Source organism: Epargyreus clarus, unplaced genomic scaffold (genome assembly GCF_041222505.1).
Source record: "Epargyreus clarus isolate Ecla_fem2 unplaced genomic scaffold, WU_Ecla_fem_2.2 ptg000017l, whole genome shotgun sequence".
NCBI lineage: Eukaryota > Metazoa > Arthropoda > Insecta > Lepidoptera > Hesperiidae > Epargyreus > Epargyreus clarus.
Genome location: NW_027332225.1, coordinates 11,954,096 through 12,436,578, shown reverse-complemented (window position 1 = coordinate 12,436,578; position 482,483 = coordinate 11,954,096). Strand labels below are relative to the sequence as shown.

At 34.7% G+C, this 482,483-nt stretch overlaps 7 protein-coding genes and 1 long non-coding RNA gene across 8 annotated transcripts; 3 read left to right on the top strand and 5 right to left on the bottom strand.

Annotated features, from left to right (window-relative positions):
- The first annotated feature begins 3,719 nt into the window (after nt 1-3,719).
- On the top strand, nt 3,720-17,625 carry LOC140749004 (trypsin beta-like). The gene is made up of 9 exons (XM_073082002.1): nt 3,720-3,815; nt 7,497-7,555; nt 8,569-8,671; nt 9,417-9,479; nt 10,695-10,759; nt 11,738-11,920; nt 14,239-14,440; nt 15,233-15,396; nt 16,774-17,625. Exons 1-9 carry the CDS (start codon nt 3,737-3,739, stop codon nt 16,948-16,950), a joined length of 1,095 nt encoding a protein of 364 aa, XP_072938103.1. The 5' UTR covers nt 3,720-3,736; the 3' UTR covers nt 16,951-17,625.
- A 2,467-nt stretch (nt 17,626-20,092) lies between these two features.
- On the top strand, nt 20,093-26,012 carry LOC140748999 (anionic trypsin-2-like). The gene is made up of 8 exons (XM_073081998.1): nt 20,093-20,293; nt 21,350-21,512; nt 22,423-22,485; nt 23,442-23,500; nt 23,945-24,127; nt 24,406-24,619; nt 25,116-25,276; nt 25,581-26,012. Exons 1-8 carry the CDS (start codon nt 20,171-20,173, stop codon nt 25,788-25,790), a joined length of 1,176 nt encoding a protein of 391 aa, XP_072938099.1. The 5' UTR covers nt 20,093-20,170; the 3' UTR covers nt 25,791-26,012.
- A 24,194-nt stretch (nt 26,013-50,206) lies between these two features.
- nAChRalpha2 (nicotinic acetylcholine receptor alpha2) lies at nt 50,207-79,819 on the bottom strand. Its single transcript, XM_073081995.1, has 8 exons — nt 79,469-79,819; nt 65,555-65,599; nt 64,501-64,610; nt 55,422-55,602; nt 55,025-55,178; nt 51,486-52,056; nt 50,862-51,054; nt 50,207-50,630 (listed from the first exon to the last, which is right to left on the bottom strand). Exons 1-8 carry the CDS (start codon nt 79,658-79,660, stop codon nt 50,424-50,426), a joined length of 1,653 nt encoding a protein of 550 aa, XP_072938096.1. The 5' UTR covers nt 79,661-79,819; the 3' UTR covers nt 50,207-50,423.
- Nucleotides 79,820-140,579: 60,760 nt separating this feature from the next.
- Nucleotides 140,580-459,804, top strand: nAChRalpha1 (nicotinic acetylcholine receptor alpha1). Its single transcript, XM_073082300.1, has 9 exons — nt 140,580-140,744; nt 203,071-203,121; nt 373,862-374,065; nt 437,504-437,548; nt 447,624-447,733; nt 454,964-455,144; nt 457,102-457,686; nt 458,512-458,787; nt 458,858-459,804. Exons 3-9 carry the CDS (start codon nt 373,880-373,882, stop codon nt 459,068-459,070), a joined length of 1,596 nt encoding a protein of 531 aa, XP_072938401.1. The 5' UTR covers nt 140,580-140,744; nt 203,071-203,121; nt 373,862-373,879; the 3' UTR covers nt 459,071-459,804.
- Nucleotides 172,533-173,745, bottom strand: LOC140749134 (uncharacterized). The gene has a single exon (XM_073082164.1). The coding sequence runs from the start codon at nt 173,578-173,580 to the stop codon at nt 172,960-172,962; it is 621 nt and encodes a 206-aa protein (XP_072938265.1). The 5' UTR covers nt 173,581-173,745; the 3' UTR covers nt 172,533-172,959.
- LOC140749047 (uncharacterized) lies at nt 190,052-191,971 on the bottom strand. The gene is made up of 4 exons (XR_012103016.1): nt 191,686-191,971; nt 191,077-191,255; nt 190,784-190,929; nt 190,052-190,253 (listed from the first exon to the last, which is right to left on the bottom strand). It is a non-coding gene; the product is annotated as an uncharacterized LOC140749047 (long non-coding RNA).
- A 10,979-nt stretch (nt 459,805-470,783) lies between the features above and the next one.
- LOC140749256 (uncharacterized) lies at nt 470,784-473,832 on the bottom strand. Its single transcript, XM_073082299.1, has 4 exons — nt 473,701-473,832; nt 472,344-472,555; nt 471,760-471,870; nt 470,784-471,165 (listed from the first exon to the last, which is right to left on the bottom strand). Exons 1-4 carry the CDS (start codon nt 473,830-473,832, stop codon nt 470,955-470,957), a joined length of 666 nt encoding a protein of 221 aa, XP_072938400.1. The 3' UTR covers nt 470,784-470,954.
- A 3,451-nt stretch (nt 473,833-477,283) lies between these two features.
- Nucleotides 477,284-479,514, bottom strand: LOC140749255 (uncharacterized). Its single transcript, XM_073082298.1, has 4 exons — nt 479,377-479,514; nt 478,647-478,858; nt 478,083-478,193; nt 477,284-477,494 (listed from the first exon to the last, which is right to left on the bottom strand). Exons 1-4 carry the CDS (start codon nt 479,512-479,514, stop codon nt 477,284-477,286), a joined length of 672 nt encoding a protein of 223 aa, XP_072938399.1.
- Between the last annotated feature and the right edge of the window lie 2,969 nt (nt 479,515-482,483).

Sequence of the window (482,483 nt, the reverse complement as noted above, 5' to 3'; positions counted from 1 at the left end):
GAGGTAACATTCATTTTAAACATTTAACAATTGGTTAAATATAATTTAATGATTTAATTTGTAATTATTTTGAGATATGAAGTACCTAATTAATGTTTTGTATTGTCTGTGTTTTAATGAATAATCCAGGAAATACCACTAATTATTATGTGTTCGATATAGGGATGGCGATTAATTCCGAAATTATCGACTCTTGAATCGATTCGAATCGAAGTGTGAGAAATCGATTCACAAAAAAATTGAGGTCTTAAGAATCGATTTTCCAAAAATCGATCTTCGATCTACTCAGGGACGAGGCTAGCGAAAAAATGTCCTCAGGACCAAAACTCACTGAAATACGTATCCGTCAACAAAAAGTGTCTTAGCATATATATATAAAATCTTAAAGATACACAATGTCAGATTGAATTGATGACCAAAATTGATTTGGGTATGTGTGCCCTAAATAAAATTGATATATTTATAGCAAGAAAAATGAATATATAATTGTAGCAAATATGTCCATACATACCAATTAACATTATATTTTGAGCAACGTTGTTTAAACGTTGTGATGACAAGAACATATTTTCTTGTAAAGTTTATACTTCTATTCGATTGTTCGGACCAAAAAATCGATTGTACCATTAATCGATCTCAGATCGCCATCACTACTTCGATACAATTCTCTTATTCATTTATTGGACATGAATTATCCTCTTATGATTGTTATGTAATTAATGTGCTTAATAAATTAAGGTCACCAGTTAAATTAAAACAAGCATATTCTACTAACAAATGAGTATACTATAAGACACGTCAAAAAATAAAAACATTAGGCTTATTATAATACTTGCTTACAAATTCGTTGTATGATTATAACTAAAGGTAAAAATAAAATCTTTGAAACAAATGTGAAATATTTTTTGATATTAGATTAATTTGTGAGAATTAAGTAAAAAAAAAAAAATACGCCAAGTACGGGTCGAATTCACATATGGAGGTTTCCGTGCCACCAAATGTTCATTATTCAGCTATTTTTATAAAATAACCATATTAAAAAAAAATAACAAAAAAAAAATACAACCGACTTCTATGTCACTACAAAGTAAAAAATAATTCAAATAAACGTTGGTTTAGTACATATTTCTAAAGTCGGCGCTCTATATATTTCGTTGGATAACGATGTAAACAGCGTGTCTAATATGAGCGCCGTCTCTAAGATACCTCCTTTTTGAAGTCGGTTAAAAATATTTTTTATTCTTCTTATTTGTATTTATTATAATAGGAGTTATAGTAGTAAACGGATTGTAAAAATTTCAACTGTCTTCCTAGTACGGTTTAACAGTTAGATCGAAAAATGGCGAAAAATACCGGTTTATTGTATACCCCCTTTAATATTCTACTTTATTTTATTTGTATGCATCTTCTGTAAACATTTCAAGTGTCTATCTATTACGGTTCCAGAGATAGAGCCCTGTGACAGACGGACCGACGGACAGACGGACAAACCCTAAAAATATTATTTTGCATTTTTTTTTATTATTTCAGTATTTTTAAGTGTTTTGTCCTTATAATTATTAGAATTGTCCTTAGTAACATGAAATAAAAGCGTACAAGCGCTGAGAAGGCTACAATGGTTGTTTTAATATTATGTTTGTTTTTGTAAATTTATTAAAATGTTATTTAACAATTAAATGTTTTGTGGTTGGAGAATAGGTCTATTACCTTGTTAGCAACATTAATAAATAAATCGAAATATATAATTACTCACAATTAAGGTGTGCGTTACGAGGTGTAGTATTAATAAAATAATAATCATGCAGTACCAAAAGAAACAACAATATTTGAAATGTTTGAACTATTTTGTAAACACTTTCTGTTTTGTTGCAATAATACTAATAATCGGTGAGTATAATATAATAATATATTAGTTATTATTACGTGTAATTTTTAATTGTCACTTGGAGGAAAATAATGTGATTAAGTTACACACCTTAAATTTCTTTAAAAAAAAAAGATCTCAAAGGTTTGTGGAGTCTACCAAAATGCACATGTTGCGAGTGAAGTGGCCCTATGAGTTAGCCCCTTTCGCTCTGAAAGTCCTGTGCCCAGCCGTGGGATATTAATGGGTCGATAATGACTTTTATGTCAGCATTTACAATAGTTCAGTAAATTAATATTACTTGTCCACTCCGAAGTCAATACTAGCCCACCGTGGCCAAGTGAAGCAAACTTTTCTTCTTTTACGATTTCTCAGGTATGCTGGTTTGCTCACGATGTTTTCTTTCACTGTTTAAGCAAGTGATCATTAATTTCTATTACGCACATAACTTTTGACAATCAGAGGTGCCTGGGATTTGAAGCTCGGACCCCTTGATCAAGGGCCGAGTATCTTAACCACTAGGCTATCACTGCTTTTAACTTATGTATATAACTCACAATGGAGGTGTCCCGCGCCAGTCAGTCCACCAGTTAGTCCACCGCCAGTTAGTCCACCGCGCTGGCCAAGTGCGTATTGGTAGACTTCACATATCTTTGAGATTTTTCTTTTTTTTTTATAAATCTCTCAGGTATGCAGGTTTCCTCACGATGTTTTCTTTCACCGTTTAGCAAGTGATAATTAATTTCTAATACGCACATAAATTTGAAAAGTCAGAGGTGCGTGCCTGGGATTTGAACCTCGGACCCCTCGATCAAGAGGCCGAGTTTCTTAACCACTAGGCTATCACTGCTTTGTATTATGTATTAGAAATTAATTATCAGTTGCCTTAATGGCGAAGGAATTGTGAGGAGACCTGCAAGTCTGAAAGTTAGAAAATTAGTTCTGAAGGTTTGTGATGTCTACCAATTATCACTTGACCAGCGTGGTGGACTATGGCCTTGACTCAAGGTCATGTTTCTTAATAATCTTAAGTTATTAGTTATCTTAAGTGTTATAGTTATTCTTAAATATATAGTAATGGTAATACTATATTTTTATTTCTTCAGTAATCTTGTCAACGTACGTAACTGAAGGATTGAATTTACGAAAATTTCATATATTAGAACGGGATATAACATATAAAATACTTAATGTGGTAAGTCTGTTTATAAACTACTTAAAACTTATCTCTATCGATGTGTGCCTAACGAGGGATCGAACACGGAATTTTGAAGATGGTATAACCCTCTGAGGTATGACTCCGGCGGCACCACCGCTACACAAATTTCTACCTCATAATAGGAGTGTTAAACGCTGCTGTATTCTGGTTTGAAGGGTGCGGTAAAGTCCAGGAGTAGGGGCGCATCTGTGGCCGACCTCAGGTACCTAATCCTTTCTGGGATTAACACGGAACCGGCTACCTTTCCGATCGACATCGCGCGGACTTGTTAAGAATATCAATATTATGAATATATAGAGAAAATATAAGTCTACAAGTCCCTTTAAATGTAGAACCCTCTGTAGAGCGACTACAAAGACACCGCCGTCAAAAGAATAGAGTTGCACTTGGAGTTAGTCACAGATGCGTTTGCCGTTAAGAAGTAACTTATAACAAACAGCTCGTAAATTATAAAAGCTGGAACGCCCCGGAAAAGTATGTCTCCCTTACCACACCGTTCAAACCAGAACACAGCAGTGTTTAACACTGAAGTTATGAAGCAGAAATAGGTGTGGCGGTGGTGCCACAAGGTTTCTACTATCTTCTAGATTCTGTTCTAAAATTATTATAGTTATATTTTTACTGACTGAGATAAGCTGTTTCAGAGTAAACTAATGAGTAGATTGAATACACGTAAGTCTTCAAATGTGACGGGAGGTGTCCAGGAGAGTGAAGACGGGATTACTGATAAGGGTAAGTAAATATTGATGAAATAGTACTTTATCAGACAAAGAAATTGTACTGACTTCCCCCAACTCACTAAGATATGGCGCTTTCTGAATCACGTTATCGAAGTTTTCTCAACATCTTGCACACATACAAGCTCAAAACTAAGACTGTCAGAGTAAGGCCGCTAGCAGTTTATCAATTTTGGCCTTCGATTACTAATAAGAACATTTTTGCAAAGAAAACTTGCGTTACGCGAATTGCAAGAAGTCGCCGCATGGATATTATCATTTAAAGATATTTTACATTTATTATTTATACAATACGTACCAAGTAAGATATGTGGCGTGATAGACATTGTTAATTATTTTTAGAGTACGATTCGACATATAAACACCATTTATTTATTTTTCATTTGTTAATCAATAGTTCAAAAGTTGGTATGAAAAATACCAGATTCTTCCATGGGGTACTCCTGTATGTAGCAAGACACAGTGTAAATATTTCAACTGTCTATTTACTACGGTATAAGAGATATAATCTTGTGACAGGAAAGATAGTGGAGCCTTTGTAATTGGGCTCCTTTTTTACCCTTTGAGTACGGAATCCTAAAATAGGATCAGTCAGTTTTATATGTATAGAATTCGAAGGCCATTTAACTTTAGATGAATTACATGCATAACGAATAACCTTTTACCTCATGTCCTATTAGGTACATACATAATTATATTTGGTCATAAGCGTCATAGTATTCGTACTGACACATGACAAGAATAAATCGAAATCATTATGGAAAGTACTACGCACAACAGTTAGTATGTGAATTTTATGGAAATTCACATGAATCATAGGAACATTCCTATGATTTTTTTTATTCATTTAAATATCCTTTTATGGATGTACTGTAATTTAATGTGAAAGCATTGCTAGCATAATGTATGTAAGTTAAACGCATGCGTAACATATCTATCTTGGTCCCTGTAGTTCCGGGACCAGAATAGGGCTACGGTATCCCCTGCCTGTCGTAAGAGGCGACTAAAAGGAGCTTCCGGGGTTGCGGGCGGCAAGAGTGGGAGCTCGAACCGCCCGGACAGCGACACCGGGAAGGACGGCGGTATGTGTGGTCTCATATCGTTGTGCGCACCAAACGGTGTGGCGAGCGTCACGCTCACTTGAGCGGAGCCCGATGGGGCAACGCGCTAAGAGGACTCCAGTTGCGTTCCTCTGGAGATCCCGGAATCTCTACGCAGCTCCGAGGCCACCGGGGGGGGGTTTTAGTGCGGTAAGAATCCCACATAACCCCGTGCCGCTCCCACGGCACAGTGGGTTCCTTTTGAAGGTTTCCCCTTCGTAAATAAAAATATATATATATATCTATCATTGCTTTATTCAAATCTACACATTTATAAAAATATTTAAAATTATGTAAATACTGTTAATAATTTAACCTTAGAAATTGCACTGCAAGTTGAGTATACAAATATCATTATTGAAACAAATCTGTTAAAAGTGTGTAATTATTCCATATATAGCAATAACGTACATATGGTGAAACATTTGCAGCTGTGTAATATATAAAATGAAGCTCATGGATTTACCTGTAACTGTGTAAATTAGGTTCCTTTTTTACCATATAAGCGTATTAATTACCAATCAGTTGCAAATGCTTATTCTACTAACAAATTGACACATTCTCGGAAAAATCAATTAATTAAAAAAAGATTAATTGAATAATTTAATGAAAAGACTAAAACCTGTGTTAAATACACGTTATTTTTAGAGTAGACATGTTTTATCAGTTTTAATTTTTAACAAATATGATCATTAGAAAACGCAGTTAAAACTGAGAAAAGGTACACAAATGTCCTAAATAAGTAATTTTAGGATAATTATAGTTTTCTAAACTATTTTTATGATCCTTAAAACTCTTAAATCTTTGCGTCTGTTACTACGATTGTTATACATCTCTTATGTTAACGTATTAAATAAACAATTAATGATACAAAAAAATCTATTTAACCCACGCATCATTTGTGATTTTATTAGCCCCAACATTAGTTGTAGATATTTATTTTTCATTAAGAATTAAAATAAAACCCTTACATGAAAAATATTACAATAATATTACAATTCATTAGAGATTTAATATTATTTTGCTTATGAATATTATTTACAAAGTGTACTATTTAGTCTTAATTGTAGTAGAATTGTTCTAGTAGTAACGATTAATAGTATGATGGAACAATTTAAGCGTGTTCGCGTATGATATAACTACATACTCTATGTGTGCTTAGTGAAGTGTAGCGTGTGTATTCAATAATCATGGTGAATAAACAGATATATAGTTCTTTGGTGTTTTACGTTTTTATATTAGTTTTCTTCACAATGGGTAAGTGTACCTTTTTTTTTTTTTTGTCGAGGGGGAAACCTTCAAAAGGTACCCGACAACGTGGGAGCGACGCCGAGTTATGTGGGATTTTTACCGCAGTAAACCCCCCCCCCCCCGGTGGCCGTCCTCTGCGCTGCGTTGAGGGCTCCGGGATCTCCAAAGGAACGCAACCGGAGTCCTCTTAGCGCGTTGCCCCGTCGGGCTCCGCCCAGGTGAGCTTGACGCTCGCCACACCATCTGGTGTATACGACGGTATGCGACCACACATACCGTCGTCCTTCCCGCGGCCGCTGGCCGGGCGGTTCGAGCTCCCACTCTTGCCGCCCGCAACCCCGGAAGCCCCCTTTTAGTCGCCTCTTACGACAGGCAGGAGATACCGTAGTCCTATTCTAGTCCCGGAACTACAGGGACAATGGGTAAGTGTACCTAGGATGTATTTGGAAAGAATTAATTGTTATACAACGTACCTATACTTTCTGAGTTATGCTTAATCGTCGTCAGTCCATCATTGTCCCACTGCTGGGTCTCCTCTCAAGTAAGAGGGATTTAGAACTTCATGTTGGCGAATTCATAATCTTCACAGACACTTAACAACATTTTTTATCGCTTAGTTTTAAATAGTTGTCAGGTATGTAGTAATAATTAACTTCTAACAGGCACATAGTTTGAGATCTAAGTTTAGCTACATTTTAAAATTCGGATCTCTTAAATGAGAGGTTTTACCACTAGGCTATCACTGCTTTTATTATATTTTTTACGTTTGCTTGAAAACGTTCACCGTTTACGAATTCGTTCGTACAGCGCCTCCGTGGACCGTATCGGAACTAAAATTCCGCAGTATAAGTTTCAGAACGGAAATATAACGTTATAAAAATTAAATTAAAAATGTAAAGAAACAAATGCATTATATATATTTGTAAAATTAAATGTTACAATTGACTATTGAGCTTTCTTAATACTTTTAATGAAAAAAATTAGTTCCGATATGGTTCACGGGGGCGCTGTATGAGTCAATTCGTAAACGGTGAACGTTTTCGAGCAAACGTAAAAAGGGTACAAATATCTGGATTATAAATTTAAATGTATTTACTGGGATTGAATGTTTACTGTTTACATACCTTCGTGATAAGTTTAGGTGTACCACATAATTATTTTAAAGGGGATAGAACTAGTAGAACCGCCATATCTATTTCTAGGATGAAACAGTTCTTGGGTTTTTGTGGAAAGTTGAGGATGTTGGCTGACTTACATGCGACCATCTTATCAGGACCATCGACATCAGGAGTCACAAAACAAATTTAATGTCTGCTTCTTTTCAGGTCTATATCCAAAAAATCGTGATAACCAATGCCAATTTAATAGCGAGGAACCTTATAATGTAAGTTATATGATTGTTTACTATATTTGGACGATTGTTACATCAATTATAACATATATTTTTACCATAGATTAGTACAGATTACTCACTTCTAACAATAAAATGTAACCAGTTTTTACATTTGAAATTGTCACTGTCAACTATTTTCGTGTTTGAAAAATATTTAAAAATGTAGTTTTTTGGCATTTACGAATGATACGACATTTCTCCGCACATTTTCTTCGATATCGTGTTGCTTTTGCACCACTTTACTGCACAGGTCGGCATTGTCATAAATAACATTGACAGTCGGAGACGTAATGGTAAAATGGCTGACTGCTGTCAGCCATTTTGCTATCTGTGGCTCCCTTCAATTACAAGGCGGTGAGATATCTATACTAATCTATGATTTTTACCAAATAAAGTTTGACGACCCGGTTTGTGTATTTGTCTTGTGTGTGTGAATCCTAGTGTGGAGCTTTGAGTGTAGAAAGCATATTTTTAAACTACATTCCTTGCAATGTCCTTTTAACTTTTCAAATTTCGATTTTTGATGGGTAAAAATTTGATAGAATTAATGTTAACGTGTTTGTTTCATTTAAGCGAGTTCTAATACGTATATAAGTACTATAAATCTAAGAAATGGGATTCGAACTTGTGATCTTCCGATTGGAAAGCCGACTTCCAATTCTTATTGTTACGCGTGATAAGTGCAAGTCATGAAACTGATGGAGTATCCTTAGTATGAGTTTTTACGTTTTTACAAAAATGACTGTTATTGTATTTGTTTACGTATTTACCCATACATCTGCAATCAGCGCCCCTAGCGGACTATATCAGAACTGATTGGAAATGTATGGGAAATACACATACTAAGGGTACAGGAGGTGCAAAAACCCATATGGAAATCCTTAATAAAGTTATAACTACTCGTTCATTTCGGTTGCAATTACTACTAGGTTTCTGATGAACCTGTCATCACTTTTTTCGCAGTCTAAAATGTTAGTTAATCATTGAATTTAATATTTTTTCAGCTTGTGCCTTTTAAAATGAATGAAAAATCAAAAGATAACCTATATAAGCCTCTACCTACAAGAGAATATCTCAATAAATGTGGAAACCGAATTTCGCAAAAGAGTAAGTTATAAAATAATTCAATTTATTACGAGTTTTTAGGCTTCCATACCCAAAGGGTAAAATCGGATCCCTATTACTAAGCCTCCGCTATCTGTCCGTCTGTCGCGGGGTTCTATCTCTTAAACCGTAATACATGGACACTTGAAATTTTAACAGAGTATATATAAAGGCGGACGCTATAAGAAATGAGCTATACTTCTATAACCTGTGACCTTGTTTCGGTATCCATCCTCTCATTTAATTATTTTGCTCACCTGTTATGTCATGTTTATTTGTCTGTTTTCTGTTTTAATTTTATGTAGCAAGAACTATGTACCCTTAATGTAACAGGATGTTTACGGAAATAAATGTTTTCTTTTTTTCTTTCTTTCTATATAGTACCATCTTTAAACCCTCTAGATCTATGCTATAAGCGAATACCCATTATTATGATTTTTTTTATAATATAGGAGTAAGTGGCTACTGCTGCCCATGGACATCTGTAATCAACCCCCGATAGGTTTAGATATTCCTACCTGAGGTCGGCCACAGATGCGCCGCTACTCCTGAGGACTAAGCTGGAACGCCTTAAATGTAGATCTTTGGTAGGTAATCATTGGATAGCTTATTACCAACGATCAATAGACAGCGTATGCCAAATAGATGAAGATATCATAACAATATACAGTCTTGTATAACGGCATTCATAAATTATGATGGTATTCGTTTTAGACTTTTTTTATATAATTAATCTTTTTATTTTCAGAGTGTTGTGAATACAAATGGGAAATGAATAACAAAGATAAAATACTAGAATACCATAAGTGTAGTAAGTATTTAAGATTTTCGTTCTTACCTTATTTATTTTAGTCCTGCCTTTCTTCTTTGATTCTCTTTTTAATATATAGAAGTAGCAAAGCGTGCAGTCCACTTGGTAAATTGCTACTGTTCGTGGACATCTGTCATCAACCCCAGATAAGATTAGATTCCTACCTTTGTCAACCACAAATACGTCACCTCCTCTAAACCACCTAAACTGGAATACCTTGGAAAAGTTTGTCTCCCTTACCACACCCTTTGAACCAGAACACATCGGCGCTTAACCCTCAAGAAGGCGCGCGGCGTCGAATCGACCGCACTTAAAACGTTAATAATAATATAATAATATTATTAATAATAATATTATTAATAATATTAAAATAATATTTTCGTTACAACTGTTTCTTGCCTTAAGTACCCTCTTCTAAGTTCACTATAAACAAAATAAGCCATATACCCCCCGTCTCCACCTGTCACGTGTTGTACAAATAGCTTTTGTTTTAGTCGCGGCATAGTAGTCGAAACCACTACGCGCGCCCGTCGTCTAAAAGTTTACGTGCGACACTGATTGTAGATTTTTTTTACTATTTTGAAAATTGGATTGGTGTTTTATTTGATTGCTTTCTATCTAAAATGGCTTATAGGCCTATTAGAGATTCTCAGATAATCGCGCAATTACAAGATGAGAGTGAATCAGAGATAAGTGATAAAGGGTCCAGGAGGTAGGTTTCCGACTACCTTTTTGAAGTAGAAAGTAATGATGAAATTTAAAATAATAGAAAGGTTAGATGTATTCGACTCATAGGAAAAATAATAGATAGCCATTGACGCTCCTCCGTCTTTTAGATATTGCTGGAATCAATACCATGGTAATCTTTATAGGAAATTGAGTGGTAATAAAAAAAACGAATATACTTATGAGCCTTAGTATTCTTTGAGGTTACGCGCGACTGCTCCCGTTACAAATGACCGCGCGCCTGCTTGAGGGTTAACACTGATGTTATTAGACAGAAATAGGTGTGGCGTAATATATTAAGGTGGTAGAACCCAATGTGATTCGACTCCGACGATCTGTGGCCAGCCTCAGGTAGGAATATCTAATCTTATCTGGAATTGATAACAGATGTCCATGGGCTGCAGTAGCCACTTACCATCAGGTGGACTGCTACTGCTGTATTATAAAATAAAACGTTTAAATATTAAAATATATTAATTTTGTTTTCAGCTGGACAGCTTGGGTTTCAAGTGATTGGCGGAACTACAGCCACAATTAGGAAATTTCCGCATATGGTAATAAATATTTTTATTAATTATGTACATAGGTGGTAGAACCCTTTGTGGTTCGACTCCGGCAGCACCACTGCCACACCTATTTCTGTCTCATAACAGCAGTGTTAGGCGCTGCTGTGTTCTGGTTTGAAGGGTGTGGTAAGGGAGACAGACTTTTTCGAGGCGTTCCAGCCTAGTCCTCAGGGGTAGCGGCGCATCTGTGGCCGACCTCACGTAGGAATCTCTAATCCTATCTGAGGTTGATTACAGATGTCCATGGGCGGCAGTAGCCACTTACCATCAGGTGGACTGTATGCTCGTCTGCTACTCCTATTTTAAAAATAATAAAAAAAAAACATTAAGTTTTTTCCTTGTGTAGAAGTATTCTTTGCAAAATTGAAATTGAATGATGAATTCTCACTTTATCGTTACTTTATAATTTAAAAAACAGGACTTTCCACTTCATACTCATGACTTACCATCTAAAAATGAGTATTGTGTTTCATTCAAAATTGTTCTTTGGAAAAAATATTGATTGGTTTTGAAATAATACTAGCTCAGCCGGCAAACGTTGTGTTGCCATATAAATAAAAAAATGTTAAGGGTGAACAAACCTTATCACTTAGGGGTATGAAAAATAGATAGTAGCCGATTCTCAGGCCTACTGATAAAATAATTGTGACACGAGAATGTTATATAATGTTTTGTATAATATGTATGTATTTGTTTATATATTTTGATATATATCTGAAGTATATGTATTTATTTATGTATTTATAATAAATTACATAATTAATTTCATGTATATATAATTAACACCTGCCTCCATTTTCTCCATTCACCAAGGGTTGACTGGCAGAGAATGCCATCAGGCATTAAGTTTTGCCCTATTGTATCTGTTATTTTTATAGAGGTGCAATAAATAAATAAATAAATATATAAGATAATAATGAACATAGAATTAATATAATTTAAAAAAATATTTATTTATCGTTTTAGGCCGCAGTGGGATGGACAAAACGGGATGGACAAAAGAAAATAATAGAGTTCAAGTGCGGTGGCTCTTTGATCAGTGAGAAATTTGTATTAACTGCTGCCCATTGCACGTTTGATACAGATGATAAAACAAAGGTTACCTCAGAGCCAGATTTAGTTAGGATGGGAAGCAACAATCTTAGTGACGTAAGTTGTAATATTGTAACGTCTTATTGTTCAATGTGTCTGTTTGATGTTTCGTACTCTTACGCTGTTTGTCCACCACCACCGTCACTGAGCCGATACCGATAAATGACGGCGCCGAAGTAGCGTACATACATTTACTATAGTCGCTTGTCCACCGCACGTCCGTCACCCGAGCACCGTCATATTTCGTGGCCGTATTGCTGAGAGAGGAAGTGATTACAGAGAAGAGGTTGCGCGCAATAAGAAACAAGGGTAGCGTGGAATAATTTATCTTGGTACTGTTCCGTACTAAATTACATGGGAGGTAATTTCTGGGGGCGATGACTTTCCAATTTTATGGTTTAAGACTACAGTTTTGGATGCACACAAAGATATGTAAAAACCCAGACCCAGAAAAAATCAGCAAAGAAGTATGAAGTTCACCCCATGGTTAGGTTTATTGCTATTCTGAGCACTAAGTTGGAACGCCTCTAAAGAGTATATGTCCCTTACGATACCCTTCCAAAAGAGAATATTGCAGCGCGTAACACTGTTGTTATTAGGCAGAAATAGATGGGGTGATGGTGCCAAAGGGTCCAACCACTTTCTAACCTGAGTACGGGGTGCGAAAGAATGCGACATAAAAACATTTCCTTAAACATAATCATAAATAAACACGAAAAACATTACCCTCCGCTTTAGAATAAAAAGGCGAAGGATATCGCGGTTCCAAAAGCGATAAATTTGGAAATATTCGTGCGCGGTTCCGCCTCAAGTGGCAGGTTCGTGTGCCTAATAATGTACGTTTTCGTGTACGCCATTTGTAAAATACTGTTATAATATGCATAAACGATTCTAATCATTCTTATCTAATTTTAACTGATATTTATTTTACGATAATTGGGGCTAAGCTCGGACCAGAAATGAAAGATAGCAACTCGCGGATACTACGACGATTTTATGAATAATGCAAAAAATTGAGCTATTTTAGAAATTACCAAATTATCAAATTTTATTGCTGTAACACTTCGTAACTTTATAAATATGAGTATTTTTAACTTTATAAATATGAATACCGGCCGCCAATATTTCGAGTAGATCGGCGTGACCGCTAGATCGGCACCGAGATTTTGACGGGCCGATGTGACGGCAATATAAAACATTAGAACTTGTCCATACACTACCATCAGACGCGTGACAGCAGGAACAAAATAAACCGCCGATATCGGTCGCAGTAGACATGCTATCGCCGTCACGTCATATTAAAGTCGATCCCAAAATAACCTCGTTCTCAGTATCGTCTCGGTGACGGTGCGGTGGACAAACGACCTTAGTATGAGTTTTTACGTTTGCTCGGAAACGTTCACGTTACGAATTCGTTCATACAGCGCTCCCGTGGATCGCATAGGAACCAAAACTTCGCATTATGAGTTTTAAAAATTAAAAAGTCAACTGTAATGACATTTATTATTATTAAGTTTGGCCATACAGGCCAAACGCGGTAACGCAGCCAACATTCCTGGGACCCTACCGAGAGGTAGTGATTTGGACTCATTGTTTTATCTTTAAATTGTACGTTACTGTAAGTTTTATTTTTTGTTTAAGTTATTTTTTCTTGTGTATATAATACTAGTACACCTATATTAATAATTTGTAGATTTATGTTATAATAATGCATATAAATTTTATTATTGCAAGATAAGTATATATATCTCACCGCCTTGTTATGAAGGAAGCCATTAAGTGGTTTAAACGGTTGACAAATGCGTCAGCCATTTAATTGCTGTCATGGTGTAATTTACGAGGAACAATGCCGCCATGTGCAGTTAAGTGGTGCAAAAACATGAAATCGAAGTGCGGAGAAATATCGTTTCATTCGTAAATTATCAAAAAATAAAATAAATAAATTCTTTAATATTTTTCAAACACGAAAATAGATGACAGTGAAAATTTCAACTGTCAAAACCGGTTACATTTTCTTGTTATGAGTGAGTAATCTTTACTAATCTATGTTGCAAGGTTATACAATAATCAAATGTTATTATTGTTTTCATATATATTTGTTTGAATAATATTGTTCTTGTTAAATATAATTTTGTAAATAAATAATTATCGTATTTCGCTTAGTGTACAAATAAAAGTTTTTAATCAATTTATTACCGTTCCCCTACTAAAGATCCTTGGATTTCCTTAGTCTCCGCTGTCTGTCCATCTGTCACAGGGAGTTAATAATTTATAATAATAGATATACTATACAAATAATTTTTTACAGACTAAGTATTATAGTGGCCACTACAACTACGGTATTCCCGCAAATACTCAACTTATTGTCGTTGCAGATATCCGGAAAGAACTTCAAAATAATAAAAAAAATTAAACATCCTCGGTATGTCCCTGGGAAACATTACTATGACGTAGCGCTTCTAGAATTGCGGACAAAAATCATTTTCACAAAGAAGATTCATCCTGCTTGCCTCAGTACATCGATTCCTACACAAGACACAAAGTTAAATGTAACTGGATGGGGAGTAACTCATTCCGGTTTGTTATCATTTTTTTTATCTCACACTTTTAGTAATTTCTATATTACTACATGAGGTCGGCCACAGATGCGCCGCTAACCCTGACGACTAAGCTGGAACGCCTCGGAAAAGTATGTCTCCCTTACCTCACCCTTCTAACCACAACAAAGCAGCGCTTAACACTGCTGTTATCTGGCAGACATAGGTGTGCCGGTGGTGCCGCTGGAGTCGAACCACAAAGGGTTCTACTACCTTCAATGAACTTTGTAAAGAACTATCGACACATGATAATGATATTCTTGAAAGTGTTCAAACTAAATAAGTTATTCCACGGCAAAAGGTATTGACACACGTGTTTTGGAATTTTCCAAAAAAAAAATTGTCGTAGCCAAAGCATAGTTTCACTGCTGGGCACGGGTGTCCTTTCAGAGTCAGAGACGTTTCAGGGGTAGCGGCGCATCTGTGACTTCACGTATGAATCTAATCTTATCTGGGTTTACAGATATTCATCGGCGGCTGATGCCATTTACAATCAAATAGATTGCATGCTCGTCGTCTGCTACACCTATTTTAATAAAAAAGAGATTTTAAATGCTATTCATTACCCTTAGTATGAGTTTTTACGTTTTTACAAAAATGACTGTTTTTGTATTTGTTAACGTATTTGCCCATACATTTCCAATCAGCGCCGCTAGCGGACTGTATCAGAACTGAATGGAAACGTATGGAAAATACGTAAACAACAACAACTAAGAGTACAGATTCATTGGATTTTAATCGGCACTTGTCTAAAATTTTATTTGATTTACAGACAGTAAAAATATGTCCGACATCCTACAGATGGCAACCGTGAACATTGTGGATCATTCCGTATGTCATGATAAACTAAAGCCTACTTATAGCAGGAAATGGCCTAACTTAAAGAAGCACCAAATTTGTGCTGGTGTTAAAGCTGGCGGTATTGACACTTGTCAGGTATGGTTTTAAATTTTATATAATATATCCATAGATTAGTAAAGATTACTCACTCCTAACTTGAAAATGTCAATTTTGACAATTGAAATTGTCACAGTCATCTATTTTCGTGTATGAAAAATATTAAAAATATGTAGTTTTTAGATCATTTACGAATGAAACGAAATTTCTCTGAATTTTAACTTCGATTTCGTGTTTGCGCCACTTAACTTCATATATCGGCATTATTCCGCGTAAATTACACCACGACAGCCATTAAATGGCTGACACATTTGTCAGCCGTTTAAGCCATTTCATGGCTTTCTTCAATTACAAGGCGGTGAGATATCTATACTTATCTATGAATATAACAGATGCAAATAGGCATACCATCCACCTGTTGGTGGCTACAGCCCATGGACATCAGTAATGAACCCCGCATAAGATTCCTACCTGAAGTCGGTCACAGATGCGCCGCTACCTCTGAGTCAGTTTACATCGGAAAAAAACATCTTAATCTTACCTTTTCCATAAAACGTCTTATTGAGTGACGTTTTTTAACAATATTCAGTTAGATAGTTAAATGTACCAGGCGTTACTTTGCGGAAATCCATGCTATTAAGTTAAGATAAATCCTTCGCAAAAAACCGCTACAAATATGTATGATGGTATATATTTTAAACCATGCATTATGAACCACCCTCCCACTCTCAAAGGATGCGTGCAGATACAAATAATTAAAAATATACACTACTATACATACCACCACCAACACGTGTTTCGCTCCAAAACAGAGCATCATCAGGGTAAGTTGACGTCGTAAAGTAAACTTACCCTGATGATGTTAATCGTTAAGTTAACGCTAAGTTAACGTTAAGTTTTAATCTTAAGATAATAATATTCAGTTAACTGATTAGCATTCCATCTTATGGTATGTAAGGATATCTGTAACAAACTCTATATGAAATAGGGTTCTGCCTTAGCCGATCACAGGTGCGTTAACTCTCTTAAGGACAAAAATCGTCGTCTTCTATAAAAGTCAGCAGCAGGGTGTGGATACCCTTTCAGCAAAATTGAAGAACTCCTCCTTATTGGATATTGTGGTATTCCCCGATTTTTCGAACTGACTGTAGATGACCTAACTATTGGGAGACGCTACCTCCTATTGGATTTAATCTATTAGACGTCTCTTTTATAGAAAGAGAGGAAGTACAGCCCATGCGAAGCAAGTTAATCATGGCGTATGGTGATGAGTGTTAATGCATACGAACACACATGATGCGATGAACTCACGTTTATGTGAGTGTTTTTATACGTACGTGTCTTTGGCTGTGTGTACTGAGACTTTATATTGGACTAGTTTAATTAAGAAATATACTAACATCACTGTAATTCTAGGGTGACTCCGGAGGGCCCTTACAAATGATGATCCCGACTACATCGGGGTTGATGCACACTGTGGTTGGGGTTACGTCTATGGGTTACTCTTGTGCCGTACAAGATATGCCAGCTATTTACATAAGTGTAGCCGAAGTTTTGAACTGGATAGAAGAAACTGTGTGGCCTGAAGACTAAGGCTGTTTGTCTACCGCACCGTCACCGAGCCGATACCGAGAACGAGATTATTTTGGGGCCGATTATAATATGTCGTGACGGCGATTGTTTGTCCACTGCGACCGATATTGAAGGTTAATTTCATTCCAGCAGCCACGCGTGTGACGGCAGTGTATGAACAAGTTCCAACGTGTTTTATATTACCGGCACATCGGCCCGTCAAAATCTCGGTGCCGATCTAGCGGTCACGCCGATCTACTCGAAATATCCGCAGCCGGGATGACGGTGCTCGGGTGACGGACGTGCGGTGGACAAGCTGCTATAGTAAATGTATATACGCTACTTTGGCGCCGTCATTAATTATCGGTATCGGTTCGGTGACGGTTGCGGTGGACAAACAGCGTAAACAAGTTTTAGAGGTCTTAAAAGACCAGGTGTTCTAAGGAGTCTTGAGGAGATAATTATGAAGATATAGGATATTATCTAAGCCCTAAGGACTGCTAGCGACGTTATTTCGATATCGCAACACACGAAACATCATTATATTATCATTATAATGTCAAAGTAACTATAGTTATATCGGTTAATTTTTATGTTCCATAATGGTACCTATTATATAACATTAAATAATTATTGAAATTAAAATATGGGTACATTCTTAATGCCGACTTAAATAGTTAATGATATGTACTTAAATCGTAGTAACGTAAATATAATATCTATAATACTAAAATGGTTGTATTTCAGAAAAAATATAGTTTTTCAGCAGATTTTACCTTTATTATTGTTTAAAAATGTTGTTTCAGATATATTTATTCTAATGTTACGTATATTAATAAAAATATTTATATAAACGGGTCTTTTATTATAATTATACTTATCGAAATTAATCTAATAAGCCGAAAACTACAACCTACTTCTAGGTCACTACAAATTAAAAATAATTAAAATAAATGTTAACCCACTACATATTTCTGAAGTCGGGACATACGTGACCAGTAATGGCACACAATGATGAATAATAAAGTGATAAATACATTATGTTACGTTCCTTAACGAAGTGTATAATAATATTGTATAATAGGTTTTCCAGATACGTCGTATGACGTACAATTACAGACTAATTCTACTTTTATCAACATTTATTTATTTATTTATTTACATGCCAACAGCAATACAAACAATACATAACATATTACTTAGTATACTATAGTGTTAGCAACGGCGGTATAATAAAGAAAATTTAACCCTTAATCGGCCATGACTTCAAACAAGTTGATTTTAATATATCAGTACGAGGTTATATTGAGATTAAAGACTTGAATACTAAAAAAAAACTAGTACGTAGCAAGTAGCTTTTTTTTTGCAGTGGAAAATTATTTCCCTATATCCATGAACATAATAATTTACCACTTGACTAACTTTTGTCAGCGTCTTTACTCGTCGATTTTTATATAGGGAAAAAAATAGACAATGCAACATTAAATGAATTATTAATTATAAGATTAAACAAATATAATTAATCAACTATTTTTTATTATTTACTTATGATTCTAGGGAAACCTAGTGGGAAATTTCCCACTTGAAGATTTCATACACGGCTATAGATTAATATTTTCGAACTATTTTTGAATGAGAAAAAATATACCAGCGTAACTTATTTCGTACGTTATCTTTATAGTAATAGATAAAATACATGTTCTACTTTACGAAATAAAAACAATTGCATACTTACAGGATTTTTTCTGGGCGTAGTTTCAAAAACTATTTCAAATTTTGGGAGAAAATGACCGTTAAAATGAACTTTTCACTTTGAATGACCATTGACATTGACAGCTGACGTTTAGAAAGAAGTGTTGCTAGAAAAAAACTTAAAAAAACTACCCATCTTAATACACGTTCGATTTATTATTGTCAAATGAGGGTATTAACTAAAAATAGGCGTATAAAAGGTTACTATAGATCGCCTTCTGGGTATTTTCCAGTCTTTGTAAAGAACGTTACTCTGCCGGTTTTGTTGGTCATTTGCGTTTAAATTGTGTTTCTGTTAATTTATTTAGAAAAGTTAAGGCTTCGGCTTATAAAAAGTTGGTTATTAAATAATATTAAATATGAGTGCCAATTATAGGCATGATTAATGTTTGTATAAAAGTTTATTTTTAATTTGTATGGAACAAATCGAAAATAATTGAAATGTGAACTATTTTATGTGGTGCCTGTGTTACCTATCTATTGCTATATTTAGAAGGCGGTAGAACCCTGTGTGGTTCGATTCCGGCGGTACCACCGCCACACTTATTTCTACCTAATATAAGCAGTGTTAAGCGCTGCTGGGTTTGGGTTTGAAGGGTATGTAAGAGAGACATACTTTTTCCACACATTCCAGCTTAATCCTTAGGGGCGCATCTGTGACCGGGCTCAGGTAGGAATGTAATAATATCTGGGGTTGATTACAGATGTCTTTGGGCGGCAGTACCCAATTAGCATCAAGTGAACTGCATGCTTGTCTGCTATATTATAAAAAAAACAATTCGTCGAAGTATGAAGTTCCAAACTAACTTGACTTGTAGTGATCCTTCACTTTCGGGTGTTATTTCCACTAACGGACTGAACTTCTTTCTGAGGTATTCCCGGAGCGCTATAACATGAGGCTCTTCAAAAATAGTGCAAAAAGTGGTCTCCCGTAGAACCGGCGACTCAATGTATTGGTGACTTCTTGTGTATAAACGTTAGGCAACAGTGAATACTTTCCATCAGGTAGCCTATCTGCTTTATCGTTTAATAATAATAATAATAATAATAACCATTTATTTCAGACAATATAAACAAAGATACAAAAGTATAATTGAATACAGAGGTCCATATCATATATACCTTACAGACTAACATACATATTAATATATACTTATAACTAAATCACGTATTTGCGGCGACGTGAGACGCGGTTTAGGTTAGGTTAGGTTAGGTTAGGTACAAAAAGAAATCTTCGATAATAATTTGAAGATTTACGTATGCCTATAATTATTAATACACTTTTGATTAATACCTTCTATTAATAATTAGCTATTGCTATTAATTTTTGTTTTCTTTTTTAATAATAGTCTACATTGTAGTAGAATTAGTTTCTTATTCTAAGCGGCTTATAGAAACAATTTAAGTTTGTTGCCGTAAGTCAACCACAAATGATTCAAGCGTTCAGTAATGTTGAGTAGTGTGTAATGTGTTCTAATATTTGGTAATAATGTTGTTGCCTAGACATAGGTGTTTTATATTGCTCGGTGACAATATTGCCTATATTCTGTGCTTAGTCACGATTTTTTCAGCGGTAGGAGCAATTTTGGCAATATTCTTCTGTGGTATAGTGGTGAGTACTTCTTAAGATAATCATCATAAATTTGGCCTCAGGCTATTCATCTATCCATCAGCCTTTTAAGGTCCACTGCTGGACACAGGTCTCCCCTAATTGACGTCATTCCAACCGGTCCCGTGCCCTTTGAATCCAGCAGTTTTCCGCCATCTTGGCCTGATCTGATTCCTTCGACTTATGTGATTTTTATAACTTTATACTCACTTGCTTTAATGGTCAAGGAAAACATCGGGAGCCGAGAAGATGACCACAGATGTGTTGTTATCTAAGATACTCACCACATGGGTTTGTGGTCAGGCAGGCAAAATAGCTTATCACGTAAAGACAGACTTTGGCCCCGGTAAGGACTAAGTTGGAACTCCTGTTACGCATTCGATGTCATATCATACTCTTCAAATTAAAATGGCTTCATGTGAACTATTTGTTTTTAATTCCAATTACCTAAAAAAATATTATGCTGATATACCACTCATAACTTTAATGATATGAATATAACTGTAAATATGTAGCATTGAATAAGTCAGTTTTCCTGTTTTTAAGTGAACATTGACCTGACTGATGACCTGAGGGAAATAAAACTCCTGTCAGCTTCTTCCCCTAACAATGTGAAATATAAAAAAAAATATTTACTGAATTGTGCGTAAGTCATAAAACAGGCCTACTTTTTATCCAAATTTCACGCTTCTGTTATACGTGGCTTAGGCTCTGCGATGATGAATCTTTGATTTGTATTTTGTCTTATAACTTTATAATATAGCAGACGAGCAGTCCACCGTACGGTAAGTGGTTAATGCCGCCCTTGGACATCTGTAATCGTTCCCATATAATATTAGATTCCTATCTAACGTCGGCACCGATGCGCCGCTACCCCCAAGGGCTAAACCTTAATGCATCTGATAAGAATGTCTCCCTCACCACACCCTATAAATAAGAACAGAACAACGCTTAACACTGATCGTATAAGGAAGAAAAATATGGCAGTGATGCGGCCGGTATAATAACCACAGAGAGAGCTCTATCACATTTATAAGTATAGATTTTGTTTTTTTAAAGCCCATACACACTTCGGACTCACTTGAGAAAGCAGAAGTTATTGAGAATACGGTGGCACTTAGACATATAGAAGATGCACATGCGGAAACTAGGAAGGAGATATGTGAGCCGCTGCCACCGACAGACGACGATGCAAAGTGTGGAAACAGAGTTGCTGATCGAAGTAAGTAATTAAAAAGTTAATATAAATACAAATATGTGACTGCTTTTTATAATAATAATATACTCGTAATAATATAGGAATAGCAGGCAAGCATGTCCACCTGATGGTAAGTGGCTACTACCGCCCATGAACATCTGTAATCAACTCCAAATTTGATTAGGTATTCCTATCTGAGGTCGGCCACAGATGCGCCGCTACTCCTGAGGACTAAGCTGGAACGCCTTACCATAACCTTACAACCAGAACACAGAAGCATTTAACATTGCTGTTATGAAGCAGAAATAGGTGTGGCGGTGGTGCCGCCGGAGTCGAACCACAACCACCTTCAAATATTATAGCCTATACTCTCATATTTAAGATTAATCCAACGATGCCTCATATGTTAAAGAATGATGCATATAGTATATTTTTAATCTTCCACATTTTTAATCACCTCTTTGCGTTGACTCTTGTTTGCCAGGATACGGAAATTGGAACCCAGATGATGAATTGACGTACCTACATCATCAGTGCAGAATGACGGATGAAATATTTACAACTTGAATATTCATATGAATCATATACCTTCCTACATGTATACTATCCTACTAGCCCTTTTCCTTTTTTATATCGGTAAAGTAGCAAATTAACATGCAGTTCACCTGATGGTATGTGGCTACTGCCACCCATATTTGTAATCAATCCCAGATAATAGCACTAATTTGGAAAGCCACGGATAAGTGTCTACTTTACCAAGCTCTTCAAATCGGAATACACCAGCGTTGAAGATTGTAGGCAGAACTAGGTCACGATGGTGCCTCCGTAGATGAACGACAAAGAATTCTACCACCGTCTTAAACGACTATCCAGAATTGCCGTATATTATGCACAAGATATCCATTGAGGATTGTAATTAATTGTTAATTTCCAGAATGTTGCGAATACAAGCGAGCGATGAATAATAAGGATGAAATAATGAGAAATTTAAGGAGTAGTAAGTACATGCATTACTTATTTTTGTATTCTACAACAACGACATCTACGTTAAAATCTCATAACTAAAAAATAAGTGCACGAAAGAGCGCATAAGACCATTTTAAAATAATTCATTAACTTAATATTAGATTTTAATTATAATTACGGCTTGCGGCTGTAGGTACTTCGATATACGGCCTTACGAATTCGTTTTTATTTATTATATTTGGATTAAAACACAAATATAGAAATCCTGACACATTTCTGTTAAATTGAGTCATAGTTATTTCGTAACTTTGAGAAATCAGTACCCTCACCAGAGGAGTTTTTACGTTTCGACAAATATGACTGTTTTGGTATTTGTTTACGTATTGGCCCATACGATTTCCTAGTTCTGACACAATCCGCTAGGGGCGCTGATTGGAATTTGTATGGGCAAATACGTAAACAAATACCAAAACAGTAATATTTGTCGAAACGTAAAATCTCTTGGTAAAGGTACAGTGACAGAGGTTTCGAACCTCTAATAGTCCAATTAAGACGCTAATTGAACGATTAAGTTATCACTGTCTTATCAATATTACAAAACATATTATTATAGCATTTTAATTGATACTAGATACATAACAATTATTTACTAATGATATGGCTATTTATACAGGATGAATTTTTAAATTATCTTAGTATTTTTTTAATTATTTTTAAATTATCGTAGCGAAATACTGAAACTGAAATGCTGAAAGGAGTTAGGCCGATTTTGACATAAATTAAAACTATATCATCTAATTAAAAACATGTATTATTCTAGCCGGATAAGACAAAAGAAGTTTATTTTGAAAAAAAACTCTTTATATTATTCTGCCATCGGATAGTGTCTTTAATGATGAAATTCTGGGAAGTAATGATAAATTACAAAATAAAGGAGAAGGTTCATTTAAAAAAAATACATATTTTCATGTTCTTTTGCGTTTTCAGATGGTTTGCTTACAATACTTGGTGGAAAAAACGCGAGTCCAGGAGATTTTCCTCATATGGTAATATATGATTTTCCCTTTATATACTTGGTTTTCCCTCTTTTTGTGTGTATTTATTTGTATGTATGTAAGTAGTGTAAGCAGTGTATTGCTATCAGGTTTATAAATAAAAAAAGACTTGGCTTGTATTTCAAAAATGGTCACTCCCTTTCTGGTTCTATACTGGAGGCACCACCGCCAAACTTATTTCTGCCTAACAACAACACTGTTTGGCGCTGCTATATTCCGGTTCCAAGAGTGTGGCAAGGGAGACATACCTAAACGACGCGTTCCAACTTAGTCTACAGGGCTAGCAACGCATTTGTGACCGACCTCAGGTAGGAATATTTAATCCAATCTAGGGTTGATTACGGATGTCCCTGGGCGGCAGTAGCCACTTACCATCAGGTGGACTGTATGCTCGTCTGCTACTTCAATGTAATAGAAGGAAACTTATCGTTTCAGGTCGCAGTGGGTTGGTTGTATCAGGAGAAACTGGTATATAAATACGTCTTCTTGTGCGGTGGATCCTTGATAAGCAACAAGTTCGTGTTAACCGCAGCTCACTGTACCTCTTACAACGGCAAAGGAGTTCTGGAACCCATACCACGCATAGTTAGAATGGGGAGTGAATATATTAGTGACAAGGTAAGTTCACATTACGTCGGACCGACAGTTTAACCAGCATTTCCCAAGTGGTTGGAAAATTTTGTTGCAGCTAAAGTGTGATCGCAAGCTATGACAAATGATCACTGCGAGGACTGTTGTGGATTACCCAGACGGAAGTTCTACGGAAGTCAATTTAGAATTCCATCCAAGACCTCGATTTTAAAGTAATCTTTGTTCATGCGATACCCACGACGCTGGATCTCCTAGTGAGGTTATAATTAGAAAAAAATATTTATTTAATTATTTTATACTTTCAGGTTAAAGATCGCAACAGAAAAAACGTAAGGATTAAAAATATTACCACTCATCCCAGCTACAATCCAAAATTTTACTATTACGATGTAGCCCTTCTAGAATTGAGGAGTGAAGTGATTTTCACAAAGAAGATTCATCCTGCTTGCCTTTCAACCTCGTTAACTCCGACAAAATTTACGGAAGTTAATATTACTGGATGGGGATTTACTGACAAAGGTATGGATTTTTAATAATGTTCAAACAAAATGTTAGAATCATTGTTAGCAAAAATATGTAAGTATAGAAGCAAATTTGATGATAAGAGAACCTAAAGACATTTCAACCAACTTCATTTAGAACAGAGGTTCTGCCTAAAGCCGATTGCAGCTGCGTTGCTAAAGGAATAGCATATTTACCTCATACGTTAGTCAGCCGGCATCCAGACTTTTCCACCGAAATTGCTTCACGCTTGAAAGAGGTGTGGCGGAGGGTACCTCTCTGATCGAAAAATACTCGTTTTACTTTTTTAGATGATTATTATAGCTTACCTATACTAAAGGACACAGTTGAGTTGTTTCTGAAGAAAGCAACCACATGTGACATTTTCTTTGGAAATTTTAGTTGATTGAAAGTTATGTAGTTAAACATTTTATAAGATACGAATATGGCTCATATCTTGAAATTCCTTGCAACGTAGTAAGTTTATAAATAAATATTCTTTTTAATGTTTCAGATAGTAAACAGATGCCCGATCGCCTCCAAGTAGCGACTGTGAACATGATAAAATATGAAACGTGTGAAAAGAAATTGGTTGAGGATCAGAGTGGGAATTGGGTGTTTCGAACGCACCAGCTCTGCGCTGGTGTTGAAGGTGGTGGAATCGACACTTGTCAGGTACGGTTCCTAACTTTGCTTTTTTATAATATAGGAGTAGCAGATGAGCATGCACTCCATCTGATGGCTACTGCCGCCCATGGACATCTGTAATCAACCCCCAATAGGATCAGGTATTCCTACCTGAGGTCGGCCACAGATGCGCCGCTACACCTGAGGACTAAGCTGGAACGCCTCGGAAAAGTCTGTCTCCCTTACCACACACTTCAAAACGGAACACAGTAGCGCCTAACACTGCTGTTATTAGGTAGAAATAACTTACTTACACGTCAATATCCTACCTACTGTAATATTTTAATTCTAGGGTGATTCCGGAGGTCCTATACAAGTGAAGGTCTGTACTACGTCGGGGTCCATGCACAGTGTGATCGGAGTGACTTCTGCAGGCCATCGGTGCGGTTTACCTGATTCCCCGGGCATTTACATCAGCGTGGTATCAGTATTGACGTGGATAGAAAACATAGTGTGGCCTGAAGATTATCATAAACTCCGTGGCTTCAGAAGAAATTACTAAGGAGACTTTGCATGAGCAAAATGTTTAGTTAGACTCTAGTTGTACTGTTATTTACTTCATATATATTCTTTTTTAGTTTTAGATATTAGGTACCTCCTTATATATTATATATTTCATCAGATATTTTATCTTATATATCTTATTATAAGAATAGTATGCGAAGGTTCTATGATTTACTTTTAAAAATAATTCCATCGACTTTAATAGATTAAAGATATTGTTTCAATTTTATTCTAATATTTTCTTACCCTTTTTGTTATCGAGGGGGAAATCTTCAAATGGTACCTGGTGCCGTGGAAACGACTTAGAGTTATGTGGGATTCACCGCACTTAAACTCCCACGGTGGCCGTCCTATGCGCTGCGAAAAGGTCTCCGGGATCTCTAAAGGAACTCAACCGGAGTCTTCTTAGCGCGTTGCGCCGTCGAGCTCTGCCCAATTGAGCATAACGTTCGTCTCATCTTCTGATGTGCACTTTTTTGCTATCGAGGGGGAAATCTTCGAAAGGTACCAGGTGCCGTAGGAACGACTCAGAGTTATATGTGATTCTCACCGCACTAGAATCCCCGCAGTGGCCGTCCTCAGCACTGTGAAAAGGTCTCCGGGATCTCTAAAGGAACTCAACTGGAGTCTTCTTAGCGTGTTGCGCCGTCAGGCTCCGTCCAAGTGAGCATATCGTTCGTCTCATCTTCTGGTGTGTTCGACGGTATGCGACCACTCATACCGCCGTCTTGCCCGGAGTACCTACTGCGCGTCAGACTGGTATGGTAACCGCTCCACGATACGAATCGTTGAATTGTATTATTTGACGAAACGTGCCGATACGTAACTGTAGGTAAAATATTCTTAAAAAGTCATCAAAAGTGTAGACAAAATAACCATTTTAATAATCACTAACAGAAATAATTAATTAGTATCCCACATGAATTGCTTGCTCAATAGATACGAATTAATAAAAGCAATTTACTTGATGGTAACCACATACGAAACATCAGTAGAATAAAAAAAAAACTTTAAATGAAAATGGAACATTGCGATAAGCAGAGGAAAAACAATACGAGATTCGGAAGAGATATCTCGGGTTTCGAGTGTCGCGAAAACGGGAGTTTACCATAATCTTGGATTGTAGCGTGGCGATTCACTTCGCGGACGTTAGGGCTAGTTTAACGTTCATGGGCGAGCGGAATAGCGTATAGCGGATTTTAACTCCTTACTAAAGCTTTTTTGTTATATTGCAAAGGAGCATGCAGTTCACCTGATGGTAATTGGCAAGTGGTTCGACTCCGGTGACACCATGCCACACCTGTTTCTACGTCATAATAGCAGTGTTAAGCGCTGCTGTGTTCTGGTTTGAAGAGTGTGGTAAGGGAGACATACTTACCGAGGCGTTCCAGCTTAGTTCTTAGGGGTAGCGGGGCATCTGTGGTTGATCTCAGGTAGTAACATCTAATCTTATCCGGGCTCGATTACGGATGTACATGGGCGGCAGTAGTCACTTACCATTAGATGGACTGCATGCTCATCTGCTACTCCTATATTATAAAAAAAAATAAAAACTGCCGCTCATGGTCAACTGTAATCAACCCAGATAAGGTTAGAATCCTCTTTGAGACCGGCCACAGATGGGTTGCTGATCTGGAGGACTATGTTCAACGCCTCGAATAAGAATGTCCCCCTTACCACAACCTAAAATTACCAAGCAATTCAAATATCACAGTGGTGACGGCGTCGCTGCAGAGTTACAAAGCGTTTACGGTAGATTTGAAAACGAAAACCTAAGGATAACCTAACCTAACCTATTTTTTTTTGACGAGGGGGAAACCTTCAAAAGGTACCCAGTGTCGTGGGAGCGACACGGGGTTATGTGGGATATTTACCGTACTAAAACCCCCCCGGTGACCATCCTCACCGTTGCGAAGAGGACTCCGGGATCTCCAACGGAACGCAACCGGAGTCCTCTGAACGTGTTGCCCCATCAAGCTCCGCCCAGGTGACCCCAGGCGCTCTCCATACCATCTGGTGTTTACGACGGTATGCGACCATACATACCACCGTCCTTCCCGGGGTCGCTTGCTGAACGAACCTAACCTAACCTAACCTAGGATAATGTAATCAGGTAATGTTATGTACATGTCAATGGGAACGCGCTCTTCATAATCTCCCTCGGTCGCCACCATGAAATGTTATCGTTTTCACGCCACTACCAGGAAAACTATTCGTCTTGTGACTTTTGCAAGTAAAGTACCAAAAATTGCACCTGTACTCTTATTACGAGTTTTTACGTTTTGACAAAAATTACTGATATTATTTTGTTTTTGTTTACGTATTTCACATATATTTCCAATCAGTTCTGATACAATCTGCTAGGGGCGCTGATTAGAAATGTATTGGCAAATACGTATACAAATACCAAGACAGTGATTTTGTACAAAATGTATTGTTATGAAATATATTAGCTCGCGCCGCTTATGTCGTAGTCAGGATGCTATAGCAATTGTTTTATTTCAATTAATCTTATTCACGACGTCGTGCAGATGAAGATGTCTGAGCGATTGCATATAGTCGTGTAAAATACTATAGTAGACTCATTTTTAGGGTTCCGTACCCAAAGGGTAAAAACGGAATCCTATTACTAAGACTTCGCTGTCTGTCCGTGTGTCCGTCTGTCACAGGGCTATATCTCCTGAACCGTAATAGATAGACATATGATTTTTTACAGAGGATGCATAACGGTGGCCGCTACAACAACAATTGCTAAAAATAAAATAAAATTGAATATTAAAGGGGGTCTCCATACAACAAACCGACATTTTGCGGCATTTTTCGATCTAACTGTTAAACCGTATCTACTAGGAAGACGGTTAAAATTTTTACAATCCGTTTACTACTATAATTGGTATTATTAGTTTAATTCGTTACTGTAGATTCTAGAAATTTAATAAACTACTCTATAAAACGGACATTTTAGAGCACATTCCCGTATTTATCTGTTCCGCCAAATATGCTGGTCACAACCATATGTTTATAATCAAATCAATTTACTAGTATATTTCTACTGCCTTGAAAATCTACATCGAGCAAATCAAATAAGAATATAGTATTTTTTTGAAAAAGGGACAGGTATGAATTTAAAATAAAAAAAAAAACTGTATTCAACTCCTCGCCTAATGAAGACTACTAGGATATAAATTTCATGATTATAATTATTAAAGTGACAAACGACTGGATGATAAGTGGCCTCTGCTGCCATCTGTATTTCATATAAGTTTAGATTGATACTTAAGGTCGGCCAAAGATACGTTAGTCCCCATCAAGACTAATTTGGAATCCCTTTGGAAGCCTCCCTTATGACACAACAAAATTATCAATGTCTTATGGATGATTTTTCAAAAATTCTGCGTAATTCAATTTACTCGTTTATATATCGAAGCGTACTAGGCTATCATAATCACGAGGAGTCCTGTTAAAACTCGGTGTTGAGTCGGGGCTTAACAAGAAAACTTCCGAGGACGTAACGAGCTACGCCGTTTAACTTCTAGCGGACATGCTTTTAATTTTAATCTATTTCATTTCAATGTTATCGAGCTACATCGATTTGCTAATGTTAATTAAATAAATATTATAAGTATATTTATATTATCTTAAACTGTTGAGAATGTATTTAAATGGTATGAAATTATTATTTTCCAGCAAAAATTTAGCATTTCTATTCTTCTCTCGCTCGGGCTCTATAATGTATAAGCGAGAAATCCGTACTTTTTTGAGACCGACTATAACAGCATAATTTCCTTATAATAATAAAGGTATAGCGAATGTGATGTGTGAATAGAAACCTACACGTTTGAGAGTTGAAAAAAATCTCTAAGGTGTTTGATGTCTTCGAAGTCGCAATGGCTAGCGCCGTATGGTTTAATCTGATTCACTCTATAAGGAGAACCGTGCCGAAGAGTGAGTTAGAAATCTGCATTTAATGTTGGACTGAGAGATAGAATGATTGGTGACAGTAGTTATATATATCGTCAGTTACACCGCAGGCTTTTTGTTACTTCAGTCACTTTAATAAGTCGCCAAGTACGAGTCGAACTCGTACATGGAGGCTTCCGTACCACCAAATGTTCATTATATTTTACTTATTTTTATAAAATTATCATATTAAACTATGTTTTATTGTTCTTATTATAATTCTAGTAGTTATAGTAGTAAACGGATTGTAGGAATTTCAACTATCTTCCTAGTACTGAACCGTTAGATATAGACCAACTTTAGTATTCAACTTTATTTTATTTTTAGTATTTGTTGTTATAGCGGCCACTCTTATGCATCCTCTGTAAAAAAATCAAGTCTCTATCTATTATGGTTCCAGAGATAGAGCCCTGTGACAGACGGACAGACAGCGAAGTCTTAGTAATAGGGTTGCATTTTTACCCTTTGGGTACGGAACCCTAAAAAAGAAATCTCAACTACAAGCATGCATTTACTTACCACGTAACTCGCAGACTTTTGGTAACTGGCATCTCGACGTGGCAATGTTTCTAAAATACATTATGTCCTCGGACAAATCCTGCTATCACCTACACGACCTCACGTCGTAGAATAACCGCGCGTTTGCTGAGCTTTAAAAATACCGTACATTTTAGTAGAGGTAGGAATACCTACACGGAAATGTTTTTGAAAGAAATATGAAAAAACATAATGGTAATATAAAAATGTGGCATAATGTTTTTATACGAGTGATGTTATAGGAGCATTATAATTATTTATTCAAATAATAATCTTGACGAAACTGAAAGTAGTCCAACGGAAGTTTCTTTTTTAAATTCGTGTACGTTCAAATTTTGATTAAAACAGAACAATTACGTCACCTAACTAAAAAACGCGTAACTAGGCCTACATTATTGCTTATTATTGAAAGAAAAAGTTTTCTAACTTATAAATTTTTCAACTATTTATTTATTTATTTTATTTATTTCCATTTAATTCAGACATAGTCCATATTTTGTTAATAAATAAGAAACAAAGAGTAATAATAATAATAATAACAAATATGACAATACAACTAAAATTATTTTCTATGCGACATTCCCGAGGAGATCACGTGCACCATATTCCAGTGGCTCATTATTGGGCTGTTGATCTTATTACTAATGACGCTTACGAGGCTGTTGGTGCTATTAAAATTCTTTATAAAATAATCAAATATTTGGATGCACCACCAGTGACGTGTTTCATTATTATTTTTGAAGTAGGACAAAAAAGTTTTAATTTCTTATCATTGCATTATTCTTCTTGTACCACTACAACTAAGCACATTTTCGCGCAAATATTCCTTCCACACATTACTTAGTAAACGCTTATCACGCAAAACCACAACAGGCTCTAATAGTCGCTAAGGAAACTATTTTAGCACAACTCGCTCCGAAATTCCGAGCACGTTGAAAATTTAACGTGCGTTCCCATCAAAGAGAAACTCCGTTTGAAATATTGTTGTTGAAAATGGACGATATTCTGTGGGTTTTTGGAGAAAATTGCAAGAATTTGGAGCGAAAGCAGGACTTTCTGGAGACAAAGACGATCGTTGCTTGGGAATTGGTTGGGACTTCGAAGAATTTATTGTTTTTGTAAGCCTTTGGGTTGAAATATAAACTAAAATATGTTGTTCGGTAAAAAATAAATATATTATTTTATTTTTTGTCTATTTCTCTATGCAAAAGTGGAAGAATCTTTAAAGGTAGGCACTCAGATCTAGAAACTTTGTAACTACCTATCACAGAACCTGCTTTTCATTCATTATTAATTTTAAGCATATGCCATTTAAATGTTTTTAGAGTTCAACATCACGCGCTTCTACTCAATATTAATTAACTCGTACACGGACACTTCGTACATTAATAAGCATTCAAGAAACGTAGAAACAATGATATAAATTGATTAATCAAATCAGACCTCATCTATCCAACTCCAACCGTGTTAGACCTTTTGTACAGTAAATTAACCTAAATCAAATTTTAAATCAACTGAAGCGCCCCGACTGGCTCCGGAGATAGAGCCATTGTTCATCATCTCGCTCTTGGTCCTCCACTGCATTGTTTCCGCATTTTTAATCAAATTCATCTCATTCGAGCCACGACGAAATTAAAGGCGAAACGCATAAATTAAGACGACTTAGACAAACTTCTCGCAACTTTCAAAGGCTCACCTCTTTTGAGGGATTGTTCCTTCAACCTCAGGAATAATCTTCGCAAATTATGGCCAGTGTTCTCTCAAAAACTGATTTCCCTGAAGTTTGGTGGATAAAGACTAAATTCGCTTGCAGTATCGAATTCTGGATGTAGATTGGGTTTTGTGGAGTCATATGCTAATGTAGGACTCCCATCGGAAAGATTTTGGAGTTGGTCGAATTGGATGGCAAATCATTGGAATATTTATTAGTCTGGGGATTACTGTCTTCGTTCTGTTTGTTCGCCCGAGTTTGTTATTTAGGCATCAGGTCTTGTAAACAAGGTCTGAAGTTCTGATCATCTCACTGGAATTGCTACTTTAATTAAACAACACTTATTACCAATGTGCCCTACTGCAAGCAGGTAAGCTACCGCTATGTAAATAAAGTCAAAGTAGCAGTAATTACGTGACTTAAAAATTACTAATTACTAATTAACTGAATTCGTTTTGTTTTTTAATTTCTGGGCTACTACATAGTATTAAAACATCCGCTATTTATAATCAATCTGTCCATTTTTGCCTACCAATAATCAAAATTTGACAATATCTAGTATGCAGAAGTTGTCAAACGTCGATGTTTAATAGGAAAAATGTTGGTAGATTGATTAATATTAACGGGCGTAAGGCAGCATGTTAAAATAATTATATTTTACAACATTATCACCACATGAAACTCAACAATAGAAGCTCAGTCAGTCTCAAGACGAATCTAAACTTCTACCAAATTTGATACATTTTTGAAAATCCAATGTTTCTCAAGTACGTGAATAAAGCTGTCAAATTGTTCGCAGACAGTTTGCAATAGATGCAAATAATGCAAACCGTTGCGCGGAACTGGAAGCAATTTAACTTTCAATTGAATATGCCGAAACTGAGTTTAACTAAACTTGTAACTACGGGTACGCTCCAGTTATTAAGGAGTGGTCTTTGATTAGCTTTTTGATGACGGAAATAAACGAGAATAAAGCTTTCAGTTTTATATTTTTGATGTGAAACATCTATAGCCGCACGTAAAAAAGATTTCTGGCGTGGCGACGATTACCTTTAACTACATAGACAAATGTTCTATAAGGGACAGAGCTATTAGAACAATGTGATAAAAAAATACAACTAGTGTTTGACCTTGCGTTTCAAGTGTACGCAAACGTAAATATTGACCATGGAATATAGTGACCAATGATTACTTCAGTCAAAACGGGACATCGATTTTTTTATGTCAAATACTTTTTACTTGAAAAAATATAGTTAGAAATAATAAAAAACACGCTTTTATGATAAAATTAACTAAAAAGTAGAAAATAATTTTCAATCTAGGAATCATTTAAGGAAAAGTAAATAGTATAATTGTGCAAAAAATGTGGGGCGCTTTATGAAAACTGATAAATGGAGCACCCCATGTTTTTTTCACAATTATAATATTTACTGTTACTTAATTGACAATGGCAACGGTTCATTTCGGAGACAACGGCACGAAGCATCGAAAAAAGGGACTGTCCCGTTAAAAACGGGACGTATGGACGTATATTTCTCATTGATACTCATGCTTGTCAAAGACAATGAAATAATGGAACAGAAGGTAAAAAATGTCCAGAACTGTCGATAATAGTTTTAGTACATCGTTTACGTAGAAATGTTATAGTACAGTTTAACTAAATAAATTATTATTATATAAATATATAATTTGATGAAAGAATGTATCTATACAGATGTATCGACTGGTTTAAAATATACGATTTAAAAATTGTTTATATTTATTATCGTATATTAGTAAAGATTACTCACTCCTAACAAGAAAATGTACCCAGTTTTGAGAATTGAAATAGTTGCGTAAAAAAGTTTTGCCACGTCTCCGTGCTAAAATGTCCCTAAAATATTTGAAATAATTATTTATCTATTATGTAAATTACGCAGTATTAGTTATTTATTTGTAAATTTTCTCTAAAAATGTTTTTATTTGTCAAGAATTCAAAAAAAAACTTACTAATAAGCCGTTTGTGGCTTCATTCAATTTCAAGGCGGCGAAGTATCTTTACTAATTTATGTTTATTATTTTCAGTTTTATTTTACACACGACCATTAATTGCAAAGTTGTGTACATTTTATAAATGTACTAGCTGACCCAGCAAACATTGTGTTGCCATATAAATAAAAAAAATGTTAAGGGTGAACAACCCTTATCACTTAAGAGATATGAAAAATAGATAGATAGTAGCCAATTCTCAGACTTACTGAATATGCATATAAATTTTGATGAAAATCAGTAAGAGCGTTTCGCAGGAGTACAGTAACTAACATCGTGACATGCGAATTTTATATAATCTTACCGTGGTCTTTTTGAGGATTAATTTCTGGCTATACAAAGATTGTTTATTAAATTATGTTTAGGTTAATTTATTCAATTAAAGAAATTTTAAAATACCGTATACTATCCTATATAAATTTTATGGTAATATTTTTTATTATTTACCACAGATATCGAAGAAAATTTAGAGATTAGGATACAGAATTTCCCATATATCGATTTTATTTTATTAAAATAAACTATAAAAAGTTATATTTTGACTAAAACACACTAATATAAAAATTAAGCAGTGGGATCTTAAACTATAACATACACGTATGAACATCGTGAGCTTTAATAAAATGTCACTTCTGTTCTGTTGATCTATGGTCATAGATCAATGAAAATTTTTTCATTGATCTATGACAGTTCAATTCAATCAATGAAAGTTTTTGTCAATGAAAGTGATAAAGACGCAAAATGCATGGTCATGCATTTTGCGTCTTTATCACTTTCATTGACAAAAACATACTTTGTCTCTTTCTGGTTACTCATGTAATCATGGCGGATCGAACACGAAAAATAAACAAAATTTAATAATTTCTCTTCATTTACGTGTGATAGGTGATTCCATGAATCTTGTTTCTTTTTCGAGCATAATTTTTGCATTTATGCATTGCACAAGAAGGCATTTTGAGGCTTAAAATTCAAAATAATGACGTTTAACGTGTTCAGTGACATTCGTGTGTATTACTACGCCGCGCGAGAGCGACTGGAGTCGTTTTAACTCGTTTTACACCACTTGACGTATTTTGTATGTTTTAAGTATTGCCCGCTTATTTTTCTGATAATAAAATGTCTGACCGTGATAATTTAGAGAGTGAAAGTGATCAGCCTTCTGCAAAGAAAGCAAAATCACACTATGACACACCATCAAGTCATCAGTAAGTTAATTATTTTTTTATAATTAAAGTATGCATTTATCTGTGCATTAAGCACGCGTATATTTGGTGTGTTTTGAGCGCCAGCAAATGTAAAATCTACTATCTTGGTAGATTAAAATTCACATAAAAATCATTGCATACAATGTTTCTAAATTATTAATTAATTTTAATGTCATTCTTCTCAGAGAATAAATTTATTAAGACTTACAGAATTGTATTTCAAAATCAGCTGATGGCGTGCAGCGCACGAAAGTTTTTTCTTATTTGTTATAAATATGAACATTAAAAAATTAATTAATTTTTCTAATCATAGTGGCATTTATTGTGAAACATTCATTATTGATACTTATAATTTACGATTTTAGTAATATATTGAAATAACTAGCTAAGATTCTTGAGTTTACTAATATATTGGAGCCAATTTATTTTTTTCTGTATATTTTAATAACATATTTTTTATAAATATTTCAGAACCCAACAATCATCGCAGGGGTCACAAAATATTATTATTGAAACTGGACGTCACCAAGATCTGTTAAACACAAGACATACTATTAATGTTATGTAAGATTTTGTAAATCTAATAGTACCAGAATATATTGAAATAGTCATCGTTATCTGGAAAAAAATCGTAATATTTTATTTTATCATTATGACATATTTAGTTCCTATCACAATATGTTCTTTTCTGCATATTACTTTTACAAAATAATGTCGATGTTTCACATCTGCCAGGCGTCCCGTGACGGCTCACATTTTTTTACAGGTGAGTTAAGTACAAACATCGCATAATAATAGGTACACACATTATATAGGTCTTTAGTTGCCTGAAATAAAGAATGTTATTTTATTTTTATTTTTTTTCTTATATTTTTAAGCAATTACATAGGTAGATTTTGAATTTTTTGGTTTAATTTCGGGGGCTCGTCAGCATAATCTTCAACTGTACCTTTACTTACAAGGCTATGATTGGAAATAGTCTCTCCTTGTATAAGAATAAACTAGGATATTACCATAGTAAATGGTACTGGACTTACACTTATTTGACACTGCAATCCACCGCGATTTTTTTATTTGTAATAAATAGTGAAAGAGGAGCATTAACACCTTTTGTAGAATTTATAAAAAACAGAGTGCTCAAAAATAATTTAGTGAAAATTAAAAAAGTACTACAACACTTAAATTAATATTGGAATAGAAATTAACTTACATAAGATGCTGCAGGCGGAAAACAAACCTACTTTTTGTTTTAGCAGTCTTTTTCCTGTAATTGTTGTTCATAAACCAAACACATTTGAATTAAAACTCTAGAGTGGTACTTATTTAGAGTATTTGAACAAAATTATTTGTACTTCCCAAAACATTTAATTTGACGCCAAAGGCACCATGACTCAATGTTCTTCATTACTTGTTATTAGATTTGTCAGTCCGGCTTCGAATTAGCAAGACGTCTTGACGCTAATAGACGTTACAGATCGACCAGTGTAGACAGACCCTTCAGTTAAAATACTAGTGGACGGAATTTGTCACCCGTTTGTAACAGTCATAACAGCAGAAAATATGTCATTATGGAAAGAGTACTTATTTATCTCAAAATATTTTATTTTAGTAAAATGTTGTCTATTTTGTTATTAGAATAGTAAAACTTAGATTTTACAGATAGCCTTAATATGTGTATATGCTAGATTTTTTTTTTAGTTTTGATTATGAGGCCATTTTTGAATTGATTGTGATTTTTAAATCATAATCTATTAAAAATGGCCAATTCAAAATTAAAAAAGAAGCCATATTGCTAAGGATGAATCTCATATTTCTTTGTCTGTAAAGATAGTTACATACGTATGGATATTTTATTATATCGAAAACATTTCGGGATATTAGCAAGTTTTGGAGTATTTTTTTGCTCTTAGGAGCATTAATCATTATCTATGTCATTATTGAAATAACATAATTATCGTAACAATTTTCTAATTTTGTTCGTCATTTTAAAATCCCTTTCGTTAAATTAGACCTCTTTAGTTATTTTATTGCAATCATGTAATTCGTATTTAGTAGAAGTTAAAAAACTTACCAGAAGTTGGAAATCTTTTTACCGATTGAGGAGGAATATTTTGTATGTATGTACGTATATGTTATTTTTTGGCACGCCGTGCAATCCAAACGGCTTGACAGATTCTAACGTAAAAAGGTATCGTTGATTTTTTTAAGTGGTTTGACTTGTTGTTTGTATAATAACTCTCCTATCTATTTAATCAAAGCACTACGTTGTTTGAAAAATCCTTCCCATCTGTATATTTTTTTATTTCAATATTCTCAAATTTTGTGCTCTTATGGAACAGGTCAAGGGGTCTCGTTAAACTGGTTACTGTATCCACTGACTTCCTTGCGTTCTCTACAAAGTTTTATCTCCAGCGAGTGGCTCTTGACAGACGCAAACTAAGTTTAACCGGTACATCTGAAATGTACTTTGTACAGATATATTTATCGTATTACTCAGAAGTGCATAAGAATTGCAACTATGTCGTTAAAATACATTTTTTATAATATAGGAGTAGCAGACGGGATTGCAATCCAGCTGATGGTAAGTGGCTACTGCCACTCATGGACATCTGTAATCAACCCCAGATAGGATTAAATACTTCTACCTGAGGTCGGCCACAGATGCGCCGCTACCCATTAGGCTAAGACTGGAACGTCTGGTAAAAGTATGTTTCCCTTTAACATATTCTTAAAACCAGAACACTGCTTTGCTTAACGCTGCTGTTATGGGGCAGAAATAGGTGTGGCGGTGGTGCCGTCGGGGTCCACAAAGGGCTCTAACACTTTCAAAACATCTGTATTTCTATATATTTTTTACATCTTATGGTGTTGTGTCGTATCGTATTATATCGCTTCGTATTGTTTCGTGACATATTAGATATTATATTATATTGTACCTATTAGAACTTAGAAATTGCACGTAAACTTTTACTTCTGGAAGGAGGGACTGATTGTAAACACCGCACTTGGTTCTTCATAGCCATCCAAGAGAGTTATTCGCTTAAACAATGACATGTTAAGGGTACACTTCTTAACTCAATATCACTATAATACAATTAACTAATTATTTTTCCAAAGACAGATCGTGAAATTTTTTACTTGTAGAATTGCTTTGAACAGAGCTGCTTGCCAAGGACTAACGTATATAATGATGATACAAACATACACACACATACATATATTATGTACTTTAGAAAGAAAGAAAGAAAAGTAATTTATTCGGCAAAATACACAAGAAAACACAGTCATCTAAATATTAACAAAACTATTATAACAAATTTAAACCGAAAATGTGTCCACTCAGCTTCAAAGTTTCAGGTAACCTGTAACGCTGGTATTCAGTGTCCTATACTTGGTGACATAACTATAGTGATACTTGAGTAGTAAAATAAGTACATCTTAGAAGAAAGGTATACAAAAAATTTATCGGTATATGAATAAAGGAAAGCTAAAACTCTAGAATAAACTTTACTGTGAGTATTATTCATAAGGTTTATGGTAATTGTGCAATGGACATAATTATTACTACAACGATAGAAACAATAATGTTTACACAATTTTGCTTTTATTCTAATATCTATTTAACGAAATTAACTCAAGTCCATATAAAGTAGATGCCCCAACAAATACGAAACCATCTCGGACTATCTTTGCCCTTTTCAATGCAATAAAAAAACCTGAGCTTTATCCGCGCGATCTCAATTACGATAGTGTCAGACTCACTTGCTAAGCTCGGCTTTGTTCCGTGGCCTAGCGCTTTGTCCTGCACTTTATATCTCGTTTTGGACCTTAAACCACCAAACAAAATGATAGGTATCTAGTACCTTTAACCTCTAAAAAGAGCTTTATTTAAATGTGGGTATACAAAATCATGAATCGTGTTTAATTGAAATATGACTTTGAACAACAATCCGTTGTACATTATGTACTTTTTTAATTGATAAGAATATATTTAGTCCAAAGGTTTATAGTTGAAGGTGATATTTCTATCAATCCTTACAAGGATTAGGAAGACATATTTATCCGAGGCGTTCCTACTTAGTCCTCAGGGTAACAACGCGTGTGCGGCCGACTTCAGATAGGAAACGAATCCTATCTGAGGTTAATTACAGGTATCTAAGGGCGGTAATAGCCATTCACCATCAAGGTGACTGCATGCTCTTCTGCTACTCCTATATTATATAGTCATCATAGTATCTCAAAGGTAAGTAGCTCATATTCCGTAGAAAAAGAGCAAATAGAACAATTACGTAATTATTCCTCGCGATATTCAAGAAAACTAAAAATAACGGAGATCCCTCACTCATGATTCAGACCACGTACATCAACGATATTACTAATGGCAGTCTCCTCTGTTTACTGACGCTTTGAAATTGGAGGAAGAGCCTTGCGCTGTTTTCCTTCCATTTCAAATTGTGTGCGGAACGGCCCTAAGTGTTCTAAGATTGCACCCGTTTCAGTTTTTAAACTGCGAATATTATTATGAAAACGGTGTTGGGAACAGTTGTATGATCCAGGGAAATGGGACTGTCTTTACAATGATAAGCGATTGCTTACTTACATATAAGATTGTTCATTTAATAAATTATTTAAGTTGTAACGAAAACGAAACTTATTTGTAAACTTCAAAGTTAAATCTTAACTATATTTTAAATTAATTTTAGTTGTTTTTTATCAGAGGGTAACGTGGGATCAGTTGTAATTGATCCACCATATTGATCGTCCGCCATATTGTATTCAGAATGACGTCACATAGTAAATAAAATGCGTATGTAAAATTTTCTCAATCGGTTAGGGATAACTGTTTGAAGATCCAGTTGCAAGATTTGATTGACAAATACTAACAAGGCAAGTTAAATAAAAACTGTTATTACAAGCTTCGTCAATATTTGGTTAAAGATGATCTTGAAACATAATGTTGGCCACCATAAATGACTTTCCCGCGCCATTCAATCACAATGTTCCTGACTACATGTAGCTGGCGGCATTCCAATTCGCTGGACAGCCGTTCTGCGGGGTTTTTGTTTGGGTAACACTCAGTAGTTAAATCTGCTATTTCCTGCTATCTATAGTCTAGGCAGCGCAGCATGCGGAGGTCGCCTATTGGTAGTATTTAGGCATATTAATTTTGTCCGCGAGCCGCTTTCATGATTACTTCCCTGTTTTGGAGTGCACGTTAAGACAATCTCGGTTATGATAATTGTATGATAGTCGTTAAATTTTATCAGAAACAAGACGGTTGGCTTGAAGACATCGGATAAAAGGTGGCCAGTCCACTATGGGAGCTAACGGTTGCTGGCAGTCGTGACTGTAGGCGACTGTCGGTCGCTGTCGACAGGCAGCAACGATCGGCGGTGATGAGCGATGGGCGGTGATTGTTGGCGGTGGTCATCGGTGTTTACATTAGCTCTTTAATCTGCTATCCTTACCAATCTATCATTATCATCATCAACGTAACTACTCAAGTAATGGACTTCCAGGTTGACGTTTGAGAACGCAAGAAACTGAAAAATCAGAGGCGTATTCCTGGGATTTGAATATCGGACCCCTCCATTGAGAAGCCGCATTTTAACCACTAGTCTATCACTACTATAAGTATGACGTAATATCTTTTAACTTATTAACTTATCCTGTTTTTCAGATAGTTTTTCCGTATCACTCAATCACACGACGCGCTGTTTTGCATGAGTACACGCGCTTGGCGACTTTCCAAGGCGGAGGACAACGCTCTGAAGGTTTTTGTATGTGGATAGCACCCGTTTAAGGACTACTAGTCGTTTCAAGAATCTAGGATTCATTTACTAAAATTTTGTAGGTGGTAGAACTCTTTGTGGTTCGACTGCGGCGGCATCATCACTTCATCTATTTCTGCCTCTTAACAGCAGCGTTAAGCGCTGCTGTGTTCTGGTTTGAAGGGTGTGGTAAGGAAGACATACTTTTCCGAGGCGTTCCAGCTTGGCCCTCAGGAGTAGCGGCGCATCTGTGGACGACCTCAGGTATCAGGAATATCTTAACTTATCTGGGTTCCAGATGGGGTACAGATGTTCATGAGCGGCAGTAGCCAACAGGCGAGCATGCAGTCTAGCTGAAGACGACATTCTTAGTCCTCAACAGTAGCAACGCCTCCATAATCTGCTTTAGATAAAACCTGTGATATTTGGAGTTTGTTACATATGTTAATAAGCGGCAATAACCACATTGAATGATGTGAATCGCGTGCTTGTTTGATATATCAATCTTAGGGAAGGAACATACAGCCACCTGATGGTAAGCCCTGCAAACCAGAGAACAGCATACGAGCGTACATGACTATCATAAAACAAGAGTAGACGTGGAAGATGTAACTGTTTCAGACAAAATTGTAGCCATCCTGAATATTCTGGTAGTGATTTATTGAAACTAACTTGCTTATTTCAAAGGCCACGCTTCACCAACCGGTCACTGTCAATGAATTATTCAGTAGCTCATGGAAAGTTGAGGGTGTGGAAAAGCTTGGCAAAAGTTTCAGGCGTTAGTTTATCGAAAAGTTTTAACGTGTGTGGATATAAATATGTACATACCTACATACATTTTGACTGTCCTGTCTGTTAGTAGTAATAATGATCCATTTTAACCAATTTTTGTCTACTATAAAGTTCGTAAGTTTATAATTGTTACTAACTTTTTGAAGGTGGTAGAGCCCCTTGTGGTTCGACTCCGACGGCTCTACCGCCACACCTATTTCTACCTAATAACAGCAGTGTTAGGCGCTGCCGTGTGCTGTGTTCCGGTTTGAAGGGTGTGGTAAGGGAGACAGACTTTTCCGAGGCATTCCAGCTTAGTCCTCAGGGGTAGCGGTGCATCTGTGGTCGACCTCAAGTAGGAATATCTAATCCTATCTGGGGTTGATTACAGATGTCCATGCGCGTCAGTAGCCACTTACCATCAGGTGGATTGCATGCTCGTCTGCTACTCCTATATTATAAAAAAATAAATGTTACTAACTTAAATTATTGACCTACAAGGCAAGAATCATAGGATACCTTCATAGGCAGCAATATATCTCCGATATGACTTCAGGTAAGGTTTTGATATGGAACGTTCATATTAGCTTACATTGCCAGTTTTAAATCTAGATTGAAATAATCCAGAAAACTAGGTCTGCCTGATGTTCTAAATTCCTGTTTTTCTGGAGACGTTCGGCGATTTATTCAGAATTTATTTGAAAAGTCGTTGACAACTGGGACCAGATAAAGCCAAAACTGTTGTATGTGGAATTTATCGCGAAGTTTTAATGTGCGCTTTTCCCAAGGTGCCTAACTACTCTGCTAAACTACTTTAGTATCAGCACATTTCTTTTAATGGAAGTTACGTGCCAACGCGGGTAACTTAATATTTTAATTGTTCTGTGTTGCGTTTTGCTAGTGCCAGAAGGTATTTTTATGGCACTTAATGTTGTTATACGTTTTAATTTTTATGAGTTTCTCTGACAAATACTTTAGTATTTTGTAATCTTTTTTTACTTAAACTTATTTTGTAACTATATTATTTGAATGGCATCAGTACTGCAACAAGTAAGTAACAGTACGTAAACAAGGGTATGTTAAACTAATACTATTTTTGAGAAAGTATTCATGAGAAAATAAGTAAAATAAAACACTCATTGATTACAAATTATTTTTAATAATACATTGAAAACATTTATTATTGTCAAATAAATCGTGTAAAATTAATTTTGGCGATTTGGCACAACCAATAACAATAGACATCTTTAAGGAATTACGTTAGAAAGTAGCACATTTTTTTTATTTTTCATATTATGGAAGTAGCAAACGATCATGTAGTCCACCTGATGGTAACTGGTTATTGCGTAGATGCCTCGCTACTCCCGCGAACTAAGTCTCAATGCCTCAGATAAGTATGTCTTTCTTACCACACCTATCAGTACCCTTACCATGAGTTTTTACGTTTTGACAAATATGACTGTTTTGGTATTTGTTTACGTATTTGCCCATACAATTTCCAATCATCGTTCCTAGCGGATTGTATCAAAACTATAGTGTTAGTAACGTAACAATAAATGTCTAAATTGGCAAAATGGCGCTTTATGTTTTGTCTCTCTTCTTGCGAACGTGTGTGGGAGACAAAAAGTTCATCGTTACTTGAGCACCTACTTTCATTCTACTGAAGCAAACGGAACAGAATAATGTATTGAGTAAACGTAACGTAAAAATGGGGGATGTTTTGAAAACTCATGGTAAGGGTACAGAGCACAGCAGGGCTTAACGCCACTGCTATTCGGCAGAAATATATGCGGTGGCTTCCGGAGTCGAATCACGAAGGTTTCTATCACAGTCCTACCTTCAACTGTTTCTGTTGGTATCTAACTAGGCAAATACGATAATTTTACCTGTACAATTTCTGACATAATTTCAAATGTATAACCAACTAAAAAGAGCTCTACAATAGCAACAAATCAATATAACTTTTAACACGTTAACGTTACTTATTTTACGAAATACTTATGCCTATTTTTTACGAAATACTTATGCCTAAGAGTGTAAACATAGCATATATTGTAGCGAAAATGGAGTCAAGATAAAACCGTCTAACACAGCCATATTTTATTCACTAAGAACTTAGCTATGCCGTAAGTTTTATATCTAACTAGCAGAACCCCGCGGCTTCGCCCGCGTAAAAAAAAATATGATATAACAGACAAATACTCGTAACTGTAATCGTAAATTTGTACCTTTAACAATTTTAACGATAAAATAGCATTAATATTTAATTAATAAAAGCTTTTTTTCTTCACTGTGTAACTAAATTGGTCTAGCTTTCTTCAGAAACATACACTAAAATTCTAATTAGTGGACTGTAATGAAACTTTCTTTAAAATATAAGTTTCATGTAGGATACAATAATTATTATTTACTCTATTCTATAGGAACCGTCCATGTTATATGTGGCCTTACATACAGTGGTTCTTTCCAGGGTAGCTGGCTGGGCGGTTAGAGCTCCCATTCTTGCTGCCCGCAAATCCTGAAGTCCCCCTTTAGTCTCGTACGACAGGCAGGGGATACTGTAGCCCTGTTCTAGCCCAAAATTTTAATCCAAGGTCTATGTGTCTATCACATAACCATCACTAATCCACGCATAACCACAACCATACCCCACGGCAGGACAAAATGTTGGCACGCAGTGTGTCCAAAGTAGTTGCGATGTACCTAATCAGTATACCAAAATTACGCATTATCATATATGAAATTTGCACCCGTCCACGTTGTCGTGTATTTGTCTGAATAGACGTTATCTGAAATTTTACGTTTCTAACTTCGAACCTAAAAGATTTCCGTATATATACATATAACACTTCTTTTACCTCCTTAGTAGAATTTCAAAAACATTCCTATGTACATATGTATCAATAAATACTTTATCATCAAATTTCTGAAAGCTAATTCAACACCTGCGGTCGGCAAGCCGACACCCACGGGTGGTGTATGGCCCGCGACTTTTCCTTGTGGCCCGCGGGTCTGCGCGTTACTGATAATTTACCAAGTGCAAGTCCAACCCGCACCTTGAGCATTCCGTACAACTAAAATTTTTATTTACACATTTTGTGAAAATTTCAACTGTCTACCTCTAACGGTTTAAAAGTTAGTTGGAAATATATCGAATAGCAGTTTGTTGTATGGGGACCCCTTTTTGTTTTCAACTTTTTTATTTTTAGTATTTGTTGTTATAGCGGCCACCGTTATGCATCCTCTGTAAGAATTTCAAATGTCTATCTATTACGGTTTCAGAGATAGAGCCCTGTGACACACGGACAGACGGACAGACAGTGAAGTCTTAGTAATAGAGTTCCGTTTTTATCCTTTATGTACGGAACCCTAAAAAACCTTCGATGTGCACTTCAACACGCGTAATACATTCCCATGTTAAAAATATATGTTACGATGGCCCGTGGAATTTCACCCTACACTAAACCTCTCTGCACTCTGTTCTTTTTCCAGACACGCCAAAGGAAGTAACTTCAACAACGGTTTTTAAAGAATCTTCCTTTACTTATAGGTTTCTAAAGGTGGTAGAACCCTTTGTGGTTCGACTCCGGCGGCACCACCGCCACACCTATTTCTACCTAATAACAGCAGTGTTAGGCGCTGCTGTGTTCCGTTTTTAAGGGTGTGGTAAGGGAGACAGACTTTTCCGAGGCGTTCCAACTTAGTCCTCAGGGGTAGCGGCGCATCTGTGGCTGACCTCAGGTAGGAATATCTAATCCTATCTGGGGTTGATGGGCGGCAGTAGCCACTTACCATCAGGTGGACTGCATGCTCGTCTTCTACTTCTATAGTATAAAAAAAAAATAGTACCCTAATGGTGGTTGATTGTTGAGTTGCTAAAATGCTGAAACAGATGTGTAAACAGAAAGGCATAATGCATACACCCTTCTATAGCAGTCTTAAGGGTTGATCTAAAAATCTAAAAAAAACTGTGACTCAGATGCTTCATTGATTGTAATGATAATTTTTCATAGTGGTCGCTCCCGCATTAACGGAGTTTGGAATAAAATTCCAACCCCCAATTAACGACCTTAAGGGATGATTTTCCAAAAAAAAATGAAATAAGTGTTTAATTATTTTCTATTGAAAACCCAAATACCGATTTTTATACAGTTTACTTCAAAACTGGTGGACTTTCATACAAACTTACAACCCCTATTTTACCCTCTTGAGGATAGATTTTCCATAAATGGTGTTAAAAAAGTTCTATTATTTCCAACAGGAAGCCAAATGCAAGTTTTTATAGTCCTTGCTTCCGAATTAACGGAGTTTGAAATAAAATTCCAACACCCATTTAACGAACTTAAGGGATGATTTTCCAAAAACAATGAAATAGATGATTAATTATTTTCTATCGAAACCCAGATACCGATTTGTATACAGTTTACATCAAAACTGGGGGACTCTCATACAAACTTACAACCCTTATTTAACCCAAATGAGGGTTCATTTTCTAAACGGTAGAATTATAGTTCCACTGTATCTAACCAGTGAGCCAATGGCTAACTTACATAGTGCTGGCTTTCAAATTGGCAAATTTTAAAATAAGCTGTTAACCCTTATTTTACCAACTTAAGGGTTGATTTTCCAAAAATGGTGAAATAGGTATTTAATTATTTTTAATCGAAAACCTAAATACCGATTTTGATAGCGTTTACATCAAAACTGGGGGAATTCTACACAAACTTACAACCCTTATTTAACCCACATAGGGGTTGATTTTCCAAAAACGGTAGAACTAAAGTTATTTTATATCTAACCAGCAAAGCAATGGCTAACTTTCATAGTGCTGGCTTCCAAAATGGCAAAATTTAAAATAACCTGTCAACCCCTATTTAACCACCTTTAGGGTTGATTTTGGAAAAACCCTTAGATTAGATTTTTATTACTTTAAATCAGAAAGCTAAATACCAATTTTCATCTAGTTTGCTTTAAAACTGACGGACTTTCATATTAACTTCCAACCCCCATTTAACCCCCTTAACGGTGGAATATCAAAAAATCCGTTCTTAGCTGACCTCTACTCGGTGAAAAGAATATTCCTACCAAATTTCAAGTCTTTAGCTCTAATGGTTCCAGAGATATCGTGATGAGTGACTATATACGTGGAAATCTCTTATATATATATAGATAGATAGATTAATTAATGACGTCTTGACCTCGGGTTATTAATGTTCAAAGTGTCAGGCGTTTTTATTCTAAAAAGAATAGATGAAGAACTTAGAATAGAGGGGGCCGAATTCGAACGATCTTTGGGTTGGATTCGGTCGGTTCTATTGGAAGAAAAGTTTTTTGATAGAGATTTTTTCATTAAAATTTAAGTTAACAAACGAGCTCTGCCCACACACATAATAGCATTAACTTGAATCAAACCACGCAGTGTTCTCATTTAAACTAACATAGTTACTATCATCCAGATGAACCCCTCATCATAGATTATGTAACATTATCACTGCACTCATAGTCGTTAATTATAATCAATCTAAAAAATACCTTTTGCCTGCAAAGGTCGCCATTTGACAAGTTGTACGATTACGCCATGTTTATACCATTCACACGAGACATTAATTATATTAAACAATTAAATACTGGTGTTTCCCTCCAAAGATCCTTTACATACACGAAAAAGATCCCACAAATATTTCTGTTATCAAGTTACCAAATAATTCAGCACTTGAACTGTGTTTATTCGACCGAGTGCAAGTACCAAGTAAATAAAAATTACCGAGAATACCGATGCAAAGAAAAAAATATTTAGCGGTTCAATATATAAACCTGCATTTTTTGAGCGAAGTATTAATTTTATCGAATAAACTTATTTACAATTTTAAGATACAGCCATAAAGACAGTCTTTTAAATATTAGGTAAATAGTTGTCATTAAGGATATTAGAATTACTAACACGTGATAAGGATAAGTATTTGTATTACCTACTTCAAACAGTAATAGGTAAAAAGTTAAAACTATGTGGCATACACTATTGGTTACAAATATTTACGATGTTTAGAGAGGAGCCGGCTCTCAGTAATTGTTGTAATCATATTATATTACCTTTATACAAAATTTATTTTAAAAATATCAATAAATCGTATTGTATTTTATAATAATAAATCATTTTCATTCAAATGATCATTTCAATGATTTTGAGTCTTAGAGAATATAATGATTTTATTTATTTAACTACGAGAACAGGCTTTTCTATAAACGCACCCTTATCAATACATATTAATTTAAAACACCAATAAAAGCTGGAAATATTCTATCTTGTTACAAAAATCTCTATACCTATGAATTTATAGATAACACCTTATTATAAATCTTATATTTAATTTCACAGCCTATTTTGGCTTTGACTAAAACCTTAAAACTCCTTATGGTATTTGTGATGTTTCTATAACCCCATCTTTGAGCATGCAATCCACCTGACGATAAATGTACGGTTCTCAATCTTGATGTTAGTATTTCAGCGTTCAAACCATCACATTATCTCGACGCTGTTGTAATAGGGCGTAAATGGTATGGTGCCACCGCATATCAACCTCAAAGATTCTTAACATTCATAGACATATATGGAATGTTCTGATATTTTATAGTTATCCAAATAAAACCCTAACTAAAGACGTAGTAAAGAAATTTAAAATTTTGAAATACAGAACCAATAATGCAAAAGTAAATTTTCCGAACTATAATCGCTCGCATTTATTCGCATTGTTGCTTGAACTAATAAACACTCAACTTTTTTTATTTAGCACACTGTAAATATTGTAATAATTTTATTTATGTTGAGATTTAAAAAGTAACCCCAAAAAGTAGAAGTACTCATAAAACTACTGTAACATCGCCATTCGTGTTGATTCGAGGCGGCGTTATTTGTTTTGACACAACAAATCATTTCATCTCTTCGCCTTTCACTTACGTATCAGATAAATCGTCCTCATGTAGGATTGGGGACTAAGATGTCAGGAAAGGTCCTAGAAACGACCGTCATTTGTTAAAACAATTGGTTCCGCCTTTCCTCCCGTTGAGCTGACGTTTCGAGCGGAAATGTCTTGTGCTGCTTAAGCAACTTTGTTCGATGCTACAATGTATGTTTACTCATTTTATGATATCCTGGTATTTGTTTTACATATTTTTGAATAATTCGTATTACAAATAATTTATGATTACTTTATTAAGTCTCATAAATAAACATGAGATATTGTAACAAAGACGTCATAGACTATTGATGTTCATGTATACAGGGTGAATTTTTAAAACGGGCCTTCAGGGCCAAATCCGAAACTATAAGGATTAGCGAAAAATCCTGAAAGGAGTTACGAGGCCGATTTTGATAAAAACTAAAACTGCATCATTAGTTTTTTTAAATATTTTTTTCCTTAGCCGGGAATCGAACGAGTTCATTTTGAAAAAAATGACACCTCTATATTATTCCACTATCTGAGAGTGTCGCTTATAAGGATCAAATTCTGGGAAGTAATGTTATGTGACAAATCAAAGGAAAAGGAAAATTTTGAAGAAAATACGTATTTTTCCATACATTGGCATACTAATCCTTAAGGATTATACATAACAAATGATTTATGTATAATTCTTTAGAAACAGACATAAGTCATACCATTGAAGAATTTGTTGGTTAATCAACTAATTATTCGATGTTATGACTATGACATACGGTTTAGTATGAGAAAGTAATAGTTTGGCAAATAAGTTACCGCCATTTTTAGGATTTATTTTTTAATGAAAATAAATAACTGATTAAATATTAAAATTTTTGTTGTTTACAACTTCGTTTCAACGTTAAATATGATTTTCTATATTTCTTTTTTTAGTAATCACTCGGATTTGACTCTAAAAAGTAATTCTCGCAAATTGTCAACTTTACATATGTATTAAACGAAACTCCGCCCATAGCAAGTAAATCTATTTTATTGGTCCTAAAAATAACCTTAGCTAAGTCGGACATAAAAATATAAATTATTGGGAAACAAAACGTCCATTTCGAATGATTAGAAACATTGAGCCAAAAAAAATGTTAATACACGAAATGTTTAAATTAATGAATGGCGGGAACTTAACTGCCAAATTAATATGAAAAAATATGTATTTTCTTAAAATTGAGGCTTTTCCTTTGGTTTGTCATTTATCATTACTTTCCAGATTTTGATCCTTATAAGCAACACTATCAGATAGTGGAATAATATAGAGGGTGCATTTTTTTTCAAAATGAACTCGTTCGATTCCCGGTTAGGGAAAAAGTTATTTTAAAAAAGTAATGATGCAGTTTTAATTTTTATCAAATACGGCCTCGTAACTCCTTTCAGCATTTTTCGCTAATCCTTATAGTTTCCGATTTGGCCCTGAAGGCCCGTTTTAAAAATTCACCCTGTATATTAAAATTATTATAATAATTTAGAGGATCTTGCTAAATAAACATAAATTGAATTGGTAGAGTACCATTTATGATTATAATGCAATTTTAATTGTTATTACCAAAGAAGGAATATTGTTTAAACATGTTAAGTTTCACCCAGACAAATTAATCGTACGTTTATTTAAATTAATAATTTAGTGCATCAATCTTCTTTAAATATTTTTATCCTTAGATGCCTTTAAGTATTTCCGCTGTCACCAGTATCCACTGGTAAGAATTGCTGTTGGGCCACTGATGAAAGAACCATGTCGATAGGCTTAGTGTCGTCATACAGAGACGGTGCTTCACAGAGGATCGCGAAGGTACCAACGATGGAGGCGATGATAAAGATCCAGAGGAACAGCCGATCGAGCACCATGGCGACGAAACCCCAATCTTGATCCTCCTACAGACAAAATTTTAAGAATGAGTATTCGGTACTTGAAAATAGTTTCACAATGTATTCGAAACAATGCTCATTTTCAAAAAAATTGCAGTTTTAAAACTTTCAGTTTTAACATTAGAATGAAACTTAAAGGGTAAATCTATAAATTCTGATATATATTTTTTCGATATTAGTTAACGGAGGTCTATACCATGTGTACTTAACATGTTTATTCAAATTAATGACACAAACCGCATTAAACTCATCCTGCCGTTGCATGTGATGCTGAATGAACATGACGTTGTGGATGGCCTTTTCTAAGTCGAACGGGTACTTCTTCCTCGGAGCCACGTCACTGAGAGAGTCATCCAATCCTGACATTACGGATGGCAAGCCGTTATATCCTGCTCCAAGGCTGCCTAAAGCTCCAACGAGACCGCTAAACCTTTTTAAGGAAAAAGGAATTCTATATAAAAAGTATATTCCAGCACAATCGCTTTGGTTTAATTGGTTGAACATATATGACACGACACGATTGGAACACGAAATAACGAAACAAGTAAATATTAAGAGTAAAAAAGTAAGTTACTATCATTTTGAACAAGGCCTAAAGTAGAAAAGACGGTAAGTCAGATGCAATTTTTTTGTAATTTAAAATTACGCTAATAAGGGATTAAAACCAACCAATTAATTAACACAATAGTTATTTGAAGTCTACATATATTTCATCAAGATAAAAGGATGTTTTAAGATGTTAACTCGCGTATAAAAAATGTTTATTGATTCTCTTCTCCTTATCTTAAATAATAAAAGTACTAAGAGTAAATTACCAACAAAATACTTAAAAGTTTTTGGCTGCAAAGTGTGTTTTATTACCGGTTTGTGGCCGTAGTGGAATGCAATCCGTTGCAACCACCAGGCAAATGATGATGCAAGGAATCGGGGCTGGATGCATTCGAGTTATTCTGTTCTGCAGCGGCCAAAGCATCTTTAAACTTATTCTTCTTCATACTCCTTCCAGCTATCTTCTGTGCTGCAAGATCTCTCAACAAATCCTTCGGGACCCTCATTAGAAGGAGTTTTGGAAGCTTCGTTATGAAGAACTTTCTCACCCAAGGTGCCATTTTATGTGTGCTCGGCTTTCGGTAGTGAACATTTAGTATTATGATAGTTATCACAACGGACAATCCGACCAATAACATGGTAAAGAGGAGATATTTTCCTAACAAGGGAAGGGCAAGAGATGTCGAAGGTATAATTTCAGAAATCAGCAAGAAGAACATAGTCTGAGAGAGAAGTATAGAGATGCTCAACGCAATCTTCTCGCCAGAATCAGCTGGGAGATAGAAAACTAGAACTGAGAGGTATGAAATTCCGACGCAAGGAACAATAAGGTTAACGGTGTAGAATAATGTTTTTCTCCTCAAGGTAATGTTAAAGAATATATCTGAAACAAAATAAAAATGATATATTTTCAATGCTTAAGAGTTCGCTAAGTAATTTAAAGGATATTTCTTTGTGGTTCAGTCATACTACTATACAATCAATTACTGTAGAATATTAACTTAAAAGTAACTTAGTTACAGTTTAAAAAGAAACCCTGTTTTATTTGTTTTTCATATTTCTGGTGAGTTACTTAACATCAGACTGCTAACTAATTAGTTACTTTAATGTCTAAGTATACACTTCTATCATATGCCTAAAAATCTTAGCCCTTCAACTGCGACCACACCATAAGTTATTTTCATTGTACTGCAGCAGCGTACCCATTGTCACTCTGATTAAATGGTCTTAAGGGATTGATCCTGTAACCCCATTGGCGTTAACTAGATTTAATAAAACCGTATATAGTTTTTGTATGAAAAAGGTTGAAACAGTTTCAACCTTTTTCATACAAAAACGAAAGATCAAATTTTCATATAAATTAAATTTCTCCCTCGAACGGAAATTTGGACTGCGAATAAAATAAATTACATACATTTTACATCTCACCGAATTTGTAATATTGTCATATTGAATGATTTTCGGGAATAAATTTGTGACTTTCGCTGCTTCTCAGAATTTAGAAATGAGAACAAAAGTTATTATTAAATTATCGTTACTTATGTTAATCTCAGAAAATGATTATTTAATGATTAAAACTAGAAAATTATTGTAGATATAAAAATCTTTACTGCCCAAAAATATTAGTTATCTCTCTCTCACAAGACGAATCCAACGATAAAACTCCCCTATGATTTAGATTTTTTTTGATGGCATTTATCCATCAAAAGTTTGGGTCTAGGTGTATCTTAAAACTCAATATTTAGTTAGAGTGGCATACTAAAATGTTTAGATCTTTCAAACAGTACTTTACTGCCATATAACCGTAAGAACTGAATTCTGTTAATAAAATTTTATGACGCACGGAGCGTAGAGACGCGGGCATACGAACGAAAAAGTTTGAAAGGACAGCCGAAATGGAATTACATAATGAGGTCAAAAATGTGTTTATCTCAACGCAAAATTGTCACGTTTCGTACGTACAAACAAAAGTTATGTACATGGATGAATATTTAACGTATGAGTGAATATTTCACGTATATTTTATGGGGATAGTGTAATGTAATGTAAAATTTTTTTTTGGAAAAGTCACGTCTATTTCTACTACCGATATATTCGTTTTGTGTATAAAGTTTTTATTTTTATATGAATCATGACCTCCGGTTTCTGTTGCGACCCTGCCCATTGTTTTGTTTTAAAGCTAATTAGAGTTACACAATTACAAGTATTACCTTAACAAACCGAAGAGTTTTTCATAGTTTTGTTAAAATTTATTGCCATTTGAACTATAAACGTAAAGTTTACTAAAATTAAAAAAAGTGCCTTACTAATTAATCCCAAATTATTTAGTCAGTAGAAACTTTCCGTACCCGTAGTACTTAACGTAGTGTCAATAGCCGAAAACAATAATAAAAATAATAATCAACAGCAATTTTTAAATATTTTTGGGTATCCCCTACGCATTGTTGCGTCAGGCCCTCGCGTAATCTCGACGCTGACAGCGTAAATTACGCCGCGGCGCGTCGAGCGCTTATCTATGCTAAGTTACTGCGTTCAGCCGCCGACGCGAACAGGGTAAACGGTTGTTTCGCTGACGCTTAGTGGCCCTTTTATACTGAAATATGTAAATCACATTCAAAGTACTGATCATACCCAAGAAGACAATACGGGATCATAATTTTTTGTTGTGTTGAACTGCAATGTAAACATACTTAGTTTAATGAACTGATTATTTTTATATTTATTTGACTCCAACTGCACAAAGTAGTCCGAAAACTCAAAAAGCTTATTCTCGATTACGATACATACCCCTGGGTATCATAAATAATCAAAAACAATTTTAAATCCCATTTTTCGTCCTCCGCTGCACATTCTTTCAATAGACTTTAAGCGTAATTTTTACGCTGACAGAGTAAAATATATCACGGTGCATCGGACGCTTATATATGCTAAGTTATTTCTCTTTTTATACTGTAAATACTAACTATAAACACTTTTTATTACTATTATCTTAATACCAATTGTAATACATGTACAAGCATACTTGAGGCTGGTTAATTACCGTTACAAAGTAGACAGATGTATAATATTTTTGGTGTACCTAATTAAGCAAAATATATAAAAAAAAAAATTATAATCACACTAATAAGCACATCATTGTATGCTTAGTTCCATTTGTAATCTTTGCTCTGACTACGTACATTAAACTTTACATTTCCAAATATAAAATTATTTATACTTCTAAGGTTTACACAATAAACGGCCATATATTGTGTCCTCCGCTCCCGTAATCTTTACGCAAGCGACGTAAATTACGTAATACGTCCGCTTATCTATGCTAAGTTACCGCGTAACCGAGTCGCGCAGGTGGAACGGTTGTTGCTGATATTCGAAGCGAGAGCTCAACAGGGTGCGACTTGAATACTGATAGGCCTACGCCTGATTAATGTTCGAGCTACAGGTAAAGACTTGAGTTAGGGGTAAGGAGTTTTCTGATCGTTTTCGCTTTTGTGTCGTAATTTTCAAGGAAACCGTAATAAGTTTGGCTTTATTACCGCATACTTTTGTATAATGAAATCAAATCAAATCAAATGAGCTTGACTTCACGTGATCTTGTGATATAGTCGACTTTAGATAGAACAGGACTCCTACTTGTGATAGGTCCGAGCTATTAGTGAGAATCAAATTAGATTTCTTTATATTGGTGTGTGTGGTTATATTTCTTTATATATTTTACCGTTTCGTTCAAATTAAAAAATAATACGAAACATCGTTATTTAAAATCAAAGTGTTGTTGCAGTGTTGCCATTAGATCTGAATTCTGATCCACAAATAATTTCCTTCATTGTGTACAGTGATAGTATTATAGGTACCTGGATAGGGTTCTTGACAGCAAGGATAGTATCTCTCATGTCTTTCGGCTGGAACGCCGAGGATGTCCCACTCTACGGAAGGGTAGTATTCTCGGAGGTCTATACCAACCTCAACCATATCACCCTTTTTCTGGTTGATGTGCTTTAAATCGATCTGAAATGAACTTAATAATTTTACGAGGGTGTTTAAAATAAAACAATCTTCTTATTAAAGTCCTATGTCTCGTTCAGAAATATGAAGATAACATACTTTTGATCCAGAAAAAAATACAGAAACCAGTTTCAGCAAATGTAATAGGCTGATGACGATAATGAACAGTGACTTTATCCAATATTATCCAACATCTATCCGTCTTGGGCATAATCTTCTCAGAATGAACTACTTGGCTTCGTTTACCTGGTCACCATCGTAGCTCCAAGATCCGAACTTCAAGAAGCAGGTTTGCTGGTCGAACGGGAAGTAGCGCACGTCGATCTCGCAGGACGACTTGAAGATGGCTGGCGGAGTCCAAAGCACCTTCCCCGTATGGTGGAGCACGGCCTTCGTCATTGTCGTCACCACGTATTCACCATCAGCGCTGTTGACAAATTAGAATCAAATCAAATATTTTATTTAAATAAACCTATACGCACTTCAATACGCGTGATTACTTTGGAAATAATCTACAAGATCTATTAAATAATTATAATGAATAATTATTTGAAGGTAGAACCCTTTGTTTGTAGCGGCACCACCGCCACACCTATTTCCACCTCATAACAGCAGTGTTACGCGTTGCTTTGTTCTAGTTTGAAGGGTGTGCTAAGAGAGACATACTTTTCCGATGCGTTCCAGCTTAGTCCTCAGGAGTAGCGGCGCATCTGTGGCCGACCTCAGGTAGGAATATCTAATCCTATTTGGTGATGATTACAGATGTCCGTGGGCGGCAGTACCCACTTACCATCAGGTTACATGCAGTCCATGTTCGTCTGCTACTCCTATATTTAAAAATTAAAGACTTTTTCAAGTATATCGTACATTTATGATTTTCGTCGCCCTTAGATTTAAGTTTCATCTGAGGTCGGTCACGACTGCTTTGATGCCTCTGGGATAGAATTCACTTCAAAAAGGTTTCTCTGCTCTACTTCAATTTTTAAACCTGAATAATGTAGTGCTCAACAATATCTATAACTTTATAATAACTGCCCTATGTTTGTTTGCGTAATACTCTGATATTTATGCCTGATTTGGACGAATATTAACGCAAAATTATTTTTTTACTCCAATAGTAAACATGATATATGCACCCACTCAATTAAAACTTTCTCTTCTTCAGTACATTTAGCAAGAAGTTTAAAGAACAATGCTACAAAGAATAATGGTACAAAGTCCGTCTGGTGCAAAAGGTCTATTATTATCCTCACCTACTGAATAGGGACGGGCGTCCATTCGTCCGCAATCTAATTAATTAATCTGAGTAAAAGGACAACCTCTATGTATAACCCATACTAAAGTGGCACGTAATTAAGTTGTACTTCAGAATTATCCGTGTTAGTAATTGTTTCAGAAATTGTTTTTATAAGCTATTTTGTGTAACTACTAGTACTTTTTATATATTATACATACGTTCCTCTATTGATGAAGATCATGCCGGTTTAATGCGTAAAGGTTTCGGGATATGACCCCCATTTAAGAAGATATATACAAATACCCACTTTAATAACGATAAATGGGTTAATTTAGATTTTAAAAATAACAAAGCCTCTTGAATAATGTATTAAACTACACAAAATGTACAATTTACGCAAACATAACGGTTTTGAAACAAACTTATTTTTTTTGTTATTTAGAAGAATATCTAAAATATAATAATAAAATGTTATTAAGTAATGTTAATATAATTTGACGTCACATAAAAGCTGATTGGTTTAATTCTCTGTATAGTCTGACATATTTACTAAAGTATCTAGAACATCAATTAATATAATTAATACTGTATAAATACACAAATCCACTTTGACTAATGTAAGGTGAGGTAGCAGTAAGGCAGTTGGCAAGTCGCGTACGTTACGGACTTACGGTCCGAATGTTGTGGTACAACACACAAGAGTCAGCGATTTATTAAAATGTAAAATCATTACATGATATTTTATTAAAGTGTCTCATATTTTATAGTAATTAAAGACATATTAACGACGAATTTAAAAAAGATAAAAGACATATTTTATAAAAAAAATGTTTAGTAATATTGAGTTTAGAAAATATTGAGCGGGCTAATTGCATTTCATATTACTTGGAAATGTCTCATTTGGAATTGAACTGAGGACACCTGGCTCTTTATTAGTACGAGTTGCTTTGTTTGTACCACTACACTTTCAGTATTAATTCGTACATATTTCAATGATATTGTGTTTTAGTAAAACTATTAGTACATCCAATTCGTCAACGCTATTATTTAAAAATACTATTACTTATTTATTATAAAGAACATTCAGTCGCTTGTAGCTTTGACTTACGCCATGCAAAGCCCAACGTACCATAGGATTGGTCGCCCATGCATATGAATGATTAATGCTGCTTGAGTTTGCTGTGACACTGTATAATATATCACATAGAGATTAAAAACTTAAACTTTTTAAATATTTTGTTCATTAAATAATACTTTACTTTAATCAAATTTAATCAACTTTAGATGACATTCCTATCTGTTGGTCAGAGCACGGACGCGTTTAAGGTCAGATATAAATCGCTTGTCGCTGTAACTTGGACCACACGTGTCCAACACAGCGTAAGATCGGTCGCACGTGCGTCTGTGATTAATAGCTCGTCAGCTTGCCACGACACTGTATGATATATCATTCTCCAATTCCCTTTAAGAGAACAATACCTTTGTTTGATAAACGATTAAAAAGCTGAAGAGTTTTATCAAATGCGTCTTTCTCGGAATTTGGTTTACTTGTCGGCATGTCGGCTATATATTTCAGATATTATATTTATATTGTTACTACATGTACTGTTCATTTATGGAATAATAAATAAAATATAAGATAATACAGTTCAATATTGGTATATTATATATTTTTTATAATATAAGAGTAGCAGCCGAGCACGCAGTCCATCTGATGGTAAGTGGATGCCGCCTAATCCTTAGGTCGGCCACAGATGTGCCGCTACCCTTGAGAACTAAACTGGATTGCCCTAGAAATGTATACCTCCCTTACCACACCCTTCAAACCAGAACACATCAGCGCTTAACTATGCTGTTATGAGGTAGAAATATGTGGATTCTACCACCTTTTAAATGTATATTATTTTCATCTATTTAAACAAGCTGTTTTTTAAATTTTAGTATAAACCAAATCCGAAACCATTTTTAATCATTACTAATCATTCTCAAATACATGATTTCTTAATAGTAGTTAAGATTGAGTAGTTACAATAAGACATTGAAAAGTAAGCAGTTCAAAGTAAGACGCAGCACCAATATACGAGTACATTGTAGGTATATTACAATATATAACGTGCGTTTCGTGAGTACCTACGAATTAATAGTTGGGGTCTGTTGTGACGTAACATGATGTATCATTCCGGGAGCTTTGTCGATGTCCGCTATCAATTAACTGGATATACAACTTGACGTTCCCTATACACCACCCGCATCTTGTTTACTTATTGTCGATAACAGAACAACTTATCCTCGATGCTTTGTTCTTAAGAAATTGGTCCCTGTTTTGGCAACCAGTATTATTTTTGTTCTAATCTTACAAGCTTGTCATAATATTAAGTAAATAGTATCATTGGGTTTTGATACATACTTACTCTTACATTTTAAAAATAACATACAGCATAACATATAGCAGCGATCGGGAACCTTTTCGACAACACGGGCCACATAGTAATTACATGCGGTAATGAATCAGAAAGTGTAAGGCAGTGATAGCCTAGGTTAAGAAACTCGGCTTATCGATCGAGGGGTCCGAGGTTTAAATCCCAGGTACGCACCTCTGATTTTTCAAAATTATGTGCGTATTAGAATTTAATTATCACTTGCTTAAAAGGTGAAGGTAAACATCGAGAGGAAACCTGCTTAGGATTTATAAAAAAGAATCTCAAAATAATGTGAAGTCTACACATTTGGCCAACGCGGTGGACTATGGTGTAATCATTCTCATTCTGAGAGGAGACTCGTGCCCAGGAGTGGGACAGTAATGGGTTGATGATGATGATGAATCAGAAACATAAATCAGTTTCTAGGAAAGTCCGCGGGCCGATCCACTCTCCTTGGGGCCGCGGGTCGCCGTCCGCAGCTTTATAGGGAAAAAATGTGTAAGTATGTGTATTACGTAATAAAACTGTACGGCTGAGCACCGGTCTCATCCCAGAGTGTTTGGGATATTATTTATCACTCTGACCAAACTCCAAGTACATGTTGGTTTACGTCACACAGATATTTCAAAGTAATATTAAATTTTATGTTATTGGTGTATAGTAAAGTTTTCCTTATAATCTTTCATTTTCTACGAAGAAAATGTTATTTCGGAAAAATATGTTTTATGGAATAACGTTGTGGAAGGATGGTATAAATTTATTGTAGGGCTGCTAATTTGTATTAATGGATACAGCAATCTTATTATTTGTATTTAATTATGAATAATAACATGGAAAATATAATTTCTAAAAAAATACAACTAGATAACTGGAAAGAAACTGACTATTAAGAGTGTATAAAAGTCTAATTTAGTCTTTATTTTATACTCAAAATATTTTTTTTTTTACATTTTATCACAATTATTATTTATTATATTATATTGTAGTTTTCTTATTTATTTTACTGACAGCCCTGAGTCATGCAGAGAGATCGTAAATTGTTGTATCCATCTGAGCCGTAATTTGGGAAGTACTCAAACAATTTACTCGTATATGAAACAATGTTCTGCAGCCATCTTATAATGTGTGGTATGTTCTAGTGTTGTTCAACCTAGAGACATTTATAGAGAAGTATTTAGAATACTTGAAGTTATAATGTTGTAGGTAATTGTATTTCTCTGCTAATAAATCTTTTAAAGGAAGTAGAATCCTTTCGACATCAGAGATACCACAATCAATAACCATATTGTAAAATTTATGCTGATTCAAGTGATTTTCAAAATCATGACAAATTATTCCTACATTTTGTAATAGACAAATTTTTCGAAGCATCTCGGTAAACAAGCATTAATACTACCTCACATTTTTTTTCAACGGACAGCGGTCGGCGCGTAATGGTCAAGGTTGAAAGGATAGCATAGTAATATATTCGAGGGCAAGATTTATGTCCCCCGAATTCTTGCTAGTCCAGAAAAAATTTACATATTTTCACTAAAATATACAATAAAAATATCAGCTCATTTTTTGCTTACACGAAGCTTTGTATTTAGCAAGGCTGTATTATACTCAGGGCTCTAATAAAAAAGGAAGACAACTTTCACGAAATATTGCGTTTATTTGTATATGAATCCATGTTTGGTATTTATTTTTTATTATAGACATTGGTAAAACATTTGGTATTTGTAATATACAGACGGATAATATATAAAAAATACAGTGTAATAAAATGGATTTATTGCAGTGCCTACGGGGAAATATACGAAATTTCAATAACCATTTTTTTTGTTCATGTACCCGATCGCAAAACATTGTGTACTGAAAGATCATTCCAGAAATTCTGTAAGTCTATGTTAACATTTTTTAAATATATTTTATTAATATCATAATATATTTCATAACGATAAATCTAGTTACATTTAATCGTAAGTAATTTTTACATAACCGCTGACATTTGAGTAGCGGTGCGTAATCTTGGATCTGTCACTCGCATGATTCATGCTTGCGGGGTGACGCTTAACGTCATACATCACGCGGACACGGATATTATAACGACCGACACGCAAGTGTAATATCCTGACTTCCTCGATTTAACCGACTTTATTTATTGTTTATTATTTTATGCAATATATATAATTTTATAATTATTTTTATGATCATTAGTTCCACATGCAATTATTAAATTTGAATACTCTTTGAGACTGCACTTCCAAAAAAGATATGTATAATCTCTTTAACATAACATCAAAGTACGCTTTTTTCTGATTTGCATGGAATACCCAAATAAGAATACGTACTATAATATTTCAGACGTACTACTCGTGTTTCGGTAAATATCGTCGTTTAACGTGTAATTCCTAAAAATAACCCTTATGAGATTAAATCATAAGTAATATTTACATAACCGCTGACATTTGAGTAGCGGTGCGTAATCTTGGATCTGTCACTCGCATGATTCATGCTTGCGGGGTGACGCTTAACATCATACATCACGCGGACACGGATATTATAACGACCGACACTCAAGTGTAATATCCTGACTTCCTCGATTTAATCATCTTTACATATCATGTAATATGGAATGAAATATGTGTAATTTTTGGTTATTACCTCCACAATGGCGACCCGCGTGGCGGAGCGGTCACCATGCCGGTCTGACGCGCAGAGGGTCCCGGGTTCGATCCCCGGTCAAGACAGATTTCTAAATGATGAATTTAGATTTCTGTTTCTGGGTCTGGGTGTTTGTGTATTTGTCTCTGTGTGTGTCCATAGCACCCACGATGTATCGTATTCCCTGTAGGGAATCCTTGTGTGGGGCTGTGAGTGTAGAAAGCGTTTAAAAAAAGCGTTTAATAATGATGTTATGTTAGTTATGATGAAATTTGAATACTCTATGAGCGCGTCAGGCCTATAAAGGAACGATTAGAGGAAGGATTAAAGTGGAATATCCGAATAGAAATATACAATATTATTTCACATGTCGAAATATAATGTCGTTACACTAAATGACTTGGCTGAAGTGATCTTGACGTGATTTTAATTAAGTTAATTAAGTATAAACATATTTAAGGAGAATTTATTCCTATATCCTACCTCTATCATTATGTTAAGGTTCCATGCTTATCGCTCCTATAACAAAGATAATAAGTCTTTACTCCAACTTCACCATTTAATTTTATTAATTTATCCATCAATTCACCTCGAATATATGACTTGGATTACTATAAAAAATATTTCCGATGTTAAGCCGAAAGAAAATCGTATTACCTCCATTTTCGCTGATCTATTGTAATTCCCACCTAATCCTGTTCACTACATTAAACACAGCTCCATCGGGAACTGCTGATGGGAAAATTGCAGAAATAGGGGCTTTAATAATATTATAGTATCGGCATAAAATCTAATACTTAATGTATTGCAGCCTGGCCTTTATAGTATTGCGTATATTTTAAATATTTAATGTGGAATGTATTTTTAAACTATTGTAGAGGGTAATGTTTGCCCGTATGTATAACTTTTTGGCACGACCTGCAGTCCAAACGGCTTGGCGGTTTTTACATAAATTAGTCCATATTTTACTCGGAAGGGTTTCTTGATTTTTTTCATAATACGCTAATTATCGAAATGAAGCAGCAACAGTGTTTGAGGTCGGCCAAAAGATGTTGTTATTCCTGAGAACTTTAAAGATCCGCCTCGTGTAATATAACGCACGATTATAAACTGCCGCTGTCCTGACACTGCAGACTAGCCATGAAAAGGTCCCGAATTCGAATCTCAGCCATGCAATAAAATTCAGTATACTCAACTCTCTATCTAGTTGAATTTACATTTCATAGTCCTTGTGTATTCACGGTACGCAAGACATTCGAAATTCTATTGTAAAGATTATAATAAGCTAATTTAAAGCTGAGCTGAAATATTAGAAATGGATTCGTAAGGTCACATATCTGTATTTAGGTATGTGACTAAGTTAATTTATATACAGAATTCCAAAATCAAATATGACGGTTTGTACCGTGAGACAGTTTGACCGTTACAATATTTCCACGTTAATTACTAATTAGGACCAGATTTCTGGTATTCCATATACGAATTTCAAATGCACAGCAAATTTCTATCACCTGGTAAATTCAGTTCCAAATTTGAAATTCACATGTACACAATTCAAACGTACGCCGTTATACCGTTCACATGCTAATTGTACCAAGTTGTCTGGTACTACAATTTGGTACATCCTAATGTACTAATGAACGCGCTACGACTAAGTTTGTCGCTGTTATAGACCAATGAGAAAACGGAACGAAAATTAATTCAAATTTGATTTTAATCTCCAGTGCGCAAAACATTGGAAATATTGATTTTTAAATAAAAATTAGAAATGTCTGTGGTTCGACTGCTCATAAACTTAAACTCTATTTCTACCTTAATAACAGGATAAACGGCTATAGCCTTTGAAGAAAAAACGCAAGCATATTAAAGGTACACCATGTCAAAAATTAACTGTTTCAAAATATAGCTATATCACTTAATTTAAACAAATCCAACAAAACCTTATAATTATTTTACAAAACGTCAAACCGGTTGTATGGTGGTGTAAATTTAGTTAAAATCGCAATAAATTTATTTTCTTAAGTAAATGTTATTAGTTCGATGTAAGGTTTGTTGTTAAGTAATAGGCTGATCTCCTTAATTTTAAAATATTATGTCACACTCAGTATCTCTTCATTTTTTTCTACGTCTATGTACTAGAGAGAGCGCCCTGTAACAGATAGACAAACTACACTACTACGGACCCTAAAAAAGCTGGCGCAAAAATTGCCACCACGAGTCCTAAATATGTCTGCAATTCCACGACAGAGTGCATATTAATGTCCTAATGAACGCTGCAACTAACTTCAATGCTATTATATACCAATTAATTTGTCGTACGGGATGTCCAATATGGAACCAGATGCTCATAACGGAAATTGTTTGTGACATAGTTCGGACCCATGTTCCTATTAGCACTCATGGACGACCGAGCTCTGCTCGATGTCTAAAGTTGGCTACATTCATTTGCAATTAGCTATATATATCCTACTATTAAAACCGCGGTTATAGCGTCTTCTATTTAAATATGTTTACATGAGAGCCGTAAGATGGCGTTGTTTTTAACGTTTTAAAAATGTAATTGTTTTCGACATATTTTTTTTTATTAAAGTTATTTGAAGTGAAGTTTGATGGCGTCTTAATGAATTGGCGACTTAATGAAATTATCTTCAAAGAAGACAATGTTAGGCGGAAACAAATAGTCTCAATGACTTCAACTAAAAGTGATAGGACCGTTTTTGTTGAATTCCACTGCCTAAACAATTTGCCTAAACAACAGACAGGAGTAATATTATTTGTAGTTGATTACAGATGTCCATGGGCAACAGTGGCCATCAACCAGGTTGACTGCGCGATTACTACTTGTACACTAAAAACAAACTATCTATCTTCTATCATATCAATTCACTTCACACTCGTACAAGTGACAAAAGCTTTCATACGTGATGTTTCCTATTTTCTCTCAAAAATCGCTACTTGTTACAGTCTGTGAGATATAATTTCGGATGGAATCCCGAGAGAAAAAACGTTTCACCGTACTCACTTGTTATATAGCACAATATCGGGTAACCAAATGTGCTCGGATGGCACATAGAGCTCTTTCACCCCGCCGTACTCCAGAGGGTCCCACTTGAATTTGTGGTCCTCCCATTCCTGAAACATTAGCGAGGCGTTAACAAAATGTATTGCGTGTTCTTTATCTCCACAGTTAGAACCATAGAGTTGGGAACCGACAGAAGTGTACTACACAGTTTTAGTCACTTAACGGATGATTATTTCAATTGAAAAAGGTGAGAGACTATTGGAATTTGCGTATTTATTGATTTAGTTGGTAATTAGGGAAGGGCCTTTAAGTGACAATTTCTTGTGTAAGATCAGTAAATAAGTAAGATTTCATTAGTTATTACCTACTTCATTAGTCAACTTAATTTATTAAAAAGTAGTATAAATTGAGTTTGAATTATTTTTAAGAGAATTTAATTACCTCTACATGGCTTAGAACTTTAACGGAAACATTCAGTTGAAAATAGCAGCTAAACATTTAAAATAAATTTCATTTTTAATTATTTTTAAATTAATTATAAATAGTTATCTGTGTCACACAATATAATCATAAGATTATATTAGTAGTTATATAAACAAAAATGACACTATTTTGTCATCCATATGGTTTCAGTTATCTAATGAAAATCAAGTTCAAGTGGCGTGTCGTTTCTAAAAAATACTTTATCTATGGTTAAGCCCGTAGTGGGTAGTTTACGGCGAAATTGCTTTAATCGATTGGGCGTAACGATAAAAAGGATTCTGTTAAATGTGCTATAAATAAAAGTCCCAAAGATTTAGACGCCATTTTTCGGAGATAACTTACATATTTTAACTTGCTATATATCGTTTTAATCTTTCTTTTCTAGCTAAAAGATAAAATCAATTTAAACAAGGGTATAAAAAGTCATTTTTATATCTTAATGTAAGATTTTCCATTTAAAATAATATATATAATCAATTTAAACAAGGGTATAAAAAGTCATTTTAATATCTTAATGTATGATTTTCCATTTATAATAGATCGTAAATCTAAATTAAATTCTTATACTTACATGTTCAAGCCATACGTTAGTTGTGAGGATTTGGTCCTTCAAGTTCTGTAACAAAAACAAATAAATTAAAATGGTTCTACATTGCGACTTGAACGCCACGCCACGAAAGTCGTCGCACACTTAAGAGTGGGCGACATCTAGCGGCGGTGGTGACTATTCAAACTATGACAGACAGATTGCGATACAGACGTTATAGGTACATGTAAGGGAAAATCAAAAATATTTCATTCAAGGAAGATTATTTACAGTACTCTTGGATAGACTTCCGAAAAGCGCGCAGTTTGTACACAAAGCCGCACACACACACACACAAACACAAACGAAAAGAGGTTCTCCTTCGTTTTTCTTATTCAAAATGGCAGAGAAGCAGTGATAGCCTAGTGGTTAAGAAATCCGGCCTCTCGATCGAAGGGTCCGAAGTTCAAATCCCTGGCACGCACCTCTGATTTTAAAGTTATGTGCGTATTAGAAATTAATTATCACTTGCTAAACGGTGAAGGAAAACGTCGTGAGGAAACCTGCATACTTGAGAGATTTATAAAAAAAAATCTCAAAGGTATGCGAAGTCTACCAATACCCACTTGGCCAGCGCGGTGGATTATGGTCTAATCCTTCTCATTATGAGAGGAGACCCGGTTCCAGCAGTGGGACAGAAATGGGTTGTTGATGATGATGATTCGTGATCAGGAGGTAAAAATACGTTAGTCTACCAAACTTTAGTTCGATCGGCGATATGCGCTTTTCGGAAGTACACCCGTACTCTTTCTGAACGTCAATATATCTACCGCCACTTCGCAAGATGTTTCGATAAAGTGAAGAAGCGGCGAAAGAAACTCCATAAGACATCTTTTTAAAAAATTATCATATCTACAATGATAAACTTAACCTAAATTGTTTATCAGAATTAGATTAAGCGAGTTCGAAGCACATTTATTTCTAGGATGAAGCAGTTCTTGCGTTTCAGTGGATGGGTGTGGATGCCGGCTGTCTTACATATTAAGCGATCATTTTAGTCCTCATAAATGGCAACGCGTCTGTGATCAGCTTCTGTTAGAACCCCTGTTCTAACAGAAGCTGATCACTATATTGAAAAACCGTTCAATATATTGAATCCGTCACAGATGCTCATGGGCGGCAATGACCACGGTCGGTGGACTATATGCTCATTTACTTGACAATGTTAAAAAAATGCCAAAGTTTACAAAACAATAATGATATTGTTCTAATATTTAAGCTTGTTTCCCGTTAACTGATCTGTTTGTAGCGAAGGGCAATCGATTGTGTGTTGGGCGCTTGCCAACAAGTCTTCCTGGTTCATCAAAATGTCCAACTCAATGACAACGTTATGAATGGTTTAGAAGTAGGTATTAGTATTGGAAGAGGAAAACAACAACAATACTGTGTTGATATGAATATTGATATGAAACACCAAATGTTTACTCTAATAGAGGAGAAGGTGGTGTAATAATTTCTTTTTACCAATGAATTTAATAATGGCAACAATTGAGGTGGAGTGAGGAGTACTAAAATAAGGTTTCTGATTTCACACTGAAAGATGTTTCGGTATGTGTTTGGTGAAGCAAATGGTTATAGAAGACGGTACCATCATCACTTTACATATTGTAAGACAGAAGTACTTGGAAAATAGAAAATATAGAGATTAGGATAACATCTCATCTAAGATTAACAATAGGTAAGATTCCAATCCTATTTAAGGCAGATTACAAATATCATGAGCGGACGTAACCACCTACCATCATACAAAATCGTTTGATACTTCCATCTCATAAAAGAACATCACCCCAAAACAGAGTTGAACCGAAAGTGTTTATGTTGAACAGGATACAGCCTTTGAATGTTTGTCTGAACTGAGCAAAATGTTATTTGGAAGGCTGCCAAGAAAATTCCTGCCTCAAGGAAACGAACTCGCTGAAAGACGAGCAGAACAGAATATCAAGAACCATTGTTAATATAAACATGCTGATAAGGCGTGCATTGTGGTATGAATATTAATGTTCTCGCGGATATCCAATTATTGATTCTATTTCTCGTTACTTCGGAAGTGACACGAGAGAAGTGATAGCAACAAGAATAGGTAGGGACGAGAATGGAAAGCGTGTCACTGTCTTTGTGTTGAAGACACCCAAAACAGTGGTACATTTCGAAGTTTCGGATCTGTTACAAAGTTTTGATATAATAAGTCAATGAAAGAGTCAACTTCTATTTATTCGGATATTATTTGGGCGTACATAAACACAATAATACAATAAAATATTGTAATAAAAAGCTTAGTTAAATGAGTCAGACCAACCATAACGGTTTTTGTGAAGCCTTTCTGATCGGCAATTAATCTGGACTAGAAAACGGAATAGGTCCCGAAATTTCGTACGAAACTACGTACAACCAGAAAGGACCTGATAAGGATGGTAAAAGTATTACCTTTAACCAAGAAAACAAATCTGGTACTTATAAACCCTTCGTTATTTTTGCTACCGTCAAATCGTCGAATCACATTTTACAGCACCTCAGACAGTTAATGTTTTACTGCTGCTATTTGTGTGAAACGTGTCTTGCTTAGTAAATTTAGGAAGATAAACCTCATATTAGTTTAAGAATACGGTTGAGATGGTACAAGCGTATCTTAAGTACTATAGCAGTAAATATTGCTGCTTCAAGGTTTATATTGCGAAATAAAATTTACATAGTAGAATAGAAAAAAATACTTATAAGGTATGCAAATTTTAATGAATAGTTACTTGACTTAAAACTACTTTCTGACTAATACGAAGTTCGTTACTATATAACAGGAAATTTTCAACTGAAGTTGATATTATAACTTGGCTAGGAGTTGCGACGGTTTATCGGATGCCAACTGATAAAACTTTCAAAGTGATATTGATAATATTCGCAGTGGCGTCTTACAGGCATTAATCATGGGTTTATTGGGTAAGGATAAACCTGTATGTTTTTGAAGGAGGACATACTTTCCCGAGGCCTTCCAGCTTAGTCCTTAGACATAGCACACCTGTGTCCGACCTCAGGTAGGATAACAGTCATATATGGGGTTGATTGATGACTACGGGCGGCAGTAGCCACTTAACATCGGGTGGACTGAATGCTCGTAGGCAAGAAATAAATTAGTAAAAATAATTTATTAATAGTGTTATTTTAGATATACTTTCTTCTGTACAAGATGTAAGACCATACACAATATACCATCAAGAAGATAGTGCAAAAAGTAATAAGCAGATAGCTTAAATTTTCACTATGCAACTACTTCTATGGGTGCTATGATAACAGGTACTAAAAATAAAAATTAAATGATAATAATATAGAACCCTCCGTGTGCGGACTCGACTCGCAATTGACCAATTTTTTTGCATCTTTCATTAAGGATATCGCATCGAATAACGTACTAAGTTACAACTCCATATAGTGTATAGCATTTCGCCCTTTACGCCCTAAACCTTCGCACTTAACATTCCGGACAAGCCAGCAGTTACGCAAGCATCCGTACCTGCCGTGTGAGTTTTAATGTAATTTAAATGCTAATAGGGCCTTAGACTTGTTTATGTGATATGTTAATTATTTACCACATACAATAGGTATATATGTTTCGAGTTAGCTTTAGGAACTTGTGCTATTCTTGGAAGTGTTAGTTTGAGACATAGATAAGTATAGATATCTCACCGCCTTGTAATTGAAGGAAGCCATTAAACGGCTTAAGCGGCTGACAATTCTGTCAGCCATTTAATGGCTCTCATGGTGTAATTTACGCGGAACAATGCCGACATGCGCAGTTAAGTGGTGCAAAGACACGAAATCGAAGAAAAAGTGCGGATAAATATTATTTCATTCGTAAATGATCTAAAAACTTATTTTTTTTTTATATTTTTCAAACACGAAAATAGATGACAGTGACAATTTCAATTGTCAACACTTACATTTTTACATTTTCTTGTTAGGAGTGAGTAATCTTTACTAATTTATGGTTTGAGACTATAAATTAAACGCTATTAAGCGGTATCGATATTTAAATAATATTCATAGAAATCAAATTGTAATGTAAATAAAATTTAAGTAGTAAAAAATCTAGTCCTCTAGACATTAAGTATATCCTTATCGTAAGTCATAATAAGGCAGATAAGGCCACCCACTACATCTCTAATCGATAGGTTTAATATGATTGCAGGTATTTGAGGAGATGTGTCATCAATGATCTTACGATTCATGGGCACTAAATTCGAATGTCTTATATGGAAAGGAGAGACTATTACTACCCTATTCTAAGGATAACACAGAGACTCTTAATATTACGGTTCTAAGGCAGAGTCATATAATAGTAGGAAATACTAACTTTTTTGTGAAAACATAAATAAGCACTCTACTCATAAAGGTACAAAAACGCCATTCATTTTGGAGAACTATAGAACTACAAGACAAATTACTAAATAGATTTAAGTAAATAAGCAATATGGTATTTAGCAAAGTATTTACCCATAACTTAGTACTTAAACGTCAGTTCCAAATAATCAGACGTGTGTACTTTGTGTAATCCAACTGATTTCCGTATGCACTAACGCAAACTCGGTGTCTCCTCGTTATGTAGGAAACATAAACATGAGATTAATTATGCAACACGACTTTACTCGTCCATCATAAGATATTTGATATTTATTCAGCGTTGCTGTATAATATTAAGCTTGTAGAGGGCGCTAGAAGTCTTTTTGGTTTCATTCTGGAGACACCTGACCACTCTTATTTCTGCCTCATAACATAATGCAATGTTATGTTCAGCTTGAAGGGTTTTGTCAGAGTGATATATTTACCCGAGGAGAAATAATTAATTCCAACTGAGTCCTAAAGGGAAGAACGCATCTGTGACCAACCTCGGGTAGGAATCTAGTCTTATCTGGGGTTGATTAAACGTCAGTTCCAAGCAATCAGACGTGTGTACTTTGACTGAGATCCAACTGATTTCCACATGCACTGACGCAAATTCGGTGTTTCCTCGTTATCCAGGAAACATAAACATGAGATTAATTAGTGCAACACTACTTTACTCGTCCATCATAAGATATTTGATCTTCATTCAGTGTTGCTAGAATTCTTTTTGGTATCATTGATGCCAGAAGTCATTTGGTAGACCTGACCACCTCCACGCTTATTTATGCCTAATAACATAACACACTGTTGTGTTCGGTTTGAAGAGTGTGGTAAGGGTTACATATTTAATTACAACTCCGTCATCAAGGGTAGCAACGCATCTGTGATCAACATTGGGTATGAATCTCGTTTTATGTGGGGTTGATAAAATGTTAGTTCCAAGCAATCAGACGTGTACTTTGAGTGGGATCCAACAGATTTTCGTGTGCACTAACGCAAACTCGTTGTCTCCTAGTTATTTAGGAAACATAAACATGAGATTAATTAGCGCAACACGAGTTTTGCAAGTATAAATATAGGAATTTTGCTCTTGATTGAGTATCTCTGCATAATATTAAGCTCCTTATAAGAAATGTATAAAAAATCCATAAGAATTAGATAATTCTACTTGGAATGTATATCCAAATAAATAAATATAAATATACCATTCAATACGCTACATTTATTAGCCATTATGGATTACGGTGATATTCTGTTTAATTTAAAACAATCAAATTAATTATGATTGTGAGAAAATTATCAAAATACAATAACTGGAGATAACCAACAACCAGCACGAACATAAACCAAAATGTCGCCAATAAACCCCCACAATGCGCTATCAGAAAATCAGATACCGTCTATCGCTATCAGGGTAGCTATTCAGCTAACAGACCAACTGATTCCAGTATGCAGTGCAAGCTCCTTGTTAGTCAAACAAACAGCTGAGTTTAATTAGCGACGCGACAAGTTGGGACTTCGACGCGGCTGAATACGGGATTTGCACCCTTCGAGGGAAAGCCACTGAATAACTATGACTTTTGGAATACTTTCTATGTGGAAATAATGTACTTTTATAATGTTAAAATAGCAAACAGTCCACCTGATGGTAAGTGGATATTGTCGCCCACGAGAATCTGTTCTAATTATTCAGAGACTCCAGGTAATATGAACATAATAACATAAGCCTAAGCAAGAATGTTTACATTCTACTCGTTTTTGAATCATCAATATGATTAACTTAATTTTGGTTATATAACCATAAAATTAAAATTAAATGTTAAAATTATGTTTTATTTTAATACAATCAAAATAATTTAAATTGTAAGTAACTAATTCAAATATACACCGACCGGCGATTTAGGAGATAAGCATATGTAAGATTTTGTGGTAAACCAAATTAAAGCCACTAAGCCTACAACGCGCTCAGAAATCAGATAGCGTCTATCGCTATCAGGAGCTGAATAGGTACAGCTAACAGACCAACTGATTCCAGTATGCAGTGCGAGCTCCTTGTTAGTCAAACAAACAGCTGAGTTTAATTAGCGACGCGACAAGTTGGGACTTCGACACGACTGAATACGGGAGTTGCGCCCTTCGAGAGGAAGCCACTGAATAACTATGAGTTTTGTAACACCGTGTACTTGGAAAATATTTTTTTTCTATAACCTTACAGTGTCCAAAAATCAGTCTACCTGTACCTTAAGTATGAGTTTTTACGTTTTGACAAAAATTACTGTTTTTGTTTTTATTTACGTATTTCCCATATATTTCCAATCAGTTCTGATACAATCCGCTAGGGATGCTTGGAAATGTATGGGCAAATACGTAAACAAATACCAAAACAGTCATTTTTGTCAAAACGTAAAAACTCATACTAAGGGTACTGATGGTAAGAGAGTACTATCGCCTATGTACACCTTTAATCAATCCCAGATAAGATTACATTCCTACCTGAGATTAGAGATAGATGCGTTGCTACTCTAGTTGAAAAGCCTCGGATAAGTATGTCTCCCTTGCCACACCCTTCAAAGCCAGTAGCACTTATCGCTGCCGTTATTAGGCAGAAATAGGTGTTAAGTGCATCCGTAGTCGAACTGTAAAAGGTTCTACCATCTATAATATGCTTAAGATATTCAAACCAAAAAAGAAATGTACGGAATTGACGGAAATACATATATGGTCAAAGAACATTACCCACCACAGTTGCCTAAAAAGTAGATAATCAAGGGCGTCTTTCTGCTAAATTCATATTTAACAATATACATAGTACTCTTGGTTAAGAAAGGCTTTAGGTATAGTTGCGAAAAAGTTCTTACTAATGTGATAAAAGATTTTGTTATTATGGTAATATAAATCCAGCACAAAGTTGAGACTGAAACAGTTTACCAGACTCCGACGGACGGATAAAATCTTCAATGCGATATTGATGTTACTAACATTTCTCAGACATTTATCTTTAGTTTAGTGATCTTAGCTTTTATTTATAGGTCTCAGTTATTCGTTTCCAAAGGATTTTTAAGAAAAAAGATAAGAATGAAAAAAGAAACTATTTTCAAATATAAAAAATAAAAAACGCCATGATAAGTGTTATCCAAAAAAAATTCTATGTTTAATAATAAATAGCTAAATAACTACACTAAAATATTTTCACAGAAACCTCAATCTCCAAATCTATATTTCTAAAGTCTTTCCGTAGAATCTCTAAATGAGTAAGGTTTTTCAGTACTTGTTTGGTTAATTATTTTTCTAATCTTTTTAAATTCGACTCAAGTATTTGTAAGTCATTTGAGTTACTTAAAGTCAAATACTCTGTATAACAATTAATATACTTAGTAACATTTAGTATAATATTCCGGGTAGAGGTTAATGCGTTACTTGCCTTTCGGGTAAGCTTTTGGTTTAGGTAACATAACATTAAAACTTATACGGCAGATACCTTGCGTGATCTAACTATAAGCTCCTTTGGAATGTTAACTATGGCTCAAAGGGGCGTACAAAGTGTACACTATGGTAGGTAAATAAGATAGCAAACATTGTTTGTTGCTTGAACTATCCCAGAAAAAGGGTCTCCAAATTTCATAGATAAATGTGGTTGACGCAATAACGAACAATTGAAGTAATAATATCGTAATTTGTAATAAATATTTTTATTGAAGTGATAATAATTGTGTTTAAATTTTTTCGAGACAAATTCGAACTTGTATATTAAAATGTAAAGAATTTTTAATAAAGCTTTATATTAACACAATTAAATAAATAAAGAAAAATGTAAAAAAAATGTTTGTAAGAGGGCATTTAAATTAAAACTTAATTGAATTTAATTAAAAAATGACTATGCTTTGTGGTCTAAATAAGTTATATTGTTGTCAAAGTTAACGTAAACTGCGTAAATTTTACAGTCTTATAAAAGAGTAGAAATACTTATCGAATATAACGTAAAAAATATCCTAACCTCGTTTCGATGATTCAAATTAACTCAGTGCTCAAAGAGGAAGTCATGATCAATCGGAAATTTCAGTGCTATTTGATGTCGGCTGTAGCTTATTAGATTGATGTGGTTCGTTAACCACTGCCGCCCGACGGTAAGTGATCACTGCCGATTAAATCTGTCATCAACACCAAATAGAATGGAAAGTCTTACCTGAACTTGGTGATGATGAGTTACTAATTTGGTATTTCTAAAAATGTATATTTACGTCAATATTAAGTACTGAAAATAACCTCATATGTGGCATATGTCCTCATATGTTCTCGGAGATAGCTAAACTTCTATAGCCAATCTAGCCAAATCTATATGACTAATGCCGCCCATGAGCACGTAATGATCGATATAAGCATTGTTTTTTTAATGATATAGGAGTAGCAGACTAGCATGCTGTCTACATAATGGTAAGTGGCTACTGCCGCCCATGGACATCTGTAATAAACCCCAGATAGCATTAGATTCCTACTTGATGTCTGCCACAGATGCGCCGCTACCCCTGAGGACTAAGTTGGAACGCCTCGGGAAAGTATGTCTTACCTTCCCACACCTTTCAAACCATAATACAGCAGTGCTTACACTACTGTTATTAAGTGTGAATAGGTGTGGCAGTAGTCCGCCGAATTCTAATCTAACCTAACCACAAAGTAAATATAATCATGCAGGTATTACCACATCCTTCAAACCAGAACACAGCGTTTAATGCATAAATAAGGCCCTACACAACACGCTCGTAATGTATATATAAGTAAAAACTAGTCATATAAATAGCTCTGAAATAGTACAATTAAGATCAGATGGTGCAATACAGCATAACCATGCAATAGCGTATTCACGTAACAATTTCGTATGTAATTAAGAGTTGCGATGCATTGTGAATGTGGAGATACAGTACACACACAGGAGGATCGCGTGATATTGTGTTAGTTTATGAGAATGTTTGCGTGAATTTTGCTACCTCGGTAAATCTGTAACAAAAACGTAACTGTATTTATTTTGTTTTGGACTTCTCCGTCTTTGTATTATATATCTGTGTCAAAGAGATATAATTTAACATCGAATTATTGATAGTTTATATCGTACTATAATGTTGTTATGTTATATAATGTCAAAAACATAATTTAATTAGCCGTTCAGTTATCAGCCTAGCCTTTTTACTAAATGATGCTGTTCACCTAGTTTTTTTGAATAATAATAATATATTGAGTAGTTGATGCTCAGGTAATGTATTGTAACCATATGACAAAAAATGTGAAGAATTTTGATCTAAGTGAACATACCACTTAAGCTTGCAGACACACGTGCAGAATTTTTTGAAGGTGGCAGAACTTAGTGTTTCGAATCTGGACGCACCACCGACACACCTATTTCTGTCCAATAACAGCAGTATTAAGTACGCTGTGTTTCGGTTTGAAGGTTAAGGGCCACGTACCTTTTTTGAAGTTATCCAAATTAATCTTCTGACATATACTCTGACGCAACGCAACTGTGGTCAAACTAACGTAGGAATCTAATGTTATCTAGGAATTATTAGACATGTGCATCGGCGGCAGGAGCCACTTATCTAGTGAACACATTATCGTCTGCTACTTCAATATTATTAAAAGACTCAGACGTATGTAATCCAGAGTTACTCATAGTTTTGATAAGTACATCTGTAACTCTAGGTTAAAAAATGTGAAGCATAGTCGTCCCTTGGATGCTATGCTCTGATTAAAATGCTATGCTGTGATTTACACGCATACTGGCTGAGACATACGCTCAACCAATCGTCTGAATTCAACCGACACATTCACTGTAGTTTGAGAGATAGTGATAGATAGATAATAGTGAGTTAGTTCCATTCGAGCATATACGCGGTCAGGAGGACAAGTACCAACAACGATGTATATACAAGTACATCTTCCGCATATATGAATTAGATCGTAGTTTCTGCGTATGGTGACAAATGACAATATCCTATATATTTCATTAAGTTAAGATTAAAACTACTTCGCAACAATACGCTACAAATATGTATGATGGTATATGTATATTTAAAACTATGCAGTATGTAGCACTCTCCCTCTAGGTAAGATGACTCTACGACGGTAAGTAGTTTTAATCTTAACTTAATAGCATGGATTTTCGCAAATTAACGGCTGACACAATTAACTATCTATATATTTAAATGTAATAAATACTAAAGATATTACAAGACTTCCTTATTTTCATGTTTCTTAAATTAGATAATGATATGGACGAAAGTACAGCTTTAATTATAAAACTTCTTATGTTACCTACAGATTTTGGACACGCTAATGAGCCGGTGTGACATTGAAATATTTTAAGATATTTTTAACAAGGTTAAGCAACTTACATGAAAATATAGAACAACTAATATACATACAAGTTAAACAGCAGGAATAATAATTTGTACTATTTCATGTTTTATATACTTTAATTTGCTTTTGATAGGTTACGAAATGTATGTTAGGGTTCATTCTTGCAACTAAATTTTCAATTAGTTATTGAGCTGATATTTTGCGTACACATTTGATTTGAATGGCAATATGTCCACTAAGATATAGGTATCAAATAAAAGCGTTTTCTGAAAAGAAAACGAACTATCTTTTACTTTTTAAATATAATAAATATTATTTTTAAATAGATTTGTCTAATGCTATAAGACACAATTTGAAGTATTTGAATATTTTGTGTCTCAATAATAAAATTACCAATTATTAATTGGACAGTTCCAATTTAATTAATACGGAGACATCTGCTAATTGAGGTGTCATTCGAATGTATAGAGTGCCTTCAATACACATAATTAAGTCCAGACTATCCGTTTGAAGCGCACATAGTCTCGCTTTTTAGATCGTAAGATCTAAAACGTTAGGGAAGTGACACACTATCGACAATGCGGCATTTCATATCGACGACCATCACCGACGGTCCCACCTTGTGGTTAGTAAGCGTAGATGACTGTCGCCGACTATGGCTGCGGTTCCATGCTCCATATTTCTACGTAAAGAAATAATAGCAAAAATCGTCAGATAATTAGTTACAAACGTGTAGAATCACGAATCATTGATTGATCAAATCAGAAATAATTAAAACGAGGCCATATGCCAATTACGTAACCGTTTAAAATTATCATTTACTCTGAATTAAGTCCAGATCAATTCTGTTCCAAGAGATATTCAGAGTTTATTAGTCATGACTGATCATCTTACAAGTTTATTGTAATATATTGATTATTGATTGCTTAAATCATAAATCATTAAAACGATTACATGTGCCAATTACGAAACCATTCGAAATTATCGCTAACGATTCTCCATAGCGCTTCCATCCTCCGGATTAAGTCCAGATTAATTCTGTTTGAAGAAACTTTGATTGGAATTCATCAGTCGACACTTTCGTATTCAAATTCTACAGATAGTATTACGATCACATATTCAAATTTATTCAATCATATAACCGTTTCTTGGGGTTTGAAAGTGAATTAATTGAGCGTTTTGTTTCAGAATAGTCTTACTATTTTTATTCATTTACACTGATTAGTTTACTTTACTTGAAGTGGTCTCCTGAAGACTTATTTTTTATAATATAGGAGTAGCAGACGAGCATGCGGTCCATTTGATAGTAAAGGGCTACTGCCACCCATTGGCAAATGTAAACAAACCCAGATAAGATTAGATATCTAGCTGAGATCGGTCACAGATGCGTCGCTACTCCTGAGGAATAAGCTGGAATGTCTTAAACAAGAATGCCTCGCTTACCATACGCTTCAGACCAGAACACAGTAGTGCTTAACACTGCTGTTTTTAGGCAGAAATCGGTGTTGTACCTGTAGTCTCGGGACTAGAATAGGGCTACGGTATCCCCTGCCTGTCGTATGAGACGACTAAAAGGTGGCCCTAGGGTTGCGGGTGGCTAGAGTGGCAGCTGGAATCGTCCAGCAAGTAACCCCGGGAAGAACGACGGTGTGTGTGGCCGCATACCGTTGTAAACACTAGGTGTGTGGGAGGAGCGTAAACTGCTCCCCCAGGGAAGAACCCGATTGGCGCATCGCGCTCGGAGGACTCCGGTTGTGTTCCATAGGAGATCCCGGAGTTCTCCACCAAGCGCCGAGGACGGCCACCGGAGGGGTTTTAGTGCGGTAAAAATCCCACATAACCCGGCGGCGCTCCCACGTCGCGACCATAAATTAAATAACTAATTCAGATTTGATTCTCAGTTTCAATATTTGTTGCGCTAGACATTAGTGTCTTAATGAATATTTTTTATAATAAGAGTCTCTCTTGTATTAAAATCCGGGTGCCGATGGCAATGCATAATCATTAAGCACATAACTACATACGTATACGTTGTTTAAATACCTACTCAATCTGGTTCCCACATGTTACGTAATCAGGGAACTTCGTGATTCGCTAGTTGAACGGTAAACATGTCAAAACTACCTCTCAAGCCCCGCACTCCAAGTCAAATTAACTTTAAGAGCCTCTGCCAATATTTGAGGGTGCTTCTCAAAATGTTACCAGAAATTCGGATGAGAAATTTTGATTTAACATTGAAACGAGGAACGTATTCATATGAGTGTTGCAGATTTCGTTCTGGAAGGGCCCATGTTTTGATTACCGGGCACCCTACTTATCTACGAGATATAAACCCTAAAAAAATGCGAAGTTCAAAAACAACTAGCAAAAAATTAAGTCAAAGGTGAATAAAATAGCTAATGAAATCAACATTGATACTGCTTTAATTTGTTAAAATCAGAAAAAGTAAAAGGCACGCTAAATTAAGGAAGACAGTGCGTCCCAAGACATTACGATTGGACCGCGGACTGTATCCAAAACTAATCTACTAATAGATATAAAATTTAAAATGGTAAAACTTTTCTTTATAATAGGTCAAGTAAACAGGTATAGAGTTTTGTCACTAATTAAAACTCTTGTACTTTTCGTACGCCCTACTTTACTGACGCGATGACGTAGCTTTGAAGAAAAGTAAAGTAAGGCATACCTCAAAATGGGTTACAGTAGCATTAAAATGATATAAATCAGAATTATCATCGTAAATTTATTACTTTTGGAGACTGATGATCACGGTCATTGTGCCAAATGAAGAACCCATGACATAATCCACTGATCGCTGGTCAATATCTCATGTTATCTCATCCTTTAATCGTACACTAAGGTTAGATTAAAATCAAACCGCACTCAAGCGTTTCGGTATCATCAAACACTAAAAGTTGTTTTGACATCAAAAAGCGTAAGGTACAATATTTCCTTAAAGGCCAGAGAAGTATACGTTGCTTCAGCTTAGAAAGATAGGCAAGTGGAGGGGAAAATGCGCGCTAGATGCAGTATAATATCTTAGATAAGGAACCTTTGAGTTGGCAAGCATTACCCCCATTGTGGAACTTACCAGTATACTGAGAAAAATACGATTATCAAAAGACAAATATTTAGGATTGAAGCATCTAAAAAAGAAAACGAAATATTTAATGTTCTTACCAAATCGATCAGCTGAGAAAGCCGCAGTCCCAATTTCACCAACACTGTGTTGTTGTTCTTATCAACAGGTCTAATGAGTCTATTGTAGTTGCTCAAAAGATCATCGTACAGTCTTTTAGCGTCCGGATTTGCATAACACACGCCGTAGCTCGTGAAAAAAAGGAAAATAACCCGTAATTGAATTACAGGCATTTTTGAGCACAAACCAGTCAATTTTTTTTAAGTTTTGAATAGGAATCTAAAATTAATCTATTGATTGTTTATGTATAGTTATTTGTTTTGATTAGCGATTAAAATCGAACTTTCAATTGTTTTTAGCTAATTTTGACAGATACGCCCGAGATGCTTGAGCGACGGTGGCGCCCCTACTGGCGTTTGGTCGCAACATACACGTCAACAGTGCGCAGAATCCGTCGGCTTTCATCGTGCGAATGAAAGAACCTCGTTTTAACCTATTAAAGTCGATATGAATGAATGTCTATTAATATTGTTTCGGCAGCTCGTTTAAAAATAAACAAAACATGTATGCGCTAGCGGGAATTTAAATCGGGTAATAAATTCGATTTCGGTACAGTTAATGCATTTTGATGTTTCATTTTGCGTTTTCTGTTCGTTATGAGTTCGTGGATTATTAAAAAGTCAATAGGATTTGTAGAAATGGATTTAGTAAATAGGATTAAATTTGAATATTTTTAGTCGTTATCTCCAATTTTCTTCATGTTATTTTGGAAACGAGTAAATTCGTATTAATCCTTTGTTGTATATAAAACAAAATAACTGAAACTTTTAAAATATATTTATGCCGTGTATTTTATTAATTATAATGCAAAAATATAAAATTTGAAAAGAAACTGGTATTGGTCTTTGAATTGATCTCAGTTCTAGTTACGAGTTTGAACTCGACGTGGGCTCAAGTATCTACTGGAATAAATTATCGGATTATATTATTTATCGAAACAAATTTTAAAGGACATTTACGATGGAATTTTGATTGTCATTTTAAATCGAATGACTTTTACAATTAAATCATAATTAATTAATTCATAAAATATAATGTAATTTATATTGTTAATTTGAAGAATATAAGGTATTTTCGATTTATTTACTTCGGAACCAAATTTTAAACGACATAAATCCTTGGTGATTTTACTTCATAGAACAAACGGTCTATATACTAAATATTTTCATAATGAACCAAACAAAAGTCTCATTTAACTATTTTTCTTCGACGCTGGCAAGGAAATGTGCAAAAATATCCGTAGCACATATTTTCGGTAGTTGAATTCATTATTTACGTTCATGTTTTCGGTCGATTCTAATACGCTTGCGCGCTCCACGCATATTTCGCTGTGCGTTACGCATGATAATAGATGGCGTTAGTAGCCACATTGGCTTGTTGTGGCCTAGTGGTATGAATGTCCCAACATTCGTAGTTTAGAGTTAAAATTCCACTCCCGTTTTTTCAAATAAACCATTCAGATGTATATCTGGCCGGGGATCGAACCTGGAACCCTTTGCGCGTGAGACCGTTATAGTGACCGCTCCGTCATGCGGGTCGTTTGTGTAGTTATGCTCTTATTCATCTCATGCTTTAATGGAGAAATAAAAGATCGTTAGACAGCCTTAAACAGACCTGATAATGCTCCTTGAGTTCTGAAAGAAGTGTGGCATCTCTCATTTTTCCTATAGGTAGTAAACCTACGAAAAGTTCCGAGTTTGAGTCTCAGGCAGTCATTCACATTTTAGTACCTGGGTTGTTATTTGTGTTTATGGAATCTATAGATACAAGGAGTATCCTATGAGGTCATGAGACAGAAAGTGTGTCATTTTTATTTAATATGGAAAATATTGTACACAAGTTGTGTAACCAGTGTTTGTCTTTACGTTACATTACCTAAATTATAATAGTGTTATGCGGTGAATATATTAACAAGTAGTTTAATAAAAGAAATAACTAAAATGGTTATTTTTCTTTAGTTATGTTATTGACGTTAAAGTTATCTCAATCTTGACAGTAAGCCGAACTATGAAGAGATAACAAATTTATTACGCGATTACTTTACGTGAAATTATAACAAGCATTCAACAAGCAAGCCCTCAAAATTAGAAATTTTATAGTTCCCCGTAAAAGTAGGTACGGGGATTTAGCTAGTTAAGTCCGATCGCCGGATTGGAGCACCGAAAAGGTTTGACGGTAATGTGAACATAAAAACCGGGGGACTCAGAACTTAAACGAAAAAGTTTTCGCGTTTTTCAAATCTCGAATTGTCGTTACGTTTTTGTTTCCAACTCCGGCTTGTTATTGAGTCGGCCGGACTGTTAGTTGATAGACTGGCTGGGTGCGTTTATAGGGATGTAAACTATCGGCACTTGAAATTTAGTATGTCTATGATTTCTTTATTGTATATATATTCTTTATTGTATATTTGATATATGTCAGACATAAGTGGTACGACTGTAGTACCACTTATGACTGACATACATCAAATGTAGCAGTATACCTAGCTGATGCGTTCGGATTTGAATACTGTAGTGACTTACATTTTATTTTTAGATACATATTAAGGTTCGTTAACTAAGCCTGTTGTTCTATATAAAATTAGTTAGACATAATAATAACGACAAAATCCAGATGAGCTTCAAACCGATTTCTTATTACCCGTACTTAGCCGCATCATTGTCACCAATTTCTGTCATATAACAGTAGTGTAAAATTGCTGGTCTTAAAGGAATGTGTAAGTGACAGATACTAACATGAAAAATTCTGACGTAGTTCTCTGCGAGTGGCGCATGTTCTACAAAACTCGGCAATATCTGACTTTTTGAGTGATTCGGCAATGTCCATTGTCGGGTGTGTGTCAGTTTTGCAAAATGTTATAAAAACAAAAACTCTACTGCTTAGAAATATAGCACAAGTCCCATAATTGAAATCAATGTAATGAAACCTTATAATTATGTTAAAATTGGTCAAGCCATTTGCACTACACGACATATGAAATAATGAGACATATGTACACACAACCGAAAGACATTACCCTCCACAATGTGGTGAAAAAATATTCTGAATTTGGTGGACGCACAGCCGCGCGTCTAGATTCTGAATTATATAATGTTGTAACTTATTCCATAATAAAGTTTACTAGCAGCATAAAATCCGTCTCTATAACAGAGTCCTATAAACATTTTAATATGAAACCTCTTCAGTATGAAACCCAATATCCATGTCCTAAGATGTAGAGTGATTGCCACATTTCAATGTTAATAAAGTCTGAGTCAGACTATTCAAAATTTAAATTAAATTTCGAGTCAGCAGTTCTGTCGTCTCAATTACTATTTTCTGTCGCAAAATACACTTTGTTCTCGCACGTCATTTGTTATGTCGCAAGTTAGCTCGCGACGTTCTTAATTTAAAATCTTCAAAATAATTTAAATACGTAAGATTTATTAATATTTAAATTTAAGTGGTTATGTTCTTAAAATTCAAGTTTGTTCATGGAGTAGTTAACGTTTTATCATTAACAAAAAATACAAATCAATATAATTAACAAGCAGATAACTTGTTAATTATATTGACTTATATTTTTTGTTTTTTAGTAAAAAAATCTTATTTGTAAATTATTAAGCTTAACTTAGATGAGTTACGCTCCTTAATCTGAAAATAACATCATTTCATCTGAAAATAACTTCATTTCATCATCCGTAATTGGTTAAGAGAATAAACTATATAGAATTGAAGATACTTAGTCTTTAATATCTTAGGTAATGTATACGAATTTTAGGGGTTAATTATTTAGGGTTAAACGATTAAGGGGTAAATTAAAAGTAAATTGCATATTGATCCGAGTTTTATGCTAATTTTAATAATAACTGGCTTAAGTAAACAAGTTACTCGTATTAACACCTCCAAGTATATAAAACCAAATATTTTATTTATTTAAACATTCGACGCCTATTATTTTAACCACTATTCAACAATAAAAAGCCGTTTCTGAACATGAACGGTATATAAATTGACAGTAAAATGTGTTAGAGTACTCATACGGACCATTATCTGCAGTCTCTTTCGACGGCATAAACTATGGAATGGCGCTGTATATTTTTATGTCATTTCGTATCAAATATTGTTGAACTGTACTTTGTATAGAGCGAAAGAAGTTAAATTGTGTATAAGTAAATGTCACTTGTGATATAAGTGTGCATAACTTCGACCCCCGTAGCGCCGTTGCTCGGTAACAAACACTACTCGTATAATATCTAATAACAGAAGTAATAAGTATTTCTGTTCTAATGTAAAGTAACAGGCGACAAAAACACCTGCGTCTTTTTTATATCCTAATATTAAAGTAGAAAACGAGCATTCAGTTCACCTGGTGATAAGAGTCTAGTGCCGCCCACTGGACATCTGTAATCCATGAGTTTTCAAAACATCCCACAATTTTACGTTACGTTTACTTAATCCATTATTATGTTCCGTTTGCTTAGTAGACTGAGAAAATGTAACAATAAGTAAGTGCTCAAGTCTTTTTGTCTACCTCACATGTTCGCAAAAAAGAGAGACAAAACATAAAGCGCCATTTTGTCTATTTAGACATTTAATGTTACGTTCTGACACTATAGTTCTGATACAATCCCCTAGAGGCGCAGATTGGAAATTGTATGGGCCAATACGTAAACAAATACGAAAACAGTCATATTTGTCAAAACGTAAAATCTCATGGTAAGGGTCACATCATTCAACCCGAACACAGCAACGCAGAACACTGTTATTATATGATAGAAAACGTGTCGAATCAAACGGTTTATTCAATGCTTACAGGAAAGATAGGTGTACTATATGAAGTAGATTAGCCATTATTATTGGCGCAGTGAGGACTTACCATTAGCCGGGCACCTATTTTAATTTTATAAAACACGATAATTTTAGTTGTAAAATATTTTTTTGAAATAAGTTAATGTGTGTACAAAAACTTTTAAGAACTCATTTTAATGCACAATTTTGAGCCAAAAATTCACGTCCATTACGGTACTTGCATTTTGACCTCCAGGGAACCTATTAATTGGAGAAGCGATCAAATTAAGATATATCGGCCAGCTTAAGATAAGCGGTCATATTGCCTCTATTGTTTATGCGGATACTTGGGCATGTCCACTGGGACCTTATGGCTTAATTATAATTGATAAATGAACAGTCTTGAGAATTTTGTGCTTCATGTTCGATACAGCTGTGTTCTGGTTTGAAGGGTGTGGTAAGGGAGACGTGCTTTTCCAAGGCGTTCCAGCTAGGGGTAGCGGCGCGGCTGTGGGCGAACTCAAGTAAGAATATCTAATCCTATCTGTTGATAGCAGATGAGATGTCCATGGTTGGCAGTTAGCCACTTACCAGCAGGTTTTTATTTTAGAAAAAAGGTATTTGTTGTAGTGGCCCTAGCTATAATAAAATCAAGGAATAGGAAAGCACTATATCTGAGGATTAAGCTGGAATGTTTCGGAAAAGTATGTCTCCTTACCAAACCCTTCAAACCAGAACACAGCAGCGCTTAACACTGCACATGCTTGCGGGTGGGAATCGCGTAACAAAAACTTTAATCCCAATATTTACGTTACTTTGCTGAATTTTCAAGCCAATATTTTATGCTTTTGTGATTTTGCGCCAATGCCTATACCTCAAGATTCGTTACCTTACCGGTTGAAAATGAATGGGAATATGTAATGAGCTCTTGAAATCTAAAATAGCTTAAAGCTTAGCACAATTGCGGTCGACAAATGAGATTTAATATTATGCATAAAGTTGGTTCAACCGCCGTATTATGAGTGGACTGCATAATTCATTACGAAGTGTAAACTTCAGTGAATTTTTGGTGTTTGAATTATTACTTATGTTTAATATAAATTCGAGTTACATAAGTTCCGCTGTTATTAAATTCTATGAAGTGGAAATATGGGAACTAGTTATTCTTTACGGGAGCGGTGTTGACTTACCGGTTTGATACGAAGAGTGGTCCAGGTCTTATCTAGGCAGCTAATTAATGAATTTAGATTTTTGTTTTGCGTAATCACAGTAGAAAAAAATAAATAAATTTACTTCAATGAAAAGTAGACGGACCAATAAATTATGTCTTAGACAATAATCATTTCTTTTATTTGGCGGAAATAGATATGGATACTAGACAATTATAATACTTATGTATAAATTATATCAGTAATTTACATTGAAGGTTGATTAGTAAAATAATAGTAATATGTGGTATCAAACATCAATTTCTCTTTAATCGTTTTAATCTTACTTGAATAAAAATGTTTCATTTATAATTCTTACATAATTTTCGATATCCATTCATGTTAGAACTACATTTACGCTAAAAATATTTTTCATTTCGTAACCAAAAACGAGTCTGCAAACGACAAATCTAAACCCCTAGAACATATTTCACACACATTTCTCAGAACTTACATCGCCGAAAAAGAAATTCGCTTGAAAAAGTGGCTAAATCTTTCACTGTAATGCATAAACGGTTTAATACTTATAAAAATGCCGGTGTACGACATGAGTATTAGGCATAACAGATAAGGGACAACATAATGGAATAATCTTTGAAATATATAGGAAATATTCAAATAAGTCCCCAGAGGAGGCGTTAGGGAGGGAATGTGAGGAAATATAGATTTCACTTTGTAATGCGCGTTTGTTTGTGTTATCTGTGGGAAGTGGTTTTGTGTTTTGACGTGTAATTTATAAAGAAAATAGTGTGTTTTTATATTTCTACAAGTTTTTGCCCGTGACTTCGCCCGCGTTTAAAAGAAAATAATATTACACACTAACATACATTAAACTGTAATATCGTATCTTCAACTTTGCTAAAGATTATCACTTGAATCATCATCAAATGCATAGTTTACGATTCAATCCTAACTAATATCGATTAAAATAATCGATGTTTTGGGTCCAAAAGATCGATTCTCCGATTAATCGATCTTAGATCGCCATCCCTAGTTCCCGTGGGATTTCCGGGATAAAAACTATCCTATGTCCTTTCTCGGGTCTCAGACTGTACAAAATTTCATTAAAATCGGTTCAGTAGTTTAGGCGTGAAGAAGAGACAACCAGACAGACAGACAGAGTTACTTTCGGATTTATAATATTAGTAAGGATAGTAAGGATGTGTTCAGTGATAAAGTTTGTAGTTTGCCGCAGTCTTATATTATAGTTCGTATGTACGGAAGAAATTTACGGGAAGTATCTGCATTGACGACCCGCGTGGCGCAGCGGTTACGCGGTAAGTCGGACACGCAGTAGGGAATCACTGCGTTTCAGCGAATTTAAGGTTCGGTTCTGGGGCTGGGTGTTTTTTTGTATGTGTGAAGGATGCAAAACTAGTTTAAAACCTGGCTAAGTTAATAGGCTACATTAAAAAATATTAATTGGGTGAAATATTGTATGAATGTCGTATAAGCATATTTACAAATGCAACCCCTTAATAATAATAAAGTTACAGTAAAATTCATATAAATATAAATTGGTTTAGCAATAGAAATTTAAAGATATAACGTCCCTAAAAATATTTTTTTTTTAAAAAGGAGTAGCAGACGAGCATGCAGTCCACCTGATGGTAAGTGGATACTTCCGCCCATAGACATCTGTTATCAACCCCAGATAGGATTACATATTCCTACCTGAGGTCGGCCACAGCTGCGCCGCTACCCCTGAGGACTAAGCTGGAACGCCTCGGAAAAGTCTGTCTCCCTTACCACACCCTTCAAAACGGAACATAGCAGCGCCTAACACACTGCTGTTATTAGGTAGAAATAATTGTAAGTACTTACAAAATTATATATAGAGGTTTAGGAATACATACACGTCCTTCTTACATAGAGAGACACGTGAAGCTAAATACGTATGTAGATTACTTTCTAGAAGATTTTCCTATCTCTACCATTTAAGAGATAAGTGAAATGGAACACTCAGTGCCGTGACGCTAATGGTGGATTGAACTCGATGCACTTGCAAGATTTATGTGCGATTCACACAAGTACTTACATTTAAAGTTTAAAGAGTATCCGTTTTTTGCGATACTCCAGTTTAAGATGTCGACTTGAATTTTTAATCAGTTTTCAAATAATTCTATTAGTTAGATATATTCTATTTCTCATATGGACAGTTACTTATGTATTGTAGTTTTAAGCCTGTATAAACTGCATTTATAATCAATTCATCTTCATATTTTTTTGCTCAAACAATATCGACATTTGACAATTACCGCCTATTAAAATTGACATATTTTATTTTTGCTAGGCAAAGATTGGAAAGAGCGCTTATTAACAACAAGATTGAATAAATCTTTTCAATATTTTGCCTATGAATATCGAACATACACGAAAGATAGTAATTATTTACAATTCCGACCTAACAGAAATAGGTATACGTCTTGTGTCTTGTCTGTTATTTGAAAGAATAGGAAAATATACTTGATAAGTTCATATTAAAAATTTAAAATCATTTCTAACTTCCATTTATTAATAAGATAAACTAAATAAATGCTTATTAATCGTAACGTACCCTAAAATATCCCTACAATTAAATTTAAATAAATCCTGGAGCATAATAAGGGTTCATAGCTGTAAGAGACATAACACGTTATCTGACCTCTTTTTGACTGAAAAATAATTAAGGGACATTCCGACCCCTTTTGATAAAGGCATTCTTCACATCTTATCGCCAAATGTCTAAAGATAACCCTTAATTTACGCTCGTTGCACTCTGGCCTTACAGACCGAAGCATTGATAATGTTTTTAATTATCAAAACTGACTGCTTTTTATCAAATTAATTATGTTCGCATTTTCAGTGTGGCTCATGGCAACTACACACTAATGGGTTAATAGTAACACCCATTTAGTACCCCAAATAGTATTTTCAGTACTTAAATACTGATATTATTTAATCTCAGGCACACACCTCTGATTTTTCAAAATTATGTGCGTATTAGAAATTAATTATCACTTGCTTAAACGATGAAGGAAAACATCGTGAGGAAACCTGTATATTTGAGAAATCTTAAAAAAATAATAAAAAAGTTTTCAAAGGTATGCGGTCGAAGACTGTAGGAACTGTCTAGATTTAGAAGCTTTACATATACTTTGATAGGTCTGGGAGTTTGTGTAATCGTTTTTGTTTATGTTCACATGGAATTCTTGTGTGAGTTTAAAAATCGTCTTATGTATTGTCGCGGCGGACTAGCGACTGACGGTAAGACCATTCCATCTTTCAGTCGCGTCCCACGAAACTGCACCTTAAACATAGTAAAACGGCACGTGTATCCTCCGTACGTTGGAAACACGTCAATATGTGATTTACGCCTCACCCGAGAATAGTCAACTATTCCCTGTTTATTATTTACGGTTTAATATTCCACTCGCTTCCATATTGAAGTCACACGGAAGATGTAGGTCTTGGGTATGAAATTGACATTTTGATATACGTCGGAATAAATTTGAGTTTATAATAACTGGTTTTTGTTAACCTATATACTTGTATGCTCGTCATAAACCGTCCTTTTGAGAGCCTTTAGTCACAGTATAAGGATCTATTTCTACTTCTACCATATTTCTACTGTGCTTTAGTGTTTAGTTTGAGCCTAGTGCCTTTAGCCTTATAACATATCTGCCTGAGAAACGGACTCTCTAATTTAATAAAGAGACAACAGATTTTGTAAAATCTTACTGTAAAATAGACAACTTTAAAAATAATACTTTAATTATAATAATAACTTTAATTTAAAAATATTAATTTACCCTATGGAAACATGCAAATACGTATAAACAGACTCCGAGTAAAAATCTAAAATAAATATTTAGATATCAGGCCGGTTATCAAAGCTGAAACGCTTAGGGTGTAAATCGGTTGTCATATTAATATTTACTTATTTTTGGATAGTTATCCACGTATAGTATGTATTTGCAAAACATTAGAAGGATTAAGAAGGTTCGACTCCGGCGGCACCACCGCCACACCTATTTCTGCGTAATGCTTTGTTCCGTTTTGAAGGGTGTGGTAAGGGAGACAGACTTTTCCGAGGCGTTCCAGCTTAGTCCTCAGGGGTAGCGGCGCATCTGTGGCCGACCTCAGGTAGGAATATCTATCTGGGGTTGATTACAGATGTCCGTGGGTGGCAGTACCATCAGGTGGACGGCATGCTCGTCTGCTATTCCTATATTAAAAAAAAAGATATTAAATGCACTAAAATACAAAATACATACGATTTGAGTTCCATCTCTGCAGACCTTTTATCAACAAGGTGGATAATGAACCGTATAACATTATTATAGTTTTCCGCATACATTTCAAATACTAAACTGAAGAAATTATAAATTGAGAGGACTCAGCATAAATCCGGTTCAGGCGTGCATTGTGATTTTAAGTGGGTTTAATAACACACCGCATATATTATCATCTAGAGAATGCAGTTAATTTCCGAGACTCACTGCACTTGGGAACTTCTAGCGTGTATTCTGTGTTAAATGAAATTCAAGGATTTGTGAGGTCTAAAGTACGTACTGCAGTCACTCTCTTTTAATTCGGAGTTATGTAAGTATAAGAAATTATACTTTGAAATGTTATCATTTGTCAAGTAGTTCCTTGTGAAGATAACTAAGGCATGCTAGTTTTCTTTAAAGTTTTGAAAGGTGTATGAAGTCTACCGATTCGTATTTCTCCAAGTAGGTAGGCAATGGTCGAAGAATTTCTCTTTTCAAAGGAAACCCTAGCAAAAACCTAGAAGAGGGTCAATTATGGGAATATGATGGTTCTAAATTGTATCGACACTGCAGAAATGTACAAAGCTTACTACTTTGTCAAAGCTTTCAACACAGCTGTCCTACACCTGACAGAAATAGGCGGTATCACCGCCGCAGACAAGGAATTATAAATAATACAATAATATATAAAAGTGATATAAGTACTAAACATATAGCTGTAAAATCACTAATGCATTTACAAATGGCGTAACCTCATTCTATGATAGTCATAAAATTTTACCACGCACTTTAAAGTACGTTGAATTAAAATTTAAACTCGTTTTAAACTGTGAAATTTGATTCCGTTTTGAACATTTAAATGCATCAGACGCTTCGAGTTTTATTTCATCGGTGTTTCAAGCTTCATGCATCGAAGTCACCGCAAAATTGCGAAGCAGAACGAAGTCGATGACAGCATTTGCTTCGTTCTCTATTTGTGGCGATATTAGTGCTATCGAAGCAACATGGTAAAAGCTTTAAACTTATATAAAATTATATTTTAATAATTATGCTTTACTCTTATTTGATTGTCCATGTTTGTTGAATGATTTTCTATTATTACGGTGCGTTATATTTGCTCATTTTATTTCCTATCCGATTTAGATTTAATTTGTGACTTTTATTTGTACAAATTTAATATACGTAACTTTTTGTCCGTCAAAAAATTGAAGAACTAATTGTATAAATATATCTTACTAGCTGACCCGGCAAACGTTGTATAGCCATATAAATAAAAAAATGTTAAGAGTAAACATTCCTTATCATTTAGGGGTATGAAAAATAGATAGTAGCCGATTCTCAGACCTACTGAATATGCATTTAAAATTTAGTGAAATTCAGTAAAGCCGTTTCGGAGGAGTATGGTAACATTGTGACACGAGAATTTTATATATATCTTATAATCCAGTATACATTGGCAAAAGCTATTTCAAGTAAATAGACGTAACGCTAGTCTCTTCAGTAATACATTACATTTTGTTTCTTATATTTATCGCACCGTAGCTGAAATTGATAGTTTTGTTGTGATTATTTTGTTCTCTTGCCCTTCCAACAGTGTAGCACGTAATAATATTGTTTGAATAGCATTCCCCAATTATCCAATGAGTCCTTTTGTTCTAAATACCGTTTCAGAGACGAAAATGTATGCAAGCACTATGGAAATACTGAAAAACGTATACGTGCCACAACCAGGTAATATTTGCCATGATTACTCAGGCATTTTATTTCATTGATGGGGTTGGACTCCGCAAACAATGTTTTTAGTTACCGCTCAAATAAAATTATTGATTTACTTTATACTACGTTATTAACATATTACCTTCAACGTGAATAACCAATACTTGTATTTCTAACATATCACTATTTTTCTGAGGTAATGGAATACTTTTGAGCGATACCATGTTCTAAATGAGGTGAGCACTGGTAGGAAAGAAATAATAACAGCTATTTTTGTAAGGTTTGAATAAAAATGTTAACTCTTACGACGGCTCAGAAATAACGTGCTTCTCAGGTCATTCCTTAAGAACTTATTGGATCGCATGAGTAATAATTATTAGCGGGAGTAATTGTAACTAAACAAGTTAGTTTGCGGTCAAGTTTCTGTGCGCTCAATTAAAACTAATTAGAAATCTCAAAGTCGGGCGATCGCCTCAACTAAACCGTCTATCAGTTCGGAAAGTATCACACAACTCGTCTGACCTTATTCGTGCAGCCGAGTGGAACAGTTCTCCCAATTACTGACTCCGGATCCCGACAAAGTGGATCGCCACAAAGATCGGACTGCGCGTAATTAGGCAACGCTGAGTTTTGTGCGGAACTTGTTCGGACGTGTAAGTTATTCAGAAAATACCCTAATATTTTTCGGCTTTATCTTTATGACAATATTAAGAAAACATATCCCTATAACTATAAGGTAATACATTTTTTTCTATCTGTATACAGTGTAAGTTTAGATACCAATAAAGTGGATCGCTGCAAAAAAATATATTGTGCGTAGGTAGCAAAAGCTGGATTATGTGCGAAACTTGTTGGGACGTGTAAGTTATTCAGAAAATGCTATATTTATTCGGCTTTATCTTTATCACAACTAAGGAAAAATATTTATACAGCTATTACAGATAACACGTTAATTCTTTATCTGTCTTGAGTCTAAGTTCAACTACCAATAAAGTGGATCGCCACAAAGATTGGACTTGTTCGGACGTGTAAGTTATTCAGAAAATACCCTAATATTTTTCGGCTTTATCTTTATGACAATCAGGAAAATATGTCTTTACAGCTGTTAGAGATTACACGTTAATTGTATGTTTAGAGTTTAATTATAAATAAAGTGGATCGCTGCAAAAGTCGGACTGTGCGTAGTTAAGCAAGTCTGAGTTTTTGACCTTAACTTGTTCGGGAATGAATGAATTTTCTGAATAGCTTATATTCAGAAAAGGTCTCATATTTGGCTTCATTTCCATGACGATAGTAAAACATGCCTGTATAACTATTAGAGATCAGAAATAATTTTACTATTAGTCCTTAGTCTAGGTTCAGTACCCTTATGATGAGTTTTCAAAACATCCCACAATTTTACGTTACGTTTACTCAATCCATTATTCTGTTCCGTTTTCTTTAGTAGGCTGAGTAAACGTAACAATAAGTAAGTGCTCAAGTAACGTTAAACTTTTTATCTCCCTCACATGTTCGCAAAAAAGAGAGCCAAACATAGAGCGCCATTTTGTCATTTTAGAAATTTCATGTTACGTTACTGCTGACACTATAGTTCTGATACAATCCGCTAGGGCCGCTGATTGGAAATTGTATGGACAAATACCAAATCAGTCATATTTGTCAAAACGTGAAAACCCATGGTAAGCGTACAGGTACCAATAAAGTGGATCGCCACAAAGACTGCGCGTAATTAGGCAACGTTGAGTTTCGTGTGGAACTTGTTTGGACGTGTAAGTTATTCAGAAAATCCCGTAATATTTATTCGGCTTTATCTTTATGATAAAACATATCCCTATAGCTATAAGATATTACATTTTTTTCTATCTGTATACAGTCTATGTTCAGATACCAATAAAGTGGATCGCTGCAAAAATCGGATTGTACGTAGTTAGGCAACGCTGGATTTTGTGCGAAACTTTTTGGGACGTGTAACTTTTCCTTTTTTTTTTTGTTTACGAGGGGGAAACCTTCAAAAGGTACCCTATGCCGTGGGATCGCTCCCACGGGGTTATGTGGAATTGTTACCGCACTGAAACCCCCCCGGTGGCCGTCCTCGGCGCTGCGTAGAGGACTCCGGGAACTCCAAAGGAACGCAACCGGAGTCCTCTTAGCGCGTTGCCCCGTCGGGCTCCGCCCAAGCGAGCGTGGTGCTCGCCACTCCGTCTGATGCGCACGACGGTATGCGACCACACATACAGCCGTCCTTCCCGGGGTCGCTGGCCGGGCGGTTCGAGCTCCCACTCTTGCCACCCGCAACCCCTGAAGCCTTTTTTTGTCGCCTCTTACGACAGACAGGGGATACCGTAGCCCTATTCTGGTCCCGGTACTACAGGGACAACGTGTAAGTTATCTAGAAAATGCTGTATTTATTCGAATTTATCTTTACGACAACTATGGAAACATACCTCTACAGATTACACGTTAATTCTCTATCTGCGAAGAGTCTACCAATAGAATAAATCGCTTCAAAAATCATCATAAAATAATATATTTTTGTGCATAAGTTTTAATATTCCAATAGCTAAATTATTAATTCATTGTGGAGGTTAAGTATATAATATAAAAAAAACTATATTTTATTTAAGAATTTACGAAGTTTTTATCAAATAAATTCAAACGTTCTTAAAATGTAAGGATAAATTGATTTAGAAAGAAGGAAAGAAATGACTTTGTTAAAATATAGGATCGTGAAATACTTTAAATAATAAAATCTTATTTTCTTAGCTCAGACACATCTTTATTTCTCTAAATATTTGACAAGAAGAATATATCAGAAAACATTACCAAAGAGTTAGTAACCTATAACAATACTTTTTGGATATAAAGATTATAATATTTACTTATTTACAACACGCCTCCTTAAATTTATAATCTCATAACATTATTACATACTAATAACATATCTAAATCAATCTTTATTCTTCAAAAAACTTGCCTTATTTAAACTTTTAGTTAATATGTCTGCCAAATTAAATTTAGTATTAATTTTTACAATATCAATTATTTTCTTTTCATAGCTCTCATTTACATAATGATACTGCACTTCGATGTGCTTCGAATTCTTTGCAAAGTTGCCGTATTTAGCTATTGCAACTGCACCTGAGTTATCTACATACAGTTTTATTGGATCACGAAATTTTACATCAAATGACTCACTTAGTAAGTTTCTAATAAAAAGTACTTCTGTTACTGCTTCTGACATAGCAGTATATTCTGCAAAAGTTGAACATTTAGTTACTGTATTTTGTTTACGTGATTTCCAATAAATTAAATTTCCATATAATCTAATAATAAAACCAGTTGTAGATTTTCTATCCACATTATCTCCAGCAAAATCAGAATCTACCATACAATCTAATATTTCAGTATCCACACTATCATTATAAGTTAAGTTTAGATCCTTAGTATTGTAGAGATATTTTAATATTCTCATAGCATATTTGTGGTGTGTTTCGTTATAGCAACTTTGGTATCTACTCAAATAATTAACACTGTACGCTACATCTGGCCTTGTGCCTGTACTAATATATAACAATTCACCTATTATATTTCTGTACTTAATAGTTTCAACTATTTCTCTAGCTTGTTCTAGTTTTAAATTTGTTTCCATTGGAGTATCATATAACTTAGTATTTTTCAGATCATATTTTGCAGCCAAAGATTCAATATATTTTGTTTGGTTTAGAGTAATTATACCTTTATCTTTACTATAATCAATATCTATTCCAACATAGCTTTTAACTTTACCCAAGTCTTTCATAACAAATCTTTTCATTAAACTAGTTTTTACCTCGTCTATTTTAGTTTTATTTTTACAACAAATTAAAAAATCATCAACATATATTAATATATATATTGGATCTTTGCTTGCTCTATTAACATATAAACAGTTATCATAGTTACTTCTAACAAAATTCAACGTTTTAATAAATGTATCAAAACATTCGTACCATACTTTAGGGCTTTCTTTCAGACCATAGAGTGCTTTTTTCAATTTGTAAACTTTATTGTCGCCAATTTCATAACCTTTCGGTTGATTTACATAAACTTCTGATTTTACATAAGCATTTAAAAAAGCTGTTTCTACATCCATCTGTTCAATAAATAAATTATTCTAACAACTGTATGACAATAAAATTTTCAAAGTTTGCATTTTTCCTACCGGTGAGTAAGCATTATCAATGTAATCATTTTGCTGAAATCCTCTGACAACTAATCTAGCTTTGTAAATATTATTGCTTTTCTTTCTGAAAACCCACTTAACATCTATAACCTTTTTATCTTTTGGTTTTTCAACAATTTGCCAAGTATTATTTTTATTTATGCTATTTATTTCTGAGTCCATTGCTATTTTCCATTGTTTATAATCATCGGAGTCCATCGCCTCCTCAAAAGTATTAGGTACATTGGCATCAATATAGTTAACATATATAAAATGTGAAACTGGATTACCATATCTAGAAACTGGAGTTCTCTTTCTCTTTTCTACTACATTCTTGTCTCCATTATCATTTAAACTATCATCAACTACAAGATCCTTCAAGGTATTATTGGAACTAGTCTCCTCCGCATTTTCATATTTTTCATCACTTTCCTCAGTTCCTATTTCTTAAAAGAAATTTCTTAAAAGAAGTTTGGTCTAATTCTAAATCTTTATCTTTTGGATCATCTAGTTTTTCTAAGCAAATCAGTTCAGTATTTTCTTCGATTACCTGTACATGCCTAGCATTAATTATTTTGTTATTTAATAGAACTCGATAACTATTTTCATTATAACCTACTAAAATACCTTTTTGTGCTTTATCATCCCATTTACTTTTTCTTAAAACTTCTGGAACCCTAACATAAACTCTACTTCCATATATTTTTAAATGTTCGACATTTGGTTTTATTCTAAAAAATATCTCATAAGGTGTTTTATTTTCTACCGTATTTGCAATTGTACGATTTTTTAAATATGCTGCTGTTTTTATAAATTCAGGCCAATACCTTCTGTGAATTTTAGCTTCTCTCATTAAACACCTAGCTATGTCCATAGCAGATCTGTTATATCTTTCCGCTACTCCATTTAATTCATGAACGTAGGGTGGACATGGTCATAAATATAATTAAACTACAACCTACTTTCTAATTATTTTTATTAACCAAATTATCTTAATTATTTACAAAATAGTGGGATATAGGTAAATATAAAGCTTAAGATACATAAAATGGCAAAATAAACGAATAAATAACAAAATATATATAATAGTTCAATAAATACGTTACAGTATATCCCTATCCTTGTATGTACCTATATATTGCATACGGAAAAGGTACTCACTCAGTCTGTTGCACCACGGCGCTGGTTTTCAGTGAGCCCTCAGATTTATAAAAATCCGTGACCAAAATACAGTTCACATTCATAATAAATATGTAATTTCGACATTTATGGTTTCAACCCTAAGCAGTAAACAAAATAATGCCATTGTGCGAAGGGTTATGATCCGATTCGAAGGGTATGGTTTGTACGAGCACATGAAGTCCTTCAAACTAGTTTGGTAATGTTTGGCCAACCTTGGCTCGAAGTTTGTTCGTGTAATTACAGTTACAAGTGTAATGAGCCGCAAAGCCTTTTACTTCGAATAACTAAATGAATAACAGCAAACATCATTTTGCGTTATTTGTGTTATGCCGCGAATATACACAAATAAATGAAATTGACGTGTGTGAACAACTGTTTATTAAATGCATATGTAAGCATATATGCTACTCAAACTCCACACAACAGAAAATCAATTATATATTTTTTTATGTCTGTCTGTTTGTTCCGGCTTATCTTAGAAACTTAGTCGAGTAACTATGGTATGGTATCCAAGTTATTACTACTTAGGTTACTTTAACTATATAAAAATGATCAGTATACAATTTTTAACAAAAAAATACAACCGACTTCTATGTCACTACAAAGTAAAAAATAATTCGAATAAATGTTGGTTTAGTACATATTTCTGAAGTCGGCGCTCAATATATTTCGTTGGATAAAGATGTAAACAGTGTGTCTAATATGAGCGCCGACTTCAGAAATATGTACTAAACCAAAATTTATTCGAATTATTTTTTACTTTGTAGTGACATAGAAGTCGGTCGAATTTTTTTGTTAAAAATTTTATTTCACCCTTTTTAGTGATGACATAATAAAATGTATATTAATACAATATAAAATTGTATAAACGTTATCATGAATGAAGGTAAGGTCTGAATTTACATTGATTGGAACCGCTCGCTCGCAGGGCGCTACCGCGCCCTGCTCGCTTAGTTTTATATTGTCTTATATGTTCCAACCTAACCTAAATAAATAGTCAATATTGAACTGGCTTTGCAATTTCATTAGAACCTACACCAAATATCTTCAAATACAACTCAATTATACCCATCGGTTGAGGAGTTACATACTTTGACTCCCAGCCACATTATCAGACCCTTAAAAAGTCAATGATAAACTGGTTTTGCAATTTCATTAGAACCTACACCAAATATCTTCAAACAAATCTCAATTATACCCATCGGTTGAGGAGTTACATATTTTGTCTCCAGAACCCACTCTGATCCTCATCATATTTACATGGGACCAACTTGTAGTCCATACACGAAATTAAAGGCATTAAAATAGGTTTATAAACGGCGAAGTTATGGCTGTTATATTTACATGGTGGAGGAGTCCCCCTCATTTTCTCCAGAACCCATCGATGGATAATAACCATATTTAAATGGGACCAACTACCAGCTCGTCTCTACACAATAAAAAAAGAATTATTAAAATCGGTTCACTAACGGCGGAGTAATTCGAGTACATACATAAAAAAAAAAGATACCGGCCGAATTGATAACCACCTTCTTTTTGAAGTCCGTTAAAAATAATCAGGGTTCAGCGCTAAAAAGACCATGCAGTGACCAGAGTATTTATTTTTTTATTTTTATGATTGCGGCTGAAATAGTTACCTTAGTTATGATAAAACCACTAAAATAAGTAACTAAACTTTTTTTGACTTGTTATTGCATCCGATAAAATTTTCGGAAGCAAAAAATTCTTCGTATTCTTTGCCCAAAAATTGTTGTCAGGAGCCGAAAAACCATTCAGGATCCACAAATTCGATTGGAGTTTTAACTCTTTTTGATGCGGATTTTTATGCTCACCTGATGTTAAGGCAACTTCAATCCTTTACTGTTCCACTGCTGTGCAAAGGTCTCCTCACAGAATGCGAGAAGCTTTGCGCTGGACAAGTGGTGCATGGTAAATTTCAAATACCTTTGATATATTTTTTTTAAAGAACTCTCAGGCATGCAGGCTTCTTCACGATATTTATGCAGCAGAAATATGAACGGCGTGTTTTTATTATTGCGTCAAATACTATAAAATTTTCGGAAGCAAAAAAAAAATTCTTCATATTTTTGCATCCAAAAATTGTAATCAAAACCCGGTATTAGATCTATCAAAAACTGGCATCCGATCACAGCTACATTATCATATCAAAGGGTATTGATTCACGTCGTACCGTCCTCAACGTAACGTGAAATTGCAATACGCATCAAATGCTCGCGGTTCTGATTTCTCACGGGATGAAATTAATAGTGGAATTAAAACCGGTCAGTTGTGAAAAGCTTCCGTACCTTGGGATTTGTCAGGAGTTGAAAAACCATTTCTGGCATTCGATTGGCATTTTAATTCTCTTGATGCGATTTTCGTGTCTATCTTATGTTGATGATAGAAGTTGATGACTTAATCAACTTCTCACTCGCCATAGCCAAGTGCGTATTGGTAGACTTCACACACATTGAGAACAATTTTAGAATTCTCAGGCGTAAAGGTTTACTTATCATGTTTTCCTCAGCAGAAATAGGTGTGGCGACGGTGCCATAGGAGCTAGACTATGACGTCTTCTACCACCATTTAACATTGTTCTAGAAAGCAGTAATAGGCCTAGCGCCTCTTCGTTGTAATAAATGATAACATCAGTGGTTTTTCAATCAAAAACCTATCCATCAGCTTAAGTGCACGATATAATTTTTTATTATACAAGTGTTTTCTATCAAGTGGAACGTGGAGTTATTACGAGGGCTGATCGATAGTTGTAATGCTATCTCGAGCACGTAGAATATTACATTCTACGTAAATGAATTACAGGATTAATTATATTGAATCTTAGCCAAAATGGAATAGAATGGCCAGAACGTTGTATAGTGCGAATCCGTCTTTGTATGAAAGATGTGCATGGGCTTAGGTAATTATTTTTTTTGGCAGATAGGAAACTGAATTCTGCGTTTAAGAAGCGATTCTCGGATTGAGCGTACCGTGATCTACTACCGTACCGTACCGAGATACTAGATCTGTATTCGTCTTTGTTTCCTTACTTAATCCACACACAATTCTTGTATGAAATTGTAAGTAAAAAGAAAAAGAAATCGTCACGCAAAAGGTCCGGATTCAATCCCTGGTGGGACAATCATTGTGAAATTAGATTTTTTTTCTCGGTCTAAGTGATTTTGTCTTCGTCTTCGCGTGTGTCCATAAAACCTAAGACTGAGTGTCATTAAAGTCATAGTATGGGGTTATGACGAAAGGTTGCATGTTATTTTATTTCCGTATAAATATATAAAGTGGTTCAATGGTTAAGTATGAATTTATTATCAGCTTTAAACGCATTATGGAGCATCAACCGAACACGCGACCACGTGTGCGGAGTTGAGCAGAGGCGTGAAATAATTCAATTAAGTAATTATGTTAATTGTGGCCAAGGGTTGCTAGGTAGTGTCCCCTTTCATTATAATACGGTTACAAGTTGAACAGAAGTAGTGTGTAATAATGTAAATTTTATGAATTAAGTTGTAATCCGCTGATAAAATATCTAACAGTGATTTAGTATTTTTTGTAAAGGTTAAAGCAAAAATGAACATGTTCCAGTTGATGGGTAGAACTACCCATTGTCCATCATATCCATCCATCCATATATAAAACCATATATGAAACCGATCGCAGATCGCAGAAATAGTCGCCTCATAATGTAAATTAGTCGGCATCTAAACCCTTCCACCGAAATCGAAGAACTTTTACGTCATCGTGTTACATTTTGTTTTTTCCTGCAGGCTTGATGGACCTTTCCTCAGAATTTCTCACCATTTGTCGCGGTTAACAGATTTTAAGATTTTAACACTGTTTTGGTACACTCATGCAATGGCCCTTCAGCGAATTTAATCTAGTCGGTCTATGAAAATTATTTCACAAGAATGCGCTATCAACATATGTATATCATTGTTTAACATATAATTTAAACATTTTAAACCGTGCTGTATCTTATAAAGGTCTTAAATAATACTTCACCGTTTCCCAAAACATGTACAAAGCTAATATATAAGGGTTCTCGTCGATGCATAAAACACAAGCAGAAAACTAATAAGAATTGGATAGTATGATAAATAGCGCACCCTTGTCACCGCTAGCGAGCTTCGCTATTCGGATTAGACATAAAAGGGTAATATCCGGAATGTTACAATGTATTGCTGGCTATTCCGATAGGTATATTATTTTAATAACATTTCTGTGTGTTTCTCTGGTTTCCATGGTGAACAGAATTTCGCTATAACGGTGAAAAACAAACACCGTGAGAAGGCCTGAACCACCTGAGAGTTTTTTGAAAATTTTCTTATCAAAGATGTGTGAAGTCTACCAATTCGTATTAGGCAAGAGCGGTGTACCTACTATGGCGTATACTCGGACCTCTTTCATTCTAAGATTTGTGCTGTGGTAGGATACAATACGATACCGCAGTAGGACAATACAATCCTTTGACGAGGTTTTCACTGCATAAGATTTTTTTTGGTATACCGTGCACCTGATTGCAAGCACTAAGCTAGAATGCCTCGGAAATGTCTCCAACCTTTCAAACCATAACCCAGCAGCACTTAAACCTGCCGCTATTAGGAAGCATTAAGTGAAGTGAAATTGTATATATCGCATATTTAATACGCGAGATTGTCACTGCATAATAAATATCGACTCTCTATTATAATTATACGAGTTACTTTACCAAACTTGATACATACAAATATCCGGTCAGTGGCCTTCTAAGACAATAATCTTAAAACAAGAAACCTCAAAGCTAGCCGGATCTGACAACAATATTATGATAAATAGCGCCCTTGTCAACGGAACTACGACCGGGAATTTTGATTAAATGTTAAGACATTTTCCTACAAACTTTTCCTTCTGTCATAATGTACTGAATATAAATTAATGAGGTTTTCTTTTTACCTTTTTTGGGAGCGTAAAATGTTGATACGTACTCGTTTTAAATTTGAGTTTTATGGATATTAAACTTTTTTGGGCAACGTAAAGAGCAGATTTAGTAATGGTTCAAATTTGCGAGTATTTGTTGTGAGTGTAACCATTAGGTATGTTTTAAATTTTATAACAGTAAATAAATTTCGATAACTGCCACACATGATGCACTGCATTTCGGGCGATAAGTAGACACACGAATGTATCGTCATTTTGATGTACCTAGGTTTAGTAACCGCGAAATAAATATAAATTAATTATTTAATAGTCTATTTGACTGGGTAGAGAATCCGAAATCGATTTGTCACCAGCACCGGTATGATTTTAAAATTTTTGGTCGTACGTGTTTTAAGATACATACAAACACCAGATCATAAATCTAAATTCATCTTTGATATACCCAACAGCGAAAGGAACCCAGTACCCACATCGTGTCAAACCGGCAACGAACCATCTTCACTTAGAAGCCACCCATTAGACCACCAATAAACTCTTATGGAACACAGCTAGTCCGTTAGACCCTCTACGCACAACATACTCATATAGAAAAAGTCCTCACTTCCCACTTCCCATTTCCCACAGTTTGCTTCCTCCATAGAGGTGGTTTAATCGTCCGTAACAAACGGATAAGGCCATGATGACAGATAATTGCAGCCTGAAAATTACCATCGCGCTCTCCACCAAAAAACCGGTCTTTTATATAGAGAATTTTGTCGGAAATCTACTTAAATACTTACTAGATTGGATGCTACTAGTAGATAGAATTCTCTTACAGTCAAATTGAATGAGTCGTAAAACTATAAAGGTTTTGGGACACATGTATTGTTCTATTTCTGTTTAAACTTGAGTAAAATACGTTATTGATAATAATTGTTTAGATTTACATAGATTAATACATTTTGAAGGTGGTAGAATTATCTGTGGTTCAACACCGGAGGCAACACCGCCGCAACTATTTCTGTGAAATAACAGCAATGTGCAGCGCTGCTGTGTTTTGATTTGAAGGGAGACATACTTATCTTAGGTATTTCAGCTTTGTCCTCACACTTAGCGACGTATCTGGTCGGCCACAGATTGGAATCTAATCTCTGAGGTTATTTACAGATGTCAATGGGATTAGCTACTTACCAGGTCGACTCCATGCTCTGCTACTTATATATTAAAAAAAAAACATGAACAACTCAACTAGCTTCATTAACTCGATCCATGAATCCATGCTTAAAACTTCCCGTAAGTCAATCGCGATATGAATTCCTGGCAATCACTCAACTCGGTATCGAAACCGCATATCGCCCTGAATGAGGGTCTAGTATGTTGCCGGCTTTTCCAACTTTTATAGCACTGCATGTTTAAATGGAGCTATTGCAAATAGTAATCTTCTACGCTGATGAGTGTTGTATTCCGATTTCGAATTGCATTTACGCAATGTTTTCTCTGTAAGCAAATATTGCTGGAGATTTTTCGCAAACAAGTAATTTTACGGTATGTTGATTTCAATTTTGTTTCTCTGATTGAGATGATTTTATAGATTTCACGAATAAAAAGAAGTTATGTGTGAAAGCAATACCGTGCAAAATAAATAATATATACAGAGTGAACTAAATGCAACAAAGCTGAAACAAAAGTCACCAGCAGTCAACAAGTCCATCTCTGTCCGTAGCGTCACGTTTTTATCTTTTCGAGAATCTCTTCCAAGCCATTTCATAATAACATAATCTAAGGGATCTTAGATCTTATCCAGGATCTGAGGTTAACCTTTACGTAGGATACCTCGATATTTTAAGAGTTATTGAGAAAGTGTTGAATGGAGTTAAGAGTTCTTTAAGTTTTTTAAAAGATTAGGCACAATATACAGTACAAGCATAGAGTTCAACAGGTGTCCATTGGAGATAGTAATCGCTTTCCGGTTAGGTACTGTCTCGCGTGGACTATTGTCACCAAGTCTACAGAGAACACGGGTCCTACTCAAAGTTGATCTGAGATGCGTTGCCACTCCTAGATCCTAGATAGGTAGGTAACTTTTGTGCGTTATTAATAAAATCAATCATAATAAAATCCGTCAAACTATCTGCTAACCGTCATACTGGCTGCTAGATATGACAAATATGAGACAAAGGTTCATACAACTTATCGTTCCTCCTCCACAGTCGCTTAATCAAAATTTTGGAAATATATTCATATTTTCTGCGTGCTGGTACCGTAAACCGCGTATGGTTTACTATAACTTTTTGCGGCTGCACACTAGTGTGCAAGTTAACTTTTACTATACAGCAAAAGCAGTAGAGTGGAATAACACTACGTCAAATATGTATTATATAAAATTTAAACAAATTAGGAGTATTCATGTAAATAGCAGCGCTGCATCAGTGATAGCTTAGTTTGGTTTAAAAATCTGTCTCTTAATGATCTCTGATTTTTGAAAAAGATGTGTTAAAAATAATTACGAGAATCACCTCCTTTAACCGTCAAGGAAAATATTACGATTCTTTAAAAAATAAAAAAGTGTATAAAGGTGTGTGAAGTCTAACAATTCAAACTTCCCACTGACGATGTCATATAAGTTTATAGCACATTTTACAAGCTTTTATACTGTACTAGTTAATGCCCGCGGCTTCGCCCGCGTTTTAAAAAAATAATATGACATACTAACATACATAAAATTGAAAACTCGTAATTTCATTTGAATGAAAGTGGCGCCATCTGGCGAAAATTGGTCGTACGACTTCTGAAACCTTCGTGGGCTCGTAGACAACAACTTTTCTAAAGATCATCACTTGATCAAATGCATAGTTTACGATTCAATCCCTACTAATATCGATTAAAATAATCGAGTTTTTGGTCCAAAAGATCTATTTTCCGATTAATCTATCGATTTCCGGGATAAAAACTATCCTATGTCCTTTCTCGGGTCTCAGACTATCTTTGTACAAAATTTCATTAAAATCGGTTCAGTGGTTTAGGCGTGAAGAAGAGACAAACAGACAGACAGACAGACAGACAGACAGACACACAGAGTTACTTTCGGATTTATAATATTAGTAAGGAAGTAAGTATCAGGATAGATACTCACGCACCTTAATACTTATATCTAAGTGCACCATATGCATAAGTAATGGTATTTCAATCCCCATCCCGAAGAGCCTATAAGATACTATCCATTATACCATCACACTTCACCCTTCAGCTAATTTACATAAGGGCGGAATTACATCGAAACTTTCTTTCCCCGACCACAATTCATATAATCGGTACAAGGTGACCCATAGATCAAATATAAAATAGAAATGGCAAGAGTAAATTGTGTAAACTTTCGCATATTCTATCAGTTCGTAACTAATGAAAGATTGCATAGTAATTTTTCAATTTAAGACTCACTGAAGGTGGCGCAGTCATTTTTTTTAATAGACTGCAACCCTTTTTTGTCTCACTGTTTGGCAATTGTCTCGTCAATTTTGGGAAAGCCGTGCGTATTAATAGCTAGGTGCTATTGAATAATTTCAAACTACACTGTTACATTATTATTTTTGTATTGTGTAAATTTTCATGTGATTCTATGCCAACATAATAAACAGATAATATTCTGGCAATTTATTTAAGTGCATTTCTATTCAAACTAAGCTCTGTAAAGCGATCCATAGTATTCTATACAGGTCCGATGCGAAGGTCCTTTTTACCATAATTTCGGGCAATACAGTATTTGTGTCAAACAATACACAATATTATTGGGTTCACAGCCCCGCATGTTTTATGTATGAAGGTTTTGTGCGCCCTTGTGAGAATTTCCTAAGCATTCCAGTTAGTATAGAGAGCTATCTATACATTTAAGTTTTAAAGGTTGGTTAAAATTATATGTACTTAACACTTTTTTTTTTTATACAGGAGTAGCAGACGAGCTCGCACTCGATCTGATGGTAAGTGGTTACTGCCGCTCATGGACATCTGTAATCAACACCAGATAGGATTATATTCCTACATGAGGTCGGCTATAGATGCGCCACTACAAGCGGCTATAGATGCGCCACTACGTTCCAGCTTAGTCCTCAGGAGACTAAGCTGGAACGCCTCGGAATAGTATGTCTTCCTTACCACACCCTTCAAGCCAGAACACAATAGCGCTTAACACTGCTTTTGTTAGGTAGAAATAGGTGTGACGGTGGTGCCGCCGTATTCGAACCACACCACAAAGGGTTCCATAAAAAACTTTTCTATGGACTCACGGATATCTCATGTATGAGAACTAAGCTAGCATGCTCCATATAAATTGATTTCTTTTACCACACTCTTAACCTAAACACAACAGCCCTTGTTTTATAAATTAAAAACAGGGGTGGCAGTGGTGTCACTGGGATCAAACACGAGGATTTTTATCACCTTAACAATGTACTGTATTTATTAACTTGTAAAGTAACTAAAATACACGCTATGAAATGTGTTATTACAATATGCTCCACAAACAAAATATGTTTCATTACATGTCCCTTATGTATAATATCTCTATAAACTTAATAATAATTAGTTGTAATCCATCGAGAAAATCAAAAATCGGAAAAATCAAATCGTGATATTTTAATTCATATTCATAATTCATTATTTTTAAATTAAATTATCGGATATAATTCATTAAATAATATTTTAGTCCGTACTGAGTAATACTTTAATGTTTTATTTAAATAATACTGTATTAAATATCGCACATTTTAATCCTTAAATGCTAATTGAAATCTGTTAAAATCGTTGAAGTAGGTATTCGAAAGCTCTTTCCCTATGACTTTAAGTACGTACTTAACTTAGTCGTATCTTGAAGAACTTAATCCATATTTAAGTACCCTTTAACACTTCAATAAATTGTCACAACGTACTACATTTTAATGATATTGTAAAGTTTAATTCAAATATGGTGTGCGGGTAATGTCGTTAACACTAAATTAAATCACTCCTTCTGAAAATGCGATACTTACATCAGAGTTACATTACAGATAGATTACAGAGTTTGTCCCTGTAGTTCCGGGACCAGTATCGGGCTACGCTATCCCCTGCCTGTCGTAAGAGGCGACTAAAAGGGCTTCCGAGGTTGCTGGCGGCAAGAGTGGGAGCTCGAACCGCCCGGACAGCGACCCCGGGAAGGACGGCGATATGTGTGGTCGCATACCGTCATGCACACCAGACCTGCACCTTTTGAAGGTTGCTCCACGTTAACAAAAAAAAGGCTATCACTGCAAGTCGCTTTCAGAAGCTATGGTTAAACATTGTAAAAGGCTAATATTTAAATTATCTACTACTAAATTTAATTCCAAGAAATGGAATTCAGAAGTTCTGTTTATAAGACTGTTTATTGTTTTGGCGAACTTGCAATATAAATTCCGTCTTTGTACTTTGTAGGAAATTTTAAAATATTCATTTCTCGGATACCAGGGTTGAACATTTTGCGAAAATGAAATCGTATTCAAAAATTCATTTAGATCGCATTTATTATAACCAGTCTAAGATAAGAAGCTTAAACTGATCCCTTTTACTTACTTGTGATCTTGTGATTTTAACAAGTAGTGACTTTTACCTCAAGAGCGTAGTTGCATCTTTATTTATTAACAGGAATTAACACTTCTTCCACCGCTATTAGAATATAAAACCTTTGTGAAGGCACGTATTAGGGTTGTAACCACCAAGAAAAGTATTCTGTAAGGTATGGCAAGTCTTCCAAATCATTAATTGCGAATGTAAAATCAGGGAGGATGAAGATTCCTCAAGGTCCGTGCAACAATGATGGTTTCCTCTTCAATTCTTTAAGTATTTCCCCTTTAAATCCTCTAATTGAAACTCATCCATGGCAAGATTATCATATTTCAGATTGATTTAAAATGAATAAGATGAGTCTTTGACGTTTCGTTTAGGTTTCCTACACTCTGGTTCTCTGGAAACATCCGCTGCCTCAGGGGTCTCTCAGAAGGAGAAGACTTTAAGCAATACCTGCTTTCCTAGAATTTCTCCTAAGCCAGTCATGATTTCATCAAATTCATGTTCTTACTGTTTTCATCTGTTTGATAAAGATTCTACGTATAGTCTTTATGTCTAAATCTCAAGAATCTCCGTCCTTTAGATTTCCACCACGGACCGCGGTATAACTTACAAACCATTTAAATTCAAACCTACACTCCCGTACATACTAGCTTTGCGTTTGTTGGAGATCATTTTAATAATACCCAAAGTTAAATAGCTCTCGGCTCGGGGCCGCAATAAAATGTAACGTGTCGTGCGTACTTTGTGACTTCAGCTCAATTTATCGTCGAAACTTTTTCACGTAATCCATTTGTTAATCGCGGTTGCTCTTTGAATTATTACCAACTAGACAACGCCAGTGTATTTTCTTGGTATGGTTTTGTGGTATAAAAGTCCATGTTATGTTGTTAAAGTCTTCGTAGCTCGTCTTCTTTTGCATCACCTTATAAGAATAGTACCAAATGCTGTTCGAGGAGTCGACCCACAGATGGTTTTACCACCTTTAAAATATGATATTGTACATCTTTATGAGGCATTATAATTTGCACTACGATACGGCACTACGATAGTAGTGGAGCAAATTATAATGCCTCATAAAGATATGATAGTATCTATGTGTTGTAAAGTAGACGATATGGGGTTATACACTCGAAGATTATGGGAGATACACTCGAAGACTTAGTCAGAATGTCACATGTATGTCTAAAACTACTGTAGCATCTCATTCCTAACGTAAAGTCGTGATTGCCCAGACCAAACAGTGCTATTTTTAAAATATTATTTATAAATTATTCTTTGCGTTGCTTTGCTCCCCTTTGTAGTTTTAAGATAGTTTGCTAACTTCATAGTCAAAGGTAATAAAATGCTGACTTCACTTTTTTGCGTTCTCGAAACTTTTTACAGGGAAAATATTCCGAGACTTTGCATACCTATATATTTACAGGTACATATTATTGATGAGATTGGGGTTGTTTGTATCTCACAATTGGAAACAGGTCTCTTTTCATAACAAGGGGAGGACTGGAATACTGCATACTCAAAAACACAAATGAGTGCTTACTGTTTCCAATATTAATGCCTCATAAATGAAGTATCCTTACTGCTTTTGTTGGATTATACTGCTGCTCAAGCAAAAATAATTGTATTATTAGTATCTAAATAATTTCCAGACCTTTGAAACAGAGAAATCAATAATGATTGATGGTGTGTAAAATTTGTATCGCTGATTTTGACTTTTGCAGTCAAGTTACTTTCAAAGTTCATCTGGTAAGAAGTAGGTAACTTCCACGTACAAAAGTCGGCAACGTTAATCGAGTTATGTTAGTACTAAGGTATTTCCATGTTCTTGTTTTTACAATACGAGCAAGAACTAACGTCGGTGCAAAAGAACTTACGACGCAAGGATACGTTAAAGGATATAGTAAAGTTAGATTTAAAAGATTGACTTTTCTCTGCTATCATCATCACCATCAACCCATTACTGTCCCACTGCTGGGCACGGGTCTCCTCTAAGAATAAGAAGGATTAGGGCATAATCCACCGCACTGTCCAAGTGCGTATTGGTAGATTTCACATACCTACCTTTGAGATTTTTTTTATAAATCTCTCAGGTATGCAGTTCACCGTTTAGCAAGTGATAATTAATTTGTAATACGCACGTAACTTGGAAAAATCAGAGGTGCGTGCCTGGGATTTGAACCTCGGACCCCTCGATCGAGAGGCCGAGTTTCTTAACCATTGGGCTATCACTATCCTCTGCTATACTAAGTAGCAAATAGATCTTCATGAGATAATTTTGTGTGTGGTACTTAGAACTATTTTTATAACAATGAATTAGCATATATAGAATAAACAAGCATGCAGTCCATGTGATGGTAAGTGGCTACTGCCGGCATGGATCCCACATAAGATAAGATTCCTACCTGAACTCGGTCATAGATAAGGCGCTACCCCTGAGGAGCTAAGCTGAAAAGCTTCGGAAAAGTATTTACTTCGCTAGCAGAACATCCATTAGTAGTTTTTAGAAATTTGGATCAACAAAAAGTGATGAAAACAATTTGTACTAAGACCATTTTAAATTTTTTGAAATCATTACATTGACAACGTTCATGTAAAATGTTACATGTAGGTAGGTAGGTACATTGAAACTACCATGACGAGCCATTGCTCGTCTCAATCTACCTACTACTACCTACAATCTGTTTCAATGTACCTACCTACAAATTGAAACATGTCCCATAAAAAAAGATAAAAACTCAAGCGTAAATTGAAACAGATTAATGCACGCATTTACGCCGCATAGTGGCTACCTATTTGAATTCAGATAGATGTGAAACGTAATGTCAACTAGACCATGAAACGGAACGGACAAATATGCATTCGGAAATAGAACACGACGTGTATTTGGTTTATAGAATGATAAAAGAATTTTATTTTGTTAAATTTTAACGCACTTTTATGTACTTCAAATTTTTAAAACGGAGTAAACAATTGTACTAAGTACGTTTAGGAAGAAAACACTAGAGCGATGGTAACCTAATACGTGAGCAACAGCACATGATGGTGATCGTCGCCGACGGTTACCGTTTGTCTCTAGCAGTGGTAACGACAGGCGACAGTAAATGGCAGACGGCGCTGGAAGGCTCGCGACAGTCTACATTGGTAGGCTACGAATGTGGATGACTGTGGTCGCTGCCGTTCGTCAGTGACTGCCACCAATCGTCGGCAACAGTCGTCAGGCGCTCAAATTACAACTCTAAGAATTATAATGTTAATTTTGATTTTAAATGTAAGGTAAGGCAAAGTTAAAGGTATCATGCGGCACCAAAAAAAAACAATTTACTGTTAAATACGTAGGTGTTATTAATTTGGTCCCTGTAGTTCCGGGACCAGAATAGGGCTACGGTATCCCCTGCCCGTCGTAAGAGGCGACTAAAAGGGGCTACGCAGCGCCGAGGACGGCCACCGGGGGGGTTTTCGTGCGGTAAGATAACTGTGTCGCTCCCACGGCACCGGGTACCTTTCGAAAGTACCTCGAAAACAAAAAAAAGGGTGTTATTAATTTATAATATCGTGCGCACGTAATTTGCGAGTCAAACTTCCATTTTTTAATGTTTATGTTTCTTCCATCTACCAAAACGAACTTTTTAAAATAGTTGGACCTATTCTAACAACAATACCACCAAAAAAACTGAACTTAACACAAACATTTTAAGGGTACCTGCGTAAACACTGAAATCCGGTGCACGTGACCGCGTTTCTCCTCGGAACGGCTCAAATAACATAACAAAATAAATAAATAAGCCTACAGGAACTTTTAGCTGGCCAGATGGTCTCTCCCAGCGGTATAAATGTGATTTGCTTTAGATTAATATGAGAAACTTTTGTTTTATAACGAATAGGGGCAGCGTGATACCGACCGATGGTTTTCGGCTAATTTGCATCCGTTTAGCGATCCGCTGCGGGATCATTCATTGAGGCTATTGCTTTTGTACTTGTTAACGCACAATTGGCATTTTATTCGAATTTTTTTTCAAAATTGGCATGGTTTCCTGAGTTTGTTATGGGTTGGTCACAGCCGAGTGCTACCCGTAAAGCCGATGTGAATATGTCGTGGTCTTATAAATGTTTTTGCCTTACTATAGCTTATAATACCAGATGCTGCCGTATTCGAAATTCGTATTCGATCATTTATTATATCAATTTGATTTAGTTATATGTCTGATAAATCGAATTAATGTAATAAAATTAATTATAATTAATAGCTTTCTTCACGGGGTGTCCGTGTATTTGTCTTCGTTTATTGTAAAGAAATAGTACAAATCCATGAAATTACAAAACATTTTAAGATGCAACGTAAAGGGCAAATAAGTTAATATCATGTCATAATGTTGTATTTCAGAAATGTATGTGTCTACTTCAATGTGTGAGAGAACAAAAACCATATGACCACGTGTCATTAATTGTCCAGTATCAGTGGGGCTTAATTGTCCCGGCATAAATCCCACCGCATACTGACCGACCTACTTAGCGGACCGCTCTGCATGGTTTTTGTTACTTGGTTATTTATTTAATTACTCTCGCACGTGCTATGAAGTATTTCTGTTTCTTGCTGGCTTGTTTATTTTATACTCTTTGTTTCTTTATGACATTTTGTTTTATTCATACTTTCTTTCTTTCTTCATTATTTAGGTATTAATTTAATATGCCTATAAATATATAAGCATGTTTAAGGCGCTTTTGAACAAAAACAAAAAAAAAAATTGTAAAAAAAAATATATTAAGTATGTAAAGATGAAATCTTTATTTAATTTATATTACAATAATTACAAAACCAAAGCATTTAAATTTTACAGGGCTATTCACAGGCTATATTCCTAAATAACTTTGCACATAACAATCATTATCTAGTGCTTTTTTTTTTCTTCAAATTTGAAACATCTCAACACTATATTCAACACAACAACAACATTCTCAACACTAGCATTGCCCCTTATCAGTTATACACTGATATCTTCTGTATGAGATAAAAAATTTAGCCCATAACACCACAAATACAACAACATTTATTTATGTAATATCATTGTTATTAAAGTAACAGTAAAAGGTTCAATATCCACAAGTTATTACGCCATAGATTTAAGGGCGCCACAGCAGGGGATGGACCGCTGTCAAACTAAATATAATGTTTTCTAGTAAATTACATTTTTAAGAATTAATTTTATATACGCGTAAAAGAGATCAGTTTTACCATGACCACGATCCATGCGACAACCAATGGAAATATAGGCACAAAATAAAAAAAAAACCTTATCACAAGTAACGTCTTAACGTATAAATTTCGCGGTGATAATAGTTTAAAATCATCAATCATCCTCGTATCGATGATATGCTTAATTCGCATCATAAAGGTAAAGTACAACCCTACTCATTCATTAACTTTTCCCTATTTGGGTACAAATCCTCTTAGGATAACAACGGCCGTCAAGGTTTAGTTGACCGTGTCAGCTATGTGCGGATTATTAGGCATCGCATAGTTTCGAGAACTTCCTGGTTACAATATCATCCTTCATTGATAACTATGATCATATTCATTATCATCATAGATCATAAAATAAAATCAGCTTCAATTAAACAAATTGTATTTGAAGGCGTGCCCTTAAAAATCCCGTGTGGCTTCAAACACTCTGCGCCGCCGGTGTAATTCCCGCAGATTCAATTTAAATCCACTTGAAGCTCGGTCAGTTCAGATTATACCCTTGAAGCGGCCAAAACGAATTGGCATTTCCCTATAAGCCGAAGCTAAATAAAATTATATCGTTCGTTACATGCATCTGCACTTAATTCTTATATCAGACAGACGGAAGAACTTGTCATCAACTCTAATTAATATTTTTTTTGGAACAAAGTCGAACATAAAATGATGAATCGAAAAAAGGCAGGTAACTGCTGGTTTTGGAAGAAATTAAACGTAAATATACATATTGCTTAGATCTACGGAAACACTTTCAAATTTACAGTTATACTTACCTAATATTAATTCTTATATTACCACTATATTTGAAAACGACGTCTATAGAACCTTTGTAATAGATTCCGAAGAGGGTTGAAGTCCTAATAGAGGTAGGACAGATATGATATATTCCCTGAGAAGTAAGTCATATTGTTTTATGCTCATAAGTACTTCTCCTTTACTACACGCTTCAAACATAACTCAGTAACAGTGCTGTTATATCGCAAAAATGAATGGTGTCTCCTGACTCGAACTTCGGGGGGATTTCATTTTAAATAAAAAATATCGGCGAAACGACGACGAAATTCGTGTTTGCATTTTCGATTTAAATATTTAATTTTCAACGTTACTTCTGGTTTAAAAGTTCTAAGGAATGTCTGAATAATTAATGACCTCGGTAAGCTTTCCTTAGCTTTATCTGTTCCGAATTGAACTAAAATTTCGTTAAGAGGAAATGCGCTTCGATAAACTACAGTCTACTGGGAGTGCCCGCACAAAGTGAAGGAAGTTGAGCTGTACAGATATAAAGGCAAATTCTGACCCCACGAGCAAAGCCCGGATCTTAGCGTTAGCTGCAATATTAACTGTCCTTTGATGGTATTCAACTGGTTCGCCAGTTACATTATCATCATTTACGTCTAGACAATTTCACAAATCATTTTCACTTTAATTGCCACAGCTTGCAGTATAAAACGTTTCTTTTGCTTCAAACACATTATCATTTTGTATTATTTAAATTTGTAGCGTATTTTTAAGAAAATGAACCGACATTAAAATGGAAAAGCGGGAAGTCATAAACATGCCTTGATTTAGAACCAGTTACTGAAAACGGTAGTTGGTTTAAAAAATTCGAGTCAAACTCGCATGGAGAGGGTTAGGTACAAATTTAACGCCGTGTATGAAAAAACATCTTCTCCCATATTTGATACGCACTCGTTATACTTTGAAAATTTTTTTAAGAGCCTATTTCACCTCTCAAACGAAAATTTTGTTGTTTACGTTATATCTTTATCTTTGGAACTGAAAAACATATGAATACGAAATTTCATCTCCAAGTCCAGTAGTTTCGGACATAATTAGCTGTAACAGACGGACGCACGAATGATCCTATCTGTTCTGTTTTCTGTTTTTTCGTGTGGAACCCTAAAATATGTAGAATTTATCCCAATTTAAAACTACCGAAAGGTCGCAATCAAATGTCAATAGAACCAGCTGTTCGCCATTCACCACACGCTAATACACCGTCAACGACGTAATTTTAAACTTTTCCTTACGAACCGATTGAAACTCCATTGTACCAAAATCTGAGCAATCTCCCAAAAAGTTCGGGAATTAGGTCTTGATGTATGACCTAAGTTTGAACTGAAAGTACTTTAATGGCAAGCTCAATGTAGTAAAGGTGATATCAGCATTTGAAATTGGAACAAAAGCAGGTTATTTTTGTAGACAAATGCTTTCTGTAATACCAACGTTGTAGGATATCTAGTATTGAATGTCGATTATTCTTTTTATTGTTGAATATCTCATTGAAGGATCGATGTAATGTACACTTAAAGCTAATAAGATATGTAAGACAATATTATATAAGTAATTAAAAATCGAAGGACTTAATGTGGTTTCTCAGGATAGCGACCTCCATCTCAGCTCATGATGTTCTACGTGACATTTTATCAATCATATCCTGATTTTGATTTATCTAAAACCAAAGAGATAAAATATTTAATGAAATTTTCATAAATAAAATTTTATTCCACTTTACACTTACACACACATTCGGATCGACTTACTACTAATTGGTGTACTTGTGTATGAGACTCTTTCACCTTATTTGATTTATTGTTACTATATAGGTAAATGTCTTAAGCTCAATCCAGCAAAACAAAAACATTCACAAATGACATTTGTTACGACAACTATGTTCGTTTTCCACTGACAGTTTAATCCGGCGTCCCCACGTGACCTCGTTTAACTCGTCCGTTTTGATGACAGGACGTCAAATAAAACTCTCCAGCTGCTTTTTGACATTTACTTCCACATTTTAGTTTATATTTATGAGTATAAAACAGTCAACCTGATATTGAGTACTTTGTCATAATAAATATTTATGGTCAGCATTAATTTTATAATTCATGGCCGATCCATAAAGTTAAACGTCAGACGTGGTCAAGTTACCGTTTGTGGTTAGATTTCGTTTTTTGGAGGAGATTTTAAGTTCACATTTGTTATCATTGGCAGGTAATCGTTTAATCCTGTCTGAGGCCTTATAGAAACACTAATATGAATTGGCTACTAACTGATACCCTCAACCAATTAATTTATTTTCATTTATTGTTTTCTATTTAACATACTTTCTAGTTCTTTCAGATTTATAACACTTTAGTGATTCGTTCATATATTGTATTTTACACCAACTTTCTTCTTAGTATTTCTTGCAGGAGTTTTGATAGCTAAGACGATTCTGTTAACGCATTCAGTTTGCATCCAGTGTTACGTCACACATCAACGGATCTCTGAAGGAGCATCGGTAGCAACGTGATCTAAAATTCTCTTTGAAGAAAACTTAAATGGAACATCAGACAAGACGAGAGCGAGTTTCGGATTTGACACTAATTTAGAGTACGAGTAAAAATTTTGAAATTAATGTATAGAATTCATAGCATTGGTAAAAATTTGCAATTTGGCATTATACGACAGTCTGGGATTTGAAACCCAGAAGCGCATTTCATGTCCGCATAAAATGTAATGATTGGTGACAGAAAAAGGAAGCTTTGTTTCCGAAAGTGTGTGAAGTCCAACAAACCGCACGTGTCTTGGGTGGTAACTATAGTGTCAACACTGGTAAGAGATCCTTGATAAAGGGTGATGATTGGTTGACGGATTAATGATGACATAAATCGCAGAAGTTAATAGAATAGCAGACAAGCATGTAGGGCACCTGATAAGTGGCTTCTGCCGCCAATTGATATCTGTAATCAACGGACAAGATTACATTCCTACCGATGGTCAGCCACAGACATGCCACTACCCCTGATGACTAAGCTGGAACGCGTCAATATAGTTCCTTACTACATCTTCGTATTCCCTTGCTACGCCATTTCTTACTTCCTTACTACGCCATTCAACCAGAACACAGCACTTAGAAATACGAGTACTATCATGACACATGATATATCTACGACATCTTCTCCAATATACAGGGTAATAAACGCATTTGTACGCACCAAGTGCAAATACTTTGAACAAAGAATTAATGTTGGAGCGTCGTTTTACCTAGGTGGGTGGAATGACATCAGCAAATAATACAATTAGGAGAGCAAATAAGACATTTAGGATCGTGAACATATTTTTGGTAGTTACAAGTTATTTTGTACTCTAAAGTATGTAGAATAATCGACTCCTCAATAGTCCAATACAAAACCTAGTATTTTTAGAATCTCGGTACGTTATAATCTCGATGACGACCGAAATTTTAACGTGGTATCCCGTGTATTTAAAAGTCCAGGACGGTATATTTGAATTTCTCAAACAATCCATTTTACCCTTACTTCTCACCCGCGTGGCTGAGCTATCACCATACCGGACTGACGTGCATAGGGTCCTGGGTTGGATCCCTGGCTGGACAGATATTTGAATGCTGAGTTAAGATTTCTATTCTGGGTGTCTGTGTATTCATCTATGTATATGGCATAAGAGGTCTGTGAGTGTAGAAAGTATATTTAAAAAAAAGTGAGTTCCACTAATATTGTGATCGTCAAATTGACAATTGAAATCAGCTTTCGAGACTACAAAACGATCGTAGAATAACTCTTGCATCGCACTGCTCGCGAGTTAACGGAAACGGAGCCAAATGTGTCAATATTTGTATTATTTAGGGGAAGCTGCTTCACGAAGATCCTGCGTGAGATAGTTTGAACTGCCAACTTTATACTGCGGTTAATACCGCTGTGGCGACTTCCCGCTACTCAAGAGATGGCGCCACGAGTATTCTGAATCACGCTATCGAAGTTTTCTAAACATCTTGTACATATACAAGTTACGAACTGAGCACGGAGCACGGCCACTCCCCGGGCATGATCACCTAGCCCGGCGGGAGATCTCCCTTTGTCAAACCGCCAAGTTTGTACGTAAGCACGGTTTAAGCACATCAACTAATCTCTATTTGTGGTTTTTGTCGGTTATAGAATGTTATTATTGACGATAGTCTTAGCAATGTGATGTTAGTGCAACCACACGACCATCCTTACATTTTTTATTTGTCATCTTTAGGTCAATCGAACTTAAAAATCTTTCACGTTGGTACTAAAAATATTATTAGAAAAATAAAAATATTACCTACAATCAACTCGTAGTATATATACAGATCGCAAAAGATTTTGAGATTTATTTGCAGTCGAAACAGAACCTAGTAGTTCAACGTTAGTATTATGTAGCTGAAGCCTTCCGATCTTACGGGAGATAGCGGGTAGTTGCGACTGCCAACTGCACACTGTACACGGTACACGGTACACCTCAAGTGTACGTTGAACGTCACAAGATGTACCAAAGTGTGAAGTTAAGCCCTTTTTCTTTGCAATAAAAATGGGAACATGAATTTAGAGGTAAATTATTTCCTTAAACAGTGATATGTTACTTTGTGTATGTGGTAGTGATTGTGCAACTTCGGCGTGACTTCAGGGATTGAGTAGGTACGTACGTATACATATTCTTATACTAGGTATAGGTAGTTGTTTTGTCGAGATGATGGTTCTTAACTTAGCTAGGTACCGGTAAGTAGGACTGCCGTCATTTCATTAAGATATTGCTTCATTTATATTTCTATTTATTGATAGTAATGGTTTAGTGTTAATAGGGAAGTCATATAAATTTGGATTCTCTAGGTTAAGTATCAACGAACGTAACAAAATGCATACGAAATCCCGTATGATTTTCTATACCGTTTTATAAATTTTATAACATAATCTCTTTAGTGACATATAGTGCTTAGTAAATGATGATTTTCAACGTAACAAGAACTGTTTTCATGAACTTAATTTTAAAAACAAACCTAACAATTATATTATTATTCTTACATAATAAACTACAAAATGTCAAGCAAGAAGTTAACGCCAACTTTACTCCTCAAATACTTAAAGTAAAGGTTCCAGATGTTTAAAGTAAATAGGTAGATGCTTCAGACGGCACTGTATTTCGTCTTTATTAGTTTTCTTCCGCATCTCCTCCGAGCTAACCCAATTTTGTTCCTCGCTAAACAGTTTATCGAAAGTTTCTTCATAGGGATATTTTTGCGGAATTTCATCACATATTTCGCTTTTCTGGAAGAAAGTCGTATCTGCGAAACGACAACTTCGTGGACAAGTATTTTCAGGCAATATCAAAAGGGTGAAGTAATTATTATTGTAATAATTGTAGAAAAAGTTACAATTTTTATGGTTCGTTTTTAATTATTTGTATTTGTACTTGAGCACTGCATTTTTTACTTCACGGTAGACGAAAGAACCCTTTGTGCTTCGTCTCCGGCGGTACCACCACGTCACCTATTTCTACCTAATAACAACAGTGTGAAGCGCTGCTGTGTTATGGTTTGAAGAGTGTTATTACTACCCCTTGGGATTAAGCTGGAACGCCTCGGATAAGCAATGTTAGGCAGAAACATGTTTGGCGTTGTGCTTCTGAAGTCGAACCACAAAGGATTCTACGAAATTCACACTGTTGAGAAATGGTGTAAGCGCAAAGTGGGAGCTCTTCATAAACATCTACTATATCAGTAACTATTTATATTGGAACGCAAGACGTTCTATAAACGCCTTTGATGTTCAATAGCACAAAATGTCCATAAACTATTTAGCAAGGCACGATGTTCCAAATTGTATTAAGTACCGCAAAGTGTTCGTGGAACCTTCTCCAGGTATAATGCTTTGAATATTTGCATCGCCATCTATCTTACTTCTAAAGAAATTAATTTCTTTTCAATTAAGTTAACGATCTTGTTTTGCAATTTTAGCAGTTATCAAGTCTTTAGCAATATTTGTTTATCCAACTTCGAAATTTTACAAAAAAAAATAAAGTTTGGTACGCAAAATTGCTTAAGACTTATTATAACTCCCGTTAGTCGATGATCCGTAATAAGCTTTTATACTCATAGATCCTTAAATAGACTTCTAAGGTAGCTAAATTTTGAACTTAGATATCTGTTCTGTTTAGGTGTTGTTAGGTGTTATGAGTATTGAAAGGGCTAATGACAGTTATTACCAAAGAAAAATTAAAATCGAAATTGCGTTGCAAGAGACAATAGTGAAAAATCTTTTCGCATTTTTAAGGGAACTGACAGACTTGTTGGGTTAAATCAAATGAGTATTTTGTTATGACTCATTTTTTTCCCTTAGTAATCCTTAGCTTCATTGTTGTAATTTTTATGTCTATATTTCAGATATTTAGATTAAGTCAACCATGTTAGCTATAATATCAGAAAATAAAATTAAAATTCGATTTAACAGCGTCTGCCTAGAATTTCAAGAAACGAAAGTCGAATTTCATATGTCACTTACTAAATTGCATTAGGTCCCGCATTACCTACTATTACTTTGAATGTTGCCAAAGAAACCGGTCACTTCACTACAAACCAAAAAGCCTATCTCCAACCAATACATTTTCGAAAATACACTCCTATTACACTAGTCAACGGCTCATTTCGTAATGATATCCGGTATCAAATACCTTCTTAATACATGAGAATATTGGCAACTGGCCAGTGACGTATCCACAAGATTCCTGCACTGGAATACGCTACATGACATGTAGTTATATCGTCTATCTCTTTTTAACGCGTGTAAAATTAATTATTACGAAAGAGATGGGGATAGGAAATCCCACTGATTTTTATTAAAGCTGTTTCATAGTACTGTTAGTTTCATTGAAAACGGCACAGTTGTGGATATACAAACTAGAATAGCTTAAGCTTGCGATGTTAGCTATTAAATTAGAATGTGGTTTTTATAATATGGCAGTGGCAGACGAGCATGCAGCTGATGGTAAGTGGTTACTGCCACCTATGGACATCTGTAATCAACCCCAAATAAGGTTAGATTCCTACCTGATGTCGACTACGCGCCGCCACCCCTAAGCACTAAGATGGAATGCCTCGGAAATTTTTCTTCCTTAATGTGAGTTAATAATATAAGAAATATATTTGTATATTAGATACGCATATCGATATTTATCAATAAATGATTGATAGTCTACTTTTGTAGAACCCACATTTTAACTATACCGTATTGGAGCGGCGTGATAAAATATGGCTTAAGTCTTGCAGTTAGGCCTGTTATGGGAGAAAAACCATGTGTAGCATAAGTCAGCCAATGCTTTTTTTTTTATAATATAGGAGTTGCAGACGAGCATGCAGTCCACCTGATGGTAAGTGGCTCCTGCCGCCCATGGACATCTGTAATCAGCCCCAGATAGGTTAAAGGTGGTAGAACCCTTTGTGGTTCGACTCCGGCGGCACCACCGCCACACCTATTTCTACCTAATAACAGCAGTGTTAGGCGCTGCTGTGTTCCGGTTTGAAGGGTGTGGAAAGGGAGACAGACTTTTCCGAGGCGTTCCAGCTTAGTCCTCAGGGGTAGCAGCGCATCTGTGACTGACCTCAGGTAGGAATATCTAAAACTATCTGAGGTTCATTACAGATGTCCATGGGCGGCAGTAGCCACTTACCATCAGGTGGACTGCATGCTCGTCTGCTACTCCTATAATATAAAAAAAAAATATCGGTGTGTTAACATAAATATTTAGTCTACACGTGTATGTTTTAAATAGCTGAATCAACGTTTCTAAAAGTTTCATGTGTTGATTTCAACACATTTAGGGTAGCTACTATTAACTTAAAAAAATAGTATATATCCTATACCACCAACAATAAAAATCTTACCGTCTTCTGAAAACTACCAATCGACATAAAACCACTGGGATCCAATCTCTAACGATATCAAAAACAATTTCGCAACTGCATTAGGAAAGTTGTAATTCCTCGTATATTATAGCCTGGAGGCCACTTTTCTAAAAAGCAATAAATATAATGGATATCCAGCGAAATGAAAGCCAATCGGCCTCTATATCCAATAACGGGCCACATTCGGTGCGGTTTTGTCGAAAAGAAATTCAACGGAATACAACTATAGGGATGATACGCGACATATCCGTGCACCTGTGTCCAGTTTTTTTTTTAATTTTGAGCAGCCTATGTAAATTTTTTCATTGTTATTAAAGTAGAACAAATGAGCAGTCCACTTGATGGTAAGTAGATACTGCCGCCTATGGGTTTCTGTTATCAATCCCAGATAATATTAGATTCTTACCTGAGGTTTGCCATAAATGTTACCCCTGAAAACTAAGTTGGAAAGTATATGTCCATTATTAGATCAGTCGCGTGTTGGTGTGACACGCGATGGGTTGCAGGTTCGATATCCAGTCAAACTGATATCTAAATGATTAATTTAGATTTCTGTTCATACATCAATCAAACAAAAAAGGTTGTAGTAAGCTTTATATTATTATTTTCGGACACAAAAATGAGTATTACACTTCATTATAATGTAATATTTCACTACAAAAAAGCGTATTAAAAATAGGGACACATAATAAAATACATTTTTTAATTTGCTGTCATATGGTAAAAGAGGATACAATAATAGAATATATAAGATATTTCTGAGATACAGACAGACACGTATATTCCATTGTATAGATTAAGTCCTGAGTTGAAACGTAACGGATTATTGTTCTGGCGTGGCCTACGGCGATTTCCAATCCTTAGCGCAGGGCTGCCTTTGATATCAACAATTAGCTGTGGAATTGAACTATGAATAAACAATCGCAAATTCTGGAGATAGAACTCTTCGTGGTTTAACTAAAATTGCTTCAGGGTACAGGGTTTGATTCGAGCACTACCGCCATACTAATTTCTGCCTAATAATAGGCAACACATAAATAACACCAGTGTTTAACGCTGCTGTATTCGCTTTTAAAGGGCGTGGTAACTTAGTTCTCAGGGGAACCAATGCAAACACACAAGCAATGCGATGACAAAAGTGCCAATGCCAGGTAGGAATCTAATCTAATCTGGGGTTGATTATAAATGTTCATAGGCGGCAGTAGCCACTTACCATCAAGCGGTTTGCATTGCATGCTCTCGTGGTATAACAACGATAGCTTTTGGATTCTTCGCTGTATGATGTCAATCTCGAATTGTACCAATACATTTCATCCAAATCACGATTCATACTCGGCCTTCTGAGTTCCTCGTTTTATCTATTCTAATCAGATTATCGATTAAACTTCTAAATAGTAAAACAAACGAAAGGAAACGAGACAACCCAGCTGAGTCATCAGGTGTAGCGAGGCATCTGTGGCAGACTTCAGGTAGGAATCGAATTATCTGGGGTTGATTAGTTGAGTGGCAGTAGCCACTCACTCAAAACTTCATGCTTGTGTGCTATTTCTATTTTTAAAAGCAGTTGACATAACATAAACACTTCAACATGTACAAACTTCGCTCCAACATATTTCGTTCGAAAATACTTCTTTTCTAGCAAGTTTCTTTTGTTAGATTGTCTTGACCGATCGCCAACCCTACTCTAACATCCCTTTCTGGATTTAATCTCTGAAATCCATTGTCTGCGGGCTTACGACTTAAAAGCGAATCGTCAGTAAGTGTCCGGTATTTATAGCTGTCATATAAAGTTATTGAAACGATTTAACACGATTATTTTTGTGGATAGGATGTAGTTATGTGGTTTTTCTTTACCCTTAGGCATACTTATTGAAGCTGATTTCTGTCATGTCATTTGTTGCCCTTCAAATACCTATCTATAGAAAACGATTGTAAACTAAAATGGAGATTTTAAAGCCAGAGAGCTTGGTCTTTAGCAACTCTAGCAACATAGCAACTCTCATTCCTTCACACAATTTTTCTATAACAAACTTAACGGACCACTTGATGGAAAGTAATCACTATCACCTACATATATTTATAGTACCATTGCACCCGCCCGTGCATCGCCAGCTTGGAGAGAGAGTTAGTGAGGATCAACTTTCGACAATTGATGCGATGATGGAAAATTACGAACGCAACAGGTTAAATAGTTCCTCGGAACACTTATTGTAAAGGTGTTAGAATACGCAAAGGAAGCCATATCCTTTTGTGATTGTTGATAAGTCAAAACATGTGAAATTATTTAGAAAAGAATTTAAAAATAACGGTCTTTCAGCACGTGTTGCAGCGTCTTATCTCCGTAAATATTCTTTTTCCACGACTTACCGTTTTTGATAAATTCCGGAATTATTACACTTCGACCAACAACCGGTTCCGAAAACGAATTTTCGTCGCACAAATATTTCGAATCTAGGATATTTCAGGCGGAATGTCCGCTTACATGAATTTCAAATCGGCTTATTCGTATAGATACGGCCACAAAACAGATAATAACTAGAAATGCTTCGCAGAATTTTTGATGACGAATTTTTTCATTAGATATTATAGAACGATTATTATCGTGGAGACACGCAGAGATTTAGGGTTCGAATCCCGGCCAGACATTGAAATAATCAATTTGTGTACTTTTCTTTAGTAATCCATAAACACAAGATATTTGCAAAGCCAAAACAAGATCGTGGTCATCAATTTATTACTGTCCCACTATTTCAACAGAAGAAAAGAGAGTTGGTAGGCTTCACACACCTTTGACAACTTTTATTATCTGGCTTAGGCTTGTAGATTTCCTTACGATTATTTTTTTCACTGTTTTAGTTAGTGGTAATTAATTTCTAGCAGCAATCAGAGTTAAGAACTAGCTAGCCTTAACTTTCCTTATATCGAATCAAACTAAAGAACTGGAAATTTTGGACCTAATTAAAATGCCATGAGCCAGCGCTACGGCTGTTTAGTAAAAACTATTTTCAATTAACTGGCCCGTTCGCCGGCGCTAATATTTTCATTGTTGCTTAACAAACGACTCAACTATCACGACTACGCGTATTGTGATTATATTATTCATACATTTTTACTCCTGCTCAGAGGGTAATGTTTTTCGAAAAAAAGCGTCAAAGATAAATGTCGATTTTTTAGCATACTACACTTCAAATGGGTTGACGTATTTCAACATCGTTGAACCCGTCAAAATTGTGCGTGTAGCATTAGTTTATGCCAATTACTTTAAATATTATATTTATTTGCCAATTACTTAATTTAAATATTTGTGTGCAGTCGGGTTTTTTGTTTTAATTTATATTATATTAGATAAGAAGACTGTTATTTTTGCGCACAAGTCATTTCTATATCTTTGTTGATCTATAGTCTTTTCCAAGTCAAAGCTTCAAGAATACCGTGATAGCTACATTTTGGAGATATTAGATGTCATCGAAAGAAAACTTCGATTTAGGCAACAGGCGTGATCGTTCACAACAAATATTTCGTCCGCAAATTTTCAGAATGTAAATCCGCTTAATATTTCCTGTCGTCATTCTAAATACGTAAACTTGATGTTTAAAGTATTGTAGAAAAATTAAATTAGTGATGGATAATAAAAACAAATATACTTATACGATGTGTAGATAACCTATTGCTTATAGGAATTTGCTTAAAAACAAATTACATTTTTTTCATGTTGCTTCTCTTATTTTCATGAGATTTTTTTATTAATTACATCAACATTTATTAAAGTTTGTACACAAAGATGTTCGTCTCCTTCTCTGTTTCAAAAAAATCGTTTCAACGGTTCTAAATAAATGGAATATCAATTTTTCATTGTAAAATTTAAAATTTTTCAATGTAAAATTGTTTAAACCGAATATTATTTACGAAGTACATAAAAATAAACGATATTTCGTCCAACCCGTTACATAACCATCTTTTCTTGCTTCACTTTGACGGCATGTCGACCTCAAAAAGCGTAACACCTCGCCTATAATATTACTTTATACGACACGAGATGTTACGAGATGCCGGCATGCTCTTAAAACTAAGTTATGAAACATAATAACTTGGTGAGGCGAATAACCGTTACTTAAGTGTAAAATAAATACTTGTTACTTACGACTTACCTACGACCAGTCGTATGTAAGTCGTCATTACGTCGTGATGACATAAGTCGTTGCAAAATTGCAAGAAAAGGCATTTTTTCGTGAAAACGTCATTTAAGCCGGCGATGCATCGGCGATTCCTCTGGTGTTGCAAATGTCCATAGACAACGTTTACTACTTTCCATCAGGTAGCATGTCTGCTTTATTCGTTAGACTCAAACATAAAAAAATATAAAAATTGATTTAGGAAAATATAACCAAAATGAAAGGTATACGTTTTTAGGAAACTGTAACCAAAATTTTACGTTTGTAGGAAATTATATAGTATTTTGATATCATTTGATTTACGACGTTTATATTTTATTACAATTTACATGTATTTATTTATCTTCATAAAATACTAGCTAAATTCAAACAAAAATGTTAAAAGTTACGAGTATATATGTAAGTTACCAAATAAAACATGTGATTGTAGTTTATAATTTGTCATCACAATCACGATTCATGAATTGACGATTAACACGAGACGATTTTAGACAAAATCTTCTTTATTTATAGATTTCGTTCCTTATTACGGTTGAACTTACATACTAGCAATCACACTTACATCGTAGTCGTACAATACAAATGTTCTTTTCAAAGTTTTTCTCCTCGTTTCTTTACGAATGCACTTTGTGAATACAGGGAAAGATATTTTGTCATTTAAAATACATCTTGAAAAGTGTGACCGATAGCGGTTTTGAAGTATTTTAAAATCCAACTTAAATGTATGCTGCACCTTCCAAGTAGCAGCATAAATTTAAGTTTTAAAAATAATTGAAGAACGAAATTATGATTAGGTGTATAAATGATCACAATCATTGCATGATATTAAGTAAATAACATTTTAATTAGTTATGTTATTCAGTTACTTCAAGGAAGCGATACGCTGGTACTATTTCATGTCTCAAATTGATGTTTCCTGCATGATACCAAGATTCTAATATTTTTTTAATCCCTTTGAAATTGCTGGACCGATTTCAAAAGAATCAAAATATTATACAGGTGACTTGGGGTCAATTTTATTTCGAAAATCCAGAAGATTTTCTTTCTGTATTTACAAAAGAAAGAACTAAGTATCTTTTGTCTAACCAAAGCAATGTGGGATCGCTTAATTGAACCAGTATCAGTAATTAATGGATTCAATCAAACTAATACAGGGTTAATTATTGAACAAGCCAACTTCCGCATCAATTAATTGCATCCGCTCAGGGCATAACAAGTTTAAGTAGAGTAAGTAAACTGGAACAACTTTATACTCGTTTATATTGAAGTATAAGAAAATTGTTAACATTTATTTAATTTATTATATTATATACTATTTTCTATTATCTTTATTATGGTATCTAGGGTTGATTGTACATGTCCATGGTCGGTAGTAGCCGACTGAATCAGGTGAACTCCATGCTCGTCTATCACTCCTTAATTATAATAATTAAAAAATAACTTGTTATAATAATAGCTCATCTCGTAATAAATGCTGTCGGAAGAAACGACTAAGATTAAGAAGAATAAGAATTGCAGTAACGGTATTGGTTACGTTTTGAAGGTACGACAATTTTAGACGGATTCAAGTCTATGGGTAGCACAAAACAAGTGAGATGGATCTTATACTCGTTATCTTCTTCAATGTCATAACTAAATAAATTTTAATTGTTTTATAAATATACATTCAAGGTTACTACATAATGATTACATTTTTTTATATAATATAGGAGTAGCAGACGAGCATGCATTCCACCTGATAGTAAGTGGCTACTGCCGCCCATGGACATCTGTAATCAACCCCAGATAGATTAAGATATTCCTGCCTACCTAACACCTAAGGTCGGCCACAGATGTGCCGCTACCCTTGAGGACTAAGCTGGAACGCCTCGGTAAAGTATGTCTCCCTTATCAAAACGGAACACAGCAGCGTCTTACACTGCTGTTATTAGGCAGAAATAGATGGCGGTGTTGCCGCCGGAGTCGAACCACAAAAGGTTCTACCATACCTTCAAAATACTTCAATACATACATTAGTTATAATTATATCTATTTAACCATTAGTAGTACCTACCCCACCGTTTGAGTCGGTTACTCACATTTACTTCAAACGCGTAGCAAAAAAAAATACAATAAACAAAAGCAACACCCAAAAATAATAAAGAAGACCTCACACAAAACAATACTTCGTTTCTGTGCACGTAATTTTCGTACACTGACACAATTTCGTTCACGCAACACCGAAAGCACGTGATTCGATTAGCTCTATGTTATAGAGCTCAGAAAGCGTAGAATAAAAAGCCGCCAGTAAGAACGGTAATGGAAATATTAAGTTACCGTTTGCCGGCGAGTGGAATTGATTTCGCAAATCTAATAAGAGCAGATATCGAGACTGGGGTCTCTGGCGACAAAACTAGATGTATTTGATGTCGCCTGTAGAGTATGGAATTATCAGAGAGCTTGCTACTTGTGTTTTATTGGAAATATTTTAATGTTAGTAGCTCTACATTTGAATTTTGCGTTGTGCATATACCACTTATAATTTAATGCAATTGGCATACATAAATGAATACACAAACACATAGACTTAAATATATCTATATAGACAATTATATTTTTGGTATGTAACCCATCATGTTGCACTGACATTGTGATCACTATGACATGCAGATCTTCAAAAGACCAAATAAAGACGCATCTTAGATACTTACAAACGTTAACAATACAATGAAGATGCGTTAAAATATAAAGTGGTGTGCGAGACAATGTCCATCTATCCATCATAAACATCAGCCTAATTGTAATTGCTATGGTATTAAGAAAACTTGTACATTAAAACTATTCCTAATAGTGCGACTGTTATAAGGTAAGGCAGAGCATGTGTTGCGCTTAACAAGAAAATGTTCTGCTTAGTTGTTCTTAGTTCTTAATAAATCCAAATTTTTATCAAACGAATATTACCGTTATACTTATGGAAATAAGATTCGAAGATTTTGGGACGAAACAGGAGAGATTATTAATATGATATCATAATGCTGTACACGGATTAACTGCCCCTGCAGAATAATACATTAGAGAATCATTGTAGTAAAAACAAAAATCCCAACTGCATAAAAATATAGCTTATGTCTCTCCTACAATAAGAAAAATCCCTTGACATCTCATATCTTAACAAATCAAATGAAACATTGTCAATCCGACTGCAGTGCATGCCGAAACTATGCATGTGTCTCATATGCATACATGTGCTCGAAAAGCATTACCATCTGCTATCAGATAAAAATATGAACTTAACAATTTAAAATCCTTACTAATATTATAAATCCGAAAGTAACTCTGTCTGTCTGTCTGTCTCGTTGTCTCTTCTTCGCGCCTAAACCACTGAACCGATTTTAATGAAATGTTGTACGAAGATAGTCTGAGACCCGAGAAAGGACATAGGATAGTTTTTATCCCGGAAATCCCACGGGAACTAGGGATGGCGATCTAAGATCGATTAATCGGAGAATCGATCTTTTGGACCCAAAATATCGATTATTTTAATCGATATTAGTAAGGATTGAATCGTAAACTATGCATTTGATCAAGTGATGATCTTTAGCAAAATTGGAGGTACGAATTTTCAGTTTTATGTATGTTAGTATGTTATATTTATTAACCCGGGAGAAGCCACGGGCAAAAACTAGTGATTTAAAAATTTGTCAAGTACAATTCTGCTGACCCAGTAATTGCTGACGGACGAGCACGTAGGTTCTAACTTTCATTGGTCACTAAATTCCAAGCGGAAACCGTAATTTATTGCTTTCAGCGTATCAGTTAATATGAGCCAGCAATTTTGCAATTTAAAATTGCACATAACCACAAATCGCCAAATATTTGAATATTTGGTCAAAATGATTTACATTTAATTCATACTTTGGTAAGCGCTCTTTTCGGAATTATCTTTTTTATGGCTGACATAATAGGTTGTAATAATTAATACTTCAATCAGATATTCGAAATTTTCATGGAAATGTGGCAACACCAGTACTGTCACGATTAGGTGGACTATTTGATCATTAACTACTTGATATTTTTGTAATATAACTATTAGTATTTATGAAATATGGAAGCAACAAATCCACATAGTATAGTGCTCATAGCATACAGTCCACCCGATGGTTAGCTCTGCCGCCCATTGACGTGTGTTACTAACCCCAGATAAGATTAGACTCATATCTGCGATTGGCCTTCGATTCGCTGCCACTTCTGAGGATCAACTTGAAACGTCTCGGATAAGTATGTCTTCTTTACCACACCCTTCAAAGCGGAACACAGCAGCACAACACTGCTGCTATTAGGCATAAATAGGTGTGTCGGCGGTGCCTCCAAAGTGAAATAAATAGTTCTATCACCTCAAGAATTTCAATCTTAAAATAACTAAGATGAAAATCATATTTATATTAATATTACAATATAATCTATACCAGACATATTTTGAGTAGAACTGTGTCCTTGAAAAACACGAAACCTCTCTGAAATCTAATCTATGGTTGTAATATTTGCCCGAGTCTTGTATGACTTTATGAGACCAAATGTTAATATTTGTTTTGTACGTTCTTTGAAGTCTTACAATTGGTTAATAGGCTGATCTTAACGGTTGATTGTATCATTTGGAGTACCCTCCGTGGAGATTTATAAATAGATGTTGTAAGTTCTCTACATTTGGTAAAGGTTTAGTAGCTTAGTTGCACGATTTCAGGTATACGATACCCGGGTTTCGTATCATGGGAACGTTCTTCGAATTTTTAATGTGAAATACATTAAATGGCTTACTTAATGAGTAAAAGAAAACATTACGAGCAAATTTACTGAGTTTATCTGAGAAAAGTTCTCAAAGGCAGGGTAAGTTTACTGTCCCGCTGTTGGGCACGGGTTTTCTCACAGAATGAGAGTGATTAGGTCATAGTTCACCGCGCTGGCCAGGTCTGTATTGGTCACAAGTACTTCACATATCTTTGGAAACTTTTTTATAGATCTCTCAAGTATGTAGGTTTCCTCTCTATATTTTCCTTCACCATTTAATCAAGTGGTTCATAATCTGTCTTTTGTAGGATAGTCTCGGCCAAGAAAATGTTTTAATGATAGCATACTTGTCATTATCTTTGGCGCCTACAATAAAATAAATAAAGCATCAAACTCGCAAAGCATTTATTAATCGCTTTCCGCTTTCCGAAAATCCGGGCTTTGAACAAAGCCTTAGCTCATTAACCCGTGGACACACGGTCAAACAGCAGCTGGTTTATAGTGGGGTGTCCACGCGGCCGCTGATAAAGGGATTCGACCTCGGTAATTTATTAGATGTCTATTGTAAAGCGGGATTACGTAATTTGCGTCCAGTAGATTGCGTGGGTCGTTGTGTGTGTTACTGTAATACATGTCATATCTTGTGTGTGCTTAACGCTCATCTGTAAATAAGTAATTAATAAAGCTTTCTATATTCACAGCCCCTTTGCATGTTAGTATTGTATGCATTGAAAACATTTATTCAGCGGTTGTTTCATTTGGTGTTCCACTGATCTCCTATATCCCAATTTTCCGAACTTAAACAGTAGTTTTCTGAGCCACTGATTTTAAAACAATCTGCATAATTAAAATTTCTTTTATTTTTTCTCTTAAGTGAAAATTTAACGTTTTTAATGAAAATGTACGTCATCTACATTTTTTTAAGTTTTATTTTTTTATTTTTATCGGATATCACATAGATATACATACATACACATAACATCAGTTAAAAATTAGACTAATCTAGCAAGTTCCCATGCTAGCATATTACGTACATATTATTGTTGCTGTATACACTACAGCAACAATAAAATGTTCACACCGCTAGTGATAAAGCGAATTATGCGAATTAAACGATTAGCGTGCTCGCCTGTAATTTGTCCATCTCTTACTTTTCACCAAAACACACACATATATACACACACACATACAAACGCTCGCACACGATCACACAAACACACACACATGCATACAAGTACGCATTCACGCACACATAACGTTACTTAAAAATACACGTATTTAAAAAGCACACAAATATCATTACACTAGATAAACAAGTTCCCATTCTTATTACGTACATATTATTGTTGCTGTAGTGTAGTGTTCACGCCGCTAGTGATAAAGGGAATTATCCGAATTAAACGATTAGCGTGCTCGCCTGTAATTTATCGGACGTCTATTGTAAACTGGAGATTAGGTAATTTGCGTTCAGTAAATCGTGGTGCTAGCCCGTAAAATATTAATGGGGAAAATGAGTTATGGGTTTAGAATCTGTTTTGATGTACCTTTAAGCTTTGGCTTTGATTGGGGGGAGGGATTAATCTCAGTTCTAAGGCCATTAGAGCACTGGTTTAAATGTTAAAAAATCCGATAGTAAGTTGCTATTACCCATGGTCGTCTATAATCAACCCCATATACGAATAGTGTTCGCATAATAAGATTATCTTTGCTTATATTCGATGTTGACAACTGACAGACAAAAACATTAACTTCCTGAAAACTATGTATTATTACTGTTTCCTGTATCATTTTTCAGATATAGGGTTACGATGCTCTCAGTATTTAATTTATTCTGTCCCTGTAGTTCCGGGATCAGAATAGGGCTACGGTATCCCCTGCCTGTCGTAAGAGGTTACTAAAGGGGGCTTTTGGGGTCGCGGGTGGGGAGAGTGGGAGCTCGAAACGCCCAAAAAGCGACCCCGAGTAGGACGACGGATAGTGTCGTACACACCACTGGTAGTGGGGACGGCCGCATATCGTCGTACACACCAGATGATGTGGGGAGCTTTATGCTCACCAGGGCGGAACCTGATGGGACAATACGACTAGATGACTCCGTTTACGTTCCTGTGGAGATCTCAAAGTCCTCATCGCAGCGTCCAGGACGAACAACGGGAGGATTTAAGTGTGGTAAGAATCCCACATAACCATCGCTCCCGCGACACTAGGTACTTTTTGAAGGTTTCCCTCTCGTAAACAAAAAATAGTTACCGGCCACGCTCTATATCGATACATTTCATGATCATAGATGATACACCATTAAAACTCAAACGATAGCAAACCACACAACACCAGTAATTGAATTCGCTTACCTCGTTACTGCGTGACGTTGTCAGGTTTATTTAGTTAAAAGGGGTGTCCACACCGTAACCGGTATAGCGAATTATTCACTCGTTAACTTTTTAGTGCAAAAGCACTTTGATGTAACAATATCAAGCTACTCATAGTAATGTGGATTGTTAAAAATTGTTATTTTTAAAATGTTCTTGAAATTAGATTACATAAATTAATAAATAATAAATTATATTACATAACATAGGTATAATGTTTGTGATGTGTACGTAACATGCTGACAAATAACATTATAATATTATTTAAAAAAATAAAAATCACGCATTTATAATTAATCAAACTAAAATAGTATTAATTGTTGCAATCTAATAACTACGGCGTTCGAACAACACCTCGAAAGTAATCGTGTTTTTAACAATTGTTAAATAATTTTAATTAAACTGATCGTTAAAAGTGGGGAAAAATCGAGTTAAAAGATTCCATTTCATACATACAGTCAAAGTAAAAGGATAATTTGCATAATTTATAAATATGTCTATTTAATATATAAAATTGATGAATGCTATTATTGAAGTTATTAGTAATTATTAATTAAGTATTTTTTCCTTGTCCAATAATTAGCAAACCATGACATTGGTTAGATACCGTTCAAATACATATAAAACACTATGTACTAAGAAGCTTAGTATAATGATATACGATCGGATTTTCTCAAATATGCACAAACATTGTCCTATTACCATCAACTCCTAAGCGTAGATTGGATCCATCTCCGAACAGGCTTTTAGCTTTTCTGCCAGCGAAGCCTTAAAACTACACAATCGAGCGCGACGTATGAGGAGGCTGTATTGAAATTTTATTACATCTCAGAATAATATTAGCCTTCTTCTAAGTAATGTTAAGCTCTTTGACATATTCGAATATGACGCTGAGGCTCTTAAGGAAATTGAAAGACTCGTAAGCGCATTATTAAATTGAATGCAGTAAAGGGAGCGTTTTTATTTATTTTTATTAATTTGAAATAGCAAATGTACAGTTTACTCGACATTAGGTGATCATTACTTATGTCTTTCCACAATATAATAATGCTTGATCTACCTAACAATTATTCTCGTGGATGGAAGTCCACGGTCAAAATCCTATTCGAGATCGATCATAGCTATTGACAGCTTGGACTACGTTAAAATGCCTCGGTTAACGATCTCTGGCTTACTACGCCATTCAAATCAGAATACGTCAAAGCTAATATTTTTATCGCAATATACATACATAATATATTGAGCGCCGACTTCAGAAATATGTACTAAACCAAAATTTATTCGAATTATTTTTTACTTTGTAGTGACATAGAAGTCGGTTGTATTTTTTTGTTAAAAATTTTATTTCACCCTTTTTAGTGTTGACATAATAAAATGTATATTAATACAATATAAAATTGTATAAACGTTATCATGAATGAAGGTAAGGTCTGAATTTACATTGATTGGAACCGCTCGCTTGCAGGGCGCTACCGCGCCCTGCTCGCTTAGTTTTATATTGTCTTATATGTTCCAACCTAACCTATCTAAATAGTCAATGATGAACTGACTTTACAATTACATTCGAACCTACACCAAATATCTTCAAACACAACTCAATTATTCCCATCGGTTGAGGAGGTACATATTTTGTCTCCGAGCCACACCCTTAAATAGTCAATGATGAACTGGCATTGCAATTTCATTAGAACCTACACCAAATATCTTCAAACACAACTCAATTATTCCCATCGGTTGAGGAGTTACATACTTTGACTCCCAGCTACATTATCAAATGTCAATCCTTAAAAAGTCAATGATAAACTGGTTTTTTCAATTTCATTAGAACCTACACCAAATATTTTCAAACAAATCTCAATTATACCCATCGGTTGAGGAGTTACATATTTTGGCTCCAGAACCCACTCTGATCCTCATCATATTTACATAGGACCAACTTGTATCAATAGTCCATACACGAAATTAAAGGCATTTAAATAGGTCTATAAACGGCGAAGTTATGGCTGTTATATTTACATGGGTGGAGGAGTCCCCCTCATTTTCTCCAGAACCCATTAATGGATAATAACCATATTTAAATGGGACCAACTTCCAGCTCGTCTCTACACAATAAAAAAAGAATTATTAAAATCGGTTCACTAACGGCGGAGTAATTCGTGTACATACATAAAAAAAAAAGATACCGGCCGAATTGATAACCACCTCCTTTTTGAAGTCGGTTAAAAATAACAAATTAAAAATTATGAATGTATGAAAATTCAAATAACAGAAAATAAATTTCTAGTATTTAGTTACATTTTTTGCAGAATCGTATGTACATATTTTATAAGCCTCACAAACCATTTGCGTAGCGCGTAGCGGTTGCCGTAGCGGCACGTAGACAAGCGGCACATCCCGTAGCAATAACCGTAGCATCGTAGCACACTAGACGGAGCGTAGGCATGCTGTTACATTCTATGATGGAAGTGAAGTATCTTATCGGTTCTTATCAGCAGTGACAGTTTCATGTTATCCTTCTATCTACAAGACACTTGGCTTTTAAGGTTCGTAGTAAAATTTTACAATGTTCCTTGTAGCGAGATAAACTTACACCTTAAAATTTTAATCTGACTACATAAGTGACTTGAAGTTGTTATGACGACGATTTTAAACACCATGAACATTTATGATATGATTGAAATATAAAGATTATGAGCGTTAAGTTCGGGGCCCTCATACAAATAAGATTTGGAGTTGATATCATCTTCATTAACTTACTCGTATTATTATTCCACTTCTGGGAATAGGGAGAATGAGAAAGTTTTAGGCTATAGTCTACCACGCCATTACTGTCCCACTGCTGGGCACGGGTCTCCTCTCAGAATGAGAAGGATTAGGCCATAGTCCACCGCGCTGGCCAAGTGCGTGTTGGTAGACCTCACATTTACGACATTTACCTTTCACATTTACCTAGTAAGTTCACATTTACCTTTAAGTATTAATCTCTCGCCGTTACAACACGTGAATTTTTCCACATATAACTTGACCCACAGTAACTCAGAGGTTACTATTAGATTATTACCTACCGTTAAACGCAGGAGTCTGTAATACGTATATACTTATGTAAAAGATACAAATTTATTCAAACATACGTTTGAGATCTACCTTTACCCTTTTTGTGTATTGTTTCAACGTAGACGGAAGAGAGAACAAGAGTTATTCAATGTTTACAATCTAAATATTGGCTCAATCTATCCTCAATTAGTTGAGAAGTCAAACGTATAGGAGTGTGTGACAGCATACTTCAAAGCTCATTGAAGCCTGAAATCCTTTCCCGTGCCCGATTCCAATTACACCGAGTTATTTGTTTCGTTTTAAAATCAGTTCATTGAATCGGAATAAAGAATCCCATTGTTCCTTCGTTTCCAATCTAAACTTAATTGGTAATCAAATTGTCACTGAGCAACAAACACTTGACTTAAATTATTATTTCTTGCGAGCAATAAGTGAATAGCGGCGCCGTCATCATTCTTGTTTCGTGATTTCGATCAATTTAATACGGGAATTATTCGTAAAAGTTTCCGAGATCGGGGGACACATTTAACTCCGAAGGGTATTGGTGAAAATGGGTCGTTGGGAACTTTGATTACATTTCATATCTGTGAAAAAGTATTTGATGATCTGCCGGCCTGTTTAAATGACTTTTTGCGGTTCGTGCGTTTGTAACGGATATCTTTTCAGAGTTTGTGGTAATGAAGACAAAGGTTAGCGTTTGAATCGATATATTATTTTGGCTAGAATTATATGCTTTTTACAGATTGTAGATATTAATGTTTGTCAAGCGTATGTAAGTATATGTCTCAATCTTTGGCGTGCCTTTTTTCTCCTTTGGTTTTTACATATACGTCGTTCGATTTGTTTAGATTGTAGAAGTGACATGGCTATATTTTTAAGGCCGTTTTTTGTTTTATAATATAATGTTTAATGTAATAGAAAGCGTAAGGTGACATCTATGATCAACGCCAAATAAGATACTTTAGAGCCCTTAGGTAATGCGGCAAAAGCTTGTCATGCGCGTCATCTTTATCCAGCATCCATCATGACCACTTACAACTAAGTAAGCTTCATGCTTGTTAGCTATGCCAAATGCATAAAAAATGAAAGTCAAACAATTTTATCATAATTTTTAGGATTGTAACTTTCGAAATGATACCATCAAATTATAAGCAATTAATTGTTTTAACGAAATAAATAAAATACGGCAACCAATTCCAACAGTTTACTTTCAGTTTTATTGTAAACCGTTTCTTTCTTAAGTTGTGTTTACAAAATAAATCATCCTCAATGAAATTGAACGTTTCATTTTAGCGAAAATAATTTTCCGAAAATCACAAATTAAGGTAGCGTTTCATTGAAAATAAAATCGTGTCTCATGAATACCGCTAAATGTCAATAACATTCATAGGGTTGATACGTTATAAATACTGTTGAATTTTGTTAATAATAATGTCATTTTGTAACATAGATTAGGAAAGATACTTCGCCGCCTTGAAATTGTATGAAGCCACAAATGGCTTATTATCGTAAGTTCTTTTTTTGAATTCTTGACAAATAAAAACATTTTTAGAGAAAATTTACGAATAAATAACTAATACTGCGTAATTTACATGAATTTACATAATTAATAAATAATTATTTCAAATATTTTAGGGATATTTTAGCACGGAGACGTGGCAAAACTTTTTTACGCAAGTATTTCAATTCTCAAAACTGGGTACATTCTCTAGTTAGGAGTGAGTAATCTTTACTAATCTATGTTTTGTAATAAAAACTTATAATATTTATTAACATAAATGACAGTTGGTAATGTGATTGAAGATAAAAGTCAATTAGTGATTTACGTTGCATAAGTACCTTCTATTTAACTTTAATGAATTTGTGTATGTGTGTATTAATATGAATTTAGATAAAAACAATACATTAAGATACAATTTATTCTTATTTTTTCCAATTAATTCTTTAGAGATAAGTACCTACTCGTAATTATATTTATCAATTATTTATTTACCTAAAACTTTATTATACCTTAGAATTACAAAATTGCGGACTTAATCCTAAAAGCATTCTCTAACTTAGAGTTTAGCTAACACATCCAAGGCAACATTTAAATTAAAATAATTATAATCTAACATGTAAAATTCTCGTGTCACAATGTTAGTTACCGTACTCCTCCGAAACGGCTTTACCGATTTTCACCAAATTTTATACGCATATTCAGTAGGTCTGAGAATCGGCTACTATCTATTTTTCATACGCCTAAGTGATAAGGGTTGTTCACCCTTAATTTTTTTTTAATTTATATGGCAACACAACGTTTGCCGGGTCAGCTAGTATATGTATATATTTCCTTATGTATAACTAGTCTACAGAATGTAGGACGTAATATTATCGTTAAAAATATATCATAAACAATAAATAGTAGATCTCTACGTGGGTAGTGAACGGAGGCTGCAATAAAACGAGATGAAACAATATTGCTCTGTCAAAGGGTTTGTAAGAGATTACTTTTTGAAGTGTTCGGTATAGCTTATGTATTTGTCATGTATCGATTTACTTCAACTCAATAGCCTTTATGTATATACATTATATATTTTTTCTTTATAGTATTTATGAAAATAGATTCTGTACAGTAGCATATTATAGCAGCAAAGAATAAAAGTGTCAACCACGACTACCAATTGGTAGTAAGTCAAAGTGTCTTATTTAGATTATCGTCAATCAATCACAGATATTAGTTGAAGCAGGATGATTTTTTTTTGTATGAAAATCTTGGTTATACCCACTGTATAGGCCTATATATTTAATCTCTTTAATTTATACATAACATGATAATTTAATCTGTATAGCTAGAATATGTATTATTTTCTAAAGTTTCGTAATTTTGGCATTTTATCTCCTTCGGCACACTTATGTATATGTTAAGTTCATACTTGATTACTTTACATACTAAACTGTAATTTAACATGTGTTGCATTAAGCCTAGTAAGTCTTATTAAGTCCTCGGACACCTTTAAAGAAATATCACTCAGCCATCACTTACACGCATTTCTTGGAGTTACGTAGAAACTCATATTACTCCTTTACCTTTTGAATAACGTATGAAAATTCTTCCTCCACGGAAATTTTATTAAACCAAAATTCTATACACGATCGCTCCCCATCACAATGTAATAAGCTCGTCTTCTACCGCACTGTCACCGCTTATCCGCGACAAGGACTCTGAAATCCCTAATATTCCTCCTGTGAAGTCATCCGTATATAGAAGTCGACTAGGCCCTTCGTATGTAAAATGAAGATTTTAACTCCAAATTTGAACCCTTGTTTAAATGTCTACGGTTTTGTAGCTCTCAAACGCAAAAATCGATATAGTGCAGTTTTTATTTTAAAGGTGAATAAATTTGAATAATACAAATCTTTTCCTTAAATCAATTAATTTTTGTTCGGTTCTTAAAGGGTGCATTTAGTTTTTCTTTTCTTTTCGTTTTTTTAAATATTCCTGTATTAAAATAGCCTTAATAATATTAGCTGAGATCGCAGTTTTGTATGAAGACTAAAATTTAAATGTAATAGTTCATAATTATAGTAGTAATACAGAAGTATAACTAATTTATCTAAACTAACGCAACTACCACGTAAACAAGTTTTCCAGCTACGCACGAGATGTATAACTGTACGACTTTCCGAAGTCGATGAGTCGTAGTACGTGTTTCGATCTGCCACGTGGTTTCAATTGCGACTTCAAAACCACGCTTTTTTAAATGTTTTTCGTAAAAAAGAATGCCTGAACTATCTTCAGTTTTTAATTTTAAGGTGACTTTATGTTTGCACTTCTTACACAAATGAAAGGGTGATTATTTAAAAATATACGCGAGATTCCATTTCGCGCAGAACATAGAACCAAATGCTGACTGAAAGCTACTTTTTAATTCGTCCGTATAATACAATACGCGTTGCTTAGTAATTGTGTGTGTTTGTTACACAAAATAATCCGGTTATCCTTAATTAAATGTAATTATTATAGGTTAGTGTCTTTGTTCGGAGAGTGGAGACGGCCTTATCGACTGGGCGGCGCCGGTCGCGATCTCTCGGTCGGGCTCGGCGTCGCGGCGCTCGGCTACATTCGGCAAACTTCGCCGCTACTCGGCAGTTACCATTGAAAATTTAAGGGCTGCGTTACGGCTTTTCCAACTTACTGTGCGTGTGCTACTTACAAGTTATATAAGTTAGGTAATATAATTACGTCCATATGAAAATTCGTTTAGATATCTGAAATATATCTAATTAAACAAACTCAAAGCAAGGCAGTAAACGTCTTCGAGTTAAAGGAAAAAATAAAAAAAAGTTAATATTTTCTATTTTAAAGCTTCTGTAATAAACACTTGGCGAATTAACTCGCCGTTAAGTATTAGCGCAAAAAGACGAACAGTAGCAATTTCCCTTAGCCGACAACCCTTTGCGAGGCGAGCTCTGGGCACATGGCGGTAGGGCGGCGCGGGGGTGCGGCGCGGGGATCGGCCGCGCTCCCGGGCCGCCCCTCCTCAGTGGCGGCCTGCAGTGCCGAACGCGCGTGTCGCCTCCGACGATCGCGCCCCGCGCATTATCCGCTCATTTAGCAAGAGCGACGCCGCAGACGGCGGAGGCACCCGCGGCCCGGCCGACGCTCAAGCCGGGCCGGCCCGAGCTCCTTCGATCGCGCCCCCGGCATGTGACATCGCCGCCCAAAATGAACGTGCCGATTGTTTACGTTAACGCTAGTTGATAAGGGGGGCCGACGCTGGCATGCTAATGTGAGTATCCGAATCGATAGGCGCAAGCACGGTGCCCGAAAGTATTCATAAAATTCGAAGTCATCCGGGACGAGCTCCCGCACTCCTGCAATGCGACAACGAACGAAAACGACAAATGAATAATTGAAGTCATGCCTCGAGTTCGATAGGTCGCTAAGTGTTCGCATGTGGATTGTCAACAGTCGGACTGTTCGGCGTGGCGATTCGTGGTCTGCACGCGGCGCGGCTGGCGAGGTCGCGGGGTGTTCGCGGGGTCTGCACGCGCGGGCTGGGCGCGCTCGTGCCGGTGGCTTGGCGCCATGCGGTAGCGCGGTGGCGCGGCCGGGCGGCGGGCGAGCACTCGTGCGCTCTCGGCTATGTGCCTTTGCGCCGCAGTGAGTACTTATTCACGCAAATGGTCACAATACTCGCATTCATTTCATTACACCTTTTCACACGCGCCGCAATTCTATTTCAAAAGACTTTATTACAGCCTTTCTCTGGCACTCGTATTATATTCGCGGCGTGCATACGTTACGCGTATTCAGCTCCACGTTATTATTCACTTTAAGTTTTTTAATTGCTTAATCTTTTGAAAGATTGTAACTAAAAAAAAAGGGTATTTGAACCAATATCTAAGGTAACGATTCAGTGTGTATCAACAAGAATATTGACCATAACATTCCGTAATTCACACGCGTAATTCTTGACCATAACGGTTACACGTACGCCAACCGTTTCCATATCTAAGCCGCACACTATAATATTCCGTACAGCTAATCACCTTTTCATCACATCATCACTTGACACATTTCACATCTCATATTAAATGTATCCCGTAGCACACACATCAAAAATGTACTCTAACTTCCACGCGTACGACTTAATTTCCCTCGTACAGGGCATTAATTATGAAGCCAACTTCGCACACCGTGTTAAGGGGCACACACTGACGCAAAAATGTCATACGTTGCTTAGAAAATAATTGCACACGCGGATTTGTGGTAAAAGTTGAAATACTATTAAAACTTAGGGAAAATGTGGTTTACTCTACGCTTATGCTAGTAAATGTCATTATTGTATTATAGTCAAAAGACTGTTACTCTATTTGAACCCTAAATTATTAAATACACAAAAATAAAAAATGTGCTCTTTGATATTTACACTCATTACGATTTCACACCACAGGATGTTTTCCGTCAATTCATTTAAGTATAAAAAATATATTATAAAGTCGGTCCAAGTACCTCATAAAAAGTTAGTGCGTAGATACGTTAAAGTAATTATTATATGAAAGGGCATACCTAAACCTATACCTGCACAAAGTAGATCTACTTAACCGATGATGTTCGTACTCGTATTTTGCAATCATTTTACAATATAAGACAACTGACTGTTAAGTTAACAAAATTATACTTACAATGATAAATTGAGTAACGGTCACTCGTTCAATCATTGACCGCAATGTTTTTTTTTTGGAATGGCGTTTCCAACGTACTAATATTTTGGAATCGAAACTAACTTAACCTTAAATATAAGTAACTACTAATTATTTATTACTACGATTAAAGGCACCTTATAATATTTGAAATAATATACGGAAAATCTTAAAAGTTTAATACTTATGCGAACACAACGTAATTTAAAATCAACCCAAAAAATAGCATATGAGCCTTAAATGAAACTGATTACATGTGCTTAGCACCCCAAGGAGCACAAACCCTTCATGTGTATATTCGTAATATATTACCATTTTTTTAACCTAAAACTTTCTCTCATCCTTTTTAAGTCGCACTGGTGGGAACGGGTCTCTCGGAATATCCCTTGGAGACCCGGAGCGCACTCTAACGCTAGCAGTAGTGCGGTTCACGCAACAAAAAATGTGAATTTATTTTGTCGTCAACCCGTTACTGTCCTACTACTAGGCACGGATGTTCTCTCAAAGAGAGGAATTTAGGCCATAGTACAGTATACTACTACTTGTCAGTACAATTGCGAATTGGTAGACTTCATACACCTTTGAGAACTTTTTTTAGAAACTCTCCGGTGTGTAATTCTTACGATGTTTTTCTTCACCAATCAATTTCTAACTGTGAAGTATTCACTTATAACATTAGAATGACAGATTTCCAAGAAACCTTACATGTTTTGTGTACACAATGTAGCCGCCAACAAATAAGGAAACATAATTCTTTCCTTGTAGACAGATAGACGCCCATTGCAAATTTATCGTGTAGATTAACAGAAATAGCTTCCACTAGCAAACCACAGTGGATATAGCGTTATTTGTTAGTTCATTGTCCGAACCCTTCTAGCCATAAGCTTTCGCTAAATGGAATATTTATTTCACTCCTTCAATGTATATATAGCTGATTCATGCTACTTGGCTTGTGTTTCAACTTCACTGTAAAAATAAAGTTGATTGAACAAAACCTAGAATCAAAACAAATAACGTGAATACAAATAATAAAATACATATTGTGTTTATGAGGATTAAAACAAATATAAGAAATACGGTATCAAAATTTTAAAAGAAGACATATTTAGAAAATTTGTCTTTTGATGTAGTGACGTTTATATTTGTACCTGGATTTGTGCTTGAGTATGCAACGATCAGGGTGCTTATTAGAGTAGTCATAAGTGTAAAAGTACATATCAGTATAAAGTGTAAATAACGAATTAAAAAAAGAACAGACTTAAAAGTACAATTATTGGTGACCCCTGGTAAAGTAGTAAACTATATTCATAAACGCTGTTCCAAAGACATCAAATTCAATAACGCAGATTCTAAAAATCCACCCTAAAACAAGACCTTACTATAATTCCACCTTATATTCCCTGAAACAGAAACTTACACACACGATGAAAATATCCAAAAACGTGAGCACTTTTGTAGATAACATACTAAAATAGTATTAAAACTTGGAAATGGAAATTCCAAGTTTTAATACTATTTTGAAATGAATACCCCGCATTGGAAAGTGTATTTCCCAGTTTTAAAATGCGCCAATTTGTTTCATATGTTAAAACCTACTCGGATGCAAGTGGTAAAACTCGTATTCGTTCTATAATAGCAGCATCACTGCTATTCCCATATTATTTAGTTACTATATACATAATATATTTTAATAGAAATAGTCGATTTGCTGTTCTTTTAAATTATCTTTAGAAGTTTTCAACACTACTCCCCAAAATATAATTTGCGTCTTCAACTGGGAGCTTTGTTTTATTTGTCTTTGGTAACGTTTCATCTGCAATTTCAGATACTACTTGACTATTTACTACCTTGCTTACAATACATAGAAGAACTATTTTGAAATTAAAAACATTTTCTTTACTTAAATTCAGTTTTTGCATATCACACCATTAAATAACATTTCCACACCTACCTTTAATGGCACAATCCAATTAACTTCATATTACATTCAATAAACTGAAGCGTGCGATTTGAGATCCAAAATGCTTCTCAGATTTAGAGAAAAATCTACAAAAACAATACGAGAACGTATGTGCCGATCAAAGTGAGTCGAACTCAATAACGCGGATCTAAGAGCCTCTTGTCCGACTCCCAGCCTTATATTGGATTTCTTCACAGCCTTTTACGTCTTTCGAGTAGCGACCGTAATGCATCGTATTTCAAATAGACGATTTGTAAAGTGAGATTGTGGATGTAAAATTAAAATGCCGTTTTGTAATTTGATGGATATGAGTTAGTATTTAATTATTGTCTTAGTTAGAATCAGAAAACTACTATATATAAAGTAATTACTATGACTACAATAAATCTACTATGTTGATATTACTACTACTCCTATTAAATACAAAATAATATCACTTAAATTGATGAATTTTAAGTAAGTAAGAATTTTCATACTCACAGACACGATGGCACTATTACTGATGTAGACAAAGACACGTAGACAAATATCTAGACAACAGAAATCGACTCTTCCACATATCAAACTAATATACTCCCTGCGTTACGCGAATCGTCATTAAACCTATAGTATCATAATCAACCCATCACTGTCCCACTGCTGGGCACGGGTCTTCTCTCAGAATGAGAAGAATTAGGCCATAGTCCACCGCGTTAACCAAGTGCGTATTGGTAGACTTCACATACCTTTGAAAACTATTTTTTTCATATGCAGGTTTCCTCGCGATTTTATTCCTTCGCTGTTTATGCAAATGGTCATTAATTTCTAATACGCACATAACTTTTTGAAAATCAGAGATGCGTCGGATTTGAATCTCGGATCCCTCGGTCAAAAGGCCGAGTTTCTTAAGCACAAGGCTTACTGCTTTTAAACGTGAAGTAACAAATTAACAAGTATGTGCCACAAATCCATAAACATACATAAAGCCAAGTCCTGTATTTACATCAGATACATTAAACTCCATGGAGTAGCCTCATCCCTCTTGCCCATTGGACCTTGCCCTATTTGAATATTTATTAGATCACCCAACGCCTGGAATACCCTACCCTTGCGACATTTTTTCCCTTACTTAGCTGGCTACTTCAACTAAGCTTTTCGACATGGCTGAAGGATTTACGAATTAGGCTATTTGCTCTTTGTTATCTTTGTTTACGTGTTTTAGTAGAACTACATTCAAAAGAAGTAGTACAGAAAGATATTGTGATTTATCTCTGTTTTATACCTACAGTACTACAAGGTTTAAAAATTTACGTAATGCAATCCTTTTTGCTGCTCATGAATAAAAATAAAAATTCGTGTGAATACACCACAACATAATTTCTTTCACAGTAACAGTAATAAAAACTTGTAAAATCTGTGTTGGTATCGGTAATTTCGGAATTTGGTGGACACACTATCGTGCGTTTAGATTATTATAAGGAAGAAATAAGTACGAAAATTACGCACGTAAGTAAGTATTACAATGTAAATAAAAATTCGTAAGAAGAAATGTATTCTCTATATTTAGTACAACCCAATGTTTGAGACAAAACAAAACAAACAGAATGAAATGGGTCTGACATATAAGCCAATATAAGGAAACAGCCAAACGTGACGTGACTGTAACAATTTTCGCACATAAAAACATATTTACGTAATTATATTAATTTCCGACTCAATAAATAAAGTCCAGTTAAATGAAGCTGATAAGTGACTTACATGATCGAAATCGAGTATTAGAAGCAAGTCGTAAGTGTATCATTTTATAAAGAAGCAAATGAAGTAAATTTATACGAGTAGATACATTCATTTTAATATTAAAATCGAGTATTAAAAATATTTTTAGAAATCGTAAACCTCATGTTCAAATACATATGTAGCAATGTTAAGAGTTGTTTTTTGAAGTGGGTGACGCTCTCCAAAATTTTAGTCAAATCTTGAAAATGTGTGTGAAACTACATCTCAGTAATTTGTTATTTTTTGTAATTTTTTACTTCATCTTATTTTACTTTCCCACTTTTCGCAAGTTTTTACTACTACTAAGTCGTAACAATTCATTTTACCTAATTTATTGCTCATGAACATCCGTTTCGTAGCTCGTTCTCTATGTATTCTCATACATAAGTGTCTCCTCTTTAAAATATTATGTTTTAATACTTTAAGTTTTATTTAGACGAATACACAGTCTCATTTTCTAACCTTAAACAAATGTATCTCTTAATTTTAAAGACTTTTGTTTTTTTTTTAAATATAAAAATTAAATATTTGGGATTCAAAATATTCACCATAAGATACTTTGCCTTTGGTTGAAATTTCTGCAAAGATCAATTCTGCTGTATCCACCTTAATCACAACCTAACAGTCTGATAATGTAGTATCATATTAAGAAGCAAAAGGTTAGATGATTACAAATTATTTTATTATAAAATTTTTTGGAGATGCAGAAAATAATTGCGATAATCCAATCGAATGCAGATAAACAAACAGAGCGACACAGCCAGACGTAGATATCGATACGTGTACACGTGGGTATCATACCAATTCAAGACATCTGTTTATTCATAGCGATTTAATACAGCGTCAACTGTCGTTTCAACGATCTCAGTCTGACAAGGCAGTAGACCGGCAATTTCAGCCCATGGACGCTTGCAATCAATTTCAAATTGAATAGCTTGTAGTTTGCCCTGAAGACATCGAAAGCCTTGTGCCAGTAATTGCGTTGGTTCCCTACCGTTTAGACCAAATAGAAATAGACGCTAGTTCTTGGCTTTAATTGATCTTCATAATCTGTAGCAAATTAACAAATTTGTAGCGATGTTTGTTTTATAAAGTTTTTTTTTTCATTTAAATTTAAAAAAAGAATTTTAACTAAAATATAAACTTAAAAGAGAATTTGGTGAATTAAAACAGAAAATTTCATTGTAATAATATACAACCAATTGTAGTAAAAAATAACCAACTTCTTTGAAATATATTGATATAATTACTTTGAATAAAGAACTCGATTCTGGAAATGTTTATTTGAAATAATAAACGGTTTATACCAAAAGTTAAAACTGTGGAATTGAAGCGAAAACCATTAAAGCGGACGAGTGATGGATTCGATACAATTCTGCGAATTGCCAAACAATATTGAGGTCGGCGCTGACTGTGATGTATCAAAAAATCTGAATATATCATCAACGTCCGTATAAAATGTGATTAAAGTCAGGATTGTTACGATTAATCCAGAAATTCCAAAATTTAATTATAAATGTTTGTATGTAGATAATTAAAGAGTAATATTGAATCTTTAACATACAATCAAACTACGAAAACTAAAAGAGTATTTGAAATAAATATGTACACGACGACCCAAAGTTTATACTCGACAAAGACATAGACAAGGCATGTGTGGCAATTAGAAATCAAAATTGCAATTGAAATTTGGTAATACAAAATTAGAACTTTTGCAACTCAGGATCGTAAAAAACTGCATATCTAGGTTTCATATTAATTTTAACGCTACAAACAAGGCGCCATTAGTATATACCGGCATCTAACTAGTCTCAAGCCGCAAATTATTACCGGATAAGTCATTACGTACCGACGTTGCAAGGAAATTGTTGATCCGCGCTCAACCGACGCCGGAAATCGCAAATCTGCGAGCGGAAGTATCGCGTTCGAGTGCGTTGATGAATCGATTAAACCAATGTTGAGCCGATTCGATTGATGTTCAATCGTTTGATAGTAAAACGCCCTGCCGATGTTCAATTGTTTTGGTGTCGAATCGATTTGATGGATGTCGTACATCGATTTATAAATCTCTAGGTGGGTAAAGATGAAAATGAAACTCTTTATCACGAAATAAATCCTGATATTTAGTTGGTATTAAACTGGGCCTATAGTTAGCGCCCCACTTTAATTATTTTTCCAATTTTTTTTTATAAAAGATAGACCAATTTAGATCTTTGGTATGCAAAAATTGGAAAGATTGTTCATGAAACAGGCGTTTTTTGATTAGGATCGAAATGGTGTTTGAAACTAAACATGTCCTGACATAAAATTGGTTTTTGACAACTAGGCTCCCATTTTATGATATTTTATTTGAAATATGTGTGATAGTGTGTAATAAAATAACCTCGTAGTTCTTGATTTATATGTAGCTATCATTTATTATAGTAATTGATTTTCCTGTGTTCATATTTGAGGTGGAAACTTTACACACTTATATTTTTCCCGATTTTGTTTGCCGAATTTCACTAAATTCACCATTTATTGCCTGCTAGGATTGAAACATAATATCCGTCAAAAGCGTACGCTCAATTAAAAACCGGTTTTGAAAATTGTAAAATACTTCATCGAATAACGATATTTTTGGTCGGAATCAGACGAAACTGAATCTATCCAACATTTTGTTAATTGCCTAAAACATTTTTATTTCTACCGTGCCGTGGTTGTATGTTTTTATTGTTTGTGTAAAATAGAAGTAGATAGTTGGCTCGCATTCAGTAAATACCATTGAAAAGTCAAAGGTAAATAAATGATAAAATAATATAGCTTTGAAAAGTGGTCGAATCCGATGTTGTTCGAATCCAAAGTTACCACCACCATTTATATTTCACCATTTCTGTCTTATAACGCGATTGTTATGCGCCGCTGTGTTGAAGTTTGAAGGGACATGCTTATCAGAGGTGTTCAGTTTACATCACATTTTATCTGGGGCTGATTACAAATATCAATGGGTGGCAGTTGTTTGCTATTTATATATTATGATTAAAGTGGTATTCCCCAGATTGATTGCAAAGGCACTGCCATCCCTCTGTTTGCCTTGTAAGAGTGTAAGTATTATTGTGTTCTTGTTTTAAGAATTCATAAAGCAAAGACTTTGCGTAAAGAAAACCAGAACACAAGAACATAATATGTTATACCTATTCTTACACTTACAATAATTCAAACCTCAAAATCGAAATTAAATTTAGTTAGTACTCCGGACCTATTTGAGTTTGGAAAAAAATTCGTGATCTATAAAAATCATAAATAAATTGAAAATATTAGTAAACGATAACAAAAATCCGACAGCTTGAAAATATAAATGACGAGCTTTTGCCCGCGGCTTCGCTCGCGTTACGAAGTAATATTTTCATCCCCTATTTTATCCCCTTGGGGGTAGAATTGATCAAAATCCTTTCTTAGCGGATGCCTACGTCATAACATCTACCTGCATGTCAAATTTCAGCCCGATCTGATTATCTTGATGTTGCAAAATTTAATTTTCAATTAAATTTTAATTTTTCAAAAAAAAATTAAAATTATCCTGTCCAGGATTTTTTTAGCAAACCCATTTTTAATGTATTACCCAATGTACTAATTTCGTTATAAAATGAGTTTCATTCTATTATCAGCTCGGTCCAGTTCGACTTAACTTCGGATCTTCTACGTCAGTCACCTTTGAGTTATATATATTTAGATGTCACTTTCAATTTAGACGAATTTAGCGACTTCTCATATTTTAAAATCCGTCAAGGTGTTTGGACTGTAGGCGTACCTAAGGAACGAGACATACATACAAATCGACGTCACTAGAAACATTACCCTCCCGAGTCAGATTAAAATATAAACAATACGTAGACAATTGATAATTTCCACGTGCACATTCACTTGCATAGATATAACATTCGAGGCAGATTCTTTATAAATGTCGATTCAGTGTTAACTGCCTTTGTGCAATAGAGTGGAATGAATCTGAGAAACGCTGCCAAACCTTTTATCTAGAAATTCTCGACAATCACACGCGATAACGGACAATAATGTTCTGAAGAATGCAATCTCTGTTTGTAGAATTCTTTTGTGCTCGACAAATGGGTAAAATATATTTGTCTCATATTTTAATTGAATTTTTAGTTTATATCGTTGAACATTTCCGATTTCGATATTTTAGTCAGAAGATTGAATGTTTCATGGTTTGTCTCCAGAGGCACCGTCGTCATACATAGTTCTGCATAATAATAGCAATCAATTTCTACTGTCTTCTGTTTCCAACTTAGTCCCTAGATGTAGTAGATGCAGCAGCATGTGGTAGAACTTCAGCCCTCTCTGGGAGAGACTACAGACATCCATGAGCGTCAATAAGCACTTATAAATCAGATTGTTTGTATATTCATATGTACAAGTAACAGTACGTTAAAAATGTCATGACTTATATCTACTTCACTAAATTTCATTTAGTTTTGTAGAGAAACTTCGCTAGTCTCATTCGCTTAATTTATACGACATCTATCTCCCACTGTTAGTTATATTAAGTATAAAATAGTGTAATGAACATAGATATATCATACCATCTGGAACTTGTAATTCATTCCATTGTCAATAGTACGTACATACATAAGTTCGTTTAGAATTTCTCGAAATAAGACAAATATACTGTTGAATGGTTTCAATTCGACAAAGGCATCGGTTAGGAATCGAGACCTGATAGAATTCGCCACAATAGAACATTCATATTCAATGGAACTTCTTTGTTGACAACAATTTAGAAAATGTTCGAGCGTAAATTTCAAAGAGACAGGAAACAGAAAATGTTGGGGCGGAAAATTTCGCGGCCAAATATTCCATATTGTTTTTGCTCATATTCTTATCAATTCCTATGTCGCTCGAGGTACTTTTTTGAAATTCAGTTGATTTTTGTCTGTCGGTGATGGTCATGTTGTGTATTGTAAATAGGCGATATAGAACATGAGTTCTTAACCTATTCACCGTATTTGACCAATCAACATTTATATATATTTTCTTGCTATAGTTCACGCTTATTTCACTGATTTCTAGATTTAATTAGTATAAAGATGTTGACGTAAAATGTGTTGGTGCATTTTTTTTAGATTCATCCACCTTCAGTTGCCAGTAGATGCGTTGCAATGCTTGAAGATTCAGCTGGAATGCCTCAGATTAGTGTATATCCCTCACCGCTCCCTTAAACGGAACAGCAGCACTTAACACTGTTCTTATAAAGCAGAAATAGGTGTGGCGCTGGTGCCTCTGAACTCAACCTACAATGAGCTCTGCCACCTGCTTCGTTAGTTATTTGCAAATAATAATGATAAGACGCAAATATCGACAAAGATGCGACAACACCAGGTAAAATCCACTGTAACACACCTGACGTTAATTCCAAATGCAATATTATCTAACGTGTATGTATCTCCACCTACATATAACATAACAAAATATTTGGGTATTTCCTTGCATCTTAATTAGTGTACCTTCCTAAAGACGGTACCTGTTCCCGGCAGATATTAATTTTGTAGATATTAGGCGTCATGCAAACATTCCAGCCGTGCTTCGAGACAGTTTGATGAGCTTACGGAGTTGGTGGAACTTGGTGTGTTGTTGAACTTTACGCTTTCCTTAATACGAGTTATTTGTAATAAATCATTACATCTTGTCTGTGAAAAATCTTATTGGCGTTATTGCTTAGTTTTGAGAGACAGCATCTGTGAAGAAAAAATCTTCTTTAGAAAACACGACTGTTGGCAGCAGTAATTCGATCACGTCAATTCATATTTTTTGATACGTGTTATGACTTGCGTATCGACTACGGGGTTCCAATTTCAGGAAACAATTTAATTGTAATTCGTGCGCTTGCGACACGTTTATCTCTCGCCGCTACAAAGGTATGACTGACACGTGTCGATCGGCGGGTAAAACACTACGTTTTATTGTACAAACGGTGGGTACTACACCACACCATGTCTACTAGAGAAATACATATTTATTGTAAAAACTTTTTATTTTCAATTCATAACAGTATTAGTTTCAATTCATAAAGTATTCATAACAGAAATGAAACTATAACTATTACAGAAGCTACGTCATTCAAATCTTCTAGTGTCAAGTTCTGCGCTTAAAGAAGCTTAAAAGTTGAAATTTCACAAACACAAATTTTTGAAATCTCTACAATCCAGTTATTTAATACGAGAACGATATTCTTTATGAATATTACAGTGTACAAATATTACCAAAAATAATAATAAAAAATAGGTAACATATAAATTCAAATCGATTCAAAACCAAGCATCGATAATTACAAAACCATGTTTTGATTCGTCTAATAATATTATGGCGGGGGATTGAAGCCAAATACACTGTTAACGGTAAGAATAACAGTGGTTGATAGAAAAAACAGTGGATAGGCAGATTGCTGGATATGGGAGAGGAAGCTTTTAAATAATTCATTTTTGGTATTTTCTAACAAAATGATTTGGAGTTAAAAGGCAGACGCGTTTATACTCTGGCTCCTATATAACGATCTTTAAAGAATTTGTTGAGAGTCAAAACATGTCAATACAATTTATATTTTGGATAAAATGTATTTTCTTAAAAATGAACCTTATTTCTTTAGTTTCTTATTTACCATTTCCACCCAATTTGATCCTTATAAGCGACGCTATCCGATGGTGAAATAATACAGGGTGTATTTTTTTAATTGAACTCATTCATATCCCAGCTAGAGTAATTGATATTTTAAAAATCACATGGTGTAGTTTTAGTTTTCCTTCCTACATTTTTCGCATTTTCTTATAGTTTCGGATTTGGCCATGAAGCGTCATTTGGAAAAATCATCCTGTATACTCAAAGTTACTGTATGGGTATTTTATATGAGTTCATCTTTCACGTAGTAGCGTCTAATCCCACGAATTGTGGAGACATTTTTTATAATATAAGAGTAGCAAACGAGCATGCAGTCTACCTGGTGGTAAGTGGCTACCACCCATGGATATCTTTAATCAACCCCAGATAAGATTAAATCGACCTGCCTGATTTCGCCTACAAATGCACCGCTACTTCTTAGGACAAAGCTGGAATGCCTTGTATAATGATGTCTCCCTTCCCAAATATGTTGTGAGGAAAAATACTTGAAATCCTATACGAGTTAAATAATCAATTTGATTATTTGTCGGAGCATTTACGCTCCCTTGCGTTAATCTCGGAACCCGGAATTCGCTTGAGCGTGTCTGCATTACCATAATTTTCCATTTTAAAATTAAATTCCGTATGAGCTTGCAGCGAATGACACATGAAAAAGGGAAAGAGATTTCCAAGGAAATAATTTTAGATTCTGATCTGTTTCTAGCGCGTCAAATTTCCTGATATCGCAAATGTTTTTGATCGTTTTTATTGCAGTTTCGTTCTATGGTTCAATCATATTAGCACTCAATTTTATCTATTGTATACGTATCTGGGAATGGTTTCACATTTCTAACAAATAGTATTTTAATACAGGTCCATTTTTATCATCACATAGTAACGAATCACACCATGAGTAAGTCACTAAACGTCATACAGTATATTTATACTAAATTCATAAATTTATGCGTTTCATAGAAGGATCAGCTATGGAAATAAAAATATAAAATTAAGACACATTAAAAATCGTACAACCTAATATCGCACCCTTGATGACCATCAGGAACCTGTGGAAATCATGAAAAACTTCAGTATTTTCAATTTAGTTTCGGCTATAGGAATCCAGATCACTTTACTTTAACTAAACTACAAATTTATTACGTCTATTACATAAAAACCTATAAAATATATCATTCTTTAATAGCTAATTTCGTTAGGTTATGAACATGATTTTTCCATCGGCAATTCCTCTTTCCCCGTTTAATTTTCCACCGGCATATTTAAAACTGTTGGTTTTTCCCGAGTCTTTCGAGAGCGTAGATGCGGGGTTTTTAAGCTTTAATTTAATGCTAACACTAGTTCATGCCCACGACTTCGTCAGTGTTTGCAAGAAAATATAATCAAATATTGTAATAATTTCATGTTTTAACTTGTACCGATCGAATATTAATAATAGTAATTATATTTTATTAAATACCTACAAGTTTACCGAGTAGTCAAATTCCGACAAAGTCTAAATGTATCGTGTCCCGCTAAAATGTCAGTTACTGCGGCGTCTCTACGGCCCATGTATACGTGCCTAACATAACAAGAAAAGTAATTATAAATATAATGCGAACGCCGACCAGGTGCCCGCATGCGTATCTGGTCCGCATAAGGAATAAAATATTAATAAAACCTATTCAAAAGAAGCTTTTTTCTTATTCTTCTCAAGAAACCGTTTTATTTTATCCCCATATCATAGGAGTGCATATTAAAATAATTGGTCTGCTATTTTAGGGCGTCCACTTTTGATTATGAACGACGTCAATAATCATACATCCAAACCAAATGTGTACGCAAGATTTTATATTAATCCGTTAACTGGTAAAAATCTGTTGTGACGTACAAAGTTAAATAAACTTTTGTAATAAAACTATTCTTAGTTACGTCGATTTCATTCATTATTAAAGTTTTAATTATATTTGAGAGTATAACATAATGTTAAACAAAAATGTGTATTAAGTACAGACTCGGCACAACAAACACGACATAATTGTAATTAACTTAATAGAGATAGAGTCTGCTCATTAAAACGTTGAGAAATTAATTACCGTTTACTGTTAATATGGTTTCCAGCCAAACAGAATAACCGATATACCGATTTTGTAATAAGAAGATTAGGGTTGCCTACTTCGTTCTAAAAATTGTATTAAACTTCACTCTCTCATTATTTCCATTCACTGTATGTTTTCTAACAAAATATTTTTTTTTACAGAACTAAATTGTGAAAAAGTCTAACAAAAGCTACGAAAATAAGCCTATTTAAACCTATTTTGAAGTTTATTTTGTAATTTTTTTTTTATAAAAAAAGATGAGAGAGAACCCTAATCTCGATAATGAGATACGTCTTGCCTCTTATTCAGGTTTATAAATTATATTTAATTAATTAGTAATTTTCTATCAAAAAGCTTAACGTGTAAATGAAATTCTGTAGGTAGCTTAACAAGTGTTGTACTGTATTATTATAATTACTTAGGCTATTTTTAAAACATAAATATGTTGACAAAGCAATAAATTTCAAAAATATAGGTGGTACTATTGTAGTTGGTAGAACCCTCTGTGGCTCACCTCTGGCGGGATTACCGCCACACCTACGTATGAGATAGCAATTTCAGAGTAACATAATTAAAATAGCAGTTTAACAGGGTTATTTATTTATCGCGTTTTTATTCTCGTTTAGGTATTTCGTTCTATTTTACAGAGTAATCGAATCGGGGACTGATAAAAATTTATTATATTAAGTAGGGAATACAATATTGAATATATTTGAGTATAGTTAGCGCCAAACTGCTAGTCCGCTTTGAAGTTTTCGCAAGCAGGTGTAGTCATACAATTTGCTATGGCGACGCGATTCATTTCTAAATTCAGAGCAGACTAGCAGTTTTACACGGACTATACCAGTTTTAAGTAACAAATAAATGTCTGCTATACTTTTATTTAAATTTCATATGCCTTTTCGCGGTTATTTCAGTGCATATAATGAAATGACACAAGGAAATAAAAATCATCATCTGTTTTATAAAGTTTTTATAAAATATTATTTTGTTTTATTTACTTTTATATTTCATTATGTGGCCTTTATCCAGTTAACAAGTGATGTAACTATGTGTAACAAATTGACACTATGTTGCAATTGTTTCGAGTAAAGAATATTCTTTCTTTCTTTCTACTTAAATTCGTTAAAAAAGAAAAAAGTAAACAAACGTTTAATTCCGAGTTGATGTGACGGTAGATATTAAGGCCGGCTTATATTTCCCATTCATCCCCCGAAACACAGCTTCAGGATTAAAAGTTCAGACACGTGTGAACTTCAAAGCATCGTGAACGCGGTTCGCCATAAAAAGTTCCCAAAACACTCAACGTCGGTACTTGGGACCCGGTACTATCGGTGGGAGAAACTTTTGGTGGCCTTAATACATTGAATTTACAGGGTGCTCCATACTTTGTAAAAACTTTTTAAAAGAAAAAAATTGAATGCAACGTATATGTAGTGATGATTGAATGTCAACTTGTATTTTAAACGATAAGTAATCTTTTTAATACTGATAGAGATTTTTTTAAAGAAATATATGAATATAGAACTGCAAAGTGTCGTGAATGCGGTTTGCCATAAAAAGTTCCCAAAACACTCAACGTCGGTATTTGGGGCCCCGTGCTATCGGTGTGGAAGAAACTTTTGGTGGCCTTAATACATTGCATTTACAGGGTGAACTTTATTAAACAGTTTTTAAAAGAAAAAAATGAATGCAACATGTATGTAGTGATGATTAATTGCCAACTTGTACTTTACGCGATAATCTTTTCAATACTGATAGAGTTTATTTTAAAAAAATATACGAGTAGGTAGTTATAACTTCATAGCATCTTGAATGCGGTTCGCCATAAAAAGTTCCCAAAACACTTAACGTCAGTACTTGAGATCCGGTACTATCGTTGTGGGACAAACTTTTGGTGGCCTTAATACATTGAATTTACAGGATGCTCTCCATTTTAAGAATCTGAACTGTACGAAAGAACTAAACATACACTAAACACTTATACTAATATATGTTAATATTTATACACGAACTACCAAACATAAGGCACCAAAACCGATTTAATACAAAATCTCCAAAATATGCAAAGGTATAAACTTAAAACAGTATTCTACGAATTCTGTAGGATCAAAAAAAGGTCCTAAAACATAGGATAATGTTTAAAATTCCATTTGTATACCGAAATACATGTGTGAAGAATATAGGCCTTGTTCACAGAATGTATCCCAAAACACTCAAAAGTACTTGGGTGTCGGCGTAGCGAAGTGGAAAAGTTTTAGTTGGTTTAATGCATTGAATTTAGGGGCGTCTTAACTAAAATGTTGTAGTACTATTAAAAAAAAAGTATTAGCTATGATTTTTTTACAGACTGAAGTATCAAACCAGCATGTTGTTCATCTTATGGGATAGTCACTACTGCCCACGGACGTCTGTTGTGCATTTATCCATTGCATATAAGATCCCACTCTACATTAATAATCAATAATCAAAATCAAATATTTTATTCAAAGTAAAATTTTACGGAAATTCGTTTTGGTCATTAATAAACTACCACTCCGGAATCTTATCACAGATACGTTCCGACTCCTGAGAACTGTGTTTTGATAATATAGGAGTAACCACCTAACAGTAAGTGGCTATTGCCCATGACATCTTTAACAGCTCCAGATAGGATTACATATTCCTACGTGAGGTCGGCCACAGATGTGCCGCTACGCCTGAGATCTAAGATGAAACGCCTCGGAAAAGTATGTCTCCCTTACCACATCCTTCAAATACAGAAATAGAAGTGGCAGTGGTTTTACCACCATTAAGACTAAGATGGTCACTATATATGTAAGTCAGTCGATACCAGTTTATCAATAGCTATCGAAGGATGACAAGTTGCTTAACGTGGCATCCGAAGCATACATCTATCGTCATAGTGAGCTAATGTGTTACAGAGGTATGACCTGATTTGCTCAGAATATATTCTATATTATATACTAGGATAATAATATTGTTTAAATTGTACACCATACATACACAACGCATTACGCAACTAATGTAGGTTTTATTTTTGTTAAATACCTGCATTTTAATAAGCCACAATAACTTACGCTAAACGACAAATATTTTTTGAAATTTCACTATCTTTGCTGATAACACGCTGTGCAAAGAGAGATCAATACTCAAGACATGCTAATTGAACCCTATACCTAACTAGGTAATTCTGACAACGCTCGCATACACGTGAACTTCAAGGCACTATGAACGTAAAAAGTTCGCAAAGTGTACCCGAAACACTCAACGGCGTTGGGTCGGTAGCCAAGTAGAAAAGTTTCGTTTGTGTAACGTATTGAATTTATAAGGCTTTTAGACTCATGCAATTCATACATGGCTAAATAATAGTGATAGCGTTTCTCTGGGGTAGCAACGCATCTGTGACCAACCTCAGGTAAGACTTGTCTAATCCGAGGTTGATTATAGATGTCCATGGGCGGTGGTTGCCACTTATCATCAGTAGAGAGGGTAGAAAACAAGCTCGTTTGCTATCTGTATAAATAAAAAATATATACTGTTTAGATAAGTTTGTTGGCGACGTGGTCATGGCGTCCCGGTGAGTGAGGGGCCTTTTACCGCGCGGGGATTCTGACAACGCTCACATACACGTGAACTTCAAGACACCGTGAATGTAAAAAGTTCGCGAAGTGTACCCGAAACACTCAACGGTGTTAGGTCGGTAGCCAAGTAGAAAAGTTTTGTTTGTATGAATTTATAAGGCTTTTAGATATCCAACTCGTTGATGGCTTAAAGAATAGTTATACTTACCTAACCGTTTTTACCCGACTGAGGAGGGTAATGTTTTTCGAACGTATGTATCTCCATATGAATGTATGTCTCATTCTATAGCACGCCCTGCAGCCCAAACTGCTTGACGGATTTTAACATATGAGGTGTCGTTGGATTCATCTGAATTGTTAACGTGACAGTAGCCAATAGTTTTAAGCGGTCGGGTTTTTGTTTTTATAATAATTCCTAGTTATGTATCGATAATGGGAGCTATGTTGCTTTTCACATTTGAGGCAACCTGTCACAACAACTTCATGCTCCAACGCTGGACCAAATTTCCCCCACAACTGGGATGGAAACTGAAAACTTAAAGGTGGTAGAACCCTTTGTGGTTAGACTCCGGCGCCACCACCGCCACCCCTATTTCTGCCTCATAACAACAGTGTTAAACGCTGCTATGTTCTGGTTTGAAGGGTGTGGTAAGGGAGACATATTTTTCCGAGGCGTTTCAGCAGGCGTGGCCGACCTCAGGTAGGAATATCTAATACCATCTGAGGTTTATCACAGATGTCAATGGGCGGCAGTAGCCACTTACCATCAGGTGGACTGTGGACAAACTTCTTTTTTTTTAGATAAATGTAAAGCAAGATACTGGAGCTAATGCTTTATTAATTATATGTAAAAATAATGGCATTTAAAAAAAAAATTAAAAAGAGAATAATTATTTTTAAAATTAAAAAAGACAAACCCACTGTGTTTCTTACCGGATCTTCTCAGTAGAGGTCGCGTTCCGATCCGGTAGTAGTTTAAGAAAATATTGTAACTGACAATTTGTAAGTGCCGCCGTTGGCCTATACAAAATAAATATATTTCATTTCATTTCATTTCATTTCACTGCATGCTCATCTATTTTATATAAAAATACTCTACTTTGGTAATCAGTGTGTCGGCATGATCACCATGAGTATACCACGCAAAGGATTTCGGATTCGTTGTTCGGCTGTAGCCATAGACGCTTTCAAGTGTACAACGCTCGCGTATGTCAAAAGTATTGTAAATGTAAACCGCATTAACGTAGCGGGTTTTATATTATTATGACAGAATAATTTTGATCGGTTGAATTGAAAATGAGGAGTAGCCACTAATCCTATTTTCGTTACGGTAAACCACGGCGCATCACGTTTAATCAAACGTTATTATACTCGTATGTCATTTAACAGCCAATTTATTTGAATAATTAATATTTGCATTTTTTATTTTGCAAGTTATAGTTATAAAAACATGGTTAGGGGGCGCTGATGTCGATACAAAAACCTTAATAATCTGTGAAGTCTGTACCCTTAGTATGAGTTTTAGTACCCCATACATTTATAATCACTGTGTAGCGGGCTGTATCAGAACTGATTGGAAATGTACGGGAAATGCGTAAACAATAACAAAAACAGTTATTTTGTAAAAACTCATAATAAAGGTACTGTTCACTACGTTATACGTAAAGATGATGTATGTATCTATAATGTAATATGTATCAATGTGGTAATTATAATATTAAGTTTAAAATTTACAAGTAACTTTACAATATAATATTTATGAAAAACTTTCAGGATAGATACTTGTACACACACTATAAGTCTTGTAGCGGAGTCGAGAATGTACGTAGCGTTGTTTAGTGCACAAACGTGTCTAAACTCCGGCTTGTAGCTTGAAAATTTAAAAATCGAAACGTGCAATCGCTACAAACCGCTCCCGTAGATAAGCATAGATATTTCACTGCCTTGTGATTGAAGGAAGCCATTAAATGGCTCAAATGGCTGACAATTCTGACAGACATTAAAAGGCTGCTATGGTTTAATTTACGCGGTAATGCCGACATGCGCAGTTAAGTGGTACAAAAACACGAAATCCCAGAAAAATGGGGAGAAATATCATTTCATTCGTAAATGATTTTAAAACTACATTTTTTTATATTCTTCAAACACGAAAATAGATGACTGTGACAATTTCAAGTGTGAAAACTGGTTACATTTTCTTGTTAGGAGTCAGTAATCTTTATTAATCTATGACTCCGGTTTGTAGCTTGAAAATTTAAAAATCGAACGTGCAATCGCTACAAACCGCTGCTGGTAAGATTAAAGGCACTTGGTCCCGTAATAAAGCACGTGGCGTTGCCAAATGGCTTGTTTGGCGCTTGTACCACCAGCTCGTAATGGTTTATTACTTTTTAAAACCATATTTTAATTTTTATTACCCATATTTCGAAAGATGTAGTCGGAATAACGAGTAATTGCCACTAAATGTGGCCTGATGAACTCGAGTGTCGTTAAATGTGGTAGGTAGGAGATACTATGTTGTAGGTAAAGGACTAAGTTAAGGCTTTTTATTGTTGGAAGAAAAGTTGTGGAGGTTACTGGCTTGAGTACTAACATCTGAATAGAAATGATCTTGAATGTACTTTAATCAACATGTGGGGTATTTTCTTGATTGTATGGCAGTAATGTGAAATATAATAAAGTTGATAAAGTTATGTTGAAAAGCGGGGTACTAGGGTGATACCACCGCCACACCTATTTCTAGAGTTGTTTTGATATCCACTGACTTTTTTTTATAATATAGGAGTAGCAGACGACCATGAAGTCCACCTGATGGTAAGTCGCTACTGCCGCCCATGGACATCTGTAATAAACCTCAGATAGGAATAGAGGTCGGCCACAGATGCGCCGCGACCCCTAAGGACTAAGCTGGAACGCCTCGGAAAAGTATGTCGCCCTTACCTCACCCTTCAAAATGGAACACAGCAGCGCCTAACACTGCTGTTAAGAGGCAGAAATAGGTGTGGCGGTGGTGCCGCCCGAGTCGAACCACAAAGGGTTCTACCACCTTGTATTATATATGAGGCGACCATCTTAATCTTTGGAAATGATCGGCTTCAGATAGAAAGGTGGTAGAACTCTTTGCAGTTCAGCGTTGGAGGCACCACAATACTTATTTCTGTATTATGATCCCATTTTAGGCTGTAGGGTCGACCTCGTTGGAATGCCTGGGTGTTCCCAAGACGTGACGTGACGTGTTCGTCAAGAGGTATTTAAGGCGTTCCAACTTAGTCCTTAAGGGTAACGACGGTTATGTGACAGACCCCTGGCAGGAGACTTATTTGGGTTTGATAACAGATGTCCATAGGCTTACTTACTTAGCATCAGATAGATTACAAATTTTTTTTCACTTAAATCTTAAGAAATAGGTATCAACAATATTGTATCGTATTAAAAGTATATTCTTAGAACAGATTAATGTATCCATATAATTAGCGACAGCATTAAATATTTTCACATTTACTCAAATAGCGTTAGCAAATTTTTCCTCGAAAGAAAATTTCTCTTTGTGCGAGGAAAATGTAGAGCGGAAGTTCCTCGTGAAATAATTACTTTCATGGCTGTCTCACGGCAAATTAATTATAATTATCATTTTCATATCGAGTTTTAATAATAATTTGTGTGATATTAAAATTTGTACTGATATTTTTTGACCTAAAATAATTATGCTGTATCTTCGCAGATCATCTATTACTATGTCACTGCTGGGAGGAATCCTATGTCCCTCTAAGTCTAACGAGAAGGTTAGGTAATAGTCTACCGCGGTAGTCAAATTTGATTTTTTAGAATTGCACCCTTGCAATTTTTTTATAGATTTCTCATTCAGTTATGCAGGTTACCTCACATTTTCCTTCCACGTTAAAGCAAATTAATTTATAATGCACACATAACGTTGAAAAATCAAGGCGAGACTGGTCTTCGGAGCTCGCAAATATAGGGGTGGAATTAAGGACAACTATGAAATAGCTCCAATTGCCTTTATATATATATATATATATATATATATATATATATATATATATGCAAATAAATTATTCAATTTCGAAGAATAAATAAAGTGTCCTCTGCAAAACATAACGACAAAGTAACTATAGTCGACAATAATTTCGTCAGTTCAACCCTATTTTGTCGCACGTCCACAATTACAAATGGCCTAAATCAACCATTTGTCAACTTAAAGCGCCTTTGTCAAGCCCTTTCTTATTGAACCACGAAGTAAATTCCGTATTTATTGTAACCTATTAACTGACTTCGTGACCGCGATTTGATGAACGATTCATTATTCTGTTTTTGGTGCAGCGTTGGACGGGTTATATGACAGCTTATTAACCCTTAAATGACACTGATTCATGGTTTTGTAATTAGAAATTCGTATAATATTTGATTTGACCGTATTTGAAGCTACCGTAACATTATAAGCTAACCAAAGATTAGTAAAGATACTTCGCCGCCTTGAAATTGAATGAAGCCACAAACGGCTTATTTTAGTAAGTTCTTTTTTTGAATCCTTGACAAATAAAAACATTTTTAGAGAAAATTTACGAATAAATAACTAAAACTGTGTAATTTACGTAATAAATAAATAATTATTTCAAATATTTTAAGGATTTTTAGCACAGAGACGTGGCAAAACTTTTTTACGCAACTATTTCAATTCTCAAAACTGGATACATTTTCTTGTTAGGAGTGAGTAATCTTTACTAATCTATGAAGCTACCTTACAAGTTACCTTCTTGTAATATAATAATAATATTGTGGAGCATGTTTTAGCTTGATTTTATTTTTATAATAGAATTAGCAAACGATTACACAGTTGACCTGGTACATTTACCTGTTGACACCTACTATTCTTAGGCAGAAACAGTGGCGGTGGTGCCTCCAGTGTCAAAAAACAAAAAGTTTTATCACCCTCGAATCATTCATCATGTTTTTCATTACAAAATATTTTATCACAAATATTACCGCCTGTAATCGTAAAATATTTTATGATTTACACAAATTGCGAATCACTTCACATTTACACTTCATAAAAGGGTAAATGTAAAGTAATACAAAGTAGAAATTTAATATTTATTTTAATGGTTGTGTAAGTAATTTCCCTATTATAATTATAGGAGAAGTAAAATTCTTCTCCTATAATTATTATAGGGAATTAATACACAAATAAGAATTTTAATTTAAAGGAAGTATTTGAGCAGTGTGGTGGAGTATGCTTCAGGCAGCACACATTTATAAAGAACCTATGCCCAGCTTGTATCCTATAAAGCGTTATATCCATACTTTAATTATCATATTTTTATTTGTCTTTAAACAGAACAAAATTAAAATAAATACTATTTATTTTAACCATCGGAAAAAGGAATCTTGGGAAATATTATATTAATAAAATAGATACAATTGGCGTCTTATTCAGAATAGCTTGACCCTGCAATTTGTGGGTTTCAATACAAATTGGCATACCCAATGATATTGGGTTTCTTACTTAAGGTTGCGATCACAGTAACAGCTAAGCGAATGAAACGAACGTGAAATGGTGAAACTAGTAGTAGTAACAAAGTTTGCGCGTAAAAGAAAGTTTGGGGGATAGATTTTTTTATAATATACGAGTAGCAGACGAGCATACAGTCCACCTGATGGTAAGTGGCTACTGCTCTCATGGACATCTGTAATTAACCCCAGATAGGATTAGATATTCCTACCTGAGGTCGACCACAGATGCGCCGCTACCCCTGAGCGCTAAGCTGGAACGATTCGGAAAAGTCTGTCTCCCTTACCACACTCTTCAAATCGGATTAATGTTTGTTACTGTTTTACGCAAAAACTAGTATTTTGATTTAGATGAAATTTGCCACACAGATACTTTATAACCTGGATAACAAAAGGGGATAGTTAACAAGCCCACAAACACTAATGCCAGCATGTAAGTAAATATTTTTCAGCTAACATCAATGTTTTGGTACAACGTCACACATATTTTAGTCTTAACAGTGGCTACTTTTATGTTACTTATATTAGATGATTTTTATCTTCAGCTACGTATCTTTGATCGGTTTCATATAGATCAAATCCTATTTGAGATGGGTTCGTTCGTCCTTCTATCCCTCTGTCCGTCTTACTTATACCGGAATGTTTTTTGAGCCGTTATAAACCGGTTTAAATTTCCATATTTTTTTATTATTTTATTGAATATTTTTTAAACAATTTCAAAATTATAACAAATAAAAAAAATATATAATTTGTTCGCTATATCTTCGCTTCTCTAATGTGACTATGGCATTATGGTATAACGGAGTCATATTTGTATATTCGGGTCCTGTAAATAGCGAACTCGATATCATGAACATTAATATTTAAGGTTATGTTAAATATTTCGGGGCTGACCTTAGAGGCATTTGATTTCTGTTTTACTACTCGGGTCGATTTTGGTGATTTTCAAAGCGAAGTTAATTTTCTTTTTTGGGTTCCGTATAGAATAATACTTGATTTGACTCCAGAGGTCACGCATCATTGTGCATCTATTTTTCGTATAACATTAGTGTCAAGCGCAGTTAATTTGTAATTCTTGAGACGATCTAACGTAGTATTTAGAGAGGTGGTAGAACCCTCCGTGGTTCGGCTCCGGCGGCACCACCGCCACACCTATTTCTACCTAATAACAGAAGGGTGTGGTAAGGGAGACAGACTTTTCCGAGGCGTTCCAGCTTAGTCCTCAGGGGTAGCGACGCATCTGTGGCCGACCTCAGGTAGGAATATCTAATCCTATCTGGGGTTGATTACAGATGTCCATGGGCGGCAGAAGCCACTTACCATCAGGTGGACTGCATGCCCGTCTGCTACTCCTATACTATAAAAAAATGGAGACTTCCCAACGCAGTCTTTAGACTTCTAAAGACTACGTTGGGACGTCTCCAAGTTTAATACAGCACAAGTTGCTACTTAGCAATTTGTATTTCAGGCAGAACACTTATTTTATGTTGGACTAATAACGGCTAAATTTGAATGCTACTGTCACTAAGCCTACGCGGTCCGTCGCGATGTCCGTCTGTTTAAAGTTGCGTAAACAGATTATTAGTATTTGCTACCAATAAGTATTGCACTTGTATGTATTCTTTACACTTACTATGTAATAATATATTTTTATGCAACAATGTTATGTTTACAGTTCCTATGTTTAACGTCCTTCCTTCCGTTCCTATACCTACATAATTATATTGCATATTGTTTCAACATATAGTAATAAAGAGAGAAAATAATATTCTATCTATCTATCTACCAGTATTTTAAAATGAAAAGTAAATAATGTTAGTTCTGTAAAGTTCTCTATTATTGCTTGAAAATAATTTAAAACCAGATTAACCGTTTTTGACATTAGCCTAAATATTAGCATTAGCACATTGAATTTCACTATTTAAATAAAAACAATATCGTGACTAAGCCTAGAAATTGAAAGCACTCATAGATTTTTAAAACTCATTCAAACCAGGAAATAATTTGTCAGACGAAAAATTCCAAATCACCCCTACGCGTTTGAACTACCAAAAATTCTATCGAGGAAGTCATTAACTTTCACTTTGTCATTTGTCAACTAACTTTCGTCATTACCGGCCCGGCACGTGACTCCTCTTGGCGAACGTCGCTGAACACGTAATCTTATATATACTAGATTTCTAACTATGCTTCGGTTGATTATTGATATAATTTTCCTAGTATTATTATATAATGACTTGATTATTATTGATAGATTGTTGATTTTGACATGATTGCAACCGTCTTAATCTTAATATCATTAACTTTAATACTTTTATTGTTAATCGTAACATTTTAACTAAGTTTTGACATGTGTAACACCTGTAAAGGTAGCATTTAATTGGACTTTATGTATCGTTATTAACCTATTGTATTAAATTCTTTACACAATAAAGTTAAAAAAAAATTTGTTTGTGGTACGTTAAATATCCGTAGATATGTAAGAAATTTAATTTCTGCGTCCTTCACTTTTAATACTAGTCAGCAGCAGGTTGGCCCATAAGACAAACAGATACGGACTTATTTAATAGATTCGATACAGATAGTGTATTGCCGTATGTCGGTTTTAATCCGCGCCAAACTGCTAATTCGCTCTGAAGTTGTTGCGAGCAGTTGTAGTCATACAATTTGCTATGGCGACGCGACACATTTCTATATTCCGAGCAGACTAGCGGTTTGGGGTGGACTATAAGTATTATTATAAATTAAAAAGAGTATACCGTTATGGGACAAGTCATACATAGTCTTATAACTATGCTTTATTTTTATTCTTGGGCATCTATAATAGTGGCTATGCATAGCAATTGACTTGCCAGCACGCGCATTTCTCTACTATCACAACATTATTTTCTCAAACTAGCGAAAGTTTTCTCAAAAATGGCGGAAATTTCGTTACAACTCATTTTTTCATTCCTTTGTATCACCTCACTGTATGAATATAATTGCCTACTTACTCAAATATATTATAACTAGTCATCCGCCTATCCCTTGCGCCACGCGCGAACTACTCCCACCAGACCTCAACAATGGGGGGCACTGAATGGGTACAATAAAATGAAGCGAGGATAAATTCCGTCCCCAACTCCACCGTACTTTTTAACAGTGAAATGAACCGTTTGGGTTTTCAATGTTTTGTATCCGGGACGTGTCATTACCATTTGACGGCGCACTAACGGTAATGATCGCGCTGTTTCACAGTATTTTTATTGGAGTAAATAAAATTTTGTTGTTTGAAAATAATATGGAATAGCCACGCTTGAAATTAGTTGCTTGTTTCATTATACGCGGATGTATTGGGGATGAGGCTTTTATGAATTTATGTAAAATGAGCATTTAAAGGTGGAACTGTTATAAACTATGTTTAGACCGGGGTTCTACTTCCACGCCTATTTGTATGAAGCAGTTCTTCCGTAATTACGTTAATGTAACTAATTGTGTTATGCGATTAAAACACAGTATGTTAACATAAAATTAACGTTATAACCATATTTGCACGCCGAAATGGTAAAATAAGAGGATTTATCTTAGGACAGATTTCACCAGTGCTTTGTACCTTATTTGTCAAATAAAGATGTTTGATTTGATTAAATTTAGATGGAAGACTGTGGATGCCGGCCGACTATATATAATCCCCTCGATTACTCCTCAGGAGCGGTAACGGGGTAGTTGGTTACATGCGTCTGTGGGGGCAGTGACCACTTAGCATCAGGTGACTGCACAGCGACTAAGGGAGATGGGTAGCTTCATTTCCTTCATTATCCACCTACTATGATCAGCAATACCCACATATGAAATTCCATACACATTATCAAAAAATTCAGCACGTAGCACGATTTTCTGTATTACAAAGAGAAATATAAAAATCCGCTGAAAGCAAATCAGTAAAGCAATCTAACCTAGTTTCACAGTAACCAGTCGTAAAATACCCTCTGACCCAGCTATGAGATATATAAGAAAAAATAGGAAAAAATACGTTTTCGCTCATTTATTTACGAGTACAGCCTTTAAGGCTCAGCTGCCTCAGGCCATTAGCAGGACCGCTATAGCCATATAGTCATCCCTTTTTGTTTATCTGAACTACCGTTATGCTATCTCTTTCAGTATTACTAGCTTCACGAGCTATTATATTGTGTTTCAAGCTTTTTTATGCAATGACGACCCGTAATGAGAAAACTTAGTACGGAAATACTAGGGGTGGCTTAGAGTGTCAAACTATATCGTCTCTAGAAGCGTTTAACTGAATTATCTTTACCATAAAATGTACATTTATTTTCATTACAACTAAAACCTGATTATAATCAATTATATTTTTCTACTAATACCTTCGATAACGCACCACATTTAATGTAACCGATGTAACTCAATCCGGCTTGAAACTGACTTTTTTTAAAGTCATGTGCGCATGAGATATAAACGTAAAGGAAAACATTGCTTTAAAATCTATACCGACGAGAGCCTTAAGTATGAAGTCTATCAATTCACACTGAGCCAGCACGGCAGATAGCCTAAACACCTCTCTCTGAGAGACAATGATGACTTAATAACGAAATACTCAACAAATCAAATTCAACATAATATCGTTTTTGATAAATTTAATGTTCTCTGAGCCTATTTCAAATCAGAAAAATAACGCACTGGTCAATGTTAGGAAAAAAAGAGGGGATCAAAGGATTTTGAAGATGAATGAATCTATAGAAAGTTCGGAGATCTGATCGAGCTTTAAGTAACAAGAGGACAGCGGACTGGCTACTTTTAACAACGTTTATCTTACTTTCGATGGCTTAAATAGTATAACGTTGGAATCGAGTTATATTGATGTTTCAAGCAACGCTTGTGAATTGACAGATTGCTTTATGCCGCTGGGCGTGCTAGCCTGGTTACGCAAAAAGCTGAAAACCTATTTAGCGGAAATAGTATTTTTGGAGTTATGTATTTATTTTAAAGAGTGTATCTAAATCTTTAGTGACAATAAAATTTAAACGAGTTCACTACATTATACTTTTAAATCGCACCAAGATACATAACAAATCGTGCAGTTTACGGAAGATTTGTGGTCACCTCTACGCTATCACTACTCTATGGGTCCAGCAAGGACTTTCCGGATATAATAAATCTTAAGACAAATACTCTTCGATAGTTTTGCTCGACATAATTACGGTCGGAAGTACTTTTTGCCGACGGATTTAGAATGTCGTTATTTAAAATGAGCAACTTTGCCGCAGAATTCCTTTGTTTTGCGGCAAAGTTGCTCATTTTACGGACGGGTAGCACTAAAGTGGGTAGAGTCTGAGTACTGTAAGTTTTGCACTTAATTTTTTATAAGGAAAAAGCGGAATGATTCATGAAAACCATAAGAACTTTTATATTGTAATGGACATTCGAACATTGAACCAAAAATGTTGAGAAAATTGACAAAGTTGGTGATTTGGTTCATTTATTTCTAAGGTGCCTAAGTTTTGATTATGAAATTAAAATTACAATACTATTTCTATTTATTACGATGGTAAACGTACTTCTGTACTATAATTAATAACATTATTAAATACTTGTAGGTATTGAAATTGTTACATAAAATATAATGTTACAAATGATATTATGTTAAGGACAACTTTATTATTATTTTTAAGTATATGTAATTTTAGGATAACATAGACAAATCCATTTAATTTAAAGAAACTTGAGTCGGTTGGTACTTAAAGATTTCGATTTACGAAAAGATATGTATAGATAATATCTTCATAAATAGAATAACTAAAAAGTTATCACAGAAGAAGGTTTAAACAAATATTCCTATCTTTAACATAATTATATAACTTTAAAGATTTTTTTTATTTTACTTTAAAACATTTCTACATTTCAAATAAACTCCCAAAATTCAATGTCTTCTTAAATAACTTTTGCCATTATAATGACCTCAATAAACCATAAAATGAGCGAGTATTTTAGTAAAACACGCGTAAAATTGAAAACGGAAACGCCAACCAAAATGTAGCCATTCTATTTCAAGCGAGCATCAGGAAACAGGGACAAAGTACACAAAATTCATTGCCGACGCGGGTCCATTTATAATTACCAAAGCTGACCCGCATCAAGCCGGGGCGAGTAAAGAACGGGAGTACTGCGGGTGACCGCTGTCCCCAAGGAGTCACGCACGTTGCTAAATAATAAATAGAGGCAAATTTATAGGTCGCAATTTTTGGGGCAATGCAGTTTGGTTTGGCTATTGGGTTATGGCGAGTAAGCTAGGACTTTATGCAAATAGGTATAGGAGATATGGTAGAAAAAATGGTTCGTGTCCACAAATCAGAGAAATAGAAATCAGTGAATTTTTCGAAAATACGCTTAACACAACCTCGTTATAATTTTAAAGTAGAAATATTTTTGTTTATTTTTTGTTTTATTTAATAAAACTCTGTCTCACGCTACCCTCAGCTGCTAACAACTGTTACTTTCAACATAATTATTAAAAAAAATCCAAAATTTATCAACTTCACGTAATTGTAACTGGTATCGAATACCAATTGACAGAACTACTGTAATAAAATTTACGAATTTCGATAGACTCCGAATCATTACTCAGAAAAAGATATTTATACTTCGAATACCTTTAATCATTAACTACACGGAAAAGAGTATCTGTAAACTAGCATAAAGCAAGCTAGGTATCGTTTGTCTTTCGCTATTAAGAAAAGATAAATGTTTTTTGTGAAAATATCACCATCAACGCTTTTCATCAGTATTTCCTTAATATGGAGCGCCCCGGTTAAATAACACGGGGCAAAATAAAATGATTCAATATCCTTTTTAACAAGCAAAGCTATTTCACAAGCTTTTTCTATAACAACATGTAATCGCCTATCGCTAACTTGATATCAGTGTAACAGGGTAACATAGAGTGTGGACTGAATGTGTGATTAGGTCCATACATTTTTTGTGAGATAAGACGTTAGACGAGGCCACGTCTGGAGGCTTTGCGATTTTATGTGCCTCGCGTTTGGAACTCGATTTGGAGCGGTTCGTGTTTTAACTCGCTGCTTTGGACGAGGGTTTATTAGTTTTTTATTATATTTTATTACAGAAGTAGCAGACGAACATGCTGTCCACTTTAAGTGGCTGCCGTCATAGACATCTGTGATAAACTCTAGTTTGGACGAAGGTTTATTAGCTTTTTAGGGTTCCGTAACCAAAGGGTGAAAACGGAACCCTAATACTAAGACTTTGCTGTCTGTCCGTCTGTCACAGGGCTATATCTCCGGAACCGTAATAAATAGACACATGATTTTTTTACAGAGGATTCATAACGGTGGCCGTTATAACAAAAAATACTAAAAATAAAATAAAGTTGAATATTAAAGGGAGTCTCCATACAACAAACCGGTATTTTTCGGCATTGTTCGATCTAACTGTTAAACCGTACTAGGAAAAGGAAGTGGTATTATAATAAATACAAATAAGAACCGTAAAACATCTTTTAATATAGTTATTTTAATTTTATTATACGTTGTTTACGTATCATTGATCATCACCCAAACGCCATCTATTTTTGTGTAATATAGCTAAATATTTTTGAAAATAATAAAAAGAAAAAAAATAAGTAAAAAATAATGAACATTTGGTGGTACGGAATCCTCCACGTGCGAGTTCGACTCGTACTTGGCGAATAATTATTATAGAAGTAGCAAGCGAGCACGCAGTCCACATGAAGAGGCTGTCGCTTATTGAGATCTGTAATCAACTTTAAGTAAGATTAGAGTCCTACCAAGTCACATGCATTGCTACTCATGAGGACTAAGTTGGAACAACTTGGATAAGCATGTTTCTCACACCACACTCTTCAATTCAGTACCCTTACCATGAGTCTTTACGTTTCGACAAATATGACTGTTTTGGTATTTGTTTACGCATTTGCCCATACAATTTCCAATCAGCGCCCCTAGCGGATTGTATCAGAACTATAGTGCCAGTAACATAACATTAAATGTCCAAATTGACAAAATGGCGTTTTATGTTTTGTCTCTCTTCTTTAAACTCCTTGCTAAACTGGTGGTAAACCAGTGCACTGAGCGTGGTAGAGTTCAATCCAGGCTCTAGTTATCCAGAAATATATGCCTCGTAGCGTTTTATAAAGTTTTCAACGAAACATAACATTGTCTACGGTTGGCGCCACAACAGATCTTTCGCTTGCCAACAGTATATTTAACACTAACTCCTAGCCGTTGAAACTGTGTCTCGCTTGCCAAGTGGCAACGTGTTTGCGGAAATCCAGCCATACCATTATATAGTATAGAGTATAGTAGGTATAGTATAGTATAATATAGTATAGTAATGGGAACGGTGAGGAAACAGAGATTTTTCCGTGATGAGTTTCAAAAACTACCACAGACCCCTACAAAAATGGCAAATAATTATACTTCATTTTAAAAACCTGTCTCTCTCACTATAGTAACTATTAATATAAAGTAACCCTTTATTGTGTAGAAATACACGAAAATGCCGAGGCTTGAACCTAGAACTTTCGAAACAAGTATTTAACACTTAGGCTCTAAATAGAAAATTAAATTCATTACACATCTGCCGGGCCGGGGATTGAACCTAAAACACTACACGAACGTTATGTGAGCGCTAAGTCTGTGACTGCCTAAATGGTAATAGGTATATGAAAGTTGTCATCACAATCAGTCCAGAAAAAAATGATCTTTAATTTTTAATATTATAACAAAATAGATGTTAACGAAGAAAATAACGTTTATTTCGATATTCCTATATAGATTAATATTGAACTACGTTATATTAATTAAAACAGACTAAATGGTCTTCCTATTTCGTATCATTTCATAATAATAATTATTTGCTATACAGCTGAAATATTAATCACCACTGGAAATATAATACTGCTAAGCAACGTTAGCATATAATAGCTTCATTACATAAATATTGCTTTTAATATTAGTTAGATATCCGAATGATGATTCCTGAATAATTATTAGAGATCTGTTCTGGATGTATGTGTGTCCATGGCACCCACGTTACATCCTAGTGTGGCGCTGTGAGTGCAAAAAGCGTATAATTATTTTATTTATAGGCTATTAGCAATCCTACATCTTATTAGGTATAATAAAGGATCGTCAAAATGATATAAATTTGTTAATATTCAAAGCCGTTTTATTCTTGTTATGTATAAAAATTGTCTTAAAACATTCATGCGTAAACTGAAAGTGTCAAAACAAGCATCATAAACTAGACCTACATAATTCGTATGCTAACAGTCCAACAATTTATTCGTATGGTGCCTCGTTCTTTGGGTAAATACCCTTATGTAACTAGTTTTTCTTCCCTCACACTCCAAACATTCCGATTTGACATTTTCTTTCCCTTCTGTAGCGGCATTCTATTTTATGGCCTTGTCTTTCGAATACATCCCGTTGCCTCTCCGTTGTAATTCCGAAGAATTTCCGAATACTTGGCAATATTTCCTACGTGCCAGACGATCGTCCGATGGTTTACTATGAAATATAACTTGAACCGAAACAGGAAAGATGGTAATAAGTTTACTTCAAGGAACAATCTTCAGCTGCAGTAGAAATTGCTAGAGTCTAAAATGCTTGAGATAGTGGAAGTACTGCGTGGGTACTCGGCATTCTTCAAAATTGCTTTCAATTGTTCCCGCAGCTCGTTGGCGAAAAGTATATTCTCGTATGAAACTGACCTCTTGACGCGCAATAAGTTAGGTAATATGTTCTCTGGTAGCAAAAATGCTTTCTTTTTTAGTTCTTTCGAGTGCGATTTTATTACCAAAGATTCTCTTGTTGCTATTGACATTTCTAATATACTTGATGCATAAGATATTAACGCTCTCACTCCATACAAAACAACTAGTAGGAACAGAGAAAATCCAGCGATGATATAATTCTTTTCCACTCTAGTGAGTAGTACTAACTTGTCGTATTCGCCGAGTTTCTTGGCGTATAAAAGTTGATGAATATTTTGTAACGGGATGTACATACCCAAATAAATGACAGATCCGAAGTAAATAATAATGGATAGGAAGTACAAATTTCTGTAGTTTTTAATCGTACGGTTAACGTGTTTGGATATCTTGCGGACGTCGTAAATCGGGTTCAGCATGACGAGGATTATAGCCATTTGTATCAGCAACAGACAGCCTAGGACAATACAACTGGTATCCATTTTCCTGTCGATGTTGGAGTCGGTATATCAGACACGGTTCGCCATTAAGGCATTTTGCACGGCTTTGAATATTTGAAGCGTAAATCACTCGGTTTTCTACATTTCTGTTGAACGTCGATCAACTGACAATTGGTGACAAGATAGAGACAGCGTTCGTTTTGTAAAATGAGTTTTTTCTTCCTTTGTGTCGCTCAATTCAACGCTGTCTATTGATAACTGTTATTGAAATATATATTTTTGTTTCAAAAATTGTTGAATATAATATGAAACAACTATCTTATTTTAGGTAATCTAAATGCAATACGTAGCTTATTAAAATATATACATTTAATGATTTATAACACAAAGTAACTGCCTAACAATATTTTTAGCAATGAAAACTCATTTAATGTACTTGCCCATAAATGTTTGTTAGTTTGTTCCACTTCCAAATATACTTGAATTGAACAAAGACAATACTCTACTAACGTAATTACAGAGAGTGAGTACTAAAATTAAAACGGTAGAAGGATTATAAATAATTTTATTGCAATGACTAAAAGCCGAACAAACACATATATAATTTAATAACAAACAAAACATCACTGATTCAATTTTTTCCCGCAATAATAATAAATAATATATAATATATAAATAATATTATTATTATTATTTTATTATTTATTATTTTTCCCGCAATAGTTCTGAAAGTATACGGTTACTAACTTTACCGTTGACATTTCATTACCGGTTTCTCGGTTCAAAATTGCATGACGACACATAAGCTCAAAATCTAATAAACGTGCTACTGTAAGCAAAAAATGTATAGTTCTCTCAATTATTAATAACAGAAATAGTGCAATGAAGAAACAAGTATAGGACACGAAGGTTACGCTAACGTGAAATTCTGATATTAGGGGGTAATTGTCCACTGTGTCCAATATATCACGGTAATAATAATTTTCCCATTCAATTTCCAACATAGTATTAATAACCAGTCCACAAATAAATGCAAAGAGAATATTTGAGCTGCAATACGGATTTTTCTGGATCTTACACCAATAGTCTCTAATGAGGTACGGTTCTCGCAAAGGTTTTAAAAGCGCCATTACTACAACAAGTTCTACAAATATAAGAATTCCGATTAAAGCTCGAAAGATGTTTATCATTTTGATGGAATATTTTGTTCTTTCTTGTCGATATCGTCCTTTTCTTCTGTACGTTCTTTCTCGCTGCTTTTTGGTACAATTTCAATTAGCTCAGAATCTGTGTTGAAGATATCAGCAGTTTTGATAGATCTTTTATCAACTACTGCTGTGTTTTTTTTATTACCATATTTTTTAATTTTATCATAGTCACATGTAGCTTTATTAGCCAACACGGAGAGCTTTTTCGGAGTATCTCTCAAAAATTTTCTTATTTGAGAACGTTCCTCCTTGTTAAAATCAGACGTTACAGGCCATGGTACTGTTTCGTCCTCTTCTTCGATGGGTTCATCGATAATGAAAGTAATGTTACTGTCATACGCTGGTTCACTTATAAGTGTGATATCAACCAAATCATAATTTGCCATTAATTCTGAAAATTCGTGTAGTTTCGCCGAAAAGTTAACATAGTCAAATAGTCTTATGATTACTAACAGGAAAAATAGGGAGAACGCTCCAAGAATATAATTTCGGGAGGCATTACTGCATGCAACTATTCTTCTTAGAATGTCTTCAGGCGATTCTCCCTCACTCGCTACTTTTGAATGTTTAAGTTCCGTCAACGTTTTTGACGGGCTTAATATTCCGTAAATAACTAATATGAATCCATACGAAAACAACAATGTTGCGGTTATAGGGTTATTTCGCGCACTATCAGTAAAGTCTTTGATGTTCTTAGATAAGGTTACTATATCAATAAATGGCAGGAGCAAAACAAGAATAATTACAACTTGAACTACGTTAAAGAAAATTAATAACGTTGTAGGCGTATCCGATATCGCTTCCATTAAAGTTATTTTATTACTTAATACTCGTTAATTTTAAACATTATTCAATTTAAATCTGACGTTACACAATCAACGACATGAATTTTGTATGCGTCAAATATATTGTATGTCAAAATGATTTATTTTTATTATTTTATACTACTATAAAGAATATATTATACGAGTATATGAAAGGTACGTAAGAAAATGATATGTTTACGTAATTATTTGATACCTACTTGGACTATTTTTGAGAAATCGATATTCATCATTATTATGATCATGCTATTCCTAGTATAGTGGAAGGTGGTAGAACGCATTGTGGTTCGACTGCGGCGGCACCACAGCCACACCTATTTCTACCTAATAACAGCAGTGTTAAGCCACAAGTATTTCGGGCTTAAGCGCTGTGTTCTGCTGCTGTGTTCTGGTTTGGAGGATGTGGTAAGGGAGACATACTTTTCCGAGGCGTTCCAGCTTAGTCCTCAGGAGTAGCGGCGTCTGTGGCCGACCTCAGATAGGAATATCTAATGCATATTGGGAGCAAATGGAATCTCTTGAGAACAAAGATATACTACTAACTATTAACTACATCTTCATTATTTTTAGTACTAACAAAAACAAAATGGCCGTTTTGGCAAAACTATAATCAATTATTTAATAAAAGACCAGGTAGTATGTAATATGTTCTCTGACCTACTTTATAAGTGAGTACCAAACATTGCGAGATGAACTCGGTATCGTTAACAACGTTAATTAAAATTTTACAGCATTTGTGCTCTAATATTAATTATTTTGAGCAGTAGAAGCTTAGTAATGTGAATATACGCCTCTTACATTCGATTCACAGAGTGGATCTAAATTTCTCGGTAATACTGAAAATCGTAAGGAAACAAACACACCTAAGAGTTACTTAAAAAAAAAAGAGTTCCTAAGTGTGTGTGTCTACCAATCCGAACTTAGCCAATACGGTGGAATCTTAATTGTCTAAATCCCTTCAATATAATGACACTCGTGCCTAGCACTGAAACAGTAATAGATTCACAATTTCTTAATAAGGGAACGCTAAAGCCTTAATAAAATTAATAACCATAAAAATACAAAGCTCGACAGAAAAAAAACATCCACGTTAATAGCTCGTCCATACCCTAATTCCCAGTATACTCCCACGCCACTTGATTGACTTCGTTATCAAGCTTCCACAGCGAAGGTGAAAGTAAAATCTATTTAGCCAATATCTCGCGAAACAAAGTACCCGTTGTAGCATACTCTTACCGAGCACACGTTAGCTACCCCACCTATTAACTTCCTACTAACCTACCCGTTAACTTCCCTGCGTGCCTTTAGTGTGAACGAGACAGCCTGTCGCCCGTCTCACTCGCACACCCGCCACGTGGTACTAACCAGGTGTGCTCAACCTATCGGCAGCTATGTAGATTCAATTATGTTGAACTGTTGACTTTGCTGACACCCGTTTTCAAGGTTCGCTCGGAATAAACATTTAGAAAACGCTGTAAACAATATTAAACTGTGAAATTATTTTGAGGATGAAATACGTTATTTTAATAAGTGTTACAATGAAATGACCGAAAATAGAAGCGTCGATTAACAAGAAACTTTAACATCTTTTAAAACAGAACATAGCGGCGCTTATAAGGCAGAAATATGTGTGCATGTGTGTGTATATGTGCACTGGTGTCACCATAATATATATATTTTTAAAAGTCCTTTACTTAAGCTTAGTCGCTAACGAAATGCTATCATGTAAGCATATTTATGCAAGTGCTTAATTAAGTGGAGGGAAACTAAATCACAAGCGGTCGTCAGGTTAACAAATCAATAGAGATTAGCTGTGTGAATTACTTCGAAGTTAGGGCTAAATATTATGGTTAGGAATTGGCAGTTCCTAAAATGTATCTGTAATCAAACACTACCTGCACGTGTACTGTAAGTTTACTACTACTAATTCACAAAAAAGTATCTACCTACAGTGCTATAGTATTTTCTACATCGTACGTACATTAGGTACTTCTAGAAAACTAAAAAAAAAAATGAACTTAGTTATCACCTTAATTATTATAATTTCCTAGATTTCTAGAACTCTACTAACCACTAAAATACACACAATACATTATGCCAATTTTTACACAATTACTACAAAAACATTATGAATAACCGTAATAAGCATTGATAAATCATTATTACCTTGGAAATTCATGACCTTTATAGTTAGTACAAATGAGAAAAAATTGTAAACCTATCGGTCAACTACAATATACCTAGATTGCTAACAATAATTGACAGTGAAATACAATTAAGCCACATTCATTAATGTACTGTAAGCAACATTGTTCCAATAGCAAGAACAATTACATCTATCCGCACAAACACCCATTGAACAGCGTTCATCAATGCTATCAATTTTCCCAGTTACAGCTATTAGTGTGCGGGAATTGATTAATCGTTCAACTAATCGCCCGATCAGTTGATTGAGCCCGATTAGGGCGGCCGTACACACGACGGGTACGTGTTTGTGTTTGTACGCAGTTTCGTAGTTTGAAACACTGTAATTTTAGAAGTACATAACTAAAGTCAAATTAAGTTATAGTTTGTAAAACGCAGGATTTTAAGTATAGAATTCTTTGGATTTCTGTTGTCGCGGAAAATCGATAGTCAATATTAATTGCGAGGACCAATTTGCCAAGTCCTTGGAAAAAACAGTTTATGCAATGGATCTCAGATAGACATTCTTTTTCATCTTAGCCAAATTGGAGCACACTGATTTTTGCCAATCCACACAATTTATTAAACATTAATTTATCAAAAATTCTTACGACTCTACATTAGACTTGCGTTCTGTTTGCCTGTAAAAATCAAATAATGTTTATAAATATTAAAATTATAATCCACATTTTCGATATTCTCTCCGACGAAAATAAAAATAAAAAAACGTCAAGTTTGTAGCGCGCTTACCAGCAAACACTTAGTTGACCAACTGTAATAGTCACGTCCCTCGTATATAAAGTTCCACACATGTGCAAATGTACTCACGTATACATCACATACATGTAAATGTAAGTGTTTCAGTTGAAAGCGTGCCTCGAGTCGCGTTCGGTGCGTGACGTCATTATCTTAGGGACGTGACGCAGCCGTGGGCTTTACCCAAGCCAGCAGAAGTGCCATTTTTATATTATTCTAATTCTCGCCTGCCGAGTTCTACATAATCCCATTCTGTCGAATACTTTCTCAACGAATAAAGTTGCGATGCCATTTATCCAGAGGTTTTTCTTGGAAGACTAAGATCATCTTTCTATTTGAATAAATTTATCCTTGAATTTATATAATCTTGTAAAAAATAAATAGAACAATCTAAAGTGGGCCTGCGGTGATATGAATTTGAAAAGAAGGTTACAGTGAAATGATAATAATAACATGAATTCAAACTCGAATGTAAACTAATACGTTATAATTTTATTGCCAGTCCAATTAATATAATTTACAGCTTTGTGATAATGTTGAGTATTGTAAAGTAGCAACATTGTAAAATCCCATTATAGCTTTGAACTCATTTAAAATTGGATCACAGAATTTAATTTCCAGCAACATAACATAATTGTATGAGGTTCCCCATTATTATAATATCAAAACGAAAACATGAAAGTAAAACAGCCGGGGGCGTTTACAACACCCTGTAGCTTTCGGTATTTAGAGCGCCATTGGACCCATCTTCATTGGGACGACAACGGCACGGCACGGCTTCACTGTAGACGTAATAATATTAAATGGACGATGCAAATGTATGTAGTTTGCATACGAAAAGATATTTCCCGTAAAGGGAAAGCTGAGTCATTGCTATATCGAATAATTATTAACTTTCGATAAAAGCTTTCAGCTGATCTATCTTAGGTATATTTTTGGTCCTAAAATCAATTTCCACTTATTTTTCTCAGATAAATCTTCCTTATGAGATTATAATATTTAAGAAAACAGGCACAGTTGGTTTCATACAGTAGTGCACGACGCTCGTGTTATCGAATAACACTTGTGTCTATCGCCGACTCTGACAGTACTGACAGAAGTTCTGACAGCAACGGTGCCGTGCCGTTGTCGTTCGAATAAAGAAGCGCCTCTTGAACAAAGAGGATGGCGAATTAGCGTTATATTGCCAAGGACCAATAAGGCTTTGACAAAGGGACAAAGGTCAATTGCATTATCTTGCAAAGTCCATTGAAGAATGCTTTTAGGAAAACAAACTATTCGGTGTTCAGTGAGTGGAAATGTAATTTGAATATAAATGAAGTTTGTAAAGCGCGCTCTGTTATGTGATTATGGCTCTGGTCCCAAAATTTTAGATATTCGCTTAGTGTTTGTTGAACAGGTTTGTTTGTTACAGGATTTATTTGATCAACTCCTGTGACATTATGAACTCATCATTTATACATACTGTTTTCAAAATTTGAAGTATATTTTGTGATCCTAAAATTGTACTTTCTGCAAGGATTTCTTATTAATGACACTCAAAAATATTCATTACAAAAATTTTAATGGTATCACTTAAAATTTGAGCATTTGCTTGAAATGAATACACACAATTTGTATATTGCATTAAAGCTTTTATATTAATGATATATTCCTATTTATAACGAATAATAAATATTGTTATAATTTTCAATGTTATAATTGCATAACAAAAAAATATATCCTCCAGTTTTGGACACGTTATCTTAAACCTCATGGACATGGTTCAGGGTGTAACGTCATATAAAACTTTATCATCGACTTAATATCAAAGAGTTAGACATCCGTACTACCATCCCTTCAAACTCATGACGTAATGAATTCATTAGATGTCTTGCAAAGAATCCCTTTCCGCTATTCTTTTCCGGAGGTTCTCTTGATTCGATCTGAAAAATAGATCCGAGGGTATTTTCCTCTTTGTGAAAAATATTTCCTTATTTTCAGTTGCAAGAATTTCAATAATCTTAGGTCTGGTTATTTTCTATCAAAGTTATATTTTCCGAAAAGTTCTCCAATGTTTCTAAGTATGTTGCAATGTTACTTATTAATCGAATAGTATAGTTTTTCCATATAGGTTTAATTGTATAAATAGTTTAAGTAACGATATTTGTACTACTGCTATCTTTCATTCTTTATGGTTATTACTTATAAGGTTATTTTATAACGTATTTTAAAGATCAAAATAAGTTATTAGAAAATGAAAAAATAATTATGAATTTCAAATTTCAGTTTATGGATAATTCCGTTTATTCCCACAACAAAACAGAACTACCTACGCTAGTTCTAACAAAACGTAGCTTACGCAATAACCAAGGAGCCTTTGTTTTGTTATTCTATAAAACAACAATAACAAGACTCTTCAAGAAATCCGGGCGTTGAGGGCCCAGTATGGTAAATACGAAACTTAGCGAGCCCGAGCCGGGCGAATGGGAAAACTTACTGTATGAAAGATACCTTATAAAACTCTTTCTTTGGTTTATTTTCATGTAATGTATCGGGTTCGGCTATTTTCATACTTTTTTACGTATCAGCCGTAAATATATTTAGTGGTCAGTATATCTGTGAATATCAGTAACCGTTTCCAGATAGATCGCGAGACTGATCTCATTATGTTCCTGTCCCTACAATTATAATGTTTGATCATCTTTGAACATAGCGGCTTATATTATACTGCCGTGAACGTGTATATATGTGTTTTTTTGGATCACCTTCAATCTAATTTATCAGTTTAAAGGAGTCCATGGAATGTGATGAAAGATTATGTTTGGCTGCAATATCCTCGAACCAATTGATTCGTTTTTATAATTGTCAAAAGATGGTCACGTCATGTATGTCGATTTTAAAGTCAGTAATTTACCTCAATGTAAACCTAAAAGAACACGCGATAGAACTCGAAAAAGTGTTGGTACATCTTTATTACTTAGGCTAACCTTTAATTAAAGGTTAAACGTCTGCTTTATATTCATAACTCATGCTTTAATAAAACCGCAAAACCCCGACTCATATTATCTCGTTCGGCGCTCAAGGCAAAGTTTCTTTCTAGGTATTTTGCCATTGAAAAAGAAATAGATGGACGCTTAAAACTTTTTAGGCCTAAGGCATGATGTCCCGGAGCGGTCCCTATCAATTTTATTTGAAAAACTTTCTTGTTACGAGTTTATCTGATTGTGGGCCTCTTTAGCTTACAAGTTTTAAATATTCCCGGACCTTCCGAAGGAATTGAAAACTCGACAATCTTAAGCCCAACAAATGTTTTTTGTACACCGTTTTGCACCTCATTTCCCGGGCTTAAGGACCTCAACAATGTTTTTTTGAGTGAAATTTATAATGGCGAATTCATCAGAAGTTTAGCACTTTTTTGGTGGATTTGAATTTTGCTTCTTTAAATAAAATATTATACGTAGCTCCCAACATTGAAATTTAATGTCAAAAAAAGATTTTTTTCATGTGAATAAAGTAATAACTTGTAATTCACTAAATGATTTTAAACGAAGCAGTAGCATTTAAGGTCCATAGAGAAATGCCTTCCTTATTTTTTGGATTACGTTGAAAAACCTTGTGAAAAAGGCAGATCTATTACCGCATATTTCAAACCCTTAGAGTACTCTTGTATTTAACATAATAAGGGTGTGGTAGTAGTGGCGCCGTAGACGAACCAAAAATATTTTAACCATCTAATATCGTCAAGGTTTTCCTGTTTGCACCCATTTCACTCCATGTTATCTGAGAATACATCTCCGACTTTTCCCTTTACCCCTTCTACATTTTCTTCCCTATGCTCAAATATTACGTATAATGGGGAAAATTTAAAAATATTTTTATATCAACGAAATATCTCTATTGTTGTCTTAATTATTTATAAACAGCTACAGCTGAAGATCTAAAATTAGAGAAATATTATAAAATTACAAAATCTGCCTTCTTTAAAATATAGACTTCGTTACTCCCTCAATGTGACGAATGGACCTCAAATATTGAAGAGGTTTGGACTGGCGTGCTAAAGAGTGACATACAAACATACGTACAAACATATTGACCTACATACATGCATCCATAAGCTCGGAAAACCCCCGAAGTCGGTTAAAACTAGAATCACAAAAATCCCAAAAGTTGTACTAAAATCAAAATAATATGTCTTACTAACAAGTTATTGTAAAAATATGGAACAAATTGCTCTACCTCTTGTAACAATTTTCAACGCTGGTGTAATACTTTATTACTTCCAGTGTACTTAATCTAAAAACATTTTCTCACCTATGTACTGTGTAAGTCCCTTCAATACCCTTTTCAGTCCCTCGTCAATCATTTTGAAGGTGAGCGTTTAATCAATACGCTTGTTCGAGTGAATTCATTTCTGATATTCATAGTATTTAATACTTTAATTTAAAAAAAAGCAGATAGCCTAGTGGTTAAGAATGTTGACCTCTTGATCGAGGAGTCCGAAATTCAAATCCCAGGTCCGAGGTTCAAACCTCTGATTTAAAAAAAATTATGTGCGTTTTAGAAATTAATTATCACTTGCTAAACGATGAAACATCGTGAGGAAACCTGCATACCTGAGAAATCTTAATTTTTTTTTCCAAAGGTATGTGAATTCAAGTAATTCGCATTTGGCCAGTGCGGTAGACTATGACCTAATCCTTCTTATTCTGAAAGGAGGCCCGTGCCTGGCAGTGGAACAGTGGTTGATGATGATGAATACTTTAATGGATTGTTTCAGATGTTTAAAATTTGCAAACATTAGCAATCTATTGCTGTTCAACTCTGTGTACGAGTTCTGTTTGTATGGGACCAACGTGTTGGCCATATGCGGGCTATTGGGATTCACGCACGATATACACACACCTACGTCGTAACGCTACGTTAAGGATATCGTTATAACGTATTATATCGTCATCGTTATAACGTTTTGAAGGTGGTAGAAACCTTTGTGGTTCGACTCCGGCGGCACCACCGCCACACCTATTTCTGCGTAATACCAGCAGTGTCTGGCACTGCCGTGTTCCATTTCGAAGGGTGTGTTAAGGGCGACCTACTTTTCCGAGGCATTCCAGCTTAGTCTTCAAGGGTAGCGGCGCATCTGTGGCCGACCTCAGGTAGGAATATCTAATCCTATCTGGGGTTAATTACATATGTACATGAGTGGCAGTAGCTACTTACCATCAGGTGGACTGCATGATCGTCTGCTACTCCTATATTATAAAAAAAACGTTATTTATTTATTCAAAAAAATCCACAGCTTAATTATTTACAATATCTAACACTTAATATTAAAGTAATAGCCGATAATTTATTTACATTTTACGTTATAGAATATACAATCGCTAATTTTTTATTACATTATATCGCTATAACGTTTTAAACACTTATTGTCTTATAGCCCTACAATAAAACTACAGTATCGTATACGATAATACAGTCATGGACACAAAGTCGGGTGTTTTACATAAATATTCACCCAGAAATTAAGTCAAATTAGTTATTTAGATTTTGTCTTTACCGGGATTGGTCTCAGAACCTTCAGTGTGTAAGACTGGCTAGGTAGTTTTTAAATACAATAAACCCTCTAGCATATCAATTTCCCAATAACGTTTTATCAGCATTAAATTTAATAACATATATTTTACTTCGTCGAAAAAACAAATTGGCTCCTATAATAACTGTTATAAATTCCGTGAATAAAATTTTAAAAATAATATAAACCATTTTTCGTTGAAATGTATCACAAAATAATTTCAATGAACCGATATCGGTCTGTAATTCCAACGTTAATTTTCCAAACGTTGGTTTTTAATGTTACCGATATTTGCGATACGTATCGGTTGACCGAATTTATCCGATTCGGAGATTCCAATTATACAATACAATGAACATTGAACGTCGTTATCTATTGTAAAATGCCGGGCTATTCATTAATGGTTTTATTAGGTAAGTGGTATGTCTTCCTTTAATAAAACTAAGGTTTTCAATTATTTGCTTTCACTGCGGTCTATTTTTGTGGTCGTATTTTATTAGGAATCTGATATTTAGAGGCTTAGAGGATACTATATATACTGTGCGCGCGTGTGTATGCGCACGCTCGCGCGTGTGTGGGTGTGTGCGTGCGTGTATCCGTTTATGTAATTCAAATCCATGACATGATTCTATTTTTCCTATATAAAATGCATATTTAAAAAAAACGAAACTTTGTAAAGTACTATATAAATTTAGTAATGAAATTATCAAATTTATAAAAAAATAATATGTTTTATTTGTTTTCCTCTTATTATGAGACACTTAATCGCACAATTCCAAAGAGCCATTATGTGACAATGACGTTTTACGACCAGGAAAAACTAAACTCGTTTGCAAGCTCAATTTAACAAAAGATTACGTTTCTACCTACCGCCATTTCACGAATTCACGAAAGCCACAAACGATCTAAGAAATTACCATGACACACGTACTTAGACATTTTTATGTGCGTCACGTACGTCCAAATTCAGCCAGTGAAGTTTACAGCGCCTACGGGTCTAATTTAGTTCGCTACTGCCAGCCACAATTAAGCTTGTTCGCAGTTTAAATGTATTTTTATTCTGTTGTAATGAAGTTCTTTTTGTACTGGAACTACGTATTTGTTGTGGATGTGATAATGATAAAGACAAGTTTACAAAAATTGGTGGGGTTGATTAGGTATGATGATATCTTTTATCTTTCTGAATATAAACTCACTGCTTAATAAATTGTTAAAAATATTGTTTACAAACAAAACTCCAAAAACAAAAATAATTAAAAATATACCCAAAATTCCACGATTCAGAAAATTCATAAAACTGAGCCATCACTCCTCTCATTAGCCCAAATTATGCTAGCAAAAATATCCTAACATCCGAATCTAACTTTCTATACGTCTGTAAACAAAAGTCGTTAACCTAAAAATGTTTGAAAATAAATTAATGAAAACTTTACGCTTGAATAACCTACTATCTGGGCCTTTACATGATTTGACACTTTTGTTTATCCCTACGGCTTTCAGAGTTACTAGGACAACATAATTGGGGTACATTGTTGGGCTGATGAATATAATTTGCATTCATCGCCATAGAACATTGATTTTGTTTAGGCGTAAGTCTCTTTGTTATATTTAAAAATTAAACCAAAAAGAAACGCATCTCCTCACACGCTGTTTATGAACAAACTTGTAGCACACAACTACATGTTACTTTGAACGCCATGCTAAATTTCGTGAGTGATGCAACTTTCGACTGTAAATAATAAGGTAAAATAAATTTGATCAATTAACGATATACGATATCATTTAAACTTGTTTTTTATCCCCTTCCCGCCCTATTTCCCTTCAAAATACGTAAATTAATACATGTAGCGCTATCTCTTGATGACAATGGAAAGAAAACCAATATGTTACAGTTAATTTCTAAGCATTTTATACTATATTTCTCTTCAAGCAGAAACTACAACGACCAAACGACAGATGAACAAAAGACAGTCCCATCCTTATATCCTTTATAAATCGAGTAGGGGGTACATAAAAACGGCGGTGCTCGGGACGCGAAACAAAAAGCCAGGACAAAAACCGGTGAAAATGTCCGTAGCAACGTATATGCGGTGTACGCCCCACTAGTTATAGTCTGATAAATGATTGCGAGTGATATACTGTTGGATTTTTTGTTTTGCCTAAAATCGTTTGAGTTTAAACAATGAAACTAAAATTGCTTTTGTATGGCTTTAGAAACACTGTTGCGAGTAATAAAATTAATATTTGTTCATTTATAGCGCTTATAAAGATGCAGCCGAAGTTTAACTACGACTACAGAAGTTGGGATGTTCGACTGTTCTGTTAGTTGCAGACAAACTTCGATTTCGATTTTTGGACGACTTGCTTTAAACTTATGTTTAAGTTTTTAATCCAATATTTTCTCCTGATATTTTTGTAAATATATCGAATGCGAATATTAATATGTCATACTTCATGTGTACTTTTTAACTCTATATAACAATATTTATATTACATCATAAATAACTCTACACTCAGTTCCTTATCTTAGGTATCCATCTCACGGGTAACCAACCCAAAAATAAACCTAATTCATCATTTAAACATTTCCTCGTCCTACGATCTCTACATATGAAGCCAATACCTTAACTCTCCACAAATATTTATCCTCCACATTTAACATTAATCGCTGCAGAATTATCCGATTACCTTTAATGATTTCCCTACAACATCCTATTGGTTTTGGCTAAATACATACGCTTTGAGCAATTGATTGCAGTTTAACTTCCCAATCGAGGCAAACTTGTGTTAATGCAGACAAGTTAGGCTGAACTAGAACTTGCATACATAGATTGCTTTGTATTGCAGATAATATGTGTTATATTGTAAACTAGTGAACGTATTTATTTAATTAATTGTAAAGCGATTATTATGTTTCAGTATTATCAATGCCTTTAGAATAACGAATTTGCCTATGTAGATTTATAATATTTGCGCCTAATATTTGTGATAATTTTTCGAGCATGCAGCAGTTAATGTTTAAGCAAATGTTTAAAGCGATTAAGGTGTTTAACAATTGAAAGCAGTTACGTCCAAACTCATAGAACTTGCTTCATGGTAAGTTAGACAGAACTTGAATACAGTGCTGTAGCCAGATTTTGAGGAACGTCTTGATACAAATGATTCTTAGTCTGTTACTTGTTTTCGTATTATTTATCATAGTACAAATCACTTACAATGCTCCAACTTAGATTTAAAACTAATGATTGGAAGCTAGTATTTTTCTTTATTTTTGCCCTGTTACAGTAGTGTTCAGGGATGCTATGTTCTGTTGAGAAGAATATGGTAAAGCTGGGGCAGTTACACTAGACGTTTCAACTTTGTTCATAGAAATTACATACCACCCCATCACCTATCCTTACTTGAAGTTAATGACAGATGTCCACCGATAATCCTCTGAAGGGCTACTAGTTCTCTACCGCCCCTTTTTTTTTTTTTTTTTTGTTGACGAGGGGGAAACCTTCAAAAGGTACCCTATGCCGTTGGAGCGGCACGGGGTTATGTGGGATTCTTACCGCACTAAAACCCCCCCGGTGGCCGTCCTCGGCGCAGCGTAGAGGACTCCGGGATCTCCAACGGAACGCAACCGGAGTCCACTTGGCGCGTTGCCCCGCGGGCTTCGCCCAGGTGAGCTTGAAACTCACCACACCATCTGGTCTTCACGACGGTATGCGACCACACATATCGCCGTCCATCCCGGGGTTGCTGGCCGGGCGGTTCGAGCTCCCACTCTTGCCGTCCGCAACCCCGGAAGCCCCCTTTTAGTCGCCTCTTACGACAGGCAGGGGATACCGTAGCCCTATTCTGGTCCCGGAACTACAGGGACACCGCGCCGGTGGGCGTTACCTACGCCTGCGGCGACTCCTTCTTCGAGCGGGTTCAGCGCGCTCCCTTGCTCGCTCGGCGTCTTCCTTCGCGGACATGAGTATGTCGCAGATGGTGATCATGCCATCCCAGGCTTCGCTGCGCTGAACCATCGCCCCAACGATGGCCGATGGAGAGAGATCCGGTCCCACTTTTTCGACGAGTCTCTACCGCCCCTAATTAATAATTAATAATCAATCTATCTAATGTTATTTCCGCTAAAGATCGAAATTTGACACTTACTTCATACTACAAAATGTCCTATTTCGATCTATGGTATATAAAATTTGATTTTTTGAAACGGGAGTACATCAATGGCATAAAAAGTGTTTTTCTACAAGATAATCTTAATACAAACTTAGTTTTAACAGGTAGGGTATTTTATTATGTAACAATCTAAATCCTATCCTATCTAATCCTATTATTTTAACTAAGTACAAGTACTATTACGTCCAAAACTTAACAAGCTTGCGTTCATTCAACTAAGTTGGGCTAAAACTTGGACTCACTGCAGCATACAGATTGCTTTGAGCAGACAGATATACATTGTTGTTCAGTAGGAACTTATATATTCATAACATAGAACATTGTACAATTTATTTTGAAGACGTATTGTTGCTTATTATTCACAGTATTCATCGTTACGCGAAAATATACATACGATTTTTTATAATCCACACCTAATTCTGCACAACAACAGTATATAGTATTAAGTGCTGCTGTGTTTAGATTATGAAGGGTCTGGTAAGGGTGGCATACTAATCTGAGGCGTTCCGACTTAGTCCTCAGCGCTAGCAACGCATCTAATCTTATCTGGGATTGATTACAGTTGTCCATGGCCAGCACTAGTACTTATCAGATGGACTGCATGCTCAGCTACTCCCATATTATAAAAAAAAAATAAACATTACTATCAACTTTGACTAAACCACTACCGTGCCCCCTATAACGACAATCTTAATCATTTTGTAAAGATAATATAATTGCGCAATTATTTTATTATTGCTGTGAGTTTAAACGCGTTTAAGCATTTGCTTATTGTAATTAATTGTAGTTTAGCTACGAGTTCCAAACTTGACAAAGTTGCGTTAATTCGTACTAAGTTAGGCGCCGAACTTTGATGCACCGCTGCAGATATTGCTTTGAGGAACGGCCATGTAAGACAAACGCTATATCGTTTGTAACTGACTATAGTTAGCACACTTAGTTAATATATTGAGGTATTGACGACCCGCGTGGCTGAGCGGTCACCATACCGGCCTGACGCGCAGAGGGTCCCGGGTTCGATTACTAAATGATGAATTTAGGTTTCCGTTTCTGGGTCTGTGTGTTTGTGTACTTGTCTCTGTGTGTGTCTATAGCACCCGCTATACAGGGAATCCTAGGGCCGTATTAATAAACCGATCTCAAGTTTGAGATCTAACTCAAGTGCAATCTTAAGTTCGTTATCGTATTAATAAACAAAACTTAAGTGTCAAACATTAAACGCGCTCTCACTTGAGATTTGTCATCGCATTCGCTAATTAATAAATCAAACTCACGTCTCAAGTAGCCTCTTGAGATGCGTTCTGAGATGCTATTAGCTGAGTGTAGTCGGACCTTGACTTGAGTCGACGTTTACGTATCGCCGAGAAATGGATTTTGAAAATATTTTAGACGAAATAGATTATTACGATTATCATGAATTATTACGATAATATTGATGATCGCTTTAGTTCTCGGTTACCGAAAATTTATTTAAGGGACGCTCAAAATCCTTTTTTAAATGCCTATAAATAAATTTCAAAAAAGGTATAGATTCTATTTACACTATTTCACAGTATCACTAATTTTTATGTTAATTTATATCTTGATTCAACTTCATAATTTAGCTATTATGATTTAAATTTTTATGTTGTATTTTTAATTGAATGGAATTTTTATTAACTAATTATAATGAAATTATTTTATTTTTTATTTTTTCTCACGTGATATCCAGGATTGATTGATTTAATTAAGATTGCAATTGTAATTCATATATTTATACTCTTGGAGTATACTTCTGTAATGTACTTTTTTGTACCTCTTATTATTCAATTGCATGCTACTTTGCACTTATAAATGATATTTACTGCTATTTACATACAAAGTGTAACCAAATGTGTACGGTAAGGCTGGTATGTGTCAAAAATACTACAAATATAATTTTATAAACAATATATTATACAGAACTATTTCTAATATTACAATTATAAAATTTTAGTTCCTTTTCAAAGTAGATTTAAATGTTAAATTACTCAGCTTTACCTGAAAAAGAAAAACCAGAAATGCTTTATAATATAACCTAATTATATAAAATAGGAAATTTATTAAATTCTATTATTGCAAAAGTAGCTTTAATTCATAATTCCAAATATAGTTCTAAAAAAAAAAGAAAATGAAATTCCTTATAATATAATCTTTATATTAAATAGGAGATTTATTATTGACGGGACGACCCGCGTGGCGGAGCGGTCACCATGCCGGTCTGACGCGCAGAGGGTCCCGGGTTCGATCCCCGGCCAAGACTGATTTCTAAATGATGAATTTAGATTTCTGTTTCTGGGTCTGGGTGTTTGTGTATTTGTCTCTGTGTGTGTCCATAGCACCCACGATACAGGGAATCCTAGTGTGGGGCTGTGAGTGTAGAAAGCGTTTTTTTTTTTTTTTTTTTTATTACTCAAAATGTAACTCTAAATTATAATACCGAATATAGGTTTTAAAATATATACCTATTATATTTACTCTGTTTTTATTGAATATAATAATAATATTATAAGTAAATAACAGCTATATACCTAATAAAATCAAAAGCTTTTCTTTTTTTTTTCTAACATTGAGGCAGGGGGATGCAAAGATGCTGTTCACCGTCGGTGGACTGCTAGGCTTGATTATTACTTTCTCCTTTTCTTGTGTATCATCAGGCGGGGCGTAACAGTCATTTCTAAAATAAAAAAGAATATTAAGTAATGCAATCTGAAATATTACTAATTATTGTATAACCTTAACTAACGCATAGCTAACTATAGTTAGATATGTAGATGCAGTACTTCAAATAACAACTAACTTTTAAAACATTTAAAATACATACCTGATACAGTGTCGAAATCAATTACATCATCAGCACTAACAAGTAGCCCTGGAGTCAGTTACGATACATTTGGATTCATTTCTGCATCACTGGTAGAAGGGCCGCCTCCATTTGACAATGTTATTCACATTGTTGTTGCTTTAGGTCATCCACAAACGCATTCATTGCTTACTCATATCCTACAACATTATCATAAATATAAAATCATGCCATTTTTATCAAATAGAAGTCATTTGTATGTATAAGTTTCTGTATAATTTTCTTGTATATATTTTGTAAATAAGTCCATTTTAAGTTTATATTTAACATTTAATGTATGTTAGTAATTACAAATGTATCAATAAAGAGTTACATTATGTCACAGTAAAAAAAAAAGTTTCTGTTAATTCTAAATTAATAAGATTATAGTAGCTCTGTATGGAAGTTAACCTATACTACAGGTTTTTTACCCAATTTAGGCAGCTGACGATACTGAATTAAAATAAACGATTATAATAAAGACTACTCTGAGAAGATTGTAATTGTACTAATGCTTCATGAAATAAAGAATTATTATTAGGTATTTGGTTTAAGGTTATTTGTACACATGAAAAATAGATAAGTACTTACTTGACGGGGTATGTGGGAGATATTCACTAGCAATTTTATACCATGCAGAGTTCTTCTGTTGCACATAATGTCCGTCAATTTTTTTAAACTCCACTACACTATTATATGAAAACGTTTTTTCCACTTCACTGAATATGGTTTCTTATTCATTTCCATAATAAAACAGTCCAACTAATGTAAATACAGCTAAATAATTCGCACTTCACATCCAACTCATAACAAATAACAATGGAACAACAGTAAACAAACTAATGACGCGACGCGTTTTGTTCACAGTAACAGTATCTGAAATCAAACTCGTAATATTTTTTCCGAAAAATATTGTACGTGAAATCATTTACTTTTAATTAAATATATAATTTAAAAACTATTTGTTTATTTTATAAATATATTTAATGAGATATTTCACTACATTAAACATTTTATTGCATTAGCAAAGGAGCGGAACCGAAACGCTGCATGACGTGATTGTAATGTTCAACTCTCATTCATTCATAGCTGTCATTTTAAAAAATATTTTTAATCTGTTCTACTGTTTCGAATGAGATGCTTCTCTTGAGACCGGTATCAAATGATACGCACTTGATACTCATTTATTAATTAGCGACGCTCTCAAGTCGCTGATCGCAACTTAAGAGCGACTCAGTTGATACGAACTTAAGATTGATATTGAGATCCATCTATTAATACGGCCCCTAGTGTGGGCTGTGAGTGTAGAAAGCGTTATAATCGTAATGAAAATCTTAAAAAAATTGTAATTATAATTAATTAATATAATTGCGCAATAATTTTATCATTGCTTTGAGTTTAAACGCGTCTAAGCGTTTGCTTATTGTAAGTAATTGTAGTTTAGCTACGAGTTCCAAACTTGACAAAGTTGCGTTAATTCGTACTAAGTTAGGCGCCGAACTTTGATGCACCGCTGCAGATATTGCTTTGAGCAACGGCCATGTAAGACAAACGCTAGATCGTTTGTAACTGACTATAATTAACACAGTTAATATATTGTGTTGTATTTAGTTAAGAGTAGATAGAATATGAGACATATGATATAACAATATACGTGACGTATAAATGTCTATAACACTCAAATGGTTCCGGGTTCAATTCGCAGACTAGATAATGAATTTAGATAGTTGTTTAATGCGCATCCCTTTTACATAATATACAGTGTTATTAGTTATTTTTATGGAAGACCATCTTAAAATACAGGAAATCTTGAATTTTTTAGGAATATTTTATTCGTTACATGTACTTACATTTTTTTTTATAAATATGGAAAAAATGCAACCTCTGAAACGGCTTGTTTTGTACTGTATTTTTATCAAAAAATAATATAAAACCTATAAACCTATTACATACCCTTATAATTTATTATTATCGATACTATCTACGAGTATAAAATATTATTATTAACATGACCTTTCTGACGTAAGAAATAATCCATCACTACGTCATCCAAAACATCTGGATATATCCAGACATATCTGGAACAGACCTGTCAGTACTGCAATTTATAGCACAAGGACCTTCAGGACCGGTTACACAAATTCCCCTTAAGATCCATTACTCGGAGGGCCCTCTATATAGCCCGTAATTACAATGGGTGCTTTGTCCCCACGGGGACTAATTGAAGAATCGTTCGCCTTTTAATTGATAGCAGACATGCTTGAGGCCATACGAGGCTTGATGTTGATGATATCGATTGAAAGAGCAACTTGAAGAGGGTTTAATCATTTGTTGTATGCGCGGACTGTTGTGGTCGTAGAATTACTTAATGTTTACATTCAGGCTTACGGTATTACTCCCTGTGTCGTGGGGTTAAGCAGACTCAAAAATTTTAACAACAAGCGCGAAGACCAAAAATAGAAATTTAGTAGTATTATTTAACGACCCGCATGGCGGAGCGGTCACCATACTGGTCTGACACGCAGAGGGTCCCGGGTTTGATCCCCGGCGAGACAGAAATCTAAATGATAAATTTAGGTTTATGTTTCTGGGTCTGGGTGTTTGTGTATTTGTCTCTGTGGGTATCCATTGCACCCACGATAGACGGAATCCTAGTGTGGGGCTGTGGGTGTCGAAAGCGTATTTGATAGCAGAGTCTATCATAAAGATTGAAAGAGCAATTTGAGGATTTTGAGTAAGTTGAATGATTTTTATTGTAGAGTTATGTTTAATGCATCATTCATACACTACGATGTGTATTGTACGTGTCATGGACACATAAGTACACTAACACCCAGATACGGAGCCATATCTAAGTTTATTATTTAAATGACTTGACCGCGGATCGAACTCGCAATCCTATGCTTGTAAACAACGTATTACATGCTCGTAAGTGTGCTACACATTTCGGTAAGCGCTTGTTTTCTTTTTACCACGTTTTTATTTGATTGACCTGTATGTATGTAACGGAATCTTTAAACTCGATTTTTACTCACTTTGAACGGCCCGATTAATTTAAAATTATGAACAATTACCAAGAACCGATGACAATACACGATTTAAATAATGATATCTCATTCACCTCAACAGGATCGTCAGGAATCAGGATTAACGATTTTTTTATGGAATTTTAGCGTAGTTTTTAGTTTTTAAACTATAATTTATTACATTATTTTCTTCTTTTGTGAACATTTTTTTAGAAATAAGTTGTAAATACAATATCCAGTACGTTTGTTTGTTTGTACATGTACGCAAAACCATTGTGAACCAATCTTTTACATAATAAGAACAAATATATTTCAAATAAGATGTATTATTACCACTTTATTTCTCTCAATATTGGAGTATTTTATCGCGATTGCTGAGATATTTGATACAAACACCGGTGTCGAGGGAATACAAAATATTTCGTTTCATTTGTGGTGATATTATATAGAAGTCGAATCTCAAAACGTCTCAATCTCGATTGCTCTGAGATGACTGGGATGACAAGTAAAGTCGTATTTGGAAAAATCGTTGTAATTTTGTAACCTCATAATATTTAAGAAGCAAGCGAACATGCACTCTACCTGATGGTGAGTGGCAATCGCCGAGCTTTGACAGGTATCATCAATCCCAGATAACATTAAAGCTCAACCTGAGGTCGCCCATAGCTGCGCCGCCAGCCTCAGGACCTAGCTGGAATGCCTCAGAGAAGTACGAGGAGAAGTAACGTCTCCCTTACCACACCCTTCAAACCAAAACACAGCAGTGCTTAACACTGCTGTCATAAGGCAGAAATAGGTGTGGCGGAGTGTCTCTAGAGTCGAACCACAAAAGATTCTACCACCTGTATACATCGTAATGTAAAAATTCCTGACGCAATATTTACCTCATCTATACTCTTGAAATTGCACTAACCCTGTCAACTTCTAAAGAAAACGAATTAAATATTTCACTCTCTTGCAGACTCACTACAAAATTATCTTAAAAAAAATATCACTCGTCACTTATACCCAAAATATTACGTATTCGAACTCGTCGAGCCTTATTTGCAAGTTATTGTTTCACAACAAGCCATTTGCTATTGCCCTTCAGTACCTCGGGCTGTCTATATCTTTTAGTTAGTTCCCAACTTTGCGAAGTTTGTTAAGCAAACTTGTCAATATTGTTAGTGACTGGGCAGTGTTGAGATGTGGCCTCTGGGATGCGGACTGAGTTTGTTTTCGGCTGCGTCAGTAAAAAAATATTTTGCGGCCTTTCACTGTTTTGTGGGGGAACTTTGCGACCTGTATGCGTCTTTGTATCTCTGTCTGATAAGTCTGGCATTTTATATGTCTACCGAAAAAATGTGTAGAATACCTACAGTAGGTACTGGCGTATACCAAAAAATCTTTGTTGAATTATTTCTACATAGGTTCTTGTATGACTATAGCTGTTGTTTAATCACAAATTTTGACTGCGTAACTTTTATTGTACAATAACTGGTCACATTATCATTTCTCCATTCCAATATATACTATATTTAAATAGGAAATCATCACTCCTAATTTTTCACGTAATATAAGATAAAACAACACTTCTTATTGCAAAGTCTTTTGGATCTTGAAACAAAAACCGAAATGTCAGAACGTAATGCAACGTAATTGTTACTTAATCACTTCAACATTACATTTCTTACGTAAACCAATTATACTCGGCCATTCCTAAGTTTATGAATAATTGGTCGTATTTACGTTAACATATACAGCATCTCGACCTAAATTCCGTTTGAGGCCTAGATTATTTTATGAAAACACATTGAAAAAGTCTCGCAACGTTTTAATCAGGTCTCAATGGAAAAAAAGTTATTTAACGGCACTCGCTTTGCTGAGGTTAACTCGCTCTTAAAGGTACCCTTTGCTGGTCTACTTTTAATGGATTTCAAGAATTTTATGTGCAAATGTTGATAAGCAATACGCTTCTTTGAAGAATAACCGCAACTAACCGAGCGTATGATAATATATAAATCTTTTGTATGGATTAATGAATTAAATAACTCATTATTCATAAATTTGTGCCTTACTGTCCAGCCCTATATGTGTATATCACAAACAAACCTACTTATTATCTTAAATATGTGAAATGGATATTTACCTCTTCAACTTATTAATTCATTTTTAATCCTTTAAATTCTGCCTCTAACTCATAGGATTTCATCACTGTAAATTATCACATCACTGTATTATTAATGGACTTGTGGTGTAAAACCACCCAATATCATTTTATGAATCACGCTCGTATGTTATGTACCTTTTTAGTTATAAATTTCTTTAAACAATACATTAAAAATAAAGTACATTTAAACGTTTAAATAATCAATGTACAAGGTATGCGTTTTCTTTACGATGTTTTATGTAAAACTGAAAATCCAGGATGATGTAACGAGACTAATTCCCAAAGCGGACCACTAGAGCACGTTCGTTCTATCGCCGACAAAGCTGAGATGATTGTCGTTAGCCATGCTCGGGTAGTGTCACTTGTCATCTCACGAGTGGGAAGCCAGATAGGCAAGGTAACAGACCATTTGGAAAACGGACAGTTGCAAAAAAAAAATAAACAATAAAAATATAAATAAAGAGGTTGAATGGTTCGTAATAAAGTTAAATTGGTAGTATTTTCAGACAGTGGAAATATTTAATTCCAATTAAAATACATGAAAACCTCTTTAAATATAGTTTATATTACATCCACAATTCAGAAAATATCTGATACAACATACTTGTACATAACGTTTATTATTGAACTCGTAAATATTAATCATTTAACTTTACTTCTAGTCCCTGAAGAGCTTTACTGTACACCTGCTGGCTCCATCATCAAATCATATGCAAGATGCCAATTTATAGTCATTTGAACTACATATGCATTGTATTTCGATACATTAATTAACTACACTTAATTTAGACGTAAATAAAAATTGACTTCCAATATTTGATAACATTACGACTGAAACATATAAAAACATATTAAATAATGTAAGAGCCTCGAGTGTTCAAGCGTCAAATGAGCTACCAATATCCTTTCATACGTCCCTTTTAAACAGGTGATCAATTACGTGTTTATCCCTAAAACTCTTTCGAATAGATTATCGCGTGAAGCAATAAGACTGCTCGAGTGGCGATCTCAAACATGAGAGCCCTCGAGGCGCCTTCAGAAGGCAAACGAGGAACGTTTTAGACCTCAATAACACGCCAACGGGGCCAAGGCTAAATATTTTCATAACGCTCTATGTGTATTGTTTCCAAATATCTGTTTTGATCTGCAATCTTTAGTTCATATTGGAAACATAGATGTGTCCTCCAATTCTGGAAGAAGTGCCCTTTAGACTTAAGTAACAGTCGTCGTCGTTTTCAACACATTATAATCCCATGGCTAAGCGAATCTACTCTGAGAATTAGACGTGCTTAGATCGTAGTCCACCTGGCTAGCCCAGACCATATTCGTAAACTTCACCTTCGAAAACTCTTTTTCTTAATAACCTATTAAGCATGTAGGTTTCCTTGCGATGATTTCTAGACCCATGAAGCATGTGAAACGTAACTTTTAATACGCACATAACTTCAGAACAAAATTGGTCTGCAGGCTGAGACTAAGAATGGGACATACAGGTATACGCTCAAAAAATATTCTCTACAGAAGAATAAAAAATAAACCTAAAAATAAAAAGAACTAAATTCACATCATACCACGACACCACGCCGGCCAAATTCCGGCCGGTTTCCTGATGTTTTCTTTTAATATCAAATCAAGTAGTCATTTCATATTGCACTACTGCTTTTTCTAAGAATCTCCGATCCCAAACCATTATAACATCGGTCACGGCCATAAAATGAAACCTATTCCAGAGCTGATCCAAGAGTTTAATAAAAGAAAGCACTGATCGCTAGTCCACTGCGTTTCAACTGCTTCGACCGCGGCTTTGATCTTTGTTTCAAGGAGTATTGTTCTTAGATAAATAACTATTAGTTACTTTGAAAACGGCTCGTGCGAATCGAAGGAATCAGGTCATTGCGGCCACGTGCCAGTTTATTATCATTGTCCCTTGCAATCTGTTACATTGCAAGAAATGTAAAGCAGGGATGATAATTAAAAAGCAATACCGAGGTAGCCTAGTGACGCTAAACCATTTATCATCTATTTGTTTAGATTTTATTCAAATAATAGTTAATAATACTTTTTTATTATATGTTTTTATACTACCTAAGACTACAGTCCTATCTAAGGTCCACCACACGATTATCACTGACCCCTTAAGACTAAGTTAGAGCGATTCTAATAAGTATGATTCCCTTACAACTTCCAAACTAGAATACAGCATCACTTCATGTGCTGTTATCAGTGGCGCCTCTAGGGTTGAACCACAATAGGTTCTACGACTTACTAAAAAGGTGTTACATAAATTTCTATCATGAAATTTTCAGTACACATTGAAACTATATTGTGTTTTTAGTTTATTTAATATTCTGTCAAATTCGTGATAATTTATACATTATTCTACAGTGTATGTGATACTAATTCCTTCTCTTTTGGAACTAGATTCACTCACAACGTGATGTCAATAATCTATAACGCCATATGGGCGTATCTTATAAAATCAGAAACAACACCCACGAAATCGGATAACCGAAAAACCATTATGAAACATTAATATTCATACTTTGCACTCAATGCCCATATTTATTCCATTAAGATTAGAATGCGTTCCACGTTGTTTGCCAAATATTGGCATCACTTACAATGTAACATGCTTTGTCACAGCTTGAGTAAATATGCCACGTTTGACATGAAAGAACCAGAATAATCCGTAAACATTACTGGAGGGAAAATACGGAAGCTTTTTACCGATAATTGACTGCCTGGTTATAAATTGGGAGGAACTTTTACGAGGAAAAGAGCCAAATTTATGGTTATGTACCGGATACAAATAATTTTAGTGTTCCGTGTTGCGTTCGAGTATTTTGGTAATATCGTAAAAATAATGCATTAGCATATTCGCACGAGATCTTATTTAGATCTTGGCTAGGATTTGCAGGAAAAGTTGGATTCAAAAAATCTAATGGCTTTAAACAGTGGGTTAATATTATTTTTGCAAAGAAGTACAGACAACCGGATTTTTTTTCAATATTTTAATTGATCCTAGTATTGTTCAAGCAAGCTTTGCGTCAGACTATTACAAAACAAAAATATTATATTACAATTGTAAAATTCATTAAGCATTTTAATAGCTCGTATAATGGCTAATCATAGATATAATATATTTGTTTTAATTCTGTAGGGAAATACGATCTTAAGTCTTTAAACACCTTAAAGTAGGTTATTAAATTTTCATGTCCTTGTTTCTTACTAATAAAGTTGTCTAGAACACCTAACTTTAAACACGTAAATTACCTTCAATAATAATCATTAAAACTAAGTACTTTCCAGCACTTAAAACAGAACCACAGGTGCTTAACTCTGCCAACAATACTGACGCGAAACACAAAATTGTAAATGGGCAATCATTTCTCGGTTCCAGTCAAAATGGCCTCATAAAATCTGGCATAAAAATTGTTGCCGTTAAAGGTAACACAATAAACATAAGACCAGAACCGGCATACCTCACAATAAAGTCATAAGATGGTCCGAAACGTTATACGTGAGATGAGTATCTATATAGCGAAGGATTGTTATTTTATAGACTCTGACTAACCAACAGTGATAATAAAGTTATGAAAAATGGTAAAGATATAATTGACGTTGGTAAATATGATGATGATGATTGAATTAACAATAATGCTAACACTGATGCAACTGAAGACAACAAACTTTTGGGAAGAAGTAAATTAACTTATGATTTGGACGGAGTTTTGAAACCATAACACAACATCGGAGTAGTAGTAGTAGTATTGGTCTTAAAAGCATTCCGCATATAGGAATATTAGTGATTTTGATATAGAAACAAACATGTAAAGAATGGGTAATGACATAATTAGTAAATTATAGGTATGGTTTTTCAATGACAAAGATCAACTATAGAATAATGATGAAACTTAAAATAATTTAGTTATATATAAGTTAAGTATACAGGTCATATAAATGTTTTCAACATATACAAGTTTTGATATTCTAGTTGAATAAGCAATCTTCTTCATTCTGATAAAGTGAAGTGATGATGATGTATGGTTTATGTTTTAGTACGGAGTGCTCGAACAAAATTTTATGTTTTAACTTGTTTGCGCAAAAGCAACTTTCGCGCAATTACTGGTTGAGTTACAAAGTTATAGCCTGAATAATATGATTAACCTATAACTAGACGCGTGGGTTAACTGACCCCAGGTGGTATTTGATCGCAATTGTATTTTCAGTGTTTATTTATTTTGTGAACATGAACATTTGCCACCTCAAGTAATTGCTTTAGTATATAAATATATCACCTTAAATAAAGCTAATATCCACATCGTCGTTAGGTTTCTAATTTACCTTCTTCGAGGAAATTAGTTTTTGTTTCTATTCTAGCAAACCCTGAAGTCCAAAGTAAATAGTTTGCAGCCCTTAACGAGCTTCGCAAAATAAGTATAAGGAATGATTCTTACTGTAAGCGAGTTATAAATTGTGAACGGTTAAGTACATAGTGTTGCTATTACGATTTAAAATTCCAAACCTATTGCAACTTGTGGGACCTGTGACTTGAACCATCACTTTTGCGAATTAATAGGAGATAACACTTGAACGCCAGCAAAGTAAGGCTCGCAAAAGTCTGAGACTGCAGACGACTGCCGTCAATTGTCGCCGCCTTTCATTGGCGATGATAGCGTACATAAAAATTCAATAATTAAAGACCACATTGTTTTAATTACTATTATTTTGTAAGAGATATTTGTAAAAACAGCGACTTTTGGGAACCTAAGTGCTCTTACATAAAAATAATAATACAGTCATATATATTTTTAACCGACTTCAAAAAAGGAGGAGGTTTCTCAATTCGACCGTACATAATTTCTTTTTTATGTTTGTTCGGGGATAACTTCGTCGTTTATGAACTGATTTTGATAATTTTTTTGTTGTTGTAAAGAAGACTTTTGCAATGTGGTCCCATTGTAAGGAAATCAGGGTCTGATGATGGCAACCAGAGATCGAGGGGAACTTTCAAAAATCGTAGGGGCGACGAGTGCGTTGTAAGGTTTTTCATAAAGTATTTTTATTCATCTACAGTTTATCGCCTACCTATTGTGGTCAGGCTGCTCGGTAAAAGCTTCGCAAAATACGTACAAAGTCCGTAAGCAAACCACTTAACATTATGATAGTGCGGCCCAACGCAGTTTTTAATTAAAAACGATATTTTAGTACAAAAGTGTCATATCGTGAAAGAGGTTTCGTAATATCCTGCGGTTTGTGTGCAGGCTCTTAAATTGTGGCTTGAAGATGCCTCCGTGGCTTTAAGTTACACCTCGTTTGTCTAATAACATGAAATTAATTAATGATTATTAAATTTACTCATCATTTTTCTGCTGAAAGATAGACCGTAACTATAATAAAGAATCACTAATTTTATTTCCAATATTCAAGTAGCAATTATGCATTCCACGTGATAGAAAATGACTACATGCGCTCATGGATGTAATCAACCCCAGATAGAATTAGTTTCCTATCTCAGGTTGGTCGCAAGTGCGTTGCTGAGGACTAGGTTGGCACCTCAGATAAATATGTCTCCCTTCAAACCAGAACACAACAGCCACAAAATATTAGTTTTCATTTTGTGCAGCAGCGCTGATCATTGCCTTTATTAGGCGGAAATAGATGTACTGATGGTGTCCGGAATCGAACCACAGAGGGTCCTATCTTCAATTGAATGTGGATATTTCTATTTTATTTCTACCCAAACAATATTAGTTAGTATACCCTCATTTAACATGATATTTTATAACCTCAATATACACGTAACACTTTGACAGCTAATTATGTTAGTTTTCAACTTTAGCACAATGTTATGCATAGTTTGTTAGTTCATTAACCGACTAATTTAAGTTTATTGGTAACTAACTACTCACGTCCATCAAAACATTATAGTGGAAGTATTAAGTTTGCATATTTGCTGATTTATGTGTGTTTAAAGTGAAAGTTATTATAATTTTAACCAAGTGTTAGGAGCGAAGGCTAATAAGGCGAAGGTTTTTCGAGCGTATGTATTGTATCTCATTCTTTGGCATGATTCTACAGCCCAAGTACTTTGATATTATTATAAGGTGTCATTAGATTCATTTTAGTAGCACGAGTGACTTCAAAATTCAGAATTTAACTACTACTTCAAAATACTTACTTCAAAACTTAAGCAAATCAAATATTTACGGCATTTGTCCACCGCCACCGTCACCGATAATTTTAATGACGGCGCCGAAGTAGCGTACATACATTTACTATAGCCGCTTGTCCACCGCTTGTCCGTCACCCGAGCACCGTCATCCCGGCCGCCGATATTTCGAGTAGATCGGCGTGACCGCTAGATCGGCACCGAGATTTTGACGGCCGATGTGCCGGCAATATAAAACACATTGGAACTTGTCTATACACTGCCCTCACACGCGTGACAGCAGGAACAAATTAAACCGCTGATATCGGTGGCGGTGAACAAACTATCGCCGTCACGACATATTAAAATCTGCCCCAAAATAATCTCGTTCTCCGTATGGGCTCGGCAACGATGCGGTGGACAAACGACCTTAGCGTCTCTTATTTTCTTTTTTTCGCATAAATAAGTCGCATATGCCATGCGACTTATTTATGTAGACGAAATTCTCGTTTTTGATTTCAAAATTTTTTTGTCATCAAAGGCATAGTAAAATTTGTTAAAGAATTCCATATTTTCTTAATAAATGACACTCATATAATATTATTATGTACACTATTTTTTAATACACTTAATTACTTTATTATTTACAGGTAAGTCTCGATCAGTCGATGACACAGCCAAGGAGAACCCATGTCTTACTGGTAAGTCCCTCCAATTATCTAAAATTTGTAGCCTAAGTTATAAGACATAATGGCTATTAATTTTCTTTAATCGCCTTTAGTTTCACCTTTTAATACAAAAGTGGAAGGTAAGGTATATTTGTAAAACTACAGACAATACATATATAACTTTATTTTTATGTTTTTGTTTTTAAATCAAGATTAAATATTCAACTTGTATCCATAATATTTTCGGCCATTTAAAATTCTTTTTATAAAAAACACGAAAGAATTCCAATTTCAAATATTTACGCAAACAGAGCGAGTAATGTTTGCAGGGAAAACGTCTTAGAATAAATTCGGCAATTTTCACGGGACAGTCTCAAGCATTAGGTACTTGTCTCACAAAAGTCGGTAGGGTGTTTTCTGAGATTATTTACTGCTAGGTTACTATAATATATGTTCCATCAAACTTTACAAAAGTAGGATAGTTCAAATAATACTTCAATCTTAAAAAAATATTTGTCATCTAAAATAGTCAAAGATATTTTATAGCTATACACTGAATTAGTGTATGTAGTAGTGTACTAGCGGCCAGCAATTTATCTGTCGACCATTTTGTTAATATTGCGGATCGCAGAAGTCGTATCGTTATCTACAAGCTATTAAATATTAATCACGGTATGTACATTCAACGAAGCTTAGTTACCCAGGTAACTGGATTAGATCATTGGAGTTCTAAAGGACGGCTTTTGTAATATTTCCCCACACACATTATAATAAGATGTATGTAATTTTTTGAAGAGAAAGTAAACTGAGATGCCTATTAAGTACTTTGGATTAAAATTTTATAAAACCGAGTTATATTGTGAAGCGAGTCAATCGCTTTTCGTTGATCGCGTGACATTATCCATGGAACATGGCAGCTAATATAAATTTCATGAGCGAGCTATCTGCGCGTTGTTGTTTTATTAAAAAGACGGTTGTTTAGACCTGATTCATATTAAAAGTTGATATACTGTCACACCGTCGAGAACTTGTACTTTATATTATTAATCTGTTCATATTCGTGCGTGTAACTTATTAATATAGGAGTAGCAGATGAGCCTGTAGTTCACCTGATGGTAAGTAGTTACTACCGCATATGGATATCTGTAATCAACCCAAAATAATATTAGATTCCTACCTGAAGTCGGCCACAGATGCGCCGCTGCCCTGAGGACTAAGCTGGAATGACTCGGAAAAGTCTGTCTCCCTTACCACACCCTTCAAACCGGAACACAGCAGCGCCTAACACTGCTGTTATTAGGCATATATAGGTGTGGCGGTGGTGCCGCCGGAGTCGAACCACAAACGGTTCTACCACCTTCAGATTTTATATTTAATTCTTCGGCACGCCCGACAACTTAAACATCTCGATGGATTTTAACAGATGAGATATCGTTGGATTCGTCATAATTGTAGAAATAACATTGGCTATTTTTAAGCACTGGATTTTTTTTTGGTTTTACGATTATGTTTATTTTCCTACAGAGAAATTATCCAATAATCCTGTTATCTATCTCGTACATAAGTTCGCTTGCATAGTGATACGAAACTGTTAATTAGTAAGTTGATTTAATTAAGCTGTTTCGTGAATCGAACTTGTTACAAGAGCGTTAAAAGGTAGCTTTTCATTGAGATTTTAATAAGTAAAGCTTTAACATGTACGTGTCTTATACTGTTCTGTTTTCTAGTTAAGTTTGAAGTTATGAATGTGAGTAATACTTGATAGGATTAACGTAAAGTTACAAGCAAAAAAATATCTACAGTAAAAATGTGATATTCAAAATACAATTTTGATATTTGTGGTATTTTAGATGTATTTTTGTAGTTTAGCATAAGTAATTCACATTCAATGAAACCAATATAACATCAGTACCACTCTTAGATACACTTTTGTTTGAAGGTGGTAAGTGTGGTTCGGCTCAGGCAGCACTAACCCCACACCTATTTCTACACAATAACATCAGTGTTAACCGCTAATGTGCTCTGATTTGAAGGGTGTGGTGTGGGGTGGTCAAACTTTTCTGAGATATTTTAGTTTAGTCTTCAGGCGGCGCATCAGTGGCCAACCTCCCGCAGTAATCTTATATTATTTTGGGTTGATTACAGATGTCCATGGGCGACAGTAGCCACTTACCATCCAGGTGGTGGTGGTGGAGGTATATTATAAAAAAACATACATACGCTCGAAAAGTATTATCTTCCGCAATCCGGTAAAAACTACATCGTATTTTTATAACTCTTATTTTTAAATAGCACTTGTAATAATTTGTTGCTCGTTCATTAAGTTAATTCCATCAAACAGAACTCATAAAGGTTTCTCCAAACTTAGCATAGGTGTTCGAGCTTTACTTATTAAAACCTTGCTAAAAAGCTACCTTGTAACGCTCTTGTAACAAGTTCGTTTCACGAAACAGCTTAATTAAATCAGTTGAATAATTAACAGTTCCTTATCACTGCGCGAGAACTAATGAAGGAGATCATTAGTTAAATCTGGTGTAATAATCATGCACAATTACGCTAAGATTAGTACGTCAGGAATTATAGCAATTATACATTTGGACTGTTCTGTAAGACAATATTCTGAGGAAATTGGATGAGATTGTAATGGTTGAAGATCTTGGTATTAATTTATGGAGATCTTATAATAACGGGCGTGTGTGATTTAAGATATATGTAGGTATACACTGGATTAGATTTAAGTAAATAAGGTAGTGCTTACATTTGATAAATTTATCATAATAAGATTATAATTTGAATGTATAATTGTCGGAGTCAACCTGTTATTGTCTCACTGCTGGGCACGGGTTTCCTTTAAAAGTGGAAGAGGAAATGTGTTGGCCAAGCTGGTAGACATTACACACCTTCTTTTTGAAGGCCTACTTATCAGACAGGCGTATCCGCTTCCCAGGTCGCTACGGGAGCGTTCACGAGAGGAACGTCATGCGCGGGGTGCCGCAAGGTTCGGTACTGGGTCCACTACTGTGGAATATCGCATATGACGCAGTGCTGAAAACGGTGCTCCCACTAGGAGTGAGCATCGTTTGCTACGCCGATGACACCCTCGTTCTCACAGAAGGGGTGTCTTTTTCGAGAACGGCTCGGCTAGCAGAGCTCGGGGTAGCACGCGTCATAGCGAAGATCCGCGGGTTGGGCCTACAGGTAGCGTCCCAGAAAACCGAGGCGATATGGTTCCACGGCCGTAGGCTAAGAGTCGAGCCAGCTGAGACCTCAGTGCGTGTCGGCGAAGCGGATGTCCGGATAGGCAGGTTCATGAAGTACCTTGGCCTAATATTGGACAGCCGCTGGTGCTTCGACGAGCACTTCGATCGTCTCGTCCCTCGGATTCATAAGGTAGCGGGTGCCATGCACAGACTGCTGCCGAATCTCGGGGGACCAAGAGAAGAAGTCCGCCGTCTCTACGCGGGTGTGATACGCTCGATTGCGCTCTACGGTGCGCCGGTATGGTCGGACAAACTGTCTGCCAGCCGGCGTCGTGCGCGGAAACTGAATTCCGCGCAACGTACGATCGCAATCAGAGTCGCCCGAGGTTACCGTACCATTTCGTATGAGGCGGCGACAGTCCTGGGGCGGTTTCCGCCCCTGGACATTCTGGCGGATATGGACGCACGGGTCTTTCATAAGATCCGAGTCCTCCGTCAAAGGACTGAACTCTTCAACGAAGAGACGATCGGAGCGCTTCGGAGGAGAGCCAAATGGCGAGCTCTGAGGTGCTGGCGCGAACGGCTTCACGAGCCTAGGAACATACGCCAAAGGGTGGTTGACGCTATCCTACCGAACTTTCGGGCCTGGCTGAAGAGCAGGGGTAGAGTGACCTACCGCCTTACTCAGATACTCACCGGACATGGCTGTTTCGGTGAGTATCTGAAAAGGATACAAAGAGAAGAGACGGCCCGGTGTTACCATTGCGGGCACGACGAGGATTCCGCACAGCACACGCTGCAGTTCTGCCCGGCGTGGGAGTCGCAGCGGCGGATCCTCGTCGAAAAAGTGGGACCGGATCTCTCTCCGTCGGCCATCGTCGGAGCGATGGTTCAGCGCAGCGAAGCCTGGGACGGCATGATCACCTTCTGCGACATGGTCATGTGTGCGAAGGAAGACGCCGAGCGAGCAAGGGAGCGCGCTGAACCCGCTCGGAGGAGAAATCGCCGCGGCCGTACTTAGCGGTCCCCGGCGAGGTATCCCTGTAGTTCCGGGACAAGAATAGGGCTACGGTATCCCCTGCCTGTCGTAAGAGGCGACTAAAAGGGGGCTTCTGGGGTCGTGGGTGGCAAGAGTGGGAGCTCGAACCACCCAGCCAACGGCCCCGGGAAGGACGGCGGTATGTGTGGTCGCATACCGTCGTATGCACCAGACGGTGCGGTGAGCGATAAGCTCACCTGGGCGGAGCCCGACGGGGCAATGCGCTAAGAGGACTCCGGTTGCGTTCCTTTGGAGATCCCGGAGTCCTCTACGCAGCGCTGAGGACGGCCACCGGGGGGGTTTTAGTGCGGTAAGAGTCCCACATAACCCTGTGTCGCTCCCAAGGCATCGGGTACCTTTTGGAGGTTTCCCCCTCGTCAACAAAAAAAAAAAAAAAAAAAGACATTACACACCTTCTAGATTTTTTTAAAGAATTCTGAGGTCAGTAGATTTCCTTCTGATGTCTTCGATTCGAATCCTCGATGGAGTTGAAACTCTCCGATTGAGAGGCAAAATTTTAACCAATAGGCTATCTTTTTAAAACATATATCTTAATATGGCTAAAAGGAACTCGTAAGTTTCAGTAATTTTATGTTTGATTTCTTCTCGATTATCATATGAAATAAGGAAAAAACGGGATTTTTAATTTAAATAAAAGGTTTTACCGTAATCTGCGTAGTAACAATAGGTACAAAATCAGTAATGTAATATTCTGAGAACAACAATTATAACAAGTTACTGTAACATCGTTTCCACAGTATCAAGATTCAATTTGCCAATAGGAACCCTCAGCAATTTTTCCGTACGAATGAGAGGAAAATTATAGGTAGTTCCAACTGTGGCCCGATCCAATCAATTTTACAACGCCCAAGGTTCAGCTTTTCTATTATAGCCGTACTTGAAGTTTATGGAAAGTTATAATAAAGGTCAGCCCTATGATTCACTTTTTATACCTTTTTATAAAAAAACCTAATTGAGGAAATTTACGCGGGTGAGTGGGCGTAAGGTGGAAATAGGTGTGTCGGTGTTGCCACAGTCTAGTGGTAATCACCACGAGTTGCATAATAAGTAGTTGATAAGTAGTAGGTGGTAGGCATAAGGGATGACTTTCAAAAATCCTTTTCATGATGGATTAACCAAATTTGATAATGGGTTCATATATTCATGGGTTCTCATATTGTGTTAGGAAAAAAATTGACAACAAAAAATAAATATTTAAGTAATACATGGTTTACTTGTTAATTCGGACTAAAAAGACTTTATACAAACAAGATCCCAAACTAAATATGTAAGAGATAATTCTGAACCTTTTAATGTATTCTTACCAAAAAACAAAATCTTATATATTAAATCCTCGTGTCACAATGTTAGTTACCGTACTCCTCCGACACGGCTTCAACGATTTTCACCAAATTTTATAGGCATATTCAGTAGGTCTGAGAATCGGCTACTATTTATTTATCATACCCCTAAGTAATAAAGGTTGTTCACCCTTAACATTCTTTATTTATATGGCAACACAAAGTTTGCCGGGTCAGCTATTAAATGTCTAAAATTTACTCTTCGTGGTATCAAATCTGGAACCTTACCACGTTCCTGCGACCTTCACCAATTTCGGCACGAAACCATTATACCCGGGCACGCGAACTTATAAAACGTCGATCGTCCCGATATCATTTAGCGAACTTTTCCTATAGCACTTCATCCAACTTTCCCGAACTAAGTTCTCGAGTTATATTTTCTTTCTGTCCGTGTCGTTACTGAGAATCGTGACTGCCCTGATTAATTCATTCGAGTGGATAGAACGCTATTGTTTTCCCTTTTTATTTTTACTCGCGTGTACTACTAATAACGAGAGGCTGACATGCGAACTACAATTTTCAAAGGATTTTATCTTGTTTTTTTTTTAATATAGAAATTGCAGACGGTGGACTACATTCCATTTAATCTTAAGTAGTTACTGCCGCCCATGGACATCTGCAATCAACGGCGATAAAGCTGTACAGGCATTGTTGGCCCTAACTAAATTAAAATTCGTTGTGTAAGTAGCAACAATAATTTATTTGGTGTAACTGCTAATCTAGATGCACGAAATGTGTATACTAAACAAAAAAAAAATGCGTGTTTTCATTTTCCTCTATAAAGTTACCTACAGATATTCCGAGCAACCGAATATTGGACAGGAGTTTTTAGACCTGACCTCCTTTTTAGATAAATTACTCCGTCTAAGAAATCAACTTGTTATGGGTGTCGTCGAATTCTGTCGTCGTCGGCACAGATTAATAAATAGTTACTACGTAATCGTCGGTATCTAGGCAAACAGAATCTTTGAACTCGATTTTTACCCACTATGAACTGTCAGATTAATTAAAATTTTGCAACAATTATGAAAAACACATGACGATACACAATTTTAATATATTTGTCTAATTATTCGCGTAAGGATCATCTGAATGATTTTCCTGGTGCGATTTTAGCATGCAATTTAGTTTTTTTAACTATAATTTTATTTATTATAGCATGTAGTTCCTCTTATTCGGTCATACAAGCCCAGTAGGCTTATTTGGCTGTATTAATTATTTCGTGATATATTGTACCGTTATAATGAAGCTCTATTGTATTCCACACGAACGTGAATACGACCGACTTTATTCCTGTTTTATGATTACTTTATTAAATAAGCTTTTGATTCTTTCAAAGCTTACAAGTTTACGGGAAAAGTTACTTTCACTTTAATGTATATAGTCAAATTTTGTAAGGTTGATTTTGTAAAGACTTTTAATTGTAATTGTTTAAGACCTATCTAATGTAAGAGTAAGTCGGTTAAAATAAAAAAAAAAAACACATTTTCACGATTTATTTTATTTCATAGTGATAATATACTTTGCGAATAATCGATATAAATAAACGATTGTTTGGAACAAAATTTACATTCCAACCTGTTTTACTTTAATAGTGAAGTAGCATTTTGAACAAATTTTAAAATCAGAGATATCTTTACAATGTTCTTAAATGTATATTAAATCTGAATCACATGACCTGCATGGTGGTGTTTCGCCTTAACCCTTTTCAACCCGCAACAGTAACGGGTTGATGATACCACGATAAGCATTAAAAAAGGGTTTTAATTCAGAGCCCTAAAATCGTCGCCATGCGTTCAAACAAAACCTCGTGCGGATTATCTTTACAACCGAACATGTAAAATATTTGCTTTTGTTATTTTGACAAAATCCCCAACAAGTAAAAAGCGATTGTATCCGAGTATCCTTTGTAAGGCGTGTTACTGACATTTGGGGCGGGAGTGAAAAAATACAAAAATATTTACCAAGTCTGGTTTCAAGTTTACGAAACGCGTCCGTAAAATGTGGGAACGAAACGGAATATTTCGATTTGTCGTTGTTGTATGAAGCGGTTTGATTGCCTTGTGTAGTCTTGGGCCATTTTTCCTATAGAAAGGTCCATATCGATCTGTTTTTATTAGTATTTTCATCTTTATTGGACCTAATTTCGAACGAAATTCAGGCAGAAAACGAAACCGTTGTATTATCCGATGGCGAGTTGCACATGGACATGTGTAATTCACCAAATAGGATTATCTTGCCAAAGAGGGCTACAAAGAACTGACATGTATTGAATATGTAACATTTTGATTACTTTGAGTGATCATGGTGTCTTCTGAACCAGAAATAATTGTTCTAAGCCATCGATATACTACTAATAAAAACGAGTATAACGATGTTCTAAGCACATTTATTTATGAATACTTTATTAATGTAATGTTTTCTCATAATCATTTTATTATCATCATCATACCATATAAATATCTGTGTTAAATGTACTAAAGACTCGAATAAAGTGGCGCTTTTATTGCCTTTTAGGTTCCAACACAAAATAACAAAAAATATTCTGGGAACGGCGCAAAAAACAGCAATTGTGTCAAGATCGACGTTTGACATTTACGCTCTAATACGCAAAAGATTTAATCCCGGGAATCGTCTGTAAACATTCCTATTATCTGTATTATCAAACAGTATAAACAAAGATCACAAATATTTATTCGAGAACAATGGCGCACGTAAGATATCGTCAAAATTGTTTTTCTTGAAACACAAACTTTCGATACATATTTACATATCCTTTTCGCTAACAGAAGTACTACCGCTAGTGATGACGTCAACAGCCAGCTTATTCCCAAACAGCGCAAGTAATAGTCAGGGGATGAAAACTTTTGGTATACGGAATACGATTGCTTTTTAAGCGAAGCCGGTTTGAGCCGAAATGAGGTTGTGCGTTGGCGTTGGGTTTGTCCACAGTGCGCGGGTTTCGGGGTCGGAAATCTCTTATTTTTAATTGACTCCGAGTGTAGGGGACATGTCCGGAATTCAAATGTCACTCGTATCTGCGCGTTTTATTAATAAAGCCTACGTCACTTCGGCAGGGAACCTGTTGTACCTGGGCGAGTGATATTTTTATTAAGAATGTCGATAATGTTAATAATACGAATAGATTAAATGATGTTTCAGACGGTAATGGATTATAACGAATTAAATGATAGGAAACTTAATAGGGGGGCTGACGCGCTATGAATTCCTTCATATTCTATTTTATTTTGGAGTTTATTTTTCTTACCCTTCAATGTTAATTTGGAACACTTTATATACTTACCATATTCTTCAAATTAAAAGACGCAAAATGCTACAGTATATCCTTTAATAGAATTACGACAGTGTCACTTCTGTCGGAAAAACAACACCAGACTGCCTAAAAATATTCACCCCTACAATTAAGACGAGTCCAACGACACCTGACATTATGTTAAAATCTGTCAAACGAGACATACATACACATTACACACACATACTTACGCTCGAGAAACATTATATTCTCGCTATATATGAGATTAAATGAATATATTTTGTAACCTAAACCGAAATTTATTAAGAAATAATTAATTTCATGAAATATAAATATCACATCGCGTGCGTCCAAATTGATTCGCCTACGCATATTTCATATTGTCATACAATCAAGTGAAATTAATTAACAAATAAAATAATCACTACCCTTTGGTTATCGCAAAATTATGCAAATGAAATTGAATGAATTCTTAATTTAATTTGGGTTGTAGTAAATTGTAATTTATTTAAAGATAACGAAATACATATTCGATATCTAAAAATAACTAAAAAGGTGGGAGAACCCTCTGTGGTTCGATTGATTCCGGCGGCACCACCGCCATACCTAAGTTTGCCTAATGACAGCAGTTGTAAGCGTTGCTGTGTTTTCGTTTGTGGTAAGGTAACCATAATTTTCCGTGGCTTTCCAGCTTAATCCTCGAGAATGGCGCAGTGGCGTATCTGCGGCCGATCTTAGGTTGGAATCTAATCTTATCTGTGGTTGTTTATTATGTTTATGAGAGGCAGTAGCCACCATCAGGTGGATTCTGCTACTACTATATTATATTAACAAAAAAACATTTTGATGTTAACTTCCCTACTTAGTCGGATCAATGAGTAGTTTTAATTACTTTAACCGGTAGTAAGGGTTTTCTCTGGAGACCAATTTTAAGTAATTGGGAACATATCTATGAGGCAACTTATATATTGGAATTAAACATATAAACTGTGTGACATAATAAAATTGGAAAAAGTTACATTTAAATTCGACATCACACCAAAAAATTGTAAAATGAAAACGCCTCAATCGAAATCGAAACTTTAACAAATTAAGCGTCTTCAATTAAATTTAATTTCCTTCTAAGACTATTTCGTTAAAAAGAACATTCGTAAACCTTTCTGAACTTTACAGCTGAAATTCTGATTGAGGAGTCTATTGCTCTTCCGAACTTTTTTCACCCTCCCGCATCGAAACTTTAATCCTGGTACTAAGCGAACCTTAATTTTTGGACTGGATCCAAGTTGGCGAACTAGTTAAATTCAGAAAACCGATAAGACCTATTGTTTCAAACCTAACTTGCTAGAACAATGTGCTCAAATCGTGTTATTTAGTGGTTGCCGCAAGATACGTAAGTTCGCTTGTTACGTATTTACGAGTGTGTGGATATATCAGATCTGCGATATTCGCGATCAAGTTCTGTTACGATTGCATCTCACCATTACGTTTGTTATTAATTGTTTAAGAATTTACTTATGATATTAATGAAATATTTTTAACGCATTTCGGGAGGTAGCACACCCACATCTATCTTTAGAATACGACAATTTTTTTAACCGACTTCAAAAAGGAGGTGGTTATCAATTCGGCCGGTATCTTTTTTTTTTTTTCTTATGTATGTACACGAATTACTCCGCCGTTAGTGGACCGATTTTAATAATTCTTTTTTTATTGTATAGAGACGAGCTGGAAATTGGTCCCATTTAAATATGGTTAGGATCCATCGATGGGTTCTGAAGAAAATGAGGAGAACTCCTCCACCCATGTAAATATAACAGCCATAACTTCGCCGTTTATGAACCTATTTTAATGCCTTTAATTTCGTGTGTGTACAATTGCTACAAGTTGGTCCCATCTTAATATGATGAGGATCAGAGCGGGTTCTGAAGACAAAATATGTAACTCCTCAACCGATGGGTAAAATTGAGTTTTGTTTGAAGATATTTGGTGTAGGTTCTAATGAAATTGCAAAACCAGTTTATCATTGACTACTTAAGGGTCTGATAATGTGGCTCGGAGACAAAATATGTAACTCCTCAACCGATGGGAATAATTGAGTTGTGTTTGAAGATATTTGGTGTAGGTTCTAATGAAATTGCAAAGCCAGTTCATCATTGACTATTTGAGGGTCTGATAATGTGGCTCGGAGACAAAATATGTAACTCTTCAACCGGTGGGAATAACTGAGTTGTGTTTGAAGATATTTGGTGTAGGTTCTAATGAAATTAGAAAGCCAGTTCATCATTGACTATTTAAGGGTCTGATAATGTGGCCCGGAGTCAAAATATGAAACTCCTCAACCGATGGGAATAATTGAGTTGTGTTTGAAGATATTTGGTGTAAGTTCTAATAAAATTGCAAAGCCAGTTCATCATTGACTATTTAGTTAGGTTAGGTTGAAACATATAAGACAATATAAAACTAAGCGAGCAGGGCGCGGCAGCGCCCTGCGAGCGGGCGGTACCAATCAATGTAAATTCAGAACTTACCTTCATGCATGATCACAATTATACAATTTTACATTGTATTAATATAAATGTTAGTATGCCATCACTAAAAAGAGTGAAAAAAATTTTTTAACAAAAAATACAACCGACTTCTATGTCACTACAAAGTAAAAAAATATTGAAATAAATGTTGGTTTAGTACATATTTATGAAGTCGGCGCTCAATATATTTCGTTGGATAACGATGTAAACAGCGTGTCTAATATGTATCTCTAATTTTGTATCTCCAGGGAAGGGCGTGGATGCCAGTTAACTTACATATGATCGATCATCTTAATCATCAGGAGTAGCAACACATTTGTGATCTGCTGCTTGCAATCCTACGTTTGGACAGTGCATTGCGTTAGGCGTATTCACCACGTTCCTTCGATAAATATTTCCAAAGTGTTGTGAATTTATTAAATGCGACCGCTTACTGTGAGGTAGCACGCCACTTATCGCTCCTTCAATTTAAAAAATCAAAATCAGATCAAAAGGAATTGCCGCGAGACGGAATAAAGAACACTTTCTTAGTTTATCCTGTTTCAAACGGACCCTAAGATTGCGGATTTATTGCAACTGCAGTAGGTATCCCGATTACGTGCGGGCTTATAGGGGTTTCCTTTAGAGCCGCCGGATTAACTTTAAGGAGCACGACTTCTAACTAAGACGTTAAACAGCTTTCATTTGTCGATCGTGGAATCTGTAGTGCGAGTTTTATCTGATTTTATTTTTGCTGGTATTGGTACTATTATACCAGTAGGATTTGAACGTGTTTATATAAAAACCTTAAAATTTTCTAATTTACGCAATACAGGTCTGTGAATACAAACGTATCTTAATTTTCATACATACGAGTACACTAAAAGAGTAGTGATGTCATGATTATAATTTCGTGATTGTAACTATTCGATTTGTGTAACATAAAAGCTTTGTTCCGCAACGAAAATCGTGATTATTTCAATAAAAAATTTAATTCAATTCTATTACCTTTCAAATTATTATTATTTACTATTTATTACTTATACTTATTTATACAAAAATGCTATTCAATTGTAGGTGAACTTTCCAACGTTTTCTATGATAGAAAATGGGGATTTAATTTAAACATTAGGATAAGCCCGTCAAAATACAAATTATCGCTAAAATATTGAGTAAATTCTAGAATTTAAATCATGCAACTAATTTGCGAACAAAATCGGAAACAAGTTCAAAAACTTGTTATAAAATATTTGCGTATGATTTTAACGCAAATCTCCCTCACAAAATATATTGTATACTTCCCTTAGAATTCAGGTCTATTTAAACAAATTCGATATACCTGCATACTTTTATCTAATAAACTTTGGATTGGTTTGCATGTATCTCTTTGTACAGCTCTGGTTCTTATTTGCATTAATAATTCAAGGCCGCTTAGCCTCATCCTGTTTAAATTTACTCGGTACGGATTCACCCAGAATACTTTATTTTTACGCGACCGTATTTTCTTCTGATTACGGATTTTGTCCCACCCTAAACTAATGACGAGTAGCTATTTGTATAACACAAGCGACGCTGAGCCGTATTTCTTGTCGGAAACTGTCGTCAACGGGCACTGACTTTGACCCTGTACCCTTAGTATGAGTTTTTACGTTTTGATAAACAATACTGTTTTTGTATTTGTTTATGTATTTGCCCATACATCAGCGCCCCTAGCGGACTGTATCAGAACTGATTGGAAATGTATGAAAAATACGTAAGCTCTAAATGCGTAAGCTCTAATGTTACACAAGCATTACACGTATAACGTTGTATAGCATACGAGTATATTATTATTAGTTTTAGCCTACTGTAATAGTTTGTACATCTCTTTTGCATTAATGAAGTGAGTAAGAATTTAGATAATCCACCATGTTCGCCAAATTTAGATTGGTATACTTCAGAAACCTTTATGAACTCTTTTAAACTCCCAGTCTACATGTTTGCCTGACGATGTCTTCCGTCCAAAAGTAATTTGGTATGGAATTTACTCCATGAATACGATGGAAATCATAAAGGTTTAGAACACATATTCGTCACTCGTTACAGAATCACATCATTGACTGTTAAGTAGTTATTAAGGAAATTTAAGGGGCGATAAGTCGATTATGGCACCATAGAATGTTTCCCTATTAAATGAAATAAATGTATTTATGTTTGTACTTAGTAGCATGGGCCGTAACCAACTACCAAATATTTGTGTCGTTTTATTTTGCGACAATTAAAAAGTTCACGGACAGTTAACCTTAACAAAATGTGTGAGTTAACTTGCCTTTGCATATTGGCTTTCAGATATTTTTGATTGATCTAACATGGGTGTTGTCAGATCAATCAAAAATATCGATTCGTAATTTGTTTTGTCGGATCAAGTCATATTACATATTTTTTTTTCTATGATGCTAATTTACTGCCATTAAAATATTATGTATGATTTTTCGTAATACTATTTTTAATATTTCAATATCATAGAGTGCTTTAATTTAAAAAAACGTTTCTAAAAATTAACGTAGTTTTTTTCCTATTGTCGCATGTTCTTATCTCGCTTATTGTATGACAATTGCGTATGTTTAATCGCGGTCCCCAAGTATATTTTTATGTAGCTTAAACGTTCATAGCCAATTTCAGACTTGAGCAAAAGTAAAATATTAGGACGCTGTTGTTCCACTAACAGCTGGGGCAAATCTCGTTTGAAATGTGGTTTCTTTTTATTCTCCCCAAATATTATGTTTTTGCTTCTTTTGAAAGTATTGAAGTAACCTAATTAAAATGGGATTTTATTATTTACTTCATACTTGTGTTTTATACACGGGTTATATTTTTTAATAATAAATAATATTTGTAATAATAAGTGTAGTGATACCTATTTGTAGTCTAAAGTAGTTGGTGCGTTCCGGTGGAAAGATAAGGAGGCAACCCATAGATTAGTAAAGATACTTCGCCGCCTTGAACTTGAATGAAGCCACAAATGGCTTATTATCGTAAGTTCTTTTTTTGAATTCTTGACAAATAAAAACATTTTTAGAGAAAATCTAGGAATAAATAACTAATACTGCGTAATTTACATGAATTTACATAATAAATAAATAATTATTTCAAATATTTTAGGGATATTTTAGCACGGAGACGTGGCAAAACATTTTTACGCAACTATTTCAATTCTCAAAACTGGGCACATTTTCTAGTTAGGAGTGAGTAATCTTTACTAATCTATGAGGCAACCATGTTAGTTCTGAGGAGTTCCACCGCATCTATGATCGGACTCCGGGTAGAAAGGGTTCTATCTGGAGTTTTATCAGATGTCCATTAGAGGCAGTTTTAAAATTACCATTCAGTGAACTGAAAGCTCGTTTGCTGCTCTTATCTTATACAAAGTATCATTCTCTTACTAATTTCTCCTTCACGACATGACTTAATAGTATATGCATTGAATTTGAAGTCAGTTTAAGTAAATGGCCTACCCCACTGGTCATATCACAAACAACAAAAATCATGCCATACCTATTTGATTTCTGTCATAATTCATTAGTGTTAAGTCCCCTAAGATGATTTGATGATAATTTTACGTTTTCATAAAAATTACTGTCTATGTATTTGTTTACGTATTTCCCATACATTTCTAATCAGTTCCGATACAGTCCGCTGGGAACGCTGATCAGAAATGTGTAGGCAAATACGTAAACAAATATAAAAGCAGTAATTTTTGTAAAAAACGTAAAAACTGATACTAAGTGTACAGATCACACTTCATACCCGATCTTTCTATAAGGGATATACCTATTTATTGTACAAACGAAGCCTCCCGTAGAGAAGGCTTCACGGCTCGCTTGTCACTGTTACAGTGCACATCGTGTCCGGCGGAGTATCTTAGTATGAAGGAATTGTGTGATGAAGTCAACGGCTGTAAGGTCGCATACACACTGTCTAACCTTGTCAATCTAATTTTTATTGAGAATTTTAAATATCTGTATGGAATATAGGTGGAAATGTAAATATATAATCTGTGTGGAATTGGCATTCACAAAGTTGCATTGTACCCATATATTGTATGTATTGTTATATAATTTTATAAATACACTATATAATACGCATGTATAACCTTTAATTTATTTATTTTTTTAATTCAATAACTTTTTATACGTAAGACGGTTCACGTTTTTTTAATCGTTATAAGTACGTTGAAATGACAACATTACGTTGTTAATAACGTTTAAACGGAATAAATAATGATAAAAAATAGCAATTAATATGTTATAAAATATTTATTTACTTATCAGGTGGATTTTGTCTCGACAACAAAATGACAGACCCGGATAGACATTCAATATTAATATCTTCTTTACCTTCCTTTAAACTATACCTGACGTTATAATATTTAAAATAAACTTAATTTAAAAGTAATAATAACGTAATATTTCTAGTTGTAAGCACTGGGGCAAAATATATCGAAAAGGGCGATTCGAGCCTTAGGGCCGTAGCTTAAGGGGATTGTGTAAACGCGTCGCCGATTCTTACGTAGATGGGCTTTGAATAAGCCGCTTTTTCCGCTATTTTATTCGTTTCAGTGATCATTTTGGCCAAGTTTTAAGATAAATTGTAAGTAACTTCTTTTCAGTATGTTAATCAAATAAAAGTTAAAAGTTTTTTATTATCAAACTCCAACCAATTATTCTTGATATTATACGAGTATACGTAAATACAGACTCTTTTGAGCCTGCGGAATTAAAATACTAATTGTTTTTTTGTTATTTTTTATATACAATATTACCTAATACATAATAAAATAAATACCCTTAAAAATATTTTGAGAGGATCATAATGAAACGACATGATTTCAAGGTTACGTAAATATTTGAAAAAATATTACTCCTAAGTGAGGCAAGTAACATAGATATTTGCAAAAAACTATCAAGATAAGGTATCCCATACATCTTCTTATCTTCAAGTGGTCTTAATTCCTCTTGTCACATACAAAACATCTTAAATGGCGATCTCGTTCAGTCCTCTGTTTTGCCAACTCAAACGTCATTTACAATGTTTCACGCTGCGATCTGTCAATAGTATTTATTGAGACGGATAGACTGGATGACTAGGTTCTTTTTCTTCATTGTAATCCGGGAAAATACCCCGTTTTAGCTTTTTCCCTATACAAAGTTCTTTACACTATGTTTCCTTGTAGTGTTTTAATTGCATTTTCACATACATCCATGATGCGCGGTCGCTCGTATAAGTCATCCATTTGATGTAGATAGCATAGATATACGATTAAATTGATAACCCATGTGTCACAGCCGTCACTTGATATCTCTGGAATTAATTTAGATCTATTTTCTTTTGTTCTAGCTTTTGTGAACGGCCATGTCTATTTATATCACATGTTATTTTTTAAGCCAGTAACATTTTTATCAAAAGAACAGCATGTATAACTATGCTATATTGTGCTTAAGCCTGTGTTTTAGCTAAATAATCACTTCACCAATTTACTCCTATTCAGTATCAATGATTTGGAAATTTGACAATAAACGGCACTGACCACCAAAATTTCCCTCAAAGAGAAATCCAACGTTTTCCTAAATATGTTGTCCATACATCGACAACAAAGAAAACAAACTAAATACAAATCACTGGATCATTTCCTGTTGTTGTTGTTAAAAACAACACAAATGTATTTAAAAGGTCCTGTTTTGCAATTGTTGTTTGAATGGGCCTAACAATATCAAAACATGGCCGTCAGTGATGTTATCAAAAATAATAGTCTGCGGAAGTAGTAAGGGATCTTCTTCACTACAACCTATAAGATAGCGTGTTTTATTATAATTTTATAGACAAACACATCAATATTTTATCACTTGCTAAAGCAAGTACGAATAAAAATGAATGAAAGAAAGTAAGTAGAAATGAATGAAAGGAAGTAAGAATGTGATGTGTTTATTGAACTTACAAGTAAAACAATTCTTACACAATGCTTGTGTTTGGTAATAAATGCCCATAAGTGGCGATAACTAATTAGCATTTAGTGAGTTGCCGGAGTAACACCAGATAATCGCACCACAGTGGAATAATAGCGCTGTGAAAATTGTGACTATAATTTACCTATTTTATGATTTTTTTTATAATATAGGAGTAGCAGACGAGCATGCAGTCCACCTGATACTAAGGGGAGATCGGCCACCGATGCATCGCTATCCCTGAGGTGTAGTTAGTAAGGGATACCACTCTTAAAACCAAAATACAACCGCGCTTAATACTGATGTTATTGATAAAGAAAAGGATATTCAACCCGTTTAATATTTCTTAGAGTATTACGATAACGCAACCGCGCGTGGAATTAGAATAAAAACGCTCCGTGACTTTTGCGTTTAAACAGTACCCTTAGTATGAGCTTTTACGTTTGCTCGAAAATGTTCCACGTTTATGAATGCGTTCATACAGCACTCCCGTGGACAGCACTGGAACTAAAATTTCGCATTATGAGTTTTAAGGACTGAATAGTCAATTGTAACATTTAATTTTACAAATATAAAATAATGCATTTATTTTTACATTATTATTAATTGAATTTTGGTAACGTTATAGTTCCGTTTTTAAACTTATATTGTGGAATTTTAGTTCTGATACGGTCCACGGGGGTGCTGTATGTGCGAATTCGTAAACGTTTAACGTTTTCGAGCAAACGTAAAAACTCATACTAAGGGTATTGGATATTTTTGCCATTGAAAAACTTCATCGTCTATTATCCCGCCTTCGGTGAAACAAGCTACGATCGGTTATAAAATTTTATAGGCAACAAATAAGTTTATACGTACTGGAGAGTTGCTATAATTTCTTGTGGCGGTTTATGTCGCAATGTTTCGAATTTATCGCGCAATAATTTTGAATGTGTAACATATTCGCATAATGGGAAGTGTTATGACGAGATCGGGCGTGTTTAGCCAACGATCGTTTATTGTAATTCTCTTTAACGGCACTTGGACTGTTTTATTCGTTATATTATAACGTTATTTTTAGTCGTTATATTATTGTTATGTTATTTTGTAACGGTTATGTATTACTAAAATATCATTTGTTTTTAAAGTGCCTTTATTTTAAGTGATATTTTTGTACACTATGCAGCTTCATAACTATTACATTAAAACCGAATAATGCAACTATACATATTATAAAAAAATATCAGTTGTTGCGAATTAGTTTTCGATATTGTGGAGCATTATCATCAACCATTTATTCTACCTATTCTATGAAATGCTTGATATGGGCCCCCTGAAGCCGTGTTCGGGTTTAAAGGGTTTGGCAAGGGAGATATACTTATCCAAGTCATTTCAGCATAGCCCTCATGAGTAGTAACGAATCAGTGGCTGACTACAGGTAGGACTTTTATTTTATCTGGGGCTGATTACAGATATTCAGAGACTGGATTGGATATCTGTACCTAATTGCTGGAAACTACTACTACATGTTCGTTTGCGTTGAGTGTTGAAGTAATACTAGAAATCGACACCGCATTTATATCAGAGTTGCATTACTTTAAGTCATTATAATTGTGTATATTAAACGAGGTTGAAGAGCTAAGAGATGCGGATTCCCGGAGATACTAAGCCTACGGAGATACGGAGATACAACGGTACTGTGGAAAGAACCTACAACGCTAACAAAAGCCAGCTATACCTGCGGAGGGCGATGCACTCGCTGAATGACGGTGATACACACTACTGGAGAGGACTGACAACTTTCCATCAATATATTCCAAATGGAAATCAAATACTAGAGAATTAATATAAGAAATAAAAACGCTTAAAAATACAGCCTGTATCATTCCCACAATTTAGACGAACCCAACAACACCTCATACGTTAAATCCTTTAAGCCGTGGCTGCAAGTGGTTCCAAATGATGAGACATATACGCCCGAAAAAGATTAATCTTTAAATTTAAAGATTAGTCGGGTATAAATAGTATTTTTGGTTGCAGCCTATAAATTGCCATATTGTAATATGTATTATACTCAAATTAGTGGATGACGTCTCGTTCAAAGGAATCTTCATTATAGATTACCTTTTAGGACTTAGCGGTCACTAAAATTTTATATTTTGTGAATTATTACTGAATGACTTAGTCCAAAGACGCACATGCTATTGAGTATAGCATTGAAATTAAATTCTGAGATAGCACAATAAATATGTGTTAAATTAATTACGAAAAACAAACTTGAGGACCTTTAAAGCCGTGTGTATCAGTCTTTTGAACCATGAGTACAGAAAAATCCATACAAACGCCTAAGTAAGGGCGACGACCGACGTGGATTTTAATATTGTACTGTACTATTATGAAAATGAAGTAGCAATTAAGTTTTAATTGACGAGTTGTAAAGCAAATGTACAGCACACCGTACACTTGGTAAATAGATAAAAAGACGCATAGGTAATATATTAAGAAGGTTTACGGGAACAAGAAGTTACAACAAGAATTTAAGTAGATAATTACAAGTTGAATTTAATAAAACGATATTAAATATAATATTTTATCACGAAATAGTACTACTTTTACATCTACTTTTTAGACAATAGTTCTACCATGTCATACAGTAGTGGCTATCATACATCAAATCTGCTACTTTTTGGTGTTCTTTTCGGTCACTCAGAACAGCGTCAACTCATAACAATTATGTCAAGTGTTACTTAAAACGTTGTGTTAAGTATACTATGCACAGACGGATCCAGATAGTCATTATAACAATTTATCATTCACCTGAAAGTGGTAGAACCCTTTGGGGTTCGACTCCGGCGGCACCACCGCCACACTATTTCTGCCTAATAACAGCAGCGCTAAGCACTGCTGTCGTCTGGTTTGAAGGATATGGTAAGGGAGACATATTTTCCGAGGCGTTCCAGCTTAGTCCTCAGGGGTAACGGCGCATCTTCGGCCAACCTCAGATAGGAATATCTTATGCTATCTAATGTTGATTACAGATGCCCATGGACGGCAGTAGCGATTATTATTTTTTTTTTTGTATAGGCCAACGACGGCACTTACAAATTGTCAGGTACAATTACCATTAGATGGACTGCATGCTCGTCTGCTGCTGATCCGTGATAAAAAAATCCTCAGGGTTTTGTAAAGACTACCAATTCGCACTAGAAATCAGTACTTGATGTCTACGTAAATTAGTGCTGAGAGCAACATCGTAAATCATGTGTATGTGTAAATAAACTCGCTAATGATTAATGTTCATAATTCGATAAACAATTTTTATTAACAATGCGTAACCATCTACGTTTTAATCAATAGCTCATTAGGAAAATTAAGCTGGAAATTCAGAAGCTTGAGCCCTTCAAGGATATCATGATTGCAAAGTTGGCCGTAATTTGATATTGGCTGAACTTAAGAATTCTCTTTATTAATATTAAATGTGTTAAATATTCCTTAGTAAGTCTTAATTACTAAGTATCTTTTAGATTTCTCCTTTGGAATTTGTAGCTTTTGGAATTTACTAATCTCTATGACTGCTAAAGTGAAATTATATTTGAAATTGATGACGTAAGGTTGCGGAGATTTGTAGTCTTCGGCGGCAGAAACATCTCCACATTTATTACTGCTTTGTAGAAATATTAGGAACTATGTTTTATGGATAAAGAATTTGGTAAGACAAATTACTTAAACATAACATTACTCTTTTGGTTTTCTGTTGTGACCGTAAGCTAGACATCTATGATCGACTACTGCTAAAAATCCTATTTCGTTGGAAGTTTTCAATATGCCAACATTGGACAAAGACTGCGTAATGCCTGTACGCGTGTGCTCAACAAAAAATACCTTTCGTTTCGCAGAAAAAATCAAAAAACCTTACTAAGCTACACGAAATCACGTGGATGTTTGCCGTACTTTATATTTAAAAATGCGCTGAAAGGGCAATTAAGTTGGCCATTAAACAACGCTTGTTCACTAACTGGGCGGTATGTTCTGCGTAAAAGGTATTTTTACGATTCGCTAGATGGGGTTCATAAAGAAGTTTAATTGAAATGGCTTATTCTTTGCTTTATGACTTCTACAATTCAATCGTAAAGCACGATTCTGTGGTAAAATACTCATCGTGTTAATTCATTCCTTTGAGCAGATAAAGTTCTTTTAAATTAATTGAAAAGCAGATTGAGAATTTTTCTGTATGTTCTTGTCTTCTATTTTTCTTCCATTGGCAGGTGCTTTAGTCGGGATTTGTATTTACTTTTTCAGTATGGACAAACAAATGATATCAAAGCGTTCCAGATACTAGTTAAATACGTACAATTTTTCAAAGACTATTTGTAATTAATCTCCTGCTGTAATTATAAAGAACCGTGAGGTAATTTACTTATACACACGGGAATCTATCTACAAATAATTACGTTGCTTATGGGCTACACGGGAAATCTTCTTCTTCATAAACATATTTTAACAGTGGAGCAGTAAATTAAAAGTTGTTAGGATATATTAGTATTTGATAATTTTATGTACTTAGTTGGTACGCCTTACTAATGACATAGAAACAAGAATTTTTAAAGTTGTTACATTTTCATTAAGTTAGATAACAGTAACGATGTATCAGCTATGAACATTATACATGATGACAACGACGGCTCGAGTATAAAGACAAAATAAAATAGAAGCACTAAGAGATTTCAATCTGTCCCCAGATCAGATACAGTATGCGATTTGAATATCATGCAGCGCAATATCAGACAGTTCCGTTCCACTCAGAAAATTAGGATCGATACTAGCTACCGTCAAAGCGAAATGTGGTGTATTAATACGATAAATCTTCACGTTACAATGGAGTTCCGGCGAAATAAAACGTCCACGAAATGCTGGCGTGTTCTCGAAGTTGGACGATTTATGACGTTCGGGCGACGACAGATATCGTCGATAGAGATGATTAACCTACACGATAGTTCTTTAGTGCAGTTTTGTCTCATGCTTTCTTCTAGCTGGCTACACTGACACTCAGCTTGAGTTGCAGATTCTTTTAATGCAACATAAATCTGTATTGAACAATATTTGCGTTGGTCTTTTGTTACTTATTTAATTATTAGTAATATAGAGATGATATATTATGTAAATTGATTATATGGAAAAGAAGTAAATATATAAGAACCTTACATCTGAGATAGACTTGGACAAAGTTTATATTATATTCCACCACAATAAATACATTCTAACAATATACATACAATTACTAAAATTAATTCATCAGCTAGATGTGTTACTTGATTATTATCTAACATAAAAATCGATTAAAACTGGATTGATCATTCAATTCAAATAAAACACATAACTCTATTTCGTTTAAGAATAATATTACCTCGTTTGAGAACGAAGAATTTAAATAACTCAACGGTAAGGTTTAACTTTGAAAGAAACGACATAAAGTGTAAAACTTGAAGAAATGAAGGAAGCGCTGTATTTCACACGACGCCACTACATCCTCATAACCATAGAGATTTGTACGTAACGACAGGATACAACCGGGGATAATTACGTGACTATGTCACGCGAAATGCTACTCCTCCAACAATTTTCGCATACATCGCCCGTTTTCCACCGTACCGTACGCGAAATTGTTTGCCAAACGGGCAATGTACCCGTAAATTGTTCACACACGTAAATGACAGCTGCAACGCTAGTTACATAGAAGAGGTCGTGTCCCATATTTCAGTTCTAAGGGACTGTTTGTTGAGGGTGGGTAATAGTGGCTGGAGGTGGTTGATCCCTCGCCCCCTAAATTGAAATTCTCAACCCTTTCTCGTGGTGCGGTCACATTTAGACCCTTGCTTCACAGCTCCTGATTAAAGATTAGCGAACCGATTATAATAAATTGATTAGTAGCATAATACATTTTATGTATTATACAAAACTAACAGTCAGCCAATCCAGACTCAAATTCTGGAAGTAGCACTTTTCAGATTTAATAACAATTCTTCTATGCTAAGTCCCAAATTTGAAAAATACATTAACCATAACTACTTACACTTGCTAAATAAAAAAAACTTTATTATTCTAATTAGGTTCTTTACTAAATTATTTTTCTTCATCTATGACCAACCCTAACTTAGCAAGACGTTTTGTCCAAATGGAAGAACTGACAAAAGAATCATAATTAAGAATATTATTATTCTCCATAAAATATATAACTTACAAATAAATCATATAAAATGTTTTGGAATTCCTTTTTCGTATCACACAGGTTCGTGCCTGCGTGCGGTTCTAGTCCGGATGCGTACCACTCGCATCATTTCATAGATACTTTTCATGTAAGCGCCACGCACGCGAAATGCAGACTTTAATGACTGCAGTCGAGTAATTCACGAATGCAGGCAGATGCGGATCTTAGATGAGTACAATACACAGATTGATCAATCCTAACAAGAAAATGTAACCAGTTTTAAGAATTGAAATTTTGCGTAAATAAAGTTTTGCCACGTCTCCGTTCTAAAATGTTTGAAATACTTATTTGTTTTCTATTAAAATTCCGTAATATTAGTTATTACGTAAATTTTCTCAAAATTTGTGAAAAATTCAAACAATAAATGATAAAATCATCCTTTTGTGACTTCATTAAATTTGAAGTCGGTGAAGTATCTTTCTATTTTACTTAACTAAAATGCGGACTTAAACCCGTGTGACAAGAAAAAGGTTTCTAATATTGTAAGCCCGCAAAAAGGCTCGGAAGATAGCAAGAATATATTTTAAAACTTATCGTTCTAAACTTTATTGTGAGACACGCTACTAATTTAAAATGTCCTTTCGCGGTTTGGACAGTGAAGTCAAGTTAACTAAAGTTCAACTAATGACGTGACATTTTGTTTTGTTTGTCTATTAATACGTAAAGCGAATTGTGTATGCTGTTTGTTTTACTGTAATTTACTATGGTTTTGGGATCAGGGATTTTGCTTGCGGGTAATTTAAATAATGTAGCGGTTTTAAATGTATTTCATGACGTTAATTTTATAGTAGGGCATTATAATTGTTAACTTAGTAAATAAGAATGCTTTATGTATTTTTTACCAAAATGCGAAGAACAATGTTTTTCGTGCGTGTAGCTCTAGGGTCACATTCTTTGGTGTACTGTAAGGAAGTCTTCTTAGGAAGCTTAAGTGATATTGTTTATTTTTAAACGCCAAATGTCAAATACCACACACTATCTCCAATAGTTCCGAACTATCTAATGTTCCTATAATGCATTCAGAAATGTAATATTAAACGTTTCATGTTCCCTATCGGCAAGGCTTTCCTAGTATGCTCTACCGAAAAGCGACTTATAAATTGACACTTATTTCAGTTTTAATTTTAAGCTGTTACTTGTCAAAGTAATCTTATACGAAACACGCACTACAAGTTCCGAATTATCTAATGTTCCTCTAATGAACATTCAGAAATGTAACATCAAACGTTTCATGTTCTATATCGGCAATGCTCTCCTCGTATGTTCTATCGAAAAAAGCCTTATAAGTAGGCACTTAACTTTTATTTTCAAACTGTCAAATGTCAAAGTAATATTATAACAAACGCGCACTAAGAGTACCGATCCGTCTAATGTTCCTTTAATGCACATTCAGAAATGTAACATCAAACGTTTCATTTTCTATATCGGCAATGCTCTCCTCGTATGCTCTATCGAAAAGCGGCTTACAGATAGGCACTTATTTCAGTTTTATTTTTAAACTGTCAAATGTCAAAGTAATCTTATACCAAACATGCACTAAAAGTTCCGAACTGTCTAATGTTCCTCTAATGCACATTCAGAAATGTAATACCAAATGTCCCTGTTCCTGTCGACATTCCAGCCCGAGCTGTGTTTCGCTTTAAGCCTAGTATTTACGACCTGAAAATTCGCTAAGAGCAGGGACGGTATTTTACGGTGTTGAATGCATTTACTTGTCACGCTTTCAGAGCTGACCAGTACGTGAAATATGTGCTGTAGGTTATTTCTGTTGCTGGCTCTTAATGTGGCAAGTGGCGCCATCTGGCCAACGACAAGTGTCGATTTCTGGAAATAGGAATCAAAAATTAGAGCAGAGTAAGGTGTCTGCACTTTCCACGATTTAAATGGTTTTTTATGGATATTTATATTGAAATCAAAATTTATAATTATTATTAACTATATTACCTTTAACCTTGTATTCGTTCACATGTTTGTAATTAATTTACTATTTGACATGCTTTTATTAGGTGCTATTCAGGGTCGACTTAAAAAAGACTTAACTACCTGATGTTTCAAACGTCGTTATTTGCAATTTTCTCTGCTTATTTTTATTTTATCGTCCCTGGAAATGTTAAAAGTCTAACACGCAAAGAAACCCCTTTGCGTCTTCTAACACACAAGCCTTTACAGTGACAATAGATACTTATGTATACGTGAATATATTTTAATATTACTATATTCTTTTTTAAAACCAGTAACCCATTGCGTGTTTATTTGGTTTTAATTTTCCCCGATGATATGCAAAATTCGTTTCGCTTGAAAAGCGTAAAATAATTTTCGGGGTGCGCAACATTTTATCAAAAAGTAACATTCAAAAATTGTATTCTCATACACGTTTTGTTGCGAAATGAAGACGGTTAAGTAAAACGGATGCAGGGAATCTGATTTGCATAACTCACGCCCACAAACTTTATGTTTTAACGCGTGGCTTTAGTAACAATCTTTTATGCTCTTTTTCACATAAAATCCGAGCTGTATTTCACTGAAAGGGAAACATGAAAATGAGATAAATGATGTTTAAGATTTTTTTACTAACTTGCATGTATTTTAGAATAGAATGAAAGTTATTATAGCTTTAGTGGGTGTAATTATGTGTGATGGCAACTTAGATGGAATTAACTACTATATTATTAGAATAAAGATTGAAAACATTGATTATATTAAATTGATAATTTTGATAACAATTTTTTTTTTATTATATAGGAGTAGCAGACGAGCATGCAGTCCACCTGATGGTAAGTGGCTACTTCCGCCCATGGACATCTGTAATTAACCCCAGATAGGATTAGATATTTCTACCTGAGGTCAGCCACAGATGAGCCGCTATCCCTGAGGACTAAGCTGGAACGCCTCGGAAAAGTCTGTCTCCCTTCAAAACGGAACACAGCAGCGCTTAACACTGCTGTTTTTAGGTAGAAATAGATGTGGCGGTGGTGCCGCCGGAGTCGAACCACAAAGGGTTCTACCACCTTCAGTAATTTAAATTAATAAGTTACCTTAAAGAGATAAGCATTTCACGCTGGACCACCGTGGAGTACGCATCCCCCAGTAAAGACAACGGCTTAATAACTCAACCTTATCGCGAAATGACGCAGAACAGTTTCGTAAATTGAAACAACTATAATTATGTATCTTATATCAGATTACAGGCAATTGTGCCCAAATCATACAAGGAGGGCGCCTCAAGGCAAACCTCCTTCATTGTGGAGAACGGAAGATTTATGTACATATCATATCTTCCCTTAATTAGTTTGTAACTATACAATTGTTCGGTATCTTGCCCGAGGAAATACGAAATTTCATTAATATAACGCAGGGTATTATATAGAATTGTTAAATTTGCAGCCGGATCATTATTATCTTTGATGTATCTTTGATGTTTTTATCAATGCGTATGTATACCACCGCTGGGCATATTTTGGACTGTGAAGGGTCTACTATACAGGTCAAGTGCGGGTATCTTAAACATATCTGTGGAAATTCTTTAAGAAAACTTTTAATGAGTGAAAATTTTTATATAACACAGAAGTAGCAGACGAGCATGCAGTCTACCAGGTGATAAGTAGTCATCGCTAACGATGAAGATCTGTTACCAACTCCATAGCTGTAGGTGATCATAGACGCGTCGCCACTCTTGAGGAATAACATGGTCGTCTAATATGTAAGTCAGGCGGTGACAACACTACCAAATGAATTGTCACAGGTTATGTTACAGGCTGAGGTCAGCCACCGGGGGGGTTTTAGTGCGGTAAGAGTCCCACATAAACCTGTGTCGCTCCCAAGCCATCGGGTACCTTTTGAAGGTTTCCCCCTCGTGAAAAAAAAGGTCATGTTACACATATACTGGCGACGCCAACTTCGTTCAATGAGGTAAATAAAAATTCTACAGAGAATACAAATGATTCTTAGATATATAGATCATAGATTTGGTAATTCTGAATTCAGGAAAGTGGTTTCAGTAATTAAATATCAGGCATAATTATTTAATATCTGAAATTTACATAGTCAAATGAATTCATTTATTCGTTAATACTGATTCATTTTTATTAAATTTATACTGGGAAATTAAATCAATTTGCATTGCAAAGCGTACAGGTGAAATCTTTTGAGTGTTGAATATGAAGTCGCCTTTATTGGCATTGTAACACCTGTTCGGCTCATAAAATCTAGTAGCAAAGTCAGCATTCTCTATGGCATTTCATATTATACGTGTGGTTGATGTGCGTTTTTATAAGATTGAAGTACCAAGCTAGCATGCAGTCCAACTGTAAGTGGTTTTTTTGTAACCAACTCCGCATAGAACAGGAGTTCTGCCTGAAGGCGATCATAGACGTCTATTCTGAGGACTAATATGGTCGCCTCATAAATGTAGGTCAGGCATGAACACGCTTGGTAACTTCCCTTCAAGTCAAACCACTGGCACTACCCTATTCCTTGCGTGAATATAAACAACAGTAGGTCACATACCAATTACTGAATCACGTGGCACAGCGATTAATATATAGATACGATACATAGGATTCGTTCAGCTTCAATCTCCGATCAGGTAATAAATGATATAGATATTTATTGTATGGCTATGACAATTTCCTATAAATACACAAATGTACTAAAATTTGTCCAGCGTGGAGGCCTAAACCTTTTCCTCTGAGAAACAACCCGTGCCTAGTGTTGGGTGTCGCGGACTGTATTAATGAAAGATTGATGCTTTGGAGGCAAAAACTTATTTTATTTAACTATTACACGTACAGGCGGTTTAATGGTGGCGAGCGGAAGAGAGCGCTCAGTGTTGCCACATAATTGCTACATAACACTTTTTTCAGTGCGATACTAATTCGTCGACGACACTACAAAATATGTATGTAGTTATAATGCTTTATTTTTTTTCTACACTTGGATGAGATAACTATGCGGGAAATTTATTAAATACTACAAAGAACAAACTTAATTAAAACTGTTAGTTTATATAAAAAAAACGTATAAGCTCAGCTAGAAGCAATTTTATTTTATATAAAACTCCACTTAATCTTACTTTGATTTTAGTAATAACAACCGTAAATTGTATGAAAAAAATTGGTAAAGAATAAATTACAAAAGAGTTTTCTCCGCAGGCATCGGAAAGAAACTTCAAAGGAATCATATATTTCACCTGTACTTCCATCACAGATAAGCGATAGGCGATATTTACAAGATAAAAATGAAGATACGGACTTTCTAGTCTTGTCGTGATAATGTAACATAATCCAATTCAACACGAGGCGTTCTTCCATCATTTTTTAAGCAGCAAAGTGTGTAGGGTCGACCTCGGGCCGCATGTCCAATTCGAAATCGGTAATAATCGTTAGTCAATGCGCAGCAAAAACCAGTGAAGAGACTTACTTAGAAGTGATTTAAATAGAAAGTTTTGGTGAGATATTGTTGATACTTTAAAAATAATATAAACACGTTTACGATTCATGTCACAACATAAAGAATTGAACTAGATAATTAATCTAGGTATCTTTTATCATCAGTTACAAAGTATCTTGTGCTTGATAAATTCGCTCGTCTATAGCTACTCGCTATTCGGTGGATATAAAACCATTCCATTATTATTGCTCAGTCAAAAATACACAAAATTATTCATTAAAAATGTCCGGCGAATGTAATGTCGAAACATTTTCCACCAAAGCGAATCGCTTTTCATCTTTCTTTTTATCTTATTTATATTCTTTTTTCTTTTATTATAATTAAATTTTTGAGTGCTAGCAATCTTTTTCAACACGGCATTGAATACGTCAATAGCTTTGGTACCTTTTATGAGTTGTCTTTTCAGGTCTTTTAAAATCGGGTAGATTAGTGCATCGTATCACTAGGAATGGGTGGGGCCACTGCGACTGAAATCTTATCGAAAAGTCTATGCTGTTTGCCTGTGATCTGGGACAATAAATTTTACAATAACAATAACAATAAATTTTAGAACAGATAAATTAATTTTAGCGTCTTGCACCCAAAATGAAAAATACATACCCTTCATAATTTATTTCTGTCAATCTTAACGTATCCTTCCTTTTTTCTCCTTTATGTGTTCAATTTGTATATACCTAATTACAATTAAGTTAAAACCATCTACACATATACGATTCAGAGCGGAGTTTCCTCACTATACGTTATATTAAATTTATAGTAGAATAAAGTGCGAAGCAGAAATCAAGGCATTAAATTCAATCCTTTTCGATCCCGACACGAAATTCAAGTAACATCATCCAGGGAAATCTGGTAATGAAGATCAAATTAATCAGGAGCCCTATCGGTAATATAATCAGCTTATTAAAGAGGCAGAGCTATTAAATGTTAAGAGAATACTTAATTAATAATTGTGTTTTAGTTATAGGTACCTACCGTATTTACTTTCGGACGCATTTAGCAAAAAAGCTTTTGTTTTCACACTACAAACACTTCAATTTTGCTGCATAATTGTAATTGCAAGTTATAATATAATGAAGAAACTCCGAACCGAAAAATCGTAGTATTAAATTCAATCCTTTCCGATCCCGACACGAAATTCAAGTAACGTCATCCAGGGAAATCTGGTAATGAAGATCAAATTAACCATGAGCCGTGTCGGTAATATAATCTGCTTATAAAAGAGGCAGAGGTATTAAATATTAATGGCATGCTCATAATATTACATCCGAAGCCATACGAGGTTTAATATTCAATTTTGTCATATGGTATTTTCGGGATACGGTAACTTACTTATAAATATGGAGAATATTGTTAACATAGGAATTCATTGGCTGGACAATAATAAACTTCAAATAATATTGGATTATTACTTAAAGTCGGCCACACATATACGAAGATTAATTTAGTACCCTTCATTGATCTCTGTTTTTTGCGTTTCAAATCCGCAATCCTAAGGACTCCTATTATATATGTATGTGGCGACAATAATGTCGTCAACCGGATAGAACACAGAAGTACAAGGAGTTCTAATACATTTTTCATGATATCCGTGTGAAAATACTTCTTCCTCGGGTATATAATATTTATCAAAATACTTTCTGGAATTCGAACCCAAGACTCCTGTTACAGGTCGAAATTAAATCTACTGTGTTACCTCTTTGAATATCCGAACTATTATGATGACCCATTTATCGAAATCTACATTTAATTTCCACTTTTCAGAATTACTATAATTTATTAATCCGTTATTTCTGTAAATCATTGTATATATGAAAAAAAAAATTTAACAAAAAAATAAAACCGACTTCTATGTCACTACAAAGTAAAAAATAATTGAAATAAATGTTGGTTTAGTACATATTTCTGAAGTCGGCGCTCAATATATTTCGTTTGATAACAGCGTGTCCAATATGAGCGCCGACTTCAGAAATATGTACTAAACCAACATTTATTTCAATTATTTTTTACTTTGTAGTGACATAGAAGTCGGTTTTATTTTTTTGATAAATTTTTTTTTTCACCTTTTTTAGTGATGATATGCTAACGTTTGTATTAATATTATGTAAAATTGTATAAATGTGATCATGAATAAAGGTAAGGTCTGAATAGATACGGATTGGACCCACCCGCTCGCAGGGCGCTGCCGCGCCCTTCTCGCTTAGTTTTATATTGTCTTATATGTTCCAACCTAACCTAACCAATTCAATACGAAACACTATAGGCGAAGCTTTATGAGATACTAATTATTGGCTAGGTTAGGTAGGATCATCAGGATTGAAGAATTGAAGGTCATATCTTCCATCATATGTCTCTACTCAAAGACGTTATCATATATTCGTAAGCTCCAAATGCCTAAGTTGTATGGTTGAGGCAGAAGGCACTTCTGCATTATCAGAGTTGAAGAGTAGAAGGTCAAATTTTCCATCATATATCTCTACCTATCAACCTTATTGAATATTCATAAGCATCAAATGCCTAACTTGTATGGCTGAGGCAGGAGGCACCTCTGTATTATCAGAGTTGAAGAGTCGAAGGTCAAATTTTCCATCATATATCTCAATTTATCGACTTTATTAAATATCCATAAGTTCCAAATGCCTAACTTGTATAGTTGAGGCAGGAGGCACTTCTGCATTACCAGGGTTGAAGAGTTGAAGGTCAAATTTTCCATCATATCATGATAACCTAGACACTCAATGTTCATTTTAAGTTTCATGAGAATTGAGTGGGCAGAAGGTAAGTTGTCATAAAATATGTAAAAAGCAGGGGTAGTGATGATGAGTTCCACCCCATAACTTAAATTCTAATCATCAGAGCGTACTAATGTTAAGGTAGGAAAGTACCGCAATGAAACACCCTTTCATATGAAAAAAAGAAAATTAAAATTGGTTAAGAAATACTCGACTTATTCAAGTTTATATGAAATCGGGTTTTTCCAATTTTCCGGGAAAACTGGCGGAAATTTTCAAATTTCCTCGAAATGTGACCCCTTGTGAAACTAGCCGCATACAATGGTGTATGAATCATGTCGATCGGTCGCGGCATCGCGAAAAAATCGCCGAACAAACATAAAAAAAAAAAATATATATATATACGGTCGAATTGAGTAACCTCCTCCTTTTTCGAAGTCGGTTAAAAATTCCCTTAATTCAATAATCCATTATTTCTATAAATCATTAAATATATTGCAATTTTAGACGTTCATCAGGACATTTTTGGCTTTTCGTATAAAATTTCCATTAATCACTTTTATAGCGCCGTCAATACCAATACTGGTGATATTAAATAATTTTGCTGAAGGTCCAGTTTATAAATAATAATATTAAATGGCAACAAATAACAATTTACGTCCACGTTCATAAATAACTATCATTTACATATTGTTGTTGATAAACTCAACGGTATTACGTAACTAAGGTAACGGTAATGTATATTTTTTATGTATTTAACTTGTTTTTAGTTTAGCAAACGAGCATGCAATTTATACGTTTTTTGACCAAGTCCATAATTATAGAATGAGTTCTACTTGCAGGCGATGACAAATGACTTGCCATTTTCAAGAAACCTAAAGCGTTCAAGCTTATCCCTCAGGGGTAGGCGGCGCATCTGTGGCAGATCTCAGGTAGGAATATTTAAATCTATCTGGGGTTTACAGATGTCCATGAGCGGCAGTAGCCACTTACCATCAGTTGACTGATAATATAGAAAAATGCTGATCTTGTATGTAAATCAGCCGGGATCAAAATCCCTTTTTATGTAACGAAATCCTGGTTTAAGATAAAAATTGTGTGGTAAGGGAGATATACTTTTCCTAAGCGTTCTAACTTAGCCCTACGGATTAGCAACGCGTTTGAGGCCAACCTCAGGTATATCTAACCATATCTGAGGTTGATAACAGATTGTCCATGAGCGGCAGAAGCTACGTATTGTCTGCGTCAAACTGCTAGTCCGCTCTGAATATAGAAACGAGTTATAGCAAATTGTAGATATTAGCGGAACGAAGACAGCGCAAGACCCCTCCAAGTACCCTTCCGCTGCCCACTCTCATTCACGGGTATATGCTATATAGTATATACCGCAGGGTATATAGTATATAGCAGTATATACCCTTATGTTACTACGGAATATATGTTTGTAATTGTGCGCAACAACTTCGGTGCGGACTAGCAGATTGGCGCGGACTATGCCATTAGGTGTACTGCAAGCTCTTTGCTACTTCCATATTATAAAAAACGGTATAGCCGTGATATCTACCGATACAGGTTCTACTATCTGACAGTAACACCTTTAAAAACGCGTTTGTTATTAAAGGTATCGAGTTCTTAAGGATAATCTCTTCCAAGACTTAGATTTCCTACCTGTACCCTTACCATGAGTTTTTATGTTTTCACAAATATGACTGTTTTGGTATTTGTTTACGTATTTGCCCATACTATTTCCAATCAGCGCCCCTAGCGGATTGTATCAGAACTATAGTGTCGGTAACGTGTTAAATATCTAAATTGACAAAATAGCGCTTTATGTTTTGTCTCTCTTTTTTGCGAATGTGAGGTAGACAAAAAGTTCATCGTCACTTGAGTACTTCCTTATTGTTACATTTACTCAGTCTACTGAAGCAAACGGAACAGAATAATGGATTGAGTAAATGTAACGTAACATTGTGGGATGTTTGAAAACTCATGGTAAGGGTACTGAATAGAACAGGAAGAACGAATACTGTAGAAATTACATTTTACCGTTTAAACAAAAGTATTTCCAATAGCACCGGAATAAGAATAACGGCAAGACGTAGCTTCCAATATTTGTTTCGATACAAAACAAGTGACTCGTGTCGTCGGAACGTCGGCAATATGTTTTAGTCAGGATCAGTTTTAAGTTTCGTACAATTGTGTAGAGGGTATCTGGTATAAGCATGGATAAATATAGGAGATGTGTTCTGAAATTATTAATTAATCTGTGACGAATAACTAGGCTTCTGGAATAAAGTAATGTACTTTTTCACTCGACAAAAGGTGTGATTTAGCAGCTACCATACTGCTCTTACACACATAGAGTCTAGGTTCAATTCCTGGTAAGAAAGATATCTAAGTGATGAATTTAGATGTCTGTCCTTCCATCCTAGTGACAAGCTATCTGAGTTTAAAACTGCAATTTATTTAGTAGAGATTTGTTGGAAGACTTTTTGTAACAAAACCCTAATAATAGGGGTCCTAACTTAGGTCTCAGGAATAGACTTTAAACTATTTTTGAAGTTCGCTACCACTTATTAAAAAGGCAGTTTCGTTCTAAATACTCAAGTGAAGTGAGTGAGTGAAGCAACTATTATCTATTTTAGAAAAAAACTCCATTCCGTTCGTTAACAGCGTAGAAATCTTAGAACATTAGTACCTCACATAACATTACAAAAAGATTATGCCGTTTCACATTATCATCCACCAAGACATACGTCTCTAAAGTTCTCAAAGTCGCATCAAGTCGTAGACCGTGTTGAGAGTCACTTTCAAAGTGTTTCAAAGTATTCTTTTCCATTCAAAGTATCTATTCTAATGAGCCAGTCAAAGAACTAAGTAAGTCTGTTGGAATGTTAAAGATAACGCAACACTATTATTACCGTTTCTTTTGCTTTGAAAGATTACGGGTGTGATTTATTAATAGAATGGAATTAATCAAATGAGAGATATGATGTCCTGATATTATGTCATTTCTACCTATAGAAGTATTTTATGATGTAATATATCCCTATCACTGAAGAGGGATGCAAATTTGAGAATGCCATGATGACCAAGCATCCAAGAAATAATTATAGAAAGCGGTAGATGTATTTAAAAAGGCCATCGCTCAGCTGTAGTGGAAACAATAGTCACTATTACTTCTACCCTCGCTAGTGCGCGTTAATAATCAATCGGTTCAATGTTTTATCTAAGAAAGATCGTTTTTTTTAATTATTGAAGTTATTGAAAGATTTAAATCTTTGTTAGGCGAAAAATTGATAGATAGATAAATAATGAATGACAATACATATTGCTTAAAAAGAAAGACAGTTTACGAAATATCAGAACTCAGCGATTTAATTACCAAAATCACGTAAGCAAAAGCCCACTGCACCTACTGGTATGACACGCGGGATAATTTCGCACCGCCGAGCGTATAATTCGCCTAATTTTGCTCGGTACGTGCAAACAGTAATACTAAATTCGGACTCAAATGCCATAATAAACAACTGGTAATACTTTGAATACGTGTTATAATATTTCCCTTGTATCGCATGTAGGTATGAATTTCAAGTTGATCACAAAACATTTCCCACGAAAATAAAGACAGTTTACAAAATAGCAAAACTCAGCGATTTAATTACCAAATTCACATAAGCAAAACGCTGCACCTACTGGTATGACACGAATAATTTTGCACCGCCGAGCGTATAATCCGCCTAATTTTGCTCCGTACGTGCAAACAGTAATACTAAATTCGCACTCAAATGCCATAATAAACTAAAAACAAGTGGTAATACCTGCTGTAATATTTCCCTTGTAGTAGCATTCCATTGTTGCGCCGTGTGGCTGCTGAGAGATATGTTCCCAGTATGTTTGTAGAACATCCTTAAATGTTGCCACATTTTACTACCTAATTTACCCGTGCTTATGCAAAATATACGTATTACATATTATTGATTTATAACGCACGTTGGTGAATTTTTATCAATATTAATTTTCTACGAGCCGACAATACGAACAGCTGAGTACTTTGATATAACACCATTTTCACCATAATTATGTTCTGATGATAAGGTCTGATTGATGAAACTCTCATCATTCACACACATTTAATATTAATCAAAACAAGTTCAACAGAGCTGTTACAAGTCAGAGATAATTAAAGCATTTGATATAATACATACATGAAAATGATGACAATACATTTTGCACAAACAGAAAGACGAAAAGAGATCTGAGCGATTTAATTATCAAAATCACGTAAGCATAACGCTGCACCTACTGGTATGACACGCGGGATAATTTCACACCGCCGAGCGTATAATCCGCCTAATTTTATTCCGTACGTATAAACAGTAATACTAAATTCGGACAAATGCCATAATAAACTATAAACAAGTGGCAATACCTGCTGTAATATTTCCCTTGTAGTAGCATTCCATTGTTGCGCCGTGTGGCCAAGAGAGATATGTCCTCAGTATGTTTGTAGAACGTGTTTAAATGTTGCCACATTTTACCACCTAATTTACCCGTGCATGTGCAAAATATACGTATGATATATTATATTGACTTATAACGCACGTTGGAGAATGTTTATCAATTAAGTTTCTACGAGCCGACAATACGAACAGCTGAGTAATTTCTATAACACTCTAATACTAATGATAAAGTCTGATGGATAGAATTATCATGATTCATATACATTTAATACTTACCAAAATAAGTTTAACACAGTTGTTACAAGTCAGGAATAATTAAAGCGGTTAGTACGAGGTTAAATTACGATAATTTAAAATAACAAACGCAACACTAGAACACTAATTACCCTGACCTCAGCTAGCCCCTAGCAGCGTGCATTCAAACCTAACCTAATCTAACTTAAATGGTACCAATTCACACTGCATGGTCGAATGCCGTTACCGTGATGTGCGAAGTAATGTTATAATGTCCAGCGGGTGCACAATCCACCTAATTGTACTAAAACACTGTTAATATTTAATCTGCCGCAACACGACGTTTGCCTACCCAGGGTACGGGTGTGTTATCCGCTTTATCTATTTAATTTTATAAAAGTACTTAAAATATAAAAAAAATCTATGTAATTTACATCCAATATACGTTGAAGCAGCAACTCGGATATGTAGAGACTCTTGATGTAGAGATTAAAATATATCTAATTTTGATATAACTTCTATTACGGTTTACCTGTATTCGGTACATATTGATTCAAGTTATGTAAAGCAACATATGCGAATCTGAGATTTGTTTCTTTACATTTTTTATTCTGTAATACGACACGAGATATATGTACGTGTTACCAAGTTAATAGTACGTCGGGACCAGAATAGGGCTACGGTATACCCTGCCTGTCGTAAGAGGCGACTAAAAGGGGGCTTCCGGGGTTGCGGGTGGCAAGAGTGGGAGCTCGAACCGCCCAGCCAGCGGCCCCGGGAAGGACGGCGGTATGTGTGGTCGCATACCGTCGTACGCACCAGACGGTGTGGCGAGCGCCAAGCTCACCTGGGCGGAGCCCAACGGGGCAACGCGCTAAGAGGGCTCCGGTTGCGTTCCTTTGGGGATCCCGGAGCCCTACACGCAGCGCCGAGGACGGCCACCGGGGGGTTTTAATGCGGTAAGAATCCCACATAACCCTACGTCGCTCCCACGACACCGGGTACCTTTTGAAGGTTTCCCCCTCGTAAACAAAAAAAAAAACAAAAAAAGTACGTACCTATATACAATGCATTTTTCGCTACTAAAATCAAACAGATTAAATCATATTACTATCATGTTACAAAGCCAAAACACGAATCGTTTGATGAATACTTTACGCAGAACAAAGTGTTTATCAATTAAGCATCCATTTATCAGCCTACGCAAGCTTCAAGGGTGCAAAGCAAAATACTACCTGCTAGTTTATTCATAGGGGCTATTCTAGTACGTTTTCTAGCCTGTTGAACAGAGGGCAAACTGTACTTATATAATCCTAGAGTATATTGGTTGTGTTGTCTACAACTAAAATAGAATTACCGACGGAATCGTTATTAATACGAGTATCTGTACGCAAAACGGTTTCTTTGTTTCTACTTACTGTACTTTTTTATCTTTGTTTTTTGATTTCGAATTATAATCTTGCTTATATTTTTTTACATATTTCATTAAAATAAACAACCGCTTTCGAAACTTTCGTTTCTAATATTATTTTTCCCCATTTATTTTTACGTAAATACGAAAACATAAATGACAGCATTTTCTAGAATTTTATCGTGAAAACACGGAAAATCCTTATAATTATAATTATAATTTATACGATAAATACAGACTATTTAAAATAAAATAGTTTTGAGACAAAAAATACGAGTATATATACGAGTATATATAGGTATATACTCGTACGCGACAAACAGACAACCTCTCTTCTCTAGGAAATCAGTTAAAAATGAAATGAAACCTTCTATGTTATATTTAGTATGCGTTGTTTATATACTTTCCGCTAAATCATTTGCAAGAACCAATTCAGGAACCTGTCACCATCACTTTGCTACGACGCCTACCACTCAAACGTTATTGTATCGCTATTAAGAATTTACGGATGCTTTTAACACGAAGTCGATAGTGCTGGCCCTTGCCCAGGTGATATTAAATTGTCTCATTTCTGTTTCAGGTAAGTTTTATTACGTCTTTACGGTCGTTATAGGAGGTAAGGGGAACAGGTGCCGGTAATGGTTTTGGCCCACGTCGTAAATAGGTACGTGGTCATGTAGGCCCAAGTCGGCTTATTTATTTTTATCGCTTATCGTATATACTCGTATGTCGCGAATATTTTTCGAATCTGGATTACGGAAACTATGTTGCGGAAGCTGCCCTTAGGTACTGTTTAGGCTGATTGCAACTGCTGCTGATTCAGCGTTGGATGCTGTCGAGGGTTGGATGGGGGACCGCTAGTGATTAAATTTTTACGTGCTTTCGTGCTTTAGAAAACCGGTAAAACATTAATTGCTGGTTGTTATATCTGAAACAAGATTTAAGTTTGTCGAAGGGTTCATACGCTTAAAAACATGCAACACGAATACCAATAACTTATACCTAAACCAATCCGCATTTGAACAGTACAGCCCAACTGGCCCAAAGCAAATCCATATACCGCAGACCTATCCCACATTTTAGAACGAGACACATACTTAGAATCGTCGTTTACCTATTACTGTCGCTCTGCTAAGCACCGGTTTCAAAGTAAGAGGTGTTTAGTGTAGTGTAGTTTAGTCCACCGCGCTGGTCAAGTGTGAATTTCAAGATTTAGAATCAGTATTATAAATGCTTATTCAATTTCATAAAATTTCCAAATAGGTTTTCTAAATTCGAATACTTAATATATAATAATAGTTTAAAAACTTAAAACACTCTTTTATGATAAAATCAACTAAAAAGTAGAAAATAAATTTCGATCTAGGAATCAATTAAGGAAGGATTATAATTGTGAAAAAAGCGTGAGGTGCTCCATTCGTGAGAAAAGCGCCATATTGTGTAAGCGCCGTAGCGTGTATTGTCATCGGTTTTTGATAATTCTTCAAAATTTTTAATTATGCTGAACGTTTAAAGTGGATAGAAATTGGGTTCAAAGATTCCGTTACATAGTTACATAAATACATATGTACATACAACCCAAGCAATTAAAAGCGTGTTAAAATACATAAAATTTGCAAAAATGGAAGGTATCGTGTTCAAAAGTATAACTAGAAGTTTACTGCAAAACATTACACGCATTGCAGGAAAACCCAACAGAAAGTTAAGTAACTAACTTGGCAAGTCTACCGCAATCGCAATCAATGCCGATTCTAGAACCATTCCGTTAAACTTCAATGTGTTTTAGATAGTTTAAAGCTTCAGTTAAGCCTTAGTTATGATTTTGTGAAGTTAACTTTGCAATTCCAATTTGGATATTGAATATCGATTACGGTAGGTATTACCGCTTAGTTAAGAGTTTATTTGATTACAGTTATAATCCTTACGTTTTCGAAGTACCTTCTATTATCACATGAAATAAATATAATACATACTTGTGCTTTAATTAAAGTATAATAGTAGTTTAATGATGATACATTATCGAACGATATGACGTGATTTAGGAGAAAGAAAATGAATAAAAATATATTTTTACAATAAATAAAATGTTAAATTAGGCGAAGTATAGAAAGAAAAATTATGGTTCGAATTTTATATGATTATCCTACCTATGAACTGATTAATTTACGTTCAGTTTTTATTTTTAATTGTTAAGTGGGAGATTTGCAGTTAATTAAAAAAGTAATGTAAAGTTTTTTATTACACTTTTATTTAATTAAACCCATTGAAAAAACGACTGTTTGATGAAATTGTATTCGCTTCAGTTATATTTATTATAAACTTTTTAATACGAAACCTGAGCAATATTAGTTTTAAGTCCCATTTTATCAGCTCTCGAAATTGAGTGCGGCTGTATCACAATTTAAAAGCATATAGTATACTAGGCAACGTATGAACAAGATTGTGAAGTAGTAATTTGTGAAAAAATCTCGTGTGTTTTATTTTCCGCGAGAGCTCTCCCGCAAAAACCTCATCGAACTTATTTTTTTCATTTTCAGGTAAAAATTATAAAGCGTTGAATTTCCGTGACGTTGATGGATTAATATAGAACATGTCTGGCTTCTAACAGTGTGGATAGGGTCATGAATATTATTGAAATCAACGTGTAATGTTAATACCTTACGACTCGACTCCGGCGGCACCACCGCCACACCTATTTCTACCTAATAACAGCAGTTTTAGGCGCTGCTGTGTTCCGGTTTGAAGGGTGTGGTAAGGGAGACAGACTTTTCCGAGGCGTTCCAGCTTAGTCCTCAGGGGTAGCGGCGCATCTGTGGCCGACCTCAGGTAGGAATACCTAATCCAATCAATCTGGGGTTGTTTACAGATGTCCATGGGCGGCAGTAGCCACTTACCATCAGGTGGACTGCATGCTCGTCTGCTACTCTTATATTATAAAAAAAAAAAAAACTCGTGTGTCGCTTCTGACTTTTATCGTACAGAGTTCTGGATTCGATTCCCCTCTAGTTGGTTATAATATAATTAGTTATTTTATATTTTTTTGGGCCTGCATTTTTGCACCCAAAGGAAAATCTTGGACCCTACGATTATCAGACTGGATCAAGCGTTCTAGGCATTTTTTACGATTATTTTCTGCACTGTCAAAACAGTTAATAATTGCTTTCATACGCATTTATGACGTAAAAAATTAAAGGTACAAAAAATGTTGAGGTCGAATATCATCTCTCATATGGAACTCGGGAGCATAACCAAATTTTTCACTTTTACGTAATATAGAGTTTACGTATTATCTAGATGAATATAAACATAAGCAGATACATTATTATAGTGGTTAGAATATAAAGTACTTGTGCCTAATCTAAAAGCTTTTTGCTTTCAATTCAGTAAAAACCTAAAGTACTTTACTTCCAAGATAAAATATGAATTCTAATCTCGCGTCAAAGAAACGAAAGTTGCCCTTTATTTGCTTGTCAGACTAGTACGTATGAAGCTATGAACGTTAAACTATCTTTTACGAATTGTAACGTAAATGATTCATAAATTATTATATGTAATCAGTTTCATGTGTTAACGTATATGTAATCAGTTTCATGTGAGAATCTTGTTTTATTTGTCTGTTTTACGACTGATGTAATTCGAACGGAATGCATGCTGTATTTCATTTGATGGTAAGTGGTCAGTGCCGTCCATGTACATCTGTAACCAACTTCGTAAAGAATATAGGCGCTACCTCAGGCCAATCACATCATCCATAATAATTTATACCTAATCGTGAGAAAATAAATCACACTTTAATACTTCCGTGTAATTTATTTAATCACGATTATAAATGTACTCATATACATCCCTACCCTGGATCTCTTTTATATAATATTACTTTCTTGCAATAAGTAAATGGTTGCCTGGAAGAGATCGCTGTTTAGTGATAAGGCCACCAGTTGTTGCCTCTGATAATTTTAAAATTTTGTATTTGTTACTATCAATTTGGTGTACAATACAGAGTTTTTTTTATTCTATTGTATTGTAAATTCTATGTTCTGCTAATACTAAATTCTTGACTAATATTTCACTACTTTTAATATGCGAGTCATTACATAGTTACAAAATATTAATAGAATCTATACTGCATTTTTATATTTCATCGCTCACTCAGTCACAGTGAGACATGTTCAAGAAAAATGAATGCACTTTAAAATACCCACGTCAAATTTAAGTTCACTCTTTTCGTCTTGTCTTGAAGCTATTATGAAAGCTAATTTAACTTGAAAATTGCTACTGTAATATGGTGTTAAAATTTCAGCATGTTCTCTTCGAATTTTTAAGTGCTTCATATCTATGTATAGTCATGACTAGCTTGGCTATTCAGGATAGTTTGTATGTCTTTGTTGGATTATATTTTGCAAGGGCTATTGTACATACTCGTATGTTTTTTATTAAATTTCGGCGTGACAAAGAATTGATGAACGATCTAAGAGCCATTCTGTGATTACCTTGGACTCAAACAGACACAAGTCGAACAACAGAAGGGTTTTATAAATACAATCATGTTGTTAATGTATTAATTATTTAATTGCCTAGCCAAATTTAGTACAATACGCTATAATTTTGGCGAGTAAGTGAGATTACAAATGCTCACGGGCGGCAGTGACTATTTATAACTATTTACAAGGTAGATTGTTCTAATTCGAAGTTGATATTAGTGAGATATTAAGTATATTTTGTCTTTCTTTTATCAAATTCAGATTACGATTAAGACATAACTTACATTGATATAATTGCCAAAGTTACCATCAATCCTATAACTAAAAATATACGTATTTTCAAAAACATTTCGTCAGATAGTTCGAAGCGGTAGAAAACATTGAAAAATTATGAACTCGTTTTCACCCTAATTTCCATCACTGACCAGACACGACCAGCTTAACTTGAGCTCCCTCATTCTTTTGATCTTCAACACTTTGCTCGCTCGAATGGAGTTTGCTGTTACGCGAGGGTTCTTACTATTGGACATACAAAAAGGAGGAATAAATAGGTCAAATGTATTTTCCGTTATAACTCATAGTAGTATTTCGGCGTTGAATCGCCTCAGTGAGCCGAGGGCTGAGTTTTATCGCCGGGCCTCAATAATCTAATGTGGATTTATATTTTACTTCTTAGACGGCGACGGTTTCTGTAAGCGATTTTGTTTTGCCCTTTTCGTTTTAAGCAATAGACATTATATTTTTAGGCATATATCTATTCTAGGAAGATATCTAGATATTTTGGTAAATATGATAAGTCGTGCATGCACATGAGTAAGGAAATTTACATCTACAAATAATAAATGTCTCACATAGCTCTGACAGACAATATCATATTTTTCTACCCAAATTTTTGAAAACACGTGCTGTTTTGCTCGGGTTTGTTACTGATAAGCACGAGAATTTGATAACGCACTTCGTGCTTATTTATACGTTAATAGACATTTTTATAGGAGAATACGACTTAGTAGTAGTTTTATAGTTATTGTTGTCTATCATGGGGCGCATCTCATACGCTCTATGTCTGTAGATTTAAATAAACCCTTACCAATTACAGTAATCTGTCCGTAAACATATTATTATATAGATAATTTATATAGGCTTTCCACTTCAAGACTCACAGATGTATTCATATCCTCGAGGATTAAGATGTTTCATACAACTAAATCTGCCTCATCCCACCTTTAATCCTGAACATAGCAGCTGTAAAGCCGCTGTCACACAAATGTAGGTATAGGAATTCGACCTAGAAAAGTTCAACCACCTTTTAAATATCCCCGTATGTTTATATAGCCTTATAAAGCGGCCTAGGCATTATTCACTCTGAAAATATGGAGGATACAAAACAATCCAAAAGCTAAAGTAACGATGTTTTTAAAATAAAAAATAGTCGTACGCGTGGACATGTATAATTTAAGTTCTGTGTATTTATATATCATTGGTCCACACGACTATTGTTTTTATTTGTTTGATTTTATTTTTGTGTGAAAATATTTTCAGCTTAAAATATTGTATTGTGTACGTTTATAACAAACTAATACAACAGATTTTCATTGCTTATGTTATTCATACTTGTGAAAATTTAAGGTGTGAAACACCCTTTATAAATAACTAGCTGACCCGGCAAACGTGTTGCCACATAAATAAAAAAATGTTAATGGTGAACAACCCTTATCACTTAGGGATATGAAAAATAGATAGTAACCGATTTTCAGACCTACTAAATATGCATATAAAATTTAAATATGCATATAAAATGTGGTGAAAATCGGTAAAGCCGTTTCGGAGGAGTACGGTAATTAACATTGTGACAGGAGAATTTTATATATAAGATAATCACTCAAATGCCTTACCAACGAAAGAACTAAATTTGTAAATCTCAGCCTACTAGAAATTGTAAGTTTCGATCTTTGGTAGGCAAAAATTAAATGGATCGATTATTAACAACGGATGCTAGATTGCTATGATAAGTTATTCCTTATCTACATCTTTCCTCCCCCTCTTTATGCATACGTGTGTGTAAATTTATAATTTACTAGCTGACCTGGCAAACTTTGTACCGACTCAAAATCTATTTATCAAAATATTTCATATAAAATATAGCCTATGTTACTCGTGGATAATGAAGCTTGAATGGTGAAAGAATTTTTAAAATCGGTCCAGTTGTTTTTGTGCCTATTCATAACAACCAAACACTCAAACAAAGTTTTACTCTTTATAATATTAGTATAGAAATATAGATTAATTTAAGTTTCAGTGTTACGATAACCATTATAAGAAGTCCAGAAACTTGTTATGGGAGCGTCACAAGGTACACTCGTAGATGTAAACAAAATGAATACCCGTTCATATTTTACATTTTATTTTATTCTTAAGTAAGTACATTCTTCGAGTAACCTAGGTTCAGTCGGGCGTACACGAAATAATTCATAAAACATTCCCCTCGGCAGCATGTTTACGCGCTGCGGATATCCTTGGGCTTATTCCTCTGAACTGTTATTTATGTACGTCGTAATATTTGGGCTCAGCGTTGATCGAAATACAAATGAAGATTTACTTGTGTTGTGTGACCTTTTTAAAGATTTGCTGATACTGTTTTGTTGTACAAAGTTATATTTGTATGTTAGTGAATGATCTTGGATGTAAGAGTTTAGATTATAAATTGCGATGAAACATACTAAATATGCTAGTCACAAAATTTTTGTCATGGCCAGGTCTGGAGAAATCCTACGAAAACTACCAAAAAAAAATTTTTCCAAATTTTTTCCCGTCTAAAAAAAGGTCCACGGGCTTCAAAAAAATTTTTTTGATTGTTTCGTTCAAAAGCTCTTTTAGAGAATTTAATCTTCTTTAATTTGCCGTATTCAAAAAGCCTGTACGACGATTTTCCGCGGAGTTATCGTCAATCAAAGCAAAAAAGTTCTTTTTGACTTTTATATTCAATAACTCCGGAAATAATGATCGTACAGGAAATCAAAGGAGGGTTTTGTAAACTGCACGATATTCTCTATAAGAAAATGTAAACATCTTTAAGAAAAAAAAAATTTTTTGAATTGAAAACTCGGACTGAAAAAAAGACAAAAATTCGCAAAATTAAGGATATTTGGATAACTTGGTATAGCTTTGGATAAAATGGATGAACGAAGGATATCGTCGGTAATTTTTCAACCTCAAAGTGTCCCCTAAAATCCCTCAAAAATTCAAAGCGCTGCGATTTTTTTTTCATTGTGCCCCGAAGCTTCAAATTCTTTGTTTTTGCAAAAATCACCATTATGAGCAATTTTGTGATTTTTATTCATTTTTTCAATGAAAAAAATTTTTTTCTCTCTAAAATCTTTATTTTTTCGATTAGAAAGATTGATTTTTTAAACAATTTGAAAAAAAAAAAAAAAGAAATCAATCTTGAATATCAAAGTCAAAAAGAACTTTTTTGCTTTGATTGACGATAACTCCGCGGCAAATCGTCGTACAGGCTTTTTGAATACGGCAAATTAAAGAAAATTAAATTTTCTAAAAGAGCTTTTGAACGAAACAATCAAAAAAAATTTTTTGAAGCCCGTGGACCTTTTTTTAGACGGGAAAAAATTTGGAAAAATTTTTTTTTGGTAGTTTTCGTAGGATTTCTCCAGACCTGGCCATGACAAAAATTTTTCATGGTCATACCTGAAAACTAGGCACTTGGAGCTACAATTTGCTTTTTTTATTTTTTCTGTACGACCATTTTCCTCGGAGTTACAGCTTGTTGAAAATCACCCAAAAATTTGGATTTTTTTTTATATCCCTTAATTTTTGTGACTAGTGTATAAATCCATTAAGAATATAACATAATACTACAGAATAATTATAAAATGGTGGAAAAACATGGTACTATAAAAATATGACATTCAATGCTGACTAATTTTTTGAGTAAGTATACATAAGTGTTTCGAAATATAATAAAAATAATATATCTGCTGACTTAAAATACGTGTGAAGTCTACAAATTCGCACTTAGCGCGGTGCACTATTACTAAAGGCCTAAAACTTAATTCACTTTGAGAGGAGACAGCAAGGATTGACGATGAAATTCTTTCACCAATTATTATAAAAAAAAAATGTTACAACTAAACTTATTACTTTAAGACACACGTAGCCTAACACGTAGTACCTACGTAGACAAACATAAAACATTGCCGCAAATCGTGTTTTAGCAACAAATAAACGCTTATCAACCATCTCCACAAACGAGACACAATTTGCCGTTATCTAAGCGGTGGGAATTCACTTGTTTATAGACGTTTTGTTGGAAGATTAATATCGCACGTGCGGGTGGGTGAAAGATATTTATCTTTTGAGGGTGACATCGAAACTTTATAACACCTGTGTTGAACGTAACGCGTAAGAATAGTTTTTTGATTCGGAAACGAATAGACAAACATAATATTCTGAATAGACAATGCTAAAATACTTATTTATATACTCACCTATAATTTAAAAATGTTCGTAATAAGCATGTCAGTTACGTCATACTGATTTTCTCGTATTCTTCTCACATAAGATTAAATACCCATATCATAGCGATTCATAGAAAACAATCAACCCGCCATATTGGGGCTTTCGCAATATAGGATTTAAGATGACTTCACCTGCATACGATATTCATACGATTCCAACTAACAAAGCAAGAAAAGCTTGTAAAAAACCTGTACCTTCTAAAAAAATATATGTCTTAAAAACTACTCCTTTTGCGTAAAATTGTGGATGAATTTCGTTTGAAATTTATCAAACACATTACCCGCCCCTCCACTCATGCCACCCTCAATTTACCGTCCTATTCTTCACGGCATCGAGTAAAAATTACCCAAATTTTCAAATTACTCAAGCGAGTTTCCCGGATCGTCCCCCATTTCCCAACTCTCCGGTCCGGGAATACGGGATTCTGTGGAATGTACGCCATTAGCGCTAACCGCCTAAGGCAGGACACACACGGACGACACTACATATCAATTTAATTATGATTTATGTATAAACTTAAACATTCGATTAGTAGCATATTTTACTAAAATTGCTCATTCCCAATGCTTTCGTACTAATGATTAATAGCCGATTAAATAAAGTTACACTTGATTTTTCATTAATTCATTAATTACGTATTAATACACCTTTTATTAATGACAATTTTGATAGTTCCATCTGGGCGAACAGTAGTTTTCTTATAAGATTATTTTTGGTCCAAAATACATTATCTTCACTGGACAACATATCGAATTGTGATCACAAAAGTACTTAGTATACTTTCACCAACCAACTTAGCGATGTCCAACGATTGATGAGATTAAAGTAGCAAGTACATAAATCGCCTTATGCCTAACCGCTTAGAATGTGTCGACTGTCGGGAATTGCTTAATTTGTCGCAAGAGCTTTGATATTAACTTGAGATAGTCATGTCTTACAAGTTGGATCCCTCCGTTTCTCAACTTTGTTGGAGATACTTCGATATGGGATGAGGGCATCTTTACAGTATAAATGGAAGTGGTCAATAGCATTCATGGGTATAATAACTACCAGTGTATAGTAGGACAAGTAATCTATGTGTATACAAAAAAAATTTTTAACAAAAAATACAACCGACTTCTATGTCACTACAAAGTAAAAAATAATTCAAATAAATGTTGGTTTAGTACATATTTCTGAAGTCGGCGCTCATATTAGATACGCTGTTGACATCGTTATCCAACGAAATATATTGATACGCTCATATTAGATACGCTGTTGACATCGTTATCCAACGAAATATATTGAGCGCCGACTTCAGAAATATGTACTAAACCAACATTTATTTGAATTATTTTTTACTTTGTAGTGACATAGAAGTCGGTTGTATTTTTTGTTAAAAATTTTTTTTCACCCTTTTTAGTGATGACATAATAACATTTATATTAATACAATATAAAATTGTATAAACGAGATCACGAATTAAGGTAAGGTCTGAATTTACATTGATTGGAACCGCCCGCTCGCAGGGCGCTGCCGCGCCCTGCTCGCTTAGTTTTATATTGTCTTATATGTTCCAACCTAACCTAACTAAATAGTCAATGATGAACTGGCTTTGCAATTTCATTAGAACCTACAGCAAATATCTTCAAACACAACTCAATTATTCCCATTGGTTGAGGAGTTACATATTTTGTCTCCGAGCCACATTATCAGATCCTCAAATAGTCAATGATAAACTGGCCTCGCAATTTCATTAGAACCTACACCAAATATCTTCAAACACAAGTCAATTATTCCCATCGGTTGAGGAGTTACATATTTTGACTCCGAGCCACATTATCAGACCCTTAAATAGTCAAAGATAAACTGGTTTTTCAATTTCATTAGAACCTACACCAAATATCTTCAAACACAACTCAATTATTCCCATCGGTTGAGGAGTTACATATTTTGTCTCCGAGCCACATTAGCAGACCCTTAAATAGTCAATGATGAACTGGCTTTGTAATTTCATTAGAACGTACATCAAATATCTTCAAACACAACTCCATTATTCCCATCGGTTGAGGAGTTACATATTTTGACTCCGAGCCACATTATCAGACCCTTAAATAGTCAAAGATAAACTGGTTTTTCAATTTCATTAGAACCTACACCAAATATCTTCAAACAAAACTCAATTATACCCATCAGTTGAGGAGTTACATATTTTGCCTCCAGAACCCACTCTGATCCTCATCATATTTAAATGGGACCAACTTGTAGCAATTGTCCACACACGAAATTAAAGGCATTAAAATAGGTTCATAAACGGCGAAGTTATGGCTGTTATATTTACATGGGTGGAGGAGTTCCCCTCTTTTTCTCCAGAACCAATCGATGGATCCTAACCATATTTAAATGGGACCAACTCGCAGCTCGTCTCTACACAATAAAAAAAGAATTATTAAAATCGGTCCACTAACGGCGGAGTAATTGCTGTACATACATAAAAAAAAAAAAAAAAAAAAAAAAAAAAGATACCGGCCGAATTGATAACCTCCTCCTTTTTGAAGTCGGTTAAAAAGATGTCGTACTATAAATTTATCGTAAATGTAGGTATTACTACAACAGGAATAAGTTTAATGTTTTTAAGTGACTTTCTTTCACTGCCCTTCAAATAAAAATACATTAACAACTACTGCCATAATAAAAATTAAATATAATTAAAAAATTAAATATAATTATTTATTGTATACAAACTTATGAAGGCACTTGGAAATTGTCAGGTACAATTTTTAGGTATATCAAAGACATTTGAAGGTGGTAGAACCCTTTGTGGTTCGACTCCGGCGGCACCACCGCCACACCTATTTCTACCTAATAACAGCTGTTTTAGGAGCTGCTGTGTTCTGGTTTGAAGGGTGTGGTAAGGGAGACAGACTATTCCGAGGCGTTCCAGCTTAGTCCTCAGGGGTAGCGGCGCATCTGTGGCCGACCTCAGGTAGGAATATCTTATCTTATCTGGGGTTGATTACAGATGTCCATGGGCGGCAGTAGCCACTTACCATCAGGTGGACTGCAAGCTCGTCTGCTACTCTTACATTATAAAAAAAAAAAAAAAAAACATAATGAAGGGTATCTTCATCAGGCAGAATACAAGTGGCAAAGAGCTGTAGATATTATTATGTTGTTCGAAAATAAAAACGTAAAATGTAATGTATCTAAAACTCCAAACGCTATTACATAAAGACCTCATCCATTCAGTTTTTCTAACAGTATTATATCTAAGTGATCTTTATCGTGCAACATTGTAGAAAAACGTAAACACGTGCTCACGGTACGACAATTTATTATCTAAGTTGGACTATACGTTCCATTTCACGTTAAGCGCGCACCAGAAACAACGATTTTTCACAATTTGTGACGCGTACTGAACATGAAAAATATACCTCCACATACTTAGAGTGAACGGAATGTATGCGTTAGGGTTGGCTCTACGGTTTGGGTTTTTTAATTATTGCGACAAAAAAAGTTGAATTATTAGTTTTTAATTTCTTTAACCAGTTTTATAAGTCTGTTACTAGTTGAAAATTAAGTATACTTACTTGACGTTCGAAGTTTGACACTTCCATAGATGAAACACTGCTACACCTGATGAGTGTTAAAATTCGGATAATTATAGTTTAAATAATATTCTATAATAGTTTCTCTGAATATGAGGCACTGTTTCAAGGAAACATTAGGTTTAACTATACATATGCACGCCTGCACGGGCAGCAATCACTTATCACTCACTTATCAAAAAGTTATTCATAAAAAAAACATAATTTAATGAACATTTTTGTAACACTTAATTTTATTCAAAATAGGCCTTCAAGTCAGCCGTACGCCCGAATGCGGATTTTTAAGTCGCGCGAAACAATTTGGCGTGCACCCAACAAAAAACTCAGTGAATACGTTCCAACCAATAATGCCGGAGCTAACAAGTATCTTTTATTTTATTTAAAGACCATTTTTCAACAATCCAATTACTACAACCAAAACTTGGCTTCAATTGGTGCTTGCTAGAATTAAACTTACATGGAAATGTGTCTGTGAGTAGGAAAACCTAAAATACTGACAAATATTGCAACAGAATTTTATAGGTAACCGAATTCGTTTGAGCTGAAATTTTACATACCCATTTTGTTTGGATGATAATGCATAATTACCTTAATGTAGTTGTAAGTCTAATATGTATTTTAATATGGTATTAAATAAAATAACTTTTATGAGAATAAATGAATGTACATGAGAACTGTTTAAGTATAAATTTATTTTGCTATTCATGGTAATCCCTGTTACGCATCGAGTGTAGAAATATATAAAGTTACGATAAAAACTACTTCGCAACGATCCATCAACAACATAGATTTCCGTAAAACTCCTGATATTAATAAACTAAGAAATGTATAATTAAGGTAACGCACAAAAATATGGATAAGACGATTAACATTTTATTATAAAAATAATTAATCATTCTTTTAAAAAGTAAAAAGTGTCAGCCCTAGCTAAACTTCCGTACGCGCACTTCTGGCTCAAACGGCGACATTAAACAAGTAAAGCTGCAAGATTGAAATGAATCAATACCTACGTCGAACGAGTACTGATGGTATTACCTTTACCTTATTTCTGGTAAAAGCTGTAAAATACGGTAAATTATGTAAATGGATTGTTCGTTTATTCCACGTTCTACTCAATTAAGTAATATATTGAAGCTTTAATACATACAAATACAAAGGAAAAAGTAAAAGAAGAAGGCTTTGATACTAAAAGTTTGTTGTCTATTTGAACCAAAACGAATATTTCCCACTGATCCAAAAGGAGGAAAATATTTTTCGAGTATGTGTTTCTGACTGTTTACACTCTTAATAGTTATGAGATGTCGTCAGATTTATTTTAATTGCTGGAATATCATGGATTTTTGGTCAAAAATCCACTACAAGAAATTTAACAGAGATTTTTTTTTCGAATTGAAAATACATTGATTATGTATGTAAAGTCCGCACTAAACTGGTAGTCCGTCCTGAATATAGAAATGAGTCGCGTCGCCATAGTAAATTGTATGACTAGTGACTACACCTGCTCGCAATAACTTCAGAGCAGAGTAGCAGTTTGGCGCGGATTATACTTTTAGTTCTGTTTTTACGCAGAATTTTTGGTATATATGAATGTTTTCTTTACTAATTGATAAACGATATTAACTTCTTTAAAGCTGTGAAGAGAATAAACCTAAGCCGTTTTTTTTTATTCAGTGTGATAATTATAATTAATTTATTGATCAAAGTGCATTTATAATAATTCCCTATGTAAAAATACTTTTTAGTTACCTACTTGAAGTAAAATATTGAGAAACTTGTCAAACCAGACGTAAAAAGTTAAACAAACCCAAAGAAAAGTAAATATTATCTTATATCCAAAAAGGATTGTAGTAAATAAATTCTGTACCTGTACTACCAGGCGCTTATAAACATAAAATATATATTCTAGACTCCTAAATGCAGCAGTGTTGCTCGTTCGTTGCGCTTACAGAATTGCTAATACGGAACTACCTAATGCCAGAGTTCACATCGTTACTGATCAGATACTTGCCAAAAGTATTTTCTTCGGCATATACGTAAAGAGTACGAATATAAAGAGACAACGATAATATTTAATGCTTTACGTTGTCAAGTGAAATATTATAACTTATGTAAGGGAAAAATCATAATTTAAATAACTTTTTTTAAAATCATATAATTAATTATCCTTTACTAGTACTTAACAACATAATATAACTTGGTGTGGTAAGGAAGACGTACTTATCACAGGTGTGCCACCTTTTTTTTTGTTTACGAGGGGGAAACCTTCAAGAAACTTCAAGGTACCCTATGCCATAGGAGCGACACGGTGTTATGTGGGATTCTTACCGCACTAAAACCCCTCAAGTGGCCATCCTCAGCGCTGCGTTGAGGACTCCGAGATTTCCAGGGAACGCAACCGGAGTCCTCTAAGCGCATTGCCCCATCGGGCTCCGCCCAGTTGAGCATAGCTCGAGGTCGCTGGCCGGGGAGTTCGAGCTCCCACTCTTGCCGCCCACTACCCTGGAAGCCCCCTTTTAATCGCCTCTTACAACAAGCAGGGCATACCATAGCCCTATTCTGGTCCCGGTATTACAGGGACAGACAGGAGTGCCACCTAAGTCCTCAGGTGTAGTATATTTGCTAAGTAACTCTTCTAATTTAAATAAATAAATAACGCTAAACGAAATAAAGCACCTTTGCTCTTGCCATTGAAAAGAATACCGAGTGAGCGAATCCTATTGCCTAGGAGTCAACAGAATTGCAGAAGGGAACAACACAAACAAGTCACTCGTTGGTTTTGTACTTACTGGTCTGTTACTTGTCGGGACTTATACAACATCCGCATCCGCGATGCTTCGCATCCGCATCATTGATTATTGCAAATGCGTATGCGGATCTGCAATAGTAGGAACTATGTCTTTAACTATTTCTTTTTCTATATAAAGAAAAAAAGAAACTATCTTAGTTAGGTATTAATTTGGTCAAAGTATTTAGTCAGTAGGTATTAACTTAATTAAAATATATTTAGAATTTGGACGTAACCTTGGCATTAAGTACTAGGTTTTCATAATTCACAAGGAGACACAAGGTGTTATAAAATAGAATACTAAAAATGTTACAGTATTTCGTTGTGACAAGTACCAGGAATTCATAAATGCAGTGTAGCTCGTCCGTTGCGCTTACAGAATTGCTAATGCGAGCTGCTGGGTAATGCCGGAGCTAACCTCGTTACTGATCAGGATAGTTGCCAACAATGCCTCAGTGATCTACTGTACCAGTAAGCAAATTGTATATTTATACGCTATACTCGATAGTAAGTAATAATTTTCTTTTAACGAGCGGTTTCCTTGTAACTTGGCTTAAAATTTATCAAGGGTTAAGCTTTTTTTTCTGAATATTTTTTTTTTGTAAATTTTATCTAAGTCAGTAATTAAGCAAAATTATTACTTATCAGATTTTGCCTATTTAATACATAAATGAGTTCATACAAATTGTCTATTTTTATTACCTTGAGAAATATTGCCATTACTGACGGCGTAGTAAACATTTAGTATATTGAATACTTTAAGTAACTATTTAATTCACTCTATCTCATGGTCTAACTCACACTAGGTGGCGCGAACCTTTTAAAGCAGGTTAAAGCGACGAAAACACGAAGATACATAAAACAGAACAGTCGAAATTCCTGTTGGGAAGCACCACCCGTTTTTAATATAACGGTGTAAAATGGACGGGCCCGACGGGGAGTGCGAAAAATGTGTGGCATTCGGCCCGTTTGTTCCGCAAAAAGTTATTGCTCGCAAAATATCAGGCGCTTACAATGTACAACAGGATGCAAGTCCTTTTAAAGGTACTGTCTTATAAACGCGTGACAGCGAGGAAATTGATCAAAGGCATCGGTCAATTCATGAAAGTGAAAGCATAGACGATGATAAAGTTTTAGATTGATAAAATTGAAATATAATTAAAATGTGAGTTTAAATAGTGAATAATCACTAGATAATTTTATTGTTTAGAATATAATACTTCATGAAGTGAAATAAAACCATTTGAAAGATAAGCTATGCGTTAATAGGAGGCAATCATATACGAGTTGTTTATAATAATATTTATTTAGTCATATTTCATGATCATCATTTTTGAAATCGAAAATTAATAAAACATTGTTCAATCCTTTAATTTTATGTATTACTGCATGCACTGTATCGCATGCCTGTAGACATTGCATTTCACTGCATGTGTGGGTGTGCATTAATAAATTCGCAGGAAGACTCAACTATCGTCTAAATATAACTTAAGCCTTAAACAAAATTCAACTAAATTCTCGGGAAAGGATTGATCCTTTCCCGAGAATGAAGAATGAAAATGAATGAGCACTGAAGTGCAGCTATTTAAGTCTGATACTACACAAGTCGACAAACAGTATTACCCCAATATTCTATTTTTGCGTATTTGCAATTAAAGGAATTAGACGTTACTACATTTATTGTTAACACATTCCTGTCCCACTGCTGGGCATGTGGCTTCTCCCAAAATGAGAGGAGCTGAGGCCATAGTCCAGCGCTGGCTCAGTGCGAATTGATAGACTTCACACGCCCTTCACAACAGTTTTAGATCTCTCAGGCGTCCAGATTTGCTCACGAAGTTCTCCTTCACTGTTTAAGCAAGTTATTTCTAATACGCACATAACTTCGGCTACATTTACATAGCGAAAGTCACGCTCGTCGCATCACATTCGAAGTGAAGCAAGTGCGTTTTCCACTCCGTCTCAAGACATCAACGATTCTTCTCAAATTCACTGGGCTGGAGACGCGACAAAAGCGGGGAAACGCTCTTTTTTCCCCATTCTTGGGTAAGCGGGGCAAATTAAGGACATAAAAGCTAAATGAGGTCGCGATTTCTGTCAATTGTCACGGTCCCTGCAGCCGAGTTTAATTTAAGTTTGATTGTGGGTAATTTTTGAAAGTGAGAAATTACGGTCAGACATCATTTTGTTGCGCTCTGAGGCTTGCTGGGTTAATTATAGGCGGGGCTTGTGAAGCTTAACGAGAGAGAAATAGTGGAGGAGTGAATATAAATTATGAAAATAAAAAATGTATGTGAAATATGAATACTTGGTCGAGGCAAATACTTATCGAGTCGTTCCAACTTACTTATTAGAGGTAGTGACGCATCTGATCAGAATTTTATCTGGAGTTTATTACAGGCGACCATATTACAGTAAAGATATCATTGAAAAAATATAGGTATAAAATAATACTGTTTAAAAAAATGAAATCTGGAAGCCGCAGTTTGAAGCTAATATTCCATCCAAAAATTACCTAAGCTTAATCTGAAGAAGTTTCGTTATTACATATACCTTGTATAGGCAGCATAGGTAGCTACTTAAGTGCTTATATCTAAAAGCTTGGCAGAAGTTTGTATGAACTGCGCTTGGCAAATTGGCAACCGTATCTTACCTAAAAAGATAAGAGATGCTATCCGTATGCGGATTGCGTTAACAAGAACCTTACTATAAACTTCTTGAAACTGGCTTCTTCTCAAATATGCTTCTGCATTTGAACTGTGTAAAATTTAGGTTTGCACTTATTATTTATTGAATGTTATAATAGCGGTGATTGCTGGTTGAATAGGGACGTTCGATCGAGGAGTCCAAGGTTCGAATCCCAGGCACGCACTATTGATTCAAAGTTATGTATGTTACATAAAATATTTATCTTTTAACGTCAAAGAATAATATCGTGAGGAAACCTGCGTACTTAAATATTGTTAAAAAAATCTGAAAAGTATGAGAAGCCTACCAAGTCGCAGTTGGCCAGCGCGGTCGACTATGGCCTAATTCTTGTTGTTTTCATAGGACACAGGTGCCCGACAGTAGTACGGTAATAGGTTCACTACGATATTTCCTTAATCATTAATGTGACACAAAATCACCTTACACGGCAGCATACCCAAAACCACCAAAACAAAATCCGCATAGAAATAGCGGAACAGTGTACATTTTCGCAAAATATCCGCAGTCCATTCCTAAATTCCGCTTAGTCCGCCAGAATGGGCCGCCCACTAGCGACATCTGGTTCCATCGTAAAACACACTGACGCTTGGCACTAAGCCGATGCGTCGGAGGTTTTTCAGTCGGAAATTCATTAGTTCTGGTTTGATACAAAATATTTGAGAATGGTGCAAATTATTTCAAATTCAACAATGCATGACATATTTTCTCTCATAAAGAGGCAGCAATTGATTTTGCGTTTAGTTGTTTGTTTGTTTGGGATCAAACCCGAGACCTTCAAAGTGTTGTATCAGTATTAAAAATGTTTTCATATAAATTTATAAATATTTTTTTTTGTGTAAGAAAGCAGCAAATAATTATACAGTAAGTCAAACTTTGTTGCCTACAACGACATTTATTTACTCAAAATTATAACCAAAAATCACCTAAAACTCCCCAGCGTACTCAAAACCACCAAAATAAAATCCGCATAGAAATAGCGGAACAGTGTACATTTTCGCAAAATATCCGCAGTCCATTCCTAAATTCCGCTTAGTCCGCCAGAATGGGCCGCCCACTAGCGACATCTGGTTCCATCGTAAAACACACTGACGCTTGGCACTAAGCCGATGCGTCGGAGGTTTTTCAGTCGGAAATTCATTAGTTCTGGTTTGATACAAAATATTTGAGAATGGTGCAAATTATTTCAAATTCAACAATGCATTACATATTTTCTTTCATAAAGAGGCAGCAATTGATTTTGAGTTACTTGTTTGTTTGTTTGGGATCGAACCCGAAACCTTCAAAGTGTTGTATCAATATTAAAAATGTTTTCGTATGAATTTATAAATATTTTTTTGTGTAAGAAAGCAGCAAATAATTATACAGTAAGTCAAACTTTGTTGCCTACAACGACATTTATTTACTCAAAATTATAACCAAAAATCACCTTACACGCCAGCATACCCAAAACCACCAAAATAAAATCCGCATACAAATAGCGGAACAGTGTTCATTTTCGCAAAATATCCGCAGTCCATTCCTAAATTCCGCTTAGTCCGCCAGAATGGGCCGCCCACTAGCGACATCTGGTTCCATCGTAAAACACACTGACGCTTGGCACTAAGCCGATGCGTTGGAGGTTTTTCAGTCGGAAATTCATTAGTTCTGTTTTTGGTACAAAATATTTGAGAATGATGCAAATTATTTTAAATTCAACAATGCATTACATATTTTCTTTCATGAAGAGGCAGCAATTGATTTTGAGTTTAGTTGTTTGTTGGTGTCGATGCTGAGACCTTCAAAGTGTTGTATTAATATTAAAAATGTTTTCATATACATTTATAAATATTTTTTGTGTAAGAAAGCAGCAAATAATTCTACAGTGAGTCAAACTTAGTTGTAAGACTGACCGGGGATTGAACCCGAAACCCTTTGTATCAGACTGGTGCGGTGATCGCTAAACGAAGCTTAAATTCACTTATTATCACTCCAATATAGTATTCTTAACAAAAAATCAAATTGTAGTTCGTTCTATGCTATCTATTTTTAATCGCTTTTGTACGTGACTGTACATTTTTAGTTGCACTTTCACAAAACGTTTATTTTAAATACCTTTCTACGTGATTGTGTAAAATACACAGATTTAAACTACATTTCAACAATTTTATTTTTATTTCATAGAAATAGATAAAACGAACCTTTTTACATTAAGTATTCAAATTAGATCAGTTAGATCTTTGTGACTCGAATTTCATCTTATTATAAATGATATGATAGTAAGTGTTCACTGTCAAATCAAATCAAATCTTTTTTTTATTCAAAATAGGTTCTTTACGGAGCACTTTTCGAAAGCCGATGCAACTACCACCACTTCACAAGGTGATTCACATTTAATTTTAGCACATATTCCGTCATTATGTTATTCGCTGGCGATGAAACAAGTTATTTAGAAAAAAACTGCCTCCCGGTATATGGTAATTGTACCGTTATTAATTTCCAAATTCTCGCTACAACGACTTTTCCCATTAAAACTCTTATTATGTCGGGATTACATTTCCCTCATTAGTATTTTTATGAAAGATAAGATTTTTTGTATCATAAATTTTCATCCGCGTAACTTTGACACATAGATTAATATGGTTTTATTTCGAATTTACATCGAATTATATTTTTCTCATTTAAATATTTTTTCTTAATCAATGGCCTTTATTGAAATTTTCTAGGGATCGTAATATGAAAATTTAAACTTATATTAAGATAATATTTTAAAACTCATCTGTCACTAGTTTCATACAAATAAGTTATTGAATTTAAAAATGCCATTCATTTTGATTTACACGTAATTATTTTTATCTACTCTTTCAAAAAAAAATGCTCTGACATGTGATATCATCACCAAATCCATAAATATACATATTATATATGTATATCTTATATATACAATTATCGTGTCACAATTTTAGTTCCCGTACTCCTCTGAAACGACTTTACCGATTTTCACCGAATTCTATATGCATATTCAGTATGTCTGAGAATCGGCTACTATCTATTTTTCATTCCCCTAAGTGATAAGGATTGTTCACCCTTAACACTTTTTTATTTATATGGAAACAACGTAATTCAGCACGTATATACACAAACGTACGTCAGCTAGGTTATGTATATTATATATTATATACACATACACAATTTAATTAAACACAGATAAAATTAGCACAAAGAAATCTCAGTATGCAAATTCCAACATCGTTATTCATATTTGAATTTGAACCGTGCAACTTCTATAAAATTCATGCGGCCGGAAAACTTGGGAGAACCGTTAAGATTTCCACTTGTCTGTTTTTCTTTCCATGCCAGCTAACGGCCTCTGGTGATGAAAAGTTATTTAGTTTTCGGAACAAAATGCTCGAGTGTTTTGCTTAAAGTGAAACACGAACTAAGATGCGTGGGATTGAAACTTAAATTATTAGTAACTTTTAAATGAAAGCTAGGAACTTTTATAATTTTGGTATAGGCGCATCTGTAACCGACCTAAGGTAGGAATATCTAATTATCTGGGGTTAATTACAGATGGTCCCTGGGTGGCAGTAGCCACTTACCATCAGGTGGACTGCATGCTCGTCTGGTACTACTATATTCTAAAAAAAGTAACAACGTCATCACAGCATTCAATCTGGAATAGGCAAAAACAGATGTGAAAGTGGTGTCTCTGGAGCTGAACCAAAGAGGATTCTACCAATTTCAAATTGTTGATGCATTATAATTTCATTTCATTTCAATGGCGTCACAATTTGCTCTTGAAGCAGGTCATGTGGTTGCCCTGAAACAGGATTCCAGTTTATTATGGACAGATCTTCTCTGGATTTATAAACGAGCTCAAATAAGAATTAAATTACTCTCAAGCGTTTAACCACAACCCTGAGAATTAAGTAGAAACGCTTGTTACATCATGTAATACGTGTATGTAGTAGAAATTGTAGATTCAGGTTTTAAGGTAGATTTCCTCATGATGTTTTTCTTCGTTTTAAATGTTATTTAAAGTATATAAACGCGAAAGAACCAGTAGTGGTTCTGGTTTGAAAAATGTAGTAAGAGAAAGATAAGTATTTTAAGTTTTGTACGTTGTTAATAATCGACCTGTTCAATTTTTGTCTCGCAAAAACGGAAAATTGTCAATTTTTAGAAATTAGATGCAGAAATCTTTAAATGTCTCGATATTTGATTGGCGAAACATTCGATAGATTGATTTTAAATAACGGGCTTAAAAAGAGTAAAGTTTTCGCACTGTTCTCTTTTTTATTTATTAATGTTAAAGATTCCCTTCAGTTCTTACTTAGTATATGAGTACTCCTGGCCTAGTATAGCTTATAATGTTTTTTATATGTGTGTCGAGCTAATTACACATTACGCTTTTCATTACTTTTTCTATTCAATTAAATAATATTTTAATATTTATTTGATGTAAATAAGTTCCTGTTACATTTCATAAACATAATAGCACTGCAAATTTAAAACATCTAACCAAAGATAAATTAAATAAATAGAGCATTTCATAAAAGATAAAAGTAGCTAATGAAAAAACTACAAATCTTTTACTAATATCATACTAATACGGATATTTCTAGTTTTGCGCCTAATAGTGACTTTTGCACAGCGTATTTTGCATTTGATACAATCTTAACAAACTGTATTTTCGTAGCATGTTCTACGATTGGAAAGTAGATTTCGTAGCAGCGTAGCGCTTATACACGAAATTGTGTAGCAACGGACTACGCTTGCCGTGATAGCTTTATTCTTTAGAGATATGTCTTGTTACAGAGAAACCTACCTGTTTGTATCTTTATAATAGTGGATTCAATGTACCTATTTGTGATTCCTTATAAAGCACAATAAAATACCCATCACTGTCCCCTTGCTGGGTACGGGTCTCTTTTTAGAGTGAGAGAGGATTATACTGTAATCTACTATGGTGGCCAACTGTGAATTGAGTCTATACTCAATATTATTGAGAGTAGGCCCCAAAGTCTGATTATTCTCAATAAAATATGATTATATATAAACTTATATAAGACAATATTACGAGTATTAATCGATTCAATAAGCGGATAGGTAATAAAATAGAGAAAATATATAAGAAATATTTTATAATATCTCGACAAAACTAACATTGGGAAACAAAAAGCTGTATTTTTTTCAGTCCGCTTAACGAATCAGATAAGTATTTGTGGTTTAAATTTCACACTTTGTGGTATTGATATTTCAAAAATAGTTAGTATTAACATAAAAATAATATTGGTAGACATACAAAGGAGAATATATACATTTATGTCTTTGCCTATAATAATTTATTCCTATCACATAACAAGTATAAATAAAAAGGTGTTAATTTAGAGAATCACTGGCTGTGCCTAATTCACTTAAACCTAGAAGGTAAACTCGATGGGACTATGCAAATTTCACAGTACCGTTGCTTAGTTAAAATAGATTGCTCGGACTGGCCGTTGGTTTAAATTGTGTGGATTTATGCTCTAAACTGAGACATGGTAATTTAACGGTACAAGATATTTACAGAATTTGTTAGAATAGTGCTAGGAATTTGTTTTGTCTAAGCGTTTGTTTTAGATAACTTACAAGTTGTAGTACGGAGGAAATAATTGTCTTTTATAGTATCTATGCTACTGAATTTTGATTTGAAGACTAAGACTAGTAAGTATATACTATACACATTTGAAATTATGTAAGGTATTTTACTTAAATCTTCTGGGGTACTGACGCTTCAAACTATTGAGAATTTATGAACAACACACAACGACAGGACAACTTAAATGTAACACACTACAAAGTATCGTCTGAAGCCGTCCTGCGTTCCTGCTTTATAGCTGTAAATTTCCCCAGAACATCGCATAATGCGACTTATTTCCCTTATGCATCACATCATTCACTTCAGACGTTAGAACTAAAACTGTATTTAAATAATTAAGATTTTAATCTTAACTTAACTGTATTTTCACTACAAAGTATTGGTTGAATTCGATCCCGCGTTATAGATGTAAACTAGGTATCGCTTGTGTGCGCTCGCTGCTAAAGCAGCTCGCGAAACGGTTGTCTTCTTTAGTTTTGCGTGCAAATTTTTTTTACATTTTTTCCCCTATATTGAAGTTTTATTCATTCTGTTTGGGGCTGTTTGGAAAAGATATGAGTTAATATTTGCAAAATACCAAGAATGGTCGTGATTTTTCAACACTAAAATATTTTTTTACCAAAATGTGTAGTCTATTAGTACATACAAACGCGTCATACATTATCTCTATATATTATATTATCTATATTATTTCTATACTTATAATAAATCTGTAGAGAGGTCAATTCTGTACAAGAAATATATTTCCAAAATAACTATCAGGGGGTATTTAGGGATCGATACTGATGTCAAGAATGCAATCATTAAAATTTTTGTCTGTCTGTCTATATAACCGTTATAGAAAAAAAAACTACTCGACGGATTTTAACGAAACTTGATACAATTATTTTTCATACTCCTGAGCTGGTTATAGTATACTTTTCATCACGCTACAATCAATAGGAGCAGAGCAGTGCAGAAAATATACCTCTTACATTATATCCTTCTTTTGTAAATCGTATATCATATTTATCCTGTCCATCCTTTGAAAATATCCAAATATACCTAATAGATTATGGCCCTTCTTTAGTAAATCTTATATTTTACCCCTCTTTTAAAGTCACAATTTTGTATCCTTTACTTGACTACATACTACATCCACAAAATCTGTATCTGTGTCTGTTAATAAATAATTATACATTAATACGTAAGAAGAGAATCTAACATCTTACGCCCCTTCCTGCTATGTGCATGGTAGGGCTACACTCCAAAAAGAATAATCACGGGTAAAATTCATATAGGTAATTTAAGCCACAAACAATTTAACACATACAACCAATTAAACTCAAATAAATAGAATACTCCAAAACTCAAGTCATAAAAAAATTTCAAACCAGTTATTGCTTTCCCAACATAATAAGTTAGCTCATTAAGATTAAATCATATACATTTTTAAACGACTCATAAATTAATTCCGAAATATATACTTATAAACCCTGTAACCGATTTTTTGTATGGCAGCACTGAAATATATTTTCACCCAAATGTTCAAACCATAGATACGAGTATATTATCCTACTGACGTAGGGTTCAAACTGTTAGTAGCTAACAACGCCACGTATGAGGTAATAACTTCAAAAGGAGACAACAGTTTTAAATATTACATACAAAGATGCATGCGTATAAAAAATATTATTTTGTGTACGGCACCACTGATTTTTTTTTTACCACAATGTGAAATCTATTGATACCTACAAACGCATCGTACATTTTAATGTTGTCAAAATATACAACAGCTTGAAATATTTAATAGAAAATACATATGTATGAAAATTATTATTTTTTGCATGGCCACACTAAAATATTATTTTATAAAAATGTGCAGAATATTAGTACCTACAAACGCCTCATACATTCTTATGATATCAATAGAAGGCAACAGCTTGAAATATTGCATACAAAAATACATATATATGAAAATTATTATTTTTTGTATTGCAACATTAAAATATTTTTTTACCAAAATGTGCAGTTTATTAGTACATACAAACACGTCATATATTATAGGGTTGTCAAAAATATACAACAGCTTGAAATGTGACATACAAAAATGCATATGTATGAAAATTATTATTTTTTGTATGGGAACACTGAAATATTCTTTTACCCAAATGTTAAAACTGCTAGTATCTACAAACGCCTCTTACATTGGAATGACATCAAAAGGAAACAACAGCTTGAAATATGACATACAAAAATGCACTTGTATGAAAATTATTATTTTTTATATGGCAACACTGAAATATTTTTCAAAAAATCTGTACAGTCTATGAGTACCATTAAACGCCTCATACAGAAAACTGACGTTTAGTGATGCTGGGCATGGTGGTGGTGGTCTTTAAAGGGAGACAACAGCCCGAAACACCACATACAAAAATACAAATGTATGAAAATTATTATTTTTTGTATGGCAACACTAAAATATTTTTTAATCAAAATGTGCACAATATTAGTACGTACAAACGCCTCATACATTCTAATGTTACCAATACAAGACAACAGCTTGAAATATTACATACAAAAATACATATGTATGAAAATTAATATTTTTTGTATGGCAACACTAAAATATTTTTTTACCAAAATGTGCAGTCTATTAGTACATACAAACGCGTCATACATTATAACGTTGTCAAAAATTTACAACAGCTTGAAATGTGACATACAAAAATGCACATGTTTGAAAATTATTATTTTTTGTATGGCAACACTGAAATATTTCGTTACACATTGGTACAGTCTATAAGTGCCATTAAGCGCCTCATACAAAAAAATGACCTCAAATGGTGGCAACAGCCTGAAATCTTCGATAATCCTGTAGAAAATGCATTTGTATGAAAACATTTTTTTTGTATATGGCAACATTGGATGTTCGATTTTTTACATAGGGTCCATTTGAAATAAAAAATATCTCCCATACATTACTTATACGCTCTGTCTACGGTTTCCGCCCAAGTACTCAAAAAGTGAAAATCGCGAAAAAAAATTCTGTATCCCAGTGTTGCCAGTTAATTAAGATGAAAATGGTAAAATGTCATTACGGCGCCCAAAAAAAATTGTCCTGTGAAGAAATTTCATTAAAAATATTTCTCCTTCTACTTTTTACATTTTTGAATGAAAAGTTCCAAAAAATGTATGAACGATTAAAAAAAAAACTTTACCTGGCAACCCTTCGAGCCGAGCTCCATGACCGCCCGATACAAAGCGACTCGCTCAAATGTTGCCAACCTCAAAATATTTCACTTCGAAAAATGCATTTTTTCGTACATTTTACAAAATGGCTGACACAAGGTGCGCCATCTAATTTAAAAAAAATAATATTGCCATATGATAAAATTGAGGATACAATCCGGCCAATAAATCAAAAATATCGAAAAAATATTAATAAAACCACCGCGCTACGACCCCACAAACACACCTCGAAAAATGAAAGATTTCAAACTCAAATATCTCGGCGGCCATCTTGTTTTTCCAATTTTTTCTAATTTTATCGTAACAGTCGTCCCACAATTAGCCGAAAATGACACCAATCTCAGGTAGGCGCGCAGAATAAAAAAAAAGTTGAAAATCGCAGGAGGGCCGCCATCTTGAATTTTGTATGTTTCCCATTTTTCCTATAACCACCATAATATACCAAAAAAATATTTCATACATTATTACTACCCCCCACCAATAGTTTAGGCTGGGCTACTCGAAATGTCAAAAAAGTGAAAAAAAAATCTAGCTCCCAGTGTTGCCAGTTAATTTGGATGAAAATGGTCAAATGTCATTACGACCCCCCTGACAAATACCCATGTAAAATATTTTCATTAAAAATGTTTCTCCTTCTACTTTTTACATTTTTGAATGGAAAGTTCCAAAAAAAGTATGAACGAAGAAAAAAAATCCTAAACCTGGCAACACTTCAAGTCACGCTCCACAACCGCCCCATACAAGGCGATTCGCTGAAATGTTGCCAACCTCAAAATATTTCAATTCAAAAAATGCGTTTTTTCATACATTTTACAAATTGCCTGACCAACGATCCGCCATCTGGTTAAAAAAATAAATAAATCCGATTTGGTAAAATTGAGCATATATCCGAGAAAAAAAACGAAAAAAATCAAAAAAATATAAATAAAAACACATTAGTGCCACCCCGCAAACACATCTCGAAAAATGAAAAATTTCAAATTCAAATATCTCGGCGGCCATGTTGTTTTTTCAACTTTTTCCAATTTCATCGTATCAGTCGCCCTCAAATTAGCCGGAAACGATACCGATCTTGGGTAGGTGCAAAATAAAGATAAAAAGTTGCCTAATCCAGCTCGGCCGCCATCTTGAATTTTGAAAGTTTCAGATTTTTCCCATAGACACGGAGGCAAATAAAAAATTCCACTCATACATCAAACCCACCCCCCACCACTCCTTCAGGTCGAGGAAGTCGATTTTTCGTAAAACTGAAAAAAAAATCCTGCGGCCAGTGTTGCCAGTCGACATCGACGAAAATGGTCAAATATCATTACGACAGCCAAAAAAAATATTCCAGTGAAAAATTTTCATCAAAAATATTTCTCCTTCTACTTTTCATATTTTTGAATGAAAAGTTTGAAAAATTGTAAGAGTGGGGAGAAAAAAACTCAAACCTGGCAACACCTCGGACCGAGCCCCACGACCGCCCCGAACAAACCAAATCGCTCAAACGTTGCCAACCTCCGAATATTTCACTTCAAAAAATCTGTTTTTTCATACATTTTACAAATCGCCTAACAGACGACCCGCCATCTTGTTGAAAAAAAAAAAAATCCGATTTGGCAAAATTGAGGATATATCCGAGAAAATTAAAAAAAATGGCAACAAAATATTAAAAATCCCAAGAGATACGACCTCCCAAAAACACCTCGAAAATTGAAAAATTTCAAACTCAAATATCTCGGCGGCCATCTTGGTTTTTCATTTTTTTCCAATTTCAACGTAACGCCCACCCGAATATTATTCGAAAAAGAAACAAACATCAGCATAAAGTCAATAAATGAAAAAGTTAAAAATTTTAAATCGGCCGCCATCTTGAATCTATGGCATCTCATATTTTTCCCTTTGCCTCGGGGGGGAGAGGAGAAAACCCGCCATAGACAACAAAGTCGCTCCTCGCCGGCATCATGGAGAACGGCATGTCAGTCAGTCAGTGGTAAGTTCAGGATTATATATATTAAATAATTAAGATTTTAATCTTAACTTAACTGTATTTTCACTACAAAGTATTGGTTGAATTCGATCCCGCGTTATAGATGTAAATTCCCCAGTACATCGCATAATGCGACTAATTTCCCTTATGCACCACATCATTCAATTCGTTAGAACTAAAACAATATTTAAATAACTAAGATTTTAATCTTAACTTAACTGTACTTTCAATACAAACTATTGGTTGAAGTCAATCCCTCGTTGTAGGATACGCATCCACCAGACGGGCGGATGGCTTTAATCCCACAGCTGGGACAGACAGGAGTCTGAACGATCGAAAATCTAAAGACGATGTTCGCACTAGCTGTAGGCCAAACAGATCAGGCACATACACGGCACGTACCTTAAATCTGCATACAGCCTCGATGACTCCCACCGGCGATAGTTCACAAGCTCGATGGTTGATGATGTCGGGTTCTGGGATGATGGGGTTCGAAATTTTGAAGAATAACGGATTCGTTAGCAGCGCGCGCGCGTCCGATCGGTGTTCGGTTAGGAGACGTTAATACGAATGTGACGTTTGTGACGGCCGTGTATGACAGGTGAAATTATCTGTCATCCGTCACTGTCATGACCATAGGCGAGATTAGAACATCGAATTAGGATTTGTATTTGATTGTAAACAAACACTTTACGGTAACGGAACATCCCGCCCACCAAAATACCGATGGTATTTTCTGGTCAATCGATAACATACGATATAGATAAGGATAAACGATACTAATAAACGATAAATTAGGATACGATAATAATAGATACGATTTACTTAACTAAGCTTACGGTATAATTTAGAAAAATAGCCTAACTAAGTCTACGACATGATGTGATACGATTTGCTTAACTAAAGTTACAATGTGATTTAATGCGATGTGATTACTAAAGTTAGAATACGATGTGAAAAGATTTAAGCTAAGAAAACGATACGATTTAAAACGATTTAAGCTAGTCTTCTATGGGAAGAAGACAGAGCTTAACCAACGGTCTTTGAAGGAGATGATTGTTTGCGGTTTTAACCACAGCACTTCTGGCTATCCCATCCGCACCGAAGTGGAGCTTCACCACTCTGGCGAGAGCCCATTGCAAGGGGCCGCGATTGTCATCTTTAATTATCACCATCGAACCTATCGATAACGGTTGAGAATCCTTGGTCCATTTGGCGCGTTGCGTTAATGAGTTTAAGTATTCGTTTTTCCATCTGGACCAAAAGTTCTGTTGAAACGCTTGTAACAGCTGCCACCGATGAAGCCGATTTATATTTATGTTAGAGAGATCCTCATCAGGGACAGCAGTTAGAGGCTCTAAAGTGAGAAAATGACCTGGCGTTAAACAGGAGAGATCGTTAGGATCAGAACTGATAGGACATAAAGGCCGCGAGTTTAATACCGCTTCGATTTGAACGAAAAGAGTTGTAAGCTCTTCAAACGTTAGAACCTGATCACCGACCACTCGATATAAATGTGATTTTGCCGCCTTTATTTGTATTTCCCACACGCCACCGAAATGGGGGGCACCCGGAGGGTTGAATTTAAACTCAATATTCTCGGCGCTAGAAGCGTGATGCATGAAAGACGATAGTTGGTTTCTAGCGCCGACAAAGTTAGTGCCGCAATCCGCATGAATAACATTACAACGACCGCGGCGTCCCACAAAACGCCGTAACGCAGCGATAAAACCTTCGGTTGATAATGTGGATACGACTTCTAAGTGGACCGCCTTCGTGGCTAAGCATACGAATAAACACAAATAGGCCTTGTCTAACTTGGCACCGCGATGAGAACCGAGTTTGATACGAAACGGCCCGCCGAAGTCCACTCCTACTATAGAAAACGGCTTAACTTGATTCAGACGAAATGATGGAAGATCGCTCATGAAAGGTTGCAATGGGTGTGGGTTCGTTCGGAAACATTTAATGCACTTAGAAAGGCGACGACGAATAGTGCGTTTAGCGGCGATGATCCAAAACTGTTGAAGGAGTAAGAAATGGGTAGTGTTTATACCCGGATGTAAATAATTTCGATGAATGTGATCAATGATTAAGTCGGTAAGAACGTGATTCGAAGGTAGGAAGGCAAGATGTTTATGTTCATATTCTAATCCTGATCGAGAAATCCTGCCGCCCACCCTGAGCACACCCTGCTCATCGAGAAACGGATTGAGTTTACGAAACGGTTTAGATAACGGTTTATTATTTTGCAAGTTACATATTTCAACTGAAAATGAATAATTTTGAACGTGTTTAACGATTTGCATTAATGATTTATGACCTTCAACATTATTAAGAAAATAACTACGGTTTGCCTGCTTTGGATGTCGTGAATTGTGAATAAAACGGTTGAGAAAAGTTAGAGTATTAACAATTTTACACAACGAAGAAAAACGATTTAATAATGTGTCGATAATGTTACCTTCAGTTTTTAAGGGTTCGTTGATGTTACCTGAAACTAGTGTCACTGATTTGCGTTCCTCCGAAGTAATAATTACCTCGTCATCAGTCGTATTAGTTATGCTGTCTGTATTTAAAGGCCAATATTTATGATCTTCAGCGAGCCAGCGGGGACCCGCCCACCATAAGGAATTATGAAGAAGTTGATTTGGAAACTGTCCACGCGAGCAGATATCGGCTGGGTTATCGCCAGAGGATACATGATGCCAACATTCAGGAGGTGTAAGGTCTTGGATATGGCTTACGCGATTTGCAACGAATGTGGCCCAACGTGATGAATGGGAGCGTAACCAGGACAGTACGACTGTTGAATCCGACCACAGATAGACAGCATCGATTTGTATACGATTAAGGTAGGTTTCACGCACAAATTTATATAAATCGGAGAGAAGCACGGCCGCGCACAGTTCCAACCGAGGCAATGAGATACGTTTAAGCGGGGCTACTCGAGCCTTCGCACACACAAGGAACACTTTAACTGCACCGGTGTTACTAGTAACGCGTAAATAGATAACAGCGCCGTATGCTGTCTCTGAGCTGTCACAGAAGCCGTGCAGCTCACACGAATTAGTATTATCACATGTTAATTTACGCGGGATTTGAAGTTGAACTAATTCCGGTAACTGATTTTGATATGAGTTCCAAGTACTAATGACGTCATTGGGAGGAGTTTGATCCCATCCAATACCGAGAATCCAAAGCCTTTGGATATACGATTTGATTTGTATTGTAATAGGCGCTAAAATCCCAATGGGTCGAAGATTCGAGCGAGTTCACTCAGAATTGAACGCTTAGTACAAGGCCGATCTAAAGGTTTAAATTCAAAAATAAATGAATCTGATGAAGAATCCCACTTTAGTCCAAGAACCTTTAAGGTTGAGAGTTCGGAATTTTCAAGAGACAAAGACTCCTTAAAACAATCAGAATCGGGAACAACTGAATGGTCAGATGAGTCACGTGAGTGATGTGTGGATACGACATGTTGTTCGTATTTTATTTCATTTGAAATTAAGGATGATAGTCTCGGATTGTAATCCGACGAAGTATGCACTAAAGTGGTAGAATGTAAACCTATTTTACCTAAAAGGAGCCAGCCGAACACAGAATTAAAGGCAGCGGGTTGATTGGAGGTTCCCTTTATGCGTTGATTAAGAAGCGATTCCACAAAAACATCTGCGGCGAACAATAGATCGATGGAACCGGGCACGTCGAAGCCGGGGTCCGCTAACGGTAACGATTTGATATGTGACCAACCAGAAGTGTTTAATTTAGCGATAGGTTGATCACCACATATTTTTGTAATTACGTGCATATCTAAATTATAAAGAATGTTATTGTTTGTACCTACACAGCAAGTGACGTCACCAACAAGTGAAGTCGGTACATCACCGAGACCGTTTACGTTGAAAGTAGCCCGATTAGGTATTAGATTTAAACGTTTAACAGCTGATTCCGTTATAAAGTTACTTTGGCTACCTGTGTCGAACAAAGCACGGAACGATTGAATAACACCCGACGCATCCCTGACTTGTACGATCGCAGTTGCAAGCAAAACGGTTGTGTGATTAGGGGACCTTAAAACCAAAGACGATGAGGATTGATTTGATTCGATTTTATCGCGATGGAGTAAGGTATGATGCTTACGTTTGCACGTACGACACGAAAATACCGATTTGCAGTCTTTTAATTGATGAGAAGGCTTCAAACAATTAAAACACCAACGCTTATCACTGGCGATCTTCATACGTTCATCGATCGATTTATTGATAAAGTCAGAGCATGCTAATATTGAGTGTAAGTTGTTACAGAACGGACACTTGCTTGTGTACGGAACCGTATTCGATGTCGATGCACTCGCGCTTTGAGGTTGATTATTCGCAGCAACAAGTACATGCGACGTATTATTACGTTTAGTTTGCGTAGGTAATAAATTTTGCGAAGATTTGTTTATTTTATTTGACTCAGAAAAATGTTTATCGCGTAATAAAGCTTCACACTTACACTGTAAAAAATCTTTTAATTGTTGATATGAAGGCAATTCACATTCCGAATATTTTTCTTCAAAGTTACGACGGAGACCCGAGTCAAGTTTCGATAGAATATGATAAACAAGAACGAAATCCCATTGATTAATCGGTAAGTTAATTGTTTTCAAAATGCATAAGTTTTCATCAAAAAGATCAAGTGATTTACGAAATTCATAAGCGTTACTGCATTTAAATTCAATGTTTAAAATATCGCGCCAACAAGTGAATGCTAGATCGCGTTTATTCTTATAACGCGCGATAAGCGCTTCATACGCATCACGGTAGTGTTCGTGAGTCATAGGAAATGTTTTAACAATCGATAGTGCATCGCCGCTGAGCGAAGAAATTAGATAATGAAACTTTTCGGTATCGGTAAGCGAATCCGAGTTGTGTATTAATGCGTTAAAAGTATCGAAATATTCAGGCCATTTTTTGATGTTACCGCTAAAATTCGGAAGTACAATTTTAGGTAACCGAATATTTGATGACGTATTATTACAAGTCTGAGAGGATTCGATTTTAGTTAAATTACGATAAATAGATAAAACTCGAAAATACATATCATCAAAACGTTCCTGAATTTCATTATCCTCATTTTCAGGATCATTTAAAATTTCTAAAATTGTAAAATGAGCATCTTCGAAATTAGCGGCAATTTGTTTAACTTCCTGATGATACGATAAAAACAAATCTCGCTGCGATGAGTCATCTGTGGCCAAGATACCTATTTCTAAAGCCTTGGTTAACCGTTTAAAAGCGATAGTTCGTTTCCTACGCAATGAAGGCAAATCTTGATGAGTATAATCGATATCAACCGATTTTGATTTAGATCGTTTAAACGTACTTAATTTACGAGCCGAATGTTTTCTTAGAATCGACATTTTTAAGAATTAAAAAAAAAGATCTCGTAAAAATATATATATATTTAAAACAATTTCAATTTTATAAAAGATAATTCACGATGACTCACGAAAGCAGTTGGTATAACGGAAATTATTTAAACACAAAAGAAAAAATCGATAAAATAATTCCACATATAAACGAGTATTTGATTAATTCAATCGTTTACCAACGGATGCTAGTACAATTATTCAAACGGTGCGAATGCAAGTTCAAGTATCCGAACGCGCTTCGCAGCGCCGACGCGTAAGAATATCGAGATACCGTCCACTTTGTGACAAAAATGTTAAAACTAGATGATTGTGCAAATTACAAAAACTTCGATTCTATTATTCTAATTTCGAGAATATTCTTTGTAAGAATGGTTATACTACGAGAATGATGATGAACAACGTATGTAAAAGTGATATTATTGCGAGCCGATGTTAAATTAAGCACCGTTAAAGTGAAAAGTGAAGTTGATCTCACAATAGTTAACTATAATTACTACGTGTATAAATACGATTAATACGTTTTAAGAACCCTGATCGATGGTGATAATTAGCTTGTGAAAATAATATAGTGTAACTAGGTGCGATATTACTACACAAAATACTTGATATGTACTTCTGACGGGATGGAATAGCCTAGAATGCGATAGATAACTACAGGTTAAAACGATAGTTCGATTATAAAATTCTAAGCTAACGATATGACCAGAAATAATAATAATAATAATAATAATAATAAGCCCCTCATAAACCTAACTCCACGTCCAGCACGACCATCTGTTGCCACGTGAGGGGCGGACACTAGATAGCACTCTGCTACACATTCCTAGTGACCAACGGAGCAATAGTATCTAAAATATGCGATGCGTCTAAGAAACAGGCAAATACCCCAGGCGGGTACCCGCGAGGGAGAATCCCGCCCCGAGCCTTCTGGTTCGGGCTGCCCCACGTATTCTGGGGGGGGCAACGTCTCGCATAAAACTGCCCAGTCTCATACTGTTGCAGTTGAATCACCATCACACATCACCACGCATTCATCATCACCTATATCATCCACACATAGTCTATTTCAGTCACCCAGCTCATCACCACACTCGTATGAATTCCAACATTCTCCATCAACATCCACAACCACAACACCTTTGTCATGTGATGTTGCACAGGAAGCTCACGCAATTTCTCCTGTACCCATCACTGACATCATCAATCCCACGCGTGTTCCACAAAATAATGTACAAAACCGCGTAAATCATAACACACATTCACTATCACCCATCACCAACACACCAGCGAGAAGTGTTTTGCAGGACATGCTTCCTGCAACCACCCTCGCTGGAAAAAGTAGACAACGGATGAAATGGACTGATCAAATAAACAGAGAACTCCTCCGTTGCTACTACGTAGTCACACACAATGAGACAAACCTTACTGCTTGGAGACCACAGCTACATCAAAAATTTGCTGTATGTTTTCCTGAACTAAGTCACATATCAGAACAACGGCTTGCAGATCAAATAAGGGTAATCCATAGAAACAATAGATTAACATTTATCGAAAGAGAGAACATAAAACAGTCAGTGTCATTGATACTGTCTTCCTCAAACACATCAAACGATTGCACTATCACAAACAACATACAAACTCCCTTAAACACTTCACCTACAATTAATAACTTTGGATTAATCACACATTCCGCCAGTCAAGCATTCAATCCTCAACACACGCAGACGCTCAATCACTTACACACACAACACACTCACACGCAACACTCGCAAACACACTCGTTACCCATCAACACATCAACACAACCATGTCAGGCTCCTGAAAATAGCGAACACAGTCAAACACAAGAACCACAAAGGACAATGAAACCGTTAGATCCAATAGACTATGATACAATAGAAAATACATTTGCCGAAATGCTCATAAACTATACAGGAACAGACCCAACGCTTAGGCCCCCCATACCTAAACTTCAAGCAACACGCTATACTATTAGAACTATTAATACCGTTAATGAAATAGTAGATAAACACTTAAAAACTAAAAACTCAGTAACTCTTGAAGAAATACATACATTGATATATTGCGCAGCACAAACTGCCGCGACCTTACACACTAAACATATAAAAAAATCTGTAAACAATAATAATAATTATAACCCCAATACAATAATCAAACAAAAGAAACCGCAGTGGGAAGAAAGGATAGAGAAGAAGATTATAACGTTAAGGAAGGAAATAGGTCAACTTACTCAATATCTAAACGGAAATCTAACACAAAAGAAACAAAACAAATTAAATCCAAATAATAGAAGCAGAAATGAAATTTTAGAACAACTAGATAAAAATAAACAGAAATTACAGGCATACTCCAAACGACTACGTAGATATAAGATAAGTAACCAAAGAAAAGCACACAATAAATTGTTTACCACTAATCAAAAACTATTCTATCAAAAATTAGATACGGATCATATACAAATTACACAAAACCCCAATAAGGATGATATACATAATTATTGGAAAAATATATGGTCAAAACCAGTTCTACACAACGCACACCCTTCATGGACCGAAATAGAAGATCAGGAAATTAACAACATAGAAGCTATGCCCGAAATAATAATAGATAAAGATGATGTAACCCAGGCAATAAAGAAAACTTTAAATTGGAAAGCTCCTGGACCTGATAAAATTCAGAACTACTGGATTAAATACCTACCAGCGACACATAAATATATAGCAAACACTTTTAGTTACCTCATGAATAACCCACAAGATACGCCTTCTTTTCTAACTCAAGGCATAACCTACCTAAAACCCAAAGATAATGACACGACTAATCCATCTAAATACCGACCAATCACATGTCTTCCAACTATCTACAAGCTACTAACATCCATCATCTCATCCAAACTTAATACACACATCACACAAAATCACATCATACTCGAAGAACAAAAAGGCTGCTGTAAAGGATCAAGAGGATGCAAGGAACAATTGATAATAGACGCAGAAATACATAATCAAGTGAAACAGAAACACAGAAACCTATATTACGCTTACATAGATTACGAAAAAGCATTCGATAGCATTCCTCACTCGTGGTTAATACATGTCCTCAAAATATACAAGGTTGACAATAAATTAATAGATTTCTTGCAATATACAATGAATCATTGGACCACTAAATTAAATTTGCGCACAAACAACACTTCAATATGCACACAACCACTAAAAATATTACGCGGTATCTTTCAAGGTGACTCCCTCAGCCCTCTGTGGTTTTGCCTAGCTATCAATCCCCTATCCAGAATACTTAACAAAACGGGTTACGGTTACGTTATTGATAGGGAATCTAACATAAGACTCACACACCTACTATACATGGATGACATCAAACTATACGCAAGTAACAGACAACAAATAGATCATTTACTCAAACTAACAGAACAATTTAGTACGGATATAAAAATGACATTCGGAACTAACAAGTGTAAAATTAATAGCATCATTAAAGGCCAACAAAAAGAAACAGATCCATTCGAACTTGAAATACAGGGGACAAGAATAGATAGCATGGAATCAAAAGAGACATATAAATACCTTGGATATCAACAGTGCACCTCCATAAATCACACACACATAAAAAATACACTCAAAATTAAATATAAACAAAGACTACACAAAATACTCAATACACAATTGTCAGCAAGAAATAAAGTAAAAGCAGTTAACACATACGCAATACCTATATTAACATACTCATTCGGCATCATTAAATGGTCAGACACTGAATTAGAAGCTCTTAACACTATAACCAGAAAAGCAAGCAATACACATAGCATACATCACATTCACTCTGCAATACAAAGATTTACACTCAAGAGAAAATTCGGTGGCCGCGGATTCATAGATATCAAAAATTTGCATTACACTCAAATAGACAACCTACGTACATATTTTCTTACAAAAGCCATGGAAAGTGATTTACATAAAGCAATAGTCCGCCTTTCCATATCTGGAACACCTCTACAATTAAACAATAGCGTATATGACCCAAAACTTAAAATTCTCACAGATGAACAAAAACTAGAAAACTGGAAAAAGAAAGCACTCCATGGTAAATATCCCCATCAGTTAGAACAGGATCATATAGACTGTAATGCATCCTGCACATGGCTCACTAAAGGCAATATATTTGGCGAAACAGAAGGTTTCCTCATAGCGATACAGGACCAAATTATTAAGACACGCAACTATTCTAAATACATCCTCAAAGAAGCAATAGACACAGATAAATGTAGGTTATGCCATCAAACAACAGAAACCATAGACCACATTACAGGGGGATGCAGTGTACTAGCCAACAAAGAATACACCCATCGTCATGATAATGTCGCAAAACACATACATCAACAACTCGCACTCAAATACAAACTACTGGATTCACACACACCTTACTATCAATATAAACCGAAAAATGTATTAGAAAACAATACAACAAAACTATACTGGGACAGGGACATTATAACCGATCGCACCATACTTAGCAATAGACCTGATATTACACTTACCTTGAAATCTACCAAAACTACCTTCCTCATAGATATTGCAGTACCCAATACTCACAACCTAAAACAGAAACATACAGAAAAAATCCAAAAATACATACCCCTAGCTGATGAAATTAAGCAAATGTGGCACCAAGAAACCGTTAGAATCATCCCTATTATTATCTCTTCTACCGGTGTTATACCTAAAACACTAAAAACTGCACTTAAATTACTAGACCTGCACGAAAATACATATATACCCCTACAAAAATCAATAGTTATCGATACTTGTTCTATAGTCCGTCGCTTTCTGAATCCAACTACCCTTACTCTTCAAACACACCGAGACACTCTCCCTGACACAGCCACACAGAGCACATCTACACGTAACACTACACACAACACACATACGCCAAACACATCCATCAGCACTCACTCCAATCACGCAAACACCCAGGAATCAGGTTACTTGGCGTAAGCCCGTACCTGATTTAAGCAAAACCGACCTCAGGTCGAGAACACAAAATCTTTGAAGAATAATAATAATAATAATAAATAATAAAAAAATACCACGTATTGATTGATTTAATTACACAGTTAGATTAGGTGGGGTCCCGGGTTTCGGCACCATAAAGATGTAGGATACGCATCCACCAGACGGGCGGATGGCTTTAATCCCACAGCTGGGACAGACAGGAGTCTGAACGATCGAAAATCTAAAGACGATGTTCGCACTAGCTGTAGGCCAAACAGATCAGGCACATACACGGCACGTACCTTAAATCTGCATACAGCCTCGATGACTCCCACCGGCGATAGTTCACAAGCTCGATGGTTGATGATGTCGGGTTCTGGGATGATGGGGTTCGAAATTTTGAAGAATAACGGATTCGTTAGCAGCGCGCGCGCGTCCGATCGGTGTTCGGTTAGGAGACGTTAATACGAATGTGACGTTTGTGACGGCCGTGTATGACAGGTGAAATTATCTGTCATCCGTCACTGTCATGACCATAGGCGAGATTAGAACATCGAATTAGGATTTGTATTTGATTGTAAACAAACACTTTACGGTAACGGAACACTCGTTATTGCTGTATATTTCCCCAGTACATCGCATAAAGCGCCTTATTTCCCAAACACGTCACTGTAAACACTATTGTTCTAAATAATACATGTATATGCACAAAAACATACAAATAACATATTATCGTTAGTTATTTTTCTATAGAAAGTATTGGTTGAAGTCAATCCCTCGTTATTGCTGTATATTTCCCCAGTACATCGCATAAAGCGACTTATTTCCCAAACACATCACTGTAAACACTATTGTTCTAAATAATACATGTATATGCACAAAAACATACAAATAACATATTATCATTAGTTATTTTTCTATACAAAGTATTGGTTGAAGTCGATGCCGCGTTATAGCTGTAAATTTCCCCAGTACATCGCATAAGCGACTTATTTCCCTAATACATCGCTCCGGACACACCGTTGAGATAATGTCGCAGAGCTCATATTTACGACGCCACTTGACTTTTACTGCAAATATGTAAACATTTTAGTGGGAACAATAATAAATTCGTGACGGGCGGTCGTTCTGCGGAATATATTGTGGCGTTCGATGACTTGTGGCTTGTGCTACGTTGTTTCGTAGGTATTTAATGCTTAGTTCACAAAGTTGTCAGTCTCAGTCATAAGCGTTGCGGCTTCTCTCTCTCAGTAGTTTACGCAGTGCACCTGTTATATATTTAGTTTAATTGCTTAAAACATAAACTAAAGATCTAAAATACTCACTTTTCACTCCCTACGGACGTTGTAGGCGACTAAATAATTAAATAATAATTATGTTACTTGTAAGAAATGTTAAGTCTGAAACGACGCAGGTAGTGGTTTAAAATATATTATTTAAGCACGTTTTTTTTTGTTTTGTAACGTACTAAAAGTTATTTCGTGTTGTACTTTGACAGACCTAGTGGTCTCTGTCTCTTTTACCCCATAGTAAGCCCATTAAGATCCAACTTCTGGGCATGGGTCTCCTTTTACAGTAAGAGGATTTAGTCCTCTCCATTTCTCTTATCTGTGACATTGTAATCATACCTATATCCAATAATACAATACGTTATTTTCATTAACATAATCCAGTTCAGGTATACTTATCTATTGTCATATCTTTATTTACTGCGCCTTAATATTTGAACCTAGTTCCTTTCAATCAAAAGAAAATGTAAACACTCCTTTATATCTAATGCATTTCAAAGTAGCTCTACCTTCACTACCTTCACCTACACATTTAATGACAATCAAGTTAAGGCTTTTCCTTCAAAAGCGACACTCTGGGAACGAAATAAAAATGCTAATCTGCCTTTGATCCCGAAGTAATTACAAAAAGGTAAAAAACAGCATATTGCTTCACAGTACACTGCTTTACTATAATTGTATGCGTTCCAGAGCCCAATTTTGCATCACAAACGAGTTACCGGATATTTGCTCCATCGTCGGCGAATAAGCTGAGCTAAATTTTTTCTTTAGGTTGTACATATTTGATTTTATATATTTTTTTGTATTATTTATTGGTTTTAAAATATAAATGTCATATGTTTATGAGCTTCTTGAGCGCATGGTTTATGACTTGTGTATTGTGTTATATTATGTGAATAAGTAGTTAGTTAGGTTATATACATAATTTTCTTTGTGATTGACACCTTTCGAAAGTATAAGGCTATACTTTTTATTATGATTCTTAGTAAGTTACTATTTTTAATTAATTTCATACGTTAAATACACGAGGTAAGTTACGCATGCATTAAGTTTGAATGAATTCAATAAAAAACATTATTTTTATAGAGCAACAAACTCTTTCGCTCACCACTCGCCGACAATACAACAAGTACGCATCTCAACGCACGTAAAAATAGTGAAAGCAAAATTCGCTCCTGGTTTTCGGGTTTCGGTTGATTTGCATATTCCTAACAGCAAAGGTATAATGTGCTTGCATTAATATTAATGGTTTTATTATATTGCGCTCAAGGGACCTGAATGGTCTATCTACATGTAAAATAGCTATAAAAAGAGTAATAATAAGATATGGAACCATACACTTACAATAAAATGGCGAAGGTATTCCCTTTGAATGTTTGCCGGATCTAATAGCATCTCTTTATGGGTTCGGTTTCTTTATTCATTGCGCGGAGATGCTATAGATTAGATTGTTATTTAGTCATATATTTTTATTAAATAGGATTTTTTTGATGATGTACAGTGTGAGAAGATGTTTTATTTATTATTAAGTTTCATTTGATAGAGTTAGTACCAAGTGTCGTCTGATAGAATTTAAGTATATTTGAAAATGTATCTAATGTAATGTATGTATCTAACGCATTTAGGATTTATCGCGATCGTAATTTTTTGATATATGCGTATCAATAAAAAAAAATAGACTTAAGTTTCTGTACCAAATTTCAAAATTCATACAGAATTTAACATTAACATTAAATTGTAATATTGTTACAGCTAATGTACTAAAGATTTTAAAAAGAAAATAAATATCGGTATATCCCATTTTTCTAACATCGTTATTAACTATCACAAATTTCATCTAGAAAAGACACATTTTCTAGGAAATTTATAATACTTTTCTTTTCTTATCCAATACTCAGTTTTGCCAGTGTAGCGTATAAACCGATAATTGAGGTCCCGGTTCGTAATTAAATATCTGATTCGATTCAGATAGCCGTAAAATCAGTCCCTATATTATTAGTAGAATCAAGATAAACTGGCACACTACCCTAATAGTTTACTTAGGGAGATTCCTATTAAGGAGCATGTGGGAATCCTGAATAAATATTCGCAAGAGAGTTGGATAAATAGGTAATTATACTTTAAATTGAGGATATAAGATATATTGGGTTAAGGCACGATACAAAAAAGTCTAGGTAATTATTTCGTATTTTTTTTTGTGTATTTAAGTGTTGGTTGCATATAAATCACGGATGTTTTGTCATCTATTTAGGTTGATGGTTATTTTAACGATTAAATAAATATTAATATATGATCGTATTACTGGAAATTTCTTGTATTGTCGGGAGCAAAAATTTATAGTAGACAATGATTTCGTTACATCCCATACCAAAACCATATTAAATACGTTTATATGTATGTAATTCTATTTCTTGCACATTTCTCGAATTTTACGTCATTTTTTCTACAAGAAAAGCTCAAATAAAGTGGATATGGAAACAGATGGATTCACAGTCACTCATCCGTAAATCTGTTCAATTTTCCAACATTTGAGATTAACTTACGGAGTCCTGTCTCTTTTTTAATATCCCTAAGTGGACGCAGGCAATTTTACAAAGAGCTCACGGAGAAAATCCCAAGTAATTTGCGGAAACCATCCTTAAATAAATGAAATGAAATTTTCGGCTACAACAAAAAGTGGGTCCAAATTACTTAGTCCTTCTGAATTCAGATCAGTAGCAAGAACTGTACCAATTGGAATCAATTATCATAATAAAGAGGCTGTTTAAGAAACTTCAGAGAATTCCAATTTTTATGGTACAATTAGCAATTAACAAGCTTCGTAAGCCAGGTAACGCTATTAAGAAGATAATTGCCTATGAATAAAAGAATTCGGCGGATATAATAAACGGCTGAATAGTCGTAAATATTTCATTGACCATTTTACCGACTCTGTTCTCAATGAGACAGTAAAGTCGTCGATATTTTACGATTGTAATATTCGTTGCCAGAAATTCATGAGTCGGTTTAAGAAAAAAATAAAAAACTTTTGTCTTTTTTATTGGATATCGATCGTGGAATATTCTGGATTATATTCTTTTGAGCATTAAGCATGTTTGAAATCGGTTAAATGTTGAAAAAAGTACCTTCAGAATCTTACTTGCATGTTTGTTGGATAAGTACATCCATCCATTCGGTCTGCGTGATTGTCTATGAAGGAGAAGAACATTAAATGGGTTTCGTTTTTAGAAGAGACCTGTATTTTGTTTGAAGGTGTATAACCCTCTGTGGTTACCGCGCTGGCCAAGTGCGTATTGGTAGAAAAATGATGATTTGAACCTCTGACCCCTCGATCGAGAGACCGAGTTTCTTAACCACTAGGCTATCACTGCTTTTACATAGTAATAGTATTGCTCATACAATTGCACTATTGAATCAATATTCAGTTACCCCTTTCATCTAACGAGTTCAACCCAGGATACATTTTCAATTTCAAACGGATATGCGGCTAATGATGGATACATTTTCCATTTGCGGTTAATTCAATGGTATTAGTAGCCATTACGAGATGAAAATTGCTGTGATCTGATTAATAATCGTGATTAATTTGAACTTTAGAGGTTTTGTCTCAAGCCTTTATACGAGTATCGGTAATGACCGCATTATTAACTTCGCTTGTCTACTCCTCATAGAGTCTTCAGTTCGATTCCCAGCTAGGTTCTTCTGCCTAATAACAGCAGTGTTAGGCGCTGCTGTGTTTCGTTTTGAAGGGTGTGGTAAGGAAGACATACGAGTACTTTTCCGAGGCGTTTTAGCTTAGTCCTCAGGGGTAGTGGCGCATCTGTGGCCGACCTCAGGTAGGAATATCTAATCCTATCTGGGGTTGATTACAGATGTCCATGGGTAGCAGTAGCCACTTACCATCAGGTGGACTGCATTCTCGTCTGCTACTCCTATATTATAAATAAGGTTCACATCGTAAATAATAGTAAACATGTAGCGAATTATAAATTGTAAGTTAATATATATAATGATAAGTTTATAGGTATGAATAGGTATTAGGTATTTGTTTGTATATAGTTATTTACAAGTGTCAAATAGCAGCAATATCCGTCATAAGTTCATAACACAAAAAGTCTGTCCTAAAATTAATTTAGCAACCTTCATTACTAATTCAAATATTTCAAAACGTAACAAATTAATATTCTTCCACAATACAATATTCAAACAATATCACTAGACAGTGCAATGACCCAACAAAATCACGGCAGAACTACATTTAGACCGTTGAACTCCAATTTTGAACGATGACAGCTCGAAATATTTGTTATGAATAGTGGGGGCTGTATTTTCAATGGCAGTGATTGGTTTATTATGTTTGAATGTACTTACACATTTTGAAGTAAAATTAAATATTTCTGAATTATCTATAATTGTATATCCGGCTCGAATGACCATGTCGGTTTACTGACTATTTTTAGTTTAATTATGTCAAACAAACTTGTGTTTCAACTGATGGTTAGCGACTACTACCGAATGTGAGGCCCATGGGCCTGTAAACCAAGCCCAGATAGGATTAGATTCTTATCTGATGTCAACCACAGATGTATTGCTACTCCTGAAGATAAATTTTGATCTCCTCAGATGTAATACCCTTCAAACCAGAACACGAGAGTACTCAACATTGCTGTGATTAGACAGAAGTAGGTGAGGTGGTAATGCCTGCGGTATCGAACGACAAAGGGTTCTACCACCTCTGAAACTAGTCAATGTAATGTACAATGACTTGTACTTGATATTTGAGAACTTATAATATTATTACGCAGTCAAATTTCTTACAATACGTTGCTACCTATATATGCTAAGTTCTTAATATTCCCAATATCTTGTCAGAGAAAGCCAACCCTGATCTCAGTAACCACAAGTCGAACAAATAGATATAGAACTATTTGCCTCAAACTAGCTAACCGTAGCTATAAATAGCTTAGTTAAACCTTCTCTCATGGGAACCGCATAATTCCAACGGAGGTGCAAACCCGTACGGTTTACGATCCGACGTATTATAAATTCAAATGCAGCGTCTCGTAACAGTGTGCGAATTATATCATGGCTTGATGACACTAATTCCGCATAACGAGTTCAATGACGGTAGAACGGTAGAAGTTAGATTGCTTGTGAGAATGTCTAGGTATAAATCGTCTTTGTCGGTAATATAGAAATAATTTAGAAAAACTTGGACAGAAAATATCAAAAACTAGTTTTTGTCACGAAAGTACTCGTACTTATATACAATCGTTTTTAATTATCCTTCGGGAGTAGTTCTTTTTTGGGATAACAGGTACCTGATGTGTTTATGTGGACTCATGACAACGTGTATATAACACTTCATGGCAATCGGTGTGTTAGTTAAGGCGCGAAAGTATAACAAACAATAAAACAAACTAGAACATTGAAACATGAAGGTGATTCGTTTTATTAGTTAACGAATTTTCTTTGACTTAAATATAATAACAAAATAGGAATAGTTCAGAAAAACCCATAGTTACGAGTACATAGTTTTACTTTTAAATTTTTAACATAAGCGCCCATGGATGTCTGTAATTATTCCTTATAATATTAAATTCCACCTGATTTCGACCACTAACACGTTGTTACCCTGTAGGATTACATTGAAACGCCTTATATAAGTGGCTGCAATGCTACACCTTTAGAGCTTGATACCAATGGCAAATGGCAACAACAGGTGTGACAATGATCCAGATTAAATTTTGAAGGCCACTTTTAGGAAAACTATCCAGTAAAACTTCTAGCGGAAATTATGTCAGTTCTACTTTCCCTTCTCTTTTTGCAGTTCCCTCAACTTCATCACAATCCTAAAATATCGGTGAAATATTGTACAAAATACACTACAAAAACCTTTCGATACATTGTTTCCAATCTACGCTGTTGCAGATATTAAAGAACACTTCAAATCCCCGAAAGTGATTGACAAACAAATACTAGAATCCAACAAGTGCGGTCGATGGATTCATCAATCACCTTTATGGACAGTCGATGTAAGCAAACAACAGACAGTCAATCATACGAAGAACACGAGTGATTGAAGAATACGCGAATAGATGCATAAAATGGAACAGATGGGGATTGGGAAAGCAAAAAGTAAATTACACTTTTAAGCGTTTATCTCTACAGATGAACATTGTTTTGTTTTGAAGAATTTGATAATTCAATGATACATGCGGTGTTCCCCTTAGTTCGTAAAGGTATATAGCTCACCTGTAACTAACCCCAGATAAGGCTATAATCCTATTTGAGATAGATTACACTTGTACAAAGGCCGTTCATCATTAGTGCATTTTGATTTGCTATTGCCATCGTAACAAAATTATTCAAGAAATATTAAAATGTAGCACAGTCCTTTGCATCAAATAATTATTTACTATATTTTGAAGTAATGAAAGTAAGATCACTTTGTACTCTCCGAAAATATCCGATAACGTTAACCAAACCTAAAAGTCATTGTAAAAAAATTGCAAAAACCGAAATTAAAACGAAATGTAAAACCGCCAAAATAATTACACAACCAGGCTTGTCCGGGGGAGAGAGCGAATTTTTCAAATTTAATTAACACGAACCGACTTGTTTTCCTTTAAGACGGGGATGAACACGATGATACGGCAGAAGCCATTTACATAAATGATAAATGGTGTTGATTAATGAAACCTCCAACTCTTTACCCGCTTTCAAACGAGATAACCTGATTAGAATGAATCGGGTAAGAACTTCACTGATAAAAACGTCAACTGTTTGCGTCTTATTAATGAAGAGGTTTCCGTTAGTCATTGGTCAAGTTTTATATTTGGATTATGTGAAGATAAAGATCTTTTTGGTGTAAGAAGTCTGATGGGATTTCAGCCCCTAAGGGATTGATTTTCCAAAAACGGTGAAGTACGTGTCTATTTGTAAGTAGAAAGGCAAATTTAATTCTTACAGGGTCTGCTTCAAAATGAAAAAAGTTTCAAATAATCTTTGATATTTTATCCCCTTAGGAGTAAAATACTTAGTTACTTAGTGGTGGGCTACGTTTTAAAAAAACAATACAGTCCAAATGACACAGTTAGGTATATTTTTGTGTCTGTATCTTTATTGCATATTCACTTAACTGATATATGCTTTTGTTTATTGTCACAAGCCAATAAGTTTTAATTTATCTGTGGCATCGCATCAAAAATAATAACCTAAACTACGAGCATCAAACTAAATGAAAATGGCTGCCACTGACGTTCAGATCCTGCTTGCATAATATTTTTGTATTAACAAATAAATTATATTTAAGCTCACTGAAAAGAAAATTCCGAGCGCCAAGTTTATTTCAGCGCCTGAACCGTAAACAGTGGAGAAGGAATGGGTACTTTTCGTAGCGTGAAAATGTCTTGGAAAGAATATCTGTAAACTTACAAAATGGCTGCGAGAGCATTGAGTCTCGAAACTCGCAAGTGAAGAATAAAACTTATAAATAGGCAACGTAAAACGTTATCCTTATCTATTTTAAGAAGAAAGAAATAAATTGATGAAAAGCTTTTTAGCAACGTCATTTTGTTTTCGTGGACTTTTCAGAAAAGCCTTTCATTTGATAACCTTATCATGGGAGTGCATAAAAATAGTTGGTCCGCCATCTTGTGGGGTACTTCAATGTTATTGAAGATATAAGTGCCCGCCAAATATAAGATGAAGAAAAAAATAAAAATTTCTTGTAGACAGAAATTGTGAAATTTTGGATAAAAGGTACACAAAACACTCAATACATTGATTATGCAATAAGCGTAAGTTAATATAACCAAATTTAGAGGGTCTCTCACTTACCACACCACAGACGCCTTTAACACTGCTGTTATAATTCTGAAGTAATTGTGACGATAAAATAAAGTAACACATACTAAATTAAAACTGCTGTTATGAAGTCGAAGTAGTTGTGACCGTATAATAAAGTCACAAACACTAGAATGAAACGTTTCGCTTACAATAGTTAAAACAAACAATCTCCTAACATTCGATCCCCAAGCAACTACTAAGGGTCAATAGATTAACACAAATTGATTTGTAATCGACTAATACAATTAATTAGTCAATTTGTCGGTACACTGGTCGAATGTGGAAACAATTCGATGACTCATTTAACCTTTGTTAGTATTTGTAGTATACTATAATAAATTGGGTATTATTATTGATGACAATTATAATAGTGTGTAGTGCTACTAATCTTATGCATTATTGATTAATATAGGACGGGATAAATATTGCGCAATATATTAATTATTGTTCGTTAAACTATTATACGGATGCACCCACGTTGACATGCATGAAAGGATGCACGCGTAAACATAATTTTGCCAGAACGCAGGCACACACATGTGCAAAAATTGGTGTGTTTTTCTCCTAATCTTCTCCTCCTAATAATTAATACAGGAAGGGGTAAATGTGAAGCAGTATATTTTACTATATTTACCTATTAAAAACAAGCGCGCACGCTGGCATGTATGTAAGGATGCATTTGCGCACACATGTGTATACATTTCTACTCACACACGTGATTGAGTTACAGTAATTTATTTACTATATAGGTATATATATTTTTTAATTATACATGTTGATATGTTGTCGCTATTAACTATAATTTATTAATAATTAATTAATTTTGTTTCAGGTAAGTCAATGTTCTACAATGGGTGGAAGAAAGCGGTGAAGCGGTAAGCTTATTAAAACAATTAACGCAACGAAAAACTGTCTAATTAATAAAATATATTTATCAACCGTTTGTCATTCGATGACTAGGGCCTTAGCCCTCAACGCATTTGAAGGCAGTTTAAAAACGTCGCAGGCTAAAGGTCTACGCTCACTACCGCCACGACAGCTTATAATTCTATTTGTCGTATAAAGTCAGTGGGCGTAGGTCCTAATTCGTACCTTTCGTCAACAATCCCATTGAAGCAGCCTGATCTAGTGCCTTCTCCAGCCGTAGAAAGAGACTTGTACGTAGATATAATAATAATAGCTTTATTGACATAAAATTAAGTACATTTCAGAAGTTTGAAGTAGCCTCTGGTTCCTGAGTTAGTCGAAACTGTGTTTCAAGAACCAGCGTCTTCTCCCATTTTACAGTAATATATCATTTACATAAACAGACATTGAAGCAAAATTGAATGTGTTTGTGCGAGTGCATGTGTGTGTGTTTGTGTATGTGCGTGTGTGTATGTGTGTATGTGTGAGTGTGTATTTGCAGGCGTGCAAACGAGTGGGGAAAAGAAAAGGACATAAAAAGCCTAAGTGAGACGGTTCCGAACAAAAATATAATCTCTACGTCTGTACGAGATACTTCAGTATAAATCCTACTACTACTACGATACTGTGAATGGCCACAAAATAAGATTAGCGTTGCTCAGTACCCGCTCTTTGTAGACTCCAACAATGGCATACTCTGCCGTATATTTTGTCTCCTATTGTTAGGACTCTATTTATACAATATTATTTTATTAGTGGACTTCTTCGTTCATTTATGGGTGTCCTAGATTGCACAATTACAGTATATAAAAGATATTGCAATTAAATGGGTGAATTAATTAAGTTCTAAGAAGATAGATATAATAAAATTAATAACATGAAGTGAATTATTGGAATTATTTATTTTAATATCTTCTTTTGTTTTGAAAGTAAGTACGTAAAATATTTTTACGAATCCAACGGCATGGCATAAGTTAAAATCAAAGTTAGTCAAGCCGTTAAGGCATGTTTAAGAATAAACATAAAAATATATAATAATATATAAAGTTTAAAGTCTGGAGGAGGCCTATACCCGCAAAGGGGCTTTAACTTAATTATTTTATTTCTCGTTTTTTTTATTACTAAACTTTTATTATATGTATCTAGGTTAGGTTAAAGATAAATAAAAGGCTTATTATTATTATATAAAGTTTGGCGTGTATATGTCATACACGCCAAAATGCTGTACCCTCCGCATTCAGCTAAAAAACTATCATATTTATTACTTTTTGTACTATTCAATAATATTCGTATATATAAAATTCTCGTGTCACAATGTTAGTTACCGTACTCCTCCGAAACGGCTTTACCGGTGTTTACCAAATTTAATATGCATATGTAGGTATGAGAATCGGCGACTATCTATTTTTCATACCCTTAAAGTGATAAGGGTTGTTCACCCTTAACATGTTTTTTAATTATATGGCAACACAACGTTTGCCGGGTCAGCTAGTATATATATATATATATATATATATATATATATATATATATATATATATAGATTAATAGAAGTTTTAATGCGATGAATATTCAAAAGAACTCCATTCAATTAAAAAAATCCAAAAAGACTAACTCATCTTGACATGTTATTATTCTGACACAAAAATAAATGTTTCGGCAAAAGTTATAAATACAAAGCCCCAGTTAACTTTTCAAAAACAGGTAACAAGAAATCATTACACAAAAACTCGTTTGGAACTTTTAAAGACTTGTATGTGGAATGAAGACATTTTTCTTCAAACAAACATTGTCTATTATACAAATCTTTTACCTTTTTACAAGATTGAGGTAGTTAACGAGTCAGTCCACCTGATGGTATGTAGCTAATCCCACGCTTGGACATCTGTAACCAACGCATAAAAAAAAAGATACCGGATAATTGATAACTAACTCCTTTTTGAAGTCGGTTAAAAATGAGGTTCTACCTGAAGCCATCCACAAATGCGTTGCCACTTCTAAAGTGGTGTACTTTGTAGTGGTACCACCCCGAACGCTACGATAATTCTGCAAACTTTCAATATTTTTTATAATATAGGAGTAGCAGACGAGCATGCAGTCCACCTGATGGTAAGTGGCTGCTGCCGGCTATGGACATCTGTTATAAATCCTAGATATTTCTATATGAGGTCGGCCACAGATGCACCTCTACCCCTGAGTACTAAGCTGGAACGCCTCGGAAAAGAGTCTTCTTTACCACACACTTCAAACCAGAACACAGCAGCGCTTAACACTATAGTATGTGTTATATCAACCGCTATATTTTCATGTAATCCAAAAAAATTAACAGATAATCATGAAAACTTGATTATCAACCATCAAACATTCAACTTTTAATGCAGGAAATAATTGACAGCTCATTTAAATTAATAACACGGAATTACCGGTAATGAGTTGAGTACATTATATTTATTGATATTTCCGTTGTAGCCATTAAATACAGAATTCCCATTTGGCACTTCGTATTATCTGTTATTCTGATCCGATGACCGATAAAATTTTAGTAGATACTAGAATTAGTCGTCGACCCATTACTGTTCCACTGCTGGGCACGGGTCTCCTGCCAGAGATAGAAGAGTTAAGGCCATAGTAGTACACTACACTGACTAAATGTAAATTGGGAGACTTTTTACACGGTTAATTACTTACTGGATTTTAAATTCTGTATTCAAAAATAACTGAAATAAACAGCAATGTTTAGGGCGGCTGTGTTCCGCCTTGAAGGTTGTGGTAAGAGAGACATGCTTATCCGAGGCCTTTTAATTTAGTCCTGTGGTGTAGCTGCACTAGCGCAGCCGACTTTGGGAGTTGATTACAGATGTTAATTAGTATTAATTAATGAGAGAACATAGTAGCCACTTACTATAGGATGGATTGCATAGACGCCACTCTAATATTATAAAAAATACGTGTATAAGATACTATTATACATCAAAGATACGTAAAGTTCTTAACTAAGATTGTTCCGTTTCCTCGAATTAGGTATAATAGTTTGCTAAAATTACATTAGTAGTCAAATTGTTCCGAAACGGTTACCGTTAGAATATGAAGGAAATTACTAATCGAAATCATACAAGGCTGTTAGGCTTAGTATTAGGGAAACCACAGATTAAATGTTACGTAGAAATGGCTTATAAAAGTATTATTATTCGGTGCTATGTCAAATACAGTTTTACGCATAAGAAATCGTTACTGAAATAAAGTTTTACAACAAAATTACTTTCAATTACTTTCTCGATTACTACCGTTGTTTAGAAACATCATTCTCAAAAAGTATTATTTATTATTGTAATGTAAAATGTTGTTATTATTCTAATGTAAAAAAATATTTCACAAATTATATTAGTAGTTACTTAAACGTAGATAATGTTTACTCTATTAACTTAATTTATTTACTTGGGATTATAGTTTTATGGATTTTTTTTCTTGTCACATTATCTACAAACACCTAGCAAACATTAATACCGAACTACCTACATAAAATATTCTTCGAATAAAATATACATTTGTCATAACGTCTAATTAAGACAAAGTTACTTCTGCGGTCATGTCTACATGATATCTCGTCTGTAGGCTGAACCAAATCCATCTGAGGTTTATGGAGCTTGCAAGGATACGTAATAAATTACCACGACCTTCAAAGTTCAAATCGAAAATGGAATTTGTGGCGTGGAAACAATAAATTGTGATTAACATCGTCGTATTACGGCGTGTACACGAACTTTGGGTATGTTCGGAGGTATTCGAGGCATTGTCATATTGTTTTACATTGAAGATATAGTACGGTGCGTTGTTGAGATGTTCCTTGTGAGTTTTCAATGTAAAGCGTATACTTTTAGATATTCGATGCGTGATTGTCGTATCTCTCATTTGGCATCTTGACTTAACAGACACTTGATAACTTCTTAAAAACCCGATTTAATTGCGGAGGGTAGTATTATTCATACGCTTATACATAATATACATATGTATGTGTGTATGTCTGTTTGTCTTATTATTTTGCACACGACTACTTTGGTTTCATTAAAATTGTGGCAGTGATATATTTCTAACAGTGGCTATATTTCTAAGCAGTACTCTTTTTGTTTTTTTTTTGGATGCTCTCAAAATATGCACATAAAACCATAAAAATGCACATAACCAATTAAAGTTGTACAAAAGGCGTTGGTTCATATACTGTTAGTTTTTTGATTAAGGTATTTAATTTGTAAATTACTTATATAGTCCAAAATAAAAGTACTAAACCACGAAAATAACTAAAAACCACTTAAAACTTATTTCCTACCATAACATAAATTATATTAACCTAATCTGCAATAAACCCAAGACTATCTAAATTAACTCTCAAACGTAATACTCAAATCTAAGAGGATAAAAGATAAACTCGGAGCGTCATTCGCAATCCTTCAAGTTGGGTTGTAAGTAAAATAATTGCCTCCGAGATATGATACTCAAAGTTAACGTGGAGATCCCGAGGTACTCCATTACGGTCCTTGTCGGAGCCCCGTTTTCGTTATAATGGAATATTAGATTCCGCCATAAACCCGCTCACGTCATGTCCATTAAAATTTGACCTCCAAAGTACTCATCTATATAGCAAATGGAATTGTAGTAATGTTATCGGTTGGTAAATATGGTAAATGATATTATTTATTTAATATTAAAACACCATTACGACGGGTCCTACTTAAACTAGTGCAAATGTGTTTTCACAACTTTACAGTAGAGCGATTTGAATGTTCTAATGCGTGTAAATTCAACATTGTTCACGTATAATAATGTTTTTTCAAAAGGATTCAATTATACCATTTTAAAATTTTAACTATGTACGTTGAATAATGTTAAAGTAACACGCATTGGAACATTCAAATCGCTCTACTGTAAAGTTGTGAAAACGCACTTGCACCAGTTTACGTAGGACCCGTCGATTACATCCTTATAGGCTGAACTGTCATTACGATAGAGAGGCCTTATTTATCTAATTTAACACTTAAACTTAATTCTTAGTTACTTAATATGCAACCAATCTCTCAAACTTTTTTGATAGGCGTGCCAAAGACATATCAAAGGAAATCAGACAATACTACAAAATTTCATACAGTCGATAAACATTATTCTCTTGCGTCAGGTAAAAAGCGGCTGTTTTGTGTAGGTAACCAGATAGGTAAGGGTAAGAATACTCTTATCTTATCTTAACAATAATATGGTTAACTCTGACTACCATCACTAAGATTGCCCAAAGGCTTTTACTGTACTGTGTTTACCGTAAGTGCGTAAGGGTCAAAAGTAATCGAAAAGTTCAATTTTAAAATTCCAGTTGCTTTTTCTCCCTTACTAGCTAAAGCATAAACCGTTTAACAAATAGATAATACGGAAGTTATACTGTTTGTAGTAACGAAAAATATAAATGAGTATTCATTTTTATTTTGGAACGATGTTCCGTTCGGGGCTTGTGTGCATATTGAAAAATTATACTAAGGAATAAATAATTGAAGGAATGTCAATAAATTACGTGAGATTTCAAAAAAGGGCCACGTAAAGGACGCAACCCACCTTAGTCACCATTAGTTAGAAATGCATCTTTGACTTGAAGTAGGATTCTAATCCTATTAGGGGTTGATTACAGATGTCCATGGACGGCAAGGTCCATATACTATAGAGTAAACCGCATGTTTATTTATTAAATCAAATAGAAAACAAAACTTGTACCTGATGACACACACCTAATTATTCTTTATTATATTTACTTAGAATCGTGTAATCTGTATTACTCTGTATTATAACAATTCTAACTTAATTTAAATGTACAGATACTCCACGCTATTCATTATTAAAATAAAACGCCAGACACAAACAAACTCGTGTACCACACAAACTTTTCACATTTGTTTCTCAAGAAAACCGTTGCCATCAGAAAAGTTTCCTTATCTAAATCGTGATCCAGCTTAAATTTCCGCCGTTTCAGCTTAATAAACAAAACGGAACAAAAATCTTTACTTTGTGTGCTATACTTACAATTGTGCTACATTCTTTGTTATTGTAAAGATGTATATAAGGATTTGTTATTGTTATCCCATTGCTAAAGTTAATATATTGTAAAAATCCATGAGGTCCTATACCTATAGTTTTACCTGTGCGGTACCCATTTTGAATAGAAGCAGTTCTTGCGTTTAAAAAATGTTAAGGGTGAACACCCCTTATCACTAGGGGTATGAAAAATAGATAGTAACAGATTCTCAGACCTGCTAAATATGCATATAGAATTTTATATATAAGATGAGGCAAAGAAAAATCGATACCACTATTTTACCGTTTCATCTAAATTAGTATTCTACCAAAATAACATCCTAGAGATAATTCACACATACTAAACACAGAAGCACGGAACACGCCAACTTTGCGCATTTGTCGCGAGAACCGCTCCCATCACCAGAAAGCTTGCTCATTTAAATTTTCGCTCAGCTAAAGAACTTAGCGTGGAAACGTGTAGCTACCATATATCTCAGATCTGTCACCAACGCTATTTGGCAACCCTCTCGCGCCAGAAACAATGCGTTCTCATTTTTAAATAAAATACACATAGTTTGCAAATGTTGGTAATACAGGCCGACTGTGGCGCCGTTTAGCCTATTTTTAAGTGTTCGGTTTGGTTAAATGTATTTGTAACTACTTGGTTTTTGGCAAAGGTAGATCTTCCATCACTGAAGACTTACCATTTTCCGCTGGTCTGCGTACGATATATAACAAACTTCTATAGCGTGATCTAGAATACTCATGGTGATATCTTTTGACGAGTTGCCGAAAATTGCCTGAAGTCCCAGGGAGAGAACAGATTTGAATCGATACTTCTAATTATCAGCTGAGCACAGAAAAAAATTACACGTTAACGCTTTCTTCACTTATATCACACTGGGAATTTCAAGTGTCGTGGATGCCATCGGGGATGCCACGGATACATCCAAGAAGAAATACATAAAAAACCCAATTCAGATCAAAAATCTTTATCTATCATTTAGTTCGTCCGGCCAGGGGTCGAACCCGGTTCCCACATGTGAGACCGGTATGGTGACTGCTACGCCACACGTATCACCATAGAAAGAATTGCAATTATTCAATCCACACTATAATATATTCATAGCACTTATAATAAGCTACAGTTAATACAAAACATAATTTATAACTATACGATCAAAATTGCATAACGCCGAAACATTGAAAACTGTACAAGAAAAAGCTTCGAAGCAAAGCGTATGAAAAAATTCATTAAAGTTTCCAGCCTTTAAGGCTGCCTCGAGTGCCATAACTTTAAAATTGTAGCTAAATTGAAATGAGTAAAATTAAAAAGATTTCTAGAACATGAAAGTATTAAATTTTCCATTACGAATATTCGAAATATTTAAACTGTGACTCAAATTTTAATTTTTTTGATGCTAGGTGATAGTTGAATATATTATCATATGTTAAAATATATTGGAAATATTTTTAGCAGAGCCATAACAATTAATTATTAGGAACTGTATTGGATTATTTATTAAAAATGCATTTCTACCAATTTCAAAATTATTTAATGGCAACATACGATTATATTGCATGGTTTATATTTATTCCTTTGCATTTTACATTTGTAGGTATTTTTAAATAATTTCAATATGTATATAATATTATTAATATTTTTCATATATTTGATGTTTTTAATTTATTTGTTTTCGTAGTAAATTATTTACAATATTACCCTAATAGAAATACAAAAATTATTAATAAAACAGGATTTAAAATAGTTATGTATGAAAAATTAATTAAATATAATAACCTTCATCCAAATATATTTTTCATATATTGTTCAATGGATAGAATTATGTTCCAATTCTGTTTATTGAACAATATGATGATGAACCCTATTTACTGAAACTATAGTAAGTTTATCATCATCTAAAATCCATAAAATATTTCTTTACATAAAAAAAACTACTTACATTTATTTAATTTTGATATTTTTTTTTCTAAAAAACAAACGGTTAAACGGTGAAGGAAAACATCGTGAGGAAACCTGCATACCTGAGAGATTAATAAAAAAAAACTCAAAGGTATGTGAAGTCTACCAAGACGCACTTGGCCAGCGCGGTGGACTATGGCCTCATCCTTCTCATTATGAGAGGAGACCCGTGCCCAGCAGTGGGACAATAATGGGTTGTTAATGATGATGATGATATTTTTTAAATTTTTGGGTAACATTACTGACAATATTATATAATGTCGGAATACTACTATACCTATACAGTAAGTGTGTGAAATGAAACACCTTTGAAAAGCAAAACGTACATAAAGAAAACACTAGTAATAGTTACTCAATTACGATAGCATCTAATATTCTATTATGGAGGGTAAGGGCGACAGGATATGACTATGTGATTTATTACCCACGAGTCCATATTTCACCATTCCCATTCATATAAGGTACTAATAATGTCTGAGGTGCAAATAAAAGTCGACCTAATAGGATATAATGATTGTTGAATGGGTATTATATACGATAAGGGTTTATTATTATCGACTTACTTGAAATCGGAGTTCCGTTTTAAGATTTTGTATCAAATGGCAATCGTTTAAACCGTAGTTTCACTCGAAGTATATTAGTATCACTATTATGGATGTAAGATACAACATAGTCTTTCTTTAAGCCGTAATAGTTATAATGATGTAGTGACAATGAGGTTATATTTAAGTTCAAATCTCATTCATAAAAAAATGATTCATATTGAACTCTTCGGAAGGTGTTACACTATGGAGAAAAAGCGGCAAAGGAAACTCCATACAATAATAAAACACTAAATGCGAAATATATAAATATAGAAATTAACATTTTCTTGCTTGCTTAACAATTGCTTGGTGGTGCGGTCACCATACCGGTCTGATGCGCAAGGGGTTCCGGGTTCGATCACCCGGACAGACAAATATATAAATAATGAATTTAGATTTCTGTTTCTAGGTCTGGGTGTTTGTGTATTTGACTCTGTGAGTGTCCATGGTACCCACGATACAGGGAATCCTGGTTTTTTTTTAAATATACGTAAAATAAAATAAAATATACCTATTATTAAAGCTTCATCAAAATTAATATTTTTTTTAGATAAACAAAAAAATTATATAATTAATGTAAGTTTTTTTCACTTTTGTATTAAATTACCTCAACTACATAAACATGAAATAAATATCATAAACATGTAATACAAAGAAAAAAATAAGGCCCGTATATAAAAATCATACAAGGAACACCCGCTGAGTTAAATCTCCCCGTAAATTATGAAAAACATCCCCACAGCTTAAGAGATTTACACGGGAATAAAATAATTGAAATATTTCACGGAAAATATACATGTTTTATCCAAGTATTACGATAAATGATGGTAAACTCAGTAAATGTTTGTTTGGTCGTTGCCGACAAGCGCTCGCCTTATAAAAATAGTATTGGAAATATCAAAGGTCAAATATATAAGAAAGTTAAGGTAGAACCCTTTGTGGTTTGACGCCGGCGTCACCACCGTAACACCTATATCTGCTTCATAAGAGTAGTGTTAAGAGTTGCTGTGTTCTGGTTTCGGTCGGTTCGAGGCGTTTCATCTTAGTCCTTAGGGGTAGCTGCGCATGTGTGGCCGACCTCATCTAATACTATTTTTTTTTTTTTTTTATAATATAAGAGTAGCAGACGAGTATGCAGTCCACCTGATGGTAAATGGCTACTGCCGCCCATGGACATCTGTAATCAACCCCAGATAGGATTAGATATTCCTACCTGAGGTCGGCCACAGATGCGCCGCTACCCCTGAGTACTAAGCTGGAACGCCTCGGAAAAGTCTGTCTCCCTTACCACACCCTTCAAACCGGAACACAGCAGCGCTTAACACTGCTGTTATTAGGTAGAAATAGGTGTGGCGGTGGTGCCGCCGGAGTCGAACCACAAAGGGTTCTATCACCTTCAATCTACTATCTGGGGTTGATTACAGATGTCCATGGGCAGCAGTGCCACTTACCATCAGGTGTACTGCCTGCTCGTCTGCTACTCCTAAATTACAAAAAGAACCTCTCGTACGTATTTGATATATTCCATACCCTAAAATAAAGCAACCAAATTATTTAACATCTCCAACACTCGATTACTCCGTTACCTTAAACAGTTGCTTAGTCAATCAATTTCACGGTTACCTGTACAAACCCTTTGCAGGCTCAAATGCAAATACTTTTTCGAGCGTAAGTGATAGATGATGTCGACTAGACCCAATTTAATGGGTGTTAGGATATCGATGGTAAAAAGAACTACTGATGTGAACTTCAGCTAACCTTAGTAAAACCTAAAAATAATTGGCCAAGTGCAAATCGAAGGCGCACATTGAAGGTTCTATACCTACACGAAAATTTTCATTTTTTTAATATTATAGCACCCATTGATGCGTTGTGAAAATTACACTGTCTACCTACCTATTACGGTTAATAGATAATGCAAAAAATATCTTATAGCGGCCAGCTTTATACATACCCCGTAAAAAATTCAAATATTGATCTATTATGGTTCAGGAGCTAGAGAAATGTGACAGGCGGACAAAATTACAGCGGACAGAAGGCCAGACGCACAGACAATTTTTGCTTAAGTTATACCTTTTTGCTTAATCTACTGAACAGTTGCTTCAGTCGTTGTAATTTTATCCTACTTCATAATATTTATTCACATTCATAATATTTAAAAGATCTCAACTCTTAGGGTTAATTTACACCTTCAGACATAGAGCGTGGCACATGCGGTGGCAGACATAAAACTGGCAGACTTATACTGTGTGTATCAATATATTTATATCTACCATATCGCCGCGCAGACACGTGCCGTGCCTGTCAAAATTAAAAAAAAAAAAATGTCTGACACAGCCCATGCCTAAGACGCTAAATGTCGGTGAATATAAACAGGGCCTTATTCGTTTCTCATGAGAGATTCGCGATGTTTTCCCTCGAATTACTACGGTTTTCCAAGTGATGAATGCTTTGTGCCTACTTACGAAAGGCTTAGCGTTCACGCGGCACTATTACGCAGTTATTTCCTTAGGTAAGCCTTAAATGTTTCCATTTATTTAATGGGGACGTGTGTTGTCGCCTGTTTTTGGGTTCGCACATGAACGCCTCGGTTTAGGTATCGTATTATGTCAAGACGCAACGTACCATATCGGTTGTAAGATGGATGACTTTTGTTTTATTTGAAGGCAAGAAAACAGTAAAAAAGGAAAAAGATGAAGCTTTCTAGTAGATTTTGAAAAATCTCAGCGTATGTATGTTTGAGTCTTTTCGAATGTATGATATGTCATTGGATTCTACTAAATTTTGTGAGTGACGGACTTTATTCTTAAGCAATCTGGTTTGTAAATTTTTTTTTTAATAATTATCTAGTTTATCAATATAGTTTTTGTTTAAAAGGATCATTTCGAGTTATATTGGTAAATGTTTTAATGTAGAAACAACAGCATAGTATAGAAATTATCCTTATTATTCTGCAATAACATAGAATTGATACTTGTGTAGTCCCTTTGGCCGCTTTTCTTGCTGTGCGTATTTAGCTCGCACGCATACTTACTTATTTTTGTTGGATATGGATACTTTTTGTAAACCAATAATAGAATTATGTAGAAAATCTCTGTTTTGAATTAAGAATGTGTTTGTGTGTGCCAATTAAGATTCTTGTTCTAGCTCTCATACAGAACGGTCGATCAATCGAAGCTCGAAATATACTGCTATACTCTCTATTTCCTACTTTTCATTCAATTTTATTGTTTTTGTATAAAACCTAACTCATAGAATTATTAATAAGCATAAAACTAAAATGCATTTTCCGTTTACTTGTTTATTCGAGCAATTTTAAAATTCTTATAAACACAGCTTAAATTTAATTCCCAGTAGCGTTTATATTTCGAGAATTGTTATTCTCAACATTATCTTGATAGAGGTTTAATTTCAAGCTTTTCACAACATCTACATTTATGGTTGCATAACTCCAGTCTCAAACGTCGTTAAAACCGCAGTTTCACTATAATAATAGTTAAATGCAAAAAGGATAGGAGTAAAGGAGAAACATTATACCAAATGGCGGTAAAATATAGCACAAAGAGAAACTAAGGTAATTGCTTAACCGTGGGTTGACTCGCGAATGAGAATGAAACGGCGATAGTTTTTGGAGTTATCTGTTATAGGAGTGAAAGAGAAAGATATATGTTTTGTGTATATTGATGATGAATGTGTATTAATCTTTTGACATAAAAATATTTTTATGATTTTAAATTAAGGAATAATTCATAGTACACATACAAGATATATATTTTATATCATTTTTCTAATCCAAAAGAAACGAAAAATTTTATATAATCTGTATATTTCCTGTTTTCACAAAATAATAAACTCTTTTTCAGAAAAACGTTTTTCGTTTAATCACGATTTTTTAATTGTTTCTTTACACTATAAAACTTTTAAGTCAAACAAAACCAATGTACCCACCCAAAACTTTAAACAATCAATTACTTTTATTTCCCGCGTCTCTATAAACGCACCCAGCCGGAAAACTAACGACTTCCGTAATGCAAAGATATTTATCACCATACGTCTGTTGCATTTACTGTTCCTTAGAAAAATGTTCCGGTCCATTTTAAGTAAAATGTCTTTGTTATATACTGAGCTATTTTGTTTGGCTGCCACCATCCGTCTTTGTCGATGTGAGATATTGCGACGGTTTTGAAACGAATTTGCAAAAAGCTCGAGTGTGAGTTTTTAACTGGTTTTCGCGGTGTCTGCGCTAGGAACTTTGTATACTTGTGTTTATAATATAGAAGTATGAAACGAGCATATAATTCACTTGGTAGTAGGTTGTTACTTGCCTATGCACATCGGATGTAATTAACTCCAGATAAGATTACATTCCTACCTGAGATCGTCCACAGATGTGCCGCTACTCCTGAGGACTAGAGTGGAATTCCTCGAAAAAGTATGTCTCCTGTACTACACCCTTGAAACTGGAACACAACAGCGCTTAATACTACTGTGATTAGGCAGGGATAGGTGTGTCGGTACTGCCCGCGATCAAACAACGGGTTCCACCATAAATAATATTATTTATTAATATAGAAGATGCGTTTTCAATAAAGTGTTCAATTTACCTGATGGTAAATGGCTACTGCCGCCCATGAACATCTGATCTTATAGACAATTTAAATAAGATGCTTTAGATAAGAGCTACATGTGAGGACTACATTTGAACGCCTCAGAGAAGTAGACTTACTTCTCTGAGGCTTACTTACTTTCCCTTACCACGCCCTTCAAACCAGAACACAGCAGCACTTAACGTAGAGATACACATAACATATTTTATTTCAAGTTATGTTAAACGCTCTAATGTTCCCGTTATTACGAAACCAGGCGAAACGTAATGTGCAATCATTACAAAGCATTTCAATACGTTCAACGTTCATTCCGAATGACAAATGAGGACGCCTATACAACATGTACATATGTATAGCTTATGGTACATTGTCCATGTAATGTGACCATTTATTTTTTGTGTCTAATGGGATGCTTACAGAAAATTGTTGGTAAAGATTTATTAGTATTTTCATTGTTCTTATAAAAAAAAAAGTTTTGTGTGAAGGTTCGTGTATATCTACAAACAGAACGTTATGTATCGTGTATATCTACAAGAACCGTGGCAAACAAGACATATGGATTGTATACAATGTATATAAATTAATTTAATTTATTTAAATACAAACGAAACCTTAATTTTCTACCTAACAAGATGTCATTTCTACCAAACGATTCACTATTTGTTATGTTCCTCAGTTATTTCAAAATATCGAGCCAAGTGGAAATAAATATAGTTTGATCTATATACAATGCGTATTTTTTACCTACTGGACTATGGACAGCGGGACTATCCCACATAAAGCCGTGCGTATGGCCACACTCTTCATATATCAACACGACGACAATCAACGAATACGATTGTTATTGCCGTCCGCATTACAATCTGATTTTATCTTGAAACGGTAATCTGATTGATGGATATTCAATTTGCTAACGACGCCAGACCAGATTTTCCGCCCAGTGAACCGGGTTCACCCAAATCAAGCATACCAGGCCTACATAATATTAATCCCGGTATTAAATCCTAATCCAAATCGGAATTGGCAAACAAAATAGCAATTATATCGGCGGATTTGAGGTATTGATAAACAAATAAGCCGATTGAAATCAATGTACGCGTGTTTGTGTTATTTGGATGTTGTTATAAAAGAATTATTAACATTATCCTCGACAGCTGTTACAAGTGTTTGCAATGTGGTATAGATAATGCGGATTTAAAATTATAACAAAAAGCCGGACGGGCTAAAACATTGTCTATGTTACACTCACAATTTAGGCGAATAGAAGTAACAGACGAGCATGCAGTCCACCTGATGGTAAGTGGCTACTGCCGCCCATGGACAACTGTAGTCAACCCCATATAGGAATAGATTTTCCTACCTGAGGTCGGCCACAGATGCGCCGCTACCCCTGAGGTCTAAGCTGGAACATGCATAATTACATACGCTCAAAAAAAAATATATTTCACAGTCGGACAAAATCAAATTTCAAGCGTATTTCTAACGCTTACATTTTAAATGCAAACAAACTTACTCGGATTTTTAAAAACAAATCAGAAACATAAATAAATTTAATTTTAATAAAAAATATAAAACTGCAATTTCAGCAAACTGTTAAAGCTCATATTAAGTCGTTTACAAATAAAGTAATAGAATAAATTTCTTTTGAGATTTACTAGTGAAATTAAGTACTTATATAAAAAGTAACTTTCTTTATAAATAGTGAAGGTTTTAATAAAATGAGAAAATTATACTTTTCCGGTTTCTTTTTTTCGTATATAAAATAACGTTCAAAGGAATTATTTTCATACCAAAATGTAAATTCATTTGCGGGTTTTTAAAATGAATTCGTAGTGCATGGCGTCTTCATTTGTAACATCTGCCATGTAAAATAATTACGCGTAGGGTTGTCGAAATCCATATTTAGTTTTATTTCTTACTATGTCGCCAAAACTATGAATATAATTTTTTATTAATGAAACTTGACTTATTGAGGCCAAAAGATAAAATTACTACGTCCGAATGAACGGAATTGTGTTAGAATTAGCCATAACCTAAAGGCGGTTATTAATTTTATGTCCATAAACGTCCTGTATTTAAAGATAGATTAGTTACATTGTTTATATTATTATTAAGTTAGGGCTCTGATGGGTCTAAGGCCAAGTACATGCCTATCTTTGAAGACTAAAATTAATGTCTCGGGACCAGCACACAGCAGCAATACACTGATGCTAGAAGGCAAAAATAAATGTAGATGATGCCGGCAGGATCTAACCATGGAATGTTCTGACAAAATATTTGCAACAGGAACTACATTTTTACTGAACATGGAGATCACTTCAGCTGAAATGGGTGTTAAAATTTTCTTGTGGCACTGAATGTTCATGTCATATTCTTTAACACACATCTATGGCCAATGGCCATATTATATTTATTACATTAAAAAATGTACTTATTAAGGAAAAGTATTAACAAGAAAATTCTCCTAACGAATTCACGTTAAAAGTTTAATAAGGAAACAGTTTCGAACGTTCCAACATTCCCTTATTGCACCGTGAAATAAACTTATTTTATACACAGTTCGTTATTTACTTCACTTACATATTTCACTTTTACATCGGGTATAACAATTAAAATGCCGCAGCCCTAGTTGCGCTGGAAGTAATAATTACTTCTGATTGTGTGGGCAAATGACTTTCTTGCGAAATGCGACTGCGGACGGGATTGTGGGACGCTACGTACCGTGGGACGTTTAATTTGTTTGTATTTTGGGAAATGTTGCGACGTTATATGCTTTTGGTTGTTTTGAGCTTCTGGGGGTTTCTGGGATTTTATGGCTGTCTATTTGTTGGAGACCTGAGTCATGTTTTCACCCTACTGTGGAGGGAAGTGGTTCGATCGTATGTATGTATTTTGAAGGTGGTATAATCTTGTTCAGCCAATGTTCAGCGCTGCTGTGTTTCAGATGTGGGTGGGATAAGGAAGACATACTTATCCGAGGCGTTGTAAATTTGTCCTCAAGACTGTCCTCAGCAGAGTCCTCATCTGTAGCTACCCTGAGGTAAGACTCTTCTCTTATCTGAGGTTGATGTCTGATGTCCATAGATGGTATCCACTTACCATCAGTTGGTCGTTTGCTTCTACAGTATTATAAAAAGGAAGGTTATATGCTTTTTAATTATAACAGAAAAAATAATATTTCCTGTAAGAATATTTTTGCCGTAGCAAAGGTGCATCTACATAACTGCTTTTTTCTCTTTAATAAAGTCCCATCAAAGAGTATGCGATGTATTTACCTCATTATTAAATGCATCGATTTGCTTATCTTTGCATAAAATTGTTTTCATTAACCGTTGACGCAATATCCGCGCTGTTTTCCATTTTTTCCTGTTTCCCCTTTTAAGTATTCTTTTGAGACGGCTCATACTGGCCTTGCCGGACTAAATGAACAATTTGAAGTGTCACAAACATGTTTCAAACGGCAACGTTACATTATTGAAAGTAACCTGTATACATTAAAGTTATGTAGACACTCTTCTGTAAAGACACGTACAACCGACCAAAGATTCTCCTTTTTTGAAGTCGGTAAAAATAAATTGAAATGAGTTAGGATATTTCAGGTAGTAATAGCCTAGTGATTTAAAATCGGTCGCTCTGTTTTTAAATGTTTCTTTATATTAGAAATTTGTTACTATCATAATTTATCAATAGAATTTGTTATGATCATAGATAAGTATAGATATCTCACCGCCTTGTAATTGAAGGAAGCCATTAAATGGTTTTAACGGATGACAATTCTGTCAGCCATTTAATGGCTGTCATGGTGTAATTTACGCGGAACAATGCCGACATGCGCAGTTAAGCCACGAAATCGAAGAAAAAATGCAGAGAAATATCGTTTCATTTGTAAACGATCTAAAAACTACATTTTGTAATATTTTCTATTTTTAATTACGTTTTCTTGTTAGAAGTGAGTAATCTTTACTAATCTATGACTATGATAATCAATTATGACAACATATACGAAAATATTATCAAACCACGCATTATTTACAATGTATACATGTGTTCATGTACAGTCAGTTCCAGTAGATGAACAGATCAAGATTTTAATAATAACTATACACTCAAGCGTTTATAAGTAAACACCCTGCATCATAATTAGGTTCACCTAACTTTGTGTCAAAAGCAGTTGAACACCTATAAATATGTGCAGTTTATATATTTGTATTATTGGGTCGCTCTTATATTATGTTATATACTAGTACATGCTACTATGCTACACGTTAAATAAGGAACCACACATAATATATAACTAGTCCTTATCATTTTATTATAGCCAAACTAAACCAACAGTCGAAGATCGAAGTACAAACGGTTCAAATCGCTGTATTCACTCAAATCGCTAGGACGGTGTTATGCAAAATGACTGTATTCAAGCAGAGTACAGGACGGCGATATGCAAAATAACTTCCTACACTTACTCGCGGATGCGATATTCGAGTCAAGAAATAAACCGTGAAATGCATTCAGATTGAACTTTGTCGTTTTGTCATGACGCGTGTGAAAATGATTTTTGTTTTTTATTTATTCGAATTTCCACACTTTTCTTCTATGCCAACGTTACATCGTTGCTTTATTACACTATCAATTATTATGTCACAAATATTCTTATATAATACTTGATAATACTTAAAAATCTTTAGTTACTTACCACCTTTGTTTAAACCATCCATTTACCTAACTGAAAAAATAATAAGTCAATCACACGCGAAAACAAAGAAAAACTAAATTCAATGAAATTTATCGTCATTCCAATCACAAAGGTCTTTCAATCCAACTCCGTTTACCACAGATCCGTATCGCTAACCGAACGGTTCCAGCGATCGCTGTAAATCCGAAATATGAATTGACAGCAGACAGCGAGATTGGATGCCGACCGCATACTGGCCCGGATTGTATAGATCCGATGGGGCATAACACCGCAGCTCACACGCCTGTCTAGTACACTCCAGCGGTCAGCGCTAAGAACATTCGGCTTATCGTTAACGTATCGCAACCGCAGCCCTCCGATTGCGATTGTGAACCGTGTTCCGAAATGAACCGCTCTGTGACGTTAATGTTTATTGGGATAATGCTTTAGTGATCGTAGTTTTAATTGAGTTTCGAACGTTATTGTGATTGCGTATAGTTTGAGAGGGTTAAGTGAAATCTTTAATAATGACACGGCTGTAGACGATAGTCCACCAAGACTTACAAGTACCCTCCGGCGGCCACCACTAAGAACATTCAGCTTATCGTTAACGTATTGCAACCGCAGCCCTTCGATTGCGATTGTGAACCATGTTCCGAAATGAACCAATCTGTGACTAATATATAAGATTAATATGTTTATTGGGAACGGATTATGCCTTTGTGATCGTAGTTTAAATTGTGTTCGAACCTTATTGTGATTGTGTATAGTTTGAAAGGGTTCAATGAGGTATTTAATAATGATACGGCTGTAGACCATAGTCCACCATGCTTTGCAAGTATACTCTGGCGGTCACCGCTAAGAACATTCAACTTAGCGTTAACGGAATACAACCGCAGGCCTCCGATTGCGATTGTGAACCGTGTTCCGAAATGAACCGTTTCGATATAGACATTTATTGGGAAGGGGTCATGCTTTAAATTATAGTTGGTTTAATCGAATTTCGAATGTTATTGTGATTGCGTTTAATTTGGGAGAGTTAAGCGATATGTCTAATAGTTATGAGAGTATAGGCATTAATCTAATAAGTTTACGTAATACCTTACGGATTTGTAGATCACAACTCTTGGAACTGTTAAAGAAAAAAACCTAATAAAAATACCATTTTTGGAAATGGTATTAACACATACGCAGTCCATATGATGGCATATGCTGCCTTTAGATATTTGTAATCTACTTGTAATACGATTGAAGCTGTATTTCAAGTTTGGCATAGATATCCTGATACCTCTAGGTAGTATTTGAAGTGCATCTGCTTTCCCAAATCGGTTAAATCACAAAAACAGCGTATGAATATATAAAGGTAGAATAAACCGCCTGTTGCACCCTTAATTATTTGTTATTGTTCTTTTTTTTTGGGTCTTTGGTGTGCAAAAAAGTTTTTTTTTGTATTGTATTATATTGTATTGTATTGGGTTGTATACGTCTGGAATAGGGTTCTTCCATCACAATTGCAGTAAACCGTATGTTACAGATTACCATGTGGTAAACGCAAGACAAAGTGTCAACTCCGCGAACTTCAGTAATGAATGTTGCAGTTGCTTGATTAAAATAAACGACGCCCGCGAGATTGTGAAATAAAGTATACGCAAACTAACTTTAAAACTAATTAAGAGTAGCGCAAAGCAAATTAGCTAATGTTACAAGTCAGCTGTTCCGATAATATTGAGACACTGTAAATTGTATCAGGATTACTATAATATTTTACAGAAAATTGTAATGAGTGGTAGAATCAATATTCGTCGGGGAGATACCACCGCCATAATTGTTTCTAGAGTAAAGCATTTCTTGCGTTTTGGTGGACGGGTACGAATGCCCGCTGGTTGACTTTATTAATCCTAATAAATTGCAACGCATCTGGGATCGATCGAGATAAAACCACTTGCATTTAGGTAGAACGTTTGAAAATCTGCAATGAAGTAACGTTGTCAAATATGCCCTTAGTCTCGACATAAAGCCATGATATTATGCAGTGGCACATTACGTGCCCCAAATATTTTTTATATATTTCACTTATAAAAGTATTTTTTTGCTAAAAGTCCTTTTGAAACGGATTCACTGAAAACCTATTTCGAGGTATATCTCTTTTACAATTTAAAATGTATAAAAGAGGTAATAGCTATTATTGTATTTACTATATTATACCTACTAATAAATATATATTTTCAATGACACAAATTATTGTAGCAGATATAGATAGCTATAGTTATTTACGAGATATCAACAACAACTTAGCAACAATAGTTCACGAGTAGTTCTCAGGCGTTTATTGCTATTAAGAAGGAATTAAACAACGATCAAAGACTGTTAGATTAATGGGTTCCGTTTATAATTATGATTTATTGGCTTTCAGGTTCCTAGCCGCAACGTTTGCCGCGATAGATCTAGTTAAATCAATGTTATTGAGAAGTTTGATTAAGATGTTTATTTATATAAAAAGGTGGTAGACCCTTTGTGGTTCGACTCCGGCGGCACCACCGTCACTTCTATTTCTACCTAATAATAGCAGTGTTAGACGCTGCTGTGTTCCGTTTCGAAGGGTGTAGTAAGGGAGACAGACTTTTCCGAGGCGTTTCAGCATAGTCCTCAGGGGTAGCGGCGCATCTGTGTAGGAAGATCTGATCCTATCTGGGGTTGATTACAGATGTCCATGGGCGGCAGTAGCACTTACCATCAGGTGAACTCCTATATTATAAAAAAAAAACAATAATAAATTAAGTACCTTCGACTTTATACGCATAGACTAATCCTTTCTTGGCCGTTAACGACCCGCGTGGCGAAGTGGTCACCACACCGGTCTGACACGCAGAGGGTCCCGGGTTAGATTCCCGGCCAGATAGATTTCTAAATGATCAACTTCAAAGTCAAAAATTTCAAAGTATAAAAAGGGTTGCTACTTAAACTGAATACAAGAATTTTTCTACTACTATTTAAACTTTAGATCATACAAAAATCGTTTTTAGTGGTCATTTTCATTATATAAGGAACTCCTGCGCTGTTGTTAATGTTTTTTATTAATCACCTATTTAATCTCTGCATTGTCTGTCGAGCAGTGTTCAAGTTTTATCAAATAAAGCGCTAATGCAAAAGATGGTAAAACCCTTTCTCGTTCGCCTGTGAGGTACCAACGCCACTTATATTTCTGAACGAGCTTTTGTCCGCGGCTTCGCTCGCGTTACGAAGTAATATTATTAACCAAGAAGATTTATACAAACTTTCATCCCCTATTTTATCCCCTTGGAGGTAGAAATGATCAAAAATCTTTCTTAGCGGATGCCTACGTCATAACATCTACCTGCCAAATTTCAGTTCGATCCGTCCAGTGGTTTGGGCTGTGCGTTGATAGCGTGCGTTGATATCACTATGCCAGTCAGTTACCTTTGAGTTATATATATTTAGATAACAACAGCGTTGAGCATTGCTGCGTTCTGGTTTGAACGTTGAGGTAATGAAGACAATCTTATTCGAGGCGTTTCAACTTGGTAACCAGTAACCTTACCATGAATTTTCAAAACAACTCACAATTTTACGTTACATTAACACAATTCATTATTCTGTTCCGTTTGCTTAGTAGACTGAGTAAACGTAACAATAAGTAAGTACTCAAATCTTTTAGTCTACCTCACATGTTCGCAAAAAAGAGAGACAAAACAAAAAGCGCCATTTTGTCAATTTAAACATTTAATGTTACGTTACTGACACTATAGTTCTGATACAATCCGCTAGGGGTGCTGATTGGAAATTGTATGTGCAAATACGTAAACAAATACCAAAACAGTCATATTTGTCAAAACGTAAAAACTCATGGTAAGGGTCTGTACCCTAGGGTAACAACGAAATAAAAAAAGCTCATTGAATTCTTAAAGTCTGCACCCAGTAGTGGTAATTAGAGTTGGAAGAATTATACAATTCTAAAAAAACTAACACATAAAACGTGCAACTTTGGTTTGCTTAGCTCCTTTGAGCCACCCGTAATTAGTTTTAAAGTTAGTTCATACTTAATTACACAATCTTGGTACTCTCGTTTATTTTAATTAAGAAGCTAAACACAAACTGGTGCATTTATTATTAACTTCGTGTTGACACCACGCATTTACTACGGCCCTTGATTTACAGTTCAAACTGAAACCCATCAACGTCTAAACTATGCGCATCATTTGAACCCCTCTATCTACAGAATGTAGCTTTAAAACAGATGAAGCCCATGGAAATCGGATAATAATAAATCTTTCCTTTTTTACCTACTAAAGCTTGAAATTTAACATTTAAGGTTTAGAAGGACAGAAATCGACCTTTAATGGACGAAATTTTGATGGATTGATCTCTAATATCAATATTAATGGGTATAAGTGGAATGGCTCTTAGATAAGTTTGAAGATAGTCTATTAAACCATTTTAATATGATTAGATGTATAGGGTATAGTAGAGCGTAAGAATCCTATCATACACATATAATACATAGTCCATATACTTTTTAATATTATAGTAGTTTAATTTTGACTATTTACAAGTTAGCTTTTTGTGTCGCTAATTTATAAAATTTTCTTAAATGATCGCCTTATAGGTTGGCAATTTAGTTCTTTTTTTTTAAATGATGGTGATGTAATTGATGTGATTTTAATGGTGATGAAACCTGCATACCTGACAGATTTATGAAAACCAATTTTAAGGGTATGTGAAGTCTACCGATACGCATTTGGCCAGCGCGGTAGACTATGGCCTAATCCTTCTGATTCTGAGAGGAGCAGAGACCCAGCAGTGGGAGCAGCAATAATGGGCTGCTGATGATGATGATGATGAGAATGATTCCACACTAAGGTCGAAAACAACATATGTACGACCATACCCTACACATATAAAAATCATACCACAGATACTTCACATCAAACGAGAATGCACATAACAGACACATTGCGAATTGTCGTAATAAATCAAACGTCAAGTTTCTCGCATTCGCGTCACGAGGCGGGCGATGTCATTTATCAATAAACTTGATACGGTCTGCAGATTCATCCGCACATTCATTCATAGATATCTTCTCCATAACGTAATAGCGTGCGAAATGGTGGTAGATTATTGACGTTAAAAAATAGTAACTAAAGGTTTTACTTTGTATAAAATATTTTTGATTGGATATGAGCTTACTTTCAATTCACATATTATTATTTTTTTGCAGTTGTTAATCAGCATTTGGTTCCGGTCAGTCCACGTAAATGGCATCTTTATTAATTTGTTACCCGCTGATGATGTATTTTCGACCCTAAAAAGTACGTCGTAATGACTCGTGTTATTGTCATTGTCTTACCCCTGAAACCAGAATACAGCAGGGTGTGGTATGTAGTCGAACTAAGAAGAGCCATATAACTTTAGATTGCAAAGTTATTTGAAGGTTGAACTTTATTTTATTAAAACAATTATTACTTAGATTTAATATTCAATTAGTCATAATCACTTTCCTTGCAAAAAAAGCAACAAGTTTTGGCCATAAAGATTTTAGCACACATTTTCGAGTTTTCTATACGTTCACCGGTAGATTGGCTTGTCAAATACAAGAGCTTAATACTAAAATCCTTGAGAAAATCGACGCTAGTAACTTACATAAAATATCTCTCAGATACAATATTGATAGCGCCTGTACCACGTCGTAGCTACGTAGAGCTCGTAGCGCCGTAGCATCGTAGCACCGTAGCCAGGTGCAACATCGCTCGTATCCATCATACTCTGACTCCGGCTGAATGTCATTTAGATAGATTTTCCAATATACAAAATTGATAGTTGTTTGTACAAGTTGATAGTTTTCTGCTACGGTTTCTCTTTGAATTACGTTTTACCACAATTTCAGTGATAAAACTTTAAAAAGAAAAAGGTATTAAATATTTTATTTATACGTTTTATCTATCTTACTCAAAACTTTCACTACATATTTTTATCTTAGATTTGAATACTTAGACATTGAATTCTAATAAATCCACGGAATGAAAAATATAATAAATTACTGAATTTACAATATTCGCTATAATATTTTATTCTTCTTACACTATAGATTATAGACTACTTTGCGAATTCGAAAACGTAAATTAAACGTAAGTGCAAAAATCTAGCAACTTAGGAGATTTAACTTAAGATTTCTTATTGGATTATTACAACCGACTATCGTGGCCAAATAGTTGAATTTCAATTTTAACTGAAATATTTGCTGACGCAACTTGCTGACGTAGTTCTTAATAAAATTCGCAAAGTTATCCCAACTGAAACCCGACTGAAGTTCACGACGCCCTCATTTCCAATCTGAATTCTTCCGTACTATTTTCCTTGTTAAATTATTCCACGCGATCTATGATGTAAAATACGTGTTGTGATAATCTATTTTCTTGGTCTGAATGATTTCAAATAGGACATTGTATGTATTGCGTTATTTTAGTTTAATAACATTATTATTTTCAAAACTAAAAATCACGCTATAACAGTTATTGACATTAAAAAGCAATAATTGTTGCAATCTAGTAACTTTGCGATGAACATTCTCTAAGGCGCTCGAACAATCTCGCCTCTAAAATCGTTAATCCTGAGGATGTTAATAAGGACAATAGTTCAAAATTATTAAAATCGTGTGTTGTCATCGGTTTTTGATAATTCTTTAAAATTTTGAGTTGAACCGAACGATCAAAGCGGATAGAAAACGGGTTCAAAGATTCCGTTACATAGTTACATACATACATACAACCCAATCTAATAAAAGCGTGTTAAAAACGTACCACACTACTGTAATATTTGTAATGAACTATCATTTTAACTATGTTTATTATCGTTGCAGTAAGTGTTCGTAAATAAATATATAAAAAAGAAACTTTTTTCTGCGTTAACTAAATAAAGATTTGCTTATATATCAGAAAAAATGAGTAGCTAATCATCATCAACCCATTACTGTTCCATTGCCGAACATGGGTCTCCTCCCAAAGTGAGAAGGAGTAGGCCACAGTCCACCGCGCTAGCCAAGAATTGGTAGGCTTCACAATCCTTTGAAAACTTTTTTTAAGATTTCTCAGGTATGATGCAGCTTTCTTCACAATGTTTTTCTTCACCGTTTCAGTAAGTGATAATTAATTTCTAATACGCACATAACTTTCAAAACTCAGAGGTGCGTGTCTGAGATTTGAACCTCGGACTCCTCGATCTAGGGGCCGAGTAGCTAATATTGTTTAGTATTTAAATATAATGTCACATGTTCCTTTCCTGAATTAGTAATACAGGGATAAGTGTCCTTTCAACATGCGTAATCTTAAGGGATGGATCAGATTATGAACTCAATAGCAACCGTTCACTGCCCTCAAAACCCCAAAAGTTCATGGAGAACTTTCATCGTAAAGTTTATAGAGTCCCCTGTGGTTCGACTCCGTCACTACTGCCACACCCATTTCTACCTAATAAAAGTGTTAAGCGCTGCTGCTTTCTGGTTAAAGAGTATGATAAGGGAGGCATAATTTTCCGAGGTATACACACTTAGTCCTCATGTATAGTGGTGCATCTGTGACCGACTTCAGCTAAAAATCTGATCTTAAGTGAAGTTGGTAATAGATGTCTATAGGCGGTCACCACTTACCATCAGATGGACAGCATGCATTCACTAATCCTATGTTATAAAGAGAAAAACTTAAAGCAATTAATTAAATTGATTCCATTTAAAATTAATGAACGCGAAGCTCCATTTACAGAATAAAAACGCAATTTTACGAGTGTGTTTCCTTAGTAAAATTATCCGAAAATCGTTTGATAGCTCACGTAGCAGAGAGCTGTGTAAATAACGCTTTAATGGAATTTCTGGTTCGACGCGGATATCCACGTATGTGCGGATATTCGTATTAGGGTAATGGCATACTGTCTACGGTTACATAAGGTACTTGAAATACTAGGTATTTGACATAAAATACTAGGTATTTTAGCTTACAATGCTTTAGTGCTTTGTTAGTCTTCAATTTTCCAATACTTTATTAAATAATAGATACGCTGTTCTACCCACGTGTAACCTTTTAAGTCCTATTACTTTTAAATGTTAGCAGATTATCTTTAATACTATTTTTCATCTTTCGCTACCTATTTATAAACAAAGTGATTAAAAGCTTACAAGATATCAGAATTTTGTAATTACGGGCAGATATTTATTAATTAAATAAATACACATTTTTAAAACATTATTTTTAATAAATGTCTCTAGAGTTTTCATTGAACTATTGTAAATTCATGAGATTTTTCTAGTAGTAATAAGACTTGAATCTGACAACATTCATTTAGCTCTATGTTCTTTTAAATATACAAATTGTTGTTATGTTCGACTATTATTGGATATTCACATCATCTATAACAAAAAGCATTTCATCTAAAATCGGCCGTATGCGTTTGTCCTATATGCTTATAAATATCCGAAGTATGGACATGTGACGTAGATCGGCACACGTCTCTTTGAATGAGAATTCGAGAATCTGTTCCGAATTGAGGATTCCAAAATTGGAGTTAGAAACGGAGAATCAGAATTGACAATGTGCTGTGACGTTATGCGCTTGATTTCATTCTGTGGGATCTAAATTAGTAAGCTTGGCAGCGGTGATAGTGATAGTCGAAAATTAGGGAATATTACTACTCCCTGACTAATATTTTCTTAATTTATTTTTATTTGTTTTGTATTAAGCCAGTACTCTTTATAACTATTTTTTCTTATATTGTCTATTTCTTGTTTTATTTTCATATTTAGTACGTCTTCCTTCTTGATATTTATTTTTCAACCCACTTCTTTGTTTACTTGTTACTATCAATAGTCTTATTTCAGTCTCGTAAATAAATAATTAATTGATGCTATTGTACCTTTTATTCATTATTTCTTTTACACCCGTACCTTTTTCTAATTTTAATTTTCTTTTATAGTTTTGTTTTAAAGTTGTCTATAAATCTCACTCCCTAAAATTTACTTTCTTCTTATATTCTCTCCTAAATAATCTGTAATTATACCCGTATTTATTCTGGTAATACTAATATGTCTGCTTAAATAGTTGATATAATGTATTTGGTATCATAAAAAATAGAAAGGTTTAAGCTCCTTGCAGTGCCTTAGCTCCACGATTCTATTAGCACAATAAGACATGAAATATACATATAAAAGTGAGTCACGTCACCACAAGGTGCACGTCGACGCGATTCAATTTGCCCGCACGTCCGCTTGCGACGTCACTGTGGAATGTGGATGGGAATTTTAAATTAACAAGGAATTACATGTACATGTTAAGTTTGACGCCTTTACTGTCTGTAATGTGTTCATTCCAGCTATTTTTGTCTAATAACAGCAGTGTTGAACGTTGCTGGTTTAAATTGGTTCTGGTTTAAATTGTGGTAAGGGAGACATACTTTTCCGAGACCATCCAGCTTAGTCCTCAAGCGAAGCGGCGCATCTGTGGCCGATCTCAGGTAGGAATATCTAATCCTGTCTGGAGTTGATTACAAATATCCATGGGCGACTAGTAGCTCATCAGGTGGACTGCATATTCGTTGCTACTCGTATATTATAAAGAACTGTAAGCTTTTAAATTTTGTAGAAGCCTTGATTCGACTACATCCATATAACTGTTTCAATCTGATAACAATAATAAGTGTGTCGAGATCATGTGGTGTGGTAAATTAGAGATTTATATGAGGCTTTGCAACTTTGTCCTAATACTTACCAAAGCATCTTTAGCTAGAAGCTACATGTTTGCTACTTAATTTCACAAAAATATTACTTGCTAGCCTTTATACTTCTATACGTATTAGATTTAATTACTTTTCGAATAAATTACTTGATTGTTTATTTCGTTTTGGAATACACACACCTCAATGTGAAACAACATTGTTGACTTCAAATTAAGAAAAAATATATAAATAAAAAATAGGAGAAAAAATTAAACATGAATTTCTTAATATTGTTAACTTTATTTTGACATTGCACATTATAGCAGAGGAACAATTTGTACATCTATAGGTATATATAAAAGCGAATTTCCATATAAACGTGGAAAAAAAAACAAAGAATAAATAATTTCATTTCCAGGAAAATGCAGAATCTTCAAGTACGAGTGATAAAATACATATTTCATGTAAGGTTCAGTCAAATTCAAACAGGCGAGTTGACAGTTCTCAAAATTCAATTTGCCCAAACGCTCCCGGGCGGTGAGTCATCTTGTTGAACTTACGGATGAATTCTAAGTTTGGGACACAGTAGTATTAAATATATGAGACTTATTTGAAAAGTATTACTTTCCTTTTGTCAGAAAATGTATTAAAAAAATAATGAAATGATTTTAATATAATGCGGTGTTATTGAAATATTTTTTGTTATTTAATTATTTATTTATGATTTATTTTTAAAATATTGATATTAGTTGTATTTAAGTATTCATAATAAAATAAAATATATAAATTCATTTTGATACTGAAACTACTATATATACATTTTTAAATTATATAAAAAAAACCCCTAATTGATGCGTGATCGAAAAATCGTCGAAACCAATACACGTTGATTATGTTATAGGTATTATAGGGGAAAAAGACAATAAGCACTTTTTAAGTCTTAATTTTTAGCTTTGCTTTATTCGGCTATCTATATCATATCTAATTCAATAACTCTAGTTAGGCATAGTACTATGATATACAGAGATAGACCTCGTCAATAACAATCGAACAATTCCATGTCAAAATGTTTTATTCGTGAAACGTAGCTAAACATTGTAATGAAATTTCGCTTTGAACTTTATCAGTTCACGAGCCTAATCAAATAGACTACGATATGCAAAATAAACAAAGGTTCGTCGATCGTAAAATTTGCAAAATAAACACGAATACCGAACTGTCTGCAATATTTTTTTTTTGTTTTTAATCAATTTGATTTAAATCTACTTTTTATCTGTAGACTAGATAAAAACAGAAATGTCATCAATTATCGAAATAGCGAACTCAAGTTTCAATTCGATTTATTCTATGTTAAAATCCATCCTTTGAAATGAATAGATGGAAAACATCTATTACTGAGGCTTAGATACGTGTATTAGTAAATAATACTAGGATGTAATAATTACTCTGAAATATAGCATAGAGGGATAATAACAGACAGAACACTAAAGTTAAACCACAATTTAAAAATGAAATGAATATCATTAAACTAAAGTTACACTAAAACTTTAAATTTAAACGAAAAATACATAGTAATAAAATTATACTTATAAAATAAATATAGTTATGGATGTAATATATCATCTGCTTAATGACACTTAAATGTAGACAGACTCGCAAGCAGTAAATAATTATCTGAAGGCTATAAGTGCTTAATTCCAATACCATACAAGAGGTCCGCACGTGTGTTCGCTAAAACTTGTCCAATAAAAAATCCCTGCATAAAGGAGTCGCCATTTTTATTTTCATTTGATTCGCTGTTTATTTGCCACTTCTATATCATAATACACTCTGTATATTCAGTGGATATTAATCCCGTGACGTAATCCGATGACTCTCGTGTGTTTCAATACGCTCGAAACCATAAAACTAATTGAATTAAGCCTTTCGGAACAGCGGCTTTGGTGAAAAAGTTAAATCAGTGTACTGAATTTGGTTGTCAATTTATTTATCAAGTAATCTCACAGATTTAACTAATTTTTGTAACGACTAGCGTTTTATATTTATTAAGAAAGTATTAGGTTAGAATAATACTTAAATGTTTAATTTACTTAAGTGAACTTAATTGAATATAACTATAAATTCACATCTTTAACCGAAAATACACGTTAAACCTATACATAGTAATAAAATTAGAAATTTGGAAAATCTGAAAATTATATTTCGCAACTAATTATTCATGTCTTCATTAGAATTTCTGAATTAATATTCATAAATGCGAGCGCCAAAAAATATATAGGAAATTCAACAATCTTGACTTATGTTACTTGTCCGCTCGTATCAAATGGTATTAAGGTTAAAACGTACCAAAGTAATCTCAGTTAGGAAAATGAAAAGAACGACCAAAGTGTTTCTGTATTACATTTAAAATGTTAATGTGCTGACTGTTTTCTCCGACGAAAAATATACGAGGGAGGTTAATGATCTGTTCTATTATCAGCGAGGTGCGTGGAGAGTGAAATTATTAAATGAAAGTTATAAAGGAAAGTGAAAATGAAAATTATAATGGGAATAAATTTTTTAAAGATACATAACATGTCACTTACAATATATTAATGCAATAGAAATTAACAACAAAACTTAGCTCTGAATTCACAATTATTAATTCAGTTCCTAGTTAATAAATTATACTTTGTGTATATAATTAAAACGTGTGTAAATATATCTATTTAAAATCTATTAAATTTTTCTTAACCAAATATCGAAATGTAACAATCTCTAGTAGCGACTTTTATTAATAGTCATTTAAGTTTGCCTTGCAAAGACCGCAATTTGACAGTTACAAGTAGGCAGACATTACCAAATGTCGAAGTTTGGTGAGCAAAACATTAGATAGATTGATTTTATAACCGGCGTTGGTACGGAACAGTATGCAGACATTATGAAATTATTTCTTATTATTCAAATATCATAGTGTAGGATGGTGGTACCATACTAAAACACAAAACCAATCGTGATTTGACTGCGAAGACAAGTAACGGCAATGCGCCATATAACAGCAATGTTGAGACCCTCGTTGTCTTCTTAGATAGCAGGTACGGAACCTTGTTGGAGTCCTAAGAGGCCAAAAATATTTGATAGAAGTTAATCACAAATTAATAGTCAGGATTAATAGTCAGGATTTCCTCTTGTGAGGGCCTTAAATATAAACGCCGACATTGAAAGCCTGACTTAACTCCTGTGTTACTAAAGTATACTTAAATATGTTTGTTTTTTTATAATATTAGAGTAGCAGACGAGCGTGCAGGCCACCTAATGTTCAATGGCTACTTCCGCCCATGGATAACTGTAATCAATCCCAGATAAAAAAGATTCTTATCCGAGGTCAAGACAGATGCGCCGCTACCCCTGAGGACTAAGATGGAACGCATCGAAAGAGTATGTCTCCGTTATCAAACCCTTTAAACCACAACACAGCAGCGTTTAACCTGCTGTTATTAGGCACAAATAAGTATGGCGATGGTGCTGCCGTCGGACCACTGAAAGTTCTATCACCTTTAAACCTACAAAAAGTTATCTATCTAATAACCATCACAGAGTATCATACATATTATATAACTTATTTTTTTTTAAATACTTAAGTAAATATAGTCGATTGATCAACTTGACATTTTTATTATATTACATACTAGCAGAACCCGCGGCTTCGCCCGCGTAAATAAATATGATATGACATACAAATAACTGTAATCGTAAATTTGTACCTTTAACAATTTTAACGATAAAGTAGCATTAATATTTAATGAATAAAAGCTTTTTTTTTCGTCACTGTGTACCTAAATTGGTCAAGCTTTCTTCAGAAACATACACTAAACCTCTAATTAGTGGACTATAATGAAAGTCTCGTTAAAATATTAGTTTCATGTAGGATACAATAATTATTATTCACACTATTCCATAGGAACCGTCCATGTTATATGGCGCCTTACATACAGTGGTTCTTTCCAGGCCTCTGGCTGGACGGTTAGAGCTCCCATTCTTGCCGACCACAACTCCAAAAGTCCCCCTTTAGTCTCGTACGGCAGGCAGGGGATACTGTAGCCCTGTTCTAGCCCAAAATTTTAATCCAAGGTCTATGTGTCTAGCACATCACTAATCCACGCATAACCACAACCATACTCCACGACAGGACAAAATGTTGGCACGCAGTGTGTCCAAAGTAGTTGCGATGTACCTAATCAGTATACCAAAATGTAGGCCAATTTGAATAAACTAACGCATTATCATATATGAAATTTGCACCCGTCCACGTTGTCGTGTATTTGTCTGAATAGACGTTATCTGAAATTTCACGTTTCTAACTTCGAACCTAAAAGATTCCCGTATACATACATATAACACTTCTTTTACCTCCTTAGTAGAATTTCAAAATCATTTTTATGTACATATGCATCAATAAATACTTTATCAGCAAATTTCTGAAAGCTAATATTCAACACCAGCGGTCGGCAACCCGACAACCACGGGTGGTGTGTGGCCCGCGACTTTCCCTTGTGACCCGCGGGTCTGCGCGTTACTAATAATTGGCCAAGTGCAAGTCAAACCCGCATCTGGAGGGTTCCGTACAACCAATTTTTTTTTTGTTTTTTAATTTCTAGTATTTAATATTGCAGCAGCCATTAAAGTACACACATTGTGAAAATTTGAACCTCTAACGGTTTTGTCTACCTCTAACGGTTCAAAAGTTAGTTGGAAAAATATCGAATAGCAGTTGTATGGGGACCCCATTTTCAACTTTTCTTTCAACTTTTTTTTTATTTTTAGTATTTGTTGTTATAGCGGCCACCGTTATGCACCCTCTGTAAGAATTTGAAATGTCTATCTATTACGGTTCCAGAAATAGAGCCCTGTGACACACGGACAGACGGATAGACAACGAAGTCTTAGTAACAGGGTTCCGTTTTTATCCTTACGTACCTTACGTACGGAACCCTAAAAAACCACTGTTCTGCACTTCAGCACGCGCAATATATTCCCATGTTAAAAATATATGTTACGACGGCCCGTGGAATTTCGCCCTATACTAAACTTCTCTGCACTCTGTTCTTTTTCCAGACACGCCAAAGGAAGTAACTTCAATAACGGTTTATAAAGATACTTTCTTTACTTATAGTACTCTAATGAGGTTGATTGTTGAGTTGTTAAAAATGCTGAAACATATGTGTGAACAGAAAGGCATAATGCATACACCCTTTTATAGCCGTCTTAAGGGTTGATCTAAAAAAAACAGTGAATCAGATGCTTCATTGAGTCCAATGATATCTTTTCATGGTGGTTGCTTCCCAATTAACGGATTATAAAATAAAGTCCCTGTTTAACGACTTTAAGGGTTGATTTAAAAAAAATAGAAAAATAAGTGATATATTATTTACAACCAGAAAGCACAATACCAATTTTCATAGACTGCTTCAAAATTTGCAGATTTCTAAACGAAGTTTCTACCCCTGTTATACCCTCTTAAGGGTAGATTTTCCATAAATGGTGTTAAAAAAGTTCTATCATTCCCAACCTGACAATAAAAATATTTTAGCCAAGTTTTAAAGTTCTTAAAGCAATAGATTGGAAGATATAATTTTTTTATATTTTTAACGCCCCCGCACAACCCTCTTAGGGTTGAATATCATAAAATTCATTTTTAGTAAATTCAAACATGCCAAAAGAAATATTCTGGCCAAGTTTCAGAGTTTCAAAAGCTATAGATTGGAAAAAGCAATTTTTTTTTAATTTTTAACGCCCCCGCACAACTCTCTTGGAGTTAAATATCATAAAATTAGTTCTTAGTGAACTCAAACATGCCAAAAAAATGTTTTGGTCAAGTTTCAGAGTTCTAAAAGCTATAGATTAGAAGACACAAATTTTTAATATTTTTAACGCCCCCGCACAAGCCTCTTAGGGTTGAATATCATAAAATTAGTTCTTAGTAAATTCAAACATGCCAAAAGAAATATTCTGGCCAAGTTTCAGAGTTCCAAAAGCTATAGATTGGAAAAAACAATTTTTTTTTAATTTTTAACGCCCCCGCACAGCCCTCTGGGGGTGAAACATCATAAAATTTGTTCTTAGTAAACTCATAGATGCTAAAAAAATTTTTTGGTCAAGTTTCAGAGTTTTAAAAGCGATAGATTGGAAGATAAAAAAAAAAATTAATTTTCAACGCCCCCGCACTCCCCTCTGGGGGTGGAATATCATAAAAATAGTTTTTAGTAAATTCAAACATGCCAAAAAGAATATCCTGACTAAGTTTCATACCTATAAGAGCTGTAGTTTTAAAATGTGAATTTTTTTTAATTAACACCCCCGCAACCCCTCTTGGGGGTGGAATTTCGTAAAATCCGTTCTTAGCTGACCTCTACTCGGTGAAAAGAATATTCCTACCAAATTTCAAGTCTTTAGCTCTAATGGTTCCAGAGATATCGTGATGAGTGACTATATACGTGGAAATCTCTTATATATATATAGATTTATATTTAATATTTCTTATCCAAATTTTTGCGTAGAAAATATTAGTGGCCATGTTAATTATAAATGGGGTCAATATTAATGAGAACGCTGAAATTATTAGACGTAAGTAATTTATTTCTAAGGTAATTTATATTATCAAAGAAACTTATTCTTATCTGGAACATAAAAATGTAAGATTTGATAGATTTAATATAGCATTTGTTTTTCTTCTTAATTCAGTTAGAATATCATGTCGTTTTAGCTGTAGGGCGTATGAAAGCATGACACACACATACATACGCTCGTAAATCTTAAACTCTGCAATCGGGTAAAAATTAAGTCATTTTCTTACAAAAAATATTATACTGTTTAATGCAATTTACAGCGTAGCTTTTAAGAAATAGATGTTATTGCACGACCATTCTTCTCTAAACTGACCCATTTTACTTAATACCTCACCCTGTATACGTGTAAACACAAATCTTAGTCACATATGTTTCTGTCATGTGACAACACATCCAGCCTGTGTACATAGTGCTGTTGTAATCAACGGAGCATGTGTTTCATCTAAGTTGTGTCTGAGCTGTTTCCGAAACAGGTTACTGTAGAATAATTTTGTCGTAATATAGGGTGTTTCTTTTTAATTAAATATTATATTAGTAGAGTAATTGTTATATTTGGGGATCAGACGTTAAATTAAAATAATGTTAGGTAAACATAGCCCCTATACTTTAATTTAAGTACAAAATTCTGAAAAATGTTTACATTATTGTTTACAAAAAATAAACAATTTTTAGCGTTTACTGAAAGGTTGATCGAAAAACCTTTTACGTTTTTTTACAAATTTCCCAAAAAATAGATCGAACTGAAGAATTTTCAGGTTTGTACTTTTTATATTAGTACAGTTCGCAAATTAATTATTATTTGTATATACATTACATATTAATGTAATACAGCCAATTAAGACAATAGTATATGTTCCATAATTAACGAATATACAGAAACCAAATGACACAAGTGTATAAAACGAATAATCATACCTTGAAATACTTTCATATTTAATATTTTAATTCAAGCAAGATTCCGACGAGAACCATTACATTCAAAGCTTACAAATACTTGTGTAACTAGTACAGTAGCAAAAGCATTGCGATGAAAATAATCTCGCGGGTAAAGAATTTTCCAGCATTTAATTATTTCGCTCCACCCTCCTGCGTTCCCTCAAACAAAGGCAAACATAAATTTAAGATGGGGAAAAAAGAGAATATTAAAGACAAATAAGTAGTACGTCTTAGGGTCTATGCACACTGGTAGTCTCCGATACCGTGCATGCGATCCGGTTTACTTTGTTACGACTCGATTAAGAGTCCCAGAATAATCGTAATTCCTTAAGAATTGTAGGTTTTGTTAAAATTAAGTTATTTTAATCTCTTAAAAGACGTGACTATATGTCATACGTCTAGTAAAAATATTAGTATTAATATTAACGTGTTCTTTTTCCTTTTTCCTGAATTACTTCCTACATAGTCTTCTTCAAATCAAATCATCATCATCGTCCTCTTCATTCATCTATTTTAATCCACTGTAAATTGTAGAGAGTGAAATCATTTCTGTCATTAATTATAATGTAATTATTAATAATTTCATTTGTTTTCTTAGATATGACTTTGTATAACCTTATATTTGTATTAATATACGGGGACATATTTTTAATTAAAGTATATCTTTAGTGCACTTTTCTTGGTTTAAATTTAAGCACAGTCCTAGTAGAATGTGCTTGTAGAGAAACAGTAGAAGTGTGTGAAATAGTACACAGTTCTACTGCTTCTATACTAACATATTCTGAAAAACCGTATGTGACACCGAATGTTAGTGTGAATAGACCTCTGTAGAAAAACGTAGAAATTAAACGTCCAAATCGGAGTGCGGGCCGCGGCAAACAAAAACAATTTGTGATTCGACGAATGCGTTCTAAAGTTCTTCAACAGTCTTGCCTTCGAAAAGTTTTTCAATTAAGTGAGGTTGATCGTGCGAGGATCAACGTTAGTCTATTTTTAGTGACGAATGCTTTATTTGTAACTTTTAAAGAACTTTTTATGAGTCGGCTCCGAAGACAAGATGACAACTAATTCTGCTTTCTAAAATAGAGTGACGCGCTGCTGCGTTCTAGTCTCAAAGGAGACTGCTAAGGGACGATTAAATTATTTCAAGTTTACTCTCAGATACGAATCGTAGCCGGCCTCACGATTGCAATATTATTTAAATAGGTTCAATAAATAAAATGCAGAAATATACTACTGAATTGTTCGCACATGAACCCCTTTTCGTTTCGTACCCCGATTCGTAACAATTTTATTATTTTTAGTATTTCTTGTAATTATAGTGTCAATACACATAAATGTCTTGTAAATGTACTGTAATTTCTTTCTTTCTAAATGTCAAATGCCTGTTTATTACAGTTTTAGAGTCAATACAGTTAGAGTCAGTACAATCGTAGTCTTACTACACAAAAAATGAACGTATGACAGATGGACCGTGGAAGCTTAATCATAGAGTCTTATTTCTTAAAAATAAAAATAAAATATAATCAGTATATTTCAGATATTTTCACTCAGAAACTAGCATAAATCTGCAATTTCACCCAAACCAAAGAAGATACCAAAATCATTTCCTTTTGTACTCAAGTACTTTCCATTTAATTCTATTACTATATCGTTAAATAGCAACGGTATCCAACTGAAAATCTTGTTATTCAACGGTTTCGGGTAGTTATGCAGTAAATATTCCAATTAATTTTCGTACGTATGCGAACGAATATTTTGCTATTGTGTACCAAAATACGGCTTATGGCACTCGGCCAAAACTGGACTAAATATAGAGTAAGTAATACATAAATATTTATTAAACATCGCAACGGAATGTAGGGAATATGCTATTTTTTTTTTTGGAATTTTCTAGTTAGTGATTTTGAGTAACAAGTTTCATAACCAACCACTAAGATAAATGAATAATTTTGATCCCCGAAATGTAAAAGTTGAATTTAGATACACACTTTACGGAGAAAAATCGCATATTGTAGAGATATGGACTTATTAATCGATGCCATAGCCACACAAATAAAAATTACCTACATTGAATTATGTTCATGTAAGTACAAACAAAAGTAAATGACCAGCATAGAACAGAAATCTAAATCCGTAATTTAGATCGGCTAAGTATCGGAATTAGCACAACTGAGCCCTCAATCACCTTTATCCTAGATCTAGATCGCTAGGATTAACAGTCAAGAAGCTTAGTTTAACTTGAATAAACTTAGTATTGCAAGTTTCTCGGTAGACTTGGTCAAAGGTTACTTGAGTCAGTATGGGTTAGTTATTTAGTTTAGAATTATATAATATTGGACACCTTAAATAAGTATGCATTAAGGTCTGAATTTTACAATAAACAGTATAATAATACTTTTTATGTAGAGCAATGAGAGAGTTTTAGTAAGAGTTTTGCATTGATATAAAGATAATAAGACCCTTTGAAATTCGCCCTTTTTGCTGCTTCATACCAGTAGTATAGTGCTCTTGTGTGAAGTTCATTGAATTACTGCTGGTGTATATGGACAACAGAAATCACGTTTGCACTGCAAGCTGAATATTACTAATTATTAGAAAATAATTTCAAAAAAGAATCACCGATTTTGGGGTATTAGCAAGGTAATACAAACGTTGCAACTTCGGTTTTAAGGACACTGCTTCTTCTTATTTGTGATTACGTGCAGTAACAGCTCTTTCTATTCAGTTGTGAGTTAAGGGCGAGCTATAAAATGATAAAGACAATATTATAAAATGTTACTCGCCGCTGTCCGGTATAAAAGGCCATCACTCCTCGTCGTTAATGAGACAACTCAACTTGATAATGATTGAATCGAACAGACATAATATCTGTAAAGCACTCCGTGAAGCGAGCAGCAATTGGGATTGGCAGGGTTATTTTTAATAGCTTCATTATTTATGGTGTCGTGAAAACGTTCGAAATGGATCCGGTCGATCGGAACGAAATTGGAGTAATGACGGCACGGGACTGTGGAGCAGCCATTACAGTAATTGTAGATCGAAACTGTATAATTTTTGTCGTTAAGTCGATTTGAGTGCACATTATTTTTGCAATGTAATAATTTTCATTTTATGGTATTGAGTTAAGTATATTGTATGTTTTGGTGGAGTGGCATTGTAAGATCTTGATAGCCAGATATAATACAAGCAACGGAAAAAGCAATATGCTGCTCATCAGCTATTGAACAGCAAATGCTCATCGGCATCTGTAATAGTCTATCAAATATGATAGAACTCCTATCTTTCATTATCAACTGAATCACTTTTTTATAAGAGTGAGTAGGAAGTCCATCTGAGGACTAAGTTGTTCATTATGTAAGTCAGCCTCTTTCACCGACACGCAATGCTTAACGTAAATCTTATATATAAATTTCGTTAGTACCGTACTCTTCCGAAGCGGCTTTACCGATTTTCACCAAATTTTACACGCATATTCAGTAGGTATGAGAATCGGCTACTATCTATTTTTCATACCCCTAAGTGATAAGGGTTGTTCACTCTTAACATTTTTTATTTATAAGGCAACACAACGTTTGCCGGGTCAGCTAGTATAATATAAATGTATCGATTGTTCTTGTTACAGACCTGTATACCTAGTTCTTGACATTTTTAAGCACGAAAAGAATAATACACCATCGCTGATTTTAGTATGATACTTATATTACTGCAGTATTTGAAAGTGCAATGTATTATTCCCAGAGAATGACAAAAAATGTTCCTTTCTTCTCTGACACATATTTCGCATAAAACTTCCGTTCTGGCGCAGATAATCCTCGTAGTCTTGTCGCGTTTTAATACGCGTATTTAAATTTTTACGTTTCTTTTTTGCTCCTCTCGGTGGGTAAAAATTAAAAGTACTTATCATCATCAACGCAGGTGTCCTCACGATGTTTTCCTTAATCGTTTAAATAAAAGTTGAAAGCCAATAATTAAAATATTATAGATGTTTCATAGAAAGTAAGTCAATTTCAGATAAAATTTACCTTTACTAGTAATAACTAGCATTCGAACAGTATATTTTGATTAGAATAATACATAATTATATTTTAACAAGATTCATTTTGTAGCCTAAAACACACAAATCCTGTATTGTCGTGTAACTGCCAAAGGACTAAGCCCTTTCTATCAAATGCGGCTGGTTACTTGATAGCGGTTCACCGCAGGACTCTAGCCGGATATCTCTAAACAAGTATCGGCTTAGACAATCAATAAGTAGACTTACGAACCTATAATGCTATATTTTGAAGGTGGTAGAACCCTTTGTGGTTCGACTCCGGCTGCACCACCACCACACTTATTTCTACCTAATATCTGCATTGTTAGGCGCTGCTGTGTTCCGTTTGGAGTCCTCAGGAGTAGCGGCGCATCTGTGGCCAACCTTAGGTAGGAATATCTAATTCTATCTGGGGTTGATTACAGATATCCATGGGCGGCAGTAGCCACTTACTATCAGGTGGACTGCATGCTCGTCTGCTACTCCTATATTATAAAAAAGCATCATGGATATATGTAATACGATATCACTGTTAATTTACATGTAAGGCCATCTCTGTCCTCAATGTTGGCGATGTGTGTTCTTCAGAACCCTTTTCTATATGGACTTGGTTACGGATGTTAATGGGCAATACTGATCACTTACAATCAGTTTGACCACAATAAGTAGATGGTGCGCGGTAATATAGCAGTAATATCCTAATGGTTGAACCTCGGCCTCGGTCCGAGGTTCGAATCCTAGGCACACACTTCTGATCTTCAAAGTTATGTATTAGAAATTAATTATAACTCACTTCAACGGTGAAGGAAAATATAGTGAGAAGCCTGCATTCCTGAGAGATTAAAAAAAACTACTCGAAGGTTTGCGTGGCAGAGGGGTCACCATACCGGTCTGATGCGCAGAGGGTCCCCGGTTCGATCCCCGGCCAGGCAGATATCTAAATGAATTTAGATTTCTGTTTCTGGGTCTGGGTATTTGTGTATTTGTCTATGTGTGTGTCAAAGGCATACACGACACAGGGAATCCTAGTGTGGAGCTGGGAGTATAGAAGGCGAGGGGTGTTATTCTGGTAACGTGCGTCACTCAGATACCAAGCAATCAACTGTCAGTTTAACATGATTCAACAATTAGATTGAGTGTTCGACATGAATAATTCAAAATTTACTTTACTCAAATCAGAGAAATCCCAAGCTGAATTCGAACCTTGGAATATTAGATCTCATTGGATTAATCACTTAGCTTGTGGATGTAAGCGTTGTAGTGATTCGATAACGTTATTAATAATCAATCCATCCAAAAACTTGACAATTTCTAGTATGAAGGAATAGTCAAGTATCGATCTTTGGTTGACTAAACATTGTATGGATTGATTATTAATAAAGGGGGTTAAACTCTTCGTATTTTGAGAGCGGTGTCAGATGAAATAGAAAAGTTTATTTAAAATTTGAAATATCCGGTTAATATTTTTTTTATAATATATAAGTAGCAGACAAGCATGCAGTCCACCTGATGGTAAGTGGCTACTGCCGCCCATGGGCATCTGTAATCAACCACAGATAGGATTTTGATTCCTGTCTGAGGTCGGCTAAGATGCGCCGCTACCCCTGAGGACTAAGCTGGAACGCTGAAAAAGTATGTCTCCCTTACCACGTCCGTCAAACCAGAACACAACAGCGTTTAACAATGCTGCACTCAACTTATTAGGCAGAAATAGGTATGGCGGTGATGCCGCCGGAGTCGAACCACAAAGAGATTGAACCACGCAGTGATTTACCTAATATTAGTACCTTTATTACCTGAAATAAGTATTCCAGCATCATTCGTCAGACTTCAGTGGCGTGTAGAGATACTGCGAGTGATTCTTGTTTTCCTAAACAAATTTATTTCGGTGAGTTAGCAAATACACCGGGAACCACCTGATGAGTTAACGAGACAGACCTGAGCGATACTTAAGTGTCTGTTAAGGAATTGTGCTTTAGAATACCTACAGTTACAAGACTAGACGATTTTATGGTTTTGTATAGTGTAGCGTGTTTGTCGTTACATTCATTAAGGCGTGATATTAAAAGAGTAATAATTATTATGAAAAAAAACAAACCCACTGAGTTTCTTACCGGAACTTCTCAGTTGAGGTAGCATTTCGATTCAGTAGTAGTTAAAGAAAAAATATTGTAACAAATCATTTTGTAAGTGCCTCCGCAGGCCTATACATAATAAATATATTCAATTTCATTATTATATCAACAAAACGTATCATTACAAAAAGAATGGGAATTCGCAGAAACCTTCGTAGTAAGTCGCTGGCGACACCACCAAGTAAGTGTGGGCGATATTAGATATTGTTAAATTTCGATATTTGGTAGGTCAAAATGGACAGATTGATTATTATAGGTTGTAAGTAATCCAACACTCACCACGTGAGAATTGGTAGAAATCGGGCATGTGATAACTTTTTTGGTAGCTTGCAGGCATGTTCTTCACGATGATTTTCTTTTACCACTGAACAAGCAAGTGAATGATTTCTAATTCCCACGTAATTTCAGAAATTCAGAAGTATCTATGTACTATTGAAACACTGGAATTCTGGACCCACATCTAAATATATATAACTCAAAGGTGACTGACTGACATAGTGATCTATCAACGCACAGCCCAAACCACTGGACGGATTGGGCTGAAATTTGGCATGCAGGTAGATGTCATGACGTAGACATCCGCTAAGAAAGGATTTTGATCAATTCTACCCTCAAGGGGATAAAATAGGGGATGAAAATATTACTTCGTAACGCGAGCGAAGCTGCGGGCAAAAGCTCCTTTAGATAAATAGGTAATGTTTGAAATTGAGAAGTTTTAGTTTTACAAGGCAACATCAATAATAATGAAAATGTGTTGAGTAAGTGTATCATTGTATAAAAAAATCCCTAAACAATCCTAACTATTATTTGAAGTATAAAATATAAAGAAAATCTGTTTTGTGAAGGAATTACATACTTTTTAAACCTCTTTCCTTTTGAAATTAGATTGGGTCACTTAAAACAACCAAGGCCGACACCTAGTAAATTTAGATATAATATGTATGCGACACATTCCTGCAAACAATATATTACAATTTCAGTGACACTAAATTGTAAATTTGCAATTTCAGTGCTGAAATTCACATTTACATGAACAACGTATTGTCGCATATCTTACTGTATACAGATGCATTATTTATGGACGTGGAATATGAAGAAGATGCATTCCATATTTTCCTTGCATAATAAGTGGAATTTATGTTCCAAGACTTTACGTATATTAAGAAAAAGAAATATTTCGTAGAGTGAGTTTTTTTTTTATAATATAGGTGTAGCAGACGAGCATGCAGTCCACCTGATGGTAAGTGGTTACTGCCGCCCATGGACATCTGTAACCCCAGATAGGATTAGATATTTCTACCTGAGGTCGGCCACAGATGCGCCGCTACCCCTGAGGACTAAGCTGGAACGCCTCGGAAAAGTATGTCTTCCTTACGACACACTTCAAAACGGAACACAGCAGCGCCAAACACTGATGTGATAAGGCAGAAATAGGCGTGGCGTTGGTGCCGCCGGAGTCGAACCACAAAGGGTTCTACCACCTTCAAAATTAGATAGATGATATAGATAGATTAGAAATTTTGTAGATGTAAGTTCTTAACTATAATGATTGATGAGGCACCCCAGTAGTGGGACATAAAAAACAAAAACGCTTTCTACACTCACAGCCCCACACTAGGATTCCCTGTATCGTGGGTGCTATGGACACACAGAGACAAATACACAATCACCCAGACCCAGAAATAGAAAACTAAATTCATCTTTTAGAAATCTGTCTGGCCCGGGATTGAACCCGGGACCCTCTGCGCGTCAGACCGGCATGGTGACCGCTCCGCCACGCGGGTCGTAAAACGGGTAGTAACATCTAACTGTCCGCTCTAACAATGCCCTTTATCAGCAAATCGTTCCCAATAATAAATAATGTTAAAAGGTCACCCCGTAATGGAATGAAAACGAAAAAATCTATTTCACCCAAACGTTTTGAACCCTGCTGATGTTACGTTTCGCGACGGCACCCGATTCTATCAATTTTCTGTCTTATTATCTCAGTGTAAAGATCACGTAACGCGCCTTTGTGAGTTGAAAGTGTACGGTCAACAGCCGTATTTCTTCGTAAGGTAAAGGTAAGGAAGGGTAACTAGTTGTTTGTCTGGTAAAACATTTGTACGGTCAGATTTTTTGTGATAAAATTGGGTTGCTAATTCTAATTCTTTGTATTGTAACTTGTGTTCAAAATGATTTTTGATATATTAACGGTAATGGTAACAATTTTGCTTTTGGAAGTTTTGTATGATTAGTTATTGCGTTCAGCATAAAAATCGTAGATAGTCAAATATTAATATTGTAAAATGTACGTATAACACAAAAGAAAAGTACTAGGGATTTATCACCAGTTATGTCTCTCTTTCTTTAGTCGTTCACTCTTGACAGAGCGGTCGTGGTTTCACGATGTTGCATCAGTTCTGGACGATGCCACCCTTGCGATGCGCCTCCACTTGTTGCGGTCTTCGGCGTTGCGGCAACATTGGATAATGGAGGCTTGTGTGGTACTTTTTATTAAGTCGGTCCAACGCGTAGGAGATCGTCCGCGTGACCGCTTGCCTTCCATGTGCCCTTGGACAACGATGTCTTACATATGAGGTGACAATCTTAGTCCTAAAAAATTAAAACACGTGGTCTACTTCAAATACTAAGTCTATATAAAGTTGCAGATATTTGGTGACCAGTTGGTTGATAGTTGGTGACCACTTTAATTTAGGTGGCCTGCATGCTCGTTTGCTTCTTGAACCTTACAAATATAAGTAGCTCGATAAACTTAATAACTTGAGTACATTTCTTTTTATATCCCACTGTTTCCCGGGTGTCAGGGCTGATTAAACCATGGAGCAAAGTCCCCAAAGCCGCTACCACGAAGTGCGTTGGAGTAATCAGATTACTTTTTGGTATAGTCGATTTATCTGACCTTTTTAATAAGACAGATGTTATGTACCGTGGGCCTTTAAAAACATTTTTTCTTTAACATAAATACAATAAATTCTAAATGAACCCGTAAATTATCTTGTTCAAACTGAAAAAAGGTTGGAGGGAATTAATTTCAAGCCGACCACACATTGCGAAGGTGCCTGCGCGTAATTGGCTAATTCTTTACCCTGGTTTTATACGACTTTTGTTTTAATAAAACGTGCGAGAGATAAAATACAGATCGCTGTAAAATTTGGGGGTTTTCAGAAATTTCTGCTATCAAATTTTACGTTACCCAACGCGTGGGTTGAAGAATGTTGTTCTACTACTAAAGGCTACAAATGACGGATAGCTATTTGAGATTGCGTATTATATCCCCGTAGTTTCGGGACCAGAATAGGGCTGCGGTATCCCCTGCGTGTCGTAAGTGACTAAAACGGAGCTCCAGTTGCGTTCCTTTGGAGATCCCGGAGCCCTCTACGCAGCGCAGGGGACGGCTACCGTTTTAGTGCGGTAAATATCCCACATAACACTGCGACGCTCCCACGGCACCGGGTACCTTTTGAAGGTTTCCCCCTCGTAAACAACAAAAAACAAAATATCATAAGATACGTGAATAAAGGTGAAATAGCAAGTGATGGCGTGCAGTATATCTGATGTTAAATAAAGACTCCCGCATGAGACACAACTACCAAAGACGGATCACAATTGAGTTCTACCCCTAATTCATTTAAAAGTCTAAGCAAATCCCCAAATCCCATACTCGCCTATAAACTAAATGTTGAAAATAATACCAAGCAGTGCAGTTATAGTGCTGTTAAAAGACGAACACGAATAACGAACACGAAGTTTCTTAACATATCAAACAATTATAGAAATATAGATAAAATTTCATAACATTTGGTGGACCATACATTTTCACGATAAAAAAACATAATAATATTATTAACACAAGAGTAACATCTCTTCGTCCAGAAATAAAAACCGATTTACCGACTTATCTCATAAAACATTTATTGACCTTAAATAAAATAAGCTCTGTCGGAGTAAAACTACAATTGACTTTAAATTGAATCAATATTAGAATGCACGGCGCTGAAGAAATAAATAAAACTTGTATTTTCGAAGTTAAACAAGAGATACGTTATTTTCTGCCAATATTGTCTCTCTTTTATCTTTAAAGAAAGCAACATGAAAATATTATTAAATAAATTGTTTCGAAATGTTTTACAGAAACAAATAAAAGGGGCAGGCTTCAAAGTAGATATAGTAGTAGATTATATGTTTTTATGTTTATGGGACTTTTATATAGAAGTAACCAACGATGCACGCAGTTTAAATGATGGTAACTTGCTACTGTCGCCCATAGACATTTGTAATTAACCCCAGATAAGATTGGAGGCGTATCTGAGGTTGGCCGGAGATGCGTTGCGATTCCTTAAGACTCGGTTGGAACATGTTGAAATGTCTCCCTTACCACACTAAAATGTTCCCTATTTTACTTTTATAATAATATTCATTAAAGTGCCGTGGATTTACATAATTATGTAATTAATAATTCCAGATAGGATTGAAGTCCTATCTTACGAAAAATAAATTACTTCTCCATTGCTACATCTTTCAAACTTATATAGAGTAGTACTGAAGTTAGTTAATTTAAGGCAGTAGTGAACCACAGTCGATGACATCTACCACCTAAATATTATGAGATGTGTAGAGTCGTACACTTCGAATTGTATTAGGATACCCATATCAGCATAATGAGCGTAAAATTAATTAGTTTCTGATGCGAAAGCAATGTTAGCACATAATCAAAACGCTATTTACATTCAGGTTCGATGCGTAATTTTCAGTAGAATCGACATTCAGACATGAATATATCCGATAATTGTGGCATAGAGCGCTATATAGGGGAATTAAACGGCGAAGCTGATCATGTAATATTTCAATTCGCTTTGCGGTTTTCTTTTGTGTGTGTATTGTATCATATAGACTCACACATATACAGTAAAGTGAAATAAATTAGGTGAACTAGAAGGTGGTAGGACCCTTTGTGGTTTTACTCCGGCGGCACCACCGCCACGTGTTTTTCTGCCTCATGTAGCAGTAGCAGTGTTAAGCGCTGCTGTGTTCTGGTTTGAAGGCTAAGGGAGACATACTTTTACGAGGCGTTCCAGCTTAGTTCTCAGGGGCAGCGGTGCGTCTGTGGCCGACCTCAGGTAGGAATATCTAATCTTATCGTGATTGATTACAGATGACCATATATATTAATCCAGATAAAATACACAATAAACATAATATACACAAACTCAGAAATCTAAGAGAAACATAGCCTTAGAACGATCCATTTATGAAATTTGGCGGCGAACAAAACGGTTGTTACGAAATTGGGTCTATAATTTGAAGTAATGTATGTGAGAAATTAGATTCTAGGAAGCTAAACGGAGCACTAGGAGTCGTTCTGGGAAAACCAGCAGACCACTAGAAAACATTCTAGGAAGACCCGCGGGCCGCAAGGTCGTTTACTAGTATCAATACAAGAACGATCTTGCAGCCCGCGGCTACTAATAATGATAAGTATTTGTAGAAATATTGAACGCGGATTAAAAGGCAATTTTACTGTCACACGTGTTATGCAAGGCTGCGCGTGAATTCAATCATCATCATCATCAACCGCTCTCTTCAGAATGAAAAGGTTAGGCCAAAGTCCACCGCGCTGGCCAAGTGCGATTTGGTAGACTTCACACACCTTTCAAAACTTATTTTTAGAGATTTCTCAGGTATGCAAATTTTCTCACTACGCTTCCGTGACCGTTTAAGCAAGTAATAATTAATTTCTAATACGCACATAACCTTGAAAAATCAGAGGTTCGTGCCTGGGATTTGAACCTCGAACCCTTGGATCAAAAGGCCCAGTTTATTAATCACTGCTTACTGCATTGAATACCTATATTATTTTCTTACCGTTTTATAAGTTTTCTATATAACCTCGCAGTGGCATCACGAAGAGATGGCGCGTTAAACCATGCATGCGTTAGGGACGCACGTGTAAGCATAACCACGCGTGACAGGAAGAACGCCCTAAGCAGTATTATCCAATAACGTTATAGTCGCTCTAACATCGAATAAAGCCCGCGGTTAAGCGGATGGAACAGCGCTGTTTCAATTTACATTGTGGTTTCATATCGTATTGCGGTCGCTTATAGTCCAACTCGTGTAGAGTTCACTGGATGACAAATGCAGTATAAGGCTGTGTACACACGAGCGGTTTAATAACTTTTTATACTAACGATTGTTTGAAGAATTAGAAGTATACAGTCCACGGTCATTCCTATGCATGTATCTTGTACACAGAAGTCCTCGTACCGTCATGTATTTGAGCGTATTTGCATGGACAGCCTTATATTGTATGAAACAAATAAGTGAGAATATGTTTATTAACGGCCTTCGTCTATTTTGGAGACCGTTATAAAATCTGTATTGAACTCAGATATTTGGTACCATTCACAGATATTCAGATAGTACCACTAGGTACTAACTACTAATTTAGAAACTGTATTCATTTAAAAGGTAATCAAGACCTGGTAAGCGAGAGCTGATTCTCAAGTCAAGATACGATGGCATTCCTCGATGGTTTCTAGTAAATGCATAATGTTTGGACTCTTTCTGTCTCATTTTTGAAACAATTTGATGGTGACCTCGTACAACTTTTGTGTTATGTACTCAGTTAAATAAATATCGTTTATTTCAAATACCACAGTTTTTAAAATGTTTTCTCGAAAATCCTATAACATTTTAGTTGTTACAAATTTTGTCCAAATGTAACTGTTACACTAAACCAACTATGTGGATGTTAGTTAGATTATCCAATAATTATGTAACGACCGATACTGCGACCGCACTAAACCGCTAGCGAATAAACAGCTTGTTTCAATTCACACTGCGGCGCCATATCTCGTTGCGGTCACACTAACGCCTACTTTACGAATTTGGGACTAATTTTGATTTTAAGGTTATAAATTTTACGGTACAGCCTATAAAAAGCTAGTGTTTGTATTCCACTTTCCTGTGATATAAGCTATAATATAGTAGCAGACGACCATGCAGTCCACCTGATAATAAGTGGATATTGCAGCCCATCTAAAATCAATCCTAGATAGGATAAGATATTCCTATCTGATGTCGGCCACAGATGGGCGGCCACCCCTGAGGACTAAGCTGGAACGTCACGGAAAAATATATCTTACCACAATCTTCAAACCAGAACACCATTATAGTTAAAGGTGCCGCCGAAGTCGAACCACAAATAGTTATACCACCTTCAGATTTGATATGCATACGACATATAGCTTTTGTAAAAACGACCAGAGTGACGTAACCGCTATTTGAAGTCAGGCGATATCAAGGCAAAGCTGTAGTAGCCAGAAGGTTTCAAATTTATAAACGTTGCGAATCATGTAGTACTGTAAGCTACATTCTGAGTAGCCGATTTAAACTCAGCTGACCCGCTGTCTTGCATGTGAAATACTGCCCGCCGCGCACATCCGTCTATGTCGCGCTTAAAACGTTTGGCTAAGGAATTTCTGGGAAATCTCTCGTAAAATATCCCGGGAATATTTATTTATATTGCGTTTCGTATGTTAGACAGCGGAAAATTTAAGATTTGTATTATAAATGGCGCACCCATAATACGTTTGTTTTTATTATTATTATTATATCTTAATGTTCGAGAATTAACGAAATAATGACGTATGAATCATAAAAAAAATTTATTAAATTAAGTAGAGTCCAAATTGGTACTGTTTCGTCTCTTTTTATAAATGTCGTAAAAGTCGCCTAAGAGATTGAATTACAGAGACGAGTAGCATCTTTCTACAAAATTATTGATGTTCTGAATGACAACTAATGTTCAAGTACAAAATTCGCTAGTTTAAAGTACACCACTTGCCTTTCGAGTAATATATTAGTTAAGGGTTGAAATTTCAACATTTTATTATTTTGTAATATGAGTACGTTATGGTTATTTACTTCAAGAAATTATATTCATTCATATATTTTAGCTTTCCCCTAAAAGCTAATAAGCATCGTGTCGAAAACAGGAACATAACAACTTAAATGCTTTATCATCATTAACCCATTACCTCCGCGGTGTATGAGTTAGCATACGACGGGTTAAAAGTATGTTTTCATATTACCGTCATAAAACTACTTAAAGGGGCTCGTAATGTACCGTCAACAATTAACATTATAATAAATTAATTTTCACTTTAGGCTAATGTTGTCAGTTGTTTTTTTTTGGGTTTTATCAAACCCAGATAAGATTAGGTTCCCATACGGAGTCGGCCATAGATGCGCCGCTACACCTGAGAACTAAGTTGGAACGCTTTGGAAAGGTATGTCTTTAGTAAATGGGTTAAAAGAAAATGAATCCTTACTTACACGTATCTTTATATTGAATTGTAACTTTGACCCAAATCCCAGAACATTTTTTTTTCATGGCAACATTGCTAGCCGGTAGCAAGTAATTCAATTTTTGTAACCACGACAAAAGTATATTTACAATAAGAAACATCTTAGAAACAGGCACACTATAGTGATTGAAAAAAATCAAAACAAAAAGAAAAAAATATCTAAAACAAAGGTCTTCATCACATTCTGCCACGTCTTTGTCACTAGATTGAAATCGGCCGATCCTTGCTTCTAGAGGTTCCCGAGGGAAATATCTGAATAGTTCCTTGTTTAATTTCCTGCGGACCGGTCTTCACGGTACACTGGGTTCGGATATTACATTAAATTAATGTTATGGTAAAGATGTGTACTATGCAGAACTGTGCAATGTGCATACAATGTAATTTTTATTTTGGCTCTAGTTACATGATTTTTAATACTTCGATTGATGTTAATTGACGGGTTTTACTGTATTTTCTTACTTATTATTAATGATCAATGTAAGTAATTTTTACTTACCAAATATCAAAATTTGACAAGGCGTAGTTTGAAGAAACTGTCGTTGGTAGAATTGTAGAAAAAAATTAGATAGATTACTATTTAGGAACGTTAAAGGATACAATTTTATCAAATGTCAGAATAATTATAAATTCTTCCGTAGTTGAACATGAAAACATTATGAAAACATCATTTTTTATTAAATTTAAATAGCAAACGATCATACACTTTACGTTTGCTATAATTTATGGATATTTTAGGGCTAACCTTTGCTATAATTTGGACGCCTCGGTTATGTGTAACTACGCTCACTATGCTTTCGAATCCTGATAGCAGAGCTTTACTCAGCTGTCATAAATGGCAATAGGCGTGACAGTGGTGTATCTGAAATACCACTATTACCACGAATTTTCGACCACTTTTTCTATAGTCTGTACTTTAAAAGCAACATGCCAATATGCAATATTTTAACCTTTAATCCGTTTGAAACGTAACTCTTGTCAACATGATAACTGTAATAGGCTCTTCATTTCTAAGATCAATAGTACCTACTGTTTCTTAAGGGGAATTCTGCAGGCTTGCCTCGCGAGAAATAACTGTAGTAGTAGTATCGTATGACATTTTATAACTCAAAGCAAGAGTGAATATTCCAATAATAAAATATAGACAAAGTATTTACACGAATCAGTGTGATGTGACTGTGATAGTCTACACCATTCTACCGAAAGGCAAGAATTATTTACCTACCTACTTTTGAAGGTGGTAGAACCTTTTGTGGTTCGACTCCAGCGGCACCACCGCCACACCTATTTCTACCTAATAATAGCAGTGTTAGGCGATGCTGTGTTCCGGTTTGAAGGGTGTGGTAAGGCAGACAGACTTTTCCGAGGCGTTCCAGCTTAGTCCTCAGAGGTAGCGGCGCATATGTGGCCGACCTCAGGTAGGAATCCTATCTGGGGTTGATTACAGATGTCCATGGGCGGCAGTAGCCACTTACCATCAGGTGGACTGCATGCACCCATATTATAAATAAAAAAAAAAAAACCTACCCGTTCCAAGCCATTATGATGCTACGATCTTTCGACCTTTAATCGAAAAGAATTTAAACGGCAGACGATCTGATATAATATACTTTTTGGGGTCGAAGCAATTTAAAGATGTAGATTCTATCGTGGTTACATAATAATATTACGTTTATTACCATTTTAGAAATAGGCAATTGTCCAAAATTCTGAACTACACGATAAAGATAGGGTTGATTGTAAACTTATTTAAATTAATTGTGATATTGGAAATTGTGTCAACGTCATGAAAATATGGCAATGTACTTAAATCAAAAATCTAATAAATATTCCAGTAGGTTTGCTTCGATTGCGGTGATACCACCGCTACACCTATTTTTGCCTTATCACAGCAGGGTTAAGTGCTGAGATATTCCGGGACTTATAATAGATATTCAAACTTAGTCCTCAGGAGTAGCAATGCACCTGTGTCCCACCTCGGGTCATACTCTAATCCTATCTGGAGTTAATTTCAGATATACATGCAACAGAAGCCTCTGACCATCAGATGAATCGAATGCTCAGTCGTTAAATAACGTTTTAAAGAAAATTCACATAATAATATATACAATACAATAGTAATTACAAATTATAAGTATAGATATATATACAATTTACAATATATACAAGAAGACAAACTTAACCAAAAAATAAAAAAAACGAAGTCACTGGCTCTCGTTATCACTTTATATGGCAAAACCACAGGGCCAGACTTATTGTTTGGCCAAAATAAATTTGTATTGTTTTTTTCCAAAAATTTGAACACAGAAATATATCACTACTCCTACGCTGTCAACTACACATATGAAACTTTTCGATCCTACTTTGCATCTCATCCGCCTGTATCAATTTTCTTTTCTCCAAAAAAGGGAAAAAATATAACCTCGTGCTGAAAATAAAATGAAGCGTCAGGGAATAGTGGTACCGAAAGACGTCATTTTCGTCCCTTGAGGGGTAGTTACCCTCAAAAGATCGTGCTATTTCTGAAATGATATGTAAATTGCTAAAGCTGCTACGCACTGATACACAGTAATGTTCTCGGTGGGGGTAAGGCTTTATGTTAATCACATTAATGGGAAGTTTTGACGTGTAGGATTGTTTGTTCATATGGGAGTTTAATACAATTTCTGTATAAAATTTTGAGAATTTTATGACGTTTTCAAAGGTGATTTAACGGCGGTCTGCGAAGACGTGACCCGTACACCTGTTTCTGCTTAATAACAGCAGTGTTAAACGCTACTGTATTTCACTTTAGAGGAGGTGATGAGGGAAAGAATCTTATCTGTCGTTGAATATATATAATATATAAACAAAAAAGAGGAGTCACTTTTCATAATATAGGAGTAGCAGACGATATTACAGTCCAATTGATGGTAAGTGGCTACTGTCGCCCATGGACATCTGTAATCAACCGCAGATAGGATTAGATATTCCTACCTGAGGTCGACCATAAATGCGCCGTTACCTATACCATACCCTTCAAACTAGAACAATGTTATTAGGCAGAATAAGACACTTACCAAGTGAACATAGGTCATAAAGACTACCAAGGTGTTTGTCTATCTGCGACAGGATCTGCACTCAAAGTAGATCTACATTCAAAATACCAGCTTTGTTGTTTACAATCCTTAGAGCCATTTTGGACGAAAGATAAATGTCTCCACACTAATTCACAGGTTTAAAGGTTTAGCGAATTATCCCAAACAGCTGCGCTCAGCGGTACCCTTGTACATCAAAATATGCAATGTCTTGTCCCTATTATTAATGAATAGCTGTTGTTCAATACTTAGAACTGGTCGAAATACTGATTATAAAAAGTAAATTCAAAATTTTAAATGGTGACGTTTCTGATATTACAAACATTATATGGTCAGTCGACATTGGGAATTCGTCACGGGATGTATATTGTATTATATATTATTACGGGGGTCCTGAGGACCTATTCGGGAGTCGTGAGTGTGTGTGCATCAAGGATGACCGTTCGCCGAAGGGAGCAGCGTACCACTCATCGGTATTTATACATTGTTTACACCTACTTTATTGTCACTAGCGCACAAGGATCTAAATTTCATTTTGGATTGAACCAGCGACCTAAAATTCATACAGCTGTCTTTAACATAAACCTAACCTTTATCTGTATCATATTATTAAGTCATAACGGACTTAAGTTACGTCATTAATTTATCTGCCTATATAAATGGTACTTCAAACTCTTTATAATTTTAGTAGTAAGCAGTTGGAACGCCTCAAGTTCCTCATGATGCAATCTAATATAGTCATTGGGAGAAGCAAACATTTTGATCTACTTCAAGTGGAACTCACATTCTTTATTATTTCATGTTTTATGGTACAAATGGACCCGCGTGGCGAAGCGGTCACCATACCGGTGTGACGCGCAAAAGGTTCCGGGTTCGATCCCCGGCCAGACAGGTATCTGAACGATGAATTTAGATATCTGTTCTGGGTCAGGGTGTTTGTGTATTCGTCTTTGTGTGTGTCAATGGCAATTACGATACAGGGAATCCTAGTGTGGGGCTGTGAGTATAGAAAGCGTATGGTACAAATGTCTATTTTAATACGCTTTTATTAGCTTCAGACGTATGTATGTTGGTATGTTGGTATGTTAGTATGTAACGGAATCTTTGAACATGATTTTAACCCCCTTCAAAACGTCGGATTAACTTGAAATTTGGCATACTTATTAAGGACCGATGACAATTCAATATTTTAAACATTCTGACCCGTTATCCTTACTAGGATCATCAGGATCAGCCATTTTTGTTTTCCTGAGACCCGGAAGGTCTGCGTTAAGACCAATAAAGGAATCTACCAGGCGCGCCGATCACCTAACCTAACCTGACCTGACCTGACCTGACCTGACCTGACCTGACCTGACCTGACCTGACCTGACCTGACCTGACCTGACCTCAACTTCGACGCGTCCGTTGTTAATAGCATCATGAAGCGGTGTCTCATCATCCTTATTCATTCAGTACTTCAACATCTGCACCTTCCTTTAACAAGATTTCCACTATTTCATTGTTCCCATTTCTTGCTGCCAAATGTAAAGGCATATATGATTTCAGCTCATCGTCATAGTCACAACTTATATTATTAACTCGAGCTGTAAAATTAATTAAACTACTAACAGTTTTAAAATCTCTGCAGGCAGCAGCAACACAAAGAGAAGAAATTCTAGAATTATTTGTGATATTAACATCACCATGCTGTAATATTAAATCGATGATTGGACGACGTCCTTTTGAAATGGCTAGATGTAAAGCAGTTGACCGTTTTTCTCTTGAGTATTGCCATCAGCGCCTGTTTTTAAAAGATGCTCTATCATCCTTTTTCCGTGATTACTTTTATCCAAGATAGAGGACCTGGGATATGGTATAAATTATGAAAGAAAGCAGTTAGCATTGGCAATTCGGATGTCATTCAACAACTCCTCTGGGATTTTCACGTTCACAATAAAAATAAACACCAATGTAAAACACCACTTCATACAGCTGTGTTAAACAATGACCCAATATTCATTTTTGCACTGCTAAGCAAAGGTGCTGATGCTGATTCGAAAGATAAACTTGATAATACGCTACGTAATAATCGTTAAAATAATCACTAAAAAATTAAAAATAAATAATAGTTAAAAAAAACTAAAAAATACGCTTTTATAAAAAATTCGACCAAAAAATGAAAAATAAATAATAGTTTAAAAAAACTAAAAAAATACACTTTTTATAGAAAATCCAACTAAAAAATAGAAAATAATTTTTTTTTAATTTGAATTAAGAATAGTGTAAATAAGATAAAAATATTTTTTATTGTAAAAAAAGCGTGGGGTGCTTTTTAAGATATTATCAAAATGATAATCCTTCTACTCAATATCTATCAATAAAATATTTATAACTATTGACACCATGCACCCCACGCTTTTTGTACAATAAAAAATATTTTTATCTTATTTACACTATTCTTAATTCAAATTTAAAAAAAAATATTTTCTATTTTTTAGTTGGATTTTCTATAAAAAGTGTATTTTTTTAGTTTTTTTAAACTATTATTTTTTTTTGCAACAACATGACATAAAGAGTGAATATCTGAAGTACCATCCAGTCATCCGAATAAAACACTCAATACAAAATGTACCACGTGCTGTATGTCTACTTTATTAAACTAACATTCAGATTCAGCAGCATTTTATCAGGGGTCAACATACAAATCGCTTAGCGGCATTTTTCGGCCATGCATATGATAACGCTGACCAAACTCATTTTCATTCGCTTGCAAATTGTTACACACGTATAGGAATAACATTGAAATATTTGAAATTCGAACACACGCTCGCGCTCGGGCTCAGAATTTCAATCGGCAAGTTTCGCCTCCGCTCGGCTTTGCCGTACACGTAACGGATGAATTTTAAATTAGAATTCCTTTTTTGAACGCCAACGCTTAGTTCTGGAACTGTATTCGTTTTATCTTACCGCTTCTCGTTTCTGAAGCTGTTACGGAATGTTATCCGTTTTCGTTTGTAACTAGCTGTTTTCGCTTTTATTTGTGAATTTTTGCGATGTTGCACTGATTAGATTTTCGGAAGCGCACGTGCCTTAGTAACTTTGTTAACAATAAATGCTAGTCGATTCCCGAATTTTATACGTAGTAAAATCATTACCCATTCTCTTTAAACCAAAACACAATAGCTTTATAGCACCATTTCAACATGTAAAATTATTAATATTCAAATTATTCAATGAGAGATCTCACTGGAGCAGGTAGTGAATAGATATTATAATATAATCTAGGTATTCCTTATAGATAAAAACAAAAATAAAATAAAACAATTTAGTACAGTATTCTCGAGGCTTTCCTAACAACCAAAGCCAACAATGAAATAAAAACAGTTAAATCCAATACAGTAAAACAAAGCATAAACCCTGTGAATTGTAGTTGTAATATTTCGCTGCAATAAATTCTGTTTTAAGGCTCCACACCCCATTTGCACTTACATTTACATATTAAAACACTCACGACTTAAACAAATATTTGTTATCCCTCTGAAATAACCATCAAACACGCGTATGAAAGTGTTCACTAACAAACGACAAAAATTAATACACGAGTAAAATATAAGTGTTGTGAACTTTCGCTTCTAAATACTTGCAACCGGTTAACTGCTCTTTTATAACCTATATTGTTTTTATTATAGTCGTGCTACTTTTTGCTATAAACACTTGAGAAATACTGATATATTACACGGAATGAATTAGAGAAAAATTGTGCAGTAGTTTGCCTGTACCCTTAGTATGAGATTTTCCGTTTGCTCGAAAACGGTCAACGATTAGGAATTCGCTCGCACAGCGCTCCCGTGGACCTTCTCAGAACTAAAATTCCGCATTATGAGTTTTAAAAACTGAATAGTCAATTGTAATGACATTTAATATTACAAATATAAATAGAATGCATTTATTTTTACATTTTAAATTGAATTTTGATAGCGTTATAGTTCCGTTTTTTAAACTTTTACTGTGGAATTTACTTCCGATAACGTTTAACGTTTTCGAGCAAACGTAAAAACTCGTACTAAGGGTATTGCACGCATGCGTGTAGTAGCTAACACGTGGTAAAAGGGTGTGGACGCCGTAACTTACATACGAGTAGTTATGAGACGACTATCTTAGTACTTAGGAATAGTAATGTATTAGTGATCGGTTTTTCGTAACCTTGTTCTATTTCGAGCTCTTAACAGATGTCGATGGGCGGCAGTGACTACTTACCGTCAGGTGAATTGCATTCTGCTTTGCTACTATAATTATTAGTTAATTGTTAGTTATAGTTAGTTAGTTAGTTAGTTAGTACTTAGTTAAAAAACAGATCAGACAGAACAGACAAAGTACACAAGCAACTACTGTTATAACTAAGTTTTAAATAACAAACAAAAAACCATAACCACTAAACCGATACCAATACGAGTCTAGATTTTCAATTTGACTCGTAAAATGAATATTTCACCACAAACCGGTCTGTTTTACGACAGTGGGCGGCATAGATCGATTCGAAAACTAGGTTTAATTTATATCTGTCAGTTGGTTTTTATGGGCCGAACCGCATGATTTCAATCCGGCTCGCAGGACCATTTACTGTCACGAGCTGATTGGTGTAGTTTGAAATACGTTTGAACTAGCTTTATGTTACGCTTTTTTTATCTATTAGTTTTAGAATTCGCAGTATTTTGAAGTACTAATACTTCATCGGAATGTAAGCATTTTGTAGTTTGAGAAGCATTGGTTAATGTATAATTCATTAATTCAATAAGTTCAACATTTTGTTTTGTTTTATGACTGTTTAAAAAAATCAAAGGTTGAGTGAATACAGCTTATTTATAGTATTACAAGTATTGTGGTATTCAAATTTTCGTGTTTCTATTTTGTCGTTAGTAGTGATAAAGCAGTGATAGTCTAGTTGTTAAGAAACTCGGCCTCTTGATCAAAGGGCCCAAAATTCAAATCCCAGGCACGCACCTGTGACTTTTCAAATTAATTAGAACTTTCTTAAACGGTGAAGGAAAACATCGTGAGTAAACCTGCATAACTGAGAAATCTTAATTTTTTTTTATCTCGGTATGTGAAGTTTGCCAATATTCATTTCGCCAGCACGATGGACTATAGCCTAATAATTCTCATTCTGAGAGGCGACTAGTGCCCAGTAGTGGGACAGTAATGGGTTGATAAGAATGATGATTTTGTCCCTGCGAACTTTCACCGTCACTTATGATAATATTTTGTAAAATGGGTATGAATGACGTATACATTTTAGTGTGTCACATAAATAAAATACTTCTCACATTGAATAAATAAGCTACTTAACTGTTGACATACATTTATAATAGTTATTATAACGAATAACGCAATAACAGTTACACTTGATAATAACATGTTTTTTACCGTTTAAAGAAATAACCATACAAATACATTTTTTTATTAATATATATTTTTATCTTTTATCTTTTTTAATCATATGCTTCTAAGATCCTTTGCTTGTGTTGCATTGTTAAATGTTCTGTGCATCTAACAGATATTACAAATGCGTCCGGGAATTTTAATAATGCCCCGTTTATTCCCATTTCTCGTATTGCAACAATGGGAAACTGTAAGACTATTGAAAAATAATTTGCGTCGTCCTTTTTCGAGTTCCGTGTGATTAAAAGTTTGTGCTGGGATTCTTACAGTACAATACAGTACTTTGTACTGTGCAATCGTTACAAGGGTTACATAAAGTAAAAATACTTTAAAAAAAAATACTTACTATTATCAATGTTTTAGGAACATTATTGGTCACAAAGGCATACAACTTCGTAAAGATACTTGTAGAATATTGTGATAAACTTCCTCAAAAGGATATATTTATACATAGGAGAATAAGCAGTTCATAGCCTAGTGGCAGAATTTCTGCCTCTCTTGACTATGACTTTTTTATATAATGTGCGTTGTGCATATTACAAATAAACTGAAAATGAAAACATAAAACTCTACACAACCTAGACTTCTAGAAAAACATTGTCAAAAATATGTAATGTCTACCAATCCGTACTTGACCAGCGTGGTAGACTATATTATATATAGAATTCAAGTATACAGTTTTTCTCAAAATGTTTTTCTTCATAAATGATAAATGTTATGTATTAAATTCTCGTGTCACTATGTTAGTTACCGTACTCCTCTGAAACGGCTTTACCGATTTTCACCAAATTTTATGTGAATGTTCACTAGGTCTGAAAATCGGCTACTATCTATTTTTCCTACCCTTAAGTGATAAGGGTTGTTCACCCTTAACATTTTTCTATTTATATGGCAACAACATTTGCCGGGTCAGCTAGTAATTTATAATATACTGATAACTCTGAAAAATCATGTGCGTGCTTGAATTTTATATCTGTTCACCCTTTTGAAGTTTACACTAGACTATCGTGTCTTGTTACAAATCGAATGTTAAGATATGTAAATACCTTGAAACCAAATCCCCAAACTGTATCTCTATTCCACGCTCACACCATTGATCAAACATGTCCGTTTACGCCTGAATAAATTAATCTCTATCCCCAATAAAAGCTATCTCCGTCTCTCAGGCTAAAGACCATTTACGTAATCCCCGTACACTGTTTCGATAATATTGTATTGCATTAATTCCAGGAATGTATTCAAATGCGTGCGAACTGTTTGAAGGGTTGTATCCCAGTGGTTCGGATAGACCCATAAGCAATAAACCGCTATCTTCGGAATCTAAATTGTTTCAACATAGTTTCTAGTTAAATCTTGCTTTGTTATAGTTGCCAACAATAACCGATTCTTTTTCGAAATTATTGTAACTGTTAAAGAAAGTCTTGCTTTGTTATATTGGCCGACAATTACAGATTCATCTTCGAAAAATTCTAACTGTTTAAGAAAGAAGCTAATGCCTAGTTGTTTATATTAACTCCTCTTAATCTTAACTCCTGTTTCAGTTTTCGTCTAGGTTGTACACTCGAAATCCTAAAAAAATGATTTTCCAATATCAAATCTTATAATTTTTTTAACATTTGTTTTAACAAAGTTAAAAAACAAGTACATGTCTAAGTTCCTCTTAATGTGTAGATTGCAGGTTCTATCTGTATGAGACGTTTCCAGATTTTACTTAGCACTCATCTCAGATAAAATTCAAATTCTCCCTGCAATTTGATTAACGACTTATTGTTGCAACAAAGACTTACGAAAAACTCAGATGAAAAATCATATTCCTCGGTTATCCAGAATCATAAAAACATTCCAACTGTATTGTTCCGCAAATTACTTCTAAACTGTAACGTTCAGCCGAAATTGATTGCTCCACCACACATCAGTTACGCGTCAACTTGACAGACCCTCCGAAAAAGCCATCCGTCACGTTTTGTAATTCAAAACCGAGGCGATCACACGCCGAGATTCCTGAACGATCCATATTTCATTCGCAATGGGTTAAGCGTGATCAAGGTATTTTTTGCGAAATAATCGCGTGTTTTTGATGAACGAACTTTTATAATGCACTTTGTTTTTCATTCTCTTTCCTTCTCTTATGTCTTTTCTTTTTTTGTGAAGTCTTTCGCCAGAATTCCTCTATATTTCATTTACAACGGGTTAAAGGCGTTCACGGTAATATTTAGCGAAATTATCACGTGCTTTTCATGAACGGTCTTTTAAAATGCTGGATCCAATGTTCACTTTGCTTCTCTTTTTTTTCTGTTGTAATACGTTTAAAAATCACACGCTTAATTCTATGAACCATCGTCTATATTTCATTCCCAAAAGGTAACACGACCCAACAGTGCTGTTAAAAAATTGAAGAGAATAGGGTGTTGATTCTGCTACGACGTGTTCTACCTCTTTCAAATACTACTAATGTTGTATCATCGATTTACTCCACAAAATATATAAAAACTCCGTTCAAAATTAATAAATAATTCTCGTACGACAATACATATTCCTTTCCTTAATAATCTTTCATTATAACAAATTACGTTTCAAACATTTCAAAGACTCCTTTGAGACTGAACTTAAAAGGATACGATCATGAGTTTCAGCCGGGGTTTCTCAATCAAGTGTTCATTAAGACATTTAATTACACCAGATCTCAGTCTAGATCTAGCGGATTTAATTAGTTGTTGCTGTGAATGTACAGCGAAAGCGCTACATCTTAGCAAACCGAATTGTATGCATTTAAATCCGCCATCTTTGATTTGGGACTCAATTTGGGGGTTTAATTGCTCTACCCTTAGTTTAAATAGCGAGTTGGCGTGAATGTATTCGGCGTGATTTGAATATATTATTAACGGTTATTGTTTTGCGGAACGTACACGTCGCATGAGGTTAGTAGTACATGGATTAGGGTTTTTCGTAAATGTATTAATGTTTGGCATGGTTTATAGATTGTTTTGTATCAGTTAGGTAAAAGTACAGTTCGCCCACAGACCAGGTGGACCGACGACTTGATGAAGACGGCGGGAAACCGCTGGATCCAATGGACACGGGATCGGCTGCTGTGGACCTTAAATGGTAGATAGATGGATGAATGAATTGCATCTGTACCACACCTATTTTTATGTAGGGTTGTCTTCTGTTGAGGGGTTTGACTATGAAGCGATGAAGCGTCGCAATTGAGCCCTTAGAGCATCGCACCTCGGGCACAGATTAATAAATAGTTACTACGTCCTCGGGCGAGTTCGGGTAGGACTCCAATCGTATTAGAGTTGTTTGCAGATATTTTAGCGCGGCAGTGGCCACTTAACGTAAAATGAAATTTTGTTTATAAAAAAAATGTAAAGTGAGTGAATATATTTAGTTTTCTATAGTTCGTTGTGAGTAAACAAAGAGTTGTTACAAATAAGTCATATCACAAGCGTCTCGTTTTGTTTATTTTAATATTTCGAGGTAAGCGTACCAGTAACTGTTATTTACCACAAAATAATTCGCTCTCAAAACACTGGTGAGTACACTTGTTGAGAAGCGAAACTTCGCTCCAATACAAAATATGATTAAGTCTCCCACATTCTGGTATAACGTATTCAACTCCAAACAAACTTCGCCCTCAGAAGTATGCATTTTGTTAACGAATTCACATATTTTGCTGGAATTATTTCAATTGTTCCCTTGAAAGTTGAATGAAATTTGTTTAACTACCTTCGCTGGGAAAGGGTTAACTATACGCGATAAACGGTTCGCGTTCAATTTGTATTTTGATATTGTAAGGAAATTGTGAATTATTCGAATTTTGAAACGTGTGCAGTGTTGATTGGTAATATCTTAAATACACCAACATCGTAAATAGCACCTTAACCTACTGGTATTTTCATCACAAAAAATATTTGAGATACAATTAATGGGTGGGCTAATCTATCATTAGAAATATAGAAGTGCTCGAATTTTATAATTAAAATTTTAATATCTAGTATTTTATATTGCTTTTTTAGATTTCATGAATTTTGACATTTTATTAACGAGAACCAATCAAAGCTACTTCTTAATCAAAATTGTAATGAAAGTCAGTATCTGATATTCACAGTGAAGAATAAAGGAAGATATTAATTTCAAATATTTAAATGTAATAAAATTTTCATTTGAATTTCTAATTTAAATTATTTTGAGTACTGCCGAGTTTCTTATTTGATTAGTATAAATTTTAGCCGTGTTATGTTTCAATGGAAGACTGTCATGGCTTCGGGCGGCCGGTTGGTAGATAAAACTCGATCTCTCAATCAAGAGATCCTAGGTTTGAACCCCATCTCTTATTTTCTACGGCGTGCATAATTAATATTTTTATCACACACTTGATAAAAATGAAAACATTAAGTTTTGGATTTCTCAGACTCTAACTATACACAATGCAGTTCACCTGACTGTAAGTGGTCATTGCTTTGCATTGACAACTGTAAGCAACCCAAAATAGTGATGTGTTATTTGATGTCGAAACGTCTTAGTTAAAATATCTCGTTTGAACCTCTCATTTATCACATTCTTTAAACATACATTATAGAGCTAAAATAGACATGTTTTACCTTACCTTACATGTATATAAAAGTATTTAGATTGTTGACTGACAGCGTACGACGTACCTCTTGATACTCCCTGTAAGGACTAACATAAAGGTTCTTTACCTCTAAAAATAATATTCCATCTAAGTTTAAATGACCTCCAACCAAAGTGGCGTTAGGCTTTCACGGCGGAAAGTAGGGCAAACTCATCATGTCACGCGTTGCGAAATTTTAATCTTAATGCCTTAAGTGCGCCTCAAGCCTTTTAAATGCGTTTACTGTTTAAAGACGTCATAATTATTCTGGTAAGCGTGATACCTAGTAATGGTTTGTTTTACGACGAAGTCGGGTTATCGTCACCGTAATGTACATAAGTGATAGTAGGTTTTTATAAGACTGAAAGAGTAAAGGAATATGACGTCGGATGGTAAGTTCTTATTATGGACTATGGCAGAACCACCTTTTCCACCTGATAGTGATCGGCTACTGTCGGCCAACGACATATATAAAAAACGTTAGATTAGATTTTTACCTGAAGCCGGCTATACATGCTTTACCATCCCTCAGGACTAAGTAAAAATGCTTATCATATCTCATCCTTAAAAGTATGATACAGCTGCGCTTAACATTGCTGTCATAGGAATAGGCGTGGCGGTGACGAACCACAGAGCACTTTTCGGAGAAGCAATTGTCGCTCCCCCCACACCGTCTGGTGATTACGACGGTATGTGACCACGCATACCGCCGTCCTTCCCGGAGTCGGTTGCTGGAAGGTTCGAGCCTAGTTCCTTGGACTACAGGGACAACCACCTTCATCCCTTTAAATATGTTACATATATGTGGGAATTATAATTGAAATGTCTTCGAAAACCTTCCAAAACTATATTATACCAATTTTACACAGGACACCTTAACCGTAGCACGGTCACACTTCGTCTCCCAGCTCCTTTCATTCCATTTGTTCTCCGTTCATCATATCATTCACACACTCATTCATTACGTTCCGATGCACACACTAGCAATCCCACATTCGACCATACCTGCACAGTATCCAGTCTCTGGACATCACAGCACTCATACTTCAATTTCCTTTCCATTATTAAATCTAAAATTATACAATTATACAACATTCATTCATACCTATACTTTCATAATTTAACAAACTTCAGTCTTAAGTTTAATAACTTAATTAAGTTAGTTATAATTAACTACAAGATAGTTATAATTAAGTACACACAACATTTAAAACAAATACTTAACACTAACACTTTTATGTTTTATAACTATTACAATAATATGTGACTCTATGCGCATATTCAACTTTCGTGTTACTTTGATGAATAAAGAAGAGTATCTTCAAAAATTGATAAACCCTCATAAAATTAAAAACCTCATAAAGCAATATTCTTTATGTAGCATGAAACTCGATATTTAATTAAACTCAAAATTTAATATCACATGTTAACCAAAACCACAGCCGCAACAATAAGAACCCGACAATAATGTTCGAAAATGCCACATTTCACAAAAAGGTACATGTCAACTTTCGTACGACAGCGCTTCTGAGTTTCAAGGAAATTATGTTGGAATTTCATTATTATGGAGACCAGTCTTAATTGAAAAAGTTCTATGAATGTGCGCGATGTGTTGAATTTTAAGAGCTACGAAATTCGATCGAATAATAGGAGTGCCATGGTATTATTTAAGTCTCATATCCATATTAAGTACCTATTTAAATCAAAATTACATAATAAAATTTAGAAGACCGATTAACCAGAAACTTATAAAACAGTAATAGATTTAAAGAATCATTTGTGGTTGGTCGATTCGGTAGGCGGTGGTGTCTACCTTATGTCAGCAATGTTAAGCGTTGTTGTGTTCTGGATTAAAAGATGTTGTAAGGCTAACATACTTATACGAGGCGTTTCAATTTAGACCTTGGGGGTAGCGGTGCATCGGCGGCCGACTTCAGGTAGTAATCTAAAAAGGGGTTGATAACAGATGTACACGGGTAGTACTAGCCACATGCACAGGAGTACTGCATGCTCATTTGCTAATATTATAAAAAGGTACACGTATAATAATGATAATTTACTTACAATCAGAGGGACAGAACACTCGATTACCAAGTCAATTTCTTAAAAAAAACTCTAGAGGTATATAAATTGTACTATATGCATACGGTCAGCGTGATGGAATTGCCTAAGCGTTTCTTCCAAATGAGAAAGGTATAACTAAATATATTCCACTCTAAAATAATTGATTATAAACATCTGTTTTAATCTAAACTAACATGCAGTTATTGTAACTGCGAAATTATATGAAGGTACCTTCATATAATTTCGCAACAACTTCAACGCGAACTGATTAATTAGGTAAACTTTAATTAAAGACTTCGTGACAAGCGGTGACGGGAGTTTCTGTTTGTCATTTTAAAGCCGGTTGTAACTTTAGTTTGGGGTTTTGTAACACCCTTTTTAGACCGAAAGGTAGAACTGTCTAACTTTTTGTTTCCCGGAAATAAAATGTGTGAAAAGGTTTTTGCATGTGGTAGAGCCTATTTCTGCCTAATCACGGCAGTTGTGTACTGGTTTTGAAGGATGTCGTAAGAGAGACTTGTTTTGCGAGGCTTAACAACTTCCACTGGGGTAGCCACGCATTTGTGACCGACCTCAGATATCCTCAGGAATCTAATCTTACCCGGGTTGATTGCAGATATCCATGGGCGGTATTAGCCACTTACGCCACTTACAATCAGGTAGACTTTATGCTGTCGATATAAAGTTCTTAAGGATGATGTTGAAATGGACTGATACGAATTTAAGCAGCACAGTGAACTATGGGCTAAACGCCTTTAACTTTTTGGTAGTGCCGTATATTTGCCGTTAGCCGTATATTAGCCTTGTATTAAACATTATTCAAAATCTACTAAAATAAGTTAGAAAATCTAGTAAAATGCAACTTTATTTCTACAATGAAATATGATGCACAAATTATATGCACACTTTACCTAATATCATAGCAGAGACATGACATACTAACTCATACCAATTTTAAAGCAATTAAGGCAGATTTCAATCTCCATCTGTCACGGAGCTGAGGCACGTGACAGCGGTGTACGTGTCACGTGCGTGATGCAATATCCGGGTGACGTGACATTGGCTTTGGATCTGTGGAACTGGGAATTGTAGTTGTAACTGGTCAGGAAAATATTAAACGGAGCTTGAAGATCAGAATTTTACAAGCAATTATTTTACAGCCAATGGGAGACAAAGTACTAAAATTTGCTTATTTTTTATATACAAGGCTACTTACAGCCTATATAGTTTTTACTCGTCGCTGCCACTGTGCCAGGAACAACAGCAGCTTCAAATACGCTAAGAGTTCTAGATCCAGTCAATTACAGATGCTCTGCTACTCTAATAAATAAATGAATTATGAAATTGCTTTTAAATGAATCTGCCTTACCACGCTCTTGAAACCAAAATACTGAAATACAGCTATATAGCAGCTTATAGTATTTTCAACGATATATTTACATTTACTCGAAGGTACCTTCAAATATGAAGCATTGTATAGCGCAGCTAATTATCTTATCACTATAGCTATATTCTAAATATATTCTGCCCGAACCACGTTCTTAACGCAAAACATCAATTTCCGTGCTCATCAAACTCGAATAACATTAATAATCTTTCCCCTGTTACGAATAAATATGCCTTATTCTGTACCTTGTGAGAACAACGGGCATATTTCCTTAACGATTGAATAATTCCCTCCCGAAATTACTCCGCCCCTTGCCATAACTTCGAAACATACTTTTTAATAGCTCGGAATAACTGAACGGTAATGTTAAGGTATTTACGTAAGTAATGTAAAGTATCTACATATGTAAGGAGTAATGTATATACTTTGATTATTTTAAATTATTATAGAAGTAACAAGTGAGTCCACTTGAGCATAGTAGGCAGCTAATGCCGCCTGTGGACATGTGTAATCAACCCCAGATAGGATTAGATATTCCTACCTGAGGACGGCCACAGATGCGCCGCTACCACTGAGGAATAAGCTGAAACGCCTCGGAAAAGTATGTCTCCCTTACCACACCCTTCAAAACGGAACACAGCAGCGCCTAACACTGCTATTATTAGGCAGAAATAGGTGTGACGGTGGTGCCGCCGAAGTTGAACCACAAAGGGTTCTACCACCTTTATCCGAGTTCGGCAACAGATGGGTTTTTACCATTGAAGATAAAGTTTGAACGCGTCGGATAAGCATGTCTACCTTACTAAGACCCTTCAAACCAGATTGCAGCAGAGCCTTACATTGTAGCTTGGCAGAAATAGTAATACGCCCTCAGGAATGGCAACACATTTGTGATTGACTTAAATGAAAACGATATGGAGTTGGTCATAGATATCGATAGCTATTACCAGCAGGTAAACTGCATGTTCTTTTGATACTTCAATGTAAAAGACGAAGGCATATTGTTCTTACTTATAACACATCATAATACAGCACCACCTTGGTGTATGCCATCTCCCCATTATTTAGCAGAGAATAACTCGGGTCAGTTTAAATAATATGTGGGTGAACCCGAAGTCAGAAAGGTCTGCCACCATCAAAATATTTATAAGTATTAAGTTTAGAATCCATAACCGACAAGTTCGAGTTTGCGTCAGTAAAGTACGACGCTCCCGGGGATAAGTGTTAGTCAATTTTGTGTGGAATATCCGCCTCCTCTCTAGAGGGTCGTCGGTTCAAGGATTTAGGGCACGGGGTTGGGCAAGGATTGGCTAATGAATTACTTTTCTCCCGAGGACCTGTTTTAAAGGTTTTAAAAGCTTAATAGCTGAATTATGTATTTTATTACCGGGCTTTGCGTTTTAGTGGGGATGTTTTCCTAAAGGTGAATAATAGGAAATAGTGGTAAAGTAACAACTATGAAAGCAATACATAAAAAATAATATATCTTGTTTTTACGACATCAAATAGGAAACTAGCATGCAGTCCACGTGTTAGTAAATGGCGATTGTCACTCGTAGACATTCACTATCGACTTCAGATAGGATAGAAGTCCTAGGTGATGTCAGTCACTATAAATAAAAAAACTTTTGTTATTAGCATTTTTTCCCAAATGAACATTGCCTCAAAAACACTGATCAGGATTCGAACCCTGAACATTGCACGGCATATACGACGACCACTGCATCATGCAGTCCAAAAACAGGTCAATGTAAACCAAATAGCAGCACTGGGCCAATCGTAACGAACTCTGTTCTTTAGAATTTATTGAACAAAATGCGCAATGCAAAAAGTCCTAGCCCATTTTAATTGAACGTAAAGGGACCACAGCAAAGAATTCACCGCCAATCAATTCCACTCTGCTCTTGACGTCGATGCAGGTAATAAAAGTCCATCCAGTTTTATTCGCGCTACAAATAAAACGTAAAGAGAGCAAAAAGTTTGTCATAAATCGTACCCCTGTTTTGTACGTGTAACTACTATAATACTCTTGAAAATTTAAAATGTTTCACTTTACCTTTCTTTAACTTAAATTTACAATATTTCCATGACACTGATTTGTACGGATTTTCTCTATAAACATTTCTGCTTTGAAAATATATATTCTTACAGAAAATACATATTTACATTCTTGCACATAAAGCGTAACCTAAATACAACAGAAGGAAAGATCTGCCCTCTTTTAGATTGTGTGCTAGTCGAAATTTAAATCTGTACCCTTAGTATGAGTTTTTACAAAAATGAATGTTTTTGTTTTTGTTTAAGTATATCCCATACTATACCAATAAAAGCTGATACAATCCGCTAGGGGCGCTGATTGGAAATGTATGAGCAAATACGTAAACAAATACCAAAACAGTCATTTTTTAAAAACGTAAAACGTCATACGAAGGGTACTGGAACTATTTTTATAATAAACTAGCTTGGTAAATAAATTCAAACCTAGGTATAGTGTAAAAAAATCGAACACGTGAAATTGGCACGAACGGTTCACTTTGTCTTTGCACGATTCTGAACGCTCCCAAAAACGCCTTTGTATTTCTATTTTGATTGAACGCAAAAGCTATGTGTGACCGCGACAAAGAGTATTTCCCGTCAATCAAAAACGTGTTCGTGACGTGGCACTTGAAGCTTTGTCTATGTCGCACGACACCGCGTTATGTGAAGTGGTATTCTTTGTAACGGCCGAAGAAGGGACATACAATGAAAACAGTGTCAACATAGTGAATTGCACTGAAACGGCTCTTATATTTTGATAGGAGAAACATACGATAGATTTTAATACAAAGATGAAATTGTCGAAATATATTAAAAAGCTATCACATTTACAACAAAATGTGTAGTGGAAGACGCGTCACCCATTCATAAGATTTCGATAACATAAAATTGTAATAAAGTCACAATCGCACATTTTTTTCTGTAAGTAACTAAAAAACATACAAGTAAATTGATGGAATAATAAATAAACAATTGCATATCTTAAAGAATGTATATCTGATAAGGACTAAAGGTATTATGTGACGACCACGCCTAGGTAAAACATCGCTGTTGTTGACCAGATGGACCAAAAACCTGACGCAAACATTAATATACTATTGGATCTAGTGAGAATAAAGACGATAAAAGTAGTACAAATCAAATAAAAGATCAATCAGAGGACGTCAAATCTTTGATGGACAGAATAAATAGTAAAAAAAAACATCCAGTACAAGTTATTAAAACTATACTTGATGAACGATCCCACAACTGCAATAAGTGGTTGTCTCGGGCAATGGGTGGGATTAATAAATTACAAGGGGCAAATGACGTTTAATTAAAATCAGAAGTAGGAGAGAGGTGATAAATAGCGCTTGATGTCACATGCAGTCATGTTTGAACAGAATGTGTTTTTAGGGCGTGTTACTGAATTCGTAATGGAATTTCATCACAGATATTCATGGAAGAAAAGTTTTTGATTTGTATGGATTGAGATCACGTACTTTGCAGTTTCTGTATGTTTGGTAACTTTAACATTGAAACTGAAACTAGGAAATTTCCGGACCCCTTAGGGGACGCTATTTTACGTTTACGTTTTACTTAAATTAAAATTTGCTTACCAGATTAGATAAACAGAATTCAGGAGTGAGTTTAACAAAGCGGAAAGCGAAAGGACTAACAACGATGTTTGGAATAATTAAGGAGATCCTAAAATCCGCTACAGGTCATCGTTGAACGGGAAACAAACAGCAAAACTGACTAATGAACACACAGATGAAACAGAACTTGAGCAACTGAACAATCAAATGTAACGAGCCCAGTTTTCTGACTCGAAAGCGACCCGTCAACTAGATTAAAAATTCAAAAGAGCACGTTTAGTTGCTTGTTTCACTGTTACATGTCAGCGATGAGTGATTAATAGCTTTTTCTTAAATATGTTAGTGAACGTGAGATGTAAATAAATAAGTGGTTCCAGTTATTTAAATCAATGCAATGTAACCGCAACCCGAAAATACAAATATCAGACACACTTCTCAATTTTGACCATGTTATTCGACTACGATTCCGGGTGCATTTCTTATTTTATTTTTCCGACGTATTAATCGCTCTTCAGTAGTTCTACTCGTTATCAAAAATAGGAAATATAAAAGTATATCCATATTTTATTGTACACACATACTATTGTGTGTGTTTTCCAAAACATAATAATAGGTACAAGTATATAGGTACATTCACGAAATTAATAATTGTCGTATTCAAAGCCCAATTAGGTCTACACAGGCCGAGTTAACAAGAAATAGTTAAAAAGACCGCCATAGCTGGTTGGCGATTGGTATAAAAGTCGTACTATAAACAATCGCAAAGTTTTCACGTCGCAGTGAGTTGGTGGTCGAACAGATACCTTACAAGCAAATCTCGGGTAGCGTTTGCAGAATTTATGATGGAGAGACGCGCAGTTGTTTTGAATTTTGGTTAGTTTGGGGATTAACCTCATCGGGATCGGGGAAAATGTAGTCGGAGCAATGTTTTGAGAGTAGTACCTTGTTTTCAAATACGAGTAAGTTATGGAAGTTAATTGATAAATCCTTCTTATATAATAATAATTATAATCTCTTTGTCTGTTCATTTGTATGCTTTATATTAAGAACAATGGTCTGGATAACATGTTGCTTATTTGTTGGAAAATATCAAAGAGAATCAAGGGTTTTAGCCGTGCTAAGAAATAGATGCAGTAGAATGAGCAATAAGTACTTATTCCATGTGTAGATGCGAATACTTCTAGTAAATTAAGTTAAAGTACCTCCAATAACTATTTATAACCACGGCAAAGAAAACTATGTGGCGTTGTTACTACAATACTCGCTAAACTTAGCTTAGCTTATCACATAATTATTAATATTCTTATTATTAACATCGAGGCTAATTTGCTAACGTAACTCAACCGATACATAAACAAAGAAAGAAACAAACTAAAACCAAATAAAATTTAAATCAAAGAGCAATCCGAAACAATTAAAATAGCTCTCTGACTAAAATTCAAAATTGTTTCAACCGACAAGCCCGTACGAAGTTGAACTGACGAGTTAGTTTCAGCGAAAAAAGTTTGCCAAATTGAAAATGCTCGTTTCATAACGACTACCTGTTCGATATTCGATACAACGGATTCGGGAGCGCAAACAGTGCGAAGTTAAACGAAAACAGAATTGCTAATAATGGTAATGCTATTTGTGTATTTTTAAATTGTTTTAGGTTTTTAGTGTGGTAATTGTGTTTGTGGTTATAGTAAAGATATATTAGCTTACCAATGATGTTGTTATTGGACACTGAAACTACTACCGTGGGTACTACTTTGTAATTTTTTGTTGGGAAATTTTAAAATGAAAGTGTAGGTACCTTCTAATGGTTGCAAATTTATGCGAATACGTATAAAAACCAATACCTATATCTGTACGGACAAGGTTATTGAAGTTCATACATTGAAATCGCTTATTATTCCAAGAAAAATATACGCATATTTACGATGTTGCACAAAATGCGATATCCAAATCAAAATCCACACATAAAACACAGAATTAAAAAGCGTAATGTACGACACTGAAATACTTATATAGTTTGAGATACACTGTACGAAAACCAGGGACGTATTCAGCAGACAAAGCTAGGAGAGCATTATTATTCTAAAGCTGCGTCAAGACTGTGGCTGGATAACTGTCACTGCTTCAACTCGGTTTGTGGTACTTAAATGTGGTACAGCTATGTTTTGTGTCGTTCGCTGAATAAACTATGACCTTAGTATTATTAAGTGCATAGCCCCAAGATATGTGCAAAAGATACTTGATCTGTAAAATTAAGCAACGTTGGATGCGTTCGGAAGTAGAATGGGTAGCCGCTAGTGGTTATCTTAAATATATATAACTCAAAGGTGACTGACTGACATAGTGACCTATCAACGCACAGCCCAAACCACTAGACGGATCGGGCTGAAATTTGGCATGGAGGTAGATGTTATGACGTAGGCATCCGCTAAGAAAGGATTTTGATCAATTCTACCCCCAAGAGGATAAAATAGGGGATGAAAATATTACTTCGTAACGCGAACGAAGCAAAAGCTCGTCTTAGTATATTTCTATACTTAAGATGAGTAGTTAAATTAACTGTCATGTTATTATTATAGTGGACCAAAAAAATAGTTAAATTACCTTCAACAATTTGTATTGGAACAATGTGGTGAAGTATAATCCAGGGTCCTCCCAATTAAAGATACATAATATCTGTTTGTAATGTAATAGTTTACAGAATATATTTTTCATAAACTTAACATTTTATCTTCTAAAATGCGATAAATATATTTTTATATATCTAAAAAGTTTGTTTCGTGGTTGGGGAAATTAGATTATACGAGTAGTTTGTTTTGAACATTTAAACATATCTTCATCATAGTGATTTAAACCTTCTCAAATGATTTGAGTAATTGAATCCGTTTTCATTGAACTAACCTTTCGCGTTTCCCAAAAAGGCAACACTGATACTCGAAATCCTACTTCAGCCATTCTTCGATTTCATAGAATCCTTAGGATACGCATCATTTGGAGCGATCCTATCGGATTGGAGGGTTAAGTGTCAAATGTCACGGGTCTGAGGGCTTAACCCTGAACTACCCAACCGTAGGAAACCACGCTTATATCTGGTTATTTATACCCCAATACCCGGATTACGTAGTTTTCCCGATGATTTAAATGGTTGGATTTAGTAAGTCAGTTGGGTGTAGGGTACTTTATTTTATTGAAGCCGTGTGGTATCAGTTTAAAATAGTGGGTCTTCCTTTTTCCCGTGGTTGTGGGCTTGAAAGGGGATTTAACGAAGTCACTATATCACTTGGTTTATAATAACACTAGCTGACCCGGCAACCTTGTACCGCCTCAAAATCTATTTATCAAATATATTTCATATAAAATATAACCTATGTTACTCGTGGATAATGTAGATTTTGAATGGTGAAAGATTTTTTAGTATTGGTCCAGTTTGAGCCTATTCATTACAATCAAACAAACAAACAAAGGTTTCCTCGTTATGATATTAGTATAGACAACTTTTATTCATACAAAAGTATGACCATGATCAATACTTTCTACCTTCCACCTTAGGATTGTCTGTATTCAAATTCATACACAGGCAAGCACGCAAAAGCGCGAAGATAAGAAATTATACAAAATCCTAGCCAAAATTCGATACCAATTGAATTCGGTTGAAATGTTATTTCTTAAGAGACGCTACTTTTTATTTGTTGATATTATTTCTGAATATCTTATGCCGCGCTGCATGTTTGCCAAATCGTCACAAGCTCGAGCGTGTAGATAGAGCGTTTTATTTGTTATGTGTAGACTTGCAGGCATTTGTATCGCTTTTATTAAAGCCAAACGTTTGTAAAGATTTGGGCTTGGACGCGGCATTAGACATTGAAGTTCCTTCGACCTACATATGTAGGTAATAGGGAAGATATTATTTCAAGCCGATATCATACATGCCCATTAGACGTTTGATACAATCCGTATAAATGCTCCTTGACCCTCTAAATTTTGATTTAAGTAGGTTCAGGATTAAGGCGTTTATCTTCCACAATATTTCTCAGGGATTCGATTGTAGAATAACTCTGACTATTGTCATTATATTCTAAAACCTAATAGATCTTTACAATTTATAAGTAATACAGCTGTGTATGAAAGTTAATAAGTAAAGTGAGAAGAGCATAAATAATAAAGAATAACGTTACATAATACGCAGGTGCTACATTTTTTTATAGTTCAGTTGTAATGACTCCTTTTCTTTAAATTTGAGGTTTGACGGTCAATAGGGCCGTTTCTGCATACGTTACTTATAAATTATCTATACTAATGTTACATTAAACCCATATGTTGCCCATAACTTTACTTAGATTGGTTGGCTGATTGACCTTAGCCAAATTTAACTACCAAAGTTAAGTTAAGACAAAGTTCAAAATTCGAAAATGTTTGCCTATTTTTATACAGATAGACAAGTTACTTCACGATCTTTTAATTCACCCTTTTAGGGCCTGCCTATAAATAACTTCTACGTCTGAAATTTTGAATCTTAAAACCCATACCCATTACGTTATCCGAGATTATTATCAGGGATTAGTTTGGAGCATTGTTAGGCATAAGCTTGCTCGCAACAATAAATAAACACTACACACAACATGTACATACGTTCAGATTATCTGTAATAACATTAACCCATTACCATAACTTTAATACCTATAAAGACTATAATGGATGGTAAATATATGTATATTCAAATATAAGAAATAAATTTAAATTTAAAATTTAAAACTGTGCCTATCTGAAAAAACCTCTAACGTGACACCATCTTGGTAATTTCTACTACTTCATAAGACACGAAAATTGATGTTTAACATTTAAAATGTATAAAACTTATCTAGAAATTAAATATCAAAATATAGATGTAATTTATTGAAAATTGATATGTGTTTTACGACGTGGAAGGTTTTATAAGACAGAGCTCTAAGTTATTATAGATGAATAAACAAATTTATCTCTAGCCTTTCTGTTTAATCCTGTTAAACCACCGTCTATGCGAAATCAGACCAGTACCCTTACCATGAGTTTTCAAAACATCCCACAATTTTACGTTACGTTTAATCAATCCATTATTCTGCTCCATATGCTTCAGTAGACTGAGTAAACGTAACAATAAGTAAGTGCTCAAGTCTTTTTGTCTGCCTCACATGTTCGCAAAAAAGAGAGACAAAATATAAAGCGCCATTTTGTCAATTTAGACATTTAATGTTACGTTACTGACACTATAGTTCTGATACAATTGGCTGATTGGAACTTGTATGGGCAAATACGTAAACAAATACCAAAACAGTTATATTTGTCAAAACGTAAAAACTCATGGTAAGGGTACAGACTTAAGACGTATTCACGTCGAAACACGTCCGCAGGTAAAACATCAAAAGTCAGAAATTAAAACAAACTTTGGTTGTACCACCCTTGCGCTTGGGGATTGTCCTGGAGGACCCCGCCCGCTACAGTAGGGCTTTGAATAAAATATGCGCAATCCTTGTCAAAATCAATTTGATATCTATGCAAGGCGAGCGGAAATGAATGGACTCAAGAACGCCGGAAGCCGATTTACGATGTCGTTGTGAGACTTCCGCTCTGTATTGACTTCAAATCTGAAGAAAGCATTCTATCTAGCTGCATCCTTCTAAATGATACAATACAAATACTTATTTTTTAGAAATAAAACTTTGTGAAGGTGGTACAACCCTTTGTGGTTCGACTCCAACGGCACCACCACACCTATTTCTGCCTTATAACAGCAGTTTAAGCGCTGCTGTGTTCTGGTCCGAGGGGTATGGTAAGAGAGACATACTTTTCCGAGGCGTTCCAGCTTAGTCCTCAAGGGTAGCGGCATCATTGGCCGACCTCAGGTAGGAATATCTAATCCTATTTGGGGTAGATTACAGATGTCTATGGGTGGCAGTAGCTACCTACCATCAGGTGAACTGTATGCTCGTCTGCTATTCCCATATTATAAAAAATGCGCAATCCTTGTCAAAATCAATTTGACATCTATGCAAGGCGAACGGAAATGAATGGAGTCAACTGAACGCCGGAAGCCGATTTACGATGTCGTTGTGAGACTTCCGCTCTGTATTGACTTGAAATTCGAAGAAAGGTTCTATACATTTTGTACGTTTTATGTAAATGCAACTTGAAAATACGATACAGTGTGATTTGTTAAATGTTTCACTGAAATGTCATTTGGTTTAGCAATTATTTAGACCTTAATTGACTAAACTTCGTAAGAGATATACTAAAATAATCTTATCATCAAAGTCATTTTTGCTATTTAAAAAATATGTACAGACAGATATTAAAAGAAACGAGTAGTAAAATATTTCTTAATAATCCTCTGCATCGATTTTGGAAGTATTAATTTAAGAACTCATAGCAAAATAACGCATAGTTAGAACAAATTTAATTTAATCATGTCTCCAAATCATCTATTAAAGATCCATGTAGAGAATCCATAAGTATTTATTTACATTTTTGATATGAATTTTTATATTGTTTTCCGGGGGTTGTAATTAAAATAAATATAGTTCAAAAAACTAAAAAACACGCTTTTAAGATAAACTCAACAAAAAAGTAGAAAATAATATTTTATCTAAGAATCAATTAAGGAACAGTAAATAGTATAATTGTGAAAAAAGCGTTGGGTGTTCCATTTATCAGGTTCGAAAAGCACCCCACACTTTTTCTACAATTATACTATTCCTTAATTGTACCTTACTTAATACTTAATTGTAATTACTGTTCCTTAATTGATTCTTAGATTGAAAATTCTTACTTGCGTGTTAATTAGTGTTTGTCACTCTCTGTAAAATTACAAAGACCGCAATAGTTCATGTTTTCCTAACACTCGTTAAAATAAGTGTAACTTTGTAATATCAACATATTTTATATTTTATAACCTGTTTATTTACTTTGTAGTTGTTTCATATTTTATGTATAGTTTCTTCATCAGCATTTTTGGCTACATAAAGTGATTTGTGTCTCAACTTACGGGAAATTCTATCTTCAGAGCATATCCGCAAACTTTCCTCAGGTTATTTACTCAGCTCACTTTGCTATGACTTGTTATTTATTCTGGGTACGTATATGTTATACGGTTTATTCCTCTTTCCATTCATATTGCAAAACTATGCATCGTTTATCAAGATAGAAAACTTCCGGAAGCCGCACTGTGTGTAATTTAAAATTTAAAAGTTAAAGTTTTACTTTTCTTAGACAAGGGTTTACTTTTATTGGAACATTTTTATGTAATTTAACACAGAATGCAGTTAATGTAACATGTTATAAAATACATCATTAGTAATAGATTTATCATATTATTGATTATGAAACATTTTAGTAGTCACTGGTTATAATAAATACAACGTGGTAAACCAATCCAGAAATCCAAGGATAAAATAAATATTTCTTATATAATATAACTTCTCCAATTCAAAATTACTTGAAAACAAAATTAAAATATAAATTAAATAATTGTCAACTTGAAAGTAAAGTAATGGTGCAGTAATTGGTTCACAAATATAATTTCACAAATTTAAACACGCGTGATACTGAGTTGAGCTACGGTGCTACGGCGCTACGGCGCTACAAAGCTACGAGTTTTAGAATTCAGCCATACAACCTGCGCTCCATAGGTTTTCAAAGATTTTCCAATTGCCGGTTTTCGTTCGAATCGCATTGAATGCAAACCATGCGAAAACCGAATGCCAATTTTAAATCTGTTAGGTTTTTAACGGGAAGCTTGGCTTCCACGGATTCCGTGTTCTATTTAAGTCTTTGTGAGCGGAGCGTAAGAATCCAATATAGATGGACGGACAGTGCTCCTGGTTCGTGAATTGCTACCGCTTGCATCTGATCGCTACGATAGGAGCTTCCGATGTGTACTGTTTCACGTTCTCTACGGTTTTGACGGGGAATTAAATATTAGTAGAATTGTAGAGAGGACGACCGTCGTGAAATCGCTACCTCACGTATTGCCTTGCTAATTTTGAAGGTTTAACACAGGTACTTTTCCGAGACATGCTTTTCCTAGACGTTCCAGCTTACTCCTCAGGGGTAGTGGCGCCTCTGTGGCCGATCTCAGGTAGGAATATCTAGTCCTATCTGGAGTTGATTGCAGATGTCCATGGGCAGTAGTAGCCACTTACTATCAGGTTGACTGTGTGGTCGTCTGCTACTCCTACATATAAAAAAAATGTTAATTACTCGTACATATGTCCTTGAATAGTACTGACTACTACTCATCAGGTAGGCTATATGCTCATGTGCTACCTCAATGACACAAAGCACTGCAAACACTGGAAGTACATTATATAACATACCACATTATCTTTTTTTTTGGGTTGATTTTATTCTGTTGGCTTATGAATAATTATTTATTTACACCATATAATTATTTTGGTAAATAAATGACGATCATATTTATGCCTAGCTGATTCTTGGTAATCATTTAAAATGTCAGCAAAATATAAAATTATTAACTGCGGCTATGTCTACCTCCTGGCTGTTATTTCATTTAATATTATATTTCATAAAAAATATTATTTTGATTTCCACTTAAGGCACCACCACTACATATGCTTCTACTTTATAACATTTGCGCGCTGTTTTTTTTTTTGGATTGAAGAATGTTGAAAGTTAAAGATTTAGTATATCAGTTTTAACTTAATTTAGTTTAACAGAGTTCACGAACAGTCTACCAAGCGGATAATTTTATTAATTAATATCAGCTAACAATGAACCCCAATGAGCGTTAATCTGTATATTTATTTAATAGCAGAATTGATTGAGGGACGCCGTACCCCGGTGTACCCCTAGTAATTTATTTAGGTGCAAACTCCTCCATTGTATTATGTACGAGGTTTTACTTGGGGTTGCTCTACTCTCCCTAGTTTATAATTTTTAAGTGAATTCTAGTTTTTGAATAAAAAGTAGTGTTTTAATTTCGTATGATAGTCTTGTGAAAAAAAATCCACATACAAGTTAATATTTTTTTGTACCCGCAGTTTTCCTACGTCTTTCATAATAATTTTAATATTATTAATATTTTTAATCAGTAAACACTGAAAGCACAAAAACTATGTAATTTTTTTACAATACTATTTTCAAGGCGTTTCCCAGTTATAGGGAACCAGAGATTAGTTGGACATACGAGTAACTGTGCATAGTTTTTGATCATAGTGCCGTATACAGTATAATATGGTACTGTGATCAAAAATTAAAGTTATAAAGACTAAAATTAGTTAAAATTTCTACTAGTTCAATAAACAAACAAGGCGCCATCTGTTGCAAAGGTTATCCGACGTGAACTAATTAAATAAAAGGGCATGCAAATTAGTTGGTTAACTTTAAAATGTCCATCAAAGGGCAGGGGATATAATTTCGCCGGCGTATTTACTCAGCGTAAATAATTTACATAGGACCCTCGATTTTTCATTACGTAAGAAAAACAAAAAGTAATTGTATAATGTCACTACTGTGTCGTATGTGTTATAAGTTAGAAGATATATTTATCTTATATATAAAATTCTCGTGTCGCAATGTTAGTTACCGTACTCCTCCGAAACAGCTTTACCGATTTTCACCAAATTCTATATGCATATCCAGTAGGTCTGGGAATCGACTAATATCTATTTTTCATACCCCTAAGTGATAAGGGTTATCACCCTTAATATTTTTTTATTTATATGGCAACACAACATTTGCCGGATCAGCTAGTTTTCTTAAGATTTTGTTTTTATGCAATTACAAATTATAAATAATTATTGTATAACAATAATTTGACAACTTCCCCTAATTATAGTCCGTTACATAAGGCATATCTAAATATTTTACGAATTAAATCTAACATGATTTGATTGCTACGAAATAAAGAAAAAAAGTGTGTGTGTGTCAGCTACGACGCACGATTGGAGTTTACTCCTTACGAACGATAATTATGATATATATCGAATAGAAAAAAGGGTAAATGAACGCATCTGCTAAAATGATAAGAGAAACAAACATATATCTGTAATTATTTGGATTATTATTTATATTACTTCAACAATGCGTATTACATAAAGTATGTTACAAAATAATATAAAATAGCGCCATCTAGTGGCAAGTTTTATAAATTGTAAGTTTGCAAGTTTATCAATCTATGTATTTTGGTTCCAAATATTATAATGGTAACTTAATATAATTGTTTATATTAAAGTAAATTTTAATATAATATAATTATTTATATTTAAAACAATGTTAAACGTTTTATAACTTTAAACTTAATAATTATAATTTCTTTGCCATCTATAAAATATCCTTGTTGCAATTTACGGATGAAATTTATATGAGACTCAATAAACATGTTATTATATGTAATTTGGATTGTTTCTGAATGTTTTATAATTCTAGAATTCATTTAAAACGTATTGCTAATTTTATATAACTTATTTTGAACATAATTCATTAGCAATAATTCTGTAATAAATATTAAATAATACTGTTTTGATTTTGCCCGTTTATCGTTGATAGATGGTGCTGATCAATAATGCATCCATTTTTATAAGTTAAATTAATATATCAGTAACTTACAAAAGCCTCTTTATGTTAAAAACTTATTTTGCTAATATTATATCTTATTCAATTGCTTACTGATTTTATATGTTACTCTTCTTTAAAAACGTTCTTAAAAGATTGTTAATCTTATTATGGCGCCAATGTTCATATTTTTCACAGTGTTTATAAATGATCAAACCTATAACTTAATTTATGCAAAAATGTAAACAAATTAGTTAGTGACGTTTTAATGTTTTATATATTGCTAATTATTTTTATTGTAATAATTACTTTCATATGGGATTTGAACTTACTGTATTTTAAATTAATAAAAGCACTCTTGATTCATATTTTGGTTACCGTTACGCCTCAACTTTTCGTGTTACACTTGATTTTACTCCTCATAAAATTTCCGTACCGGGCCTTATAACTCAAATCGTTTCTTAAGGAGTAAACTCCAAAAAATATTATTACGTATTTCTTTAATTTGTTATATGGTACTGTAATTTGTTATAATTAGTAATATTATGCATAAACAGTGTATACAAAATAAACTTTGTATACACTGTTTATGCATAATATTACTAATTAATGTGTATAATATTACTTCTGTATATGTTTTTGGGCTATCTTTCAAATGCTTTGTAAAAGTCAAAGTTCAAAGACATGAACTGTAACCGCAAACCAAAATCTAAATAGAATTTCGTTGAACTAGCCTTAAATCAAATAACTTTTAAGTTAAAATACTAAGTAATATCTTATACCATTGCATAGCTACATAAAACTAATTATAAGAACATAAAAAAATGTTTTTAAATTTATTTTGTTTAGACGTATGCTTGTCGGAATGAAATATTTTCAAAAATACACACTTAATTTAATAATTTCTATTAAAACATAGTTAATAAAATAATACTAGTATTTTTGTAGAATAACATTTATACTAAAGAAATAATGACAATACTCTTAGTACAACCATGGAATCAGATGTCGCTACATATAAAATAGAAAAATCATAAAAATACTCATATAAATCCAAGTATCGTTTACATTTATTTTACATTTCGTTTAAATCTACGAAATACACATCTCACAGCAAGAAACAGGAAACTTATAAACTACATGCAAACAGCGCCATGCGAGCCTCATTTGCATCTGTATGCGTTAAGTTGGATTGGATTTGATAATGGAGCAGCAATGCGGAACTTTTGAGTGTAAATCATCTAGGAATTTTCTTTTGGGAACGGCAAAGTCACGCAAAGTATAAGGTGTTATCAGATCTCGCGGCTCTTCTGTTTTTCTGTATTCGCTGCTCGGATGGAGATAACTTAGTGATATGAAAGGGTTTTTACCGGAGAGTTCGAATTCTAGATGTAGTCAGATTTGTTTTTAATGTTATCAGAGATTATTTATCGTTTGATTTAACGATGTACGAAAATCATGATATAAAATCTTTGGGCCTGTGAGTTCCCCACGTTGTTTTACTGAATTGTGAAGTCTACTCCTCTTACTAGTGTATTAGTATTAACGTTTCTTGATAAGATCAGTGTCCAATCAAACGTGATTTGACTTATGATTAAAACACAAATGTTTATGTTGATACAGGTTATTTCAAATTGAATTTTAATAAAGTCATTTTCGACATCAAGACCCCAACATGCCCTAAACACTAGACCACAGGCCCTTCAAAACCTTTCTTTACACAACAAAAGCTTATATGGATAACCTCTTCCCTTTTCTTACCCAATTGATTTATAACGGTACGTAAGGTACTTCTCTCATTGTTGTTGATCCAGCCCTTATCTGGTAATTAAGACTAACGTCCCTTATTCAGATAACAGTAGGATGTATGGGACGAACCTAACGCCTAATCTAATTAAATAGTTCTCCTAAATCGTCTAAAAGGTCAATCGTTTACTTAAACTTTGGCTCCCTTTGTCACTTACAATATAATATATCATCTGTTATAAGCTAACATATTGTTGAATCATTTCGCAATTTATTTAAATAATAACGAATATTTTGAATCTGTCGAAGAATTTGGTTTAGGAAATGAAGACGACAATAATGAAGAAACTTTTGTGAAACAAAACAAAGATGAAGGATTTAAAATTAAAGCTGATAAATATCATAACAAAGTCAAGATGAAATAAGATTTACGCATGGCACCTGACAATAAATCGCTCGAATTTCTCGCAGTCAAAATAACTGCGCGAGAGAAGTCGAGAGTTGAATTTAATAATAAACATGATTTACAGCCTTATCACAATCGCCAAATTACAAGCACCAACTGTTGCTGTAATTTAGGCAAAATTAATTTCGTATTAATTTATTGGTGGCAAACAACATTTGCGTTTCGACTAACGCGCGTTCAAAATAGTTGATTATATCCAAATCAGTTTTGTCACTCCATTTGTCATTTGGATGGAGCGTATTTGTTCGCTGAAATATTATTGTATGCACGCGAAATATTTCATAGATAATATTGCAATAAATCATGGCAGTTTTGATGCTTTTGTTTTGTTACCATTACGAATGGCATTAGCGTCGTTAATAACGTAATTGTTATTGGAATCTCATTATTTGTTATTGATTTCAGTCATAATGTAATAGTTTAATTATTGAAGGTTCTTTTATACAGGATTTTTTATACATTTAGGTTCACTTACCTCCGGATAACGTTGTGTTTCATAGATAAATTGATAAGTTTTAGGATGTTGTATACCTTGAACCGTAGTAATACCATTATCTTTCATCCTCAGATATTGATAGTAGTACGTGGAGATGAGTTCATTTTGATTTTAATTTGGTTAGATTTTTTAAATGCATATTGTTTTTGAATTCAAATAGAATTATAGTTCTATGTGAGATTGATCGTAGGTTTGTTACCCTTAAGGTTTGGTTAGAAAACCTCGCGTAAGTGACTTTAGTTCTCCTTCATTAATCGTGACGATGATACTTCATCCAATTCTTCAACTCCGTTACAATTGTCATTATCTTAATATTGTTGCTTATATATTCATTTCTTTTGTTCCCAGGGGTGGTGTTAGCCTAAGATGGTGTTGGCGCTTGTGGTCGGAGTCCTGTGCGTGTGGGGCCGCTTGAGCGTCGCAAACCCTGAGGCGAAGCGGCTGTACGACGATCTCCTCTCGAACTACAACAGACTGATCCGGCCCGTCGGCAACAACTCCGACCGACTCACCGTCAAGATGGGGCTTAGGCTTAGTCAACTGATCGATGTTGTAAGTACCTTGATTACCATTTAATTTATAGTTTTCATCAATGGAAAATTTTAGGTTTCCAAATATCTTATACTTCCAAAACCCTTTCAAGTTACGTTAGGTACTGATAGTTACTAGGTTTATTGTTTATGGTTTATAAACCATAAACCTAGTAACTATCAATATGTTTATGTGCAAATAGGAAATCCTAAACATTTTATAATTTTTAGTGTGCACATTATTGAGATAATATTCTAATGCATTTAGTAACTTACTTACTAAGAATATATTTAATACCAAACTCAATCTTAATGGTTATATACTGTATAGCAAGTGCATATACTCATTGTAAAATTATTTATCAGTACAACTGTTACAAACAATTAATATTTATTTTTTCTGCCATTTTTGCTACAAAATACAAACATCAAAAATTCTGAGATCTGAGACGTGTTGTCTTTGAGCTGCCGACTGCCTCCTCGCAGAGATGATTCACTTTACATATTAAGAGATTAGAATACTCAAGAGCAAAGACCAAGAATGTAGATTACCACTTATTATGCTTCAGATCACGTAGCCATGACAAGTAGGCTTGAGAGGTCAGTACGAAATTCTATAAGGCATTCGCTTTCCGTCCCTTTTACAGGAAGAAGACGTAAATTTATGGACTGACATGAATATGAATTCTCCCTTCTTGTATATCTTTATGGTTATATTCTTGTTTTATAGGTAATATATATAATTTTTATTCCTCATGTTTTATCCATCCATGGCGGGAAACGGCAGATGTCAAAAACAATGTGTCTTTGACATCGGTCGTTTCCCGCCATAAAACCCGTTTGTTATGTTGTTGTTTTGTTGTTAAAAAAAAAAAATCACGAATATAGCGCAACATTAAATTAAATATGTGGCCAGCATTATTTTTCGAGTGAAACGTTGTGAACTAATTTTGATTTTATTTATTTTTATAATGTTGAACTAACGCAGTAAGGTGTAATAATAAATGTGACTTTACAATAGCAATTTTTGTGTGGTCAAGTTTACATAAATTTAATTAAATGGTCCAATAAATCCAACTTGCCCTTATGGTACAGTAGCTGAAAGTAACATTATATAATCTCTAACGAAAATCACAGTCGTTTGCGTTTTAAAGCAACTAAAGAGAATTTATAACGGTCCCCACGTTCATTAGTCCCCTGGGAGCTAGAAATTTCACAAAAGTAATGACTTTGTATGTTTTATAGGCCTTTGACTACAATTTTTTGCAGTCCCAATTTTTAATGAGAATGACTTTAAATATTTTTATTACTAAAATTTAAATGTGAATGAAACGATGAATTTTAACGTACTATACGATATAAAAGATTAATGTGTGAAAAATGGTTATGCATGCAGGCATGGTTAAATACTTAACTATTACTTTTGATTTTTTATTGTCTTATATAAGTTTATTAAAAATGAAAACAATTAAATACATCCATAACAGTGAAAAAATAACAGTCATGTTGTTAGCTAGTAGTATTTTTTATACTAAAAATGATAAAAAATTACACACTTATCAATACTACATTGCCCTAAGAAAATACCCTAAAATCGAAATACTGATTTAAATTGTTATCGTTGTTGAAAAATGTAATCCTTATCTAATTCGCTAATTGAAGTAAGGTTTGCAATGACATCAATAAGCCAGCTAATTACGCCAATTGATCTCTGGATTTTATAATACATTAACCTTAAACTACCTACCCCACGGTCCTCTAACTCTCGTTATAGGATTTAAATTTAATTCGAACCGTTCACGTTTGCTTCTTTAACCAAATAGTTTTCAAATCGAAATGGGTCAGATTATCCCGACACATACCTTAAATCCCTTCATTAAAATGGGTCTAGCTTCACTTACCCCAGTCTACCCCTGTCCTACCGTTTTGTTATAACTTTCTCGTAATTGTCCGCGAGGATTAAATTTTGTTTTATTGCTAAAGTATGTGACATTAAATTTTAGTGTTCGGTCGGGCCAGTTAAAAGTTGGCCGCTTTCGGCCTGTGCCCACTTAATAGATAATGACCGTTAGCGTAATAATTTAATTTTTTGGCGATTCTTACTACCTTTCTGGTTTTGAAGTGAAAACTTCTTTAGCGGCGTTGTGCACTTTTTGTGATAGGTAAATGTTCAATTCGCGGCAGGACACGTGACCCTGATCGAAAATTTTGTAAGACGGCAAAGCAAACTGCAAAAGTCAAGACGTCATCTGGTGTCAGCATAGAAAGAATATGACAATGGGTATCAGTTTCATTTTTTATTTATTATATTATTATTATTCAGTTTAGGTTTTGAATGTTTTCACTTCTGGCAGCACTCTCGGAGTGAAACCCGTTGTTTTTTTTATAATCACCTACTATTGTAACAGCGGCCATCTCAGATACGGGGTTGTCATTCAGTCGGTATCAGATGTCATTCCAACCAGGCAGATATCTAAATTATCAAATGGATTCAACATATTTGTGTGTCCTCCCATGATACGGTGAGCGTTGTACTTTGCTATAAAAGGCGATGTTCATATTTGATTTTGTATTTTACAAAAGAAAAATCCACAAGTATTTCTGTAGAAAACGTGGCAAGCGAAAACAGGAAAATCTTGTGTCCCCTAACACATGCAGGATATAATGATACAAATTTATTTTTATTCTGTATTTTATAAAAAGAAAAAGCCACGCGTCTAATTCTATAGAAAAACGCAACTCTATACAAAAAGGTCTCGAACTTTCCAGACGATAAAGTAAACTAATTTTGCTGGTCGACACGAGGCGGCACGCTCGAATTGTATTGAATGACGTAGTTTTACTTTTTTACTTTTATCATGGATTAGTAAGATTACTCGCTCCTAACAAGAAAATGTAACCTTTTCACAATTGTCACTGTCAACTATTTACGTGTTTGAAAAATATTAAAAAAAATGTAGTTTTTAGATCATTTACGAATGAAACGATATTTCTCCGCACTTTTTATTCGATTTCGTGTCTTAACTGCGCATGTCGGCATTGTTCCGCGTAAATTACACCATGACAGCCATTAAACGGCTGACAGAATTGTCAGCTGTTTAAGTCGTTTAATGACTTCCTTCAATTACAAGGCTATGTATGACTTCCTTCAATTACAAGGCTATATACAAGGCTGCTTCAATTACGTGAATAAATCATAGATATTACTTATCTATGATTTATTCACGTAATTGAAGCAGCACAGGGGTAAACACCTCTTGATATTAAATAGTCACGGTTGTTCAAAATCTGTTGAAATGCTGCCACTGCTATCAAATGATGATAAATTTAATGTACCGTGCTTTGGCACGGAGCACGCATGAAATTTTGTTACTCGCGGTCACCGAACGAAATTCTAATTGCGTCCGATTATGCCCAATTTTAAATATTGATTTAAATCTACACAAATCAATGGGCTTTATACGCTTCAATAATTATTTAAAAAAAAGAACAAAAAAATACAACCGACTTCTATGTCACTACAAAGTAATAAACGGCGAAGTTATGGCTGTTATATTTATATGGGTGGAGGAGTTCCCCTCATTTTCTCCAGGACCCATCGATGTATCCTAACCATATTTAAATGGGACCAACTTCCAGCTCGTCTCTACATAATAAAAACTGAATTATTAAAATCGGTTCACTAACGGCGAAGTAATTCGTGTACATACATAAAAAAATAACAAAGATACCGGCCTAATTGATAACCACCTCCTTTTTGAAGTCGGTTAAAAATGATAATGGGACACACATCAAATTTTCGCGTTTGCAGTAAATTTCTGGAGTCGAACTTTACATAAAAAGGTTTTAATTAAATACCCTTACAATGGTTACGTTACCAAAAATATAAAAGCAATATTATTATAAACAATATAATTATATAGGTGTAATGTTTGTTTCTGGCACTTTTTCGCTTTAGTACTGAGCACAATATTCATTTTACTAACTCAATGATACAAAACATACATATAATCAAGTTTTGGTACCCCATAGTACATAAGAGACATTTAAGCAGATGTTATTGTTTGAACGACTTGAACAATAAAGCCTGATAGCTTCAAATTCAAAACTTGGAAAGTGCAGTAGCGGGTATTTATTTGAATAGCGCCTATAACAATTTGGGTAAACTAGGTTTTGTTATTAAGTCTATGTTGCAGTTTTCAGTGTTAAATAGAAGCGTATTAATTGCAAGACTCGAGTATCTCGAGTGTCTATTTATTAAAACGATATAGACTTTAAAATCATTACAAATTAAAATATAATAGTAGTCCTTAAGATCATTTATCAATTATAGTTAATCAGTACATAGTTCGCTGGATTACGACGTAAACTGTGTCCAATATGAGCTATATAAATAGGAATTAGATATGCTTAATTAATTTATTACAAAATTATATTTTGGAGATGTAGCAAATAGAAAATAATTCGCCAAGTACGAGTCGAAAACGCACATGGAGGCTTCCGTACCACCATTCATTATTTTTTATTTATTTTTATTCATTTTATTATTTTCAACAAAACTTAGTTATATATCACAACAAAAAAAAATGTTGGGGTGATGATGAATGATACGTTAACAATACTTACTCATATAACATAAAAATAGATGGAGTTGGGATGATTATGAATAATAAGTAAACAACGTACAATAAAATTAAAATCACTATATTAAAATACATTTTATGTTTCTTATTTGTATTTATTATAATACCAGTTATAGTAGTTATAGGATTGTAAAAATTTCAACCGTCTTCTTGGTACGGTTTAAGAGTTAAATCGAAAAATGTCGAAAATACCGGTTTATTGTATGGAGACCCCCTTTAATATTCAACTTTATTTTATTTTTAGTATTTGTTGTTATAGCTGCCACCGTTATGCACCCTCTGTAAAAATTTCATGTATCTATCTATTACGGTTCCGGAGATATAGCTTTGTGACAGACGGACAGACAGCGAAGTCTTAGTAATAGGGTTCCGTTTTTACCCCTTGGGTACGGAACCCTAAAAATAGATAAAAACCTACTTAAGTTACCTAAAAACATATTAAGGTCTATGAAAAACGCCCTTATTTTTTTAACAATAACAACATTTATAACAGATATCCTATTTATAAACTGTTTTGTTATGTAGGAAATAACATAACAAGACATTTCGTAAAATTTCTTAACTGCCTCTTAAATTCGACAACTTACTGAACGCTTCAACTTGAACCAAACTTTGTTCTGAATATTATCTTTACAAGTGCTTATAGGAGCAGAAAGTTGAAGCTTATCTACTATAGCTAATGTGATTTAATTATATAACCTCTCGTTCTTGATAAGGTATTGTCTATGTAAATAAGTGTTATAGCTTATATTTTTCCATATGCCCATAGCAGTTTCGATATATCGATACCATATCGATAGGCATATCAATACAAAGTATGACTAAAATTAATAGAAATGATGTATGACTGTAGCGACTTTCAGTATTACTAATAGAAAATGGTGCATGTATTAGGTGAATCAGCCCTATTTCATCTAATGGGCACTACAATTATATAAGCCATTTATAATTTTATATCAGTTTTATTTTATTTCTTTCTTTCTCTTCTATATATGTACGCATTTGCTAATATATCTATTTTTTATTAGTTTAATACTACTATATATTATGCACACATATATATGTTTTGTATTGCCACTTTGAAATAAATGTTTCTTTCTTTTTTTCTTTCTTATATGCACAAGAAATGAAACAATTATGAAACGAAAAAAATATCACAAAATGATTAGTACATACGAGTATCATATCATATCAATAAATTGATAACAATAAAATATTATTATTGTAACTAATTATGTTATGTTAATAATTATGTTATAGGAATTAAAACTAAAATAACAATGATTTTATTATATCCAATACTGCATTCAGTTAACTAATCGCTTTTTGTCATTTCACAAAATCTATATACATTTCTATTGTATCCTTCGCCAAGCAAAACTCATTTAAACTAAACCCCTGGAGTTTTAACTGAATTGAATCTAAAGCGCCGGTGGCTTATTGATATATTAATCAAGTTGCCTTAAATTATATTCATAATTAATTTAATTTTAATTAAATCCTGCTATCTTTGAGGTAAGGGTAGGTTAGTGACGTGTATTTAGGCTCATGACGCTGGTTCGAATCACGGGCATTTTCTGGCACGATCTTGAATATTCGAAGTTTATGTTTTATTGATATTAAGCAGTGATAGCCTTGTGGTTAAGAAACTCGGCTTTTAGATCGAGGGGTCCGAGGTTCAAATCCCAGGCACGCACCTCTGATATTTCAAAGTTATGTGCGTATTAGAAATTAATTATCTCTTGCTAAACGGTGAAGGAAAACATCGTGAGTGAACCTGCAAACCTGAGTGATTTATAAAAAAAAATCTCAAAGGTATGTGAAGTCTACCAATACGCACTTGGCCAGCGCGGTGGACTATGGCCTAATCCTTCTCATTATCAGAGGAGACCCGTGCCCAGCAGTGGGACAGTAATGGGTTGTTGATGATGTTTTATTAAGAAATGAATGAGTTATAAAAAAGAGTGGTTGAAACATGGGCTTTCAATCGAAGGACTGGCTTTCGAATCCCAGAAATTTACCCCTGATTTTTCAGTGTGTTTATTTGTATTAATTATCAAAACATCGTGAGGAAACATGCATACCTGATAGCTTTTTATAAGGAAAGTTTTCTAAGGTCTGTTAAGTCTACCATTTTGCCAAAAAATCCCTCATATTTTTGAAATACATATATAAGTTCTTAGGGATTAATTCCGTTATATCAAATAATAAAATCGAATATTTCTATGCGTTTGAAACTACATCCGATCTAATAGCGATATTTCTGAAAATCTATAACAATTTTCAAACAAACGGTGTGCAGAACTAATTTAACTACGTATGAACCGCTGGGAGTTTTAATAGAATCGAAATGGAAGTGCTAGCTCGTTTACGGATACATAAATGAACTTTTAATGCATTGTCGCGTCGTTCATAAGAATATTGCTATTATTTTAATTGGAATATTTATTTACTTAAGGTGGTAGAACCCTTTGTGGTTCGACTCCGGCGGCACCACCGCCACACTTACTCGTATTTCTGCCTAATAACAACAATGTTAAGCGCTGCTGTTTAATGGTTTTAAGGATGTGGTGAAGGAAACATACTTTTCCAAGGCGTTCCAGCTTAATCCTCAGGGATAGAAGCGCTCTGTGGCCGATCTCAGGTAGGAATGTCTAATCCTATCTGGGATTGTTTATCTCCATAAGCAACGGCAATATTCACTTACCATCACATGAACTTCATGCTAGTCTGCTTCGCCTATATTATAAAAAAAATACCTGTTTATTGCAAGATTGAATTATTAAATGAGCATGATGGTAAGTGTTTATTGCCGCCTATGGACAACTGTAACCAACTTAATATGGAGCATGTGTTCCACCCAAAGACGATAGTAGTTGCTTTTCAGTCTTGAGTACTAAGATGGGTCCCTCAATATGTAAATCAGCCGGCGTCTATACCCTTCCACTGAAACCTAATAACTGTATCACGCTACTAATAGATACAATGACGGTGGTACCATCCAGTAGAACCACACTGATTTTTCGAATTTTGCTGTAATGTTTTTTTTTTTCAATTTAAGCATGCGCGTATTTTTGCGCGCATGGTCCTAAAGCACAGCTATTTTCTTTTCTTATTATTCTTATGAAGCCTCGTTATAAGACTTAGAGGTCCTCAGGTAGTCAATCTTCAATAATTGATTGATAATACGCGCATGAGTGACCATTTACCCTCAAATAGACTGCATACACGCCACTTCAGTTAAAAAAACAGAAATCCCAAGCGCAAAGCTAGTGTTGAATAATTCTGTATACACAATACGTACTCGGCATACATAATTCCGAGCTAGGAACAATGCTTCATTTTCAATCGTTGTTATCATAAATCTTTTCATATACAATTTTTAGCTCCCGGCATTGTGATGACTGGAATGACTGATGTTCCATCGGCAGTTTTTATCGTCGATAAACTATTCACGTAATTTAATATCAGCTCAACTGTACCAGTTAATAAATAATGTTGCAATGTTCGGGTGTGATTTGGTTTTGGATTCCCTTTGTGTTTCGAATGTTTGCGTAAGCGGAGATAGGTTAGGCTTTGGCTTCTGATGCTGTGGTCCAGGGTTTGTTTCAAGTACATACAACTAATTTTCAGCTATTTAAACGGTAATAGAACCAATGTTGTACGACTGGGGAAGTACCACCACATAGGCTAGCATAGTATATCGTAAAGGAGTCCTTGCGTTTCTGTGGGAAGGGGTGGATGCTGATTAGCTTATATATAAGGCGATCTTAGTTTTTAAGAGTGTCAACGCATCTTCGGCTTCGGATAAAACCTTTGTTCTACATGAACATCGTTACATGTGTCTATAAATGTGATTTCTTATCACCAGATATCCTTAATGCCCATTTGTTACGTCAATGTTATACAAATATATGCCTGGAATATAATGAAACGAATGAGTTGCGGTTGAGAATAGACAAATTTATTTCCTCTTTTATCTATAGTACACTAATATCTTAGTACATATTTTAATCACCAGATGACATTACTGTGTGATGAGTAGGTATTATTTTGATATATATTCCAACAGCACCACTTATCAAAATAATCTAATATGAATTTAGAACAAAAACAAAAAATAAAACACAAACAAGAAACTGAATTATCCTTAACAATTTAAAACATTTTTGACACCTAATAAATTAACAAAATAGTTATGTTTGGAACCACTGAGACTTTTTGTCAATATATCAGCAGGCATCTCAGATGTTGACAGATATATAATTTTTACAAGCTTATTAGAAACTACTTCACGTATAAAGTGGTAGCGAATATCAATATGTTTAGTACGTTTATGAAACAACGGGTTTTCAGTCAACCTCTGAGCTCCCTGATTATCATTATAAATTGATATGGTATAATTACAACCTACAATATCTGACAATAGATTTTTTAAATAAATTGCCTCTTTACATGCCTCTGTTATAGCCATATATTCGGCTTCAGTACTTGATAAAGCTACTGTTTGTTGTTTTTTACATTCATATGATACTACCGAACCTGATAATTTGAAACAAAAACCTGTATAGGATTTCCTGTCTAAAGAACATGAAGCCCAATCGGCGTCAACAAAACCTTCTAAGTTACAAGTATCCTTAGTAAATTTCAAACCATATGACTTAGTTTTTTTTAAATATTTTAAAATTCTTTTTGCATGATGCCAATGAACAGAATTAAAACAATTATTAAATTGGCTAAGATAGCTAACACTGTATGATATATCTGGACGTGTTAATACAGACAAATACATAAGGTTTCCTATAAGCTGTTGATAGGGAAACTGTTTGTCAACACATTCTGCCTTATCTAATTTTAAATTACATTCCATTGGAGTATCTTTCGTTTTACAATACATCATATTAAATTTTATAAGAATTTGATCTATAAATTGTTCCTGGTCAATAGTGATACTATTGTGCTGATATTTCACACGCATACCTAAACATCTTTTAATTCGACCCAAATCTTTAATTTTAAATTTTGACATAAGCTTTTTCTTTAAATCATTAGTCATTGTCTTACTATTAGAAAAAATGAAAAAATCATCAACAAATATTGCAATAATAGTCTGTTCATTTTCATATTTTTTACTATATAAGCATGGTTCTAAAACTGACTTTATATAACCCATATCCAACAAACAATCATTTATTCTGGCATTCCATGCTCTAGCCGATTGCTTCAAACCATAAATAGCTTTTTTAAGTTTAAGAACACAATTACTCGGACAAATTAAACTAGGAGGTGCCTGCATATATACAGTTTCGGTTAGAAAACCATTTAAAAATGCTGTAACTACATCAAGATGAGTAATTTCAAAATAATCAAATTTAACGCTTAATGCAAAAAGAAGTCTAAGTGTAGAGTACCTGAGGACTGGTGAATAAGTCTCGTTAAAATCTACTCCATGCCTCTGAGTGAAACCTTTTGCCACAAGTCTAGCTCTATACCTGACCTTGTTATTGCTTTCTGCCTTTTTCTTGAAGACCCATTTGCACTGCACCACTCTATCTGCCTCCTCTTGGCCAACAATCTCCCACGCATGGTTGTCATGAAATGCTTGAAGTTCATCAGACATAGCTTGTTTCCATTTGTCTTTTTCTGGACCATTGGTTGCTTCTTCATAAGTAATGTCTTCAGCCCAAGACTCTGGTTCATCTGAAATGCAAAGATTTGTAAAACCATACCTCTCAGGGGGTCGCCTGGTGCGTTCACCCACCAATTGAGGCTCTTCATTCTCTGAGTAATCTTCTTCTTCAGATAATGTCTGATAAGACTCTCCTTCAGTTGAAGATATGCTTTTTTCTGAATCATATACATAAGTAGGATCATCTTGATTTATCAGTGTCGTATCGCTTTCTCTCATAGAACTTTCCCCATGTATTGATTGCTGTTTTTCTATCTGTCCTTCGTTTATTTCTATCTGAACAATATCTGGCTCCATTATAATTACATCTCTGCTGGTACATATTTTTTTAGTTTCTGGGTTGTACAATCTGTAACCTTTCACATTCTCAGAGTAACCCACTAATATGAATTGAACCGCTTTCTTGTCCCATTTCAATCTTTTATTTTTAGGAACATGCATCATTACTGGGCTCCCAAATATTCTGACATGACTGAGATCAGGCTTTCGTCCTGTCCACACTTCAATTGGTGTCTTTTGGTCCAAGCCTGAAGCCGGCGTTCTATTTTTTAAGTATACTGCCGTGTTAACTGCTTCTGCCCAAAAACTTTTGTCCAGCTTGGCCTCGAACAATAAACATCTTGCACGTTCAACTATAGTCCTGTTGAAACGCTCGCAGAGACCATTCTGCTCCGGAGTGTATGGGTTTGTCTTCTGATGGATAATTCCACAATCTTTCAGATAATTTTCCATCATATCTGAACAAAACTCCCCTCCATTGTCGGTTCTCAATGTTTTTATCTTTGTTCCTTTTTGATTCTCAACCATTTTTTGAAATTCCTTGAAATACTGTAGAGTCTGATTTTTCTCCTTTATAAAATATATAAATGCCATCTTGCTAGCATCATCTACAAACAATAGAAAATATCTCGCCTGTCCAATCGATCGAACCTCCATAGGCCCACACAGATCTGAGTGAACTAAATCTAGCACTTCTGTACTTCTATTGTTTCGTAATTGGAATGGTAAACGACTCTGTTTCCCTTCACAACATACTTTACAGTTGGATTTCTGAATATCAGCCTTCATATCAAATGATATCCCATCTACAGCACCATTTTTCATCTTCTGCAAATCATTACTATTAATGTGTCCTAATCTTCTATGCCATTGTTTTGCATCTGAAGTTTGAACTGCTGCGGCCAGCACTTTCTCTGACTTCATTGTATTCAACTTATACACACCATTTTGTAAATTTGCTATCCCAATAAGCTCATTCTGTTGATTATGTATATAACACACTTCAGTTTTGAAAGTAACTTTGTTTCCTTTTGCTATCAACTGGCTAACTGATAGCAAGTTAGTTGTTAGGTTAGGTATGTATAAAATGTTGTTTACTTTAATGTCAAACTGAGAATTGTTCACAAGTGTAGTGATCTGTGTATCTCCGGCACACGCAACTGGCACAGTCATATTGTTTGCGACAATAATTTCCTTCATATCGTGTATCGGAAAATAAGTTATAATGTCGTCAAGCAGTTATTTAGTTAATGTGCCGAAGTTAAAGGGACGCGAGAATTATGACGACTGGGCGTTCGCGGCAAGAAATTTTCTCATCTTGGAAGGCATTGACATCGACGCCATTCCTGTCGATCTAAGTGAATCGGAAGACAGAAAAGCAAAAGCGAAACTAATAATGACGATAGATCCCAAGTGATATGAATTTACTGTTAAATTATTAATAAACTTTTAGCACTGGGCCCATAACCTAATGAAACGAATGAGTTGCGGTTGAGAATAGACAAATTTATTTCCTCTTTTATCTATAGTACACTAATATCTTAGTACATATTTTAATCACCAGATGACATTACTGTGTGATGAGTAGGTATTATTTTGATATATATTCCAACAGAATATACCAGTCTACTTCTGGCCAGCATTGTAGACTGTGTCGAAACACGAAGAATCCGTTTTCAAAAAAATTGTTTGAAACATATTGACCAAAAAAACATCCCAAATACACAAAACACACATACATAAATAATACAAAAATAATATGTACCAATATCCGATATAATTGTCCTATGCAAATTAGGAATAACAGCAAATTCTAATGGATTTCAATATGCTTATAATGTTATTGTACATTTTTGCTCCAAAGAAAACACCGCGTTAATTGTGTTATGCTAGCAATTACAAATGGAATAAAACTAATAAGCTTCGGCTTTTACCTTATCTCAAGATATAACATTATCTTTTATTACCACAAAAGTACTAAACAAAATTTTGTTTGCTAATTTTAACACTTGGTTTTAGTTTAAGCCTTTATTATAAACAAAGAATAATATTATTGAACTCATAGTTAGCATTTTAATAAAATTTTATTGTGGAATTATAAATATTTACACGACCCTGATATATAATATAGGATTCAGTAAAAATCATACAAATTGTCGTGTCAATATTACTCCTTTCTTATAAATATATATAACTCAAAGGTGACTGACTGACATAGTGATCTATCAACGCACAGCCCAAACCACTGTACGGATCGGGCTGAAATTTGGCATTCAGGTAGATGTTATGACGTAGGCATCCGCTAAGAAAGGATTTTGATCAATTCTACCCCTAAGGGGATAAAATAGGGGATAAAAATATTACTTCGTAATGCGAGCAAAGCCGCGGGCAAAGACTCGTTTGAAAAAAAATGCTTTTAAAATTTTTAATTTGATTGACAAAGATATAATAAAATATTCCCGGTCAAAAAGGTCCAAGAAAAAGGGAACATAATGAATTTTGAAATTGTAATAACGGAACGCCATTCCATCGTTCGATATTCAAATTGGTAAATCAACGCCGGGGTATTCTCAGTGGACAGGCACAGTTTAAAAATAGAATGTTCTTTTTAAATTTTGAATGAAGCTATCAATTTATTTTTAAACATTGTGATTATTATTTTATTGTTGAAAAGATAATAGGAGATATTTGAAATAAGGACCTTATAAACGTTTACTTTGTCTCTCATGAGACTTATATACAAATAACAGGATATGTATTTTGGAACAACTATGATTTATATTAACTTTATTTTTAACAAATTAAAAATATCAGAAGGGATATTATTTCTTAGTACAATTATTTTCTTATTTATGGTCTAGTAACGACTACGAAATAAAATCATTTTGTAATGCAAAAAGGCACAAAAACTTTTTGTAATGTTATATTATATAATTGCGTACCGTACTCATTTAAATTCGGTCTTAATTAATTCCCAGAAACCAATGGAACGTAAAATTAACAAATAATATTCGGTCTTATGATTTTAATTTAATTTTTATGATAATTTTATACCTCTGTATTGGGTTCAACGAATGGAAATGTTACGGGAAGTTGCACTTTACCTTAAATTTAAATTTTTCGTGAAGATTTATTTTTTAGGGTTGTTTAAAATCATAATCTATAAAGTGAGGTGTAAATCGCTACCGCGTAAAAAATTGTAATGTTTACAATATTATTCTATTAATTTAAGTCATTAAAGAAGTTAGAGTACATACTTCGAGCATCACTTGGATTTGTTCACTATACAAGATTAATATAGATTGGAAGAGAACGGTACCTGTACCCTTACCATGAATTTTTACGTTTTGACAAATATGACTGTTTTGGTATTTGTTTACGTATTGGCCCATACAATTTCCAAATTCTGATATAATCCGCTAGGGGCGCTGATTGGAAATTATACAAGTCGTCTGTTATTATCGTTGATAACCACTGTCTCGCTGCTGGGCACTGGTTTCCTCTCATAGTGAGGAGTTTAGACCATAGTCCACCGTTCTGACCAACTGAGGGTTGATAGACTTTACACACCTTTAAGATCTTTTTTTCGAAATCTCAGGCGTGCAGGTTACTTACTATATTTTCCTTCACTTGTTTCAAGTGAAAATCAGGCGTGCGTGCGTGATATTTAGATTGGACCCCCCGAATGATGCCGAGTTTCTTAACCGTTAGGCTTTCACTGTTTTTTTTGCTAAGAAATATTGTTATCAAATGATAAAAACTCCGAAACGTGTTTGAAGCAACTAGGCATTATACTTTCAGCTCCTGCGACCGATATCACTTAATTTTTACGTAAAATCTATACAAAGACACATACTTGCACCTCTAAATCTAACTCAATATCTCAACATCTCTGCTCCGTATTGAGATTTCAAATCAATCCGAATCGCACATTCATTAGGCATTTACTTTTAGCGAAAGGCGAAAGCACATTCGCCTTCCAATCAGTATATCAAAGGTTAAAATATGAAAAAAGCGAGTCAATGTTGACCAACTAATCAGACGAAACAGGAAAGGTTAGAGGTATCCAATCAGTGTGCGAAAAGAAAACAGAAAAAGTTTCGTGAAAGAACATTGGCTGTATCTTTTTTTCTGTAGTAATGAAGGTATCGGCGTATCAATATTGGGTGAGTTTCCTTTGTTAATTTACGTTTTGACTATAAAGACGTAATTGTTGTTCAAGTAGTCAACTATTGTAGAGGTAGTATTGTAGAATGCAGTATATTTGATGGTAGTTGGCCATTGCACATAGACTTAGATCAATAATCAACTTCAGATAAGGTTAGATTCTTAGAAGAAGCAGCGCTTCCTTTTTACACGCTTTATATTAGCTTCACTTGTATGTTTGTCAGTGAGTAACTCCGTTTTTCAGTTGAAAGAGATCAACATACATCCTTATCTTACCCTGCATGTATGAAAGAATCAAATAGAATACCGAAAACTTTTTAGTTGATTTTATCATAAAAGCGTGATTTTTAGTTTTTTTAACTAATACTTATATCATAAAATTATACTTATAAAATACTTATACTTATAAAATTGAACTATTAAATGAACATGCATAGCAGTGATAGCTAGTGGTAAAGAAACCCGACCTATCGATCGAGGGGTCCGAGGTCCGATTTCCAGGCACGTACTTCTGATTTTTCAAAGTTATGTGCGTATTAGAAATTAATTATCACTAGCTAAACGGTGAAGGAAAACATCGTGAGGAAACCTGCATACCTGAGAGATTTATAAAAAAATGTTAAATGTATGTGAAGTCTACCAACACGCACTTGGCCAGCGCGGTGAACAATTACTAAGCCTCCGCTGTCTGTCCGTCTAACCGACTTTCCGTCTGTCTCGAGGCTCTATCTCTTGAACGGTAATAGATAGGCATTTGCACTTTTTTTATAATATAGGAGTAGCAGACGAATAAGCAGTCCACCTGACGGTAAGTGGCTACTGCCCATGGACATCTGTAATCAACCCCAGATAGGATTAGATATTCCTTCCTGAGGTTGGCCACAGATGCGCTGCTACCTCTGAGGACTAAGCTGGAACGCCTCGGAAAAGTCTGTCTCCCTTACCACACCCTTCAAATCGGAACACAGCGGCGCCTAACACTGCTGTTATTAGGTAGAAATTTAATCAACCACAGACGACATTGGATTCCTACCTGAGGTACCCCTGTGGACTAAGTTGGAATACCTAAGATAAGTATGACTTCCTTACCACACCGTTCAGTCCAGAACACAGCAGAAATAGGTGTGACCTACAATCAAACCAAGAAATATTCTGCCACCTTTAAAATATTTCAAATGTTGCCTAATATTACAATTTCAAAACATTTTTAAGATCATCCGATAAGTTTATTTCTCGATGTTTCTAGAACAGTTCCTCGTGGAGTGATGTTTAGATTGCTCTTCAGTTGCAGCCGAGTAAAGATGTTTGGTTTTGGAAAATCTTTTCCATCTAGCTTTACGGTTTAGTTCCAATATATTTTATACCGTTTGATTTGTAAAGAAAATATATCTTTAAAGACATCCTGTCGCTTAAACAACAACATATATTTGAGATGGTCTTAAGTTTGTTTATGAATATTTTTAATGGGAACAGTTTACCATCTTTCTTTACTTTCTTTTTTACGTTTACTCAAACTTTACTAAAGAGTGGCATTTGTTTTAAATTTATTAATATTCTTTGTATTTAAAATTTTATCTATAACGATCTATCACACACATTTTTTGAGGACTTACTCGTATCTCTAAATGGACATTTAATAATTAATTGAGATTTTCTTGGATCTGGGTGTTTTGGCGCTAATTTTGATGTGTCCAAGAAAATTAGATCTTTGTTTGGGTTTCCTAATTTTCAGTTATTTTTTAAGTGATAATTGGATATAAAATCATAGGCAAATTATATATTATAAATTTATTATTATAATATATAATTTGCCTATGATTTAATTATTGTATCCTTAATTTATATTATTGTATCCTCGGTCGGTATAGCTAATAAAATAGTTGAATTAAAGTTTTGATTATGACGAGACCGACCGCACACAATTTAACACATCACAAACATGGATTCCGTCTGAGGGAGCCCCTAGATACAACAAAATAAGATAATTACCGTTCTCATTCCAATTTCACTAAAGACTGAATAATGGAGAGTACATCTTATCTCTGGCCGAGTTTCGTCAAAACGGCACCGGAGATAAAACACTCATCTCGAAATTCAAAATTACGTAAGTACACGCAAAATTTGTATCCCTGAGAGTACTTCGGTGTCTATTAATTTTGAACTTAAAGATAAAGTTTTAAATTAAAAAAGTATAATGATAATGATTACCTAAATATAATGATAATGATGTTTTCTTCTAGAGCTACTAGACCCTGGTAAAATAACTATTAATATACTCATTATCATTTCTATTTCCAAAATCTATAAATGTACGTACATTGTGTACTTGAGTTAGAATCGTCGTTTGGTCTTCGGTGGTCACCATTGGCTGCTATTGCTTGAATAAGTGGTAGCTTCAGCAATTAAATAATGGTCAACTCGAGTTTCAAACCATTCTCATATTGCTCGGTGCGACTATTTTGTAGCTTTTACATCTTTACAGAAGCATAGGCAATCGATTGCTGAGAGATTATTCGAATAAGATCAAACATATATCGCTGGTGGATTGCTCATAAAACAAATTGGAAGAATGGATTAAACGACTGCTCAATGTGGTGTTGGTAGCTTAAGTGATGTAACCTATGCAACTATTGCTTACGCGACAGTAGCTGATGGTCGGTCAACCTTAGTAACAATTTTCGTAATTATACCAAGTTTTTGCCAAAAACACCTTATTAATAAATCGAGTTTTTAAAAGCAAATACCTAAGTAATTAACTCGGTAATCTCATTGAAGATACTCCAGTATCCCTAACTAATATGTGAAGCAGAAAATAATATAAGGAAACATATTATATTTGAAACAGAATAAGAGTCATGTATGTAAGTGGGCCGGAGTGATGTAAATAACATCAGCTCTTACATTTCCATTTATAAATCATATTTTACCGAGTTCCACATGTTTGAAATAAATACCATAAGTAATTATCTTCATGCTCAACATCCCTCTGTAATTACATTTACAATATTTTGAATTTCGAGTTAATACATATTATCCTGCTACATTTTCAAACGTCGAAATGATAAAGAAATTCCCTGAATTCCCACATTAAGCAGAAGCGTTTTAATAAAAATAGTCAGGATCAGACTCGTTCCACAATTTCCCTGCGGTCGAGAGGCACACATGTGCATATGCATATGCATGCAATGCATACATATAATCAGTTGAGTCATGGTGTGGCTATGCCACTTGCAGCGAATGAGAACGCCTGGGTTTATATGCTACGAGAGGTAAGCGATAAGCTATCAGCGTTTTTATATTCGATGGACTAAAAGTAGATGCTAAGTGTGCAATGTCTACTTCCGCGTTTGTCAAAGTATCGTTTAATCGCGTATTTATCCTCTCATTCTATTCAGCAACACTTTATTAACCAAAGAGACCTCTATATAAAACAGCTTCAATTGTATTTTTTATTGTTAATTTATTTATTTATTACGTAATCCAGCAGCGATACATACAATATTTCTGCAATACGTACTGTGTTACGTTTAACCTTCTGCGGCTGAGGTGTAGTCGTCAGACACCGCTAACTGAAAAAAACGTTACCATTTTGGAATGCAATGTGATGTTGTGGTGTCTCGCTCAGTATCTTCATAAGATGGTTCGTGCTACGTAATAGTCGCGGCTAGACTTTGTGTGTTAGTGTCTCACAGACGTAAGTACAGTAATAAATACTGGATTCTAATAGACGTCACATCAGCAAAACCATGTTTATTCCCTTGTGTCTATAATACGTGTCGTCATTAGATCATCAATTCCTAAGTATCTTAAACGTAACCTCATTTTCATCATGATAAGTCATATATTTACCATTCCAAGGGACTCAGGATATTGGTAATGAGATACCAATTTCTAATACAACTTTTCTCTCTCTTTCTATGTAATTATTCGCTGTTTGTCGTCTATGAGACCCATTCCTTCACCACAGTCCGCAATATGAGTTTTAAACAGATGCGCTTGCTACACCACATTTTCTGCCTCGCCCACTCGCCCTACATTACGCACTTTTAATCCAACTGTTGACGATTTGTGGCGAAAAGCGCCTGGAATATTCTGGATTCATTTTTATACGGTAGAAGCTAACGTATCCTTTTTTTTTTCGAGGGGGAAACCTTCAAAAGGTACCCGACGACGTGAGAGCGACGCCGGGTTATGTGGGATTTTTACCGCAATAAAATCCCCCCGGTGGCCGTCCTCAGCGCTTGGTGGAGAACTCCGGGATCTCCAATGGAACACAACCGGAGTCCTCCGAGCGTGATGCCCCGGTCGGGCTCTGCCCTGGGGGGAGCACTTTGCGCTCCTCCCGCACACCTGGTGTTTACGACGGCATGCGACCACACATGCCGCCGTTCTTCCCGAGATTGCTCTCCGGACGCTTCGAGCTCCCACTCTTGCCGCCGGCAACCCCGGAAGCCCCCTTTTAGTAGCGTCTTACGACAGGCAGGGGATACCGTAGCCCTATTCTAGTCCCGGAACTACAGGGACACCGCGCCGGGGGGCGCTATCTGCGCCTTCGGCGCCTTCTTCTCCGCGCGGGATCGGCGCGCTCCCTGGCCCGTTCGACATCCTCTTTAGCGAGCATAACGCGGTCGCAGAACGCGAATAAGATAACGTATCCTGATGTCAAGTGCATCAGCCCATTACTCTTTGCTGCTTAGGGAGCAACACAAGCGACTGTTCTGTCGAGGACAGTTGCCGATTATAGTCGCCTGTCATCAGCAACTGTCAGTGATAGTCAACGAAAATCGCTGATGGTTGATGGAAGTCGGCTGAGGATACAGACGATAGATGGAATTGATGGGTGATCGACGGCGATAATAGGCGACGATTGTTGGTATTATTCTTCGGTCTTCCACCAAAACGCAATAATTTCTTTATGCTATAAATGAGTGTGGCAACAGTCAATCGATTAAGTTATAACTGATGTAATATACTACCGTTAATGTATGTTAAGGAATGTATTTTATTATTTTGAATTCTCAGGATTAGAGATTTTCTATCAAGGATATAATATCAAAATTATGCATAAACTAGTTTTTGCCCGCGGCTTCGCCCGCGTTTAAAAAAGTATAACATACTAACATACATAAAACTGAAAATTCGTACCTTCATCTTTGCTAAAGATCATCACTTGATCAAATGCATAGTATACGATTCAATCCTTACTACTCTCGATTAAAATAATCGATGTTTTGGGTCCAAAAGATCGATTCTCCGATTAATAGATCTTAGATCGCCATCCCTAGTTCCCGTAGGATTTCCGGGATAAAAACTATACTATGTCATTTCTCGGGTCGCAGACTATCTTTGTACGAAATTTCATTAAAATCGGTTCAGTGGTTTGGGCGTGAAGAAGAGACAAACAGACAGACAGACAGACCGAGTTACTTTCGGATTTCTAATATTAGTAAGGATTCTAAGCATATCAAAATCTAGGTTTCGATGTTTTCATATTCATGTTTTTATGTTACACGCTACATAATACAGACACTTCAATTCAAAGCTAGAAGTGAACAGCTTATTTATTTAAAAAGTGGCTTTTATAAAAATATGGACTTATTTCATATTTCTCAAGAGCTTTGGAAATAAAAATAATTTACTCGTGCTACTGGGTTCAATAAACACTGCACAGAACGTGGAGTGCCGTCTAAGTTCGATAACACAATATCCCAGATTGTATTTACCAGCTCTACAAGAACATACGTTATAACAATTTCTAGATTTTCAATTTTATGTCTCGTGTTCGTTGGTTAGTAAGTGCCCGGATTTCGTTTTTCGAAATGATTTTGTTGAGTGATTTAGATTTGTAAAACGATTTTTTTTAAACGTAATCAACATTTTATCTTTACAAGTAGATTTGAGAAAACATGAACATGAGTCTGGATATTAAAAAAAGTAACAAAGACTGGGGAAGATTACAGATGTCTAAGGGCCGCAATGACCACTGACTATCAGATGGATTGCATGTCCGTATGCCACTTATAATATGTATGTATATACAAAAAAAATAAAAAAAAGCAATTGTCAAAATCCACACCAACCAATTCACAACACCATCGCCACTCCTCTCCAACCCAATAATTACCGAATCAGCCACCTAACAGTGCGATGATATATTTTTTGATATTTTTTCATTATTCTATAATGTTTTTATTGACATTATATTATTATGAATAAATATCAAGAATCGGGGGGTATTCACCAACCGAGAATCTGCCCGGGCGAAGAGGAGATCCTCGAGACCCGAAAATACATGCCAACCGACCTAATGTTAACATTGCCTCCAAGTCAAGTCTCCAACCCATATCTTCTATCATCTTTGTGATCGGCAACGAAGTTTACCAAGTTTACGAAGCATACCAACCTTTACAGCAATAAAACCAACCAAAGTTATATTACTATGCTCATAAAAGCTGCAACAGATGCATCTAAAGAAGCTGACAAGTATGTCAGAAAATTATGAACGAGAGAACTTGCTAACGTATGATAGCTTAACATAAGTCTTGAAATATCCGACAATGTAAGCTTTCTAGACAGAATTACTCTTTCATCTACTACGTGCAAAGTTCTCAAACTTTACACTTTTGCGCCGACATCTTTAGGAAGATGGTGTAAAATTTCAATTTCCTTTTGTCAGCGGTCTAAGCTTTTAGGTAATGGACAGGTGGTGTATGATGTATAAAGATGGAGGATATTTTCAACCGGGTACTGATATCTAGTATTTTAAAATACGCGAAGCAGGTATGAGTAAATGTACTTTTACTTTCAAAGTACGCATTTGTGTATATTACAAGTACAGGCACATTCAAAGGTATAATGAGACTAATATATTATTATTATTTAAAAAAAAAAACAAACCCGCTGAGTTTCTTACCGGATCTTCTCAGTAGAGGTCGCGTTCCGATCCGGTAGTAGTTTAAGAAAAATATTGTACCTGACAATTTGTAAGTGCCGTCGTTGGCCTATACAAAATAAATATATTTCATTTCATATATATTTCATTCCATTTCATTTCATTTCATAATAAAGTTTATAAGTAATTTCAAAGGGCGAAAAAATACTTTTAAATGGTCGGTGGTTATATTTTTGATACTATGAAGGTACATACATGATTATAGAAAATACGAATATGACATTCAGAACTCATTTAGGACTTATAGCATTCATAAGTCAGAAAGTACTAGTGGATAAAATACTATAAAAGTATTTTGGAACCTAGTATTTACTTGTTCTCGTACTCGCATGACCTAGTTTTTATATCGCAAGTATGACCCAAGTTTGTAACGCGTATTTACCGAGGTATAATGCTTGTTCGTACTCTCGGGGGAAAATAGTTTATTTTGTCTCAAAGTTGCGCGGTTGTCTAATAGCATGTAGTCATAAGCGCGGGTTCATACTGGGTTGGTTAACAAGACTGCTTAACTAAAAATAAAGTTTAGTAAAAGTTTTGCCACTGTGTTCTAGGTTAAAAGTAAGGCGTAGTTATCATATAGCTTAGGTGTGATAAGGAAGGGATTCGATTAGGTTAGGTTAGGATAGGTAAGTTAAAAGTTTTGTTGTATTCTGGGTTAAAAGTAAAACAGAGTTATGGTATAGCTTAGGTGAGATGAGGACTTAAGTTAATTTTACCGGTTCTAAGAAGACGCCCGTGAATAACAGTGTAACAATAAAACGGTTTTTTATAGGCTGAGTCTATTAATACAGGTACTGTACGAACAATTTATAATTATTAATACGGTTACCGTACGAATAATCTATAATTATTAATACGGGTACTGGACAAACAATTTATTATTATCCGATTCGAACCGGTAGATTTTGGGAAATCTCAAAAAAAACTACAAAAAAATTTTTTTTGACATGTTTTTTTTTTAATAACTTTTAAACGGCTCTACCGATCGATTTTAGAAACTAAGCTCTTAACATCAAAAAATGACGTCGATCGCCATCAGCCCGTTCGAAATCAATTTAAAAAAAAAAGAAAAACCTAACCTAACCTAACCTAACCAATTGAATAAATGTACGAATAAATATATTAAAAAAAAAAAAACTAACCTAACCTAACCTAACCTAACCTAACCTAACCTAACCTAACCAATTGAATACATGTACGAATAAATATATTAAAAAAAAATAGAATTTGTCACATTGTTTAAAGAAAAAAAAAATTGAATAAATGTACGAATAAATATAATTTATTAGTCCAGTACATGTACAAATAGTCACATTGTTTTTTATAATAGAAAAATATCAAACAAGCACGCAGTCTTGATGTTTAGAGGCTACTACCGCTCATGGACATCTGCTATCAACCTCAATGAATGAGAACTCTTATTTATAATTATAGTTGAATACTCTGTTTATAAAGGTGTAGACGATCTACAAGTGTTACGAGTATCTAGAAGAAATCCATTTTTTCAAACACGTGTTGGAGATAACAGTATCAACAGGTATGGTTTTAGTAGGGTATTTTTATCTCTATTCTTCTACAAAAATTGATTTCGCTGTCGATCGTCGTTAAAAACGTATTTGTTAAAAGAAAATGTTAAGCCTAAGTGCTTCGTAAAAGTATTCATATTATAATTATAAATAGAAAGAAAGAAATAAAAGAAAGAACACATTTATTTCGGTAAACATCCTGTTACATTAAAGGTACATAGTACTTAATACATAAAACAAACAGACAACTATAACATGACATAACAGGTGAGCAAAATAATTAAATGAGAGGATGGATACCGAAAAAGGGTTACACTCAGCCTGTGTCACGGAAAACCGCGACTGCTGGGTAAATGATAATTTCGTAACCACTTGTGAAAAAACGTGATACGTAGAGTCTACAGAGACTATTCGATATTGTCGCCAAATTCCGTACGGTGCAATTTTTGAATGCATTCATACAAAATGCGTAATGGAACGAATTTACCAGGCGCAAAAGGCCCTAACTCATAAAGTTAACTTTATAAAATGTCAAAATACGTGGGATCAAGGTTCATTTCGGGACGGTACGACGTAAATAAGCTTTTGTGAGTTGGGAAGCCTGTTCATCAGAATGCAAGAGATTTGCCTGAAAAACTAGAGTCAGTTAACTGAGTAATGGCGGGCTGAATGTGCCCTGACTGTAATGTATCCGCGGTTGCTAGATTAAATTATGCATTGTTTCTTCAGTGAGCTATCTCATTTTTCTGCTTAGCTCATAGCTGTGTTTGGTGTATATAAAAATAAATTCGTTATTTCTAAACCTGCATATTTAGGTACATGAAAATTAATAAGTTAGTATTGATTAAGGTTAGGTTAGGGTAAGTCGAGCTATATATCTTAGGAGGTTATTAATCAGGTCATTACTAACGGATTTCAATGACTTTATGTGCTATCTAAAAGTTTACTGTTTTTTAGATATTTGACCTTGAAAGTTTATTTCTTTTTACATATTTTTTTAATTCAAATTGAAACTTAAGAAAAATTTGGGATTGTAGTTGCCGTTTTTTGCGGCATTTCGGTAGAGGGCATGACAATGGATAAAAAACGTTATTAAATTTCGACACAACTGCTTAGTGTAAAGTGGCTACTTAATGAATATTTGAACTTAGAATAGAATTGTTTGCAATTTCAAACATTTTAAAAGAAATCACTTCCATACACCAAACTCCTAGTTCAAAAAGGTATTATGACTAGATATTTTTTATAAAAAAAATACTTAAATGTCTTCAGAATGTTTACATATGCCGCCTTTTAGTTTGTTTTTAGCGAAAATTGGTGAGACTCGGGAAACCCAAAAGCTAATATCAATATATGTGTAGTTATAAAGCCGAGGGCACAATATGAAATGCCGATATAATCCCATTTATAAAAACGTAGAAAACTACCCCCATTATTTCTTAAGACACGCTCTGACTACGCCACTTTAGAATTGCGAAATATAATTAAATTCAGCTCAAATATTTAACTTACTTACAAATTCTGGATTATTCGTACATTTAAACAAAGTTTCCAACGAAAGAGTCAACTGTGAATTTTTAAAAACTTGACAAAAGCAAATACGACTCTCGTATTCATCGAGCATTCGCCTTAAGAGCTAGTGGAACAACTGCATTATTGAGTTGCACTGGTCTCATGTGCAATGCGGGTGGAACTTAAATGCAGTATCAAATTGTGACTTTGCGAAGTTACACTTCTTTAGCGTCGAACTAAAAGTTGACTGTTTACACACTCGTAAACATCGTCAATAGTATACAACAATTCGTTCTGTTAGTTGTTTATTACTGTAATTTGGTTTAATAAAGACGGTTGATCCCAAATGACGGTATTACTGTTTTGGCATCAAGCATTCGCCTTAAGAGCTAGTGAAACAACTGCATTATTGAGTTCCACTGGTCTCATGTGCAATGCGACTGGGATTTAAATGCAGTATCAAATTGTAAAATTTACTTTTCGAAGTTACACTTCTTTAGCGTCAAATTAAAAGTTACCTGTTTTCCACACGCGTAAACAGCGTCAACAGTACACAACAGTTCATTATGTTTGTTGTTTATTACTGTAATTTGTATATAAAGACAGATAGTCCCTAATGGTAATACTTCTATCCTAATAGATGACATCCTTTCTATTTCTATTTCAATCTTTCTATAGTTATTCTTACACCCAAAAATAAAATCACCTGCAGAATAATACGACACTAACGCTTGATCATTAATGGAAACGGCTTCAACATCACATTTTCCAACAGCTTCTCATTACAGAAGCATTGAACCAATTCCCAAATAGCATTATGCATAACTGCGCCAGTTGAGCTGATCAGATACAATTTGATCACGAATCAATTCCAAATAACTATTCAATATTTCAACTATGCGCGGTTGGTATTCAAAAGCTGTTGACCCCGCGACTCCTAAAATCGTAGACTGTGGCAGTTTGCATAATGCTGACCATTCTATGACATTACAATGTTACGGAACTGTGCTGAGGCCATACTATCATTATTTATTACGGCTCTATTTCCTTTATTAGGCTACTTGTAATATTATGAAGAACTGTTAATGTTAGGCGCCTACTTGTGAAATGTTGTAAGTTAATATTATCGTGAGCACACTTTTTGAAGAGATGTTTTTATTCGCGTGTAGTTTTCACTGAGTATTATGACAATAATGGTTATCTTTCTATTCCTTCAAGTGACTTCTAAACAAAAATAAAAACGTTTCAATTAAACATATTGTATTGAAGTCAATTCTTTGAAACGAATGCTTACGTATAGAAGTGTCTAGCGTGTTTATGAAAGGGTGCGGTTGCCGACCGACTTATAAATGAAGCGACAATCTTAGCTCTGTTCTATGAGCAGTTTGTCATATAATATGGAGACATCCTTGTGGGGGAGTAACCGCTTATCATTAGGTAGACTGGAAACTCGTTTTCTACTCTACTCTTATAAAAAAATTTCTCGTGTGTACTCCGCTTAAAATTAGCAAAGCTGACGATTATTCATTGTAAAATTAGTTTTTCTATTTTATGTATTTCTTAAATGAATTAATTGAAGACAATAAAATTTGTTCGTGTAAAAATTACAATTAACCAATCTCCGACCCAGCTTTAAACGAATTTAAAGATTTAAGAGAATTTCCCGCTTTATCAGAGTCAGTACAAGGTATCAAGGGCACAATATCAATACTGTTCCACTAAACCACTTGATTCATGGACGTTACGATCAGCATCCGCAAGCTCGTACAAATCGGCTATCAGTTGAGAGGATCGGCTCCGGAAGTATACAGATCTTCGAGACAATTCAATTTGCGGGGATAATGGAATGGCTTACCACCGCCTCGTCTGGTGCACATTTAGCATTCGGGGAATTGCTATCGAATGTGTTTGTTGTTGTTGCTGTTTTCTTACTTTCTTGATGTTTTACCAACAGGAGTCAGGAATGGAAACGGTTTTTTCTGCTAATTGTTGTTATCGGATGATAACTTGGTATTGGGAAGCCGTGTTTTTTTAGCAGAGTTATATAATTATTTGACATGTGTTGACATGCCATCATGTTTAAAAATGATTCATAGTTTGCTTAAACGGAGCAGGACTGTATTGCAAAGAATGAGTAGGATTATTAGAGTAATTTTTTTTAATATTCTTAAAGGTAAAGTGAGGATCAATTAGTCAGCTTTTTCTTATTTTAAAATGACACAGTTTCTTGTCCAGTAGTGGGCTAGTAAATGATCCTGAAAAATATAATTATACATTTTGTTAAAATTCTCTGTAAATTTTACATATATTCCAAACATGCGTTACTAATCAGCAATTAATTATCAGTTAAATACCCGTAAAGTCCAAAATTTATAGCATCTAAATTCGAATAATATATTTTAGTATCATAATGGAACGCATAATTTATTTGATAATATTTGACTAATTTATCAGAATGGAAAATATTAATCAATCAAACAGAATATTAATATCTGCCTAATTGACTACGGTTGATAATATAATCAATCAAAAAGAGGTCATTAAGAGTTGATGCGTACAGTCAATTGAGGAGCAAAACGCAAAAAAAAATCTAAGCATCTAGTGATTTTTGTATACGAGTAATATAAGAGTAACAGACGAGCATGCAGTCCATCTGATGGTAAGTGGCTACTACCGCTCATGAACATCTGTAATCAACCCCAGATAGGATTAGATATTCGTACCTGATGTAGGTCAAAGATGCGCCGCCGCCCCTGAGGTTTAAGCTGGAACGCCTCGGAAAACTATGCCTGCATTACCCTTCAATACGGAACACAGCAGCGCCTAATACTGCTGTTATTAGGCAGAAATAGGGATCTACCACCTTCAAATGGTCTGCCTAACTTACTAAGGTCTAAAATGTAATCAATAAAAAAGAAACCATGCAGCAAGCAAGAGTTGATGCCTATAGACTGTTTGTGCAAAACGAATTTCCCAGGCATGTACACTAAAGATACGTAGAAGATAATTTGTAGTATACGATAGTATCGTTAGGGTCGTACGAGCTAGTTTTCGGTAGTTGACCCCACGAAGCTAGTAATTCTAGACAGTCGTATAATTTAATCCTTGCGTCTGGCCGCACATCGCCTGAGTCTGCGAAATGTTTTACGCTACCGCCGATAAATTTTGTACCCTCTGACATTTATTGAAAAATCATTCGTATTTCGTTTGTAACATTTTGTTGCTTGCTGTTTGAGTAATCATTGGAATCGTTGAGAATGTAGCTGATGTTTGCTGATAGGCTGATTAAGTGGTGACTGCTGACTAATTTTCAACATCAGATGGGAGATCTAGGAAGATATACAGTGGTATAAGAAAGGCAAGGTAAGGCACCATCGCTATTCCTCTACCAGTGGGTAGAGACATAGCGATGGTGCCTTCGAAGTCGACTTAAGTGTTCTACAAACGTTATACCACAAAAATTGGCACGTGCTTTATATGTGTAAATTATAAAACATGAGAACTGACAGAACGTAGGAAGATGGATAAATAAACGTTAATCCTAAACCAGTCTTCTTATGAAACTTATGTAATATAAAAGTAGACTTTCATATGAAATTCGTATTTACTATCTTCTTAGCAATATTACAAGTCTCGAATATATTTAAAAGACGCTCACATATCGCTTCTCGCCAAGGGACACAACACGATACTTGGAACATTTAGCAAGCGAACTATGAAGCACTGAATATAAGATGATGCAATATGTAGCTTCACACTGGCTCGGTACAAGTACTCTATTGGACTCAAACAGTTGTATTAAATTAAAGTTTATGTCAAATAGTTAGAAGCAATAATAACCTAACCATGGATGGATCACCAATCCTTACCTCTCCACCAATCCGCATTTCAATAGCGTGATGAAGTAGGCTCCAGGCCTCTTTCATTTGTAGCAAAAGACCTGTATGTCTCAGCTGCAGTATCTACCGTCTCTGAAATTTGTTTTTTCATATAACTATATTTAAAGGTCAACAATATTGTGGCGAAAAACATAAGGGTATTTGATAACTTCCTCAAAGGTAATCCTTTACCTTTCCCTTGTGGAGAAAAAGTAATGTCCCGACAATGATACCTTGACTTTTAAAACTCAAATTCTATTTCTCTCTTTCAATATGAACTTTCTATATACGATCTTCTTACCCATAACTCTCGTATATATTACAAAGACGCTCACACGTGTTGCCTCCTGAAGGACGCCTGACACAAGTCTTGAGACATTTAGCGCCCGAGCGATGGAGCACTGAATATAAGATGATACAATTTGCCCCCATATCGCCAAGGTGCTAGAACCAAGCGATTGTGTTAAATTTACAGTTTATCACCTGCATATGAATACTGGAGTAATACACAGAGTAGATGATGAAATTGTTGATCATATTAACCTTTATGAGTGCGTGTATGATAAAACAGTAGTTGCACAATTTATTCATATCAAGTAGGTCTATTTTGAAAGTCCTTGCAAATATTCCTTAATTGTTGAAATAGATTTGATTTAGTTGAATAATTAGAAGAAAGAAGTAGTCAAGGAAACTAAACAAATTTTTGATTTTTCACCAAAAACTGTTACAGATAAAGAGGTTGTAAGTAATAAGTAAAATTATTCAATCTGAAATCATTAATGTAAGTGTTTGATGCCTAACGGCTTCGAATACCTACCAAATAAAAGATACCTGTTTGTGGAAATATAAAGGTAAGGTAATAACGATTCGCTAAGGTTAATCTGGTCTGTAGCATTACCATGAGTTGGCATAGAAACGCCACTATAGAAATGGTAAATAGAAAACTATTGTAATTTTGCTAGTGAATAACATAACTACTATCGTTACGGTATTTCTTGACAACGTCTGTCAAATTAATGACTCATGGGACCGAATTTGTATGGCAATAGATCATAATGACATTCGCTAGCGATTTGATTTCGATAGGTTTTTTACGTATCGAGTTACGTCACTACGGATTTTAGTTCTACGAGTAACCACCAGAGGCGCTGTACAATTTTTCATACATTTATTTTACGCAGTCGCTAGCGAGTAATACTTTTGTAAACTCATGGTAGTCCTACTGATAACTAAAACCATGCTATTTGCTAGCTAGACTAAGGATTAATATTAAGACTACTACTACTACTACTACTACTACTACTACGACTACTAAGTCCTGACACGAAGCAAGACATTTTAAATGTGTAGATTTACTTAGTACACAACTTATAATTAATTAAAATTCTGCGCTCACCTCAGTCATATAACTTGCTCTCACAAAATGCAGCTGGTGCCAACCAGCTAAGCTAAACAGGGCTTAAACTAGAAAGTGGTTACGTTGAAACAGCAAGCGGTTTTGACCTTTAGCGTAAGTTAGTAGTATCTAGAATCATTTGGAAACCAACCAGGTGTGGAGGCGATGTGCATGTTATGCCTGGATTGGATTTGATCTCTAATGGAAGCGAGGACGGCGTCGATTCCCTTGTACGATAAAGTTAGAAGTTGCAAATATGTTAACAGGTGAATCGATGGAGTTCGTGAGCTTAGGGATTGTTCGATGGAATTCGTTAAAAGGAAGTTTGTCTTGTGAGCTGGCCGAAGTTTCCTCGGCATTAATTGATGTTCCTAGTGGCTAGTTACAGCCATTTATCTTGGAGTAATTTGATGAATGTACTTGAGAGCTTGTAACAGTTGGGCTCATGTTAGTGAATGTGTGTCATGTCATGTTAATTAATGTAATTGCGCATTTTTTTAAAATACTTGTTAATATCAGCTTTGGTAAATTAGCTTTATTCAATGGACCATCCGCCAGGCGATGCGGTCATCATACCGGTCTGACACGCAGAGGGTACTGGGTTCGATCCCCGGTCAGACAGATATCTGAATGATGAATTCAGATTTATATTCTGGATATAGGGGTTTGTGTATTTGTCTATGTCCATGGCATCTACGACACAGGGAATCCTAGTGTGGAGTTTTAGTGTAAAAAGCGTCTTTAAATATCAACGTCATAAACCTTAACAAAACTTAAACAAATTTAATTACAAGTTTGCATTAAAACATTATCGCTTGAAGAATGTAAAAAGTATTTTCCAGTTGGTTCGGACGTGAGATAAAATACAACTTTGGTTAATTCAAACTTTACAGCTCGGAATTTAATTTAACTAAGCGCATAAAATACAGGCTTATCCAAGATAATCGTCCGTCATTAAGAATAGAACAAGTGCATTTATTCCAGTCAATTTACTTTAAGGGGTAGAGATAGGGAGTTCTACGATACGATAAGATTTATCTGAATAGTGTTGTCTAAATTGTTATTTCGGATTAATAGCTTCAAGTAATTCTGTACAGTTATAGATATTTATTACTTACTTAAAAAAATAATTATGTTAACAAAGAATTGTGTTTTTTTATATAGGAGTAATAGACGAACAATTAACATGCAGTCCACCTGATGGTAAGCGACTACTGCCGCCTATGAATATCTGTAATCAATCCCAGATAAGATTCGCTTCCTAGGGTCGGCCATAAACTGGAATACCTTGGTAAAAGTAAATCTCCCTTGCCATACCCTTCAAACCCGAACACTGCAGCCCTTACCAATGCTGTTATTAGGCAGTAATAGGAGTGGCTGTGGTGCCGCCGAAGTCGAACTACAAAGGGTTCTACCACATTTAGAACACCCAAAATATTAATACTTTAAATATTTTATTCTATGGTACTTTTACTTGTAAAACATTTAGATTATTACTTATACATAAAGTTAAAAACCACACATTTTTGCATTTATATTCAAAAATACGATAAGGAAACACCGTAGCCACTAAACCGGTAATCATTTCAAAGAAACCAGGAACTGTTATTCGAGATTTCGCAATAAAACAGACCCCTTTTATTGTGCAAAGAACGCTTCCCACAAAAAACGGTGTACATAAAACATAATCTGCTTTATAGCTATAGATATGAACATGACAAAAGATAACAAAGGAAAGACTTTGTTTTGAAGAGGTAGACGAAAAAATAATGAAAATAAATCAATAGGAGAAAGGCAAGCAGGTTGGTTGAAAACAGTGCCATAGCGAAGCTTTGATCTACCTTCGAAGTATTTGTCTCACTACGGTTAAGTATTATAGCGATAAAATGACGTGTATTTACCGAAATAAATTATCAGGTGGTACTATATTACCTATACGAAGCATTGTAACTTAGTTATCAGAGATAAATAGTCTGGTACACTTTAAAATCAGATTGTATTTAGGTTTAATACAGACGTTGAACAATGATTGTGAGCACCAACCTGTGAATTAGGCGTTTTTTACTTTATTGTAGTAGTGTTTTACTGTGATATAATATAATCACAAGCCTCATCTAATTTTGAAGTTGGTAGAGCCCTTTGTGGTTCGACTCCGGAGGCACCACTGTGTAGCCGATTTCTACCTCATAACAGTAGTGTTAGGAGCTGCTATGTTCCGTTTTGAAGGTTCTGGTAAGGGAGACAGACTTTTCCGAGGCGTTCCAGCTTAGTCCTCAGGGGTAGCGGCGCATCTGTGGCCGACCTCAGGTAGGAATATCTAATCCTATCTGGGGTTGATTACAGATGTCCATGGGCGGCACTAGCCTCTTACCATCAGGTGGACTGCATGCTCGTCTGCTACTCCTATATTATAAAAAAAAAAAACACAGCTGTACCCCACGGCACCTCCTCACCTTTTTACCGCAACGCAAGAGCTGCTTAACACGTTAGAAATAGCAGTGTTGGTACTCTGAACTTCACCGGTTCAATAACCCTTAAATATTTTAGACATTATTTCAACAATTTAAATATCTCTATCGCCTATCTATTGTGGTGAAGCAGGTCATCAGAGTAGACGTGGTTTCCAGTTAACGTTAAACTAATTTCAGGAGTCGAACTTAGCTTTTAGCTGCGTTAAAATAATTGTGGCTACCTCGGAGTCTGGAGTAATTGTTGCAATGACTATAATGTAAAAATTTTAACGAACATTATAATAATGTTTTGCTAAGTAATTAATAAATGGAAGATCTGGCTGCTAGAATAACTCTTTTGTAATGGAGCAATTACGATCGGCAGCTGTTAATTACTTTCTGTTAGATATTGCTTTTAAATGTGCTACATTTAGAGCTTGAGACAAAGGATTCATTTTTCTCTGTATATAAAATCAAGGTTTTTATACTTTAGATTAGACTTCCTAATTACTTCTATTGTATTTGGTATTCTAACATTCTGTGATCGGCTTTAGGTAGAGCTCCTGCTTTGTATGAAGGTCATCATCATCTTCATCAACCCATTACTGTCCCCCTGCTGGGCACGAGTCTCCTCTCATAATGAGAAGGATTAAGTCATAGCCCACCCACCGCGCTGGCTAAGTGCGTATTGGTAGAGAGAGTTATTACCTTTACCCTACCTTACCATACCTTTGAGTTTTTTTTTATAAATCTCTGGTATGCAGGTTCCTCGCGATGTTTTCCTTCACCGTTTAGCAAGTGATAATTAATTTCTAATACGCACGTAACTTTGCAAAATCAGTGTGCCTGGGATTTGAACCTCGGACCCCTCGATCGAGAGGCCGAGTTTCTTAACCTAGGCTATCACTGCTGTATGAAGGTGCTTTAACAGAATACACTTACCATCAGATGGACCGCTTGCTCGTGTTAACACACTTACACTTTAAATAAAAACATACGTAAATGTAAACTATAATTATTATCTCGAAAATAATTTCCATTTGACTCGTATTTATCTCTTAGTAATTATTAAACTGCTGATGCCAATCTGAACCGATGGAACACGATACTTATTATATCAAACTCAATGCATCGATATTACACTTTAACAATTCATTACATCCAGTTAAATACAATAAATAGGTACACCAGAGATAACTTTACCATCATTCGGATATTCCATTTGAACAACATAAATTTATGCTTCTTATCGTAGCTAGTAAGGTTTAGGTTAACATTTATTTTATGTGTAAAATAATTTAGGTTAGTATTTCAATTCATAGCTATAAAATTTATTATCTCAAGTGGTGTATTTTTATAATAGAATTAAATTATTAAATTACTTATTTGTTTAATCAACTACATTACATAACAATTTTATGAGTCATTAGCAAGATGTGTTTAAACTTTTCTGAAAATATATTTATTACTATTTCTCCGCAATTGCCTCACTCGTTCAGAAGACGACGCCGGTATAACTTCACAAAGTACGGAGTACACAGTGTATTATTTAGTTCATGAATAAATTGAGCAGCAAGAATTTGTATACATCTTCCCGACACAATACAATAGTGACGTTAACGACCCCACGACGCCCCGAAGCTATCCATTATGCGCGTCAATAGTGATAGCACGACATGTGTCGAGAGTCAAACTCCACCGGACATGTCCCTCGGGTACATGCCGTTGATATCAACAACACTATAAACGGTTGACGCCTGTAATATTAAAATGACATATACATACATTGTTAATACTGAAGTTACTATTTGTAAAAATAATTACATAGATATGACGCATATTTTTCTTGTGTGAAATTATTTAACGCTTTGTGATGTACGATATTCTTAACGATTCAGATGAAGGGAATTCTAAGCCTTATCAACCCTTGGAAAGGTGATGATCAATGACATTTTTTTGAGATTTACTGAACTCGAAAAATCCAGTTAAGTAGTAAGTTTCGATTGTTATATTGCAATAACCAGTTAAAGATCTTTGGGTGAGTTTAAACATGAATCGGATAGTGGAGATGCTTGCCACATCCAGTCCAATGGAGCAGTGTAAGGGATTATCCTCCAGACTTCCCTTCAGTTGGTTCGGAGGCCCGAGCACAACAATGGAATTAATGGATTGCAGCCTTTGTGATCTCAAACCGGACGCTACAATAGGGTTGTGGAACCAGACGAACTGTACCGATATACGGGCGAATTATACAGAATTAGACCCACATTTGTTTACATCACAGGCATTGAAAGTGCCAGACACGGAGCGTGGCAGACAAAATATATTTCTATACAATCTTTTATTAGCCCGTGTATGTGCGGTTATGCTACTTAATATATGATTATGCTAAATAAATACGTTAATATAAATTGTATAGCAAAATATGTTTTTGTCTGCCACGGCCCACTAAGACATTTTATATCTGTAGATGTCAAATAATTATAGTTTAAATTTAGTTTTAACGCTAAAATCGTTATCCTGGTGATCCTGATAAATTACTAAATTAATAGGGCAAAAGTACTAACATCGTGTATTGACATGGTATCTTAATAAGTATTGAAAAATTCATTTTAGTCGGACAAAAATCAAAGTTTGTGTTCATCAAAGTGGGTAAAAATCAAGTTCAAGATGCCGTTACATACATACATACAGGTCAAGCTACTGAAACGTGGTAAGAACCCTTAAGAACACGAACTTTACTTGTTATTATAATTCTACGGTTGTCTATTCTCAAGAAATACCTTCAATGCTTTATAACTTGAACTTCAAGGTAAAAAAATAATTTTGTTTATCAGTGTTATGCAAACTTTCATTACTACATTCGCATTATCATCTCTTAAATCTTTATCATTATCATGGGATCTATATCGTCATAATAGCCGTAAATACATAGCGATATAGTCAAATAATCTCTTATGTGGATTCTTTAGAGACCAATGTCTCGAAATCGTATTTTTCCGAAAATCCAAGGGGATTTCAATCAGGAAGATGGATGATAGGTTAATCTTGGGTGTCAAATGGGACTGGAAGGGATCTGAATGGTGTCGGGGGATTCGGGGGTATTACTCTATATTGATAATTTCCCGCTATTATGTTGCCAACTCCCTTTTATCCGTGACTTCGTACTCATAAAATATTATAATTAGTGGAATATTTTAAGGATCGTCATGAGCACTTTGTGGCGAATATTGTATACTCAATCAGAATAGAAATAGAATAGCTGAAATTGATTAAGTAATCAGACCGTACACTGATAAAAATAGGAAAAAAACAATATTTGCTATACCGACAAAGTCTCATATTTTTGTATATTCAATTAACATATTTATATTGCAATTGTAATTGAGAAACTTGAGTATTAAAGTGTATGATAGAATGTACCATATGCAAAAGAGACTGAATTTAATTTATTATCAACCCTGCAGTATCGCAACTCACCAGCACCCCTATTTCTGCGCTATGCGAAAATATTATTAACTTGATGCGTACTGTAAATTGATTTAACAAAATTTCAGCGAAAGGTTTTCAACTCTAATTTTATTTTTATAGAATAAAGGCAATTGTACATTAAGAATCGTAAACTAAGACCTTAAACTTCGTAACACTACAACAGAAAAACTTTATAGGCGCCCTTATTTCGAAAAAAAAAATTGCAAAATATATATATACCATATGAGGTATGAGAAATAGAATGAAAATAAATGTTCTGAATACTACAGTATTCAGAACATTTATGTTTTAGTTGTGAACGGGACGTTTAGTTGTGACTCAACAGGCACCCCTATTTTGACTTGCTGCGTACCGTTAATTGATTTATAAAGTTTAAACCGTTTAGGGTTGTTAAAATTAAGGACATTGTAATAAAATTTAGACAATTGCACAATAAAAAAATATGTTAAACTAATAAAGAACTAGCTTAACTTTACATAAATGATAATCATGTAAATCAGGAAATCAAAGGAAGGAATTGTGAAAAATGTATATATAATTTAACCACATGAAAAATAGCGTGTATAAAATTTTCCCAACATCATAGCTCAACAGGCACCCCTATTTCTGCGTAAAATGAAAACACTCGCGCTATTGATTAACTTGCTGTGCACCGTTAATCGATTTTGCAAAGTTTAAACCGTTTAGCTTGTTAAAATTAAGGACATTGTAATAGAATTTAGACAATTGCACAATAAAAAAAATATGTTAAACTAATAAAGAACGAACTTAAATTTTACGACACGCCAACAACAAAACTAAACAAGCGCCCGTATTTGTACGCTAAATAAAAATACTGAATTTCTTTGTTTACATAAATGATAATCACGTAATTCAGGAATTCAAATTAAGGAATTTGTGAAAAATTTATATATAATGTAACCACATGAAATAGAGTGTATAAAATTTCCCAATTCCAGAGCTAAACGAAAACACTCACACTCTTGATTAACTTACTGCGTACCGTTAATTGATTTTACAAAGTTTAAACCGTTTAGGGTTATTAAAATTAAGGACATTGGAATAGAAATCAGATTGCTGCACAATAAAAAAGTAATATATGTTAAACTAATAAGCTTAAATTTCGCAACACTGTGACATCATTACTCAACAAGCGCCCGTATTTCTACGCTAAATAAAAATACTGGTTTGGCTTACATAAATATGAATAGTCAAATTGAGTAAATTGAGCAAAAAACATATATGATATTACCATAAAAAATAGAGGGTAATTAAATTTTCCCATCATCACAGCTCAGCAGGCACCCCTATTTCTGCACCAAAATTTCCACTTTAGGGTTTTTAAAATTATGGACATTGTAATAGAATTTAGACAGTTGCACAATAAAGCAAAGTAAATATATCCTAAAATAAAAGAAGAAGCTTAAATTTCACTACCCGACAACAACGAAACTAGATAAGCACCCGTATTTGTTCGCTAAATAAAAATACTGTTTTTTTTGTTTACACAAATTGTTATATTGTAAGTAAAAATGAGTAAATTGAGCAAGTAAAGGTACAATGTGATATGAAAAATAGTGTATGAAATTTCCCAACATCACAGCTCAGCAGGCACCCCTATTTCTGCGCTAAACGAAAACACTCACGCTCTCGATTAACTTGCTGCGTACCGTTAATTGATTTTACAAAACTACCACCGTTTAGGGTTTTCAATTTCAATAGCGGTTTCAGTTTACCTCGCTGAACGTTATTGCAGATGGTGTGAGGTTATTCACATGCATGCTAAATTTTAATATTTATGCTGAGACTGATTTTAATATACTTATTTTTAACTTTGATTACCAATTTACCTATTACGTATATGTAGTCTTTTTTCAAATCATTTAAAGCCATGTGCTTGGTACACGCCTTTTTATAGTAAAATAGAAGAGGCAAACAAGTATGCAATCCTTCTGATGGTGGCTACTGCCGCCCATGGACATCAACATCATTTAAAATTAGAGCCTACCTAAAGGTAAGCCACAGATGCATTGCTGCTCCTGTGGACTAAGATTGAACGCCTCGGATAAGTACGTCACAGTTACTTGTGAAGGTGGTAGAACCCTTTGTGGTTCGACTCCGGCGGCACCACCGCCACAACTATTTCTACCTAATAACAGCAGTGTTAGGCGCTGCTGTGTTCCGTTTTGGAGGATGTGGTAAGGGAAAAAGAATTTTTCCGAGGCGTTCCAGTTTAGTCCTCAGGGGTAGCGGCGCATCTGTGGCTGACCGCAGGTAGAAATATCTAATCCTATCTGCGGTTAATTACAGATGTCCATGGGCGGCAGTAGCTGCTTACCATCGTACGCTCGTCTGCTACTCCTATATTCTAAAAAAAAAAAATACCACACCCCTCGAAATACAGCACCACAAGCAGAAAATACTGCTACTAAAAACTCCAAATAACCTCCTAATTGTGCTAGAAACTTTCCTAGTATCACTACAAAATTGATTTAGCGTCTAAGTTACTATATTTCTGTTTACTTACATAATACTAATTTACGTAAAATATTATAAATATATTCATACCTTTCTTTCAAAATATTCATGTAACGCTGATAAATCCAAGAACTTCTCAAGATGAACAAATTCAAAGCCTTATAAATTCAAAGTAAAAGTATCTTTACGAAGAGCACTAAAACCGCCTTAAGACTTAAGATGTCTTAAAAAGTCCCACTGCTTTAAAATACGTAAGGCAATCCCACAAATACCGCCCACTGAGCCAAGACGTCTCAATTCTTTTTCTTCGGCGATGGTAATTAGCTGAACGTCGGAAAAATGCATTAAGTTCGTACTAAAGTCCTTGGATACCTTGAAAGCTCCCAGACGTTTAGTTGGGACACTTACTTTATCAATAACTATCTTATGAACCGTGAAACCGTTTATACCTTTGAAAATATTTGACTTCTCATATTTTCTGGTGACTGGTTGACTAAGGGTAACAGACTTTATGTTTCCAATGCGTGCAGAAGGCTAAATATTGACATGATGTTCCATTATTCTCATAAGAAAGACTGATGGACTCAACACTCTTATTTTTAAAATTTGAATCATATTAAGCAAGCTTATCCTAATTTTGATAAGCAACTACACGAACCCTACACGAGCCCTATTATTATCTACAAAGATTGAACGTATCGTGTTAGACAAATTGATATTTTTCTGACCTATATTTTCACGGACCGTGATTCCATGGTAGTGTTACCATAGGTATAAATACGTTCATATAAATTGTATATAGAAACACATTATTTAAGCCCGTCCATAAAAATGCACCATTAAACTTAACACTAAGAAACATGAAATCAAATATAACTATAGGTAACTATAACTCGTATAAAGTACAAGTGAGACATCCCAAACAAGAATACGTCATTCAGATTTACTTAATAACAACAGTATAATTGGCAACATTCTCTAAAATCATAAGCATATCAAACATTACATTAGCCGCGTTTCAGGTACGTTGGCTCGGCTCTGATGATATTCCTAGAATATGTAAGCTTTTACATAATTAGTCGTTTCTCTGCACCAAGTCTGCCGTAACTCCACTACCGTGTGTACTCTCAACGGTTATAATACGTGTTCTTTTACTACGCTTGTTTTAAAGATGATTATTTAATCACATAATGAATTGTTTTATAAATTGTTAACGCCAAATATCGTGTGTGGATTTTCAAACAATAATTCATTACTCTTAACCGGGTTAAAGATAAATTTTACAAAAAATGTAATTTACTACATTTAAACACATTTTCATTGTTTTTAAACGTAAACCGATATCTGACCTCATGTGTAATAGTATTATTATGGATGTATACTATAATTTTGGTACTTGAGAAAAAAACCACGCCTAATCCAAATAATGTATCATTGCGTGATCGTCATTTTAAGAAACCAATTATATGAAAACTATAATCAAATAATTTAAAGAAATACATAAAAATCAATCTTAAATAAAACACCAGCTGAATGGTATATTATTAGGACCTACTTTAATATAGGACAGAAATATGCACAATTAAAAGCTAATAATAATCGATCTCAGTATTTTAATTGCCCAAAATTTGTGACAATACATTCTTGCACATGCAAGTAATTCTTACCCAGTAATATCAACCGTTGCGCTGACAATATTACCTTCAACGTACACAAACCAACTATTGCATTAGAGTTCAGGCACTTTAGTCCCCTATGATATCCTACAATATGTAAAGCCTTTTACATAATTAGTCGTTTCTCTACGCTAAGTCTACCGTAACCCACCGTATGTTTCCGAGTTCACAGCTAATGAGAAAATGTTTCTCGTCTGTCCTTCTATATTATAGTTTTAATAGCACCTACGGTCTTACTCAACGGTAATAAGAATTCATATCTCATTAGTTATTATAATCAGAATTTATTCCGTGAATGTGGTGCAAGGTTTTCTCAGCGTAAATTACGATCTTGGTAGCATGAAAGTATAAAGTAGGATGTAAGATTCTAGAATCTAGATGAAGATTTAAATTTATTTACGTTGGAATAAATGGTCTTTATGAATAAGAGAGCATTTTTCTCGACTATTTTTAAACAAATATGGTTTACCGAATGCTTTTAAAGTTGTCGTGGCGTTACCGTTAACCCATTTGAAATTCTGAATTAGATATAATTAAAAAATAAACATGCTAAATATTGGCCAAAAAAATTATATTATAGTGTAATTAGAAAGAATATGTGACAAAATATTTTGGTTATAAATATTTTTGTCTAGAAATTGACAGTTGTATTTATATAAAAACGAATTATTGGCTGCTTTATTTTTGCATAGTTAAGCCAAGAAGGACAATCTCAACACACACATAATTCCAGGACAATCTAACGTCGGACTAAAAAGTGAGATCTCTACGTAGTGAAACTATTAAGGCACTTGGATTCTCGTAACATAAAAAATAGTCAAAAATCCCTCGACGTAAATCCTGTCAATTGTGAATATAAAACTTTGAAAGTTAAAAAAGAACGTTGCAATATTTCAGTATCGTAAGCTAAGGATGTTGAAAAAATGTAGATATATCGATATATTTTTTTATTTTTAAGTCGATGTATCGATTTTTTGATTGATACATTTTGATCCGATAAATCGATACAAATATCCAATATCAAAAATTGTATTAATAACGATATATATTTTTTTTTATTTTGACGATATTTTGAAATTTTGTAATTTTCCCTATTAAAAAATGAATAGGTACTTTATAAATTCAAATAATGTATACACATTATATATAAAAAAAACTATTGATAATATTGAGTTAGTTTGAACAAAATACATCATTCTTTTAAAACCACTAAATATTTCGAATATATTACCGATTATCGATATTTCCATATATTTTTTCACTTCCGTCATCACTATCGAAGGCCTCGTGATTCCGCCATATTTTTGGCAGGATAGAGTTTTCCGTTAGCTGCAAATAAATTAACACGCGATTGCTTCTGAAACTCACTAAAACTGAAATATGAAGCTGGTTTATTTGGAATAGTTTGTTGGTCGTATATTCTGGGTTGTCCTTGTCTGTTATAGTTTGAAAGGCTTAATTCACATTGGATACAATAAGATTCTAATTATAAATAACGGTATAGTTTGCTTAATTCACATCGGATTAGAGCTTATTTATAAATATAGGTATAGAAGGATCATATTATTAAGGACTCCTGAGGTACCATCGCCACACCTATTGCTGCCTGATAACAGCAGGAGTGGCACAGTATCTGTGGCCAACCTCACTTAAGAATCTTATCTTATGTGGGGTTGATCTCAGATATCCACAGGCGGCAGTAACTACTGCATATTCTCGTCTCCCATTGCAGTGTATTTTCGTTTCCTACTTTAATATTAAAAAAAGCGTTCAATAATCATGTCGGATTGGTTCAATGGACACAAACCCATAATTCCCAAATAGGAATTCATAATTTAGTATGTATATGTTAGTTTTTAGGGTTCCGTACCCAAAGGGTAAAAACGGAACTATATACTAAGACTTCGCTGTCTCCTGTGATCGCTGTGTGATCTCCGGAACCTTAATAGATAGACACATTATTTATTTACAGAGGATACATAACGGTGGCCGCTATAGCAACAAATAGTAAAAATAAAATAAAGTTGAATATTAAAGCAACTCCATACAACAAACCGGTATTATTTGTCATTTTTCGGTCTATATGTAAAACCGTACTAGGAAGATGGTTGAATTTTTTACAATCCGTTTTCTACTATAACTGGTATTATAATAAATACAAATAAAAACCATTAAAACATATTTTAATATAGTTATTTCAATTTTATTATACGTTGTTTACGTATCATTCATCATCAGCCCAACGCCATCTATTTTTGTATTATATAACTAAGTATTGTTGAAAATAATAAAATGAATAAAAATAATGAACATTTGATGGTACGGCCTCCATGTACGAGCTCGATTCGTACTTGGCGAATTATTATAAGTAAATCATTTTCTTTGTGTCCAGTATAAACTTAGGTGAAAATATCTGTCACCCAAATTGACAACACTAAGAAATTTGAAGTTTGTCACAAATTCTTTGCAACCGCTAAGTAACGATTAATTATTTTAAAACGCTAATTTATATGTAACATAACCATTCAACCCAGTACTTTGTGAGGATGTAACCGCACTCACCGGAATCTTCATATCTTCAAAGTTAAATCCACGTTTACATAGTGATCTGATATGAAGCAGTTCCGTATACCGTCTTCTGTTTACTGCAGCCATATTATCCCCAGCGCAATATTCTATGCAACATTGTAGGTGAGGTGCATTCCTCATTTACTTACCGGTGTTGACAGTATGGAAATTAGTAGTCACTGCTTTTAATAAAGACGATCCTCTTAGCCAGAGACGTGTCGTACTATCGTCTCTTTAGAATTAGCCGAAATTTATTTTGAGTCTAGCTCAAAAACTTGAAGTTACTAGTTAAAATTGAAGTTTATATACATTACCCGGCAAACGTTGTGTTGCCATATAAATAAAAAAAATGTTAAGGGTGAACAACCTTTATCACTTACGGGTATGAAAAATAGATAGTAGCCGATTCTCAGACCTACTGAATATGCATATAAAATTTGGTGAAAATCGGTAAAGCCGTTTCGGAGGAGTACGGTAACTAACATTGTGACACGAGATATTTGTATACAGAAGGTCCATGAGCGGCAGTGACCACTTACCATCAGATAGACAGCTTGATCATATGCTATTTGAAACATAAAAAAAATGTTAAAATATTAATCCAATAAAATCAAAATAATGGATTTTGTGCTCAAATTACCACTATTTAATAATTATAAAAAATGTCATGCGAAAATAATTGAAACTGAAAAAAATTATAAATTAAATTAAAATTAAAATGCACCTGAATAAAAATATGCAGTTAAGCACACAGTGGTCCAACTTAACCTCATATCATTTCAATAGACGAATACGTATTTTATGTTTGTGAATTATTTTGTTATTTTTAAGCGAGAATTTAGTTAGTTCACGGTTGAACAAAAGAGACGTGGAGTCGTATCACGATGGATAAGTTGCGCTAACATTTGCATAGTGTTATGAACTCTATTTGAAATGCATCGGATTCTGTAATTAGCTCTGTGTAGTTTATTTTTGTTACGTGTAATGTAGAAGCATTGTTGATTTTGCATGAGAGAACACCGTACTTCAAAATGTATTAATTTGTTAGCAACACAAATAATTTTATGAGTTACAAATTTAATGTCATCGAATTTTGCTATAATAGTTTAAATATCTGATTTTTTTTTTATAATATAAGAGTAGCAGACGAGCACGCATTCCACTTGATGGTAAGCGGCCACTGCCATCCATGGACATCTTTAATCAACCCCAGATAGGATTAAATATTCCTACATGAGGTCGGTCACAGATGCGCCACTACCCCTGAGGACTAAGTTGGAACGCCTCGGAAATGTATGTCTCCCATACCATACCCTTCAAAACGGAACACAGTAGCGCCTAACACTGCTGTTATTAGGCAGAAATAGGTGTGGCGGTGGTGCCGCCGGAGTCGAACCACAAAGGGTTCTACTACCTTTTATGTAGACGATGTCGAGCCAAGACTGGCGTTTCTATTGCAACTTATATTATTTCTCAGTTAAAATAAGTTACATTATTATGTCATCATTTATGACGCATGAGCAAATTGCACGCAATTTTATTTATAAATTTTTTCAACTTCAGAATCATACAAGAATTTAGAAATGTTTGACAAAATCTACTGGAGACCAATCTACAAGACGGATCGTTGCGTAATTTAATAATTCCAACCTCATTTTTATTTAACAGTAAATTTTACTCCAAAAGTCCCCGCTAATACCTTACTTTTTACAACGAGCTTACGTTAAATTCCATTAATTCGGCCACATAAATCCCGTTTCGGACCACTGGGTATCAGAGTAAGTGACGCGGACCAGTTTATAATGATCCCCAGGATTTAAAACTTGGTGATTCATTTCGTGTTTGTATTTTATTTGGTTAATTTAAAATTTAACTGCGACAAAGATGTCACGTCCGTAGAACACCGTGCATTATTGTGGTTTAAAATTTTAAATTAATTTAAATACAAAAAGTCATGTTTCTTTTTTGCATTTTCAAAGTAAAAATTGAAAGCATGATCCGGACTCGAACATTGTCGAATTAATTTAGTGACGATTCCATGTCTTTTTAATTTTTTTTTGGAAATACTTGGAATTTTATAAATTATTTTACAATTTTTATAACTATCACTTTATTTGTGAATTGAAATATTATGTGAAAATGTATAAGTCTGTGAGTTCTATACATTATTAAACCCTTCTTATTCTGAGAAGATACCCGTGCTGAGAGTGATTACTTTACAGATAAGCAATGAATGTGGACAATTTAAATTTTGCACAGACCTACGCCGATCCTGTCAGTTGTAAAAAATACTCATCCTTTCAACATAATAGAAAATATTAGATCCGAATGAAAATATTTCAGAAAATAACTGGTTACACTTCTTTTTCTGTCTAGCTCAGCTGGCCGGGCGCCAATGACTGTTTACATCACCCCAACCTCCCCAAGAGGGTTTTGGCAGACCTGTCTTAGGAAACTCCTACTTATGACGTCACGATCAAAATACTACTGTCTTCATATCACTTCCTATACTATATAAATATAAAAACTATACTATACTATATATATATAAAAACTACCATTTCTAACGTATTTTCTTGATAGGTCAACACCTTTGTTTACATTTTGGACACCTAATTATGAATCAGACTATAGTAATATTATTAATCGTATCGTTACGATGGTATGTCAATTGTATGCAATTATATGCTTTGTTTAGTAATTAATCTAAGAAATACTAGCCAAAGTCAAGTTACTGATTCAAAATGTTTGCCTGTTATTGATAATCAATCTCTCCAATTTTTACAAAAACCCTACAAAAGACAGAAATATTGATATGAATTATTAACGAGCGTTTTTCTGTCATTTAAATAATAACGTCTTATGATGATAAATAAATTTCATAAAACTCAAAATTTCATAAATGCAACTGGATTACTGCACTCAAAAGTAAATGCCATGATATATGAAGGACAAGAGTCAATCAGAATTATTATTTTTGTGGTACTAAAATACTATAAACTCTGTGAGTGATCGTCAATCATAAACTTGAACCCAATGAAATCTTGTCACAATGTTAGTTACCGTACTCCTCCGAAAAGGCTTTATCGATTTTCACCAATTTTTATATGCATATTCAGTAGGTCTGAGAATCGACTACTATCTATTTTTCATACCCTTAAGTGATAAGGGTTGTTCACCCTTAACATTTTTTTATTTATATGGAAACACAACGTTTGCCGGGTTAGCTAGTAATATATAAATACTATTATGAAATTGTAAAGGAATATTGTGTTAAACACACTTTCATAAAAATACATACAGTATTCTACAAAAACTCTGTTTTCATAGTGTAATTCAAACAAAACCCATTCAGCCAATGTGATCAATATTATAGCAAGCCTAAGAACTTTCTATTTTACGCGGCTTGTCAGGTAATGTTCTCGCGTGGATCGTAAATCTCCCCAAATTAGACCCTCTTGTGTCATAAGCTGAGTATGCATAGTCATAAACAGGAGTTTATACTCGTCTAGGAAGTATTAAAGTAAAGCTAGGTACGTAATACTTTGTTTTTCGTTCGTTGAAAGGTATTAATTAAACCAGAGTATAGAACTAGTTCAACAGGGACGGTACCTCTCTCACACCTATTTCTAACGTGAAAGAGTTCTTGCGTTTTGGTGAAATTTTTGATGCCGACTTACATGAAGCAACCATCTTAGCCCTATATTTAAAAACTATTATAGCATTATTTTATAATATTAAAGGAGAAAACAAGCATGCAGTCCACGTGATAAGTAGAGTGGCAACAGAATACCTTTGAGAAGTATGTTTGAACGCCTCGGAGAAATATGTCTTCATTATCACACCTTTCAAACTAAAACACATTATTAACATAAAGGATTGTACCTCCTTACAGGCTACCATCTTAATCCTCAAGAGTCTTGTTCTATATGGAGTTCATTACCAAGGTGGTAGAACCCTTTGTGGTTCGACTCCGGCGGAACCACCGCCACACCTATTTCTGCCTAATAACAGCAGTTTTAGGCGTTGCTGTGTTCCGTTTTGAAGGGTGCGGTAAGGGAGACATACTTTTCCGAGGCGTTCCAGCTTAGTCCTCAGGGGTAGCGGCGCATATATGGCTAACCTCAGGTAGGAATATCTAATCCTATCTGAGGTTGGTTATAGACGTCCATGGGCGGCAGTAGCCATTTACGATCAGATGGACTGCATGCTCATCTGCTACTCCTATATTATAAAAAAATGTTATACCATTGCAAGTTTACTACTTCAGCATCATAAAGAAGACCTTTTTATAAGACAGCTTCAGTATTTTACTTAAGTGAGTCTACAAACAAGCCTGAATATAGGAAGTCTGTTAGAAATACACAAAATAAAGCAAGACAAACGCCAAAATGCTTACGCAAACCGAAAAATTGATTTCAGAACTCAATTCCCCCGGAATTGTTGTTTCATTGCAGGTTTTATTCACGTTTCCATTGGACTCTAATACCTTTACATATTGAACGTTCCATTCAAGAAAATAAGTGAAATTGTTCTGGAAATAAAAATTTCCTCTCAACGAATCGTTTCTCAATATCGTCCGTGTAATAGCTTTGGCGCTGGATTGCAACGTTTCCTTCTAAGGGTGGGTTGCACCTTTAACTTAAACGTTAACAAAAGTCTAACCAGCCGCAAATCAACAGTTAATTGATTCGCGAGGTGCGCCAGTTTAGTTACATCTATTTTGACGTCATAACCAACACAACGTTAACTGGTCGATTTTGGTTGGTTAAAGTTAAAGTGGTTTTTCGTGAAGTTCCGTATAATGTCAATGTCAATTAAAAATTGTGTTAATAATGACACAAATGACATTAACGACAAATAACTTGTTGTCATAATTGTTAGATACATCAAAGTTATTGATATAGTTATCTTTAACGCTAACTTAAACGCGCCTCCGGTGGAACCGACCCTAAGACTAGTATCGAAATATGTTTCATTTGTACGCAGCGCTATTTACGTAAGCAATAAATTCTGAGATGGTGCGGTACTTTTGTCTTTTTTATTAAGAAATACTTGTATTAAAAGGGTTCGCTGAACCGTTTGGTACAATAGTTATTATTTATGTGATGTGAATAATTCCGAATTCTATGTCTGCCTAGGTGGTAAATTTGGGTGTCTGTTCTAAATGTACTGACTCTGTGTGTGTCACTATTCAGTGACACACTATTACGGTGAGTTCCCACGGTCCGTGATTATGCGGATTTATGATGATAACGAAAATCCGATACCGCACCAAGGCTCTTCTGAAAGTGCGTATCGGTCAATATTATTACAAAGCCATTTTGTCAATCCAAAATTACACGTGCATCTTTGTAGTTATCGACTAGCGGCGGTTCGGATTTCGGTCACACCACAGCGGATTTTTATCCGATGCCACAAATGTTGCTCTTCCCACGATGCGTCGGTGCGGGATGATCCCACCCATCGCACCCATCCATAACATCACGGACCGTGGGAAGACACTGTAATAAATTATGTCACAAATACTATACCACTTATGTAACATATTATATATATCTTGTTGGTCTTTGTCTATACGTGTGTCTAGTATAGTTTCTATCCTGTGACATTTGTATTACATAATATATGTATTAGAAATAGCAAGCAAGCCCACCAGATGTTGCGTGGTGGCTGCGGCTTTATACGACTAGTCGACGAACCGCATCTCACAGTGGTCATCATTTCGATCTTCCAGAGAGTTTCATCATCAACCCATTACTGTCCCACTGCTGGAAACGGGTCCCCTCTCAGAATGATAACGATTAGGTCATAGTCCACTGCGCTGGCCAAGAGCTTATTTGGTAGACTTCACATAACTTTGAGATTTTTTTGTTTTTATAAATCTCTCAGGTATGCAAGTTTCCTCACGATGTTTTCCTTCACCCTTATAAGCAAGTGATAATTAATATATAACACGCACATAATTTTGAATAATCAGAGGTGAGTGCCTGGGATTTGAACCTCGGACTCTCAGAATCTCGGACTTTCAGAGTTTAAAATATCTGGCAAACATGTTTTGTGTGTTTCAGTAGAAGGACAGTATGTCGGTAGAATATTAGTGTGTGGATTACAAGATGATACCTACTCATTAAGTAGTAATCAAATTATTATAATTTGTAAGCGAATGTACACTTAAGAAGTATACAACAAAATATTATTCATTCTTTATTGAACGGTTAACGGTTAATATAAAATTAATTTAATTACATTAGACAGACTTAGTTGCATGGATTGTATTTTTTATCGACTTCGAAAAAGAGAAGGTTCTATACGGCTGTATGTTTTTCATTACATATTAATGCGTAGTATATTTCATTTTTTTCTCTTATACGTATTTCTTTCTATATCAATCACAACTATTTGGCTAATACATGAATGAACAATGAAGACATAAAGTTCCCTATAAACGTAGTACCGCAGTATGCTTGTCCAGTTTTATCTATGAAAATAAAGGGATGTTTTTACGTCATGCTTTACAAGATGTTTATGAGGCTGTATATTTGGTTGTATCGTAACGGCGACTTCCAAAGGATGGGCATAAAAATGTAGCCGCATTAAGTAACTTGGATAATCTGTACACACTATGGGACTTTTATGGAAAAATACGCTCGTAAATGAAATCATTCATGCCTTAAGATTAATATTATGGTATTATTATAAGCACAAGATCATGTTTACCCCATGGTCGATGGTAATGTATCGAACATGCGAAGGTGGTAGAACCCTTTGTGGTTCAACTCCGACGGCGCCACCGCCACACCACGCCTCATAACAGCAGTGTTAAGCGCTGCTGTGTTCCGGTTTGAAGGGTAAGGGAGACATACTTTTCCGAGGCGTTCCAGCTTAGACCTCAAGGGTAGCGGCGCATCTGTGGCCGACCTCAGGTAGGAATATTTAATCCTATCTGGGGTTGATTACAAATGTCTATAGGGGGCAGTAGCCACTTACCATCAGGTGGACTGCATGCTCGTCTGCTACTCCTATATTATAAAAAAATGCATGCATATATGTCTCATTTGTCGGCGCGCCTTGCAGCCGTCTTAACGGATTTTTTCCTATGAGATGTCATTGGATTCGGGTAAATTGTGGAATGGCATAGGCATTTTTTTAAGTTGTCACGTTTTATGTTTTATAATAATTCTGTAGTTTATACTTTTTTACCGGTAAAGATCTTATATACTCATATTTCATTAACACAATATTTTTCACAACTACGACTATTACTTGTACTCGTATTGATACCACATTGCAAAAATCGCAAACAATATAATAATTTGAACTTAAAAACTTAAAATGCGACTTAAAATTATACTTGTACGCCATTTATGGCAGAATGAGCGAAAATTCTTGACTATAACAATAATGTATACACCTTATTCTACAAATTAAGATTTTTGTATTTGAAGTATGTTGTGGTGGTCAGCCCAAATAATTATCGAGAGAACGCTAATCACTATTTTAAGGAGTATAAAAATGTTTTGTTGAAAGTGACCTGAGGCCTACCACCATCTCTTAAAAATCCATGATAGTTCAGGAAAGTGTTATTTCAATATTACATCAACATTATTTTGTTTTGTATCACGACCTCCTTAAAACAGGTCGTGGTACGGAATTTCAATGTATGATTAAAATAATATTGTTTTAAGAGATGGTAGTAACCCCCCTGACTATCAGTGGAGACCATGATTATTTGCTACTTTAAATACCTAATACAAAATAAAATTTATTCTCATTTGCTACATTTATACCGAGAAGATTAAACTATTATATATAGCTGTCATAACCCATATACGATAAGGTTTTTTCTCACAATCAACACCCAAAGTGCGTAGTGACCTCGCCGGTTAAGCCGTTATAGTGGGCAATAAAGCCCTGAATAGAAACAGTCGATAACACTATAAGAAATGTGCAAATGGGGTTGTTTTTGTAAGATAATACGTTTACTATTTTCTGTTTTTGATTAATGCTGCGTCAGCTGTGTGTAGGAAGATATGTTTACTACACTGATAAGGAAAAATGTAAGGTTGTTAGTTTCATATTATACTAGCTGACCCGGCAAACGATGTGTTGCCATATAAATAAAAAAATGTTAAGGGTGAACAACCATTATCACTTAGGGGTATGAAAAATAGATAGTAGCCGATTCTCAGACCTACTGAATATGCGTATAAAATTTGGTGAAAATCGGTAAAGTCGTTTCGGAGGAGTACTATAACTAACATTGTGACACGACAATTTTATATATAAGATTATGTTTGTTTGAATAAAAACGCAGCAGTATTGGTTACTTAGTTATTTGTAAAATACGTAAAGACTGAATAACTATTAGCAGCCTTTATATATTTTTTGTTTGATATGACATAACATATATTTAACGTACATTTAACCATTGTAAACAAAACCTTACGTTAAGTAACTAATAAAAAATATTTATATAGTAGCAGTCAGTGTGTTAGGTAATTTGTAATTAATCATTATATTTTCTTCATTAATGGTTTTCATTTTTTCGATATCTTCAAAAACATGCTATATATTTTGACCTTTTTAGATTGCTACTAAATAACTAACTAGTTTCTGATGTACTTACGCCCCAAGTAGTCTTGCGTATGATCCATATTACATATTTTACGTTAAAATGATGTATCGTTACAAACTACCCCAATATATTAAAGTTTACTATAAACAAAGTGGAAAAGTCACATGCGTTCCGTTTATAGCTCAAAATGTGCCATAAATATCATTTTTGATGTTCAATCTTTTATTTTTGTTCGATAACACTTTTGTCATCAGATTGCGTACAGCGATTATTGTTCCTATATTGAAATATTTTCTGTATTCACTTTTGGGAACGGCAATAAATATATTTTATTACTCTTTTATTTATACGTGCCCAATGTTCGTAGCATTCAGTAGCCAATTTTATGGATATCATTAATAATGGTCCTTTCTTTGCTTTCGTAGAAATATGAGCAACAATGCAGTTAACTCATAGGCCATTTACAATCAAAATGGTTGCTTAACCATATTTTAAGACCGATTGTTTTTGAGGTTAAGAATACGCACTGTACCTATTGTATAATGTCTTCCGATTTTAAACTTTTTTTTATAATTTTGGGTAAGAACTACATCTGCTGTAAACTAAGTTGAAACTGCTTTTGTAATTTGCTTTACCATAGAGGTGATGAATACTGGTATTTCAAGGTAAAAATATGTTGTTAAAAAATCCTAAAACCATCTCTTTGCATCGGGTCATCTCATGACCCTGATAATATAAACTAAGCTTAATTAGCACTCTCATATTAAGTAATTCAAATTCACAAATAGAGAGTGACCACTAAATTTATATCCAAAGTAACAATACATATAAGCTATTCTGCATAGATGAGTGAAGCGTGTAAGCTCATGATCGGATTGAGGTTCAACATAATCTCTTTACAATACGATACGTTCGGAATGGTTAGTGCCTTGCAGTGGATAAATATGCTAACTTAAAGTGGCTCTAAAATTTTGATATCTAATGTTTAGGCTTTTTATATCGAATTTAGTTATACTATCTCATTTAGGTTAGTTTTCATGGTTGGCAGGTCCGATATTGTTTTTATCTAAACAAGGTTTTCATTTAAAGTCGTTTATTTCCCTTCAATTTTTAAAAATACTTAAAAGATATTTTTCATATCAAAAGATCATTTATGTACAAGACCATAAAACTATTAAACTTCTACAAAATTACTATAATTTCCAAAATATAAACTTAACTGGCTTAGTCTATCTTGTTTAACTGTATAAAACTTAGCAAATTAAGTTGAAAACTTTACCCTCTACTTTAATAAGAAGTAAACGAGAGGCAATTACCGACTTCCTTCATAAAGTCAATTAAGTAAATGCTCTAAGATTTCTTGAGTCGCAAGAACTATGGATGTACAGAAAGATATCTATATACACTAATCTAGAACTAGAATTTAGTTTAAAAACAGAAATTTAACTGGTTGAAAATATAGCTTATAGTCACTCCCGCAATCCAGACGAATACAACGATACCTCATATGTTAAAATACGTCAAATCGTTGAGGCTGTAGGGCGAGCCCAAGAATGGGACAAAGATACTTACATATACACTAGCTAACCCGGCAAACGTTGTGTTGCCATAAACATAAAAAAAAAATTAAGGGTAAACAACCCTTATCACTTAGGGGTATGAAAAATAGATAGTAGCCGATTCTTAGACCTACTGAATATGCATATAAAATTTGGTGAAAATCGGTAAAGCCGTTTCAGAGGAGTACGGTAACTAACACTGTGACACGAGAATTTTATATATAAGATACATATATGCTCAAAAAAGTTGGGTAAAAATGATTTTAATTCCGCATGTAGGTTCTGCCTGGCTGGAAATTGAATCTGGATGCATGTCAGACCGGAGCAATACTTTCCGATGCCGTAATCCTATTGAGACTTGCTTTTTAGTCCATACCTATTGTGAACTTCTTCTACACTTTTTTCAACTCGATAGTCGTTACCCGAATGCAGTTGAACTACTCACTTACGACACCACGGTTCGCGACCCAGCTCGTTGCCAATTCAGCGTCGTCTGGCCTATGACGAATGAATCTGGAATGATGCCAGTGCAATTGTACGTACAATGAAAAATCTCCTTTATGGTTCGCTCATGCACAAAATATAAATTCAGTTACTGTGCCCGTCGTGGCCTAGATATGTGATCGCTTTATCATTTTTAACTGTGCACGGTACATTTGTGATAACAGTCTCGGACGGAAATGATGCCGTGGTAATTAGCTTGCTTTTAGTTTTGTTTCGCTCGAGAACTTATTACTGCAAAGCCGCCTGTAGGGTCGTTTTGACCTTTATCGCTGAGTTCAGTACTCGACGCTGTCCCTGTTATTTGTGCCTTTATTCTTTCATTTACATTTTTGCGTTCTAGATTTCGAAGGGTTAATTTGCTCATTAATATGCGGCTTTTATAACTGAGCTCAATATCTCATTTTACTTCACTGGAAACGTAGCATACGCTTATGGCCGTTCCAGCCAACATTTGTTGATCCGTTCGCATTCAGACCAATTTATTTTTGATCCCTAACTTTGAATGATCCAGAAGTGGTCGAGAGACCTCGTTTAGCTGGTCGTTACGAATAGTCACATGTTACAAAGGAACTATGACGAAGGCCCGTTGTTATTAGAGACGTCGAGTACTGAGCCTTTTTTATTTATACCGACCCAACAAGGTCACTGCGTAACGATGGAAAAGGGATATTTTCTTATCCCCTTAGGGAGGGCCATAAAAAATCTCTCAGATTGTGTTAGTCTTTTTGTGCATTGTGGAATAGCGTGAATATATGGCTTGAGTGATGTGTGAATGACTTTGGGTCGCAACGAGGATAAATGAACAGAAGTGATGGGGGTTCCCTGAGTGATATGACTCCATAATATATTGAATTTTTTTGGCAGAGTAATAAGTCATATGGCAGTGATAGCCTTTGTTACGAATATAGGCAAATCATAGTAATGCTATATCGACGGGTCCTACGTATACTGGTGCAAGTAGCAAAATGTCAAAAACGTTTTTATTGCATCATTCGTATTCTTTAATATCCTGAAAAAATATTTTCCAAAAATCAATAAGTTTCGGAGATAAAAACGTGTAAACTGGTGCAAATAATACTATTTTGCGCTAAAGGACCGTGAATACTGGCGTAAGTCCCTTATACTAGTCTACGTGGTCCCGAACTGCGCGACGCTCGAGTGCAAGTGAACGTTACACCAGTAAGCGTGTTGCGACGCTACTGGCGCGCACGCGTCACACTGATGTAAGTGGAAAGAGTTTTGCGTTATTTTTATTCTATTTTCAAAGAAATAGTATGTTTAATAATATTTTTGTTTCTAATTTTTAGGCCATAACCACGTTAACACGATGAAGCATAAAATATTTCAAGTAATGATTTATTACTTTAAAGTCATAATTTTAAATAAATCATATACCAGTATACGCGTTGTGGCACTTTAAGAAAAACAAGATACACAAATGCAAGTACAGCTTATTTCCAAAGTTTCAGAATTAATTAAAAATTATAAATGCAGTTTTTTTTTTTCAAAATGATTCAATTATACCATTTTAAAATTTTAACTATGTACGTTGAATAATGTTAAAGTTACACCCATCAGAACATTCAAATCGCTCTACTGTAAAGTTGTGCAAACGCACTTGCACCAGTTTACGTAGGACCCGTCGATATATGCATAATGTCATGTTTTTCCTAATAGTTCTTCATGAAGTCTTCAAACTTGTATAAATCAATCCACAGTTGATAAACGTAGTAGACTTAAACTTAATCTAAAGACTAATCACTAGAAGTAGGTCAAAAATAGGCTGATGATAAGTAAATCACTTTGCAAAGCGGAGTAGCATATGATAATCGCATGATGTGATATTTGAGGAAAAATCTGCATTACTGGGATAAGGAAAAGTACGTATATATTGTTGATATTACAAAGTCAAATCCGACGTTGAAGTGATATATTCAAAGAAATATACGGGGAACTGAGTTTCGTGGCAGTAAAGGAAAATATATAAATAGGTATCGCAGTATTTCTTTGACAGTTATTTTTAAGACACAACAGAAGATGTGAAGTTATAGCCTTGTTGTTCGGTGTATATTTGCTTTGTGAAAATAAGTGTTTTTACTTAGCTCTTCAAAAATGGTGCAAAAAAGCTCTCAAAACTGGCGATAAAATATTGGTGGCTCCTGTTGTTGTAAATATCCTTGGGTGACGGTCACTACTTTCCATCAGGTAGCCCGTCTACCTTATCATTAGTTTTAACTATAATACATAACTTAGCGATTCATTTCAGATAAATTTTATTTTGATTCGAATGGCACGTGGCGTCGAACACAGGAATGCAGCAGCTCATAAGTTCTAATTTAGAACCCTTTATCTAAGTATATTTATGTTACCATAACTTTTAAGAAGGTGTAACTGTGCCGTACCATTCAAACCGAAATTTGATAGAACCCTCGATGGTCGTTTATATTTCTTTTGACTTTTGTCGTTATTAAAAAGACGAATTATATACCCAAAAAGTACGATCAAAGAAACATCTTTATAAATAGTGCATCATCATCATCAATACATTACCATCCCATTGCTGGGCACGGGTTTTTCCTTCACCGTTTATTATAAATAGTTAATATACCAATACTTTCGAAGTTGATCTCAACGTAGTCACAATTATTTTATATCTCATGCCATAACCGCCATAAACGGGCGATTACGAGCTCACCTAATTTGTGACGTCATGCTACTCTGCGCGGTTATTTGGCTGTTATGGTTTTATGGGTTTTGTTTTATAGGGCTATAATTTAGTGACAATGAAGTTTTGTACCGCACTATTAGATGTTATGTACGAAGCTGCATATATTCCACTCACTATGATGCAACATTGGGAAGATTCCACGACTCATGAATCTACTATGTCCCATTTCTGAAGCAGGTCTCACCTCAGATTGAGAAGGATTTAGGCCATAATTATACACCTTTTCTAAATTATTCCAAGTACGTTTCCTAACATTGTTTTTATTCACATTTAAAGGAAGTAACGAGTTATTCCTAATATTCATCTTTACAATTAGTAAATACTTAGTAACGTGCCGTTTTCCTAAATTTCATGTTTAATATACAATTACGGCACTGTCGCGTATTAAGCTTCCATGGTTCGGAAGGAACCTTAAACTCTGTGTTTGAAAACAGTTTAAAACAGGTTTAAAAACATCCGACATGGAATGGCCATTAATATGTTTCTACTTACAATACATTGCATTCAAGTACTGTTGTATGCTCCAGGCCATTTCCAGTTATTTAATATAGCATGTTTTCACGCGTTGATTTTATTTCGCAACTTCCAAAAAATATTGATGATTGTCAATAATATTACTTCTAGTATCCGTCTAATTCTCTGCCTTACTTATCTACAATGTCTCTTGAATTAGGGCAATCGATTGAGTCTAGTTACCCAAAGTTCCCTAATAAGTTACACAGATTGCTAATGACAAACTAAATCCAAGTATCTAAATCAACTACAGAATTTCTTGGTCATACCAAACTTTATCAGCCCGCAATCAATATAACAATATACATGTAGGTATGTATGTCACATAAGTTAGGGTAATAATTATCCCACAACCCGCTGTGTCACCCCGACATCAAACAAAACCGGCCCAAAAGTTGCTCCTTGTAGCATGACAAGCAACGCACTACTGGTCTGATGAGTAATTAAACTTTGTAAATGAATCAGCGGGGTCAGCGACAAGTTGACGGTGAATTCTAAAATCCTTTTTGAGTTTCACTTGTTGTATAATTATACTAATGTCTACTTTAATGAGGGCAGCGTAGTGATGTATATTTGCACCTTCTGTTTATGGGGAGAAAGATTGCGTAACTGTAGGATATAAAAATATTGCAGAAACATTCTAAAGAAAAGTAGCAGAAAATACAGTCCACGGTAAAGTTACTTGATTGAAAATTATAAAATTGAGTATCAGAAAATTTAGCATGATTAGTTGACACCTATTTGGGCTTCTAAGCTGCAACAATAACTTTACATACTTTTCAATGTAAAAGATACCTCATTTGTCTTAGCAGAATAATAAATTTTGCTTAAAAGGCTTATTGCCCCAATCCCCAATCCCAAAGAAACAATAAATCATGGATTAAGGGTGTTAATTATCCCTCATTCTGTCGTGTCACCTCTGACCGGTGTCAAACCAAACCAGCCCAAAAGTGTGGTATGACAAGCAACGCACTACTGGCTTGATGAGTTATTAAACTTTATAATTGGATCAGGGAGGTCAGCGTGGCGCAACGAGGGTCACTGGCATACCATCAACGGCGACGATGTTTGGGTTAAGTAAATGTAAATTACTGAGATTGGATGTTTTCTTGTTGACAAAATCTTGAGACGTGAATTTCTCATTTCATGTACCTATAGTTCCGTATAACTATGTTGTAATCTTTTAATAAGGCTTCTTCACTATATTTCTAAAGTTAATATGATCATAATTAAGATTTACTTAACACAATGTCGAATTAAACTTGATTTTTGTATTCCGTAGATCAGTGACCTATCTTCCAAATTGATTAGCTTTGTAATAATTAGCATCAGTGCAATTGTGCAATTAGCTATATTATAATAAGGCTCATTTAAGTCATGTTAGTATAATATGTTATTGGTAACTGCTGACTAATGGAACAGAATTGAAGGAATAAAAAATATTAAGGTGTTGATGGGCTTATAAAAACACATTATTCATAGGGATAAGGATCATAATGATACATAGTCTGGGAATAAATATAGAAGAAGAAGAATCGACATTCGACGACTCGAAGAAATGTTCTGACCCCAATCAATCTAAAAGATAGGCCCAAAATCAACAATGAAGCTAAAAGCAAGTTCACACAAATATCGCGGAGGGCAATAAAGTAGCAATTAAAGAAAGCTCGATCCATATAAAATAATCTCCAACTAAATTCACTTCCAATTGTAGGATATTAGACTGTCTACAAAAAAGTAATAAAGGAACTGGAGCAAGTCGAAATTTCCGTTATTACCAACTCTGAAAGAATCCCCCATTAACGAGGTACAAGTCTTGCGAGACAGTGGAATGCAATTTTATCTGTGCCCGAGTGTGAAGCCTCCGGTAATTGAAGTGAAGTCTTCGGTAATTAAAGTTAAAGGAATCTGGGAAGTTTGGCGCACGGAAGGAAGTTAGTTGGTGTTACGCCATTACAGTAGTGAATAATGTTGTGCATTGGTGCAACTTTGTGAAACTATTGTGTTGTTTCGTCGACAACTTCCGAAAAGTTTTGGCGCTAATGACAAAAAGGTCGCGTCGCTTGTTGTTCGACATTCTGCATTATTTTGTATGCGAGCGCGCTCGACTCGGTATTTTTCAATTTGTAGGAACCAGATTTTTAGGGTAAAAAGTAGCCTATACCATGCTTTGTAAAGTTGTATTTGTGTGCTCTCGAAATTAGTCCAGTATTTTTCGAGATCATCCCCTACAGAAAAACTGGTTCATATGTTTTGATATCCTGGAAAATTGTACAGTGTATCTCAGTTTTATTTATATGAACACGTTTTAAATGTGGGAGGACTCTTTGTGTTTTCACTGGCGCGAACCACCGTGCTCTATTTGAAGGGCGAGGTAATTGAAAAATAAAAGAAAAGTTAAGTTAAGAAACTGTGCTTGATCTTCTTGTTCTATTTAGAGTCCGTTAAATATTGTATATGGTCCGCACATATCGAGCGTAATTCATCATTGAATCGATAACAGTATCACAGTTTACATCGAGAAAGGCCTTTAATTGGCGTTTCCACGCTTCAGTGTACGGTGCGGTTAACAACGTTTACTATTAATTAATTAAGAAACCGACTGAATGCGGTGCAACTGGCTCCTGTTTCTTTATTAATTAACACTTGAACATTGTTTGTCATCTTTGAGAGCTAAACCAATTTTGGGAACCGTCTGTGTTTACAATCCTATACTGAAATAGTCTGGGATGCCTAGTTCATTTTCAATTGAAATGACATTAAATATGATTAAATATGACAGAAACGTAAAGAATTTATGCTATATTCCGACCTTTAGAATTAAAGGTAGATCGCAGTAGTTCACCATAGAACTCATTTTTTTTCGAATTACCTGGATGATTGAAGCCCATGCAACATAAAAAACGGTTTCGTTATTTTAACAAAAATGGAAAATTGAAATGCCTACGCATTTTTTATTATTTAAGCAAACTCGACAACACAGTTTACCATAATTACAAACAAGACTAATCTTTACCGTAAGTACATCTCGTGGCAGCTTAAACGAGATACCCCAAACCAAACGAACACGACAACTTCATCTCAAACAAGACATCTTGAAACCCCCACAATAGAAGGTAGTGAGATGGGCGGGGCTCCATTTGAATAATACGGGCACTGTACTTACTTAGCTACGGAGAATATTTGCTTCGTTTGCGTAACCACTTGTTGTTTAAAGTTTATGAAATGTTACATTCTAATTCTTATTTCAAATAATGAGTCCGTTCAATTATTCTTCCCTTATTTCTGACGTTAATATCAACCCTCCAATTTTTCAATACATTCGGTTCTCCCGTGTTAGTTATCAAGGTAGGATTTAAACATGTTTTTGAATAACAGGTTTATTGAAGTATTAAGCATGAGGAATTTCTTAATACATGTATGTCTTCCCTGTCAAGGTGAAGGACAAACATTTGAGATGTCTTTGTTTTAAACTTTGATTTGGTTAAGCATTTACAAGAAGTGCTAAAGAGTAAAAATGTAACGTAAATTTTTATAACTCGAAACTATTAATTAGGTAATGTAGTAATTAAAACTATATAGTTATAAAGGTTTCCGGAAGGTATATTCCACTCTATTCCATTATTTCATTTCAATATCTTCTGCTTGTAGAACAAATGGGAATGCACTCATAATAACTTAATGTTAAGCAGGTCCTAGTGATGTTGTCATAAAATAAAATGAAAATCTCAAAGAAGCTAATAAATCTCTAACAATATCCGCAACTAGCAATTTAACAAAACACTCGAAGGTAGCGAACAAGACGGTTCATCTCAAACAAGACATCTTGGACAACACAATGGAGGAAGCGAGGTGGGCGGAGCTTCATTTGAATACGAAGTACACTTACTTAGCTGAAGAAAATGCAATATTTACTCCACTCTGCAACTAGACACTTATTGTAAGCTCCATCCTGTTTAAGAATAAATATTTAAAGCTGTTCCTCTGTTTCTAGCTGTTTTATGGACTTGTTTTATTTTAAATTCTAGAATTTTACTGACAAATGGTAAATAAAAACAGTAAATAGAATATTAATGTTAAGCAGATACATTTAATTTGACACGGTTAGATATCCGTTAACTGTAAAAAAATCTGGTAATTTTAAAACAGTAACAAAATAGATAACCGAACATAGTAAGTAGTACCTCTTTTTCAAAAGTCAGTGGGTGCCGTAAATATACAAAACAAAGTTCCGAAAAAGTCGATTTTTATTAGGCGCGAAGTTGTAAGGTTTACATAACTTCAAGAACATTATGGGAATTTTTAACGTTCCTGCAATGTTTTTGGAGATAAAAGAAGTGATAATTATTATCGCAAATAACATCGAAAAATTAGATTCTTCGGTAAGCTTTTGCTTCCCTATGATTCTCAGAACTCCAGGCTATAAGGTAATTCTGACCACTGGACCGTCAGGATAGCCCGTGAATGTAATTTGTTACATCCAAACACTTATGTTACTGTTACATTTATTAAATTTTGTCAATAAGATGATGCGTTCACAACAACTCACTGTGTACACAACCTTAGCTCCATTTATCTCAAACAATGAACTATGAAGATGATATCAGTAACCGGCTGTTATACATCAAGCCCTGTTAACTTTGTTCGATTGTTCCAGAGAAATTTCATTAAACTAAACCCAACTTCTCGCTCATCTCAAGGCCCGGCTTCAACTATGATCGAACTAGTTAACTCGTATCGTGTACTTGAGTTATGCTTGAAATTACGATGGTCTTGAGTGTTTTTAATATAAATTTCATCTGCGAACTTTCGACATCTTGGAATGAAAGTTGGATCGCAAAATTTAATTAGTCGATAGTGCGGATTCGAGCTGAAATTAAAATAATAAACTCACCAGCAACCGAGTTAAATCAACAAGTGAAAGTTTTAAATTTAAATCAAAATACAAAAGCGATCGAAAGCTAACCTAAACCTAATGAAAGTGAAAAGAAGTAAATATAGAATATTAAATTTTATGATAAAGAGTCATAATTCATAAAGACTAGTATTTCCGCTATATAAAATTAAATAACTTTTCAAATGTAGATAACGATATTTATATAATACGACGAATGGTGATGAAAAAACCCTAAATCTGAAAAGAGACACGTATTTCCACAAATCCGTATTTCAACAACAACAAAACATTACACGATCGAGTAAGGTCCCTCGATCTCTATTTCCGACCGTTTCGAACAATACAAACGGAACGGACACGTGAACCTGTCTCGCCAGGGCTGGATTTAAAGGTTTTGGTCGCTGTAGGGCACGAAGGAGCAGAGGCCCCAAATTATTTTCCAAATAAAATGACCATTTTTTTCGTTTATTGTTTAACCATGTATTGCTACCTGATAAAATAATTACAAGGAAGAATGTAGTCAGTAATTAAGTGCAAGTTTTGTCAGTAAAAATACGAAAAATAACTATTAGGAAAATATTGTACAAGTTAGTGACCCGTAAAAATTTGGATTTGTTTATCTCTTTTATGGGGACCCTTCTCTTGTGGAGGCTCCGCGGCAGTAGCTTAACCTTCCGTTAAATGCGGCCCTGTGTCTCGCCGACGTCCAGTCAAAGAGACAAATTGTCAATGTACAAACGAACAACCATCCCCGCGGCTTTTATGTTATAATCCTATCATTTCTATTTGTCAGATGTCCGTATTTTGTTGGAAGGTTTTGTCGGAAATATCATTCAACCTGTTGTTACTTATTTTGTGCTTATTGATAAATGAAAAGTCACGGATATCATTAAATTTTGGAGTAACGTTATTGAAGGGATATTTATGTTGATAGTAAATTAAAATAATGAAATGTTTTTATTTATTGACAAAAAATCAAATACTTAACTGAATTATCGAAACGATATCATGTACTTACAGACTCCCATATACAAACAATAACTGCATTGTTCAAGAAGTATTGGTACGATTGAACTAACAATATTAAAAGATTACTTCTTTCTATCAGCAAAAAATATCAACAACATTTATGTTTCAAGTCTGAACGTTGGAACAAAAACGTTTCAAATGGTCATAATAACATGATTTTTATACTTTCACAACAAAATAATAAGAACGTTCTTTAATAAAAATACGACAACTTCTATTTTCTTAATAATATTACAAAGCTTTTAGCGAAAGACATTTTTAAAATTCATTAAGCAATTCTCGTTACAGTGCTACGGAGGCAAGGCAGTTAAAAAACCTTTTTCTAGCATATAAGAGACGAGCGACTTGAAAGTCCACTTCGTGATAAGTAGTCGAAGAGCCGTTTGGAAACAGTTACAAGAAGAGAAAGATATAAAAAGTAGACGCTAAAAGTTATCAAAACACTTCAAATGCAAAAATGAAATAAACTATACAGAAGTCGCCCGTTTTCAATTAATTGAAGTATTCTTGAGAACACTGAGATGCCCCTCATATGAAGCTTACGAACAAAGCAACAAAGTTCATATAGAGCATAATATTATTGCCACTAATTCTACTTTACACGAATTAGCACTACTCGTCAAATGAACTAAGAAAATATATAATATTTCCGACGAATCGACTAAAGCTGAAATGCAAATAAAATTAAATATCTGTTCATATTTTGTCTAGCTTAAAAATGAACAGAGATCCTTGGAAATCAAACCAATTGCATTAAGTTTTATTTACTTCCAAGGATATTCGGAGACTTTAAAACGCAGTACTTTTCAGATTCTTATAGTATAAAATTCCTTGACAAAATTTATTTGCCAAGAATACGCTTTACAGACTGATTTTAACTTTGAACTTCAAAATGCAACTTCGTATTTTTTATTTAAAATTAAATCTTGTTTTCTCTTCTTTTCAGAATCTTAAGAATCAAATCATGACAACGAACGTTTGGGTAGAACAGGTGAGTACGATCTATTTTCAAATCCATTACTGTTTTATGCATGCGCCCTCTGCGATAATTGCCTAACTCTGCTAAATTAACTAAATATGAGTCCGATAAAAAAGCTATAAGTCAACATCGTGTACCCATTATCATGACTACATGACAGAAACGAGGTCGTAAAATAGAACGATACTACCATTCATAAACCGATACAATAGTGATGTGACAAATTATTCAAAACAATCGTATGATCACTGTTTTGAAGGAGAACAAAACAATTATAGAATCAAACACAACACAAGCAAATAACAAACATCTTCACAACACCTATGAAGAAGACAAGCTTTACAATGATAAGAATAATGTTAATGTTATTAATTTCAAATTTGTACGCAAGCTGTTTTTCCACCATTTACCAACGATTTAAGCAAATATTACTTACTAAAGATTCGAATAATTATTTTGGACGATATATAGGAAACTCATATTCATTATATTTTAAAGCTTTAGTATTAAATATAACAAAGGCTTTGTAAGCTTTACCTTTACGGTTCCAGGAATCGCCAGTTATAATATTCCAGGAAATGAGTTCAATTAACGATTTTCCTTTTCTTTTGCAGATATACATATTTGACAAAATATAATCTTATTTAAAGAACATTCGTGAAACATCTTTTGTACAGAAAAGAGGCTTATTTATAAAGGTCACAAAAACATTACTGTTCCTACATGGAATTAGTGTGTGTTTTATTTCTAGGAGTAAATGTATGTTCTCTAATCTTATTAGTAACGACTCGTTATGGAAAACTGAATTCTAATTTTAAGTTGCTGCGTTTTATTAATTTTATACCACCGTTTCAACCAATATATCATCTTAAGCCTCAGAATTAATCATAATTCAAAATGGCTTCATGAAAAATCATTTTTTCTAAAACATATTCCACTTAGAAATGAATCAACATTTCTTGTAAAGACTATTAACTAATCGGTAGTAACATTGACTGAGATTATGACAATAAATAACGAAAAAGAGACAGTACAAGTAAAGAAGAATAAAACTGAATTGAAAAATTCAGTCATTTAAACCTCTGACAAATGGTTCGTATCAGACCGTGGAAAGTGTCAGATCGTCGGAAGAATCAGATCAGCTTTTTCCTTCAATGCTTGTCACTTGCAACATGACTAATAGAACGTCGATGTATGCCACCGTTTTCAACGCGAACATGCCTTTGAGAACTGCAGAAAATTCCATTTAGCAAATTATGTGGCACACTTTTTAAATTTTGGGAAAGATTCTTTGACTATAAATTGAATTTTTATTTTTTATGTTTTAAAGGTGGGGCAGCATACGTATAATGTTATGACGAAATTTGAAGTTTGGGATATCTATTACTCCGAATTTAGATAGCATCGTGAACTATGTTATTTAACCGGAACTTTTAATGATTTTGAAAATTAGCTTTGAATAATAAAATTATTAATAATAAATAATATTAATTATTAATATAAAATTCTGATAATAATAATAATTAATATTATCAGCACGTATTCATAATTACTGTTATCGCTCGATCGCTCTATAGCTCAAAAGTTATCAGCGTCAATCGTTACTTCCTCCAAGATTACATGCCCTATTTCTTTTCCCTTTACCTACCGCCCTGTCACTGATGTATTTCCCTTCCTTATTATTCCTCCCATAAACATGTTTTATGTTCTTGAGACCATACAAGCAATCTAGAGACACTAAAAGAATTACTCAAGCCAGTGACGATGTTATCCACTTACTTGTCTCTCGAGAAACGTTTCTCAGGTTGTATGCAGAAATATCGTTTATTTTCTCGACTTAGCAGATTTCTAGGTCATAACTAGTTAGGGTCAGGTGCCGTTTTAAACTCCACCTTGTGTCAAGGTGGGGTCACGAAGGTGTTTAAAAGGGGTCATACACTAATTTTTCATGAAGCCATTTTGCCTCAATGACTTTTGCTCGCGTTTCACGGGTTTTGTTTTTGGCGGTTAATATTAAGGACTAGGCTATAAAATATTTGTTTAACCTTCGTTGCTAGATGTAATCGTTTTAGGATATTCTTGATAATAATGAAAAAATGGGATGTTTATATTATTATTTTTCTGATGAAAAGTAAATTTAAATTCTATAGTTTCAACAAACATTGTGTACAAATGTGTACCTGTGGCATAATGGTATACTTATATATTTGTCTCACTCACATAAATCTCCACATTCGATCCCTGGTTTAGTTACATCTTAATAATTAATTACGATTGCTGTGCGATTCGTATTTATGGGTGCTCTTCTTTTTATTCCCTACACATGAAATCCCTTAATCAAGGAATCTTAGTGTCGTCAAAGAAAAAATATATTATATTTAAATGCTTCAGTAGTTTTACTACCACACAGCTGTTATATTAAGATCAATTCGTAAAGTACCCCACTACTTACCACATGGTCACACTTACAGCTCCAAATCCATAAAATTCTTATTGATATTCGAGAAGTATACGCTTGGTACCCATTTCAAAGGTAACTTCTGCACTTCATATCTTTTGAGTGGCCAACTATGAGATGGGAGATTATCATTTTATTACACGAACGTAGGAATATATTCCACAGATTCGCGAACTATCGCGGGCCGAATAAATAAATCATAAACTTTGCTTCGACGATCATAACATTTTTATTACCAACAAAAACTCCTATGAGGGAAAGTTGATCCTGCGATAGAGGGAATAAGATATATATTTTACGTGAGCGAGAAAGAGACAACAATAGTTTTGGGAACCCAATCAATAAAATGTTAAGTAGTTGTCTTGCAGGCTGCTTAATATTAACAACGTGATTATATATGGCTCTGTAAGCATTTTTATTTGTCGACACCGTGTTATGGATCTAGTGGTATTGACGTCAGACTAGATAAGCAATATTTTTATTATCTGTGTAGACTTCAATAACAAAACAAAGGACATTCTAGTAATTTGTAACATAGAGGTGATTTGTAAGACTTACGAGACAAATCTAAGCCGCAAGATTTCAAAGAAAACTAGGGCTCTCATGTCTTGCGCGGCATAAGGAAAAAGATGTCAGTTTTTTTTATATTTTCACATCGTCTAATTTTGTTACATTTGCAATGAAATTTGTAACTTTTTTTCAGTCAAATGAAAATCACTTCTTCTTCACGTAGGTATGATTTACTTTCAAGATAATAGACATACATCCAATTCAATTATTACACGTTTCTTTATTAAGGTGCTATATTTTCTTAAATAAATAAAGTAATATTAAATCTACGAGTACTTCCATATTTTGCGCCTTAACTCTATTTTTATGTGTCATATCAATCTATAATAGCATAATATATTTACCTTCCGAGCAGTGGTTTGCCCACAAGATAACGGGTTTAAGTCGACAACTGAATTATTCTGGTCTCCTGGTGACAAACTTCCAAAGATCGTTCGAAACTTTGTCACTTACTACTAAGTTAGGTTCGGAGCGCTAGACCGAAGGATCTTATAGGCCTGAGAGTAATAAACGCCAGGTAGACCGGAAAAGTACATATAAATGAGATTTGGGTGACATAGATTGATATAGATACCCTTTTAGCGACAAATACCTTGGGTTCGTATGTAAACAACTTTATCAAGTACTTTCAAAGCCTAATCTTGCGTAAAAGAAGCGTTAGACATATTTTTTGTAACTTTCATGTTCTTTGCGTTGATGAAATTGGGTCCATACTCAATTTTATATGTAGCGTGTGTATTATAATAGAAATAAAAAGAGTTAAACTTTATAAATTGAATATACGTGGCTGCAGACTATATTTAAACTTAAGACGCTTAGTTTAAATATAGTATCCACATCTCTATTTTGAACAATGTAAACAAATAAATAATAACAGTATTCATTTTCATATTAAAAACTTTTTCAAGTATATCAAAATAGACAAAAACATAAATGATAAGGCAGTAGTTACAGATAGATAAACGAGTCGGTCGAACGTGTTAACTGGGATCAAACGCTTCGAACGATGATTTATGAGCCCGGAAGGAGCGTGGAGCAAAAAATACCCCAGCTCTTTATGTACGATACATGTCACTAAAAAAATTGGGTCAGCTTTCCACTGATATTGAATTCCATACATCATAATCGATGGCGGTTTATGTCTTAGATCGGGGAAAGGGAAAAATTCTTCCAAGTTACGGGCGAAATAAAATCGTACTAATACGATGTTATGGTCCATTTTGGGTGGAAGATTTATCAAAATAACGTCATCCTATAGAAAAAAAGCAGTAGTAGTCATATAACGTACTGGAATATATAAATATGAAAAAGTTTTAGTGCTTTAAGCAATTAAGACTAGACAAGACACTGTAATGATAAAAAAATAATTCGAGAGAATTATGAGAAAATTTTGATATACAACTATAATAGCTACAGTGTATATATTATACAACCTGTAAATTGTTTTCCTGAATTCATTATAAAAGAACATCGGTATTTGCGTGAAAGAAGAGCAACTTCTCAAACTTTAAACTGTAGTGCTCTTGAGGAAAAAGATCCCTTTTCTGCGGTATTAAAGTGTATCAAAAGTTTTAAAATCTTCAACGCTAAGAGTACTCTGTAGCTTCAGAGCCGTTTTAAGTTCATCTTTCTGTACCTAAATATAGCGATAAATATGAATGAAGCGTTCAGATGCTACCTTACAAGCTAACATTTTAGTATCAAAACTATTATGGCTCTCAAAGCTCAGAACCACTTTGATACAACACACGTTATCGTTAAAGCGTAACTCTTTGAAGTTGGACTACAACATCACTGTATAAATTTTTGAAGTATTTCTACATTGGAATATTTCGTCTTGCTGTGCTTAGATTTTATGAGTAAAATATTTATTTGTAAATCCCTATTTAGATATGAATATTTGTCATTGGTAAAAATACCTATACAAATTAAATACCTATCAAAATTGTTCTCCAGTTAATTTAGTTTTAAATACATTCTAACTCTGTTAAGTACCTGTATAAAAATTATCTGATTTATGTATTGTCCCAATGAATAACTTAACCTAGCAATTAGCACTCAATACGCCGATGATTGCCATCTAATTCTTGTTGATATTTTAAAATGCTACATACTAGAATTATGAGGGGTGTTAAGTTAGCTCAGGAGCAACGCTTTTGTATTTAGTGAAGCTCAACGTTTGGCACTCGTAATTCCACTTCGGTTTGATAGTTTCCTCTTCCTACCTTTCATTTTACATCAATTTTTAACCATCAAAAAAGATATTGATTGACATATTTTCTGTTACTTTTACTCCGTTAAAAATTTTGTCGATAAATCATTCGCGGATGACCGCTTTTTGAAAGTAACGAAAAGTTTCAGAATAGAATTTAACTTTTCGGCCACAAAAGTTTCAAACTTGTTTTGAGGGAGAACAATGATTCAAAAATATTAATAGATGGAGTTGTTGGCTTAAAGTTACCAGAAATTTTTATATTTTTTTAGTTCAGACTAAATGGAAGTAGCAAATCGTAGCTCATCTAATGTTATGTGATATCTGCATCGCATGGAATGAAACTATCTCAAATTAAACAGGAACACATTAAGGACGATCACAGACACTTCTATCCTAACAATACCTTTACATAGCTCTTGTAAGGCAGAAATAGATTTGACGACGGTATCTTCGCGCTGATTCGTGGCAGAGTTCACACCGAAACCCGTAACGACCATACCAATACGATGTTATTGCTATTTAGGGTTCATAAAATTAGTGGAATCACCAGTATAGAAATAATTATATAAAATGATATCTCCCTTAAAACTAAATTTTACAAAATTACTCACAGTATTTTACGTTCAAATTACAAAATAGGCGATAATATTATACGATATACTTGACACAATTCATGTATTTTCTACCATTATATCTGCACGCTCTCTTTTATTTCATTCAAAATAAAACTGTAACATGACTGAAGAAAACTAACAAGCGTCGTTAAACTTACTTAAATGTCCTTTTTGCGGCATGTATCATAATAAACTTCTTATTTCAAGACAGAACTCGTAAAGTTCTTCACATTCTATTGCTTTATCTATGAAAATTATGTTGTAAATTTTAAAATGCTACGACATTAAATGCTTTGTAAAATGCATTCTTGTTAAATTCTTGCGAGTTGCGCGCGAGGGTTGAGCAACTTTCCGACATTTTTGCTCAACAATTCTCGTATTACCGTTTGTTTTTCGCTTTGTTGATGATATTTGGCGTTGTATTCGCATCCGAAGTTATTTTGTTACTTCGTTACTCATAGTCGGAATTGTTTCTGTAAACAGGAGAACAACACTTAGTCCAACTTTTGCTTTTATTCTCTTTAATGTTTGCATTTTTCAAAGGATTTTTTGCAGACAAATGTTCATGCTCATCGCGGAAATATTTACTCTATCGTGTTTTTTTTTTCTTTATAATTAGGAAGATGTTTGAAATACGTATCGTTTTAAAACATAAAATGCTTTTAATTAAAACGAGACTTATAACAATTTATTTATCCCAAACAGCTAATAAAAGCGAGATAGTATCCTAAAAGATTTTAAATACATCATTAGCTCATACATACGTTGTTAGGCGTTTTTCATCTATCCATATACATAGCCAAATGTTACCTAAGCATAATATAACTTAAATAAATACTACCCCAAACATATTTTTCTGATTATTTATTTCAAACATATCATTATTTTTCTCTTAATCCTTTCATTTTTTGGATTCATTAAGATTTTTATTTTGTAAAAGTTGAATACAAAGTTGAAAAATGTTCTTCGACTATAATTATACCCGACTGACTGTACTCAATAAGCACAACAAAAAATAAAAGGACCCATTATAGCGGCCGCAATCCCCAAATTGCGTGGCAAGTGCAGCCGACGCAATCAAAGTCGTGGTTGAAAAGCTATAATTTTGTTTCACGAAAATCAACTTTACTGAAAACCGCAGGAAATTTCAGGAGACGAACCGATCTGACCAACGTAATAAATCTGGTGATTTTACGAGCAATTTCGGTACAGTAATTTTACACGCAAAAATTTCCAGCATTCAATTTTTGTGACTGTCATCGATGGCTGAATAATTACTAGATTCTCAAGCGTTCTCTTCATTGTATTCTTGTCCATATGAATTAATCTTATATGAATCCCAATTTACCATTTTTTTTGCCACAATTATAGAAAGGATCAAGCACAATAATTATCTTGGTAACTGTCATTTTCAAAAACAATTTAAAATTTTATTTTTCAATAAAAAGTTGGTAAAGAGCCATAATTTCCAATATCTGTTTCCAAGCACTACAGAATATAGACATGGAAGCACTAACAACATGCGTTATCAAAATGCATATTTTCAATAAATTCATGATAAAAAATACCAAAAATATTATACTGAAAAATAAAATGAAGGTAAAAGCATTTAAAATAACAGGGTCTGTCACGGTGATGGCGGCGGACGCAATCACGCCCCAGGTTAAAAGGCTTTGTAATTTTACACGCGAAAATCAAGTGCATTAAAATTCATTGGCTTTTAAAACAACCCCGATCGAGTGATTATCTCCTTGCGATCTTCCTGCAATTTCAAATTATCGATATTGTATAAGCTATTATTATTCTATCTTAGTCTTAGTAATCATTCAAGAGAGGTTATTTGTGTCAATCACGGGTGTTTGTTATTTAATTAAGCTCGAATAACAGATTGGATTCAGATGAAATTAATTGTATAGATAAATTATTTTATGGAGAAGAACATAAGAATTTCTTTACCCTTGATAATGTAAGAATTAAACTGGATTAGATTATCTATAAAAGATGCCAACGAAGAAGACTACAGAATTAAACAATAGTAGCTGACAGGGCATGAAATGTTAAATGTCAACTAGACAACACAAAGTTAACGCTACATGTACACGGTCATACGAAAATTTTGGTCGCATATCTCGCCAGCGGACCACAAATCGAGCCACAAATTCAGTCGTTGTTACAAATGCCTCCAATAAACGCTATTTGATCGTGGAATGCAAATATTTCAACCGTTTTGCTCCGAAATGTAACAATTTTAACACTGAAATTACGTAATTCAATTAAAATCCAGCGTTATATGACCTATACGTTGTTATTTACAAAGACGCTTTCAAATTAAGGCCACGTAGTCAAATTTAAATTGAGTTTTAGCAACAGTAATTTCGTCTACCGCACAAAGCTCGCCAAAATAATAATTGAGTTCCATGATGGAGTGGAAACGGTTCGGTTTTGTTCCAGGCCGTCTTTTATTTCAAGAGTCGGTCGCCAAATGTCTTGACTGTTTCATCATTGTTGCTTAATGTAGCGTGGTACTCTTTGCACTTAAATTTTATTTTATTTTTTAATTTCTATACATACGTTAATCAATCTACCTGCAAATTGCTGCCTGCTACCTGCAAATTGCAAACTATTATAAATGTTTGTTCACCTCGGATCGCTTGAAAAAATGAAAATATAGAATCATAATTATGTTAAATTGATAACATTTACATAATATTGTAAAGAAATTTTGAGTTGTTACTATTACCGAGAATTAGTTCGATTGATATAATAATAATGATTCACATTTTGTATAACAGTTGTAAAACACTTTTCTTCCTTGTTAAATTATTGAACTTTGAAAATTCAAAACCTGTCGTCAACAAAATTTCATTAATTTGAAATTTATTTTCAATTTAATCTCTGTTTTGTGTACAATGTTTGTATCAACTACGATGTTACTCTAATACGCGGTATACCGTATTTATCCGGTTCATTGTTTCCCTATTATGCTTTAACTTGGAAATTAGCATAATGGAGCCTAAACAAGCGAGGGCGGAAACTAATTTTGTTATTTTAGTTCTCGCCTACATCGTGTATAAACTATAAATTATAATAGATACCGTTGGATCGTGTTCAATATCGATTTACTATTTACTGAGCTACTAATTTATTTTTTTCATAAATCTTTTCAATATTCTCTGTCATTGATTTACTAATCACTTGTAGTCTGATTTACGTCTTGTCACAATATATAATAATCAAATTAATATTGTGTTCTAAATAATTATTGCGCTCTAAATAAGGTATATGACTTACTAAATCCTTCAAACAACATTTTTTTTTATTTAGAAGCTTCACAACCTAAACCTTAGACAAAAAATAAATAAACATGCTCCATTAGTTGTGAGTTTAAAAGACGTTAACGTATTATATCTAGTCTGGTTCTGGTTCGGGTTCTACATCATATCTAGTAAAAGGCATATTCGTTTGCTAGTTCAAATAAACAAAATTTTCTTTCTATTAAACGCACCAAAAAGCCCTTCCGCACACAATCACAGGGCAACAAATAAATAACAATAATACGGAAATGGGGACCGCTTAGGGTCCAATGATGGTTCGCGTCGAGTAAAAAATGGTCAAGTTTATTTTCACTTACACAACCTCCCAATGCCTTCAACCCGGAATCTAATAAGGCACCGCAATTTCCGATGCCCGACCACGGTTTGAGCCAACAGTCCACATTATTCGACCCTCAAAACTCTTAAAACGCCTTTAAGATTACACGAATGAGGTCAGCTATCGAAAATAAATCGGATTTTCCTCAATGAAGTCAATACATTATTGATGGTCTAAGCAGGGTGGTGATGTGGTAAATTCAGTTTGCTCACTACTATGTACCATCGATAACAGAATACCAATTTGTTATTCTTGTCCGATATGTTTGTGTATTGTCTTTTTGAAATTATATCTTGTATATTTATTATTATTATGAAAAAACTAAGGTTTAATTACTTACAATATTTGGCGCACAACGCGGGGCACTTAAATTTAAAAATGAAGACGTACAATTGTTAATTAAATACAATTTTTTCACGCTATTCGACGGTGTTGTGTGTATATCTTTAAGATCATTCTACATAAAAAGTAAATAAAGTATGGCGCCCAACATGGGATTTTGTCTTAAACTATTAAGACAAAATTGAATTGCATATTAACAAGCAAGGATTTATATTTAAGTATGTTTGTATTTGACAGGAATGGAATGACTACAAGCTGAAATGGAATCCAGATGACTACGGTGGCGTGGACACCCTGCATGTACCTTCTGAACACATTTGGCTACCGGACATAGTGCTATACAACAAGTAAGAACCTTTATTGACTTTAACTTTAATTGGAAGATATTATACAAATAGAATTTGATGTACCACTACTGCAATATTGTATAAAGAAATAACTGTGATGTTAGTGTAAGCAGAGTGAAACTACTAACTGATTAGATTACTTGTCTTAATCTATGATTTGTAACATAATTGAGACCAATAGAACAAAAATAAAAGAACAAAAAAGCGCTTAAAGCGGTTAATCAAAAAGAACTTAATTAAACGTCCCATAAAATAGCCCGAACATTAATCTAACTCAAGGAGTGTTTACTCCGGAATCAATTTAAGAAAGTTCGCAAGAACCTGTGTCCCGCAAAGTTCCGTACTATACCCATTTCTTTCAATGAACGAACTCGCCAACTCTTATAAAACGTGATTTTATTTGCTGGTCGTCTTATCTTCTTATTTTCCACGATCCACCATTATTCTGCATTATCACGGCAACTCGACAAGTTTATCTGAGGGACCTCTAACCGCCAACAAAAACTCCACCCTCCTTTATACTTTTATCCCTCGAAATTTAGAATTATCCACGTGTCAGTGCTAAAGCAATTTTGTTGCTAACGTTTTTATAGGCCGCTCAGTATTGTAACGCAATTTACAAGTTATCTGTTATTTTAGACGGTGTCTATCAAGGGAGAACTTTTAGTCTTAAATCCAACACAATTTTGTGAATTAGCATTTTATCGCGAGGTAATTTGTTTACACTGGAATTTTGTCATTTTTTAAGCAACATTTTTTTAATAAAAATAAAAAAACAATCCTACAAGCTACCTGAAGGATATCTTTAACCAACTCCATACTGATGATTGATCTTGTCTAGAGTCAAACCTGGACGTTTCAAGAGTCATGAAGTCTGAAATATGAAACATTAAGAACGTGAATATCTTAATAGTCTTCTAATTTACTTAAAATAATGTGTATAGCACGTTCATTAATATTACTAAAATAAAATTGAACACTACAGAAAAAAAACAATTCTTACGTTGAAAATGAAGTCCATATAAAAAAGTCCAGATCGGAGCATAAATATCATGCCAATCGATCGCTCTAATAGACGCATAAAATTAATTCTCTCCGGACGGCATCCAATTGCTGAATTCGCAGAATTATACCTCGTTAGCATTGCAACACTTGCATATAACCGGAAGGGACTATAAGTATAAATAGCAATCGGTAAGTGACTTTTTGGCGAGCTCTCAAGACTCTAATTCGATTGCCCAGGACATAACGTGGCCATTTTTAAGCCCGTATATTCGCAGTCACCCATTATCAGTGGCAGCTCGCCGCATTTCTATGCATTAACGATGCTGCGCTTTGGTGGAAATTGAAACTCAGGGTTTGAGGATAGGGTTGATTTTAGTTGGTTTAGGTAAGCGTGGAGGCTATGCTCAAAGTTGGCCGGGCGGAAGGCACGATAAGTGAACGTGTAATCTATTATCATGGTATTAGTGCGGCAGAGTAAACACTATAACACTGATGTTCTGTTTTGGCGACTTTACTTTATAAGGAAAGAAAGAAACAATAGAAATTTGAGAAACGTTATTGACAAAATATTGAAACCAAAAATAAGAAACGTTCTAGCAGTAGAAACACTACGCTATCCTCCTGGTGCAGTCAGGTAAAAGAGGCACTATCTTGTTAACATATAATTATATTTAATTATATATATAAATGTCTTGAATATACAATTTGAATTTTTATAAATTGAAATTGAACAAACGAGTATCCATAAATATAGTCCACCTGATCGTAAATCAATGTCGCCCATAGATATCTTACATCAACCTCAAAGGATAGTCACAGATGCACCGCTATCCCTGAAGATTAAATGGAAATATCATGAGGATTTACCTCCAAATAAGCAGTTGAAATAGCTGTTATTAGGTTGTCGTGACTGATCAAAGCTACAAAGGACTTTACCATTACTAAAGCTCGAACAAGAGACGGTACTTCTACTGCAGTACGCTGCTTATAATTTCATTGGCTATCTCTTAGACTGCGCCCACTTACCGAACTAATCCCTAAAAGCCTTCGTTATCTAATCTACAACCGCTTTGAGCACTAACAATGAGTTACGTAACACGTAGGTAATTGCCCTCAATATGCAATACATTGTCTGCTGATAACTATGTTTATAGCACAAACATGGTTAGGGACAGTATGTGTCCAGCAATGGACAGCAGCATTGGTTAATAGTCGTAAGCCTTAGTGCCGCAGCATAGCGTTTGATCAGTATTAGTGAGATCGGGTTTAGCTGTGTACCGGTTAAGCTGGCATTGTGTAGGTGTCGGTGAATGGGTATTGTTGTAATTGCAAATTAAGTAGATTTTGTGCGGGTTAATAATGTATTTCGAATATAACACGCGAACTGATCAGTTAGTAATCTGCAAAACGAACAGGTACAACAAATTTGTTATTTGTATATTGTAAATATTATCTTGCGAAGTGTACGCAATGAGCAAATAATATATTTACTCGTATTTAAAAAATCAAATCAGTTGGCATATAAGTCAACCCTATTCAATACTATTTAATCATCATCCGTCATTTTTACATGGCATACTTACATAAATAAAACAGTAAATCTATAAAAGCAATTTTAAACGAAAATCTTAATAAATCTTTTGGAATGAGGTATCATACATTTTGACGAAACTGTGCCCGAGGTACACAAGAGTAATAATAGACTTTTTAACGCTGGAAATATAAGTTAATATTAACACTTGAAAATGAAAGAACAAAAATAAATAAAATGAGCACAATGCACAAAATATAGCATTGGAACCAAAAAAAAAAGTAATACAGTGTCACCATACAATATTGCATGAAATTGGACGCTTCACCTCCGACGAAGCCTAACGCAAACCTTATCAGGTATTCTCGATTCGAACTTATTGGAATATGAATTGAAATATCAATAGGCGATACATTTATCTCTTGTGAGAGGAAATAAAATAGATTTTCCACATTTCCATTCGCAAGAAATTTTATTACTTACACATCTCACGACGCTCCCCCAAGAGTTGCCTGAACTTGATTGCCACTTCAAGTTATCATACTTCTTTTGCCCGTCTCCCATCAGAAACTGAACAATATATCATATGGAGTTATGAGTCGTACTATTGACCATATTGTCCATGGAACTGGATTAAATATCTATCAACACGAAAAATTTATTGGACGAAGATTTTGCAATTGTAGGAGTAAATGAACATGTAACCTATTTGGTAGATAAGTTGTCCTTGCCGCAATACTCTTGAAGCCAGAATGTAGTTGTGCTTAACAAAAAGTGTTGCAAAAGTGCTGATATAGGATAGAACAACGAAAGATGCTATGATGTTTAAATTTTAACATTATTAGAAATAGATACCAGTTTTTGACCAAGATATTCCTGTGCTTATCTCGTGAGTCGATACAAGTAGGTTATTAACCGTTTTTTAAGTTACAAATGTTGTGAAGGGCTGTGAAAATTACAGGAGATTATGATTACTACTAAAACAACCTACAAAACAATGTCAACTGACATCACAACTCCCAAATTATTCAGAAAAACAAAAGCAAACTTAAAAGGAAACGTGAGCACAGGACTTCAGCAGAATATAGAAGCTTTTTCGCACGGAGTATTATTTTAATATATTAAATAGTTAGCTAGCTAGTGCACATTACAGGTATGCGGCAAATAGACGCTTTTACGTGACGTGGCAGTAATATTTTTAAATTTAAGCGGATAGAGGTTACTGTTAATGCACCTGTGACTTCCCTAAAAGCTCTCTCCGCGAATATTCGGAGTAAACTTTATTTTTAATGGCGCCACGTTAGCATAATGGGAGACAACGCGACCTATATTTTATGAGACAATTTCCAGGGATGTGAGAAAGTTGGTCATGACAACGCTTTTAGGGCGAACGATGTCACAATTTGCTTAAGTCTCCGACTTTGCTGATATTGAAGTGTTTTCGGGATTGACGGCTTAATTTAAACTTAAACTGATTTTGTCAATCTCGCCGCGTTCTTTGTTTATTGTCAAAGACTTGGAAAGGCGAATTAGATTTATGTAAAAGTTCTATTGGCGTAATTGATTACATTAAGTCGGCGTGCAAAGAGTTAATTGTAATCAGAAGCTGGCTTAATGTAATGCGGATTTAAATTACTTATTGTATTATGGAACTCATTTTGTTTAGAATTATTAAGTAAATACGTACAGTAGACGTAATTAAATTTTAAATTATCAGTGACTATCTAAATTTCCACACAACTATAAATTTCGATTCATTTCTTTTAAAATTGTACTCGCACACTGAAATATACAGCTTATATTAAAGATTCGTTAGAACTAAATAAAACTCTTAGTCTGAAATAATAACGTTATCCTTGGTCACTTTAGTCTCCGATACCTATTCAATTTTCCGAAACTTTGTAGCTAGTGTTCGCCCAACTGACCCTTCCGCTTCAGTCTTAGGTCTCAAATGAAGATTATCCAAATTAACCAGTAAATTTAAATCTTCTGTCCCGGCAGAACCCTGGCCAAAATCACCAGTAAACTTCAGTGAAGGCGCAGAACTCACTAAATTCATTAACTAGTTGCCAATAAATTTAGTGAGTTCTGCGCACATTGTAAAAGACAGTCTTTTTACTATCGATGATTTTCTTGAAAAGACTGGATTTGAAAGTGACGCCTGTAATTTCAACATATTCTACAATTGGCCATACAAATTCATCAGTTTATCCAATTCTTGTAGAAATCATGATTAAGAATTATGTCAGCGTTACTACCCCAGAGATAAAGAATATTTCTACGATGGAAAAAAACTTCACAGAGCACATATATTTTCTCAGTACCTTTGCAGAAACTTACATAAGAATAGTGAGGCGGAGGTGGCGTAGCGCAGTGGCGTAGCAATTACGTATTCTTTTGGAAAAGTTTTAATGAATAAGACCTTTGTGAAGAGGCGACCAGCGGGTTTGTTATTACGGAGACACGAACTTCAAATTAATATGTGTGTGGCTTTAGATCAAATGTACAAAAGATGGACTACTGGTCTTGGTTTTACATAATTGTGCAAGAAATATTAGTTTATAGTTAGTAAAGACTCATTGGTGATAAAAACAATTTTGAATACGGCATTGTATTATTTAAAGCTGGGGTAAGGTCAGTAGATCTATCTGGACTTGAGGAATGGCTCCAATCCTATTCGCTATCTATTATTTATAGATGCCCATGTGTAGTAAAAACCACTTACTATCAGAACTGTATGTCTATTATTTCAACAAAACATACTATTAATTATATCAAGATAAATGTTTGACCAAAAATCGAACACTGATTGCCAAATGTGCGGCAACTAACAGATTCTGTTTTAACTTCCAATAACATGACTCGATCGTGTTGAATAGTGTTCATTGCTCGACACGTGCTGTTTGTAACAACGTTTGGACAGTCAACACAGTTAACAGCCAGCAATGTACACACAACAACAATTAACTACGTGCATGTTATGTAATGCGGACCTTGGTTAATGATACAAAGCTAGGAGATTAGATCAACACGGCGCTTAGAGATAAGTTGGCTCGAATAGAAGTCCTTTATAATCTGTCACATGTTTGATATAAACTTGATAACTCTAATCTTGTTAACAGTTCTGTTTACTTGTTAAACAGCATTTCAAAATAGGCAAAGGTGTTATTTAAAGTCACTTACGTATTTATGACTCTTTTACGTCGTAAATGTTCATAACGCTACTACTAAAGTGGCATTTGATATACTTGCTGTCAAATAGCGCATGATAATATATATCTTTTTGTCAGAAAATTTGAAAAATAGTTGAAATATTCGCAGTCATAGCATTTTTATTACTCTTTTCATTCTATTTCCATCTTCTTCTTATCAACATCTGTATCTTCTATTTACTCTGTCTATTTACATTTTCTCATCAATGAGCAATAAAATTTTATATTAGCTACAAAATTACATTTTGTTCCATGTCATTACCTACTATTTTCCAAACCTCTATGTCTATCTCTACTATGTTATGCTAAAAGTATATCGTCACTTAACCATGCTCAAGAATAATTTCTAAACATTATTTCATCAAAATCTTTGTAAGTTGATGTCACTAAGTATATCGCTGATTTCAATTTATTCGTTCATTCATTCAGAGTGGATGACAATATCTGCCATTCACCCTATGTACGATGTTACTGAGATCTTTACCTCACATGAACGAAAACGCTCATACAAAACGTCAAAAATACTTTCAAAAACACAAAGAACATAACTGAAGCTCTCTTAAAACCATTTACGAAATGTATCATTAACAGAGCACACGAAATTGTATAGAATTGACTCACACGAAATATTTATTCAACATACATTTGATTCTGTAGGTACTTGAAAATTTTTATTCGGATGACTCGCTCATTCTATTGAATTGGTCTTTTAAGCAACAGGTTCCTTCCACTTTCTGACATCAAAGGTATTTTTGTAAAGGAATATCGTTTTATTAAGACGATTTAAAGTAACATGTTTCTCAGATCTTTGTAAGATACTTTAGTAGATATCAAAGCGGTAATACGTTTAAACATTAACAAGCTATTCTCGAAATGTATCAAAAATATTTTTTAGATCGCCATCCCGAAACCGTATTAGGTATCATATATCATTTCATATATTCAAATATTTAATAGCATTGACATTATTACGTTTCTAAGCTTTTTTTTCTTTTTATAAAAGTGTTCGAAAAACTTTTTTGGTTTGTTTGACGATAAACATTTCTAAAGACATGAAATCTTTGGTAATAAAGTTGTTTTTATTGATTCGACAATAAAAATGTTTAACTTCTGACATTTTTTTGCGTCTGACGCGATACGTCTAATATTTCATCTTTGATACCCACGTGTACGTTACACATATTAAATAAGATCAAGTTAATTAACGATATGTTTTAAATTAAAACTTGTAATTAATTCTCAGCCTATTTATTTATAAATAAAGTGCCAAATTTTAGTAATTTCCCAGAATAATTGCGCCATATTCAGTTTCTGATCGATCCGAAAAAAATTGTCGAACGTAGACAGTAAACCGCTGGAATAGAAAATGCTCACAACTGCGGACGTACTTTCGGATACTTAACTATTAGCAGAGCAGTTTACATGTCAATCAGTTAATGAAAATGATTGACAATAAAAGGTTAACAATAAACTTTGTTACAGCGCGGACGGTAACTACGAGGTAACAATTATGACGAAAGCGATCCTCCATCACGACGGTAAAGTGGTGTGGAAGCCGCCGGCCATCTACAAGTCGTTTTGCGAGATCGACGTCGAGTACTTCCCGTTCGACGAGCAGACCTGCTTCATGAAGTTCGGATCTTGGAGCTATGATGGCTACACGGTAATAAATAAACCTACCTTTTTGTAATGGAAATATCCTTGTAGATCCTTTACTACGGTTCTACTGAGAAGCGCTTTTTCCACTGGGTGATGAGCATGCAGCTCGCAGTGGAAGAAGCGTCTCGAGTACTAAGGATAAATAAGTACCAAGGATAATTAAATAAATTAATAATATAAGCAAATATTATTCTCCGAATCGTAAATTACTCTCGCAAAAAAAAATTAAACGAAATTTATGTCCAAATTGATCCATATTATCACTACGTGAGTAGTAGATCAATAAAACCTGACTTCGTACGTTGTAATTAAATATTAAGTAATTATTAAATAACCACGTATTAAATAGGCAATAAACTTAAATTAATATTAAGTACGAAATACATCAAAATAGATATATTTATTTATTGGAAAAATTCGAAAAACATTCACGTTGCTATCTTGTCTTCTAAAAGAATATAAACTTCTTACACTACACGATGCATGCGAGGTCTTCGTTGTAAGAACAAAAGAAAAACAAATATTTGTGTTATATTTGTTTACGTGCATTGCAATATTCATGGCATCCTGGACTTTTACGAATGGCTGACCCAGAAAAATGCTTAGACGAAGACGAATATTACAGTCGAAACAAAATGTAAAATATCTCGACGAAAACGTTCAATCGTATAACATTGTACTTGTATTTACATTTGTTTTGTACCCTTTTAAGTTTTTCCAACGAAATGTTATCGTGTTTTTCGTACTACACACTTGCTGTTACTCTGTTCGAATACAAACTGCCAAAAATATTTTCATGAAAGTTTTTATATTTATAAGAGATTTTAACACTGATTTATATTTCATTTCGTTATAATAACATAAGCGAAAACATATAATAAAAAAACGTTAAAAGTGAATGTATAGAGGAGGTCAGATTCGTCTTGTTTATATCAGTAAATGTCGTGAATCGTGATGAGACATAGGTAATATACTCATATAATGAAGTATACAAATAATGATGTAATCGAAAAACGGAGTTCCAAAAAACATATATTAGCTGTAATTTGTTGGTATTTTACATAGTACATACAAACGAAAGACACAGTTGATCAATTACACCCACATCAGTGTATCAGCATGCAGATGAAGTTTGGAACAAGAGTTATTTTATATAATACTGTTTCCAACAAGAAATATTTATCGTATCTCAATAAATAATGCGGTGGGATGAGTTATATTCGATGAGAAAGGGGATGTGATAAAAACTTTGGAATGGAGTTTACAGAAATAGGCCTCTGTTGAAGAAACCATCCATCGAAGTAAGGAAGCCAATAAATCTGTGCTCTCCAAGTTTCACATAAATAAGGCTAAGCCCACGTCTACGCCTTATAGCGCTTATCTCAAGGTTCACAAGGGATTGTTCCTATTTCACATCTCGTTCGCACCTTAGATTGTTTGATAGGGAAGAAGAAGCGTTGCATGGCATACAAAGTAAATATTTCCCTGTCTGTTAATATATTTTGTCTTCCTATATCAATGATGTGTTTGTACTATGTATGCTGTGTCTAGATATATTATTATTGTTATTTTTAAGTTAAGTGTTAAGGCTGGCGGGTCACTCGAATCGTCATTGTTATTAAAGAACATTTGGAATCCTAAAACGGTCGTCAATATTTAAGTCGATTTTAAAGGGAAGCTCCTTTTGCACTTTTTTTTTTTAATTCTATATAATAGTTAGAAAAACTTTGTTTAATATTTTACACTCCGATTAAAAAATGCAGAAATTAATGAAATTGTGAAGCACGTCATGTATACATTTAATTCAAAAAGAATTTCATGTTTCCATCTACTACCATGTAGGGAGGATAATAAAGGCAACAAGTCAAGTTGTTATTTTTTATTGTTTGGACCTGCGTTAGTATATAGTTCTTTATTCCAAATATTACCGATTTTCGTCTCACTATTATTTTTGCCCACAGGTGGACTTGAGGCACTTGAAGCAAACGCCAGACTCCGAGCTTATAGCAATGGGTATCGACTTGTCCGAATACTACATCTCAGTTGAATGGGACATCATGCGCGTACCGGCGACGCGAAACGAAAAGTTCTACTCGTGCTGTGAAGAACCCTATCCTGATATTATTTTCAACCTCACTCTAAGGAGGAAAACTCTTTTCTACACGGTCAACCTCATTATACCTTGCGTCGGCATCTCTTTCCTCTCAGTCCTTGTTTTCTACCTCCCTTCAGACTCTGGAGAAAAGATCTCGCTGTGTATTTCTATCCTTCTCTCGCTGACCGTGTTCTTCTTACTGCTAGCAGAAATTATCCCACCAACTTCATTAACTGTTCCCTTGCTAGGAAAATATTTGTTATTCACAATGATGCTAGTTACCCTATCTGTAGTTGTCACTATCGTGGTGCTAAATGTAAATTTTAGGTCGCCAGTAACTCATCATATGGCCCCATGGGTACGCAAAGTCTTTATAGAAATATTACCTAAAGTATTATGTATACAGAGACCGGAAAAAGACGATGATGACGATAACGATAAACCCACCGAGGTAAGAATTATTGAATTTTTATGAGAATGTAAAATAATCATGACTTTAGGAAACCTCACCGTAAAAGAATTCCATTTACCTTTACTCTATCCTTATCTTATCTCACCAAAGAACTTCATCCCGTTGCGTTTAATTAAATTTGTAAAATAAAAACCCCTCACGTCGGAGTTGTGCGTCGAGAATCCCTTTTAAAACGATAAAAACAACACGATGCCTTTTCTTATCCAAATTCCTTCTTTAAAAACATTCCACCGTACCGGATTCAATACAAACAAAACGCTATTACAGTCGAGTTGAAGCCGCTCTCAACAATAAGCATTTTAATTGTCCTCAACCATGGGACTCTTCTGGGAAATGCTCCTTTCAACAGTATTCTAAATTCATTGTACTCTGCGTGTATCGCGAAAATATCGCTTCCAGCCCAATTTCATTCCATTTCGATTTTCCTTTATTACTCAACGCCGGCAGGCTTAACGAGCGCGCGCGGCCCCCGTTATTTATGTTCCCCTGGTGGCTGCGGACGGATCGCGATATACGAGCCGGCAGACGCAGCCCGAAACCGAGACCTCCACTCCAGCCTAATTGTGCTCCGGCTTAAGCCACGTCGATACACCGATCCCGCGGAACGCCAACTGACATTTTAATCTCTGGGTATTTCAGGCTCCTCCAGGGCGCTCATTATTGACTTAACCCACCTTTATTTTGCATTTAAATGTTTTTACCTTTCTTCTGAACACTTTGTGTTCATTAAATTATTAACTAGTACATTGTTCTGATTGGTAAAGTTTCCTTTTTGTACTTTTATTAATATTTGAAATATTTTAGGTTCTTACTGATGTGTTTGGTGGAGACGATATGGACGGCAAATTCAAAGAATGGGGTTGTGAGGAGTACGAACTACCAGGCATGCCTCCGTCACCTCCACCGCCGCCGGGAGGTGACGATGAGCTATTCTCTCCACCTCCTGGATCTCCTTGCCGCTTAGACCTCGATGACGGTAGTCCATCTCTTGAAAAACCTTACGTACGAGAAATGGAAAAGACAATAGAGGGATCCAGGTTTATAGCGCAGCATGTCAAAAATAAAGATAAATTTGAGAGTGTAAGTATACCCAAAATTTTAGAGCAACTACTAATGACTCTATTTCTATTAAATTAAATATATATTTCAGGTGGAGGACGACTGGAAGTACGTAGCTATGGTTCTGGATAGAATCTTTCTGTTCCTGTTCACGATAGCATGCGTCGTCGGCACGGCCATGATTATTTTCAGGGCGCCGACCTTCTACGATAACTCTAAGCCGATCGATATCCTGTACTCGAAAATCGCCAAGAAGAAGTTGGAGCTGCTCAAAATGGGATCTGAAGGCGACCCGGGTCTCTGAAATTCGTCTTACGTCTTCGGCCACTCGCCGCCGAAGACGTTCTGGGAGCTGATCGTCATGTGGTGGCATGGATGATCCATGTAAAGCTCCCAGATGGGAACTACTAGGCGAGGACGTGTTTTACGTGTTTTGTGCTCAGTGTGGTGCCAAGCGCCCGGTGCGCTGCGGGACGTTCGCACGCCGCAAGCGTGTCCAAAGCCGTCTTTTTATATTAAAAACTCGAACGTGAGACTGTGTCCGTCGATAGTCAAAACGAGAACGGAGCAACCTCAAGACCTGACCGTTTTGTGTTGTCGCCGGATCCGCCATAACTATTTTTATATTAGAAACGCTGTAAACGTATTATACCTATTAAGCGAACGTATGATTGTTTTATATGTATTGTATGTTTGTCAGGTTGGTTTTGTTTCAGGAATTATTTAATATGAACGCACAAACATTGTACAGTTATATTTAGGGTGTTCATTTTTGCGATAGATTATGTTAAGTTTACGAAATGTTAACAATGAGTAACAATTTGTATCGTTTAGTTGTATAGGATTTACTTCGAATAAATCGAGCTCAATTTCGTCACTTTAGGTATTGTAATAAGATACTATTCAATTAAATATCGAATAGTGTCGATTATAATTATAATAGTTTTGAGAACGTCCTTGAGGAATGTTGGACAAGTAGTTATGTATTATTGGTGATTTATTAAACTGAAATCATTCAAATTATTATATACATTTAGAATTTTATAAACTACGTACTCGCGTAAAAACCATAAGGACAATATCGATAAATTGACGAATGCTAATTTCACGGTAGATATAATAAAATAATAAGGAACTGTAGATAATTTAGGTATAAACATTTAGGAGACGTAAATTGAATGAAAAAAAATTATCGTATTGCCAATATTATAGCGTTAATATTCACGTCGTGTCGAGACGGTGATATTGTTTAACTATAGATGATATTCATATAACAATTGACTGCCAATTGTACATTTTTATAAAATTCGATATTCTTAGATAGTTTGATAACTTGTTTAATTAAATTTTTAAACGGAGTGCCAAATATTGCCAACCATGTCAAAAATAGTTCCGGACTGTACGCCAATTATTGTAACTGACTTTAATTTGTAAGTGCTATTGTCTACTTATTTCGGTTTTCGCTTGAATATTAATTCTGAGACGTTTATTACCAAAGGATGCTTTCCCTCAAAGCAATGACTGAGCATGTCGAACCTTCGGGTCTATCACGATCAGGATGGCACGAAGTGTTTTCCGTAAACTAATATTAACCGTATTTTCACTAATAATCCTAGAGTACAGGGTAAATTTAGTACACAAGGTTCTTCTCCTGATTTGTATTCTCACGATTTTCACTGATTGTAAAGTCTTTTACTCACTTATCGGCACTTTACAACTACACGTCTTAGATAATAAAATCATTGTTGAGGATTGTGAACTTAGTCTTTAAAGAAATTTAGATATCTTAACTTTTATTTGTATCTAGATTAGATTCGGTATTAGGTGTTTCATTTTACTCATTATTCCTATCCATAACCCATTCTTCGAATTTATTTAGTAGTTGGTATGTTTAATTATTTGTAACATGTACGTTACATCTTAACCTCGACCCATTTTGTAGGGTAATGTAGAGTTTGTCGTAATAAAAAAAAATTTCGAGCCGCGTATTTGATATGTCAAAGTAACTCATGATAATGTTTATTAGATAATTACCTAGTTAATTCAGAGGTTATTCATATTTTAAAGAAATTCCACAGCGAGCAGAGAGGAAAACAGGGATGGTTATAGTAAAATAATTCAAACTGTTTCGTGTGATTTGTCTTAATATTTATATAAGTGTTATTGAATGTGTATAGCTGTTCGTGTCGAAATGCGTACACTGAGCTAGTTTAGATTAGAGGGTACGTAACTCGGTAGTTTGTGGAATACGGTCACTGCTTACGTGAGCAGTGGAGGCTCGCTAAAGGTTGGGAATAAATTATTAGCTCTGTCATTCATCGGAAGTCACATCCATTGCTAGTAAACAGCTCTGAGCGTACTAAGTGCAAGTAGAAAATTACGGGAATGGCGCGTGAACGTGCGCCGCGCAAGCAGTGACGAATGTGAGCCCGCGACTGATAGATGGCTGGCCTCTTATTGGTCCCTGATCACGTGTTCTCTTCCACGTACTTCGCGCTACTTGAGCGATGTCGACGCTCGGTGTCACGCCTCCGGGCCATAATTAGCCATATAAATCTTCGATGGAATTTTTGGATGGAATTGTTCACATTACTGATACTAAAATAATTTTCGAATAAGGTACACTGTCACGTCGGTTAATTGAGAAGTAGGAATGTGCTATTGCACGCACCGAAATACACACCAATTTAGTATTAATACGACTATCAATAATAATAACGATTAGTTAAGTCCACAGGCTTACTACACTGTTCCGAGATCATCCGACGTTTTATTGTAGGTAATTGCTAGAAAATAAACGGTCTGTTGTTATTTTTATATGACTGCAAATAAAATAATTAATAATAATGATACTTAGTTAGATTTTCTAAAACACCATAGGATAATTGTTTAGTGAATGTTACGACGGTTCAAATAAGTACTGAATGTTGCGCGATTGAGATGATATGAACATGTAAATATTTGTGTCGAAAAGCATGGATTTCGAAGCCAGGCGTATTCATGAATTGGACGTATTTCGATATTGAAATCATGTTGCAATAACTGCCGAATGAATGAAATGTTTCAGAGTGTATTCGAAAAGAACGATGCGTATTTATCAACTTTACCGACTTGTGCGACTACGAATGAAAACGCGATTGCTATGACTTTTAAGCCTAAGTTGCTTTCAGAGCAAATTAGCATTTGACGATCGCTCTCTTTTAAATTAGTTGCTATTAAAGATAGATCGTGGATTCCAACAAAAACTTTACAAGTACTAAGGCCTTATTACTTTAATAATAATAATTTGCGATCGTATGAAACGCAATACAGCTTAGGCATTAAAATCAGACTACATGGCTATTTCATTATTTGCCAAACTAATAAAAAATATTAATTTATAACATTACCAAATACTGCTACCACAGATGGTTTCAGACTAGAAAAGAAGCGACAAAAACTTATAGTTACAACCTTTTACTTGATCGTGATCAAGCAAGTCGTAGAAGAATGTGTGTATTTTATTTATTAGGTTACGGATTCGTATTAGACGTTGAAACTGGATGAGCTGAGCAAATACAACGATTAATAACCCTATGTGGTGTATGAATGGAAGTTTGAATACTATTCTCTTCGATTTCTTCTCATCGTTCTGCTGTCGAATCGTTTTCGCTGATGTCTAGACGGATACTTGTTTTATTGCCAACGATTATATACGCTTCACAAGAGGTCTGTTATATTGATGCATATGAAAAGTTATGTACGTAAAAATGGTTAATACGATTTTCATCTCTTTTTCATAATTTGTTATTTGACCTTGGTGATTTTATATCTATAGATGATAAAAAATACTAATATTGTTATCTCCTCAATTGTCGTATCTACATTTAAAATAACTCATAGCTTCAGACTAGAATTTCCTATGTTCCGGCTGCCATGGGGAAATAAAAATATATTATTGTTAGTGTTTTTCTTTTCACTTTTTTATAGCTGGCGATAAGGCAAGTATCTTATAGTATCTCATTAACTTAGTCTACCTAAACTTTTCTTTCTGTGATCCGAAACTTTGGTTGTACATTGTTATCGTTATTATTGTCTTAAAGACATCTTTGTAGATTTAACATTCTTTGTTCCCTGTTAAGTTTGTTCTATATCTGATATGTGTTTAGGTTCAAATGTTTGTATGTAATCGTTATTTACGGACGTGTGTCTGTCTGTATGATTCGGGTGATAAACGGGTAAGCGAAGTAGTGTTGTCGTATTTGGTGGTAGATAGGTAAAAAATTAATTAACAATAATTTGACAAGCTAGATAATTATATATAATATCGTCAATAAGTAAGTAATAATGGGTATGTAACGTGTATTAATCATAAGTGGTATAATTAGCTTCTCAATGTTTTTAGAGTTAGTCGACGAATGGGTCAGCCCGAAACTTAGGTGATAGATAAATTTGTTGATACTGGTTTTTCTGTTTCATATAAATAGTATTAAAGGTATAATTTGTTTTTATTTTTAAAGTAAGTATTTTATTTTCTGTAAATGTTTTGATTAATATTCATTTTGTATCTTACGTACGTACTTACTTACTTTTTAAGTTTTTTTTATTGATATTTTGTAAGTTTACAAATGATTGCTTTTTATTTTTGTTTCATATTCTTTTTAAGATCTTTTTTGTTGTTTAAGATGTTATTTATTTTTTTAAAACAGCATTTTTGTCTACATCAAGTGATGGGGTTGCGAACTCATAGTCAGCTATCACATGGCTGTCAGTAATTTTAAGGAATCAACTTAACCGAAATGTTGACGTGTACATATAGCAGATCAACATAGAAATTTAAATAATAATTAAATTGACAATTTATTTTTCTACGTTCCTTTCACAGTACCTTTAGTGCTAAATTAGTATCGTAGTGAATATACGTCGTAGAAGTTAATATTTGCTTTATCCGACGAGAAATATCATTCAGCAATAACTTTTGCGATACTTCGCTCGATTTAATTTGTGTCTAAATTTTGTAACATCAATTTTTTAAGATGTATTTATTACTTGTAAATTTAAGCTTTTCTTTCGAAAGAAATCGACAGATAATCCGTAACGCTTTATAATTAGGTTCATCGAAGTCTAGAATTTCGTATAGCAGTTTCTTCTATCACACTCTTTGAAAAATGTTTTATTGCACGATCACTATCATTTATTATCATCATCTTATTTGTAGATATTGTCGTATCAGTCTATCTTCTAATATAATAATACTCTTTATACGTATGATATGCATAATGTAAGTTAGGAGTATTTGCATGTTTAATCAAACGTCTTCCAAAAGTGACGTAAGATATTATTGTTTTCCCATTGTGTTCGCCATTGTTTTCTTTGAAACTTTTTCGTATTATTTATCGTTTTCATATACTCGTACCTCTACTATAAAATATTTGCGCTTTTATTCCTTTGTGACTTTGATTTATTTCGATTGTTCCTCGCGTAATAGCTTATTTATTGTTGATGGTGTTTTTGGAACTTTTGTGTACATTTTCTCCTTCGAGTTTATTCATATTATAATAGGTGGTAAGGGAAAATGTAATAATAGTAGAAACCACACGAAATTTGCGTTGAGCTTCCAACACGATTAGATGTAAATACAGTTATAAATTTTCGGTCTTTAGGATAGCTTTTGATTTCCGAATAGTGTTAGTGCTTTGTAGGGAAATTATTGTATTTTTATTTACAAACTTTAAAATCATTTATTTCGTTGTGTCCAATGGTCTGTAATGTTAGTGGAGCGTGAATGATAAACTATCTGGTCGATTTTGTATCGTGATGCAATAAATTTATTGAACTTTATTTACTAGAAAAATAACGCTCTATTGATTTGTATAGAACGTTTAAGAATCAGTCAGTATTCACTAACGGATTCTATGGAAATTATAATGGAAAACATTTCTTTTTCTATTGAATATTACAATGGTTTATAAGTCAACCAGTGTTTTATGATGGAAGTATTAGTCTTGCTATAATGGAATAAATTGAAGACAAAATTATGATAATGTAATGAAACGAAAAGCAATTGTTAATTATTAATGATTATAGACATAAGTTAAATAATTGTGAATCTGTTATATCCAGCCCTAAATTTCCTCAATAATTTATGATTGGGACATTATTAATAACTCAATTTTGACGGTTTTATCATTCTGCCCAATGACTTTTAGTCGAGTAGACAGAGCCCTAATACGATTTTTTTCTCAAACAGTCCTGTATGTTTCTTCAATATAATTTTCACATCTTTAGTTGATTTCAATATTATAAACCTACTTAATATATAATTTGCCGTGTTACTGTAAATAGGATTAATTTATCAACCAATACGATAACAATATTAGTCAACTACAGTATCTCATAAAATATTTATGTTAGCACAATATATATCTTATTTAAGCGTCATATACTACATATTATATACTACATTATGAATGTTAACGACACTGTCTTTCGTCTAAAAGTGAGCTCTGTGTCGCTCTGTATATTGTGATGTTATTTTATGGTGTTCTTATCAAAACAATGTCTTTAGGTTTTGTATCGTACTTTTATTCTGGACTTTCTGTGTGCCTTATTTTATTAGTGTTTATATCTAAGTTTTTTATGTCTCCAATTTGATGTAAAAAGGCATAGATTTTTTATCAAGATGGAGTTAATATTGTGAATGTCCTATGTGTGTTTAGTTTGTAATGCATTTCTAATGTAGTAGATCCCTCTAATCAGGGCTCGACTATATAGTTTTTATGTTAGGGAATTGACAAATGGGAGTGTAGTCCACATGAATTTAAGGGGTTATAACAATTATTACTAACCTGTAATTTATGCTCATAAGATGTGGGATGTCTTGCTTAAAGATCGCATGCGTTGCTTTTCTGAGGAGTAAGTTTGAACGCCTTACGAGACAAATCAACTTAGTTCTCTGGATGTCAACGCGTATGGTAATAATCAATTATTGGGTTTAGTCTCCTTTACGAGTTTGTCCATCGCCACCATCACCGAGCCGATACCGATAATTAATGACGGCGCCGAAGTAGCGTGCATACATTTACTATAGCCGTTTGTCCACTGCACGTCCGTCACCCGAGCACCGCCATCCCGGCCGCCGATATTTCGAGTAGATCGGTGTGACCGCTGGATCGGCACCGAGATCTTGACGATTTTTAACTTGTCCATACGCTGCCGTCACACGCGCGACAGCTGGAACAAAATAAACCGCTGATATTGGTCGCAGTGGACAAATTATCGCCGTCACCACATATTAAAATCGGCTCGAAATAATCACGATCTCGGTATCGGCTCGGTGACGGTGCGGTGGACAAACGACCTTAAGGGTGCTTTATATGGCCTGGTGTGACCTCTTAACTTAATGTGGAATATGTCGGCTTGTTACTTCACTGCCGTGGAAATTGTGGATTGTATGAAATTTTTATAATTGTCAAAATGGTAATTACCATTTGTGTTAAGGTGAAAGTGCAATGTATAGTGTAAGGTGAATGTAAGGTTTGAAGTTTGATCTTAATTGTTAATATTAATGTAATTAATGTCCTTTATGTACTAGTCATGTAATTTTTTTGTTGTTTATAAATTTTATTTCACCTTTCTAGTCGGAAGTAACGGCGGATTTCTTTGTGGAAATTGTAGACATATTTATATTATTTAATTTAATTAATAATTAATTAAGTTTAATTTATTCTTAATTTGTTCGGATGTAGAGGATTTTTTGAAATAAAAAATACGTTAAATAAATAGAAGGACACATAAATAATTAAGGAACTCGACAGCGGTACATGACTCAACTTTGATATACTCGTATAACTAACCTACTTCTGGTTCATCCGATTTTTACATGGCGTCCTAAATTAGTTCTCAGCGTTAAAAATACATCTGGCGTTTGCTACCTTATCTTTCTCATTTAACATCAACTAATCATTTAGCATACGGACTGAAATCATTTCTCTCACTTATATTTAGACTGTGAATGTCAATTGTTAAATTTTAACTTAAGTCATATCTTGAGAAATATCGAAATCATCCATTTTTTGGATATTTTCACATATGACGAACCCTCCCTTAACGATAATTATTAAAATATTGCAATATTATCCATAATTATAGCTATCCTATCATATAACTAGATTCGTAGTAGTTTAATATGAATTTCAAAATGGACAATAAGTTAAAAAATACTCGAAATAACTGTAATAATGTACCTTTTATCCATTTAACACAATCGGTCGTCAATTATCGGACTAAGGCTTTCTAGATATTTAGAGCATTATCACTAAATTAGTATGAGTACTAAAAGATTAAATCGAATAGATAAAATTGTTTTTATTTCATGCAGAAAATATAGTTGGCAAATTTTAGTGTAAGAACCATTTTTTTGTCACGCAGTTTTTATGTCCATATGTCACCCGCATGCGTGATTGAACTCACTGCAGTCTTTCTGCATCCCGCGTGCTTACTTGCAAGCCACTTTTCCTAACGTGTACGAGACCACGTATATAAAATAAAAGTGGCATGCATGCGGATCAGAATAGCACGCAGGTCAAACCTGTATGATAGGAAAGGTCCTTTAGGCTCCCTACACGTAAAGATGCGAATTCGTTTATAGCAGCTTTCATTTTAGCGAATGACAGTTCATCACACTGTCTCTCGTGTATTACCCACCTTAGGATCATTTTCATCAGTTGAGTAGTCTTGTCTGGGAGTCTGTTCCACGGTCTCTGTAATACAATAAGATCTACAATAACCGGCTTATGGGCCGTTATTATAATTTAATTTACGTCATAAAATCGTAAGTGAGTATGAGTGAATATAATTGTTTTATAAGATCATTATCATTTGCCGTGTCGTAAAGTTTGTTGAACACACATAATATTTATTTATGACTGTCATTAAAGCTCACACTAGTAAATATTACGGCGTTTGTATTTATGATATTTTACTACTAGATTATAAAATGATGACAGTTTTATGACATACACACACCACAGACTTGTTTCTGTGATACACACACACTTGCAAAGCCGTTTTAAGTACACGATACCTAAAATCGCTCTGAAAGGCCTGAAGACAACCAAAATATAAGTGTTTATTTCATGATAATAAGCATGACCAATCACTAATCATACTGATGGAATAAAGTCGATGGAAGGCGTCAACCGTCTACTTTCGACTGTAAACTCGGGCATCAAACGATCCGGTGTTTATACAGATTTTATATCGACTTGGTAGACATCTTCGGCAAGCTTGATGTAAATGACCTCTATAGCATTTTCTAACAGCAAAATCATGGAAAACATACATAAAATGTCGTCCTTTACAATTTAAATATCTCAAAGTGCCCTCCAATACACGGAAACGCGCATAATATTCCCTGGCAAGCACTCCCATACAATACCTAAAACACACAACGTGGCCTCATTTCGTAAATCGGTTAATTGCTATATTTTATTGTTCCATATAAAAACTTTTATGAATCACATTCGTTTTTAGTGTCAAAAATATTTTGAAATCATGTCTACAACTTTTACAAAGAAAGACGAACCAGTGAAAAAGACATATGCAAACGAACACCACACTAATGATACAAATAATTGTTATAGATAGTACACGAGAATTCCTAAATTTATTTTAAATGTACTTATAAGATGTAATTACCTAACACAATAATAGCCTTTGTAAGGATAATTCAATAGAGACTAGAATTAGTATAGCAGATAAGAAATGTTCATTCGAATCGTTTGTAATAATAATAATGCCACATTTAATAATAAGGTTTACGCACTATGCTGTAATAACTCATAGGTTAAGTCATATAGCTCAAAAAATTATGGAATTCTATGACGTGTATTATAACTAGTTAAGCTATATACATAATTTAACATTAGAATGGCAATGTTAAGTTTAAGGGACGCGGGAAATATAAATAATAAAATAAAATAGAGTAAGATTTAAGTTAAGTCCCATTTTGTAATGTTAATGTTAATTTAAATCAAGCACTACCACATACTATTATGAATACACTCATGACTTCTTACAGCTAATTGAAATGTATTATAAATATGAACTATAAATATTAAATGTTATGCGTTAATAATAAACTGATTGTTTTATTTAATATAATTTTATTTATATCCTATAGACAACGTCATTAGACCAATCCTTATACGAGTATAAATACTTTAAGAATAATATAAATTTAAGAATGCCAAAAAGTCGAAAAAATATTCAAGGCGTTTCAGTTTAGTCCTTAGGGGTATCGCACCTGTTGCCGAACTCAGATAGTACCTTAATACTATCCAGTACTGATTATAAATTACTATCGGCTGCAGTTGCTACTTATTCAATAATAAAAGTCATGATGACGATGACCCGCATACCTCAGACACCAGACCTCTTTGACACTAAGTGTAAAAAAGTAAAGTTTGCAAAAAATAGGCATCGAACCCACAAATCCGATATTAAATTCTTATCACTAAGAAATTACTTACTTCAACCATTTACCGAACACAAAAGCAATCATTTCTATGTGACTTTTCATTTCAAAAGATATAAAATCTTAGGTATCTTACCGATTTTTTTACGATTACAATATTCAAATTCAGTTTTCAGAATTACATAGAAACACAAACACAACATAAAGTTAAACAGAGAGTGACAACAACGTCTTGTGAGTTCTCGCTAAAGTACGTTTGTACCTAAGGGACAGTCGAAATAGCCAAAATTTATGCATCGAGTATAGAATTGTTGTTACAAAATCAACAACAATGTAATCCAAGATTCAACAATGTTTTAAGCCAAGCTAATAAGATCGGTGAAACGGAACATAGGTATCTTAAAGAAAATAGATTGCAACTTATACTATTTGCCATCGAGATATATGCATTTAACGGCTTTATTTTTGTGGCCAACTTCAACTTTGTTGCAAACTAATGGCAATCTTTAATGAAATTACAACAAGTATTTTTAAGATGGTTTTGCTAATAAAAATTTAAAATATTTTACCAATTTTATTCTTCAGTTTTACTAGTTTTTGAGTCAATTTGTCGTCAATGGCCTGGCTCTGTTAATAAGATTGGCCAACGCGACGAAAATGTCTCAAATAAAATACATTGCAAGTTTTACTATATGCGATCGAGACGCTTTTATGTTTTCTAAGGGTCCTTGCAGACATGCTACTTTGATCATGTCAACAATTTAGCTGCTTTTCGAAAGTTTGAAGGACAGATCAAACGCTACGCCCAAATACATTTAAGCGCCAATTGTAGCTTCTTTTACGACCGTAAACATGTAGTTATCAATGTAAACGATGATTTGCTTATCATGTATCAAAATTTTACGATTGCTGCCTGCTAGCATTTGTCAAATTTTGATCTTTGGTGCGCAAAGATTGGACAGATTGATTATTAATAAAGGGCAATAAATGTTAGATGCAGAACATGAACGCAAAAAACGCTACGTATAATGCAGTTTTCGATACAGCGACCGAATGCAGCAAGTCTCCAAATCGTGTTTCAGCTCACAATCGCCAATCGTTAATCGCCGATGCTAAAGTAGCTAGTCTGCTAATGCTATAATATATCTTTTACTTAACTCGAGTGGGTGTGGTATTAAATCAGGGTGAGACGTAGGTATCTTTAAGCAACAATGTCGGTGCCGTATGCAGCTTTTACGCGAAGCTTCGTCGAGTGGAGGGTTTTAAGTTTAAGAAGTTTAAGTATTTTATTTTATAACAGTTCCTGATATCTTATACTAATAAACTTCACCCACAGATTGGTTTTCAAAGAATCAATTTTGGTATAAAATTATATAAAGTAACAATTTCTACGTAAATTGTTTGTTCCATATTTACCCAAATAAATTAGATAAATAATTTTATACTCGTATGTAACAATCAAATCTGAAAAGTAACAAATATCTTTAAATTTATTCTTAACTTAGCGATACATTTATTGTAACGGGAAAATGCAAATAGTAATAACAAGCATATCATTAATTAATATTAGAATATAATCTGATTGGCATAGGTCATAGTTACTTTAGTATCTAATGATTAAGATGAATATTTCCTTGAATCACTTATCACACACTTCAAATATAATTTTTAAATATTGTTTCTGCTGTCGAAAGCTATTTTATTGTTATTATTATTATATACATTGGCTGCATCAACCAAAACTGCTCTTAAATATTGACGAAAGGTTTTCATACATGTCAAGATTTGGAGATGGAGTATTATAGTAACCCTGGGCCCAGTCGACCAGGGATAGAGAACATCTGTATCGATCGCAGGACTCTAGTTGGATACCATGGTGGTACGCTGTGTCGTAAATACCATGTTCTAAAGGTTCCGATGGAAGAACCCTTGTTTTTGGCCACCTGGAATCGAAAATTAAAACTTTACCAAAATTTTGCCTGGTCAAGGATGTTTTTGGCCACTTAAAATCGTTTTTTTTGTTTTAAGTGGATCAAGAAAACTCGATTTATTCGATAATAAAATATAGTTACATCATCATCATCATCATCAACCCATAACTGTCCCACTTCTGGGCACGGGTCTCCTCTCAGGATTAGAAGGATTAGGCCATAGTCCACCGCGCTGGCCTAGTGCGTATTGGTAGACTTCACATACCTTTACCATTCCTTACCATACCTTAACCATAGCCTGTATCATTTTCCTAAAACATATATGAAATTTTGAACAATATGTAGAATTATATTCTTGTTGAGAGTTTGGTCATACGTTGGGTTGATAACTCTCTAATCACCATTGCCACTGACCATTATTGATCTAATGTGATCATAGTCAATAGTTCAATCGTTTTCTTGAATCACGAAGGCAAAAATAAAAAAATAAAAAAATAAACGTTTCTTAAACATAGCTCGACTTCTCGTCTTACATCTTGACTCAATTAGAAATTATTCGTGTATGATAAAAACATCATAAAAAATATATTGCAAATATTTTCTTACGTGAACAAAATCCTGAATATTTCTTCAACGATGTTATCACCGTTTGGTGCAATACGTTGTGTAGTCTCGCACAGCGTTTTCAAGATGCAGCCTCTACCGCTGTATCCCATTCTGGAAAGAATTTATTACAACATTAGCATTTTTATGTAATAAACATTCTGAATGGATGTACTCTGCGTAATATTAAATGTTAACTGTATGTCATGGTTATCTGTAACAATCTCATAATAGGAACACGGTTTCATAAAACTGATAGCAATTGCGCTGTTAATGATGACTATGTTTTAAGCTATATACACATATCAGCCTCCAAATCAGAATAAAGCATCAATATGGATATGGCAATATTAAGACTGCAGTAAATATAACATGGATGCTACCATCGTGAAACTCGATTTCTCTCATGTGAAAAGTATAATCTTCAACTTTAGGAGCAAAACGTTGATTACTGATAGCCTTTTTTGGGATAAATTTACAGCAATAAAAGCAAGCATCCTGGAATAATTTTGTCAAAATGCGTGACAAATTACGATAATAACTAGAAAGTTAGATTTTTCTATAGAGGTAACAATGTCCTTTCTTACTTGTCCAAAATCATCTCCAGCTTCTGGTACAGATCCCGTCTGCTTCTTCTCTGGGCAACAGGTTTTTTGAACTTCCTCTGGTAGAAGCTGGACGTTTCCGATGCGTTTGGCAACTCGTACGCTATTCCCCAGTTAAGGCCAAAGGTGAAGATTCCTGGAAATCTGCTTGGTGAAGGGTTTCCCAGGGTACCCACTGTCATGCATCCTGCACACTGTGTAATATAAAGGATTGTTATTAAGGTAAGATCTTTAGTCGATTAACTGTAAGGTCACAACGATATTTGCTTGTTAAGCTTTGAGTATATCTGAAAAGTATCTCCAGATATAATTGAAGACATCCTTATTTGATGATGTTCATAAATACGAGTAGGTATTTATTAACATGGCATCATAAATATGTTATTAGTTATTTTGGTAAATAAACTATTAGAACAGAACCAAGCGAGAGTACATAGGTGCGTGCCACCGTAATTATAGTCATTTACAAATAATCTTGAGAACAGTGTCTTGGAAAAACCTCACACATCCAAAAGTACATCGCTGTTACAAGAATCACAAGTGTTCGTTAGATTTATAAAAAGATTTCGGTATTCAAACGAATATTTAAAATTATAAATTCAAAAGAGCAACTTGAATAGGTACTCTAAAGAAATCTACATAAAAGTAAGGGTCAACAAATGGGAATTACCTTAGGCTACCACAAGCTCGTTTGCCAGCGGAGATAAATTTAATTAGCGTCCCTTCGACGCAACCCTTTTCATACGGAAACCAAATGTAATAAATTAAAAACAAACACACGTTAAATGAAATATTTCCTCATTAAGAGATCTTTATGTCTGCGCTGATGACCTATTTGGAAGTAAAAGTTATGATTACAGATTTCATGTTTTATAAGCAATGATAGATTTGTGTATAAATTTTGATATATATCTCTGGATGGTCAGATTCGAATCTTAAGGAATAATAATACTTAACACATTTTTCCAAATTGTATTGTATATCAAAAATAACTACCACTGTAGGTACTTGCCTGACATTTTCAACATATTATATGAATTCCTAATCTGCACTTGCCCCGACATAATGGAAAATGATCTAAACCATTCTAATTTGACACAAATCCGTGTCCAGAAGTGGATCGCATAGGCTAATTATGGTATTTAATGGTAAATTATATTTCGTACTTCCATCGCGGTCTACCACTTCATCCACAAGTCTTCAGCCCACTTTTGAGACAGGCCTCTCCATGAGAGCAATTTGTCGTATTTACAGCTCTTGAATGTTTGAAGAATTAGCTCATAAACCAAAATAACTTCTGCAACTTTGTAATATTAATGTAGATAAAGGATTAACTTACCGAAAAACTAGAGCCTTCAGGAAATCCAATATATCGTTTCCTTCTCGACAACGCTTTTGAAGAAGCCGCCACATAAATTGATGATGACACAAAATACAATGTTATTATCAGCAACAACCACACACGAACCATTTTATTCAATGTTAGAAAGACCAATATCTGAACCAATCAAGTTATTTCTCATAAAGTTATTATTAACGTTACTCATTCATTATATCCCGTATTCCTAGTTATTTAAAATAACTAATAACTAACTGCACTAACAAAGTTGCCTCGTGAATGTTCAGTTTTCCTGAAGTGTTTCTAGAGTATACTCGTACAAAGCATAGCTGTAATGTTTTGTTGACTTGAGCTTCGAAAACTGTGTCACCTGTTAAGCCTTAGCCATATTGACGACTTAACTGCCTATTTTTTGAAGTCTATAAAATCCAAAAAAGTCAACGACTTAACTTATACTTAAGTTTTTTTTTTCTTAAAAGTAAAAGTTGTTTAAATCTTGAAGTAACAATCTAGTATGACGAGCATGCAGTCCACCTGATGGTGAGCCGCCCATAGACATCTGTTATCTGACTTTGGCAACAGATGCGTTACTTCTGAAGACTAAGTTAAAACGCTATAAAAAGTGTGTCTCTTCTACCACATCCTTCAACACACATACCACACACTTTAAATTTACAGCAGCGCTTAACAATGCTGTTATTTGGTACATATAGAAATAGCGGTGGTGGCTCCCAGTCGAACCAGGGGATTTTACCTCCTTCAACAACAAATCAAAATGGTGACAGCATTTTGACCAGTTTCGAAAATTTCGAAATACTGAGAATTTAGCAGCATATAGTTTTAAAGTCAATAACGTCTGAAATATGGATAACTTAACAAAATAATGGTTAGCACACAAAATAACAAAACACGACAGTACTTATTTTGAACAATATTAGTATGATTATCTAAAGGAAGCTTAACTATATCACCAAAATATAAAAAAAAAAAATTTGTAGTACGTGTAACATATTCTGATATTAATTAAAGTAGCATAGTGGATACGCATGTATACAATTCGATAATTAATCATTCTACGAAATATTGATATACGCGCATCAAAGGCTATTCTATGAAACACACACAATACCTAAACAATTTCCGAGAATTTTTTGTACTCATTTTATACCTAAATTGAATTCAAAATATATAGTATTTTTTATTTAAATCGCCAAGAATACTTTTATATTTTTACAGGCTTCTACCCGCAGCTTCTTTCGCGGTTAGAGATTTTTATTTATTTCTCGGGAATGGTATTTTTTCGGGATAAAACGTACCCGATGTCCTTTTCTAAATCGATAACAACGTGTCTGGAAAATCTCGATAAAACTGGTTATTTAGCTATGGCGCAAAATTGTAGCAATCTCATAAGTTTCATGAAAATCGGTTAAGCTGTTATGAATCAAAAGTGCAGCAAATACAAGCAAACTCGCATTCGCATTTATAATTAGTATGCATAGTTAGCGACTAACAATTTTAAGACTAATACGATGCACTGTCGTTATTGTGTACACGGCCTAACAGGCTTTCTAATTATAACCCCTAAACCTCGTTAGCATCTTGTGACTAACTAACGATGAGGTGTGAAAATGGACTAAATTTTGTAGAGATTAACCGAGTAGATTTAAAAACCGATGACTAATAAATACGCAAGATATAAATATCGAAGATAGCATGACATTTTTAACAGATGTTTTTTTTTATAATATGGGAGTAGCAGACGAGTCAGCACGCGTCCTGATGGTAAGTGGCTTCTGCCGCCCATGGACATCTGCAATCAACCCCAGATAGGATTAGATACCTACTTGAGGTCGGCCACAGACGCGCCGCTACCCCTGAGGACTAAGCTAGAACGCCTCGGTAAAATATGCCTCTCTTACCACGTCCTTCAAACCAGAACACAGCGACGGTTAACATTACAGCTAATAGGAAAAATAGGTGTGGCCTGGTGCCGCCTGTCGGACCACAAAGGATTCTACCACCTTCAGAATGGTGTCACCTTTCGTGTTTTTTTCTTTTCATTAAACTGAATTGGTTTTACTAGTGAGTAATATGTCACATTTTTTCTTTTCCTTGGGTCATTTCAAGGAAGCATATGGGTTTCACATTGGGATTGGAAAGCGTCGCGTTCCACGACGCAATTGTCCCGGGGACTTATTAATCAGTCATAAACTTAAAGATCAATAGATATAGATCAATATTAATTATAATATACAATGATGTATCCTTGTAAAAGATAACAGTGACTACGGAAATCCAAAAATAAAATAAATATAAGAATGATGAATTGATAACAAACATGAAGAAAAAGATATACTATTATGGCCTATAACTGCATGCATACGTACGTTCTCGAATCCCGGAATTAAGAGAACATGATTGTATCGTCGCACCGCGATTTGATACGGTGCGACTCTACACATGTAGAGTAACGTAAAAACTCATAGTACGGGAACAGATCGAGAGGTCTCGTTTTGACACATATGACTGTTTTGGTATGTGTTTACGTATTTGCCCATACAATTTCCAATCAGCGCCCCTAGGGGATTGTATCAGAACTATAGTGTCAGTAACGTAACATTAAATGTCTAAATTGACAAAATGGCGCTTTATGTTTTGTCTTTCTTTTTTGCGAACATGTGAGGCAGATAAAAAGACTTGAGTACTTAGTTATTGTTACGTTTACTCAGTCTACTGAAGCAAACGGAACAGAATATTGGATTGAGTAAACGTAACGTAAAATTGTGGGATGTTTCAAAAACTCATGGTAAGAATACTGTACATTTTTATAGCAGCGACTGTTTTTAAAGCAACCCAATACAAATATGCATGATCCCTTGTAAGAATTAAAAGAACATGCCCCATCGCACCGCGATTTGATACAGACACGACGGGACATGTCTCGATCAATGCGTTTAACATGCATACATACATTTAAACCAAAACATTTCAAATGTATAATATACTATATCATAAATAAAATAATATAAAATACGACAAAAATAAAATATATATGCCGTGCATGGATGGTCTGCATAGGCTCTCTTAGCCGGCTCTTACGTCAACCACGGGAAGAGAGGGGGAGCCCCTATTCTACAACGCCGGGGCCTCACGGAGTCCTTTCGTGAATTCATATCACTAAAGCCTCAATAGAATAAACGTCACAGATTCTCATTATATACATATAATCCTTTTATTTTTTGACATATGTATGCGTTTTATTATATGATTTGAAAGGTGGTAGAATCAGCTATGTTTAATCAGGGAGGTAGCACCATCACGTTTCGTTAAAATGGTGTGGATGACGGCTGAATTACATATGAGATATCTTAGTCCTTAAGAATATCGACTGTGATCAACTTCACGTAGAATTAATATTTCATAAGATGTTCATGGGTGCAGTTACGGCTTACCATTTTGTGTATTATTGTATTGTATTATTTAAAAAAAAAGTAAGTAAATAAAACGACCTTCTAAAAAAATATTTTAATAAATACATCAAATTCATAAATTAAGAGATTCCCAGAGTGCGGAACCCTAAAAATCATCCAAATCGACTACTAAATAGGGACCAGGGATTCTTAGCTATGTCTTGCTTAGTTGCGGGCGCGTTGTAGTACCCCTGAGCCCAATCGACTAATGATATGGGACAGCTGAACTGATCACAGCTGTCCAAGAGGACCCCAAGGCGATGGGCTGCGTCGTATATATTGTGTGACATTGGTTCTGTTGGTAACACCTTCGTCATGGGTAACCTGGAAGAAATATATTTTTATCAAGTCATAAGCAAATCTTAGCTGTAATAGAAGTGCTGATAAAATTTGCATTTAAACGGTGGTTCGAAATCCTTTGTGGTTCGAGTCCAGCAGCACTCCAGTGTGTGTTTGCATTTTAAAGTAGTATGAGCTTCTGCTCATGCCCACAAAGTTGAAATACAAGTATGACTGCGTTGTTGTTGAAATGCATTGCTATCACATAAATTCCTCCTATCGGCAAATCATACTATCGGAACTTTACCAGTTTAAAAAACCAGAAATGGAGGATACTGTAACACTACTGTCAAATTTAAAGAAACTCGGCCGCATCTGAAATTACTTTGTTACCACATGTGAAGTAACTTTTCTATGATTTAGCTCAAAGTTTAGCATAATTCAGGGCAATATACGTAATTTATTATTTATATTTTTTATTATTTATTATTTACTTAAATTACATAATATATACGTCATTTATATTGCCCCAATAGCGTACATACAATAGTCAATAACGAAATATTCAACACTGTGTTATTCCACAATAATATATTTTATATATAGTGACTTTATTAGCCTAAATATACTCACGTGAACATAGTTCTAAATATTTCTTCAACCATGTTACCACCGTGAGGCACAAGTCGCTGCGTGGTCTCACACAAAGTCTTCAGGATGCACTGTCGGCCACTATATCCCATGCTAAAAATATATTATATTAATTATAAAACTAGCAGCACACAGTGCGGTTTAAGTGTCTTATTATTAAGCCTTCGCCAAGCTAGTGCGATATTTTTGTCGAGATACTTTTTGTAAAATTCTTTACTTCGCCGAAAATTTCGAAAATTTGGATGACACTGTATATTTCATGTATACTCAGACTATTCTGTATATTATGGCTTATGGGAGCAACAGTGTTAAGTATGGTTTGAACGGCGTGGTAATTCCGACTCTCACACAAAGCGTATCAACTATCTCATCATGGACAGAAATCCATCTATGACCAATTATAATTTTTTACCCATTTGGTAATTACAGACGCTCATAGACAGGAGTGACCACTTACCATCAAGTGTACTTCTTTCTTGTTGGATACCTTAAATCTAAACAATCCAAGCAGATTTTTAGGAATATCCTTAGTAAATAGAAACTTACTTGTCCAAAATCAACTCCAATTTCTCATACAGCTCACGTCTACTTCTTCGCTGAGAAACTGGCTTTCTGTATTTCTTTCGGTAGAATCTGGCAGTTTCTGTGGTGTTCGGAAGTTCATAAGCAATACCCCAGTTCAGGCCGAAGGTGAAGGTACCAGGGGAAGTGGATGGGGCCGGCTGGCCAATTACACCCACTGTCATACAGCCGGCGCACTGGAATTTAAAACAAATAGTATATTTTTTAACAGCAATCCTCCAAAATTCTGCTTTAAATGTTTGACTGTTCTTAAAAATTACTAAATACAATGAAGGCAAAATAATTCCTTATGGGTATACATAATCTATTCCGTAACTTACACTACTATGAGTGCCAAGTACCTGAGATTTCAAGAGCATCTGAGAACGGGTTCAGATCCCCTGGTTGGTTGTTATAAGAGTCGGACGGATGGACGGAGTGATCACCATCAGAACTACAAGCTTGTTTGGTTCAATATTATTAAGATGAATACAAAATATATCTATTTTAATTAGGAGCGATAAAAAAAAAACTTCTAAGTTCCTGTATTGTGTTCATGTGCTATCATAATATTAAGAATTATATTAAGTTAAAAAAACTTTTCGCGCCTCACCGGTACATTTATCACTTATCAGTCTATCACACAGGAAGACCGTTGCACGGCGACATTAGGAAAGTGTATTCACATTGCAATATTAAGACTTAATATACTCACTGAAAAACTTGAGCCCTCTGGAAAAGCGACATATCGTCTTCTCCTCGATAAAATTTTCGATGGTCTATCCACTTCATTAGCTACACTTGCACCCACAAAACAAAGAGCCGTTACCATCAAAAACCACAAACTATTCATTTTATCAGTTATAAAACAACAAACAGGTCATAAAACTATATTCAAGCAGATCATTTTATTATAAATCAATCGATATATTTTTTCTACACGAGGTGTATTTGATAAATAAACTATTTGCTTAGACTGGTCTCTTGAAAATAAAGCACAAAGTAATTGTTGACAAATTGTTTAGAAGCCGGAAACGGTGTCAACGGTAACCGTTTGGCCACGGACTCGGCGTAATAAGCGTCAGCGAGCGGGACGATAAGCAACAGCGAGCGGGTCGACAAGCGACAGCGAGAGGGGCAACAAGCGACAGCGAGGGGGGCGACACGCGACAGCGAGGGGGCGACACGCGACAGCGAGCGGGGCGACAAGCAACAGCGAGCGGGGCGACAAGCGACAGCGAGCGGAGCGACAGGCGACAACGAGCGAGGCGACAAGCGAATACGAGCGGAGCGACGAGCGACAGCAAGCGGAGCGAAAAGAGACAGCGTGTGAAGCGACACGGGAAGCTTAAAGAACCAGTATATAGAAACTCATGAAGTATTTTGAAGGTGGTAGAATCCTCTGTGGCTGGCTCTGGGGTGTTTAACGCTGCTGTTTTCTGGTTTGAAGTCTGGTTTGAAAACGAATACTTATCCGAGGCATTCCAGCGTAGGCCTCGGGTGTAGCGGCGCATTTGTGGGCGTCTAGTTATGGTTTGCCTCCTACCATTATATTATAAAAAGAAAAAGAATGCCACGTGGACGAACGACAGGCGAAAGGTGCGCAATCCGAAACAAATAAAGGTGAGTTAAAAATCGTTCCGCTTGTCGCCTCGCTTGTCGCTGAGTCCGTGGCCGAACCGTAACGGTTGTAGCAATTATCACATGTGTCACTAGTTAGGAAGAAATCGCTAAAGAGTAAAATGGAATTTCACCATGAAATTTCCTAATGGATACACCATTTTTAGAATTTAGGTTGCATTGAGTTCTAGTTCGTGAACCAGATTGTTAGCTGGTATTTGATGGTACTCAAAGGCTTATCTCAGACGGAATGATAAGTGGCCACTTCCTATGTAACCAATTGTATATGGTACAATGCAATGTTATACAGTACTAATAAACCGAACATAGGGAGGAGGTAATGACTTCTTCTATAATATAATTATGTCAAATGTCAATTTACCCAAGTGGTGCTAATGTGAAGTTGGATAAAAAAAATATATGAACAAACAAACTGTAATTATTAATTATTAATTATAAATAAGTATACAATAAGAGCAGTGGCATTGATTGTATTTTCTCTTGATTCTCGTAGTTGTAGGATTCAAATCCCAGGCGAAATTTCTTAGTTTCATATAAGTTGTATTTAAATTTCTACGTCAATCTTCCTTTTTCTAGGCAGTATAAATCCTTTTTCTAGTCAATAGAATGGTTTCCTCAATATCTGGTCACAATTTCAAATCGCACCAGTTGTATTTACACTGGAAGTGGCATTGCAACGTTTGAACGTTACAATAGACCTAAATCAACTTAGTCATGCGGAAACCAGCTCACTGAGTCAACTAAAAACGTAACCCGGCATTGTTTCAGATTAATTTATAAGCCGTTAACTAAAGGGGAATTGCCAAAAGTTACGTAGTGAAGGAACACACGAGCAAAAAAGTTGGCAAAGGGTCAAATCCGGGGACAATAATCTCGATTGTCACACAGTACTAACAATCTCGCTAGAATTAGGAGGTTGTCTTACAACCTATAGTAGCGAGGTGAGAAATAATGAAGATATAAAATGACGGCACGTAGATACTGTTAATACCAGTAATAATAATTCCGTTTAAAACAGTCGATACAAGAGAAATGTATAATTCGATATTCCCAAGTAATTATTTATTTTTATGTTTATTATATCTATTATGTCCGTTATTAATAATTAATCTTTCCAATGATCTACCGATTAGAAATTGAATCAATCCGTGTTGGACTAGTTAGGTAGGATAACGGACTACATCCTCTTATGTAACTTAGATTGAACATCCTTTTTCTATCAAAGCTATTTAAAATGCTTCTTCATAATATATTCTTATTCTCTCTCTCTTATCACTTTTTTACTTAACAAACCCAATGCACATAGACTAGTAATAGTTGAAAAAAATAATATTTGCTTCTTTGAGCAAGAACATATTCATAGCGTTTCGTTTGCTCTCATGCGATGAGGATAGTCAGTTATTACCCAGAGTTGTTTTCGTGTACAAAAATAGGATCAGTGGAGGATAGGATAGGACGAATATTTGCATATATGGTTATTCTCTTACGGGAAATTAATGTGTGACCTTCAAGAATACCATCCATTTGATTCCACTTGAGGTAGCTTAAATAATTCCAGATTTTTTAGGAACTCTCAGGTATGCTTCCTCACGATGTTTTCCATCACCGCTAAAGCTAGCAGCTAATAATTAACTTCTATTTTTAAGTGATAATCAAAATGTATAGGGTATTTTGATTTATTTAAAACCGTTGAAGAAAGTGTTAACCGAAACCACTTCTGTTTTTGTTTGTCTTTTTTTTCAAATAGAATGTTGAATAAGGCTCATTAATTTTGAAGGGTTTGGTTCATCAATTTCACTTTAACAGGAAAGTAAAGAAGACGATTAGATTATATTAGAAGACTTAAAGAAATAAGAAGTAATAATATAAGAACACTACGCTATAATATTTAAATGCGTAAACGTTTATTACATTTTACAGTACAGAGTTAGCCTAGATAGGTTAAACCTTAGCAAATGTTGAATCTATACCTAGTACATATTTATCGAAATTAATCCTAGATAATTTGCCTAGGCTTACATTTAAAGCTCTCTATCTCGAAAGCCGTAGAGCAGATTAATTTAGCTTGAATATGCAGGTTTCAACTTGAATTTAATATTAAGATATTAGAATTGACGACGGGATCTACATTCCATTCGTGGTATAATTTTGATGATACAATAGATATTAAGGTGTTTATTA

Coding starts and splice junctions, on each gene's coding strand:
- LOC140749004 (XM_073082002.1), top strand. CDS start 3,737: ATGAGTAGATTGAATACACGTAAGTCTTCAAATGTGACGGGAGGTGTC. Junction 9,480..10,694: donor ACTAGAATACCATAAGTGTA/GTAAGTATTTAA, acceptor TTTTGTTTTCAG/CTGGACAGCTTGGGTTTCAA. Junction 11,921..14,238: donor GAAGCAACAATCTTAGTGAC/GTAAGTTGTAAT, acceptor TTGTCGTTGCAG/ATATCCGGAAAGAACTTCAA.
- LOC140748999 (XM_073081998.1), top strand. CDS start 20,171: ATGTTGTTGCCTAGACATAGGTGTTTTATATTGCTCGGTGACAATATT. Junction 21,513..22,422: donor AAACAGAGTTGCTGATCGAA/GTAAGTAATTAA, acceptor GTTAATTTCCAG/AATGTTGCGAATACAAGCGA. Junction 24,620..25,115: donor ATGGGGATTTACTGACAAAG/GTATGGATTTTT, acceptor TTAATGTTTCAG/ATAGTAAACAGATGCCCGAT.
- nAChRalpha2 (XM_073081995.1), bottom strand. CDS start 79,660: ATGCCTGTAATTCAATTACGGGTTATTTTCCTTTTTTTCACGAGCTAC. Junction 65,600..79,468: donor TTTCTCAGCTGATCGATTTG/GTAAGAACATTA, acceptor TTTTTGTTACAG/AACTTGAAGGACCAAATCCT. Junction 50,631..50,861: donor GGCAGGATGAGTTTAATGCG/GTTTGTGTCATT, acceptor TTTTGTCTGTAG/GAGGATCAAGATTGGGGTTT.
- LOC140749134 (XM_073082164.1), bottom strand. CDS start 173,580: ATGGATACCAGTTGTATTGTCCTAGGCTGTCTGTTGCTGATACAAATG.
- nAChRalpha1 (XM_073082300.1), top strand. CDS start 373,880: ATGGTGTTGGCGCTTGTGGTCGGAGTCCTGTGCGTGTGGGGCCGCTTG. Junction 447,734..454,963: donor GACATAGTGCTATACAACAA/GTAAGAACCTTT, acceptor ACTTTGTTACAG/CGCGGACGGTAACTACGAGG. Junction 457,687..458,511: donor ATAACGATAAACCCACCGAG/GTAAGAATTATT, acceptor GAAATATTTTAG/GTTCTTACTGATGTGTTTGG.
- LOC140749256 (XM_073082299.1), bottom strand. CDS start 473,832: ATGGTTCGTGTGTGGTTGTTGCTGATAATAACATTGTATTTTGTGTCA. Junction 471,871..472,343: donor CTGGAGATGATTTTGGACAA/GTAAGAAAGGAC, acceptor AATTCTTTCCAG/AATGGGATACAGCGGTAGAG. Junction 471,166..471,759: donor ATATTCAGGATTTTGTTCAC/GTAAGAAAATAT, acceptor TTTCGATTCCAG/GTGGCCAAAAACAAGGGTTC.
- LOC140749255 (XM_073082298.1), bottom strand. CDS start 479,514: ATGAATAGTTTGTGGTTTTTGATGGTAACGGCTCTTTGTTTTGTGGGT. Junction 478,194..478,646: donor TTGGAGTTGATTTTGGACAA/GTAAGTTTCTAT, acceptor ATATATTTTTAG/CATGGGATATAGTGGCCGAC. Junction 477,495..478,082: donor ATATTTAGAACTATGTTCAC/GTGAGTATATTT, acceptor TATTTCTTCCAG/GTTACCCATGACGAAGGTGT.